General features: G+C 40.4%; 19 protein-coding genes, 5 long non-coding RNA genes and 1 pseudogene across 32 annotated transcripts; 13 read left to right on the top strand and 12 right to left on the bottom strand.

Moving 5' to 3' along the window:
- Nucleotides 1-49,311: 49,311 nt before the first annotated feature.
- On the top strand, nt 49,312-60,717 carry LOC145458833 (uncharacterized). The gene is made up of 4 exons (XM_080337328.1): nt 49,312-49,722; nt 49,894-49,955; nt 50,441-50,622; nt 58,787-60,717. The coding sequence occupies exons 1-4, from the start codon at nt 49,479-49,481 to the stop codon at nt 59,067-59,069; spliced, it is 771 nt and encodes a 256-aa protein (XP_080193454.1). The 5' UTR covers nt 49,312-49,478; the 3' UTR covers nt 59,070-60,717.
- On the top strand, nt 60,109-65,477 carry LOC145458651 (uncharacterized). The gene is made up of 4 exons (XM_080337087.1): nt 60,109-60,251; nt 60,919-61,088; nt 63,095-63,336; nt 63,810-65,477. Exons 1-4 carry the CDS (start codon nt 60,109-60,111, stop codon nt 64,005-64,007), a joined length of 753 nt encoding a protein of 250 aa, XP_080193213.1. The 3' UTR covers nt 64,008-65,477.
- A 7,720-nt stretch (nt 65,478-73,197) lies between these two features.
- LOC145459301 (uncharacterized) lies at nt 73,198-80,592 on the top strand. Its single transcript, XM_080337948.1, has 4 exons — nt 73,198-73,646; nt 75,329-75,570; nt 76,013-77,123; nt 80,093-80,592. The coding sequence occupies exons 1-3, from the start codon at nt 73,457-73,459 to the stop codon at nt 76,208-76,210; spliced, it is 630 nt and encodes a 209-aa protein (XP_080194074.1). The 5' UTR covers nt 73,198-73,456; the 3' UTR covers nt 76,211-77,123; nt 80,093-80,592.
- Nucleotides 80,593-84,506: 3,914 nt separating this feature from the next.
- On the bottom strand, nt 84,507-94,319 carry LOC145459300 (uncharacterized). The gene is made up of 8 exons (XM_080337947.1): nt 94,134-94,319; nt 93,393-93,645; nt 91,655-91,799; nt 91,423-91,591; nt 90,653-90,791; nt 89,464-89,688; nt 88,306-88,755; nt 84,507-85,588 (listed from the first exon to the last, which is right to left on the bottom strand). Exons 2-8 carry the CDS (start codon nt 93,532-93,534, stop codon nt 85,269-85,271), a joined length of 1,590 nt encoding a protein of 529 aa, XP_080194073.1. The 5' UTR covers nt 93,535-93,645; nt 94,134-94,319; the 3' UTR covers nt 84,507-85,268.
- Nucleotides 94,320-138,296: 43,977 nt separating this feature from the next.
- On the top strand, nt 138,297-187,287 carry LOC145459122 (E3 ubiquitin-protein ligase rnf213-alpha-like). Of its 5 annotated transcripts, none has more exons than XM_080337745.1 (60): nt 138,298-138,725; nt 138,967-139,098; nt 143,123-143,267; nt 143,408-143,516; nt 143,982-144,048; nt 144,571-144,669; nt 146,192-146,236; nt 146,580-146,660; nt 147,061-147,178; nt 147,249-147,403; nt 147,706-147,938; nt 148,605-148,861; nt 149,078-149,323; nt 149,905-150,109; nt 150,195-150,259; nt 151,214-151,379; nt 151,499-151,606; nt 151,929-152,027; nt 152,385-152,528; nt 153,314-153,503; nt 153,745-153,917; nt 154,043-154,175; nt 154,423-154,595; nt 154,786-154,936; nt 154,999-155,109; nt 155,203-155,366; nt 155,736-155,892; nt 156,414-156,667; nt 157,313-157,505; nt 157,961-158,156; nt 159,091-159,231; nt 159,290-159,416; nt 160,388-160,496; nt 160,582-160,623; nt 161,885-162,079; nt 162,887-163,065; nt 163,446-163,737; nt 164,421-164,590; nt 164,718-164,871; nt 165,392-165,576; nt 165,638-165,775; nt 167,668-167,887; nt 168,975-170,259; nt 170,872-171,367; nt 171,621-171,791; nt 172,447-176,523; nt 177,110-177,957; nt 178,645-178,795; nt 179,632-179,804; nt 180,502-180,641; nt 181,272-181,365; nt 182,767-182,884; nt 182,945-183,144; nt 183,780-183,951; nt 184,014-184,058; nt 184,118-184,192; nt 184,555-184,671; nt 185,181-185,376; nt 185,936-186,071; nt 186,688-187,287. In XM_080337745.1, exons 1-60 carry the CDS (start codon nt 138,575-138,577, stop codon nt 186,818-186,820), a joined length of 15,099 nt encoding a protein of 5,032 aa, XP_080193871.1. In that variant the 5' UTR covers nt 138,298-138,574; the 3' UTR covers nt 186,821-187,287. The 5 variants fall into 5 exon arrangements, with proteins under 5 accessions (XP_080193874.1, XP_080193871.1, XP_080193873.1 ...); XM_080337747.1 differs by having other exon boundaries at nt 149,078-149,329; nt 151,505-151,606; XM_080337744.1 differs by having other exon boundaries at nt 138,299-138,725; nt 146,583-146,660; nt 149,078-149,329.
- An 8,851-nt stretch (nt 187,288-196,138) lies between these two features.
- Nucleotides 196,139-198,662, top strand: LOC145459200 (uncharacterized). The gene is made up of 2 exons (XR_013921304.1): nt 196,139-196,542; nt 198,144-198,662. It is a non-coding gene; the product is annotated as an uncharacterized LOC145459200 (long non-coding RNA).
- A 1,251-nt stretch (nt 198,663-199,913) lies between these two features.
- On the bottom strand, nt 199,914-202,710 carry LOC145459199 (uncharacterized). Its single transcript, XM_080337831.1, has 3 exons — nt 202,527-202,710; nt 201,479-201,535; nt 199,914-200,511 (listed from the first exon to the last, which is right to left on the bottom strand). The coding sequence occupies exons 1-3, from the start codon at nt 202,585-202,587 to the stop codon at nt 200,249-200,251; spliced, it is 381 nt and encodes a 126-aa protein (XP_080193957.1). The 5' UTR covers nt 202,588-202,710; the 3' UTR covers nt 199,914-200,248.
- Nucleotides 202,711-209,856: 7,146 nt separating this feature from the next.
- LOC145458810 (uncharacterized) lies at nt 209,857-212,882 on the top strand. The gene is made up of 2 exons (XM_080337300.1): nt 209,857-212,070; nt 212,548-212,882. Exons 1-2 carry the CDS (start codon nt 211,932-211,934, stop codon nt 212,760-212,762), a joined length of 354 nt encoding a protein of 117 aa, XP_080193426.1. The 5' UTR covers nt 209,857-211,931; the 3' UTR covers nt 212,763-212,882.
- A 2,330-nt stretch (nt 212,883-215,212) lies between these two features.
- LOC145458800 (glutamyl aminopeptidase-like) lies at nt 215,213-330,045 on the bottom strand. The gene is made up of 24 exons (XM_080337292.1): nt 330,037-330,045; nt 239,200-239,351; nt 236,253-236,346; nt 235,815-235,937; nt 232,745-232,881; nt 232,270-232,435; nt 231,949-232,051; nt 230,673-230,814; nt 230,395-230,526; nt 229,907-230,033; nt 229,463-229,617; nt 228,695-228,808; nt 228,225-228,359; nt 228,006-228,137; nt 227,550-227,660; nt 227,251-227,410; nt 222,098-222,284; nt 221,873-222,020; nt 219,359-219,435; nt 218,644-218,745; nt 217,903-218,070; nt 216,792-216,932; nt 215,868-215,949; nt 215,213-215,509 (listed from the first exon to the last, which is right to left on the bottom strand). The coding sequence occupies exons 2-24, from the start codon at nt 239,296-239,298 to the stop codon at nt 215,357-215,359; spliced, it is 2,988 nt and encodes a 995-aa protein (XP_080193418.1). The 5' UTR covers nt 239,299-239,351; nt 330,037-330,045; the 3' UTR covers nt 215,213-215,356.
- Nucleotides 265,666-267,959, bottom strand: LOC145459116 (uncharacterized). Its single transcript, XR_013921281.1, has 2 exons — nt 266,917-267,959; nt 265,666-266,230 (listed from the first exon to the last, which is right to left on the bottom strand). It is a non-coding gene; the product is annotated as an uncharacterized LOC145459116 (long non-coding RNA).
- Nucleotides 278,484-281,692, top strand: LOC145458264 (MFS-type transporter SLC18B1-like). Its single transcript, XM_080336589.1, has one exon. It carries the CDS (start codon nt 280,167-280,169, stop codon nt 281,496-281,498), a length of 1,332 nt encoding a protein of 443 aa, XP_080192715.1. The 5' UTR covers nt 278,484-280,166; the 3' UTR covers nt 281,499-281,692.
- On the top strand, nt 320,355-449,234 carry LOC145458799 (glutamyl aminopeptidase-like). Of its 3 annotated transcripts, none has more exons than XM_080337290.1 (26): nt 320,355-320,364; nt 416,636-416,738; nt 423,197-423,296; nt 424,024-424,095; nt 424,232-424,354; nt 428,538-428,654; nt 429,665-429,789; nt 429,913-430,078; nt 430,424-430,526; nt 430,851-430,992; nt 431,894-432,025; nt 434,674-434,800; nt 435,232-435,386; nt 436,120-436,233; nt 436,927-437,061; nt 439,161-439,292; nt 439,858-439,962; nt 440,590-440,742; nt 441,925-442,115; nt 443,268-443,418; nt 443,759-443,835; nt 444,195-444,299; nt 444,954-445,121; nt 446,045-446,185; nt 447,068-447,149; nt 448,878-449,234. In XM_080337290.1, exons 2-26 carry the CDS (start codon nt 416,676-416,678, stop codon nt 449,028-449,030), a joined length of 3,132 nt encoding a protein of 1,043 aa, XP_080193416.1. In that variant the 5' UTR covers nt 320,355-320,364; nt 416,636-416,675; the 3' UTR covers nt 449,031-449,234. The 3 variants fall into 3 exon arrangements, with proteins under 3 accessions (XP_080193416.1, XP_080193415.1, XP_080193417.1); XM_080337289.1 differs by having other exon boundaries at nt 440,590-440,746; nt 441,929-442,115; XM_080337291.1 differs by lacking the exon at nt 428,538-428,654 and having other exon boundaries at nt 440,590-440,746; nt 441,929-442,115.
- LOC145458807 (uncharacterized) lies at nt 324,519-328,910 on the bottom strand. Its single transcript, XR_013921190.1, has 3 exons — nt 327,655-328,910; nt 327,051-327,187; nt 324,519-324,953 (listed from the first exon to the last, which is right to left on the bottom strand). It is a non-coding gene; the product is annotated as an uncharacterized LOC145458807 (long non-coding RNA).
- Nucleotides 335,637-370,315, bottom strand: LOC145458801 (glutamyl aminopeptidase-like). Of its 3 annotated transcripts, XM_080337293.1 has the most exons (24): nt 370,173-370,315; nt 369,826-369,919; nt 360,920-360,985; nt 354,024-354,089; nt 352,093-352,223; nt 351,269-351,443; nt 346,041-346,143; nt 345,590-345,731; nt 343,582-343,713; nt 343,236-343,362; nt 343,022-343,179; nt 342,195-342,308; nt 341,794-341,928; nt 340,685-340,816; nt 340,257-340,364; nt 339,932-340,091; nt 338,811-338,997; nt 338,501-338,648; nt 338,313-338,389; nt 338,156-338,257; nt 337,729-337,896; nt 337,413-337,553; nt 336,917-336,998; nt 335,637-336,032 (listed from the first exon to the last, which is right to left on the bottom strand). In XM_080337293.1, the coding sequence occupies exons 1-24, from the start codon at nt 370,197-370,199 to the stop codon at nt 335,877-335,879; spliced, it is 2,931 nt and encodes a 976-aa protein (XP_080193419.1). In that variant the 5' UTR covers nt 370,200-370,315; the 3' UTR covers nt 335,637-335,876. The 3 variants fall into 3 exon arrangements, with proteins under 3 accessions (XP_080193419.1, XP_080193421.1, XP_080193420.1); XM_080337295.1 differs by lacking the exon at nt 354,024-354,089 and having other exon boundaries at nt 370,173-370,311; XM_080337294.1 differs by lacking the exon at nt 360,920-360,985 and having other exon boundaries at nt 370,173-370,310.
- On the top strand, nt 373,709-375,928 carry LOC145459337 (glutamyl aminopeptidase-like). The gene is made up of 3 exons (XM_080337988.1): nt 373,709-373,781; nt 374,128-374,232; nt 374,441-375,928. Exons 1-3 carry the CDS (start codon nt 373,732-373,734, stop codon nt 374,598-374,600), a joined length of 315 nt encoding a protein of 104 aa, XP_080194114.1. The 5' UTR covers nt 373,709-373,731; the 3' UTR covers nt 374,601-375,928.
- Nucleotides 380,877-396,714, bottom strand: LOC145458730 (glutamyl aminopeptidase-like). Its single transcript, XM_080337188.1, is given in 18 exon segments — nt 380,877-381,205; nt 381,393-381,474; nt 381,579-381,719; nt 382,689-382,856; nt 383,204-383,264; nt 383,267-383,298; nt 383,362-383,438; nt 384,248-384,395; nt 384,445-384,631; nt 385,267-385,378; nt 385,658-385,789; nt 386,109-386,225; nt 386,903-387,016; nt 387,495-387,652; nt 387,723-387,849; nt 388,093-388,224; nt 388,541-388,682; nt 396,616-396,714. Coding segments are annotated over 17 exon segments (2,082 nt in total). The 5' UTR covers nt 388,679-388,682; nt 396,616-396,714; the 3' UTR covers nt 380,877-381,049.
- Nucleotides 394,934-396,391, bottom strand: LOC145458808 (uncharacterized). The gene is made up of 2 exons (XR_013921191.1): nt 395,768-396,391; nt 394,934-395,378 (listed from the first exon to the last, which is right to left on the bottom strand). It is a non-coding gene; the product is annotated as an uncharacterized LOC145458808 (long non-coding RNA).
- On the bottom strand, nt 397,203-400,207 carry LOC145458805 (glutamyl aminopeptidase-like). Its single transcript, XM_080337298.1, has 5 exons — nt 400,095-400,207; nt 399,744-399,798; nt 398,907-398,963; nt 398,334-398,464; nt 397,203-397,573 (listed from the first exon to the last, which is right to left on the bottom strand). The coding sequence occupies exons 1-5, from the start codon at nt 400,119-400,121 to the stop codon at nt 397,337-397,339; spliced, it is 507 nt and encodes a 168-aa protein (XP_080193424.1). The 5' UTR covers nt 400,122-400,207; the 3' UTR covers nt 397,203-397,336.
- A 14,827-nt stretch (nt 449,235-464,061) lies between the features above and the next one.
- Nucleotides 464,062-471,125, top strand: LOC145458806 (HIG1 domain family member 2A, mitochondrial-like). Its single transcript, XM_080337299.1, has 4 exons — nt 464,062-464,262; nt 466,613-466,687; nt 467,068-467,181; nt 470,686-471,125. Exon 4 carries the CDS (start codon nt 470,689-470,691, stop codon nt 471,043-471,045), a length of 357 nt encoding a protein of 118 aa, XP_080193425.1. The 5' UTR covers nt 464,062-464,262; nt 466,613-466,687; nt 467,068-467,181; nt 470,686-470,688; the 3' UTR covers nt 471,046-471,125.
- Nucleotides 466,029-466,327, bottom strand: LOC145458809 (uncharacterized). The gene is made up of 2 exons (XR_013921192.1): nt 466,212-466,327; nt 466,029-466,168 (listed from the first exon to the last, which is right to left on the bottom strand). It is a non-coding gene; the product is annotated as an uncharacterized LOC145458809 (long non-coding RNA).
- A 16,455-nt stretch (nt 471,126-487,580) lies between the features above and the next one.
- On the top strand, nt 487,581-494,518 carry LOC145458729 (endoglucanase E-4-like). The gene is made up of 6 exons (XM_080337187.1): nt 487,581-487,624; nt 489,712-489,922; nt 490,018-490,162; nt 491,291-491,471; nt 493,503-493,702; nt 494,481-494,518. Exons 1-6 carry the CDS (start codon nt 487,581-487,583, stop codon nt 494,516-494,518), a joined length of 819 nt encoding a protein of 272 aa, XP_080193313.1.
- A 6,249-nt stretch (nt 494,519-500,767) lies between these two features.
- Nucleotides 500,768-501,601, bottom strand: LOC145458728 (ubiquinone biosynthesis O-methyltransferase-like). Its single transcript, XM_080337185.1, has one exon. The coding sequence runs from the start codon at nt 501,599-501,601 to the stop codon at nt 500,768-500,770; it is 834 nt and encodes a 277-aa protein (XP_080193311.1).
- Nucleotides 501,602-508,461: 6,860 nt separating this feature from the next.
- Nucleotides 508,462-516,857, top strand: LOC145458804 (endoglucanase E-4-like). The gene is made up of 4 exons (XM_080337297.1): nt 508,462-508,891; nt 512,828-513,008; nt 514,618-514,817; nt 516,724-516,857. The coding sequence occupies exons 1-4, from the start codon at nt 508,753-508,755 to the stop codon at nt 516,759-516,761; spliced, it is 558 nt and encodes a 185-aa protein (XP_080193423.1). The 5' UTR covers nt 508,462-508,752; the 3' UTR covers nt 516,762-516,857.
- On the bottom strand, nt 516,854-521,134 carry LOC145458803 (ubiquinone biosynthesis O-methyltransferase-like). Its single transcript, XM_080337296.1, has one exon. The coding sequence runs from the start codon at nt 520,789-520,791 to the stop codon at nt 519,952-519,954; it is 840 nt and encodes a 279-aa protein (XP_080193422.1). The 5' UTR covers nt 520,792-521,134; the 3' UTR covers nt 516,854-519,951.
- A 12,621-nt stretch (nt 521,135-533,755) lies between these two features.
- Nucleotides 533,756-536,305, top strand: LOC145459152 (uncharacterized; annotated as a pseudogene).
- The last annotated feature ends 270 nt before the right edge of the window (nt 536,306-536,575 follow it).

The raw sequence follows: 536,575 nt of genomic DNA, 5'->3' as shown, positions 1-536,575 counted from the left end.
CGCCCTTCGTCCATATGAAATATTTCATCACAGTATATATGGCTCATCATAACGTTTGAAACTGATGTTGAGCATCTCCTTATCATATCGTAGTCTAACAGTCCATGGCGTGTCCTAATCTGTAAAAGGGGACTGTGAGTCTTTTTTAGTTTTAGAGCTGTTTTAGCATACCACCTTTGAAACTTTCTGGACTAACGACATGAAATACATTTTCCGCTTTCAGAAGTAGTACGTATATTTCATTTTCCATTCCCATCATCATATACTTTGAGTTCTAATTGATATCAGTTCTTTGGTCTGGATAACATACATGTTGAAGTATAAAAGCAAATATAGTAATGCCTTTAATTTCCAGAAATAAAGCTACACAATATGGCATTTTTACGATCCCCCATATTTTTTATTAACGTTTACTAATCTCGCAAAGTGTTTACACCGTATCCTATACAACTTCTCCGTATTGCTCTTCGACTAAACTACGGGCCTTATAATATATTGGAGTGCCCCATACCATGATATTTTCTAAAACGTGCTGCTTGAGTAAACACAGGATTAGTATCGCAATTCCATATCAATACCATCATTTTAATTCCATGATCCGTACGAATGCTTATGCTGTCGAAAATTGGATACCTCCAGGTATATGCATCAATATGAATCAAGCTCGGCACTTTTCACATAGCTCAATTTGCAGCTTTTGAAAATCCATGCGAACGACTTACGATCGTTTTCACAACTACTTACTTACTTGAGTAGATTTAAAGTCAGGAAATTCTACTTCTACTTCAAGTAGTTTTAGGTTGCTTATGGAAGAAGTACTTCTACTCGTACTTGAGTAGATTTTTCGTCGCTACTTCTACTTCTACTTGAGTAGCCTTCTTGACTACTTTGACCACCTCTGGTTGTGAGACACAGCTTATATGTGGATCGGACGGTGGCGACTTGTATACGGTACGTAGTGCAAACTTATTAATATAACAGGCTATCAAACAACGCACTTTTACCCCCGCAGTGGGTAATGATGCCAAAGATCTCTGTATCTGACCTTTCCAAGACGCTATGTGTGTCCAACGGGATCAGCGACGAGGAGCCCAGTTAGACCCGACACAGAAACTTGGATGAGCCAGGGCTCGAACCTCTATCTTTAATTCGAGACCACATCATATTTAGAGCGCAGTACTCCTTTAAGGTGAGAAATGGGCACGTGCAGTCAATAGAACATTGCTATAGATCAGGGGTCGCGAACTCAAAACGGGTCGCGGGCCACTTTTCAAATCTCGAGATATTATATGAAATATGATGAAATATTAGCTGCGCACGATACATGACAACACTTTTCAGCGACTAAAGAATAGACATTGGGGTGAGCTAGACACGGTACTTGCTGAAATACTATCTCCTCATAAAGCTTGATCTCATGGGGATGCCCCAAGTCGTTTTACAAGCGTCTCGGTCTTAGAAGTGTTTGGGGCATGGCACGTCAAGGTAATATGCTCAATATTGCTCAATTGCCCATTGGGCAATTCCCTGCACAGACAACCGATGCTCCCACCACTACCTCTTCAAATCTTCTGAAATTTGGTACACGCACAGATGAGCTAATTCCAAACAGGATGAACTTTATTTCATGAAAATTGGACTTCGGGGTCAAAAGTTACGTCACTTTGAAAATTGACAATTTTCTGCTCATTTCGGGTCTGCAATTTCAGGTTTTATCAATGCAATATTCAAGAAGGTGTAGCTAGATGATAGACGACAGTTGAGATACGGCACTTGGATTTATTTGAAGCTTGTCTGATCGTCTATATTTTCAAGTGAAATTTAATGCCCTGTAGGTTAGGGTCAAAGGTTAAATTGAGGGTGAATTTGCTCAATGGTCTAAAATCAGTGAGGCGTTACACGATTTAGACTGCGGATTGCTCAAAAACATATTAAAATATTTTGGAAAATAGGATCTTAAATGAAAGTTTGCTTCAAGAAGACTTCGTTCATAGCTGTTTGATTTTGGCTTTTAGACCGTAAAGTGATGAAATTGCAGTTTCAAGAGCACACTTCATTTTCACATGGAAATGCTGTAGTAGTAGGGTGTTTTCGGACATCTATTCCGGGGTGCGTGTGGACATCATGTCTGGGGTGTGTTCCGGCATCACGTCTTGGGTCTGTTAGGACTGTGTTGCCATTCGAACATCGTGTCTGGGGCGAGTTCGGACTGTTTTGTCCCTCGGACATCGTGTATGAGGGGGGTGTTCAGACACCATGCCGGGCGTGTGTTAGGACTGTGATGTCACTCTGACATAGTATCTGGGATATGTTTGTGTTGCGCCAGACATGACTCAGACCTGATATCTGCGCACTAATTTTATCCGGACATGCTCCGGAGCTGATACCTGCCCACTAAATACCCCCAGGCATGGTCCGAACCTGATATATGCGCGCTTAATGGACACATATATGCGACAGACGTGATACCCGCGTCCTAAACGACACGTTTTTGCTGATATCTGCGATAGCTGGGTATATCCACAGTAGTGGTAGCTGAGTATATTCACATTCACAGCAGAGATAGCTGAGTACATCCAAAGCTATCACTACTGTGGTTATACTCAGCTATCACTGCTGTAGATATACCCAGCTATCGCAGATATCAGCAAAAACCGCAAATATAGAGGTCATATATAGGCCAAATGTCGTTTAGGACATGGGTATCACGTCTGACGCATGTATGTGTCCATTAAGCCCGCAGATATTAGGTCCGGACTATGCCTGGGGGGTATTTGGTGCGCAGGTATCAGCTACGACACACGTCCAGATTAAAGTAGTGGGCAGATATCAGGTCTGAGGCATGTTTGGCGTATCACAGACATATCCCAGACACGATGTCCGAGTGGAAAACACAGTCCGGACACACCCCAGGCATGATGTCCGAACACCTTCCAGACATGATGTCCGAATGACAACACAGTCCGAGCTCACCACAGATATCATGGCTCGGGTGTGTTCTGACTGTTTTGCAACGCGGACATCCTATCGGTGGTGAGCTCGGATTGTGTTGTCATTCGGACATCGTGTCTGGAAGGTGTTCGGACATCATGCCTGGGCTGTGTCCAGACTGTATTTGCTACGCGGACATCGTGTCTGGAATATGTTTGTGATACGCCTACATGCCTCAGACCTGGTACCTGCCCACTATTTTAATCTGAACATGTGTCGTAGCTGATACCTGCGCACCAAATACCCCCAGGCATAGTCCGGACCTGATTTCTGCGCGCTTAGTGGACACATACATGCGTCAGACGTGATACCCACGTCCTAAACGACATTTGGTCTATATATGACCTCTATATTTGCGGTTTTTGCTGATATCTGCGATAGCTGGGTATATCTACAGCAGTGATAGCTGAGTATAACCACAGTAGTGATAGCTTTGGATGTACTCAGCTATCTCTACTGTGACTGTGGATATACTCAGCCACCACTACTGTGGATATACCCAGCTATCGCAGATATCAGCAAAAACGCGTCGTTTAGGACACGGGTATCACGTCTGACGCATATCTGTGTCCATTAAGCGCGCATATATCCGGTTCGGACCATGTCTGGGGGTATTTAGTGGGCAGGTATCAGCTCCGGAGCATGTCCGGATAAAATAAGTGCGCAGATATCAGGTCTGAGTCATGTCTGGCGCAACACAAACAGATCCCAGATACTATGTCAGCGAGTGACAACACAGTCCTAACACACGCCAGACATGGTGTCTGAACACCCCCCTCATACACGATGTCCGAGGGACAAAACAGTCCGAACTCGCCCCAGACACGATGTTCGAATGGCAACACAGTCCTAACAGACCCAAGACGTGATGTCGGAACACACCCCAGACATGATGTCCACACGCACCCCAGAATAGATGTCCGAAAACACCCTACTACTACAGCATTTCCATGTGAAAATGAAGTGTGCTCTTGAAACTGCAATTTCATCACTTTACGGTCTAAAAGCCAAAATCAAACAGCTATGAACGAAGTTTTCTTGAAGCAAACTTTCATTTAAGATCCTATTTTCCAAAATATTTTAATATGTTTTTGAGCAATCCGCAGTCTAAATCGTGTAACGCCTGACTGATTTTAGACCATTGACCAAATTCCCCCTCAATTTAACCTTCGACCCTAACCTAAAGGGCATTAAATTTCACTTGGAAATATAGACGATCAGACAAGATTCAAATAAATCCAAGTGCCGTATCTCAACTGTCGTCTAACATCTAGCTACACCTTCTTGAATATTGCATTGATAAAACCTGAAATTGCAGACCCGAAATGAGCAGAAAATTGTCAATTTTCAAAGTGACGTAACTTTTGACCCCAAAGTCCAATTTTCATGAAATAAAGTTCATCCTGTTTGGAATTAGCTCATCTGTGCGTGTACCAAATTTCAAGAGATTTGAAGAGGTAGTGGTGGGAACATCGGTTGTCTGTGCAGGGAATTGCCCCATTCATATCAGCTAATTCTTCCTCCATGGAATGCTATCACCATCGCCGAAGCCGTATTAGCTAGTGAGGAATAGTGACGTTGAGCGCAGGAGAATATAGCTTATTTTAAACTTCAACAGCAATATTTCTAAACCACAATCGATTTCATAATTTCAAAATGCTTTACTAAGCGTGCTTCGTAAATCTCAAATCATGTCGCGGACCGCAAAATATGGCCTCGCTGGCCGCGTGTTGGCGACCCCCGCTATACATGAATTATACTAGTGCACTGTACAACGTCTTAAGCTCTAATCACTTCGATTGCGCTCAGTTTTTTGTTACATAATAATGGAGGCTCAGTAAAGCCTGGCTGCACGCACAATCGTCATTGCATGACTGGTTGTTCTCACAGGCCAGCTCACGACTAGGGCTGGGCACAATGATTCGAGTACTCGAATCTGAATCGAGTATTAATTTTGATGATTCGAGTCGAGTAGTAAAAGACGATTTTTTCGAGTACTGAAATGATACGCTCCTCACAACTGAAAGCTAATTTACTAACGAGAGTTATAGTTTTGATACTATTTTCCACTGAGGAAGCCTTAAAACCTTGATTGGCGGTATCGCAGCATACGAGACATAGTACAAAGCTACGAACATTACTGGAAATAACACATTTCCGAAGTCATGATCATCCTACCACATTGTCAAGAAGTGCAATGAAATCGGGATGGTCGAAAAAATACCAAAGTATCGTTAATGTGATGGATAAGAGGCATTATATTCTTCGTGGTAGCATAAAAGGTACATACTTGACCTTTGACATAGCACATTCGGTTGTTACGTCATAATGAGGGATACTCGAATACTCGACTCGACTCGAAGCATTTTACGTGATTCAGAATCGAATCACCCAGGTACTCGATTTTGCCCAGCCCTACTCACGACAGTGATTCATCAACATATACCACAGTACAGTTGTACTGTACAATGTTTTCGTACATTTTTATGAAAGTTCCATTTGAGGTCAATGCGAGAAACTCACCCTTTGCACGTATACCCGCTGAACTCCGTATTTTCTGCATGTGCTAATAAAATGATTCCATAGTTCGTTTTGAAACTCGCTTGAATGATATAAACCACTTTTACGCATCACAGAACGCTCAACTTCATGTTATTGCAAACGCATTATCGCAGGCTTGCGCTGGAGAAACGATGATATGTGCGGTCGCAGCGCTATATGGTTGATATTGCGACTTTCCTCTGATCGAAAGATAAGAATCATTGATTAGACTGCCATAATCATAGGCTTACCATATTTCGGAAATGAAAAAAGAGGACACTTTTTCAGAAATTTCAGTCAAGCATAACTGGAGAAGAATTCTCAAAAACAGGTAAATTTCACCCGCTTCATGATCGGTTGACTAAAAAAAAAAAAAAAAAAAAAAAAAGGTCTTCACTTCCACTCAGAGCTCAAAAACACGTTTTTCACTCCACGTTACCAGGTGGATGACTAAAAAAAAAAAAAAAGGTCTTCTTTTCGCTCAGAGCTGAAATCACCACTTTTCCCTCCGAAATACCCGCCGGAGCTTCACTTCTGCGCTAATTTGCGGCATATCACTCGCAATTTCCTCTAAATCTGACCTAAATTTTCAAAAAAGAGGACAAAATCTCAAAAAAGAGGACAAAAGGGCGTCCTCCGAGGACACTTTCAAAAAAGTCAAAAAAGAGGACAAATCTTCTTAAAAGAGGACGTATGGTAAGCCTACATAATCATCTTCAAGGCAGCCAGTCGCGCTGTAGAAAGTGTGAAACAAATAATGAAGATCCTGTGAGTTTCAGCAGTGAGCCCGGGTTGCACTGTAATTTGCTATTATGCGACAATGCTGATATACGTAATCTAAACCCTGTTGTCTTGGTGATACAGCAACCATGCGTAAAGAATTCATTATAATACTGTCAACGATCGTTATATGTTGTTCGGCACTTGGGTCGAAGCAAAAAGATAGATGTAGACCTCTTCACATAATTTCCAACAACCGAACATCTCACGGTTTTGAGAACTCGCAGTCACCATCACCACTGCAGAGGAAGCGAAACTGGACTCCTGCCCAGAGAAATGGTTTTACATACAATTTGTATGTTCTGGTGATTAGTATTTTTTATATAATTGGTTGAGTTTACAGGCATGTCTGTACTGTAATAGTCGGAGACGTTACATAAAACTCACAGGGACAGGGGTAGGCATACCTGCTTAATGCGCGAGCCGCATATCAAAAATCTTAGCTTTAAAAGAGAAATATCCTAAAAATTTGAAAATACCATTTTGTTACGTCGCATTGACATGTATTGTATAGTTATCCGTAAAACTGCATATATACTCCGTAAATCGGTCTTCATTCGGTAACTCGTAGCAAAGTTTTGGTGTTTGGTTTCGTAAGGACGTTTCAAGTTACTGTTCTATTTGTATGTTCATACTTTCTTTTCTAGCAATTATCGCTCGGCGACATTTTCTTGGCCAAACTCTGCAGTTACTGCTATCCTTTACAATACAAATGCAAGAGCCGTACATAACATAACATCGTTGGGTTATATTTTTCATCTGAACAAGTCACACAAATGCGATAAGACACAATGGAATGTCATGAACCGATAGGAGGATGTCGAACGACAGGCATCGGTAGCGATCTTTCACTAATTTCACTGTTGAAGCCTTGAAACCTTGATTGGCCGTATCGCAGCATGCGAAACATGAAGTACAAAGCTACGAACGTTACTGGAAATAGCACATTTCCGAAGTCATGATCATCCCACAATATTGTCACCAAGTGCAATGAAATCGGTATGGTCGAAAAAAATAACAAAGTATCCTTAATATGATGGATAACAGTCATTATATTCTTTGTGGTCGCTTACAAGGTACATATTTGAACTTTGACAAATAATATTCTGCTATGACGTCATAATGAGTGATACTCGATTACTCGACTCGACTCGAAGCATTTTACGTGATTCAGAATCGAATCACTCAGGTACTCGATTTTGCCCAGCCCTAGTGGTGGGGCAAGGGTTCAAGCGACTTTTTATCAAGATGACGTCACAATGGCGTTTTCCAACGTAAACAAGTAACCTGGTGGTACGGACTACGGCAGGGGTGGGCAGCATACGGCCCGCGGGCCGGATCCGGCCCGCGAAGGGATTTTGTCCGGCTCGCGGACAGTTTTCCGTTTTACATGATAATGTGGCCCGCGGCCCTAGTCTGCCGAGATTTCCCACTACTTGCTTACAACGTCAAATTTTAGTGACTGCATAGTGCATGTTATTATATACGTATATGCGCAGCGTGCTAGAGTGGAGCTTACGCGTAAGTTCGTTGAAGCGAGAAGACTTGTATTATCGGCATTTGCGATGTACTCAACCCTAATGTCGTTTGTGGTAATCATGGTGTTTGTCGACTACAATGGTCAATTACACCAGGCTGATATTTCTTATTTTTCATTCTGTAACCGCCAACTTGTAGCACGGCACACTTCTAGGCTTTTGTAAGACGAAAGCACTGCTTATACCAGGGATCGCCAACTCAAAACGCGTCGCGGGCCACTTTTCAAATTTCGTAGAGGTCGCGGACCGAATGAATTCATTATCGAGATTTCTCAGGCCACACAGTTGAACAACGATGCTATCTTATCACCTACTCAACCCTAACCAATAGATGTGTTGGTAAATTACGGGTATCGGGGTTATCGAACTCCTTGAAATCTTAATTGAGGATTGCACCGTGTGTTGATTGATCAGATAGAAGCAGACATGGCGGCGCCTGTATGACAATGCTATTCTCAAAGCCACATCGTCTTCGTCATTATCGGCGAGAAATGGCTTTGAAGTGACATTACTGTCGTTAAAATGTATTCAATAAATGCGATTATTCCTTGTATATGTGGAATGTGGATAAATGGGCGAATATTGTATCGATTCAGCAATCCGGCCCGCCAAGTACTTAATTTTCCTATATCCGGCCCGCCGACTCGAGAAGTTGCCCGTCCCTGGACTACGGTAACACGAACTTCCCGTCAACAATTGCAGCGGCGTAGCACAATGACCATAACAACGGTCCGTGCGTGGTTGCGATTGTTTAGAACAATGCCGATTTTCATATTTTGAAGGCTATTTCGGGGTGGTTCCGTTGCCTTGATGAAAATTTAATGTATATTATCAGAATCAGCGCGACTGTAGCTTTCAAATAAGATCAACTTTATTTAATTTGAGCGCTCGGGTCGTCATCTATGGCATTAGCAATTACGCTCCCGTTTCATGCTATGAAGCGACAACAAATCTGCCGTTGTCGCATCACTCGACCGTGACTCTCGTGTTGCCCATCTATCCGTAGGTTAGTTATCTATAGTCACACGACACATACGGCTTACGGTCGATAGTGTCTATATGTCTGCTGCAAAATCGCCTTTGGAATATATATTACCGAATAAATACGTGGATGAAAGCCGAGAACTTGGTACACTGTTACATGAAATCATCGAGAAGTAGCCTCATGACCGTTTTCGGTATGGTACACTGACAAAATTAATACGAACAGACCAACACCGAATTTTTCGTAAAATTTACTGAGAAATAGGCTGATCAAGCGATCAGCTGTTAGCCGCCATCGAAAACGAAACAGCTATCGCGCTTGACAGGGGTTGTAATTGTGAGCAAATGGCCCGAAGGCCACAATTTCACGGTGCAATTGACATTGGAGAATATAAAATAAAACTAAATATTTGAATGCAAACCGAGGATGTTAGTAAACTGTTTCATGATATCATCATCTCATCGCCTATCTCAGTATGGAACACAGATACACCGGCTTTTGCGTGAAATCCGCAATGCGTTAGGTAGGCTAAGTGTCAGATCAGCGCACATCTCTACCATACTCGAACTTGATAACGAAATTGCTACCCTAATCATTTAGTGCCAACCTTGAGACTTGGCACAGCGTTCGATACTAAAATCAAGACATACCATGTAAAAGCTCATGACGGATCTAGCTAAGGAGCATCGTTAAAATCAATGGATACCAATACCGGCTTTTGAGTAAAATCTGTTTGCGATACATGACGGATCAGCACACATTCGACTTTGGAAACGGAATTACTACCCTAAACTTTGAGTAGAAACCCTGAAACTTAGGACAATGTTAAATACCACCATCACGACATGACATACCAAGTTTCAAGAATTATCATGGTGTGAAACACCATCAAAATCGACCTATACCAGCAAAGGTCGACTCAACGCATATTACGGTATCCGAGTTCAGATATAGATACGATTGTTGCATCACACCTTAGCGGCGACCAGGCATATTTGCCCCGGTTGCTCGGCCATTTTACGAATAGGAGAGACCAAATCACCGTTTCTTAATTGTGCACGGCTTTGAGAGAATAGATAGTGAAAGCTTGTTATGAGCGCTACCAGGGCAAGCCCCGGCTAGGCATTCACAAAGCGAAAACACAGAAGAGAATTCGATTTTCGCAGAGACTTCGCTATGTATGGGCATTTGCAAGCGAAAGCACAAGAAGAACGCGGGTTTCGCTGTGATCTCGGTATATATTGAGCGCTGTGCGAGTGTGCGTCTATAAATGGTTAAATTGTTATTGAACAGAATTTTAGGTGGGGCAATGCCCCAGTTGCCCTATAGGACGAGCCGCCACTGTCAATTTATAATCAGGTAAAACCTCTCTTGCAAAATGGCGAAACGTATAGTTGCAATCATTAGAGCCGCATGCGATTCGGCGCGAATTCTGTAATGCGGACGTTCGAGCGGGTCATTCGGGGGTAGGACTGGAAAAATGACTTTTTTTGGTCAACACCATAGCAGTATCGTTAAAAAGTGGGTAAGCTGCACTGAAGTCAACACCCCATCAGTATAGGTAAAAAGAGGGTAATTTCTGATTTTTATGATTCCAAAATATGGTCACCCTACTTTAACCTGAGCGTTTCATCTTGACAGAATTGTGTGCGGGTGAGCTCAGTCACTATTACGAGGGACGATGCTATATTCTGCGAGCACGATGAAAGTCCAATTACCTTGTTTATCGCAACGCAGCGGCTATTTGTCGATGTCGTGGAAACTCGTTGGCTGAGATCCATAGCCGCCACCAGCAGATCGAACTTCAGAATTTTCTCCACGGGAAAATAATGCGACGTCAAAATGTATTGAATGTTTGGATCGGAATGCGCGTTCTGTGTAAGGTAATACCTACTTTCCACTTGGGAGACTCGCGTCGTCCACCTCAGGCTCACAAGCGAATATTTCTCGTAATATTTAAAAATCGAAACCAGACTTAATGACTTATCATATCTCCTATTTGTGAATCGCTGTTGTGCATATAGGCCTACGGCAGGGAGGGGGCAACCTTTGTGCCTTTCACGGTCGCATTTCGACTACTGATGTAGCCTACGGCCGCATTCCAGGGCATAGTCGTAATGAACTAGCTGGACGCCAAATAACCATGTCAAAGTGGCTATGGACATTTCCGGTGAACTCCGGACTAAGCTATTTAATCATACAGGCTTACTATACGCACCAGAGTCGCGCGATGCGGTAAAAATTTTTCAGTCTCACTAATAAATTTCGTCATTAATATTGGTAGTTTTATATATAACTATCAAACTGTTATCCTTTCTTAGCCCATGTGATCAGATTCACCGGTAAAGTTGATGGAGAGGGTGTTTTCTAAAATTTAGGGCAAATTATAAATGATGATGAGTATTCGGGTGGGCCAATTGTTATTAGTCACTTTATTGCATGCCGTTATTTCTTGACCTCCTGTAGCATTATCACTGAGCTTCTAGCTGTAAGACTGACTATAGACAGGCACCTTTACAAGCCGAATTCGAAGTGTATTCCAACTCCTCCAGCAGATCACATGCATGTCTGCTATCAAAACAATACAGGAACCCATCGCCGCGTTCAATCAAGCATATCATAACACCACATCTCCCTTTTTAAGTGGGAGAGACATCACACTACTATCATTATATACAAGTGATAAGGCATCGGCAATACAACAGCAATAACAATATATACAAGGTGGCACTACCATTGTAAGGTTAGCAAGAGCAGGGCATTTAAACTTAACAGACAGAGTCACCAGAGAGGTAGACTACTCCCAAGGTGTATAACAGGTTAGAGCAGTGGTTCTCAACCTTTTTTCGATACGCCCCCCTTTATGATAGTGAAAAATTTCGCGCCCCCTCTATCGTCATATCACAAAATCCAACGGGGATGCTAGCAAACCCAGCAGATTGTTTGATGGCATGGAAGGTTATGACTGTTGATGAGAGAATTTAAAAATATGAAAGTCGGTCTACATATAGAGAAACACGCATGAATTGGTGGTAAATAGCGCAAAGCGCTAAAAAACTTTTCAGTTGACCGCTTCTTCGCGCCCCCTTCAGATGCTTTCACGCCCCCCCCAGGTTGAGAACCACTGGGTTAGAGGATTATTCTGCCCCAGATCTTGAAACCTGTGTGTGATCAATATTGCTCTATAATCGCTGAGGCGGCCTTTTAATTCTCGAAGATCGTCTCGCGGGATTCTCCAATGTAGGACGTAGGTTCAGTTAAACCGTTGGCTTCTTGATGGTGTCCTGGTTGCTTCGACGCTATAAGACAATATTCAACCGGTTTATTCTGATGCGGAAAAGATTGTTTTGGTTCCTCCGGAGGGTTGTACTTCCGTAAGTGTTTTCGATTTCGCCTCATTAGTCCATTGTTCGTTTCAACGATGATCGCTCTAGGATTTTCATGCATCTCCTTGATGATACCATCTTTGCGCAATCTGGAATGTACAAATGGTCTCCAATTCCGATTCTATCATTCTCAACCCCACGATGTCTTTCATTGTAACTCGCAGCCATTTTCTGTCTATACTCTGTCTTCCTTTTTTGAAGATCTTCGGCATCACCTTTGTCTTCAATCTGCGCTTCATGCTCAATTGAACTGGCGAAAAGCCGTTGTACAAAGAAGTGTTCCTATAGTTCAGTAGCGTCAGATAGAGATCATCGGTTTTCTTGAGCTGGGCCTTTATAGTTTGCACTCCTCTCTCGATGAAGCCATTGCCCTGACTATATTTCGGAGAAGAGATGAGGTGCTGAAAATTCCAGGCTCTGGAGAACTGGAAAAATTCAGAAGAAACGAAGACTGAAGCATTGTCAGTAAGTAAAACATCACAGATACCATGGTGATAGAACACATTCTTGAAGTTAGAAATTGTGTCCCGTGACGTGATCGTTTTCGTCACTGAGAACAGTTCTATGTCTATGAAGTAGTAATTCATGACCAAAAGGTAGTACTTGTCCTCCAGTTAAAAAAAATCAGCAGCAATCCGAGCCCACGGGCCTTTCGGAAATTCGGCCCCCATCATTGGTTCAGTGCGATCTCGTCGATGCTTTTCACAGCGGTTGCAGTTGAGCACCGCGTGTTCAATGTCTTTTGAATAACCCGGCCACGAGCAAGCTTGAGCTGCAAGTTGTCTGGTCTTGGTTATTCCCAGGTGTGCTCGGTGAAGGTGTTTCAGAACATCTTCGCGCAGCGGCGGTGGTATGACGAGTCTGTTGCTTTTTAGCGAGAGATTGTCACGTACTGTTAACACGTCTATGAGATTCCAGAAGATACGTAACGGTCCATTTACAGCTTCTTTGTTCTTCGTATGTCATAACGGTAGACAGTGTCTTTGTATTCTTTCGGAGCGTTCTTTATTTCTTCCAGGCGTCGGTCAGTAGCAGACCGCCCGCTTACCAGAGCACGCACGCATGCTTCTGTTTCCTTATGAAGATCATTGTCTTCGATGCCATCCGTTGTCGGCAGAGGGCATCTTGATAGCGCGTCTGCTGTGTGCATCGACGTTCCTGGCGTGTGAAAAATTTCAAAGTTATAGGACAGCAACCTGATTTTGAATCTTTGAATTCTGACAGGTAGTTCGACAAGCGATTTCGTTGAGAGCAGAGGCACTAGCGGTTTGTGGTCGGTTTCAACCTTCAAGACTTCAATACCCAGTAGGAGTTCTCTCCAGTGTTCAATTGCACAAGTGATTGCCAAAGCCTCCTTTTCTATCTGGGCGTACCGTTGTCCAGTCCTATCCCTCATTGATCTGCTGGCATATGCGACTGGGCGAAGGTTATTGTCATCCTGTCTTTGCATCAGCACGGCACCAAGGCCGTAACTGCTGGAGTCAGCCGAGAGCACAGTTTCCCTATCTGGGCAATACATGACTAATGTAACATCGGAAGACAGATCGCGTTTCACTCTTGCAAACGATTCCACTTGCGACGGGTCCCAGTACCATTCAACCTTCTTCGCCAACAAGTCTCTTAACGGCTTGGTGAGTTCCGCTAGGTTGGGGCTAAACTTCATGAGGTGGTTTATCAGTCCTAGGAACCTGCAAAGTTCTGTTTTATCAGTAGGAGCAGCATAATTCACAATAGCCCGCACCTTCTTGGGATCTTTGCTGATACTATCTTGGCCGATGACCTGACCGAGATATTCAAGTTCAGTTGCAGCAAAGATGCGTTTCTTCTCATTTAGAGTCATGCCAGAGCATTTAAGACGATCCAATAGTCTTCAGTGTCTCATCGTGCGTAGTTGGAGTACCAACTACCAGGATGTCATCCATATGGCAAATTGCGTTCGGAATTCCCAGCAGGATTTCGCTGATACGTTTTTGGAACGCTTCTGGTGCGCTGGAGATGCCAAATGGTAAGAGACGAAATTGGTATCTGCCAAACGGCGTGATAAACGTAGTCAACTTTCAACTTTCTGGGGCGAGCTCAATTTGATAAAATCCAGAGTTTGCATCCAGCTTAGTGAAGACCGTCCCTTTCGACTGTTGCCCCAAAGTACTTCCGACTGTAGGCATAAGGTACAGCTCTCTTTTTACCCCATTATTGAGCTTGGTTAGGTCCACACACAGTCGTACATTTTCGTCTGGTTTTGCTACGACTACGATTGGGCACACCAATCCGTAGGTCTCGTCACTTCTTCTATGATATCGAGCTCCACACGCTTTTCCATCTCCTCTTTGAGCTTCTGGCGCTATGGGATTGGCACACGACGTGGCAAATTCAAACAGAAGGGCTCTACGCCGTCTTTCATGTGAATAGTAAACGGTTCTCCCAGTTTGCCAATGCCCTTGAGTAGCTCTGGGTATGCTTTCTTGACGTCATCTTTGCTCCGCAAACGACTCTCAGCGGTAAGTTTGACTGCCCTGATGGATACTCGCTTTCGAATTGTATGACATCATAAAAATTATCTGTCGATTGTATACCATCCATCAAACATCAGTATCTTTTGTGTGGCATCTTGTTCACTACCTTACATCTTCAACCAAATAATGGGAAGGTGTCCATGTGCAGCATAGCCTACTTCATTTCCGTGCAAGCAGTACAATGTGGCAATGCCAAGAGATTCGTCATGAGCTTCCCAAGTAAAGGGAATTTTGATTCGCCGAATCCATTGTGCACAGATTTAAATTTTTTGTCAAAATTCTGTTGGAGGGCATTGACTGATAACCTGCAGCTCATTTTGCGAATTTGCCAAAGCAGCCCATTCTACTGACAAATCATCAAGTTCATCAAATAATATCACACATGGAAATTGCACAGCTAGAAGAATGATTGATTTTACTTTTCTTTGTGTTGATACGACTTTTAACTGATTCAATACACTCAAGTACGAAAGTATGCTGACCTCGGCAAATGAAAATCTTGCCCGAATCTGCAGAGTGAGTGAGTTCAACAAGAAACGACAGAGCATCAGAGCGAAATAGCTCTTCATTTTTTCCGAGACTTTCGGTCATGAGTACGGATACACAGCGCACCCTGTTACGTAATATTGCTTGTTACTGCACCACCACACGGAATTGTTAAAAACAAACACAGACACAGACACGGGCATCGGGTATTTACAACACAATACCGTACGCAATCAGCCATACAAGAACTTTCGCCTGGGCTACCTTCCAGAGATGAGCGGATTTGAAATTTCTATGTCCTAATCCAATCCAAATCTGAACCTTCAAATCCAAATCCTAATCCTAATCCATAACTTTTTCATATTCAAGTCCATGTCCAATCCTAATCCGATTCTAACTGGAAATTCAGAAAAAATACTATTTATGCAATGGAGGGATTCGAAAATTTTCTTTCACAACCAACGATTCACTTGATTCAAGATAACTTAGTAACCATAACTACATTAATAACTGATCCGAATATAGTTTGTCGCATTTCGCCACACGACATTTCAATCTCCCATAAAATAGGTAAATCCAATTCAAATCCTAATCCGTTCCGAAAAAAAATGTCTAATCCAAATCCAATCCAAATCCGACAAAATTTCACAAATCCTGTGTTTCAAAACCTAATCCTAATCCATTTCCATCTCTGCTACCTTCCAGAGGGTGACGAGAAATTTCAAATCAGTCACGCACCGATGATCATTGATGACGTTGTGTCGAGTGAGCCTTTACAAATATATTAGTATTTACATGACATTCACTAGTTATTTTAGAAATAAAACTAGAATCCATGCTCAGTGTACATACAAGACAACGATTGAATAGTATATTCATATTGAAATAAACCCGAATATTTTCGGCTGACACTCGTCAGGGGTAATCGTCAGCAATTAGTAGAGAAATGGAAAGAACATGGTATATCAACAATCGTATCACAAAATGTGACGTCACCAGCATGAAATACAAGACAACGAATATACTTATAATGAAGGCCGTAAATGAAAATAAAACCGGTTCGATAGACCAATACGAGTTTTCACTGTTTACAGCCGTATGCAGTGACACCAAACATAGTAACGATATCTGATGCATCCAAGAAACTTATTAAATGTGAACGAATATCACCGAAACGGAACTATTCGCGATTGAATGTCATCCAAGATTATCCTTTTTACGTATTTTAGACATACCCTTGCAACAATGAAATCGGGACCTGATCGGCACCATCCCGCATGGTCCTTTTATGGTTGGGTGTTTGCTGGGAAAGTATAGGCGATTTCGGAAATACATGGAGGAATTTGACTGGCGAAAAGGGTGGAAATATTATAAGTAGAGGTTTAAAATTTTGCAGGTTTCGAGGAAGCATCAATATGTTCTCACTAAAAAATTTTCACAACTGTCCTCTACCTAGAACTCCTTTGAAATCAATTCCACGCAATGCCTTATTCTGCAATATGTTCGAATCCCGTAAACTCGTAGACAATGCTATAATTGATAAGGCTTTATGCGGTAACTGAGTGGCCGTTGAAAGCCTCTGATACCGATACAAAACTGCCCAAACTATTTTCTGCGCATAAGCAACCGATAAAAAAACGAATAGCCTGCACGAAAAGCAAATGAAAAAGAGCAAAGAAAAGATTATCACTACATCTGAAAGGTCAATATCGTTCATTGCTACATCGGGCGTTAGGCCAAGGTGAATGTTACATTGAAGGACTGTTGTACTTGTTCGTTTTGACATCTTCTTTTCTGTTCACTAGGCTACATCGCAGTGTCTTATATCCAGAGGTGGTCAGTAACGAAGTACTTCTACTTTTTCGAAGTACTCAAGTAGTTTCCCCTCTACTTCTGGTACTTACTCAAGTAGATCTGATTTTCGCTACTTCTACTTCTACTTCAAAATATTTTTTGATCTACTTGCTTACTTTTCGCTATTTTCAGTTTGTCAAGTAGAAGTAGTTGAATCCTCCAATTAGGAAAATAGCCTGAGAAATTTCGAGGCTGTTTTCACGGAGTATTGACATTTAATTTTCATAAAAGTCGAGTTAAGCCTAGAATTTTGGTCGCGCTTCGCGCGCAGTGAATGCGGTGTGTCCAGTATGATTTCACGAAAGTATCGATGAATATAATTAGGTAGCGGGTTGGCGTTGTTGCTTTCACAACGCATTGCCACCCTTCGCCATATCAAATATTTCATCACAGTATATATGGCTCATCACAACGTTTGAAACTAGCAATCTAGCATTTACTTATCATATCGTAATCTAGCATGTCCATGGCGTGTCCTAATCTCGAAAAGTGGACTCTGACTTTTCTTTAGTTTTAGAGCTGTTTTAGCATACCAACCTTCGAAACTTTCCGGACTAAAGACATAAAATACATGTTCCTTTTCTAGATTGATATTTCACTTTCAATTCCCAGTACCATATATACCATATATCACTTTTTTGTCTGGATAACGTGCATGTTGAAGTATAAAAGCAAGTGTAGTAATTCCTTCAGTTTCCAGAAATAAAGCTACACAATATAGCATTTTTACGGTCCACCATATTTTTTATTAACGTTTACTAATCGCACAAAGTGTTTACACCGTTGCGAAGACAACATCTCCGTATTGCTCATCGACTAAACTACAGGCCTTATAATATGGGGGACTGCGCAATACCGTGATATTTTCTAAAACGTGCTGGTTGAGTAAACAGAGGATTAGTATCGCATTTCCATATAAATACTATTATTTTCATCCCATGATGTGGACGAATGCTTATGCCAGGACTTCTTAGCCCTTACTTGGCCGTGGCCCATTTCTCGGTTTGAAAATGAGCTGTGACCCACCTCTCATCTTGGAGTCATAATCCTGTTCAATGCGTGGTAATGGACTGCGCCGATATGCCCATTTCTCTAAAATATGCGCATTTTTCTCCTAATTTACTGCTGATATTCAAAGGTAGACCTTTCAGCCCAATCAATCGCGCGAAGCGCGACGAATATTTCCAAGTCGAATAAATATCCACCAACAAACGACCAACGAAATATTCTGGGACCCTTCGAGGTCCCGCAATCGGGGGTATGGGTGGAGCAGTTACGGCCTTGGTAGATCAGAAGATGAAACTCCTGTGTATATTATAATCGTCCGCTGCTCCATTCGCATCGCGAAAAACAATGATCAAATCCACGCTTTCACTGTGTGATTGGGTTACTCGTGAGGTGAACGTCGTCGCGGAAGGACGTATCGTCAATCAAGGGAAATTACACGATATCGGAGTACGTCGAAGAGGTTTGAGATCTACACGTACGACTCAGGTGTGCTTGTTCCATTGTATTATAGTGTAATAGTGAAGTGAGATACAGATAGTTGTAGCATAAGACAAGTCGTCGTTATGTCCCATAGGAGCGGGGCGCCTAAGCGTCCCGGCTCAGATTCTCCGCAGGGCCCTTCTTCCAAGGATAAACCACCCGCTGAAATGAATGAACATAGCTCAAGGGTTCTATCTGTTATTGTTAAAGGTGTCAACAAAGCAATGAGGACCCGCAGCCCTTTGGTAGTGAATAAAAACTTGATTAGAGTTCTGGGGGACAGTATTCCGAAATCAAAGTACTCCCATCTGGAGATCTATGTGTTAGTTGTGCTAAGTATAGCCAAGTTGCCAAGCTTCTGGCCTGTGATGACCTAGGGGATAAGGGTAAAAAGATTGAGGTGAAAACAGAACTTTATAAGACTAAGCCAATCGAGGTTCGCGGCGTGATTTCGGACGTACCATTGGATCTAACTAACGATGATATCCAGACAGAGCTTGCTAATTATCATGTCATCTACGTAAAGCGATTCAGTTACCGCGCTAATGGGGATACCGTTCCCAGTCGCTCAGTCCTGCTATGTTTTTCTGCTGCACACTTACCCACGGTGGTCACAATTGGATTTCTTAATTTCCGTGTTCGCATTTATAACCCCCCGCCGGTTCGCTGCTTCAATTGCAATAGGTATGGGCACCGCGCCAAACATTGCCGCAGTTCTCAAAGATGTACTCGATGTGGTCGAAATCACAAAACAGATCAATGTGTAAATTTAGTGGCGTGTGTGAATTGTGGAGGTCCTCACTCGGCGGGTTATGCGGGATGCGATAGATATAGAAAAGAAGCTCGTATCCAATACATTATGGCAAACTCGAATGTTGATTACTGGACTGCTAGACAAATGTCGCAACAACAGGACCAGACCTTGCATGCAAACAACTTGCAAACCGCTACCACACACACAAACACTCCGTATGAGAATATATATCAGAACCCCCTCTCCTACCCGCCGTTACCGCAACACCCTTCCTTTCACCAAACCAACAATAACCCGATCAGTGAACGGCCTGGAACAGACCCCAATATCATCTCGGCGTCCAACAAACAGATCACTATTACAACGGAAACATTTTTCACGTTCATAGCTGAAGTGATGAAAAATACTCTACTGGCTTTCTCTGAACAAAAGGAAATAAACATTGAAGAAATAGTCCGAAAGTCGGCTGGAGATAAACTTGGTTTTACGGTTTTTGGTGCTGAATCAAACTCTAGGAATAGTCAGACATCCAACCCCAATGATAAACCTGCAACGGAAGCGGAAAATGCAGCCAGTAGACGTCGATTAAGAATGACCTCATCAAAAAATCGCACCGGACCGAGCCAAAGTAACACCATCGATACAAATGCATCAACCGCAGAATATAGAAATCCATTGATGAATGCTCCTGAGGCGAGCAATAACCGCGATCGTACGGAAGCATTGACCTCGCAAAGTCCGCAACACTCCAACGATGCTATGGACCTGACTTATGGTACACCTTCAAACCCCTAATTATATGTCAATGGAACTGTCGTGGAGTATACAGGAAAATAAATGAACTGAAGCAATACATAGAGAGCCTAGAAAAACTACCTGACATCATAGCATTACAAGAAACGCATCTGATTAGTAAATACAACCCACGATTTTCCCAATACACGTTAATAAGAAAAGACAGAGACATTCCCGGTGGAGGGGTGTGTATGTTTATTAAGAACAGCATTCCGTTTTGCGAAGTATCATTGCCTGCACTCCAGCCGATAGAAGCACAGGCAATAAAAATAGCCGATACAATCGTCATGAATGTATATATTCCGCCTAACAGAAGATTATCCCGTTCCCAGTGCATCCGATGTTTCCAAATATCTGATAACAAATCCATAGTGGTTGGGGATCTCAACGCACATCACCCAATGTGGGGAAGTCGAAATATGAATACAACAGGCAGGCATATTTATCATGTCATTCACAACCTGGACCTCGTGGTTACTAACACGACCCAGCCAACCAGACTCGATATCTCTCATGCAAACACTGGAAGAATGACGCTATTAGATCTGGTGCTGGTCTCCAATGACATTGCCCATCGTGCGACAACGAAGGTTACGGACAGACTTTTGGGAAGTGACCATTTCGTCGTTATCACAGAAATTGACGTATCGCACCAGACCATACAGACACATTTTCCGTCGTGGTCTCTCCGTCGTGCCGATTGGGCAGGGTTTCAAGCGACATGCCAACGGAAATTCAACGAAATTGATGCAGCCGATACGTCAGCCGTTGAAAAGATATCAAAGGCATTCATTGAAGCGGCCTCTACAACGATACCAGTCACCAAGCCCTCGTCGAAAACGATGGTCCCTTGGTGGAATGAGGAATGCGCAAAAGCTGTTCGACTTAAACGAGCAGCCTTCAAGAAAATGAGAAGAACTTTCAACATGGATGACATCATACTTTTCAAGCAAAGAAGATCAGCCGCAAGAAAATGTATTTTGTCTGCGAAACGATCACATTGGAGGTTTTTCTGCAATTCATTAGATAACAACACTAAGCTTGCGAATGTCTGGAGATGCATTAAGGCAATGTCTGGAGATACAACATGGAATCAGATTCGTGTTATTAAAACTGATGACCACATCGAACTGACAGATCAGACAGACAAGGCCAACGAACTAGGCAGAACATTTTCTGCAACAAGCAGTAATAGTAATCTGACCGAAGAAGAGAAGGCGTGCAAAATGAATCTTGGATCACAATTAGACGGCATACCATATCACCGGCCTCTTGAAGAAATGGGCATTAACCGACCGTTCACGTTGAATGAACTCACTACTATTCTAAAAAAAGACGGAATACATCACCTGGCTGTGACAGAATATGCTACAAGATGATATCGACACTTCCAGATGACTGTCTAGGCACACTACTCGAAGCCTTGAACAAATTGTGGATGAGGGGTCACTGTCCAGAAGCATGGAAGCATGCCATCGTCATCCCAATACTCAAACCGGGGAAACCACCAGAAAAATCCCAGTCATACAGACCTGTATCCCTAACGAGCAATCTGTGCAGGATAATGGAGCGCATGATCGCCAACCGATTACAATGGTGGCTAGAAACAAATAACATTATACATGTGTCTCAAAGCGGTTTTCGCAGAGGTAGATCGACCAGACATAGTATATTGTCGTTGCACGATGACGTGTACAAATCGATTTGGAACAGGAGAACGGTTGCCGCAGTTTTTCTAGATCTCGAGAAGACGATCGCGTCTGGCGAGAATCGCTTATAATCAAATTACGTAAGATCGGGTTGTCGGGAAATATCTTCCAGTGGATATGCTCTTTCCTATCAGACCGCACCTTCCAAGTGCGTATTGGATCAATCCTTTCAAATACATTTGTCCTGGCAGTGTACTGAGTCCTTTACTTTTTTCGATACTGATAAATGACCTTCCCGAGAATATTGCGTCCAACATTAATCTATATGCGGATGACGCTTGCGTATGGGAGTCTGGACTACAGATTCCTAGTATTTTGAACACGCTACAATCCTCGTTAACTGAAATATCTGTTTGGTGCCAAAAATGGGGCCTTAGAGTGAATGTTAACAAATCCGCGGCTATCATTTTTACCAGACGGCGTAAGGTGCCGGAAGTGTGTCTAACAATCGATAACGCGACTCTACCAGTACACAAGGAACACAAATATCTAGGTATTACTTTTGACTCTCGACTCAGCTACAAAACACATTCGCGTTTGGTAACAGAACGTTGCGCAAAACGACTAAACGTCTTGCGAGTATTGTGCGGGACGACGTGGGGTGCCTCAACGTCATGCCTGTTTACACTGTATAAGGCTTTAATACGTCCACTCATAGAGTATGGTTTCGAAGCATATTTGATGTCAACAAAGTCCGTGGCACAGGGTATCCAGAAGATACAAAATGCAGCTCTTAGGATATGCAGTAGGGTTTGATCAAATTGTTGCCCGCCAATCACAGAAGGCCACGTCGCCTTAATTGCCACGCCTACATTGCCACATCATCCACCCATTGCCGCACCTATAGGACGCCCCTTGCCACATCATCCACCCATTGCCGCACCTATAGCACACCTATTGCCACATCATCCAGCCATTGCTGCACCTATAGCACACCTATTGCCACCATCATCATGAATATGCGTACTGAGCTGTTTTTGAGAATATGAATTCTCGTGTAATACACTAAACTTTGAACTAATTTCATAACGTCATCACAGAGGAATCAGCCAACTATCTTGATCTAGGTTGTAGGTTCGAACCCTGTAGTCACCGCATTTCATACGACCCTTTTCATGTCTCCTAACTTTTACTCGGTCTCATTGAAATAGCATTGTATAGTGTACGATTTTATTTCGAAAAAAGAGCATATCAATGATATCGTTGATCGTTATTGCGCCGATTCGCGTGCTGAAATCCTCCAGATCGCTTGGTGTTTTCAGCTGGATTCAGAGGTTGATAATGCTCGATCCCATCGCGAGTATACGTAACGACCATGGATCACTAAACTATAGGCAGTTATATTACTCTATTGGTCAGAGATAACTCATCCGTCCATATTTTTAAACTTGATTTTATGTATACAAGTTACGGTCTCTGCAGCCTCCACATTTTACGACTTATTTTCATTAGACGCGGGCAAGCGATTCTCAAGTTCGGAGCTACGGAAACAAATCACTAGCATGTGCGCGTTCCGGATAGTCTTGTATAATTTTCTAAAGTCGTAACAGCTTAGTAGCATATACGCGAATCCCAAGCGAAAATAATCGAACGAACTATAGCCGCAGGCGTGCGATTCGCAGGACTTTAATTATAGAAACACTTCCGATGCCTGTACGCGAACCCCAGCGTTACAACGATTAGGTCTAATTAGCGCGTTCTGAAGCCGTAAATTTAGTCAACATCATTGGGATAGCCATGATGTAAAGATGGTGATAGAGTGTGACAATAGCACTCGCCACGGTTAGACAAACATAACCTTAAACTACACCTATACTTCACAAAATATAAAGTTATAAAAGTAAGCAAATTTCTATGAAAACCCGTTAAATAGAAGTAAAATTAACCTTAAAACATAACTACTTACTGAAAAATCGTTACGTAGAAGTGGAGTTAGTCTACGAACATAACCACTTACTTACTTTGAAATCTTTACTTGTACTTGTATTCGAGCAGAATTGCAACCGATGCATTATTGACTTTAATACTATGTACTTTAAATTATCCCCTAAATCTGTTTTCGGTAGCGTGTTCATATACATAGTCTGCTTTAATAACAGAATTACCATGCTAATATGTGACTCCTCACCTTGAAGCTTGGTACGTAGTTGTAGGACATTGTGATTATGCAGCATACCAAATTTCCTCGCGCATTTCATAATGAAGCAACTTTAAAACTAACGCCGCTCTACATCGACTTTTTATATACCTATACATAGTCAATTTTAATAACAGATTTACCGTGTTAAACATTGAATTCCCACCTTTAAAGCTGGTACGTGGTTATAGGACATACCAAATCCAAATCCACCATACCACACCCCATCACACATTTCATGATGGAACAACTTTAAAACGAACGCGGCTCTACATCGACTTTTTGCGTACAACTGTTTTGCGGGAGCGTATAGAACGTACCTATACATAGTCAACTTTAATAACGGAATTACCATGCTTAACATTGAATCCCAACTCTACTCTTGATACGTAGTTGTAGGACATTATGGCAATGCACCATGCTAAATTTCATCACACATCTAATGATGGAACACCTTTGAAACTATCGCAGTCGAATATCGACTTTTACGCATATCTGTTTTTCGTGTACATAGCATATACCGATACATAGTCAATTTTAGTAACAGAATTAGCATGTTAAACATTAAATTCTCACCTTGAACGTTGGTACGCAGTTGTAGGACATAATAACAATGCACCATAAACAACATGAATTCAGTCTTCACACCACAGAAACACAGCCGCTTGGTTAACATCACAAAACCGCAATTGAACTCAAGATTGCCATACACGGAATCGCTGTTAACGATGTCTGACTGCGGCGTTTCGACGAGTAACGAATTCTCGTATTTAGTATTGATTGTGACACATAGTCAAAACAGCGACAGTTTTCACAACCCGGTACATACATTGAACCAAGTGATGTAAGGTGAAACACTACGTTCGCAGCAAAAAAAAGTTTGCAGGGCATGACCACCACCAACATATAGAGTAGTGAGTGAGTAATTAAACTACATACCCCGATTTTACTATATTCCGAGATCCGGATCACGATTCAAGTCTACCTGAGAATCCGAACTACCCTGTGAAGTTGATATATCAAGTTGTGAACCGTGAAAGGGTTGTAATCTCGGTGAAATAGTGTGCGACACATTTTTCCACAAGTCGAATGCATGTAGGCTCATACTAAGACCATTAGGAATTTGCACAATGACAGGTTATTGAAACCGATGCCAAAACTCAGTATAATAGATTGATATTGACCGCGTGTATGTTTGACATATATGCAGCATCTTGGATCGGCGCTGGAGCACTGAATGGCACTGCAGAAGTCATCTACTCTCCTAAGCTTGGACTGATCTGGGCTATTGCGCCACTGTGTTACGGGTTTAGTGTTCAAGTACTTTATCTTTACACGACGTTTTTTGTAAAATGAATACTAATTTTATTGAAAAAATAAAAAATAAAAAAGAGCGAAAAATTACATTATATCCCGGAACGCAACAAGAAAAATCGTATGAATTTGTAAACTACTTGTTCATGACATAATAATAATTCTACTTGTACACTTTTTCACATTTTATAACACTTTAATTAATACTTAACAGTTTCAGTTTTAAATAAAATACGGAATATAAACTAATCGAAAAATTCGGTAACCAATTTCGCGTAGGCTATGCATGCATACAAATGAGGAAAGTTACATCAACGCGTGTTAAAGTAGCTGTATCGAGTTATCGAATGATTTTCTCCTTACATCAAAACAACTAGAATGTATAACTAAATTAAAAAACGTATCTAAATGAGCTCCAGGGCATTGTGATTATGCTGCATACCAAATTTCATCACACATTTCATGATGGAACAACTTTAAAACTAACGCAGTTCTATAGCAACTTTTGCCTAAATCTGTTTTCGGTAGCGTGTACATATACATAGTCAGATTTAATAACAGAATTATCATGCTAATATGTGACTCCTCACCTTGAAACTTGGTACGTAGTTGTAGGACATTGTGATTATGCAGCATACCAAATTTCCTCACGCATTTCATAATGGAACAACTTTAAAACTAACGCGGTTCTACATCGACTTTTTGCGTACATCTGTTTTGCGTGGGGGGCGTATAGCACGTACCTATACATAGTCAACTTTAACAACGGAATTACCATGCTTAACATTGAATCCCAACTCGAAACTTGATACGTAGTTGTAGGACATTATGGTAATGCACCATGCTAAATTTCATCACACATCTAATGATGGAGCACCTTTAAAACTAACGCAGTCGAATACCGACTTTTACGCATATCTGTTTTGCGCGAACATAGCATATACCTATACATAGTCAATTTTAATAGCAGAATTACCGTGTTAAACATTGAATTCCCACCTTGAAAGTTGGTACGCGGTTATAGGAGATTATAACAATGCACCATACCAAATCCCATCACACATTTCATGATGGAACAACTTTAAAACTAACGCGGCTCTACATCGACTTTTTGCGTACATCTGTTTTGTGGGAGCGTATAGCACGTAGCCTACCCATACATAGCCAACTTTAATAACGGAATTACCATGCTTAACATTGAATCCCAATTCGAAACTCGATACGTAGTTATAGAACATTATGGCAATTCACCATGCTAAATTTCATCACACATCTAATGATGGAGCACCTTTGAAACTATCGCAGTCGAATACCAACTTTTACGCATATCTGTTTTTCGTGAACATAGCATATACCCATACATAGTCAATTTTAATAACAGAATTAGCATGCTAAAAATTAAATTCTCACCTTGAACGTTGATACGCGGTTGTAGGACATAATAACAATGCACCATACCAAATTTCGTCAGACATTTCATGATGTAACACCTTTAAAACCAACGCAGTTCTATACAGACTTTTGGCTAAATCTGTTTTTCCGTAGCGTAGCACGTACCTATACATAGTCAACTTTAATAACGGATTTAGCATGTTAATAATCGACTTGGTTTTAAATAAAATACGGAATATAAACTAATCGAAAAATTCGGTAACCAATTTCGCGTAGGCAATGCATGCATACAAATGAGGAAAGTTACATCAACGCGTGTTAAAGTAGCTGTATCGAGTTATCGAATGATTTTCTCCTTACATCAAAACAACTAGAATGTATAACTAAATTAAAAAAACGTATCTAAATGAGCTCCAGGGCATTGTGATTATGCTGCATACCAAATTTCATCACACATTTCATGATGGTACAACTTTAAAACTAACGCAGTTCTATAGCAACTTTTGCCTAAATCTGTTTTCGGTAGCGTGTACATATACATAGTCAGATTTAATAACAGAATTATCATGCTAATATGTGACTCCTCACCTTGAAACTTGGTACGTAGTTGTAGGACATTGTGATTATGCAGCATACCAAATTTCTTCACGCATTTCATAATGGAACAACTTTAAAACTAACGCGGTTCTACATCGACTTTTTGCGTACATCTGTTTTGCGTGGGGGCGTATAGCACGTACCTATACATAGTCAACTTTAACAACGGAATTACCATGCTTAACATTGAATCCCAACTCGAAACTTGATACGTAGTTGTAGGACATTATGGCAATGCACCATGCTAAATTTCATCACACATCTAATGATGGAACACCTTTAAAACTAACGCAGTCGAATACCGACTTTTACGTATATCTGTTTTGCGTGAACATGGCATATACCTATACATAGTCAATTTTAATAGCAGAATTACCGTGTTAAACATTGAATTCCCACCTTGAAAGTTGGTACGCGGTTATAGGAGATTATAACAATGCACCCTACCAAATCCCATCACACATTTCATGATGGAACAACTTTAAAACTAACGCGGCTCTACATCGACTTTTTGCGTACATCTGTTTTGTGGGAGCGTATAGCACGTAGCCTACCCATGCATAACCAACTTTAATAACGGAATTACCATGCTTAACATTGAATCCCAACTCGAAACTTGATACGTAGTTATAGGACATTATGGCAATTCACCATGCTAAATTTCATCACACATCTAATGATGGAACACCTTTGAAACTATCGCAGTCGAATACCAACTTTTACGCATATCTGTTTTTCGTGAACATAGCATATACCCATACATAGTCAATTTTAATAACAGAATTAGCATGCTAAACATTAAATTCTCACCTTGAACGTTGATACGCGGCTGTAGGACATAATAACAATGCACCATACCAAATTTCGTCAGACATTTCATGATGTAACACCTTTAAAACCAACGCAGTTCTATTCAGACTTTTGGCTGAATCTGTTTTTCCGTAGCGTAGCACGTACCTATACATAGTCAAGTTTAATAACGGATTTAGCATGTTAATAATCGACTCCCCATCTTGAAACTCGGTACGCAGTTGTAAGACATTATGACAATGCACCATGTCAAATTTTGTTACGCATTTCATGATTGAACAACTTTAAAACTAACGCAGTTCCATACCGACTTTTGCGAGTGCGTAGCACGTACCTATATGCATACTCAACTTTCATAACGGAATTACCGAGCTAAACATTGAATGCGCAACTTGAAGATTGGTTCACAGGTGTAGGGCAGTATGACAATGGAACACATCAAATTTCATCACACATTTCATGATGGAACACCTTTAAAACTAACGCAGTTCTATACCAACTTCGCGTGAATCTGTTTGCGGGAGCGTAGCACGTACCTATGCGTGATCAACTTTAGTGATGGAATTACATATGTAATTAAGTTTCAACACTTTTACAATGATTCGTCTTGCTTCCTATAACACCCCACTCGAGAAAATGCGTCGTAGGATATAGATGAAACTAGCACCACTCATCAAGACCGCTGAAAACAGTACATTTCAACATTTAGTAGCAGTAAATTTCTAGTAAAGTACAAGACGTGATGATTTCCGAGTGAGTTAAAAAGTAAGTATTGCAGGTATAGTTTACCTGAAAACCGAATACTCTGAAATAGAAGTAGATGCAGTGTAAATAGTTAATCACTTAATTAAGTTTAGTGCAAGCAGATAAAACCTATACTTGAGTAGTAAAAAATGCACGAGTACTTCGCTATCGCCTCCCTCCACGTAATAAGTGTCTACGGTTTAAGACTGCTTTTACCGATACTCGTCGGTTTCAGTTTTAGATAGAATTCGGAAACCAAATAATTTCATAAACATAAGCTAATTTAATGAATTTACTCGAATGTACTATGCCGCGCTGATAAGATTAATTATAATATACTTATCATGTTACAGCGATTTTTCTAGCGTAGAAATCTTTAAAATGTAGTAAGCAGGCCAAATGAAGATATTCGTTGAGCTGAATAAACAAAAAAAAAATACTCTAGACTACTTTATCGGTACTTTACAGTTACAGTTTTAGATAAAATTTGTCCCTTTCATCTATAATTACAACTCCTCGCTATCTAAACATGTTTAGAATATATTATTTGTGATGATACGAACCCGTGAAGTACTCAAGTTGCTTTTCGTAGGATATAGATGAAACTGACAACACTCACCAAGACCAGTGATCCACTGAAAAAAGTACATTGTAGCAGTAAAGTCCTACTAAAGTACAAGAAGTAATGATTTCCCAGTTAGTTAAAAAGTAAGTATTGAGGTATAGTTTGCTCGAAAAAGCGAAAAACTCTGAAATAGAAGTAGATGCAGTGTAAATAGGTAATCACTTCATTAAGTATAGCGCAAGCAGGCCAAACCTATACTTAAGTACTGCAAATGTACAAGTACTTCGCTATGTTCTCCCTCCACGTAAAAAGTGACTAGGTTTTAGAGTACTTTATCGGTAATCGACAGTTTCAGTGTTAGATAAAATTTGGTAAGACTTTAAATTTTAAAGTAGTTTGAGCTTACGTTTGTATCACCTTGACAAGTAACATTATCAGACATGAAAATGATACTATCACCGAATATAGAAGTTAACACGCGTCAATGTGCTTCGGAATTCACGAGAAATTGCTTACTAAGAGAAGTATATTGTTGTATACACAATAATGGAGAGAATATTTAAAATGTAGTAAGCAGGCCGATGGGTATTCGTTTAGTTGTATAGACATAAAAAACATTCCCGCGCGCGTCTTAGTATTAGGTGGTAGGGTTAGGAAGTGTTTTGTTTAAGAGCGCGCGGGAATGTTTTTTATGTCTATACAACTAAACGAATACCCATCGGCCTGCTTACTACATTTTAAATATTCTCTCCATTATTGTGTATACAACAATATACTTCTCTTAGTAAGCAATTTCTCGTGAATTCCGAAGCACATTGACGCGTGTTAACTTCTATATTCGGTGATAGTATCATTTTCATGTCTGATAATGTTACTTGTCAAGGTGATACAAACGTAAGCTCAAACTACTTTAAAATTTAAAGTCTTACCAAATTTTATCTAACACTGAAACTGTCGATTACCGATAAAGTACTCTAAAACCTAGTCACTTTTTACGTGGAGGGAGAACATAGCGAAGTACTTGTACATTTGCAGTACTTAAGTATAGGTTTGGCCTGCTTGCGCTATACTTAATGAAGTGATTACCTATTTACACTGCATCTACTTCTATTTCAGAGTTTTTCGCTTTTTCGAGCAAACTATACCTCAATACTTACTTTTTAACTAACTGGGAAATCATTACTTCTTGTACTTTAGTAGGACTTTACTGCTACAATGTACTTTTTTCAGTGGATCACTGGTCTTGGTGAGTGTTGTCAGTTTCATCTATATCCTACGAAAAGCAACTTGAGTACTTCACGGGTTCGTATCATCACAAATAATATATTCTAAACATGTTTAGATAGCGAGGAGTTGTAATTATAGATGAAAGGGACAATTTTATCTAAAACTGTAACTGTAAAGTACCGATAAAGTAGTCTAGAGTATTTTTTTTTGTTTATTCAGCTCAACGAATATCTTCATTTGGCCTGCTTACTGACATTTTAAAGATTTCTACGCTAGAAAAATCGCTGTAACATGATAAGTATATTATAATTAATCTTATCAGCGCGGCATAGTACATTCGAGTAAATTCATTAAATTAGCTTATGTTTATGAAATTATTTGGTTTCCGAATTCTATCTAAAACTGAAACCGACGAGTATCGGTAAAAGCAGTCTTAAACCGTAGACACTTATTACGTGGAGGGAGGCGATAGCGAAGTACTCGTGCATCTTTTACTACTCAAGTATAGGTTTTATCTGCTTGCACTAAACTTAATTAAGTGATTAACTATTTACACTGCATCTACTTCTATTTCAGAGTATTCGGTTTTCAGGTAAACTATACCTGCAATACTTACTTTTTAACTCACTCGGAAATCATCACGTCTTGTACTTTACTAGAAATTTACTGCTACTAAATGTTGAAATGTACTGTTTCAGCGGTCTTGATGAGTGGTGCTAGTTTCATCTATATCCTACGACGCATTTTCTCGAGTGGGGTGTTATAGGAAGCAAGACGAATCATTGTAAAAGTGTTGAAACTTAATTACATATGTAATTCCATCACTAAAGTTGATCACGCATAGGTACGTGCTACGCTCCCGCAAACAGATTCACGCGAAGTTGGTATAGAACTGCGTTAGTTTTAAAGGTGTTCCATCATGAAATGTGTGATAAAATTTGATGTGTTCCATTGTCATACTGCCCTACACCTGTGAACCAATCTTCAAGTTGCGCATTCAATGTTTAGCTCGGTAATTCCGTTATGAAAGTTGAGTATGCATATAGGTACGTGCTACGCACTCGCAAAAGTCGGTATGGAACTGCGTTAGTTTTAAAGTTGTTCAATCATGAAATGCGTAACAAAATTTGACATGGTGCATTGTCATAATGTCTTACAACTGCGTACCGAGTTTCAAGATGGGGAGTCGATTATTAACATGCTAAATCCGTTATTAAACTTGACTATGTATAGGTACGTGCTACGCTACGGAAAAACAGATTCAGCCAAAAGTCTGAATAGAACTGCGTTGGTTTTAAAGGTGTTACATCATGAAATGTCTGACGAAATTTGGTATGGTGCATTGTTATTATGTCCTACAGCCGCGTATCAACGTTCAAGGTGAGAATTTAATGTTTAGCATGCTAATTCTGTTATTAAAATTGACTATGTATGGGTATATGCTATGTTCACGAAAAACAGATATGCGTAAAAGTTGGTATTCGACTGCGATAGTTTCAAAGGTGTTCCATCATTAGATGTGTGATGAAATTTAGCATGGTGAATTGCCATAATGTCCTATAACTACGTATCAAGTTTCGAGTTGGGATTCAATGTTAAGCATGGTAATTCCGTTATTAAAGTTGGTTATGCATGGGTAGGCTACGTGCTATACGCTCCCACAAAACAGATGTACGCAAAAAGTCGATGTAGAGCCGCGTTAGTTATAAAGTTGTTCCATCATGAAATGTGTGATGGGATTTGGTAGGGTGCATTGTTATAATCTCCTATAACCGCGTACCAACTTTCAAGGTGGGAATTCAATGTTTAACACGGTAATTCTGCTATTAAAATTGACTATGTATAGGTATATGCCATGTTCACGCAAAACAGATATACGTAAAAGTCGGTATTCGACTGCGTTAGTTTTAAAGGTGTTCCATCATTAGATGTGTGATGAAATTTAGCATGGTGCATTGCCATAATGTCCTACAACTACGTATCAAGTTTCGAGTTGGGATTCAATGTTAAGCATGGTAATTCCGTTGTTAAAGTTGACTATGTATAGGTACGTGCTATACGCCCCCACGCAAAACAGATGTACGCAAAATGTCGATGTAGAACCGCGTTAGTTTTAAAGTTGTTCCATTATGAAATGCGTGAAGAAATTTGGTATGCTGCATAATCACAATGTCCTACAACTACGTACCAAGTTTCAAGGTGAGGAGTCACATATTAGCATGATAATTCTGTTATTAAATCTGACTATGTATATGTACACGCTACCGAAAACAGATTTAGGCAAAAGTTGCTATAGAACTGCGTTAGTTTTAAAGTTGTACCATCATGAAATGTGTGATGAAATTTGGTATGCAGCATAATCACAATGCCCTGGAGCTCATTTAGATACGTTTTTTTAATTTAGTTATACATTCTAGTTGTTTTGATGTAAGGAGAAAATCATTCGATAACTCGATACAGCTACTTTAACACGCGTTGATGTAACTTTCCTCATTTGTATGCATGCATTGCCTACGCGAAATTGGTTACCGAATTTTTCGATTAGTTTATATTCCGTATTTTATTTAAAACCAAGTCGATTATTAACATGCTAAATCCGTTATTAAAGTTGACTATGTATAGGTACGTGCTACGCTACGGAAAAACAGATTTAGCCAAAAGTCTGTATAGAACTGCGTTGGTTTTAAAGGTGTTACATCATGAAATGTCTGACGAAATTTGGTATGGTGCATTGTTATTATGTCCTACAACCGCGTATCAACGTTCAAGGTGAGAATTTAATTTTTAGCATGCTAATTCTGTTATTAAAATTGACTATGTATGGGTATATGCTATGTTCACGAAAAACAGATATGCGTAAAAGTTGGTATTCGACTGCGATAGTTTCAAAGGTGCTCCATCATTAGATGTGTGATGAAATTTAGCATGGTGAATTGCCATAATGTTCTATAACTACGTATCGAGTTTCGAATTGGGATTCAATGTTAAGCATGGTAATTCCGTTATTAAAGTTGGCTATGTATGGGTAGGCTACGTGCTATACGCTCCCACAAAACAGATGTACGCAAAAAGTCGATGTAGAGCCGCGTTAGTTTTAAAGTTGTTCCATCATGAAATGTGTGATGGGATTTGGTATGGTGCATTGTTATAATCTCCTATAACCGCGTACCAACTTTCAAGGTGGGAATTCAATGTTTAACACGGTAATTCTGCTATTAAAATTGACTATGTATAGGTATATGCTATGTTCGCGCAAAACAGATATGCGTAAAAGTCGGTATTCGACTGCGTTAGTTTTAAAGGTGCTCCATCATTAGATGTGTGATGAAATTTAGCATGGTGCATTACCATAATGTCCTACAACTACGTATCAAGTTTCGAGTTGGGATTCAATGTTAAGCATGGTAATTCCGTTGTTAAAGTTGACTATGTATAGGTACGTGCTATACGCCCCCCACGCAAAACAGATGTACGCAAAAAGTCGATGTAGAACCGCGTTAGTTTTAAAGTTGTTCCATTATGAAATGCGTGAGGAAATTTGGTATGCTGCATAATCACAATGTCCTACAACTACGTACCAAGTTTCAAGGTGAGGAGTCACATATTAGCATGATAATTCTGTTATTAAATCTGACTATGTATATGTACACGCTACCGAAAACAGATTTAGGCAAAAGTTGCTATAGAACTGCGTTAGTTTTAAAGTTGTTCCATCATGAAATGTGTGATGAAATTTGGTATGCAGCATAATCACAATGCCCTGGAGCTCATTTAGATACGTTTTTTAATTTAGTTATACATTCTAGTTGTTTTGATGTAAGGAGAAAATCATTCGATAACTCGATACAGCTACTTTAACACGCGTTGATGTAACTTTCCTCATTTGTATGCATGCATAGCCTACGCGAAATTGGTTACCGAATTTTTCGATTAGTTTATATTCCGTATTTTATTTAAAACTGAAACTGTTAAGTATTAATTAAAGTGTTATAAAATGTGAAAAAGTGTACAAGTAGAATTATTATTATGTCATGAACAAGTAGTTTACAAATTCATACGATTTTTCTTGTTGCGTTCCGGGATATAATGTAATTTTTCGCTCTTTTTTATTTTTTATTTTTTCAATAAAATTAGTATTCATTTTACAAAAAACGTCGTGTAAAGATAAAGTACTTGAACACTAAACCCGTAACACAGTGGCGCAATAGCCCAGATCAGTCCAAGCTTAGGAGAGTAGATGACTTCTGCAGTGCCATTCAGTGCTCCAGCGCCGATCCAAGATGCTGCATATATGTCAAACATACACGCGGTCAATATCAATCTATTATACTGAGTTTTGGCATCGGTTTCAATAACCTGTCATTGTGCAAATTCCTAATGGTCTTAGTATGAGCCTACATGCATTCGACTTGTGGAAAAATGTGTCGCACACTATTTCACCGAGATTACAACCCTTTCACGGTTCACAACTTGATATATCAACTTCACAGGGTAGTTCGGATTCTCAGGTAGACTTGAATCGTGATCCGGATCTCGGAATATAGTAAAATCGGGGTATGTAGTTTAATTACTCACTCACTACTCTATATGTTGGTGGTGGTCATGCCCTGCAAACTTTTTTTTGCTGCGAACGTAGTGTTTCACCTTACATCACTTGGTTCAATGTATGTACCGGGTTGTGAAAACTGTCGCTGTTTTGACTATGTGTCACAATCAATACTAAATACGAGAATTCGTTACTCGTCGAAACGCCGCAGTCAGACATCGTTAACAGCGATTCCGTGTATGGCAATCTTGAGTTCAATTGCGGTTTTGTGATGTTAACCAAGCGGCTGTGTTTCTGTGGTGTGAAGACTGAATTCATGTTGTTTATGGTGCATTGTTATTATGTCCTACAACTGCGTACCAACGTTCAAGGTGAGAATTTAATGTTTAACATGCTAATTCTGTTACTAAAATTGACTATGTATCGGTATATGCTATGTACACGAAAAACAGATATGCGTAAAAGTCGATATTCGACTGCGATAGTTTCAAAGGTGTTCCATCATTAGATGTGTGATGAAATTTAGCATGGTGCATTGCCATAATGTCCTACAACTACGTATCAAGAGTAGAGTTGGGATTCAATGTTAAGCATGGTAATTCCGTTATTAAAGTTGACTATGTATAGGTACGTTCTATACGCTCCCGCAAAACAGTTGTACGCAAAAAGTCGATGTAGAGCCGCGTTCGTTTTAAAGTTGTTCCATCATGAAATGTGTGATGGGGTGTGGTATGGTGGATTTGGATTTGGTATGTCCTATAACCACGTACCAGCTTTAAAGGTGGGAATTCAATGTTTAACACGGTAAATCTGTTATTAAAATTGACTATGTATAGGTATATAAAAAGTCGATGTAGAGCGGCGTTAGTTTTAAAGTTGCTTCATTATGAAATGCGCGAGGAAATTTGGTATGCTGCATAATCACAATGTCCTACAACTACGTACCAAGCTTCAAGGTGAGGAGTCACATATTAGCATGGTAATTCTGTTATTAAAGCAGACTATGTATATGAACACGCTACCGAAAACAGATTTAGGCCAAAGTTGCTATAGAACTGCGTTAGTTTTAAAGTTGTTCCAGCATGAAATTAAAGCATGAGTAACTTAACAACATTTCGACCCATAGGTGTGGATAATTTAAAGTACATAGTATTAAAGTCAATAATGCATCGGTTGCAATTCTGCTCGAATACAAGTACAAGTAAAGATTTCAAAGTAAGTAAGTGGTTATGTTCGTAGACTAACTCCACTTCTACGTAACGATTTTTCAGTAAGTAGTTATGTTTTAAGGTTAATTTTACTTCTATTTAACGGGTTTTCATAGAAATTTGCTTACTTTTATAACTTTATATTTTGTGAAGTATAGAGTAGTTTAAGGTTATGTTTGTCTAACCGTGGCGAGTGCTATTGTCACACTCTATCACCATCTTTACATCATGGCTATCCCAATGATGTTGACTAAATTTACGGCTTCAGAACGCGCTAATTAGACCTAATCGTTGTAACGCTGGGGTTCGCGTACAGGCATCGGAAGTGTTTCTATAATTAAAGTCCTGCGAATCGCACGCCTGCGGCTATAGTTCGTTCGATTATTTTCGCTTGGGATTCGCGTATATGCTACTAAGCTGTTACGACTTTAGAAAATTATACAAGACTATCCGGAACGCGCACATGCTAGTGATTTGTTTCCGTAGCTCCGAACTTGAGAATCGCTTGCCCGCGTCTAATGAAAATAAGTCGTAAAATGTGGAGGCTGCAGAGACCGTAACTTGTATACATAAAATCAAGTTTAAAAATATGGACGGATGAGTTATCTCTGACCAATAGAGTAATATAACTGCCTATAGTTTAGTGATCCATGGTCGTTACGTATACTCGCGATGGGATCGAGCATTATCAACCTCTGAATCCAGCTGAAAACACCAAGCGATCTGGAGGATTTCAGCACGCGAATCGGCGCAATAACGATCAACGATATCATTGATATGCTCTTTTTTCGAAATAAAATCGTACACTATACAATGCTATTTCAATGAGACCGAGTAAAAGTTAGGAGACATGAAAAGGGTCGTATGAAATGCGGTGACTACAGGGTTCGAACCTACAACCTAGATCAAGATAGTTGGCTGATTCCTCTGTGATGACGTTATGAAATTAGTTCAAAGTTTAGTGTATTACACGAGAATTCATATTCTCAAAAACAGCTCAGTACGCATATTCATGATGATGGTGGCAATAGGTGTGCTATAGGTGCAGCAATGGCTGGATGATGTGGCAATAGGTGTGCTATAGGTGCGGCAATGGGTGGATGATGTGGCAAGGGGCGTCCTATAGGTGCGGCAATGGGTGGATGATGTGGCAATGTAGGCGTGGCAATTAAGGCGACGTGGCCTTCTGTGATTGGCGGGCAACAATTTGATCAAACCCTACTACTGCTATGGCTTCGACACCCGTATACGCGCTTCAGCATTCGTGTGACGAAGCACCAATACATTTAAGACATTACCAGGCATGCATGAATTTCCGCGCATCAATACAGTCGCAAAATAACAACCCTTGTGAAGCCCTGGTCGAAGACGCCTGGCAAGAAATCTTCCCAGATTCTGAGAATTTTGTTACCTTTAACATGCTTACAGGAAACGGGCTCGTAGATCTCCACATTGAGAAAATAAGACCATCGACTATGGCCCCTTGGGAAAATCATGGATGTACTATAGACCAGTGTTGGGATGACTCGAGTCATGACTTGACTCGAGTCAGACTCGAGTCACCTTTTTCGTGTGACTTGACTTGACTCGAGTCACTTTGCTAAAATGACTTGACTTGACTTGACTCGGCGTATCAGAAATGTGGATTGACTCGTGACTCGGAGCAAAATTCACGAGTCAATTTCAAGTCATCAAGTAATCGGTGTCGATAAAAATCACTGTATCTTGCATATGTTCGGATTGTTCGCGAAACGCTGGTGTAGCCTGTGTGAGCGACGAATCATTCAATGATCGTGCGTTTTACTGAGCCTCCGTTGTTCTCTCACAAATAAATTGACCGCAAATGAAGAGATCGAAGCTTACAGTTTACATTGTCATAAACTAGTATGGTAAAGTAATTTAATAGCCAAATATCTATTTCTGTTCCCTGTTCTTGCCTAAACCAAACCTCTTGTATTATTGAAATTGAATTCGAATGTATAGTTTATATAGTCCTCAACCAATGGCGCAGGCTCGAATTGTATCATATCAATTTGTAAATGGGTAATGTATTGCATGTCATCTATTCGTTTTCTCTATTCTCTATTTTGGCTGGTAACTATAAACTGAGGCTATGCAATTAGGCGTTCTTTCGAGTATATTTAATTTGATATTCGTTCAAATGTTCAAAATCAATGACCAATCAGTCTGTATTTCAGAAAGCTAGCAAAATGCAATGACATTAGAATGCTTCGTACTTCGAAAAGGCAATTTGACTTAAACTGTGACTTGACTCGTGACTTGACTTGACTTGACTCGACTTGACTCGAGTCACCTCCAAAAAACGAGTGACTTGACTTGACTCGAGTCACCTTCGAAAATCGATTGACTTGACTTGACTCGAGTCAAAATGTGCAATGACTCGAGATGACTCGTGACTCGAAGGTAGTGACTTGATCCCAACACTGCTATAGACATAGGTCTTTCACGGGAGATCAAGAAATCAGACCACCCGGAAATCATCAAACAAACTAGTGAAGAATATATATACGCAAACTACAGGGATAGATTACACGTCTATACGGACGGTTCAAAGACTGTAAATGGCTGTGGTACCGGTTTTTATATTAAATCATTCGAGTTTTCGCATAAATCCTCCCTTAATGTCAGAATATCGATCCTAACAGCAGAATTAGTCGCTATAAACGAGAGTCTTAATTGGATAATTGATGTCGTGCGCCGAGGATCTATACAGACCTGCGGTATTGCAGTTTTATCAGATAGTTTGAGCGCCTTAACTATGCTCAAAACTCGTAAAACCAGTAATGCACGCGCTATAGTCGAGGATATTTTAATTTCGTGCAGATATCTTGATCGTGCTGGGATAAATATTACATTTATTTGGATTCCAGGTCACTGCGGGATTGGATTCAACGGTATAGCCGATAAACTCGCCAAGGAGGCGTCTACGCTTCCAACACAACGATCATCCAGTGAGATCCCACTCTGCCTACAAGAGGCCAAAATAATTATCAAAGAAATGACTCGCGAAAGATGGAAAAACGAATTTGAAACGAATGATTCAGACAATATCTACAAGCGAATTCACGCCGCACATGATATCTCGCAGCCACTGGGACTATCAAGAAGGGAAACAGCAATATTGTTACGGCTTCAGACTGGACATTGTAAACTCAACGGGCACTTACATAGAATTGGATGTCACGACGATGGCCTTTGTGCAACATGTGGCGTTATGGAGACGGTTGAGCATTTCTTGTTACAATGTTCTCGATATAGCTCACAGCGTAACTATTTTAAGGACATTGCACTACGAAACAATGTGCCCATAGACATTGTGTCACTTCTTGGCAACCCTTACACAATTTTGCCTGTGATCGATTATGTTTTCCTGACCGAGAGGCAACTATAATGCAGCAGTAGAATCTAGTACACATGCCTACAACACTTTGGTCTGGTGCACAAGGCCGTAGCTGCTAAGCACCATAACCACAATATACATACATACTGTGTGATTGGGATTTTAGTTTAACTATTGTGGGGAATAATATAGTCATTCTGGGTGAACTTCCAACAATTCATTGGTGAATGGGGTACTACAATGAAGTCGAGAAAGATTTTTTTAATATGCATGCAATAACACATCTTGTAACAAACCAACTGAAGTTGCAATGTCAGAATATTCAATTCGTGTGACTCTTACATTATGTATAATGATATCACGGTGGACATTTTAAACCGACTCCAAATATTAATGAGCTCCGCTAAATCCTCAATCCATTCCGATTCGTTGCGGTGGTGCGGTATACCTCTACCAGAAGATGCTGATAATTTGCAATTATGGCTATTTTTATCTTACAATAATGCGACTTGCCTTAGTAGCCTTAGTAGTAAATCTATATATCAATTACACCCCATTCCGAGTTTATTGCACACCCTTTCAACGGCATACGACATATGCCCCAGCCGCTGCCGCATTACTTGGTTACTTCAGCATTACCTTCCAGTTATTATATACTCGAAATTATTTTAGTTGCTGTTAGCCGTAGGTTGCCATAGTCAGTGGAAAAAGCCGCCGTTTCTCCCTCCCGTTTTGGACTTGTACATGCAGACCCCGTACGTGCCGGTGTCCGGAAAATACCGAGAAAACCATTACCGAGAATCCCATTACCGAGAATGGACACCACCGAGAATGGACATTACCGAGAATGGACACCACAGAGAATGGACATTACCGAGAATGGACACCACCGAGAATGGACATTACCGAGAATGCAATATATGCAATGCAGGCATGTTATGCATATGCGCAGGTCGTGTGAGTGCATCACGGCGTTGCCACATTCGGTATCGATGCTCAGGTATAAATTTCTCGACAATGTCAGTCCCAGTAAGCTATATTCTTGACATTGGCCATTCTCGGTAATGTCCATTCTCGGTGGTGTCCATTCTCGGTAATGACCATTCTCGGTAATGTCCGTTCTCGGTAATGTCCATTCTCGGTAATGGCATTCTCGGTAATGTCCATTCTCGGTAATGGTTTTCTCGGTATTGGTATAGAACCGTACGTGCCGCTACGTCTCATCAGAGTCGGGTGAAAAGCTTTACGCAGCCTACGTATAATTCGATGAATAAATTTTTAGCGATTAACATAATAAATATAACTAAACTTACATTAATTCTTAAATTTTCTAAATAGCTTTGTGGCCCACCTCAAATGCTCCTATGGCCCACCTGTTGAGAACCCCTGGTTTATGCTATCGAAAATTGGATACCTGTTGGTATGCATCAATATGAATCATGCTCGTCACCTTTCGCATAGCTCAATTTGCACCTTTTTACAATCCATGTGAACGAATTAGGATCGTTTTCACAACTACTTACTTACTTAAGTACTTTTAAAGTCAGTCAATTCTACTTCTACTTCAAGTAGTTTTAGGTTGCTCATAGAAGAAGTACTTCTACTCGTACTTGAGTAGATTTTTTCTTCGCTACTTCTACTTCTACTTGAGTAGCTTTCTTGACTACTTTGACCACCTCTACTTATATCCCGTTGTACATTTCGCGACGTAAGCAGATAAAAATAATAGAACCGCCACTGCAATTATGGTCAACAGCTGCGCTATCCCGGATGTAGTTATGTGAATATTCCGCGCAGCGATCAATCGTGTAAGAGGTCCTTGTTCACGGTACTAAGACCAGAGGTGTTAAGGAATGAAGCGGCGCAGAAGCAGCACGCAGCAATGGCCAGCCTTCTTCTTTCTATCGGGGACCCCTCAAAAGGCGATCGTATCAAGACGTTGCTCCATAAGGAGACGTAAATAAGAAGCTGTCTCAACTTCAACAGATTTAACATAGTAATATGTAATAGAGTCGCGATCTGCGAGAATCGTTTTGAGGAGAGTGATGTCATTCAGCTTAAAAGCAGGAAGCAACTCAAAGTGGGGGCTCTGCCTAAGTTTATTTGCCTGAAAGATGTTGCACAATCATAAAGGTATGTGTGGTATCTCTCACTCGGATCAAAAAACCAATAATGCACCAAACGATTCCGAATGATATATTTATTCATATAGAAAATGTCCATTAATCGGTCGATGTCAATTTCCTCAGTTGGTGACGGGAGCTTATGCACTTTCCAATGCTTCTTGAGTTCCCTTACGGTGGAAATATGGCTTCACATACATCACAACTGATTTTACTCCAGTCATCCAATCCTTCGAAGGATTGGGAAATTTCCTCCTCAGTGATTGAACCCCAATCCTCCCACAATGATTCTTCGGCCATAACTTTCACGTAACAGTGTATCGGTTGTAAAGGAATCAAAACTTCTGTGCAAACATAATGCTCAGAACGTTATTTCCGTTGTGCTAATGAAATAACAATTACAATACTGGAACAGATTCTGCTGAATGACGCGCTTGAGATTACAGGACCATGATCTGGCATACCCACTTCGCCTACAATGACATGCCGTTTCATTTTCATCGCCTGTCCTTTCATTATTATCTACTACACCACTTATAATAGCGATTATACAATAAATCATCGCTGATATTCACCGACCGTGCGCACTGCGCAGCGATTGTACTGGTATTCATTCATCGCTTCGTACGGCAAACAAACGCAAGACCGTCACGCAAGTATCCAAGATATTCACTAATCAGGCCACACATACGGCCATATTAAGACATCCTATTGATCCCAGATTCCTCTATAAGTAGGCTATTCAACCTCCAATATGCCGACCCATTCCAATCGACAAATATGCATTAAACCATAGTGTCCTATAATTAAACCAACCAAGAACTCAACTTTTCACCGTCTGAATTCCATATGGAATTGATAGTCGCGCTCGTAACAATGGGTAGCGAACTACGCAAAGCGAAGCGTGACCAATCTAAAGGGAGTTAAAAATTATTGCGCGCATTGTAAATAGTGTAGTTCAACTTATGTAGATATTTCGGTATGCATATGACCTAATACTGGTATAATATCAAATAATATTAGTATTACCGGCAATAAATACAATAAATATCCATTTTTACCAGATAGTTGCTGCAAAATCACGCCAACAAAATATGTCGCGGATGAATATCAATTGGGCATTTAAATCAGTCGTCACTCCATCTTACAATCTTCATAGTGTCGCAAAGCCAGTGTGCAGCCGCCTCACGATCGCAGTAGTTGCGTTCTGCTGCACACTGGGACACCGAGTCGTAACGTAATAGGCCTATCTGTTCTTTACCAACTTAATTTCGTAACAGTATAGGTTCTTGGTTATTACATGATTTATGAGTATAGTAAGGGAAACTTATGAAAATCTGTGAACTATATTGTTACCAATAAATTTCTTCATCAATATGTTTGTTAAGGTGTGTAGTAACATGTGTTAAAATGTTGAAGTTCAACTCTTGTGGGAAACCCCCCAAAAAAGCTGTTAAAATTGACGATTTAAAAAAAAATAAAAATGCAAATTTTCATCGCCAATAACTAACTTAGGACGGGTTTAATAATGGTTTTTCATGATTCTCACTTGATTGTTAACACTTCTATTTCACTACACTCTCTGCTTTGTGAAAAAAACCACACCCACTTTTATATTGGTTCGCGAAATAGCCTTTATTTCACGTAGCTATGTTTACTGAAGAGTTATTTGGCATGCACAATATCAGACTCAAAATCATCATGACTGCAATTTTTGCATGTAAGGCCTTTTCATACTCCACAGGCCAAAATGCACGTGACCTCATTCTTCTTGCAGCTGCATATCCGGTTGTCGCAATCTTTTTGACAATTATTTATAGCCTGTGAACTGCAATAGCTCATCAGGAGCCATGGGTTCCAGTGTTCAAACTGGTCCATATCCATGCACGCCTATTGTTCATCCGTAATCGCTGGGGTTCGGAGACATGTTCTGTAAAAGAATCCAATCCCGGGTCTGTAGGTACGCGCGGAGTGAACGTTGTACAGTTGCACCCCCTGTTAGATGTACAATGTCTCTGGTTCCATCACTCCTGCCGCTGTCTTCCTTGAGAACATGTTGTATCTTTTGGTGAACTGCTGCAACCATCAAGGAAAACAATGACATTCTGAAAGCAACGGCTCAGATACTGCACGTAGTTCAGGAAATTGTTGGCAATTCCCTGTCATGTTAGACGTTGTTCCCACGTTACCATGTGCAGAAGTCATCGACCATCAATTACGAGGGTACAGCATTGGTGGTTAGTCAAGTCCAGTGGGTTGCAATTGAAAATTCTCCAATGTTAGCGTTGTTCATCTTATGTTTTTTTTTCTGAAGGGAGGCGCAAAGCCACCTGAGAGAAATGCTTTTTCTTGAATTAGGAATGAGTTTAATTTGTGCTGAAACTTCCAAGTTTCAACAATGGCAATAATCCTAATTAGGCCAATATTTCGATTTGAAATTCCGCCGTACCATTCGCACACTGATATGCTAGATTATAAGTGATACCGAACCGTCTTGCAATCTAGCAATAACCTATTATACCTAACAGCCCATGACGTGTCCAAATCTGGAAAAGTGCACTTGGAGTTTTTTTTAACGTTAGACCTTTCATAGCAGATCACCGTTGAAACTTTCTGTACAAAAGACATGAAATATATTTTCTTCTTTTTAGAAGTAGTATTTTTATATATTTTTTCAATTACGGGTATGATACGTTGAGTTCTAATCATAGTTTCAGTTCTTTTGTCTAGAAAACATACATGTTGAAGTATAAAAGCAAGTGCAGTAACGCCTTATATTTTCTGAATATAAAGCTATATACGCAATATGGCATTTTTACGATGTGCCATATATTTAATTAACGTATCACTTTGGAGCGCAAAGTGTTAAAGCCGTTACGACACAACGTCTCCGTATTGCTCTTCGACTGAACTAGGGGCCTTATAATATGGGGGAGGACGCCATGCCAAATATGATATTCTCTAAAACAGGGTGTTCGAGCAAACAAAGAATTAGTATCGCATTCCCTATCAATACTATCATTTACATCCCACGATATGGACGACTGCTTATTCTGTCAAAATTGACACCACCTGTGATGTATCAATAGGAATCAAGCTCTCTACACCTTCCGCATAGCTCAATTTGCAGCTTTTGACAGTCTATGCGAGCGAATAACGATCGTTTACAAAACTACTTACTTACTTGAGTAGATTTAAAGTCAGTCAATTCTACTTCTACTTCAAGTAGTTTCAGGTTGCTTAGGAAAGAAGTACTTCTACTCTTACTTGAGTAGATTTTTTCGTCGCTACTTCTACCTCTACTTGAGTAGCTTTCTTGACTACTTTGACCACCTCTGGCTACATGCTATCATTGCACAAGGTTATGTTTAATAAAGTATTCAACTGGAATTCCATATTTGATAAATGTCTCAATAGCCATAATACCTCCCGTGCCACCAAACAATACATTCGGATTGCAAACAATCTGCTTGCTCTTTTTAATATTTTTCGATATAGCGATAAGGGGGGAGCGAAATATTTCACTGTCATCAAGGGGTGTGTCGAAACAAGTTTGAGAACCACTGGTGAATGATGATGGCCTGCATGTGTGAAACATCTTGATAACAATTCAGGACAGATTCCCATTGTCGTCTACGAGTCACCCGGTTCCGATAAAGACCTTGGGCATGTCTACCATGTTGTGGTACTCCACCCAAAGTGCAGGAGTTCACCCTCTTTTTGCGAACCGATTGAACGTTTCTTCAAACCTTCTCTCGCACTCTTGGTCCGGCTCCCATTTCCCCATCAGCCACCTTTTCCATGAAGGACTTCATGTCACCACGCTCATCCTCAGTTGAGGCAAATTTCATGGTATGTTGATAGATAGCTGCATCGATGATGAGGTGATCGCGGATTGTCTTGTCAGAACATCCACCATCCATGATGTGGCTGGCTGTTGTGCTTCCGGCATATATCAACTGGATCACATCTAGTAGCCCAGAATCTTCCATGCTGTTACCAATTGATCCAAGATAAGATTTCAATATAGGTGAAAACCACCCAACCTTGGAATGACTGGTAAATTGGTCTGCTTCAGAGTTGTAATGACTCGAGTTATGACTCGAGTCATTTTTTCAAATGAGTAAAATAACTCGACTCGAGTCAATTTTTGTATTGACTCGACTTGTACTGGAGTCATTGTGCATGACTCGAACCAAGTCATATGACTCAAGACTAGGACGGCCAAGACAGACATTTCATCATAACGTAGAAGAATAGTAAAGTTGGCATTATTGGCATTTCTTCTGTCAGCCCTGATACTTGGAAATAGGGCCACAAACTGCTAGAACTGAGAAAAATTATTATATTATGATAAAGAGCTTCTTGGAGGTACAGAACTTCAATATACAATTGAATAGTATGTTCATGTTGAAATAAACCCGAAGATTTTCGACTGACACTCGTCAGGGGTAATTCTCAACTAGTTGATGACGAATACCCCTGACGAGTGTCAGCCGAAAATATTCGGGTTTATTTCAATATGAATATACTATTTAATTGTATATCTTATGAATGCGAGCCATTCTATGTCACTCGAGCAGAGTTGAAAAAGGTGTGTTGAACCGAATTGAATTGAAAACCGAATAGTGAACATAATGACTTGGACTCGGCCCTCTACTAGCTTAGTAGAACTCGGACTTGACTCGATGGTGAATTGAAAATCACTCGACTTGACGCGAGTCAAAATTATAAAAAGTGAGATTGAGTTGTGACTTGAACCTTGTGACTTAGTTACAAGCCTGGTCAATGCTTTTTATTTTATATATATAGCCGGAAGATCGACGGTCACTATAGCGACCCCAACGTGCTATGTGCAGTGTGTAGCTGTGCACTCTTTAAGATTGGTGAAGATGGTTTTAAGGTCACTAGGATGTCCTTCAATAACTGGAAGGAACTCGATCTGTGTGTGCATTTTGCATCATTAGCATTGATTCTCTTCATCCAGCCATTCCAGTTGGAATGTTGGCTTTATAATAATTAACCCACACCTCTGCTCATAGTGTGTTACCTCGATAGATGTGAGGCTGATCCAAGCCGATCCGTAAGCCAAGGATCAGAAATTATGGTGAAACAGCAATGAACCATGCAGTAGCCATCGACAATGAACTCACACAATGCCGTGCTGCGTTCATAGTCGCTTTTTTACTTCGGTACAATTGCGTGCATCTTACAGAATGGAATGATACACAAAATACCATTTTAGCCCATGCTGCATGGCTTAGAACTGTATTTGAGGAATTACTGTACTGATTTTGATCCTATGTACGTGTGTTTTATTCAGTAATACAGTATACAGAATTTGTTGAATCGTTCGGTATCGAATTACTGAACGGTGTACTTCTGACGGTATAACGATGCCATTAGTGCCATATATTTTCCACAAAACAGTTTGTAGTGAAATTTAAATTTTAAAAATCAATTGAGAATCATGAAAAACCATTATTAAACCCATCTTTAGTTACTTATAGGCGATAAAGAATATTTTTTTATTTTTTCTTACATTTTTTTATTTTTTCAAATTTGTCAAATTTAACAGCTTTTTTTCTGGGTTTCCCACAAGAGTTGAACTTCAACATTTTAACACATGTTATAAGAGACCTTGACAGACATATGGGTGAAGAAATTGTTTGGTAACAATATAGTTCACAGATTTGTGAGATATTCCATAAAATGCCCTTACTAGTAAGACATAACTTGCCGCCCGTCGAGATTCATTAGATACGTCGAGTTACTCGGAAAATACATTTCGATGCGTCTGTCTTGGCATACATCTAGATTAGTGGTTATTATCCTTTACTAAACCGCGGAACAGTTACGCTATTCTGCAAGCATTCGCGGAATCCAGAATTTTTGCTGAGTTACAACAACAAAAATCTACCACACTTAACTTATACACACGTCTATCTGGACATCTATTACATTAGGCTACTATACAGTATACATCACTGTTGCACCTTAGGACGTTGCATGAACAGGGTGGTAAGATCAGAGGTGGTCAAAGTAGTCACCGTCGCTACTCAAGTAGAAGTAGAAGTAACGCCGGAATTTCTACTCAAGTAGAAGTAGGAGTGGTGGTTCACAAGTAAGTAAGTAAGTAGGTATTCTACGCTTATGTTTGCCTACAAAACTGAAAACTGTCAAGTAGAAGTAGAAGTAGTCTAAAATCATAATTACTTAAAAAGTAGTTTGAGTAGGCAAAATCTACTTAAAGTACTTCAAAAAGTAGAAGTACTTCGTTACTGATCACCTCTGGGTAAGATACAGATGCTATTGAAATGTATATATTTCACACAAAACATAATGAATGGTTATCGAAAATCGGTGTGACTTCTACTGTTCTCATTCAAATACAAGCTTAGAAATGCTAGGCTTCACGTCGGACAGTGCCATCGTGTTGTTCAGTCCAAACGCTACAGCGTGATACCAATTCCTAAATAACAAATAAGCTTACAACTATTAGAGATAGAATTGGCATTTCATTCAGAACATCGGAGTTTCGATTTCGAACCAACCTCTCAAGCGTAGCCTATGCCACTGCACACGACGTGTCACCACAACAGTCATCACAATTCGACAACTGATCCGGCCTAATTGCTTACAACCGATGGTGACCAAGGCGACCGTACTATTACTAGGGCAAGTTTTTGTTGCAGTCAAATCCGTGGAAAGTTGCGCTTATTTTTCACAAAAGTTGCAGTAAAACTGGCATTTATGGAGAAGCTCCTTGAAATTATTAGGGTAATAGATATACTCGAATCGTATCCAAGGCACTGTAGCAAAATTTAATATCGGCGACTTCAACAAAATCAATAGCCTGAAAAAATTGGCCCAGTGGAAATATAATTTTCCGCGGTCTAGCCTGAATGTAGGCTACATCTAATCAGAAAGGACCTCAAATTCAAACGACAGTGAAGTAATCAGGCGATCTATTTACATATAGTGCAAAAATACTTCCAGTAGAAAGTTAGTTGCATGAAAACTCGTAAAAAATTGCAAAGAATTTCGTGAAAAATGGAAAAAAAGTTGCAAAATGTTTGAGTATTTAGGAAGCTGCCGAAGGCTGTAAAAAAGTTGCAAAAGTTGCAAAAACTTGCCCCAATTATCACAAATCATATGTATGAGTTGAGAGTGTGTCTTGACTCGACGGAAGCCCAAGACTGGCTCATGGCACCTTAAGTGTTCCGTGAATCAATGGTTGTTAAGTATACTGATCTACATAAAATGTATTGTTTTCACATAATTAGCATTCATGCTTTTCATCATTCTGCTATCTGTTTTCATCCGTTCCGAGTTATCGCTTATGCAGTGCAGTCATCTCGGCTTGCAATAGAACCCACAGTTCGAAGTTTCGTGTAGTATCGAAAGTTATGCCTGCGGCGCGCCTTTATAGCCCACTTCGATGTTTTTTGATTCGACTTATCTTTTAAAATGTATGCTTATTTTGTATATTTTAAAGCGTAAAATTACCGGTTTATGAACTTAATTGTCATACGTTGTTTTCGTAGCCTACTAATTACTCGCAAATACCACTCGACTTTGAGAGTCCACGAGTTCGTATAAAAATAGATCAATCTAAAAAGCTGAACCAGAGCATGTCAAATTTTATTCGTTTCTGCAAGAAGATCATTATGCACAAACTAGTGGCCCTGCTGATAATCTCAATTGACTGCAACCTAATTTTATCGAAGGAATTCAAATGTAAACCGCGTCCGGGATGTTGTCTATGGAGTTGTAACCCGACTCCGGACCTTTCAGCTGATATTATCGACCGAAATGAGTTTCCTATTTTATGCGAGGATGGGATCGAATGGTCTTCGAATGGATCAATCAACGTAGGTGAGGCAATTGAGAACAGTAGGAACGGTATTACGGTATACTGCAAGTATTGTATACAAGACTCGACGGAAAGCTGGAAGCACATGTTACTAGACCCAAGAAATAGCCCGTTCACTGTGCGTGCCAGGTACGACGAGAGTAATTTGATTGCGTTTTCTATGGTTATTTCAGGGGCGAATCATACTGAACTGAACAATACTGAAGACGCAGAAAAAGTGTTCACAAGAGATATGGTGAATCGTCTTCATATCTTTATATATACAGATACATACATTTATAAATGTAAAGCGAAACATGACATTGTGATGGTCATCCTGTAATACAACCGTAGTACAAAATCAAGATATCATGCATATGACAGATCAATCCAGATTTTGAAATTCTTAAAATCAGTTGCGATTATGTTCGATAATTAAAGATTCATGCCTAATAATTATTTTCGTTTTGTTTCTGAGATTTAACGGTCCTAATATAGCACATTTTTTCAACAGCAAAAAAATTAGACTTCACGCCTTAGCAAAAGGATTTTAGGCATACACCTTCAATGTTACCGAACTTTCTACCGCAACATTTTGAAAATGTTGAACATCTCGACAACCCCAAAGCAACCCCAACAATCTCAACGCACGAGGAGATGAATTTCATGTTTTCGTGGAATTTTCACTATACAATGGTGCTGAGACAGTCCAATTCACAGTTTACCGATTGCTATATTTAGATCAACGAAATCATAAGACAATCAGTGGAGAAGGTGTATACACTTCATGGATGGGTCAAATCGGGGGACTACATTTTCCGAAAGTTCTCCGACCCAGTAATCTTCCGTGACGCCAGAAAGAAATGCCAGGGGTTCAGAGGCAGACTGGCTGCAGAAGTCGTTAGACACCCATATGCTGTGAGGTAATCGTTAGCCTATGTCATATATATTCCCATTATTGTCGGTATTCATGATAACCCGCCGAATAACGCTGAAACGTAGCGTGCTCGCTGATCAGGGTGCTCACATCCAGGGCCGAAACAGCACTTCGTCAGCCCCCCCAAACGTTAGTCCTGGCTCCACGTAGGGTGATGAACCTAACTTATGGGGGCGAAGCTCACCAGACTCCCGTTAGGATATATGTTCCCGCCGCTACTTGTAAGCGAGATTAGTTATGCTTGTTAGTGGTCCAATGTCAATCCGTCCAGGCGCGAAAATTTCTATAATTCATGATTGAATCGATCAATAATATCGGGAATTGCATGTATATTTTTACAAACTTTTTATCCTCTCTCTGCCCACGTAATCAGAACTACCGATAGCGCTGAGTGAGGCGTTTCCTTGGAAAATGTAGGGCCCGTAAATAATAATTAAACATATTCGAGTGGCCCGTTGGTACAATGACTTGATGTTGTCGGTACATGATGTTATTTCGTGACCTCCTGTTTGCTATGTCAAAAGATATTAAAATCGCTCAAACGTACTAAACTAAAAGACGCACACGATTTCAAATTGGTATTTCTTGCCTGGTTTTTTTCTCTGTGGGATGGCATCTGTCTTGTAGATTTCCCGGACAGGAACATTCGGCACCAGCCTTTAATAGGCTCCTACGGACAATTGAACATATATTGTATAATCGATGTTTTCGGTCAGCATAAGGGCAGTCCTTTTCGGCTAAGGTTTTCCCGCTGCCGATCGTTATGGCACACTTCTCAGAGTCGCATGTTACATGGCCTAATACTTCATATGTCTTGATGCCTCGTGGCACGGTAATGGCCGACGCCGAAATGCGAATTTCTATAAATCATGCGTATTTATTCTTGGGGAAAGGCTACCCAATAATTAAGTGATCTGTCAATATTAAATCGCGCCTAACACGAAAAAAATTGAATGAAGACGCATGAATTTTCCAAAAAAGAATCTATAATTAATGCTACTTCACAATATAATTTTGGGCCCCCTTCGAGCTCCCCCCCCGGAATTGGGCTGTTTGATGTGCGGCAGTTACGATCCTGTAACATCCATGTTCTTGTTCGGAAGTTACTTGTGATACGTTTTGTGCACGCTTAAATGAATTTCCAAGGTAATTTGTAACGGATGGTAATTGCTAGGGTCATTTAAAGTCATTAAAGTTTTTTTTCTGTGCATCAGTAAGTCGTGAAATCAATCTGAGTCCAAAAACAGCGTCCCAATGAGGTATATTAAGAAATTTATAGAGTCATATAAAGTCATATTTTCCTGGTTAGGTCATAAATCAGCTTTGTAAGTTATATAGTCATACTTTTGAGTTATAAATTCATATCGTTATATAATTTAAATAAAAAATATCAATTTCAGCGGTGAAGCAATTAAGCACTAAGAAAATAAAAGACAGTTACTCGTTGGGGTAGCTGGTTGAATGCTGCGAAATATGATGCCGTGAGACATCCGCAAGTTAAAGAAATACTCAATGTACAGGAAGGTGAAAGAGTTTTTGTAAATAGCGTCAAAAATTCAATCAACGATCCGAAAGTTGACTTGTCATTTAACAGAAATGTGTCTCCACTATAACAATATTTCAAACATAATTCACAAAATGGAAAGTTGTACATACACCATCAAAGAGGCCCATGCTGATTTAAATGCTCTCGATCTCGGAAAAGATCCGCTTGAGCTCAGAAAGTACATTAAGAAGCGATTTGACAAAAACGATGTGAAGCAAATTATTTAGCTACAAAGACAAAACATTTCACCTGCGCTTTATGCAAAACTGCAGAAGTGTCAACACACATCAGCGTCTGTGGAGCGCTCATTTTCCTTACTAAAGTCATTTTACGTCCAAATCGTAACTTCATAGACTCTAACATTCCACACTACAAGAAACTGTATACTACAAGAGTGGTTTAAAATAAAAAGGCAGTGGCGGCTCGTCCTATAGGGCAACTGGGGCATTGCCCCACCTAAAATTCTGTTCAATAACAATTTAACCATTTATAGATGCACAGCAATCAATATATACCGAGATCACAGCGAAACCCGCGTTCTTCTTGTGCTTTCGCTTGCAAACGCCCATACATAGCGAAGTCTCTGCGAAAATCGAATTCTCTTCTGTGTTTTCGCTTTGTGAATGCCTAGCCGGGGCTTGCCCCGGTAGCGCTCATAACAAGCTTTCACTATCTATTCTCTCAAAGCCGCGCACAATAAAGAAACGGTGATTTACTCTCTCCTATTCGTAAAATGGCCGAGCAACCGGGGCAAATATGCCTACTCGCCCCTAAGGTGTGATGTAACAATCGTATCTATATCTGAACTCGGTTACCGTAATATGCGTTGAGTCGACCTTTGCTGGTATAGGTCGATTTTGACGGTGTTTCGCACCATGATAATTCTTGAAACTTGGTATGATATGTTGTGAAGGTAGTATTTAACACTGCTCCAAGTTTCAGGCTTGCTACTTAAAGATAATGGTAGTAATTCCGTTTCCGAAGTTCAGTGTGTGCTGATCTATCATGTACATAGTACAGCAAACGGATTTTACTCAAAAGCCGGTATTGGTCTCCATTGATTTTGACGATGTTCTATACCGAGATCGGTCATGACATTTGGCACGGTAAGTGTTAGTATCGACCGATGTAACAAGTTTTAAGTTTGTCACTGAACTATGTGGGTGGTAATTTCGTTTCCAAAGTCGAGTAAGAGCTGACTCTTCATTTATCGCCAACAAATTTACGCAAAAGCCGTTATTGGTCTCTATTGATTTTAACGATGTTCCATACCTAGATCTGTCATGAGCTTTCACACGGTATGTCTTGATTTTAGTATCGAACGCGGTGCCAAGTCTTAAAGTTGACACTCAATGATTGAGGCAGTTATTTCGTTTTCGAGGTCGAGTATGGTAGAGATGCGCGCTGACCTGATACTTAGCCTACCTACGTCATTGCGGATCTCACGCAAAAGCCGGTGTCGGTCTGTGCTAATCTATAGTCTGCGTTCCATAACGAGATCGGTGATGATATTTCCAATGGTATATCTCGATGATCGCATGAAACAGCTAACCAAGATTCTCGGTTTGCATTCAAGTATTCGCATAATTTTATGTTCGCCAATGTCCATTTCATTGTGAAATTGTGGCCTTCAAACCATTTGCTTACAATCCCCTGTCAATTGCGATAGCTATTTCATTTTCGATGTCGGCTAACAGCTGATCATTCGATCAGCCTATTCCTCGATCTATTTTACTCAAAGTTCGGTGTTCGTCTGTTTGCATCAATGATATATATACAATGATTGGAAACTACCGTGAGCTCTGCGTTTCAGCGTGTTCCTGGTCACGCTTCATCGCATACACAGTTGTGCTGTAAACAAAGGCTTCCTCAGTAATACTTCTTTGAGGAACTAGCGATGATATATAATTTGTTGGGTATATTTATCAGTGGCAATTAGCGTTGACGTGTTGAATAGCTTTAAAAGCGCATTTCTTTCTCGCGTCTGGCATTTTTCTTCTGATTATGCTAGCGGACCGCTGCCATATAAACGTTGATTCACGTACTTCGTACAGTCGTACACCTAGTTCACAAGATAAATTTCGCGCGTCATGCGCGTATCGTAAATCCAATTCACACATTGACGACTCGCAATTACACGCAATCCCCGTGATGTAGCCTTGTGACGACCAACGAGGCTTATGTTCACACAGTCGCGCACGTTCAACCTTTGTTGCAAGTGACACAACCTTCATTCCAACTTGAGGTCTCGCTTTTCCATCATATTCCTACATCAATAACATCATATATAATTAAATATCAAGCAGACGTAGTTTTTAAAGGAGTAATTCTAGTTATTTTGAGTACTCGAGTAGGTTTGCCTACTTCCGCGGGTGATTGTGTTTTCATACTACTCACCAAACAAAAACATCACAACTTGTTTTTTTCCGGGGATATCTAGATCTCCTGAGTTTTGAAGGTTTTTGAAAATAGCACGCACATATTCAATGGCCATTTTGCGGCAGTCACTAAGCTTAACCCTGCAATTTCAAAAGTGACTATTTTCAACTGACTCCGAGCGAACAACCAAATCTACTTTTAGAACTTTTTAAAAGTACTATACACATTTATATTTTCGCTACTTCTATTTGAACCTGAGTAAATCATTGCAGCAATACTTCAACTACTTCAGTAGCAACGCTGCATACATCACCCACCTCTGAAAAAAGTCACCTATCCATGATCATTCCACAAAATCTCGATGCCTTACAATACAGAATTGAATTTTCAGGATTCCATCATGTTATGTAAAGAAATGAGGAAGATACATACACTTCATAGATAGAACATTTACGAATACATAATTTAATCCTCAAATCCCTAATTCATGTGTATATGACCGAAATAATGATGCAGGCATTTGAAAAAATTAACATTAATATGCAACTGTACAGAACTAGACCAATGCAAAAATAACCAGGTGGACAAGAAAAACAGTTTATGCGTGATTTGTTAAGCAATAACAGTGCTAGATATCAAATTTTGTCATCTTCAACTTGGGAAAAGTATTTGGATGATGTCCTTAATAATGCAGCAGTACACTCGCTTTCGTTGGCTAAAGAATGGCCAAATACGACCCGAACGATGCCGTATCTACTCTTGATGAAATCTGCCTTGTTTAGCTGTTTGTCCATCTTTGCTTGCTCTTGCCCGAATCATTGGTAGGATGGGGAACATTCTTTTTCCGTAATTTTATATGATATCAAGGTGTCACCAAATTCATTAATATCTGTAGTGCAGAATAAGGATTCGGCTATTTGACCGTACCGGTCCATGGTTATTAAATGCATAAATGGTTATCGAGACTCAAGAATTTTTTGGTTTTCTAAGTTACTGTTCCTTCAGCACAAGAATCTATCCATTTTCGCATTTTAGGCAAGAAATCATTTTCCAGCCAGTCCAAGTGTGAATCGTCTGGACTGCAATATGGCTTCAAGTCAGCGTTGTAGCTGAACTTGGTTGATGTATTCATAATGTCGAACCACTTGTAAATACCTGCAAACCATGCAGAAGCTTCTTTACCGTCACCTCTCCTGCTCGCATAATACGCGCAACACTATCAGACAGAAGCTGAGCTGCAAAAATCTCCCGCATCTTTGCCAAGCTTTGCATACGAAAATGTGCATCCGTCAATTTGACGCATCTCAATTCCGTCAGTTCAAACAGCCGTAAAATGCTGTCATCGAATAAATTTACCATCCCTGTTGAGAAGTTTCGTACCACCAGTGCGGCTGGCGTATAGGTTGTTGCGTACGCTCTTGGAACATCTTGGGATTTGCACTGAGTCCATCAGCAACAAACGCAGCTACCCGAAATCCACAATCCACCAAGATGCCGACACGTTTCCAGAATATAGGCCTACTCGAAAGTCGAAATGAAGCCACCGACTTTGTTGCGCAGTATGCCAAGGGTTTGGAAACAGACGTTACCAGGCCACTGGCATAAACTTGAAGAGCGTGTGTAGCTGGTTCATCATCATCTACATTCTACAGGTCTCAACTCCCCAAGATCAACGAATCCTACCATTCCGTCTTTCGTTGTACTGAATACAATATTCTCTTTCACTGAAAATGCAAAAAATCAGAAGTAGTTAGACACATGAAACATCACCGTGAACAGCATTGCTGAAATATTCGCGATGAAGTTTTCGACACAGCTATAAAGTCATGAGAACACAATCTAGCCAATTTACAGGCAAATTTAAGGCTGGAATTGCTCCAATTTGCAAATTGATCGATTTGTGTCCTATACGCAAGAGCAAATGCATTAGACATTAAAACGAAACTCGTTTCATCAACTTACGAGTTAACTACCATGGGAATCAAAATATATAGTCAAGGTAGCCCACCACTCTGTAGTGCTTATGCAATGATGAAGAGTAGGCTACAGTATAGAATCATTTCCTCACCTTTCAACAAATCAGATGACGCGAATGAAGTTCGCAAATCTTTAAATCGTCTTTTTTTGTACAATTGATCCAGCCACGATCTTGACGCATGCTCCTTTATAAATTTCTCAAGGTTTTCCGCCGATTCATATTTGGCGCCAGTGCAAAAACGTTTTGCTGGAACTTTAAACAAATGCGCATTGGCAGAGGTTTTAGCACACCCTGGTATGCAACACTATCTCACATCTGACGCAACCAACTATTCATCAATCAACTATTAGTGAGAAAAAAGAGTTATAAATATTATAGTAGCCTTCAATAAAATTGCTTTCTGTTAAATGGGTCTCATCGAATCTTCAGGTTGGGCACCCATCAGCAATAAGATTACTCACAAAAGCATCTTGAGCAGTTTCGCTTTCAAGATATCAGATGGCGTAATTGATGCTTACAAATGTTCGAATCTCAATCTGTCCTAATTTTCCAAGCTTTTTTACGCTCATCCACAGGTGCAAAAACCTAAGCAGCTAGTCAGTACCTGAATATTGCGCATTGGCGGAAGTTTGATTAGACCTTAGTATGCAGTACTGTCTCACTATGCTCGCAAAACCTGTTAACAATCAACCAACAAACGAAAAAACAGTGGAATAACTGCCAGCAAAGGTGATAGCAGTACTCCACCACGGTCAACATTACTCAATGAAGTGTATGCAGTCAACCTTATCCGCGCACACGCTGATTTCGGCGGGAGTAAACCTTACAGCGTTAGGGGGCGTGGCAGTTTCCAATCATTGTATATATATCATTGGTTTGCATTGATTTTGACAGTGTACCATACCGGAATGGGTTATGAGATTGCGTATGCTACTTCTCGATGATTTCTTGTAACAGTATACTAAGTTACGGCTTTTATTCATGTATTTATATATTAATATATTTTCCAACGGCGATTTCGCAGCAGACTTATAGACAGTAAGCCGTATGTGTTGTGTCACAGTCTCCAGTTTCAAGGCCAAAATGTCCTACGTTGTTCCGAGACCGAAGTTCCGAGGCTGCTGTCCTTAGTTCTTCAAAGACCATTCAAATTGATGTTCTGGATTCAATATGACAGGCCCAATCTATGAGATAACAATTGCGTATGTGTCCGAACTCGTTGACCTTTCCAGTTAGGCTTACGCAATCTCTCGAGTTCTAGTCATTGGAATTAGTCAGGTCAAGTCAAGTGCGAACATGAATCGTATTGAATCTTTATTCCGTACGTAGTTTACGCAGTTGCCTTTAGAGCGAAAATGAGAGGTCTAGAAGTTGTCCAGTCTATTGATCCAATCGTACGCCGGGTGCCTCCGCTTTGGTTGCCTATTATCACCTGGTCGTAACCAGAGATGGCCACAGTCCGGTTCAGGAGCAGGAGTTCAATGTTTTTTTACCTGGCCGGACTGGATCCGGATTTCGAATTTGGGGTGACGGTCGGATTTTAGGGTCTATCGATTTGCGTAATCTATAACTCTACCATGAAATCAAAACGCATGCTACTAAGGATGACCTGATACTTGATTCGTGGCATAGGGACGATTCTTAGTTCGCGTACATTTTGTAAAATAATCCTTTGATTAAAAATAAATGAATACAACATTTGTTACCACACTTCAAGTCACGGCTCACCGGCAAACCTCTCGCGGCACCTACGTTAAAATCACTGTTGTCGGGAAATTCATGTGACCATCATAAAGTTACTTTTTTACGTTGGAAAACGCCATTGTGACGTCATGTTGATAAAAGTCGCTCGCAGCCCTTGCCCCACCACCCGATATTGTCACGAGCCGCCACTGTAAAAAGGGATGTGTATTACTGTTATGTTTCGTATGTTTTACTCTTTAATTCCGTGAGTGACTATGTTCGCATGTAAAATTACACGATTTTCACATAAAGTCACATAAAGTCATATTTTCCGAAAAATAAAGTCATATTATTGATTTTTAAGATCATATTAAAATGGCCCAAGTAATTACAGACCGTGGCTATCCAGTTCTTTATAGTTGATAAGCGCCACGAAACTTTTGCACTATTGCCTACTACTATCCAAAATAATGGGCGACATGAGCTATTTTGATTCCATCGCGACGATATTAGGGGCAAATGTTAATCTGTCAAATTTCTATAGTTTACATTCTAATATTCTAGGTATATCATCGAAAATAAATTTGTTCTTCTCGATGACAAACGGAGCTCGATGTGGATAGGAACAGGAGATGCTCCAAAGGAGGGAGAATGGGTGTGGACCGACTTGGGTACTATGAACGAGAATACAATGGAATGGCGGATCGGCGAGCCCAATAGCTTACTTGGCGAGGAAGACTGTGGGGTTGTTGTCGGTGCGAGAAATGAGAAACTATTGCTGAATGATGCATCGTGTTATGCGAAATATCCATTTTTATGCGAGATCAACCTTGATAACATTATCTGATGTATTCTGTTGTAGGAATCAGGCAACCATTCTGCTATAACTTCGTCATGCATTGTAAGACTTTTCTCACATCACACCTGGCATTTTAAACGTGTGTAGGCCTATATCACGTTATAGTTTGAGACATATGCGTTGCATACCTACCTAAGACACTGACCTGACTCCTATAAAAAAAGAAGTAAATATTTCTTATAATCTTTACTTTTACGTGAGAATCATGTTTTAACGGTTTTGCTCTTTTAGCATTTGTTGTTGACGCACATAGGCCTGGTTTCTCTTGGTGCAACAGTATTCTATACAAATGGATTAGATGTGTAATGTGAAGGGTTGTTATATTTGTAATTGGGCTACAATTTGGGGTTAGCCGAATTAATTCGAGGCTATTGTGAGACACAGCTTACATGTGGATCGGACGGTGGCGACTTGTATACGGTACGTAGTAATTGTAATTGTAATTGTAATTGTAATTCGATATTTTTAGCAAGGAATAATTGTAACTGTAATGTAATTGAAACATGCAAGGAAGTAATTGCAATTGTAATAGAGCTGAAATAATGTAATTGATCCAACTCTGATACCATCGCCGAAGCCGTATCAGTTAGTGAGGAATAGTGATGTTGGGCACAGGACAGTAGCTTATTTTGAACAACAAAAGCAATATTTTTAAAACTATACAATAAATTTCAGGATTTCAAAATGCTTTACTGAGCGTGCTTCGTAAATCTCAAATTATGTCACGCGCCGCGAAATAGGTGAGTCACGAAAATATACCACAGTACTGTTGTACAGTACAATGTACTTGTACACGTATGTACATTTGTATAAAAATTCCATTTGGGGTTAATGCGAGAAACTCACCCTTCACACGAAGCCTATACCCGCTGAGCTCAGTATTTGCTGCATGTGCTAATAAAATGAATCCATAGTTTGTTTTGAAACTCGCTTGACTGATTCAGAACCAATTTTACGCATCACAGAACGCTCAACTTCATGTTGTTGCAAACGCATTCTCGCAGGCTTGCGCTGTAGAAACGATGATATGCGCACTGTGCAGTCGCCGCGATATATGGTTGATATTGCGACTTTCCACTGCTCGAAAGATAAGAATGATAAGACGGTCATAATCATCTTCTACGCCGCCAGTGGCGTTGTAGAAAGTATGAAACAAATATTTAAGATCTTGTGAGTTTCAGCAGTATAGACACAGGCTCGGTTTATTAGCAACTTTTATCAGTTCAATACACCACAAAAATTGCGATACAATGAAAAGATAGGGAGGTATTGATACGACTTGGAGTAGTCTTTGAAATCAAACACCCACCTTGATGTAGGCGATGTAAAGAGGAGGCATGCACACTGAATGAAAAGTAAAAAAAAGATCGGATAGAAAAGCAAGCAACAAAATAGGGTGGGATGTCAAGGAAGGCGAGATCGATAGGTCGGGCCGGTAATCTTGCGCGCGGATTTAGCATAGAAATTGCTTGTATTTCGACTTGAATGTGGACATGCTCGTCGACTGTCGGATGGCCGGCGGGATGCTGCTCCACACGACGGGTCCGGCCTATTTGATAGAGCGATGATCTATCAATGTAATCAATCAAAAATAATCGACAAGTTATATTTTCATTTTAACGAGACATACTCAATGTACAATAAACCGGGGCCGCCCGATTAGTGGGTGCTTATCGTCACCACTACGCTATCCCCCCCCCCTTTTCGGTCGATCATATGACAATGGTGGACATGATGCACATCACAATACCGCAATGTATTCAATGTATTCATCGAATAAGTTACAGCAGTATGTTGTATGAGTTCGAGTCAATAAATATGAAATTACTGTTAAAAGCCATTTGTCAACGATCGTTATATGTTTTTCGGCATTTGGGTCTAAGCAAAAAGATAGATGTAGACCTCTTCACATAATTTCTGACAACCGAACATCTCACGGTTTCGCGGACTCGCAGTCAGCATCATCACTACAGCATAACGGAAACTGGACTCCTGCACACAGAAATGGTATGACATACAATTTGTATATTCTGATGATTAGTATTTTTATAATCAGTTGAGTTTACAGGCATGTCTGCACGGTAATAGTCGGGGACATAATATAAAACTAATAAGGACAGGGGTAGGCATACCTGCTTCAAGCGCGACCCGCATATCAAAATTCTTAACTTTAAAAGAGAGACATCCCAAAATTTGAAAATACCATTTTGGTGCGTCACAATGACATGTATATAGGTTATCCGTAAGACTGCAAATTTACTCAGTAAATCGGTCTTCGTTGGGTAACTCGTGGCAAAGTATTGGTGTTTGGTTTCGCAATGACGTTTCGAGTTACTGTTCTATTTTCCGTTCATACTTTCTTTTCTAGCAATTATCGCTCGACGACATTTTGTTGGCCAAACTGTGCAGTTATTGCTATCATTTACACTACAAATGCACGAGCCGTATTCACCATTGCTAGCCTGGAAATGATTGTGACCTGCGCAGGCGTGATAAATTATCAAGTTTATTGTTGAACACAATGATTTATCAATAATTAATGACCAGGCACCATTGTTGCGGGTGAAACGTTCGTGAACTCGATTCGAAAGTTCAATTGCAAAGTTCTAACGTTGTTGTAGTTGCTGCTGTTTATGGTGTTCATGGTGTTTGTTGACTACAATGGTCATTTTCACCAGACCGATTGTCCTTATTTTTGATTCCGTAACCGCCAACTTGTAGCACGGCCCACATCTAGGCTTTTTTAAAAGACCCCGCTTACGCGGATGAGATGGCGAGGAGGAGCCCAGATAAACCTCCAACACTTAGGTAGGAATTCTGGAGTCGACCTTTAAGGTTGGAGTGCCACCTCCCCCTAATTTGTACATGTCTTGCGTAAACCATAAGAAAAGAAAAAACTAATACGCATATTCTTAATTCGCGATGGAATGTATCAATTTATACTCAGGTGAAACCTCTCTTGCGAAATGGCGAAACGTAGTTGCAATCATTAGAGCCGCAATCAAAGGCTAAAAGAGTCGCACGCGACTCGACGCGAATTCTGTAATGCGGACGTTCAATCAATCAATCAATCAATCAATCAGGTTTATTAATATTTTCATCGTTTCAAAACATCACAAGACTGCGATACAATGAAAAGATAGGAGGGTGTCGAAACAACTTGGAGTAGCCATTAAGATCAGACACCCACCTTAGCCTAGGCGAAGTAAATAAGAGGCATGCACACTGAATGAAAAGTAATGCAGAGAATATAAGACGCAAGCGACGAAATGAGGTGACGTGTGGCGGAGGGCGAGGTCGATGTTAGGTCGTGGTCCGGTAATCCTGAAGACTGGCTAGTATTGATTTAGAAGAAATTGCTTGTATTTCGACTTGAATGCGGACATGCTCGACGACTGTCGGATAGCCGGCGAGATGCTGTTCCACAATTGGGGTCCGGCATACTTGATAGAGCAATGCGTTTTCTTGTATTCAGTCCTGATCATATGGTAGTTGTTCTTCGATGACGCGCGTGTGCTGTACTTGTGCGCTTTTGTCTCCGAGGTGAAGTAGTCATTGAAATTTGAGGGACATTGACCGCAATGGAACTGATACATAAACTTGGCAATTTCTAGCTTTCTCATATCTTCTAAGTTTAGAACACCAAATCTTTTGAGAAGCAATTTATCAGTTGCACATCCGGGCCCCCGTGGGGCTTTGGCAATAATACGGATGATCCGATGTTGAAGTTTTTGCAGTGGGTCAATTGTATTCTTGCAGGCAGCACCCCAACAAAGAATTCCGTATTGTAACTTTGATAGGAATAGAGTGTTGAAGAGTCGAGCGGGTCATTCGGGGGTAGGACTGGAAAATGACTTTTTTTTTGGTCAACACCATAGCAGTATCGTTAAAAAGTGGGTAAGCTGCACTGCAGTCAACACGACATCAGCATAGGTAAAAAGTGGGTAATTTCTGCCTTTTATGATTCCAAAATATGGTCACCCTACTTTAACCTGAGCGTTTCATCTTGACAGAATTGTGTGCGGGTGAGCTCAGTCACTATTACGAGGGACGATGCTATATTCTGCGAGCACGACGAAAGTCCAATTACCTCGTTTATCGCGAGGCAGCTGCTATTTGTCGACGTCGTGGAAACTCGTTGGCTGAGATCTATAGCCGCCAGCAGCAGATCGAACTTCACAATTTTATCCGCGGTAAAATAATGAGACGCCAAAAAGTATTGAATGTTTGGATCGGAATGCGCGTTCTGTGTAAGGTAATACTAATATTTCCACTTGGGAGACTCGCGTCCTCCATCTCATATAGGCTCACAAGCGAATATTTCTCGTAATCTTTAAAAATTGAAACCATACTTAATGACTTATCATATCTCCTATTTGTGAATCGCTGTTGTGCATACAGGCCTACGGGAACTTACCCTTTATATGCTAGTATAATTGGCTATAGTTTAGAGTCACCATACGCCCGTTCAGAATAATTTGTAATCAAGGTTTATCTATACAGACAAGGCTTACTTTTCGCTAGAGTATATATGATTAAGCTCGGAATGATTGTCAGCGAAGTAAATATTTCTCGATAATAGGAAGTGTTGTTATGATCCTTGTATGTAGATGTAAGAGATCTTCAACATTCTCAGTCCATTATAACTATATATGCTTAAATCAGTCCAACCGCTTCATGTGTGAAAAATCCGACACTGTGTGAATATGAACTGCTTCACGATTACAGAGACGAACGATCCTGCTTCAATCTGGGAAGGAGATATCCACAAGCATTCCGTTTTGGTATAACTATTCTCACCCTGGATCGGATAGACATATGCGGTTGGTTCTTCAAGTTTCCAAAATCAAGAACGGAATAGAAGGGATGTTCAGTGCCCGGAAAGTTATAAAGATGCATAGCGTGCTATGCCAGAAAAATGTGTAATCCCTTAATCAATCAGATACTTGTGTTGCGTATAAACTGTCTATTTGCAACCATATCCAGTGTATAATAGGGTTACCAAACGTCCTCTTTTTTGACATTTTTGAAAGTGTCCTCCGCAGACACCCAAATGCCCTCTTTTTTGAGAATCTGTTCTCTATTTTGAAAAGTTTGGTTAAATGTATGTTAAATTTCAACTGAGATATAGGAAAGTAGTACTCCAGTATCCTTCCGGTGGGTATTTCGGGAGTTGAGCCAGAAAGTTGACCTATTTCTTTAGTCAACCTACTACAAACAGTCACAATAAATAAAGAATTTTTCAATTTTTCCAGAGTTGACTCCGGTATTGTAAGTCTGGAAATTTTTAAAAAGTGTCCGTTTTTCAGATTCCCAAAATATGGTAACCCTGGTGTATAATCATCCAATTTAATCTAATTTTCTATTTTGTAACATTAGTAGTTTGGCTGTATGTAGGGTTGCATTTATAACAAATGGTTGTGTAAAGCACTTTCTTTAAAACATGTTTTAAAAAGTGTTTTTTTTTAAGTTGTATAAATATGCCATAATTGTGTAAATCCTTTCCTAAAATCATGTTGTATGAGCATACGGACGATCACCACCCGAAATTACCGACGTATACCATATATGGGATGGTCGGAATCCTAAAAAGAGTCGGCTCAACAGCTATAGTACGTAGATATTTCGTCAACGGAGCTATATTTACGCTTTATTTTTAATTGGCAATGTCAATCCACTATGACGCCACAATTAAATGTTCGTGACGTCATGGCTTCAAAAAAAAAAACAATAAAAAACGTATTTTAAACAAGTGCCTTGTCTTAAAACTGTTTGCTTTAAATTCAATTTTGTTTCAAATGCAGCGTCATCGAGATAGTGTAACTAAACGATCTTTAAGTCGAGATTTGCATTTGTGGCAAGCTCTTTGCCCCCGTAAAGTTCTTGGTCACTTATATCTTTACTATACCAACTGCGCTTCAGTCTAGATTTATGGAACACGACCTGATGTATCGAACTCGCCTTTTCCGCGTACATCTACAACCCACACATGTCACCGCATTTTCATCGCTTGTCCATTTTATGTTATCTTGCATTCAATCTGCATCTGCATTCTTCTTATTTTCGCGTTTTCGGAATCCAGGCCAATGTGTTTGACTGAGAGACCAGTCCAAGTCATTTCGACACCTTCCTATCTTCTCATTTCATTGCAATCTTGTGGTGTTTGAAAATGATATAATTTTATAAAAAAACAAACCAGAGGTTTTGCGCATATCAACCATACAAATATGAATGTACAATTGTACATTGTACAACCGAGTGTCAGTCATCCTCTTCCATTCAATGGCAACGATATTACACGTTATTTTGAGATCCCGAAAAGTAGACACATTTACAAGTTCCAAAAGTTATAGTAGCGGACTAGAAATTGGTAATTTGTAAAATGTTTACGGAAATATCACTGTGTAGATATATAAAAAAGGTAATTTTACCAACTCAACTCGAGACGGACATGCTCTAACGAATAATCGCAGTCCAGATTTCGCGCGATTTATGGCGTTTTTGGCTGTTGTTGGGCGTCGTCGGAGGACAAATCCTCGTAAAGGAGGACGTATGGTAAGGAAACCCTAGCGTTACAGCAATGTCGGATGTAAATCCCGACTGGCATGTTACTGCACTTCGTGTGTCGGTTACCTATGAGATATGCTACTGATTTGAAATAGGGCCTAAGGGCCTACTAGTCGTCCTCCTTCAGGAGGATTTGTCCTCCTTTTTCAGGAAATTGAAAATGCTACTGTTTAGGGATACCATACGTCCTCCTTTTTTGGGAAATCGAAAATGTCCTCCGATGACGCCCAAATGGCCTCCTTTGCGGCAAATCGTCCTCATTTATAGTTTTGACAGACAGCTGATTGTACGTATAGGCACAACTAAAATATTACGATATAACGATATTACGATATTATAAATTTTTTGATTTGTATAAAGTGTCCTTTTTTCCAGATCTCAAAATATGGTAACCCTGTTACTTTTATATAGCCCACATACTTCGGGCACGTTTCAGCATCCACCTATCTGTTCATTACATGGCATTTTACAATTATACGTAGTCTTGAGCATGACAGACTCACAATTTTTTTTAAAGCGTCCTTTATATTTACGGAGCCTATTAGGAGGTGGGGAATGGTCGCACACACGGCTGACCTTATGTACACACACACATATCCACGAAATTATGAAAACTGGAGATCGAGAAAAACTTCTGGACATTGCAAAATCGGAAAGACGAATAAGAAACGAAAATTCCAATTGTGTTCATTCCAGCTCGACATACCTTCGAATATAGTTCAAATGACAGAAGCCATACTCCCCCAGCCACGAAAACGGAGCTTTCACTTCAATAGAACTCAATAGGTCACCAAGTTTGAGCGTTTAGAGAACGCATGGATAATGAGCAAGAAAACTTCCTACAGAGAGGAAATATTTACGCTATGCAATATATGTATAAATAAGAGAATATAATGGAGGCAGGTCCGGGATACAAAAGACTGGCAATAAAGGGAATACATGGATTCACTAATCGAAATAATATGGATAGTGTTAGCAACGCCAATGGCTGTATACCATCCGATGATAGTACCTTCAAAGATCCATGACATGGAATTGGAATACGTTTTGAAAAACGAAGATAAATAATTTAGAAACAGAGTTAGGGTTCTGGTTTAAATCAGGCTGATTTAAATCAGTGTGATTTAAATCAGGTTTTTTTCGTTGATTTTTGATTTTAATTTTAACATTTTGATTTTATTGATCATTTTGGTTTTTTCAAATTTCGGACGAGATGCGTGAATGAGGTTTATTATCGGACAATCATATGGCCTTTTTTATAAACCGGAGATAGCATCTCGTCACCGACACCGGCATAGTTCAGCTATTTGACAGACAGACGGGAAAAAAGCAAAGAGCGATAGTCAATCAATATATTAGCGTTTTGCTGTGGATACTAGTTAGTTGACTGCGACATGTTACTGCTATTTCGGAGGCACTCGTGGGGTACCGCAAACGAAGCGCAATCCGCAGTCTCTATCGAATTCGAAAGATTCTCTCATCTCTGATCCAGTTTGCTGACATAAACCACTCCATCGATCAAGATGAAGATGCAATTGTTATGGATGGTCCCGATTTGACTCAACATGTTTCCTATCTCCACTACAACAGATCAGTAATGATTCGGGCGACCCATCATTATCGCATAGGTTGGACGTTTTCATCTATCTGGATGCTGATTCACAGCCCCACATTATCAAAGTTTAAGCGTTATCCTTCATCACCTTGATTGACAGGGTCGTCATTCATCCCTTTGTCTTTCGTTCGTGTTGTTGTTATTATGAGTAAAAAAAACAAAAAGATCAAAAAAATCATGATTTGAATTATTTAATTGATTAAAATCGATTTTAATCAAGGGCAAAATGATTTAAACCAGAACCCTAAACAGAGTAGGCTACATAAATCCATGCTTTCGCGCCAGTTTAGTCGGATATGAGAGGCAGTTGTAAGGTGGCAGAACACAGCAAGGCAGCTATAAGCTAGCCTAATATCGATTCTTACAACGAATATTTTAGTACTATTTTAGTAATGTAGTATGTTCGATCGAGTATGTCCATTTTCGGACAGGTTTTGTCGATATCAATGCTTGCTAACTGTGTTGCACCAATAGTTTGGTTATAGCGTGATTTGGCATGTAACGATATCGACATTATTCCTTCATTCTCCAACCGTGATGCACGCGTGCTCAGCCGTTTGGAATATGCAAGATTAGATTCGATCAGCACTTTTGTCCTTTATTTTTTGTAGTCTGTCCTACCATATCGCAGCGTATTCCTCACTCAAAATCTTCAGGTGCAGGATGAGCTTCATCATTATGAATAATCACTCTCGAGATAGGAGTGGACTTTGCGCGTATCTACAATTCTTCTGCTACGCTTCTCCGCAGTTAATATTCGTTATATATTTTCTGTTTTGTGTGTTCAACTGTTGATGTTTTTATGGTTTCGTTCTTCTTACACTGTTGTTGATGAACAGTTCATTTTGTGCGCCAGTATTCCATAGTGCGACAAGATATGTAATGTGGTGTTGTTGTTTTTGTAAACAGGAGAAAATATGGGATTCGCCGTAGGCTAACAGATTAGCGCAAGGGTACGTCAGGTTAGTAAAGGCCGAGAAACATTGTTGTAGGCTGCTGTGAGACAGCTTATGCGGATCGGATCTGATGTCGGCGACTTGCATTACAGTTGTATAGCAGGGGTGGCCAACCTTTTCAGCCAACGGGCCACATGAGATTTACGAATTACGGTCAAAAATAACGTTGGTTGCATATATCTGCGAGTTGCCTCTGTGTACTGCTGGGCTCATTTGGCCAGAACATGATTAATCGGCGCTTGGACATATCAATATCGATTATTTCAGTGAACATGCGTCACTCGTTTTGTGCAAACGTTACATCGCCGACGTAAAGTCGCATGTTGGACGAGGAAGTCTCTCATAATTCCGAATATAGTTAGACCTTTTTCAGTAAATTGGGCGTATATTAATTTTTTTGATTTCAGGAGGGGACACCAATACTAAAAGCAAGAAATCGAAAGACAATAAATCGGGCGAAGTGCTAAAAAAATATTGAGTCAAATAAATCAGCTCGAAATATTCTACTTTATGGTCATATCCGAAGATCTATGCGAATAATGTGGATGGCCCCTTGCTACGTCAGTGCGTCGGAACTGATATTTTAGTCATCAACATCCAAAAGTTCGTGGTGTGGTCAGGCCAATCAAATTTTAGGTTGGTCTTGCAAGTACACAATAAATTACCTGAGTAATTTACTTTTTGATATTGTAACTACTTTCGAGAATTACCTCGCGGGCCACGGTTTGGCCGCCTCTGTTGTATAGTATAGCCTACGGTACGGAGCTCAGACTCAACAATATAACATGCTCTCAAGCAACGCACCATTATCCCTACATGTGGTGATACCAAGTTCCATTATCTCTGTATCTGACCGTTTACAACGCTATGCGTCTCCAACGGGATCAGCGATGAGGAGTAGAGCTAGACCCTCGATTAGGATGAGCTGTCGCTCGAACCTGCTACCTGCTATCACTTTTATGCTTAAGTTGACTTGAGACCACATCGTATTTAGAGCGCTGTGCCCCTTTGATTTCAAGGTGATCACTGAGCGTGAACAGGGAATAGAACAGAGATTCATTGCTACAGAACAGTACTTTTCAACCTGTGTGACGGTTCGCACCTGTGCGAATGAAAAAAATCGCAGTGCGAATGACGAAGGTGGTGCGAATAGTGCGAATGAAAATCCGGATCAAGTGCGAATGACGAAGGTGTTGCGAATGGTGCGAATTAAAATCCGGATCAATTGCGAATGAAAATCGTGAATAATTGTTAATTTTCCTGACGTAGAATAATTCATATAAACCTAGTAGGAAATTTAAGGTCAGTGTAACTTTTGAAGTTGTGACGCAATTGTAAAAACTTGATACGAAGCACCACTAATCATAGCTCTCACACGCCGTAGTGAATTAGTATATTCGCACTATAATTATTACGTAACCAAAAGCCTAGGTTGAAAGCTGGTGTAGTGGCAGACATACATAATATCAGCCCGTCTGAGCCTGCGACGGGCTGGAAAAATGACGCAAAATTAACTTTCTGCTTTCTTTCGCTAAACAATCATCATATTTTCGTAATAACTGTTCGATTAGCGCGAGGCACGAGGACAGTTATAAATACTAGAGATGGTGTGAGCGTGAGGTTCATGTTCGCGTTCTGTGTGTGAACGTCATAAATTTAGAGGTTCACGTTCACAAACGAACCTTGGTAGGTTCCGCACTATGAACATAACTCAATTTTCACTTCATATTATAATATCTTTGATGGAAATTTATTGCATTTTCACTGCTGATCACCATATTCATGGCGCTGGCAGCATAAAATATCAACACTAAACGAGCATGCACCTTTACTTGCTTTTTTACAAAAGTTTTCTCGAATATTTAGAAACTATCTGCTGCGAGCTTGACCCGCAATCACACAATATCTACAGCGAAATACACTACATCTAGGTCGTCAGCGAATGATGCTTATTCAGCCAATCAATAAAATTGATATCGTTGTCTGAAGCTGAATCACTTGTTGGTGGGGCAATATCGGTAGCAAGTATGGAATCCCGTTCTACACTCTGCTCAATATCAACGTCAACGCCGAATGCATTTTCCGGTCTGGCCCATAGACTATTAAGGCGTAAGCTTATATTCCCTTGCAAGTCCTCGTCGAAATTTTTGTCAAAGCTACGGGAGATATTGATTATTATATCATTTGATTGCTCCAGTTGGTAGATTTGGCGGAGATTAAAACGTCAATATGTACTTGAGCATTGTGGCATTATATGGAGCGAGTCGTCGCTAGGTATCGTGCACATTATTATAGGCACCGCACTGAAATGTAGGGTTGGAATTAGCAATATGACGTCACGCTAGAAATCGCCAAGGTTATGTGTCAGTTCCACTGCTGTCGTTGCCCCGAATATTTCAATGACTTCTTTACCTCGGAATCAAAAGCGCACAAGTACAACGCACGCGCGTCCACGTCGTCCAAATATCATATGATCGACCGAAAAGATCATCGCTCTATCAAATATGCCGAACCTGATGTGTGGAACAGTATCCCGCCGGCCATCCGACAGTCGACGAGCATGTCCACATCAAGTCGAAATACAAGCAATTACTACTAAATAAATACAATCCATCCTCAAGATTACCGGACCACGACTGACCTATCGATCTCGCTTCCCATGACATGCCGCCCTATTTCTTGTCGCTTTCTTTTTCTATACTATCTTCTTTACTTTCATTCAGTGTGCATGCCTCCTCTTTACATCGTCTAGGCCAGGGGTCGCCAACTCAAAACGGGTCGCGGGCCACTTTTCAAAATTTGCTGAGGCCGCGGGCCGCATGACTTCTATATCGATATAAAAACAGGCAACGCTGGTTAACGGCCACGTTTTGATAACTCTACGTCAGTACAACGCCAACATGGGCTACGGGCAAATCGTGATTAGTCAATTTATGAATGACCACAAGCATACGTATTATAGTCGCGCGAAGCGCGAAAAATTTATCATATTCTTGAGTGAATTTCATCATTAATATTAGTAAATTTTCGCATTTTACATCAAATATTTATCCTTCATCGATAGAGTTGATGCATTAGGGGTGTCTAAGAAAATTTAGCAAAGTTATTAATGCTGTTGCTGCATCTTTGGGTGGCCAAATTTTTTATAGTCCCTTTCAAAATTTCAAGAATAATGCAAGCCTCTCATTTATTAGGGAGTCAATTCGGAAATTCAATTTTAATATTGACGGCTGCCAACACATCCTATTCAAAATAAGCGTCCACGGCCGCATAATTTCCCTTCTACTGCCTCGGATTCACTATCGATGTACTAAAGAATCGATACTGTGATTAGATAGACACTTTACTTGCTGGAAAACTATCTCCTCGTAAAGCTTGGTGTTTTGGGGAGCCCGAAGTCGTTTTCTAAGCGTCTCGGTCTGGGCAGTGTTGGCCATTGCACGTCAAGGCATGGCAATATGCTCATTCATATCAGGAAATTCTTCCTCCATGGAATGCTATTGCAATCACCGAAGCCGTAGCAGCTAGTAGGCAATTAGAAGATGGGGAATAGGAGAATAGCTCACATTGAATGACAACAACAATATGTCTAAACTGAAATCATCAGCATTTCAAAATGCCTTACTAAGCGTTCTTCCGAACTTACAAATCAGGTCGCGGGCCGCAAAATATGATCTCGCGGGCCGCATGCGGCCCGCGGGCCGCGTGTTGGTGACCCCTGGTCTAGGCCAAGGTGGGTGTCTGATTCCATAGACTACTCCTAGTCGGTTCGACATCTTCCTGTCTTTTCATTGAATCGCATCTTTTGTGGTGTATTGAACTGATAAAATTGCTAATAAACCAATGATGATGAATGATGATGACGGTTCACACCGTCCCTAGTAAATACCATAATTACAGACTCACATTTGCAAGTTACTGTAACGCAAATTTTACCCCTTCAAGGGTTATTAAAGTATCGACCGCAAAGTGTATATAATTTTGGGTCGACACGGTGCCAGAGCTATCTGTTAATATGTATGTAATATTTGTTGAATTTATTGCAAAAAGCCAGCGATAGTTTTTACATATCCGAGGTCACTGTGTCGGGTACTGTAGCGAATAAGCGAGACACGCAGAAAATATAGCTTTATCATGAGAATTCATGATAGCATTTGTCCGACTGTTTTTTCTGGAAAACATGGTCGAAGACCGTTGGGATAAACTGATGTTGGGGTGTGCAACAAGCGATTTTCAGGCCTATGAGACACATTCATTTCGAGACCAAATCTTCTGCGTCGGGCACGTGAAGACGTAAAGTTTTCGCCAACAAACTGCTCATAAAACTACGGTGTCAAAATTTTAAGCGTCTACAAAACCTTGACCACAAAATGACCGATGCCGGATGGCCAAACCTGTCAATATGTCGAATTCCGACAATGCTTTACCTCCCTTGAAACGTGCCGCAACTGATGTGTGGTATAAATTGCCCTCGCGACAATTTTCGGTTAGTTTGTGCGAATGAAATTTATTTTACAAAGAAAGTGCGAATGGAGCTCAAAAAGGTTAAAAAGCACTGCTATAGAATATATAGATTACTATACCAGTTTACAATGTGGTAAGCTCTGATCATTTCGTTTGCGCTCAGTTCATTTGATAAATATTACTGGAGGCTCAGTATAGCCCGGCTGCACACTGCGCAGCGCACAATCATTGCATGACTGGCTGCTCTCAAATCTTACGCAAGCCAGGTCACAACAGCTATTCGCCAACATATACCACATTACAGTTGTACTGTGCAATGTACTCGTACATTTTTGTTTGGGGTTAACGCGAGAAACTCACCCTTCACACGTATACCCGCTGAACTCTGCATTTTCTGCAAGTGCTAATGAAATGATTTCATAGTTAGTTTTGAAACTCGCTTGACTGATTTAGAACCAAATTTACGCATCACAGAACGCTCACCTTCATGTTATTGCAAACGCATTCTCGCAGGCGTGCGCTGGAGAAACGATGATGTATGCGGTCGCAGCGATATGTGGTTGATATTGCGACTTTCCACTGATCGAAAGATTAGAATCTTTAGACGGTCACAAACATCTTCTACGCAGCCAGTGGCGTTGTATAAAGTGTGAAACAAATAATCAAGATCTTGTGAGTTTCAGCAGTAGGCCCAGGTTGCGCTGTATTTTGCTATTATACGACGATGCTGATACGTAAACTATATACACTGTTGTCTTGATGATACAGCAACCATGCGTAAAGAATTCATTATAATACTGTCAACGATCGTTATATGTTGTTCGGCATTTGGGTCGAAGCAAAAAGATAGATGTAGACCTCTTCACATAATTTCTGACAACCGAACATCTCACGGATTTGAGGACTCGCAGTTATCATCTTCACTGCAGGGTAACGGAAACTGGACTCCTGCACACAGAAATGGTATGACATACAATTTGTATTTTCTGATGATTAGTATTTTTATAAAATTGATTGAGTTTACAGGCATGTCTGCACGGTAAAGTCGGGGACATAACATAAAACTCATAAGGACAGGGGTATAGTCATACCTGCTTCATGCGCGAGCCGCACATCAAAAATCTTAGCATTAAAAGGGACACATTCCAAGAATTTGAAAATACCAAATCCGTTACGTCGGAATGACATATATAGGTTATCCGTAAAACTGCAAATTTACTCCGTAAATCGGTCTTCGTTGGGTACCTCGTGGCAAGGTATTCGTGTTTGGTTTAGTAATGACGTTTCAAGTTATTGTTTTATTTTCCTGTTCATACTTTCTTTTCTTGCAATTATTTCTCGACGAAAACTGTGCAGTTACGGCTATCCTTTACAATACAAATGCACGAGCCCTATTCACCATTGCTAGCCCGGAAATGATTGTGACCTGCGCCGGCGTCATTAATTATCAGGTTTATCGTTGAACGCAATGATTTATCACTGATTGATGACTAGGTACCATTGTTGCGGGTGAAACGTTTGTGTGCAGTCGATACGAGAGTTCAATTGCAAACCTTGTAGTGCCACCTCCCACCTAAATTGTAGGCCTGTAAGTCTTGCGTAAACCATCAGCAAAGAAATAACACGAAAACAATTAATACGCATATGCTTAATTCGCGATAGAATACATCAATTTATAATCAGCTCAATCCTCCCTAGCAAAATGGCGAAACGCAGTTCCAATCATTGGAGTCGCAATCAAAGGCTGAAAGAGTCGCAGTTTGTCCAGTGCCCACCCCTGCCATAGGATTTGTCGCAATTACATATACAGAGTTTGATGCTATATATTGCATTTACACACCTGAAATATTCGTGGTTCCTATTTCGTGCGACATATCTTTAAGGTCAGTCATGGTGACTATCGCTATTACGTCCTCTTTTCCCTATTTATTTCGGTATAGTTCCCAGCGCGGGTCTCCAGAGTACCGACATCTTAGCTGTCCATTATGTTGTCTCGGGTGGCACATCGAGTCAACTCGTAATTGACCAAATTAAGTAAGAAAGTTCAATGGATATGTAAGCGTAAGGCAAATCTCGTCGGTGTGGAAATAATACAGCATATACAATTGTTTCTATGTTATGAGAAAAATAAGACCACCACCTGATTGTCATTTTATTTATATTATCATTTGAATAAACGGCTATTCTAAATTAAGGTAGCCTACATGGTGGAACGGTTTATCTACTTAGAGCGTTCAATCTATAGAGTTACCATATCTCCTCCTTTAGGAGGGTTTGTTCTCCTTTTTCAGGAAACCAAAAATGTCCTCCGAGGACTTCCTTTTTGGAAATCCGTCCATCTTTATAGCTTTTAACAGTCAGGGTAATAGACAGGCTAAACTAAAAAACGCCATAAATGACCCAAAATCTGCAATGCGGACGTTCGACCGGGTCCTTAAATAAGAGGTAGGACTGGAAACATGACTTTTTTTAGTCAACACCATAGTAGTATCGTTAAAAAGTGAGTTATCCGGGAGTCGAGTCGGAAAAAATGACCTTTTCTTTTAGTCAACACGAAATCAGTATAGGTAAAAAGTGGGTATAGTTCCTGACTTTTATGATTCCCAAATATGGTCACCCTTCTTTAACCTGAGAAATTCACCTAGAATTGTGTGCGGGTGAGTTCAGCCACTATTACGAGGGACGCTGCTATATTCTGCGAGCACGAAAAAAGCACAGCTACCTAGTTTATCGCAAGGCAGCTGCCATTTGTCAACGTCGTGGAAACTCGTTGGCTGAGATCCATAGCCACCAGCAGCAGATCGAACTGCAGAATTTTCTCCGCGAAAAAATAATGCGCGGTCAAAGTGTATTGAATGTTTGGATCGGAATGCGCGTTCTGTGTAAGGTAATAATATTCGTTTCGCTTGGGAGACTCGAGTCGTCCACCTCATAGGTCCACAACGGAATATTTCCGTATTATTTAAAAATTGTAACCAGACTGTGGTAATTCTCCTATTTGTGAATCGCTTTTGTGCATATATAGGCCTACGGGAACTTACCATCTCATATGCTAGTATACTTGACTGTAGTTTAGGGTCGCCATACACCTGTTGAACATAATTCGTAATCAATGTTATCTACAAGGCCAATTTTCCCTGGAGTATATATGTTAAAGCTCGCGATTGTCTGCGAATTAAATATAGTGTGAAGTGTCGTCGTGATCCTTGTAAGTTGTAAGAGGTCTTCAACATTCTCAGTCCATGATGGCTATCTGCTTAAATAACTCCAACCGCTTCATGTGTAAAAAGTCTGACACTGTGTGAATCTGAAGTACTTTACGATTGCAGAGACGAACGATATTGCTTCGATCTGGGAAGGAAATATCCACAAGCATTCCGTTTTGGTATAGCGATTATCACCCGGGATCGGATCGACATAAGCGTTTGGCTCTTCAAGTTTCCAAAATCACGGGTGGAAGAGAAGGGATGTTCAGTGCACGGAAAGTTACAAAGCTGGATAGCGTGCTATGCCAGAAAAATGCGTAAATTCCTCAATCAATCAGATACGTGTGTTGCGTATAAGCTGTCTACATACAATCATATCCAGTGTATAATCATAAACCAAATAGGATGTTCTATTTTGTAACAGTAGCAGTTTGGCTTTACGAATTGTGTTAGGGTCACCGAGGTAGTGTCAGTAAACGATCCTTCAGTCGAAATTTTGCGTTTGTGACAAGCTCTTTGCCGCTGTCAAGTTCTTGCACCGCGCTCCACGGTATTGTGTATCGACTTCGCCTTTTACGTGTACGACTGTACGTCTACAACCGACACATGTCACCGCTATTTTCATCGATTGCCCATTTTATGTTATAGTGTACTCAATCTGCATCTGCATGCTTATTATTTTCACATTCTCGTAGTCTAAACCAAAGTGTTTGACTGAAAGACCAGTCCAAGTCATTTCGACACCGCCGTATCTTCTCCTTTTATCGCAATCTTTGGAAATAATGTGATTCTTCAACTAAACGAACCAGAGGTTTTGGTACATATTAACAAAACAGATATGAATGTACAACCGAGTGTCAGTCATCCTTTTCCATTCAATGGCAACGATATTACGCGTTATTTTGAGGTCCGAGAAAGAATACACATTTACAACTTACAAAGGTATGATAGCAGACTAGAAAGCTGGTAATTTGTAAAATGTTTAAATTTTTACGGAATACTGTTGTGTTACTATCAAAAAAGGTCATTTTTCCAACTCGAGTCATGACAGGAAAATCGCAGTCCAGATTTCGCGTCATGTATCGCGCTTTTTTGTTGTCCCCGTACAGTGTACAATCGCCTGCCTGACAGAGGTAGAAAGGGAGACGTATTGCCAAAAAGGAGCACATTTGAGCGCATGCTTGGAGGACAAATCCCCCTAAAAGAGGACGTATGGTAACCCTATAGGCAGGCCGTGTTATTTTTGGCATTTCAGGAGCCAGGTGCCAAAACTGCCAAAAATAAAAATTTGAAAATGCCAAAAATAAGCAATTTTGGGCATATGCCAAAAGTAACATGGCCTGCCAAATAGTGTATTTCGTTCATGGTGTTGTGTTAACAGGACCGCGTTACAAGCGAGAAAAGCGTTTGTGAAAAACAGGTTTCTTAATCTGGGTCCAGCCCACCCATTAGGGGTGAAAACATGGTGTCCTAAATGGTGTGGGCACAGCGAGATTGAACGGCTGACTGTATTTGGTTTACGTCATACTTTCCATTTGTCCAAAGGCAATTTTACGACCATTTTTGACCGGCTTGTCGAGCTCTAAATTTGATAAAACGGGTATCAATGAGAAGCTACCGCAATACTGATTATTAAAATATAAATTATATTCTGCTCATGGAACTGGGACCCCCAAAATCAACCACGATTTTTGCATTGTGATTGAGTTGAACATTGTGACGCAACAAACTGTCTGGCTATTTCTGAGCTGCATTGTCTCGTTTTGCCAGACAGTCTTGTTGAGTCAATGTTCTTAAACAAGCTAACCTTCCCAGGACTCTTCCATGCGAGTTGGTAATATTAAAGCCGCCTGAAGTGACAAAAGTCCTCCGAAAATACATCGGTAGACTGAAGGAGAAATGATAGTCGGGCTACTAAATAGAATGTGTTGAGAGACAACACAGGAAACTCCTGGAAAAGGATCGGGAAGAAAATTCTTTCCGTGATGAGATCGATCGCACTGGCGAAGTGATCTCTTTTCATGATGCATGGAAGCCGGTTCGGCCCTCCAAAGATTTCGAAGCTCTGAAAACCGGCCTTTTGTGGATGACTGGCAACATTCTTACCCTCAACAGCTACTGTTGAAGCCGATATTTCCCAGATTCGCTGGGCGAGAAATGAATTTAGGAGAAACTTAGCTGACCTGAGTTTGGAAGCACTGTTACAGTGCAAAAGATTCAAGTCTATTCAACAGCTGTAACAATCAGCTGTTGAGCGTGTTTGTTAGGCTTTTCTTTCTTTTTTTTGCTTATTGGCACCGATTCCGATGGATATTGCACATTTTGTGGTTTCGTTTGATATTATTAACCTATATGAAATCGTTAGCTTTTTTCTTCTCATTGTTTGTTGGCACTGATTATACGTGGATGCTGCACATTTTGTGGTGTCTTTTGACAAACTAGCCCAAATAAAGCGTTTTTGTGACTAATTCGAGGCCGAAACTATCTATTTAGAGGACGATGCCAAAACTGCCAAAAATAAAAATCGAAAAATGCCAAAAATAAGTTATTTTTGGCAGTTTTGGCATATGCCAAAAATAACACGGTCTGCCTATAGGCCAGGGGCGGACAACATACGGCCCGCGAAGGGATTTTGTCAGGCCCGCGGACAGTTTTTCGTTTTACATGATAATGTGGCCCGCCGGCCCCAGTCTTCCGAGATTCCCGACTATTTGCTCACTTACATCAAATTTTAGTGACTGTATGTTAGGCCTACTATATACACATGTATGCGCAGCGAGCGAGAGTGGATCTTACGCGTATGTTCGTCGAAGCGAGAAAACTTGCATTATCGGCATTTTCGAAGTACTGAACCCTAGTGTGATTTGTGGTAATCATGGTGTTTGTCGACGACAATGGTCATTTACACCAGGCCGATACTTCGTGTTTTAGATTGCGTAACCGTCGACTTGTAGCACGGCGCAAACTTCTGGGCTTTGGTAAGACACCGCTTTTGCCAGGTGTCGCCAAATGAAAACGGGTCGCGAGCCAATTTCAAATTTCGAGGCCGCGGCCCGCATGAATTCAATATCGAGATAGACAGGCCACACAGTTTAACAACCACGCTATATCGTCACCTACTAAACCCTAATGCATTGATATCTTGGTAAATTTGGGGTACCGGGCTTATCGAACGCCTTGAAATCTTAATGAAGGATTGCACGATGTGTTGATTGATCAGAGAGCAGCAGACATGGTGGTACCTGTATGACAGGGGTGGCCAACCTGCGGCCGTAGAAGCAAATTTGTGTGGTCGTGGACACGTAATGCAATTATTAGTAGGTGTTGGCGGCCGTCGACGTGGAATTTGGATTTAAGAATTGACTCCCGATTTCTTGAAAGATTTCAATTATTCTTGAAATTTTCGTCGCGCAGTGCGCGATTCAATGCGACTTCATTTTTCGATTTTAATATAGTTGCGCACTTTGCAATCAGAGCCCCACAGCACAGTTGCAAACAGATGCGTCTCATATAGAAATACCAACTCGGAATCGTGTGCCTCACTCTACCGACAATCTTGACGGGAGGTCAAGACATGCAAAGAACAGCATGCAACAAAGTGACTAATAATAATTGGCCTGCCCGAAGATGCTTGATCATTCATAAACTGCCCTGAATTTTCGAAAACAGCCCTCCATCAACTCTACCGGTGAATCTGATTATATGGGACGAGAAATAATATGTAGAACTACTAATTTGGTGACGAAACTCATGAATGAATCTGAAAATTATTTCGCGCTTGGCGTGACTGTGAACAGCCTACATTATTTAATAGATTAGTACGGAGTTCAGCGGAAATGGACATAGACACTTTAACATGAGTAGGCCTATTTGACGTCCTGCTAGTTCATTACGACTATTCCCTGGATTGCGGCCGTAGGCTACATGAGTGGTCGAAATGCGGCCGTGACTGGCAAAAAGATTGGCCACCCCTGCTGTATGACAATGCTGTTCTCAAATCCATATTGGCTTCGTCATTATTGGCGATAAATCGCTTTGCAGTTGCATTGCTGTCGTTAAAATACATTCATTAAATACGATTTATTCCTTGTATACGTGGGTAAATGGGCGAATAATGTATCGATTCAGCAATCCGGCCGGCCAAGTACTTAATTTTCCTGTATCCGGCCCGCAGACTGGAGAAGTTGCCCGCCCCTGCTGTAGCGTTAACTCAATGTTGGATGTGAATCTCGACTGGCGTGGTGATGCACTTCGTGTGTCGGTTAGGCCTGCATATGATATATGCTACTGTTTAGGGATACCATATGTCCTCCTTTTTCGGGAAATCGAAAATGTCCTCCGATGACGCCCAAATGGCCTCTTTTTCGGCAAATCGTCCTCCTTTATAGTTTTGACAGACAGGTGACTGTACAGGCATTACTAGAAAATTACCCGTTTATTCGTCCGATATTATAATTTTTTTTGATTTGTAAAACGTGTCCTCTTTTGTGGATCTCAAAATATGGTAACCCTACTACTGTTATATAGGTGACATACTTCGCGCACTCTTCAGCATCCACCTATCTGTTCGTTACATCGCATTGCATCTTGTGAATCGCATTGTACATTTATACGTCTTGAGCATGGTAGACTCACCGTTTATTATTTTTTACCCGTTCTTATATTTACAGAGCGTAATATTATTATATACACACATATCTGTATATATAGTGTTTTATGAAAAGTCGAGATTGAGAAAAACGTCTAGATATTCCGAAACCAGAAAGACGAATAATAAACGGACACTTCAAGTGTGTTCATTCAAGATCGGCATACTTTCTAATATATGTAAAATCACAGAAGCCATACTCCGCCAGTCACTAAAACTGAGAATTCACTTCAATAGAACTCATTACAGGTCACCAAAGTTGAGCGCTGAGAGAACGCATGCATAATGAGCAAGAAAATCTTCCTACAAAGAAGAAATATTTAGGCTATACAATATATGTATACACAAGAGAATATAATGGAGGTAGGTGCAGGATACAGAAGACAGGCAACGTTAAAGAGAGAATACTAGTTGAAATCATAAATGGATGGATAGTGTTAGCAACACCTATGGCTGTATGCCATACGACAGGGGCGGGCAACTTCTCCAGTCTGCGGGCCGGATATAGGAAAATTAAGTACTTGGCGGGCCGGATTGCTGAATCGATACATTATTCGCCCATTTACCCACGTATACAAGGAATAAATCGTATTTAATGAATGTATTTTAACGACAGCAATGCAACTGCAAAGCCATTTATCGCCAATAATGACGAAGCCAATATGGATTTCAGAACAGCATTGTCATACAGCAGGGGTGGCCAATCTTTTTGCCAGTCACGGCGGCATTTCGACCACTCATGTAGCCTACGGCCGCAATCCAGGGAATAGCCGTAATGAACTAGCAGGACGTCAAATAGGCCTACTCATGTTAAAGTGTCTATGTCAGGGCCGGTCAACCCGTGGCCCGCGAGAAGGTTTTGAGTGGCCCGCGAGATAATTTCCGAAATTTCTAATGTTTTAAAAAATGGGTTGCACAGATTATGAACTTGTGAGGCCAACCGAAAATTTGTTTAGTCTGGCCGCAACACTTGAGATGTTATGACTAAAATATCAGTTCCGACGCATTGGCAGATCCATGAGTCAGTCACATATTGGTAGATCTTCGTATACTACAATAAACAGAATGCTGGTTGGCGATAGAATTATCAAAAGTAAAAATTTTCTACACGCTTCGCGCAACATGTTGTCACTCGATTTCTTGATTTTAATATTGTTGCTCCTTTGTGAAAATGAAAGAACTCCTAATGTATCAGATTGAATCTAAATATAATCGCGATTACGAGACAGAGTGTCGTTTAACATATGCGGCTTTGCGCTTGCACTCGCAGAAAGACTGTCGACTGTGAAACCTATAGGCACAAAATGATTGACGCATGTTGGTCGAAACTTTCGATATCGAGATGTCCAGACGCCGATAGCCCAGTCCTTGCAAACTGAGCCCAGCGATATACAGCAGGCCCGCAATCAATGTTCCCTCCAATTTTTGCCGAGTCTGCGCACACTCCCCAATACACTGCGCAGACCCTTGGACAACAGTGCGTAACGACGGAAAAAAGATCATCACTTCGGATTTTTTGTGCGCAACTTCGATTTTCTGTGCGCAGAGACTGTGCCAGCACTGCACATTTGCGCACGTGCGCAGCTTAGAGGGAACATTGCCCAAAATATAGTCAGGTGAAAATATTAATGACCTGTGAACTAGGAAAAATATTCGCGCCTCGCGCGGCTAGTGGCCCGCGCAACAGTTCGACAATCGAATGTGGCCCTTTGGCTGAAAAGGTTGGCCAGCCCCGGTCTATGTCCATTTCCGCTGAGCTCCGTACTAATCTAATAAATAATGTAGGCTGTTCACAGTCACGCCAAGCGCGAAATAATTTTCAGATTCATTCATGAGTTTCGTCACTAAATTTAGTAGTTCTACATATTATTTTTCGTCCCATATGATCAGATTCACCGGTAGAGTTGATGGAGGGCTGTTTTCGAAAATTCAGGGCAGTTTATGAATGATGAAGCATCTTCGGGCAGGCCAATTATTATTAGTCACTTTGTTGCATGCTGTTCTTGGCATGTCTTGACCTCTCGTCAAGATTGTCGGTATAGTGAGGCACACGATTCCGAGTTGGTATTTCTATATGGGACGCATCTGTTTGCAACTGTGCTGTGGGGCTCTGATTGCAAAGTGCGCAACTATATTAAAATCGAAAAATGAAGTCGCATTGAATCGCGCACTGCGCGACGAAAATTTCAAGAATAATTGAAATCTTTCAAGAAATCGGGAGTCAATTCTTAAATCCAAATTCAACGTCGACGGCCGCCAACACCTACTAATTGCATCACGTGTCCACGGCCACACAAATTTGCTTCTACGGCCGCAGGTTGGCCACCCCTGTCATACAGGTACCACCATGTCTGCTGCTCTCTGATCAATCAACACACCGTGCAATCCTTCATTAAGATTTCAAGGCGTTCGATAAGCCCGGTACCCCAAATTATCAAGATATCAATGCATTAGGGTTTAGTAGGTGACGATATAGCGTGGTTGTTAAACTGTGTGGCCTGTCTATCTCGATATTGAATTCATGCGGGCCGCGGCCTCAAAATTTGAAATTGGCTCGCGACCCGTTTTCATTTGGCGACACCTGGCAAAAGCGGTGTCTTACAAAAGCCTATAGAAGTTTGCGCCGTGCTACAAGTCGACGGTTACGCAATCTAAAATACGAAGTATCGGCCTGGTGTAAATGACCATTGTCGTCGACAAACACCATGATTACCACAAATCACACTAGGGTTCAGTACTTCGAAAATGCCGATAATGCAAGTTTTCTCGCTTCGACGAACATACGCGTAAGATCTACCCTCGCTCGCTGCGCATACATGTGTATATAGTAACATACAGTCACTAAAATTTGATGTAAGTGAGCAAGTAGTCGGGAATCTCGGACGACTGGGGCCGGCGGGCCACATTATCATGTAAAACGAAAAACTGTCCGCGGGCCGTATGTTGCCCGCCCCTGCCATACGATGATAGTACCTTTAAAGATCCATGGCATGATATTGGAATACGGAATTACGGAATATGTAAAACGACGATAAATAGTTCGGAACAGAGCACACAAATCCATGCTTTCGTGGCATGCAGTTTCGTCGGATAAGAGAGACAATTGTAAAATGGCAGAACGCAGTATGGCAACTATAAGCTAGTACTCGATTCTTACAACGAATATTTCAGTACTGTTTTAGTAATTTAGTATATGCTCGGTCGTATGTCAATTTTCGGTCCGGTTTGTCATTATCAATGCTTGCTATCTGCGTTGCGTTGCACCAATAGTTCGGTTATAGTTAGTCTGATTTGACATGTAACGATATTGATATTACCTATGTCATCTTCCGTATCTAGTCCTTCGATATCACGCATTTTGCGTTACAAATGATGCTGGAATTCGGATTGAAAATTTACCCATTCTCCAGCCGTGATGGAAGATCGAGTAGATATGCTTTTCAATCTTGAAGGAATGTCAGAATACGCGCGCTCAGCCGTTCGAAATAAACAAAATTATAGCTTCGATCAACTCTTTTTTTGTCTTTATATTTTTCTTTCGTCTATCCGACCATATTAGAGGTCGACCGATATTGATTTTTGCAAGCCGATACCGATATTATAGGCCAATATCAATATAGAAGGAGCAGAGAACCAATTCGCCAAAAATATTACACATTAGGGCCTATATTATATTATCGACAACCACGTTTTCAGCATTTCAGAGACAGAGGTCGTATACAGTCAACAGGGATTTTGCGTCGCCTTTCGTCTAGCATTGCATTAACATAATATCGTCCATTTGGAGTAATTGCCAGAGTATTTTTTAACGATACGTTATAGACCAGTTAGTTAATCCCACTCGCAATATAAGCTACGGAACCCCACTGTGTCTGGACTTTAACGGTCAGTTAGAAAGCGGTCGTTACTCACAGCAAATATTCCAGTCCAGTTCTACCAAAGTACTGATCCTACGCGACAACTAATAAGAAACGAACATTTCAAGTGTGTTCAATGTTCATCCAAGATCGATGTACCTTCGAATATAGGTAAAATGACAGAAGCCATACTCCGCCAGTCACTAAAACTGAGCTTTAACTTCCATAGAACTCACCAAGGGTCATGACAGTTGAGCGCTGAGAGAACGCGTAATGAGCGAGAATATCTTCCGAAAGACAGGAAATATGTAGGCTACACAATATATGTATAAACAAGAGAATATATTGAAGGCAGGTGTAGGATATAGAGAGGATGCATGGTTCGACTAATTGAGATAATATGGCTAGTGTTAGCAACACCTATTCACGGCTTGGTGTCGGAATACGTTATGAAACACGAAGATAAACAAGTTCGGAATAGAGTACATAAATCCATGCTTTCGAGGCAGTTTCGTCGGAAAACAGAGGCAGTTGTAAAGTGGCAGAACACAGTATGGCAACTATAAGCTATAGTATAATATCGATTCTTACAACGACTATTTTAGTACTGCTTTAGTGATAGTATGTTCGGTCAGGTATGTCTATTTTCGGTCAGGTTTTGTCATTATCAATGCTTGCTAACTGCGTTGCACCAATAGTTTGGTTACTGTTAGTTTGATTTGACATGTAGGCCTAACGATATCAATATAGTCCATGTCATTATTCGTATCTAGTCGTTCGATATCACGCATTTTGCATTACCAATGATGCTGGAGTCCGGGTTGAGGATTCCTCCACTCTCCAGCCGTGATGGAAGATCCAGTAGATATGCTATTCAATCTTGAAGGAATGTCCGAACGCGCGCGCTCAGTCGTTTGGAATAAGCAAGATTAGCTTCGATCAGCACTTTTTGTCCTTTATTTTTCTGTCGTCTATCCGACCATATCGCAGCGTATTCCTCACTCAAATTTTTCAGGTCCGGGTGTGTTTCTTCGTTATGAATAGTCTCTCTCGAGATCGGAGCGGACTTTGCGCGTGCCAACATTCTTCTGCTACGTTCCTCCGCTAGACATTCCGATTTTTCTTTCAGTTTGCGAACCAATACGTCATTTTCGACGTTGGTCATTACCGATTGTATAAGACCCATGCGTTTACCTGTGCAAGAGAAAGGTTGTGTCACTTTTGCAAGGACATAGTGTTTCTAAGTTACACATTAACGCTTACTATAACTCTAAACTAAACCATGGTCACGCAGGCTGCATGTAGCTCACCTGGACGCCTACGGGATGAAAACAGTTAATGGAAATCTATACTGAGTGACGCAGCAGTATCGTAGAACCTTTGCCTTTCGGTATTGCTATGTTTGCTATGCCTCCAAGCTGGAGAATCGGTCCTCTTCGAAAATTTGCCAATTTTGTGTTCGTGACCCCAGGTCTAAACTAAACGAAACATGGCGAACATACCTACTCTGAGGTTACTTCGGTCATCGGCAGGCCTGTTTATTTTTGGATTTCTCCAAAAATAACAAAAATAGCTTAGTTTTGGATGTTTTCAAATTTTATTTTTGGAGGATCTCCAAAAATAAGAAATGAAGGTGTTTTTAGCCCTAATACTACATAGAAAACTTCACCGAAAGTATGTTATTATCATGTATTCATGTTCTTCAACACATCGACATCATCAGTGATCTTGATCTAACTGTCTAATACTCGTCACAGAGTCTTTGGCCTGGAGAATGCCATCCAAATAAAAATCAGTTGGTGACGCCCGGTAGAGACCTTTCTCCCAGTTGATTTTCGAGAAATCGGCTTCGACCTTCGCAGTTGTGGGAAACATTGAGCCATGTGGGTCCAAAGAACTGTCGCTCGTCAATACTGCGCTTGAAAGTGACGTCCATTTTGTATCAGACGGACATGGATTGGAATTGGTCTTCGATATTCTGTATCTGCTCGGGTGTCCACTTGTTCGACAGCTCACCCCGGTGTTTGTCGATCAATTCACTGAGCTGCAAATGAAGTAGCTTACATATATGTATCACTCTTGTTTATATTATTAGAATCTAAAAGAGCAAGAAGTGTTGGTTCTGTCCTGCCAACGAGGTTGCACCACTTGATGTGGTAGACAGGGCAGAACCCTTTCATTGTCGGCAACTTCAATTTTCTTTATGCCGTCGATGAGCCCTGCTATAAGGATCCTGGCTGCCTCGAACGTGGACTGCTTCTCTTCTTCGTCGATATTCTCGAGAAGGTCGAGGACTGCACAGTGCACACTCTGATCCTCCACAAAATTGCGTGACTCAGTGAACTTGATAGTCCAGCACCCTCTGACCAGAGGACCTTCCTTGCCGCAGGTGTCATTGTCCCAGTCCTCAGCGGGCACCGAGCTCGAAGGCGTTCGACCAGGCGATGGAGCTCATCCTGATGCTCCACGATCAGATGACCAAGTCCCTGAATCTTTGTGACGGTAGTGCTCAGCTTTGTGGCCATGCGCTCGAGGATGATAAGTTGGATCCACCAATGCAGCGGAGGTGCACAGGCCGGACTTTTATCGTTTATAACCCCGAGGAGTTTGGTACGGTGTCTAGTCAACCAAGTGGTCATCTTCTTAATTGACAACCAACATGTGTCTACAAACTTGGGGCACATACTTTTCTTTTCCTGGATCAAGTCCTGTTGCCGTTGGAGGTAGCCATTCAGTCCCATCATCGTGTGGACGAAGTTATTGTTGTAGAGGTGGCGGTATTCGGGCTACGTCACAAGGTCCCGCCCGCACCACACTCGCACGATTTCATACCATGCCGCCTCTTTAACCCTTGTCGTGTCGCCTCTGATCCTTCCAGTAAGTGGAAGTACTTTTAGCGTTTCGGAGACCCCCTCCCGCACACACATGCTGTTTTTGTGTGTGTTTGTGAGTTTCCTGGTTGTTTTAACAGTATTTACACTGCTCTGACTCATGCATTTCACTAAAAAACTTGAAAAAACATCATCCAAAAAAAGCTTATATTTGGATGTTTTCAAATCTTATTTTTGGAGAATCTCCAAAAATAAAACCAAATATCCAAAAATAAACAGGCCTGGTCATCGGTCACCGTCAGTCAATCACATATCATTCTCAGTCTTGAAAACCGCCACAGTTTTGCCAGCCAAGAGGATAAATCATATGGAGAGTCTGTTTGTTTGTGGTATTCAGGGTGTTTGTCGACTGCTATGGTCATTTACACCAGGCCGATATTTTTCATTTTTATCCCGTAACTGCCGACTTGTAGCACGGCTCACTTCTCGGCTTTTTGTAAGACACCGCTTAAGCGGACGAAATGGCGAGGAAGAGTCAAGATAAACCTCCAACACTTATGTAGGAATTCTGGTGTCGACCTCGGTCGGACTACAACCCGCAACCCATTGGTGTTGCAGCTGTGGATTATACGAATACGCTATCTTGATTAGGGAGAGTTGGTTGGTGTACATAAAAATCTGCATCGTACAGACTGTTACCGTCAGGATATCTACAGAAGTGGTCGAAGTAGTCGGCGTTTGTGCTCAATTAAAAGTAGAAGTAACGCCGTAAATTTGTACCCAAATACAAGTAGAAGTTGCAATTTCTAAGACATGTCAAAACTATTTCAAGGCAGTATTAAATGGAGGTATGATAGGTACTGACGGAAGTAGTTTCAAAATATAGATTTGGGCGAGGGGAGTCTTACTTGAAGCTGGTAAGTAGACGTGAATCTAGTCTAAACATATAACCATTTGAATGAGTAGTGCAAGTATAGGCAAAACTCGGAAAGGGTAGAAACACTTCGATACTGACCACCTCTGGATACACTAATTCGATATAGTGCTGGCATATAATCACGATTGCCGTGTATAATTTACCTGATTTTCTCTTCATTTTGTTCGATTTCGCATTCAGCAGCGTAGATTTATTTTTGATGCTCCTATGGATCGCCGCCACGTTAGATTGTCGCCGATGCAGTTGCGCCATCGATGGACCTACGCTCGACCGTCGTCTTCCTTCAGGCAGATCCCCGAATGAGATCGCGGACGATTTGCGTCTCATTTGCAATTTCCTTAACTCTGCCAGTTTGTCGCTTTGATTATTGTTAGACTCGTCGTGAGTAAAGCTAACAGTTGATTGATGAATTTCCGCATCGCCCGGCTTATTAACGAGGTGTTCATCCTGCGTCGACAAAAGCGGTTGTGCCGTAGTAGGTCTTCGTAACATAGTTCTTAGCAAAGTTCCTTTTTCGGCGCCGTCGGAATCGAATTTCTGATCTCTGGCTGAGATCGGCGGGTTTACGTTCTCTGAGACGTTTGGACGAGGTGCTGATGGGAAATACAGTAGGCGCGTGATTGAACGGAAATTCGATTGGCAGAAGTGGTTGGCATGATAACATTGCGAACTGGTGAGGTGGCTCGTTGCGAGTCATTTATAGCCACTTACTTATTCAAGTAATCATTCTATCTCTTTTGCACTCACACGTTAATTATATAATTCCAGGCAACTGTTATCATATATTTTAACGTATCTCAGAGAACGCTGTCATGACTTATATAAGAGCTACCCCGTTACTATTTTCCATGTTAACCTATCACACTTGATAGGTGCATTATTATTATTGTGGTACTGTAAAAAAATTAATGAAATCCTTGTCAATTGCGTAATTCATTCATTAATTGATACATAATGACCATGGATTCTGCCATTGACAAAGATGTAGTTTACATTTAATTCTATTTGTGCGAGAAATTTCGCGTTGTCAGGAGAGGCCATTCAATTTCTTATTTAGTAACTTGAAGCCAACCCAGTTAGGCCTATAATGTCAAGAAAATCTGAAAACAGTAGCCTACATTGATCTTAAGCCATCCTGTTCGCTTCGACTATATTCGTACGCTTCCATGCTGGTGACTTCATATTTGGCGATAAGATTGCTACTAGTTGCTGACCATAAACACCGAGAGTCATTCGAAAATATCCGGGTTTATTTCAACATGAATATGCTATTCAAGAATATCTATTATTTAAATATTTACCCGGAGCTGTACTTGGTCTGATATGGACGATGTCGCGCGAGCTGTCGTCCTCTTTGGCATTACCCAAAGATTCTTCAGAAGTAATTTCGTCTTCCTCTTGCAGAACTTCCAAGCTATCCTCCCCTTCCAGCTTTCGAATTGCGTCTATCAAACTCAGTTCAACTGTTTCAGGAGGAGGGGTGTTGGGGGCGCTGCTTACCGTCAGCGCGTCTTCAGACCCGCGACCTGTAAGAAGCGTTATATTATAAAGGTCGATGGCGCCTGTCTAGTGCAGACTTCGAACGACTAGATAACTCTATATTTGTCTGATTAAACTAATTAGCGCAAAATGCCGGTAATCTAATGCTAATAGAATTTGTGAAATGTTTCTATGTTCTAATTTTATTTAATCTAATTTCTGGTTTTCCTGAAAATGCTACAAGAGAATTATAGCGCGAAACGAGCCAAGCCTGCTGTGCAGACATTTGCCATTCTCAGGCTTATGAGAAGGAGCTCAGTTTTGATATCGTTATCAGATTGACATAAATTTGATTCAATATGGAAGTTTTGGCGAATTCAGTAATTACATTGTAGTGTAATTTGAAAAAAACTGTAGCTATAATTCTAATAATAATTCCAATCGACATTACAAGAACTGTGTAGAATGTGAATATAGGATTACCATATTTTGGAATCCGGGAAAAAGGACACTTTTTAAAAATCATAAAATTTAATTAGTTTACCGAAATTGAAAACAGCTGATTTTAAAATATTTACTGGAAATCTGGTTGTTTTGACTAAAACAACGGTTATCACTTTGGTTCGACTCCCGCATTAGCGATTTTTACGGTACTTCTGTGGCGTTGACTTATAAATAAAGTAAATAAAGGTCATTACTTTGATTCGACTCAAGATTGACCCGCTCCACCGTCCGCATTACCTATTTCGCGTAATTTATGCCGATTTTCAGTTAACCCTGTCCATTAGCCTGGCTGTAAAAGGTGTAAAGGAGGACGAATTGCTAAAAAGGAGGACATTGAGGCGTCCTCAGAGGACATTTTCCGTATCCTAAAAAAGGAAGACAAATCCTCCTAAAGAAGGACGTATGCTATAACCCTAGTAGATATAATTCTAATTTAAATCTAATTTGGACAAGCTTCAAATCCTAGTTCTCCAACTCGGGTCTATTGAATTCATTCAACTATTATACTTTGTAATCGGGCAGCAGTTGGTATGTCAGCCGGTATTCCGTGCCATCTTTTCACATCTTTCACGTGCAGGGCAGAGGCGGGCATCGAGAATCCACCACCAGTCTGTGCTTGGGCGGAGAAGCTTACCTCTGGTGTCACCTGAATGAGAATATAGAACCTCATTGTAGATATATATATTTGATTTGATATGGGCCTATACTTCAAGGTAGAGTTCACCACATATAATCCTCTGCTGCGGCCAAAACTTCAATCACAAACTCAAGCCATTTATAGTAAACTGACCCGAGTTACTCAACCAGCAATGCTACAAATACTCAGTGCATATCGGCAGGCGGTAAATCTATATATAGCAGACACAGCGGTGTCGCCAGAGAGGACGAAAGACCATTTGTCTCGACTTTGTCATTGTGAAGTCATATATTGTCACCGGGTTGCATTTAGTCGGGCGTGTGTAGGCTATGCGTAGAGTTGAGCTTAGTAGAAGTACGTACTTGAAGCAAAGTAGAAGTGGGAGAAAGTAGTAAAAAACTGAGTGCTCAGAAAAAATAGCAATACTTCGTTATTGACCTCCGAAATTGCTTTCAACGACATCTCCGCCAAATCCAGACATTGAGATTGTTGAACGGAACCGATATATGTTTTTAGTTCAAATTTTGAGATGTTAAATTAAAACTCAAAATTATACATATCGAATGCCGTTTTTGCTTTGCAACGCATAGAATAACTATCGCATCATGATACCAATGCCCTAACTCAACACCTTCCTTACCAATCGATCTGGAGGCACCAATCCTTTTCTTTTGTAGTAGGATTGCGGCGGGTCGTTGTCTCTATAACCCGACGACAGTGTCTTGGCTTTACTCATAAAATTTTTGGATCGCTCTTGTTTGCTTGCTGACGTCACTCTTCGTCTCTGCGGTGGCGATGAGCTGACTTCACTAAGCGATGGTAGGAAAACGTGACTATAAGTCATTGGCTATATCATTGAATAACGAACTTACCCCCTGCGTTCCTCGCTTGATCTTCGTATTTTTTCTTCTTCTTTCTCTTTCTTTTCATCTTCGATTTTGCATTGGCGACTGTAGAGGTTTTCTAATTTCTTAACGCATTTCGCCTCTGCCGTAAGGTGCTGATGCTTGAGAATTTCTGAACAGTAGACGAAAATGATGCGCCCCGTATAGAAATACCAACTCGGAATCGTGTACTCCTCACTATACCGACAATCCTGATGGGAGTTCAAAAATAACAGTATGCAACGAAGTGACTATAATAACAATTGCCCCCTCCCGAAATTGCATCATCATTAATAACTAAATTTTCGAAAACAACCTCTCCATCAACTCTACCGGCGAATCTAATCACTTTCACGGGCCGAGAAAAGATAAATGTTTGATAGTAATATGTAAAACTACTAATATTAATCACGAAATTCATAAGTAAATCTGAAAATACAGATCCAGACCATGACTAGTGACCACTCATGATTTCGGTGCGCATAGCAAATGATTAAATCAATTAGTCCAGAGTTCACCAGAAATGAACATTGAACATTGACACTCTAATATAGGTATTTGGCGTCCAGCTAGTTTATTACGACTATGCTCTCGAATGCGGCCGTAGGCCACATGAGTAGTCGAAATGCGACCGTGAATGGCAAAAAGGTTGGTGACCCCTGGTATAAATGATTTGAAAACAGGTCGAACAGTGGAAAGTTGGAATATCAATAATATAGGCAACAATGATAAACAAAATGAGGATTAATAATATTAAATGTACAGAGCTGTCAGTTCATAACTAAAAAAAAAACAAGTTGAAAACGTAATATCGAATCGAATAAACGGCAGCTGCAATGCAAAGCAAGTAATACTTAACTTCAATAAGCCTCGCTTATTGGCTATAGTAATCAACAGACTGACCTTGGATACGTACAAACTACCCAAAGGAGATCGCGCCGAGCGCGAAGAAATATTTCTGTTGCAACAAATTAGACAAATATCACACACATATTAAAAGATCAGCACTCTGGTGCGGTCGCCACTCAAATTTATACTTTTCGAGAGACGGAAATTTATACCTTTCGCAACCCATGCTTCAAGAATCCATGGTATATGAGAAGGTTTATTTTTGTAATATCGCGTATAATCATATATGCCTATCGCGCATATATATGATATACGCCAGGTCTACTCGACTGGCGGACCGCGGTGCTGAATCTGTCTCAGTTATTTGGTTGTTTTACAAAACCAAATCCATTCTCGATGATTTTCAAAATCAAAGTGGAGTTTTTAATGATTTTACTGCTCTTCTCAAATTAGCTGTTCAAATTATCACTTGTATGGGTCTACTTACAGCTGTGCCAGCGTTTTCAAACATTAACTATAAAAAGAATAGATTTCGCATAAGTATGGTGAAAACTTCAAAACTGCCACTTTAGAACCATGATTTAATGAACTATAGCAAGAAATGTGAAATGACAATTGTCCCTCAAGCTGTGACTAAAGGAATAATAAATATATTCCGCATGTGACAAATACCGATCTACCAGAATTAATGTGTGCACTGTGCAAGTGCACTGTATACTAGTTATACCGTATTAAATTTGTATGACTGTCAATTATTACATGATGTGAGTTAAAACGGACCTACGCAAATTTTTAACTTCCAAACAGCAGCAGTTGGGAAGGACGCGGTCTCAAAAGTCTTTTGCGCCTCTGCATAAATATACTGATGGTGACTTACGTTTGTTTCGATCGTAGTAGCTGGACAACTTCGCCAGTCTCATGTAATCCAGCTTGTTCTTATGGAGCCTGATCCTGTCATTTTGCCTTTCCTGCCTTTTCCGTTGTTCGATCAGCTTCGCGAGTCTGCTATTGTCAGGCATGATGGTGATCCTTTGCAGTTTTGTTCAGGTTGCGGAGTTGGACCTTTATTATGCGTGTATTACGAATACTTCTATTTTGCTTGAAACCACTCCGTCAGCCTTCGCAATATCCTGTAATATCGAGCAAAGTTAGTCAAACACTTGGCTATACCAAGACTACTGTTAGATTGAAAAATAAAACTGATACCAGTTATATGGAATTACCATACAAAGGTAGGTCTACAACGGCCCTGGCCTAGAATCGTACGATCGCCAGTCAAATTTCTCGGATTTAACTACATGCCTGAATCCTGAAACGCATTAGTATTGATGCGGTCAAGTTCTGAAACGCTTCGGATTTTGTGACATTATCAAGGTCGTTTTGCATTCACTATACAGTTCTCCTGTAGCATTTTTAGGAAAACCGTATTAGGCTACAATTAGATGATAGAAACATTTCGCAAATTAGATTATGATTAGATTACCGGCATTTCGCTCTATATGCGCTATCGGGCTATCTAGTTGTCCAAGTCTGCTTCAGTATCCGCATTCCAAACTAAGAACGCGTGTCATGCTATGGATTTGTCATCATCTTAACGATAGGAAATAACGAAACCGACCTTGTCAACGCTTCCTGTTCTGAATTTACCTCTTCGAAATCTCTATGCTCTTTCGACGGCTTATAAGGTCCTGGGTATGTTCTGCTTTGAACTGAGCTCATAACAGAATAGCTAAAATTACCTGAAAATAATCTAGAAACATTTATAAAGATCAAGTTATTTGCTCAGTAGATACACTTCAATGCAGGTTTCCGAATAATGGTGATTTACCTGCATAGAATTGCCAAATCGGCTGAATAGAAACCATGTCAATACCCCGTGCTCCTGCTTTTACTGAATGAGAATTTCACTTCATGTCGTCTCCGTGTACTGCTTTGATCTGCGTATATCTAGCTATAATAACCGAATGGCGATACGCCCGCTTGTATTCCTACCATAACTTAAATCCTGGTGGGGGTGCCTTTGCTACAGAATAGCCGCGGTATGAGTTTTGATTTTATCATATTCGGTGTCGAATTACCGGCATCGTATCACATTAACCTCAAGTAATTGTCACATTCGCGATGTACGGTCGTCGGACATAACATAACTTGTTGATATGCAATGTTCCGAGAGATATAATAGTAAGACCCAAGGAATAATAATTATTGGAGATAGCTATGTATTTAAAGCTGACAATCCACCTTTGCCTGATTCACACCACTGGCCATAGTGGATAGATCTACCTACACTACACGCATATACAACGATACGTACGCCAACACCATAATTCAAATCGAAATATTTATAAAGGAAATTACCACAGAGATATGCTAAATATTGTACCCATATAGCCCAGAACAACATTGGACTACATAGATAACATAATTGTAAAAACTAGTATACCTGACGTACTGCTTGTCTTGACTCGACGCCAACATTTCAGAAGTGGCCTGCGTTAGGATCCCGCAGCCTAGACGTAGGCGATCGCCGAAATACTTAGACAGATGATGAGTATTCAATATTCATAAATCGATACGAATACTATGAAGACGAAAGAAACAGATTAAGGCATTGCGAATCTTGCGACATATGTTACAGCAGTTACTAAACACAACAGCTAACAGTAAAATAAACTCGTGTATAAATACGTTACAACCATGGTAGTGGTAACGAAAACTACGTTAGGCGAATACTAATTGCTTCAAGCCATGCCCCTGACACTAACATTACCACCGATGGCTTAAAATCACTTTTCATTGAAACATATATAGAACGGTATTCAAATGACGGGCGCATGATATAACAAAATCCCGTAACTACCAACTGACTAAATTATTCGCCGGTCTAAATGTGTCAGTCTTTTTCTCTTGAAATCCTGCTCAATGACTACATGTGCTGTCCACTCGTGCACTGATGAGGAACTCCGATCGTCTCCTGAATTTTTACAAGCCTATTGGTGTATTAATTATAAACCGTCAACATAACGCGCTTACAAACACTACTGTTACTGTTAACTTATGCCTATTGAGGTATTGTATGTAGAAATTCTGGGTATGATCAACAATATAAAGAGCAGGTCAGCGTGTTACGTAAACGTGTGGTGACAAAGCGGTGTCTCTTCATTCTTGTAAATTGACACAATATCCAACTAAATTAGGATTCGTTCGGCTTATTGTTATGGTTGCTTTTCAATCGAACCGTTGGCCCTGTATACAGTCTGTTCAATCAGTTTTTGTTGCACATAATTAGCTTGATATCACCGCCAATTTTAACCCCATTTATTGTCCGAAGGTTACAGTGCTGAGCGACACACAATCAGCAACTATTAAAACTGCAAAGTAATCCGTCAGGCTATCACCTTGGCGCGATCTCTTGATGCGATATGTATGTTGTCACATTATGACAATTGATAACACTTATTAACCTTCTAGTCATGGGGGCGTATTGCAGCGGACATTGGTAGCATCGCATTTCGAATTATCAGCATTGAATTATATCTTGTTCAAAGTTTTGTATTAAACTTTGTTGATGGTGTTACCATAGATTTTTAAAAGTATGGAAAATTTGACACGTTGTTCGCGTCGGACTTCACATTCCTTCACTGTATCTCCATACCAGGGGTCGTTAACTCGAAACGGGTCGCGGGCTGCTTTTCAAAATTTGTAGAGGCCTCGGGCCGCATGACTTCAATACCGAAATAAAAGTAGGCAACGCAGTTTAACAGCCACGTTTTGATAACTCCAAGTCAGTGTGTGCTCTCTAACATCGGTGATGGGTATAGTTACCACAAAAGATATAATATTTTATTGAAGAATTACAAATACAACAAAAAATCATGATCATAACTTTCATTCTGTTTTGAACGATACCTGACACCACTCTTCAGCAACTAATGCAGAGGTGGCCAACCTTTTTGCTATACACAGCTGCAATTCGATTACTTATGTAGCCTACGGCCGCATTCCAGCGCCTATAGTTGCAATCAACTAACTGGATGCCAAACATCCACCTTAAACTGTCCAGTGTCCATTTCCATTGACTGCGAACTCCGGACTAAACTATATTCATATCGGCTGACTATGCGCATCGAAATATTGAGTAGTCTCGCCATGTATAAACACAGGGACCCGTATTGCAGTCGCACGAAGCGCGAAAATGTTTTCATATTTGCGGATGAATTTATTCAATAATATTAGCATAGTTTCACATAGTACCATTCAATATATATCATTTCACAGCCCGTGTGACAGATTGACCGGCAGAGTTTATGCAGGGGTGTCTTCGAAAACTTATGGAAGTTATTAATGCTGTGCTACATCGTTGGCTGGGTCAATTGTTATTAGTCCCCTTTGTCCTTAGTCCCCGCTGTTATTATTCCCTTTAAAAGATTTTGGGGTCAATTCGTAAATCCAATTTGCATATTGACGGCCGGCATCCTAATCGAATTAAGGGTCGACGGCCGCATCATTTTCTTCCTGCTGCTGCAGATTCGCCATCCCAGGACTAAGGAATCTATATTGGGGGTCAGTTAGACGCGGTACGCGGGACGCGGGAAAACTATCTCCTCGTAAAAATTGATCTTTTGGGGAGCCTGAAGTCGTTTTCTAAGCGTCTCGGTCTTGACAGTGGTGGGTCATTGCACGTCCAGGCAATATGTCCATTAGGGCTGTTCAAAAATAGCTTTTTTTCCTGAATCTTGCTGGTTACGTGATTAAATCGTTAGGTTGCCTTAAAAAACGACGCACACCAAATTTTAATTCATTCCAACTAATAATCGCGGATTTCGTACAGTTTGAAAATTTTGAATTTACCCAAAAATGCAAAAAAAAAGTTTTGTCAAATTTTTCTGTCAACCCCTTAAAATTGTTGCGCTGTCTTCAAAGACGATGCAAAACAAATTTGACTCAATTCCAACCCGTAGAAGCGGAGTTATTTGAGTTTTTCGATGATAATTCTTGGATTTTCCGCCGATCAAGACATATGAAGTTATAGGCTATTATGTAACATAGGACTCCGACAAGTGCGCCAGAACGATTAGCAGGGAGAAAACCTTGGCCGAATATATATTTGATTGTCCATGGTCGTCGAAATGGCTGGCGCCGAATGTTCCTGTCCTGGCGATCCGAGTCCCACAACATATGAACCTTGCCCTTGCATGAAAGCGACGTTATGACTTGTACCATATTTTTAGTCAATATAATTTCTACAGCTATCAAGCCGATATTTTCCCAAGTTTCGATTTGAAAATAAAATGGTCCAAGACCCATTTCTAAATTTAAAAAAATTGACTACTTACAAATTATGTCAGCACCTTCGTCCGGACCTACTCAAGTCGTATTTGAGAAGATATAATTACTAAGAAAATTTCACTATCCTCGATCAGAAAAGAAATCTGTATATACGTGACCCCCAGAGAAAACAGACACGACAAACACGGGATCATGGTCTCCAGGTGGAATATAAATTAAAATAAAGCTATGGAATTAGCTATTCTTAACCTCTCAATGGCGACGCCAACGTGGGTCGCAAAGTGACATTTATCAAGTAGGCTATCATCAGTCATTTTGTGTTATTCGGAAATATGCTTCTTGCATTTTCAAATGTAAACACTTCGATTAACTTCAAATAGCATGTGTTCCGTATTTATTTTTTGAGACTCGATATACTAGAATATCTGCCCAGCGTTCATTTTCTACTTCTACTTGAAGTATCGTGGCATGTCTTGGATATTATTACTTCTACTTGGAGTCACTTACAGCGTTACTTCTACTTCTGTTGGAGCATTTGTGACTGCTTTGACGATCGCCGGACATATGCCTCAAGTGTTCTACAGCAGCACTGAAGTGCGGTCAGGTGGGGCAGTGCCTCCCTCTGTCGCCAGGATGAGTGAAAATAAATTGTGAAACTATCACTGAATATAACACCAATAATGATACATTATTTGGACGTTTTTGACTATACTTTATACATTTTTACACCTAAAATCATGGAATTGGCATACTTATTGTTCAAAAATATAGCAACTACAAGAATAACGAATCTAGTCGTACTGAAAATTCACAAAACAGTTGCAATAATATGGATTAATGAGATGCGAATTAAGTGTCAAATTAGAAACATGCCAGACGGCCATATGATATCATCAAAATAGCCACCTATTGGTCGCTTGCCACAGGTTCCCGACAGCTGATCTTACCGACACTCGAGCCTGACTGTCACCCTCCTTGGCCCATGAAATACAAATCGTGCCAACATAGCGACTTATCCCGCTAGTGCAAAGCGTGGCCAAATACGAGGGAATTTATTTCCTCATTCGTAATATGTATTCCGCATGTCTCACTATCCGTTTATCGTAACAATCTTGATTTGGATTGTTGCAGCATAAACGGGTGCATCGTGTAACTATACAAGAAGATATAATAAACTTTAGCTTGTTATCCTGTTGAACAGTGTATTGTGTTGGCCCGAGGTGTCGGCTGTTGAAAAAGTGTCCACTCTCCATTTACCCATTTTAAATTGGAGACCCCTGCTCTAGTCCTATAGAGTTGCTAGGATCGACATTTCCTCTGATGTTGACTCTACACGTTTTATTGATTATTCGGAGCGAAATCTTAACGAATTGAACAACGTCTGGATACTGGATAATGCGTTCAAAGCCACTGCTACATCAAATCTCTAGTCCACAACCGCATGCCCAGTCCACTTGGACATTTTCGGTACACGGTGCCAGAGGCAGCATATGTAATCTCATATAAACACCATGGCAGTCCAATAGCGAAATAGCTCACCATTTTGTATTAACCGCTATACATATTTTGGTTTTCATCACTGTGCAACAACGGCTCACTGTGAAAGGGATATTTGCTTGCTCCTTGACCGACGCGCCTGTCCAAAGTATCGATACCCGCCATCAACAGCGCAACGTTTCTCTGCGACGCGATGGCTATTCGAACCACAGGCGCATTGCTCAATGCCGCGTCGTCGATATTTTGCGCAGTCGCTTGCTCGTGCGCTGCGGCTTCGTAATACCAAACGACATTGTTGCGTCACAGGTCTTTTTTTTTATCCAGCAGAAAAAAACTTATATTATCGTAATCAGTACAGCGGCAGCTTTCGATTGAAGCAATATGACGTCACGTGGCGTCATATATTCACGTTCGTTCGCGAACACATAGAAACTTTTAAGAAGGTTCGCGTGCAGACGAACTAGAACAGCGGTTCTCAACCTTTTTGAACAAGCGCCCCCCTTGGCGATGGCCCAAAAAATTGCGCCACCTGACCCCCCTGCACTTATCGTCATGTCAAAAAGAGCACATCATCTAGTACAGAGGTAGGCAATCTTTTTGCTAATCATGGCAGCATTTCGATTACTTATGTAGCCTAAGGCCGCATTCCACGGCATAGCCGTAATGAACTAACTCACTGGACGCAAAATACCTGTGGCAATCTGTCCATATCCATTCCCGTTGAACTCCGGACTATTCTATTATTCACAACGGCCTATTGTACTCACTGAAATCGCGAGTGGCAATGTTATGAATAGGTGCTGGGATTGCATATTGTCGCGCCGGGCGTGAAAAATTTTTCAGATTCACGAATGAAATTTATCTTTAATGTTAGTAGTTTCACATATCACTATCAAATATTTATCCATTCTCAGCCCATGTGAGCAGATTGACCGGCAGGGTTCGTGGAGGGAGTGCTTTCGAAAATTTAGTAATAAATGATGATGCATCTTCGAGTTGCCAATTGCTATTAGTCACTTTGTTGCATGCTGTTATTTCTTGACCCCCCCCATCAGGATTGTCGATTGTATTGGTAGTGGAAATAGTGGAAATATATTGAAATCGCCCAAATATGCCATAAACAAATTTTGTTCGTGAGGAGCACACGATTCCGATTTCAGCTCAGATTGAGAAGGGCGATACTATATTAAAATCGAAAAATGAAATTATGTTGAATTGCGCGGAGCTCGAAGAAAATTCCATTCATTCATTCATTAAAATCTTTTAAAAAATTGGGAGTGAATTCGTAATTTCAATTTGCATGTCGACGGCCGCCAAAATAATACTTATTAAATTAGGTGTCGATGGCCGCACAAATAATTCCCTTCTACGGCCGCAGTTTGCTCACCATCACCGATCTAATAGTATTAGGCTTACCATACGTCCTCTTTTAAGAGGATTTGTCCTCTTTTTTGAAAGTGTCCTCGGAGGACGCCCTTTTGTCCTCTTTTTTGAGATTTTGTCCTCTTTTTTGAAAATTTAGGCAGATTTAGAGCAAATTGCGAGTGATATGCCGCATATTAGCACAGAAGTGAAGCTCCGGCGGGTATTTAGGAGTGAAAAACGGCGATTTTAGCTCTGAGCGAAAAGATGACCTTTTTTTTTAGTCATCCACCTGGCATTGTGGAGTAAAAAACGTTATTTTGAGCTCTGAGCGGAAAAGATGACCTTTTTTTTAGTCAACCGATCACAAAGTGGGAAAAATTAACCGGTTTTTCAGAATTTCACTCCGGTTTTGCAAGTTGCAAATTTCTGAAAAAGTGTCCTCTTTTTTGATTTCCAAAATATGGTAAGCCTAAATAGTATACATCTGATATGTCTTACGCCAAGTTTAAATCCGCATTCCAGTTGTTGAGTCTTTAAAATTTCTGACGAATTTCCCCAAACTTGTTTGAATATAGCAAAAAAAAAACATTGAACAGGACTTCAATTTATTTCATGGTAGGTTCCACTGAGACTAATCCTAATGCTGGTAGTGACTACAGGGAGCACGGCGTCGTTTTGTAATGCCATGCTAAATTTGATCAGTTTTGGAATTTAATTAATTTGTGTTGATTTAGGGTAGCCTAATTAAGGGCGAAACCGGGCAACCTATATTGCATCTAAGTCTGTCTTAGATACTGCCAAAGCTATGGAGTAATGAATGACTTACACGTGGTAATTGCTCTAAATCTTCGAATAATATCGAATATTTGCTCTAAGGAACTTGAAATCAGCCTATACTCCGTTGAGCGCGACTGCTGGAGTTTGAATTTGGCGAGATTTCCTGAATACGAAATAAGTTTCATCGTCAACAATCGTCTTCTCAGAAATGGTTTTGAAACACATGTTTAGTCAGAATTCCTACAGACTTTGTCAATTTCTCGCCCCCCCTCCTTAGAGCCTCCCGCGCCCCCAAGGGGAGCGCGCCCCCAGGTTGAGAGCCACTGAGCTAGAACCTTTCAGGGGTTCGTACCATCCCTACTTGAAACCCCGTTTTCAAAGTTATCAAATTTATGTCACATATTGCCTGCTGATATAATTGCTCATTTCTCAGTTCAATATATAGTTTCTTATATAATTGGGCAAATACGACATCTTCAAGTTATATAGGCCCTATTTGCCCAATTTTCCCAATATATTATAGGTGTCTGAATCGGACATACCTAATCCGTTGAGTTCAATACGATGTTTTCATGATTGCAAAAACTAAGTCACCGCGCCGGTAACCAATATTACTCGCAAATTTGCCGAACCGAAATCGGACAACTTAACTTCTGAATTGTACGATCATGTTGAAGCTATACATATCTCTGCATTGACCAGAGGGAAAGGTATACACGACGACGCATGTATAACAGTGAAGCTTTCAATCCACAGTATCTTCGTGATCACAAGCGGGAAATAACCCCCCTAGAAGTGTCAATCCAAATTACGAGTCGAATTACAAACATTGCCGTCCACACTCCCGATTGTTAAAACGTTTCCGCGCCTTGCTCGACTAGACACCAAGTAAGTCGACCTCGCAAGTAGTATAGAAAACGTTCCCCCAATGGGGGATGGGTGAATCCCCAGAAATTCGGTTAATCTCGATATGGGAGGTCAAATCCCAGCGTTTTGGGGTGGGAGGACGAAATGTAGTTTCGATCCTTGCTACATAGATTTCAATGATTCGCCATAATTCTTTATTTCGTGTTAAAACGACGGGGAACATTTTTATTTCCAAAATCACGGAATTTTCATATTTATTGTTCGAAAATAGAGCGCCAATGGAGAGGTAAGACTCAGATGAGGCACGTACGGGCAAAGTCTGACATATGAAAGCGCAACTCATAGAAAATAGCTTAGAATTTATAATCACTGATATCAATCAAATGTAATTGTCGTGTAGATTCTGAAAATCTAAGTATCGATTGACTCTTAAAATATTCGGCGCATAGCGTAACAATATTGCGTTACACACCTACATTTTACGGCGCTGCTAGAAGCTAATAACCAATCAAGAAAATGCATAGGTAAAGCGATGTTTTTATTTGAATTTGTAATTGTGAATGTCACTTCCAAGGCATTTTATGTCTCGGTTTAGATCTGGAAGACATTGTGTATTTGAAAACTGCATTGTACTACAAGTGTCGCCATGTCTGCTATTCTCTTTCGTCAATCCAATATTTCTAGACGCGCGACGATGGGCAGATCGGATTCGCGAGTGGTGTTAGTCGCCGGAGCGATAGCAACTTCAACTTGGGGATTTTGAACAGAGGGCGGTACGAGCCCCTAACCCTGGATACCCCACTCTCTTGACGTCTCAAAGACATGTATGTGCTTTCATGAGAATAATTATTCTTGCCGTCATGAAAATTTACTAACCAGTTGCTGCGATATTGATAAAGAAAATACAAAACATTTCTCAAAGAGCCGTATCTTATACCCAAAAGAGCCATATATGGCTCGCGAGACATAGGTTCTCGACCACTGATTTATATTACCCGTATATTATCTAGATACGCTTGATAATAAAGTGTTCAAGTGAAAAGCAAAGGCACGAGGTAACATTTTTGAAACAATTGACTGGTCCGGTCCGCGACGCAACTTGAGTTTGACTTAAGTATATTTGTGTGAAAATGGTATAAATGGTATAAATGCAGCTGTCAACATAGATACCCGGTATATTTGTTACATTCCGAAAACATTCAATATTTTGCTAATACGATATATTTATTTCGATCCGAATGTCGTCACAAACAATCTATTACGGGTTGTGGCAGTCGATATTATTGAAAGGAGAAAAAATCTCGTAACTTCTTCATCCTCTGTTTCTTTGCAGAAAACTGTGAAGCGTCATAAAAAGATTTTGTGATTCTGTTTCAATAATGACTATGTCTTTCCAATATCCTCTCAAATTTACAAGTGACTAATTCAAAAAACGTTTTAGGATATTCAATTGTTATGATACTAATTTCTCGGTCACGTAAGACGGGACGCCACTACTATATATAGCCTGCATGGTGCAGACAGACCGAAACTAATTTAATAAAACTCCATCGCGCAGTGACATACGAAACGTAATATTGAAACTATTAATATAAGATTGTCATTGGCTATATAGCATTTGATGTGTGGTATCCGGTAATGAAATGTTGATGGGCAAGAAAAGCATGATTTCTCGAGATTGGTGAGTCAAGGGATAGAAGGACCGTGAGAGAAATTTGTCAAACCATTCAACTATTCAATTTGAGCCAGATCGTCATCTCCTATGGTACAAAGCTATGGTACAGGGCTACCCCTCAATTGAAGGACCCCTGTTCCAATGCGGACCTTTTCGGTGTTGAATTTTGGTGTTGAAGTATTGAATCCGGCCCGCGACGTCAGTTGAGTTTGGCACCCAATGTCTAGCGTCTGTGTATGGATATCACGGCGCTACTGTGGCATTTGAAATGGCATTACAATTAGAGTTATCGTCGTTGTTGAAACTTGTAACTAATTCTTAGTTCATAAACTTCATTTCTCTCAGGCCCCCTTCAGATGCTTTAACGCCCCCAATTTGAGAAATACTGTCCTATATCCACTAAGCTTGGTCGTGGATGACCGCAGCACGATTCTTCGGAGAAAGTATGGGTTAGCGGTAGCACTGCTTCACTGCATTGAATACTTTATTGTCTTAAACCATCACTAAAACCAATTTATTGAGATTCATTTAAAATTGCTCGTTGGCGATCGCGTGACATTATTCGTCATCGGTTGACGTGGGCGGGTGGAGCCGCATAGGCTATATAAAGAATGAACGAGAATCGGAACAACAATTCTACAGTAACTATTCAAGTACCGGAGAACGTTATCATGAACTAAGCGTGTCATATGGTTGCGGTTGCTCTCTTCGCAGTAGATCTGTTACGTCAGTGGTTCTCAACCGTGGTGCAGCGATTCAGTAGTGTGCCATCTACGTTTCGCCAGGGTGCCACAAATTACTTATCAATTTTGAAACAATGCGCAAAATAATTCTAGTCCATAGCAAACGATTACAGGCTAGATGTGAAGTTTTGTAAAATCAAAATTGGAATCATGCGCGCAATCAGTATCCCCGCTAATTCGATTTACTTGTCGCGTGCCATGAAGGCTTAATTTAGTTTTGAGCGATAAGCTGAATAATTGCAGAGAAGGGCGCCTTAATAACAATGCCGTTTACAAATCATCATTGTCTACCTAATCATGAGTGGGAAATGAACTCCCTTCGTTCATGTTTACAAATTCGAATTACAAATATAAACTTCCTCATTTCGATTGTTAGGTATAGCCCGCTGCCACTGTCGCGGAAATTTAGGATTGTAGAGAAAATTTCAACTCAATCAGAAGTAGAAGTAGCGACTTGAAAAGTCAAAACTACTTCAAGTGGAATAGATATAAAAGATTTCACAAGTACTAAGCAATTTCGGACAGATGATTTGGTCAAAGGGTCGCATACCTCTGAAAGGTAATCTGAGGTGGCAACTTCAGAATTACTTCAGAAATTACTGAGTACATCTCCATGATTAACATAATTGACTAATGATTAGGGAGATCTGTAAAAAAAAATTGAAAAAAGTGTTTACTGATTCTAATTTTTCTGCAACCTGCATTTCGTTTGTATCGTACATGTTGGTGTTTGACCGCAGCCGTACGAATTTATTGCAGTGTAATTTCAATACATGAAAGCGCAAACGGCATAGAATTTCAAAATTTCAAGATCGGCGTCTTGTGTTCGTCCTTCCGTCGTCCGTTTTTCTTTCGCCATCATTATTCCCTCATCAATTCGTCGTCGGTCATCGTTCGTGTGCGTCAGTTTTTACCCTCCTCCATTTCTCTTCCGCTATCTTGCTTCTCCAGATAGGCGGTCTCGTATTTTCCATTTCATTTCTTTCATTCTGCTTTTCAGGGTTTCTTCTTCTTCGATCGTATCAATTCTGCAGTACAATTCAGGATCCGTTTTGTCTTGTATTGCTTACATTTCGTCCGTCGTGAAGGTAGCCTACTCATTCTGAACATCGAGTCTTTGTTCGGATTCTAGTATCTGATTTTTGTATATTGATGTCAATATGAGTTCCAGCTCGTCATTGTTATTCTTATTGTATAGGGCAGGGGTTCTCAACTTCCCCCGTATAACGGGCCACATTTTAACAGCAAAAGACGCTGCGGGCCGCAGAACATTATCACCATGTATTTGTGGGCTGCTATTAAATTAAGGCTACTGTAGCCCATTTAAAGCATTAATTAACAGCGTTCGTAAGTTTGCAGGTGCTGTTACAGAGGCCATTATCACTTTAGGCTCTCAGTGATATGAGAAGAAGCCAGGCGTTCGGGGTCATTTCTGAGCAAACCAATAAACCTTTTCTCCTTTCCTTCCATGGCTGGAGCCCTGCACCAATAGTTACAGAAGTCCGCTTTGTCAAGTCTGTGTTTTTCACTTGTCCCCTCCCCACGTTTCCCCGTCAACATTTCCTCTCCAAATATGTCCAGTCTGATAAAACGCTCCTGGATAATTAGCTATGCAATGTGTGTGAGGTCGGTGAATTCGTCCAATGCTAGGCTAAAGTAGTCGACGTAGCAACGTGTTTCAGAACATGCGATATAAGATCGACTGACACTGCTGGTACTCTTCTGGTGACGGTTGAATCAGACAACTGTAGCTTCGGAATTTGTCAGGTGATGTTGGCGTTGCTGCTAAGTTCCAGACACAGCGAATATTCACACAGTAGCCTACGTTAAAGTTTTATTGAACTCACACTTTCTCTAGCAGATTCTTGGGGGTTTAGCGATATTCCAAGCAATTTTGAACAATGCGTCTGTAACGTTGTCGGCAATTTTAACAATACCTCGACACCTAGCTAGCAACGTTTTCTCTAAGATCCCGCGATATGTATAACTCCAGAAGAAACTACCGTGGTATCATTTCTATGCTTCTGCGCGTCGTTACAACAACTGTTCTTCGACAAATATGACATAGGTCAAAAAATCTGTTCAAGTAGAAAATGAACTATTCTCAAAGCGAAACCGCTTCTGCACGTAGTGCAAGTATGTAAAACCTTCTTGAATGCACCGCTGAAAGGGTTAAGAAGTAGGTCAGAGGCCACTTGTGTGCGTGCGTGTGGGCTCCGTCAAATCTTCCGGTAGCTTGCAGGTTGCCCGAAGCAGAAAAGGGAAGCAGAAAAGGTTGGGAACCACTGTGCTAGGGTGCCACTAGCTATTTTCAGGGTTGTAATCAAGTCACAAGGCGCCGAGTCACAAGTCGATCTCACTTTTATATAGTTTGGCTCGAGTCAAGTCGAGGCATTTTCAATTCAGTCATGGTAATGGTATAATGGTATAATTCAGTCATGGTATAATGGTATAATGACTCGAGTCCGAGTCATTGTGTTGACTGCTCAGTTTCCACTTAAAGTTCCGTTAAACCCACTTTTTATAACTCTGTTTGGTGATATCGAATGGTTTGCATTTATAATATACTATTTTTCCTCGCTTTTAGCAGTTTCTGGCCGCATTTTCAAGTACCAGTATCAATAGACGAAATCCCAATAGTGTGGTTACTTTACTATTCTTCGGAATTACATTGAAATGTCGGCCTTGGCCGTATGAGTCTCGAGTCATATGACTTGGTTCGAGTCATGCGCAATGACTCGAGTCCAAGTCGAGTCTATATACACCGATTGAAATGAGGACCTTCCAATATGAAACCATTGCGTTGTGGAATCTACGATAGCAAATTATTATTATTATTATCATTATTGACATATTACAGTGGTGCTTCTCGCCTTTTCCAGGCTATGTGCACCACGACACTGATTTTTGTAATGTTCATTTTTCTTGGTCTTTGGTAATGTTGGGGACGACTTCTTCAATCTTTCGCTCATTCAGTTGTCAGTCTCTCTCGCGCCCATGCGTCCCCTTCGTGGTCTTTGCTGCCGACTTGTAGCACGGCTCACTTTCGGTCTGGGCTTTTGCAATGCACTGCAACCGCAGTCAGGTCAGCGATGAGGAGCCCAGAGAAACCTCCGACACATAGCAGTTGGTCCGAACTGCGATTCGAACCACTGCCATTGGTGTCGTGACGCTGGCGCTTAACCAACTGCGCCACTCGCTTCCCCTTACGATAGCAAATATATCATATATTTTCTTGAATTTGCATTACAGCATAGTGAAAAGTCGAATTCGTAAACTTTGTACACCATGGGTAGCACCGATCTAATTACTTACTTGCATTACATATCCAATTGGGAATCGGAGAGCGATGAAAACATAGATCGCTTGATTTCCGAGCTGAATTTGTTTTTAAAAATGGATGGTTTCGAATTCCGCCCCGCGATCAACGAAGAATTCAAAACACTGACCGATTTAGCAGTCGAAGTAAGGGATACAACGATTGCTTCCGATGCAATGCAAATTGCAGCGGATGCGGCTGCGGTAGCCTCGTTTTGGAGTTTTGGTGTCGGTATGGCAGCGTTTGTGGTTTTGGAAGGAGAAGCGATGCTAGAGAAGGCCATGATTTCAAAGAAATCCGCCAAGCTAAATGACAAACTCAAGACAGCGGACATTGACATCGCCACAAGAATAAATAGCGACGTTAAAACCTTCATCGAAAAGTATAAAGCAAATAACGACCTGATTAACGCCCAAGCACCGAAAGGAATGGATACCCGAATATGCCGTTCGTACCTGATGCAGTTCATGGCCCAGGTACAGAGAAAGAAAGGCACAATTACTGCGTCGATTTTCAAGCAATATGCCGCGTCCGCCAGAAAAGTCTTCGACGGCAAAGAGATTGAAGCTGTTTATGACGCGATCGATGACCTAAACTTGAGTGAGCGCAGTGAAGCTGACGTGCAGAAATTTATGAATACATTGGTGGGATTGAAACTACCGGAAATAGCTAAAATTGGGGTCACGCTGGTTCAAGGAATGGCAATGTCAGTCATGGGAAAGAAAATGGAGATAGCAAACAACACAATCGAGGAATGCGCCAAGTCCGCGGGGATTCCACTCGAAGAAGTCGATTCCAGTGCGTTTGGAATGATGGACGCGTTAGGCAAGTTTGCGACGGTCGTTGCAGTTGCGATGTCAGTCGTCGATATCGTTCTGGAAATCATGGATATCGTCGACGTGGTCGAACAATCCAAGAAGATGTGTGACGAGCTGAACGGAAGAATCAAGGAAAATTATGTGTCGTACTACAGTGGTATTCAAGAAGCGTGCAAAGAATACAAAAAAGCTGTAGCTGGGAATCGTAATAGTATGCAATTGAAGATGCGTCGTGCATGTAGAGTAAAAGCCACAACGTAGTTGGTGAGATGCGAATGTCAAGACAATACTGATACATACAAAGTATTTTTGTCAGTTATTTACGAAGTTCGAGTATCTATTGATGAAATTGTAGTGAATTCCTGCTGTATAGTGAACATTAACACGCTCGATTCTTGCAGCAATATTTGTCACGATTCATTTATACATATCGTATTGTTTGACAAATGTTACCATTCTTCTGACCAGCTATTGCATCGATCTCCCTAACCCTTCGTGATAGTTCTTGAATCTGAAATATGTTCTCCTTCGAGACTTTGGACATCAATATTTCTCAACATTTTTGCAACGCTTGCTTTTATACTTCAACATGTATGTTCTCCAGATAAAAGAACTGAAACTATAATTATAACTCAACGTATAATACTCGTAATTGAAAGAAAAATACAAATACTACTTCTAAAAATAGGAAAATATATTTCATGTCTTTTGTCCAGAAAGTTTCAATGGTGGTCTGCTAAAACAGGGAAACGATAAAAAAGATGTCAAAAGCCATTTTCCAGATTAGGACACGTCATGGGCTGCTAGGTATAATAGGTAATTGCTAGATTGCGAATCGGTAGTTTCAAACGTTATGGAGGTCATATTTACTGTGATGGAATATATAAGCGACAATGCTGTGTGAACGGAACCACGCAACCCGGTATCTAAATCATATTCAGTGATACTTTTGTTAAAACATATTTGTCACTCCGTAACTACTGTGCGCGAAGCGCAACGAAAATTCTGGGTATTTCATGACTTCTATGCAAATTAAATGTTGGTACTACGTGAAAACAGCCCCGAAATTCCTTCGGCTATCTTTCTTATTGGGGAATTAAACTAATTCTACTTGAAAAACTAAAAATAGCAAAAATTAAGTAAGTAGTTCACAAAATATAGTAGAAGTAGAAGTAGCGAAAAAGGATCTACTTGAGTAAGTACCAGAACTAGAGGAAAACTACTTGAGTACTTCGAAAAAGTATAAGTACTTCGTTACTGACCACCTCTGAATTTCGAAGAATAGTAGAAGTAACCACACTATTGGGAATCCGTCTATTGTTATTACTACTTGAAAATGCGACCAGAAACTGCCAGAAGTCAGGAAAATTAGTATATTATAAATGCAAACCATTCGATATCACCAACCAGAGTGATAAAAATTGGGTTTACAAGAATTTAACTGGACACTGAACAGTCAACACAATGACTTAGACTCGAGGACTCGGAACCGACCCTCTGCTCTCTGACTTGGACTCGGTGGTAAATTGAAAAAGATTCGACTTGACTCGAGTCAAAACTATAAAAGTGAGATTGACTTGTGAATCGGAACCTGATTGTGACTTGGTTACAACCCTGCATTATATACATATGCAAACATACGTGATTAACGATGGATTCAAAACTGTTTCATTGTGGCACAGCTCGATTTATTCACTATGCATGAATATGTATGAATCATTCAAACATGACGTATAATCCAATCCTGTATAACTAAAATGTAGATAATCGAAGTGTAATTCTTGTGTATGAGTCAGCATCTAATACAGAGACGTAACCTACCAATTTTCTCATTATACACTATACCGATTACAAGCACTCACACTACTAATAAACATTGGTCAGAAACGAAAAATTAGGAGGTAGTAAAATAACATATTTCTACTCTACATGCACTTACTCAAGTATTCAAGGACTAGGACTTGCAGTCTTTATTAATCATTTTTTAGACCCAAGCAGCTGAGCTACACTACAAAGATATTTAATTTTGTCCAGTGGGAAGCAGGGAAGTGGTTTTACAAAACCAGACGATGTATTTACTCTGTCACACTAACATGGTATAATTCCAAAAAATGGCATCAATTTGTGACTGCATCGCGATTTTCTTCCTCTATGCAACTGAATTGCAAGTTGCAAATAATGTCCAATTTTATCAATATCGTTACTAATAACAGTGATTGATGGTACATAAAAATCCTATTTTAGTTATTAATATTTAAAGATACATTTGAAAGCTATCGTCGGAGTCATGGCCATTTTTACAAATTCCGACCCCGATTCCGGCAGTATTTTTTCCACGACTACGACTCCATAGCCCTGGTACAGAACACTCAAAAACGAACGTCGCTTGCATATCGCGCGCCCACCCGAGGTTCGCTTTGTTTGTTTGTTTGTGGTAGGCCTATTCATGGTGTTTGGCACCAACAATGGTCGTTTGCACCAGGCCGATATTCCCTATTTTTGATTCCGTAACTGCCGACTTGTAGCACGGACCACTTGTAGGCTTTTGTCAGACACCGCTTAAGTGGATGAGATGACGAGGCGGAGCCTAGAAATATAAACCTCCAGCACTTAATTAGGAATTCTGGAGTCGACCTCTGTTGGAGGTTCGCTTTAGACCAGTGGTCACTAAACGTTTCAAGAAAACTCACGAAATAGTCCCTTGGCAATATTTCAAAATGTCTCACGGTCCCTTAACAAATCAACACAAAACAACACGTATGAATATTCTATTGTGTCAATGTAACCCAGAGGTGGGCAATTATTTTACTCCGCGGGCCAAATGAGAAGCAGGAATATGTTGGCGGCCAAGTCAGAAATTTTAGAATATCCAGGGTATTGATTTTATTTCTAAATTGGGAGCAGTGAATTACACGAATTGATGCTCAGTGGATGTGTTGATATTGGGGGATGACAAACTGACGGTTAATTACCCCAAAAATATTTATTTGCCGTCATATTTTGAAACAATGTTAAACATGATACATTTTAAAGTCTCTTTAAACCCCTATCCGCGTTTTTCTATCAATACATTAAAATGTATTTGGAATGGCGGAAACAACCCGTCGTCATCCCCCCAAACGTTGGTCTTGGGCCCCCCATAGAGTTCTAGACCAAGCTCTTGGGGTGGGGGCTTCGCCCCCAGATCGGCCTCCATCGAGATGAACGATGCACGAGATGTCTTGTACACACTAATTGGCGATGTTTATGCCTTAATCGCGCGAAGTGCAGAATTTTTTCATGATTCAACCGATCAATAATATTGGTAATTGCATACATATTGCAATATTTTTTAACCTCTCCCAGGCCACTTAGTGGCTTACTCAGTTTTACCGCTAGAGCTGAGTGAGGTACTGTCTTGGAAATATTAGGGAGGGCCCGTTGGTATAATTACTCCGTTACATGTTGTTATTTCGTGACCTCCCATCTGCTATGTGAAAAGATATTGAAATCGCCAACGCGTACCAATCTAAAAAGACGCACCCGATTCCCGATTGGTTTTTCTTCGCTGGCAAATATTGCCTAATTGTACTTCGTGGTTTTCGGTCAACATAAGGTCAGTCCTTTTCGGCCAAGATTTTCTCGCTGTCGAGCTTTTTTCCCCTTTACGTAGTTAATTTGATCAGCATTTATCTTGGTGCGTCGTGGTACGGTAATGGCTATCGCCGAAATGCCCAATTCTAAAAAACATTCATCGCTAAATCGCGCAGAGCGCGAGAAAAATTCGAATGAAGTTACATAAATTTTCAAAAAATACCCTATGTTCATTCACGAAATAATTTTGGGTGCCGCATATTAGCACAGAAGTGAAGCTCCGGCGGGTATTTAGGAGTGAAAAACGGCGATTTTAGCTCTGAGCGAAAAGATGACCTTTTTTTTAGTCATCCACCTGGCATTGTGGAGTAAAAAACGTTATTTTGAGCTCTGAGCGGAAAAGATGACCTTTTTTTTAGTCAACCGATCACAAAGTGGGAAAAATTAACCGGTTTTTCAGAATTTCACTCCGGTTTTGCAAGTTGCAAATTTCTGAAAAAGTGTCCTCTTTTTTGATTTCCAAAATATGGTAAGCCTAAATAGTATACATCTGATATGTCTTACGCCAAGTTTAAATCCGCATTCCAGTTGTTGAGTCTTTAAAATTTCTGACGAATTTCCCCAAACTTGTTTGAATATAGCAAAAAAAAAACATTGAACAGGACTTCAATTTATTTCATGGTAGGTTCCACTGAGACTAATCCTAATGCTGGTAGTGACTACAGGGAGCACGGCGTCGTTTTGTAATGCCATGCTAAATTTGATCAGTTTTGGAATTTAATTAATTTGTGTTGATTTAGGGTAGCCTAATTAAGGGCGAAACCGGGCAACCTATATTGCATCTAAGTCTGTCTTAGATACTGCCAAAGCTATGGAGTAATGAATGACTTACACGTGGTAATTGCTCTAAATCTTCGAATAATATCGAATATTTGCTCTAAGGAACTTGAAATCAGCCTATACTCCGTTGAGCGCGACTGCTGGAGTTTGAATTTGGCGAGATTTCCTGAATACGAAATAAGTTTCATCGTCAACAATCGTCTTCTCAGAAATGGTTTTGAAACACATGCTTAGTCAGAATTCCTACAGACTTTGTCAATTTCTCGCCCCCCCTCCTTAGAGCCTCCCGCGCCCCCAAGGGGAGCGCGCCCCCAGGTTGAGAGCCACTGAGCTAGAACCTTTCAGGGGTTCGTACCATCCCTACTTGAAACCCCGTTTTCAAAGTTATCAAATTTATGTCACATATTGCCTGCTGATATAATTGCTCATTTCTCAGTTCAATATATAGTTTCTTATATAATTGGGCAAATACGACATCTTCAAGTTATATAGGCCCTATTTGCCCAATTTTCCCAATATATTATAGGTGTCTGAATCGGACATACCTAATCCGTTGAGTTCAATACGATGTTTTCATGATTGCAAAAACTAAGTCACCGCGCCGGTAACCAATATTACTCGCAAATTTGCCGAACCGAAATCGGACAACTTAACTTCTGAATTGTACGATCATGTTGAAGCTATACATATCTCTGCATTGACCAGAGGGAAAGGTATACACGACGACGCATGTATAACAGTGAAGCTTTCAATCCACAGTATCTTCGTGATCACAAGCGGGAAATAACCCCCCTAGAAGTGTCAATCCAAATTACGAGTCGAATTACAAACATTGCCGTCCACACTCCCGATTGTTAAAACGTTTCCGCGCCTTGCTCGACTAGACACCAAGTAAGTCGACCTCGCAAGTAGTATAGAAAACGTTCCCCCAATGGGGGATGGGTGAATCCCCAGAAATTCGGTTAATCTCGATATGGGAGGTCAAATCCCAGCGTTTTGGGGTGGGAGGACGAAATGTAGTTTCGGTCCTTGCTACATAGATTTCAATGATTCGCCATAATTCTTTATTTCGTGTTAAAACGACGGGGAACATTTTTATTTCCAAAATCACGGAATTTTCATATTTATTGTTCGAAAATAGAGCGCCAATGGAGAGGTAAGACTCAGATGAGGCACGTACGGGCAAAGTCTGACATATGACAGCGCAACTCATAGAAAATAGCTTAGAATTTATAATCACTGATATCAATCAAATGTAATTGTCGTGTAGATTCTGAAAATCTAAGTATCGATTGACTCTTAAAATATTCGGCGCATAGCGTAACAATATTGCGTTACACACCTACATTTTACGGCGCTGCTAGAAGCTAATAACCAATCAAGAAAATGCATAGGTAAAGCGATGTTTTTATTTGAATTTGTAATTGTGAATGTCACTTCCAAGGCATTTTATGTCTCGGTTTAGATCTGGAAGACATTGTGTTTGAAAACTGCATTGTACTACAAGTGTCGCCATGTCTGCTATTCTCTTTCGTCAATCCAATATTTCTAGACGCGCGACGATGGGCAGATCGGATTCGCGAGTGGTGTTAGTCGCCGGAGCGATAGCAACTTCAACTTGGGGATTTTGAACAGAGGGCGGTACGAGCCCCTAACCCTGGATACCCCACTCTCTTGACGTCTCAAAGACATGTATGTGCTTTCATGAGAATAATTATTCTTGCCGTCATGAAAATTTACTAACCAGTTGCTGCGATATTGATAAAGAAAATACAAAACATTTCTCAAAGAGCCGTATCTTATACCCAAAAGAGCCATATATGGCTCGCGAGACATAGGTTCTCGACCACTGATTTATATTACCCGTATATTATCTAGATACGCTTGATAATAAAGTGTTCAAGTGAAAAGCAAAGGCACGAGGTAACATTTTTGAAACAATTGACTGGTCCGGTCCGCGACGCAACTTGAGTTTGACTTAAGTATATTTGTGTGAAAATGGTATAAATGGTATAAATGCAGCTGTCAACATAGATACCCGGTATATTTGTTACATTCCGAAAACATTCAATATTTTGCTAATACGATATATTTATTTCGATCCGAATGTCGTCACAAACAATCTATTACGGGTTGTGGCAGTCGATATTATTGAAAGGAGAAAAAATCTCGTAACTTCTTCATCCTCTGTTTCTTTGCAGAAAACTGTGAAGCGTCATAAAAAGACTTTGTGATTCTGTTTCAATAATGACTATGTCTTTCCAATATCCACTCAAATTTACAAGTGACTAATTCAAAAAACGTTTTAGGATATTCAATTGTTATGATACTAATTTCTCGGTCACGTAAGACGGGACGCCACTACTATATATAGCCTGCATGGTGCAGACAGACCGAAACTAATTTAATAAAACTCCATCGCGCAGTGACATACGAAACGTAATATTGAAACTATTAATATAAGATTGTCATTGGCTATATAGCATTTGATGTGTGGTATCCGGTAATGAAATGTTGATGGGCAAGAAAAGCATGATTTCTCGAGATTGGTGAGTCAAGGGATAGAAGGACCGTGAGAGAAATTTGTCAAACCATTCAACTATTCAATTTGAGCCAGATCGTCATCTCCTATGGTACAAAGCTATGGTACAGGGCTACCCCTCAATTGAAGGACCCCTGTTCCAATGCGGACCTTTTCGGTGTTGAATTTTGGTGTTGAAGTATTGAATCCGGCCCGCGACGTCAGTTGAGTTTGGCACCCAATGTCTAGCGTCTGTGTATGGATATCACGGCGCTACTGTGGCATTTGAAATGGCATTACAATTAGAGTTATCGTCGTTGTTGAAACTTGTAACTAATTCTTAGTTCATAAACTTCATTTCTCTCAGGCCCCCTTCAGATGCTTTAACGCCCCCAATTTGAGAAATACTGTCCTATATCCACTAAGCTTGGTCGTGGATGACCGCAGCACGATTCTTCGGAGAAAGTATGGGTTAGCGGTAGCACTGCTTCACTGCATTGAATACTTTATTGTCTTAAACCATCACTAAAACCAATTTATTGAGATTCATTTAAAATTGCTCGTTGGCGATCGCGTGACATTATTCGTCATCGGTTGACGTGGGCGGGTGGAGCCGCATAGGCTATATAAAGAATGAACGAGAATCGGAACAACAATTCTACAGTAACTATTCAAGTACCGGAGAACGTTATCATGAACTAAGCGTGTCATATGGTTGCGGTTGCTCTCTTCGCAGTAGATCTGTTACGTCAGTGGTTCTCAACCGTGGTGCAGCGATTCAGTAGTGTGCCATCTACGTTTCGCCAGGGTGCCACAAATTACTTATCAATTTTGAAACAATGCGCAAAATAATTCTAGTCCATAGCAAACGATTACAGGCTAGATGTGAAGTTTTGTAAAATCAAAATTGGAATCATGCGCGCAATCAGTATCCCCGCTAATTCGATTTACTTGTCGCGTGCCATGAAGGCTTAATTTAGTTTTGAGCGATAAGCTGAATAATTGCAGAGAAGGGCGCCTTAATAACAATGCCGTTTACAAATCATCATTGTCTACCTAATCATGAGTGGGAAATGAACTCCCTTCGTTCATGTTTACAAATTCGAATTACAAATATAAACTTCCTCATTTCGATTGTTAGGTATAGCCCGCTGCCACTGTCGCGGAAATTTAGGATTGTAGAGAAAATTTCAACTCAATCAGAAGTAGAAGTAGCGGCTTGAAAAGTCAAAACTACTTCAAGTGGAATAGATATAAAAGATTTCACAAGTACTAAGCAATTTCGGACAGATGATTTGGTCAAAGGGTCGCATACCTCTGAAAGGTAATCTGAGGTGGCAACTTCAGAATTACTTCAGAAATTACTGAGTACATCTCCATGATTAACATAATTGACTAATGATTAGGGAGATCTGTAAAAAAAAATTGAAAAAAGTGTTTACTGATTCTAATTTTTCTGCAACCTGCATTTCGTTTGTATCGTACATGTTGGTGTTTGACCGCAGCCGTACGAATTTATTGCAGTGTAATTTCAATACATGAAAGCGCAAACGGCATAGAATTTCAAAATTTCAAGATCGGCGTCTTGTGTTCGTCCTTCCGTCGTCCGTTTTTCTTTCGCCATCATTATTCCCTCATCAATTCGTCGTCGGTCATCGTTCGTGTGCGTCAGTTTTTACCCTCCTCCATTTCTCTTCCGCTATCTTGCTTCTCCAGATAGGCGGTCTCGTATTTTCCATTTCATTTCTTTCATTCTGCTTTTCAGGGTTTCTTCTTCTTCGATCGTATCAATTCTGCAGTACAATTCAGGATCCGTTTTGTCTTGTATTGCTTACATTTCGTCCGTCGTGAAGGTAGCCTACTCATTCTGAACATCGAGTCTTTGTTCGGATTCTAGTATCTGATTTTTGTATATTGATGTCAATATGAGTTCCAGCTCGTCATTGTTATTCTTATTGTATAGGGCAGGGGTTCTCAACTTCCCCCGTATAACGGGCCACATTTTAACAGCAAAAGACGCTGCGGGCCGCAGAACATTATCACCATGTATTTGTGGGCTGCTATTAAATTAAGGCTACTGTAGCCCATTTAAAGCATTAATTAACAGCGTTCGTAAGTTTGCAGGTGCTGTTACAGAGGCCATTATCACTTTAGGCTCTCAGTGATATGAGAAGAAGCCAGGCGTTCGGGGTCATTTCTGAGCAAACCAATAAACCTTTTCTCCTTTCCTTCCATGGCTGGAGCCCTGCACCAATAGTTACAGAAGTCCGCTTTGTCAAGTCTGTGTTTTTCACTTGTCCCCTCCCCACGTTAGTAGTTATGTAGATCGGTCGTGACGGGCTATGGGCTCTTATGGGCGGGGTGGTGACCTGCCTGAAAACCCGGGGTGATGACCCCACCCTTTTAGACCCCCCTTGTGGTGGTGACCTGCCATTGTTTCTTATGGGTGCGGTGATGACACCACCCTTTCAGGTATAGGCTGCGGCGATGATATACCTTGAAAACTCGTGTTGGTGACCCCACCCTTTCGGTATAGGCTGCGGCGATGACCTGCCATGGAATGTTTGGTAGTGAACTAACGTTGTGGGTATAGGCTGCGGCGATGACCTGCCATGGCTTGTTTGGTAGTCGGTGTTGAATATGTATCAAGTAAATAGTCATGTGAATGAACCTTTGTTAATGTGTATATCGTAAATTATTATATATGATGTAGTTTAGTCGTGACAAATGACCGATCGTGTTCTAAGTCTTTCCTCGCTATTGATCGCTAGCTGAATAAGACTTCAGATCGGGTTATTCGCACCTTGTATACCGCTGTTTCGCACCTACAGAATAGTCTGCTGTTCACAGTCGTGACTTCACCGCGATAGCGCAATATTCGCAGGTAATATTTCCGCAATAAGTTTGTCACAGAGCCGTCGCACAATATCCGCGTTCACAAACTAACACTCCAAAAAGGTGTGAAATATTGGTAAAATCCCGCGATCGCTCACAAGATAATACCTAAGACATAACCATCGCTTGCGACTCGCTGTTACATACATCCCGATCGTTGACAATGTAATATTTTGGTAATTGGTTTGCCACAGAGCCGGCGTAGACGGTGCTTCAAATATCAACAATAGCCGCGTTCACAAACCAACACTTCAAAAACGGGTGAAATAGGTTACAAATCCCACGATAGCTCACAAGATAACACCAAAGACATCACCATTTCTCGCGTCTTGTCATTACATACATCCCAATCGCTACAGTGTAATGTGTCGATGGTTGTTACTATCAAGTAATAAGTCATGAATAACAGTACCAGCGCAGACCGTGATTCGAAAACCAACAATTTGACACTTGCCCGCGATCGCTATATGTTTCATGCCTCTCGAATAGTGGCTGACTTTAGTTGCGTGATAAGATCCATGAAAATATTCAATCAATGTGTTAGTTTGTCAACTTGAAATGTAACTCACTACACAGATCAAGTTGAATCGTATTTGAATGTATTGACTCGACCCAACTCAAATCCTTTGACAAATCCTATTAACGCAATCTGTTGAATCGAACGTAACCTGAATATTACTGACACCAACATTCACCCACATCGGATCATTCCACGCCGCTGTTTTAACAGTTATAGAATCAATACCAACTATCTCTAACCCGATAATATTCAATCATTTTGGTAATTTACCAACTTTAAATCCAGTCGCGGATATACTAAAGGTAAATCCAAATAATCCAAAATGAAATATTTGGACTTTGACATAGTCTGAATTGAAATAGATTGACAAACATGACTACCAACTTTCCCGCAGTCCCATTTCGATATTATATGCACATTGATTTGAAACAAGTAATGAAACATTGCAACTCTATTCGCGATCCCGCTTTCCGTTTGTCAAAGAGATATTTTAGCATCTTACCATACTCAAAAGAATTCTTCACAACATTAACAATTGTTAAAAATCTAGTTTTCACTTACTTGATTATATCACTACAACTCACAAATTTTAATTCATCCTGGCTGTATTCGTATGATCGGTCTTTTTTATTCGATTGTAAAGGTCGTTACTATTCTGAAGACAAAGTATTTACTAATCGGTACATATACGATTTGACTTGGACATATTATATTTTGAGTATACGAGATTTGAATGTCCAAACAATAACTGAGAATTAATTTATCACAATTAAATCCGTATATTACAGCGTAAAAGATATTGGGGTGTCAGCAACTCTGTACGGTCGTAGTTACAACCACATTAACTAATCTACCCAGGCAACTCGTCATGATCATTCCTGAAATCAACACAAACACGACCACTGACTTGAGTTAACCACGAAACAGCATCAAGTTTTAAATCCGCGTGCAGCTGACGGATTATTCGAATGCATCGATGGAGAATATTATTGAACTCGTCGGTGTTGTTACTTCAACAAATTACACCGACTGCGAAAGTTAATATCGAATGGTAAGACTTGATCACATATTTGTTGATCACAGACATGACAAAAAAAAACATTACCGAGATTTTATAAACTAGTCATATTACTCTACACATCTATCAATATCAAAATGCGAGTCATCCAATTTTTCTACTAAAGTAACATTGCACTTTCACATCCTTGCGTGCAGGGTGAGGGTGAGACAAGGGGGAATCCTAAAAAACACGCCCTATCGCTCAACCGGTAGTGATCGCTGATGAGGTGACGTCTCACCCTCACCCTGCACGCAAGGATGTGAAAGTGCAATGTTACTTTAGTAGAAAAATTGGATGACTCGCATTTTGATATTGATAGATGTGTAGAGTAATATGACTAGTTTATAAAATCTCGGTAATGTTTTTTTTTGTCATGTCTGTGATCAACAAATATGTGATCAAGTCTTACCATTCGATATTAACTTTCGCAGTCGGTGTAATTTGTTGAAGTAACAACACCGACGAGTTCAATAATATTCTCCATCGATGCATTCGAATAATCCGTCAGCTGCACGCGGATTTAAAACTTGATGCTGTTTCGTGGTTAACTCAAGTCAGTGGTCGTGTTTGTGTTGATTTCAGGAATGATCATGACGAGTTGCCTGGGTAGATTAGTTAATGTGGTTGTAACTACGACCGTACAGAGTTGCTGACACCCCAATATCTTTTACGCTGTAATATACGGATTTAATTGTGATAAATTAATTCTCAGTTATTGTTTGGACATTCAAATCTCGTATACTCAAAATATAATATGTCCAAGTCAAATCGTATATGTACCGATTAGTAAATACTTTGTCTTCAGAATAGTAACGACCTTTACAATCGAATAAAAAAGACCGATCATACGAATACAGCCAGGATGAATTAAAATTTGTGAGTTGTAGTGATATAATCAAGTAAGTGAAAACTAGATTTTTAACAATTGTTAATGTTGTGAAGAATTCTTTTGAGTATGGTAAGATGCTAAAATATCTCTTTGACAAACGGAAAGCGGGATCGCGAATAGAGTTGCAATGTTTCATTACTTGTTTCAAATCAATGTGCATATAATATCGAAATGGGACTGCGGGAAAGTTGGTAGTCATGTTTGTCAATCTATTTCAATTCAGACTATGTCAAAGTCCAAATATTTCATTTTGGATTATTTGGATTTACCTTTAGTATATCCGCGAATGGATTTAAAGTTGGTAAATTACCAAAATGATTGAATATTATCGGGTTAGAGATAGTTGGTATTGATTCTATAACTGTTAAAACAGCGGCGTGGAATGATCCGATGTGGGTGAATGTTGGTGTCAGTAATATTCAGGTTACGTTCACATCCTTGCGTGCAGGGTGAGGGTGAGACAAGGGGGAATCCTAAAAAACACGCCCTATCGCTCAACCGGTAGTGATCGCTGATGAGGTGACGTCTCACCCTCACCCTGCACGCAAGGATGTGAAGAGATATCTTTCACGTGTTTCAATCGTGAATTGTTCGGGGTCATTGAGAAAGCATTCACATCCTTGCGTGCAGGGTGAGGGTGAGACGTCACCTCATCAGCGATCACTACCGGTTGAGCGATAGGGCGTGTTTTTTAGGATTCCCCCTTGTCTCACCCTCACCCTGCACGCAAGGATGTGAAGAGATATCTTTCACGTGTTTCAATCGTGAATTGTTCGGGGTCATTGAGAAAGCATTCACATCCTTGCGTGCAGGGTGAGGGTGAGACAAGGGGGAATCCTAAAAAACACGCCCTATCGCTCAACCGGTAGTGATCGCTGATGAGGTGACGTCTCACCCTCACCCTGCACGCAAGGATGTGAAGAGATATCTTTCACGTGTTTCAATCGTGAATTGTTCGGGGTCATTGAGAAAGCATTCACATCCTTGCGTGCAGGGTGAGGGTGAGACGTCACCTCATCAGCGATCACTACCGGTTGAGCGATAGGGCGTGTTTTTTAGGATTCCCCCTTGTCTCACCCTCACCCTGCACGCAAGGATGTGAAGAGATATCTTTCACGTGTTTCAATCGTGAATTGTTCGGGGTCATTGAGAAAGCATTCACATCCTTGCGTGCAGGGTGAGGGTGAGACGTCACCTCATCAGCGATCACTACCGGTTGAGCGATAGGGCGTGTTTTTTAGGATTCCCCCTTGTCTCACCCTCACCCTGCACGCAAGGATGTGAAAAAGGTTTGTTAAACAGAGAAAAAATATATTTCCAAGTGAAAAAAGGTTTGTTAGCCAAGGAAAAAATATATTTACAAGTGAAAATGGTTTCTTACTCTGGGTAAACGTCAGATCTCCAAAGGAAAATAATATGTTTAGTCAGGTAAACGATGGACTGGCAAGTGAAAGTGGTAATTTTACATAGGTAAACGTCGTGGGTTCAGTGTCGTTGGTCTTGTTAAACGTTATTGCTTGACGTTGGTATACTATTACGAGTGTGCAAAGGCTATGCACGTCTTGTGCGGAGTATCGCGACAGTGAACATATTTTTGGTGTCACGAAACAAGATCGTTGCTTACATGTTAATGCATTTCGATTACCGAGTAGCTGTACAACAGAGAGGAGTCTACAGTTAGTTCGTGCTGTATGTCCCGATGGAAACCACAAGACCGCATGTAAATCTATTAGCACAACTCGATGATGTTGATATAGTGTTACTTGAATTAATTATTACCTATTTACACAACATAAAAATAAAAATTCATGTCGTAGTAAGTTTCTTGAACTCGTACTTGATGAAAACGATTGGCGACAAGTAGCCTATGCTTTTGTGTTTGAGTGAAAAAGAATTATTTAGAGTAGTGACAGTTTGTGACCAACGAATGCAAATCGATCATGATATTACAATATACGCTTTCGTCAACATAACGACTTGGTGTAGAAATACTTTCACGTTTTTTGAATAACAGGATTCTCGAGACTTGTTACTTGTACGATGTACCGTTGGTGTGCAAACTATAACGACCATTTTGTATGATAGTATGTTTTACTAGTGAGGATAACCATATGATGACTCACCACTTTTCGTTAGCAAAGTAGATTGATTTGTGTGTAAGATGTAAGCACCGTAACTAGAAAACATATGCACTCTGTTGTTGGAGTAGCTGATTCATTGCTATGACATGGACATATCCTGAAGCCTTGGTTTGTTGTCTTACGAAAGATGACGCGACCTCGGTGTCGTAAATTGTGTTAACTAAACTCGCCCACAATTGTGCTGGACTTACACATGGTATTCGTATACTGTACACATACAAACTTTTGTGTAAACAACTTTGGTGTTTCTGTTAATACTAGTTCTGTGTTGAATTACTTGATTATTATGATACATGAACAACCATTCAGACAATAAAGTTCTTGAGGTATCGAAACAGTTTGAAAGCACCACCAATCATTGTACAGGTTTGTAGCATGAGTGAATATTTTTGTGTAACATGAATATATTTCATATGGCTTTGGTAAGAAATGAGTTATGCAGTATAACCATACACAACCTACAAAAGTAAAACTTGTTGCGTTTGATTGTATACTTTGTATCGATGTCTTTGCGATGTTGAAAGACGGTTGTGTTTACATTTGCATTAAGCGGAGTAACTCAAGTAATAAATTTTACTCGTTTGAAAATACCGAACAATGGATAACAGTATGAATATGAGCGGTAGTTATTTTTCGTGATATACAACCAATCTTCCAAGCATAACTTGTCAAAAATTTATCATGTCATAGTCGGTTGTTACGAATTCGACACAAATGTACTTCGATTATTACGATGATGGAAATTACGTTCAAGGGAGTATTTCGAAGTAGTATATTCAGCAATTACCAAATAACAAAAAATATCAAACTGTGCATACAACTCGGTTAGGTAAACGATACAGTTACAAGTCGGATGTAAGCTCGATTTACAGATTACAGTCTGCTGATGTAAAGCTCGACCACTCCACTGTGTTTATTGCAAAGTATTTGACACAAACAAAATATTGAACGAAGGTCCACCACTTGGTTTCATTACAAGGTGAGTGAAAATTGTTTTCTGTTGGTCAGGTATGATTTGCATTTAGAAAAACGATCTACACCGATTAAGCGACGCTGTTTCATATCTGATGAGTGAGTGAAATTTCCTTATGGTTTGATTTAGCGAGTTAATTATCGGTGATTCAATCAGATACAAGTAAGATCTTTAGTGACAGAGTATTGTGATGACATTTACTTTAGCGAATGACAACGGGAAAATTCTCGATTACATTGTCGGTGTATGTGTTACACAAATAATTCTAGTACACCTAACCATAGGGTACATTTGGCAAACATCGTACAAAGTGTTTCTTTGTGTTGGTAACGACTTTCAGCGGTTTGGTTTCATGTCGGGAATTATTATTTGAGGGTTCAAAAATCAATTTCAATCAATGCTACAAATGAACAACAATGCAAAACACGTTTAGTGAATTACAGTGTAGCAAGTACTTCCTTAATATTACGATTGTTGTGCACTAGACATTTCTAGTTGAATTGAATGCATCTAACAAACATATTCAATTTACTTTTGTAATGATCAAAGTGTTGGAGTGCAACCTCGTGATATTTTACATTAGCACGTTCTATAGAAAGTGTGAACGGAGTTGAGTATTAATCGTGTACTTGGGATAGTGCTTTGATATCAAAGATATATTTTCACACTGTGTAATGTTTCGATTCTCTGATGTGAATACCACCAGTAACGACATTGATGTTAAATCCTCACTCTTGGTCATTGTAAGCGAATCCTAAACATCGCAACAGTCGGTATGGAAATCGAACGCATGCATACTTTTAGATAGGCGACACTAACAAGTTTATTACATCCGTGAAATACTCTGAAACGTCGATTCGTGATTGGTGTTAGCTATATTCATCTTCTATATCTGCGGACACAAAGAATTCTAAACTTTGGTTACAGCTCATTCGTAACGAATTGTTGCGCGCAATCTAGAAAAGCACAAGTCGAAGACGAATGATTTGATTTCAATAAACTAAAAAAAAAATTCCTTTTGTTTTGATGTTGGATTTAATACAATTTGTATGACTATAACGAATCCGAATCCGAAAGTACAATGTTACTTTAGTAGAAAAATTGGATGACTCGCATTTTGATATTGATAGATGTGTAGAGTAATATGACTAGTTTATAAAATCTCGGTAATGTTTTTTTTGTCATGTCTGTGATCAACAAATATGTGATCAAGTCTTATCATTCGATATTAACTTTCGCAGTCGGTGTAATTTGTTGAAGTAACAATACCGACGAGTTCAATAATATTCTCCATCGATGCAATCAAATAATCCGTCAGCTACAAGTGGGTTTAAAACTTGATGCTGTTTTGTGGTAACTGAAGACAGGGGCATGTTTGTGTTGATTTCAGGAATGATCATGACGAGTTGGTCGGGTAAATTAGTTAATGTGGTAGTAACTACGACCGTGAAGAGTTGCTGACATTCCAATATCTTTTACGCTGTTGTATACGGATTCACTTGTGATAATTATTTCTCAGTTATTGTTTAGACATTCAAATATCGTATATTCAAAATGTAATAGGTTTATGTCAAGTCGTATATGGACCGATTAGTAAATACTTTGTTTTACAGAATAGTAACGACCTTTACAGTTGAATAAAAAATTATCGGTCATATGAATACAACCAGGATGAATTAAAAGTTTGTGAGTTGTAGTGACATAATCAAGTAAGTGAAAACTAGATATTTAACACTTGTTAATGTTGTGAATAATTCTTTTGAGTATGGTAAGATGTTAAAATGCCGCTTTGGCAATTGAAAAGCCGGATCGCGAATAGAGTTGTAATGTTTCATTACTTGTTTCGAATCAATGTGTGTATAATCTCTAAATATGACTGGGTTGAAAGTTGTTAGTCATGTTTGTCAATCTATTTCAATTCAGACTATGTCAAAGTCCAAATATATCATTTTGGATTATCTGGATTTACCTTTAGTACATCCGCGAATGGATTTAAAGTTGGTAAATTACCAAAATGATTGAATATTATCGGGTTAGAGATAGTTGGTATTGATTCTATAACTGTTAAAACAGCGGCGCGGAATGTGTGAATGATCCGATGTGGGTGAATGTTGGTGTCAGTAATATTCAGGTTACGCTCGATTCAACAGATTGCGTTAATAGGATTTGTCAAAGGATTTGAGTTGGGTCGAGTCAATACATTCAAATACGATTCAACTTGATCTGTGTAGTGAGTTACATTTCAAGTTGACAAACTAACACATTGATTGAATATTTTCATGGATCTTATCACGCAACTAAAGTCAGCCACTATTCGAGAGGCATGAAACATATAGCGATCGCGGGCAAGTGTCAAATTGTTGGTTTTCGAATCACGGTCTGCGCTGGTACTGTTATTCATGACTTATTACTTGATAGTAACAACCATCGACACATTACACTGTAGCGATTGGGATGTATGTAATGACAAGACGCGAGAAATGGTGATATCTTTGGTGTTATCTTGTGAGCGATCGTGGGATTTGTAACCTATTTCACACGTTTTTGAAGTGTTGGTTTGTGAACGCGGCTATTGTTGATATTTGAAGCACCGTCTACGCCGGCTCTGTGGCAAACCAATTACCAAAATATTACATTGTCAACGATCGGCATGTATGTAACAGCGAGTCGCAAGCGATGGTTATGTCTTAGGTATTATCTTGTGAGCGATCGCGGGATTTTACCAATATTTCACACCTTTTTGGAGTGTTAGTTTGTGAACGCGGATATTGTGCGACGGCTCTGTGACAAACTTATTGCGGAAATATTACCTGCGAATATTGCGCTATCGCGGTGAAGTCACGACTGTGAACAGCAGACTATTCTGTAGGTGCGAAACAGCGGTATACAAGGTGCGAATAACCCGATCTGAAGTCTTATTCAGCTAGCGATCAATAGCGAGGAAAGACTTAGAACACGATCGGTCATTTGTCACGACTAAACTACATCATATATAATAATTTACGATATACACATTAACAAAGGTTCATTCACATGACTATTTACTTGATACATATTCAACACCGACTACCAAACAAACCATGGCAGGTCATCGCCGCAGCCTATACCCACAACGTTAGTTCACTACCAAACATTCCGTGGCAGGTCATCGCCGCAGCCTATACCGAAAGGGTGGGGTCACCAACACGAGTTTTCAAGGTATATCATCACCGCAGCCTATACCCGAAAGGGTGGTATCATCACCGCGCCCATAAGAAACAATGGCAGGTCACCACCACATGGGGGGTCTAAAAGGGTGGGGTCATCACCCCGGGTTTTCAGGCAGGTCACCACCCCGCCCATAAGAGCCCATAGCCCGTCACGACCGATCTACATAACTACTCACGTTTCCCCGTCAACATTTCCTCTCCAAATATGTCCAGTCTGATAAAACGCTCCTGGATAATTAGCTATGCAATGTGTGTGAGGTCGGTGAATTCGTCCAATGCTAGGCTAAAGTAGTCGACGTAGCAACGTGTTTCAGAACATGCGATATAAGATCGACTGACACTGCTGGTACTCTTCTGGTGACGGTTGAATCAGACAACTGTAGCTTCGGAATTTGTCAGGTGATGTTGGCGTTGCTGCTAAGTTCCAGACACAGCGAATATTCACACAGTAGCCTACGTTAAAGTTTTATTGAACTCACACTTTCTCTAGCAGATTCTTGGGGGTTTAGCGATATTCCAAGCAATTTTGAACAATGCGTCTGTAACGTTGTCGGCAATTTTAACAATACCTCGACACCTAGCTAGCAACGTTTTCTCTAAGATCCCGCGATAGGTATAACTCCAGAAGAAACTACCGTGGTATCATTTCTATGCTTCTACGCGTCGTTACAACAACTGTTCTTCGACAAATATGACATAGGTCAAAAAATCTGTTCAAGTAGAAAATGAACTATTCTCAAAGCGAAACCGCTTCTGCACGTAGTGCAAGTATGTAAAACCTTCTTGAATGCACCGCTGAAAGGGTTAAGAAGTAGGTCAGAGGCCACTTGTGTGCGTGCGTGTGGGCTCCGTCAAATCTTCCGGTAGCTTGCAGGTTGCCCGAAGCAGAAAAGGGAAGCAGAAAAGGTTGGGAACCACTGTGCTAGGGTGCCACTAGCTATTTTCAGGGTTGTAATCAAGTCACAAGGCGCCGAGTCACAAGTCGATCTCACTTTTATATAGTTTGGCTCGAGTCAAGTCGAGGCATTTTCAATTCAGTCATGGTAATGGTATAATGGTATAATTCAGTCATGGTATAATGGTATAATGACTCGAGTCCGAGTCATTGTGTTGACTGCTCAGTTTCCACTTAAAGTTCCGTTAAACCCACTTTTTATAACTCTGTTTGGTGATATCGAATGGTTTGCATTTATAATATACTATTTTTCCTCGCTTTTAGCAGTTTCTGGCCGCATTTTCAAGTACCAGTATCAATAGACGAAATCCCAATAGTGTGGTTACTTTACTATTCTTCGGAATTACATTGAAATGTCGGCCTTGGCCGTATGAGTCTCGAGTCATATGACTTGGTTCGAGTCATGCGCAATGACTCGAGTCCAAGTCGAGTCTATATACACCGATTGAAATGAGGACCTTCCAATATGAAACCATTGCGTTGTGGAATCTACGATAGCAAATTGTTATTATTATTATTATTATTGACATATTACAGTGGTGCTTCTCGCCTTTTCCAGGCTATGTGCACCACGACACTGATTTTTGTAATGTTCATTTTTCTTGGTCTTTGGTAATGTTGGGGACGACTTCTTCAATCTTTCGCTCATTCAGTTGTCAGTCTCTCTCGCGCCCATGCGTCCCCTTCGTGGTCTTTGCTGCCGACTTGTAGCACGGCTCACTTTCGGTCTGGGCTTTTGCAATGCACTGCAACCGCAGTCAGGTCAGCGATGAGGAGCCCAGAGAAACCTCCGACACATAGCAGTTGGTCCGAACTGCGATTCGAACCACTGCCATTGGTGTCGTGACGCTGGCGCTTAACCAACTGCGCCACTCGCTTCCCCTTACGATAGCAAATATATCATATATTTTCTTGAATTTGCATTACAGCATAGTGAAAAGTCGAATTCGTAAACTTTGTACACCATGGGTAGCACCGATCTAATTACTTACTTGCATTACATATCCAATTGGGAATCGGAGAGCGATGAAAACATAGATCGCTTGATTTCCGAGCTGAATTTGTTTTTAAAAATGGATGGTTTCGAATTCCGCCCCGCGATCAACGAAGAATTCAAAACACTGACCGATTTAGCAGTCGAAGTAAGGGATACAACGATTGCTTCCGATGCAATGCAAATTGCAGCGGATGCGGCTGCGGTAGCCTCGTTTTGGAGTTTTGGTGTCGGTATGGCAGCGTTTGTGGTTTTGGAAGGAGAAGCGATGCTAGAGAAGGCCATGATTTCAAAGAAATCCGCCAAGCTAAATGACAAACTCAAGACAGCGGACATTGACATCGCCACAAGAATAAATAGCGACGTTAAAACCTTCATCGAAAAGTATAAAGCAAATAACGACCTGATTAACGCCCAAGCACCGAAAGGAATGGATACCCGAATATGCCGTTCGTACCTGATGCAGTTCATGGCCCAGGTACAGAGAAAGAAAGGCACAATTACTGCGTCGATTTTCAAGCAATATGCCGCGTCCGCCAGAAAAGTCTTCGACGGCAAAGAGATTGAAGCTGTTTATGACGCGATCGATGACCTAAACTTGAGTGAGCGCAGTGAAGCTGACGTGCAGAAATTTATGAATACATTGGTGGGATTGAAACTACCGGAAATAGCTAAAATTGGGGTCACGCTGGTTCAAGGAATGGCAATGTCAGTCATGGGAAAGAAAATGGAGATAGCAAACAACACAATCGAGGAATGCGCCAAGTCCGCGGGGATTCCACTCGAAGAAGTCGATTCCAGTGCGTTTGGAATGATGGACGCGTTAGGCAAGTTTGCGACGGTCGTTGCAGTTGCGATGTCAGTCGTCGATATCGTTCTGGAAATCATGGATATCGTCGACGTGGTCGAACAATCCAAGAAGATGTGTGACGAACTGAACGGAAGAATCAAGGAAAATTACGTGTCGTACTACAGTGGTATTCAAGAAGCGTGCAAAGAATACAAAAAAGCTGTAGCTGGGAATCGTAATAGTATGCAATTGAAGATGCGTCGTGCATGTAGAGTAAAAGCCACAACGTAGTTGGTGAGATGCGAATGTCAAGACAATACTGATACATACAAAGTATTTTTGTCAGTTATTTACGAAGTTCGAGTTTCTATTGATGAAATTGTAGTGAATTCCTGCTGTATAGTGAACATTAACACGCTCGATTCTTGCAGCAATATTTGTCACGATTCATTTATACATATCGTATTGTTTGACAAATGTTACCATTCTTCTGACCAGCTATTGCATCGATCTCCCTAACCCTTCGTGGTAGTTCTTGAATCTGAAATATGTTCTCCTTCGAGACTTTGGACATCAATATTTCTCAACATTTTTGCAACGCTTGCTTTTATACTTCAACATGTATGTTCTCCAGATAAAAGAACTGAAACTATAATTATAACTCAACGTATAATACTCGTAATTGAAAGAAAAATACAAATACTACTTCTAAAAATAGGAAAATATATTTCATGTCTTTTGTCCAGAAAGTTTCAATGGTGGTCTGCTAAAACAGGGAAACGATAAAAAAGATGTCAAAAGCCATTTTCCAGATTAGGACACGTCATGGGCTGCTAGGTATAATAGGTAATTGCTAGATTGCGAATCGGTAGTTTCAAACGTTATGGAGGTCATATTTACTGTGATGGAATATATAAGCGACAATGCTGTGTGAACGGAACCACGCAACCCGGTATCTAAATCATATTCAGTGATACTTTTGTTAAAACATATTTGTCACTCCGTAACTACTGTGCGCGAAGCGCAACGAAAATTCTGGGTATTTCATGACTTCTATGCAAATTAAATGTTGGTACTACGTGAAAACAGCCCCGAAATTCCTTCGGCTATCTTTCTTATTGGGGAATTAAACTAATTCTACTTGAAAAACTAAAAATAGCAAAAATTAAGTAAGTAGTTCACAAAATATAGTAGAAGTAGAAGTAGCGAAAAAGGATCTACTTGAGTAAGTACCAGAACTAGAGGAAAACTACTTGAGTACTTCGAAAAAGTATAAGTACTTCGTTACTGACCACCTCTGAATTTCGAAGAATAGTAGAAGTAACCACACTATTGGGAATCCGTCTATTGTTATTACTACTTGAAAATGCGACCAGAAACTGCCAGAAGTCAGGAAAATTAGTATATTATAAATGCAAACCATTCGATATCACCAACCAGAGTGATAAAAATTGGGTTTACAAGAATTTAACTGGACACTGAACAGTCAACACAATGACTTAGACTCGAGGACTCGGAACCGACCCTCTGCTCTCTGACTTGGACTCGGACTTGACTCGGTGGTAAATTGAAAAAGATTCGACTTGACTCGAGTCAAAACTATAAAAGTGAGATTGACTTGTGAATCGGAACCTGATTGTGACTTGGTTACAACCCTGCATTATATACATATGCAAACATACGTGATTAACGATGGATTCAAAACTGTTTCATTGTGGCACAGCTCGATTTATTCACTATGCATGAATATGTATGAATCATTCAAACATGACGTATAATCCAATCCTGTATAACTAAAATGTAGATAATCGAAGTGTAATTCTTGTGTATGAGTCAGCATCTAATACAGAGACGTAACCTACCAATTTTCTCATTATACACTATACCGATTACAAGCACTCACACTACTAATAAACATTGGTCAGAAACGAAAAATTAGGAGGTAGTAAAATAACATATTTCTACTCTACATGCACTTACTCAAGTATTCAAGGACTAGGACTTGCAGTCTTTATTAATCATTTTTTAGACCCAAGCAGCTGAGCTACACTACAAAGATATTTAATTTTGTCCAGTGGGAAGCAGGGAAGTGGTTTTACAAAACCAGACGATGTATTTACTCTGTCACACTAACATGGTATAATTCCAAAAAATGGCATCAATTTGTGACTGCATCGCGATTTTCTTCCTCTATGCAACTGAATTGCAAGTTGCAAATAATGTCCAATTTTATCAATATCGTTACTAATAACAGTGATTGATGGTACATAAAAATCCTATTTTAGTTATTAATATTTAAAGATACATTTGAAAGCTATCGTCGGAGTCATGGCCATTTTTACAAATTCCGACCCCGATTCCGGCAGTATTTTTTCCACGACTACGACTACGACTCCATAGCCCTGGTACAGAACACTCAAAAACGAACGTCGCTTGCATATCGCGCGCCCACCCGAGGTTCGCTTTGTTTGTTTGTTTGTGGTAGGCCTATTCATGGTGTTTGGCACCAACAATGGTCGTTTGCACCAGGCCGATATTCCCTATTTTTGATTCCGTAACTGCCGACTTGTAGCACGGACCACTTGTAGGCTTTTGTCAGACACCGCTTAAGTGGATGAGATGACGAGGCGGAGCCTAGAAATATAAACCTCCAGCACTTAATTAGGAATTCTGGAGTCGACCTCTGTTGGAGGTTCGCTTTAGACCAGTGGTCACTAAACGTTTCAAGAAAACTCACGAAATAGTCCCTTGGCAATATTTCAAAATGTCTCACGGTCCCTTAACAAATCAACACAAAACAACACGTATGAATATTCTATTGTGTCAATGTAACCCAGAGGTGGGCAATTATTTTACTCCGCGGGCCAAATGAGAAGCAGGAATATGTTGGCGGCCAAGTCAGAAATTTTAGAATATCCAGGGTATTGATTTTATTTCTAAATTGGGAGCAGTGAATTACACGAATTGATGCTCAGTGGATGTGTTGATATTGGGGGATGACAAACTGACGGTTAATTACCCCAAAAATATTTATTTGCCGTCATATTTTGAAACAATGTTAAACATGATACATTTTAAAGTCTCTTTAAACCCCTATCCGCGTTTTTCTATCAATACATTAAAATGTATTTGGAATGGCGGAAACAACCCGTCGTCATCCCCCCAAACGTTGGTCTTGGGCCCCCCATAGAGTTCTAGACCAAGCTCTTGGGGTGGGGGCTTCGCCCCCAGATCGGCCTCCATCGAGATGAACGATGCACGAGATGTCTTGTACACACTAATTGGCGATGTTTATGCCTTAATCGCGCGAAGTGCAGAATTTTTTCATGATTCAACCGATCAATAATATTGGTAATTGCATACATATTGCAATATTTTTTAACCTCTCCCAGGCCACTTAGTGGCTTACTCAGTTTTACCGCTAGAGCTGAGTGAGGTACTGTCTTGGAAATATTAGGGAGGGCCCGTTGGTATAATTACTCCGTTACATGTTGTTATTTCGTGACCTCCCATCTGCTATGTGAAAAGATATTGAAATCGCCAACGCGTACCAATCTAAAAAGACGCACCCGATTCCCGATTGGTTTTTCTTCGCTGGCAAATATTGCCTAATTGTACTTCGTGGTTTTCGGTCAACATAAGGTCAGTCCTTTTCGGCCAAGATTTTCTCGCTGTCGAGCTTTTTTCCCCTTTACGTAGTTAATTTGATGAGCATTTATCTTGGTGCGTCGTGGTACGGTAATGGCTATCGCCGAAATGCCCAATTCTAAAAAACATTCATCGCTAAATCGCGCAGAGCGCGAGAAAAATTCGAATGAAGTTACATAAATTTTCAAAAAATACCCTATGTTCATTCACGAAATAATTTTGGGTGCCCGTCGAGCTCACCACCCAATTGGGGGTTTGGGGTTCGGGAGTTACGGTCCTGAGGATAATATATAGCTTATTGTCTTGGTAGCTGGTTTCTGCACTGTGCAGCTTGCCGAAATGGCCTCGTCGTTTAGGCAAGGTTGCAGTTATTAACCATCTTTGAATTTCCACGTTCGGCTTTCTTTTTTGACATCCTTTATGGGTGGTGATATATTCATAGAAATGATGAGCACTGATTCACTTGTTTTACGAATAATGGATTTGGAAACACATCACGTAACAATTTGAAACACATGACCTTGTAATGCGTAATGTGACAATGGCAACAAAGAAGGTGGTGACTTCTTGTGACTTAATTCTAACGGCATAATTTGCTAAATTGACTTTACTTTGAATCTGGATTAGGCATGTGAGGTACGTATAGGCTGCGTAATCGCGGTATGTTAATGAACAGGCTTGATAGTAAACGAATTTCCGGTTCAGTTTACCCTTACTATGGTTTTAGTCCACGCAGCAACATTAAAAGTAGGTTTTCTATTTTAAATTTCAAGCAACCTTTGGCGGGCCGCACAGAATCGCTCCGTGGGCCGCACTTTGCACAGGCCTGATGTAACCGGTGTAAATGATTTTTTGCGACCCGCTCGGTTACGCCAAGTTGCATTTTTAATATCGCAACTCTGATATCTTGAATCACATTCAACCCTGAAAACGCTGGTCTTCATTGGGTGATCAACCTAACCCTTGGCCGGGCGATGAAGCGTTCAAACCCCACTCTCCTCACGTTCAATATCATCACTAATACCCTTCATATACATGCAGCCGTTTCACAAGTGGTGTTACGCGATGACCGAACGAACCGAAAGAGCAACCAACCAGTGTTATGAAAAACGGGTGTGCAGTTTTTACGTAATCGCGCGAAGCGCGAAATGTTTTAAATGTAAGTGTCATTTTGTGAGTCGTGACGATGCACTTGTCATATCGCAGATAGTCATTAAAAGTATGCGACGCCTCACGCAGATGTGCCTATCTTTTTGAAAGTTTTTAGTCGAGTGTAGGCCTACTTCTCAAGCCTTCATCTCGGCATGATTTAGAAGTCGCAACTCTACTTGTATATTTTGAGAAATTTACGGAGTTGCCTCTACTTCTACTGAGGTATGGTACGAGCCCCGACTATACTTTGCCCCCTCTGCACATTACTAGGAGGGAGTTTCACGGTTTGACAAAAGGGCACTACTTTAGGAATAGGCGAAACGATGGTTTCAGCTGTTACGGTAAATCATTAACTACCTACAACGTAATGCATCGATAAACACACGGAATTTTCGATGGGGTTGACCTAATGACGAAATTTTGTTCAGATTCTGTCGTCAGACGATTACTGTGTTACCTGCAGTAGTCAACAAAGGCATAGGTCTAGATTTCAGTTGACCCGAGTGAAGGGAAGTTACTGCGGAACGTATATGACGGCCCAACGGTATTGATGGCATAATAAATGTGTTATGCATATAGCGATATAGGAGTAGCCAGGTGAAAAAAATAGGGCGATGAGAAGGGGATTTCGAGTCGAAGAATTTATTGCAAGACAGTGACTTCAACGCAACTGATGCTCAAGTTTGTCAATTCTAAGTTCCATCATTTCGTATGTCTTAAAACACCAAATCTTTTGAGTAGCAATATTTTTTGTGGCACACCCACGCCCTGATGGGAACCCCAATGCCGCGAATCTGATGTTGTAGTTTTTGCAGATGATAAAGATGAGTATTCTTACTGGCATTAGGCCTACCCCAGCAGAGAATGTCATATTGAGACTTTGACTGGAATAAAGATTTGTAAACTATCATCGGAACCCAAAGAGGCCGGAAGTATGCCTGATCGATAAATCGATAATCGTCGAGTTATATTTTCATCTTAACAATACAATAAGCGCCTACTAATTGGGCGGCCCCGGTTCGATTTCCTTCGGAGGTTTATCTGGGCTCCTCTTCCCCCGCCGTCATCGTTCATACGACGACAAAAAAGCCCAGAAAAATACCCGACGAAAGAAAGCACTCACAAGGAATGTAAAGAACTAGAAATGGCAGCGGCTTAAAAAAAATCGACATAGAAAAGAACTGTGACATCGGGCACTCTAGGCCGAGGTGGGTGTCAGTCTAGAACACCACAACTGCGCGTCGTTCGACATCCTCCTAACTGTTCATTACATCGCAGTGCCGTACCGCAGTGTACATTGTGTGTGTGTTGTTCAGATGAAAATATAACTCAGCGATTATTATTATTATTAGTTGCCCGGTGTCTTTTTCGATGTTAATCTTTCTTCGTCGCTATTTCTTGCCATTTTCCTTTCCTAATTCGGTCTTTTTATTGAGCCTTTTTGCCCCCGTAAGAACAGCGACACAAGGGACGTGAAGCCCATAATAGCCTCCGACGGCGGGACTTAAACCCAGGCCGCCTGCGGAGATGACGTCGACGCTCACCACGTCCACTACGCTATCTCCCACTTCAGTTCAGTACAGTTCAGTTCATTTCATCAAATCGATACACCACAAGTAGACTTTGAAATCAGACACCCAGCTTGGCCTCGGCGATGTAAGGAGAAGCATGCACTCTGCATGAAAAGTAATAAGAGAATAACATAAAAGAACAAGCGACAAAATGAGGTGACATTGTGACGGAAGGCGAGGTCGTTTGTTTTGTTAATTTGATCAGATGCCGAAATCATATCGTCTGCTAAAGGTATTGCCAGAAAATAAATGCAGTCATGCTACAGGAATAAAGAAAACGTAATAATTGCAAACCACGGGGCGGAAATAGTTGCGGAAATTCCGCAGACACAGACACACAATGCTTCTTCGCAGCCGTTCTCATTCGTGGACGCCATTGACAGCCGAATTGAACGCGTCTGCGGCTGCGCAGGAAAGGGGAAGTCCCGTAGACGGGAAACCTGTCGACATCGAGACAATCACGAGGCTTTGTCTCGCCGAATTGCAGAATTAGAACGAGCGTGCGTGCTGTGCATCATTGCCGCTTCTGGTGTACAGCATAGTAATTCTCGGATTGATGTTGTTCAGTGTCGCGTGCCAGTCCCACTGCGTTCAACTTTGCATTATCACCTTTAGACAAGTTTTCCTCTTCAGCTAAAGCGCAAGTGCACGGCTTTAGATTGCTCTTCCTGGGCTGATGCCATTTTCGGTATTTGAGAGTACAATGTTAGTGTTGTGCTATTTGCATCACAGTCTTGAATTGTTTTGGACGGAATTACTTAATCTGATGAAAATATCACTAAACGATTATATCTATAAAAATAACTAGCTTCTAAATTATATTCTACGTTGTATAAGATAACATATGATTATGGTAGAGAGTTTTTTTGTCATTGGATGATCTCGATTACTGGTCAGATTAAGGTCAAGTTAAGACAATTCTACTTTCACAGTTTTGACTTTTGAGTCCATTCGAGTCATTTTCAACTCACCACTGACTCAAGTCCAAGTCGGGAAGCAAACGGCCGAGTCATAGTCTTGAGAGTCGAGACCGAGTTCGAATCATAATGTTCACTGTTCATTATCGAGTTCATGGCAGGTTCAACTCACTTTTTGAAACTCTTGGGTGATAACAGTCATACACAGTCAGTCATACCATACTCAATATTCTCACTTTGACATATTTAGTCAAATATGAATGCGGTACACAATTGAATAGTATATTCATATTGAAATGAACCTGAATATTTTCGTCTGACACTCGTCAGGGGTAATCGTCAGCAACTAGTAGAGAATTCAAAAGAACATCGTATATCAACAATCGTATCACAAAATATGACGTCACCAGCATGAAATGTCGAATAATAGAGCGTTCAATGTACTTTTTTAGATCATACACAAACTCTTTTTGTTGGCACAGCCTTGACTGGTGTATCTTGATAAAAGTCGACTCCAAGGCACACAAATGAAAGTGTGAACAACCCATTCCGAGTATGCGAAATCTGTCGTCTCGATTATTTTTCTCACAGACAAAAATAAAAAGTAGTACATTGATTGCTCTTGTATTCGACATTCCATGCTGGTGACGTCATATTTTGTGATACGATTATTGATATACGATGTTCTTTTGAACTCTGTACTAGTTGCTGACAATTACCCCTGACGAGTGTCAGCCGAAAATATTCAGGTTTATTTCAGTATGAATATACTATTCAATTGTAGAATGTCTTGAATGAAATGACTTCGAGTCATGCCAAATGACTCGAGTACAAGTCGAGTCCATACACAAAGGGAGTTGAGTTGAGTTGAGTCGTTTTTAGAAAATGACTCAAGTTAACGAAAAATTGCGACTCTAGTCCGACTCGATTCGAGTCATTACAACCCTGATTCACTTCATATATACCCGTCTCATTATTTTTTCAGTTTCTTTGGAATATTTGGAACCGTATGGTGAATCAATACATATCTTCAGCACTTCAGTGCCTCGCGATAGTGCATCATGCCTGTGAAGGAGAATACCAGCATTGGCACAAATGTTACTAATGCCAGGCGAATTGAATGCTTTGCACTTGTTCTGTGTAAACTTGTGAAGAATAAAGACATACCACAGGTCACCGAACATCTCGAACAAAGGAAATTAGTGTCTCAAGGTGTGCCTAACTAGGAACATTGTTGTCACGCTGATTTTTGTGTGCATTATTTGACTATTGTTTTGAAATTGCGATGTTATGTCCCATGTGATCTTAACTAGTTGATGTGACATCTTATTTTCATCAATGCCTTCCCAGATTGTCTCGCGGATGCTGCATAAATTTTCATACCACACAGCAGCATGCAATGTATATACTTTTGCAACCGTGTACTCAAATTAAGGAAATATGCTCATTTTAGGACAACGAAAGAGGTTTTGTGAGCATGTGAAAAAAGGCAAAGAAGAAGTCTATGTTCGATACATATATAATGCTTTCAAGAACAAGGAGAAACTCTTTCTTCAAACCATCAAAAATACTCTGGACTGTAAAGGTAGGTAGAATATAAAGCGGATATTTTACAATTACGTTAGTGTACTCGAAGATAAGGCCATTTTGCTGAAAGTCTGGTTGCTGTTGATGCCATAAATAGCACAGACGGTCAAGGGACCTTCGGACAACTAGTGTGATTACTCACAAAGGAGAAAGTTCGTTTATATTAACAGTAATAAATATTTGGGGTCAAGTGTAGAATACGGCCAGTGATCCCCATGACCATCACCGAACATTGTTTCACATTGCACCAACAAATGCTTCCCATGAACACGTCAAAATAATTTTTTTTCCCGGTGGCGTGACGGATATTAGGGTTGTCGGAGGGGGGTATTAATTAGGGGGCATCCCTAAAAGACGGAGAAGCGGAGGCAGCGGAGGCAGCGGAGAACGGACCCTAAAACGCGGAAACAGCGGAGACAGCGGAGAGAGCCAAAAATGCCGATTCCTAAAAGACGGAGTTAGCGGAGGAAGCGGAGAGCGGAGCTTTCGGTCATTAACCTTTATAGACACGCGCGACATAGCGGACGGATACTGAAAGCGGAGTTCGGGACCCAGCGAAATGGACATAGCGGACGGTTATATAATATAGAAAGCGCAGATCAGGGCGTATCGGAAGATGTTTCGAAGCAGTGGAGAATAACGGAGAAGTCAGCCATGCAAGTTAAAGGCCAATTTGGCGACTGATTGCCCATCGATGAGATGACATAGCGGGCGGTTATATAATACAAGGAAAGCGGAGTTCGGGGCGTATCAGAAGATGTTTCGAAACAGTGGAGAATAACGGAGAAGTCAGCCATGCTATTTCAAGGCCAATTTGGCGACTGATTGCCCGTCGATGAGATGACATAGCGGACGGATACTGAAAGCGGAGTTCGGGGCCCCGCGAAATAGTCATAGCGGACGGTTATATAATATAGAAAGCGGAGATCAGGGCGTATCGGAAGATGTTTCGAAGCAGTGGAGAATAACGGAGAAGTCAGCAATGCGAGTTCAAGGCCAATTTGGCGACTGATTGCCCGTCGATGAGATGACATAGCGGACGGATACTGAAAGCGGAGTTCGGGGCCCCGCGAAATAAACATAGCGGACGGTTATATAATATAGAAAGCGGAGATCAGGGCGTATCGGAAGATGTTTCGAAGCAGTGGAGAATAACGGAGAAGTCAGCCATGCGAATTTCAGGCCAATTTGGTGATTGCTTGCCCATCGATGAGATGACATAGCGGACGCGTTTCGTATGACAATTTAACTGATGATAGTTGTGGAATATTATACTGAACTACTTTCTACTTTACAAAAACCGAATTGTAAATGTAATTAGTTCATCCAGAATACTGTTCAGGTAGATGTTGAAGTCATTGCGAAACATTACCACTTCAGTAAGTACCGGAAATAGCCCAAATCTACTTGATTACCTCGAATAAGTAGAGATATTCAACATATATAATATCTGAACAACGTGATGTGATATAGCAAAAATAACGTCAGATTCGTATTCAGCGCCCCCAAATTAGGTATAATAGACCCGAAGAAGTCCTGGCGCAAAAATCCTGTAGATCAGCGTTATTGGTGCTGACTTCTCCGTTATTCTCCACTGCTTCGAAACATCTTCCGATACGCCCCGAACTCCGCTTTCAGTATCCGTCCGTTATGTCATCTCATCGACGCGCAATCAGTCGCCAAATTGGCCTTGAACTCGCATTGCTGACTTCTCCGTTATTTCCCACTGCTTCAAAACATTTTCCGATACGCCCCGATATCCGCTTTCCTTGTATTATATAACCGCCCGCTATGTCATCTCATCGACGGGCAATCAGTCGCCAAATTGGCCTTGAACTCGCATGGCTGACTTCTCCGTTATTCTCCACTGCTTCGAAACATCTTCTGATACGCCCCGAACTCCGCTTTCCTTGTATTATATAACCGCCCGCTATGTCATCTCATCGACGAGCAATCAGTCGCCAAATTGGCCTTGAACTCGCATGGCTGACTTCTCCGTTATTCTCCACTGCTTCGAAACATCTTCTGATACGCCCCGAACTCCGCTTTCCTTGTATTATATAACCGCCCGCTATGTCATCTCATCGATGGGCAAGCAATCACCAAATTGGCCTGAAATTCGCATGGCTGACTTCTCCGTTATTCTCCACTGCTTCGAAACATCTTTCGATACGCCCCGAACTCCGCTTTCCTTGTATTATATAACCGCCCGCTATGTCATCTCATCGATGGGCAATCAGTCGCCCAATTGGCCTTTAACTTGCATGGCTGACTTCTCCGTTATTCTCCACTGCTTCGAAACATCTTCCGATACGCCCTGATCTGCGCTTTCTATATTATATAACCGTCCGCTATGTCCATTTCGCTGGGTCCCGAACTCCGCTTTCATTATCCGTCCGCTATGTCGCGCGTGTCTATAAAGGTTAATGACCGAAAGCTCCGCTCTCCGCTTCCTCCGCTAACTCCGTCTTTTAGGAATCGGCATTTTTGGCTCTCTCCGCTGTCTCCGCTGTTTCCGCGTTTTAGGGTCCGTTCTCCGCTGCCTCCGCTGTCTCCGCTGCCTCCGCTTCTCCGTCTTTTAGGGATGCCCTTAATTAGGGTTGGGGGAGCAGGGATGCTGGGAATATTAGGGTTGCCGGAGGTGGGATATTAGGGTTGCCGGAGGTGGGATATTAGGGTTGCCGGAGGTGAGATATTAGGGTTGGGGCCAGAGTGGAATCGGTGGCAACGGCACGCGCAACGTCACGCGAGCATTTATATCTGATCACGCCGATTAATTAATTATGCTGACGTCACAAAGCGATACCAGAGTCCAGAATAAGGCGCTTGCGCTTTACAATGAACTCAAGCAAGCGTGGCATTTGTGTAACAGTGAATATACGGCGTATACCAGGTCTATTTTAGCACATTGTGTCGTTTAATAAGTAATTCAGTATTGAATCAGAGTGAAAAATATTTCCGTCACGCGGATGAAATTTTCCAATCACGCGAGAAATCCGTCTGTCACGCACAACATGTTGTCGAAAACAACCACTGATTCCAGTCTTGGGTTGGGGAATGGGATATTAGGGTTGCCGGAGGGGGGATGTTAGGGTTAGGGGTATATTAGGGTTGCCGGAGGTGGGATATTAGGGTTGGTGGAGGTGGGATATTAGGGTTTCCGGAGGTGGGATATTAGGGTTTCTGGAGGTGGGATATTAGGGTTGGTGGAGGTGGGATATTAGGGTTGCCGGAGGTGGGATATTAGGGTTGGTGGAGGTGGGATACAACCCTAATATCCCCTCCCCAACCCTAATATCGCTCCCTCCCTCAACCCTAATATACCCCTAACCCTAATATCCCCCAACCCTTATACCCCTCCCTCCACCAACCCTAATATACCCCCTCCGGCAACCCTAATATACCCCTAACCCTAACATCCCCCCTCCGGCAACCCTAATATCCCCTTCCCCAACCCTAATGTCCCCCATCCGTCCCTCCACAGGCGAAATAAAAAACAATTTATTTTGACGTGTTCATGTGAAGCACGAGGAGTTTTGACATGTTCATGTGAAACATTGATCGGTGATGGTCATGGGGATCACTGGCCGTATTCTACACTTGACCCAATATTTGTGTTGGCCTCCGTTCCCCGGAAACCAAAATCAACCTGCATTTATCGGAATGTTCCTTGACCTTGGAGGTCAGATAGGTCTTTATGACCCCAGGCATAGGCCTATTTAGCATAAAATTTGTGTGGTAAATTACAGGTGTGTTGAAATGCATATATACTCATCGGGTATCAGTCACATATTTGGTTATTAATTATCTTGAAGTACAATGTGATGTTCATTGACTGTCAAAATATTGTACTTTTCGATATGAGAGATTTCACTGCTCGAACAAATCTGAACTGAATGTGATTAATGTTTCACTGCGGTAACTTTGTGAAGTCCGACTTTAATTTTCTTTTAGTCCATGACTCTATCTGACCTTTCGACTTCATTTTTTAATACACTACTGAAATGGCTATCCACTTTCAGAGTTTCCAGTTTCCGATGAGGGCAAGAGCTTACTGTCTTACATTCTGAGAGGTACAAATGCAACTTTCGTGGAAGTCCTAGAGAAATGGAATCAGCTGTGTGAATATGAAACCGTCCTCAAGCCATTGCTTCCAGACGAATCAAGGTTTGGATTTTTAGTTTTGAACTGTGCTAAAACTGAGAGCAGGACACACATTTTCGAATCAATGGTAGTTCTTAAAATATGGATTTATAATTTCTAAAATGGGATTTGCTGTTGATTCATTGATGTCTATTTCGTGACAGTGATGAAGATTGGATCCAGGTACTGCTTTTTGCTGCTTTTCGAGAGGTATTAAGTGGCGATGGAGACAAAAAGATACTGGATGCTATTCAAAAGATATTTTCGGAACAGGTAAACAAATAACACTGGTAAACACAATTTTTGTTGACTTTGATCGGACAATTGATTTCGACTTACTTTCGGCCGCTGAATGCCAAAATATAAATTATCGAGCTCATAGAAGTTTCAAAGTTACACTGGATAAGTTGAATGGGGCATTGAACCTAAAGCTGATAGTAAATGTATTGTTTATTTCTCTTGCCATATCCTGTAGTATGCATCATATATGTCTGAAATATTCTCGGATGATTGCATCTTTTTACCAGCACCTTCTGTCATAATAATTCAATTGACCACTTGGCTATAGACCTTATTATATGATAAAATTGTGGATTTCTATATGGTATGGAAAAGTAATATGGCCGAATTCGTGAAAATTTGCAGATTTTGAGCATATGTCGTAGAGCGTGTTTAGTTTTCCCAATATGCATGAGATGAAAAAAGCTGGACTGATAATAATAGCTTCACATATTCTAGAAGAAAGCTGACTCCTTGCAAAACAAGATGTCAGCTCCAGAAAGTGACTCTGTGTCAGATAATTCTGGTAAGTATACTCCCAGTTCCACGAAAAAGGACAGGAAAATGATGATAGCGGTTTAAAGCTTTTAAATTCGTCTGCAATAGTGCACTTATATAACTCTGTTTGCCCTGATCTGATATAATTATATTTTCGAACAGATGGGCCGTGACTGTTTTCTCCCAAACTGCTTCATTTGTGATCTGTTTTACTGGAAAAAGACATTGACTAACTCATATTTGAAATTGCATCAAAGCATTATCATTGGATTTGTTGGATGTATTTTTCCAGTAGCAAAATCATTCTTCGAAGGTTATAGGTTATTGTGTTCATTACACTATCTTCTTTGTATCTCATATATATCGGATATTGACAACTGGACAAGTTGTGATTGCATCAAGTTATTGCTTTATTTGTTATTTTGATATGCATTGGAAAACTCTCTATGGAATTGTGTTACGAGCTTATTTGTATACTTTGTAAATTAGACGAATTATGCTATTTTTATGGATTTACTCTGACCTGTGTTTAACAAAATACAATTTACAGAGGTGGGAACAGTAAAATCAATTGGCGACGCCTCTGCCGCAAGTAACACAAACACCAATGAAAAAGAGCAGCATCTTGATGCACAAGAGTCTTCGAACGGTAAGCTGACTATGAGACTATGCGGCCATGATATTGATTTAGATCAGGGGTGTACAACTTTTTTGCTACTCACGGCCCCATTTCCATTACATACTGCGTACTGCCGCATTCCAACGCTCACTCATAACGGACCACCTGAACGCCAAATATGAATGTTAAATAGACTACTGGATGACTTAGCATTGCGGAGAGCCTATGTGGTTTCTGTGCCAACACTGTTTTCTGGTGAAATACCTTCCAAATGACGGGTTCTAAATTGTATAAGCAGAACGCCAAATCCCATTTACAAGGCTGCGCCTTTCTCGGACAGAAAAGACTCCCGTGACAACTTTTGGCTTCATCTTAACGTTTAAGATAATGCCTACTTCAAATAATTCTCAACAACTTTGTCTTTTACTAAAACTTGCACATTTGGAATAATCCGAACGGCCAACGTAACTACCAAGTATACCCAAGTCAACATTATTGGACCACAAGCAACTGGAAAAACGGTCTAAGAAATATAAAACTAACAAGGTCTAACTAACAATATCCCAGTGACAGGTACATGCAGGACTAAAACAAAACTTCGTCAGCTTGCCCACATAGGGTCCACATAGGGTGATCAACAACACTTCTGGGGGTGCAGCAACTCCCTTTTCCACGACACTTCCTTTCATGCATACCATTACAAAACACTAATTTGTAGCAAGTACAGCATATCATGTATATCAGCCATAATCAGGAGTAATAATGTTATGAAAAGTTTTTAAGAATCGTTGTTCAGTCGCACATAACATATTTTCATAGTCAAGGATGAATTTTGTCAACAATATTGCTAGTTGCCCATATTGCTATAAAACATTCATCCTTTTTCTGCCTATGTGATCAGATTGCAAGGACACTACTATATTAAAACCGGAAAGTAAAGTAACTTGGAATCGCGCAAAGCACGAAAAATGTTTTGTAGTAGTATTCAAATCTTGGAGCCAATTCCTAAATTTAAATTGCATGTTGGCAGCCGCACAATTATGCCTCTGCGGCAGCAGGTTAGCCAACCCTGATATATTCCATTTCAAAATTCTTAGTTAATCTAGTGGGCCTTGGAAAATTCAATAGTCTGTCTTGATCTTGATAATTTCAAGTGTTAAATTGAGGTGGCATTAAGCAGTTCATTGTAAATGGCAGGCTACAGTATTCTTTGGTTTCCAAGCGCCATGACAGAAGGTAAACTATTTCGATACAGGATGTATGCATATCAAATTAGTTGGCAGATTACTTCCTCTTGTCAAAAAATTAACACTGGTACTGCAGAAAATTTCAATGAAAAATCGTAAGTAGGGATTGTGGTTGTAAATTACAATCGTGACTCAATGCTGTGAATATTGTATGGTCTGTTTTGTGGCAAGCCTTGTGTAAAACAACTTCCATTTCCTGTGATTTGGATATCTTGCTGTTTTGTCTGTACATTACGTAAGGTTGATATTAGGCACTAGGCAGACTACATTCTAATGTACTACTCATTTCTTTTTCTGTATATCAGGTCATGGTGACGCAAAGAAACAAACTGATAGTCACGCAATAACAGGTTTGACATCCCTCATTGTCTTGCATTTCGCGATTGAGTGCTTTTTTCCATTGGATAATGACATCACTAGGCATATTTTTATTTTCATGTTGTATGTAATTATTTTGGGTGACATATGGTTGCTCTCTTTTTTCTATTGATAGTGTGTTCTGTTTCGTGACTACCTTTAGCCAGACCTGGCACAATGTAGTCATCCATGGTATTTGCTGAAACTGGAATGTTGTTTCCTATGCAGTTGTATCTTTTGCATAGTGGATAGACTTTGGGGGTACAGAACTTTAAAATCAAAACTTGCATACCATAGTCAATAATTCAAATTTTAATGAGTGATCATTTTTTTAAGTAGTGCCAAAGAACGATGATGAATCCACCATTTACATTCTACCAGCTGAAGATCTCCACGCAAATGCAGATGAAAATGCATGTAAGCAATATGAAATGGGTACATTTGAATATCCGTCAGATAACATGTAGTAGCTATTATTGATAATTGTTTGGGAAAATTGAAATCTGGATAAATCTGTAATAACATTGCTGTTTCTATTTTCAGTCGGGTTGTATTAGTAATATATGGCCTAAAACAACGGGGTGGGAGGGGGGTGGAGTGTAGGTGTAATGTTTTGACATTGGGATTGAACATATTGTTGTTGTTGTTGTTACGTCACTGTATAATAATAATAATTGTGTAACCCATACTGGTTTTGCACCAAATCTTGTTTGTACATAAACTATATACATTTCTTTATCATATCAGAATTCAGATTGCATTGTAGCGTTTCTAAAAATGTTTAAGTCTCGTTAGATTGTGTTCGCTTATTTTTCAGATCTGATAGAGTTCAGGGCTGTTGTGTCCAATTCTTGTCCCATCCCGGAAGGAAAAGGGCTCTCTATGGCATTTGAAGAAAATCAATGGAAAGCAATGGAAATGGCTTATGATAAACGGTACGTAAATCAGCAAGTCCTGACTACCGATGCCCTACTACCTGGTCTTTCCATGGATCTGCTGTTGTAGGAAGAAATTTTACTTCCTGAGAATTCTGTTTAACAAAAAGCATGGAGACCGTTTCCAGTTCAAATTCTGTTACAAAGCGGATGAAGAGACGACCATTTTCGAATGCCTACGCACCCGTGATCCATTGGCCAACAGAAGCGTAAACTTGGCAAAAAGTAAGAAGGATGTGTTGCATTCCTATGTTGATTAATTGTCATATCACACATTTCGGGGAAGCTACTAGAAAGGCTAAAGTAGTAAAGTAAACCTGCACCTTCATTGTTCCCTTGAAATGGGAATCTTCCATTAAGAAAGCACATAATGTGAGGTCTACGGGACACATCTACTAGGTGAATGAATTATTAAACCACTAAACCAGGGGTCTGTAATATATTTACATACCGTGATTATTTATACACATTTTGCTAGGTAGGATTTGTTTCATAGGAAGATTAGTTGTATCTTTACATTTTTCCAGTGAAAAAACAGCAGCTGGAGCTGTCTCTTCATGCTTGCCTTTTCAAAGAAGAGTGGAATAGTTGGATGGACAGGATCTGTGTTGCTATGAGAAAGTTTCTTCCAGGCCCGCGATTGGTGAAGGGTATGGATTCTCAACAAGAATATGGAGACTTTGGTAAGGATATTCTTGCCTTGATCCATACCATGGAGTGTGGCTGGAACATCAATTCTACTCCACTGGCTCCGCGGCAGGTGTGTTGCTTTATTTGTGAGCTGTATTTTTGTTCACAGAAACATTTAATGCTTAATGTTCATTATTATTCCGAAAATGACTTTAAATACAACTTTCATGGCACGAATGAACACTCAACTGTTAATATTTCTATATTTTACCATTGATAAATACCACGCCAGTCATAAAACCGGCTATCAGCATCGTTATTTGTATGTCTTTCATGTTGAATTTTGCAGATTTGATATCAGGGTTGCAACAAAGTCACAAGGCAATCTCACTTTTATAGTCTCAACTCAATTTCAATTTACTACCCACCGAGTCAAGTCCGAGTCCACCAAACAATTGCGACTCGAGGCATTACAACCCTGCCTGATACTGAATAAAGTCTCAAGCCCCATAATACTTGTATTAGAATTTACTGAATTGCAAGATGTGATATTCACCTAATCTCTGGTATTTTCACATTGTCACTCATATTTATAATTCTACCATGCATTTATCGGACAATGTGTGTCGGTGTACCCACAATTTTTTTCGAAATAATCATATAGTGACTTTTAAAGATAACCGATTTCTGTAGAAACTATTTTTCAAATTGCGATGTTGTGGATCTCATATTATCTTCGCATATCTCAACGCTACAATCTTCTTTCCTGTACAAATTGCAGTTGATTTATTTGCAGAGAGTGAAGGACGTGTTATTGACTTGGCTGAGAAAGGTTTCCAAAGCTCTTTTTGAAAGCCAAGAAAATGCCAAACGCCGAATAATGGTTTCCCTACTAGTCTGCATCGCTCTTCAAAAATACAAAGTGAATTTCCAGTGTGCGGAACTGCACAAGCTCCTGGTAGAAATGCTACGGATGGATGGACTCGCTAAAGGAGAGTGTGAGGAGCTTTACGCAAATTTCACTGGCGTGGTGACTCGATTAGAAGAGAGCGGGTAACGAATCATTTCATTTTTTTGCCTGTTGCTATTTGTATCTTTGATGGACCCTGTTATTAATCTATTTTTAGGTAATGATATTGTTATCTATTTCATTCACAATCTCCCACACCCAATAATAGTTTCTTACATATATAATTTAAGTTAACTGTAACTCACCATGATGTGTGATGTACACTGTACAGTTTTATTAAACCATATCCTACATTTCAGATGGAAACTACCTTTCACTCGTGATATGATGCATAGATTATATCATATGTTGGGCAGTTATCCAAATGACATATGGATCTACTCGCTACCTCTCTATTGGTTGCTTGTGCATGGCGCTGTGAAATCTGATGTGGTTGAAGAGGAATCGAGTGTAAACCTTACACTTGGAAGAGCTTCGTTGCCTTCACACCAACACATTAATTGGGATTATGTCAGGAGGCAATCTCTGGGCCAGGAAAAATTTCGGTCTAGGTTCATATCTTCGTAATCGTTATGATTGTAGCAGCCCAAAGGGTTGGTTACCGAAATGCAATTCCTGTAACAAATATCGATACTCAAATGCTTTATATCTAAGTCTTGCAATTTTGCTCTCATTATTTTAAGAAAATAATCTTTTTAAAGCATAAAGTCTAAAAGAAAAGACAGTACAGAGCTAAAACGAATCAATGAAGCTAATGAAGTCAATCGTCTTAACCTGGAATAGTAATACAATGCCAGAGCATTATAAAAGACGTTAATACTAAGTGATAGAATAAGGAAGTATTCGTCTACATTAGGCTACTTCAGAAAAGATCTCCACATCTTAAGCCTGGCTAATGGAATTGATCGTTTTAGAAACCTGCTATTCGGGCTCGTCCTATATTATTTAGATGAAGAATTGAAAACTTGTGTTACATGGGTCTTTCATGCTGCATAATAGGATAGTTTAACTGCTTCTACATAATATCTGAATAGTGTCAGTAATGACTTTGACCAGTGCTTGTTATACCGCACTATTGGCACAGTAATTATTTCTAATTTTCTGTATCCAATTTGTGATTTTTCAGGAAAAATATGTTGGATATGTCTATTACCATTTTGGAACTGGCAAAAGTTCATCCGTGGATCGTACAAACCTACCTCTGCATGTTGAAGTTCCGAGAGATCGCAAAGCTCATTGAGGAGAAAAATGATATTGCTCAATTTTTTCATTTGGATGTTGTGGTGTATGTATTTTTAACTGCAATAGAAATGGATCACTATGATGAAAAGGTTGGATAGTGCTGTTGTCATTACATATTAAATTATTCCATTGACTTGTTCTGAAAATTACTGATGGAATGTCATGGTATTTCAGGACCAAGTGGGCGAATCGTTGCAGGAATATGTTCATGGTCGCATTGAACTGAATATCCAATCAAGGTAAGTCCCGCTTATTATCTTTGTTTGACTCTTTCAAATGATTCCGATTGATCTCGAATGGTCTGTGACGTCTTTGAAGGCGGAGATGAAAATCACCAAAGTTTGATCACATGTTAAAGGCATCTAGCCTGTGTGCATTTTTTATCAACAGTTACAGTCTTTAACCGCGTCCTTGCTGAGTGGTTGTAATGACTTTGCATCAACACTCATACTCCGAAAATTCAATTTAACTTCAATCGTGACTTGACTCGTCCTTGCTGAGTGGTTGTGTTTTTTCCTACTAAGCATCAATTTTATTGTAGTATACATTTACATACCCGGTATCTTCTTGTGATCGTTTTAATCATAGTCATTATGGTGACTGAAACACTGCTGACGAACTATTCCCAAATCAAACTCTAGATCACAACCAAAACACCAAAATCCTATCGACTTGTTTATAGAGCTTCCTGGTGGTACACAACTTCAATATACAATTGAATAGTAAATTCATATTGAAATGAACCTGAATATTTTTGGCTGATACTCGTCGGAGGCAATCGTCAGCAACTAGTAGAGAATTGGAAAGAACATTGTATATCAACAATGCTTCTGTATGAAGCTAGTTTTTGTAGAATTGGTAGCAGCCAAGGCAAAAAGATTGTCCAAACTCAAAATGGTTTTAAATAGTTTTACTATTATTATTTCCCATCAAACACAGACCTAGGTGTGTCATTATAGAAAAATAAGCTGGGAGCTGCGATTGATTTAGCAATCAATTGGAAATTTTGTGCAATTTAGTCACATTAATTATTAATTTGATTTGAACGCATGTGCATATTCAAAAATCTATGTCCCAATGGCATTTTGGTGATTCTTGATAACGTTATCAGATCTGCACCGGTCTGTGGAGGCGAGAGAGTTGTCGACCACTGGTCTTAACCAAGTTTCACCTTTCATGTATACCTCTCATAGGCCGCCATTCTCAGAAGCAGATATCAAGTGCTGTTTAGCGATTCTTCAACATATTGCAAATTCTGTCAAGCCAAAGCAAGGTAGACATTGCACACGGGCTCGGCTGGACTGGATTTTCAATGGAATTTTATCAGAAACTCTTCCGTGGTTGAATTCTTTGCAAAAAGTAAGTTTCAATGGTTTTGGTCGTACTTATGTAAATGCTTTTATGTAGGCTACTGTTGATTTTGAATGCTGTCACAACGCGATATGATAGTCCAGTAATTTAAATGTAATTCATTCAAGCAACAGAATCCAGAGACACGAAAGCAAATCAGGAAATACTTTGACGAGATTCTGAATGCAATAAAAACTGGAATTCATCGACGTAATCTCACTACAAAGGAAGTGGAGGTTAGGCATCTTTGCATGTGTATTTCTATATTATAAAAAAGCTAGTTAAATCCCTACATTTCGCATTTGTTATCCATGGTTTGTTATTGATTTATTTTATGATTCATTGATCGTCTTTGAATAGAACATGATATTTTGTTTTTTGTTAACCGTTCAGTAACGATAATAATTAGAGTTAGACATACTCTGATGCAAAAATTCAGAAGATTTCTCATGTTTGCTTGTTGATTGAATATTCGTGTCCGTTAGTAGTGTTTTAGTATTATTAGTATTTTAGTTGGATTTATCAATATATTTATTCTAATCTCATTGTATTGCAAAGTTCTGGGGAAAACTTCTTCACTTAAAATGGAATATGGAAGATTTGGACGCAGCATGGAAGGAAGGAGTTATCCATGAAACACAAAATGCAATAAATAATGTAAGATTATCTCAACGGTATGTATTCTGCAGTCTAATTGTAAGTCACATGTACTCACAAATGAAATTGTGGCCAAATAGCTTTTCAGTCAAAACATAAATGCACCCAAGTTTGATTTAATTTTGAATTAAAAAATGAGTACGGTAGTTTTCTGGGACCTAAGCTGTCACGCTATTCCTATGTATGTCAAGTTTACAGGTAACCTACTCGCCACGTCTTACATAACTTCTTCACAAACCTTGTGGTTGCAGATCTCTTTAATAAATGTATTTAGACTAACAGTATTTCTATTACTGTTCAAAGAATTTCACTTTTTACCAAGCACAGTGAATAAACGTTTTGTACATTTAAATTCAGTTCGTCGCTCTGAAGAGAAAAAAGGAAGATTTTCTGGAATATTTTGCTGTTGAACTTGACAGCGTATCAATGCATCCGGATGTGGAGCGCTGCTTCAGCGAAAAAGCATATGCCGTCACAGTATCGCTGATGCAGGAAGCCAATGTGAGTATAGTTGAAGCTGTACAATACTTTTGACCACAATGCATCAAAATGATAGGCACTGAAGTTTATCGAGTGTGGACATGAAGATTCTTGCTTTTTTCTAATTGTTGAAAATTTGTGTAGTCTCAGTCTTAGGAAAAGCTCATATACTTGGTCGCTTGGGTGTTAGCCGCAATCTTCTCAGTGTCGAAGCACCAGTGTGATAATTAAGTACCCACAACCATATCATTCTTATCATCACAGCTATTCCAACAGTAATACTAAAAAGTGAAAGTCAGCGCTTGCCGTGACATTGGCATTAGAAATTCACGTTCTGCTAATTTCCTGATGGTTTGAAATTCAATACTGGTCTGCTTATTGCTAGTTTTTTGGTGACTATCGAATATAATTGGAATATGGAAAGTTGTCACCAAATAATTTTGGAATATGTGTCATTGAAAATGCGGTGTTGCTTCAATATGATATGTTTCTCCTTGTTGGTAACCGGAATATGAACGAATAAACTGTATATTTGGCTGTAACTGGTAGTTTCAACATTCTCCTATCTGTCCATTACATCGCATTGTACATTGATGTGACTGGAGCGGATGGAAATATATAATCTCACAATTATTACGATTACTATTACATGGCTGGTATTGTAATAAAACAGATCGGTTCTGACTATCTCACACATCTGAGCTGCAAAGTGCAGTTGGTCGCCTGTCCTTGAAGTAATAGGCCTACAGCTCTACACTGATCGACGAATTGAAACCTCTTCGTAATTGGATTTTTTAATGCTCTAGGATGGTGGATGGTTCCGCAAAATTGGGAGTTTGTTCAAGCGCTCGACGCACTCCAGAGTCATTCCTATATTTGAAAAGCTCTTCATAAGAGAATATGAAAGAACGGAAGCTAGAGCAACATTGGTACAAACTCGCTCCTTACTGCTTCTGTGCACGTGGATGTTTTCTGTACAATTCATCCAGCTTTTTGGTGAGTTTATAAGATCAAGCTTCATACCCACACCCATAAATTACATGCTGTTTATTCAAAAAATGCATTCACGTAAAGCAGTTCTAAGGCTGTAGAATGTGAAGATAATTTCTGACCCGGTTACTTATTCCACAACTATATCAATTCTGAAAGTGCAGCTCTTGCATTGCTCTGAAAGCTGAGCAATCGGATTATGACCTTGTTATCATTCACACCTATCTTATCTCAGATGTAATTTCAGGTGAATTCCAAGCCGGTTTTTCGAAAGACTCCAGCATAGTGTTGGAGCGGGTCATTAAATCTTTCAGGGCTATAATTCAGTCATTGAGAAATGGACATGTAACAGTTGAGCATCTGCGTATTATCTCACAAAACAAGGACAATTTTTTGATGCTGTGTGGGATTTTGGACAAGGTATTTTTATTGTTGCTTTTCATTTAGTGAGACGTCAGGCACTTTACTTTATTCATGATCCTTTGTATTTGCATACCTTTTTTGCTTCATTTTATCAATGTAGTTGCGTACTCTGTTTTTCGTAGAGTTCTTCTGTTGACACGTCGTCAAAATCGATTGATCAAGAGATTGATGTTTACGAATTCTACCTGGAAGACTTTGAGAAAACAAGGTTCCTTGTTAAGGAGTTCATCCTGGTGTGCAACTATGCTGATTATGGTAAGAATTGGTTTTTGATATGGTAGAATAGTATTTATCTAGTGCTAATCGTGATTTGAATTTTACCTTTGTCAGCTAGAAGTGATCCCATTATTGTTCACTGTCTTCAAATGAATGCATGCAAAGGGATTAGTAACCCTGCTTTAATATCTTTTCTACACACCGGCTTGTATTATTAATACACCCCACATGCCTTATTTACTTCATCAATCTGCAGTAACAAATATATGACATTCAATCTCATTAGGTGATCGTCAACGCCCTCATCATGCTCTGCAAAGAAAAGTGGAAATCGATATCACCCAAATGCCAATCCGCAATCTTGTCACTGTTGACAAAGAATGCACAGGAAGCAGTGCAACTTTCTTCGGAGTAACGCAAGATGATCTGAAAGAATTTGAACAAATCGTGTTTCTAAAGGTGAGATTGTACATTTATGCTGTATCGCTATTTTGCAGTGCTATATCTGGTCGATATTTTATCCATTATTTGTATAATTTAATATGGTTTCTTGTAGTATTTTTAACTGACAAGCATACAGCTACCCATGTAGAGTCTGCCGACAAATCTTTTAGACCATACCACTGGTGCCAATGCCGATCTATTTCAGGATAGCAAAAAAGTATTTAGAAAATGGTTCTGTGAAGCCCTCGATGCATCACTTTTGGAAAATGATGGATCGATTGACCTTGACCAAATAATGATGCTTTTGAACACCGAGAAGAGCAAGATTCTGCAAATGATCAATGAACTCGAGTTAGGTAAGGTGTCTGTCACTGATTAGAATGAAATCGATCTGACGCTCGAAATCGGTACGTTTTAGGAGAGATTTCTGTATCTGATGTCATGAAAAAGTTCGAAGTTTTGAATGGGGTGAAGCAAGACATTGAATACGAAGTGGAATTATTGTACAAGTTCTTCGAAAGTTACGGAGGTACCAATCTGTTTCTGTTGTGTTAATTTACATATAGCTTTATCTCGTTGCTGAGAAATTGCAGTATATTTCTCATATAATTGATATTTTTAGGAGAAGACTTTCAGAACGGACGCATCAGAAACAAAGATCTGAGGAAGGCACAAATTCACAACATATTTGAATTGGAACGAGTACAAAATGCTATGACAGTTTTGTTAGATCTCCGTCAACTTCTCAATTTGCAATGGAGCTTCTCCAAGTTGACAAAGTACAAGGTGATTGGTACACTGGCGGTATCAATAGTTGAACTTTTAAAGATAAGTGACTAGAATATTTGTCTTCCAATCTGTAGGCTCGAGTTCAACTCTTATTTGCGACTGTCATTTAACCTAAACCTGAACCCTAGCTACCAGCAAGCGCAATCCACTCCAGTGCTGATCTTAAGGTTGGGAAATTGGGTAGAGTTACGGCAAGAAGGGCTGGATAAACTAAGGGGATTATGATAATTATCGATAGCCGTGGCATCCCCAACACAATGTAGATGCTGGGCGCATATAGTGAAAGTGAATTGCTTATTTTCTTGTGACGCTTCAAAATAATAAAATAATGTATAATAAATTCAAATAATGTATTATAAATTTCAGGATATTCTCTTGAAGCAGTCGACAGTTGCACTGGATAATGTGCCGGCTGATTTGAAAATGTCCTCGGTAATCTCCATGTCTACGATACAAATTGCAGTGTTAAGGAAATTCATGTCTTGCGAAAGCATCATAGCTTGGCTCCAGGAAAAAATGACAGGTAGACCGTTAGCTTTCATGGACTGTAAACATCTGCCATAGCTGAGTGGTTTACTATATTCCGCTTTGTCGACCACTTTACGGGAAAAGTCTATTGTTGCTGGATGGGTTGTCATTATTTCCATAGTATAACTCCGCTTGTGTGTGTTAAACGAACTAAGTACTGTTTATTATGCCATAACCTAAGGATGGGAATGGCGAGCCTGTGTCCGAATTAATCGGAGAATTGTTCGAATTAATCTGAGTTTTTTATGTGCGATATTTACTTTTGTTCCATTCCGGAGCATTTTTGCCAGATAAAGCGGTTGTCCGGGTTATTCGATGTCCGAATTGAGCGGACTCGACTATAATTTTGAACATCCATCCCGCATGAGGTCTTCAGTACGTGTGTCCAGAATAGTTAGGGGTAGCAGTTTGACTGTGGACATATGATGAATTGAATATGACATTTTTGTAGTAAAATATGCGGTACATAATTGCAATCTACTAGGCATTGGAACGCTGTTATATTTCCAAACTCAGGCATGAACGAAGTGAAGGTTATGTGCGATCTGGCCATGATATCGGCCGGCGAAGACGCGCTGGAAGTCGGACGCGTGCAATGCCTGCTAAATGCCGCAATGGGCTTTGCATCTCTCGTGTTTTGGAATGACGCAAGGAACGAGGAAGACCAAGCTGTCTTGCAAAAGAGAGAGGCGGGGCTAAGTGAACTTTTGCATCGTTGTGGAAAAGTGTGGAAAAATGTGGAGGACGATCCTTCTATTTTGGAAGACTGGGTAGGTGATTCATGACAAGAGTGAGAGCCTATATTTTGATATCAGCTTGCATAGTTCTGAATAGTGCTCGAATATCGAATTGCGATCCCATGGCTGTATAGAATGTCCAGCACCAGGCACCAATGCAACTTAAGTATAAATTCCTTCGGGCTGGTGACTATAGGCGTAGAAGCCTGTCTAATCTTGTCGGTAAGGTAACGCCCGGTAGAAAGCAAACACATCAAAATGATAAAATATAATAACACAAATGGATGCACGTTGGCAGACTTCGACAACTGGAAACTAAACTAGATACTAAATTAAAGCGAAATGTCAGTAATTTAATTCCGATCGAATTGGTGAAATGTTTCTATGTTCTAATTCTAATTCTAATCTAATTTGGAAATTTTCTTGTTGTCCAAGTCTGCACGTAGTCAGATGGCCTACTCGAGTATTCTGAAAAGTAATTCATTTATTTGGTTGGACTAAATTTCAATAGTTTTATTCCTAATATGATGTAATAAATTCTTATACATGGTGACTATTCAGCAACACATCACTTTGGAGGCATCATCAGAGAACTCCATACACATAAAAAAAAACTCGAATGATGAAACTACTATGCTCCGTTTCCCTGGTAAAATTCATCCTTCGTTTGTTCTACAGGAGGAAGCGGAACACCAACTTCATTGGTTCAAGGACGTGGAAAAGTTTTACGGATCAGTGGAAAAGTCATCGCTCACAAAGGCGCAAGAAATTAACAATCGTGGCGTGTATGTCATTTCAAAGAAGACAGGACATTGCAAGTTGACCGTGGATAATTCGATATCGCTGAGTCTTCACAGGGATCAAGAACAAGGTTAGAATCATATTTTCTTGAGCATGATACTACCATTTCCTGTCAATACGGAATTTTGCTCATCGAACGCCATTGATGGATTTCACAATGCAAGAGGCGTCTTGGCAGTTAACGCGGAATGACTGATTGCGATATTTATGGGTGTAATTTATAAAATAGTATTCTGTTAGCACCGTACAGGGTCTGCACTGCATGATCGAGTTGTTGTGTCATGAGTCATGCCAGTGATACAAACTATTAAAATATATTTTCCACTTGACTCAATCTATAACGTTGGAATTAAATAGTATTGAGTACAGAACTGTAACATTAGATCAAGTTGCAAGTAGTTAAAACGTGATCACTGAAGGTAATAGTGGAAATAGACAAAATCTGCTGGCGTACCGTATATCAAAAGGTCAAAACACTTCGTCACTGACCCTCTCTGGATTCAATATCATGATGCTTTTATGCAGTGCAAAAAATGACTTTTGAAGAGCTGAGAGAGTTGCAATCAAAACTGATGCTGATAGCTGGTGACGCTGACAAAGGACAGCGCGACGTTAACATATTCATTGAGGTTCTCTCTTCTGTCGAAAAGCTGGCCGAAATATATGTTAAACTCGAGTCGTCTGGCTGTATGCTGTTCAACGGATGGAAAGCCGTAATTGCGTGAGTCGGCTATTTGCAAATCGTAGACTGTTTTAAAACTTCTAGTGCAGTGGTTCCCAACCTTTTTGTCTTTGCGTACCGGACCCCCTTTGTACCGTCATGAACCCCGGCGGTGGACCCCCGTATTTGTTCAAATTTAGCTCCAGTACCGTGCAACAGTCATCTGTCTTGTGTACATGTTGACTGTAGTCTCGATAAATAGTGACAAAGTGAATTTTCTTGAAAATAACTGTCTAATTGGTATGAATGATTCCCGAAAACTTATTTCTGCAACCACAAGTATAGGTGGCGGTGGTGGCGAACGTAATAATGAAGCATGCTCAAATGTCCTCGTTTTTCGCATTTCGAGTTAGTTGCTTATAATTTTAACAGGACTTTTTAGTCGAGAAGTTGTATTCATTTCCCAAAATTTACTGTATCCTTAAAACATCCTGAATTGCTGGTTTCAAAAAGGTTTTCCATCAAATTGCCCCACCAGCCTTAACTTCTTGATTGTTAGGCAAACACTGTAACATCTGGGCTTTTGTACATGCAAGGATCTGTCCCAATTGTCTGGCGCTAGTTCGTTTTGGTAACGTATGCTACAACTACCAAGGAAATGTAAAGAATCATCAAACTCCTGTATAATAATTATGCTTTTATTTTACTTACCGACAAAAGATGTATTCTGTTTGGGTGGTGAAAATATAGTAGGCCTACACCTAACTGCAACACAAGCCAATCTGACTTCATACCACATCTCAAGATAACCTTAAACCTAACTTGCTATTGCAAGTTTGTTATATATACTGTTTTGACTCTTGATATATTGACTGGTTTGCTATTTTTAACGGCTCTCTATTATAACACTTGTTATTTTGTCCAGATAGTAAGATATCATAGTGATAAAGGCAGCCCTTGATGCTGTGCCTTTTTGAGTCCATTTGGTTTTCAGATGTAACGGGAACAGCGAGTCTGACACTAACAAGCTCAGCATCCAGGTCGTGTTTTCCGAAGATGTACCACCGTTGATTGGACAAGGATCCCATATCGACCTGGACCGCATCACGGAGATACTCCAACAATCCTTGAATACGTACATAAAATATTTGACTTGGCATGGAATTTTCAATGAACGTTTCGCATTTTATCAGATGGGACGATCATGTCGCTGGCAAGAGAACGGAGCATTATTATTTGAATGAGTTTAACATCAACCAAATCATGTATTTGTGCCACGAAATGACATTGTTCGAGACCACTCTCGCGTTGCCGGATCAGGTCGGTGGAATGCTGCTGCCATTTTTTAATTCCGATTCTTTCCTTCACTGATTGCTGTGTGGCTAAGAAATTAGCAGCATCGAAGTAGGCACGATATCGCGTCAATTTGCTATTATTATTATGAAGCCTCTGCTTATCATTGTATTTTCAGTGCTGTTGTGTCGTATATAGTAATTCCTGCATCTAGCAGTTCTAGATAAGAGCTTCTTGCAGGTACAGAACTTCAATATACATTTGAATAATATATTCATACCGGGTATTGAAATAAACCCGAACAGGAGTTCATGTACCGTCTAAAAATAGTACATTTCTGTCTTGATTATTTATCATATTTGGTGATACGACTCACTTCAATTGAATTTATTTCTACAATTTTCATCATTTCAATACACCACAAGACTGTGATACAATGGAAAATAGGAAGGTGTCGAAACGACTTGGAGTAGTCTTCAAAATCAGACAGGTCTGGGTGATGTAACAAGGGGGCATGCACTCTGAGTGAAAGATATAAGAGGACAGGTAACAAAAAAGGCGACATGTGTTGGAAGGCGAAATCGACATGTCAGGTCGCGGTCCGGTATACTAGAGGATTAACTAGTATTGATTCAGTAGAAATCGTTTATATTTCAACTTGAATGTGGAGATGCTCGATGACTGTCGGATAGCCGGCGAGATACTGTTCCACAAATCAGGTCCGGCATATTTGATAGAGCGATGATCTTGTCTGCCGTATGGTAGTTGGACGACGTGGGCGGCGCGCGTGTGTCGTACTTATGCACTTTTGATACCGAGGTAAAGAAGTTGATATACAATGTTATTTCTACTTCCCTACGAGTTGCTGTCGATAGCAATATTCACGTTTATTTCAATATGAACATATCATTCAGTTCTCAATAATGAAATAACTGTTATATCCACGTAAGACCGACTCTACCATTCTCCAACATGACGGCCGGTTTTTTTTTCTGTAGGTTCGGACGCTGTTAAGCTTTGCACGTGAGGACTTCACAAAAATCGAGCTGCTACATTCACTTATTACTGCTAGAAAAAAGTTTGAATCGGAACTGAATGCCGGATCAGGTTTGGCTGTGTTGATATCACAATTTATTTCCTGACAACATCCTCGGTACACGTCTCCTTTTAACATCAAAATTATCTTTTCTAGTTGAGTCTGAATCCAGCGAAGAAGACAGCGCTGATGAGGAAGGTCAGAGCTCATAAATATTGGAGGCAGAGTTTCGATTTTGAACCCCCACCCCCCTGCATATGTCACTCTACATGACGTACGGCCCCCACGGTCGTAGTTCTACTACTGATTGGGCCTAATTGCATGCAACCAATGATGACCAAAAAGAGCGTGTCACCACAAAGCATATATATGAATTGAGTAGGGTTACCATGTCAGAGGATTTTTCTGTTTCAAGAAATCTAAAATGTCATCCGTGGACGCCCCAACGCTTTCAGAGTCGGGCGATCGTACAGAGACAACTAAAAATGCTGTGATAGACATGAAATATGAATTTCAACGGCAAGGTAGACTAAAAAAAGGTCTACTGTAAGCTGTAACCGATTACACTGGTCAACAAAATGAATTTTCTTTTGGCAGAACATCTGAGAGCCGTTTCTGCGGTTTTCGAGGTCGCTGATTACGAATATCACCTTGGTTTTTTTAGATTGACTCTTGTTCAGGAGATATTTATACCGCTGAAAATCCAACTGATTCTTTCAAATTCACAATAGGTGGTTTACGTAAAACTGATTGAATTAATGCCACGTTATTTGAGTCCTATGTAAATACTTATATACATAACTGGAGTATATTTATGTACATGATATCCGTGAAAGTAAAGTGTATAACTATGATAAATCTAATACCCCTAAATATACTGCTGTTTCTGTGTTTTGGTTTAAAAGAGTCTCTTGTGTGTAAAAATAACAAGTAGATTGAATTTCCAAACTTTGTAGTGCGACTGAGCCGATTTTCTATCTAGCCATTACTGCAAAAATGGGAGATTTTGGTCAAAATAGCCCCATGGGTTATCTCCTAAACAAGAGCCAAGTTGAAAAAAAATAATGTCATATTCGGAATCAGTGCCCTTCAGAACCCCCAAACCACTCATACTTCGTCTGCCGAAAAATATGTGTTGACCAGTGTTATTAATAATGTCTTTCGAGTACCGAGTCAGAAAAAGTACGTTACATCTTTTGTGAACTTGTAAATTGTCCTGATTTACGGATCTCAGCATATGGTAACCCTGGAGTTGAGTGTGTGATGTGACCTCCATGGAACCCATGAGACTGTATCAGGGAACCCTCGGTGTTACTGGGAACACCGGGTTAGAACTACTGTATTAATGGCATATTCCAATTTACCCTATTAGCAATATTCCACACCACCAGCATTGTATATCTTTCTTTGTGTCAATCCTCACGAGAAAAATGGATCTTAATCAGTTATCCCATTTCAGATGAGAGTAAGACTCCTCAAAGGCTATGGAAAGTGGTGAAGCTCCTGCTTGCGGACGATGTGCAGGAACGCGAGGCCAAAGCTGCAGTGCAGTGCGTGGGATGTGACATCACCGAATGCCAATTGTGGGTTCTGGAAAATCAACACAATTCTGAATTAATAACGGAACTGTGTGAAGAATTTGATGAGAGTTACGGTAAATATTTTAATAAAGTACCGAATGTGTGCTTTAATTTATTGTTGAATATTGGAACCCGGTGTGATGTTGATGATTCCAAAACTCTCTCTGGACAGTCATCTTTCCAATGGCAGGAACACAATATTGTATATATATATGACGTATTTAAGTCCCGTGTATCAGGACCGATAATTGAAAATAGGCCCAGAAACTTTTTTCCTGTTCGTCTAAACATGTTTAGAGTGAGATGAATGAGTATATTATTAATCTGAGGCCTTTGATATTACCTAAGAGTTTCACAGAAGTGACTTGATCCTCAATTGAACTTGATACTGAGCAGTAAACTGCATGACTTGGACTCGGGTCTTGACACTATGACTCGAACTTGACCCGTTGATCCCTCACTTGTACTCAAAATTGTCTCGGTGGTGAATTGGAAATTACTCGACTCGAAGGAACTTGTGACTCGGAACCGTTTGACTCGGTTACAATCTTGTGGCACCCTAGAATTTTGAGTATCGCCAGTGCAAGATTTGTGAACCTGATCATTAGCATACGCGTCAAATCACTGTTCAGCCCTACATTCTGACGGTTTTAACTTATAATGCATTAATACCAGGGTCTCGCTAGGGGTGATGAAATTTTTGAATGAGCAATCCATTTGGCTCTCCATCATGACAGAACCAATGATCTAGTGGATATAACCGTGACAGTATCAATCAATCTATCTAACAGCTGTACATTTGTAAAAATAATTCATCCCCAAGCCCATTGACCACTCGCAGAACGACGTTCACACGGCATACTGAATGAGCTTCGTTTCAGGTCATTTGCTGGCGAATCGTAAGGCGGAAGTCGTGAAATCAGCGTTTCAGCGCTCGTGTAAGAACACTCTGCATGAAGTCGTATCCAGGTTACAAAGTGAACTATCCTCCGGACAAAATGATAGAACTTTTCAAGATTCTATCAAAACGATCTGCTCTGGATATCTCGATGAGACATTAGTAAGACACGCTTGCTGTTTCAATTACCAACCTGTCTGGTCAATATGAATGTAATAGACAATCGTAGACAATCGAATGTAAAGTTTTCTCAAAGTGCTATTACTTTTGTGTGAATGGTAAGACCTCAGAATGCAGTAGCATATCGAGTAGAAGTCATTGCTCTCATGCAGTTGTTTCTCTTTTCGAATTTAAGTATTGTCAATGTTTGAAAGTTCATCCCAAGCACCGGTGAAATTTGCATACATAACTGATGTTCATGTTAACTGTTCAGCTGTTCATTTTCAACAAGTTTTAGATATGGTTATCCGCTTGAATTCGGCTTTTTGGGTGACATTTCACATTAGAATTCTTTACCGGTATCAATGTGAACTATAATTCAGCTGATGGATCTTCAAGATCATCTGAGTATCGGTCTACTGGGAGAAACCGTCTTCAATCTGAGCAAGCCAAGCCCAATTCGACGCAAGAAAATTCCCATGGTACACCAGGGCAGACCGAGTCTCTTGGTTTGCGGCGAGGACGAAATCCTGCCTGCCGTGATATCGATGTACATGACGGATTCCGAGCAACGTTTGCCGAGTCGATCGGAAGTTTTGGTTTGTAGCGAGGAAACGACGAAATGCGACGTCGAGAGATTTGTCAGAAGAGCAATGCTTCCGTGTGAAACTAAAGGTATTTGATGCAAATGGTGCGATGCTGAGTCGCCAATGCAATGTAAACTGATAGTTGAGCTTAAGCGGTCTCTTCGCCTCCGTTATCCAAAATTTCACGCCGGTGACATCATATTTTGTGACATGATTGTTGATGCACAGTGTCTTTTCCAATTCTCCACTAGTTGCTGCTGAGAATATTCTGGTATATTTTAATATGAATATAATATTCAAATGCGTACTAAATTAATAGTGGATGTATTTGAAAGTTTTGGTATATTCAGGATTAGGCAGGATCTATATCCGGTCATTTGGATTGAGAATTGTCTAAGATTGGAGTTTTTTTATGAGACCTGATAAAGACAGTTTTGGGCGTTTGTAATTTTTGAACCGGCATATCGCGATTTTTGGGTGAATTATATCTTTACATAAAATTTTTATGCACTACTTCACGTTTCTTCAACACCTGGAACATTCCATATTCTTGAATCTTGATATATCAATCGAATTTACGAAGCAATCCTTCCGCATGCTCACTCAATGTTCATACTGTTTTTTACAATACTTTCTGGGCTGGTTATAATTTATTATTTGTTGATCAGGTAATTTTGACCCATTCCAAGTCTTTGTGGTATCGTGGTGGTGAATTGATGGGAACATTCATCGACTTTAGCAAGCGGTAAACTTGAGGACATATCATTTCAGGTGCATTAATACACACTCTTGCGTCAGCTGACAAACTCAATTATGCGAATTCCGTGGCTCTCGTGGAAACATATACCAAACTCCTGAAATGCCAAAACCTCGACCCTGACTTTCAGATGGTAATCTTGCTCACGAAACAGCAACACTTTCTGGCCACATACTTCAACAAGGTAGGCAATTGCAGGGGGATACTCTAAATATTCTATCAACTTTATGTTGCAATTTGGGTGAGGAGTGAATGAAAATGGAATTTGATGAAATTGAATCACAATGTGAACAATTGCAAATATTTCCAAGGACCTGGTTGATGGGAAATGGACCAAAAGCCGAGAAGACATTTGTCAATACCTGGCCAAACAATTGAAAGTAATGAACATTCGTGAAAGTGCAGCTTGTGTGGTTACAGGCTGTCCTGCTGTGAAAGTTGTGTCGTCAAAAAGGTCTGGCGTGGGTAAGTATATCTGATTTACCATTCGGGGACAGAGCTTTATCTTTTTTCTGTTGATGGTGTGTAAATGGTTAGATTGAGTCAAATTTATGATTGACTCAGATGCGACTATCGTCAAGGTTCCTGCACAATTTATCTATGAGTTAGAAATATTGAAATATGTAGCCTATGCAATGATTTGTCGAAAGCAGCAGAAATAGCGAATAGGGTAACAGTGTTTGACTTCAGAACCCTCTATGCCCAGCCCATTCATCCCACTATTTTCATTGGCATCCGAGTGTCAAAATTGCGATCCATTCCAAATAGTGAATATTAATAATACTGAGCCGTGCGTATTAATGTGTGTCGAAACAGCATGTGTCATGATAGTGTGACATTCCAAGCAATTAGGGTTAGGATTAGGTTATGTTAATGTTGGGATGCATGCTCTTTCAAAGTGAGCCCTTTTCACTATCTAATATTCCAGGTCTCTGAATTTTGCAACGTACTGAGACATCGGCTGGTACATGCAAAATTTTTACAGGAAAATCGCTATACGTCCAAAGAAAGCGAGAAGATCTCATGAAACGCAACGTTCGTCACCGTCACGTGACTATTCGACTTCTGGAAAATAAACTTCATCTCGACAGCGTCATTGAAAAGATGTCTCCCACCGACAAAGTTATCAACAACGACACAATACTCGTCCACTTGGATATCACTCCTGCGGTGGGATTGACGCTGGTGGCTCGAGTCGCTTTCCTGCAGTTTTTATGCCATTTATTTTCAGGTTCAATGCGGGATCGAATCTTTCCTCTTTAATCTATTTGTACTTGGAAGCATCGAAGGGTCTGATGGTAAAGTGTGGCGTCGTCACGATAATCATCTGTACCTTGTTGAGATTACTAACTTGCAGCGAAGTGGCAAGGTGAAATGTTTGATTCTAGACATGGTCTGCATGGATTGCCTCAAACTAACATCAGGCACTTGATGGCTGATTTATGAGAGGAAATTAAAATCTTTGTGAATCGTATGTTTTATCTATATCAGCTAAATTGAATTTGCATCGATTTTGTATGGAATTTTACTAACTCTGATCTAATCCAACCTCATTTTATCAGCCGTGGCTAGTTAGTGGTTATGTGTGGCTGACTCATGTATGGCACTACCGTAATTTTCCATGTATAATGCGCAATATTTTACCGATTTTTCGACCTAAAATAGGGGGGTGCGTATTATACATGGGTACAGCAAGCCTTGAAAAAATCTCCCTCGATCGCAAACTTGAAATCACACCTTTCTTCGTGTTTGTTTCCAATCGCGCATCACCTCTAGCCGTCGTGACCGCGTAATTCGTATTATAGAGTGTAACGCGTAATTCGTATTATAGAGTGTAACGCGCTGCCAAATAGAGAAGCGAGTTTCCAATTAACGAAAAGCGAGTTGCCAATTAACGATAGTGTCTGCACAGCACGCGGTCTCCTGCCGAGTTAGTTTGCCGTTTGTACGCGAGCGAAATTAGGTCGCTGATCGCTACAAGCGTTCGCGTCAACGACAGGCCTTAACAATCGCGTCAACGACAGGTCTTAACAATCGCATATACAAGAGGTCATGTGCCTGCGTAATCAGTCGCATCTCCAACAGGACTGGTGCGCCCGACATAACCGTTGACCTGAGCAATCGCATCTGTAATTTTAATAGGCTAGGCCTCGTGAGCAAGATGTCGTATGTCGCTAGCCTGAACTATCGCGTCACCGACGTCGCAGGCTTTGGCAACTATCTACTCTTGTTTAGAGACAATGCCGTTAACTGTATTATGATTAGCGATGGTTATGTCACGATTGTTCGACAGTGACATCGCAAAACAGAACAACATCGAATACTAAACCGCAACTATTCATGTACTCATGTACTGCGAATGCAGGGTGCGTACTATACATGGGTACAGGCTTTTTCCCAGAATATACACGTCATTTTAAGGGTGCGTATTATACATGGGGGCGCACTATATTCGGAAAATTACGGTACTACATAAAGTGGGTGACTGCTTTTAGCAGGCTAGGTCAAGCATCAAGATGCTAAACAAGCGGTCGGCATCTCATGGATCTCTCGTGAAAACCAAATTTTTATTTCCTGCCATTCACTCCCCCAATTTTTCTGATTTAACCAATCTTGAGGCTGAATTGTTTTATTCTGTTGGTGTATCACTTAATACTGCTACTGGCTTCCGATTTTCGAGAGTAGCCTGCTGTAAATGAAAAAAATTGAATAGTAGGCTTATATTCATATTGAAATGAACCCGAATATTTTCGGCTGACACTCATCAGCAATTAGTAGAGAATGGAAGAGCGTTCAATCAAAGTATCATTTTTAGATGGTACACAAACTCCTTTTGTTGACTCAGCTATACAATACTATTCAGTTGTATGTTGAAGTTCTGTAGCTCTAAGAAGCTCTTCAAATGACAAAAAATAACAGAAGCACTGCAATTACATCATAATAAAGTTGGAACTGGATTTTCCCTCCCTTATGGAATGGAATATTGGAATACAGTAAAGATACAGAGATGCAGGATTCAGAATATTCTGAGGCGTGTTTCTTACTAAAAACTGTAAAAACGATGGAACCATTGTATTTTGTCTGAAGCCTTCCTGGAATGTGTTTTCTGATACCCTAAAAGCTCTTGCTCTATCAGTGCTTTCAGTGTTATCATCACTTTAGGAATTGAACAGGGTTTGAGGCCCATGATTGATCGGATTATTCCATATTAATAGAAGACTGAAATCAAATTGTAAACATATAAAATCTTGTGTTTGCCAGAACCGTTTCTCTGATCGGCACATTTTGAATCTCCTCCCGCGGACCAAATGTATTGCGCCACGGGAAATATTGGACCTGGCTCGGCAAAACAATCACAATCGGCATCCGGGAATGGATGAAAACGAATTCCAGTCGGAAACTTTCCAGAGACCCTACCAATACTTGTTCAGATACCAAAACAACATGGATTTCGATGATTTTGAGTATTCAAAGCCAGATGGTAATAATCTTTGTTGTTTTATTAGTTAGTTATAGTTAGTAATATATTCATAGTATAAATATATTGAAACCTGAACTTCAGGGGCAATCGGCAACGAATGTAGAATTTTAAAAACTTGCATCTAGCTGCATTGTATCCATCGAATAATGACGTAATAGCTAGATGCAAGTGTCACTGGCTTTTCAATCCATGTCTCTACTTGAGTACAAGTAGAAGTAGCGATTTCTACGACAAAAATACTTAGAGAAGTAGAAAATTAAGGTCAGAAATGTAGCCTATCCAAGTATTTTCATAACGTAGACTTTCAATACAACATCCATTGTAGTAAAATATTTATTCAACTCGAAGACTTTTCGGGTGCCTCTTTTCAAGAGTTAACGGCACACTGAAGGGATTTAAACAGAATGAAAAGCGAAACCAGAAAGGCGAAGTATGACGCAACAATCAGAAATTACATACCATGAAGTCCGCAATGTAACAATGGCAACAATAACAAACTTGAAGTGTACGGTAATAGTAACATAGCATTTTGAAACCAAACAATAACAAACACGAATTAGAACGCACTAATGGGAAATTTGTAAGTTATACAGATTCTAGGGCTTTCAAATGAAACAAGGATCTGCCTCGCACAATGACAGTAAACATTTGGTCATTATAGTACCACGAACCAACTGTTTAATGTAGACTTGTCGGAGAGGTCACCTACTGTTAGCAGTAAATGGGATACAGCTATCATGGTAATTGCAGGATGCATCTTCTCGGCTAACGCAAAATCACTAATGACAATACAAATGGCTGCGTTTCTAGAAAATATATTGAGTTTATTCAGTTACCTTGATACATGGTCTTTTTCGACCGGTTGTTATGACAATTTCATATATATACGGGATGCAAATGTATTCTGAAACTACTTTCTGACATGTAGAGAGTGAGTATTTTTGCCTTAAAATACATATGTAGAAGTGCAACATCTCAAAACAAAATCACTTGAGCAAGTTATGCAGGTATGAGTACTTCATTGCTACTGATGACCTCTGGATAGAAGTAAACGGACACATTAACCTTGTAGCATTTTTCGATACAGGCAATAAAATCCAATGCATCGAAGTCCTGCTCGGACACTGCTCCATCGTCAACCCTTCCTGGGCACAGCTGCGGCATTTCTGCAGCTTTCTAAATCACCAGCTGAAAAACTGCGAGAAGTCCGTCTACTGCAACAACCCGCACGTGCGGGAGATCCTGCCGAAATTGAAGCTGTTCACTGTGCGTTTCATGATCAAGATGGCGCAAGATTTCGCGACACCATCGCTGACGATTTCCGACACCAGCGCGAAAGACGTAGCCGTCGACGCAGAGTTTCAAGCGCACCAGCTTCGTCGTAAATGGGAAGAGGGATTTCATCCGTACGTGTTTTTTAACGAGGACGGGCACTCGCTGACTTTCGTCAACGTGAAACTCGATCGGCAAGGTAATTTACTTGATAAAAACAACCGAGTCATCGAACGGATCACTTCTCCTGAACTGACCACTGCGCTGCTTCAAAACAACTTCGACTTGAGCAACAATTTTGACGATTACCCGAGATCGGAGAAATTGCGGCTAATGTGTCAAGTGCTGGGAATCGACGAAGCATTCGATCCAGACCCGACTTACGAGCTTACGACTGATAATGTTCTGAAAATTCTTGCGATCTACACTCGGTTCAAATGCGGGATTCCGGTGATTATCATGGGCGAGACTGGGTGTGGAAAAACAAGGCTTGTTGAATTCATGAGCAAACTTAAATCTGGCCGAAATCGGGAAGCGTTACCAAACATGACTACCTTGAAAATTCATGGAGGGATCACTGTACGAGACATTCACGACGCAGTAGAAACAGCTATCGCGTTGGAAAATCGCTGCAACAGAGATTATGCTGTTTTATTCTGTGACGAAGCCAATACGACCGAAGCGATATACGCTATCAAGGAAGTAATGTGCGATCAAAGCATAGACGGCAAATCTTTCGCGGATTCAAAGTTGAAGGTCGTTGCTGCTTGCAATCCATACAAAAAGCTGTCAAAGGAAGCCCTTCAAAAACTGGAGGATTCCGGACTCGGGTATCGCGTTCGCGCCGACAAAACCGCCCATCTTTTCGGCGATATCCCAGTGCGTAGTCTTGTGTACCGGGTGGTCGCACTTCCTCCGAGTATGCAGCCGTTTGTGTGGGATTTCGGACAGCTCAACGACGAGGCGGAATTGATCTACATTCAGCAGATGACGAAGAAGCTGTGTGCTCAGTTGAGGTTGCGATTGGAAGACAACCAGCTTCTATACACGGTTTTTTCCAAGTGCCAGCATTACATGAAGAATCAAACGAACGAATGCAGGTGAAAATGCGTTTACGTTGTATTTCCAAAAGACGTGTCTGTACACTGTTCGAGGCTTCTTTGATCTGTCTTGAATTATCCATCTAAGACAGTGCGATAGATGCTAATGTTTCTTTTTAACTACTTTGTGTCTCCGAGGTAGAAGATCAGACACAGGTTATTTGAGATCATGCGCAAGTAGAACTAGACCTAGAACTGCTCACTTTTCAAAACTCGGAACTAGAACTTGAACTAACAACCTTCAAAAATCCGCAACTAACTAACTAACTAACTAAGATGCAGATGCAAATGAGCAAGAAATGTTGGAGATAGAATTGGCGTTTGAAAAGCACGGGGTTTTGAGTTTGTAATAGGAGGGGTATCGATTCCAAAACCCTCCCCTCTTGTGACACCACCATTAGTAGTGATGACTCTGACCTAGAAATCACAGCAATAACGTCACACAACAGAGCACGGGTATCACAAATTCCACCAAATTATGACATGATGAGCAACTAGAACTAGGTCTAGAACCAGAACTGCTCCAAATCCAGTAGTTAGTCGACTGTCAATCAACTAGATGAGTAGTTTGTACACGTCTGCACAACACATCAAAACAATTCCCTGTCCCAGGTACGTCAGTCTGCGCGACGTTGAAAGATGCATCATTACGTTTGAGTGGTTTTGGAAAAAACGCGCTATCATTTACCCGTTGATGCTAGAGGAATTATCTGAAAAATATCACGTCGAAACGGCCATCGGTGATGTGGCACGCGCTGTCATCCTGACGGTGGGTGTCTGCTATCACGCATCGCTGGACGAAAGAGCACCGTTCCGAAGCTACGTATCTCGGTACATTACTGAGAAAGAGGTGGATGCGAATCGCGTCGATATCGAAATCACGTGTTGCCAATTGGCCTTTTTGCGTAACGTGCGTGTCGGTCGGAATATCGCTCGTAATCACGCTCTGCGGGAGAACGTGTTCATGATGGCAATCTGCACGGACATGAAGATTCCGTTGTTTCTTGTGGGCAAGCCGGGAAGTTCGAAATCGCTTGCGAAAACCATAGTCACCAATAACATGCAAGGACAGACTTCTCATGCGAAGTTATATCAGACTTTGAAGCAGGTAAATCATCTAATGTGTCATCGTGTACTTTTAGCGGTAAATAACCCTTCCGAGATCTACTGCTGAGACTGAAGTGTACAACGCCCAATAGCAATTCAAAAATGCATCATGGTCATGCTATGTAGCAGAAAATACTACATTTGAATTCTTGGAAAACGTGGTAGGACTACTTTGTGGCTTCTCCTTTGTCCCCGTTGTTTTATTGTGAATCCACTATTTCAAATCCTCGATTCATCGATACTTGCACTTTCAGATTCACATCCTGTCATATCAATGCAGTGCCTTGACCGATGCGGCCGGCATCCAGAAGGTATTCAACCAATGTGCTCAGCTTCAAAAGAAACAAAATCTAGACGCCTACACCGCGGTGGTAGTGCTGGACGAAATTGGCTTGGCGGAAGATTCTCCAAACATGCCTTTGAAGGTATTGATGAAGGAAGTCGATGACTTTATTTCCTGTACAAAGAATAGTATCTTGCACTGCATTGTATGTGTCTCGACTAGAGCCTGACCGATTGCTGTCACCGTAGAAATATTGGTATCAGCTAACTTCAGTTCATCCTATCCCATCCCATGATATCATTCTCCTATAACTGTTTTCAGTATTGTTTGATTGATTTATGAGGACCATAGCCGTTCATTCTACTTGCGTTTCCTGAACTACCTCAAACACCTATTGGACTACAAGTGCTAGTTTCATGCTCAGCAAGAGTTGATTGCGAATGAACAAAGTCTATATAGGATACAATTTTCAGATAACTGCCAATCCTCACAAGTTATGCTTGGAAATTGAAAAAAGTTTGGCAAAAACAGCGGCTTCATCGTAAAAGTCAGGTTATATTTACGATATGAGTAGGCTCAAAATTCTTATATCAGTCAAGCGTTAGTTCTGACGCTACATGATATCATGGTCATGAAGAGAGATATGCCGCTGAAAGCTAGGGAATGTAACATCGTTGCAAAGACTGTTTATCCACTTGAGAAACTCCTATCTTTGCGACAGTCACCTTGAACAATCACGCTACTTTCGTCACATTGTTTTTTATTGAATAATCGCACTTACGTACTCTCTTTCGTAGATTCTTCATCCACTTTTGGAACGACGCAGCGCCGATCTATCGACCGTGAACCAGGCTGACTCGGACCGGGTCGGCTTCATCGGCATTTCAAACTGGGCCCTCGATCCGGCGAAAATGAACCGGGGCATCTTCCTGACGCGCAACAAGCCCGAAGAATCGGACTTGAGAGGAACCGGGAAAGAGATATTTCAGGATAACAAGTCTCTGTGGAACAACAACGAGCGGCTTTTCGGAGAGCTCACAAAGACTTACGTCGACGTGTACAAGGATCAAACTGTTGAGTATTTCGGTTTGAGAGATTATTACAGTTTAATGAAAATGATATGCACACGGTGCCAAGCAGACGAAGTATCCTTCAACGAAGTTCTGTATGCTGTATCGAGAAATTTTGGCGGCAGCAAGGAACAGGTGATACAAACCTTCCTACAACGGGTGCGAAAATGTTTCCATTCTGAAAATGTAAGTGTCACGAATGAGACGGTCCCGATTCAAACAGTGATCCGCGACAATTTAAGTGAATCAAAAAGTCGATTCCTGCTACTGCTAGCAAACCAATTTTCCGTTGTCAGCCTGTTGGAGAGTTGCGTGAAAGAATACTCCAACGGATTGCAGGTGGTGTTTGGATCCGGTTTTCCCGGCGATCACAGCTACACGGAAATCTGTAGGAACATCAACAAAATCAAGGCGTGCATGGAGACGGGGAAAACCGTCGTGCTTTTGAACATGGCCAACATTCACGAGTCGCTGTACGACGCTCTGAATCAGCATTTTGTGACGATGGGAAAGCAGAACTTTGTCGACTTGGGTCTTGGCGGTCATCGGGTGAAATGCCGCATTTCCAACGATTTTCGGTTGATAATTATTGAGAAAAAGGAGGTCGTGTTTCGGGAATATCCGATTCCTTTGATCAATCGGCTTGAAAAGCATCATTTTTCCTCCGAAAGCCTGCTCTGTGAACGTGAAAAGGCTTGCTCGTTCGAACTACAAGAATGGGCAAGAAACTTCGGTCCGCGTCAAAGCCCTTTCACCCGCCAGCATGTATTTATCGGGTATCACGACGACACGCCAGGTTCTGTTGTATTTACGTCGCAATGCGACAAGTCTGAGTCGTTCAAAGAAATACTGCTGCAAAGCTGTACGATGGACGCCATTTTCCGTCTCCGTGGCTCGCCTCTCAGTGAGGCCGAAATCGATTGGATTTGGGATGTTTACTTTGAGAAGCAGAAACACGAAAGTCTCGCCGACGTGCTGAGAGATACGTTATCGCAAAACGACAGATTGTCCGTGCTGGAGATTACTTCGTTTTCCGGCGCTCTGTGGGAGAAAGACAAGGAGGTGTTGGAGCTAGTTTTAGAGCTGCCAAAAAGAAGCATGACTTTGGTTCCTCTCGAACAATTCCACACCCAGCAGGAATACGTGAACCGTTTGGACCGATTTTTTGAAAAGTGTAACAAAAACACGGAGACCCCGTTGATACTGCTGGTGCAGTGCGCACAAGCACAACTGCACGGGTCATTGATCTCATGCGCGAGATACTGCTTGATGAACAGGATACGCGATTTTCGAGAGCGCTCTCGGAACAACGGTAATAACGTGACCGTGTGTGTTTTGCTGTCGACTGAACGACGAGGCTTAGTGAAGGAGAACGTCAACACGTTGGTTCTACAGCACACTCGTGAGTCCTCGATCATTCACGTGGACGAACTGCGACATTCAGACGAACGCATATCTCCAGCCGGTCGATTTTTGCAGAAATCTCTGCGCGACGTGTTTGAAAGCGCGCTGTTAAACTTGGATAACAAGTCCGGATCAGAATCTTTGATTCAAATCGAGAGTTTGCTGGTGGAAAGCATTCCTGAATGTGTGGCGATAATTCGCGATCCATTCTGCGAACAGCGTAATCTTCAAAGACTCGAAATCCTGATAAATCTGTGCCGTGAGGAAACTGACCTTGGCAGGCATTTTCGTAAAATCATCATGACCAAGGTAACTGAAGCTTTTGTCGCCGCTGGCGACCGTTTCGGCGAGGGAATGTCTTGGATTGTGAGGCGAGCGGAAAACGCAGAAGTCTTACAAGATGCCGGTACATTCAGGAAAGCTTTGTGGCTCGGATTAAAGAGTAACGTATCAAGAATTCTCGCTTACATTGTATCTATCATCGATCGTAACAATAATCTTGATATTATATCGCAACCGAGTGTCACTCCTTGGAAAATGGAACTGTGGATTGGAATGTTTGCAGGATTGCAAGTACCATGGGTTGATGGGATGGGAAAATCACAATACATTGTGAAAAGAGGTCGGAATTCCCTGATTGGGTGCAGTTTGCCGTTCAGTTTTGTCGTAATCGACTTTCTGGAGTCGCAGTGGGAAATATTGACGAATCTGAGATCGGACATTACGCAAGACAGTATCGCAGAATCATTTCGCGAGTTCAACATGCGTCATATCGTTACGCAGTCTTTGGTGTTGGAAAAAGTCACTGTGATGAAAGGATTCGTGTCCGATCTCGTCAGCGACTTGTACAAATGCGGTACGGATTCTCTCGACGAACTACAGCTTGTTTCGGAAGTGGTTTTCGAATTCTCGTTGGTAACATTCCGCGAACGCCGTCAGAGCAACGATTTCAAAGAAGGGGACGAAATCCCGGTGATGTACGTCACCTTCAAAGGTTTCTCTCAAAAACTGGAGATTTTGGCCGAGGTACTGCGTCGGTGCCCGCAAGTGCTACAAAACAGTCGGCAATGGATGAAAAAACAATCGGAGAATAATATCTTCCAAATTCACATTCTCGCGTTTAAAGACGTCGTTGCCTTGCTTAAACAAAAAGCGAATAATATTATTGATCCAAGCGTATGTGTGGAATGGATTGATTTAGCAAGAGAAGCAAGAGTGCTTTACGACATGGTAACGCACGATGAGGAAAGTTGTGTTTTTCTCAAAGACATCGATAAAGACTGGATCCCGCTGTGTCTCTTGGATACGTTGCTCATGCAATTGTTGCCTCCAGCTCACGTCGATGACGAGATGTTCAAAAACTTCGTCAAAACCATCTCTCACCAAGCTCAACTATTTTGGAAAGGCTCCGAGAAATGCGACCCGCGCAGCATGCGATTTTTACGCATTGTGGTGAACGTTCTGAAAAGGTGCTCCCTCGATATCGAGCTACATTTGCTGACAGGATGGAGGAAATCCGTCTGCAAAATATGTGAAAAAATTGTGAAAGTTCCGACGTTTTTGCCGTGCCAACATTTCGGGTGTGAAAACTGCATTCGGCAGTCACTTATGGCTCGTGACAACGATACCGGGAAATGTCAGATTTGCAATGCGGAAGTGGGACAGGATTTTGTAGCAATGCCGAAGCAGCTGAACGAATACGAGCAAAGCATTTTGTTTCAAATGAAGCGAAATTGCAACGGTTTCTTTCTGGAATTTCTGAGGAGATTTTGTCTTGATCCCCAAAACACGGTAATGTCACAAATGGAATTGCAATTGAAGCAAATCATAAAAGACCTGATCGTACAAGACAGTGCAGACCGCCCTGAACTGGACCCGGTTGGTTTTGATATGAATATCAATTTCAGGAGCTGCATTTTGAAATTATTGCTGGATTACAACAAAGAATTTGTAACTTTCCAGATAAATCACTATCTGCAAAACGTCAAGGGAGCGGCGTTTGATTCGTTGGTCGCTGTTGCAATCAATTCATTCGCACAGAACACTTTGAGGAAGATCGAAACATTGAGCGACGAGCAAGCCATCGGATTCTACCACAAGCAATTACGAATTTCTCAAAGATATTTGGAAAACAACGATGAGGGTGTAACTTTAAAAATCATTCAGGAAGTGTCGATGGTACGGTGCGCATTGCGTCGTTTTGCAGAGTTGATCAAAAACCTCGCAGACAAAACAGTCCAAGCCTCCGAGATTCAACCGGATATCTCTCCATTTATTAAAGACTGTTTGAACTACTTGGAAAATGCCCCTGAGGTAGTCCAAGAATACCTGCTGAAATACGGAGCGAAAAATATTGGATTGCAATGGATCAAACAGCTTCTGCAACATGATGATTATAAGGTATGCGTTGACGTGATTGATAACAGTAAACCGATCGTTTTAATGACACGCGTCGGGATTAAACACGGTGGGCTCATTTTTGTGTAAATAAAACAGATTGTTGCCACTTGGCGCAGAAGTTGCATACCGTGAAAACTTTGATTTCAGAAGTATTAGTGAGTGTGACAGATATTGAAATCATCTGTCAAAATTAGAATGTCACATAATTCAACTAGAACTTTGATTAGTTGCCATAATTTAAAAATACATCAGTATTGGTTTCATTTATTCACCATTAAGCCACAGCTGACTAGGAAACTAGTACGTTAAATCCAACAGCGATAATTGTAGTTTAGGAGACGCAATTTTCAGCATTTTCATATAAGATGTGAACTGCCATGGTGCATATAAATCAATCCACCAATACTGAAACCGATTGATATCAACTAATGTTTGGCGATACAGATATTTCTACAAAGACAGCTATTAGTTGGACTTCAATATTGTGCCCGCGGTTTATTTAATTGGAAATGTCGTTTATTCTAAATAATTCTTGACGCGTAGATATATAGTATGCAAGTTACTCAATTTTACGTTCCTTTCTCAGATTCTTGTTCCTCAAAACCTTGCGCAAGCCATCAGGGATCGTTCTGCCGATTTCTGGGTCCTCCTTGGTGCCCAGTACACAGAAATGAAATCATACCTTCTCCAGAATGATCCTGAAGACGTAGAAGCAGCGATTGCTGGTTATCTTGATCATCACGGTAATCGATTACCTCACGTTCTGGCGGTCATTTCATGGATGAACGAGAAAGAAAGCGAAGTCCGCTCTGCTGCGTCTGGTGTGCTTCGACACAAATGTTGGGATTTCGCAGACTTTTTCCGATTTTGCACTATCGAAGAGCAGAGATTGAGAAGAGCAATTTTTGCAAATTGTCGCTTAAATCATCGAGCCAAAATGTTGTACCAAACTTGCATGATAATTGTCTCTTGCTTGACTGATGCTAGAAATGTTCCAATTCGAGGCTTTAATGAAATTCTGCACAACCCTGCCGCAATGCAAGACAGATATCTTCCGACAATGCCAGAGCATCATTATTTCTCCTTCCCCGTTGAATTGAGAACGTCAAATTACGGAGGCTTGATAAAGAACGCGATGTACACTTGTCCGAAAGGTCATGTGTATACAATCGATGATTGCACCCAAGCCGTAATGGAAGCAAATTGTCCAGACTGTGGGGAAACCATCGGGGGAAGGCAACATCGTTCGGCCACGGGTAATGAGAAGATCTCCATGAACGAAAACACTCAGGCTGGTTATAGAATGTCAAATGCGAATGGAGGTTATTCTACTGGGCCAGAGCGGATGACAGTCCAGGGAAATGCGGCAACGCAATTCATATTGCATACAACGATGCTGGTTTCTTCGGTGGTTGGCACTGGGGATTTGACAGGGTAAGATGAAGCAGTGTTCTTCGATCTTTTTGGCTTTAGTGAACCCCTAAAGTTGTAACAATCTCAGCACCATGAACGTATGAATTTAAATATGTATATATTTGACAGAGATGTTGGAGAGCTCACAATGCTACTTATAGCAATTAAAAGGGGTTGCTGACACTTTTGGCTCAAAGCGTTGCCTACCTTACCATGAGTGGCTTCAATTTTAAATATAATATGAAAATACCCACCCTGGGAGAGCATCATCATGTCACTGACAATACGGAAATAGTCATTGTGCTAAATACACATATGAGAGCTGTTATTCGTGGCTTCCAATGTCTGTTGAATACTGCCGGAAATCCTAATTTTTGGTGACAGGATCATCTACTTGCTAACCGCTGACTATATCGATTCACGGATTGACCGTAGATCCAGGATACTCGGACAAACATCAGTTTAAGAACCCCTGGTTTAGTGTGGCAATTTAGCAATGTGCACTTGTATATCTTTTCGTACTGGTGCACGCCATGCTTATTTTGATGCACCGCTATAGCATCGAAAAGTGATATTTTATGTTGTAATTTAGTTATTGATGCTTTTTTGCTTTGCCCATCTTGACCCCTGCTGATGAGTTCTGGCCTAAAATGATACCCTGACTTGCAGATTTTGCATTAACCATGATCATTCGAATATTCTCTGCAGATATCTTGGATTCACGGACATCGCAGAACTCCATGCGTTTCTAGTGAGACAACTAGATCAAAACATTCAGGAACTTGCGCGAGGCCTTGCAAGAAACGTTGATGAAGCTGCCCTTCTTTTGATTCGCGTCATGTTGCGAATGCCTGACCTGGTATGAGAATTTACAATAGTTTGGCAGGGTGTCATTCCAAATCACTCTAATATCAATCGCTGTTTTACAGTACTTATAAACTGTTGGTTGTTGCTATTTGATCATCGGTTTACATACTGTACGCTGTTCTCTGGTTTTCCTATGAAGACAGAGACATGTAGTAATTAGTATCACATTTCTGCACGGCACACAAAATAATCATTTGGCGACTAAAGGCACAGAACCCTGTCCAAATTGGGATGAAATCAATCACCTTTATAAATCGAATGCAGTCTTTCAATAGAAATGTAGGTACAGGAACGAAGGGCTGGTTACGTACTAGTTGTAGAAATTGTAGGCACAGACGAATAGCAGGTACGGATGGTAGGTTGGCCCATACACTAAGATTTACAGCTATGCTTATCTCCTCCCATCAGCCGTATTGCAACGTATTACATGAACAAAAATGAGCTAAATAAGCAATCACCTATGCAGTGAAAAAGACACAGCTGTTCACGCTATGATTGGCAATTGGACACCATAACAATCAAACAAACAGAACAAATGAAACCAATGATGCGTAAGCGCTAACGCCATAAGCACCGTAACAGCTATTGTACTATACAGGTTATCAAAAACAGAATTTTACAGAAAATACAAATCGAGATTCAGTCCTATGTCCAAATTCAAGTCCAAATCTTGCAATGACTGAAATCTATTCCAAAGGTGCACGAAAACAGAAAATTATCAAAAAGTTCCTCCCAAAGTCCAAATTCCGCTTCAAAATATATGTAAATCGATATCTGATGCAAACCCCCCAAAACCATGAAGTCCAAGTCATCGCCTGTATCTGCTAGGTGCGTGGGCGACCCATGGAAAATTGGTCGACGATGGAAAACCGAAAAACTTGGGAATCGAGATTTCTCTGCGAATATCTCCGTCCCGTTTTTTCAAACATCGAGGAGGAACTGGCGATAGCACACGAGGCCGAAAGAGACGCGGATCGCGTAAAAAATGCTCCTGTGACGAGGTATATTTATATATTAATCTCATTCAAAATCCCATATTATGGCATTAACCGGCTGGCACCGGCAGGTTTTTCGGTAAAATTTGCTTCACTTTTCAAAACTGTAAAACACGGCCATAATGGGATGTGAAACCATCAAGTAATATATCGTTGGATTCAGAATTTCAACACCTAACCAACTACGCCACGAAGCTAGACAAGAGCAGGGCAACGGATCGTGTATATAATCAAGAAGATGAGATAACCTTGTTGTAAAAATGTACCTTCCTGTACCTTCTTAGGTTACTTTCTTAAAGAGTCCACAACGTATGCTTAGTGCGAATAATTACGTGCTATTCACTGCGACAGAGATGGCTTCTTTCGAACAAGCCATGAGTGACCGTTTCTCTCAACTAATTCGATTGATACTATCAATACATGGTAGGTAGAGCGTTTCACCAAGAATACGCAGTCTGAGAGGGGTCAGACTTAGATTATGAGGTTGTGTTTTACGGTTTCGAAAAGTGCAGCAATATTTTTCGAAAAAACCCGCTGGTGCCAGCCGGATAGGAAGCGAGTTCTCATTCAAAATGCATCGTTATTAAGCTCCTTGCGCATGTGAGATCTGTCGATCGTCGTATATCTTCACTAGGGCTGAGATAATCAAGTACCCGAGTGATAATTTTCTACCTGAGCCTTAATCTTCACACGTGCAATGCAGATTGATGCGAGATATGAGACCTGCTGATGATTCGGAAACGGCACCTTCATGGGAAAGTCCTATGCTGTGGACGATCGTCGAGGGTAGAAGCGTTCGTCGCCTGGCTCAAGCACTCCAAGACTCTGCCAGCAAAGAATCCGGTACAAATTTTACTTCCAATTTTCATGAAAAATTGTATAACGCCGAAAATGTGATGTGTGGTGGTCCACCTTATCATTATCCTATTTGCATCGTTACCACATTGGGTGAATTGTCATTTTTATTTCCTTTCATTTCTTTTTTTGGGGGAGAATGTTTTGCCGAAAGTAGCAATTTGCTATATGTATTTCAGGGTTGTTCAAAAATTACTCTTTTACTTCAAAATTTAGCGGCTAGTTGATGAAATTGTTAGGCTGGCTAAAAAAACGCTGATCACCAAATTTGGCTTAATTGCAACCTGTAGAAGCGAAGCCATCAGATTTTTTTTTCAAATTTCACTTGCAGCACCGTGAAATTGTTAAGTTGCCTAAAAAAACGATGTAGAACAAATTTGGCTGGATTTCAACCTATAGAAGTGAAGTTATTGGGATGCAATTACAGTGGGAATTTCTGTTAATTATGGATTTTTGCAATTTTCTAACTAGTAATTTCTATAGTACAGGTAGGAATTGATTCATAGAATTGACCGTGAATCGGTTTTTAGCCAACATTACAATTTTATGTGTTATGTAATTTTTTGTATCACGATTAATTTATCGAGCATCCGTTAATCGTAGAGTTTAATTTCCAAGGCGAAGTTCTCCGTGAGATCCTGAAATCTTCAAATCTGGAATGCTTGAAGCACTTGCCGGCAATACTTGAGATCCAACAGAACTTGGTTGAAAGGTACGTCGGTAGAGATTGGAGTGTTTAGAATCAAAATCTTTTTTAATCGGTCCTGCTTAGGAAAACAAGTGCTGAGATCTCCAAGTCAAAGGAAATCTGTAGTCAAAAGCATATTGTGCACTTGTAAATGGTTAGAGGCTTTGTTCTAACTACTCTCACTCATCCAGGCTTGGTAATTCTAGTTGTCCAAGTAGATTAATTAAATTGAAATTTCTGCAATCTTATTCTAATCCTATTTCTTAAATATTTCTTTGCTCTAATTCTAATTGCAATCTGATTTGTGAAATGGTTCAATGCTCTATTTGTAATCCTGGTCTAATATCTGGATTTCCTGTAAATACTACGGGAGAAAAGTATAGTGTGAAAAGAACCAACCTTGCTGTACAGACATTTTCCGTTCTCATGCTTATAACAAGGAACTCTGATTTGGTATGAACTGAACTTGATTCAGTTTCCAAGTTTTTGGGAATTCAGTAATTATAATTCAGTTATAATTTGGAAAAACCTGTGTAGCTATAATTCTAATGCTAATCCAGTTTGGAAAAGCTGAAAATTTACTAGTTACTCGAGTCTCCGACAAGATAGCATAATGGTGAAGCGTAGGGCCTCTTGATCGGTAGGCTGTGGGTTCAATCCCCGACTGGGTCAGACCAAAGACCTGATTCGTAACACTGGTATTCACGACTTCCACGCTTAGCGCTCAGCATTACCGGGATAGCATGGATGGGTGATGCAAGACTTAGAAAACCTTACAAAGCTATATCTGCACCTTCCTTGTCCAGCGACATATGCACATCATGCTCTAATTGGTGCACAGATATGTACAGATCGTGTGTATGTATATCATAAGTTGTTGTATCTGCTGCAAAAACATCTCCACTCTTCTCAGTGCTTCACTAGCAATATTCAAGATAGCGTAATGGACAAGATAGCGTAATGGTGAAGCGTCCGGCTTCTCGATCGGTAGGGCGTGGGTTCGATCCCCGGCCGGGTCAGACCAAAGACCTGATTAGTAACACTGGTATCCATGGCTTCCCTGCTTGGCGCTCGTGCATTACTGGGATAGCATGGAGGGGTGGTGCATGACTTAGAAAGCCATAAAGGCTATATCTGCACTTCCTTGTCCAGCGGTATATGCACATCATGCACTCCATGGTATGCATATACAGAACGTGTGTATGTGTATCATGAGTCGGCGTATATGGCGCAAAAACATCAAAGAAAAAAATAAACGACGTCCTTTCCTTTATTCTAGTATTAGCGTTCAATGTTAGTATGTTACTGCATAAAAAGTGAAGTGGAATACTGAAAATAAAGTTCATTATTCCTAGACAGAAGGCACGTCCATATCGATATCCAAAACAAATTATGTCGTATCATTATGAAAAGCTCATATTGCAGATACCAGTACAAGCTGGATCTTGACGACGCTGACAAAATGACTTTGCGCAATCATATCGAACGAGAGAACGTTTCTGATGAGGCACTCATAAAATATTACGTCAAGGCCTGGAATGAAGTAAAGCCAGTAGTCGCACACATTTGCGACAGCATTTTTCAAAATGCAATATATTTTCAGCTCTTTCCAAAACTGAAACCGATCACTCCGAATTTCTTGCTGAAATTCCTGGCACCGATCACGTTGGACAGCCCTCTGTGCATGGCGCTGCCAAGTATCAGAGGAAGAGGGCAGTGCGCGAAACAGCTCACCAAATTCTTGGTGGACACCCACAATCGTTTCCTTTCTGAATGTGTCAAAGTGATGAAGCCTCTGCAAAAGTAGGATTTTTCATCAAATTTTTAGGTCATACCTAAATTGACCCGGTTTATCGCATGATGTTTTTTACGTTTATTTCAAGTCGAGCCGGCTTGGGAATGTATGATTTGAATTCGGTAGATCCTTGGATTCAAATAGTTGGAAAGGGATTTCATATACTTATTGCTAGACACGGTCGGAGATTGTCACTATGGGATTGAAATAATCCCAATTACATGCTCTCTGCTGATTTATGAGTCGATGACTGATTGTAATTTGTTTTTCTTTTTCTTTTCTACAGTAACATGTTACAGAACTAACACTAAGAATGGTCGAAATTAAGCTTGTGACCTTCAATCTTCAGTGAACTGACTCGTTTTAAATCCTACGTTTTGTCTCTATGCGGATGCTAGCTGTGTTCGTATTACCTTTGTGACGTGTTTGTTGTCATTTTTTCACTCTTGATCATTCTTCACATTTTTATGTTTTGAAATATTATCAACGTTGATATTGCAAAAATCTCATCGATGTTCATTTGTCAAGGCTCAAAGAATTTGACGTGTCAGGCCAACCTCGTTTTGTTGTGACGGTTTTATTATACATGCCATTGCAGTTATATCTCCTTGATAATAACCACCAAATTACCCCTTTTCTGCAGTCTGCAAGAGCTCGACGCCCATCAGCTAACCGAAAGTGACTTTATACGTCTCAACAAAGATAAAGACTTGGCCGAGTTAGTCGAACTGCACACAAGCTATTCGATCACTACTGACGCGGAACATGGCAGGCGTCACAGAATTACCTACAATTTTGATGCTCTCGAGAAACAGGTACGTTATCCATGAAATTTCATGAGCAATGATATTACATTCAAATGTTATATTTTCCGCAGGTCAGGGAGAGATATGTGTTTTGCAAAAAGATGATCAAGAAAAATGTGGGTATATTTTTGAAGTTTTGTCATTGAATTTGTTAATGATGAGCGATCACGTTTAGAGTTTGCCGTGCATGGAATATCTCCAAGACGTCGGTATCGGAGTTGACTGGAATAAATTGGAATCGGCGGAGCAAGTAGGTCTATGTGATTTTAGCTTGTGTATCAAAATACACCAGCCAAGGCTGTGTCAACAAAAGGAGTTCATGTACCATCTAATTATAGTACATTGAATGCTCTCTTATTCGAAATTTCATGCTGGTGACGTCATATTTTGTGATAAAACTGTTGATATACAATGTTCTTCCCCACTCTCTACTAGTTGCTGACGATTACCCCTGACGAGTGTCACCTGAAAATATTCGGGTTCATTTCAATATGAATATACTATTCAGTTGTTGTGTACGTTTTTATAAGATATACGTCTACTATACGCTATCCATGTCTAAAATTGCTTGGTTTTTGTGGTGCCCTGAGCTATTTTGTTATTTTATGACAGGAACCGCTCACGGTAAAACTCTGTCAAGATATCGATACCACCGTTGCCGGATCGCATTCCTCTGATCTTTGTGAAAGAGTTCGGACCCTGACTGTTGCCATAAAATATCTCACGAGGGTAAATATACTTCCTCTGCCTTGTATTTAGGTTTGTAATATCATATATGGTCATACAGAATATTGCAAAATTGACTATTAATTTTAAAAGAGTAATCACTCTGCAGACTCATGCTCAAATCACATCTGTAAACCTCTCCTCCAAACCTAGCTAATGACGAGAAGAATACATTCCAATGCTCTAGCGCAGGAAAATGAGTCTGCTTTGGCAGGCAGGGCATCTGGGGTTTATAATTTGAGCCAAACTATCGTACAGATCACTGATATATAAGCTGTGGTAACCCATACGTGAGTAGCACCGATTGACAATGAAGAATTCATTTATTGATGATATAATTCACAAAATACACATTACACGAATCATATTCAAGACAGTGCCAATTTAGGGTCACTAACTACTACCAACTTACCAGGGTTTACTACCTGTGTCAGGTGCTGATTACCTGTAATTACAGACTCTTCTATCTACCTTACTGGGTACCTTATCGCATACCTCGCTCTCTCCCCCAGGTCAAACTAAATCCTGAGAAATCTCTGCACGAATTTTTGGAGAAAGACTTGAAGCTGCCTCAGTCGCGATCCGCCATCATTCCGAGGGATGTCCAAGTGTCCCACGTTCTCTCACTTTATAAGAGATTGACATGGCACAAAGCTCTTATATTTGTCAAGCAAGGCCACGATCCGTACAAAGAAGCATTGTCATCTGGTAAGTTGTAAATTCGGGCTTGTGTTCACGGGAAATACGTAATAGGGCTACTGAAGAAGGTCAAGCAATTGTATGCATTCGAAGATTTATTCAAACTGGAACTTGCTCTCAAAGGTACTTTAGCAGACAGTCGGCTCTTGACTTGTCATGATGCTTCTTCTGTTTGCTAGTATATGATATCTAGATCTTGATAATGTTGATATCAAAATGTGACGTTTTTCATTTAAAAATCATTGCCAGTAAATTAAAGTATATAACCATATAAACTTAGCTTAGGTTGGTAAGAAACTAGTTGGTAGCGTAAAAGATAGACTTGTAGTTCAGGAAACACACATTTTCAGCATTTTCACAGAGAATTTCACTCCTGCAGTCCTCGTAAATCAATCCAACAGTACCCCTCACATTTTGGACAATTGTTATAGCGATGACATCATTGGACGATAGACATTTAGGGAAATTGGCTGACACTGATGTTTTTACAGAGGCAGATATTAGTCGGGCGATAGTAAATCTCTCGATCTCTCTGTGCCAAGTCGCTCAACGAACGTTTCCAATTCAGTGTCTCAAGAAGACATCACGGGAAGTCTTCTAGGGAAAACCAGACAGTCTCTCGAAACCGTCGACATTCCCAAACTGCAACAAACCATCAACGAAATGGTGATTACAGGAACTGGTATGAATGTCGCCGATTGGAGGTAAATTCTTTGTTCATATGAGTGCGTGCTGAGGTCTTTGACCTCTTCGACATGAGTCCCTGTGACATGACATTGCAGCGAAACTATTGAGCAAAATTATTGTTGCTTGGCAAGGATCAAGCAACACTTGCGACCAGTATTGATTTATCAGGTTAGCAGGAAATATCATGCAATCCTTTCAGTTAACACGCTCGAATGATTTATATTGACAAATTTATAGCCTCAGTATCAGAAAAAGGCATTACATCAAGTGGATAATTCATGCATGGCTGAAATTAGATTGGTAACACCAGAGATTAGAAGGATTTGTGGTATGAGTGGGCCTGCTGTGGAGTTGAAACTCCATAAAACAATTGAATGCATCAATCCGAAAAATGCATAAGCCTTACTTGAAGCTACTTTCCTATGATATTAAACATTAAAGGCCTGTAATATTTATCTAACTAATGGCGCCGTTGAACTTTGTCATCATGAATAATTGCCCTTCAAACCTATTAGCTTTATAACAACCATTTTATTCCTTAGAGGTCTAGCCAGGTTAAACAGCCCGACTTGAATCCAAGTCGTTGAATTCATCAGTTATGGCTGGTTTAGACAATACTTCGTTGCTTTTTAGTTTGGTCGAAGCTGTATTTCCTGCGCTGGATGAGGATGACTCCTGGTATGAGAAGTTGCCTAAAGAATTGTGCAACAAGCATCTCCGTCACTTGTTCAAAGAGACCGTCCTGTTCGAGTGCAACACCGAATAATCTAATCAAATTGGCTACCATTGCGAATACCGTTGTCCACCTAATCATTTTTCTCTTCCGTGCCATGTGAATTCACCTGTATATATTCCTCCATCCTAGACTGCAATATTTTGTTAACTGTGCCTGGTTTACGGAGATTCCAATTTCAATTACCTATTCAATTCATAGCTGTGTGACCACTTCTACTAACCAATGTTATGAGTTTTTGTATCATGTTCCATCCTTTGTTTTGACCGTTCTCCTTACATCGCTGTTCAATGTTCATATTATCAAGTCATACCTAATGGCATATTCTGCAAATAAGCAATATTTGATTTACTCGTGATGAAGCTACCTACTGATTGTGATCCGAGTGGAAATACATGGGAAATTCGCTTTATTCTCGGATCGCTGATACTGAGAATGTGATGATGTACAATTGAAGACCCTTTTCGCCGATGTCATGAATAAATGCAATCGATAGCAAATCATTGTCTGATTCCAATATTGTGATCTCGGATGCTAGAAGCCAGCACTTCAGACTCTTGTTCAAATACCCCTCGACCAATATCTAGTTGGTTAGCCGATCTTGAGTGAAAGGCGTCTATTTAGTCCATATTCCTGAAGATGTCAGGAGTCGGTGTCAGTTGCTACAGCATCCAATATCGCAGCAGCATCTAAATTGAGATCTTGCAGGGATGTGAAAACTGTAACAGGAATTTCAGGGGAGTGGGAAACAGTGTTGGGATCAAGTCACTACCTTCGAGTCACGAGTCATTGCACATTTTGACTCGAGTCAAGTCAAGTCAACCGATTTTCGAAGGTGACTCGAGTCAAGTCAAGTCACTCGTTTTTTGGAGGTGACTGGAGTCAAGTCAAATTGGTTTTTCGAAGTATGAGTGATGATTCAAAGTCATTACATTTTGCTAGATTTGTGAAAGACAGATGTATTGGTCATATATCTTGCATTAATAACGAGTATAACGTCTAATATACATGCCAAAGGGCGTTGTATCGCTCGCACGCAGACGTAGAGCAGCTAATAAAATACTTGAAGCAAACTAGATGATCGAATACGAAGCGTCGAGAAGTTGAAACATTATTGATTTGGTATAATACACTACCCATCTACACATCCGTGAGAATATAAACGCATAAACTACGTTCGTTCCATTCAATTCATACAAGGAGGTCGGCTAAGGTGGGCACTGCGCGATGTAAGCCGTCTAAGAAACAGAGATACGTTTGCTATTAGATTATACTTCTGATTTCACATAAACGTAAGCTGTCATCAGTTCGTTTTCGGTCAATTTATTTGTGATGTAGCAAGGGGGGCCACTGAAAGGTACAATCAGTGAATGACTGGTTTCTCTCACAAGTGACACATGCGTATCGCGAATAATCCTAACATACAAAAGATACAGAGATTTAATCGACACCGTTTGCTTGATGACTTGAAATTGACTCGTAATCATTTTTCTCTTCCGTGCCCTGTGAATTCACCTGTATATATTCCTCCTTCCTAGACTGCATTATTTTGTTAACTGTGTGCCTTGTTTACGGAGATTCCAATTTCAATTACCTATTCAATTCATAGCTGTGTGACCACTTCTACTAACCAATGTTATAAGTTTTTGTATAATTTTCCATACTTTGTTTTGACCGTTATCCTTACATCGCTGTTCAAATCATCAAGTCATACCTAATGGCATATTCTGGAAATAAGCAATATTTGATTTACTCGTGATGAAGCTACCTACTGATTGTGATCCGATTGGAAATACATGAGAAATTCGCTTTATTCTCGGATCGCTGATACTGAGAATGTGATGATGTACAATTGAAGACCCTTTTCGCCGATGTCATAAATAAATGCAATCGATAACAAATCATTGTCTGATTCCAAAATTGTGATCTCGGATGCTAGAAGCCAGCACTTCAGACTCTTGTTTAAATACCCCTCGACCAATATCTAGTTGATTAGCCGATCATGAGTGAAAGGCGTCTATTTAGTCCATATTCCTGAAGATGTCGGTGTCAGTTGCTACAGCATCCAATATCGCACCAGGATCTAAATTGAGATCTTGCAGGGATGTGAAAACTGTAACATGAATTTCAGGGGAGTGGGAAATTGGCTGGATAACAGAGTCAATATTGGGATAGTGCTATGACTTCCTGTTTTGGCTCCAACCTGACATGTCATTCATGATAAGATATCAATCATCATGGTGATTCATTAGCTCGCGAGCGCCAAACTACGGGGATTTCAAATCGCATCGATTATACCAGTTGGCCTTAGTAACCTGCGGAACACTAATCTGTGAGCCTTCATGAAACCCCAAATTTCGTAAAACAAAAATCTACCAAAATACGCAATCAAATAGATTACTTGTGCCCAAAGTGAACTGTGCATCAATAGAGCGTTAAAATTGTAAACATAATGAATATTGTTAAAAATCAGTGTCACTTCTGCTGCTACCATTTAGATACCAGTTGACAAATGCGAGACTTCGACGTGGAAAGTGTCACCGCATTGTTCGGACGAAACGCAACAGCGTGATACCAATTGCCTTTTATTGATAATGAGCTTATAAACAAAGGAGATCGATTTGACATTCCAGAAGGTCGGGATTTAGATGTCGACCCTCAACCTCCCTCCACACAACTGCACAGTGCACAGTGCACACGGCCTACCGCCATGACAGTCACAATTCAACTACTGACCGGGCCCTGATGGCCTGCAACAAATGATTGCCAAGACTGGCGTATCATCACAAATCATATGGACAAGTTGAGTGTATGTCTTTACCTCCGCGGAGCCCCTGACACTGTTTCATGGAACCCCTAGTCCTAATTTCCTGGACATGTCCGAAATTTCCCGGACATGTCCGAAATTTCACTGTTCAAACTTGCGTCCGGGAGGAATTTCTAAAATATGCCAAAATGTCCGGAATTTTGAAGGCTTGACGTAGGATCATAATTTTGTCGTAAATCATCATAACAACATTATTTTCGGGAATATCTATGTTACATGATATTTTTCTTCGCACTACGCGCGATTTACTATAACATTCATGGTTTTTAGTATGGGGACTTCCACCCTCGCATAAACTACAATAAAATTAAAATAATAATAACCTTCATTTACTAATTGTAATCGCAATTATAGGAGAACGGTATATTCCTAGAGATAGTTAAGGCCGTTTAAATGCATAATTCAAAGATAGTGGTTCCAAGCGGGGGGAGGGTCGTTTTCCGTTATTCTGGCATTCGCGAAGATGTTGAACGTAATCATCTTCCAAAATAGCCCGTGAGTAAGTCTGGGCAAACGCGCTGACTTCCTTTAGTAATAAGCTCGTCAAATTTTGATCTGGGCTTCGGAACATTTTCAAATTGGAGATGGAGTCGCGACCATAAAATGTTGGAAACCACTAGATGTGGGGTGTTTACAAAGCTCCATGGTTGCGCAACGGCATGAGGTGTGACATGAACATGACTTAACGATGTACAATCACGCTCCATGTATTTTCGAAGTCATTATACTCCACCAGCTCTGCTGGACCCAAAATCATTGTTTATTCGGGCGGGAAGGAGCTGAAAAAATGTGGTTTCGGTCCAGGTTACACAACACACAGCCACATACTCCTAAACCGGATCGTGACCACCTCTGGTCTATAAGCAAAGCGTTTCCATTGTGACGTCATATTGAGAGACGATGTGCTCATAACTCATTCATTTTTAAATCCACTAGTGAGCGCTAAAGAGTGTCCGGAATTTGGGTTACATAAATATGGTAACCCTACCCTAGTGTTCCGTGAAACACCCGTTAAGAACCACTGGATTAGACTTTACATTGAGTCCATAAGCGCGAATTTTCTGTCTAATGCTTGACAGGCCAGCATTATTCTAGATCTCCTAATGTCATGTCAAAGCTCTCTTGGCGAAATGTCAAAGTTTCGGGATGACACGAGTCATGACTTGACTCGAGTCAGACTCGAGTCAACTTTTTCGCATGACTTGACTTGACTCGAGTCATTTTGTAAAAATGACTTGACTCGGCACTTCGGAAATGTGGATTGACCCGTGACTAGGAGCAAAATTGACGAGTCAATTTCAAGTCATCTATAGTAAACGGTGTCGATTAAATCTCTGTATCATGTTGATGTTCGGTTTATTCGCGATACGCCGGTGTCACTTGTAAGAGCAACCAGTCATTCACTGATTCTACCTTTCACTGATCCTTCTCTGTTACATAACAAATAAATTGACCGAAAACGAAATGATCACAGCTTGCGTTTATGTACTAGCTCAGTGGTTCTCAACCTTTTTGACCTCGCGGCACCCTTTGGAAATGAAAAATAGTTTGCGGCACGCCATCACAGTGGCTCTGAACTTTTTTGGCTTAAGGCACCTGCAAACTACCAGAATACTTATTAGCACCCAGCAGTAACGCTGACTAATGTGACCACCTCTGCAGTCAATCCAAAATATTTCTGTACTGCCGTACTTCTTCATTTTAATATTTCTAAAAGTATATTTCTGTATGTAAAGCCTCTCTAATATAGCTTACTAAGCCATGATAGAAAGTCGTCGTTTTCCTCTGGCCAGAATATCGTTCCTTCGTGATTACAACAAACAGGGCGTATCCAGACGAAAGTAAAAGGGGTCATTTTGATATACGACTTCACAGAAACTTTGGGCTGCCCTTAGATACTATTTCATGAGATTTGTTTGACAATATATCTGCCCACTGCCGCATTGGGTTGAAGAGGTCAAGCACGATCGCCGCTAACGAATACTCGGGCGCAGGCTATACAGTACGCACATATAATGCATTTCCACGCAGATCGCGTAGTACGCGCGAGGATAGTCTAGGGTTGCCATACGTCCGGAATTTCCCGGACATGTCCGGAATTTCACTGAAAAATCTGCGTCCGGGAGGAATTTCTAAAATATGCCTAGATGTCCGGAATTTTGAAGGCTTGAAGTAGGCTAAAAAGTTTTTCGTAAATCAACAGAAACAATATTATTTTCAAGCAGATTTATGCTATTCGAAATTTTTCTTCGCGCTGCGCGCAAGTTAATACAACGTACATTGATATTAGTATGGGCGCCAGGCCAATGTTCCCTCTAAGCTACGCACGTGCACAAACGCGCAGCGCTGACACGGTCTCTGCGCACAGAAAATCGAAGTTGCGCATAAAAAATCCGATTCGATGACCTTTTTTCTAGTCGTTACGCACTATTGTCCAAGGGTCTGCGCAGTGAGTTGGTGAGTGTGCGCAGACACGTAAAAAATTGGAGGGAATATTGCCCCAGGCACCACCCTCGCCAAAAATGCAATCAAAATAAATATAAATAACCATCATTCACTGAAATAAGTCCAATTATATAAGCTAACGGTATATTCCTGGAGTTGGTTAAGGCCGATTGGACGCTTCAGTCACAGACAGTGGTTCCAAATCTTGGGATCGTTTGCCTTTATCTGGGAGTCGTGATGATGTTGGACGTAATAAGCTTCCTAGGCCGTGAGTAAGTTTGGGCAAACTGAATTTTTTTTAGTAATTAGCTCATTCAAGTTTTGAACTGGGCCACGACACATTTTCAAGATGGAAATGAGGTCGCGACCACAAAAGGTTGGAAATCACCGGATGTGTAACCAGTAACCTGCTTGTGCATTTTATGGTAGCCTTATATATGGAAGAATCAATATTATTGACAGAATTCATTCATAAAGTTTAACAGCCAAAATGCATATCGCAAGTGCCCAGAAAGTTACATCGATACCCTATGGTGGGCCCAAGATCAGTGCTTTTGGGGCGGAAGGGGGCAGAGAAAATGTTGTTTCGGATCTGATTAAAAGACACAATCAGATAGCCGAACCGACCAATCAGTATAGCAGGGCTGTCAAACACAATCCCGACAGGCCAGACACGGCCCGCCAGACGATTTCATCCGGCCCGTGGATAAATCTATTGCGGACCCCAGCAAGTAGCAATCACCATAGCTCACATTACAGAGGGCCCAATTCATGACCTATGCTCCTCTCCATTTCTGTATACTGTCGATTGGCAATGCTCTGCTAGTGTGACGTCATATCAATGTGTTATACCTCATTTTAAATCCGCTAGTTGGCGCTAGGAAGTGTCCGGAATTTGCTTCACAAAAATATGGTAACCCTAGGATAGTCATACCCCAAAAGTTTTATCTACTGACTGCCACCCGCACTTCAATTGTGCTACCAACAGACCAAGATTTTAACCTCAGCGGCGAAGAGGTCTGTTAACTGATATAATTTGATCAACCTGACTTCACAATTCACATATTCGTCGACATCGACGGTAACACAACGTGGTGATACAAGCCTACATTTGAACGGAAGTGCCGGCGCGATACTCAACAATCGTAATGTGGATTGTCATGTTTGTAATTTGAAATTGTAAACGCGAACTTTCAAAGAAGCTCAGTTCTCGCTGGTGATTAGGGAGACAATGATTGGAAAACTGCATTGTCATACGCAGGCGCCGCCATGTCTGCTCTTCTCTGCGGTTAATCAACATATCGTGAAAAACTGAATTCAGCCCTCCAGGCACGCGATCTGTCCGGTAAAGCGAATTCGAGGGGGATATTGATTGCGGGCATAACATCAATTTTAATTAGTTAAATGTACAAACTTCACATCAACCTCAATTTAGATTATTTTTCGTTTGCCATAGACTAGAGTTATTTGCGCATAATTTTAAAATTCCGAAGAAATTGCTAGCGGGACACTTGCGAGACGTAAATGACACTGCCGTTGAGAGCCACTGTACTCGCTGTAGAATAATCCAATGGCAACGTATATCTGTTTGTTAGACGGCTCAATGCTTACATCGCGAAGTGCCCACCTTAGCCAACCCTCTTGTATGATTTGAGACGAACGAATATAATTTATCCGTTTATAATCTCACGGATGTGTAGATGGGTAGTGTATTGTACCATATCAATTTGTTTCGACTTCTCGGCTCTTCGTATTCGATCCTCTATTTTGGCTCACGCATTTTATCAGCAGCTCTAAGTGTTCGTGAGCGATACAACGCCTTTTTGCACGTACATTTAACTTATTACTCGTCATTTGATTCAAGAACTATGGCCAATCAATCTGTCTTTTACATATCTAGCAAAATGTAATGACTTTTAATCATCACTCATACTTCGAAAATTTAATTTGACTTGAATTGTGACTTGACTCGTGACTTGACTTTACTTGACTCGACTTGACTCGGGTCACCTCCAAAAAACGAGTGACTTGACTTGACTTGACTCGAGTCACCTTCGAAAATCGATTGACTTGACTTGACTCGAGTCAAAATGTGCAATGACTCGAGATGACTCGTGACTCGAAGGTAGTAACTTGATCCCAACACTGAATGTCACACATTGTCCGTGTCCATCGTGTACTCGTCGCAGCATGGCAAAACAAGTTTGGGACATTATGACACTCACCGTCTAGCTGTACCACTCATTTTATAACATATACTTAAAACACACCTGAGTTAACATTTCTGAAAATGTTAGCAAGGGCACTGTCTGATCTTAAAAAGCATGTTAACTTTGAGTTCACTAATCGTAGGTGATGAGATCTGTCAATTGACTCTTATTTCCGTAGCTCAAACGGAGGATTATTTAAAATGTTATCTGTCCGTCTCCATGCATCAAAATATCCTCTAACTGATAATTTTCCCGATAAAACTATAACTATTTACGTTATTAGTGCACTAACGCTTAATGTTAGTGCTGGATGGGAGATGATATAAACAAATCTAAGTCCTTATTCACCTCCCAAGCGAGAGATAGCCTAACCTATGTTACACCAGTAACATCGATTTTTTAATCGTTTACGGAGGAAGAGGCAATATCTTAAAACTAGAGCCGATTCAGCAAAAGTAATGGCATTTTAGGGCTCAGCGCCCAAGATCCTACCCCTAATTCGATTTATCATATCACGCCGTTTTAATTTTGTTTTATTTAGTTCAGTCGATTAGCTGATCGTCATTATTTTCATGTAAGGGAGCGCGGTTCGGTGGGGATTCAATAATTCATTGTTGTTATCCCAATAAATTCAACAAATATTACATGCATATCAACAGATAGCTCTGGCACCATGCCGACCCAAAATTATATCCTTTGCGGTCCATACGGTAATAAATCTTTATGGGTTAAAATTTTGCGTTGCATTAACTTGCAAATGAGAGTCTGTAATTGTGGTATTTATTACCATCCTCGTGGCTTGCACTAATCGAACAGTTATTAAGATTACGAAAATATGATTGTTTAGCGAAAGAAAGCAGAAAGTCAATTTGACATCATTTTTTCAGCCTGTCGCAGACTCAGACGGGCTGATATACTGTATGTCTGTCACTACACCAGCTTCCAGACCAGGTTTTTGGTTGCGTAATAATCATAGTGCGAAAATATTAATTCACTACGGCTTGTGAGAGCTACGATTAGTGGTGCGTCGTAAGTTTACCAAGTTTTTACAATTGCGTCTCAACTACAACGGTTACACCGCCCTTGAATTTCCTATTAGGTTCATTCGAATTATTCCATATCAGAAAAATTAACAATTATATTCACGATTTTCATTCGCACTCATCCGGATTTTTCATTCGCACCATTCGCACCACCTTCGTCATTCGCAAACCGTCACACAGGTTGAAAAGCACTGCTGTATAGTATTAGTTTCCGATGTATCATCATCTTTGCTTCATTCTTTGTATACACTATTCATATCTACATGTCATCGTTCCAAGCGAATTTTCAAGGCTCGACTCATCTTCAAACAGCAGGTTTACCATATTTGGCGATCCGGTAAAGAGAACATATGTTACAAATTACAAAAATTAGGACTGAAAGAAGGTATTATTCCAACTCGACTACCTAAAGACCCACTCTAACGTAAATTCGATTATATCATGCACCGTTTATATTAGTCAACCTTCCCGCCGCAATCCAGATTATGCGTCAATTCGTGGCGTTTTTAGTTGTCCCCATACAATCGCCTGGTTGTCAAATATGTAACACGGAGGACGAATTGCCAAAAAAGAGGACATTCGGGCGCCCTCGAAGGACATTTTCGATTTCAGGAAAAATGACGACAAATCCTCGTAAAGGGGGAACGGTAACCCTATCAAACAGCGGACCTAACAGTTAGATTCGCATCGACTTATAGTTCTACTGATCAGGGTGGGTAGGCGATTTCGCAGAAACAGCGAAAGCACTGATTGCTAATTGTGGTAATTAGTCAGAGTACCCTTCAATTCGCAATAGTATACAGTAGGATTCTGCAGGGTTGCTTGGTTCGTGCTCGAGGAGATGTTAGCATTCCAGTCGCAGCAATGTAAAGGTTTTTCTGGGCGAATTTTCATAGCTCACCAATATATCTCAAAGGGGTAACATAATTGTTGTTCAGAGAATTATGACAAATGTCTGGAGGAGTTTTTTTTGCCCGGAGCAATACATAGTATACCAAACCGATATTGTATACTTGAGGATGACGGGTTTATAGCGGGATATGTTATCCTGCCATGACGAAAATTGTGAAAAAACTTGTTACGCTGTAGTAATTTGTTGGGTGATACTTATTAACTAAAGCTTTCTGACTGGATATTGATGAATAACAATAGCTCCAAGTAGGCGTTTCAGCTAATACTGCGAAGCGATGCCGCCTTTGCCAAGAGACGAAGCTTTGCAGATAAGACTAAGTATGTAAAGCCAAAAGGCTTTCCGCGCTATATATGTACTTGTACAGTAACATGTTTCAGAGACGAATGTTGTTACTCGTTTTCAAGTTATCGCTCTTTGTAGGTGTTTGACTTCATGTATGTATGACTTTCTCTCAGCACGCTCTCTTTATATTTCCCCCTTGCTCGAAGATTCTAACATCAAATCAATGCCCGATGATACCCGAATCTGGCCGTGCTCCGGGTATCGGGCGATCAGTGGGCAGTAGGGCTGTTCAAAAATAACTTTTTTTCGCGGATTCCAGCCATTCACTGATTAAATTGTCAGGTTACCCTAAAAAACGCTGCACACCAAATTTGGTTCGAGTCTAACAAGTATAGGACTCCGCAGATCCAATCAAAATTTTTAATTTATTATGGAAAATTGAAAAAAAAAAAATTCCAAATTTTTCTGCCAACCCCTGACATTGTTGAGCTGTCTTCAAAGACGGTGCAAAACAAATTTGAGTCAATTCCGACCAGTAGAAGCGGAGTTATGTGAGTTTTTCGTTGATAAATCGCGGATTATCCACCGATCAAGGATAATCCGAGGAATATCATCGAAAAACTCACATAACTCCGCTTCTACTGGTCGGAATTGACTCAAATTTGTTTTGCAACGTCTTTGAAGACAGCTCAACAATTTCATGGGGTTGGCAGAAAAATTTGGAATTTTTTTTTCAATTTTCCATAATAAATTGAAAATTTTAATTGGATCTGCGGAGTCCTATACTTGCTAGAATCGAACCAAATTTTGTGTGCAGCGTTTTTCAGGGTAACCTGACAATTTAATCAGTGAATGGCTGGAATCCGGGAAAACAAGTTATTTTTGAACAGCCCTTGGGCAGTGTACCAATTACGAACTCACCGTTAGCCTACACTAAATTGGAACCTGATATCGGTCCGTCGCATGATATTTAGAGAGTCGGGCTTGCCCGGGGTTAGATTGTTATGTTCAGGGCTTTGCTAAGGCGCTATAGCTATATTATGGTTGGGTGTAGCCTATAGGATTAAAGCATATATCACATTCTCCGTTGTATACCCGGTCAACTTATGATCAAAGTAACGGTTTTATTTGGACTCAAAGCATTTGAAGGAAGCAAGCAATTACAATTCTCGGGCATACACAATAGCGCACGGATCAATGTTGAGCTCCAATCAAAATCAGCGTCACGAAAATGTGGCTTTCGAATTGTCGTGAGCACGGAACGTAGTTTGTGACGTTCATGGGTACAAAAACATTTTACTGTAGAGGAGATAACGTGTATTTGATCGTCTAATAACAATATGAATACGAGGTGTTTGGCATATTTGACAAATTGAACAGGGATCTGTAATATTTAGAAATTGTTTGCGACCTACCGGAAATATCTTTGCGACTAACTGGTTGGCAAGCGCTGCATTAACAACGTCCCTTTGTTCGATCAGCTATTTTTTCTGAATTGTAAACAAGAATTTTCCGGAGAAGGATATGAAACGGGAACTAAAGTTTTTTCATTTTTCGGCCGTGTTCGTTTCCAACACCGAGGTGTTTTCACAAGTCCCCAGTTTTTTCGTAACGTATCATTTTCGTCTGTTTTCAGAAGGCCGCCAGAATGTTCATGAAGGCAACCTAAGACGTTGGATCATTGGTTCAGTTGCTGCAGTGGCTGTCGTCTCCTCCGTTCTCCCCATTGTAATCATCGGAAACACGTACCGCCCTATTGGTGTTTATGTGTTTTCGGGTATTGCTGTACTATTGGGAAGCATTTTTGTCTTGTCGGTTTATGTCCTTGTGAAAGTATCGCAGCTTGCCTGGAGCCGGAAGTGCACGAGCCGACAGTGGCGGTAAACTCAATCTTCAACAAAGATATGCTATATACATGTGTGATCAATATTTATGCTTTCCGTCTGTAGTAAAAACGTGAACCTTCATCCCCATTCGAGGACTACTCGCAGCATTCAATTTGCTTGGTTTCCAGCTCGAATTTTCTGGGCCTAGACGGCAGTGCTAGGGCCATCTCGCGCATTTGGCGTTTGAAGGAATGGGCGAAATTTTAGATAATTATCAATTCGTCATTTTTTCTGTTCGAGAAATTGCTGAAATAAACGCTGGAAACTCGCTTCGCCTTTGACAAGTACCGTAAGTTTGACGCGCGACGTAACGGATAGGGCATATGATAAGATAATCTTCCAGCATAGCTAGGGTTCCCATACGTATAGAATTTCCCGGATATATCCGGAAATTCACTGTTCAATCTGCGTCCGGGGGAAATGCTAAAATATGCCTAAATGTCCGGAATTTTGAAGGGAGTTGATTTTTTTCGCAATTACCACAATATATGTTTCTGTGCGGCAGTCTGAATCCTGCACTGCCGATTATAGGCGCAGAAGTCTGTCTATGGGTTTATCTACGGATGGTAATCGTTGTAATTCATACACATATTCCATGATTTAATAACGCAATAACACGCTCAATTCGGATTCGAATGAAGATAGCTGACAAATAATGTAGCAACGGCAACATACAACTTGATGAAGATAGTAGAAGGCACGTAGTGCAGCTACAGCAACATACGAAATGATGAAGATAACAGGCACGTAGTACATCAACAGCAACATACAACTTGATGAAGGTAGCTGACACTTAGTACAGCAACAACAGAATTAAGATTAACAGTACAGCAACAACAGAATTAAGATTAACGTAAGGAAGGAACAAAAGTAAGATTTACAATTAATTTTGCGTCAACCAACAACTGGTGGTTCGCAGACGCTTTATATAGCGGTAAGAACTGCCTATCTGAAACGGCTTGATTACAAATGATTATTAAAATCAAGATTAACGAATGAAATGCGTCAGCGCAAACAATGTATCCATTGTATCCCACCTTCTCATCAATAAATCTGATTCTGCATGGTGATAATATTTGCAATATGAATTTTCAAACTGTTATCGTTTTTTCCCTCGTTTCTTATCGATTCCTGTATCATCTCGGGCGCAGTGTCATCTACTCCAATCCAAACCACTAGACGGCGCATTTCTCGAGTTCAAAACAACCAATGACGTTCGCTACACTGTATTTCTTGCTCACGCTCAGACCACGGTACCGAGAACGTTGAAAAGCAACCTCCGAATCAGTTCGTCACCATAGCATGACGAAATATCGATTTGTACTAGATCTGTTTATACTATACACCTATCTCAACTGAACATTTGGTACGAGTAACCCAGCGGTACACCATCTCCATATATTCAATGCTGACAAATCGGCCGCAGGACAATCAAAACCATGTTTATACTATATGCGCTCAAACCTGCATGGACATTGAACAAGCTGAACTGGATAAGTCAAGATTATCAAATCTACACATTTATTAAGCAAACGTGCGTGGTTGATTTTTATTTCCATTCGGAATAATCAATCGCTGCGATAGTAGTAAATCGTCATCATCAGTAAATCGCAATGAATTGCAGCAACATATTTATTATATCGGATTAATTTTCGCGCGGTATGGAATTAGGCATTTTGTCATACTAGGTAAGAGTTCCTCTACATTTCCAGAGTTACTATGGGCTTTTACACTCAATTCAAGTCGTATATCGAGTTGATTCCGTTGAGCGTTGATACAGCACGATAATATTGCAGATATGCTCAAAAGATAACATCAAGAATTAGGGAATCACAATAACAAGTTATACGGATTATCACGTGTTCAAGCGAGGAAGACTGGGCCACAAAGCAAACCGAAGTTCGTTCCTTTTATCGATAAATGCCATTGAGAGAGAGACGAGATAAGCACCGTAAGCAGCCAACAGCAGACCAGCGACGTTACCCAGCGAAAACCAAACCGTAATTTCGTTATATGCCATCGAGATGATAAAGCAACTCGAAAATGACATCCCAGTCAAAACGAATCCTGTTCCGATCCATAATGCTGCAATCCCGAAAGTGGCGTCGCTTACTCGACCTGTAGATACATAGTAGGCTCTGTGGAACAAATCGTGAACAAGTTGGGAGCTTTGTACGAGATCTTACCAATACAATTCACCCCAATAAACTTATATTCTTCTTTCACGCCATAATAAAAGAATACAACAAAGTAGGATACTTTTCGCAACTTTCAATATTTATAAAATAAAAACGACGACGGTGGTTCGACAACTTGCAACATGCAACTGCGTATCGACTGTAACAAGTATAGAAATAGCGAGACATACTAGAACAGTAGTCTATTTAATACCACGGTGGTCCAAACCCTGTTTTGCGGCTGGTGAACTTTTCTCGTTGTTTTGAAGATAGGCAGTTAAGCACTCATTGTGATCACAAATTTGGAACTTTACCAACCCGCTAACTGTTATAGGCCTACCACTGCTGAGCCGTTCTAATCACACTTCGATTTGTGTGCCTTGTAGTCTACTTTTATCAAAATACACCAGCCAATGCTGTGTCAACAAGAGGAGTTCCTGTATCGTCTAAAAACAGTACATTGGTCGCTTCTTATTCAAAATTCCACACTAGTGACGTCCTGTTTTGTGATATGATTGTTGATATGTTCTTTCCGATTTTCCACTAGTTGCTGACGATTACCCCTGACGAACAGTGTCAGCCGAAAACATGCGGGTCATTTCAATATGACTGTCGTATTCAATTGTATTACTGTATGCGGGACCGAAAGAAAGTCTGAGCAGGTTTCATTTGTAAACAAACCCAGATCAAGCCAACATCTCAAATTGGTCGTATATTGTCCCGGATAATCAGCATAAATGACCAAATGCGTCTTCTTCGACGTTTTGTAGCCTGTAACATACAATCGTACCGAGTCTTAAATCAGCAAAGGCAGCGAATTACGTCGCTTGATTACGCGAACCCTGAGGTTATATTTCTTTACCACAGTCTTGGACCACCCTGACCTATTTCATACAGTGAGTAATTACCAGGGATTATAGAAACGTTACGTCTTCGTTCAGTACGGCGTCTCACCTCGGCTTCATCTGAAGTAAAGACGGTCATTTAGTATACGCGTAGAAAACCACATTTAGAAAATGTATCCTTATTAGCTATCGAGACCGCGGTCAATTATGCTGATCAAATAACCTCCCCGCAAATCTGGAAGATTTCGATAAGAAACTTAATTGGGATGCAGTCCAAGCAAATATGTCCGTAATATGATCCCGCTCATAAATTTTCTCACATTATGTTTGTAGTACAAACGCGTTGACAAAATGAAACCGATTTGATACGGGTTGTCGTGGTGCAAATCTCGAATCAAACTACCAATATTCCATGCGACTATATTCTTGAACAATGGTATGCTGGACAAACTGACAAATCACACATGTACCGTTTCTTCGAATGTGTGAAGATCGAGCAGACATTCTGCATGCAGACATTCTGCACGCAGAAATTATTGAGAAATTCAGAATTCCAGGTACTAATTGGGACAAAGGCGTAGCTTGTGAACATTGGAAAAGCGCACTAAAATCCACGAACATGATGAATGTTCGGGGTGTATTTTGTACCCTGCGCGGTATATCCTAGGATTGAAAATACGTGTATTTTACCAGATTTCTGCCATAGCGTGGGGTGAGCGTTACTTTCAGGCACCAAACTGTGCTTTCACACCCATGCGAATGGATGAAAAGGAGTCAACTACACCAATCATTATGGAGATATACCTCAGGGGTTTAGTGGGTTGTATTGACGTCTACCACCTTTTTGGAATTTCTTCTGGTGGTATACAGTAACGCTGCCCACTATGCCACTGGGATATCTCCACAGAGATTGGTGCATTTGACTCATTTTCAATTATAGGATGTCGTAAACGTACTAATTGGTGCCTGGAAGCGTCGTTTACCTAATTTACAGCCTACGCAAAGGGTGATAAGGGATAAATACGAGATATTCGTTTAAAACGTAGCTCCTGCATGCCCTGAACAAATACTAGCCGTTGTTTACACGCATTTAAAATTTCCCGATCGTAACCTAGGTCGTGTATGTTCCTTCTGCTCGACTGGTCAGTAGAATTGTTTCCGTCATCCGCCATCCGTCCGAGCTCTGTGAACTCCAAACAATGCCTGACTGAGCTATTAATCAAGACCGAACCTTTCCAAACTGCCGCGCTTCCATCACCGAGAGCTACTTTCAAAGCAGCTTCACCGATGGCAGCGCTTTTCCAATTGCATCCGATTATTACTGAAATGCTTTTGGTTATTATTTATCTGTCTAATCTGGACATCAGGTTTCGGCTTACATTTTCGTACCCGATATCTGTCTGTCCGGGGTTATTACATGGTCCTCGTGAATATATATATTGTTCGATATTCCTGAAGTAGCTTAAAGGTGCACTGCGCTCTAAAAATGATGTGGTCTCAAATTGAACAACATCGAAAAAAATTTTTGCCCGCCGCCAGTCACGCAGAGAAAGGACTTCATGTAGCTGTCACTTGTCAACCGATATTATCAAGGAATTGTGACTTACTCACCACTACGGCCTAGTTACTTTAAGTAGGCGTACGGTACCGGTGCTCAACGGACGATGTTCAGTCTGGAACATATGTGTCTCAAACCTGTCTTGGCTCTCTTGACTGATACTGAGATGCCAAAATAGTTAAATATTGATGCAAAGCCATTCATACAGCTGTAATTTTAAAGCTGTGACATAAATCCTCCTGACAATGGCCCGCCCGTCTACAACAGTAGGCTTATAAAGTAGGCTACAAGCTGTAAAATGTCAGACGATAACTTCACCGAAAGTGCAAAATTTATGATACAAACGAAATGCAGGTTGCAAAAAAATTTTGACTTTGTAAATAAATTTGACATTTTTTGACCTAACGTTACAATTTTGACCTAATTTTGACTTTTTTGACGTGTCAAAAAATATCTCCATAGTCATTACGGAGCAGCTATTTGCTTGTTTGAGCACACAAGACACACAACCACGTCAGTAGAGGCGAGACAATCGCCTATAACTGCAACATAAAACGTATTGTGAAGCGATACCGGTAAACCTCAAAATTTAGCGAAAGCGATATTTTACGTCATACTGGTAGTGCTGGATGCTCATTGGTTATCCATAGTTAAAAATGAGTTTTTGTGAACAACACGCAATATAATTTCCGATACATACACTCCAGAGTCCAGAGCAGTTAATTGGAAACGGTAATCGCGCATGTGTCTCCGTAAATATGTAGAATATCCTGTATATAATGCTTAACAAATGCTTCTATTCCCCAACAGAAACCATCGAATTCCCCACCAGTGGGGAATTGCCCGTCGGTTGGGAACCGCTGGTCTAAGTCAGGGGTGGGCAATTATTTTCCTCCGCGGGCCAAATGAGAAGTAGAAAGTACGCTGGCGGACCGAGTGAAAATTTTTAGCTATATTCTCCAGCGTATTTTAATTTTATTTCTAAATTACATTTTACTAAATGCTGCTCAGTGAATGCGTTGATATTATGTAATGAGAGATTGACGGTTAACTAAAAACTATACATTTGCCGTCATAATTGGATACAATGTTAAACATGATATATATTTAAGTCTCTTTAAACCCCTATCCACGTTCTCCTATTAAGACTCTAAAACAGTGATTCTCACGCTTTTTTAAACACGCCTTCCGTTACGATAGTGAAAAATGTCGCGCCCCCCCTTATCATGATATTAAATTAAACAATATTGAAAAGTGTAACCAGAATGCTAGCAATCCCAACAGATATTTTGATGGCATTAAAGGTTCTGGCTGTTGATGAGAGAATTCTGAAATATAAAAGTCAGAGAATACACAAAGCATAAACGATATGCTGGGGGTCACCACCCTTCTGATGCTTTCCGAGCAGTGTGCAGCTTAAAAGCCTTTATGTTGCGCGAAGCGAAGCTTGCAGTTTTTCTGAACTGCGCCCTCCCTTGACCACGTCTTTCATGTTGTTGTCATAAGACCAACTTTATTTAATATCCTTAATCTCGGCTACATGCTCGGCAAAAACTAAAAGGACGAGTGTACCCCTGAATCCAGTATACAGATATTTAGTGCTCTAGTCTAAACCTAAACCTTGTTCGACTTTTCGGCATGGCCGTTAATAATTTATGGGGCATAGATATGATGAGTCATATAGTAGTCGCGAGCACTGATCGACTAGTTTTACGAATTGGGGATTTGGTGACGTATCACGTAGCAATTTGAAACACATGCCGTAAAATGCGTAATGTGACATTGTCACTGCGACAATGGCAACAAAGAAGGTTTGAACTAAACTATATGGAAAGAGTGATTTCTTGTGACTTCAATTGCTACTCATACTTTGCCACATTGCCTTCTTTTTGAATCTGGATTACGAATGCGAGGGGCGTAGGCAGTGTAATCGTGGCATATTAATGAACAGGCTTCAAAGTAAACGAATCTCCTGTTCATTTGATACAGCCTATGGTTTTAGTCATTCAGAAGCAAGTTTTATATTTTGAATTCCAAGCAACCTGTCGCGGGCCACACATTAGATTCGCGGGCCGCACTTTGCCCAGGTCTGATCCAACGGCATTGCAGGACATCGAAAATAAAACTGTTGGCAACAACGTGATCGCTGATATTATTACTATTTGCAGACGACGTCGGATACAACGAACGAACGGGCAATGCATGTTGCAATTTCCCCCGGCGCCGCGATCATGTCTATTCCTTTGTCGCGCAAGGTAGCCAAAGTTCGAGTCTCCAAACACTCTGGCGAGAATTGGATTGTGAAGTTCAGTGAGCAGCATACGGAGGATTCGTATTTTCTCGCAATGCAACAAGTTTTTTCCTTTATCGTCACGAATACAATCGTCAAGCCTCGTTCGTCTATAGACTTGGCACTGCCGACTTGCCCACTACCTACACCGAATTGGCAGCCACGAAGACGGACTATGTCGTACTTGCCAGCAACAAGAATATGTTGAGCATTTCCTGATCCATTATCCTGGATATGCAGGCGAACGGGATTACCTGGAATGTGCAGCTACGCAACAAGGCGTGCCTTTCTCTATTAAAACACCCTGACTCATCGGGCCCGATCATCCCGCCAATCAAATTTGTTTTGCTGATTGGAAGTGACATTTAATTGGATAATGCAAATAGCATCGACCTGGTACACGATGTGACAGCCCACCCATGACGGGTGTAGTATGTGCAATGAATCATTTCTCAATGATTGTTAGTGGCTATTGTGATGGTACTGTTATTTTTAGGGCCGCCAAGTGTCTAGCACCGACTACGTGATATGGATACTTGGTGGACTGATAACAATGCGTATCTTTCTTCTTGTCGGAACTGGCTGCAGTGAGGACGCAAAAATAAAGCTATCTATATTATTGTGCATCTCTTTACATCGACTATATTAGGAGCTCTTTAACACACAAGGCCATTTCTGCTGAGCACCATAATACAAATGGTATGTCACCAATAAAAATTTGTGACGTCATTATAGCACTATATTGGAAGTCACTTTACATTTTTTACAATACCTGGGATTCGTCGTGTGCGCCGTAGGCCTATATGTAAAAACGTGTACTAATTATACTGTTTTACTTATTTCAGGATGCGAAACTTGAGTTACATGGATCTTTTGCAACTTATATCAAGTTACATCTTCTTGATAGTATTGCAGTGAGAGCCATATGTTATCTTTCAAAGCTTAAGACAATTAACAATTAGATCTCCAACAGATGCAAACAATGTTCAGTAAAAGTGTGAATCAACTATTCCACTCTTTTTACGTGCTTCTTTTGGTGTTGTATGGTATTACTGGTGGCCTTGTAGTCTTGTTGATTGGTATGTTCTGTCGATGAGCTGCTTGGAGATACAGAACTTCAATATACTTTCTATCGATGTTCATGAATGACTAAATTTTGATCATTTTTGCTCCCAAAATAACACAATTGGCGTGAAAAGAGAGGTAAGGCACAAGTGATCGAGGCTCAGAAGCAATGTTCCCTCTAATTTTTCACGAGTCTGCGCAAACACGCCAACTCACTGCGCAAGCCCTTGGACAACAGTGCCCAACCAGGCCCCCCATAGGGTGATAAAACTAACTTCTGGGGGGCTTCGCCCCCCCAGACCTCCCTACAGCTCTACGCTTTTTTATGGTACTTATCAACTACATTGGGGGGCCGTTTAGTGGTTGTGTCGCCTAAACGCTCCAAGCGCGAAAAATTTATATAACTCATGATTGAATCGGTCAATATGATCGGGAATTGCATATATATTGATATCAATTTTTATCCTCTCTCTGCTCACATAATTAGATTTACCGGTGGAGCTCATCAAGTGAGGTGTGTTGGAATAGATTGACCATATAAATAATAATAAAATATCTTCGGGCGTACCCGTTGGTATAATGACTTCGTTAAAGGATGCTATTTCGTGACCTCCTATCTGCCATGTCAAAGGATATTGAAATCGCCCAAACGTACTAAACTAAAAGACGTACACGATTTCAAATTGGTATTTCTTTACTGGCAAATAATGTACCCTCGATATGGCATTTGTCTTGTTGTGAGACTCTAATAGCCAGGACAGGAACATTCGGCACCAGCCATTTAGGCGCCCATGTACAATTAAACATATATGTATACAGGGCATGGTATGGTATGGTATGGAACAAGAATTTTCCATACTCCATACTTGCCTTCCTCTCTCCATACCATACTTGCAATTTTCCTTACCATACCAACATTGTTCCATACCATACTTGATACATATTCCATACTTTCAAATACTTCAATTTCATAAGTATAGTACCTTTTCTAGCACCTGTATTACCGGTATTGATATTTCGGATGTCATTATTGCTTAAACTAGCCATGATGCGAATCTAATTCCTGGTAATAGTTTTACCGAGTCTGTTGTGGTGAGGTTCCGTGTAGCCTACGTCTCCTATACAGTTTCCGCGAGCAAAATGAGATGGTCAGCAGATTGTTATCTAGGACCGCCCATAAAAGGGACGGGCAACATACCGCCTGCGGCCCGCGACGAGATTTTGTCCGGCCCGCGGACAGTTTCCCGTCTCACATGATAATGTGGCCCGCGACCCCAGTCTGCCGAGATTCCCCACTACCGGCCTCAACGTCAAATTTCAGTGACTGTATGTTATTATATACATGTGCGCACTGCACACCGTGCAAGAGTGGAGCTTACGCGTAAGTTCGTCGAATCGAGAAGACTTGCACTATCTGCATTTACGATGTACTCAACCCTAATGAATTGATATCTTGGTAAATTTTGGGTACCGGGCTTACCAAACACTTTGAAATCTTAATTAAGGATTGCACCGTGAGTTAGTTGATCACAGAGAAGCAGACAGGGCGTCGCCTAATACGGTTCTCAAATCCACATTGTATTCGTCATTATCGGCGAGAAATGCCTCTGAAGTGACATTGCTGTCGTTAAAATACATTCATTAAATACGATTTATTCCTTGTATATAAGGGCGAATAATATTTCGATTCAGCAGTCCAGCCCGCCGAGTACTTAATTTTCTTATATCCGACCCGCCGACTGGAGAAGTTGCCCGCCCCTGCTCCATAAGAATATCATCGCATTTCCGGTACATTGGCATGAGGCACATGCAAGTTTGAAGTAAATATTCGCAAAAATATTTATAATATAGGCGCACCCATAAAATATTCCAGCTCCAGCCGATCAATGCTGCAGCCGATCAATACTGCAGCAATCTGCGTGATTATTAGTAGAGTATTTGGTTGGGGTTAGCGTGGCGAGATTTTCAAACTAGATCTACTTCACTCCCTGATCTATAATCTTAATGCGAGAGCGTTTGAAATATGACCAATAAGATATCTCAGTATGTAAATAGTGTAAATGTGCGGAAATATTTCAGAGGAAATGTAATTATCAATCACATTGAGCAATTAGTTCGTTTGCATCATGAGTGCTTGTAAGCTGTCGTCACTCAAGGAATGAGGTAGTTAGAGTGGCCTCCATTACCAATTATTGCGTCACATGATGGACTATGTTCAGAGACGTGATGTCTAGACACAGTAGAATATCGGATCAACATCACTGTTGTCATTATTATATCACAAAATCATGTCATTCCAAGTGCTCTTATAAAACCGTTGCGTGTATTTATTCCTGCACAGCGTTCAATAGTTCACATTCACACATAACAAAATCGATCTTATTCCGTGAACAGCGAACAACGTACGCTTCATGAAGCTTGCACAGATCACGATAAAATGTATAAAATACCAAAGTATGGAAGTATGGAAATGTCGTTCCATACCATAGATCAACTCAAAACGGGTCGCGGGCCACTTTTCAAATTTCGTAGAGGCCGCGGGCCGCATGAATTCGATATCGATGTAAAATAGGAAACCACGTTCTAAAACTCTACGTCAGTACAACGGTGAGCTACCTAACATATGCAATGGCCATATTTGACCACAAAAGAAATAATATTTCATTAAAGGAATGCAAAGGAATCGATATTAGGACTAGCGAGATTCGTTACTAGCTGAAAGACCATCGTCACGTAAAGCGTGATCTTGTGGGGAAGCCCTAGGCCAGTGGTCCTCAAACTTTTTAGACACACACCCCTTTATGATACTGAAAAATCGTCATATCACAAAATGCAACCAGAATGCTAGCAATCCCAACGTCTAGTTTGATGGCATGGAAGGTCATGGTTGTTGATAACATAATTCTATGAGATGAATTCCGGACTATACACATAGCAATAACTATGAAGTAGAGGTAAATCGCGCAGAGCGCGAAAAATTTTTCATTTGAGCGCATTTCCGCCTCCCCTTCAGATGCTTTCGCACCCCCACAAGGGGCGCGCGCTCCCCAGTTTGGGAACCACTGCCCTAAGCCGTTTTCTATGCGTCTCGGTCTTGGTAGTGTTTGGGCCGTTGCAAGTCAAGACAATATGCCCATTCACATCAGCTGATTCTCCCTCGATGGAATGCTGTTGCCATCACCACAGCGGTTTTAGCTATAATGACGAATAGTGATGTTGGGCACAAGAGAATGGCTTATTTTGAAACAACAACAACATGTTGAATCTGTAGTTAATTCCAGCTTTTCAAATTGGTTTTCTTAGCTTTCCTCCCTAAATCTCAAATCAGGTCGCGGCTCGCGGGCCGCAGAATATGACTTGGCGGGCCGCATGCGGCCCGCGGACCGCGTGTTGGTGACCCCTGCCATAGATTAAAATCTTCCATTCCATACCCTACTTGCATTGTTCCATATTCCATACCAAAATATCGATCCATACCATACCATACCATGCCCTGTATGTATGTATATATATCGAAGTTTCCGGTCAGCACAAGGGCAGTCCTTTTCGGCCAAGGTTTTCTCGCTGCTGATCGTTCTGGCACACTTCTCGGAGTCGCATATATTACGAAGCCTATAACTTCATCTGTCTCGGCGCGTCGTGGTGCGGTAATGGCCGACGCCCAAGTGCCAATTTGTATAAATCATGCGTATTTTTTGTTGGGAAAGGGTACCCAATATCCAAGATATTTGACAATACTAAATAGCGTGTAGCGCGAAAAAATTATTTGAAAAATTCCCAAAAAATACACCATGACTTATGTTAATTCACGAAATAATTTTGGGCCCCCTTCGAGCTCGGACCCTCCAATTCAGGGGTTTGGGGTGCGGCAGTTACGGTCCTGAGTAAATCTTACGCAATGTTCATGCCACGCGGAGAAGACTAATCGTTAGTTTCTCGCAGATTAACTTCGAGCTAGCCCATTGTTATTTATAACTTTGTTAAACCATGTTATTTCGCCATTCCTAGAAAATAATGCGCATTGAAATGATATCAGTATCGCTCACGCGTACAAGGCCATGCTAAAAAAATCTCTTTCGTGAGGCGCACGTGATTGCAAATTTTCATTTCTTCGCGGAGCGCAATAGTTAACTTTGCAGGCCGCACTTGTACCTCGGTTTCAGACTTCAGTAATAACACCATTACCCCCTGGCAATGTTCCCTCCAATTTTTCACAAGTCTGCCCGCCTGCGTTGGACAACAGTGCGCAACGACTAAAAAAAAAACATCACTTCGGATTTTTTGTGCGCAGCTTAGATTTTCTGTGCGCAGAGACCGTTTCAGCACTGCGCATTTGCGCACATGCGCAGCTTAGAGGGAACATTGCTCAGAAGGACCAAGCATGGCCTGTGATAACGCTATTTATCGTAAACACCTTCGAATTTATAATAACCAATATTATTAGAATGCATAATTGTCGCACTGATTTCGAAAATCTAAATATTGATCGACCTCTCAATTCTCCGAGTAGTCGGCGGTAACATGACGTTACGCTACATGCCGGTACTGCAATATTGATAAATTAAATACAACATGAAAAAGTTGTCAAAGAGCCATATATGGCTCGCGAGCCATAGGTCCCCGACCCCTTGCCTATACCGTGTGTCTACACGTCAAGTGTGCGATTCCACTTTCACGATTGTAGCATTATGGATCGGAACAAGATTTGTTGTCACTGGGATCTCATTTTCGAGTTGCTTTCTCGTTGCGATGGTATATAACGAAATTACGCTTTGGTTTTCGCTGAGTAAAGTTGATAGTCTGCCTGTTCGCCAATGATGGTGCTTATTTTGTTTGACAATGTCGTTTATCGATAAGCGGAACGAACTTCGGTTTACTTTCCGGCCCAGTCTTGTCCTCGCTTGAACACCTGATGTGGATTGGTGTGATGTTTAGGTTCGGTGAAACTGGCTTTCGTCATTCAATAATCTAGAGATGCTATATCGTTTGAGCAATCTGTAATATTATCATGTTGTATCAACAGTATCAACTCCATATACTACTCAGTATTTACATTGAGTATAAAATCTATAGTCACTCGAGAAATGTAGGCTTATTGAAATTGAAATCTTACTGATTATGAGACAATGCCGAAGTCCATACACCCTGCATAAAAGTGACCCGATAACATAGATTTGATGTTGCAATTCACTGGCCCTTTTCTGATGAATGTGCAAAGCATCGATCGGTTAAAACATAAATGAAATCGATCATGCATTTCTGTTTAATGCATATTTAAATTGGATAATCGGGACTTATCCAGTTCGTCTTGGACAAGCGGGTTTGAACGCATGGTATAAACACGGTTATAATTGTCGTGCGACTGATTTGTCAGCACTGAAGAGTGCATATGCAGCTGGCATAGCCTATCTCTGGGTTACTCAGACCGAATGGTTAGTTGAGGTAAGATAGGTGTATAAACACAAACAGGCATAGTGCAAATCGATATTCGGTGTGCTAACGTAACATGATTCGGTTGCGTTTCAGTGTTCTCTCGATATCATGATCTGAGCGTGAGCAATAACTACTGTGCGTTGTTGTGAAGTTCATTGGTTGCTGGGAACATGAGAAATGTGGTGTCATCAGAAAACTGGACTGTCACTGATAGCGTTCCCGCAGCAATTCGAAATCAAGTGTTTCAGATCGCACACAATGATTCCGCGCCGGAGATGATACAAGAGTCGTCAAGAAAGGAGACAAAACGTGAGAGCAGTTTTGTAATTCAAAATCTGCAATGCTGTATTGGCACCATGACGTGAATCTGATTTCATGCTGAGTACGTTTAATTGGTGCAACAACACCGTATGCTTGATGTTTTACCGCGGCGATGCAGTCAGCGACACCATCGCCTTTACTGAATATCGGTTCCTTCAGCTGAGAGAATGAGATAGATACAGTGGAGAGTGTACCGATAGAATTTCCACGACACAGACTGGTACAACAGCTATCAACAACTATAACCAACTATACAACAACTATCCGACTTCCTCAACTTATTTACATACGTTCATCGGAATGAAAACTTAGAATTCTTACTTAAGAGTTCTACTTATGAAAATGGGCTACCATAGTCCACAGTTACTTTCACAACCAATTATTATTCATTAAATTCCGTATAGTTCTCTATTGTTTCATGAATGTGAAACTCTGTCAGAAGCTGTATCATTTTACTTTATACAGGGGAAAAGGGATTCTCGATGTGTAAATTGGTAACCACAATGGCCGCTCCCGCAGTGTATTTCGGCGCAGCAACAGTCAACGTCATTATCGGGATGCACTTTCCATTAATAGCCTCGTTATTTGTTATGGGGTGCATCAATTTCATGGTCTCCTTATACACGACTCTCGCAATGAGGCTGGTTGGCGAGCTTTGTAATTGCTCCACGAAGAAGTAATCAGATGCTCGTAATTCACAATGTAATTTCGAGGATATCATTTCCACCGACCATCAGCTACGGCAGCATCCAGGAGGAGTCAAAATGAAAGTTCGAAAATTGACATCATGATCCTTGAAGGAATTATATGTGTCCACATTCAAGTCGAAATACAAGCAATTACTACTAAATAAATACAGTCCATCCTCAAGATTACCGGACCACGACTGACCTATCGATCTCGCTTCCCATGACATGCCGCCCTATTTCTTGTCGCTTTCTTTTTCTATACTGTATTCTTTACTTTCATTCAGTGTGCATGCCTCCTTTTTACTACGCCTAGGCCAAGGTGGGTGTCCGATTCCATTGACAAATCCAAGTCGCTTCGACATCTTCCTGTCTATTCATTGTATCGCATTTTTTGTGGTGTATTGAACTGATAAAATTGCTAATAAACCAATGATGATGATGATGATGATTCTACAGCTAAAGCTATATGGACGCTTTATGCGTGGTATTATCATTACAAGACTATTGCTGAATGGTTTCCTTATTTCGCGTGTATGATTCGTGTGGTGCGTTTATCACTATTGATTGGCTGGATTTTTCTGCTTACTCTGCATTGATTTGCTAAAAATGACTGACGTGTGCAGAAAAATGCGCCATGGAAGAGTGGGAGATTTGGTCATCGAGAACTCTGGAAAACGCGCATGCTGCCTATGTCTATACTGTAGGCTTACCATATTTCGGAAATGAAAAAAGAGGACACATTTTCAGAAATTTCAGACATGAAAAACTGGAGAAGAATTCTCAAAAACCGGTAGATTTTTCCCACTTCATGATCGGTTGACTAAAAAATAAATAAAAAAAAAAAAAAGGTCATCACTTCCGCTCAGAGCTCAAAATCACGTTTTTCACTCCACATTGCCAGGTGTATGACTAAAAAAAAAGGTCTTCTTTTCGCTCAGAGCTGATATCACCACTTTTCCCTCCGAAATACCCGCCGGAGCTTCACTTCTGCGCTAATTTGCGGCATATCACTCGCAATTTCCTCTAAATCTGACCTAAATTTTCAAAAAAGAGGACAAAATCTCAAAAAAGAGGACAAAAGGGCGTCCTCCGAGGACACTTTCAAAAAAGTCAAAAAAGAGGACAAATCCTCTTAAAAGAGGACGTATGGTAAGCCTACTATACTGGATGTTTCAAACGTGAAGTGGTCCGTATACCGTTAATGCAATGATTAGAAATGTTTGGAATTTTAGAAGGAATATCGGTAGATCGTCTAATCGGTGGTTGAAATAAGCCTATTGCTATTTTAGACATTCAATAAGCATGCAACTGGCAATTTTGCAATGAAACGAATAAACGGGATTAACCTGGTGTCACTTGTCACATAATATGGTGTCGTAGTAAACAGAGATGAATTCACAGTATACAAGTCAATCAAAGTCGAAGTAAAGGCTGCTCCTTCACCCCATCTACCTCTTCATTTATTGATATCGGAGTGAACTATTATCATTTAAGATATAATTAGGTTTGCGGCCTGGGCGAAGAACGAGAGTGAAAGTACTAAGTGTTCAACAGTAGGTTTACCATATTTTGACATCCGGAACGGATGACACTTCTCATAGGCTGCAAAAGTTACTGTAGCGGACACGAAAACGAGTGATTTTTATATTTATAAAGCTACATTCATTGGGTTGACTAAGAAAAGAGTCATTTTTCGAACTCGACTTCCGAAATACCCGGTTTTCGTATACCAAGCCAACATTTCTCGGTATTCGTGGTATTTGAGGGTATTTTAAGCTCTAAAAAAGGTCGAATTGTCAAAAAGAAGGACATTTGGGCGAAGGGAGGACATTTCTTGAAAAAGGAGTGAGGAAATGAGAAAACTATTGTCAAAGTAGTGTTATTAAAATTAACGAGTGTGTGTGTGTGTGGGGGGGGGGGGGGGTAGAGTTAGGTTGGGTGATAATTACTGTTAGGTTTGGTTTAGGGGTTGGACTAGTTTGCGTTAGCATTAGTACACATTAGGTTACGGTTAGGTTTGGTAATTTTGAATGCTTCGATATTTTCGAATATAGCTGTTTTGAAGGCGAGCTAAATAAGCCTACGCTGCTGCGTCTCATGAGATCTAGCGACAAAGAAGCGCACAAAATATCAAAAGCTTGACTACGATATATAGATAGATAGAAAAGATTGATGAATATCTCAGTCATTGTATCGGGAGGGTAGGACGACGTAACGCTACAGCACTAACGCTTTAAACCATTTCAGTATACTTGGCTGATCCTGCTGTCTATAACGCGGAGTTAAATCGTAAAATACTTGGGAATGCGTCAGCTGGTCTTGCCCTATGCTCTGTATCAACAACATGAAGGTATATAATAGCCGTGATGCCTGGAAATCGATACATGAGATTCACAGTTCACAAGTACTGACAGATGCCAGCCATACAACAACTGAACGGATTTGGTGCTCGAATTTTGTCCGATTTCTCTTTAATTGACAATATAGCATCATCGAATAAAGCATGTGGAACTTTTATAAATATTGTGATCCGAAGCTAGGAAATTATTGTGAAGCTCCGAAACAATGTGAGGATAGTTCAAATTCTACAAGTTGGCCACTTCAGCGGCCAGCCAGTCTCCAATCGGTTGCGCGTTTTCACTCATCCAGGCAATATTCAAATCAATTTGTAATAAGGCAGAAACTCTTCCTGATTCACCAGCGCCTGCATCGGGGTTGGCTTCGAAAAACGACTCGACCTAAAAGGCGAAAATATATTTATCATGCTAACATTGACTTCATGGCTGCCAGTGCATGGTTAGCCGATAAATATTTAGTTTAGGTCGTGATCAACTATGTATAGGTCCCTGTCCCATCAAGGCTGTCATTTTTGACTTCAAACATGACAGAATTTAGAGATTATTAAGATTAGGGGAGTTATTGCCAGTAATCGTCTAGTACCGAATGCGGTAAATGGACCCAGGACAAAGCATATAATTGGTTTCTATACGATCACACATTTGCAATATGCTTTCTATACGATCACACATTTGTAATATGGTTTCTATACGATCACAAATTTGTAATATGGTTTCTATACGATGAAAATTTACTTACTTCCCACTTCAGAAGCTCCGTGTTATAGTCATCAACAATTGTCGGCACGAGCGTTCCCAAGTTTCGGTTGTCGAGTCCGAATCTACGGTAAACAAGAACAGCCAAGTTGAAAATAAACATGAACGACTGCACCCTGCACCCAATCGGCGCCAAAAGAAGATGTAGTTTGCAGTCTAAGATTATTGTAATGATATCTCAAAGTATCTCAAAGGATATGAAATGATAAAAGTCTGTCTACTGATTATGATTTAAAAATGATATTCCAGAGGCGGTCAGTAATGAAGTACTTCTAATTTTACGGAGAATATGCTCAAGTAGGTTTTGACCACTTGCATTACTCAAGTAGTGATTTCTTTCTACTACTCTCCCACTTCTACTTGAGCAGGTTTTAGGCAAAGCTCCTTACTTTTGCACTTCGGGTTATGAAAGTGGTGAGTAGTTTAGGGATAAGTCTGCATCACAATTATCGGTGAAATTGTAATAGGAACCGTGAGAAATAGCCTCTATATTTCTAATACTGAATAAATCTTCGAAGATTCTACATGTGCGTAATGTAATTCGAGTTATTTTGCGTTTGTAAAGAAGACACACCTTGCCATCCCCAAAGTGGTCACCTCTGATTAATAATTGTTTTGTTTATGACTGTTTGCATCCCTCGCGAAGTTGCGCTTCACAATTTTCCAGTTATCATCTTAATATAGGTAATGTAGGCTATATAATATAAGATCAGGTAGCCTATCACTTGAAAGCGAAATACAAAATCGGATGCTAACCGAGTGAGATACATATTTCAACTTGTATTAAGCAACTTGTTTTCGCTTGAACCGGCGTATAGATCCCAGACGATCACTGTCTGATTGTAGTCTTCTATCTTTTAGTACACTTTTCAGAGAAGATAGTGAAAGAGTAGGTCCTATAACACACCTGGATACCAGATAGTCCCAATTCACTCTAATCCATGACCAAGCCATCTTGTTGCCGTTGGTGGTGTATGATATATAAATGAGGCAGGTGAAGAAATCTTGCTCTTTGATGACAGTCGGGTCTTTCGTTAGTTCAAGAAGACTGAAATGATAAGACAAGTACATAAAGCAGTGGTTTTCAACCGCCGGTTCGAGGACCGGTGCTGATCCGTAGCAAGTTTCCATGCGGTCCGCCAAATAAATTAGCCATTTATGTCGCAATTACAAAATACAAGAAGTCAAACGGTTATCCATTATCTATACTAATTAAAGAAATGAAACATCCAACGCATTTCGAAATTTTAAACGTGTATATTCTGCGTGGTGTCATGATATGGAGTTCAGTTCTTGGTCTGCTTTTAACTTAGCGCACCTTAAAATGCTACCAGTGTTTTACACTACTGTGTAAAAGTGGCAGCTTAAGGGACACGCTTGAACAGAGTTCGTTCAATTTCGACAGTACATGTCAGCGAAATTCATCAGTAAAATGAAGGCTAGTAAACAGAAAAATTACAATTAGGGTTAATGTTAATTATGTAGGTTCGCCGGTCAAAAGGTCAAGGTCAAAGAGGTTGAAAACCACTGATATACGTATCATTATGTGACAAGTGACAACCGCTGTATCATTTTATAGCTAAAAAGACCGGAGATTTTGCACTCATGATGCTGGAAGTTTGTAACATAGAACATTGCGCATATTCCATATGTTGGTGAAGCTTGTTCCAAATGACAAAATCAAATGCCACAATTTTGCTCCTAACGTTTGATCACTCCTTTATGGTATGGTTTATTTAGTATATTTACATTAGTTTTCATGCCTATCTCACAAATAGTATGAAACAGGGAATTATCATGAGTTACCCTATTAATTGTAATTGTCGCGGGCTCTTCCATTTCGATCCGCTTAAGACACACAATTTACAATACGATACACAAGATGTAATGCGATCTAACGAACGGATCGGAGGATTGATAATACTGCATACATGTGTGCCTCTATGTCTTTCTAAGGTTTCATGATCTCTATTTTACATGGAAGAGGATACATTTTAAATATGCTGGATTATGCTTACGTGTCTATCAAAGCGACATCCTCCGTGGACGCGAGACCGTAGAGCAAGTTGCTTCTTTCGCCTGCCACGTTTGACGCCTTGTATTTCTCCAGCATAAAGTTCCAATCTTCTTCGGTGCCTTCTTTAATTCCGTATCTATAGACTAATGACCTCAGATCGGGATGAATGCTGAAAAGTGAGAAAATAAGGAAAATAAGGACATATTGCGAACACTAACCATGTAAAATTGTAAATCTATTATTATCTGATCGCTGAATGCGACAAGAGGTAGTGGAATTTGTAAATACCACAGGGCGAGCAAACTGATTGTTTGACAATATGAACTATATAACGGAACCTTGAGTCATGGTGCGAAATTACTTCGTTGTTGATTCACCAATTATCCCCTCATACAACCTATCAACCATGCAAATGTCGACACTCTGGTAATCACTCTAACTTAGTTTACTTGGGGGGCAATGTTAAAGAATTCCACCAGTAATGTTGCGATTTGAGAGTGATTGAAGAGATTTGAAGCGATTATAAAGTAAAAGACTACAATATGTTACGTATTCCTCAGTTGACACAGGCAGTGATCAGTGCTATCAGTAACGATACCTCCAGTGCATGCCATTCATTACGTATAGTTGATACTGCGCAGGAAAAGGCCAGCATTTGAAAAATTGTTTTAAATGAGAGATCCATTTTGTAAAGTAGCGAAAGCAACAGCAAGAAATAATTAAACAATATAAGCATGCTTACTATCCATCGGCCTTCCATGCAGCGAATAAAGATGACGCGTTGTTCAAAGCATCACTATCTCCATAGCTTGCAGCTAAGCTCAGTACGTTTCGTCGGTTTAGTCTGTAATCGAAATTATTTATGTAGAAAAAATGAAAAATAACTTGAACGCGAAGAAAAAGAAAATATGTTGGAATAAGTTAATACAATATCCACCGTCCAAAATTCAATAAATTTGATTGAGATATTCATTGGATAAAAATATTTTGCGTGGTTACAAATGTTGGTCGATTCTGCAATATTGCTGAACACCGTGTCCTCATAAACTGGATTCAGTTCTTTCAATAGAACTCTCAAGTTCAAAGCCGTAATAATCTCACCCTTACTATATTTGTAGGCCGTAAGATCACAATTTCATTGGCAGAATATATGAGCGAATTTTCCCTCCCTGTATTCTTTCTATATTGTTTCACAATTCTTTTACAGTATTTTAAATCGATTAAATGTCTGATCAAAATGATTCTAACAAAATCATTGCAGTTATTCCTTGGACAATAAATACAGAATTTTCCGTTGATTTTCATTTTGTAATTCTTTGAAAGAAATTGTTAAAAACTCCGAAGAAAAGAATTTAGCTGTTTTGAAACGGAATGTGTTTATACAGTTGTCATTCATGCTGGAGGTGTCTGGTTTTAAACGCCGGCCGGCCAATGTAGATGAGTACGCGCCCGCTTACTTCTCCTCGTGGGTTCCCATGGTTGCATTCCATCCGAGTTGATCAGCTATTGGCTTTACCTTGGTGACGTAAAATGCCTAAACGAAATGAAGGGTGATATCAGTCCCGTAACAAAAAAAAATTATGGAACGCCAATCACCCTCAAAGGCTCAATAAGAGGTGTAATGTTCCTGTAAGCATATATACCCTACACTCTCGGTGAAGGTTTGTATTCACACCCAATAGATGGGATGCGAAATCAGAACGTATCTGATAATTCAGAGCCCCGTTTACAGGGACTTGATCGAGTATTTCATCGGAGTTAGCTGTTAGTTAGTTATCAACTGAAAACAAAACCGTTCCTTATTTGTGTGTTTCCTTCTAATAATTGCACTAAGGTCACAATATTATGGAATCGGGACAGAGGGACACTTTCACCAAATCATAAAAGTTAGTTGACCGAATTGACCCGCACGAACGTCCGTATTACCTATTTCACGTCCTTTATCGAGACTGCCAGTGGACCATGTCCATTATAACTGCTGTAAAACCCGTAAACGAGGGACGGACTGCCAAAAAGGAGGACATATAGGCGTCATCGGAGGACATTTACAATTGCCTGAAAAATTAGGACAAATCCTCCTGAAGGGAGGCGTATGGAAACCAGAGGTGGTCAAAGTAGTCACCGTCGCTACTCAAGTAAAAGTAGAAGTAACGCCGGAATTTCTACTCAAGTAGAAGTAGGAGTGGTGGTTCACAAGTAAGTAAGTAAGTAGGTATTTTACGCTTATATTTGCCTACAAAACTGAAAACTGTCAAGTAGAAGTAGAAGTAGTATAAAATCATAACTACTTAAAACTAGTGTGATTAGGCAAAATCTACTTCAAGTACTTCAAAAAGTAGAAGTACTTCGTTACTGACCACCTCTGATGGAAACCCTAATGGTTTGAGCCAATAGAGACGGTTCTGATTCATTCGTGGAGCACTGTAAAGCATGTTATAAACAGAGGTGGTAAAAGTAGACAAGAATGCTACTCAAGTAGAAGTAGAAGCAGCTACGAAAAAATCTACTCAAGTACGGGTAGAAGTAATTCTTACATGAGCAACCTGAAACTACTTGAAGTACAAGTAGAATTGCGCGACTTTAAATCTACTCAAGTAAGTAAGTAGTTATGAAAACGGTAGTAATCCGTTCGCATGGACTTTCAAAAGCTGCAAATGGAGCTATTCGGAAGGTGTAGAGAGCTTGATTTATATTGATGCATCCCAGGAGGTATAAATTTTTGACAGAATAAGCAGTCGTCCACATCATAGGTAAATGATAGTATTGATATGGAAATACGATACTAATCCTTTGTTTACTCGAACACCCCGTTTTAGAGAATATCATGTCATGGTGCCCTCCCCCATATTACAAGGCCCCTAGTTCAGTCGAAGAGAAATACGGAGACGTTGTGGCGGATACGACTTTAACACTTTGCGCGATTAGTATACGTTGATTAAAATATGGGAGATCGTAAAAATGCCATATAGTGTATAGATTTATTTTCGGAAAATATAAGGCATTACCACACTTTCTTTTTACTTCAACATGTAAGTTCTCCAGACAAAAAACTGAACCTATAATCAGAACTCAACGTATAATACTAGTAATTGAAAGAAAAATACAAATACCACTTCTAAAAAGCGGAAAATATATTTCATGCTTTTTGTCCAAAAATTTTCAACGGTGGTCTGCTGAAACAGGTCCAACGTTAAAGAAAAAAGTAAAAGTCCACTTTTTCAGGTTAGGACACGTCATGGGCTGCTAGGTATACTAGGTAATTGCTCTAGATTGCGAAACGATAGTTTCAAACGATATGGGGCCATACTTACTGTGATGAAATATTTGATATAGGCGACAATGCGGTGTGAACGGAACCACGCAAACTGGTATCTAAATTATATTCAGCGATACTTTCGTTAAAACATATTTTTCACTCCCAATCTACTGTGCGCGAAGCGCAACGAAATGTCTGGGTATTACATGACTTATAATGAAAATTAAATGTTGGTACTACGTGAAAACAGCCCCGAAAATCCTTATGCTATCTTTCTTATTGGGGGATTAAACTACTTCTACTTGACAAACTGAAAATAGTGAAAAGTATGTAAGTAGTTCACAATCTATTACGAAGTAGAAATAGAGGTAGCTAAAAAAAGATCTACTTGAGTAAGTACCAGAAGTAGAGGAAAACTACTTGAGTACTTCGAAAAAGTAGAAGTACTTCGTTACTGACCACCTCTGGTTATAAATGCATATGCGCCTAGGCGCATACCGTCCTATACGTCCCCAGTAGGGAGTCCCTAGGTATACCTACGTAATTCATTTGTGCTTATTCTAATTTGTCAATAATGACGTGGATTCAAATGTTGTAGTTGATTTATACCGCGGTATAATTCCAAGGTTAGTTCTGTTTTCCTGAACCAGCTTTTGGGTATGAATACACACTCTTTTCGTTACTATAGTATATGACCTAAGAGTATTCGATATACCTTGAAGTCAGCATAATATTCCGTGTTGGAAAGCATTGCATTGATGTAGGAACTACCAGAGGAGAACGCGTCCCACACGAAGTAACTATCTTCTTCGTTCAAATATTTCGTTACGTTAAGAGCTTGCGTGTATGATATTCTTTTAGCTCTGCCACGGAAAATAGACTTATTGACATTCATTATCAGGTTGTGTGTGATGTTTGTGAGATTAGCATATGCACTCACGGAGCCAAGTTGAACGCGTCGTCAAGGAGATGGCACCTATCCATTTCGTCGATCACCGATAAGTCGGTTTCCAATTGTGATACGACCGCATCCCAGATTTCCGTATCATAGTTCACCCGGTGGAAAATCTGCTCTCCTTTATTTACCTTAAACCATCCGGTGTATCCAGTCACGTCAAGTTCCACATCTGTCACAGGATATGCAAGGGTCAATTATACATGATAAATGCAGGGCCGTTACTGCCGCACCACAAACACACAAGCGAAGGGTCCAAAGTTTGAAGTGGGACCCATTATCAATGGGGGCATAAAATAACTTAGCGAATAAACACAGAATTTAGTGCGTTGTGGCAAGACTGAAGGAGGAATACACATCATCCACAGAACGTATAGTAAATTACATCTAGGGGCATGGTAATAGTAATTCTGCTATAATAATGGTAATGTAAAATACATCATTCTGTTCTCATCATGGTACACCATTGGATCGCGGAATCTCGACTTCATATATCAGTTAGTATAAGGCAAGCTTGAGAAAAATCGGTGAATCGATTCTGAGACGATTGTTGGAGTATACCACCTATTTTCGCGTCACACCAGTAATGTCAACTACGAAAATTCATGTATTTATCTTTATCGCGGTCAGAAGGAAAATTACGCCGGTTACGCGCCAAGTCCATCTATCTGCAGCACTTTGTGACGATTCTCGGTCATTGACATGTCTACACTACAGTTCCTAACCGTGGCCATATCGCCACTCTCTCGTCTGCTGGAATAACCATCGTCGACGCTTGGAAATTTTCGTGATTGACAATGCTATAATACACAGAGATTAATCATTTTTCGTATAGTAAGCCTCGGGTCGGGCCTTGTAATGATGTGTAACTGGTAACTTTGTTGACAAGATTGACAAAGGGCCCTGGTCTACTGTATGCATGTATGTATGTTAGGGTTGTTCAGAATTGACCGACTTTCAAAAAGTCTCGGTTTTCAGTCCGTTTCCCATGCCTTATACCTTAAAAACAAATTCTGGCTACTTTTTTTTGTAATTCATCCCCTGCATTCGTGTGCATTTTGCCGTTTTTTCATGTACCAAAAAAATTCTTCTGAATTTGGGGATTCCCCCGTTGTGAGTTACTCGACAGCAATCGCATGTGTTCTCATTGACATGAAGCGGATGTTCTAGCGTTGATGACGCGCTAGGCACGGCAGTGAAATGGGGATCATTGATTACTCAGGTGTTTTGCTGCTTTGTTGTTGAAGAACTGTGTTTACGATTGAGGTGCAGGACTTACCAGGTAGCTTTTTAACTCATGCTGTTAGCGAGTCTAGCGCAGGATTAGTGATTATAGTATTGTAGCAGTATTGAATTATTCGATCTAATGGACCTGATACTCTTTCTTGTCTACTGAGATAGAAAACAAAGCTTGTAAATGTCTTTTCCAGTGACTGTGGAAAACAGCCAATCGGTTGCTCTGAATTTTATGTTATTTCCTAAGATAGCAATATACTGGTCGGAGTATTTCCAATTTAGGAATCATTATCTTCCAGAATCAATAACTGGATCTAATCCGACTATTCTTGCTCAAGTTGTGCAGTATGTGTTTGACCTTAGAGAACTGAAATGTTTCCAATTATATTCTTTGTTGCTTGACTGAGTTGATGTATATTTATTTTTCTAGGATTAGCTCTAGTGCGAAATGTCTAAAAAAAAGAAAATTGCCATCTAGTGATATAGTATCAAAGAAAACTAGAAGATCACGGTCGCAGACACAGCATTTCCTAGCTGGGCCCTCTGAGGAAACATTACGAGATCGAAGCTGCTTACTCTTAGGAAAGTTATGCAGTATGTGTTACACCTAAAAGAGCATTCATATGCGAAAAATGAACCAGTAAAGTTACACATCCAGGACGTAGGAGATGAAATACGGTAATAGGTTTTTGGTTCCTGGCTGCCACAAAGACCATCACACAAGTCAATGCCATTGAAAGATTAGAGACAGTGTGAAAACAAACCAAATGGCTGTCACTAAAGGCCAGCAATATGTATCAAGAAAACAAAGTGACTTTGAAGCCAAGTTGAGTAAGCTATGGGCATAGAGGAGCTCCTGACGCGATGACGACAATTGAAGCAAGTACACTTCTCTCTGGCGATAAGAAACATGAATACAAAACATTTTATCAGGATCAAAGGGGTCCGTGATTAGCAACGATTGGTGGCAAAGATACAGTGTTGAAAGTGAAAACCATGCAACAAAAGAGACGGACCATGAGTGCGAGAGAGTGCACCAGCTTCAAGTAGCGAAGGTGAATTTACAGAGAGCTCATCTATATCTTCGCAGGTAGATGACACTTCCCACAGCAGTGATTTTGAAGTGGCGCAGTCGACATCGGGTCATTGCTTTAAATTTGTGACTCTAAAAGCGCCTGTAAACCTGTTCAACGACAAAGACATATGCCAGGTTTCCGATCGCTTGGAAGTCAGCGATAATGCTGCTACCATGATAACTGCAGCACTGATTAAAGCTTGCGATGGTGACCCTAATGACTTTCATCTTTCAAGATCTGGCACCTATCGACGACGCATTGCAAATCGTTTTAAAATTTCTGAGTCTATTGTTGAAAAAATAGCAAACGATCCACCAAAGCACATCACATTGCACTGGAATGGAAATCTCACTGGGAGTCGTTTAGGAGAGCAATTTGAGGCCTTGGCAGTGCTGGCATCGTCTACGTGTTGTAACGCATTTGAGAAGGGCAAACTTCTTGGCATTCGAACTCTGGAGAGTGCTACAGGAAAAGCACAGGCTGATCCGTCATTTGAACTGCTGGAACTATATAATTTAACAAAGAATGTCAGAGCTTTTGTGTTTGACACAACATCCTCAAACAATGGAAAACATTGTTCTGTTACTTGAAGAATTGATAAACAGGAAAGTTTGCTACAGTCTTGTCGCCATCATATTCATGAACTAGTCATCCGGGAGATTTGGAAGTGAAGTGTGTATTTGGATCGGCGACCACAGGCCCTGAAAACACAGATTTTAATACCTTCCAAGAAGTGGAAAGATATTGATCAATTAAGAAGCTCTAAAACACTTCAGTTTGATGAAGGCAGCGGGTTGGCGATGAAAGCTGATGAAGCAAAGCAAGAATAGTTCCACTGATTAAGCCATATAATGGAAAGCAGAAAGAAGTATTGATAAGAGATGACTACAGAGACTGTGCAACAGGCGCCTTGGTGATTTTAGATGACCAATATGTTGATAATCGTTTTCGCAAGCCTGGTGCTACTATAGCACTGGATGGACGAGTCAAGTGCTGCACTGTCAAAAAATGTTCATGTGGAGTGAGCAAATGGGCTATTCTGAAGAGTTCATTTGAAAGTTGGTAGGAATAAATATTGCCCAGTTTTCTGTCCCAGCTTAAAACTAATATTGCATGTGACGCACAGAGTAATGATCTCAAATTTCTTCATGACATGACAGACTTTACATCATGCGATTTCACAGTTGCTGATGTGGCATATAAAAAGATGTGAAAACATCATTGGCATCTCACCGAGGAAACGGTGGTATCTACAATGTTCTCAGCTAAACCAAAGGTTCCTGACAAAGTGAAGGAAGCGATGGCTGCTAAATTGCTGCAAATGCCAATTCTTGAACAATTTCGCAGAGGTATACCTCTGAGTCTAATCTCTGACTCTGTCTCTGAGTCAATGAGTATGATTGCTTTAATTGGACCGGAATCATGGTTTCTATTCGATGCTATACATGCCGAACATAATTAGTTGAGTCTTCCAGTTTCGGAATGGCATACTGATCCGCATTTTGTGACTGCTCAGGAATTTGTGAGTAGTGTTGAAGTAGTTAAAGACGCAGCAAAGCGTTTGGTAAAATTGAATACCGACTTTGATGCTTTAAAAACAGATGACAAAGAACAGCGGACGAGCCTCTTACAAGCCGTGGAAGATCACGGGAACAGATATGCCGATTTCTCTAAAGCAACCATTTCATCCACCTGATTTAAGTAGTATTTGTCAAGTTGATCTATTTCTTTTCCTTATTGTTTCGTTTCCTTTGAACAATGTGATGTTTAAAATGTGGCTGTGAGTGAATGATACATTCACAGTTGTATTGTTGCACATGGTGATCCCGGAAATTGATGGACAATCTCAGGTAGGGTTGAGGAGTGTAGGATATGTGATCCAACAACATGACTATCAGTCTTAGGCAGTTTTGAGGAGTTCTAAGGGAGTGTAGGACATGAAAATGGTGTCCTGAACCGGCAATACTTTCTATAATAAGGTTATGTAGCACTCCAAACCGCAATAGCTGCATAAACCCAGCTTATATATGACGTTTACTAGCCTAGTCCGAATGGCGACACTGAAATTTTAGGGGAATCCCCTATTTTTAGCCGATAATTTTCCAGCTCAAAATGCACACGGATGCAAGGGATGAATTACGAAAAAAAGTAGCTAGAATATGTTTTTATGGTATAAGGCATGGGAATCGGACTGAAAACCACGACTTTTTGAAAGTCGGTCAATTCTGAACAACCCTAATGTATGTCTGTATAGGGATAGGGGGTGCTTCTCGGCAAACTGAGGCCTTTTGCACCATGCCTGTTCATTAGGGTTACCATACGTCCCCTTTTAAGTGGATTTGTCCTCTTTTGAAAGTGTCCTTGGAGGACGCCCAAATGTCCTCGTTTTTGATATTTTGTCCTCTTTTTTGAGAATTTTGGTTAGATATAGGGACAAATTCGACTGAGAAACAATATGTCAGCACCGTAGTAACGCTCTGGCGGCTATTTCGGTAGCTCGGCTGGGAAGTTGACCTCTTTTGTGTCAACCACCAGATAATGTGAAAGAAAAACTGTTTGACTTTTTTTTTGTCAACCGACCACGTAATGGGAAACAATTTACCATTTTTCAGGATTTTCTTCCGGTTTTGCAAGTTTTAAAATTTTGAAAAAGTGTCCTCTAACCCTACTGTTTATTCATACAATTATAAGTCCCTAGTGGGCATTATAACAAATTCTATCAGTGATTGTACCGTATAAGGACTTCCCTTGGTCTACTAAACCCGTTGCATAACCGATAAACCGTACACGAATTTTCAGCAAGCTTTTGTAATAGAAGCAACGTACTTTCATCACCGATGTTGAGCCAAAGTTCTTTCGTGCTGTTCGTATCTGCATCGGTGAAATAGTTCAAATAAATATTCCATTCGTAGCCATACACTGAATAATCGAGTTCTGTCACGTTGACAGTGGAATCCGTGAATCCAGGACTTTGCGAAGCTACCCACTGTAAACGCAAGAGTGTTTGTAACTATATACACAATAAGGGTAATGCTTATAAATATGGATCATGAAACGAATCTCAACTCGATGCCCGCTTATTCCAGGCTTATGATAACGTCATGCAATATAAACTCGCGTCGTACCGTATTTCCAGCGTCCGATGTAGACACAGTCACAACGGGATATCCCATTTGTTGCACCCATGGGTCTGCGATTTCCACCACATTGTAGGACTCACTCCTGTCATCCACGACCTATGATAGAGGACAAAATCAGTGCGGCTATGAGTGAATTCCTTGGTTTCTTATGGGGAGATCTGAGTACAAGATATAGGAGGCAGGGCGGTATGTTCGATCGTAGACATCTTGGTAGGCTATATGCGAACTTAAAGGTGAACTGATTCTACAACGATGCATTTGTATATTCACTATATTGTATAAGGAATAATTTAAAGTTCAAGTATAGTGACGTCTGTTTCTCCAGACTACATATCACGACTTGAAGATGCCCCTAAGCACGCATTGCTTCTATGACCTCGCAACCAAACATGTACATGCAAATTGTTCTGAACCCCAAAATATATATAAAACATATCGCACCTCCTGAATATCAGCCCACAAATCCTGTTCTGTAGCAACACTGAAGCGACGTTTAGTCAGGTAGTTTTGAAGTCCAGCAATGAAAAGGTTGGTACCGAGAATTTCCTCAATCATATTCAGAACCGACGACCCCTAAAAGTGAACTTTGTTAGATAACACACAATATTAGCGCTTAGACCCTAAATATTTTAATGTATCAGGTGCTCATGTTATAATTACCTTTTGATAAGATATCGTGTCGAAGATGGTGGTGATCTGAGCAGGTGTGTTCACGTCAACTACGATAGGATGCGACCCAGTCGATTGGTCGGCCCTCATGGCGGACTGGATGTCATCGATCTGGTGATGCTCATCCTTAAAATACAGGAACTTGTTTGTATAGCGGAAGACATCCGACTTTTAGCTATAGTATGATGCATATCGTAGAACATTGAAACAGCACGGTCTGATGGACTAATCTACGACTGTTCCTTCTTTGGCTACCATTTCTACACTCAGCTCGCGTCATGATTTAGTGATCATCCTTACAGAATAAGAAATAGTCATGTTCCCGAGTTCAGACACGGTATGTAAATACTGCTTGAATTATAACATCAAAATATCTATTTTGGTTTATAACGCTGAACTTAGTCGAGGCTGTCTAATATATGCCGGTTGTAATGAATAGATATAACAAAAATCCCACTTACTACAAGCCATTCTGGATTAGCCCACTTCAGTCCTCTGTATTCAAAGTATGATGCAAATCCTTCATTCAACCAAATGTTGTCCCACCATTTCATCGTGACAATGTTGCCAAACCACTGAAAAGAAATCAAATTATGCAACCATATCCATTTTTATACTTTTCACAACTAAATGTAACAAATCTAAAATACATGTTTCCTAATCGAATGCCATAAACTCCTTGAGTCAATAATAAATCCTAGTCATCATATGAGAGACTAGATACCGCCCAATACGTTTGGCGCAGGGTTTGTTTGGTTGTTTTTGTGGCAAACATGGTGTTTTTCGATTACTATGGTCATTTACACCAGGCCGATATTCTTCATTTTTATTCCGTATCTGCCGACTTCTAGGCTTTTCGTAAGACACCACTTACGCGGATGAGGTGGCAAGGAGGAGCCTAGATAAACCTCCAACACTTAGGTATTGGAATTTTGAAGTCGACGACGGTCGGACTCGAACACTCAACCCATTGAAGTTGCAGCCGCGGATTATACCACTGCGGTATCTCGCCAGCTTTTTGTCGCCGGGTGTAAACGCCACAGACCTTAATTTAAATGCGACAGTGCGCTGAACCCACGTTGTCATTCTAAAGTTCATAAATTGATCAGCATAAATGCTCCCCTATGCAAACCGCACCGACAAGTCAGTCCAGTGACAGTCTGAATTTATATCAGATTCAAATAAATTTTGCATAGTTCAAGAATCATTATGTTTTTCTTAACACCAACCTGGTGAACTAATTCGTGAGCGATCACTGCTGGTACTCTCTGTCTGTAGAATGTATTCGATTCCGCAGAATCCCACATGAGATTTGATTCCCGATATATCACGAGACCCCAGTTTTCCATTGCTCCCGCTAGAAACTCAGGAACAGCAACTTGATCTAAAAATTTATCAAAAGATTTCCATGTAAGCTATTTCGCCGTATAAGTTCAAAAGTGTTCAAAATTCAGTTGAGCATAATATATCATGATAACGAAACTACACGCCTCGTCTTATACCACACGAAATTGTTCCTGCACCATGGGGAAGAAAACCTGATATAATATAGTCATAACTCTAATAAAGTAGATGCTTGGAATTATAACATACCCTAACGATATCAAGTCAAATGTCCGCTTTAAACCACCCACGAACGATTCTTACTCATCTACCGAATATTTCTTACCCACCGTATTTTGGCAAGGAGTAATTCGTGGCAAAGAGCTCTTCGTACTTATCGAACATGGCCACAGTTGAACTCAAAGCCACATCCGCTTGACCACCGTCGATCTGGTACTTCGCTCCATATATTCGAAGCTGAAATAATTTACAGGTCCGCTTGGCAACAAAGCTTCTGCTCAATATCCAGCATAACATGCCCAAATGTATACGGCATATGTACAGATTGCCGATTGATTCTTTGACCACGTTTGATGGGTCCGAGGTCAAGTGATATATATTAGGCCAGGGACGGAAGTTATTTCAAAACCTAAATAGTCGTGATTCGTAGTTGCGAAAAGTTTTTTTTTTTTGGGGGGGGGGGGGGGGATTCCGAACATATAATTAGAGTCACACTTTCAAATTAGAATAATTCCTGTATCGGAATATAGGAGGATTTGTAATAATAGCCTATGTTTACATGCGAGAGTTAAGAGTAAAGTCACAGAATTTCGCCTACCGGAATATTTCTGCTGCTGAATGCTTCTAAGTAATACAATTCTCCCACAACAAAGCATGACAAATAAGTCGACATGGGAACGGACCTTTGGAAGCTGGTTCTGTTTATTCCATTGCCCATATCCATAGTTTGCTGTGAAAGAGGGTGCACATTAAAAAGAAGTTGTAACATACCCCTGTTGCATGGACACTGAATCGCTGTACACGGCTTGTCAGCTTGTCTTGTCGGCTATATCGTTTACGACACGTGACTACTGGTAATCGGCAAGATTCACTTACCTCTACAGGCATGTTTGACAACGCAGTATGAATATTTTCATGAATTATGGAAATTGTGTATTCAACTTTCATAGCAGGCTCATCGAAACAAGGATATCCTCTTCTTGCGTCGGTTGGTTCGAAATCGGATGCGACTATTCCCCTGTAGAGCAATAGATATTGTTAATGTGCTCAACGATTCATAATTACTATCTCTAATTTCTAATCAAGTACGCGACAGTGTTCAGTAATGCAGTATTGATATACCTATTCGAGTGATTATGATTTTATACTGCTCTTATATACTTTCACTTTTCATCATAACTACTTTAGTATGTGCAGTGTGCACTTTGGAATTAGTTTGGTAGAAAGTAGATCTTCGATAAATCTGCATTCCTTTTGTGAGTGAAAACGTAACGAAAACGTAACATTCATTCTCGAGAATATCCACCTATCAAAAACGTACTCGACCTCCGCCATGTCTATTCTACTCAAGTTGGTCCCAACCGGTGTGCCGCGGCACTAGTGTGGCTTCGCCTCAGGCTATACGATTTTTGCCGCTACTACCATCTATATTGGATGTCCGTTTAGTGACCGAGCTTATTTCGCGAAAAAATCTATAATTCATGAATGAATTGGTCGATATGATCGGGAATTGCGTATATATTGCTGTCAATTTTTATCCTCTCTCTGCTCATGCAATCAGATTTACCGGTAGACCCGAGTGAGGTGTGTTGGAAAAGGTAGGACCCCTAAATAATAATCAAGCATACGTGACTTCGTTGATATTGAAATCGCATAAACTTACTAAACTAGAAGACGCACACGATTTCAAATTGGGATTTCTTCACTGGCAAATAATTGTTCCCTGTCGAATGGCATTTGACTTGTGAGGTTCAGATTGCTTTGGCAACAAAATTCGGCGTCGGCCATTTAGCGCCTATGGACAATTAAGCATATATGTATGTTAGGGGTCTTCAAAAATGACTTTTTTTTTAAATCGTACTGGCTAAAATAAAATAAGATAAAATTATTTGGTTTCCTATAATTTAAGCCTACACACCAAATTTGGTTCAATTCCAACCAGTAGCCGCATTGCTACAGGAGAAGAAAGTTTATATTTATTATATATAAATAAATAACAAAAAATTTGAAAATTATCTTTTCACCCCATGAAAGTGTTAGGATGTAGTTACGGTCCTGGAAGAGAGATGTACATTGGTACATTATACGGTAATGGTCAATGGTCATGGGTCATGGTATATAGCCTAAATACGTCGATCCCAAGAGTACTAACTTGAAAGTGCCGGTATTGGGGTCCAGGTAGGATGATTTGTAGATGCCAACGATGGTCACAGTCATCTGGTTGTAGAATTCCAACGTCAGTAGATATTTTACATCTGAAAATGGGATGAGCTTACATGACGTGATAAAAGCCTATGCTGTCACTTAATTAGGGTTAGAAGGTAATGAAGGTTGATACACAAACAATTTTAACCACACTTTTGCGACGTCACAGATCGTTGAGCAAGTTTCTTAAGTAAGTTAATTAGTCAAAGGTCAAATTTATTTCATGGCCTGTTCATACGCGCCTACTTGTCGATTGCTGATTGCTCACCAGTAGTCAGTTCCGTTTCTGCTTCAATCACGTAAAATTGGAATTCCGGCCATCTGAAGGTTCTAACAATATTTACTTCCTCCATTGTGTCTTCTAACTGAAGTTTCACTGACTCATCCGGAATTATCAGTGTTTCGTGAGCATGGATAATAACATATTTTGTCGCCTGAAATAAAAATTATCTAGTGACTGGCTTGTATGTGTGCGACATCGTGATATCACTGAACGTCCATGTTCGCTACGATGCTGGATTCAATCAGGTAACCCACTTCTAGGTTTACACGCATGAGTTTCTTGACTTTAGGGAGCTGCTTTTTACAGTTAATGTCAACTCATAACCAGTTTTCCGTCGCGATGTTTGATTATGTAGTGTCGTCACACTCTTTGGTTAAGAACACTACGATAAATGTGTTTTCACCTGTCCACATAAATGTTAGCGAACTATACGGTACCTGAATATCTGATGCGAACTTACCTGAGATGTTTCAAACGTAAGCACGTTTGTTCCCGTGTAGTCATCGGTCGTGAGATTGGGCCTGAGCTCTATCTCGTAATGTGAAGGTACAACGTACGCTGGCAACCTATAATCCGTCCATGGACCATCATCAGGAACTGGAAACATGTGCAGTGTAAACTACAGCCTCGGGCAAAGATACTCGAAGTTAATTTTTACGATTTTTCTCCTCTGTGGAGTATAACTTTCTAGGGTAGGGGTGGCCAGCCATGTCGTCATCACCGAAGAGACGCATTGTTTACTGATACCGCAAAACGCCGCATGATATACAATGGGAACACAAACACATATCAAATAAAAATTTTGCAGCATCGGCAGTTTTTTGGGAGCAAAAATACCACTTGTATTTGAACAATTTTTCAGGCCAAACTGGTGACTTTTTGCTATTTGGATTCTGACATTATGAAGTAGTTTTTGGATAAGTTAGCATCACTTTAAAACAAGAGAAATTGTCACGATTATCGGTGGAAATGGCCTTGCAGTTGCAAGATAGCAGACTATATTTTCGAATATTGCGCCCTTTTATTAAAAATCACTACTTCAACTTGTGAATGAGTAGACTATTTGGCCTTAATTCTACTTCTACTAGAGTGGGTACGTTGGCTACTTTGGTAACATTAGCATGTAGCATACTCTACTCTTATGTCGGTGCATAAGATAGCTCTTAAACTCAGGTTCCAGTTAACCATTGCATGTCGGCGTACGATGGGATGTACGTAGGCTATACTGTAAGTGATGATAAACTCTGTGTAAATAGCGAATTATCGGGAAAATGATTGCATAACAAGAGCGGGTAAACAGCCTTCAATATACTTGAGCATAAGTATAGAAGGAATGGCGTACTTTTCTACTAAATCTGCAGTAGATATAGATCGATTTTTCGTAAATCCTAAACGTCTTCAAGTGTAGAAAAAACTGAATGTTTAAAACTAAGTCAAGTAAGTTGGATAAAAGAATCAACTGAGGCGTCGCTGACTTTTATAAGGCAATCGACAATCTTGTGAAGCAGCTAGTTTGTATTTCTGGTGGTATAGGTCTAACGCAGGGATCTCAAACACGCGGCCCGCGAAAACGTTTTGTGCGGCCTGCGTCGAAAGCAAGTATACAGCAACAATTTTGTTCACATATTTAAAATATGATTTTCATTGTGGTGCCAGGCGTACATTGCTATATACTAAATCAAATTTTCAAGGTTGGTGTTAAATGTCATTCGGCAAGGTCCCGTGGAATATGATCTTCTTGCCTCCTTAAAAAGACACTCCTATTGTCGATGCTGCGGCCGGCGACGTCATCAGAAACTAGGAAATTAGTCCGCGAGCAGATTTGAGTTTGAGACCGCTGGCTGACGCGATGGAAATAGCCTGTATGAGCCGCATTTGCAGAAACATCCATTTCAACCGTTTCATCTAATGTTCGATACTTAAATATCGCTTAGTTTGCAAATATCAAGAGAATGGCACAAAGATTATTGACCGTGCGGCATATAGTACCACAGTATCAGGACTTCCCTCTCATGTTTTTTACCGGCGAGAGCTATGTGTCAGTCAATACGGTGCGACCTACTTCTCCAAATACAATTACGGATGACCATAAAAGTTTATTTCGTGTCGAATCCTAATGTCGTAACATTAAGCAAACAGTTGCATACAGCCTGTTTGACGTGTCGTATATGCACTTACAATGGGGTTTAGTCCATCACCATCATACATTGTAAATGTAGGTAAACGCGATAATTTGTGTGTCAGCGCATTGACTGATCAGAATGTTCATTAACCAACAAGTAGGACTGGGCAAAATCGAGTACCTGAGTTAGTCGATTCAGAATCACGTATTAGCCTACGCTTCGAGTCGAGTTGAGTATTCGAGTATTACTCATTATGACGTTACAACAGAATGTGACTTGTCAAAGTTCAAATATGTAACTTTTATACCACCACAAAGAACATAATGCCTGTTATCCATCACATTAACGATACTTTGGTATTTTTTCGACCATACCAATTTCATTGCATTCATTGACAATATTGTGGGATGATCATGACTTCGGAAATATGATTTATCTCCAGCAACGTTGGTAGCTTTGTACTATGTCTCGTATGCTGCGACACGGTCAATCAAGGTTTCAAGGCTTCCTCAGTGGAAAATAGTATCGAAATCATAATTCTCGTTAACAAATAAACTTCCAGTTGCAAGGAGATTATAATTTCAGTACTTGAAAAAAAAATCGTTTTTTACTACTCGACTCGAATCATCAAAATGAATACTCGATTCAGATTCGAGTACTCGAATCATTGTGCCCAGCGCTACCTAAAAGCTATAAACAAACCTTGAATAAAGTAGTAAATTCTTGTTCCTTAACTGACATTTCAAATCGCATCCTATGTCATAGTAAACAAAAGGCCTTTAAATGATTACTGTTATTGACGCACTCATACAGATGCTGTTTTTTATCGATTGTTTTCAAGACATAGGACAGCGAAGAAGAGTTCATTACGATTATGAGGTCGGCATACGTTTATGTTTTCTCTGTTCTTCCAACACGCTCTTAATTATTTGCTACATACACATTGCAAACATTTATTTTAAGAGATTTTTGAATGCACATCGTGCACACCCGCGTTTGCGATGAGGAGCCCCTACAAAATATCCGACCAGTAGAGAATTAACGGAGTCGACACTTGACCTACATTTTCCTGTCATGGCTCGTGACTATACTGCATACATATACTATACAAGGTGCTTGCTACCCCAGCACTATACAATACCTCATCAGCCAGGATGTAATTTGTAATCGGTACAAATGTATTCTAGCAATGCCGTGCCATTATGGACACACGAGGCACAAACCATAGCTACCGCATTGCCAGGGGCAGTATAACGCAGGCGCCAGTTCCCGTGCGGCTTCACCGTTTTAGTTGTAATTTCTGCACTTCCCGTGTGAGATTTAGCATGATTGTGCCTACATTATTGACTAATTGAAATGACTGTGATAGGGAACAGTAAAAAAAACGTGAAGATTCCAAACTTTTACTTGCTGAGGTCGTGGATTCTTCTGTTATCGTCCCTACCGATGTTGTGTTTAACGGTGTCGTTGTGGTTGACGGTTTCGTTGTGGTTGACGGTTTCGTAGTAGTCTTTCCTTCCGTCACGGTCACTGCCATACATAAATAGGGATTACCCGAAAGACAGCTACGTCTGCTGCTCTTTATGCAGCGCACCGCCCAAAGTTTGGTCGCAGATTCCGAATGACCCATGAATTTAGGGGCTGACTTCTGTGACGCAGCGTTTACAAATTAAGAAATTATTTCATGATTGTGATGCCGAAGTAGGGGCTCTTTTGATATCGACTTCCAATTTGAAATATATATACACTCACGGTCGCGCTACTCCATGTTAGGCCTACACCTACATACACATGATCAATGCAAAATCACGAGATCGTGACATTCAAGTAAGCAAATTGACATACCGTAAATAGTTTCTGTGTTCTGCAGACCAACTCCAAGGCCCACACCAAGCCCGATCGCAAGTCCCGCACTGACCGTCAAAGTGATATAGATTATCTGAGAATAAAGACGAATGAATTCAAGGAAATTATTGCTGTAATATTAACTAACGAAGAATTTTCTCCATCCTTAAATATATCCACAATCTACACCAGTGATTCCCAAGCGCGGCCCCAAAAATATATTAAGAAGTCGATTCATGACAAAAAATGAAATTTATATTTATAAAATACTCTTGCTTGGCTTGGCCTCTATAGTTTTTAATTATAAAATTGCAGGAAAGTTGTGAGTATAGACAGCAAACGTTACGTCACTGCTGTTTCAATGTCCCCTAACTTTCCAGTTGAACGAGCAGTAGCTATAGATATAAATATATATTGATAACTTTCAAAACCGGAGGAAAATCCTGAAATAAGGGTAAATTTTTCCCATTTCGTGGTCGCTTGACTAAAAAAGAAAAAGAGGCTCAACTTCCCATTAACAGGTGGTTGACTGAAAAAAAGGTCAACTTTCCGGCCCAGCTCCCGAAATAGCCGCCGTAGCGTTCCTACAGTGCTGACTTAATGTATATAAGTCGAATTTGGCCCTATATGTAACCAAAATCCTCAAAAAAGAAGACAAAATCTGAAAAAAGAAGACATTTGGGCGTTCTCCGAGGACACTTTTAAAAAAATCAAAAAAGAGGACAAATCTTTTTAAAAGAGGACGTATGGTAACCCTATGATAACTAAACGTGCAACACGTGACCCACGGTTGAATACGCCGAGATGCATACTGCTCAGCGGGCTAAAAGCAGCATAATTGGCAGTCCTATAGTCAGGGCCGTAACTGCCGCACCCCAAACCCACAATTGAGGGGGGCCGAGCTCGAAGGGGGCCAAAAATTATTTCGTGATTTAGCATAAATTATAGAGTATATTTTGAAAATTTATGCAACTTTTTCAAAAAATTTTCGCGCTCTGCGCGATTTCAATTCGCCATATATCTTGATTATTGGGTACTCTTCCCCCCCAAAAAATACGCAAGATTTATAGAAATGGGCATATAAGCGTCGGCCATTAACGCACCACAACGCACCAAGACATATAAAGTTTTAGGCAATGTAACATGTGACTCCAAGAAGTGTGTCAGAACGATCGGCAGCGAGAAAGCCTTGGCCGTAAAGGACTGCATTTATGCTGACCAAAAACTTCGAAATACCAAAAACTTCGTTATATATACAAAATACATATAGGTTTAATTGTCCATATAGGTGCCTAAATGACTGGCGCCGAATGTTCTTGTCTTGGCAATCTGAACCTCACAAGACAAATACCATCCCGCAGGAAAGAAAATTACATGCCAGTGAAGAAATACCAATCTGAAATCGTGTGATCTTTCAGTTTAGTAGGTTTGGGCAATTTTACATTTTTTGATATAGCAGACAGGAGCTCACGAAATAACATCATGTAAAGAAGTCATACCTAGGGGTCCGCCCGCCCGAAGATGTTTAATATTTTACGCGGTTTGCAGTTTCAAAGACACCTCTCACTCAGCTCTACCGGTAAATCTGATTACGTGGGCAAAGAGGACAACCATGCAATTCCCGATCCTATTCACCGATTTTATCATGAATTATCGAAATATTCGCGCGTCGCGCTGTCTCACTAAACAGTACAAGTTTAATTTCGTGGCAAAAGCGAACAACGTGATGCGGGGTCAGTTTATCACCCTATGGTTGCCCGGGGTCCTGACGAAGTGCTGTTACGTTTCTGCCAACGGGTATACCCCCGGAGATGTTTAATTACTATTGAGGTGGCCTATGCCTTTTCAAACATACCTCACTCAGCTCTACCGGTAAATCAGATTACGTGAACAGAGACAGGATGAAAATTGATAGCAATACATGTAATTCCCAATCATATTGACCGATTCAGTCGTGAAACTGAGTAAATTTCTTGCGCTTCGCGCGTTTAGGCGAGAAAATCTGATTCATCCAACGGAAACCCAATGCAGCAGATAAGTAGCAATAAACAGTGTACAGTTTTGAAATTTCGCCAGGGCAATAAAACTACTCCGAAATAGCCATGATGACTGTTTGGGTCCGTTTCATAGCCGTAGTACTCGTGCGGCCCCGACCGTACTCTGAAATTCTAAATTTGGCCCTCACACCGAAAAAGTTTGGGAACCAATGTTCTAAGGGATGAGTAGACACTGGTAATCACGCGAAGCGAGAAGAAATATATTCATTGTAATAAATTCAAAAAATATCACATACAATACATATTAAAAGATAGCTCTGGTGCCGTCGCGACCCAAAATTATACAGTTCGCTACCCATAGTTTAAGAACCCCATACCCTACATTAACCATATGTCATGACGCAGATACGGCCAGAAACTATACTTTTCCACCCGATAAAATGTGTGCGCTAGGGTTTTTATTTCACTATCTATTATTTTACAGCGCCAGTATATTACGGGTGTGCATCACATGTATGTACGTACAGGTACACATTGTACAGTACATGTACATCTTGTGGACTGCAGTCCCTATTATATATTATACCCACTTCGTCAAAGAATAAACTAAACTCAAATAGCACGATAGACACAGTTGATTGAATGTGGAACATGAGAAATAATGCCGAGTGCAAAAGTTGAGAAGTAGTTCCTTATGCTATTTAGCTTTTAACTCTACGCCATTCCGTTTCCAAACACACAAAAGCGGACATGAGCCTGCACATAGTTTTTTTCAGATGCTTCAGTTTCTGAATATCGCTGGTAAAAATCCGAAATGTCGCTCTTGGTGTTTTCCAAAATAAAAGGCTGATGGTAATCAAGTATTATTGTGTGCTGGATCTTTTTTAACTATCTATCTAACAATCGACAATGTATGAGTGTGGGAATCATGGATCAAAATTCGAACTTACCGCTCTCGTGGAGAGTCCTGCAGCTTTTCCAACTCCGTATGGCTCAGCAACAGAGCTCATGGAATTCATTTGTAACGCTTCCTCCGATTTCCCAGCCATGGTCAATATAGTTCCTCGGCGCAAAAGATTGGTTGGTTTTAAAAATAAGTTCTGTATATAATTTAGGCATAAGAATTTAGTGTTGCCAGTTCTATGCTTATCAGTCCTGCTGACGATTACCCCTGACGAGTGTCAGCCGAAAATATTCGGCTCCATTTCAATATAAATATATATTTCAATTATTAGCCCCACATACACACTCACATATAGGCTACACGACATTTCTTCGGGATTTAGGATTCATACCTATACATTGAAAAAGCTACAACGTGAAGTCTCTAAGAGTGGATCTAATTGCGCAAATTGGTATATTCTTCCAAGATGTAGGCTATAGCAGCGGTTCTCAACCTTTCTCATTTTGCGGACCGGTAGAATTTCAAAAAATATTTGACGGACCAGTAGACATTCAAAAATTGAAACCAACCCAAAATGTAAAGTATGAAATGGTTTCTGCACGTATGGTAGGCTACTACAGAGTGACATTTTGAGGGTTTTGTTCATGATAGTATTCATATGACTTTACGATAATTAGTCTGTTGAGTCGAGGTAAAAAAAATGCCTGGATAAACGTGCTAGCGCCGAAAGTCGATTACAGTCTTTCGCGTTGAAGACCGTCGATTAACCGACTACGCCAACTCGAATAATATTTTCTCTTCGACAATATCTAGAGAAGAAGCGTTTTGAAGTCGGACGAAGCCAGTGTTGGGATGACTCGAGTCATGACTTGACTCGAGTCGCCATGTTAATATGACTTGACTTGACTCGGCGTCTCAAAAATGTGGATTTTCCCGTGACCCAATGCAAATTTTTCGGGTCAATTTCAAGTTATCAAATCATCCGTGTCGGTCAACCTGCTGTACCAGTACGTCTGCTTACATGCTCTCGACAAGGTGTTATGATATGTGAGCCTGAGCAATCAGTCTTTCAACGATTGCGCAACCTGGTTTTATTCAGCCTCCGTCGGCAAGTCACAAATAACTTGACCGCAAACGTAGTTATTAGAGTTTGCGTTATCGTAGACCAGTAGTATTCTATCTGTCGTAACGCTTTATGCACATTACTAATCTTAACGAGATTATTGCATAATTTAAATCGGACTGATACATTTGTGTATACATTTACATTACTCGTCCACAATTGGTAAAGGCTTCAATTGTAGCGTATGGGGAAATATAGGTGGATTGTTTGTTGGATCGTGTCGATTTGTTTCAACTTCTGAGATTAATTCTGTCATCTATTTGGCGGACAGTTACCGACATGGCCCGGTATTTCTACGTATATGTGAGCCATACAAGGCCCCGTTTAATGTATAATTACCTCGATATTCGTTACTGGATCCATAATTCATAGTAAATCAATTTGTACTTTAATCATCTTGCAAAATGCAATGGCTTGAATCACACCTCGAACTTCGAAAATTCGACATGACTTTGTGACTTGACTCGTGAGTTGGCTCGACTTGACTCGAGTTACCTCCAAATCGAGTGAGTTGACTTGACTCAAGTCAGAATGTGCAATGACTCGAATTGACTTATGACTCGAAGGTAGTGACTTGATCCCAACACTGGACCAAGCACCTTGTCGTGCTACCTTGCTCATGTCCCAATTCCACCAGACGTAGGCTATTTATGAATGCAATACGCCGTACGAAAACACTTGGCAAAAGCGATATGGGTTTATCCACGAATGAATTAATCGAAAACGACTGATCATGCAAACTGCGAGGTTTCGCGAGTCAGCTCGTACTTGTCGCTCGCATGTTGTCACAACAGACAGCTTGAACTTCAAGTTAAATCGAGTGTGTTCCCAGGCCTCACAATGTTATAAATATGGTGATGTTGATGTTTAATTTATTTCATCAATTGACAAGCCTTCAACATTTTGCATCTTGCAATTACGGTATAGAATTTCAAAATACCTGGCGAACCGGCAGAAAAGTCTTCGCGGACCGGCACCGGTCCACGGACTGCCGGTCGAGAACCACTAAGCTATAGTGTAAGTTTCATCTAGTGACGGATTGAACAGTAATAGCCATTCTATCTGGTGCATGACAGGGTTGTAATGACTCGAGTCAGACTCGAGTCACGATTTTTTGATGACTCGACTTGACTCGAGTCATTTTCTCAAAACACGGAAATGACTCGACTCGAGTCGAGTCAATTTGTATATTGACTCGACTTGGACTCGAGTCATTGCACATGACTCGAACCAAGTCATATGACTCGGAATTCTGCCGGCCAAGACCGACATTTCATTGTAATTTCGAAGAACAGTAAAGTAACCACTCCATTGGATTACGTATATTGGTACAGGTACTTGAAAATGCGACCAGAAACTGTTTAAAGTGAGGAAAATTAGTATATTATAAATACGAACCATTCGATATCACCAAACAGAGTTATAAGAGAGGCTTTAACAAGACTTTAACTGGAAACTGAGATGTCAACACAATGACTTGGACTCGGACTCGAGTCATAATACCATGACTCGGACTCGAACCTCTGCTCGATGACTTGGACTCGGACTTGACTCGGTGGTGAACTGAAAATGACTCGACTTGACTCGAGTCAAAACCGTAAAAGTGAGAATGACTTGTGACTCGGAGCTTTGTGACCTGGTTACAACCCTGGTACATGGTGACGAGCCGCTGGTCTTGCCACTGCTACAACTCCAATGGATTACAGGTTCAGGTCAGGCCAAGTTCGACCCCAGAATTCCTTCCCAATGTGGTTTATCTATGCTCCTTAGCCGTCAGTGCCATTAGATCTACAAGGGCGATGTCTTACAAAAGTCTATAACGAATGTGGGCCGTGCTCCCCGCAGTCCAGGAGCCATAAATGTGAAATATAAAATGGCCATGGATGCCGAACTCTGTGAATACCAAGAAACAACAACACAATAAAATAACTAATCCAAAGTAATGCTATCCTGAATCTGCACAAATTTTTCAAAGCAGCCATTCTGGCATGTCCTACAGAGGTGGAATGCTGCATCCTCATTACTGCGCAAATGCTTTATCGCCACATAATGTACTCTTAGGGGCTGGTCTGTTTGACTATCATATATGACGTTGCATTATGCCAGAAGTATTATTTGCTTTTCCTATAAATGGTGCAGCTAATGCTAACAAATAATTTCGGTCATGTAAGATAACTGAGAGATTTGTGAAGCCAAGGATTGTCTACGAACTCAAAGGCATTTTCCCGCCATGGGCGCGCCCAAAAAACCGCCGTGTATACACCAAATTTGCTAAGCGTGGACCAGGGGTCGCCAACTCACAACTGGTCTTGGGCCACGTTTCAAATTTCATAGAGGCCGCAGGCCGCAAGAATGCAATGTCGAGACAAAAGGCCACACTTTTAGTACCCACGTTTTTAAATATTTTCGTCAGTACAACGCTGTGCTCTCTAACATGGGCGACGGGCATATATAGTTCACATAAAAGAAATACAAATTCAACAAAAAATATCGTGATCATCAATTTCATTTTGTTTGAAATATGATATGCAAACGATACCTGACAACGCTAATCGTCGACTAGGGAGCCGATATTGGGCTAGCCGGATACCGTACTATAGCTGAAAGACTATCTTGTTGGGAAGCAACAAGCCGTTTTCTAAGCGCCTCGGTCGGGGTATTGAATCAGACGTAATCTATGCAGCTTTATTAAACACTAGGGATGGTGTGAACCTCTGAAAGGTTCAGGTTCGTGTGAACGCGAACCTTTTTCAAAGGTTCTGTGTGAACGCGAACGTGAACCTCATGACGTCACGTGACGTCATATTGCTAATTCCAACCCCATCTTTCATTGTAGTGATAGCCTATATTAATGTACACGATACCTAGCGACGACTCGGGCCACATAATGCCACAATGCTGAAGTACATATTGGCGTTTTAATCGTCGCTAAATGTATCAACTGAGGCAATCAAATGATATAATACTCCCATAAAATCAATATCATCCGTCGCTTTGCCAACAATTTCGACGAGGACTTGCCAGGGAATATAAGCTTACGCCTCAACGGCCTTGGCCAGACGGACAATGTATTCGGCGTCTGAGTATTGCTACATTGATCTTGAGCAGAGTGTAAAACAGGTTTCTATACTTGCTACCGATATTAGGCTACCCCACAAGTTATACAGTAGGGCTGTTCAAAAATAACTTTTTCTTCTGGATTCCAGCCATTCAGGCATTAAATTGTCAGGTTACCCTGAAAAACGATGCGCACCAAATTTGGTTCAATTCTATCAAGTATAAGGCTTCGCAGATCCAATTAAATTTTTTTTATTTATAATGAAAAATTAAAAATCAGTGAATGGCCTGAATCCGGGAAAAAAAGTTATTTTTGAACAGCCCTATTATACAGCTGTAGTCATGCAATACCTTAATCGCACGGATTTGGTTTTAATGATACAGTAAACATATGAAGTCAAGATTGACCCCGTACGCCTGCTAGATTTGTTAAATCAAAAAACGATATCAATCTCATTGATTGGTTGAATAAGCATCATTCGCTGACTACATGTAGGCTAGTGTATGTCGCTCGTAATGTTGTGTGATTGCGGGTCAAGCCCACAGCAGAAAGTCACTAAATTAAATATTCACAAACGGAAAGCTGGATATTTCGAGCAAGCTTTTGTAACAAAGCAAGTAAAATCTTTGAGATTGTCAAGGTGCATGCTCGTTTTGTGTTGATTTTTTATGCTGCCAGCGCCATGCATAGAGTGGCCCGCAGTTGAAATGCAATAAATTCGAACCAAAGATGTCATAACGAAGTGAAAATTGCAATATATGGAAAAGGTTCACAGTGCAGAACCTACCAAGGTTCTGTTGTGAACGCGAACCTCTAAATTTCCGAGGTTCACACACAGAACGCGAACGTGAACCTCTCGTTCACACCATCCCTATTAAACACTTGTTTTCTCATTATCTGTTATTCCAATTATATTTTTGTGATTGGATGGTAGAATTCAGCAGACCATATGGTAACCGCAGATGCGAGCTCTGTTTTGATTAGATTATTTTTCCTAGTAAATATATATACAGTAGCCTATTTGTATTTTTGTTTTGAAAATTATCAACTCCTCAACGAATAATTTCGACAAGTGTAATATCGATTCTTAAAAATATTTACAATCTGTTGAATTTTGGAAGTGACATTCCTGCAAAAAGCGTCTAGCGTTTACAATCGAATCTGGTTGGTTCAAACTGAGAAAATTTCGGAAATCATGTTAAATATTCGGGAGAAAGGTATGAATATTGCCTCATCGTCCGTACTTATGCCAAGTTCAAGAATTTTGCAACTTTTAATTATCATCGAATTCGTGAAACCTGATATGTTCTGAAAATACCTAGGCACATAGTAGCATGTCATAATGAATATAGGGTTCTTTTATGAGTTATTAGTGACCTCCAATTTCAGTGAACCTAACAATGTTTGAACCAGACAAGATAAAAGAGACTGTAAACATCGCAAGGGTTGTTATCGCTTCCTGTAGCAAATATGATGTTAAGGAGATACTAGTCCGACCATAAAGCTAAGAGTATGTTTAATATACTGACAGTGTACACAACATATTCTTGGTATTTCCAAGTCACTAACGCTCATTATATTACGCGAGATGAGTTATCGCAATGGCAGTGAACACGGTTATCTATTTATTTTGTGGTTAATATTATGCACTTACAACACGAACCAAATATCATTTCCTTTGAAATACGAAGAGGCCTATTTCAATAAGGCTCAAATTACTCCAATCACTCAAGTTTACGAGTTCCTTCCATTATTCACCTTCCGTTGCTATAGCTATACATGAGCTTCTGGTAAAACTGCTACTTTTAACGACCCAGTATTTGCTGATGTTTACGACTAGCAGCAGTTAATGTAAGATAACATTGGCGCTGGGAAAATTTATGCTTTAACATCTTGCGACAAATGTACGCGCGCCGCGACCTATTAGCGAGAAGTAACGCAGCGGAACGCGAAAGTGATACAAGAAAGATGATTACGAACGCGTGCTGCCAATCAGTAATTATCCTGTACCTCTAACACAATGGCTTTTTACTTAGTATTGAGTAGCTCGCATCGCAACAAATGGTTGCTGATTAAAACATCGATTTCGACTGGATTGCTGCATTTCCCGATTTACGCCCGAAAAGCATAATTGGATTAATATTATGGGCACTGGAATAAATTACAACTAGCAGGCACACACAATAAAACACTGTTCAACTTTACGCTCCGAGAATATTCATCGCAAAAATGGTCCTCAAACATTTTAAACGCGGCTTGCGGCCCTCATCGATGCAAATAATGCACTTTAGTTTATCGAAGATAAACGTATATTTGGTCGTCAAATCGCGATAGGAGATGATGTTTCTCAGAGCGCGCGATGAAATCTACGTTTCCAGCGGTGAGGTCGAATTTGTACATCTAATAAGGATCGTTAGTTTGCTGAAATCAGCAACAGTACGCTGTGCGAAATACATAGCAGTGATCAATTTTATCGGACTGTTCATTCGGTCGGCAAGGTTGCCCTGATAACGAAATTGCTGACATGCCGCTAACCCGCAATAATTACAGTTACAGGGTGCGCTAGTCATGCCTAAATACCCAGATTCCGCAATGGCAACGAACACACTTTTTAGACACGGGCATAAGTTTTAATCAAAACGATATATAAACACAAACACAAACAATATTATACTCCGATACTGTTTGGCGAAAGTGGTTCTGCAGACGGTAGCAGGCCTGCATGCGGACGCGCTAAATCAAACCACCGACGGTGGTGCACATGAGATATCGGTGACCAATTTCGCATAAAAATGATGATCGCTAATTTGCAGTACGCAGCATCGATAATGCGAATTAGTGAATTGGGATTTCAAAAGGACGGGATTTCTAGTTATAAATGAGAAACTCCCTGGATACGCACCTAGGGTTTTAATACCGACAACGCGCTGGTTAATATCAGCCCGGAGTTTACGGCCTACGTAGGCCCCGATCAGCCAGTCGAATTTGATCGTCAAATGGTGCGCGTTCATTTATCCACGTTCATTTATCCACCTTATCAATAGAAATGCAAATCCCAAAGGTTTGAAATTCGAACCGCGATATGGTTGCGCTCGATAGAGTCCATCCAGCAATGAAGTTTATTGGAACATAAAAGGTTCCCGTTCAAACTTATCGAATGGATTCATAATTTGCGCCAACGAGAATCTCGTGTTGCATCAATATGTAACAACGTAATTCAACGCCGTGCACTGCACAATGCGCAGTACCATTAACCAATCAAGCAGTGACAAGTGACGCCGAGGGAACACGATTGTATAAAGCAGACAAGAACTAGTAGCCTATAGGGATGGTGTGAACGCGAGGTTCACGTTCGCGTTCTGTGTGTGAACCTCGGAAATTTAGAGGTTCGCGTTCACAACAGAACCTTGGTAGGTTCTGCACTGTGAACCTTTTTGGTAAATTGTAATTTGGACTTCACTATAAGATCTTTGGTTAAAATATATTGCATTTCAACTGCGGGTCACTCTATGCATGGCGCTGGCAGCATAAAAAAATCAACACTAAACGAGCATGCACCTTGAAGACATTAAAAGTTTTACTTGCTTTTTTGTTGCAAAATTTCTCGAAATATCCAGCTTTCCGTTTGTGAATATTTAGTGACTCTCTGCTGTGAGCTTGACCCGCAATCACACAACATCACGAGCGATATACGTAGTCATCGAATGATGCTTATGCAACCAATCACTGACATTGATATCGTTTTCTGATGTCAACAACTGAGCGGGCGTACGGAGTCAATCTTGACTTCATATCCTTACTGTATCATTAAAACCAAATCCGTGCGATTAAGGTGCTGGCTACTGCTATATAACTTGTTGTTTATGGTATCGGTAGCGAGTATAGCAACCCGTTTTACACTCTGCTCAATATCAATGTAGCAATACTCAGACTCCGAACACATTGTCCGGTCTGTCAAAGACCGTTAAGGCGTAAGCGTATATTCCCTGATAAGTCCTCGTCGAAATTGTTGGCAAAGCGACGGAATGTATTGATTTTATGAGATTATTATATGCCTTCATAACCGCGGCTGATACATTTAGCGACGTTTAAAACGCCAATATGTACTTCAGCAATGTGACATTATGTGGCCTGAGTCTTCGCTAGGTATCGTGTATATTAATATAGGCTATCACTTCATTGAAAGATAGGGTTGGAATTAGCAATATGACGTCACGAGGTTCACGTTCGTGTTCACACAGAACCTTTCAAAAAGGTTCGCGTTCACACGAACCCGAACCTTTCAGAGGTTCACACCATCCCTAGTAGCCTACACTACAGATGAGAGAAAACGAGAAAGCGTGCATCTAATCAGCAATTCCTCAACTTGCGAGTCTGACATCTCGACAATTGTTTGCCCATTATAACGACGTTTGAGCTGCATTGCTGCATTTCCCGATAACAGTTGGCAAAGCCTTGTTAGAGTAGCCCAGGGGTGGGCACTAGGGTGGTTCAAAAATAACCTTTTTTCCTGAATCTTGCAGGTTACTTGATTAAATCGTTAGGTTGCCTTAAAAAACGACGCACACCAAATTTGAATTCATTCCAACCAATATTCGCGGATTTCGTAGAGTTTGAAAATTTTGAATTTGCCTAAAAATGCAAAAAAAAAATTTTTTCAAATTTTCCTTCCAACCTTATGAAATTGTTGCGCTGTCTTCAAAAACGATGGAAAACAAATTTGACTCAATTCCAAGCTGCAGAAGCGGAGTTATTCAAGTTTTTTGATGATAATTCTGAGATGATCCACCAATCAAGGATAATCCCAGAATTATCAAAGAAAAACTGAAATAACTCCACTTCTACGGCTTCGAATTGAGTCAAATTTGTTTTGCATCGTTTTCGAAGACAGCGCAACAATTTCATGGGGTTGGCAGAAAAATTTGAAAAAATTTTTTTTTTGCATTTTTAGGCAAATTCAAAATTTTCAAACTCTACAAAATCTGCGAATATTGGTTGGAATGAATTCAAATTTGGTGTGCGTCGTTTTTTAAGGCAACCTAACGATTTAATCAAGTAACCTGCAAGATTCAGGAAAAAAGGTTATTTTTGAACCACCCTAGTGGGCACACTTTTGGGCTCGCGGGCCCCATTCATCATCTAAATCAGAGGTCTCAAACTCAAATGTGCTCGCGGGCCAATTTCCTAGTTTTGATGACGCCGCGTGCCGCAGCATCAATGATAGGGATATTTCATAGCCTTATTTATCGGGACCTTGCAGACAGGTATTCCAAAAACATCGCGGAAATGTAATTTACTATTGTACTATTAACGCTTGACACGGAAAAAAATCACATTTTCAAATATTTGAATAATTTTTTGTGCCGGGCAGAATTTTTTTAATTAACGAGTTACAGACATCATGTGAGATGATGCATCATGACATCCCTGATGCGGTGCTTCGTACCCCGATATAGGGACTACCGACTAGGGATGGTGTGAACCTCTGAAAGGTTCAGGTTCGTGTGAACGCGAACCTTTTTGAAAGGTTCTGTGTGAACACGAACGTGAACCTCATGACGTCACGTGACGTCATATTGCTAATCCCAAGCCTATCTTTCAATGAAGTGATAGCGTATTTTAATGTATGCGATACCTAGCGAAGACCCGGGCCACATAATGTCACAATGCTGAAGTGCATATTGGCGTTTTAAACGTCGCTTAATGTATCAACTGAGGCAATCAAATGATATAATACTTCCATAAAATCAATATTATCCGTCGCTTTGCCAACAATTTCGATGAGGACTTGCCATGAAATATATGCTTACGCCTTAACAGTCTGGGCCAGACCGGACAATGTATTCAGCTTCTGAGTATTGCTACATTGATTTTGAGCAGAGTGTAAAACAGGGTTTCTAGACTTGCTACCGATATTATCCCATTAATAAGTTATACAGCGGTAGCCAACACCCCAATCGCACGGGTTTTTTTTATGATACAATAAACATAAACATCATTCGCTGACTACATGTACACTGTAAAAAATAAAAACCTCGATTTACCGCGAAATGTTTGGAAGCACGGTAGCCAGACATTTCGTGGTAATCTAACATTACCGTTAGTCAATGTAAATTTAACTTACACTCGTCCGGTAATCTCACTTTACACGCCAGACTGTAATGTTACAGTCACCTCCGGTATATCTAATCTACATGTTCTCCTGTACATTTGCGATCGCGACTGTCATTTTACCGCCTACCTACCTACATGCTGTCTCTGTAAATCAGGATTACATACCAGCTTGTAAATTCACGCACATCCATACCTATCGCAAAGCAACCCGATGCAAAAATATCGCAACATTTTCTTCACATCCCCAAAACGACATTGGAACAAACTGTATATTCATTCATGATATCACGATGAAGTGGTTATCGATGGAAAAATATTGCTGCTGGAGGTCTAATTCTTCTTTAGGAGACATGCAGTAACACAGGTGGTCTCAAGAAAACGTGAATTAATTCCACCACCGGCCAAACTTCCAATTGTTTCTTTTTCTCGTTCTCATTCCTTCTGTGTAAGTAGTATCTTGCAATTCCACTAAAAAGAATTCATGCGTAAGTCGCTATATAAAGCAAAGTTCCTAACCTGGACAGTGGACATGACATTATAAAGACTAACCCAAATGGGCTAACAAAAATATAACATGTTTTGAAGTACCGGTACTGGCACATTGTGTGATGACGGCTCCGCCTTTTACATGGCATAGCAGAGATTCATGACTTAATCTCTGTATTGAAGCAAAAGGTGCTATGGCCCGAAAATGACATTACCAAGCCAACAGTTTCAACTCCTCCGCAGCGGAGTATGTGGTCACTATATAAGTCGACAAATATCCCAAAATAGAACAGAGAATGCGGCGAATGAAATATATCAATCATGAAATCTAAGTCATCGAGTGCTGGTGTGCAGAGTCAAATATTCACGGTAACAAATACTATGTAGTACTGTATTACCTTTTAAGATGCGTATTCCATTCAGCATTCCTAGGAATCTTCAACGACCGTGTCCACTTTCTTCAAGCACAACAAGCTTCGCTCCACCCTTTTCTCAAATCTCACTAATGGCCACTGGCCAGACGACACTCGAACGCGATTTCGAAATAAATGGTATTCATTCGCTGACACATGACACCATAATATTTACTGGCCACGTTATAATGTTTGATCTGGGTCGTTTTTTCCATACAGAAACATTTAGCATTGCATATAGTCCCTTTTTTCATCAAATTTCGTATAAATTGATATATATTCCATGTGTTGTTCACTACTTACTGTACTTACCTAACCAGACGCTCCTTGTGATGTCACAGTTGTGCGTTGGTTGTTTACTACGAATCTCAGAAAAAGCAGTCACCTTATGTAACCTTGGTCGCATTGGTCGCCTTGTCCGCCATTAACAAATGGCCAGCTGAGCATGCGGTGCTGATATTTCTAGTTTCCCCGAGCAATATTATACATCCTGAACTAATTTTCTAACTTATCAGCCTTATCCGTGACAACGAATGTAACCAGCGAGACTGGCCGTACACCCGTTGCCTTATAATATAATATGGCTACGGTATACCACATTAGCTACGATTGTCAGTTATTTCTTGTACCCTACTAAGCTTAAATTGATACTAGGGCCAACAATTTCGGTATGACAGACCCCAGTCTCGCAAACGAGCTTCAGTCAGGTGAAATCACCTCTAGAATGATATATCAGTAACATTCAGTTCTACGTATACATTGGCTGCAGCGATTTTGATGCTAATCAATTTTGCCAATAGCCCGGTAAACTGCAGTAACGAGTAACTGTCAGTAATTTTGCGAAGAAATTCTGGTAACTTACTTTACAGCTATATTAAGGTAATATTACATATCAAAATGTAAAATGACAAGCTACGTACAGTAATTGGCTGCGACCGGTAATTCGTGGTAAAATTTACAGAGATTTCCCAGTAAATCTACCAGATTTTTTACAGTGTAGTGTATTTCGCTCGTGACGTTGTGTGATTGCGAGTCGAGCTCTTAGCAGAGAGTCGCTAAATATTCACAAACGGAAATCAGGATATTTGGAGCAAACTTTTGTAACAAAGCAAGTAAAATTTTTGAGATTGTCAAGGTGCATATTCGTTTTGTGTTGATTTTTTCTGCTGCCAGCGGCATGCACAGAGTGGCCCGCAGTTGAAATGCAATAAATTTGTACTGAAGATGTCATAATGAAGTGAAAATTGAAAATATATATGAAAAAGGTTCACAGTGCAGAACCTATCAAGGTTCTGTTGTGAACGCGAACCTCTGAATTTCCGAGGTTCACACACAGAACGCGAACGTGAACCTCACGTTCACACCATCCCTACTACCGACCCTGGTTAAGAACCCCTGGAATAGAAATGTCCAATCGGCAAAGAATTCGTTGGTATTACCGCTGTAGAGCGTACTACCACCTTACTCGCCACCGATAATAACATGGATGAAGAGATAAAACAACATACAGCATGTAACCAACTATATACGCCACGGTGGTAACAGAATACCCATGGTTGCCATATCCTCACCTGACTAAATATCTATATACCCTATACGCAACGCAAGCTACGACCTTTTGATATATTACTATTCCCCATGAAAGTTGCATAGATTAATGCGTCCGTAGGATTACCAAGTCATCATTCGCGAATCATCAACGGGTCATGTTTTATCATCACGAACAAGAAATGTGCCGTAATAGCTGATCTTCTACCGCATGGTAGCTGTTAAAAGTGATGTGATAGTGATGTTTGTTGGGATTTCAGTGATCTTTATAGTAGTTTTTGCGTAAACTTTTAATTCTTATATCTAAAAAAATATATGGCACTTAAATATATTTTTGATTACTTGAAATTCCCAAACTCCGCCACGGGCCGCACAAAATGCTCTCGCGGGCCGCGGGTTTGAGACCTCTGATCTAAATCCATTCGCGGACCGCACTATGTTAAATTGAGATTATCAGCCCAAAGACAATATTGTAATTTAATCATATTGCAGTGCTTTCTAAACTTGATTAAACACGCCCCCAGAAACATTTGCGAGATTTCGTAAGCTGCTGGTCGTGGTCAACCTTAATATAATAGGGTTACCATACGTCCTCCTTTATGAGGATATGTCCTCATTTTTTACTTTTTTGATAGTGTCTTCGGCGGACGGCCAAATGTCCTCTCATTTGAGAATTTGTCCTCTGTTTTGAAGACATTGGTTAAATATAAGTTAAAGTCAGTACTCACTACTCAGGTAACATTCTGGCGGGTATTTCGGGAGTTGAGCCGGAAAGTTGATCTTTATTTATTTTTTTAGTCAACCAATCACAAAGTCGGGAAAAATTTACCATTTTGCCGAATTTTACTCCAGTATAGTAAGTCTGAAATTTTTAAAAAGTGTACTCTTTTCAGATTTCCCAAATATGGTAACCCTACAATATAACCAATTTTCAATATACTAATCAGAACATAACTTATGATCATCCCGGTGAAATATGATTAGAAAAAGTTTAATCGAGTCCCTTCAGAAATTGGATTTTTACTGCGCATTTTTTCAATATTTTGAATACGATTCTTGAGCCTTTCGCGAGCCGCACAAAACGGTGTAGCGGGCCGTAGTTTGCCCACCCTTGGAGTAGCCTAATGAATATGCGCAGTTGCGCACTTTGCGCAGGGATCAGTTTCAATTCGCAAGCATGCACAAACACACTGTCCTATTTCGCGCTCCAACTAACGAGACTATCGCGAAACTAACTCAATAATTATTTTGTAAACGAAAATGCGCGGAAATACAATTTAATTAAGAGAAGAAGAACGTTAATTCGCTTGTCTGGTCGAGAGAGGAGATGGTGTGTCTTGGCCCCAGCCCACGCCTGCTATAAGTCGGCAGTTACGGAAAATAAGAAGAATATCGGTCTGGTGTAAATGACCATAGTAGTCGACAGACATCACGAATACCCCAAAAACAAATAAACGAATTAAAGCCCACGCATGTCGAAATCGACGTCGTAAACGCTCCAGATCCAATTACGAGCCCAACTCCTCAGCTCTTGTCTAGAGTGAAAACAAGATTTCGTGACCGTTAAATATATATATCAACACAACATAAAAATCTACAGTATACTGCTAATCGCTCACTCTGATATAGATGTCGAACTGTCGGATGCATTTACACATCTCGTTGCAAAATGCTCAAGATGCTATAGCTTGGCAGCTCGGCCACACAACGCACGAAAGAAACGATTCCAGCGTTCTATTCTGGTTGTTCACTTTAAATGTGCATATATATCCGCGGAAAATCTTTAAAATCCGTTAACCCCGATGCTGACTAATGTTTGCGGTCCTCAGTTGTCAACACGCCAGTTGACACGGTATGGTGCATCAGCTGTCACCATTAGCAAACAGTGCATGTTAATTGTGATAACATAGTGTGGTAGGTCTTTACTTACGTAAGTTGCCTACATGTCCACGTGATAATCAGTACACGGCAGGAGCTGGAATCATGCAACTGGTAAATACTGCACCCACAGTTTGTTTGGCTTCTACTGATCAGGGTAACGTATATCGCCCTGAGTCCATACGCTCTGAAATTACGTCACGAAGTTTCTCCCTACCTGATGCTTATTATCATGATGAAATAATTGCTGACTCGAAAATTACTATATGGCTACCATAGTACATGGTACCAGAGTATTAATGCTATATCGTTCGATTTAACAATAGCATTTTATGCGTTGTTGTCGTTATTTATTCCGAAAGTGCATCCAGATTTGCTGTTAGCAATTTGCTTATAACCTATACAGCATTGGTTCTCAAACTTTTTAGACCGCGACCCAAATGTGAGTTTTATTTCATCTCGCGACACAAGCCTCACGCACCGACATGAATGCATTTTTATGTCAGTACACGCTACGTGTTTACTGGTATGCATGAAATAGAGGAGCCGCAGACTTCCAGTTGTACGCAATGCAGTTCTATGAAACAGATATGACGCATTTGATTGCAAATCAGGGTGCATTTTTTCCTCTGTGGGCCACATTTGTACTGCGGGGTTCAGATTGGAAGGACGGGACTATTGAAGGTTTTGGCCCACCAGAAACGATTATTTTGGGTCAAGGTTATATCGAATTTATCCGTCGTTTTTTCGCACCCCATTTTGGACGCAGCCGCATGTAAGCTAACACCTCATGTCTTCATGTGTCCCGGGTGAGCGGAAAGGGCCGACTCCAAATATAGTTGCACACCCTATAGTTTAAGCAGCGCAACGGCCTCCGGTGGCGTTAAGCGCAACTGCTCTTTCACAATTGCAAGTAAAGTTAATTCTTCATTTCTGGGAATAATATGTTTAAAATAATATCGCGTGCGGCAGTTACGTGCGCTAGGGTTGTTCGGAATTGACCGACTTTCAAACGTCATGGTTTTCGGTCCGTTTCCCATGCCTTATGCCTTAGAACATATTCTAGCTACTTTTTTCTGTAACTGATCTCTTGCATTTGTGTTCACGTTGGACTGGACGAATATCGGCTGAAAATGGGATTCCGCTAAAATTTGGGTGCAGCAATATTACTTAGCCTACTAAAATGCCTTATATGTCAGCGTTTAAGCAGCTGTTGTCGTTTGCCGTGATCTACCTCACTGTAGATATGTTTCTGAGTTCGGGACACCATTTTGATATTGCACACTGCCTTGGAAATCCTCTAAAACTTACACGATATATATACGATATATTTATTCACGATTCTCCAGGTAATGAAATATAACTGAATGCACCATCCAATTGCACAGCGACATTGTTAACATCTTATTATTCAAAGAAACGTAAGGACATAACGGGGAAATGGATAACGAAACAACATAACGAAGAAATGGATCAATTTCACAAAAATCCAACAACAATCGGGTGGATGAATGGGTTGATTTCTCGAAATTTGAAATCCTTGTCGGAGGTCTTCCACGGCTTCCAAGAGAATGGCTTGTGATTTCTGACGTCAGATATGGGGAGATGGGGACCGAAAATACTTTGAAAATTCTCTATGATAATTCCATAATTACACTCCGTGATCTTGTCTACGATTGCATGCTGGCAAAATCTTTCCTCACATACAAAAAAATTCGACGTGCGCGACATATGGGGTCTCTCACAGATGATTTTTGTTTTGGGGGGTCTAAACTAAATTTAGATCGACATATACATTTTTCTTTGTAACCTTCAACACGAACAAACCAGCAATCATTTTTATTGTGAAGTGTAGGGCTTGTATCAGGCTATATAATGGCACCTATTATTTTTTCAGTACTTTCCTTGAGTGGACTTTTTTTCGATTCATGTATAAAATTCGTAGGGTGGGGACCGATGATACAATAGCCAAATCAAGCAAAATAATCAAGCATACTAATCATGAAGAAAATGAAACATGCCTACGTACAGAAAATCTTTATGTAATAATTGCATATGATGTTTTATCGCTATAACGAGGTATTTGGATGTCACACTGTCGATTTTCGGGCAATATGTATGTACCCACAAATTTATAAGTTCGAGCCTAAATCGAAACGTGATTTTATGACAACATTTGAGTTCATATTTATTCTATTTTTTGACAGTTGCGACCAAACATTCTTCTTTGGCTTGATGCAGCTTAGATTATAATACTGAGCAAAAAAAGTAGTCACATTTGAGTTTTTAGGGTATATGTGTCATAGGTCCCCGGGTCGTGTGTCATTGGACCCACCGGGTGGGGACCGATGACACGTTCGAGCAACAAATTTTGAAAGTCGATAAATATTTTTTGAAAAGACGGATATTCATGTATATGTGCGCGATAGGTAGAGCTTGTATCAAAGTGCTGAGCCTGCAAAAGATCTGCTGTTTTCGGCTGAACATTTCGGAGCCAGCGATCATTTTCCAATTTTTGATCCATCGGTACCACATCTCCCCTATATATCGTTGTCAGTATTTAATTTCATCATATGCGCTGCTTTATCGTTAGGTTCTTGACCACTCTTTACGAATTCCCATGCACTCATGATTATGAAACGCTGACGACTATGCCATTCTGATACTAGAAGACTCGAACTGATGGTGTTCAACACCTTAGCATCAATATGAACCAGGATTCTGTCCCAATCAAATACACCAATAAAAACATGACATATGTCTCTGTCATTGAATAGCTTTACAGGAGCTTTCTGAGTCACAAATGTAAATGAATAATCAGATCAGATCGAAATCCATGCTATGGGGGTGTCAGCTGATTGTGAATATGATATAGATGTGCTCTAGCTGCAAGTTCACCTTCGGTACTTCATGCTGCATGCTGCAGGTCGTCTCTTATAGTTATGTTCAGTCTTATTCTTGTCTGATTATAACTTTCAACACTTTATCTTTGCCTCCAGTCGTTCCTAATCTGGGACCTTCCTAATCAGGGTAGGAGGTAATGTCTTGAAGTTCTTAAATCGTCTCAAATGAGCATCGTTGCATCAATTTCCAAAATAGCTTCAGGGGATCCTTTCCAATATTTCATAGCTTACGCAGTACAGCTACAATGTCACTTTGTGATGTTGTCACATGTATTTGGTCTGGGACAGTGGAAGCAAGCAGTCTTTTTGCAGATGATAAAGAAATTTGAAGGCATAGCATTTACCAAGATCAGGGATCTCAGATTAGGAACGATTGGTGCCAAAGATGAAGAATTGTTAGTTAAACTCGGGCACTAAGAAAAAGACAGCAGTAAAACTGCTGCCTGCTATTTGAGCAGTAAATTTACTGGTATTTTTTTAACAGTGTATCTCTTGCAAGCCGTGCAAGATCTCCGGCCAAGAGTTCAAAATTTCGAAAAATTAACCCATCAATCTGATAGGTATAGGATTTTTGTCAAATTAATCCATTTCTTTGTTATGTTGTTTCGCTTTGTTCTCCATTTCCACATTATGCTCTTACGTTTCATTGAATATGAAGATATTTACAATGTCGCTGGGCGATTGGATGGTGCATTTACAGTTGTATTCTTTTGCATGGTGAATCGTGCAAGATGATGCTCACTTTTAGGTAAGTTTGAGGATTTCCATGGCAGTGTGCAATATGAAAATGGTGCTCTGAACTTGGAAAAATATCTACAGTGCGGTTTTGTATCACCCCAAACCACAGCAGCTGCATAAAACCTGATATATTTGGCATTTTAGTAGGCTAAGTAAAATCGCGGCACCCAAATTTTAGGGGCATCGCTCATTTTCAGCCGATTTTCTTCCAGCTCAACATGCATACAGATGCAAGGAATGAGTTACAAAAAAAGTGCCTAGGATATTTTTTAAGGCACAAGGCAAGGGAAACTGACTGAAAACCATGACGTTTTGAAATTCGGTCAATTCTGAACAACCGTAACTGGCGCGCGCTGTCCCTTACTGTACCCTGCCCGGGTATTGCCCGGGTAATTTGGATCTTTCCATTGAAACCAATGTCAGACAAATCTTATCATAGCATCAAACCAATTGATGAAATACAACTGTAAGCCCATTTTCATGATTACTCCATTGCAGTAACGACTTTTCTGCGTGGCTCGCTTATCCGCTATATTACACAACACAGTGACCTATATGTACGTTGTACAAACCAAGCACAGGATATATCGCGAAGCGCGAATAAATTCTGTTTCGAAGGAAGTTTAGCAATCGCTTTCGGCGGTCACGACCCCAATTTATACATTTCGCGACCCATGTTCTGGTCGCGACCCCTACTTTGAGAACCCTTGATATACAGTCAACTCCGCTGAATTCGGACACTTTGGTTATGCTCACTTTTGACTGATTCATGCAGATAAACTGACTTTCCCGAATTTAGCGGAAAATCACTTGGCTGTTTCATCGTCATTCGTAAAGGCAGATGCATTACAAATGCTGTAACGTTACCTACTAAATGAATTGCAGCTAGGCCACAACGCAGAATTTTGCACTAATCGCTTAAACGCACAGAAGTTATACCATCAGTTTAATTGTATTACACAGTATTTTGATACCATGCGATTTCGATACCAACAAATACCGTAGACCAGTGGTTACCAACGACCACTGCACCAGATGGGTCGCCCGCTTGCCTGTTCTAAACATAGCTCAAATATAGCATCACGTACAAGTGAGCTTTTATGCAGAGTGAATGTATTGATTATAAAATTAAACATGGAACGGCAACGACCGATTTTGCAGCTTCGTTCCGCTTCGCCGAGGCTGGAGTGGAGAATTGTTTTGCGTAAGCGACTGTAGGATTTCTGGCAATCCGAAAGCTATCTTCCCGAGCGCAGAAATTATTGAATCTGGTCTTGATCGAAAGCTACTGTTGCACCGATTCCGAGAATATAACTTAAAATAATGATCAAGCACTGATCCACCTAGAATCCGTCCTCCAAGTCTGAAATATTGGCATCGTTCGAACAATCGGAGAGTCGCAACGGGTCATTGTTATGGCATTCGTGTTGCGGTTACCCGATTGTTCTGAACAATGCCGATATTTCAGACTTGGAGTACAGATTCTAGGTGGATCAGTGCCTGATCAATATTTTAGTTTATATTTTCGGAATCGGTGCAACAGTAGCTTTCGATCAAGACTAGATTCAGTAATTTCTTCGCTCGGGAAGATAGCTTCTGGGTAGCCAGAAATTATACAGTCGCTTACGCAAAACTATTCTCCATTCCAGCCTCAGCGAAGCGGAACGAAGCTGCAAAATCTGTCGTTGCCATTCCAAGTTTAATTTCTATAATATTGATAGATTTAGCTGTTCTTGTTTAAATCACACTTACCAATGTATATAAACACTTCAATTGTTTATTTGTGTTTAATAGACATGAACTCTGACTTAGTACAGTTCAGAGGTCCGTATTGTGGGCACGAGTAAAAAGCAGCGGCCTTACAAACATTCTCACATTAGCGGACTCAGCGAATATGAGAAGAGTTGCCGTAAAAATGTCCGAAAAAAAGAAAGAAAACATCATTTTCGCGACGAATGGGGGGTAGAGTTTTCTATCACTGTGACGGGATCCTGCATGTCTGTTCATTTGCGTATCATTTATGGGGAAACTAATAACGCTGACGAGGGGCGAAATCCGCAGAACACAATGCTTCAGTGGGCCTGTACGGCGGACGCTCTTGTATGAGGTCACTGTCGATTACGGCTGCATGGATCGTCACTCTTTCACCATCATTACTCATTTCGTGTTGAAGTAAGTACTGTTTCTTTATAATAATTTCACGATAGGGGTCGCAAACTTGTGTTTCAATTCAGCGGATAATTGTCCGAATTAACGGTAGTCTTTCAAGTGCAGTTTTTACTTTTAATCCTTTTCCGAGCATTTCAAGCGAATAAAGTGGTATTCCGGGTTATCCGGTCGGAGTTGACTTGTTAACCGAACCGAAAATTGGATGGAGCGATCTGTAGCAATGAAGTGCTACGGAAACATTGTTACGTAGCTGAACGATGACATATTTTCATATTAAAATCACCACAAGGCCGGTAGGGTATTCGTCCATTGCTATATAGTAAACGAGCTCGATGATCCGTTCTGTGATTGCTAGTTAGCCTACACTAGGATTACCCTACGTCCGGTTTTTTTCCGGACATCTCAGGAATTTCATTAAAAAACCTGTGTCCAAAATGAAATTCTAAAATATGCCCAATTGTCCGGAATTTCAAAGGCTTGAAGTAGGCTCAAATCTTTTTCGTGAATCATGATGAGCAATACTATTTTTAAGCGCACGTATGCAAGTATACTTGAAGGGTTTATTCGCGCTTAGCGTAGTGTAATGTTTCTTGATAATAACATGGGGACCACCAACCTGGCAAAAATGCAACCAAAAAGAAATCAAAATAATCATCATTTACTGAAACAAATCAAATTGTAATCGTAATAATTATCAGACACCGGTTGAGGCCGTGTGGATGGTTTAGTCAAAGACAGTGGTTCTAAATCCGGGGCTCGTTTGCCTTTGTTCCGGTGATCGCGAAGATGTTGAACGTAATCAGCTTCCAAAATAGGCCGCGAGTAAGTCTGGGCCCGCTAACCCCATCTTATCACTTTTTGAGCTGGGTCACGGAACATTTTTAAATTAGAAATAAGGTCGCGTCTCGCGGCCGTAGAAGGTTGGATTATGCCAGCGAAGGGATTTTAAGCATCCCGCAGAGGTTGTATTAAGATTTAAAGTAATCTAGGCTAAAATCTAGGCTATATACCCATCCAAGAAACAAAATGACAAAGCCCGGAACAAACGAAGATGTCATCTTGCTGAGACTGAAAAAGATGGAGAGTAAACTGGATAATACGCTCGCTGAAGTCAAAGTGTTAAAGGAAGAAAACAAGGAACTGCGCAACATCATCTCAGAACTGCAGACTACAGCTGAAGATATCAAAAAATCTGGTTCTGCCGTAGAAGAGCTGCGAGAAGAGATAGAATCTTGCAAGACTGGTATGGAATTCATGAATGCAGAATTTGAGGACACCAAAAAAATCTAGAACTCGCCTCACAAGAATCCATGCTCAACGAACACGACAAATTTGAGTCAACTATGAGATTCCTGAACAAAAAAATATCTGACCTAGAACGCACCAACGACAACCTGGAGCAGCAATCTCGAAACAACAACCTGGAATTTCATGGTGTTCCCCACTCCGAAAAAGAAAATCTGCCTGAAACTATCATGAAAATAGCTAACGCCTTGAAAGCTGAGATTACTGCGCCACAGATTGTGCAGTGTTATAGAGTGCGCTTCAGAAATAAGGACAAAACAGGACCTGTTATAGCCAAATTCTCTTCAGAGCAACCAAAAAAAGAATTCCTCAAAGTGAAAAAGGCCGAAAGGGATATCAAGGACTTTGGTGTAGAAGGAATGAAACAACTCTTCCTAAACGAAAATTTAACAAATTACAGAAGAGATGTTTTCTTTGAAGCGCGAGCTGCGAAACAAAAAAAAAGCTTCAAATACCTCTGGACTGCAAATGGAAATATCTACATGAAAAAGAATGATGGTGCACCCAGAATCCACATTGAGTCAAAGGATGACCTCGATAAACTCAAATAGAAACTGCTATACTGCTCTCTCACTGCAAACGCAACCCACACTAAAAAATGGCTCAAAACTTTTTCAACGTGAGCAACTGCAGATCTATCAATTCAACGAATAGTAGTGATATCCCATCATCTCAAGGAATTTTACTTGCACACTTAAACACAAGATCCCTCCAAGCTCATCTAGATGAAATTCCCCCCCCCTGTTTGAAATGTTCAATTGCTCACCAACCATCATCGGAATTTCTGAGACCAAGTTGAAAGAACATCCAACGACTAATGTTAACCTGACAGGTTTCAACTTTTTACACTCGCCATCTAAAACGAACGCTGGAGGTGTTGGACTATACATCAACGAAGGTCTGAGATATGACATGATGCCCGACGTAAAATTTGAAACCGAAGGCGTAGAATATACATTTGTCAGAGCATAGGCGCTGAACTCTAATTTTCCCTAGGTATGCGAGATCGATGACGTCACAAAGGGATGACGTCATAGTGCGCCAGAATTGGCAAATTAGCCGACTCGCAAGCGTTCAATATCACCTGGCACTTGTATATGGTGACAAAATTACGATATGATTAAGCAGGCCGAGTAGCCAGCCAGCCGCTTGCTGTATTGATTGAATCCATTTCAAATTTACCAAGGTAGCATCAGTTTATTATGGTTAAGAACAGGCACCAATGCCGATAATACATCGATCGGATCAGCATCCTTGTGTAATATACTCGACACATCACGCTACCATAAGATTACCAACGCGTGCGACTGTGTAGTCAATTAGCGAGCTCGCAATCTCCGCAACATATTCGCCTACACACGCGCCGACAATCGGGAGATTTCAATCACTCCGCCTCGAGAACAAACGAATACGCATCTTCGTCGACGACTAATAAGGTTGCAGGAATTATTTTCCCAAATAGAAAGTCTGTTCTGGACTCTATTCATTAGTGACTTTGATTTCATAGGAGTTAGAAGTTTCAATATCAAGAGCCTGCAAGACATTTTCTGATCGTTCTGTTTTAGTATTAGCGTTAGTCAAAATCAATTACGCCACTGTCTGTTCACGGTCAGTATGTATTTCAATCAATTCCGTCCATGTTCATTGTTCAATGTCGGAGCCAGTCTGACATCACAATGACGGAAGAAGCGATAGTTCCGGCCGGCGCATAAGATATCATGTTCCTTCACAGCAGGAGATGACAATCGCAACATTTCGCGCATATAGAAATTGACATCTTTAGTATCGAGTTCTCGGTCTTGTTGCCTCGCGTTGCGTCTTCTGACCACTCGCGTTTGATCAAATATTCAGGCGCATAGCCGAGTTGTTATGGAGTGTGTTCTATAATGGAATCCGCATCGATTTCAGGTGGTTCAAACCTTTCTCAAAACTCAAGCCTTGACTCGCATCTTCTGATGGTTATTGGTTATATTTAAGTATTAGCGGAAATAAAGTACGAAAGTACGCACAAGCACACATTTTGCGGACATTCGATGTCAGTAAGTTTCGTGATATCAATCTTTAATCACAACCGATAGATAGGAGCCAAAGCATGCTAGGCCGGAGACGCGATAGTTAGGCCGGCAATGATATACTTCGAACCACGCAGACGCAATAGTGTAGGCCAACGATGTTATCGTGCGCAGGCCAGTGATCGTATAGTGCGCACCGGGCCTATTGCAGATGCGATTCATACAGCCAGCGGAACTAGACCTGAAGGAGACGCGATAAATCAGGCCTGCGACGATTGCGCGCGGTAATCAATGACCTAATTTCGCAATCATCTCAGCGTCGAGGTCGCGTTGCATTACATTGTGCACAAACGATTCTCGCAAATTGGAAACGCGCTTCCGGCTAATTGGCCGTGGCCGCGCGCAACACTGATAAAATACGGACAACTAAATTGTAACTGAAGGACGGAGTTTTGTTAAGCGCCTGAACGTATTGCTGCCGGTTTACTTACGTGTTCAGCAGCACTACGAAACGCTTATTTCTAAATCGATCAATTCACCAGCCAGTCAGTAACAGACCAAACCGAATTCTGGGTATGCCGCATACCCAAAAAAATTCCTAGGTATGCGCGGCATACCTAGCATACCTGAGTTCAGCGCCTATGTGTCAGAGTCAGCACCGTAACTGCCGCACCCCAAACCCCCCAATTGGGGGGGGCGAGCTCGATGGGGGCCCAAAATTATTTCGTGAATTAGCAAAATCATAGAGTATTTTTTGAAAATTTATGCAATTTTTCAAAATTTTTTCGCGCTGCGCGCGAATTCAAGTAGCCGTTTATCATTCCTGTTGGGTATTGGGCAATTACCACGCCACGACCCACCAAGACATACAATCAAGTTTTAGGCCATATAACATGCGACTCCAAGAAGTGTGCCAGAACGATTGGCAGCGAGAAAAGCTTGGCCGAAAAGGTCTATGCCCTTATGCAGATCAAAGACTTCGCTATATATACAAAATACGTATAGGTTAAATTGTCCACAGGCGCCTAAATGACTGGCGCCGAATGTTTCTGTCTTTGCAATCTGAACCTCACAAGACAAATACCATCCCGCTGGGAAAAATTTTATGCCAGTGCAGAAATACCAATTTTAAATCGTGTGCTTCTCTTAGTTTAGAAGCCTACGTTTGGGCGGTTCTATATTTTTTGATATAGCAGACTTGAAGTCACGAAATAACATCATGTAACGAAGTCATATCAACGGTTCCGCCCGCCCGAAGATGTTTAATCATTATTTACGGGCCCTCCCGTTTTCAAGACACTTCACTCAGCTCTACCGGTAAATCTAATTACGTGAGTAGAGAGGACAATAAATTGAAAGCATATTATATATGCAGTCGCCGATCTGATTTACCGATTTTATCATAAATTATCGAAAATTTTCGCGCTTTGCGCTGGTTCTCAATACCGTACGGGTAATTTCGTGACAAACGCGAACAACGTGATGGGGGGGTCGTTTTATCACCCTATGGGAGCCCAACACCCACGTTTTGGGGGCCTGACGAGGTGCTGTTTCGTTCCTGCCAACGGGTATACGCCCGAAGATGTTCAATTATTATTGAGTGGTCCTACCTTTTCAAACACACCTCACTCAGCTCTACCGGCAAATCTGATTACGTGAGTAGAGAGGACAATATATTGATAGCATATTATATATGCAGTCGCCGATCTGATTGACCGATTTTATCATAAATTATCGAAAATTTTCGCGCTTCGCGCTGGCTCACTATACGGTGCGGGTAATTTCGTGACAAACGCGAACAACGTGATGGAGGGGGTCGTTTTATCACCCTATGGGAGCCCAAGACCCACGTTTTTGGGGGCCTGACGAGGTGCTGTTTTGTTCCTGCCAACGGGTACACGCCCGAAGATGTTTAATTATTATTGAGTGGTCCTACCTTTTTAAACACACCTCACTCTGCTCTACCGGCAAATCTGATTACGTGAGCAGAGAGAAGATAAAAATTGATAACAATGTATGCAATTCCCGATCATACTGACCGATGAAATCATGAATTCTAGAAATTTTGCGCGCTTCGCGCGCTTAGGCGCCAAAAGCTGACTCACTAATGAAACCCCCAATGAATATGATGAATAGTGGTAAACAGTGTATCGCCGGAGGGGGGTCTGGGGGGCGAAGCCCCCCAGACGTTCGATCTATAACACTATGGGGGGCCCAAGACCAAAGTTTTGGGGGGGGGGCCTGACGAAGTGCTGTTACGGCCCTGGTCAGAGTACATGTACAAAAAGCTCTCACACTGGCAGTCATCTTCAAACACCCAGGAACAAAGCAAGAGACTTTTCTTGACGAATTCTCAAATATTCTGGAAACGCTAACGGCAGCTAACGAACAAATATTTATTATCGGAGACATAAATATTGATTTGCTGAAGACCACCAACTTTAACACAAGGTACCGTGAAATGCTTGATTCTTATGGAATAGCTCAGATAATTACTGAACCCACAAGAATAACTGATCAATCCAAAACTCTACTAGATCACTTCTACTGCAACACTCATCAATATCACCTGTCCCCTTTTGTGCTCCAACACAGTATGACTGATCACTATCCCATCATCTGCCACATGAAATTGGCCCTGCCACATTGTGCTAAAGAATTTGAATCTCGAACGCCCTTAAACCCACGCGGTATAGAGGAGTATATTGAAATTGTCAGCAATACCTTCAACAACTACAAAATTCCTCCACTCACAACTATACAACTGCCATTTTGAAAAATTTATTGAGGAACTGCGGGCAGCCCTCGACACATCTTTCCCAATTAGGAAAGTCAACCGCAATGCAAGGCGCTTGAAATCGAAACCCTGGATTGGTCATGACATACTAGTTGCGATGAAAACAAGGGATTGGATGCATAAGCACTACTATCTGCAAGGCACCATCGAAGGCAAAAAAGTGTACAAAAAATATGCAAACCAAGTGACGCATATGAAAGAAAATGCCAAAAAAGCATACTTCCAAAAAAGATTCGAAGAGTGCTCCAAAGATCCCAAGAACACATGGAAAACCATTGGAGAAATTATCAACCTAACTAAAGGTAATGCTCCCAAGAGTACTGATGACATCGAGCTACTCGAGAATGGCAGCATCATCAAAGACCAGCTTGCAGTAGCAGAAAAGTTCAATCAGTATTTTTGCAACATTGGTCCGGATCTTGCAGCTTCAATACCAAACTCCTCCGATGACTTTCTCTCGTACTTGAGTCCTGGCCCTCAGAAATCCATTTTTCTTGAGCCGACAAGTGAAGGAGAAGTTGCGATCGTATTATCTGAAATGAAAAGTAACAAAGCAGTAGAACCCGATCTCATCCCAACTCACTTTCTGAAGCTAGTCTTTAATATTATTGGTGATGTTATATGCATTTTCTTCAATGAGTCGATACGTCTAGGCATTTTCCCAGATGCACTGAAAACTGCCAGAGTAATGCCAGTGTTTAAGAAAGGCTGTAAAAAGCTAATTTCTAACTACCGACCAATATCTGTTTTGCCAAATCTTGCCACGGTTTTTGAGAAACTGATTGACTGCCGACTTAAGAACTTTTTTGAATTGAATGCAGTACTGTCTCCGACCCAGCATGGATTCAGATCCAACCACAACACCAACCATGCAATACTATCAATTGTAACGGACTATTACAAAACCATCAAGCAAAAAGAAAGTGGCTGCAGCATTTTCATCGATCTCCGCAAAGATTTCGACACAGTTAACCACAGAATCTTAAGATACAAGCTAGAACACTATGGAATCAGGGGTATTGCAGCAACTCTACTTGAAAGCTACCTGGCAAACCGCAAACAATTTGTTAAACTGGGGACATTAAGAACGAATACCAGAGATATAACTTGTGGAGTGCCACAAGGCTCAGTCCTTGGACCGACTTTTTTCCTCATTTATATAAACGACATTGTTAATGCATCTTTATTCCGCACAACGCTATTTGCTGATGATACTCACCTCTTCATAACCTCCAATACTGTCGATGATTTGCATGCATCTGTGAATAGGGAACTCCCAAAAGTGTCGAGATGGCTGCAAGCAAACAAATTAAGTTTGAATGCAGATAAGACCGAGATGCTCGTTTTAAATAATGCCAGTCATAATTTCACTGTGAACATCAATCATAAACAAATCTCAATATGTGACTCAGCAAAATATCTCGGCGTCACCATTGATTCCAAATTGTCTTGGAAGCAGCATATTGAATGCACAATATCAAAACTAGCTCGGTGTGTGGGAATAATGACCCGTCTCCAATCTTTGGTTTCCAGATCAGTACTACGAACCATCTACTTCTCTCTTTTCCACTCGCATCTGCAATATGGAATCGTAGTATGGGGAAATGCATGTACAACATTTTTGTGCAGAATTCGAACCCTGCAAAACCGTGCGATACGGCTGATCTCATCTGTACCTTTACGTACCAATTTATCGCCTTACTACCGTAAGCATCGAATTTTGCGAGTTGATGAACTGTATCGCTTCGAAGTATCAAAAGTTGTTCACAAATATTTTTCCAATAGTCTCCCTCCTGTGTTTGATGACTTTTTCATACCTGCTAAACATGTCCATTCCCATTACACGAGATCTTCGTCTAAAGGAAACGTCTACTTACCCCAACCCAATAGCAGCCTAACTAAGAGATCTATCGACTACTCGGGACCTATCATCTGGAATGCATTACCATCACATATCCGTGAATTGCCTTATAATAGATTCAAAAAAAGCCCTACTTGATCACCTCTTGTCGTTACACTAACACTGTTGCCCTACCTCGCCCAGACATTGCTTCATTGATCATTTGCTACCATTGTTTAATTTTTTTTCTATTTTCCTTTCGTAACTAAATATTTTTTTACAGCCAGACTGTTCTGAGTCAAGTGTACCTGTTTGATGCTGGTGTGATCAGACTAGATGACCTTCACGGTCTTATCGATCATTCCTATCTAATACCGAATATTGTGCTCGCATATTTTCTGTACCACCATCACTGCCGTTTGTTATGTATTTTGGTTCGATGAAAATAAATACTCTCTCTCTCTACGGCAGGGGTGGGCAAACTACGGCCCGCGGGCCGCATGCAGCCCGCGACCACGTTTTGTGCGGTCCGCGAAGGCATCGAGAAACGTGATAGAAATATTGGTAAAAATGTGAATTAATAAATCAAATTACTAGAGCGACTTGATTGAACTATTTTTAAATACATTTTATAAATGAAATCCAAAAGTTAAAATCTTAATGTTGCATTGTCTCATTTTATTGATAGTAAAATAGCGCCAACCTAGGTCCTACCCATTTTGAAACGTTTCGGTTGCTAAATATCCAATACAATCGAAACGGATAGGCTAGTGGGTTAGGGTCACAATCACAATTGACTAGCGTGCGAGTGTTTGGTAGATTCGTCCTCTATATGCGTAGTTAGTTGCAAATCATTCATAACTTCTGTCTGAACTCATCCATAACGAGTAGTGCGAAGCAATACAAAAAGCGGAAAGTTGAAGATATGAATGCTGCTGCAATCAATAAAGAATCAAATCAACTTATAGGTGGGCCTATACTTCCGTTCCGGCGTCTACGGTAACGCAATACGTATTATTGACATAATATGACATTATTATAAGGAAGTCGTTCGTTCGAGGCCAACGGCGCCAGGACACATGAATACGCAATATTTTGGCCAGCATATCGATAGCTGAAGTTTGGTGCCAAAAATTGCCGGCGATAAACCCAAAATCACTGTCCCTGGTTGGCTAATACCAGTATAAGTGCGACCCGTGCATGGTCAAATAATACACTCTGATTTGAAATCCTCGCGTGCTGAGTCAAACATGTTCCATACAGCTGCATTTGCGTACGACTGCCGTCTGCGCGTTATCTATATCGTATACATGCCCGCAAAATGTAGCATAGTCATATTTAAAATGCACACGATTTGATGTGTGAGGCTTATGCCGCAAGATGCCACTAAAACTCGGATTTGAGTCGCAGTCAAAATGGTTTAAGAACCACTGCTTTATATAATAGAATAAAAGCTTGCGTTGTGGCTTATTATTACGATTTTACTAGAGTGCGGCCCGCGAATCAATTCAAATGCTGAATGCGGCCCGCGAGCGGAAAAGTTGTCCCACCCCTGGTCTACGGTCTCACATGATAATGCTAACCGCGGCCGGACTATGGTGGTCATGAACGTACTTGCTGTGTTTAGGTCTAGGGACTTACATTCAACATTTTCCACAACGAAAATTTATAGATAAAGCTACATCCCAATCTAACTGATTCTCACGAACAGTCTTTACCAAGGGCTTCTCTACGTCCGACATACAACCAGAGTTCATAGAACTTGTCGACAACTTTGACCGACCACGGATCTGATTATGAATGATTATGATCTGATATTGAGGATATTACGTTAATAAATTAATTAAATACTATTTTGACCTCTATTCTTTCAACTTAAAATTAACATTATATACGAATTTATAGGTGTATAAAATAGTATAGGTATAAGTAAAACTTGAATATGTAAAAATACCCGATTACTGTATCGATTTAGGAATCCGGGCCGTCAAGTACTTCATTTTCATATATCCGGCCCGCCGACCGGAGAAGTTGTCCTCCCCTGGCCTATAGTAAGCCCCCGAGAAGTGACATCGATTACCCTATGGTGGGCCCAAGATCAGGCTGGGCGGAAGGGGACTGAAAAAATGTTGTTACAATTACAGCACCCAACTAGATAACCGCACCGACCTGAGAGTATAGCAGGGCTTTCAAACACATAACTGACGATTTCATCAGGTCCGTGAATAAATTTGTTGCAGACCCTAGCAATCGCCGGAATCTGAATTAGAGATCGCTCAATTCAGGACCTATGTTCCACCTATGACCTATGAATTTGAGCCACAAAATATGCTATCCCTGCCTCGACTGTTCGGTAAATTATCAAATTTTCGCGGTGTATTTTAGCTTCCCTGTCGCGATTGTGGGAATATACGTGATCCTAGTGCCCGAAAATATCATTACGATTAGCTTTATTGTTAGATAGACGTTTGTTTACTGACAGTTGCCACGACCTGTGCTCCATATGTAATCGTCAGACAGTATTGGACGTAGAATTGTATAACTCGTTCATAATAGTCCCTACATTCCACCCATGTTAATACGTTTTCAATTACCCTTGTGGAATGTACCTTATACGACTGAAGTATAACTATAGTTATTGTCAGTGTAAGTGTATTTGTTTTGCCGTGCATAACTATTAGCTATTAGAAAAACGGCCATAAACATTTATGTTCATTATTGATCGCGTTTGGTTACAAAGACAAACGTAGCTGAACACCTCTCCTTTCCAAGCATAATAATTAGAATTGGAAATCAGTTGTATCAAAATCAGTCGGTATCAGTTGTCCAAGTTCACTCATTCGCAATGTAACGCTGTGAATATCGCGTGAAAGAATTAAAAGGGTTGCTCGTAGACTGAAGGCACAATGACATTATTACAATTTATATATTTTTTTAGAATCGATGCCACCTCAAGATCACGTCGTCTGAACAGTGCGCTGCAAACCGGACATTGGCTGATTACTGCATGAACATATTAAATTGTGCTTTCCATTACGTCTGAGTTGCGCTATTAGCATTACGGTACAGTAAAATCTCGCAATAGTCGATTACGATGACGGATACGTCCAAAAGTAATTACTAGGGCAAGTTTTTGCTGCAGTCAATATATACGGCGTAACAGCGGCTTTTTCAATCATAGTACCATATCTATGCCGACTGCGTATGAATAATTCGTGGCACACGACTACACGCCAAGTAAAGCCAAGAGCACTAGTGATCTGATATTGAGCCGCGAAGTTTACAAATCTTACGTTTCTATTCCAAAAAAAAACATCACGAAACGCAGTATTCCCTGCTCACAAATGCTCAGTTTAAGTCACAATAGAAGTATTTGATTGAATGTGTAAATTGATCCACTTTGATCACTAATACTTTGGATTCATTTTCGGAATGTAATCTATAACGATTACTGGAAAATGTTGGAATTAAACGCCGAATTATTCGCGATTCGAAATGCTATTTATCGGCATTTTTGATGTTTAATGCAAATAATTCTTGATTTCTACTGCTTATTGCGTCATACATTTCATCTCAGAATCCTCCACACGCAATCAATAAGATAGAGACTTTTCGCCCCATATGCTAAAGTCTGCTAATGACACAGTGGACTGAGAGTGACGGAAGCCATCAACGAGTTGTAGCGTATAGGGTGATTAAATTCAACGGCTAGATGAAGTCACATCAAGCGTGCAGTGCTGTAAACAGTTTAGTACGCCAGGTAGTCAAAAACAGGATTTGCGAAAATCTCTTCCCGAGAGGCTAGATTTAACACAAGTTACTGTCAGAGAGTAGTTTCTACTTCATTGTACTGCCCGGTTGAATACCTGCTGGTATGGGCCAGATTCTCGTATTGCCGTCCAAAATTTTAAATGGCAAATCGAACGTACCGAACAGCAATTGTAGTAGGGTGACCGTCTGTCCCCATTTAGGAGCATTTGTCTTCCTTTTTCAGGAAATCGAAAATGTCCTCGGAGGTCGCCTATAAATATGCTCCTTTTTGGGAATTCGTCCTTCTTTATAGCTTTGACAGCCAGGCCACTGTACAGTGGACATGCACAATTAAAAAACGTCATAAATGACGCGAAATCTGTAATGTGGATGTTCGAGCGGGTCTTCCGGGAGTAGAACTGGAACACTCACGTTTTGTTAGTCAACACCACAGCAGCATAGCGAGCAGGGTTGTGGAGTCAAAGTCGGAATCAGATTCGGAGTTTTGCCAATTTTCGTTTAATGGAGTCGGAGTCGGAGTCGTGAAAACTATAGTGGCTGGAGTCGGAGTCGTGCAAAAAATACTGACTGGAGTCGGAGTCGGAGTTTGTGAAAATGACACTGACTCCGACTCCGACTCCATCTTCTTCATTACGAAAACAAATGCGTTCAAAGTTATCTTTAAATTAATAATAATTACGGAAATAGGATCAATCATGGTTATTAGTAACGACATAGATCAGGGGCGGCCAACCCGTGGCGCGCGAGAAGGTTTGGTGTGACCCGCGAGGTAATTCTTGAAATTAGTTAAAACATCAGGCAAAATTGCAAAGCTAACCAAAATTTGATTAGCCTGACCGTGAGATTTGATGATGACTAAAACATCAGTTCCGACGCATTAGCGTAACCAGGGTCCAGCCATCATATTTATCGCAGATCTTCGTATATGAACATAAAGTAGAATATTTCGTATCAGATATATTTGACTTGAAATTTTTCTTAGCACTTTGCACAATATATTTTCACTCGATTTCTTGCATTCAGTATTGGAGCCCGTCCTGAAAATTATAAATACGCGTAATTTACAGAATTGAGTCCAACTATGTTCACAATTAGGAGATGACGTGTCGTCCAATATGCGACTGCGCTTTTGCACTCGCAGCGAGATCGTCGGCGATGAAACATTTGCACAAAATGATAGAGGCATGTTCACCGAAACCTTCGATGTTGCTATGCCTAAACGCCGAATAATCCTGTCCTTGTCAACTGAGCTCAGTGGTATACAGAGGCGACCTCCAATATATGCAAGTAAAATATTTATTGATCGAATTCATTCATTACCTTTGAAAAAATTTCGCGCTTCGCGAGACCAGGACACGAAAGCACTGCGCACTGATCAGTTGCACACGGAGTTTTCATGACATAATTGTTATCAATTCTAAAGTGTAGTAATATAAGTATTGTTTTCAACGTTACCTAATTCGGTTCGCTCCTATCGGGCGACTAAAAAATGGTCATCAACATTTAAGTGGCCCGCGCATTGGTTCGTAAATCTCATGTGGACCTTTGGCCGACAAGGTTGGCCACCCCTGATATAGATAAAATTGACATTATTTGCAAATTACAATTCAGTTGCAGAGAGGAAAAAATCGCAATATGCATCTTCGCGATGCAGTCACAAATTGATGCAATTTTTGGAATTATACTATGATCATGGGACAGAATAAATACATCGTCTGGTTTTGTAAATTGTAAAATTGATGTAAATATAACGTGTGCTGCTTCCCACTTGACATTTAAAAAAATATTTGTAGTGAAACTTAGCTGCTTGGGTCGAACAAATGATTAAGAAAGACTGCATGTCCAAGTCCATGAATACTTGGGTAAGTGATTGTAGACTAGACATATGCTATTTCACTACTTACTAAATTTCGTTTCCGAGGAATGTTTATTAGTAGTGAGAGTGTGCGTGCTTGTAATCAGTACAGTGCAGTGGTTTTCAATCTTTTTGTCTTCGTGGACCCCTTCTGGATCGTTACGGACCTCCGTGGGTCCCCAAAGTCTTAGTTCAAATTTAGCTCTATTATCGAGCAACCGTCATCTGTCCTGTGCAAATATCAACGGTAGGCCAGTGATAAACAGCAACGAAATAACGATTCTTTATGTTAACATCATAGCCTATAACTCTGTATGTGGAAATTGGGAACAATGTTATTATTTCAAAGCAAATTATGTAGCTAAATTTCTTGAAATACGCGGTCGGGTCTTGAAAACCCACGCTAGGTCGCATATATTGAACGACACTTTGTCTCGTAATCACAAACATAGTTAGACTCAATCTGATACATTAGGCGTTCTTTCATTTTCACGAAGGGGTAACAATATTAAAAGCAAGAAATCGTGTGGAAAATTTGTACTTTTGATAAATCTATCGCAAATTATTCTGCTTTATTGTAGTGTACGAAGATCTACTAAAATGTGACTAGCTCATGGATCTGCCAATGCGCCGGAACTGATATTTTAGTTATCACATCTCAAGTGTTGCGGCCAGACTAATCAAAATTTTGGTTGGCCTTGCAAGTTCACAATCTGTGCAATCAATTTTTGATAATATTACTAATTTCGGAAATTACTTCGAGGGCCACTCAAAGTCTTCTCGCGGACCACATGTGACCCGCGGGCCACGGATTCGCCGGCCCTGACATATAACGTCCAGCAAGGTCATTTCTATCTAGCAGCGGATCTGGAAGTTATTCTGGAATAGCGGTTATGCCTATTATCACAGAAGAATATGGATTTTTGCAAACAATTATTTTCCAAAACATCTCTGCACAATAGGGGTATTCAAAAATGACCTTTTTCTCAAATCGTACTGGCTACTTGATAAAATTGTTACGTTACCTAATTTAGGCCTACACACCAAATGTGGCTCAATTCCAGCCAATATAGCCGCATTGCTACAGGAGAAGAAAGCTTCAATTTATGATATAAACATAAATAACAAAAAATTGGAAAATTTTCTGTTCATCTCATCGTCTATAGAAACAATGTTCACCAAATTTGGTTCAATTCCAACCAGTGGAAGCGGAGTTATTGCCGTCGAAAAATTTGGATTTGAATAAAATAGTAATATAATAAATAATTAAATAATTGGTCACCGTAAATACTATTTTATTCGTAATCCAAATTCTCATTCCTTACTCAGTCATATTATGCTCATGCACTAGTAGTAGGCTAGTTACCTTTTGCAATGTTTCCAGACAGTAGTCGGCAACCTGTGGAACGCCTTAACTTTTCCTTGAATCACCGTGACTAAACATATTTAATTTGTCACCATTTCAATCAGACTTGTACAAACTAAGCATTTAGTTAGTTTATGGTCAACTAACTAGCGTCTTTTTTAAGTAATTCTACTTCTAATTTTACATTTGAAAAAAATATTAGTTTCCGAACAACTAGGAAACATGTGTCGTGGTTTCGGGCGAATTGAGATGCCGGTGTTCTGTTTAATGATGTTTGTGCAGCCATTGTTCGCTCAGAGCCATCACTGCCAACAGTGGCGTAGCCAGCGGATGAATTTTTGGAGTCGGAATCTCTCCCATTTCAAACTCGAAACCCCGTTCTTTTGAAATGTCGTTCAATGCCTGATATTTCCGATAAAATAAAAATTAATGTGTAGACTAGGAGAACGAAATCCAATTCTGTACTGTTCTAAACCCTTGGGAATCCCTGCGTCACAGATGGGCAACTATTTTCTAAGAATGACAGGAAGGAAATACGTTGGCTAGCTAAGTCAAAAGTTTGCACTATTCGGCGGTGTATGTATTTCTAATAATTTATATATTGAAAGCATTGAAGTGCGTAGTTAACACAAGCTTCTGGGTGGATGTGTTACTATTAGACAATTAAGAATTTAGAGTCAAAGTACAAGTATAATAATTATCTCACGTAATTATTCAAAACAATGGTAAACAAGAAATATTGTTAACTGTTTTTAATCACACCAATCCATAGACACGTTCTTCTAAAAGACACAAAAATGAATGGGATGTTACAGCTTTGTCGCTATGCCGAGCGGTGAGTAACTTATTGGTAAAATCGTCCTGTTGTTTTGATAATTTCGCTGGCAGGTTTTCCGAATTCGTTTTCCCGCAACTTCAGCCGAATGAATGCGTGCTTATGTCATAATCCCGACTTGAATCAACCCATGATGTAGCGACTTTATTATGAATAAAGAATACGCCCGTGTTCGGCTACCCCTGACCCGCGTGTCAAAAGTGACATGCAAGATGCAAGCAACTAACCTGTTATTGAAAATATTTAGCACTATATGCGAATGGATCGCTTGATTATTTCATTGTCGTTCAAATTTGAAGTCGATTCTGATTTGACGTGGATTCAGGCTAGACCACCAAAAAGTATATTTTCACTGGGTCAATTTTTTCAGGCTATTGATTTTGTTGGAATCGCCAACACTGAGTTTTGCTACAGTGTCTTGTATACGGATCGATTTTAGAATCTCATGCTCTAATAATTGCAAGTAACTTGTCCTTAAATGTAACTCTTTAGTGCATCTTCGAGAAAAAATGAATGCAGCTTTTTACAGCAACTTTGGTGAAGGATAATTGCAACTTTCCACGGATTTGACAGCAACAAAAACTTGCCCTACTCAGTACTCATAACTGCCAATATGGTTGCACTCATTTGTTTATATTATGCATATTTTTCTAAATATATGTACGCACCCTTATCAAAATGAAGAAATCCGGTGACACTAAATCGCGCCAGACGCGAGGAAAATCTTCAAGATCGTTAAAATCCGCCTAAAATAGGGGTGACCAACCAGCCGCCGTAGCAGGAAATTTGCGCGGCAGTCGATACCTGCGGCCCATATAGAAATATCAACTTGAAATCGTGTGCTCCTCACGAATGAAATTTGCTTCTGGTATGTTTGGGTGATTTCAACATCTTTCCACTATGCCAACAATCCTGATGGGAGGTCAAGAAATAACAGCATGCAACTAATGATATCACTAATAACAATTGGCCCATCCGAACATGCATCATCAGCGTATTTTATAACTTGCTCTGCATTTTCGGAAACACTCCCTCCACCAACTCTGCCGGTGAATCTGATCACATGGGCTGAGAAAGGATAAATATTTTATAGTAATATGTGAAACTACTAATAGTAATGACGAAATTCATTCTTGAATCTAAAAAAATGTGCGCGATTCGCGCGATTATAACAAACCCCGTAGTAACTATCCACAACATGAGCACTCGCGATTACGGTGCGTACTAGGGCGGGCTATGGACCGGAGCCAGATTGGAGATCCGACCGCATTAACTCATTTTTTTCCGGAGCCGGTTTGGAGCCGGGTCAGTACTTTATCTAATAAGTCCGGAGCCGGATCAGAGCCGGATCATTACTTTTTACTAAGAATATGACAGCCTTACCAACTTCTACCCTCGAATCAATAGTTAAAGTGAAACGTTCATGGAAATAAACCACATGTTAAGTCCGAGTCGGCGTAATTACTTCAGATAAGGATTGGGTTTGATCTTTAAGTTTTTAATGTCCTGTTTGCAATGTTTCAATATTACTATCTGGTGAGTAGATAATTATTATCGGAGTTTATCAGACCGGGCCACGGTTATTTCTAGGATCCGGCCTGGGAGTGGGACCAGAGTCGGACCAGAGCTTTAAAAAACAAGATCGGAGTAGGACCAGAAAATTTGTCGATTCGGTCCGCCCTAGTGCGTACAGTAAGCCGATATCAAAAGTAGATTAGTCTGGAGTTCACCGGAAATGGAGACGGACACGTGGACAGTTTTGCATGGGTATTTGGTGTCAAGTTAGTTCATTACGGCAATACCCTGGAATGCAGCCTGAGGCAATACATAAGCAATCGAAATGCGGCCGTGTATAGCAAAAAGGTTGACCACCCATGGCCTAAAAGATTGTATTTTATGCTCATTTTGCGATTTCATTTTGGGTAATCTCCTATGTTGTCGCCGGCCCTCAATTGAGGGGTTTGTGGGTGCGGCAGTCCTGCGGTTTTACTCTGAATACTAATATAAGCACATTGATTTTCAGTACTTGGTTTTGTGAAACCAATGTCCGATTTAAATGATGCAGCGTCGGGTTGGAAACCATCAATTGCATTGCGCAGAATAATAAAATATCATTTACACTATCAATGAAAAATTTCAATGACATCAATATGACTGAATCAATGACTTTTTGTGTAATGAAAAATATTAAATAGAACTGCGCAAAACGTACAGCAAACTAACATTATAAATGCATTTATTTCGATATGCGAGGGTTGGGTCGCGAGATGGTTATAAAATTGTAAACCTAAAAAGTTTATGGCCACTGAGTGCGTTATATCCTACTACGCAGGCTTTGACACCCTTCGGACTAACATTCAAGAAAATGGCAAAGTCGATTCGAAAAAAGTTGACTATTGGTTAGAAATAACCATTGAGACCGCATTAGCAAATGATGTAGCATACCGATTTGCCCGTTTGCAAGCATATGCGTAGCAGAGGTCGGGAACCAAATCGAAGTTCCCCACGTGTGATTCGTCGTGTGCACCATATGACTGTTTAAGTTTATACGCGGATATGATGTTATAATGCCCGCACAACTCAACCGGATATTCGACATTTGAGCACGCCACTTAATGAAAAACGGCAGTTGAGCATTGAACATTTGGACTATTTAGCTTAGCTATAGTCATACAGACATACAGGCGTCGCCATGTCTGCTTTTATCTCTGTTTAGTCAATACATTGTACAATCCAAGATTTCAAGGCGTACAATAGCGGGTACAGGCCATTATGATATTGGATAGGATATTGATAGCAACTTTGTTTTTGCCATTATGTAATCTTCGTATCGAACTTGACGGATTAGATTTGTCCCATGTATTCCACTTAATAATTTGAAGGTAGCGCATTTGGGCTATTATCAAAAAATCTGTTATATTGAACTGATAGTAATGAGCAATTATCAATTATTTAACGCCTTCGCAGGATACGTTACTGTTTTGAACTCATAAAGACTTGTATCGTCTACCCTACCACAAGAATAATGATGCTTGAGTCAATATTGATAAATGAGATGGGAATAATGTGCAAAATTATAAAGTTAGCAGCAAAAGATCCATATACGGCTCGCGAGCCATAAGCTCTCGACCACTGCAGCAATTGGTATGTCATATCGGTTCAAGAGTGGCATCCCAAAACAGAGTAACATCTCAACTCCACAAACAGACGTCAACGCGCATAACTGATTTCAGTTAATACTAAAACATAACGATCAGGGGATATATGTCAAGGCTTGAGTTATCAAAGTTGAGAATGGTCCGAATCACCAGAAATCGGTATCATTACGGAACAGATTCCACAATAGACTTGGAGTTTTCGTTTTGCGAAACTCATCGCCTAGGTTTCGTTATACGCGCGCGTATATAAATGTTAACAAGAGATCAGGGACACTAATACCCTTGAGTGTCAATCCACTTAACGTACCCAATTTGTCAAATTCTGTTATTCCGCGACTTATTCCGATTTTCACGACATTGCTGCGCGAAGCTGGATTCAGCGAATAGATACACTAAAAATAGCGTCGTCGGAATCGATTGGAAGTAAAGCATGACATGAGCTCATGCAAAGTCGCACCCCGTCTTTGTATCTAGTAGACAGTATGCATTGGAGACAAACTTGTACAAACTGCTGGATTTTCCAAATTACGTAACTAGAACTATAACTAGAACTAATCACTTTTTAAAATTCGCAACTAGAACTATATCTAGAACTACTCAAATTATCATTAGTAGTTGGTAATAGACCGACAACTAACTAAGTGGGTTTAGTTTGAACAATTCTGCCACTAAACCGTTATGTCGTCGCGTTCCACGTTAGATGGTGGTCGATAATCTGGTTACGTTGACTATTGAGATTGACTAATCACGGTAATTCACCCACACTTGCAACACACTCTGTTGCCTGTCCATTTTGCGCGCCAGTTATACTTGGTTATTTATTGCATGTGCACTGTGCAGTTAGATGTCTAATATGTGTTGTATTTTAGTTTTTGTAAAACTTATGGGTTCCCGAAGACTTGCGGATTAATAGTCTAAGGGTTCCCAGGCCATTAATGGATAAGATCCTTACTGTCGCGAGGCACCTCATTCATTTTTTTTTTCAATATTAGACCTAGAATCAGCATTTCAAAAGAAAGGGGTATCAAGTTATAAGTTGGTTTCGTCTCCACAAACCCACCAGCTGGATACTCTAGTGTAAGCATTGATCACTCTGAGGTAGCGATGGCTGCTACAATCTCGTACAACGGAGCACCGGTATTACGATTCCAGCCAAACGACGACATGTGTTTTCTAGATGTTCTGCAACTTATAAATTTTTAAATGTGCAACTAGAACTAGAACTACTCACTTTTGAAATCCGAAACTAGAACAACTCAAAACACCGTTAATTAGTTGACCGTTAACTAACAATCAGATTGAATACGCTGCCATCGAATTGACAGTGCAAATAAAACATCGAGAGAAATTCATTATTTCGTGAAATCCAGCTCATGTATTAATTGATACATATTACCAACAATTATTTTGATATACTTCTGTATATCAACATATGTGTGTCACCTGTTCAAACGCATCTCTTGTTATTTAGGTACATCATAACTTGAGACATTTCAAAATGTGGTCACATACAAATCTTGGTTACTTTTCTTTTAAATTGGGGTCGCAATTTCCTGACAGAATTTATATATATATTATAAACCGCTGATAGCATAAACTTTCGCTAGAGAATCTGTGGATACAAACTCTTTTTCATATCAAAAGATGGCCGAAAGTGTTATACCCACGGATAAGACTCCGTTGATACCGAATCACGGTGAAACAACTGGAGATGTGGAGGAACGGAGTTCTCCATCCTTGTGGAAGGATGCCAGCACAAGACAGAGACTGATACTCTTGTTCATACTATATGGGCAATTCTCGGTTTTCCTTTGCGCATCTACGCCCTCATCATTTCTGACGCTAGAAATACTTAAAAGAGGCGGACTGGCAATCGAAGCTTCGATTCTACTACAAATTCCTCTTCTTACGGTGGCGTTCAGCAGCATTGCCTTTGGAAAATATCAAATTTATATGAATAGCAAATACCTGCTTCTTTGCGGGTTGATTTGCTTCAGCGTCGGCCAAGCCGCTTTTGGATTGTTGCAATTTGCACAGAACGTAAACTTGTTTGTAGGCATTGGAGTCGTCATTCGGTTTTTACAAGGAGTCGGTCAAGGAGCATACGTCGTAGCAGCGCTCACTATTCTATGTCAAGAATTCACAAGCCACATAACACAGGTGTTCGGTTTGGCGGAGTCGCTACTTGCAATAGGATACGTCAGCGGCCCGATACTTGGTAGCCTGCTATACAGTATACGAAATGATGTACTGCTACCCTTTGTAATATCAAGTGGATTCATTTTACCACTCATCCCAGTCGGATACTTTTTACTGAACGACTACAGGATTGGAAGTGAGGGCGGTGGATCACGGGTTATCGAGACCATACGCAAGCCTGCAGCTATTTTTATTCTTGGCACTGTCGTTGTTGTGAATGGAGGATTCGGAATGGCTAATGTGCTGGGAAATCTGTACATGACCTCACGGGGATTTACAATCTTACAAGTCGGATTAGGATTGTTGGCGATTGCGTTGACGTACAGTTTCACTGCTGTAATGACTGGGTTGGTTTTATCGAGAGTTGGTTGCACCGTAAGGAGAGTGGTGTACTGCCTTGGTATTCTTGGTGTCTTGTTGTACCAACTCATATTTGATCCTTTGCAAACTATGCCCCTTGTCTACGTCGGATATATACTGTGCGGGTTCTTTAGCGCGCTTTCATTGATTAGTGGCTTCAGTGAACTGGTACACCATACCACCTCCGGTGGCAAGATCGGACAGCAGTCAGATTTTGCATCGCAAAGCGCGATGTCTGGCGCTTGGAATTTGGCAATTGGGGTTGGACAGTTTGTTTACCCGCTTGCTGGGTCACAACTGTATGGTACATTGTCATATCGATTGATCGGAGTTTACTCTGCTCTGGTAGGTTTTGTCCTGTTCACGCTGATCGCCTTTATTGTGTATATTTTTCAGTACTATAGAAATAGGAAATAAGGCATTGTGACTCTTCAAGTCAATCGACACTCGCTCATGTCTCTGAAATGAAACAGACGAAGGCGGATCTAGAAAAACGCATTCACGTACTGTACAAGTGTTCATTTTACAATGAAAGGGCCAAATAGCGTTCGAAATGGTAATCGATATTGTATCACAATATATTCAAAGACCAAAATAAAACTGCGTTGTTACATATTTGTGATTTTTCTCCCCGGAAGTTTTCATTCTAGTTACCCAAGCTATACGTTAACATTGCAAATAAGCATATGACTGACCGAAGATCAAAATATTAGTGAAGAGTTGCGAAATAAGGAATGATACCCGGTTCAATACAGGAGGGTCACATTACACATACCATGAAAATTAAATACTGACTTAACGACAAATGTCCCTGGTAGTTGAACACACGCATATCTACAATTCATATAATAGTGATGACGTTAGTCGCAGTTACGAGCAGAGCTTTGGAGCCGGCTCCCCGGAGCTTCGTATTTTCAACGGAGCTGGAGCCGGAGCTCCACATGTAATGGAAATGGAGCCGGAACTGGAGCCGGTTGTCTGAAAAGTAGCTTGGCTAACTACTATTAGCCGAATTGACAACATTTTACGGAAATCGTTCACAAAATTAATAATTATTGACTCCTTGGCGCTATCTTTTCCAACTAACCGTGTCCATGTCCATACATAGGCGCCAAACAAGGGTATGTGAGATATGTCGCACATACTCCATAATTACTGGACATTTGAACCATTTTGCATACCCAAATTCGTTATCAGCATAACACTGGTGGCCAATTTTGCGGTTCGAAAAATAATAATCACTATTCATTTCACGAAACAAGGATGAGACATTATTTGAGCTGAACGAATCAAGTAATTAGTAGGGCAAGTTTTTGCAACATTTTCAACCTTTTTTACAGCTTCCGGCAGCTTCCTAAATACTCAGAAGTTATGTACTGTTGTGTTTTAAGCTGTTTGGAGGAATGTTATATTGCAAGTTTTTGCAACTTTACTTCATTTTTTCATGCAACTTCTTGCAGCTTTTTCGATTTGTCATGCAACTTTTTACTATTCTTTTCGATTTTTCATGCAGCTTTTTTCGATTTTTTATGCAACAAACTTTTTACTGGAAATATTTGCCACTATATAAATACATTGCTTGATTGTTACTCTGTCGTTTGAATTGGAGGTCCTTTATGATTTGATGTATACATTCAGGCTAGACCTCCAAAAATTATATTTTCACTGGGTCGATTTTTTCAGGCTATTGATTTTGTTAAAGTCGCCAACGTTGAATTTTGCTACTGTGGCTTGGATACGGAGCGATTCGAGTTTCTCATATCCTAATAATTTCAAGGAATTTGTCCATAAATGCAACTTTTTCGTGTAACTTTTGTAAAAACCAAGTGCAACTTTCCGCGGATTTGACTGCAACAAAAACTTGCCCTACGAATTAGTAATCAGATAAAGCGACGTTAGAGGACAAGCATCTCGATTTGAAGGCACGCACGTCGAGAAACACCATCTTTACTCTGAATTGGACGAGCAACTGTACGATGTTTCCTGATGATTTTTTTTAATTGGAGCGCGATATTGGACAGTGTGTTATTGTGTATGGCTACAAATTGGAATTCATTCCTGCGCAATGCGCATGTTCGGTTACTCCTGTAAGGATTTGCGAGCGTAAATAGCAAATGCATCACAGCAGCCAAAACATCACACACACGCTATAGTCCCCAAACAATTGCCGCGATGCGGGCTGGTCGATGCGACGTCAGAACCCCATGGTGTTGTATGTAAGATAGGAATTAGCGAATGGTTGCGCGCTTTCCGGTTTATAATGTAATCATTAGGGCGATTTTTTGACCTAAAACGGAAGATTTTGGCTTGAAAAATCAAAATTTTGACATTTTTTTACCTTTAAAAAACTAATTTTGACCAAAATTTGACCTAACGTATATGCAAATTAGGTGTTTTCCTACATAATGTAGGGATTGTACTACTTATCATTGTTTTTGGTTAGAACTGTCTGTCCTGACGAAGTAGTTTGGCATGAAAAAACATTATTTGAACGAAATCTGGCCCTCTGAAGAATTCCAGTAGTTACATGACGTATTATGGTAGAAATAATTAAAATTTGTTATAGCACAACGAAAGATACTTTCCTACATTCTCGGGTAGAAAGTGTCTGTCCTTACTCAGTAGCTTGCCAGGAATGAAGAAAGAACGCTCAACAGTAGAAGTTGTTGGTTGACAAAACTGAAGCTGTGCATGCGTACACTGCTGGTGACTTACCGTGTTGCTTCATTCTGACAATGGTGTGTACATGGCAATTTTTCATAATCCGCTTCTTGATATAAGAACCATGCAATGCCACGCAGTCTTGCTTCAGTTAGGATATTGCGGTACGTTGAGCATACCACCATGCGTACCTATTTGTTTCGTTTGGATGTTTATGATTCACAATGAGCAGACAATTATCCGTCTACAACGGTATAGGCCTATAAAGTAGGCTACTAGTTGTAAAATGTCAAACGATAAGTTCACCGACAGTGTAAAATCTACGATACAAACGAAATGCAGGTTGCAAAAATTTTTTGACTATGTAAACAATTTGGACATTTGTTTCCCCAACGCTACAATTTTGACCTAATTTTGACTTTTTTTGACATGTCAAAAAAAATCGCCGTGGTAATCATATGTTTTGTGCATTCATTCTTGTCTGCTTGACACAGTCGTATGTTATTTTATTACATATTCGCAGTAAAACTGGTAAATACTCACATAAACCGGGAAGCAACCTGCCCCCAAAGGAAAATGGCGCGATTGATGTAATTTTTTTTTTTAATTTCAGTGGTACAGTCAAATTGTTTTTGATATACAATACATGAAGAGGTCAGATTACAGAATTGCGGTAGATGAAGAATTGGTGAGGTTGCAGATGTAAAGATGATTGAAAACGAGGAATCCAAATTACAGAAATTATGCTGTGATTTTCGAGTACAAGTGTAATTTAGTCCAGTGGTGCATTCAAGGTCTTCCAAAGAATATCCACAGTGGATCATGGTAAAAGAAACGTTTCCAGAAATTTTTGGATATGTCACATGAGTTTTTTGCATACGACCCCTGTAGCGTCAATGACGATCGGTACAGTGTTTATTTTGCATCACCACATTTCCTCACATTCCATTTTGACGTCTGCGTAATTTAATTGTTGTTCTGATTCCTTTTGTAGTATGTTTTGATCAGCTCGGACGGCCAGTTCAATGATTAAGCATTCTCTTTTTTAGTTTGATTATCATATCCGGGCGGGTGCTCCTGATTTCGAGGTCGGTTATGACTAGGTCGATTTTTTTTGACTTGTCAAAAAAAGTCAAAATTAGGTCAAAATTGTAGTGTTAGGTCAAAAAAAGTCAAAATTGTTTGCAAAGTTAAAACTTTTTTCCAACATGCATTTCGTTTGTATCGTAGATTTTGCACTGTCGGTGAACTTATCAAATGATGAGATTCACGGAAAAGTTTGAAATGGGATCCTTTATCTTCTTCGACGTATAGCTGATTCCAAATTTGCTACCAATATTTGAGAATAACTCGTTTCGCTTCAAGCCTGGTCAACCAAAGGAACTTCATTCGTTGCTTATAGCAATGTCAGTGTCAGAGGCTGGGAAGTCAAGCAATTGCTATGCGACTCTACTCAGGACTTTTGCAAGATACGAAATCGCGTCTGCCCAGCTCTGGTCCAGAGTGATAACAAGATTTCGTGAATGATAAATATATATATCAATATGAAATCCTCCAGTGTACTGCTAATCGCTCACTCTGATATAGCTGTCGAACTGTCGGATGCATTTACGCATCTCATTGCCAAATGCTAAAGATGGTATTGCTCGGTATCCGCGGAAGGTCTTTAAAATCCGTTAACTCCGATATTTGCGGTCATCAGTTTTCAACACACCATTGACAAACACTGCATGGTGTGGTAAGCCTGTACTTACGTATATACCTACATGGGGAAGCGAGTGGCGCAGTTGGTTAAACGCTGCTGTCACGACACCAATGGTTGCTGGTTCGAGTCTCGGCTCTGCCATGTTTCTATGTGTCGGAGGTTTATCTGGGCTCTTCATCGCCGATCCCGCTGTAATTACAGCGCTTTGATAAGTCCAGAGGATGAGAGAGAGCCGAACTCTGAAAAGAAGACAGCAACAGACCATAAGAAGGACGCAAGAAAAAGCGAAAAAATACCTTATAAAATTTACTGTGCTGGCGCAAATGACTTGAGTGTTTACAAGCGCCAATTCTGTCAATAAAACTAAGCGAACCCACATGTCCACGGGATATTCAGTACACCGCAGGTGCTGGAATCATGCAACTGGGAAATACTGCACCCACAGTTTATTTGGCTTCTATACTGATCAGGGTCACAAATATTGTCGTGAGTGCTTATGGTCTGAAATTACGTCACGAAGTTTCTCCCTACCTATTATCATGATGAAATAATTGTTGACTCGAAAATTACAACGGTACATGGTATCAGATTATTCGAATGCTCTACCGTTTCGATTTGACACCAGCATTTATACGTTGTTGTCGTTATTTATTTCGAAAGTGCGGCTGGGCCACACTGTAGACATTAGCACAAATCGCATAATATGCGCATAAGTTATACCTTCAGGTCAATTGTATTGCACAGTATTTTGATACCATGCGATTTCGATACCAACAAATGCCGCTGGCCGCTGGCCTGTTCCAAAAATAATTCAAATATATTGGCATCACTTACCAGTAGTGAGCTTATATATAGATATAGTTATTGATATATTTAGCTTTTCTTGTTTAAATCGCACTTTCATGAGTAGGTAAACACTGCAAGTGTTTTTTGTGTTTAATATAAATATACGCGAAATCTGATTTAGTACAGTTCAGAGATCAGTATAGTGGGCATGAGCAAAAAGCAGCGCCCTTACAGACATTCTCACGTTAGCGGACTCAGCGATTATGAGAAGAATTGCCGTAAAATGTCAGAAAAAAGAGAGAAAACATCATTTTCGCGACGAATGGGAGGTAGAGTTTTTTTTATCACTTTGACGGGATCCTGCATGTGTTTCATTTCCTTATCATTTATGGAGAAACTAACAACGCTGGCGGAAGGTTAAATCCACAGAACACAATGCTTCAGTAGGCCTGTACGGTGTATGGTGTTGTATGAGTTCATTGTAGATTGCTACGGCATTGACCCGTCACTCTTTTATCATCATTACTCAGTACTGTTTTTGTACCGTAATTTCACCATAGGAATCGCAAACATGTGTCCGAAAGCAGCTGATAATTGCCGACTTAGCGGGAGTCTTTTAAGTGCAGTTTTTACTTTAAATCCGTTCCAGAGCATTTTGACCGACTAAAGCAGTTTTTCGTGTTATCTCGCCGGAGTTGACTTGTTAGCTGAGCCAAAAATTGGAGGGAGTGATTTTTAGCGATGAAGTGTCACAGAACATTGTGATGTGGCAGAACGATAACATACTCTCATATCAAAATCACCACAAGGCCAGTAGGGTATTCGTCAATTGCTATGTAGTAAACGAGCTCGATGATCCGTTCTGATTGCTAGGTAGCCTACACCAGGGTTGCCATACTTCCGGATTTTTTACGGGTATGTTCGACATTTTACTGCAAAAACCGTGTCTGAAGGGAAATTCTAAAATATGCCTAAATGTCCGGAAGTTCGAAGGCTTGAAGTAGGCTCAAATCTTTTTCGTTAACCAAGATAAACGATATTATTTTCAAGCAGATGCATGCAAGTTGCTTGATATTTTTATTCGCGCTTAGTGAGATTTAGTTCAAGTTATCTTGATTTTAATATGGGGACCAACGCTCTGGCAAAAATGCAATCAAAAATAAATCGAAATAAGCATCATTTACTGAAATAAGTCTAATTGTAATCGCAATTAGAAGAAACGGTACATTCATAGAGTTGGTTGATGCCGTTTGGATGCTTTAGTCAAAGACAGTCGGCTACTTCTAAATCCGGGGCTCGTCTGTCTTCATTCTGGGGATCGCGAAGATGTTGAACATAATTAGCTTCGAAAATAGGCCGTGAGTAAGGCTGGGCAAGCTAACCTTTTTAGTAATCAGCCTATCAATTTTTGAGATGGGTCACGGAACATTTGCAAATTAGAAATGAGGTCGCGACCATTGAAGGTTAGATGCCTCCGGATGGGCAACCTGCTGCTGCATTTTATACTTATGCATGCGACGCAATGGAAAACGACTGTTAAGCATGTTATTTAACCCACATGCTCATGTGTCGCGTGCCCTATTGTCGCATGCCGGAGTGTCGTTCCCTATAATGTCGCATGCCCATATATCCACGGACTAATTTAACAATCAGCTGCATAGCCTATAGTAAGCCCCCAAGATCTTGCATAGATTGCCCTATGGCGGGCCCATGATCGGGATGGGCGGAAGGTGCCTGCAAAAATGCTGTTTCCGACCTGGTTACAAGTTACAACATACAACCAGATAACCGCACAGACTTAACAGTATAGCAGGGCTGTCAAACACACGAGCCGGAGACGATTTCATCCGGTCCGTGAATAAATTTGTTGCAGACCCCAACAATCGTCGGAATGTGAATTAGAGATCGCCCAAATCAGGACCTATGTTCCACTCCTCTCGTGAATATATTCGATGGGCAAAGGTTTGCTAGTATGACGTTATATGGGCAGGGAATGTATTCATACCTAATTGTAAAACCCGCTAGAATGCGCTAAAGAGTGTCCGGAATTTGTGCCACAAAATATTGTAACCCTACCTACACTGTTCAGTAAATTATCAAGTTCTCACGGTGGATTTTAGATTTCCTGTCACTGCTGTGGGAATGTACACTATCCTATTAGTGCCCGAAGATATCATTACGATTAACATGGTATAGATAGACGTTTGTTTGCTGACAGTTGCCACTACCTGTGCTCCGTATGTCGCCACCAGAGAGTATTGGACATAGAATGGTATAACTCGTTTATAATAATCGCAACGTTCCGCCCATGTTATTACGTTATCAAATAAGCATTGCGGAATGTAACTTAAGGCAACTGAAGTAGTTCCTGTCAGCGTAAGTGTATTGGCTTGGTTGTGCATACCTATTACCTATTGGAAAAACGGCCATAAACACTTATGTTCATTATTGATCACTATTGGTTACAAAGACAAACGTAGCTAAAGGCCTCCCCTTTCCAGGTATAATAGTTGGAATTGGAAATCAGTCGGTATCAGTTGTCCAAGTTCACTCATGCGCAATGTAACGCTGTGAATATCGGGTGAAAGTATGGAAAGGGTTGTTCATGTCGAAAGATTGTAGACTAGAAGGGAGAGAGACATTATTACAATTTATATCTTTTTAGAATGGATGCCAACTCAAGACCACGTCGACTCAACAGTGCGGTAGAAACCACACTTGGGGTGATTACTGCATGAACGCAATCAAATACGCTCACCATTACGTCGGAGTTGCGCTATTAGCATTACGGTTACAGCAGAATCTCGCATTAGTCGATTACGATGACGGATACGTCAAAAAGTAATCACCATTATTCACGACTATCTCTAAGCAGTGTGGCGATTATAATCTTTTCTTTTGAGCTAGCGATATCTTTTGATGGCAATATATACGGTGTAACAGCGGCCTTTTCTATCATACTACTATATCTATGCCGACTGCGTATGAATAATTCGTGGTATACGACTCCATACCAAGCAAAGCTAAGAACACTAGTGATCTAATAGTGAGTATAGCGAAGTTTACAAATCTTACGTTTACAATGTAAAAAGAACTTCACGAAACGCACTGTTGCTTGTTCACAAATGCTTAGTTTACGTCATAATAGAAGTATTTGAATGAATGTATAAATTGGTCGACTTTGATTACGAATACTTTGGATTTATTTTTGGAATATAATCTCTGATGATTACTGGAAAATGCTGCAATTATACGCCGAATTATTTGCGATTTGAAATGCTATTTATCGGGATTTTTGATGTTTAATGAAAATAATTCTAGATGTTTTATGCCTATTCCGTCATAACTTTCATTTCAGAATCCTGCACACGCCATCAATAAGATAGAGAGTTTTCGCCCCACATGCTAAAGTCTGCTAATGACACCGTGGACTGAGAGTGACGGAAGCCATCAACGTGTTGTAGCGTATAGGCTAATTAAATTCAACGGCTAGATGAAGTCACATCAAGCTTACAGTGCTGTAAACAGTTTAGTACGCCAGGTAGTAAAAATAGGATCTGCGAAAATCTCCTCACGAGAGGCTGGATATAACTTGAATTACTGTCAGAGAGTAGTTTCTACTTCATTGTAAAGCTCGATTGAATACCTGGTATTGGCCAGATTCTCGTTTTTCCGTTCACAACCTCCATTTTAAATGGCAAATGGCATGAACCGAACACAAACGGTAGTAGGGCTACTGTCTGTCTGTTACTGCAACAGCAACGGGTTGAGAGTTCGAGTCCGATCGAGGTCGACTACAGAATTCCTACCTAAGTGTTGGAGGTTTATCTATGCTAGGGTATAGATAACTAACCTACGGATAGATACGCAACACCCGTCGTCACGCTTGCTAGCCCGGAGGAAATTACTGCTCAGCAATCTGAACGCAACATAATTGCTAATCCCATAGCTGACGACCCGCGTGCTTAAATTCAATAACGTTGATCTTGTTTGAAAGCTACTGTCTCACTGATTCCGAAAATATACATTAAAATCTAACCAGGGCAACGGAACCCCCTTGATATACACCTAAAATCTGAAAATCGGCATTGTTCTGAACAATCGCAGCGACGCAGCACAATGACCATAACGATGGCCCTTGCAGGGGTCGAGAACCTTTTTCATCAAAAGAGCCATTGACCCTATATTTTCAATTGTAAGTCTGAAAGAGCCATACAATGATTCAAATTGACTGTTACGTCACAGTTGAAGATTCGTGAAGTCGTGGTGACACAAAATCGAAGTTCATTGCATCTCGTTCGTTGTGTGCACAGTATGTCTGTTTATAAGCGGGTATGGTGTTATAACGCCGGCACAATTCAACCGGATGTCCGACGTTTGAGTTTGCAACTTAATGAAATACGGTAGTTGGGCATTGGACAATCTAGCTTGGCTAGTTATAGAGCCTTCGCCATTCTGCTTTTCTCTCTGTTTCATCTACGCATTGTACAATCCAAGATTTCAAGGCGTGCAATAGTGGGTACACGAAGTTATGATAGCGGATACGATATTGATGGGCAACTTTGTTTTTGCCATTATGTAAACTTTGTATCGAACTTGACGGATTAGATTTGCCCCATGTATTCCACCAAATAACTTGAAGGTAACGTATTTGCGCTATTATCAGAAAATCTATTATATTGAACCGATATTGAGCAACTATCAATTATCCTATACGCCCTTCCCATGCGTTACTGTTTTGAACTCAAAAAGACTTGTATCGTCTACACCAGTGGTTCCCAACCTTTTTCGGTGTCGGGGCCAAATTTAGATTTTCAGAGTACGGTTGGGGCCGCACGAATACCAGGCAATGAAACGGACCCAAAATAGTCATCAAAATATGAAAATTGGCATTGTTCCGATCAATCGCTCGAAGCCATCGGCCATTGTTATGATCATTGTGTTGCTGTGCTCCCATTGTTCAAAACAATCGACCTTTGGTGGCTATTTCGGAGCAGTTTTATTGCCCTGGCATCTCCGCAAACAGACTTCAACGCGCATTATTGATTTCAGCTAATACTAAACATAACGATCGGGATATATTTGTCAAGGCTTTGCGTTATCAAATTTGAGAAAGGCCCGAATTACTGGAATTGGATGTCATTACAGAACAGATTCCACAACAGACTTGGATATTTTGATTTTCGAAAGTCATTGCCGAGGTTGCGTTAAACGCGCGCGTATTTAATTGTTCACAAGAGATCAGGTACTGGGTCATTGACGGCACTACCGGACTGGGTGGTAACTTATCAACGCGAAAAGCTAGTGTAATCGTCGTTTACGCAGGTACTATGTACTTAAAGGGGCACTGCGCTCTAAAAATGATGTGGTCTCAAATTGAAGGTAAAAACGAACAAAAATTTTTGGCCGCGGCCATTTCCTTCAGAACGCCATCGTAATGGAGCTGCAATTTATTGAAATTTCTACAAGACCAGCTGCCGCGGCTGCTTAACCCGTTACATGGCACGATATCTTCACCGTCGCACTTGCTCGACGCGATTAGGCAATCACGTAGAGAACGAATTTTAGATAGTTGCCAGCCGATGTTATGAAGAAAATGTGTCCAAGTTTCGTTCTCTGCGTGACTGCCTTATCGCGTCGAGCAAGTGCGACGATGAAGACATCGTGCCAAGTAACGGGTTAATCAGCCGCGGTGGCTGGTCTTGTAGAAATTTCAATAAATTGCAGCTCCATTACGGTGGCGTTCTGAAGGAAATGGCTGCGGCCAAAAATTTTTGTTCGTTTTTACCTTCAATTTGAGACCACATCATTTTTAGGGCGCAGTGCCCCTTTAACCCTAGTAAATTGATGCTATATTGGTAAATTTGAAAAAAATCCTACCCCCCCTTTCATTTCAAATCCCGTCGCTTTTTGGCTGGCTACGCGCCTGGGTCATGGCGCCCGCCTCGACAGTATAATAATTTTTGGATTTTCGGAAACAGTGTTGGAATTGTATTCGATTAATATATATACACTGTTATTATAAGTTCTGAGCTTGGGTCTTCATTCAGTAGCAACACAGCAACCTTCTACTAACATATGAGTGAGCCTACCCGGTTCTGCTGATCACGTGTTGCCTATACCTTATTAGTATTGATTGATTCACGGTTTCCTTTCGTTCGATTTCGTTTCGATAAAACCAATTTTGTTATTGCAATGGAATCGTTGGATACATTATTCCGGCTTGAGAAAATCATGGTGTATAAACATGTCTGGATTCTGGACATGGACATGGACTGGACAATGGACATATACAAGCAATATACGGAGAATAGTCACATGCCGATGTCGTATGAGCTTTGGTTATGATCACAGGAGAGGAATTGCCCGCCTCTACCTCGCTTATCCCGTTGGGTGTCAATCCACTCAACGAACCCGAATTTTTCAAATTCTGTTATTCAGCGACTTATCCCAATGTTCACGACATTGCTGTGCAAAGTTGGATTCAGCGAATTGATACATTAAAAAAAAAACATCGGAATCGATTGCAAGTATGAGCGCGACATGCGACTTAGCTCGTGCAAAGTCGCACCGCGTCTTTTGTGTCTGGAGACAGACTGGTACAAACTACTGGATTTTCAAAGCGCGCGACTAGAACTCAAACTAGAACTACTTAATTTTCAGAATCTGCAACCAGAACTCGAACTAGAACTACTCACTTTTTAAAATTCGTAACTAAAACTACAACTGTAATTACTATAAAAAGCCAGTAATAATTAGTTGGTCATCAACCAAGTGGGTAGATTTTACAAGTATGTCACTAAACCGTTATGTCGTCACGTTCCACGTTAGATGGTGGTCGATAATCTGATTACGTTGACTGTTGACTAATCACGGTCATTCACCCACACTTGCAACACACTCTGTTGTCTGTTCATTTTGCACAGCAGTTATACTTGGTTATTTATAGGGATGGTGTGAACCTCTGGAAGGTTCAGGTTCGTGTGAACGCGAACCTTTTTGAAAGGTTCTATGTGTGTGAACGCGAAGATGAACCTCATGACGTCACGTGACGTCATATTGCTAATTCCAACCCTACATTTCAGTAAAGTGACAGCCTATAATAATGTGCACGATATCAATGTGCGACGATTCGGGCCACATAATGCCATAACGCTAAAGTAGATACTGAAGTTTTATACGTCGCCAAATGTATCAACTAATAATCCCATAAAATCAATATCTTCCGTCGCTTTGCCAACAATTTCGTCGAGGATTTGCAAGGGAATATAAGCTAACTCCTTTACGGTCCAGACCAGACTGGACAATGAATTCGGCGTCTGAGTATTGCTACGTTGATATTGAGCAGAGTGTAAAACGGGTTTCTATACATGCTACCGATACTACCCCAATAACAAGTTATACAGCAGTAGCACGGATCGCACGGATTTGGCTTTTATGATACAAAAAACACATGATGTCAAGATTGACCTCGTACTCTTGCTAGCTTTTTTACATCAGACAACGATATCCATTTCATTGATTGGTTGAATAAGCATCATTTGCCGAGTGCATGTAGTGTATTTCGCTCTTGATGTTATGTGATTGCGGGCCAAGATCACAGCAGAGAGTTACTAAACTTCACAAACGGATAGCTGGATATTTCTAGCAAATTTTTGTAGCAAAGCAAGTAAAATTTTGAGATTGTTTTGGTGCATACTCGTTTGCTGTTGATCTTTCTATGCTGTCAGCGCCGTGCATAGAGTGGCCCTCAGTTGAAATGCAATAAATTACATAAAAATATGCTATAATGAAGTGAAAATTGTGATATATTATAAAGGTTCACAGTGCAGAACCTACCAAGATTCGTTTGTGAACGTGAACCTCTAAATTTCTGAAGTTCACACACAGAACGCGAACGTGAACCCCACGTTCACACCATCCCTAGTTATTTCTTGCATGCGCAGTTAGATGTGTTGAATGTGATCGATTTTTGTTTTTGTAAAACTTGGGAGAATCCTCGAAGACTTGCGGATTAATAGTGTAAGGGCTCCCAGGTCATTAAAGGTTAAGATCCTTACTAGAGCCCGACCGATTATCGGCTCGCCGATAATATCGAGTCGATATCGCGCTTGCAGAGAAATATCGGTATCGGCCATTGAAGGTAAAAAAATATCGGCCATTTTCGTGACGTCACAACATGGTGGCAGGGAGTCAGAGAAGTCGATAGAAGACGTGAGGGCGGTAAATTATAAAAATAAATGGCCAAGCTGCATATAGCGCATACTGCATACAGGCAGTATGCGTGCCTTGCCTATCTGAAAAATATTAGATAACTAACCACCGTTATGCCCCACTGACTTCGTGGGAATCCCCCTGAAGTAATCGATCACCAAAGACAGAGAGCAGGTGGATTGATAGTTGTCTGCTGAAGATTTCAATCAGTAAGAGAAATGAGAACTTCAATCATGCTGGACTGACCCTCGTGATGATAGAGAAAAGCGTCGCGTCGAAACATTTCTGGGAAGATAGGGCTATTGGTTCGGTACCAACAGAGCTAATTATACCAGTAATATATGAAGTCGTCTGACTGAGGCCCGCGGGGCCACCATGATACGAAATATGCGAGCATAGAGGGCAAGAAAATCAAGCAAACGTGGAGTAAAGCCAATAATTGATACGAAAATTGTGGATTCCACGATGACATTGGCCAATTCTGACAAACGAGCGTAAAATATTGATCAATTAATTGTTGAAATGCTGGTCATGGTCAAGGCCCGAGGGGGATGGGTGGAGCAGTTGCAGACGTGGACAATTTCAGTTGCTTTGCACATTCTCTTCAGTTATTTGTTAATGATGTGCTGAAGGCTCCAGGTACACTGCCAGAAGAATATCAATATTAATATTTGGTGAAACCATTGAAGGAAAGATCCCCTCCAAGGGAGCGGTGGAACCAAAATGAAGAAAAATTTCCAATTCTTGCTGTGCCACTAACTATGGTACCAAGTGAAAGACTGCTCACTGTGTTTAGTACTATATACATAATTTATGGAAGACCATAAAAGTTGACTCCTTGGAGAAAGGGCCGAGAAATTGTGCTTCGTGAACTGTAATCTGCAAATGCTGGATTGGTGCTTTTGATATATTTTGATAGCTCCTAGATCATGTATTTCATAATCAAGCATATCAATGGCTGTAAAGTTGTTGAAATAAATGCTCTGAGGTGTTAAATATGGGCCTTGAGCTAGATTCCATATATTTTGAATATCGGCTGAATATATCGGGGTTATCGGTGGAGGTACTGGATATCGGTCTTACCGGTATCGGCTCAGAAATCCAATATCGGTCGGGCTCTAATCCTTACTGTAGCGAGGCATCTCATTCATTTTTTGTTTATTTGAAATATTAGACGTAGAATCAGCACTTCAAAAGGAAGGGGTATCAAGTTATAAGTTGGTTTCGTCTCCACAAACCCACCAGCTGGATACTCATTTTTCAAAATCCGCGACTAGAACTAGAACTAAAACTACTCCCTTTTCGAAATCCGCAACTAGAACTACTCCACAAAACCGTTAGTTTGTTCAAGTGAGATTGAAGACGCTGCCATCGAATTAACGGTGCAAATAAAACACTGAAAGAAATTGACTATTTCGTGAAATACAGCTCATGTGTTAAGAAGTATCAACAATGTGTCAACTGTTCAAGCGTAGTTCTCGTTATTTAACTACGGCTCATATAAATGCTGGTTATTTTTTTAAAATTGGGGTCACAATTTCCTGACTGAAATTATATATATATATATTATAAACCGCTGATAGCCTAAACTTTTACTACAGAATCAGCGGATATCAACTGGTTTTCAGGTCAAAAGATGGCTGAAAGTGTTATACCCACGGATAAGACTCCGTTGATACCGAATGACGGTGAAACAACTGGAGATGTGGAAGAACGGCGTTCTCCATCCCTGTGGAAGGATGCCAGCACAAGACAGAGACTGATACTCTTGTCCATACTATATGGGCAATTCTCGGTTTTCCTTTCCGCATCTACGCCCTCATCATTTCTGACGCTAGAAATACTTAAGAGAGGCGGACAGGCATTCGAAGCTTCGATTCTCCTACAAATTCCTCTTCTAACGGTGGCGTTCAGCAGCATTGCCTTTGGAAAATATCAAATTTACATGAATAGCAAATACCTGCTTCTTTGCGGGTTGATTTGCATCAGCGTCGGCCAAGCCGCTTTTGGATTGCTGCAATTTGCACAGAACGTTAACTTGTTTGTAGGCGTTGGAGTCGTCATTCGGTTTTTACAAGGAGTCGGTCAAGGAGCATACGTTGTAGCAGCGCTCACTATTCTATGTCAAGAATTCACAAGCCACATAACACAGGTGTTCAGTTTGGCGGAGTCGCTAGTTGCAATAGGATACGTCAGCGGTCCGATGCTTGGTAGCCTGCTATATAGTATACGAAATGATGTACTGCTACGGGTGCTACCCTTTGTAATATCAAGTGGATTCATCTTACCACTCATCCCAGTCGGATACTTTTTACTGAACGACTACAGGATTGGAAGTGAAGGCGGTGGATCAAAGGTTTTCGAGACCATACGCAAGCCTGCAGCTGTTTTTATTCTTGGCACTGTCGTTGTTGTGAATGGAGGATTCGGAATGGCTACTGTGCTGGGAAATCTGTACATGACCTCACGGGGATTTACAATCTTACAAGTAGGATTAGGATTGTTGGCGATTGCGTTGACGTACAGTTTCACTGCTGTAATGACTGGGTTGGTTTTATCGAGAGTTGGTTGTACCGTAAGGAGAGTGGTGTACCGCCTTGGTATTCTTGGTGTCTTATTGTACCAACTCATATTTGATCCTTTGCAAACTATGCCCCTTGTCTACGTCGGATATATACTGTGCGGGTTCTTTAGCGCGCTTTCATTGATTAGTGGCTTCAGTGAACTGGTGCACCATACCACGTCCGGTGGCAAGATCGGACAGCAGTCAGATTTTGTATCGCAAAGCGCGTTGTCTGGCGCTTGGAATTTGGCAATTGGGGTTGGACAGTTTGTTTACCCGCTTGCTGGGTCACAACTGTATGGTCAGGCCGTGTTATTTTTGGCATATGCCAAAACTGCCAAAAATAACTTATTTCTGGCATTTTTCGATTTTTATTTTTGGCAGTTTTGGCATCGTCCTCTAAGTAGATAGTTTCAGCCTCGAATTAGTCACAAAAACGCTTTATTTGGGCTAGTTTGTCAAAAGACACCACAAAATGTGCAGCATCCACTTATAATCAGTGCCAACAAACAATAGGAAGAAGAAAAAAACTAACGATTTCATAGGTTAATAATATCAAACGAAACCACAAAATGTGCAGTATTCATCGGAATCGGTGCCAATAAGCGAAAAAAAGAAAGAAAAGCCTAACAAACACGCTCGACAGCTTATTGTTACAGCTGTTGAATAGACATAAATCGTTTGCACTGTAACAGTGCTTCCAAACTCAGGTTAGCTAAGTTTCTCCTAAATTCATTTCTCGCCCAGAGAATCTGGGAAATATCGGCTTCAACAGTAGCGCCGTTGAGGGAAAGAATGTTGCCAGTCGTCCACAAAAGGTTTTCAGAGCTTCAAAATCTTTGGAGGGCCGAACCGGCTTCCATGCATCATGAAAAGAGATCACTTCGCCAGTGCCATCGATCTCGTCGCGGAAAAAATTGTCTTCCCGATCCTTTTCCATGAGTTTCCTGTGTTGTCTCTCAACACATTCTATTTAGTAGCCCGAATATCATTTCTCCTTCAGTCTACTGATATATTCACTTCAGGTGGCTTTAATATTACAAACTCGCATGGAAGAGTCCTGGGAAGGTTAGCGGTTAGCTTGTTTAAGAACATTGACGAAACAAGACTGTCTGGCAAAACGAGACTATTCAGCTCAGAAATAGCCAGACAGTTTGTTGCATCACAATGTTCAACTCGATAACAATGCAAAAATCGTGGTTGATTTTGGGGGTTCCAGTTCCATGAGCAAAATATAATTTATATTTTAATAATCAGTACTGCGGCAGCTTCTCATTGATACCCGTTTTATCAAATTTAGCGCTAGACAAGCCTGTCAAAAATGGTCGTAAAATTGCCTTTGGACAAATGGAAAGTATGACGTAAACCAAATGCAGTCAGCCGTTCAATCTCGCTATGCCCACACCATTTATGACACCATGCTTTCACCCCTAATGGGTGGGCTGGACCCAGATTAAGAAACCTGCCTTTCACAGACGCTCTTCTCGCTTGTAACGCGGTCCTGTTAACACAACACCATGAACGAAATAGACTATTTGGCAGGCCGTTTTATTTTTGGCATATGCCGAAAATTGCTTAATTTTGGCATTTTCAAATTTTTATTTTAGGCAGTTTTGGCATCTGGCTCCTGAAATGCCAAAAATAACACGGCCTGTGTATGGTGCATTGTCATATCGATTGATCGGAGTTTACTCTGCTCTGGTAGGTTTTGTCCTGTTCACTCTGGTCGCCTTTATTGTGTATATTTGTCAGTACTATATAAATAGGGAATAAGGCATTGTGACTCTTCAAGTCAATCGACTCTCGCTCATGTCTCTGGAATGAAACAGGCAAAGGCGGATCTAGAAAAATGCATTCACACATACTATACAATTGTTCACTTTACAATGAAAGGGCCAAATAGCTTGCGAAATGGTCATCGAAATTGTATCACAATATATTCAAAGACCAATATAAAACTGCGCTGATACATATTTGTGATTTTTCTCCTCAGAAGTGTTCATGCTAGTTACCCAGGCTATGTTAACATTGTAGATAAGCATATGACTGACGGCAGATCAAAATTTTAGTGAAGAGTTGCGAAATAAGGAATGATACCCGGTTCAATACAGGAAGGTCACATAATATGAAAATTAAATACTGACTTAACGACAAATGTCCCTGGTAGTTGAGCACACGCATATCTTCAATTCACATAATAGTGATGACGTGAGTCGCAGTTACGAGCAGAGCTTTGGAGCCGGAGCCCCGGAGCCTTGTATTTTCAGCGGAGCTGGAGCCGGAGCTCTACATGCAATGGAAATTGAGCCGGAACTGAAGCCTGTTGTCTGAAAAGTAGCTCGGCGTACTACTATTAGCCGAATTGACATCATTTTACGGAAATCGCTCACAAAATTAAGAATTATTGACTCGTTGGCGCTATCTTTTCTAACTAACCATGTCCATGTCCATTCCATACATTATAGGCGCCAAACAAGAGTATGTGGGATATGTCGCTCATACTCCGTAATTACAGGGCATTTGAGCATTTTGCATATCCAAAATTTCGTCATCAGCATAACATTGGTTGCCAATTGTACGGTTCGAAAAATAATAATCACTATGCATTTCACGAAACGAGGCTGAGACATTATTTGAGCTGAGCGAATCAACTAATTAGTAGGGCAAGTTTTTGCAACATTTTCAACTTTTTTACAACTTCCGGCAGCTTCCTAAATACTCAGAAGTTATGTATAGTGTGGTGTAGGGATGGCGTGAAACCCTGCAAGGTTCAGGTTCGTGTGAACGCGAACCTTTTTGAAAGGTTATGTGTGAACGCGAACGTGAACCTCATGACGTCACGTGACGTCATATTGCTAAGTCCAACCCTATCTTTCAATGAAGTGATAGCCTATATTATATTAATGTACACGATACCTAGCGACCGCTCGGGCCACTATAATGCCACAATGCTGAAGCACATATTACAACTGAGGCAATCAAAGGATATAGTACTCCCATAAAATCAATATCTTCACTCGCTTATTTGCCAACAATAACAATATCGACGAGGACTTACCAGGGAATGTAAGCCTACGCCTTAACGGTCTAGGTCAGACCGAACAAGGTATTCGGCGTCTGAGGATTGCTACATTGATATTGAGCAGAGTGTAAAACGGGTTTCTATACTTGCTACCGATATTACTGACAAGTCACACAACAGTAGCCAACACCTCAATCGCACGGATTTGGTTTAAATGATGCAGTAAAGATATGGATCCGAGATTGACCCCGTACGCCTGCCTGATTTTTTACATCAGAGAACGATACCAATCTCATTGATTGGTTGAATAAGCATCATTCGCTGACTACATATTTCGCTCGTGATGTTGTGTGATTGCGGGTCCATCTCACAGCAGAGAGTCACTAAATATTCACAGTCGGAAAGCTGGATATTTCGAGCAAACTTTTGTAACAAAGCAAGTGAAACTTTTGAGATTGTCAAGGTGCATGCATGTTGATTTTTTTTATACTATACCAGCGCCATGCATAGAGTGGCCAGCAGTTGAAATGCAATAAATTTGAACCATATATGTTATAATGAAGTGAAAATTGTAATATATGAAAAAGGTTCACAGTGCAGAACCTACCAAGGTTCTGTTGTGAAAGCGAACCTCTAAATTTCCGAGGCTCACACACAGAACGCGAACGTGAACCTTACGTGCACACCATCCCTATAGTGTGGTGTTTTAAGCTGTTTGGAGAAATGTTATATTGCAAGTTTTTGCTACTTTACCTCATTTTTTCATGCAACTTTTTGCAACTTCTTCGATTTGTCATGCAACTTTTTGTTACTCTTTTCGATTTTTCATGCAACTTTTTGAAAGTTTTTATCGATTTTTTATGTAACTAACTTTTTAGTGGAAATATTTGCCATAATATAAATATATTGCTTGATTGCTTCTCTGTAGTTAGAATTGGAGGTCCTTTCTGATTTGACGTATACATTCAGGCTCGACCGCCGAAAATTATATTTCCACTGGGTCAATTTTTTTCAGGCTATTGATTTTGTTGAAGTCGCCAACGTTGAGTTTTGCTACTGTGCCTTGGATACGGAGCGACTCGAGTTTCTCATATCTTAATAATTTCAAGGAACTTGTCCACAAATGCAACTTTTTAGTGCAACTTTTGTGAAAAATAAGTGCAGCTTTTCACGGATTTGACTGCAACCAAAACTTGCCCTACTAATTAGTAATCAGATAAAGCGAAGTTAGAGGATAAGCATCTCGATTTGAAGGCACGCGCGCCGAGAAACACCATCTTTACTCTGACTTAGACGAGCAAGTGTATTGTTTCGCGATAGTTTTTTTTTATCGGAGCGCGAAATTGAACAGTGTGTTATTGTGTATGGCTACGAATTGGAATTCATTCCTGCGCATGTTCGGTTACTCCTGTAAAGATTTGCAAGCGTAAATAGCAAATGCATCACAGCAGCCAAAAACACACGCGTTATAGTCCCCAAACAATTGCCGCGATGCGGGCTATTCGATGCGATGTCAGAACCCCACGGTGTTGTATGTGAGATATGAATTAGTGAATGGTTGCGCGCATTCCGGTTTGTATTGTAATCATTGAGGCGATTTTTTTTACCTAAAAAACGGAAGATTTTGACTGCTAAAATCAAAATTTTGACATATATTTTCACCATAAAAACCTAATTTTGACCAAATTTTGACCTAACGTATGCAAATTAGGTGTTTTACCACATAGTGTAAGAATTGTCCTACTTATCTTCGTTTCTGGTTTGAACTGTCTGTCCTTACGAAGTAGTTTGGCCTGAAAAAACTTTTTGACTAAAAAACTGACAAATTTTTACACGAAAAAACATTATTTTAACGAAATCTGGCCCTGTGAAGAATTCCAGTGGTTACTAGTTCCATGACGTATTGTGGTAGAAATAATTAAAATTTGTTGTAGCACTACGAAAGATACTTTCCTACATTCTCGGGTAGAAAGTGTCTGTCCTTACTCAGTAGCTTGCCAGGAATGGAGAAAGAACGTTCAACAGTAGAAGTTGTTGGCTGACAAAATTGTAGCTGTGCATGCGTACACTGCTGGTGACACACCGTGTTGCTTCATTCAGACAATGGTGTCTACATGACAATTTTTCATAATCCGCTTCGCGATATAAGAACCATGCAATGACGCAGTCTTGCTTCAGTTAGGATATTGCGGTACGTTGAGCATACCACCATGTCAACCTATTTGTTTCATTTGGATGTTTATGATTCACAATGAGCAGACAATGGTTCGTCTACAACGGTAGGCCTATAAAGTAGGCTACTAGTTGATAAATGTCAAACGATAAGTTCACCGACAGTGCAAAATCTACGATACAAACGAAATGCAGGTTGCAAAAAATTTTTGACTTTGTAAACAATTTTGTCATTTTTTGACCTAACCCTACAATTTTGACCTAATTTTGACTTGTTTAGACTTGCCCAAAAAATCGCCCTCGTAATCATCTGTTTTGTTCATTCATTCTTGTCTGCTTGACACAATCGTATAAAATTATATTATATATTCGCATTAAAACTAGTAAATACTCACATAATCCGGGAGCAACCTGCCCCCAAAGGAAAATGGCGAGATTGATGTATTTTATTTTTAATTTCAGTAGTACAGTCAAATTGTTATTCATATGCAATACATGAAGAGGTCGGGTTACAGAATTGCGGTAGCTGAAGAATTGGCAAGGTTGCAGATGTAAAGATGATTGAAAACGAAGAATCCAAATTACAGAAATTATGCTGTGATTTTCGAGTACAAGTGTAATTTAGTCCATTGGTGGTGATCATGGTAAATCAAATGTTTCCCGGAATTTTTGTATATGTCCTATGAGTTTTTTGCTTGCGACCCCTGCAGCGTCAATGGCGATCGGTAAAATGAGTCTTCTGGATCACCACATTTTCTCACATTCCATTTTGAGCTCTGCGTAATTTGATTGTTTTTCTGATTCCTTTTGTAGTATGTTTTGATCAGCTCGGACGGCCAGTTCAATGAATAAGCATTTTCTTTTTTATTTTGATTATCATATCCGGTCGGTTGCTCCTGATTTCGCGTTCAGTTATGACTAGGGCGATTTTTTTTGACATGTCAAAAAAAGTCCAAATTAGGTCCAAATTGTAGCATTCGGTCAAAATAGTCAAAATTGTTTATAAAGTTAAAACTTTTTTCCAACCTGCATTTCGTTTGTATCGTAGATTTTGCACTGTCGGTGAACTTATCAATTGAAAAGATTCACGGAAAAGTTTTAAATGGGATCCTTTATCTTCTTCGACGTATAGCCAGGGTTGCCATACCGTCCTTATTTCTAAGATTTGTCCTTATTTTGAAGGGCCACGTCTTAGAAAACTCAACTGTCCTTATTTCTAAGAAATGTCCTTATTTTTGACTTGCGTCTTTATTTTGTCTTATTTTCAACCACTACAGAACTTCGACCGTTTTCCTCTGGTATCTGTGTTGCATAATATTCATAAATTATGCTTTTGCGTCGAAATTTCATGACGTCATAAAGGAAAGGAACTCTCGTGACGTACACACCGTAAGATTTGACTTCTAAGTGGTGATAGCTCGGGCCGTGAGTGGTTTCGTCTGTACCAAGCTACCACGGCGGACGTCATTTTATCAGTAAACAGCAGTACCAGGTTCCTGCTGTTTGGTCTACAGCAGAATAAGCTCAAGCTGTGGGGAAGGCAGCATTTATTGCGTAGTGAAAAAAGGCGCAGTGCAGTCGACACAGTGGTTAAAAAGTAGTAAAGCTATTAGTCGTTGATAAATTGTTCTAAATTATATTGCACTTGCGCACATAGTTTTAGCTACTAATAAGGCTAAATCTGATTAGTTGAAATGAGCCGGCGTAAAAACGTTTTTCGTGACGATTATGAGAGATAATTTAAAGGTATCTAACGAAGTTTTGAGGGCGAGTGTTTCGCACATTGCAATATCTGCAATTGTGATAATAACCTGGAGGCCATAGGAAAGACCGCCATTTAAACTCACATTGATACCCCAAACACAAAAAGTGTGTCATAATGATTAATTAGAGCCAGTCGATGAATAATTTGTCTACAAGTCAATGAGCACCAACGACCACAGACGACAAGGCTGCTGCTGCAGACGGTATCTGGGCATTCCATACTGTCAAACGCCAGCAATCATTCTTCACGAATGATTGTACATCACAATTGTTCAAAGCAATATTCCCTGATTTCAACATCACAAATAAGTTTTATTCGGCCAGGACCAAGACTACAAGCATTGTTACTGGAGTTCTTGCGTCATACGCTCAAAAATGATTATTTTGTCTAAACATGGTGTACGGTCTTTTTCCATCTTGATTGACGCCTCTAATCGCAACGTGGTGAAGAAGTTTGGTTTATCACCCTTTGAGGGTGGGGGGGGGGGGCAAGTCCAACGTTTATTTTTTGGGTGGAGGGCTGACGAAGTGCTGTTTCGGCCCTGAGTAAAGGTAAACCTAGACCTGAACTGTCGTGAGCACTTTCTAATAACAAGGAGTTGCTGCAGCAGATTGTTTCTGGCGAAAAGTATGGAATGTGATATACCACGGCTCTTATAAATACAAAGTATGTTCAAAAACGCTTTTTCATGCTAATCTAATTTTTCGACTGTCCTTATTTTTGGGTATTTGTCGATGGCAACCCTGCGTATAGCTGATTCCACACTTGCTTTCAATATTTGAGAATAACTCGTTTCGCTTCAGGTCTTGTCAAGACTCTATTGGTAGGAGTCCGTCCCCAAGATGACGTTGCTGCGGACTTTGTCACTTGGCCTGCCGCGTCGTTCCCTTAATATCGACGTGTGCTTGCATCCAAACGAAGATGATGGTTATTTTCCGGAATTCAAGCTGAAATAGATTAGTTGACATTTCATTTGATAACTTCCTACGAACACGCGTTTTTGTATGATTTGTTGTTGTTTGTTATATTCATGGTGTTTGTCGACTGTTATTTTCATTTACACCAGGCCGATATTCCTTATTTTTGATTCCGTATCCGCCGACTTGTAGCACGACCAACTTCTAGGCTTTTTGTAAGACACCGCTTACGCGGACGAGATTGCGAGGAGGAACCTAGATAAACCTCCAACACTTCGGTAGGAATTCTGGAGTCGACCTCGGTCGGACTCGAACCCACAAACCACTGGTGTTGAATAGCCGTGGATTATACCACTACGCTATCTCACCACCTTTTTAGTATGATGTTGCAACGCACTGCAACTAAATATTTCATGAAATTTGAGCCATTTTCTAAAGTCCGCTTCAGTGCCTCAGAGATGACAGTTATTTCAGCTGTGAAACTTGACGAATAAAAGGAATATCGTTTGGCTATCGACGCGACGTTTGGAATACACTGCGTATCCCGCTCCAAACTCATTTTTCGAGCCATCCGTGTAAAGGTTTTTTGCAACCAATGTATTTTTCTGTTATATATGACATGGAATCCTGACATAACTGTATAGCAATGAGTTATTTGACCTCTTGGAATGCATGCAGTAGATGGAAATATACGCGGGGAACAGAAATTTCTCCCACGGTTGCAGAGTTGCTTGCTGATATTTATCCCGTGTGAAATGGTGGAACAATTCGAATTTTTATAGAAGGTTGAAGGTTCAAAATTTTGGATTTGTCAAATTGTATATCTCGTGCTAGTTATCATAGTGGTTTTCAACCGGGGATCCGCGAATCATTTCCAGAGGATCCGCGAAACCTCTAAATTTGCAAAATGGTTGATAACCTTATTTGTATTTTTTTTTATCAGGGAAACCATGCACGTGCACGAGGCAGTTTCGCTTCATTGCTGGTAAAATTCCAGGACTCACATCAACATTTGTAAACCTAACGTCAACATCCCTTCCAAAGGAGTTTACTTCTTGCTTGTGACTAGGAAGTCAATAAGGATTTGAAAATTGCATTGTCACACAGGCGCGACCCTGTCTGCTCTTCTCTGCGAATAATCAACGTATTGTGCAAGACTAAATTCAGCCTTAAAAGCACTTGATGTGTCGGGTAAAGCGAATTAGCGGGGGATATTGATTGCCTGCATGACAGCAATTTTGATTTGTCAAATCTACATCTACAAACTCCACATCGAGCCCCATTATCGTTTGTTATAGACGCGGTACACTTGCGAGGCGTAAAGGGCACACTAGTGTGCCGCGGCACACCGGTTGAGAACCACTGCACTAGAGTATCCCAACGGTCTTCAACGGTATTCTCCAGAGGAACCAGTCGGACAAATCTTATCATGAACCCCGATGCTGACTAATGTTTGCGCTCGTCAGTTGTCAACACGCCTGTTTGACATCGCATGATACACCAGCAGTCACCATTAGCAAACATTGCATGTTAATTGTGATAACGTGGCGTGGTAGGCCTGCTTACGTAAGTTGCATATACATACATGTCCTCGTGATACAGTACAGTACACTGCAGCAGCTTGAATCATGCAACTTGTAAATACTGTGCCCGCGGTTTGTTTGGCTTCTACTGACCAGGGTAACCAGTATTGTCCTGAGGGCTTATGATCTGAAATTACGTCACGAAGGCTCTCCCTGCCTGTTATCATGATGAAATAATTGTTGACTCGAAAATTACTACGGAACACTATGGTTACCATATTTTGGAAATCTGAAAAGAGGACACTTTTTCAAAATATTCAAACTTTGGTTCTGCTCACTTTTGGCCGAATCATGCGGAGAAAACGATTTTCCAAAATTTAGCGGAAAATCACTTGTCTGTTTCATTGTCATGCATAGAGGCAGACAACGAATTACAAATTCTATACTGTTGCATATTAAATGAATTGCTGGGCCATCCTGAAGAAATTGGTACTAATCGCATAAAACGCACAAAAGTTATGCCTTCAGGTTAATTGTATTGCACCGTATTTCGATACCAACAAATACCGTAGACCAGAGGTCACAAACGCGGTGCCCGCGACCAGATGAGTCGCCCGCTGGCCTGTTCTAAAATTAGTTAAAATATAGCATCACTTACCACTACCAGTGAGCTTTTATATGTATAGAATAGAGATTTATGTGTTTAGCTATTCTTCTTTAAATCACACTTATATGTAACTTACAAATGACAGTAGGCCTACATATACAGATGAACACTTCAAGTGCCTTTTGTATTTAATATACATGAACTCTGACATAGTACAGTTCAGAAGTCAGTATTGTGCGCATAAAGAAAAAGTAGCGTTTGTTGCGCTCTTACAAACATGTTTACGTTAGCGGACTCAGCGAATATGAGAAGGGTTGCCGCAAAAATGCCAGAATAAAGAAAGAAAACATCATTTTCACGATAGATGGGAGGTAGAGTTTTTACCACTGTAAGGGAATCCTATATGTGTTTCATTTGCGTATCATTTATGGAAAAACTAACGACGCTGTCGCTGACGGAAGGCTAAATTTACAGAACACAATGTTTCAGTGGGTCTGTACCGTGTACGCTTTTGCATGGGGTTATTGTCGATTGCTACTGAATGAATGGATCGTCATTCTTTCATTACCCATGCCGTGTTGGAGGAAGTACTATTTCTTTTATCGTAACTTCACAATAGGAATCGCGAACCGATTTTCGAACGTACGGGATAGTTTTAAGTGCACTTTTATTCCGTCCCCGAGCATTGCGGCCGAATAAAGCGGTTGTTCGGGTTATCCGGTGTCCACACAAAGCGGAGTTGACTTGTTGAAAATATTGAAAGGGTAGTTCATGTTGAAAGATCGTAGACTTGAAGGATCATAATATCTACTAAATGAATAGGCTATCAGTCCGCCCTCAAGATTACCGGACCACGACCTGACCTATCGATCTCGCCTTCCGTGACATCTCCCACCCGATTTTTGTCGCTTGCTTTTCTATAATATTAATTTTTACTTTTCATTCAGTGTGCAGCGCATGACTCCTCTTTACATCGCCTAGGCCAGGGGGGGGGGGCCAACCTGCGGCCCTAGAACGAACTTTTTGCCGCCTTTGATGCGTAATTCAATGGTTTGTGTTAGCGGCTGACGAAATGCAAATTGAATTTACTAATTGAATCCCGCATTTTTGAGAATATTTATTAATCTTGTAATTTTCTTCGAGCTTCGTGCGATTCAACTCCGCTTCATTTTCCATTTTAGCATAGTAGCGACCTTTGCAATCTGAGCAGGGTTGTAACCAAGTCACATTGTTCCGAGTCACGAGTCAATCTTACTTTTGTGGTAGTCATTTTCAATTCATCACCGACTCGAGTCCGAGTCCAAGTCACCGTTTAAAGGCTCAAGTCCGAGTCATAGTGTTATGACTCGAGTCGAGTCCAAGTCACAGTATTGAAGTCATGTTCAACTCGTGTTTTCAATCCTGAATTTGCTTATAGCTTATAGAGAATCAACGAATTCATTCTACATGCTATCTGATATAGAACCAATAACGAATTCACGTCTAAATACCAGCTGATGAATGATATATATATATATAATCATTGATCATTGATTGTATATGAGCTGATAGTGAATCAAACAGATGCATCATGTTTATGTAGACGTACAGTTTTTCTTTCACATTATCAGGTGGTTTACTAAAAAAAGGTCAGCTTTCCTGCTCAGCTCCCGAAATAGCCGCCGGAGCGTTACTAATGTGAAAGGAAATTTTGGATTAACTACAAATAGAGATTTTCGAATTTTACAGGCCACCTCATGATATTGTTATATTGTGTGAAAATATGATTCATAGCAAATTTGGCTCAATTCCAACTAGAAAAAGCAAATTTATTAGAGTGGAATATTTTGGATATGAAAAAATAGTCGGCTTACTACTAGCATGTAATTATATTATATGAAATAATTTCTCACCAAAAACACTCCCTTTATTTTCAAATATAAAATTTTCTCCTCTCATATCATTGATTTTACTTTTTAAAATTAAGCCAGATTCAGTGTTCTTTTTCTGCAACATAACAATTTTACCAAGTAGCCACCCAGTAAAATAAATAAGTTATTTTTGAACAACCCTATTGTACAAACATCACACAACGTGCACAATGCACATATACCTAACAAAACGTCAAATGGATGGAGTGTATTGTGTGTTTTCACTGACAGCAGATCAAATCAATGATGAGTTACAATTAGAAAATACTAAAGTGGAAAGGAGTTCCTCATATATGTTATAGCGGCAGAGCCTTAGAATAAATCCACATCTACTGAAACACGTTCCACTGGTGCACTAGATACAGGAATTGACAAGCATTTTTGAACCACATTGAAGAGCATCGGATACTCATTATTTCTGGTCGCCCAATGATGCAAAGAATCAACGCCTTCAAAGCTACACGTGAGCTTATCAGTCTCTTCCAAGAACTTGACCATCAGAGTCATTTCATTGGCCCTACTTGAACTTTGCTTCGATTGATTGTATAATTGAAAAGTATTGAGTACTTTGATTGCGGTGGATCTATTACCTCTTCATCACAGGATGATTTTGTACAATGCATTGCTACTATAGGTACCACTGTCTGCTGTTTTACGGCGACATATCTGATATCAGTGCAACGAAAGCAGCGGCGACAAATAGCGATGTCGGCAGAATTCGTCAGATGCGTTGATCTAGTCTAGCCATTACGATTCGCAAAATTTTTCTTTTTCAAGTCATATAAAATAAGCCGAGTCAATGACTTGGGTCGAGTCATGCGTAATGACTCGAGTACAAGTCGAGTCAATCCAAATATTGACTCGAGTCGAGTCGAGTCATTTTGCCATTTCTAGAAAATGACTCGAGTCAAGTCGAGTCACAAAAAAATCGTGACTCGAGTCGAGTCATGACTCGAGTCATTACAACCCTGAATCTGAGCTCCACAATGCACATGTGAACAGCAGTGTGAAATAGTGCGCCCCATATAGAAATTTCAACGTGGAATCGTGTGTTCCTCACGAAAGAAATTTGTTTCTGGTACGTTTGGGCGATTCCAATATCTTACCACTATACCGACAATGCTTATGGGAGGTCAAGAAATAACAGCATCCAACAAAGTGACTAACAACAATTGACCAACCCGAAGATCCATCATCTTTTAAGTTGCCTTGAATCATGACTAGTCCGGACACGATTCATAACGTGACCACTCGCGATTTTGGTGCGTAAAGTAAGCCGATATGAATAAATAGATTAGTCCGGAGTTCACCGGAAATTGACATGGACAGATTAATATGGGTATTCGGCATCCAGTTAGTTCATCGCGACTATGCCCTGGAATACGGCCGTAGACTACATGAGTAATCGAAATGCTGCCGTGAATAGCAAAAAGGTTGGACACCCCTGGCCTAGGCCAAGGTGAGTGTCTGATTCCAAAGACAAGTTCAACTTGTTTCGACACCTTCCCAACTTTTCACCGTATCGCAATTTTGTGTTGTATAGAACTGATATACTTGCTAATACACCGAGATAAGTGACATTAATATAATTTTCATATTTTTTAGAATCGATGCTATCTCACAACTATATATGTCGCCTCAACACTCAACAGTGCGCTGAAAACCAGACATGGGGTGATTACTAGGGATGGTGTGAACGTGAGGTTCACGTTCGCGTTCTGTGTGGGAGCCTCAGAAATTTAGAGGTTCACGCTCACAAACGAACCTTGGCAGGTTCTGCACTGTAAACCTTTTTCGTACATTACAATTTTCACTTCATTATAACATCTTCGGTTGAAATTTATTGCATTTCAACTGCGGACCACTCGATGAATGGCGCTGGCAGCATAAAAAAATCACCAGTAAAAAAGCATGCACCTTACTTGCTTTGTTACAAAAGTTTGATCCAAATATTCAGCTTTCCTTTTATGAATATTTAGTGACTCTCTGCTGTGAGCGTGACCCGCAATCACACAACATCAATAGCGAAATACACCACATGTAGGTAGTCAGCGAATGATGCTTATTCAACCAATCAATAAAATTGATATCGTTGTCTTATGAAAAAAATCTAGCAGGCGTGCGGGGTCAATCTTAATTTCATATGTTTATTGTATCATAAAAACCAAATCCGTGCGATCGGGGTGTTGGTTACTGCTGTATAACTATTGGGGTAATATCGGTAGCAAGTATAGACACCGGTTTACACTCTGCTCAATATCAACGTAGCAATACTCAGACGCCGAATACATTGTCGGGTCTGGCCAAGACCGTTAAGGCATAAGCTTATATTCCCTTGCAAGTCCTCGTCGAAATTGTTGGCAAAGAGACGGAAGATAATGATTTTATGGGATTATTATATCATTTGATTGCCCCAGTTGATACATTTGGCGACGTTTAAAACGCCAATATGTACTTCAGCATTATGGCAATATGTGCCCCGAGTCATCGCTCGGTATCGTGTACATCAGGGGTCACCAACACGCGGCCCGCGAGGTCATATTTTGCGGCCCGCGACCTGATTTGATGAAATTTCGGAATAACGCTTACTAAAGCATTTTGAAATGCTGAAATTGATTTCAGTTTGAACATGTTGGTGTTCAAAGCAAGCCAGTCTACTATGCCCACTATCACTATTCCTCGATCACTATCTGATACGGCTTCGGCATGGTAATATCATTCCATGGAGGAAGCATTTTCTGATATTATTGGGCCCACCATTGCCGAGACTGAGGCGCTTGAAAAACGATTTCGGGCTCTGCAAAAGACCATGCTTTACGAGGAGATAGTTTTCCAGCTACTAGGCTACCGTGTCTAGCTAACCCGAATATCGATAATTTAATCCAGGGGTGGCCAATCTGCGGCAGTAGCAAGACAAGTATGCGGTCGTCGACACTTAATTCAATTAGGATGTGTTGGCGGCCGTCCACATGCAAATTGAACTTGCGAATTGACTCCCTAATTAATGAGAGGTTTGAGTTATTCTTGAAATTTTCTTTGCGCTCAGCGTGGTTCAATGCGTGTTAATTTTCGATTTTAATATACTAGTGTCCTTTGTAATCTGAGTCCCACAGTACAGATGCAAAGAGCAGAGGAAAATGATGCATGCGCCCCATAAAGAAATACAATTTTTAATCGTGTTCTCCTCATCATGAATGAATTTTTTTTCTGGTAGGCCTGCATTTGGGCGAATCAAATGTATCTCCGCTATACCGACAAATATTTTGGGAGGTCAAGAAATAACTGCATGCAACAAAGGGGAGTAATAAGAATTGGCACACCCAAAGATGCAGCACATAGCATTAATAACTTCCCTAAGTTTTCGAATACACCCCCTGCATCAACTCTACTGGTGAATCTGATCACATGGGCGGAGAGACGATAAATATTTGATAGTAATATGTTGAACTATGCTAATATTTATGGACAAAATCCACTAATGAAAATGAAAATATTTTCGCGCTTGGGGCGACTACAGAACTAATATCTGTGGCTCTTTATAACATGACTACTAGGGTTGTTCAGAATTGACCGACTTTCAAAAAGTCTAGGTTTTCAGTCCGTTTCCCATGCCTTATACCTTAAAAACAAATTCTGGCTACTTTTTTTTGTAATTCATCCCCTGCATCCGTGTGCATTTTGCCGTTTTTTCATGCACCAAAAAAATTCTTCGGAATTCGGGGATTCCCCCGTTGTGAGTGACTCGACAGCAATCGCATGTGTTCTCATTGACGTGAAGCCGATGTTCTAGCGTTGATGACGCGCTAGTCACGGCAGTGAAATGGGGATCATTGATTACTCAGGTGTTTTGCTGCTTTGTTGTTGAAGAACTGTGTTTACGATTGAGGTGCAGGACTTACCAGGTGGCTTTTTGGCTCATGCTGTTAGCGAGTCTAGCGCAGGATTAGTGATTATAGTATTGTAGCAGTATTGAATTATTCGATCTAATGGACCTGATACTCTTTCTTGTCTACTGAGATAGAAAACAAAGCTTGTAAATGTCTTTTCCAGTGACTGTGGAAAACAGCCAATCCGTTGCTCTGAATTTTATGTTATTTCCTAAGATAGCAATATACTGGTCGGAGTATTTCCAATTTAGGAATCATTATCTTCCAGAATCAATAACTGGATCTAATCCGACTATTCTTGCTCAAGTTGTGCAGTACGTGTTTGACCTTAGAGAACTGAAATGTTTCCAACTATTCTTTGTTGCTTGACTGAGTTGATGTATATTTATTTTTCTAGGATTAGCTCTAGTGCGAAATGTCTGAAAAAGAGAAAATTGCCATCTAGTGATATAGTATCAAAGAAAACTAGAAGATCACGGTCGCAGACACAGCATTTCCTAGCTGGGCCATCTGAGGAAACATTACGAGATCGAAGCTGCTTACTCTTAGGAAAGTTATGCAGTATGTGTTACACCTAAGAGAGCATGCATATGCGAAAAATGAACCAGTAAAGTTACACATCCAGGACGTAGGAGATGAAGTACGGTAATGGGTTTTTGGTTCCTGGCTGCCACAAAGACCATCACACAAGTCAATGCCATTGAAAGATTAGCGACAGTGTGAAAAGTGGCGCAGTCGACATCGGGTCATTGCTTTAAATTTATGACTCTAAAAGGGCCTGTAAACCTGTTCAACAACAAAGACATATGCCAGGTTTCCGATCGCTCGAAAGTCAGCGATAATGCTGCTACCATGATAACTGCAGCACTGATTAAAGCTTGCGATGGTGACCCTAATGACTTTCATCTTTCAAGATCTGGAACCTATCGACGACGCATTGCAAATCGTTTTAAAATTTCTGAGTCTATTGTTGAAAAAATAGCAAACGATCCACCAAAGCACATCACATTGCACTGGAATGGAAAGCTCAATAGGAGTCGTTTAGGAGAGCAATTTGAGGCCTTGGCAGTGCTGGCATCGTCTACGTGTAGTAACGCATTTGAGAAGGGCAAACGTCTTGGCATTCGAACTCTGGGGAGTGCTACAGGAAAAGCACTGGCTGATCCGTCATTTCAACTGCTGGAACTATATAATTTAACAAAAAATGTCAGAGCTCTTGTGTTTGACACAACATCCTCAAACAATGGAAAAAATTGTTCTGTTACTTGAAGAATTGATAAACAGGAAAGTTTTCTACAGTCTTGTCGCCATCATATTCATGAACTAGTCATCCGGGATATTTGGAAGTGAAGTGTGCATTTGGATCGGCGACCACAGGCCCTGAAAACACAGATTTTAATACCTTCCAAGAAGTGGAAAGATATTGATCAATTAGGAAGCTCTAAAACACTTCAGTTTGATGAAGGCAGCGGGTTGGCGATGAAAGCTGATGAAGCAAAGCAAGAATAATTCCACTGATTAAGCCATATAATGGAAAGCAGAAAGAAGTATTGATAAGAGATGACTACAGAGACTGTGCAACAGGCGCCTTGGTGATTTTATATGACCAATATGTTGATAATCGTTTTCGCAAGCCTGGTGCTACTATAGCACTGGATGGACGAGTCAAGTGCTGTACTGACAAAAAATGTTCATGTGGAGTGAGCACATGGGCTATTCTGAAGAGTTCATTAGAAAGTTGGTACGAATAAATATTGTCCAGTTTTCTGTCCCAGCTTAAAACTAATATTGCATGTGACGCACAGAGTAATGATCTCAAATTCCTTCATGACATGACAGACTTTACATCATGCGATTTCACAGTTGCTGATGTGGCATATAAAATGATGTGAAAACATCATTGGCATCTCACCGAGGAAACGGTGGTATCTACAATGTTCTCGGCTAAACCAAAGATTCCTGACAAAGTGAAGGAAGTGATGGCTGCTAAATTGCTGCAAATGCCAATTCTTGAACAATTTCGCAGAGGTATACCTCTGAGTCTAATCTCTGACTCTGTCTCTGAGTCAATGAGTATGGTTGCTTTAATTGGACCGGAATCATGGTTTCTATTCGATGCTATACATGCCGAACATGATTAGTTGAGTCTTCCAGTTTCGGAATGGCATACAGATCCGCATTTTGGGACTGCTCAAGAATTTGTGAGTAGTGTTGAAGTAGTTAAAGACGCTGCAAAGCGTTTGGTAAAATTGAATATCGACTTTGATGCTTTAAAAACAGATGACAAAGAACAGCGGACGAGCCTCTTACAAGCCGTGGAAGATCACGCGAACAGATATGCCGATTTCTCTAAAGCAACCATTTCATCCACCTGATTTAAGTAGTATTTGCCAAGTTGATCTATTTCTTTTCCTTATTGTTTCGTTTCCTTTGAACAATGTGATGTTTAAAATGTGGCTGTGAGTGAATGATACATTCACAGTTGTATTCTTGCACATGGTGATCCCGGAGATTGATGGACAATCTCAGGTAGGGTTGAGGAGTGTAGGATATGTGATCCAACAAAATGACTATCAGTCTTATGCAGTTTTGAGGAGTTTTAAGGGAGTGTAGGACATGAAAATGGTGTCCTGAACCGGCAATACTTTCTATAATAAGGTTATGTAGCACTCCAAACCGCAATAACTGCATAAACCCAGCTTATATATGACGTTTACTAGCCTAGTCCGAATGGCGTCACTCAAATTTTAGGGGAATCCCCTAATTTTAGCCGATAATTTTCCAGCTCAAAATGCACACGGATGCAAGGGATGAATTACGAAAAAAAGTAGCTAGAATATGTTTTTATGGTATAAGGCATGGGAATCGGACTGAAAACCACGACTTTTTGAAAGTCGGTCAATTCTGAACAACCCTAATGACTACTCACGATTTCGGTGCGCATGGTAAACCGATATGAGTAAATAGATTAGTTCGGAGTATACCGGCAATGGACATGGACAGTTTAACGTGGGTATTTGGCCCCAGTTAGTTCATCATGCGGCCGTAAGCTATATGGGTAATCGAAATGCGGCCGAGAATAGCAAAAACGTTGGTCGCCCCTGTTATAGTTGCTACAGAATGTTGTCAGGTATAGGCCTATCACGCGCAGCTCATAGTTCAAAATGGAATGAAATTGATGATCATGATATTTTTTGTTGTATTTGTGTTTGTACAATAAAATATTATTTCTTTTGATGTGACTATGCCCGTCGCCCATGTTAGAGAGCACAGAATTGCACTAACGTGGAGTTATGATACGTAGTTGTTAAACTGCGTTGCCTATTTTAATCTCGATATTGAAGTCTTGCGGCCCGCGGCCTCCAGGAATTTTGAAAAGTGGCCCACGACCCAATTTGGGTAGGCGACCCCTGGTGTACATGTACATTAATATAGGCTATCGTTTCACTGAAACAAAAGATTGGAATTAGCAATATGACGTCACGTGACGTTATGAGGTTCACGTTCGCATTCACGCAGAACCTTTCAAAAAGGTTCGCGTTCACACGAACCTGAACCTTTCAGAGGTTCACACCATACCTAGTGATTACTGTGTGAACGTAATTGGTTGCACTTACCTTACAGCAAAATCCCACCATAGTCAAAAGTACATCAAAAAGTAATTACGATTATTCACGGCTACATCTAACTCAGGGGTCACCAACGCGGTGCCCGGTGATTTCTTATGCTTATTGCGTTATAATTCATTCCAAAATCCTCTACACACAATCAATAAGAAGATCCAGGTCGAGGACCAGATGAATATATAACATCGGAAATTCGAGAGTTTTTGCTCCGCATTAAAATTTGTTAAAAGACGTCGTGGACTAAGAGTAACGGAAACCATCAATAACAACGAGGTTGTAGCGTAAGTTAATTAAACCCGGTGGTTAGATGAAGTCACATCTTGCTGCCAGTGCCGCTAACAGGTTAGTACGCTGGGTAGTCAAAAAGAGGATTAGCGAAGATTGAGTAACCTCCTGCTGAGAGGCTCGATTTTACGCAAATTCCTGCCAAAGAGTAGATTTAGTACAGCACGGCAGAATACGTGGTATTGGCCTGATTCTGACGATTTTTCCGCCCACAATCTACATTGGCAAGTCGCATACACCGAGCTTTAACTGTGACTGTTGATGTCGGAACTGTATTCAAAGTAGGGGATATGTGACGAAGTCTTCAAGGAACGAGAACGTTATTTCTCGTCCGGTGTATATAGTTTTACGAATGCGCTCGGAAAAGACAGCAGGTGTGAAATGAGCCCGGGTCTATTGCCGATCGATTTTTCAGTGCATTCTGCTTCACGTACGGCACAATTTAGTCGAGATGATGCTCCATGTGACGGCGGCGATGTAACATGTAACTATAGTTCAGCGTATTTATAGGCATCATATGAAATGGGGAAACATGAGTATATGGCGTGGAAAGAGTATGGATTGTGTGGAAATGTATAGGATATGGAAAATTCTCGTTCCATACCTAAATGTACATATGCAGTAACAGTAGTTATAGGCTACCTCTTGCAATGCTTTAGGACAGTAGTCGGCAACCTGTGGGTCGCGTCCCCTAGTAGGGTCGCCTTAACTTAACCTGGCATCGTCATGACTAAACATATTAAATTTAATACCGTTCCTTTTCAATATCGAAAACAGGCTGAAATTTTTTTCTAGTTCGCATTCTTCTTTTGGAATAAAACCCTTCCTATGCGACTTACAGGTGCGTGATGCCCTCCCTAACAAAATAACAATGTTCGGATTTTCGGAAACAGTGCTAAAATAGTATTCGATTAAAATATATATACCCGTTATTAAAAGTTCTCAACTTGGTTCGTCCCCCAGTAGCAACAAAGCAACTTTCGAAACAGATATGTGTGAGTCTACTCGGTTCTGTAGATGGCGTGTGCCTTTTTAGTCTGTCTTGATTCACGGTTTCGTTCCATCAATTTTGTTATTACACTGTAATGGTTGGAGACATTTGCCAGGCTTAAGAAAATCAGGGAGTATAAAAGTATGTGGATTCTGGAGATATACAGGCAATATACAGAGAATAGACGATGTTATTGTATTGTATTGATTAAGTACGACAGTGGTGCTTATAGTCTTAAGAGGCTTTGTGCTCCACGACAATGACACAATGGCAATTTAAACAGCTCAATGCATTTTTTTCATTGCGAGTTTTCTTGCACCCCCTCTTCCACTAATCAGTCATTCATCATTCATCGGATCTTCACTGCGGTTTGCAGGCTCAATGTACTTTCTGGGCTTTTTAAGTCACTACAAATGCAGTGAGGTCATGAGTTTTATTTTCGATCACAAGGGAGTCTCTACCTCACTTTTATCCTTTGGTGTCTATCCATTTACTGTACCCGAAAATGTCAAATTTTTGTATTCAACGACTTCTGGCGATTTTCATGCATGGCTGTGTGAAGTTCGATTCAGCGCATTGATATATTAAAAATGTCGGAATCTATTGGAAAGAGCACGACATAGGTTAAGCTTTTGCAAAGTCGCGCTGAGTCATTGAAATCTGGTGGACAGTATGCAGTGCAGAGGCTGCCATCGAATCAACACATTAACAGTACAAATTAAACATTGATAAAAACTGACAATTTTATGTTCGTATGTTCATTAGTTCGTTGATACACATCAACAGCAATTATTTTGGAATACTTCTGTGTATCAACTCAACGTATGTATCAACTGTCTAAACGTGGCTCTTATTACTTAGCTTTAACATTACGTCGAACATTTCAAAATCTGGTCCCATGAAACGCTGGTTACTTTCGCAATTTCCTTGCAGAATTTATAAATATAAAGATAACTGTTGATAGTATAAAATTTCCCTCCAGCATCAGTGGATATCAACTGGCGTTCAGGTCAAAAGATGGCCGAAAGTCATATACCCACGGATAAGACTCCATTGATACCGAATCATGGTGAAACATCTGGAGATGTGAAGAATCAGAGTTCTCCATCCCTGTGGAAGGATGCCAGCACACGACAGAGACTGATACTCTTGTTCATACTTTATGGGCAAATCTCGGTTTTCCTTTGCGCAGCTACGCCCGGTTCATTTCTAACGCTAGAACTGCTGAAGAGAGGTGGACAGGCAATCGAAGCTTCGATTCTATTACAAATTCCTCTTCTAATGGTGGCAGTCAGCAGCATTACCTTCGGCAAATATCAAATTTACATGAATAGCAAATACTTGCTTCTTTGCGGGTTGATTTGCATCAGCTTCGGCCAAGCCGCCTTCGGATTGTTGGAATTTACACAGAACGTGAAAGTGTTTGTAGGCATTGGAGTCGTAATCCGTTTTTTACAAGGAGTCGGTCAAGGAGCATACGTTGTAGCAGCGCTCACGATTCTATGCCAAGAATTCACAAGCCATATAACACAGGTCTTCGGTTTGGCGGAGTCGCTACTTGCAGTAGGATACGTCAGCGGTCCGATAATTGGTAGCGTGCTATATAGTATACAAAATGATATATTGCTACCCTTTGTGATATCGGGTGGATTCATCCTACCACTCATCCCAGTCGGATACTTTTTACTGAACGACTACAGGATTGGAAGTGAAGGCGGTGGCTCTCGGGTTTTCGAAACGATACGCAAGCCGGCAGCTGTTTTTGTTCTTGGCACTGTAGTTGTTGTGAATGGAGGATTCGGAATGGTTACTGTGTTGGGAAATGTGTACATGACCTCACGGGGATTTACAATCTTACAAGTTGGATTAGGATTGTTGGCGATTGCGTTGACGTATAGCTCCACTGCTGTAATGACTGGGTTGGTTTTATCAAGAGTTAGTTGTACCGTAAGGAGAGTGATGTTTTGTCTTGGTATTATTGGTGTCTTATTCTATGAACTCATATTTGATCCTGCGCAAACTATGCCCCTTGTATACGTCGGATATATACTGTGCGGGTTCTTTAGCGCGTTAACAGTGATTAGTGGCTTTAGTGAACTGGTACACCATACCACGTCCGACGGCAAGATCGGACAGCAGTCAGATTTCGCATTGCAAAGCGCGTTGTCTGGTGTCTGGAACTTGGCAATTGGCGTTGGAGGGTTTATTTACCCACTTGTTGGGTCACAACTGTATGGTACCTTGTCATATCGATTGATCGGAGTTTACTTAGCTCTGGTAGGTTTTGTACTGTTCACGATGGTCGCATTTATTGTCTTTATTTGTCATCATTATAGAAAGGAAGAATAAGGCATTGTGACTCATCCATGTCAATCACCACTCGCCAATGTCTCTGAAATGAAACAGGCAAAGGCGGATCTAGAAAAATGCACTCATGTACATTAGGGTTGTTCAAAAATGACTTTTTTTCAAAATTTCACTCGCTAAGTAATAAAATTGTCAGGTTGCCTAAAAAAACGCTACACACCTAATTTGGCTCAATTCGGACCAGTAAAGGCCGTGCAATCTTAAATTGAAATTTCGACCATTTTTGAATTTATAGTATTTACGGTGAAAAATTTCGACGCTTCGATATTTGGTTGTATTAAGGTATGTATTGAGGCAAGCATCGCCTCTCTGGACGCTGGGCAATGCGAAGCCTTAGTGGTACAACCATTACTGTCCAATCACTTTTACTATACCCAGGACGAGTATGGCCGCCAGGCCTTCATAGTCCGACCGGGATCTGAGGCCGCATCGACGGGCCAGTATCCCGGGGCACAAGTATGGTGGCGATAAGGGTAAGTGGCCGCGACTTTTCGAAGTCTACTTGTGCCAGCCGCATGCACCTTCTGATCAGCAGGAAAAAAGAAGGAAAAATGCGACAAAACCGAGACGGGAAATCTGTGTCCCATGACACAGAGGACCCAATATACGGGGGGAGGTTTACTGCGGTTCCTCCGGACCCCTTCAAAAACAAAAAATTGATGTGTAGCGTTTTATTAGGCAACCTGACAATTTTATCACTAAGCGAGTGAAATCTGGATAAAAAAAAAGTTATTTTTGAACAACCGTAATGTACATATACATTGTACAATTGTACACTGTGGTACAATTAAATCAATATTAAACTGCCTCGATACTAATTTCTGATTTTTTGCTCCGAAGGTTTTCATTATAGTTACCCGTGTTAACATTGTATATAAGCTTATGACAGACGGAAGGCTCACAATTCGAGCAAAGAGTTGCGGAATACGGATTGGTGCCCGCTTCAATACAGGCGGGTCACATAATATGAATATGAAACGAAACGACAAAACGCCCCTGGTAGTTGAACACATCACGTTTATCTAATTCACATAATAATACGGATGTTGCGACTTGCGAGTCGCAGTTACGAGCAAGGCTGTGTAGCCGGAGCAAGGAGCCGAAGCCGTGAATTTTCAACGGAGCTAGAGCATAAAATTGCATAAAATTGAAATGGAGCCGGTGCTGGAGCCGGTTGTTTGAAAAGTAGTTCCGGCTCCGATGTATTTCATAAGATGCTATACTACTGCTATTGGCCGAATTGACATAATATTACGTAAATCGTTCACAAAATTATGACTTGTAGCCTCGTCGGCGCTATCTTTTTAACTAACCATGTTTATAGATATGCGCCTTTCATGGGTATGCTGGATATGCCGCACTCACTCCGTAATTACTGGGCATTTGGCATACCCGAATTTCGTCATCAGCACAACATTGCTAGCCAATTATGCGGTTAAAAATTATCGCTATGCATTTTACGAAACGGGACTGAGGCTTATCTGAGCTGAGCAAACTAACTAACTAATTAGGAATCAGACACAGCGACGCCCGAGCATGTCGATTAGAAGGCGCGTGCGCCGAGAAACGCGCGAAATTGATACCCATCATTTTGGAGATTTTCCAAATTTTTGACAACCCTAGTGTACAGGTTAGTTATTTCCATGTTGACTTCTCTGGCGTACTTGTCGTGTCGGTAGCTTAAAGGTTTTGTTTTGCGCTGTTTGTCTTCCTGTGCAATTAGTTTTCAGTAAATGTTATCACTGTTGTTGATGTACTGTGACAAGTCGATGATTTCTGTTTTGAAAGTTTGTTCAATTTCTTGTAGTCCTCGACCACCTTTTTTCTGGGGATGTACAGTCTTTGTGTATCAGATTTTGGGTGATGCATGTGGTGCATTATCATCAGTTTTCTCGTCTTTGTGTCCAATTTTTTGATTTCATCTTTGCGCCAGTTCACCACACCAAAGCTATATCTCAAAACAGGCACTGCAAGACATGGCATTTATGGCATTGATTTTGTTTTTGGAATTGAGTTCAGTTTTGAGGATTGACTTGAGCGTGCTAATGAATTCTTTTTTTAGACTTTATTTCATTGCAGCATGTTTAATGTTGTCGCTTTCACAGATCCCTAAATATTTATAGTGTTTTCAGCATTCAATTCTGTTATGGTTTCACCCATTTTGAAGTTCATGTCTCCAGTGTCGGTGGCTCTTCTACGTCGTATGGTAGGTTTCGAACATTTTTCCAGCCAAATTTCATTTTTATATCTCCCGAAAACTCATGAACAATTTTCATTTGGTTATTAAGGTGCGCATCGGATTTCGCATACAGTTTCAGATCATCCATGAACAAAAGGTGATGAATCTTTTGACCTTCATAGTTTGCTGCTTTTTTCATCACGTATCCTGTTTCATTTTTTCTCAGCAACGCACTGAGTGGAGCTAAGCTGAGGCAGAATAGAAGTGGCGAGAATGAGTCGCCTTGAAAGATACCATTGCGTATCTGAATTGTACTGGTTTCTGTTTCACCTTGGTCATGTTTGATCAACAATTTTGAATGCCAATTTTTCATTGAGTCTTCAATAAATCTGATGATAATCGGATTCATTTTGTACGTACGCATTGTTTCCAGTATCCATGTGTGAGGGACCGAATCGAAAGCTTTTTTGTAATACATCCATGCCATATTGAGGTTAATGTGTCTCCTCTTGCAGTTTTCAAGGATGGTTTTGTCAAGGAGCATGTGGTCTTTACGGCCAAGGGCGCCTTCCTTGCACCCTTTCTGATAGGTGTTTGTAGTTTCGTTTTGCCAGGATTGTGGTCAGTGTTTTGTACATGGTTGTCAGGCATGTTATTGGTGTGTAGTTCTTGGGGTCCCCAGTGTTTTCAATAAGATAGGTGATCCCCTGTGTGAACCAGGCTGGGATCTCGTGCGAGTTGGTTGAGGATAACATCTCATTGTAGGTTGCCGCTAGGTATTTATGTGTTGCAGTTAGTTTTTTTAGCCAAAAGTTTTTGATCTGGTCAGGACCAGCTGTTTTCCAGTTCAGTAAGCGTTTTTAGGGCCTCCTTGATTTCTTGTTTTGTGATTTCTGACCATTGTTGCTCTGGTTTCTGTAGGTGGTCAGTTTGGAGGTCTTGTATCCAATTTTCATTTGAGTTGTGCAATTTTTTGATTTCCCATATTTTCTTCCAAAATGATTCCACATCTGCAGTGGCTGGTATTTTTCTGCTGGTAATTTTGTGGTCTGACTTTTGTTTCATCATTCGGAAAAATTGGTCAGGCTTGCGAGCCTATAACAAGTTTTGGCGATATTGTGTTTCTCATTTTTTATATCGTTTCAATCGTTGTGCTCTGGCGATATTCTCATTTTTAATTCTTCTTGCCACATTGTCACTTTTTCTGTTGACTGCAGTTTGGTTTGGTGCTCCATTTCTATTATTTTTACTTTATTTTTGACTTTGCGGGAAACCTTTCCTTTTTTAGTTCTGAGAGTATCGCAACATCACACCTTAGTTTTGCGATTTTGTTTTCAATTCTACGTTGCCAAGCTGGCGTATGGCTTCCCCTTTTTTGTTGACAGGTCTTGAGATTTTGCAGTGCCTTTCTGAGATAACAGCTGCAGTGCTGTAAATGAGGTTGTTGATTGTTGTTAAGGGACATCATGGTCTTTCTCCTTGTTTTTCATTTAGAATGGTAGGTAGTATGGTTTCTGACAAAATTTTGTTCGCTACTGCAATATCAGTTTTCAGTTGCTTTGTAATTTGTAGGTCAGGTAAATTCACTCTGTCATTTATATCCAATGTGGAGTTCATTTGGTTGATGATTTGATTCTTGATCTCCAATTATAATTCCGTGTCCATGTCATCATCGTTAGGTGTTGTTGGTTCATTCGAGCGTCCGATGGTATTTTGTAATTCTACTTCTGCGATGTTCAGGTCGTCAATTGATTGTTGCGGGTTCAGGTCATCTTGGCCGAATTGAAGTTCCAGTGCCTCAGAATTTTCTATGTTTTGTTACAAATTTCTCCCTCGATTTCTTCGAGTTCTTGTTCAGATAATTTTTTATTTTTTATTACGCAACGTCTCATTGTTGCCAGGGTATTGGCAGTCATGGTTGGCGAGTTATTTCCCAGCAAACACCCGATGTCCAGTTGACTTCCTGCGGAAAAGACGCAGGACGCCCAGTGTTACTTCCCTGGAGTGGATTTGTCGACTACTAGAAGCGTCCTAAACACTTCCTGAGTTGGTCTACTATGGACGTGAAGCGACTCCATATGGACTCATTGGATCTGCTGTGAACGTGACGTGACTCTCTATGGATGCGTCAGACCTACTGTGGACGCGACGTGACTCCCTATGGATATGTCATTTACCACCGGTTCTATTCCTCAGGATTACCATATCAGGACTCCCCTCCTAACCTGGTGCAATTACATGGAATTCAACATCATACAAACTAACGAACTGTTTATATTGGGTTACTGTAAAACGACAATTGCAAAATACAAGTACAACATTAACTAATGAACTATTACTGGTAAACAAAGTTCAGGCTTACGTGAAAAATCGATCAGGAAATCACTACGAATAAATGTGTCAGTGGGATTTTGCATATAACAGCAAGTTCTAAGTCAATTTTATATTACCATTACAAACATTTCAATTGAAGTGCATCATGAAATTAGAAATAAACGTGTCACATGACTTTGAAAAAGTACAACTGCTAATACAACTAAAACAGGGAAAAGCATGGAGCAATCATAAGTAAAATTTACATTGCATATTATAAAACGATGCATCATTTGCACCGCATCATGTTAAGAGCGCGAGCGCGTATTCGCAATAAACTTGGTTGCAACAACAGTTTTCTTCTTGGTCTTTGTTTTGCCTGAAACATATACAACAATGTCAGCAAATCATTTGTAGAGCCACTCTGCTGACATAGCACATGAAATTTGCGTCAGAGCTGCTTCAATTTCTATTCCCTCATGCATTAATTGTGATCCGCTACTTCTACTTGTGCTTAGTGATAATTTATGACGATACTACAATGTCTACTCGAGTACGGGAGCTTCTGACGTTGTGATACAGAGTATGAAACCCGTCAATCAAATTATATTGTGGAAACACCTCAAGTACATACTTCAGTACTTTCCAGAACTTCTACTTTACCTAAAATAGTTTTGATAAGCCATGTATATCGCTGCTTGAGTGCTTGAACCACGAGTAGAAATACATTGCGTTACTCTTACTTGTACTAGACTACTGACGGTACAAATATTTCTAATTGAGTGCTGAACATGATTGCTTTCCTTATCTCTGTTTAAAAACATACAACTACGACATTCCTCAAGTCTCCATATTTTGACCATGTCGACACTTGGAAGTAGTTTGATGTCTTGTAAATCGCTATTTATACTATTTAGTACGGTACTAACGATGAATACTTTGACCACCTTTATTTGGAACTTATCACCTACTACAACTAGGGCTTGCCACGAATCTGAATAGAGCAACGATAAGTCGAAACAGATGATCTTTAAGGGTACATAAATTGTATTCAACAAGAATTAGAATTCCGATTCTATGTACCACTGCGAGGCCTAAAAACATAGATTCGTCATATCGCAGAACACGGCACATGTGGGACGTAGCTACGCACGATCGTGTGAATGACAAATGTATTGTCTCAAAGTACAATAAAATAGGAATTATCTTAAATCTAAAAAACATTCTTCGATATGATGTAGAGCCGGTATTCACTTTCTTCGAATTCGCATACGAGATAGATATTTCAACTTTTCCTTGTTCATAATGTTGTCACATCATATAGAGCAGAGGCTTCAAATTCAAATGTGGTCGCAGGTCAATTTCCGGATTTTTGACGACGCAGCAAGATAGGGATATTCAATGTATAATTTCCATGTAGGCCTTATTTGACGGGAGCTTGCAGACAGGCATTCCACAAACATCTCGAGAATATAATTTACTATTGTATTATTCACGTTTGTCACGAAAAAAATCACAGTTTTGAATATTTCAATAAAATTATTTTTGTGCTGGGCATAATTTGTTAAAATAATGAGTTATAGAGATGATGCAATAGGATGCATCATGAGTTGACATCATCAAACTCTGGGTTATACTATTTCAGTTGGTGGACCTTTGACGTGTCTCAGTTGTATTTTAAAATCTACTGAAATTTGATCTGGTATCAGAGCATTTGAGCGGTGTAGCCTAATCCGGGTTTTGATATAGTCGTGATAAGTAGGCTGTTGCTACTGTCATTACCAAAGTCAAATTAATTCAGAATTAGATGTTGGCTTCGATTAATATTGGAACATATCAACAACTTTAGCCATAGTAATAGCATTGTTTCTTAGCCTTAGCGATCGCACACTTCATGCTACTCATAAGATTTCTAGCAGCCCAAAATTTATTTTCAACACAATTTCTGATGGTACCTATATTAAAATCAGATAGTCAATTCACATAAAATTGCGCATAGCACGAGAACCACAGCATATAGGTCTAATTCCACGATGCATATCGTACCACAAAAGGGTCTACGGGCCCAGTTCAAGAACCCCTGGGATAGAATAGAGCACAAATTCTTCTTTTAGAACTTTTTACTTCATTTTGAAGTGAATTTTACAAGCCTGGTAAATGGCTAATTGTACAGTTGAAATTCAAGGCGTTGCAACTAATTAAACTCCGGTGCAAACAATATGTACTTTGACCACCAACTATGATTAAACGCTAAGAATGCCTACGCAACACCTCGACCAAATCTACTTTTTCAAACTTATTATTTGTATACTTTCCAGAAGTGCATTATCTACTTCCATTTCGAGTAGATCTAACGCAACTTTAAAGTTGTTACCTCTAGGTGTGTATAAATCCATAACATTACATCTACTTCAGTTCAAAAGATGATTACTTTCACAGCCTCTGGTTTCCATGAAGTGTATTCAATGTTTTATACCTTTTGACTTTTTCCTGAGGATGACGCAGCACCGATTTTACAGCAACGCTTGTTCCATGTGGCAGTAGTTCTTCCGAACGTTTTTGGTTCCAGTCATCAAGACATACTTTGTACAGTGTTCTTGACGTTGTTGAACACTATCCATTGAAGACATTGCCGATCTAAATAATCAAAGATATTATAATGTTTGTAGTGAAGCCATTTGTCAAGAAGCCAAGCCAGGAATCTAGAATATCCTGTAAAAAAAAAGACAATGAAGTTCAAGCTGGACCATTCGCACATTCTACTCACTACAATGACCAATCAGTGGGGCTGAGCACATTGGTATGGTTACTCAAATCTCGAACGAGTATCAATTCTTATGATTCGAGCCAAGTATGTGACTATTTTCAAGACAGCCTACTGAAATTACACACTCTGTACCACTATAACAATGCAGTTTATAATAAAATTATAGTTCCACCCAGCACGTTTTAGCAGCCCGATTGCGAACCACCGTCAATTGTAGATTCCCGCATCATCGATGGCACTTTTTTCAGGGTAATAAATTGCTAATTAATGAAATATCATAAATCATCATATATAGTTCGTAACTTCAACTTACATAATTTAACATCTTGATCCATGAACAATGCACCACTGCGGCGCCTTCCTCTGAAGTTTAGAACTACATAACATTGCCTGTTCAATATCTAGTCTCCTGGTAGAAATGAAGTAACTTTGTATACACAAACACAGATATGTCCCATCCATATATAGTAAGAATCCATTGATAATAAGGTTGTGTTTTCTTATCGACGGCAAGATGACCATGATCAATCAGCCTTCCTTAGGGCCCATCCATAGCCTACTTTTTTGATACTGCTGCAATGTAGGCAATGTTTCCGTGTATATATACTAATATCGAAAGTTATAATCAAGCAATAAAAGTATGCACGGAGGCCGTGCCAACATTGCGGTAACATTGCCAACAACCCGTCTGCACCAGGCCATGAACATGTTAAGTTTATAGAGTTTATAATTGGTTTAGTGTTTGAGTATCCTTTGATTAGAGCGAGGTTAAAGATGGGCTAACAAACTATTATAATGTTGTTCCTAAAATACCCTAAATATAAACCAATATTGCCAAAAATTCTTACATGTTCACTGAAAGCCTCAATTATTTTATTAACACTATTATAGATGGTTATATACTGTTGTGGACACAAAAATACGAAAATGGATGTTAATGTGATGCTACAATCTTCATGCATACACAAATTCAGCAATCTCACATTCCATAAAGGAACATTCCAAATTTCTGTAAGCCTATACATAACATTTCAAAATTCAGTATATACCGATATGTTATAAAATACCGGTACATTACTTTATGCGGCATCTGGTTTGCTGATTGGGTCCTGCAGTCCTAGGAAATCCTTGTAAAACTTTTCACACGATGCACATGAAATGGCAAGTTATTGCTTGTGAGACATTATGGAACAGAGCACAATAAATCAGACTTCTATGATCAATACATTATCATATAGTATCAAATGTAGCCTACTACAAGAATTATCGGCTTGCATGAGTTACCGATTAGCAGCGGGTCGATCAATTCCGTCTGTAGGTGATATTACAGCCGTGTCACTATAATCATATAATCGAATTCATTATATCGCATCAGCAGTTCATGATGATCGAGACTATTGCTGTTTATTAAATATAGCACTCAAATACCAAGCTCCCTGCCCTTCCGGTACTCATGATAGAGACATCTCACAGTCCACGCTGTTAACGTTTCCAATTATGAACTAAACCATTACTGTGATAATTCGTCCCTCCGCCATTGCTACATACGGTGATCAAAGTGAATTACACGCGCGGCGCATGCGCGATGCTCGCCAAATAGAAGAAGGCAGGCTTCTCGTTTTATGATTGGATGAATCTGAAGCAACAGGCGTGTTCGACTCCATTATCGAAATAGCCGAGAGGATTGCTGACTGCGTTGTTCCGTGATTGGAATAGTCATCACAATCCCATCATGACGATTATCAAGTTCTGATATCGGAATATTTCACATGCATTACGAGTATTTGCCCCTGATGTGGGCATTTTCGACCCAGTAATGTCACAATAAAATAAGCCGCTGTGTCTCTGTATCGCACATTATATCGAGCCTCTTTAGCACTGTGCGACCGCAATGATCGACAGCCGGGCTTGTGAAGTTCCACGCGATGAGAAAGTCACACCATATCAACATTCACGGCTTCACTCCACTAGATTTCACTTGTATCATGACTGTATTCAAAACAACTTATTCAGCATTGACTGCAGAATAATGCACATTTGAGTTCATAGAAACGATTTCCCAGTAAGGACATCCAAATCAACTCCTGTGTTGGTGGCATCCAGGCCTCACACTATTATGACATCCACTGGAATGGTCATTGGTGACTGGCATAGGAGCACTCTTAAAGTTACTTCCTCTGGGGGTCTCTTGGAGTTACATAATTGGACGTCAATTTGTGACCTACTGAGCAAGTCCTCAGTCACTAAAAGTGGGACGTGGGACGACTGGGCACAATTGTGGACGTACCCGTAAGTCCGTGGGAGATCGGGTGTTTGCTGGGTTGTTCTCTCTTTCCATTTTTGAAAAGTTCCTTCGGTTACTCCTGCCGAGTTTTCATGTTGGGCCAAGAAGTAACATCTCATTATTTCTTTATACTCTTCTTTACTCCATCTGTGTCTCTTCTTTTTTTTTTCTTTTGCAGCGGAGCTGTTTTGTGAGCCACAGTTCTGCGTTGCACAGGCGCCCTGTTAAGAAGTATCTCCTTCTTGGTGTTCCTGTGTGGTCGGAGTTGATGAGTCTTCTGGGGTCATCTGCTTGTTCCTATGGCGGGTACGTCCATGTGCAATATATCCAGATCGTTTGGCAGGCATCCACAGCAGTGGTGCGTCAGTTCAGAAGTTAGGTTAAGTTAAAGTAATTAATTGATTAATTACCTAATACAACCAAATATATATTATTATTATGAATATTACGGAAACAAGTGGCGCTTTCAACCGATGAGCAAGAGGGCGAAAGGGACCATGCCTCCAATTATTTTGTCATTTTTTTAATAAGCAATAAATATACCAATCTTGAGTAAATTCATTTAACCTGAAATATTTCTTTGCACGTTTCAAGCGATGTAGAGTCACTATAAACTACCAAAAATGATGCATTGAATACGCGTGATTTAAAGACTTGATCCAAACTGTATTAGCAATTAGGAAATGACGGTACATTCTTATCATCGCTTGAGGCCGTAGAGATGCATCAATCTGGAGTTTTTCAGTAGGCTAGTGCGGGACCATTGAGCACATGCATTTCCGCGTTCGGACACATCACGGCATATTACCGTTGCGCGCAATCTGCGACTCAGCAAAGTGTGCTCCCAGAAAGATAGACCGTGATAACACCGAGAATCCACAATGACCGACACATGTTTACCGAAACCGTCGATATTGATATGACTGCGCGGCTCCGAAATGACGGCAGCGGATAGTCCTGCCCTTGAAATCTGAGTCTCGCGGTACTAATGCGACCCGAATATCAAAACACATTATCCTGTCAAAAATATGAATTTGGAATAATCTTCCGACTAGCCTAATGACAATCTTTACCGGAGGTCACGAAATAACAACGTGCTTCAACAGAGTACTGTGGGCCCACCCGAAACTTTATTAAATAGTCGTAACTGATAAGTGGTATGGGTGTCCTAACTCTCTGAGGACAGCATTTCCATTAGCTCCAACAGGAAATCTGATACCGTTATGCTATATATCGAAGTACCAGTATTATTGACTAAATTCATACACATACTTTTAAAAAAATTGCGCGCCAGTAAATTTATGCATCCTGATTTTCACAGCAGTTATAGCGAATGGTGCATGGCAAGCCGGCAAACATAAATGGATAAGTTTTGCATTCGCTGTTACCTAACACTGCCACATCTACGTATCGCGATTTACCGGACTTAGTTCGCTGCGGAAAGGGTGTGTGTGCGTGTTTGTGTGTATGTGCGTGTGTTTGTGTAACTGTGAATTGTATGTATCAATGGGGGTATATGGGGAGTCCTTGAAGCGAAGCCCTTCAGAATTTGTGTTGAATGGCATCAAGGCCATTGTTTCTTGGAGGTCGACAAAGTGTTGTTACAGCCCTGCTTGAAACAAATAATCTGTTGGCAAGTGCCCGTCTTATTCTTCAGTCAACAGGTGTTTGCGCGGGAAAAATGACCTTTTTTATTCATCGGGCCTATTTCTCCTACAGGGGGGACTTCTGACTCAAATTTCGGCCAAAGGGGTCCACGAGATGAAAAAGGTAGGGAGCCACTGATATAGGGTGTTCGGCAGAAAGCGAATTTCCAATGATAAGGTTGTGACATGCGCTCATATTTCTATTGGTGTAGTTACACCTGAAATCGCATCATATTAAAATTAAATCGACTTTATGGTTTGATATTGAAACGGAATATCGGTGCTTTAATGTGCGCATCTACATCTGGATCATTTCCAACGCTCTATATGCTGAGAGGCGGACAGGCAGTCGAAGTTTCGATCTTACTACAGCTTCCTCTTCTCATGGTGGCAGTCAGCAGCATTACATTCGGAAAATATCAAATTTACATGAATAGCGACATTTTGCAGCGAGTAAACAAAAATATCCGTCTCGCACAGGGAAATCCATCAGTGCCGGGCCGCCATTGCACTAGTTACACCGTGCAGAAATAGTATTTATTGTGCGACGAATAATAGCCATGCTGGTATAGTAGCTTGTAGTCTGCGAACAACATTCTAGTTTCGATCACAAACAGAACAGCAGCAATGAAAAAGAGATATTTATCACAGACTTGTTCACTCTCATAACCTAAACTACAACTAGACAAAAAGAGTAGGGCCGATGATTGCTTCAGATCTAACCGAAGAAAATATATTAGAGGATGAAGCGGAAATGTAGGCTACTTCTCATCAGTGAGTGATATCATGGACTGTGATATTTTGAGTTATTGGAAATGAGGAAATCGTTTTCCTCATCTCAAGGCTGCTGCGGCTCGAGAACTCGTATAAGCATATGACTGCAACATCAGCTCCACCGGAAAGAGTTTTCAGTCATGCAGAAGAACTGCGGAGTGCATGGGTCGCCAACTCAAAACGGGTCGCGGGTCACTTTTTAAAATTCGCAGTGACCGCGGGCCGCAAGAATGCAATATCGAGACACAATAGGCCTGGCAGTTTAGCAACCACGTTTTTAAAACTTTACGTTAGTACAGCTCCGTGCTCACTAGTATGGGCGGTGGGCATGGTTACCACAAGAGAACTACTATTGTAATACAGTATCACAAATACAACAAGAAATATCATGATCATAAACTTCATTTTATTTTGAACTATGAGCTGCGCAAGATACCTGACAATGCTTTTCGGCGACTAATGAATCGATACTGGATCCAGCCAGACATGTTACTAGCTGAAAGACTATCTCATCCCAAAGATTGATCATGTGAGGACGCCTTAGACCGCTGTCTAAGCGTCTCGGTTTTAGAAGTGCTTATTCAATATTCATATTAGCTGACTCTCCATCGATGGAATGCTGTCGCCATCGCCGAAGCCTTTGCAGCTAGTGAGGAATAGTGTTGTTGGGCACAGGCGAATCGCTTTATATAAAACAGCAACATCAATTTGAAACTGAAATCAATTTCAGTATTTCAAAATGCTTTATATTTCGCGTTCTTCCAAACTCACAAATCAGATCGCCGGCCGCAAAGAATGACCTCGCGGGCTGCGTGTTGATGGCCCCTGGTATAGTGCAAAACGAGTAAAGCTTGGAATACGGGCTTTAACCATTCTCATGGTTGCGATAATGCACTGTGATTTCGTATGAGCTGAAATTTTTGCTGTATTCATTTCTCATTCACAATTTCATTCAATTTCCAAGTTTTTGCGAATTTAGTAATTATGATTCTAATCTAATTTGGAAAAAGCTCTGTAGCTCTAATTCTAATTCTAATCTAATTCGAAAAAGCTGAAGATTTTCTAGTTGTCCAAGTCTGCATCAAACCACGTCCGGCGGCAAGATAGGAAAGCACGCACAGCAGTCAGATTTTGCATTGCATAGCGCGTTGTCTGGCGTTTGTAATTTGGCAATTGGCATTGTTTTTTTTTTATCCGCTTGTTGGGTCACAACTGTGCGGGACATTGTGATATCGATCGATCGGAGTTTACTTCGCTCTGGGAAGTTTTGTCCTGTTCACGCTGATCGCTTGGATAGTCTATATTTGTCAGCAATATAGAGGAGATAAAACATTGTCAGGGTCTATGAAATGAAACAGACATAAGCAGATCTAGAAAAATGTGATCATGATCATGTATAATGCAAAGACCAATTTGCTTGCGAAATAGTCATCGAAATGTCGTCACGGATTATTATTGAACGGCACATGTTTGCAGTTATCCTCAGCACCTGGCAACGGCATCGTTTAGGTCAGAAGTTCGCAAAGTAGGCCTATGGGTCGCGAATGGACACATTTTGGTCGCTACCGCACCTGAGTTACCGTTTCTTTAATCCTAATGTATGGGATATTTGCTTAATTCACTGATAATATTGTCACTGCTCTAAATATATTGAAAACAAAACGAACAGAAAATCTCATTTCGTGAGACGAACACGACTCAAAATTCTCATTTCATCACGGGGCTCAAATCATTCATACCGTACCAACGATCTATATCAGAGGTTTCAAACACGCGGCCCGCGAGACCATTTTGTGCGGCCCGCGACGGCCTTTTTGATTTCGAAGTATTCGACAATATTTAACTATCAATCTTTTTTAAGTTAGATAACTTAATATTAGCTCTAACTACTTCAGATAATACTCATCAAACTTCACCATTACATCACTTTCAAAAGTTACGACGCAGTGGAAGATTACCGATCACGTGACATTCCTTGTTTATGATGGTTAAACATGACCCGTTGATGATTCGTACTGAAAATTGTGATTTGGACTTTTTTCGACCGTTTGCAGAATTACTCGAACTCGGAATCAATGGGTGATAAAATAAAAATGACTCGAGTTGAGTCGCGTCAGAAGATACAATCAGAGAAGGACTTTTGTGATGCGGAACGCCGTGACTTGGTACAACCACGGACGCAACACACTATCAAACTGGTATGGAAAATAGTAAAATATAAAAAGGTCGTACCTTGCGTTTCATTGCTCATTTAGATATCTAAGCAATTCGGTATGGCAACCATTGGCATTATGATGCCCTCTTGATGTACAGTTGGTTACATCCAGTGTCATCTTGGGTAGCCTATCTTTATCCATGTTATTATCGCCAATTAAATGTGGCGAGTATTAAGTAGTCGTAGCCTACGCTTCACAGCTGTAACACAAACGGATTCTTCGGCGATTGGGCATTTCTATTGCCATGGCACAGTAATCATAATATTCAAGTTGTCATTGATCTGTTCAAATATCCGTAGGTAAATCTAACGCTGATCAATAGCCTAGTTATCAGGAGTATACCCGACACCCGGATTAGGTTGTACTGCTCCAAATGCGCTGATATCAGATCAATCTTTGTAAAATTCTAAAATTCTACCTATAATCGCGGCGCGTCAAATGTCCGCTAGCTGCAAAATTATAACGCGACAGCTTTTACGGTGTCATGATGCATTTGCACTCTCACATGGTCTCTACAACTAATTATTTTGACAACAATAAAATATCTAAAACTGTTTTTTTTTCGTGCCAGGCGTGAATTCACAATACGAAATCACATTTTTACGATGCGTGTGGAATGTCACTCTGCAAGGTACCGTCAAATAAGGCCTACTTGGAAATACATTTAATTCCCCTGTTATTGGTGCTGCGGCCCGCGGCGCAATCAAAAGTAGGAAATTGGCCTGCGAGCACATTTGAGTTTGAGACCTCTGATCTATATCTAGCTGTCGAACCGACCATTTCGAGGTTTCCAACCATCCATCGTATACGTCGGCTATATCGGGTGGTAATCGTCGTCCGTAGGCTCATGCAACATGTTTTTGGAAAGTGTTTACACAATTATATAAATTAAAAAAACACATATTTAAAGGACTTCGTTCAAAACACTGTTTAAAACATGTTTTAAACAAAGTGTTTTAAACAACCATTTATATTAAAAGTTATAATCGGTGGTGTGTGTGAAATCATAAGGCGTACCGTGACAAATGATCTGTGTCAGGGTTTGCCGACCACTGAAGTACATGCTTCAAACCAGAGTTTACTTTTCCCACACCATCATGGTGACCTCGATGAATGTGTACTGTACGTCTTCTTGCTCGTACTCACAAGGATTGTTCGAGTTCGTGTACGCACCCACACCTATCGTGAACTCTCATCATCCCTATACATCTTTTTATGTCGCAATTTTATTTTACTTAGTCACATCAATTCTAGTGTATTTTGAGTAGAATGTAAGGCCGCGGTGTTGGAATGACCCAGCTATAGGCTACCTAATATTAGAAGTTCCCCAACAACTGTTACGCAGGCCTTGATCTTATTTCGTTACGTTCAAGAACAAGCTGTGAGAATTTTATTTTACTAATCCATTCTACATCGTACACGGATACATCGCAACACTCTAAATAAAATGACTCCATCAGCCTGCTTACCAACTGGGACAGAATTAACACATTTCAAGAACGCAAGTAAGAGGCCGTGCTAAAACTCGGGAATCATAATAAAACATATCGGCCTTGTGTAAATGGCCACGGCCATAGTAGTTGAACACCATGAATGTCATAACAACAACTTCATTTCATGGTAACTCATTCACTCTATCTTGCAGCCATTCCCCGATAGACTGTTCATTTTGCGCGAGCCATGCGATGTTCAAGTCGATCTGAAGCAGAGCGTTTACACGGGCCGCTTCTCCCGCGCCGGCTTCCGGGTTCGCATTGAAGAAATTTACGACCTGTAATGAGTATAATATACTTGTGTGCTGGCCTCTCATTAACATTAGAGGACAGTGAGCACGCCACCCTATGTGTCAAAACACTTCGGCCATGCTTTCAAAAGATACAAGGCTTAACGATCATTAGGGCAAGTTTCTGCAACTTTTGCGACTTTTTTTACAGCTTCCTACAGCTTCCTAGATACTCAGAATCTATGTACTATGATGTTTTAAGCTGTTTGGAGGGATTTTATAGTGCAATTTTTCTCCATTTTTCATACCAATTTTTACTGCAACTTTTATCAAATATTGCGTCAAAATGTAAAGGATTGATTTAAAAACTTGCTATAAACTATTTCTAATATGGTTTTTTTTATCTTTGATTTGCATAACAAAGAGTTCTATGACGGGTTAGCTACATCTCAGTGTGTTATCTATGACACAATGGCTTGCAAGCAAAAAGTTTAAAAATACCCCGCCAATCGAACAATATGTAAATAGATCGCTTTATTGATGCTGGCGTTTAAATTTGAGGTAGTTTCCCATTTCACGAACGCCCAGGCGGGACCGCCGAAAATTACATTTTCGCTGGGTCACCTTATTCAGGCTATAGATTTTGGTAAAGTCACCAAGAGTGAGTTTCTCTGCAACGCCTTGGGTCAGGTTTGCAGACCTAGGATATTTGGGGTGAGGTATTTGACTTGTTTTAGGAGGAGGGGTTCTAGCCATACCGTTTGGTTTTTTAAGGGAAATTATTACCGCATTGCATAATTTTCCCGCTGTGTGCCGGTAAAAATGTACTTTTTGGATGCAACTTTCTGGCGATTTTAGTGAAACAAAAACTTGCCCTAATGATCATTAATCCAAACGTAGCTTTATGACGATTCAAACGTGTCAATGCTCACCTCCCATTTCTTCAACTCCGTGTTATAGTTGGATACAATTGTCGGTACCAGTCGGCCAAGTCCCCTGCTCTCTAATGTAAACCTGCAAATAGGATGCAGATATAAGTTAATGATGTGAAAAGCACCTCGATCACGATTTTACTACTACCATACTAATAATAATGATTTTGAATGACTCGCTGTTCTTACGGCTTAGAAAATGGCCAGGCGAAGGACGAATGGAAGGAATCGAATGAGAAGAGCGAGGAAACCTCAAAAAGTGCGACAATGGAATGATCACGATGGAACTCTGTCACATCTGGCATTAGGCAGATGTGGATGATTGGTTGAAATACCGCACTTGGACGTTTCGACATCCTCGTATATCTTTTCATTATACATCGCATTGTGCATTGTGTGTATGGAGCAGATGAAAGTACTTGGAACCGCTGATTACGATTATAATTATGATTACTAATTCAAGCATAGAAAGGGTCGGAAATGTATAAAATATCACCTTTCCACCATATAGTCCCAATTCGTGCGGACCCAAGACCACGCCATTTTGTTACCATTGGCACTGTACGATATATAACTGATACAGTTGAAAAAGTCTTGGTCTTTTATTATTGTTTCGTTCTTGCTGTAATCCAAGAGTCTGAAATTTATGAAGTAGCACTACAGCGATGGCTGCGAAGTGTGAAAGCGATCTATTTAATATTTATTCTTAAGCAGGGGACCGTATATGCAACAGCAACAAAAGTGTCTGACCTTAGATTAGTTAAATTTAAAAAAGCTGACGTGAACTTGTTGAACTAATCCTGACAACGTACCTATCAATCAGAGCGATGTCTTCCGAAGCAGCGAGTCCCCGAAGTAGATTATCTTTCTCGGAGGCCAAGTCCTCCTCCATATATCTAGCAAGCATGTATTCCCAATCTGATTCGTCCCCATTGAAGATGCCGTATTGGTATACAAGAGATCGGATGTCAGGGCTTAGGCTGATAAAAAATATGGCATAGTTGGTTCAGTCAGGTAAAATATCAAACAAGAGTTGACTGAACTCTATGAGGCTGCGTGCTTATTCATGAATTATGAATTATTATCGTTACCATTTGATATATTTGGAATAAAATGTCATGTACGGTGTTTACAGATCTCAGAATTTCAAAAATATGACCCGTAATACCAATGCCATAGTACGTCATGCCGCCAGCACTAAATACTTATCTATATTTCAAATAACGACGTTGTTCCTACATCCCTCCATTTCGCCATTCATCAAATAAGTCACTTGCGGCATCTAAAGCGTCTTGATCACCATTTCCCAGAGCCAACCCCAACACAATCGGCCTGTTTCGCCTGGAAAGAAAAACTGTTCCGCTAAAACAGTTCTAATATAATATCATATTCCAACCTATCTTCGTGAGTTCCTTGACTTGCATCCCAACCAAGTCTATCAGCTATCGGCTTTACTTTGGTCAGGTAGTATTGCTGTGATTACGAAACAGACATTATTTTTGTGAGGGATGCACGACAGCGTCCACTGAACGATGTCGTTGCTATAACCGGAAATGCATCTAGCAAGCACTGGCAATCACTCACCAAAAAGTTACTGTATTGGTCTGTGCTCGCCAGCATGTTTCTAATATAGGAGCTGCCGCTGGAATACGCTGCCCACACGAAGTAGCTGTCCTCTTGGTCAAGATATTTTGTCATGTCGAGGGCGGTCGTATACGGAATTTGGTTTATCCTGCAAACAACATACTCGGCTGATAATTCTGCGGAGTAACTATAGATGGTAGCTGGGGATTTCCGTGATTTTATTGAAAACATTGACTTGAAATTCAAGCATACGTGAATACCTTCTAATAATTGCGCATATGTAGGCGAAAGATCAAATTCGTTTTCTTACGGAGCCAGATTGAAGGCGTCGTCCAATAAGTGACATCTATCGTACTCGTGGATAGCCGATTTATTCGCGATCAATTGGCTCGAAAATGCAGCCCAGCCTGCTTCGTCGTAGTTGACCCGAAAGTAGCCCCTCTCCTTGTAATTGAATTTGATCCAATCACCAGATTCAAGTAAACTGAAGACTAAGCCTGTTGAATAATACACCTTAGTAACCGTACAAAGGCAATATGAATCATCAAATGTAGTAAGTCTTTGTCATTTGAAATTCAACCAGTAGATGTTACCGGCGTTTAGTGGAATTTAGTTGCATCACTTCAATGCGACCCGACCACTATTGACTTTGCAGAATGAATGCTCAAGTGCAGCAAGTGTGCACATCCAGCTCTCATGGTATGCGTATGCACAGATCGATTGAATGTATATCATGAGTCAGTGTGGACGCCGAACAAACATCAAGAACAAAAATACATAACGTCCTATTCCTATATTCCTGCAGCAGTTTTGGCTCTACTCCTTATTATCGTTTGCCAGATAAAAATCTGGCTTCTATACTTACCAATACGTAATTATACAGCCATTGAGGAGTATCTTCGAAGAGGTTCAGAACTTCAATAATATATTCACTTTGAAATAAACCTGAATATTTTCGGTTGACATTCAAAGGGGAGAGGGGAGGATGGGGCTGCTAATCATTAGCATAGTAGATAATTTGAAAGAACTTTATATATCAATAGTCGTATCACCAACTATGCTATACCAGGCATATAAAATTGAATAATCGAGACGAACAGGTGACTTAGACTCAATGTACTATTTTTACGTTGTAGGCTACACGAACTCAGACTCGGTTTGCGGATGTCGATAAACGTCGACTGCAAGGCACCTAAATAAAAAAAAATGAACGGCATCTTCCGATGAAGCGACGTCCTTGGTCTTGATAATTTTTCGCACAAATAGAACGGTATTCGCCAAGGCCAGAGACCATGGCTGTCCGTCATCTCTATGACGAGTAGTGAGTTGAAAATATTCGGGCATATTTCAATATGAATATATTATTCAATATTATATCGATACGGTTTCCATGCGAGTTTAATGCATTGGATATTGTATGTGTAATCTCACTCTCCTCCTCCCGACGAAACATCTGTTCCGTCAGCTGTGAAGTATTTATCTGTGAGTACGAATCCACCTTGAATGTCCACCTGTATTCGTACGGCGATTCCGGCAAGCTATCGATGGACGTATCCGTATCGGCAAGCATAATCTGCTGCGTTGCCGTACCCTGGTAGTAAATGATATAACAAGTTGATAGGTTATTTATATGCATTCGTCTTTCAAATCCAAAATATATTTTCAGGATATCTCATGGTGCTGTCGACTCTGAAAATAGCTACACCAGGAAATCGATGTAATTCGATTTCGCAGTTACTGGTCAGTGGTAACCAACCTGTCCAGATGTGTCATTGCCGATGGTTACTATTGGAAAACCCCGCTGCTGCACCCATGGATCCATGATATCCGTAATGTTGTACGTACCACCATTATCGTCGATGTACTAAATTTACAGAAATGAAAAACATCATGTTAACCTTGTCGCATGCATAATATGTTTTAAGAGACTCTTGAAGGCAGAGAACTTTAGTATGCAATGGAATATTCATTCATGTCGAAAGAAACCCGAATATTTTCGGCTGGTACTTTTGCAAGACTCATTTGCCATTAGATAACATATAGTGTATTTTTTCCGTAGATTGAAACACAAATTCAAAATTCATATATCATTTAAAATTTCGTTATGAATGTTGCCTTTAATCTACGTAGGGCATGCGTCAAGCATAAGCTATCGGGTATGGGTACGATGCGATTATGGCTCACTTTTTGAACGCTCATCCAGAGATCCTGCTCATTGGTACTGCTAAACTGGTGATCCTTCAAGTATTGCCTCAGTCCACCGATGAAAAAATCGTCTCCAATTATATCGTTCATCATTTTCAGGACCGAAGACCCCTTACATAAGAATGAAAATTACCAAGATGTTTTGTTTTGAATCAAGGTTGTAACCAAGTCAAAAAGGCTCCGAGTCGCAAGAAAATCTAACTTTTATAGTTTTGACTCAAGTCAAGTCATCATCATTGGTTTATTATCAATTTTATCAGTTCAATACACCACAAAAAATGCGATACAATGAAAAGAAAGGAAGATATCGAAGCGACTAGGAGTTGTCTATGGAATCGGACACCCACCTTGGCCTAGGCGATGTAAAGAGGAGGCATGCACACTGAATTAAAGTAAAGAAGATAGTATAGAAAAAGAAGTCGAGTCATTTTCAATTCACCACCGAGTCAATTCCGAATCCAAGCCATCGAGAAGAGGGTCGAGTCCGAGTCATGCTATCACGACTCGAGTCCGAGTCCAAGCCATGGTATTGACTGCTCAGTTTCTAGTTTAAGTCTTGTTAAATCCACTTTTTATAACTCTGTTTCGTGATATCGAATGGTTCGCATATCTAATACTCTAATTTTCCTCACTTTGAGCAGTCTCTGGTCGCATTTTCAAGTACCTGTACCAATAGACGAAATCCCAGTGTCGTGGTTACTTTACTATTATTCGAAATTACAATGAAATGTAGGTATTGGCCGTCTGAGTCTCGAGTCATATAACTTGGCTCGAGTCATGCGAAATGACTCGAGTCCATGTCGAGTCAATACACAGACTGACTCGAGTAGAATCATTTCCATATTTTGAGAAAATGACTCGAGTCAAGCTGAGTCATCAGAAAATCGTGACTCGAGTAGGACTCGAGTCCAGTCATGACTCGAGTCATCACAACCTTGATTTTGATAAACAAATGGCGTCTGGATCATAAATTTACGACGCCTTGACTCTGGATTGCCTAGCAAAAGACACATATACACAGAGAGAAAGAGAAACCAGGAAGAATGGAGAAAGGAAGGAAGAAATACAGCAAGAGGTTGTAGATTTACCTTCTGATATGATATACTATCGAATACTTCTGAAATCTGTGCCGGTGTGCTCACGTTAACTTTCAGTGGATGAGAACCAGACAACGCATCGGCGCGCATTGCTCTTTGCACGTCATCAACCACGTGGTGTCCTTCCTACGGTAAAAACATTGATGTAAACATGCACTATGTACTGATACAATCGAATATTTGATAACACGAGTCTCGTTCGCCAGCATGCTCACCCAAGACTGCTCTAAGTCTGACTGCTAAGTGCTATTCAGTGTAAAAATACAATTGCAATAACAATATATAGGAGAATGAATTAAGTTGCTAGCCTATTTAGGTACACGTGAATGCTACAAAGCTGGGACAGCGAGCACTGTTGCCATCGCGAATATTAAAAATAAAATGATACACACCGCGAGCCAGTCGGGCTCTGCCCATTCTAAGCCCTTGTACTCCAGATAAGATGCGAAGCCTTCGTTCAACCACAGATTTTCCCACCATGATAATGTAACGATGTTTCCGAACCACTGCAAGCCAATAGAGTTTATTCATTTAGTTGTTAGATAGATAGGACATGTGACGCATTGTTTTATCAACTATAAATTTATATGCGTCGAACAATAATGCGCGTGACGTATATTCGTATTATAATCATATCCACAGTGTATACCCGAATCATATTCTGTCGCTTATAATGTATATGATTGCATCAATCATTCTTTAGCAAGTGCTATCAAACCGCGGTCCCAGAACTTTTATATTCCCAGGGTCTGATAATGCGTTGAATTTGTGTCAGGCAAAAGTCGGTATACTTGACGGACGGGGTTTTGTCTTTATTTTTAGTGGTAAAACAGTGTTTCCCAATGGTGGGCGACATTGAGAGACAGGAAAAAACGAAGGGTGCGATTGTGTGGCGAAAATGCTACAACGTTTATTCTATTTTATCAATAGAACAATCGACTCAATGCTTGACTCGTTCTATCCCGGGAAAGGTGAGAACGAACTTTGCGAACCATTGTGGTAAAGCAACGATATTCTTAGCTGTTTTGGGGTTGCTTAAATAATTTACTCAGAAGGTCAGACTATTGTTGGTATCCTCCCCATCGCTCATCTCTGTAGCTATGTCAACATAGTGACACATCTCTCTCCCTTCTCGCCTCTTGTTTTACGTGTGTCATGTGTTATTGAAGGCTGGGAACCGCCGCTCTAATACGCTTCATGTAATAACACCGGTACTTACCTGATGTACCATCTCGTGAGCGACTACTGCAACGACGCGTTGTTTGTTCGCCGTCGAAGACTCGTTCTTATTCCAAAGTAAATAGGATTCGCGGAAGGTCACAATGCCCCAGTTTTCCATGGCGGCGAAATTAGCGAGATTCGGAATTGCGATTTGATCTGAACGTATTTGTATACATAACTTCGAGAGGCCAATGGACTAGATATATTATTACCATATTTCGTGAGAGAATATTCCATATCTAACAGCTCCTCGTATTTGTCGAGCAATTTTCTCGTTACTTCCAGAGCATAGTCGGCTTCCCCTTCTGCTATTTGGGTCGGTGTTGCGTATATGCGCAGCTACGACGGAGAAGAAGATTTATACGTAAACTCACTAATACCTATAGCTTTGAATAAAATTATTATGTGTACAATACCGAGAACCTTGGCAGCGATTAGCCTTGCCGAATTAATTTTATCTCATGAAATATTAAAGCATTTTCATGTAATGTTATGTTTCGTTGCTTGTGTAGGCCTATACGCCTACATGAATGTATTTTGTGAACACTTTTTACCCACCGATACGTTTCGATTGCTGTAATCTTGCACGAAATCGAATTCACAAACGATGAAGCATCCAATGTAGGTTGACATCGGTACTGACTCCGCGAACGTGGTCTTTCTGACACCGTTCCCGACATCACTGACATCCTACGAAGGAATTGAGGTATTTTTCGTTCGCGGTTAAAATCGGATGCGAAATCGCAATGAATGTCACAATTCGAAGAATACTACTCTATGTAGGCTAGGGGTGGGCAACATACGGCCCGCGGGCCGGATCCGGCCCGCGAAGGGATTTTGTCCGGCCCGCGGACAGTTTTTTGTCTTACATGATAATGTGGCCCGCGGCCCTAGTATTCAGAGATTCCCTACTACTTGCGGAAACGTAAAACTTTAGTGACTGTATGTTATTATACACATGTATTGTATGCGCACTGCGCAGTGAGCGAGGGTGGTGCTTACTCGTAAGTTAGTCGAAGCGAGAAGACTTGCATTATCGGCATTTACGATGTTCACAACCCGAATGTCATTTGTGGTAATCATGGTGCTTGTCGACTACAATGGTCATTTACACTAGGCCGATATTTCAAATTTTTGATTCCATAATCGTCGACTTGTAGCACGGCACACTTCTAGGCTTTTGTAAGACATCACTTATGCCAGGGGTCGCCAACTCGAAACGGGTCGCGGGCCACCTTGAAACTTCGTAGAGGCCGCGGGCCGCATGAATTCAATATCGAGATAAAATAGGCCACACAGTTGAACAACCACGCTATATCTCATCACCTACTACACCAGGGTGGCCAACCTGCGGCCGTAGAAGGGAAATTTGTGCGACCGTGGATAAGTAATTCAATTAGTACCGTATGTGTTGGCGGCCGTCGACATGCAATTTGAATTTACAAATTGAGTCCCGGTTTTTTGAGAGATCCTAATTAATCTTCAAAATTTCTTCGCGCTGCGCGCGATTCAATGTGGCTTCGTTTATCGATTTTAATATAGTGGCGCCCTTTGCAATCATAGCCCCACAGTACAGACGTGAACAGCAGAGGAAAATGATGCGCCTCATATAGAAGTACCAACTCGGAGTCTTGTACTCCTCACTTTACGGACAATCTTGATGGTAGGTCAAGAAATAACAAGATGCAACCAAGTGACTAATTATAATTGGCCCACCCGAAGATGCATCATCATTTATATCTTGTCCTAAATTTTCGAAAAATCAAATCTACAGTTGAATCTGATGGCATGGGATGAGAAATAATAGGAAAAATACTATTATTTATGACGAAATTCATAGGTGAATCAGAAAATATTTTCGCGCTTCGCGCGATTATGTACGGTCCATAACATGACCACATTGACCAGTCACCAGTGACCACTCGCGAAGTCGGTGCGTATAGTAAGCCTATGTGATTACATAGATAAGTCCGGAGTTCACCGGAAAAGGACATGGACACTTTAGCATGTGTATTTGGCGTCCAGATAGCTCATTATGACTATGCCTGGAATGCGGCCGTAGGCTACATGAGTAGTCGAAATGCGGCCGTGAATGGCAAAAAGGTTGGCAACCCCTGTACTAAACTCTAATGAAGAGATATCTTGGTGAATTTGTGGTAACGGACTTATCGAACGCCTTCAAATCTTAATTAGGGATTGAATCGTGTTGATCGACCAGAGAGAAGAAAACATGGTGGTGCCGGTATGACAATGCTGTTCTCAAATCCACATTGTGTTCGTCACTATTAAAATACATTCATTAAATACGATTTATTCCTTGTGTATGTGGATAAATGGACGAATAATGTTTCGATTCAGCAATCCGGCCCGCCAAGTATTTAATTTTCCTATATCCGGCCCGCCGACTGGAGAAGTTGCCCGCCCCTGATGTAGGCTATGTCTATCATATAGCTTTTGCATTCAGAGCACACTGGCAATCTATGACAGACGATAACCTTTTGGTATCCATGTCGTTGGGATATTTTCTGCACCAGGTCAGTAGAGTAACTATAATCATGTGTAGTACCTCAACTGGCATGTTTGAGAGAGCGATGTATTTCTCGTCGTGTACGATAGACGTCGTGTAACGAACTTTCATTGCGGGCTCATCAAAACAGGGATATCCTCTTCTTGCATTAGTGGGTTGCATGTCGGATACAACCATCGACCTACAGAAGAAGATGTTATAAACTTAGGTATTACTGCTTATGCTAATGAACTATGATTTGATATGAGCTGAACGGGACTTGAACAGTATTTCTTTTTACGAATTCTATTTTTCTAATTCAAATTTGAAAAAGCTGAGAATTTTCAAGCTGTTCAACCCTGGTTCTAATAACCATACTATGGAATCACTTCGATTGAGTAGTAAATTCACGCATAACGCAGCCTTCATGAGATTTATACAGACAGTGGTCGGAGGTTCCGAGATCAAGTGTGAAATTGAAGAGCGCTAAATGTTCAAAATAAAGTCTTACTTTTCTGAGCCATCGCCGGGATCGGTGTACGTAGATTTGAAAATTCCAACGAATGCATCAGTTAGGCTGTTGCTAAAATCTAACCCGAGAACGAATTCCTCTTCTGTTGAATAGAAGTACATTTGCATACCAACCTAATTTGACTTTTCACCAGGGGTGTCAAATACAACTCGGGTCGCGGGCCGGTTTCAAAGGTTTTGATCGCGCGCGGGCCGGATTGATCAAATGATCCGAAGTGTTACCTCCGAACCTCATGTTTTCCACTGGAATGCTTTATTATCAACCGCCATGCATAATAGTATTATATGCTATATCACGGATCATATGGGTTCTATTCTAGCAACACCGTTATTCGCAGTCAATGAAATTGACAATTGCGACAAATTGGCCGATTGAATACACTTATAAACTACTAAAACAGGGGCTCTAACGACGGTATAACATGGAATAATTCAATGACCTCCTTACTTTAATCGCTATGCGTCGTTTGGCCCTGCGTATTCGTGATGAGGAACATAAGATATTGTAAACGAAGGCGCTGGAGTTTTGTTCATCGTTTTCATATCACCAATTCACCATTCGATTTCTCTGGAGACCGAGGCTGGGGCCTTTTCGGTAAAAGTAATATAAGCGGCAGCGCGACCAGAGATATTTGAATTCTATTCTTCGTGTAGCTATTATATTTTACATGCAACGGTTTCGGATTGTCGTTTGCGCCTCTGTGAATAACTATGTTATTCTGTCCATATTCCCCAGACCACTCGGAACAAAATGTGATAATTTTCGCCTTCCCACAATGTAGTGTCAATGTCACCACTTTGCTCCTGATGGTTACCTGAGTAAGAACTCAATACTGTCGACAGATGGTTATGATGTGGCCGATGAACACGTTCCACATTTGCTACTATTAGAAATGTACTCTATAATACAATAATTTGTCAATTTACTCAGAATGACCCCGCGGGCCGGATAAAATGGTCTGGCGGGCCGTATGTCTGACACCCCTGCTTTACACGTTCGTTTCTCGCTTCATAATTATGGTAAATCGGTCCGTTCTTCAATCATCTTGCAAAATAGAATGGCTTGAATAGTGCCTAGGTCGCTAGGACTTCGAAAATTCGACATGATTTTGTGACTTGACTCATTCCTTGACTTGACTTGAATTGAATTGACTCGAGTCACCTCCGAAAGTCGAGTGACTTGACTTGACTCGAGTAAAAATGTGCGATGACTCGAATTGACTTGTGACTCGAAGGTAGTGACTTGATCCCAACACCGATATGCCAGAGATGTGCATGGATTAGGATTAGGATTTGAACTAATCGGATTTGTGAAATTTTGTCGGGTTAAGATAAAAGTAGGATTAGAGATTTTTTTTCTGAACGGATTAGGATTTGGATTGGATTTACCGATTTTGTGGGAGATTGATATGTCGTGTTGCGAATGGCGACAAGCTTTATTCAGATCAGTTATTAATGTAATCATTGTACACTACACTATCGTACACTGGGTGCCAATGAACATGAGAGGTGCGGCTCTATGTTAAGTTATCTTAAATCGAGAGAATAGTTGGTTTTGAAAGAAAAATTTCCAATTCCTCGGTTGCACAAATTAGCATTTTTCTGAATCGCAAGTTAGAGTCGGATTCGGATTGGACACTGATTTGAATACACAAAAGTTCTGGATTTGGATTTGGATTGGATTAGGACATAGAAATTCCAAATCCGCTAATCTCTGCGATATGCGCAGATTGTGTGTATGTGTCAGTACTTTTTTTCTCCGGCTAGAATCTTTATTGATAAGCATGACTTTTATAACTAAACAACTACCAACTAACCACACGCAAGTTACTGCCAAGCCATTACGAAAATAAACGAGCCATATTTATAAATTCACGGAACCACTGTACCGTGTAGAGCGGAGCATGAACCGGAGCCGGATTGGATATCCGGCTGGACTTTATCATTTTTAGCCGGAGCCAGATCGGAACCGGATCACTACTTTTCCTGATGCGGCCGGAGCCGGACCAGAGAATTGAAAAACAGGATCGGAGTAGGACCAGAGAATTTGCCGATCCGCTCCGCACTAGCATGTGTATCATGCATGAGTCGGTGTATATCCCGCAATAACATCAAGGACAAAAATATACAATGTCGTGCGAATATTACGACCAAATTATTCTATCTTCAAGAAAGCGTCACCTCATTATACCAAAGCGCGCTGGGGCTTCTAATAAGATATATATAAGTAACATTATTATAAGCAATAATGTTGGAACACGCAGCAAATACATATCTTAAAGCGGGCTGGGTCTTCTACGAAGCTATAGAAGTATAGCATTGAGACCGACAAAAGTGTCAGAAGAAGACACAGCGTATGCTTCAATTACAATATGATTAATCTACAGTGGTTCTTAACCTTTCTTTTTCCAGCGCTCCTTTACAAAAATTGCCGTGATCTAGCGCCCCCCCCCCTCACTCCATATTTTAAGGACTGTAATAAAACAATGTGTAAGAGTCAGGACCTTTACAGCACTTTGTCAGACCCCCCTACAAAAAAGCATTGGTCTTGGGCAATGTTCCCTCTAATTTTTCCTAAGTCTGCGCGCACTCACCAACTCACTGCGCGGTCTCTTGAACAACAGTGCGCAACGATTAAAAAAAGGTGATCACTTCGGATTTTTTGTGCGCAGCGTAAATGTTATGTGCGTAGAGACCGTGGCAGCATTGCGCACGTGCGCAGCTTAGAGGGAACATTGGTCTTGAGGCCCCCATATCATGGTAAACCAAACTTCTGAGGGGCCCCGTCGCGAGATTTCGATGGTCATCAAAGTCTATGATACCTGAATACGTTAGGCGCAAAAATTTTCCATAATACATAAATGAATCAGCCAAGAATAATGGTAATAGCATATGTATATATATTTATCGCTATCAATTTTTTATCCTCTCAGCTCATGTAATCAGATTTACTGGTACAGCTGAGTGGAGTGTTGTCTTGAAAAATGTAGGGCACGTTCCGTAATCAATATAGAAATAAACATATTCTTGTGGGGCCGTTAGTACAATTACTTCGTTGCATGTTGTTATTTTATGACCTCCTGTCCGATATATAGTCAAAAGATATTGCAATCGCATGAACGTACTATACTAAACGAAGCACACGATTCAAAATGGCTATTTCTTCACTGCCAAATAATTTTACTCTGATGGATGTTATATGTCCTATGGGCTACAAATTGCCACGACAGGATAATTCGGCACGAACCATTTCAGCACCTATTGATAATTGGACATATTTATATCGAAGTTTATGATCAACATATGGGCAATCCTTATCTGCGGCTGTGGCACATAGGACCTTAACCGGTGATAAGTGCCACTGAAAACTTTTAATAATAATGATAGTGATCTGCAAAGATTTGTTTGTTTTGATGTATTCATGGTGTGCGTCGACTACTATGGCCATTTACACCAGGCCAATTGTCCTCATTTTTATTTCGTAGCTGCCGACTTGTAGCAAGGCCCACTTCTATAGGCTTTTATATAACACCGCTTACACGGATGAGATGGCGACTGGAGCCTAGATAAACCTCCGATATTTAGGTAGGAATTTCTCGCTGAGCGTTTTGGCATCCCTCTCGGAGTCCCATATTGGCTCAAACTTCAATGTCTTCGTGCATCGAGGCGTGGTAATGACCGACACGAAATTGCGTATTTCTATTTTCTATATATAATGAGCATTTTTTCGTGGGGGAAGATAACCAAAATTCAATAATTTGGAAACGCAAAATTGAATAAAGTTGGCTAAATTGTCAAAAAGTGATGTATAATTGATGATAATTCATAGAAATAATTTTGTGATCGTTCTAGTTTGCTCCCCCCCCCCAATGGAGGGGTTTGGGTACAGTACCTACGGTCCTGGTAAGAGGTCAAAGTCCGGTCGGTCTTTTCGGTTTGAGACTTTACTAATGGAAATATTTCGCGCTTCCGTTGCGCCCGAGGACCACTCGACTAATAAACGATGAAATAATTGTATGTGGTATATATGGGGTCAAATCAATGTTGTTATAACAATCAGCATCGGGTTCGAACCATTGGCAATACGGGAAATTAATTGTATGGGGTTTTGTTTTAGTGCTTTTTGTGACTAGTTAATCAACTGAGAATGTGATGGAGATATCTGCTCACATTGAATTTATTACTGCACCCAATTATTAATTTTAACATGAAGGTATTCCAAAACAAAGCAACAATACATTATATAACGTCCATGTGAGGCTGTGGACCACAACACTAATTAGTATCATCCTGATATGACGAAGGAATATTCTGACGATTCTATTTAGTATCTCTAAAATAAAAAGTTAATCATATTGTCCACAGAGCTCCAAAGCATATTTAATGTACAAGGGGATTGCACTCTTAAAAGTGCTATACAGTGCCTCTTTCTTCGATTTCCACACACTGTGCGCTGCAGGATACAATACCTAGTTCGCAACATTTTGTTGAAAATAACCTTAGCAAGCGGCACGACAATGTTTTAATCGGGAATCGGCGATCCAAAAGAACGCGCAATTCATTTTACATGAATTATAATAAGCCACTGCATTTATGAAAGCATATGTAGCGAACATAGTCGAGGAGAACGACCAAAATTTTGAGATTTGACATGCTTTGTCGAATGTGAATTTGCACCGAAAACTCATTAATGATACTACTACACCATCTACTGCGAATCCATTTTCTGCAGCGCCCCCCATACCGCCACCTGAGCCCAGCGTCCCCCATATCGCCCCTGAGCGTTTCCGCCCCATTCAAAATCCAAATCGCCCCTTTTGGGGCGCTGGAGGCAAGGTTAAGACCCACTGATCTGCTACATCTTCGCCGTTTTTATCTATATGACATCGCCATGGGTCTGAAATCGCGCAATGAGATGATACAATAATAATGACAATATTGGTTTAAGAACATCGGGATTTTTCTAACCAACAATTTAAACGATTTTGAATCGTGCAGGAGCCGGGATGCGGGGTCTATGTCAACGTCATCAATGTAGTGGAGAATAATATTCAACAATTACCGATTTGCATACATGTGATGTGATATATATGATGATGACGATGATGATGATGATTTGTGTGGCATCCATATATGTATCACGTAAGAATATTAGATAGCAATGTGTTGCGCTAACGATCAACGCACAAATACGTCGAAGACATTCACCTGCAAGCACTGGATTTCGGGCTTCCACGACGAAAAATTCATAGTTCGGATACCGAAACGTTCTCACCACATCCCATCCAACCAGATTGGAGTCACTGTCCTTCCAATGAAGAGTGACTGTCTCTTCGTTAATATTCAAGCTCTCGTGCGCGTGGACCAAAATATATAGTGAATTCTGTCAACAAATTGCGACAAGTAGCAAATTTTGAAACTCGTCAATGAAAGTGACTTTTATTTGATATATTTGAATTATTTCATGGTTATTGGTTAATTTACGGCCGATTTGCATAACCTAAAATATGATCTGGATATAAGGCACAAATATTTCCAATGCGAAAAAGCAGACTATAGTACTTGTATACATTATGGTATGCTTGTTCATTATGTGCAATCCATCTTATTTATTTATTTGGAGAGCCGTCGGCATCCGAATCCTATTCAATGTATGTAAATTAGCCTTCGTTGCAGAGCGCGTTTCCTTCGAGGAAATGAGGTAGTCGCTGGCCACCAGGACAAGCTAGTCTCTCCTTATCGGCTAATGTAGAATCTAGATTTGCTACGGTACCATCTAATGGCAATTTGATACTATATATCTATTGGTACACTCTGGTCTGAAATCATGGTGCCTCCATATCTGCATTCTGCAATGATCACTGAAAGGCAGGCTGTATCCAGTAGATAGGCAATGCAACAGTACCTTGACTTAAGTCAATTACTCCTCAGGCTACCGAGGTGTTCTCGATTATACTCGAGTTAAACAACATGGTATTGCTGCCTTGCTTGTCACAGTACCAGGCACGAGAAGTCCAATCCATGAGTCTTACTTGAAGCACGGTAAATGTAATCTCATTTCTCCCGCTGTAAACGTTAGCTACCATGTCTGGCTCCAAGCTCAGCCTGTAGTGCGAGGGCACGATGTAATCAGGAAGCCTATAGTTCAGCCAGGGTGCATCATCTGGAAATTAAAAGCCGCTCGAAATTTCAGTTTTTGATTGGGTCAGTCAGAAAAACTCGGTTCGGGCATTTTTACGGAGGAATCACTTCAATCGAATGAGCATGCACGAAGTGAATGAATGGATGAATTAATCAATAATATTTGGCATACATGGGTCACCAACCTTTTCGAAACCAAGAGCTACTTCATGGGTACTTATTAATGCGAAGGGCTAACAGTTTTATATACACTTACATAAATTGCCCAAGAAGTCAATTTGTTTATTTTACAGTAAACTCCATGTAATTAATAATAATTATTATTTATGTTTGTGTAAACACTGATCATCTCCATGATTTTTCACAATAAATATATACAAAAACACATAAACATCAATATTCTACTTTATTCATATATTTTCAATTAGTGCAAATCTTTTAAATTAGACATTTTCAAATGATCACTTCTAAGACGGTCTTGTGAAATCATATCATCCCATTTTAACTAGCCAGCCACCAACTTATTTAACAAGTCATGTATTTCTTTGCACCATGGTTGTACTAAGTCTAACAATACCTGAAGTAAAATAAATAAGTAGATGCCTTCTTTTTTGTCATGAAGAAATGCATATAGCTTTTTTGGAAGTTTTTAACCGGACGAGGGAACGCCTTTTCTACGCGCAGCGCGCTACTCGGTGGGTAGTTAGCATGGTAGCTTTTAAACTACAAAAGGATTATAATTGCTTGTATTATCATTTGTAAGTTATATGTAAGTGTGATTTACACAAGATCAGCAAAATAAATCCGTATATATATATATATTAACTTACTGGTAAATACTGCTGTTTGAGATATTGTTAGAATAGGCCAGAGAGAAAAAGAGATTTTTTTTCTTTTTCGTCAAACCTTAAGTATGGGCAATGTTCACAGACGTACACACGCGTCCAATATTGACATATTTCTTTTTATTTGCATAAATATATATATTTCAATTTTAAAAAGCGGAAAATATATTTCATAAAGCTTCAAAGGTGATCTGTTAAAACAGGTGTAACGTTCAAAAAAGCCTGATTTTCCTGATTAGCAAGACACGTCATGAGCTGCTACATTACGATATGATATGTAATTGCTAGATTGCGTAACGGTAGTTTCAAACGTTATGGTGGGCCACATTTACTGTGGTGAAACATTTGATATGGCCGACAATGCGGTGTGAACGGAACCAAGCAATCCGGTACCTAAATTATATTCACTGATACTTTCATAACTACTGTGAGAAAAGAGCAACGGAAATTTATGGGCTTTACTTTACTTTTATGAATATTAAATGTTGGTACTCCGCGAAAACTGCCCCGAAATTTCTCAGGCTATCTTTCGTATTGGGGGAATAAACTACTTCTACTTGACAAACTGAAAATAGAGAAAAGTAAGTAAGTAGATCAGAAAATATTACAAAGTAGAAGTAGAAGTAGATAAAAACAGATCTACTTGAGTAAGTACCAGAAGTGGAGGAAAACTATTTGAGTACTTCCAAAAATTAGAAGTACTTCGTTACTGACCACCTCTGCCTGGAACACATCCCTAATTAGAATGACGTGGTATTGTGGCCACGCAGCTGAATTAATCCATTTGAAACGGTGGTTCTACATCTACATCCTTTTCATGCGATATATGATATAGAAAAAGTGCAAGCTTCATTTTAATTTGGATCAGTTTAGTCAAGCGGGATGTAGATTTGCTAGCAACGAACTACAGTTTACTTTTTACTATCTCACCAAGTCATATGATAAAAATGTGAGGTTATTCCGTATCATGAATTTACCTGGTGTTTCAGTAGTTGTTTCAGCAGTCGTTTCTGGAGTTTTCGTCGTGTTCTGCGCCTTTGTCACTAACAAGACATATGTTACATGCGTAAGGATATTGAGCGAAATATACGGAAATCACATAACCACCACTTATGATTACGACACCGTGACTTTATTACCTTAAGGAATTTGATAACAACGTAGTCACGATACAGTGATTCTATTATCCCTAGTCTATATCGTAACTATATTATTGTTTATAACAGTGCTTTCCAACCGATGGGCGCGAAGATATTTCCGGGGGGTCGCGAATAATTTTCAAAACGGTACAGTATTTAATTTAATTTTCCAAATATATGCAAAACACCTCATCTTCTCACGACCCGGCGGACAAATATCCGTTTTCGCCCTATAACTTATTTTTGCGTCCGTGAGTGCCGTAAACCGCGTTCCCGTGTTCACAATAATTCACGAGCAAGCTTTTCGTGAGAGTCATTTTGATTGGAGCGCGAAGTTGGAGATTGTGGTTTTGTGTATGCCTTAAAATTGAAATTCATTCTTTTCTCCAATTACTTTTCGAACGTTGATTAGAAAATTGGAAATAATATAATCGGCAAATAATCGCCGCGACGCGACGGAAGCTATACCCAAAACCCCTTGGTGTCCCCCGTAAAAGGCCAACTACTGCTTCAATACCCGCCTTCATATTTGCAATAATCTCTCGCGTGTACTCTGGTCTTCTTCATAATACCTTCAATTTGTCGCATTGTCGCCCAATTTCAGCTGTGGGTGTCTATTAGTTGAACTTATTACTCATACAGCTAATTGTAATTCGAATTACGTTATCATTCGTTCTATCATATCTCATGGTAGGTCGCACAATGAAACTTGCATTGAAAGTGGGTCCCGAACTCTGAAAAAGGCTGGTAAGCAGTGGTTAATAGAGATACCCATAGGCGCCGAATTACGGGGTGGTGGCCACACCATACAAAATGCCTAAACACCTGCCGTCTGTCAATTAGCGAGTCCGTTGTTGTTGTTGGTATTGAGTTTGTGGTGCTCGGCAGCTATGGCCTTGTGCACCAGGTCTATTAGTTATGTATTCATTATTCCATTATATCTCTCTTCCAGACAATAAAACAAATTCTATTACCGAGGAAATCGTGGCGGGATGGGTCAGTATGCTATCCATCAAGAAAGGCACGCCGTGTTCCCGGGCTATGCCTTCCAGGTATTCCCGTTCGCGTGAATATTTTGGGCAATGAATGAGGAAATGTTCAACCGTTTCTTGTCGTTGACAAGTACGACAAAGCCCATCTTCGTGGCTTCCAATTCGAAGTAGGTGATTGGCAAGTCGGCAATGCCCTGTTTGAAGACGTACGAGGATTGACGATTGGATTCGTGACGATAGTGGGAAAACTGGGATTTCGTTGTGCTGTGAGAAAATCCGCTTGAATTGGGAATCGTCCGTATGCTTCCTGAACTTTTCAAACCATTTCTCACGACAGTGTTTGGAGACTCGAACTTTGGCTTCCTTCAGCGACAAAGGGGTGGCTAGGATCTCGACGTCGGGGGAACTTGCAGCATGCTTGGCCAGTTTGTCTGCCCGTTCGTTGTATCCGACGTCTTGATGTCCTGGTATCCAGACTAGGTGTGACGAGATGTTTCTTTGTGATAAATCTCTGCAGATAGTGATGATATTAGCGACCATATTGTTGCCGAGACTTTTGTTTTCGATGGCCTGCAATGCACTCAGACTATCGGTGAAGACTGCTATTTTGCATGGAGGATAGCAAGTTTGGTACGCCCAAGTGAGACTTTTGTAGATCGCGATTAGCTCTGCAGAAAAAACGGACAGTAGACAATCAAGGCCCATACTAAATGAGAAATTGTAGTCGTGAACATGAAACCCAGCACCACAGCGGCGATTATTTTTTGAGCCATCAGTGAATATTTTGATAAACCCCTGGTAGTTGTCCGATATGTGACGATTGCACACCTGCGAAACAGCCGCAGGATGACCTATTGAAGGTACAACCGCGGTTAGGGCGAGGTCAATATCAAAGGGGTGTGTTTCACACCATGGGGGGATGGGAAGTTGTTTCGATCGCTGAATTGACGGTTCTGTCGGGAGTATCCCACTTGTCAGCATGTTGAAGGTATTGACACGATTCGAGTCGGGAAAAATTTCATGCCAGCTATGGCTGATGATTTGCTGACAAGGATGAGCATCATTGGACAAAATAGTGCATCTCAATTTCAGGCACGACTGGAGATGTCTGAGCTCTACAGGTGGTTCTCCGCAGAAGTGCTGTAGAGCATACGTTGGAGTACTACGCATCGCACCACAGCAAATTCGTAACGCAGCATTCTGAACTCCTTGAATAGCGTTGAGATTATATCTGGGTGAAAAAAGGTATGATTCGTACCCATATTCGATTATAGATCGTATGAGAGATCTATAAAGGGCCAGGAGGCAATCTTTCGATGCTCCCCACGAGGTACCTGCCAGGGCGCGGAGTAGATTCAGTCTCTTAGAGCATTTTCCCACCACCATCTTCGTATGTGACCTGTAATTTAGTTTAGAATCGAATATAATGCCGAGATACCTGTATTCCTTCTGTACAGGTATGGCTGAGCCGTTGAATACAAGATTGATACTTGGGATTTTTCTGCGTCGCGTGAATAATACAGCTGCCGATTTCTTGGAATTCATTTTGAACCCCCATTGTTCACACCACGAGGAGATCTGGTCCAGCGAAGATTGAATTTTCTGAAGGGTTTCAGCAATGACTAAGCCTGGTTCCCAGATACACACGTCGTCAGCGTACAAGTTCATACTAGCTGTGATGTTTTGCGGGAGATCATTTATCATGAGCGAAAACAAAACCGGACTCAACACACTTCCCTGAGGTATACCGTTTTCGAGTTCGAATGTGTCCGACAGCGTTGTACCGATTCTCACTTGAAAGTTGCGGTCAGTGAGGAAAGACCGAATCCAATTGACGATGTTACCCTCGAGCCCGATGTTTCGGAGCTTATAAATTAAGGCGTCGCGCCAGACTAAATCGTAGGCCTTTTCAAAGTCTATAAATATTGCCACAACAGATCTTTTACTCCAAAGCGATTTATATATATCATCGTGCAGAAGCGCAATGCAGTCTGTTGTTGATCTGCCAGGTCGGAAACCACTTTGGTTTGGATGTAGGATATTGTTGTTATTTAGCCACCAGTTCAACCTATTCAGAATCATCCTTTCCATGATTTTACACAAATTGCTGGTGAGTGAAATTGGTCGGTAAGAGGATGCGATGTCACGGGGTTTTCCGTTCTTTAGGATTGGGACAACAATTGAATGCTTCCATTGCTCTGGGCAACAACCACTGGTCCAGGAGTCGTTGAATGCGTCCAGTAGCATCGCCTTGCAGTTTGTGTTTAGGTTTGACACCATTGCCAGGCAAATCTTATCGACCCCAGGTGCAGTATTTCTTCTGGGTTTCAGTACTGCCCGTAGTTCATTCATGCTGAATGGAGCATTGATACCGTGATTTGGTGAGCTCGATGTTGCATTCGCTCTAGATAATTCAGAATCGAGAGTTGCTCTCTTTAGCAAGTGATTGGTGTCGAGATTGGTATTACTGCTGACCTTCGCAAAGCATGTTGCCAGCTCGTTGGCTATTTCGAAGTCGTCTGTTAGCGGTCCGCGGGGCGATGTCACAGATTGGATCTCACTCCAAGTTTTGGAACCAGACATTGACCGAATAACTCTCCACACATTTGATAATTTTGAGGTGTTCGAAAGTCCACTACAGAATGTTTGCCAATGCGACCGCTTTGCAAATAATACAGTCTTTCGTGCAAAGGCGCGACTGCGTCTGAACTGGATAATGTCCCGTTCACAGAAAGAGCGTTTCATTTTCAGGAATGCAGCTCGTTTGAGACGGATTGCCCTGGAGCACTCTTCAGTCCACCATGGCACGCTGTTCTTCGTAAACGGTTTCGTCATTGGAATTATCTCCTCTGCTGTTTTTATAATGGCTTCTGTGGCTGAGTAGATGGTAATTAGTCCATTCGTCTGGGGAGAATTTTCGAAATGAATCTGAGATAACTGTTTGAATTTATTCCAGTTTGCTCTTCGCAAAGCCCATGAAGTGTGGTGTCTTTGCGGGGCAGTTAATATGACATCAAGGACGCTTATAACAACGAAGTGGTCACTACCAAGGAGTCTTTCTGTCACTGATGTTGTTATTTTGTGTGCCAGGTCCTTAGAAGTTATTGTCAGGTCAAGCAGAGATGTTGAACCTGGGTTAGGACGAGACATATTTAGGCGCGTCGGGGATGTCGTGTTAGCGACAACAAGCTCGGATTCCTCAATCAAGTAATGGAGATGCCTACCGCATTCATTTATGGATGTGCTCCCCCAAAGGGGGTGGTGTGCATTGAAGTCCCCCAAGAAGATACTCCGCGAGCCACATCGCTCGGCAGAAAAGCAGCGCTGCATGAGAGAGCGAGTGATTTTCTTGTTGGGGGGGATATATAAATTGCATATCGTAATGTCGTCGATGATTATTGCTTGAGCCTCAATTGGGTGAATATTTTCGATGTTAATTTCTAAATATCGTCGCCCGTTCTTCACGAAAATACAAACACCACCACCATGGATGTTGCGATCTTTCCTCAGCAAAGAGTAATTGGGAATTCTCGGGGAATACTTAGGAATCAGATGAGTCTCTTGCAAGGCTATTATATCAGGTTTCGTTGGTAAATTTTCAATATAGTGTTTAAAGTCATCTATTTTTCTATATATCCCTCTGCAGTTCCATTGAATCAGAGTGAAAAGGGTTTGGGTTGGGAGTTGCTTTGTGGCTTTTGTCTTTGGCCCTGCAGGAGTGGATCCTGGCGAGGTTGACAATGTTGTCGGCGAGAATCAGCAGGTCGTTCATCGCCTGCTGAGCTCAATGTACTCGGGTATTGGTTGGAACTAATCTCGTCTTCCTGGAAGGAATTGGCGGTGTCCATTTCGTTGCTTGGGTGATTCGGCGAGAGATCCAGGACCTCATCGCGGTGCTCATTGACGGAAGGAGTGTTTATATTTATTCCGAGTGTGCTTTCAGCAGATTTGGCTATGATCGAATGAATTTGCGGCTTTCCGCCATCAGAGATGGAAGCAAGAGTATTCGTGATGACATCGGCTATGAAGGTGAAGAAATTGTTCAAAGGTATTGTGATATTTCCATCCGGTGTGAGGGATGGCGCGGACGGAGTGGTGGCACATGTACCTGGAAATGGTGACGGATATGTAGGTGCTACGTCTCTAGCGTTGGTGTAGTTTCGTGAAGGTGGAGTCAGCGTAGGAAAATCAGTTTCTGAAGTCAAGTTAGGTGCTTGGGTTTGATTTTGTAAGGTTTGTCTGGCTTCCCAATAGTTTACTTTGCTGTGCGCCATAATCGAGTTTATTCTGGCCTCTTGCTTGTATCTAGTGCAGCCCGCGTACCCGGCAGAGTGCGGTGAACCGCAATTCACGCAATATGGTTCGTTTGTGCATTGATCATATTTATGCCTCATTCCGCATCTTGTACAACGTTGCGCGCTTCGGCATTGCTTAGCTTTATGTCCGTAGCGGCTGCAATTGAAGCACCGCATAGGTGGCGGATTATATATACGTGTCCGGAACCTTAGGAAGCCAATAGTCACAACCGAAGGCAGTATGGTAGAACCAAAAACTAGTAATACCGAGCGACTCGGACAGACTTTGCCATCAGTACGGTAGGTGAAACGTTTCGCAATAAGAACGTGCTGGTTTTCTAACGCGCTTTTCACTTCCTCATCAGTCATATCAAGTGGAACATCAGTTATTACGCCACGAACCTCAGGACTCCTCATTTGATATAGCTCACACCGCACCTCAATCTTCCTACCTGCGTCTCCTAGATCTACGCACGCGAGTAGATTTGCTAGCTGTACCGAATTACGACATTTAACGAATAGATCTCCCGACGGCAAGACCTTTATTTCCTCATAGGACCCTCCGAGAACACGGTGCAGCGCTTTGTTAATCGCGATAGGGCTGTACTGTCGCAATGGCTTCGTTAAACCTTTAATGACCGCGGTGAGGTTACTCCCGACAGCCATATCATTACCGGCGATACCTTTAGAAGCGGGTCCAATTAATTAGCAAGACACGTCATGAGCTGCTACATTACGATATGATATGTAATTGCTAGATTGCGTAACGGTAGTTTCAAACGTTATGGTGGGCCACATTTACTGTGGTGAAACATTTGATATGGCCGACAATGCGGTGTGAACGGAACCAAGCAATCCGGTACCTAAATTATATTCACTGATACTTTCATAACTACTGTGAGAAAAGAGCAACGGAAATTTATGGGCTTTACTTTACTTTTATGAATATTAAATGTTGGTACTCCGCGAAAACTGCCCCGAAATTTCTCAGGCTATCTTTCGTATTGGGGGAATAAACTACTTCTACTTGACAAACTGAAAATAGAGAAAAGTAAGTAAGTAGATCAGAAAATATTACAAAGTAGAAGTAGAAGTAGATAAAAACAGATCTACTTGAGTAAGTACCAGAAGTGGAGGAAAACTATTTGAGTACTTCCAAAAATTAGAAGTACTTCGTTACTGACCACCTCTGCCTAGAACACATCCCTAATTAGAATGACGTGGTATTGTGGCCACGCAGCTGAATTAATCCATTTGAAACGGTGGTTCTACATCTACATCCTTTTCATGCGATATATGATATAGAAAAAGTGCAAGCTTCATTTTAATTTGGATCAGTTTAGTCAAGCGGGATGTAGATTTGCTAGCAACGAACTACAGTTTACTTTTTACTATCTCACCAAGTCATATGATAAAAATGTGAGGTTATTCCGTATCATGAATTTACCTGGTGTTTCAGTAGTTGTTTCAGCAGTCGTTTCTGGAGTTTTCGTCGTGTTCTGCGCCTTTGTCACTAACAAGACATATGTTACATGCGTAAGGATATTGAGCGAAATATACGGAAATCACATAACCACCACTTATGATTACGACACCGTGACTTTATTACCTTAAGGAATTTGATAACAACGTAGTCACGATACAGTGATTCTATTATCCCTAGTCTATATCGTAACTATATTATTGTTTATAACAGTGCTTTCCAACCGATGGGCGCGAAGATATTTCCGGGGGGTCGCGAATAATTTTCAAAACGGTACAGTATTTAATTTAATTTTCCAAATATATGCAAAACACCTCATCTTCTCACGACCCGGCGGACAAATATCCGTTTTCGCCCTATAACTTATTTTTGCGTCCGTGAGTGCCGTAAACCGCGTTCCCGTGTTCACAATAATTCACGAGCAAGCTTTTCGTGAGAGTCATTTTGATTGGAGCGCGAAGTTGGAGATTGTGGTTTTGTGTATGCCTTAAAATTGAAATTCATTCTTTTCTCCAATTACTTTTCGAACGTTGATTAGAAAATTGGAAATAATATAATCGGCAAATAATCGCCGCGACGCGACGGAAGCTATACCCAAAACCCCTTGGTGTCCCCCGTAAAAGGCCAACTACTGCTTCAATACCCGCCTTCATATTTGCAATAATCTCTCGCGTGTACTCTGGTCTTCTTCATAATACCTTCAATTTGTCGCATTGTCGCCCAATTTCAGCTGTGGGTGTCTATTAGTTGAACTTATTACTCATACAGCTAATTGTAATTCGAATTACGTTATCATTCGTTCTATCATATCTCATGGTAGGTCGCACAATGAAACTTGCATTGAAAGTGGGTCCCGAACTCTGAAAAAGGCTGGTAAGCAGTGGTTAATAGAGATACCCATAGGCGCCGAATTACGGGGTGGTGGCCACACCATACAAAATGCCTAAACACCTGCCGTCTGTCAATTAGCGAGTCCGTGATATCGCGTACACATCAACTATTTACCATTTACCGATACGCGCGCGCGAATAATTGAATACGCAGCTTCATTGGCGACGACGAACTAGTGCTTAAAACACCGCAACTTTTTTTACAGCTTCCGACAGATTCGTAGATACTCAGAATATATGTATTTTGGTGTTTTAAGCTGTTTGGAGGGATTTAATAGTGCAACTTTTTGCAACTTTTCTCTATTTTTCATAGCCAATTTTTACTGCAACTTTTATCAAATATTGCGTAAAAACGTAAAGGAGTGATTTAAAAACATACTATAAACTATTTCTAGTATGGTTCCACTCTCTTCGATTTGCATAACAAAGAGCTATATAATGGGTTAGCAGCATCTCACTGTTATCTATGACACAATGGACAGAAGTTCAACTCCCCCCCCCAAGCACGACGGGGCCTGAATAATACGTAAATAGATCGCTTTATTAATTCTGTCGTTTAAATTTGAAATAGTTTCCCATTTCACGAACGCCCAGGTGAGACCGCCAAAAGTTACATTTTCACTGAGTCGCCTTCTTAAGGCTATTGATTTTGTCAGTCGCCAATAGAGAGTTTTTCTGTATTGCCTTGGGTCAAGTTTGCGGACCTAGGGGTTTGGGCTGTGTTATTCTATTTGTTTCAGGGGATGGGGTTATCGCTATGCTGTTTGGAATTTCGGGTAAAATTATTCCCGCATTGCGTAATTTTCTTGCTGTGTACCGGGAAAAATTGTAATTTTGGGCGGTTTCGTCAGGCCGTTAAATGGCGAAGTAACAAATTTGACAGCTCTGCAGGAACTAGGTTATAAAACGGAGCCTTTCGAGTATCTCATACCCTAATAATTCAACAAAATTATAAATGCAAATTTTTACTGCAGCTTCTGTTAAAATTAAATACAACTTTGTCGTGATTTTAGTGCAACAAAAACTTGCCCTAGTAATCATACAATCGAAGCGACGTCGATTTCGACATGCGTGCGCTGAGAAACACCATCTCCTCTCTCGACCAGACGAGCAAATTCACGTTCTACTGATTAAATTGTATTTGCGCGCATATTCGTTTACAAAATAATTCTTCAGTTAGTTTCGTGATAGTCTCTTAGTTGGAGCGCGAAATAGGACAGTGTGTTTGACTGTTTGTATATGCCTGCGAATTGAAAGTCATTCCTGCACAAAGTGCGCACTGGGCATTTCAATTACAGCAATGCAGCTCAAACGTCGTTATAATGAGCAAACGATTGTCGCGATGTCAGACCCCATTGTGCTCTACGCAAGTCGCGGAATTACTGATTAGATGCGCGCTTTCTCGTTTGCTATCATCTGTAGGCTACTAATTCTTGTCTTCTTTATACACTCGAATTCCCACGATGTCATTTGTCAGTGTTTGATTTGTTATTAATACAATGCAAGGCGTTAAATTACTTTCTCAAGCATTAATGCAACACGAGATTCTCGGTGGTGCAAATTCTGAATTTATTCGATTAGTTTGAGCGGGAACCTTCTATGTTCCAATAAACGTCATTGCTGGAGTGACTCTATCGGTCGCAGCCAAGTCGCGGATCGAATTTCAATCCATCGGGATTTGTATTTCTGATGATAAGGTCGCGGCATGCGCCATATCGCTCTTGCTTTAATAACACCTGGATAATTAAAATCGCACCATTTCACGCTCAAATTCGACTGGCCGATCTGTCACTACGTAGGCCGTAGGCCCCAAGCTGACATTAACCAGCGCGTTGTCGGTATTAAACCCGTATGTGTGTAGCCAGGGAGTTTCTCATTTAAAACTGGAATTCTCGTCCTTTTGAGATGCCAATTAACTAATTCGTATTATCGATGCTGCGTTCTGCAAATTCGCGAGAATCATTTGCAGTCTACAGCAGGACAGTTCATGTGATAACTTCGCTGGCCTAAACTATAGCGTCTACTACAGGCCTGGCATGATTTGCCTGCTATCTCCACTTGCGCGATTGTTATGTCATACTGGCTTAAGACTGACAGCGTGAAATTGAATAGCTTTGAATATGCGCAATTGGCCACGAACAGACTCGAACGGACGTAATTGATTAGCGCCAATACTAACACATCAGAATATATGTGATGCGGCCGAGTTATCAACGACAGGCTTGAATCGCCAGAAATCGGTGCCATTAAGCCTGGAATAGACGATCCGTACGGAGCGCATGCGTTTAGTGGGATTGGTGAGATAGTGAGATTACGTCATCGCAAGGGTAGTAAACAACATGCGCTCAGCCGTGACTTTCACGTATCGATGATCATCACCTGCACAGTTGGGATTGTTGGGAATATTCACAAATGTTTATTGAGCCTGACAATATTGTCGCTTTGGTGTTTGAGCTTGGGGGTTCATTCGTTTAGAGAAGTATGCCCCGTTTCAAAAAAATGGGTGAAATCTCAAGCCTTAGTCATAAAAATGTTGATATTTTAGGTGTTCTGGCTGCTTTTATGTCTTCCTCCGTTGGATTCTGAATATTGATGTGTACAATGCCGAGTATGCAAAGACTCCGCATACTTAACATATCTCCAAGTCCATATCACAGAACAATATCAAGCCAACTTGTGTTCCGGGCTACCTTGTTATAGTAGTCTGAATTGGTGTGCTTGTACGTACAGTTCTATACACAGCGGCAATTAGATTCTCGTCTTCTATATAATTCATTTTGTTTTACAACTGAAAATAGCATAAAATCGCATGGTTAATCACTGCAACTTCAGAAAGTGCGATGTCCGATCACTGCAGACCTGCCAACGCAGCTGAGCGGATGGAAAATACGCGTGAAAGCGATAGCGAACGCGTGCGCGTTCTCACACTTTTGCTCTTTCTGATCCTCATTTTTTCCTCGTCCCTCTTCTCTCTCGCACGCATCCGTTTAAGAAGAGAAATAAGGAGAGAAAGAGACGGACGCGTTTACGGATCGTCTATTCCAGGCTTTACGCGCAATTATAGGCGTAAATTCGTCAACACGATGAAGCTAGTCCTATCCATGTATTATGGGCAATGCACATTTACGCATGTACTTAACCGTAATAAATTGATGCTAACTTGGTAAATTTGAAATAATTTCAACCCCCTCACTTTTTCATCTGGCCACCCCATGTAAAAATAAAAGTCTCCGCCTATGTAGATACCAATGCTCAGTACCGCAGATGCGTAAAATAATATATGCCAAACAGAGTTGGATCAATTACAAGAATTCAGTTCAATTACAATTACAATTGCTCCCTTGCATGTTTCAATTACATTACAATTACAATTACTCAATGCTAAAAATACCAAATTACAATTACAATTACTGTTAAACATGTAATTATTACATTACAATTAGAATTAGAATTACAATTTTGGTTTAACCTGTAATTGATTCGGTAGAGAGGTGTTCTTTGATAGCCATACGGCAATTCCCTGCACAGACAACCGATGTTCCCACCACTACCTCTTCAAATCTCCTGAAATTTGGTACACGCACGTATGAGGTAATTCCAAACAGGATGAACTTTATTTTATGAAAATTAGACTTTTGGGTCAAATTAAAATCACTTCGAAAATTGAAAATTTTCTGCTCATTTCGGGTCTGCCATTTCAGGTTTTATCAATGCAATATTCAAGAAGGTGTAGCTAGATGTTAGACGTCAGTTGAGATACGGCACTTGAATTTATCTGAAGCTTGTCTGATCGTCTATATTTCCAAGTGAAATTTATTACCCTGTAGGTTAGGGTCAAAGGTTAAATCGAGGGGGAATTTGGTCAATGGTCTAAAATCAGTCAGGCGTTACGCGATTTAGACTGCAGATTGCTCAAAAAATATTTTGGAAAATTGGGTCTTAAATGAAAGTTTGCTTCAAGGAGACTTCGTTCATAGCTGTTTGATTTTGGTTTTTAAACTGTAAAGTGATGAAATTGCAGTTTCGAGTGCACACTTCATTTGCACGTGGAAATTCAGTAGTAGTAGGGTGTGTTCGGACATCGAGTCAGGGGTGTTTGTGGACATCATGTCTAGGGTGTGTTTCGACATCATGTCTTGGGTGTGTTCGGACTGTGTTGCCATTCGAACATCGTGTCTGGGGTGAGTTCGGACTGTTTTGCCCCTCGGACATCGTGTATGGGGTGCGTTCGGACAGTTTTGCAACTCGGGCATCGGGCCGAGGGTGTGTTCGGAATGTGTTGCCATTCGGACATCGTGTCTAGGGCGTGTTCGGACATCATGTTAGGGGTGTGTTAGGACTGTGTTGCCACTCGGACATCATGTCTGAGGGGGGGGGGTGTTCAGACAATCATGCCTGGGGTGTGTTATGACTGTGTTGTCACTCTGACATAATATCTGGGATATGTTTGTGTTGCGCCAGACATCACTCAGACCTGATATCGGCACACTATTTTTATCTGGACATGCTCCGGAGCTGATACCTGCGCACTAAATACCCCCAGGCCTGGTCCGAACCGGATATATGCGCGCTTAATGGAAACAGACATGCGTCAGACATGATACCCGCGTCCTAAACGACGCGTTTTTGCTGATATCTGCGATAGCTGGGTATATCCACATGTAGTGATAGCTGTGTATATCCACATTCACAGTAGTGATAGCTGAGTACATCCACAGCTATAAAGATAGTGCGCAGATATCAGGTCTGAGATGTGTTTGGACTATTTTGCAAATCGGACATCGTGTCTTGGGTGTGTTCAGATATTATGTCTTGGGTATGTTCGGACTGTTTCGCAACGTGGACATCGTATCTGGGGTGAGTTCGGACTGCGTTGTCACTCGGACATCGTGTCTGGAAGGTGTTCGGACATCATGCCCGGGATGTGTCCGGACTGCGTTGCTACTCGGACATCGTGTCTGGGATATGTTTGTGATGCGCCAAACACGCTTCAGACCTGATATCTGCCCACTATTTTAATCTGGACAGGCGTCGTAGCCGATACCTGTGCACCAAATACCCCCAGGCATAGTCCGGACCTGATATCTGCGGGCTTAATGGACACATACATGCGTCAGACGTGATACCCGCGTCTTTAACTACATTTGACCTATATATGACCTCTATATTTGCGGTTTTTGCTGATATCTGCGATAGCTGAGTATATCTACTGCAGTGATAGCTGAGTATATCCACATCCACAGTTGTGATATCTGTGATAGCTGAGTTTATCCTCAATAGTGATGTCGGTGTCCATTAAGTGCGCATATATCCGGTTCGGACAATGCCTGAGGTATTTAGTGCGCAGGCATCAGCTCCGGAGCATGTCCAGATAAAAATAGTGTGCAGATATCAGGTCTGAGTGATGTCTGGCGCAACACAAACATATCGCACATACTATGTCAGAGTGACAACACAGTCCTAACACACCCCAGGCATGATTGTCTGAACACCCCCCTCAGACACGATATTCGAGTGGCAACACAGTCCTAACACACCCCTAACATGATGTCCGAGCACGCCCTAGACACGATGTCCGAATGGCAACACATTCCGAACACACCCTCGGCCCGATGTCCGAGGGGCAAAACAGTCCGAACTCACCCCATACACGATGTTCTAATGGCAACACAGTCCGAACACACCCAAGACATGATATCGGAAAACACCCCAGACATGATGTCCACACACACCCCAGACTCGATGTCCGAACACGCCCTACTACTACTGAATTTCCATGTGCAAACGAAGTGTGCTCTTGAAACTGCAATTTCATCACTTTACAGTTTAAAAACCAAAATCAAACAGCTATGAACGAAGTCTCCTTGAAGTAAACTTTCATATAAGATCCTATTTTCCAAAATATTTTAATATGTTTTTGAGCAATCCGCAGTCTAAATCGCGTAACGCTCGACTGATTTCAGACCATTGACCAAATTCCCCCTCAATTTAACCTTCGACCCTAACGTACAGGGCATTAAATTTGACTTGGAAATATAGACGATCAGGCAAGCTTCAGATAAATCCAAGTGCCGTATTTCAACTATTGTCTAGCATCTAGCTACACCTTCTTGAATACTGCATTGATAAAACATGAAAGTGCAGACCCGATATGAGCAGAAAATTGTCAATTTTCAAAGTGACGTAACTTTTGACCCCAAAGTCCAATTGTTATAAATTAAAGTTCATCCTGTTTGGAATTACCTCATACGTGCGTGTACCAAATTTCAGGAGATTTGAAGAGGTAGTGGTGGGAGCATCGGTTGTCTGTACAGGGAATTGCCCCGTAGCAACGTAATTAGCAACAATCTCAAGCTATTCATGTTTCATTCATGATACGTAGAATACCCTTTAATTTAAAAAAAACTCGAACGTTTTCGAACATTCCTAATCATGAGTACTAAACACTAGAAACACAGGAAGATGTTTCAAGCGACTGTTAACAACCAAAAGTTTGACCGATTAACAGCGAATAGGCTACAGGACAGTCAATGAAATATAGTCAAACGATTAGGCTACTCAGAGCTGAGTGAGGATAATGAAATGTAATTGGTAAGGCGTCAGCGATAAGTATGATACCGATAAGATGTGTAAAATTAAAATAAATGCAAAAGGAAAGAACCTCCTGATAACTACGAATTACAACATTTTGGTTCGCATTTACATTTTCACTTGCTCGGAAATTGTTAGATTGCATTTGATGAACATTTAGGGTGCGAAAATTTCTGGCCCCAGTAAATTTGGCCAAGATTGGAGGTAAGATTGGGATAACATCTCAACACGTGCGTGATCAAGTCTGATGAAGCCTTGGTTGGAAACTTGAATTTCTTTTTGCAATTGTTGCAGCAAGCCTCCGTACTGGCCAGAGATATAACAATAAAACTCTGACCGTGGTGTAGGAAATGGTTCAGCACAGGTTTCAGAAGAGATTATTCGTTGTCCATTCATTTTTGAAATATTAAGATTTAGTTTAGCCCACTGATTCTCTAACTTTTTTAAACACGCCCTCTTTATGGCAGTGCAATATTTCGTGCCCCACTTATCGTCATATCACACAATGAAACCAGAATGTTAGCAATTCTTACAGATAGTTCGATGGTATAGATGGCTATGACTATTGATGAGAGAATTCTCCAATATGAAATTCGGACTATGCACATAGCAATAGCTATAGAATAGAGGTGAATCGCGCCAAGCTACCGGAGCTTCGCGCCCCCTTCAGATGATTTCACGCCACTCAAGGGGGGCACGCCCGCAGTTTGAGAACCACTGGTTTAGCCTATAATGTAATTCACAAAGTTTTCTGTTGCTACTGAAGTATGGGAAACAGTTTAGCATGGCTGAATTATCTACTTATAACGCGGCACGCATAGAGCACCGATGTAAATAGGCTTATTGTTACAGGTGGCGACTGTGTACCAAGGCCTTAAGTCCTTGCGGCCCCTCGTCGTCATCCTGGACCGTACCGGATTTTCCCTGGTGTGACGAATAAATGATTGATTGATGGATTATTTTATGTTGTGATTGTCAGGTTTCCATAACAATGTAATTGGAATTCTGATTGAGCAAAATTTTCATCAAATTACAATTACAATTACATTACATGAAAAAATGTAATCAATTACATTCAGCTCAATTACAAATTACAATTGATCCAACTCATATATATCATATACAATTATACATATACATATGAATTTTCCTGGACTACAATATATAATGTCCACCGTCGATTGAACCTTTACAATGAGCACGTGGTACGTGATTCTGTTGTAGGCTGCATGGCATAGCATTATACAGAATTGCACCAATAGAAGTGTTCAATTCTCAGAAACTCAATAAAAATACTACTTTTGCTCAAGCGCGAAGTTGTTAGGTGAACAATTCCATATTATTAACAACAAAAATGGCAACAACAGCTCTCAAAATGCGTTTGATTACCGTAAACAATCACTTCGTTTTGCAATCCAACTCCGAGACCTACTCCAAGTCCAATAGCTAGACACAGACTGGCACCGACTGCTATAGCGATGATCTGAAACAAATATGCATTATGATTCAGTATATAGGAAGGAAAGATTACATGAAAATGGCAATTGTTAAGGTCACCGAAAAATGTCATTTTGTTACCAAACGGAGACTCCTGTATAGCCTATCCACGTCGCATTTCTGAGAGTCAACGACACCTATAAAGTAGTTTATTGCTGGGTCCAGCTATAATTCAATGTTTCCCATCACTCTCAGAACCTAACTGTAGTCGTTTTGCAAAACTGTGAAACTCCGCTTACCGTCCTTGTAGACATGTGCTTTTCCATCCCTCAAATTGGCAAATTTATACTGCAGCTGTCACCTGAAAAGTTTTAATCTAAAAAGAACGCATATAACACCAATCCCATAGATTTCTGCTGTATTTAAGATCCGATGACGAACTGTATGATTAGGGTATATTTGCCGAAGATACATACATATTCGCGTTTGATAATATGCACTAAGCTACTATAACAATGAACTAATATTGATAGACACTATGCCAGGTCAATCTATTCGTAGAAACGAATCCCTCAAAGCGTTACCGTCGGCGCCAATACGAAATTGGTCCGAATTACCCGGCCTTCCATGTATTCATAATATAAATGCTTTATTGCTTATCGAGTCTCGTACTTTGACGTTTGATAGTTTGGAAATGTCAGAGCTATCTAATCAAACTTCTCTTGTCAAATACTGGCTCGTCTTTCTCCCGCGTCAAAATATGCATGAGTAGACTTACGACATCAGTCATTACCGTGGAACAATTTCGCTGAGCTCTAACCTAAACGTACGCTCAATGTACCACTGGTGGTACCGCAATACCAATCCCTACATAGTTATTATGATCATCACGGAATTTCGAATTCATCGAATATGATAAGCAAGGCGGTACCACCATGTGTTTCCGCAACAGAATTTACGGCATTGCAGTTAATATTTAGCTTATAACCACTGATGCAATAAGGTGAATGACCTACCGCAATATACTTCTATTCTGAATGCCACCTATCTCACACACGCTTTTTTTTCGCTTCTGATTTCATTTGTACACATCCCCTCATAATCATCGCTTCGAATGGTCGAATTTGTCAACATACGTTAACCGGTACGCAAGGCGTAAATATAAAACGATAAGAACTTTGACGAATTAAATGAATATATAAAATGTTTTACAATTCTGTTAATTCCACTTCGAAAGCTTTTGAAGCAGAAGTACGTTTTCTGTATTGTCAAATACAAAGAAATTTTTCAATGTACTTAGATCATTTTCATCATTTTATGTGCTAAGTCATTATTACATCGGATGACATAGCCTCTGTAGTAGAATTCAGTTGCAAAATCGCACCTATCTTTGCAGTACTGAAACTGGAGTGATTACTTGAACATCACGATTCATAAACTCAATATGACAGATAAATAAAAACATTGTATAAAACAGCCTACTTTCACAATAACTAACAAAGTTCATCGCGATTAGCTAATTCCACGAATGAATTCTGCGTCTCTGTTAATTTTATGTTTGTTATGAAGTACAATACACCCTAAAGCCGATTCACTACAAGCCAAAACCTCGATATAGCCCTTATTCAAATCATCAATAGATGTGAGACTGCGTTTCCGCCCGCGTATTAGCAACATACAAACTATATATCGCACTTTTAGGTTGAAGATATGATGTTACTCTGCCGGAGCTATAATTCCGTATGCAGCAGCCCCACACACGAGGCGCGATGCCTTCTTGGGTCTCTTGAGGGCGACTCCCAGAGGTATATATACATGACACATGCTATTTATTAGTTTCAGTTAGTAATGCTACAAGGTCTGTGATCACCACAACAAAACTTTTCAACAAGCAAACTACAAATTCAGTACACGTACGTTATTGCATACATACGAATATATGTCCTGTCCAGTGTCCAGCTTAAACATGGATCTATCAATCGCTCGGTATCTGGATATCATTTACCCTATCATCACTATTACAAAGGAATGAGTAAAAACCAGGGCTGTGAAGTCGGGGTCGGAGATTGGCTAATTCTGCCGCAACAGAGTCGGAGTTATAAAAAATTGTAAGCCCTCCTTGGAGTCGGGTCAGAGTCTGTAAAAATACTACTGACTCCGACTCCAACTCCAACTACATGTATACTTTAATATGAAGTCAAGTACTTTAAAATGCCTCGGAAAATTTCCAATAGTTAGTAAAATAGGATTTGTTTGTAGGCTACCAGAGCTTTGCAGACGGAGCCGGAGCCGGAGCAGGGAGCCGGAGCCAGACTTGGACAACTAGATAATTCTAGTTTTCTAATTTCACTAAATTAGAGCAAAATGCCAGTAATCTAATTCTAATCTAATTTGGAAAAGCTGAAAATTTTCTAGTTGTCCAAGTATATGCTTGGATAACTAGATAATTCTAGTTGTCTGATTTCATTAAATTAGAGCGCAATACCAGTAATCTAATTCTAATCTAATTTGGAAAAGCTGAAAATTTTCTAGTTGTCCAAGTCTGGCCGGAGCCGTGCATTTTCAGTGGAGCCGGAGCTGGAGCCGGAGCTCTACATAAAATTCGAGAGAATCCGGAGCTGGATCCGGTTCGATGAACAGTAGCTCCGGCTCCGATGTATTTCATAAGATGCTATGCTTTTACTGATGGCTGAATTCACATAATTCTACGAGAATTGTTGACTCGTTGGCACCACCTTTTCTAACTAACCAATAACCATGTTTATACATGGTGCCAAACCTGGATAGGCTGGATTTGTCGCGCTAACTCCGTAATTACTGTATTATATGTATACCCTCGAATTCGTAATCAGCACAACACCGATGGCCAATTGTGTGGTTCGAAAAATAATGAAAACCATGCATGTCAGAAAACGGGATTGATGTTTATGTGAGATGAACAATATACCTAATTAGTGATGAGACGAATATATAAGCGACGCCATAGGAAATAACCATGACGTAGCTGCACAGTGCCCATTAGTGGTCTTCAAAATGACTTCTTTCCTCAAATCGTACTGGCTACTTGATAAAATTGTTTTGTTACCTAATTTAAGCCTACACACCAAGTTTGGTTCAACTCCAACCAGTAGCCGCATTGCTACAGGAGAAAAAAGTTTCTATTTATTATATAAAAATAAATAACAAAAAATTTGAAAATTTTCTGTTCACCCCATGAAAGCGTTTGGTTGTTTATAGAAACGACGTTCACCAAATTTGGTTCAATTCCAACCAGTTGAAGCGGAGTTATTTCAGTTTTTCGTTGATAATCCTCGGATCAACAATGATGATACTCGGCTTAACAATTTCATGGGGTTGGCAGAAAATTTGAATTTTTTTTTTAATTTTCTGTAATAAATTAATAATTTTAATGGGATCTGCGGATTCCTATACTTGTTAGAATTGAACCAAAATTGGTGTGCAGCGTTTTTTAGGGTAACCTGACAATTTAATCAGTGAATGGCTGGAATCCAGGAAACAACCCCAATGTATAGGGGTAACAGATTTATCATGGTTACAGACTTTCACGGATAACATGTACATAGATATACTCCAGTCATATATACATAAGTATTTACCTGGATACTCAAATAATGTGGCAATAATTCAATCAGTTTTACGTCAACCACCTATTGTAAATTTGAAATAATTCGTTGGAATATAATATTATCAATTTATTTTTATTCAAGACAAGGACAAAATGAATGTTTTGAACTTGAATCAATTCTAGTATTCGATATAGTGCTAGAAGAAAAGGCCACGTCCCATAGTTAGTTTTTGATCGTAATACAGACATACTTTCTGAGTAAATCGAAACCGATGGTGGACAAACTTGGTTGGAACGCAACGCAAGGATCGCATGAGGAGAAGTGAGGGTTGTTGTTTGCCGTTGGTATCCTGATATTTTATGTACTGTAATCGTGTAATCTTGCCTATTTATGCAATTGTAAATAGAAACGAATCTTTTTTGGGGCCTCGCAGGCATTGTGCAGATTCAAGAACTGTTCTGGTCCAGCGCCGGTTTATTAGCCCTTTTATGAATTTGAGATACTTCCATGAATTTAATACAGTGAAAATAAAGGTGAAGTCAATAAATCGATCGCCCACCTACTCACAGTTAAAAAATGGACGGACGTGTTAATGCAAGGCATACACGCTGCATGATACTATCAGAAAGACTGGTAAGAATGGCATGTTACGAGACAATATTTTTAGACGTCTGAGGCGGATAGTTTTAAGTCACGCGATCAGCTATGGCGTCGAAAACGCGTTATCCAATGTTACCGAACTGTTTCGACAATGGAGAAACGATACGGCTTTGTGGGCATTGTTTTCAAGCTTCTTAGATTCTGAATACATACGAAGCAAGGGAGCCGACATTTTTAGTTTGACATCAGCGATGTGGTCGCACGCATAGCCATAAAAGAGTGGTCGGTACTACGTTCTCGATGAGACATTGGAATTGCATTGCTCTGCTTTATATGCTTTGCATGTTGATAGATTTTACAACCCCTTATATTTTTTTCAGTATTCACCCTGACATTCGGAGCTTGGTGTACCGATACGGTAATGCGGAGGAAAGTGAGGATGATTTGGAATCTGTACTACAGAAATTCAAAAACAAGACTACGGCTTGGGATCTGGGCTATCTGTTTCAAGTTTTAATGGAGAATTGGACAACTAGATGATTCTAGTTGTCTTATTTCACTAAAGTAGAGCTTAATGCCAGTATTCTAATTCTAATCTAATTTGCGAAATGTTTCTATGCTCTAATTCTAGTTCTAATCTAATTTACTGTTTGCCTGAAACAATGTCTCTCTGTCCGCAACATTTTGCAGCGAGGTAACAAGAATATCTCTCTCGCGCAGGGAAATCCAGTGCCAATGCCGTCATCACATTACTTACACCGTACACCAGGGGCGGGTAACATACGACGCGCGGAAAGCAGTTTCCCGTTTTACATGATAATTTGACCCACCGCCCCAGTCTGCCGTGATCCCCCACTACTTGCTTCAACATCAAATTTTAGTGCCTGTATGTTATTATATACGTGTGTGCGCACTGCGCAGCGTGCCAGAGTTCAGCTTACGCATAGGTCCGCCGAAGCGAGAAGACTTACATTATCGGCTCTTACCATGTATTCAATCCTAGTGAATTGATATCATGGTAAGTTTGGGGTACCGGGCTTATCCAATGCCTTGAAATCTTAATTACGGATTGCACCATGTGTATGGCGAGATAGCGTAGTGGTATAATCCGCACCTACAACTCAAATGTGTTGTGTTGTGAGTTCGAGTCCGACCGAGGTCGAGTCCAGAATTCCTACCTAAGTGTTGGAGGTTTATCTAGGCTAGGGTTACCATATTTTGGAAATCTGAAAAGTGGACACTTTTTCAGAATTTTCAGACTTGCAAATCCGGAGGGAAATCCTGAAAAATATTGTAAATTTTCCCACTTTCCTACTCAGCTCCCGAAATACCCGTCGGAGCGTTACTTTGATGCTGATTTACGGTATCTCAGTCCAATTACGTCCTAAATTGGACCAAAATTCTCAAAACAGAGGAGCAAATCTCAAAAAAGAGGACATTTGGGCGTCCCCCGAGGACACTTTCAAAAAAGTTTTAAAAAAGAGGACAAATCCTCTTAAAATAGGACGTATGGTAACCCTAATCCAGGCTGCTCCTCGCCATCTCATCCGCGTAAGCGATGTCTTACAAAATGCCAAGAAGTGGGCCGTGCTACAAGTCGGTAGATATGGAATAAAAAATAAGGAATATCGGGCTGGTAGTAGTCGACAAAAGCCATGAATAACACAAACAGCACCATCAGAGAGAAGCAGACATTGCGGCGCCTGTATGACAATGCTGTTCTCAAATCCACATTGTTTTCGTCATTATCGGCGACAAATTACTTTGAAGTGACCTCGCTGTCTCTAAAATACATTCATACATATATACGATTTATTTCTTGTATATGTGTATAAATGGGCGAATAATCTATCAATTCAGCAATCCGGCCCGCCAAGTACCTGAATTGTATATAGGAGGCCATAATTCAAAACGCGTCGCGGGCCACTTTCAAACTTCCTAGAGCCCGCGGGCTGCAATAATGCGATATGGAGACGAAATAGGCCGCGCTGTTGAGCAACACACGTTTTTAAGACTTTACTTTACTTTACTTTACTACAACGCCGTGCTCACTTACATGGGCGATGGGCAAAGTTACCACAAAAGAAGTACAAATGCAACCAAAATAGCATGATCATCAACTTCATTTTATTTTGAACTATGAGCTGCGCAAATAACTGACAATGCTTTTCAGCGATTAATGGGTCGATATTAGGGCTAGCCAGACATGTTACTAGCTGAAAGACTAGCTCATCCTAAATATTAGTCTTGTGGGGAAGCCCTAGGCTGCTTTCTAACCGTATCGGTCTTGGCAGTGTCTTGGCGATTGCACGTCAAGGCAATATGCTCATGCTTATATCGGCTGACTCTCCGTCGATGGAATGCTGTTGCCATCGCCGAAGCCGTTTCAGCCAGTGAGGAAGAGTGTTGTTGGGCACAGGCGAATAGCTTATTTTTAAAACAACAAAAATGTTTGAAACTGAAATCAATTTCAGCATGTCAAAATGCTTTACTTCGCTTTCTCCCAAATTCACAAATCAGATCGCCGGTCGCATGTGATCCGCGTGTTGGTGACCCCTGGTATAGTGCAAAACAAACCAAGCCTTGTGTACGGACGTTACCCATTCTTATGCTCAGGGGAATGCACTGCGATTTGATACGAACTGAACGTGATTTTTGCTGTATTCATTTCTCATTCACAATTTCATTCAATTTCCAAGCTTTTGCGAATTCAATAATTCCAATTCGAATTCTAATCTAATTAGCAGAAAACTGCGTAGCTCAAATTCTAATTCTAATCTATAGACGATTACCACCCGATATAGCCGACGTATACGATATGGAATGGTTGGAAACCTCAAAATAGTCGGTTTAACTGATATAGTTAGTAGATATTTCGTCAAAGGAGCTATATTTACCCATATTTTCAATTGTCAATACCAATCCACTATGACGTCACAGCTGAATATTCGTGACGTCATGGCTTAAAAAACATCTTTTACACAAGGGTCTTGTTTTAAACATGTTTGTTTTTAATTGATTTTTGTTTTAAATGCATCCCTACTCTATTTGTAGTGTCATTATTCTTCAAATTGCGCTAGTCGCTACGATGCACTTCGAAATTCCGGACGTAGCGACCTCTGATGCACTCTTAAAAGTAGATTACCCTTCGACCGAATCAGCTTTTTAAATCTATATACACTAGTACATTTCAGAGCTTCATGTTCATTTCCACTTCAATTAGTTTTGACTAGTCTTGAAAATCTCTACTTGCATTCGACTTTGAGTTTAAATTTATGACATTACTTCAACTGGTAATTGAGTTTCAATACTGACTACTTTGACAGCCTGTAATTACTATACATATATTGTACGAGCAATTACGTTGCCATAACCTGCTTGTTATATGCGAGCAGTCATGTATTGTTATTGTTGAATAAAATAAGATTAGGAGGAAAAGACAATGCTCAACACATGGCGAATTTGAAAGAAATATTCCGACGATTGGAAGATTAAGGCTTTAAGATCAACACGGTGAAGTTTAAATTGATGGCTCCAGAGATTAGGTTGGCTACAGAATTAGCAAAGATGGAGTGAGCCCGACCGAGGAGAGTTTGGAAGCGGTATTTGATTAGGGTTACCATATTTTTGTGGCCTAAATTCCAGACACTCTTTAGCGCCCCCTAGCTGGTTTTACAATCAGGTATGAACACATTGTCAGTTAATATGACGTCACACTAGAAAAGCTTCGTCTATCGACGGGAGTAGATCAGTGGAACATAGGTCCTGAATTGGGCCATTTTTCATGTGAGCTCCAGTGATATTGCTTGGGTCTGGAACAGATTTCTTCACGGGCCGGATGAAGTCGTCTTGTGGGCCCTATCCGATCTGCCGGTCGTGTGTTTAAAACAGCCCTGCTATACCGTTAGGTCAGTGCGGTTATCTGGTTGTGTGTTGCAACCAGGTCCGAAACAACATTTTTCAACCCCTTACGCCAAAAAAACACAGATCTTGGGCTCAACATGGGGTAATCGATGTAACTTCTTGGGCACTTACTATATGCATCTGGTTGTTAATTTTTATGAATCAATTCTGTCAATCGTATTGATTCTTCCATATAATAGGCTACTATAAAATGCACCATCAGGTTGCAAATCTGCGTATTTCCAACCTTTTATGGTCGTGACCTCATTTCCAACCTGAAAATGTTCCGTAGCTCAGCTTAAAACTTGATAAGATGATTACTAGAAAAAATTCAGCTGGCCCAAACTTACTCACGGTCTATTTTGGAAGCTGATTACATGTACGTCCAACATCTTCGCGATCCACAGATGAAGGCAAACGACCCCAAGATTTGAAACCGCTGTCTGTGATTGAAGCATCCAATCGTCCTTAACCAACTCTAGGAAAAGACCGTTAGCTAGGGTGACCATACGTCCACTTTTTTGAGATTTTGTCCTCTTTTTTGAGAATTTTTGACAAATATACGGCCAAAATCGACTGAGATGCCGTAAAACAGCACTGAAGTTACATTCAGGCGTATATTTCGGGAGCTGAGCCGGAGATGACCTTTTTTTTATAGTCAACCGACCACGAAGTGTGAAAAATGTACCATTATTTCAGAATTTTCCACCGGTTTTGCATGTCTGAAAATTATGAAAAAGTGTCTTCTTTTCAGATTTCCAAAATATGGTAACCCTGCCGTTAGTTTATAATTGCGATTACAAATAGGCTTATTTCAGTAAATGATGGTTATTTATATTTATTTTTGATTGCATTGTTTGCGAGGGCGGTATGTCTGGTACATTAACTCGCGAATAAAAATTTCGAATAGCGTAAATCTGCATGAAAACAATACTGTTTATGTTGATTTGCGAAAATCTTTTGAACCTACTTCAAGCCTTCAAAATTCCGGACATTCGGGCATATTTCATAATTTCCTCCCGGACGCGGTTTTTTCAGTGAAATTCCGGACATGTCCGGGAAATCCCGGACGTATGGCAACCCTACTGCATGGTTTTACACACGTGTGTGCGCAGCGTGCGAGAGAAGAGCTTACGCGTAAGTCGTAGCGAGAAAGCTTGCATTATCGGCATTTACCATGTACTCAAATGCACCCTAATGAATTGATATATTGGTAAATTTGGGGTAGCAGGCTTATCGAACGCCTGGAAATCTTAATTATGGATTGCTCCGTGTGTTAATTGATCAGAGAGAAGCAGACATGGCGGCGGCTGTATGACAATGCTGTTCTCAAATCCACATTAAAATACATCCATTAAATACGATTTATTCCTTGTATATGCGGAGAATAATGTATCGATTCAGCAATCCGGCTCGTCAAGTACTTAATTTTCCTACATCCGGCCCGACGGCTGGAGAAGTTGCCCGCTCCTGCTGTAATTGCTGGATATCATTTACTACCCGGTTTGATCAATCAACAGTACATCGTAAATCCAGATTTCAGTACTCGACTATTTTGCCTTGACGCTAAGATTTTCGTTCTCATTACATAGATTCCTTGGACGGTAGACCGCGGCCTTCCGAAGGGTTCACGGGCCTCAGGTTAGGAATTTAGCGTTACACACTTGTTTTGTCGCTTCATGCAGACTCATTTCAATACTTGTTGACATTTCTATCTTAAACGTTCATAAAAATCTATATTTTGGTATATGCCAAAAAATACGAAAAATAGCTTATTTTTGGCATTTTACAATTTTTATTTTTGGCAGTTTTGGCATTTGGTTCCCGAAATGCCAAAATTAACACGGTCTGGTTATGTACCATGCGATAAGTCACTTGATGTGGTATTGTCCCATAACAGACAGGAGAGAGAGGGAGCCAGAGCTCCGCATTGGGCATGGCAAACTGTTGACAAGAACTTGCATCGGACTCGAATATAATCCAAAATCGTCTCTGCGGAATGATATTCTAATTTATAGTGAGTTGACAGAATGCTAATGGTAAGAAAAAATATTGACTTAGACTCATCTTGACCTGATCGTTGGTGGCGTGTTAGCGTGAGGGTATGTTTCACGGCTGCACCACCCAAGGGTACAGCGAGTTGGAATCTGAGATAGGTCGACTCTAAAAGCCTTACTGTAATCACGGCAAAATGTAAAATCTTAAGAATATAACGTGACAAGATCGCAGTAAATATTTTGCAAGCATTTATGTCTTTTCATATTTAATTTCACTTATCTTCACTAGACTAGAGGAATGGGTGCACAATTACATTCAGTTGTTGCCGAACATTCGCAAATGCTAAATAGCTGGCATGTGATACCGGTGTGAAATGAGCCCGGGTAAGAAGTTGTCTCGAAGTTTCTTCCCGCATTCGCAATACACATGCAACAAATGGGATTCTATCACTCTATTGCGCCAATTCAAAAATCGTGACATTAAGTAGCTTCAAACTTGGGTTTATTTTTCCCCTGGCAAATTTCCATCCTGGCTACGCCGATCGATGTGTAATTGTGTATCAACACAATTTAGTTTGGACTGTATACCACTGTACTAAACACTTTCCTATTTAATTGAGGTGTCCACGTCCAGTCCTAATGAAGCGACCACAGCCCTATAATGTATGGTCGGATATATGCGTTAAGGATATAAATGTAATAATATCTTTCGTTGACATGGTCTTCTTTGTGTTCACAGAGGACTGTTTATAAGAGTTCGAGTTCATATACAAAAACGTACATTTCCGAATTTCCTAACATCTCCAGATACCTTTCTTCGTGGATATGATATTTGCCTAAGTCAATTCAATTTATATAGTATGTATTTCAAGCAGAATATGCCTATTTCAGGAAATTTCACATCAACTGGTACGCATGACGTGATTTTGTTTCGTTACTTTCGAGATCAAGTCACAAGCAGTTTATTATTTAATTCATTCTACATCGTGTAGGCTACACCAATGCCTCGTAACACGCTAAATTATATTCGTCTGCGATGACTCCATGTTTATCTGCTGACCAGATATATGGGGCTGATCCTAGCACATTTCAAGATAACTCGTTCATTCTATCTTGGAGCCATTCCCCTATAGAGTGTTCATTTTCCGCGAGCCACGCGATGTTCAAGTCGATCTGAAGCAGAGCGTTAACGCGACCGGCTTCCCCCGCGCCGCCTTCTGGGTTGGTATTGAAGAAATTCATGACCTGCAAGGAGTATTGTGAACATGTCTTCTGGCAAGTAATTTTGATTTTCGTTCCCAGATCAAAAAACATTATCTTTAGTTGACAGTGACCAATTCACCCTTTGTAATAAAAACGTATTGGTTACATTCATGAAAGAATAAACCTATTGCGCAGCATTGATAAATTACATAAACCTAATCATACTCACCTCCCATCTTTTTAACTCGGTTTTATAGTTGGATACAATTGTCGGTATCAGTAGACCAAGTTTCCTGCTCTCCAATGTAAACCTGTAAATAGAATGGCGATATTAGTTTCGTCGATACATAAAATTACGGAAGACTCGCCCAAGCACTGACTGATTGAAACGGTTGGAATAAAATAAAATATCAACCTTTCCACCATATAATTCCAATTCGTGCGCACCCAAGACCATGCCATATTGTTACCGTTGGTGGTGTAGGATACATAGCCGATGCAGTCGAAAAATTCTTGATGGCTGATAATCGTTATGTTCTTGCTGTAATCCAAGAGTCTACAGAAATTCGTGAAATAGCAATGTGATGACTGGAAAGTTTGGAAACAGTCCATTGAATCTGACTTCTCAGGGCGAATACAAATACATTGACATCCAAAATGTTCGGCCTCAAATTTGAGCTTAAACAAGCTGAAAGGAACTTGTTCAGATAAACCAGGGGTTGAGCGACATATGAACATGCGACACTATTACGGTTGCATTTAGAACAAACGGTGTTTTAAAACACTTTGTTTGAAACATGTTTTAAACAGTGTTTTAAACAAATGCCTTTAAAAAAAATATCGTGTTTTTTTTAAGTTGTAAAATAATGCCATAATTGTGTAAATACTTTCCAAATAACATGTTGTATATGAGCATGACAATGAGCAATGACAATTACCACCTGATATAGCAGACGTATATCGCTATGGGATGGTTGGAACCCTCAAAATAGTCGATTCAATAGCAATACTACATATATTCCGTCAAAGGAGCTATATTTACCCTTTATTTTCAATTGTCGATGGCAATCCACTATGACGTCAGAACTGAATATTCGTAACGTCATGGCTTTAAAAAAAACATAAAAAAAAACATAAAAAAAACATGTTTTATACAAGGGTCTTGTTTTAAACATGTTTGTTTTAAATTGATTTTTATTTTAAACGCAACCCTAGAGGCAATGAAAAATGACAACAAATGAGAACAAGGCCAGGAATAAGCTACTAATAGAGTCAGATCTAAGGTGTGTTCTGGCAATAACAGCATCACGCTTAGACATCACGATGGAATGGTAACATAATTTATATTGCAGTGTCAGTTTATTAATATTTTCATCATTCCAAAACACCACAAAACTGCGATACAATGAAAATAAAATGCTATACACATAGTCGCCACCTTCGTACGTAGGCCGGGAGTATGTATGTCTGGGCAAAAGTGGAATTTGGGTCGCGACCACAAAACGGTTGCGACTTGGCACCCTACCTCGCAATCAGCACGATGTCTTCCGACGAAGCGAGTCCGCGAAGTAGGTTATTTTTTTCGGACGCCAAGTCTTCCTCAGTGAATCTGGCTAGCATGTATTCCCAATCCGATTCGTCCCCGTTTAATATCCCGTATTGGTAAACGAGTGATCGAATGTCGGGACTTATGCTGACAAGGAATATGGTACGGTTGAATTAGACAGGTATAATTCGAACAAAGAATTGACAGAAAGGCATGCATGAGGATGAGCAGTTGAGCACGCATTCAGCCAGGCTGTGAATCATGAGTGAAATCGTTACCACTCAATATAATTGATTTATATAGGCTATGCCATGAACGATGTGTAGATGTATGTGTCTGATACATATGTAATATGTACTATGTGCTGTAATAAGTATGTTGTTGTGACGCAAAAAAAGCTTTCTTGCGAGAAGCGTCATTATGTTTTCTATTTTAACGAAGGTCATGCCGCCAACACTGAATACTTTTATTTTCTCGAAATAACGTTGCTGTACCTTCCTCCATTTTTCCACCCCGCAAATAAGTCACTTGCGTAATCTAAAGCGTCTTGATCACCAGAGCCAACCCCAACACGATTGGCCTGTTGCGCCTAGAAAGAAAACCTGTTTCGCGATACGGCTAAAACAATCCTAATATAATATCATATGCCAACCTCTCTTCGTGAGTTCCTTGACTTGCGTCCCAACCGAGATTGTCAGCTATTGGTTTTACTTTGGTGAGGTAGTACTTCTGTAATAATGAAATATACCTGGAAGTAAATATCTGGAAACATGTGGTCTACAACAATCATAAGTCTAAATGTCTCATTTTTTCACCGCAACCAGGGATATCTAGAAGTACGGGATCGGGCACTATTCGTGGTACGTCATACTTATCGACCATTAACATGGCAATCCAAACGCAAACTAATCTCCAATTCCACTTCAAAATAAAATAATAAGCGTTAATGCACTAGTTGCCATTAATATATTCGCTAATTGCACGAATAAATAACTAATTATACCGGTAGCTTACCTTACACCTACTTCGCTTGTGGTATCACATTTTACAACTGTGACGTCACCATGAAACTGCGATGTTTTGCTCTTTCTAATTTGTTATGATTTTTTTTCATTATTTGCATGGTTGAAAGACCTGGCTGGTTTCTAAAGTCCTATGCGGCTACATCATTTCGGAGGCTTTGGACTGCTATTGGTCACCCTGAATTACAGTGACGGATCCGTCCATTCCCCGCCAGTAATGGAACGTTATATGCTTTTATTTAGCGTTCGCCTATTCATATTACCATGGAATTCATTGGAATCCCATGACTTTGAAATGCACTGACAAGTCAGAGCAAGAGAAGGAACCATTTTATTTCATTCTGAACAATATAATCAATGTCAGAGTGGCTATACCGTCATAATCCTAGCTGAAATTATTTCCTTATCGCATGGCATTATTTTGGTGTGCAATGCCCCACAGTCCCACAGCGTACATCGATTGATGACAGTCCTAGTAACTGGAAATGCATGTAACAAGCACAAACAGTCACTCACCAAAAAGTTACCATATTGGTCTGTGCTTGCCAACATGTTTTTAATATAGGAGCTGCCGCTGGAATACGCTGCCCACACGAAGTAACTGTCCTCTTGGTCAAGATATTTTGTCATGTCGAGGGCGGCAGTATACGGAACTTGCTTTATTCTGCAAACAGCTTGTAATATGTTGGCGAGAGGTTGAATTCGTTTCTTACGCTGTCAGATTGAATGCGTCGTCCAATAAGTGGCATCTGTCGTATTCGTGGATAGCCGATTTATCCGCAATTAATTGACTCGAAAAGGCGGCCCAGACCGCTTCGTCGTAATTGACCCGAAAGTAGCCCCTCTCCTTGTAATTTACTTTGATCCAGTCACCGGATTCAAGTAAACTGAAGTCTAAACCTGACGAAAAATACGGCTTGGTAATCGTACAAGGGCAATCTGAGTGGATTACATGTCTTGGGCCTTTATTATTCTATATTTTACTCGAAGGTATGCTACTGAGGTATAGATAGTGGAATTCCACTACAACGACACGTTAGATTCACAATCCTACATCTAGATGCTGCTGGCGTATAGATTGTGGAATATGGTGTGATATGTGCGTAAAGTTAGTGAAGAATTCCTTCTCATGGGAGGAGTTGTTGGTTCTCCTCCTCATCGCTATATGCGCGATCAATCTTGCTCAAACATACTCGGCAATAGGCCTACTTTATAAACGCATTGAATAACATTGTGTATATTAATCTCACTCTCCTTATTGCGATCAAAAATTTGTCCCGTCAGCTCTGAAGTATTTTTCTGACAGTACGAATCCAGCTTGAATGTCCACCTGTATTAGTAGGGCGATTTTGGCAAGCTTTCGACGCGTTGCGTTGCGTTGCGTTGCGTAGCCTCACCCTGGTATTAATGGATTTACGCAAGTCGTACGTTCGTGCGTCAAATTCAAAATATGTTTTCACGAAATCTCTGGGCACTGCCGACCCCAAAAATATAGCTGCATCAAGGAATCAATATGTTTAGCCTAGCATGGTCACCAACCTTCCCAGAAGTGTTATTTTTGATGTTAACGACAGGAAAACCTTGCTGTTGCACCCAAGGATCCATCATATCCGTAATGTTGTAAGTTCCTCCATTATCGTCGATGTACTAAATTTACAAATATGAGACACTTCTCGGAAACCTCGTAATATGCGCAATATATTTTACAAGTTCCATAGGCAGAAGGTAATATTCACATTCCCTTCTTTTTAGCATCAATTTAAAATAAGATCCATTGCCATAAGGTAAAATAATAATCATATAGTAGCCTACATTCTTTCCGGAAAATAAAAGACTATTTTATGAAATTTATTATATAAAATTGCGTTATGGGCGCGTAATGTAAAAAAAACTATCGGGTATCGATGTGATGCGACTAATGCTTACTTTTTGAATACTTATATAGAGATCCTGCTCATTGGTGTTACTGAACTGATGGTCCTTCAAGTATTGCCTCAAACCACCGAGGAAGAAATCGTCGCCGATTATATCGTTCATCATTTTCAGTACGGAAGATCCCTTATATAAAGATGAAAATTATCACTCTATATTATTTTCATACGTAGCGTCTGGATCCGTTTATAACGGCCTAAACACAGATTCAACAAGAAAATGCGATCTTCTAATTCGTCAATGTGTGCATAAATGTAGTGTCCTTATATTTAAATATGTAGGAATGTACAATTAAATCAAATTCTTTATTCACCTATACACGAAAATTGACTGCGGTAAATTGAAATCTCGTGTGCAACGCTATACGAATCATGCAACGGTATATCATGGCAATAGACGTAAACCAAGAGAAAGCAAGGAAAAAGAAGAAAGGGTGTATAATTACCTTCTGATATGATATATTATCGAATACTTCCGAAATCTGTGCTGGTGTGCTTACGTTAACTTTCAGTGGATGAGAACCAGACGCTAGTCGCACATCATCAATCACGTGGTGTCCTTCCTATATTAAAAGTATTTTGCAGACAGGCCATCGCCATACGCATTGACAAAAACGCATAATTTGATAACACGGGGCTGTACGTTCGCCGTGCACGCAAGTCTACTTCAAACCGAACTGCTATTCAGTGCAGAAACACAGTTGTACCTTAGTTAAAATTACGTTGCCAGCCTATTTGGCGTCTTAACATAACATAACATAACATGGTTGGTTTATATTTTTGATCTGAACAAGTCACACACAATGTACAATGCGATAAGACACAATGCGATGTCCTGAACAGATATGTCATGAACAGATAGGAGGATGTAGAACGACACGCATCAGTAGCGATCCTTTACTCTGACATCCACCTCGGCCTAGAGTGCCCGATGTCACAGCTCTTTTTCGATGTTGATCTCTTTGAAGCCGCGGCCCTTTCTGCTAGTTCTTTTCCATTCATTGTGAGTGCTTTCTTTCGTCGGGTCTTTCTCTGGGCTTTTTTGTCGCCGTAAGAACGGCAACGGCAGGGGAAGAGGAGCCCAGATAAACCTCCGACGCTAATCGAACGCGGTTCGCCTTGATGCTGGGCGCTTATCGTAACCACTACACTATCTCCCCTGTCTTATCAATGGTGTATATTACTTGGGGTAGCTCACACTGTTGTCATCGCTAATTTCTTCAAATAAATTCCTACATACCGCGAGCCAATCGGGCTCAGCCAATTCCATCCCCTTATACTCCAAATAAGATGCGAAGCCTTCGTTCATCCACAAATTTTTCCACCATGACAGCGTAACGAGGTTTCCGAACCACTGCAAGGCAATCGAGTATTATTTCATTAACAGATATATATGATGCAGTCTTTTTTTCAACTGTTGTATAAGTCGAACATATCATATCGGTGGGTCCATACTGCATACCCGTGTAAAATCGTGTCGCTTGTATTAAAGGCCGACCATTTTCTACCAACTGGTTTGCGACCAGTTTCCTAGAAGTCTACTATATTGCCACGAGGAGATTTTGCGTCGAATTCGTTTCAGGCTAAAGTAGGTCTACTGGGTGTCGGTTTTTTGTCTACATTAAGAGTTGACGGCTATTGTCAGGCTATTGCGGGCATCGTTAGCATCCTTTACCCATTTAGCTAAGTCAACAGAGCGACACGCCCTCACGGATCTCACCCCATGTTGTGGGAGTGCCAGTGCTGACAAAGATTGTCAACCGCTGCTTCAAGGTTATCTAAGTATGGCTACATCGGCTCAAAGAAATATGGCAATATCACACGGGTATTACCTGATGTACCATCTCGTGAGCGACTACTGCAACGACGCGTTGTTTGTTCGCCGTTGAAGACTCGTTCTTATTCCAAAGTAAAGCGGATTCGCGGAACGTCACTATGCCCCAGTTTTCCATCGCGCCGAAAGTGGCATAATTCGGAATAATGATTTGATCTCGAAGAAAATATTGCAGTTGTATGCTAAACATCGTGAGGTCAATGAAATATCAAGTTCGACTACTTACCGTATTTCGCGAGAGTATATTGCATATCAAAAAGTTCCTCATATTTGTCGAGCAATATTTTCGTTATTTCCAGGGCGTAGTCGGCTTCCCCTTTAGCTATTTGGGTCGGTGTTGCGTATATGCGCAGCTAAGAGGAAATGCCTGATTTTTATATTTCTATGCGTAAACTCACTCATCACCTTAGCTTTGCATGGAATTATTATCGGTACAGTATACTGACGACAGCTCTGAGCGTGATCGGTCGCCAACTACTGGAAGAATTACGCTATATCTCGTGCATTATCAGATTATTTCCATGTAAGCAATATTTTTTTTACTTTGTGTACGCCTATAGGCTATTGAATTCATTAATCGATATATTTTCACCCACCGGTACGTTTCGATCGCTGAAATCCTCAACAAAATCGAATTCACAAACGATGAAGCAAGCTAGATAGGGTGACATCGTCACTGACTCCTCGAACGTGGTATTTTCAAATCCATCCCGGACATCACTGATCATCTACAAAGTGATTAACGTCGTTTTCGTTCGCCATTATGATCAAAATCTCATGTTTCAATGAATGATAAGGAATTAGGAATACCAATATATAGTTAATGCCTATGATATCGATTTTAAATTTGGAGATCATTTGCAATTAATCACTATAATAAGGTGTGAGGATTCATAGTGACGGAATCTTTTATGGTAATTGTAGATTTGTTTTGTTCACCTTATATAAATCTTAAAAGCTTGTTGACTATGACTTTGGCATTAACCTTTTCTGTAATGGGGAAACAGCGCATCAGGTCTAAGAAAAGTAATGAATTCTGTGCACCTTGACCGGCATATTTGAGATAGCGATGTATTTCTCGTCGTGCACAATATACGTCGTGTAACGAATTTTCATCGCCGGCTCATCAAAACAGGGATATCCTCTTCTTGTATTTGTTGGTACCATGTCTGATACAACCATCGACCTACAAAATAAGATCTTATAATCTTCTGGCTTTGCTATTTCTGATGATTAGGGCAAGTTTTTGCAACTTTTGCAACGTTTTTGCACCTTCCGGGAGCTTCCAAAATACTCGGAATGCATGTAGTATGGTCTTTTAAGCTGTTTGAAGAAGTTTAATATTGCAATTTTTGCAAATTTTTCATGCAGTTTTTTTCAGCAACTTTAATCAAGTATTCCGCAAAATGTAAAGGCGTGATTTGAAGACATACTATAAAACTATTTCTAGTATGGTTCTCTCTTTGATTTGCTCGACAAAGAGCAGCTATATGATTAGGGTTGCATTCAAAACAAAAATCAATTTAAAACAAACATGTTTAAAACAAGGCCCTAATTTAAAACATGTTTTTATTGTGTGTTTTTTAAGTCATGACGTCACGAATATTCAATTGTGACGTCATAGGGGATTGTCATTGACCATTGAAAATAGGGTAAATATAGCTCCTTTGACGAAATATCTGTACTATTAATGTAGTACCATCTATTTTGAGGAGTCCAACCATCCCATATCGATATTCGTCGGCTAGATCGGGTTGTAATTGTCCGTAGGCTCATACAACATGTTTTTTGGAAAGTATTTACACAATTATGGCATAATTTTACAACTTAAAAAAACACAATTATTTTGTTTTTAAAGGCCTTTGTTTAAAACACTGTTTAAAGCAGGGGTCACCAACTCAAAATGGGTCGCGGGCCACTTTTCAAATTTCGTAGCGGCCGCGGGCCGCAAGTATTCAATATCGATATAAACTACGCAACAACGTTTTGAAACTCAACGTCAGTACAACACCGTGCTACCTAACATAGACAATGGGCATAGTGACCACAAAAGAAGTAATATTTTATTAAAGGAATTCAAATACAACAAAAATCATTATCATCAAGTTCATTTTATTTTGAGCTCTGAGCTGTGCACGATACCTGGAAACGCTTTTCAGCGACCAAGGAATCGATATTGGGGCAAGCAGAATACGTTACTATAGCTGAAAGACCATCTCCACGTTAAGCTTGACCTTGCGGGGAAGCCCTAAGCCAGTGGTTCTTAAACTTTTTTATACACGCCCCCTTTATGATACTGAGAAATCTCGCTCCCCCCTTACCGTCATATCACAAAATGCAACCAGAATGCTAGCGATCTCAACGGATAGTTTGATGGCATGGAAGGTTATGATTGTTAATTGATGAGAGAATTCTATTATATGAATTCCGGACTATACACAAAAAAAATTTCAGTTGACCACAGCTCCGCGCCCCATTCAGATGCTTTCACGCCCCACAAGAGGGGCGCGCCCCCAGTTTGAGAACCACTGCCCTATGCCGTTTTCCAAACGTTTCGGTCTTGGCAGTGTCTGGGTCATTGCACGTCAAGGCAATAGGCCCAGCTCATTCATATCAGTTAGTTATTCTCCCTCGATGGAATGCTGTTGACATCGCCGAAGCCAAAGCTAGTGGCGAATAATGATGTTGGGCACCGGAGGATAGCCGTATTTTGAAACAACAATAACTATGTGTTGAAACTGTAGTCAATTTCAGCATTTCAAAATGGTTTTCTTAGCTTTCTTCCGAAATTTCAAATCAAGTCGCGGGCCGCAAAATATGACCTCGCGGGTCGCATGTTGGTGACCCCTGGTTTAAAACATGTTTTAAATAAAGTGTTTCAAAACACCGTTTGTTATGCAACCCTATATGTGATGGATTAGCTGCATCTTAATGCTATCCATATCTTACAAGCTAAAAGTTTAAAAACCTCCGCCAAGCACGACAGTCGACAGTGCCTGAACTATATATGTCAATTTATCGCTTGATTGATTCACTGTCATTTAAATTTGAGTTCATTTCCCGTTTAAACGACGCCCAAGCGAGACCACTGATAATTACATTTTTCATGGGTCACCTTGTCAGGCTATTGATTTTGTTACAGTCGCCAACACAGAGTTTTGCTGCAATGCGTTTGGTTAAGTTTGCAGACCTAGGGGGTTTTGGGTTTGGTACCTGACGTGTTTTATGGTTATTCGCTTTGCTGTTTGGCTTTTTGCGGAAGATTATTTCCGCATTACGTTATTTTCTTGCTGCGTACCGGCAAAACATGTAATTTTCGGCGGTCACGCCACGCCGTCCGTGAAACGGGAAATTACCAAATTTGACAGCTCTGCGGGAGCGGACGGCGAATTGCTGTCATGTAGTTTTCAAGCCTAAAGTACATAAAATGTATTCATGATGGATTAAGTAGCGAAAAAAGAAACGAAACAAGCAGATATCCTGCAATTCTAAGTGCTACTTTCCCACGATTTAAGTGCCACAAAGACTTAGCCTACACTACTGATGAAATCTTTGAAGGTGTGGCATATTGAGTTTTGAGAATTTTCCATAATTTGTTTCGACTAGATGCTGTGCTGTTTGCTCAGTGGTTGTCGTAGGAGATGACATTAGGGCAGAGATTCCCTACCCTATTATTACGATCTCGTGCCACTTGGAGGTTCTGTATTGACGTGAGTACCACTTCTTGCAGAAAAACTTAATTCGATCAAATCATATTTTATGCATAACAAGAGATTAGCCGACTAATATGACACTAAAGCACCACATATTGAGGTTTGTTTATTGTTCACCAATACCGAAAGTATTTTCCGGACGCACTTACATTCAATTTCAATTTTTGATGTGATGTTCATCAGGAAGTCCGGAAGTCTGTGTGTCCTCTCTCGAGTATTGCAATCTACCAAGTTGATGTTTTTTTTTCGTAAAAAGACTATAGATAAACAAAATATCGGAAGAATCCAAGTTTTTGTGACGAAAAACGGAAGCCACTCGCTTACCATCTAAAAAAATACACATAGCCTACCACTGCTTGCTGGAGTGGTGAGTGAGTGTGTCGGGTGTTGAAGATGAAGGATTGGTACTAAGCAATAGTGAAGTAGGGAGCTTGGGGGGGGTGGTCTTGCATTTGCAGTTACAAATATGGATCTGCCAATCGTAACCGTTCACAGAAAGTTTGTTTAGGGCATGGATAGATCACTGACGAAACTTTGGTTGACATTCTATATTGAGTGATGTTGCCTGGTCTTATGAATTCTCTTACTCGCTTGTGTATGACAAGGATGCTGGTGAGTGAGCAGTATTTGGATATGTGCGTTGCTCGGTTGTGTGCACACATGTGTTGTATGTTTCATTTATATAGTTGGTAGTCTTGTTTCGTGTTATGTGAATATATGTATATTATACACATAGGCTACCCGTCTAAATGTGCCGGTGGTAGTAATGACTGAAGGACAAGATCTGGAACCGAGGTATACACCGGCGTTTCTATTTGTGAGGCGTGTCAGGGACACTGTACATATGTTTGAGAGCAATTAATGCATTTTATTGGTCGACTTGTCAGCTGACCAATTTTTGTACTCGAAATTCCCATTTTACGGAATCACTGATAATGCAGCAGAATTAGACTCAGCATGGTAATGTGAGTGCCATACTATGTTGGATTAAACTAGTGCTTTTTAACCCTTTTTCTCCAGCGCCCCCTTTCAAAATTTGCATGGGTCTGGCGCCCACCTATTTCAAGGACTGTAGTAAAAAACAATAGGTAGGCGGTCGAAGTCCGATTTCGGGTTGGGAATTCACTATTAGAAATATTTCATGCTTGAAATGCGCCCGAGGACCACTCGACTAATTACCGATATAATAATTACATGAGCTATTTTCGGGATCAGATCAATGTTGCTATAACAACCATCGGGTAAGGCCTACTGACTCATACCATTTGGTTCGAGCTCGGTGTACGTATCCCGAATTCACCTCTGCGATTGGCAATACGGGGAAGTTAATTGTATGAGGTTTTGTTTCATTGCTTTGTGTGACTACTAAATCAACTGAGAATGTGGTAGAGATCTTTACTCACAATAAATTTAGTAGGCTACTGCACTAAGCTCTTGAGTTCAATATGAATGTGGGTCACAACACTAAGCAGTATCACCCTTTATGACACGATGAAGAAATATTCTGACGATTTAATTTTGTAGATTTCAAATACAAGTATGTTCAGGTAATGATTTTGGCCAACAAGATTCAAACCATCTTTAATGCACAAATAGCATCACTCTCAAAAGTGGTATACAGTGCCTTTTCGATTGCTGGATACAATACCTATTGCGAAACATTTTGTGGAACACAACCCGGGCTAGCGTTACGGGAGTGTTTTAACGGGGAATTGGAAATCCAAAAGTACGCCCAGTTCATTTTACGCGAATTAAAATAAACCACTGTATTCATAGAAACATCGTCGGTGTATATTTCGCGCGGTTCGCGACGAAAAACGTTGTGATTTGAATGTTAGTTTGCAATAAGAACTTAAGAATATACAGAACCATTGTTCTACTGTATACTCATATGTCCTTACTACGCCATCTTCTGCGAGGCCACTTTTCTTCAGCACCCCCCATACCGTCCCCTGAGCCCGACGCCTCCCATACAGCCCCTTGAGCCCTTACGCCCCCTTCAAAATCCAAATCGCCTCCTGGGGGGCGCTGGAGACAGGTTAAGAACCACTAGATTAAACAATAATAGACACTTACGTGACCTTTGACACGAACCAATCAAGTTGCAGCAGAATGTAAACAAAGAACAAGGCCGGGCAAGCTTACTATGAGCTCTTATGGAAAAAGGTTGAAAAATAAAGGTTTTGAGCAAATTTACGGGGAATTGGGGATGACTGGCCTTAATAAATAGTAATAGCGTAGAGCTAGTATGTAGTTGCAGCTTTTAGTCTAGGATGAACATAAATGGTGGTAAGTACGCATCAACGTGCTGTGTCCAAATGCATGGTTTTTTGACAACTTTTCGGATTAAGCGATGATTGTTGTATACTATACTATAGGATTGTTGTAATGCATATTTTGTCGATTTCATAGGCTGCCGGTCTCGAGCGAAATTTTCAAGCATATCTCATGTTCAGAAATATATGCTATAAAATACAGCTGCTGCCACACAACACCATTTTGGTGTATTGATTATGAAACTTGAAAGCTATGGAGATTCTATCGAATTTCTGGATTTGAGTGGAACAGCATCTTCTTCTAACACCGCGGAGAAAGCTACGAAATATTTCATGGAGCGCTACGTACACGACTTAGGGATAAAGATTGAGAAGACAATCCACTCTTTGTGGAAGCAATATTCTAGTGAACAGCCAATGTTATCACAACTTGCGGAAAAGTGAGATATCATACTCAATGGAAATACACGTTCTCAGAAAAACCATTATTGATTCGGCTTGTAGGCTACTTGTAAGACAGGGTAAGTAAGGAAAAAGACATTTTTTCAGAGACTCCTGCAATAGATATTGTAACCATGATTTATTTTCACATTAGGTTCTGATATATGATCTCATGCATATATGCATTGATTAAGACAATCCAGCACCTGAAGCTACAAGGACTACATTGTGATTTGCATCAGCATCAGTGAGCTCGATCGTGATTGACAATCAATCTCTCGACCGTACGCGCAACCGATCAACTCCTGCCTCAAGGTAGATTTTTGTATATCTGGTGTCTTCAGTTTTATAACATTCCACCAAACACAAATAGTCCTAGAACATTTTCACCTGGAGAATTGTTCATTCAACAAATTGGGTCTCTAAATGAGCTTCAATGCACACCACTGGAGTATAGTATGAATAGACATGCACTGTTGGTACACATTGACCATGTCACCACGCAATTACGATCCGTAGCATGCTATTAGGCATTACAATATTCACAATGGAACTGAATTTGCACAATTGCCGAATATGTTGCGTCGGTCATTTTTAATTTTCAATCTTGAATTAGAGTAAGCAATTAGTCCATATTTGGTTAGTTGATACACAATGCTGCATAGTATGACACCAGACAAAATTTTATATTCCTTGATTCTTCCGATCAGCTGTTCAATATGAATACGTTTTCTCGCCATCTTTCTTGTTGTGGAACAGTCTGGCTCAGGCATTTGACGGTGTGCCAAATCATGTGCCGGAATATTTAAATCTAGATTCAATTTCTTGATTTCAGACTCAATGGTGAATCTCTTTTCTGCCATGATAGCATTTCCTGGTTCACCATAGCTGAACTCAATCATTGTCTTACATTTCTTGTCGAATCCACATATTTCACTAATATTTCGATCTGAAATGGTCCCTGTGAACAGTTCCTGCACAAAAGTAAGTGCACCACAATCCATCAATCCTTTCGAAGTTGTATGTGATTTATTGACAGTCAATAATCATTCTAGTTTTGAGAAATCATGAATGAATGCAAATGGTGTCTTTTTAAGAACCACATATCTACATGGCCAAATCAAAATCTAATGAAGCAGTTATATACGGTTGACCCAATGGTTTAATACCATGCTTACAGCAATACTATAAATTTGACGTCAGTAGGATAAGTCGGGCAATTCAGAAAGAATTTAATGTAGTCTAGCATAAAATTTCAGCTTCTCCGCATCTTTTGACATTATGATGCTCCTCTGAGAACTGAACTTAACTAGCAATAATTGTCCGTCAATTTGTAATTTTCCTGGACGGGTTTCCTGTTTTGTGCTTCTACTTCTTCCAGAAATTTGATTTTCTTGCGTTTTATCCATCGACTTCCTCTTTCTGCAGCTTCATATAAGATATCCATCAAGCCTGCACAAAATATATAATATGTTTATTTTACAGAGCAACACTGCTGTGCAGTGTGCAGGCACCTATCAAGGCGTACTCGTCCGACTCATGCAACATATCACCGCTACCAATTTCAACTATTCATCTCATTATTGAATATATTGCTCTCAACAATTTGAATCCATTACACACCATCAAGCTACAAAACTGGAGTGGAATAAAACGAGACACACACCAAGTCGATTGTGGCATCAAGTGTGACTGCATTTCAGATTGGACTCATTTTGAAACACAGAATTGTTTCATCTAAATTATGTCACGATTCCGTATTTTTGGTAGGCCTACAATAATAGATGTGTCATTTTATTAATAAAATGAGAATTCAGATGACTACAAGGAAGTCCACATGCCTTTATCCAGATTTTACATTCTTCCATGCATGTTATTGGCTCTGGGAAAGGTACAAGCGCACACCAGGAACGGACTGGGTAGCCATCTCCAAGTTACACACGCTATTAGCGCAGTGGTTATCCGGCATTTGTCTTGATTGATTCAATACATGAGCTAGAACAAAAAAATGACGATTTCAGCTGGGAACGGATCATGTTGCCTAACATATATCATATTAATATGATCATTGAATATGCAGACAAGTGTCCAGTGTAACAGTAATTTGCTGGATAATGATGCAGACTGTAGACTGTACTATATACGATTTCATAAATAGAACGCTTATAACGCCAAGCCCACATAATGAATACCCCACATATCCTGACTCAAGATTAATCTAATACATGCTTTCGGTACGACAATCCTATTGTGTACGATTAAGGACTAAGGATAATACAGCAATAGTTGCTTTATCCGAAAAGTTGTCAGAAATCCATTCATTTGGACATACCATGCTGATGAGTGCTTGCCACCATTCATGTTTATTGTAGATTAGAACACTGCAAATACATACTAGCTCTACATTATTACCATTCACCAAAGCCAGCTATTCCTAATTTAATGTAATTTTGCGAAAAACCTTCACTTTTCTACCCTTTTCCATAAGCGCTCATAGTAAGCTTGCCCGGCCTTGTTCTTTGTTTACATCTTGCTGCAACCTGATTGGTTCGTGTCAAAGGTCACGTAAGTGTCTATTCCATGCGTGTAACACGCCCGTCAACGAGACTTATACACCGGTGGTGCGCGACGGCCTCCAAATCAAGTGTGGAAAATAGGAAGCCGCGCGATGTTCAGAATAATATCTTACTTTTCCGAGCCATCAGGGTAAGTGTACGTGGTTTTGAAAATTCCAACGAATGCATCAGTTAGGCTGTTGGTAAAATCTAACGTGAGAACGAATTCCTCTCCTGTTAAAGAAGTAATTCCACAACAACGTGTAATTTAAAGGGACAGTATATCCGAGTCGTGCTATGATTCAGTGCTATTTACGGTATATGAATTTGAAATGTGATATACTTTCGTACAGGAGTGGCGACAGATTTTAATCTTGGACAATGCATTTTGATTACTAGTTTGCAATGAATCCAAACAAAATACTGCAATATTGTAGCCATAGATATTCGAAGTCGGATAACAACATATTCTAACAACTATCGGCTGATATTATTCAGTTTGAATCATGCGTATATCAGTCCTATAGGTCTTTTACTATGTCTGCAGTATCACGTGCAAATAGGTGCATTTATCAGATCTCTGCCATACCGCGGGGTGTAAATCAGGTAAACGGCATTTCAATGTACCAAACACGCTTTCACATCCATTACAATGGTCGTTGATGAGTCAAATATACCAATCATTACGGAGATATATCCCAGAGATGTAGTGAGTGCCACCTTTTCCTGAGATTTCATGGGGGGGGGGGTATTAGTACACGGATAGGATGGGCGGTCTATGTAAACGTGAGGAAGGTAAGGAAGTAAAATACTCAACATCTCCCGATCTGTACACTATAGCCTTGATTGTGGACATCACGCAAGTAGATAAAAATGTGATGCATTAATCAACAACGCACACATATATGGAAGACATTCCCCTGTTGGCATTGGAACCTGGACTTCCACAACGAAAAATTCATATTCCGGATACCGAAACGTTCTCAAAACTCCCCATCGAACGAGATTGGACCCATAGTTCCACTCGAGCGTAATGGTATACTCGTTGATATCCAAACTCTCGTGTGCGTGGATCAAGACATATCGTGAAGACTATCAACAAATTACAGGAAGTTGTTAGTGTTAAGTGACCTTTATTTGACATATTCGTAATAACTTCTATGTTGGTACGCATAATCCATGAAATTGGTATTATAGATATATAGGATAGGGTTACCATAGTCCTCTTTTAAGAGGATTTGTCCTCTTCTTCGGCTTTTTAAAAGTGTCATCGGAGGACGCCCAAATGTCCTATATTTTTAGAGTTTGTCCTCTTTTTTGATAATTTTGGTTAAATCTATGGCAAAATAGACTTAGATACAGTAAATCAGCACTGAACGCTCCGGCGGGTATTTTTGGAGCTGGGTCGGAAAGTTGACATTTTTTAGTCAACCACGTGATAATGTGAAAGAAAACTGTATTTTGGGTACTGAGCGAAGAAGTTGATCTATTGTTGTCCTCTTTTCAGATGTCCAAAATATGGTAACCCTAACATAGGATAGATCTGACTATTAGAGAACGTCCATACAGTGGAGAAGTGAGTGATCGCTGACCCAAGCCAGTCTTTCCCTTCGCGGCCGGTGTACAATTAAGGGGTCCTACGGTGCTTATGGTGACCACATTGACACGCTCTGGTCTAATTTATGAGGTCTGCACATCGGCAATGAACGGAAACACTGCAGACTGTGATTGGCAATGTTACGGTGTCTACAGGCTACTGCGGTGTTCCTGATTATACTCGAATGAAACATCGCGATATTTTTGCCCCACTGTCACTCTACGAGATAATAGAAATCCAATCCAACAGTTTTACTTGAAGCACTCTGAATGTAATCTCGTTTCGACCGCTGTAAACGTTGGCTACCACGTCTGGCTCCAAGTTCAGTTTGTAGCGCGAAGGCACAATGAAGTCAAGAAGCCTATAGTTCAGCCAGGGTGCATCAACTAGAAACATGAAAATCCCTCTCGAAACAACAGTTTGCGATTGTCCAGTCGAATAGACTCGGGTCGTGATCTTTATCTCGCTTACGGAGCCACAGCTTCAATCGAATGAACATGAACGCTGTGCATGAACGAATTAATCGAGCAATATTATATTGCCGATAATATATTCCTAATTGGGTGCATGTGGCATTGTAGCCCCACAGTTGGAATAATCCATTTGATACAGCGGTTCTCCAGCCTTTACACACGATTTACGATATATAATATTTACATATACTTCATTTAATTTGGATCAATGGTAAAGTGGGATGTAGATTCGCTGTAGCAACGAATTATACACTTGAAATTCTACTGTGTTCCCAAGTCATATAATTTTATTTTAATATGGATAGTCGCCTACGATATGCATACTGCATAGTTATTCCGTATTACAATTAATTACCTGGTGTTACAGTAGTAGTCGTTTCCGGTGCTTTTGTAGACCTCCGCGCCTCTGTGACTGAGATGAAACAAGTTTCATAAGTTTCACTGATGATTACGACACGCTGACTTCAATAACTTCGAGCATTTAATAACGACGTATTCATGATACCGCGATTTTATGATCTCAATGCGGTAAATATACAGCCAATATAGAACACATTTCTCAGGACTGCGGACGTGTAAATACACATACCTAATGCCAAAGTATATCCATATAAACGTATATATTTGTATATATATCCTATTGACTATAATTTATGATGACCACCGTCGATCCAACATTTACACTATAAGCGTAGAGTTACCATATGTCCTCCTTTATGGAAGGATTTGTCCTCCTTTTTCAGGAAATAGAAAATGTCCTCCGAGGATGCCTAAATGGCCTCCTTCTTTGGAAATCCGTCCTTCTTTATAGCTTTGGCAGTCAGGGTAATGGACAGGCTGAACTAAAAAAACGTCATTTATGACGCCAAACCTATAACAGGGAAGTTCGGACGGGTAATTCGGGAGTTGGACAGAAAAAATGGGCATTTTTTATGAATTGTAAAAAGTCTCCTCCTTTCCGGATTGAAAAATATGGTGATCCCAGAAGCACATATGTACCATGTACCATATGCTACAATATGTTATTGTACAGGACACCAAAAGAAATGTTAAATTCAGTGAAAGTCAATACAAATACAACTTTGGCCACGGCTTGAAAGACCAACATGTCAGGCTCAAAATTCCAGAAGCAACAGCAGCCCTCAAAACGCGTCTGATTACCGTACTTCTTTTTCCAATCCAACTCCGAGACCTACTCCAAGTCCAATAGCTAGACACAGACTGACACCGACTGCTATAACGATGACCTGAAACAAAGTTACATAGGAATTCAGTATTTTGAAAGGAAAGATGATCCACTAATAAACAATCTTTAAAGTCACCGATGAAGGTCACTTTGTCATCAAACGGAGCCTCCGATGGCCCTATACAGCATACGCGTTTCGAGATTCAAAGTATTTCAAAGTATATATTTTGATTTCTCCTATCGCACAAATTAGAAAGTAACTTATTGCAGGGCCTAACTATAATAATACATTACCCGCCACACTCATCCACATAACATAACTTTAGTCATTCAGCAAAATCGTTAAACTCTCCTTACCGTTCTCGTAGAAATTTCCTTTCCCATCTCCCAAATTGGCAAATTTATACAGCAATTATCCTTTGAAAAGTTTTAGTCTAAACTAAAGACAACGCATATCAAAGATTTCAGCTAATCACGAATATAGGAATATAGAGCAATCCGTAATTTTAAGTTGAAGACTGCCAATAGTCATGTCTGTTATGCACAGAGATATCGATCACAATTAGTCGAGGAGTCAAATCGTTTTTTCGAGTAATGAAGTCGCACGGTATTGGCAAGGGCAGAGATCATAAAGTTAGCTGATCCGGGAAACTGCTAATTGATGTGAATAAAAAATGCTAATCGGGACGCATTTTAGGCGGAGATCATAAAGTTATCTTTTTCGGTAGAATGCTAATCGCCACACAAAATTGGAAAAGGTTACGCGCGATGATGACGCGCGGTGTCCCGAGTTTTCAATCAAGTTGTATAATCAGGTGCATCATAATGCGAAAATGCGTTATAGGCTGTCCGTTGACAGTTTGTTGAATGAAACGGCATAGCCTGCTGATAAAGATACTACGAATATAAAAGGTAGAATTATCATCAGCCTGAAATGAAAGTCGTCTGTTATCAGTACGGTTCAGCGAAGCAACGGATTATAGATTATTAACGGATTATTAAGATATGGCTATTTGAGAAATTTTTAATTTTGGAATTAGTTTATGAATATTGCAGCTACTTGTTTGTAAATTTCATGACGTCGAGAATAATTATTCTCGTGGCAGCATAAACATGTCTTTGAGAGGTCAGAACAGTGTGGTATCCTATAGGGGCTCGTATACCGTCCGTTTACAAAATCCCCGAATTTAAGTTGCTGTCGCACCGGCGACTAACACCAATCGCGAATTTCATCCATTGCGCTTCTAGAAATCTTGGATTGCACGATACCTTGATTGAAGAAAGAGAATAGCAGACATGGCGACACTTGTAGTACAATGCAGTTTTGAAATACACAATGTCTCCCTGATCTACACCGAGGAATAAAATGCCTGGGTAGTTACATTTACAATTACAAATTCAAATTAAAGTTGCTGTCGTGCGGGCGAGTGACACCACTAGCGCTTTCGATCTACCCATTCAGAAGAATACTTTAGAAGTCGATCAATACTTAGTTTTTCAGAATCAGCGCGACAATTACATCAGATTAATATCACTGAGTATAAATTCAAACCTATTTACGATGCGATGCGCTGTCTCGGGTGAGGCGTGGCCCGTATGTGTCCCATCTGAGTCTTACCTCCCCATTCGCGCTTTATTTTCTAACAATAAACATGAAAATTCCGTGATTTGGATAATGAAAATGTTCAAAATCTATGTTCAAAATCATCCATAAACTACGATACCAATAACCATTGAAGGGTTCACAATTTTCCTTTACTCGTCCCTGACATCTGAGGCACTGACTCACTTGCCTTCCCGAACCCCACGTCACTGACGTATCACACCATGCAGTGGGTATGTACTGCTGTAGTGACCATGTTCGGCTCCACCTACCCATGTGGGCAGAGAAATACGGCGCACACTACGAATCCGATATATTAATGCTCCCAACACATCACAAATGTGTGTTCAATATTCAATTGTGACGTAACAGTTGATCGACATGTGTGGCTCTTTGAGAGTTACAATTGAAAATATTGGGCCAATATGGCTCTTCGGTCGAAAAAGGTTCCCGACCACTGCTATATAGTGTGCCATTCACGTCTCGCAAGGGTGCCGCGAGAGATTTCTTCACATTTTGAAATTATACGCTAAATAATTTCAGATCTAGTCTATAGCAAACAATCCCTAATCTAATCGGGCTCGATGTGAAGTTTGGACATCGGACAAATCAAAATTGCTGTCATGCAGGCAATCAACACCCCCCTCTAATTCGCTTTCCCCTACATATCACGTTCTTTGACGGCTGGATTAAGTTTTGCATAATACTATGATTCATCCAGAGAAGAGCAGACATATCGGTGCCTGTGTGATAATGTAATTATCAAATCCTCATTGTCCTCCTAATCACAAGCGAGAAATAAACTCATTTGGAAGTGATATTCACGTTTACGAATCCGAATTACGAACTAGCCATCAACATTGTGATTGTTAGATAGCGTGACTGCCTTGTACTGCCGTTGAAATATAGGCTCGTATCGCAACGTTGGTACAGGTGACGAATTTGAGAATTGAGAAGCACATTTTCCGGCCGCAGAGGTTATTATCCCTGTTTGTTGGAAGCTTGAACTATATAATTGAATTGCGGACGGCTGTCAGTAGAGCTATCCTGACGCGTGCAACACGATCTGGGTGGAAATGCGTTTTGCATCCATCACGGTTATTGGTTAATGACATCGACAATGCGGAAGTGTGCAAGTGCAGAGTTTGTCAAACAAATCTTATGAAATATAATATCTCATCGCAGTATGAAATTTCTGTGACGTCGTAAATCGTTACTAAATCAAGATGAGCGCCTTTACTTTCGTCTGAATACGTTCTGCTTGTTGTAATCACACGTTCTGCTTGTTGTAATCACGAAGGAACAATATTCTGGCCCGAGGAATGCGACGACCTTTTTCAGGGCTTAGTACAGGCTAAATGAGGGATCTTTACTAACAAGAGTTTACTTTTAGAAATATTAAAATGGAGAAGCATATTTTAAAAGAAAGGAATTAAGTCAATCGGTGATTATTATTGCAGTAAAGAAAAGAGATTCGGAAGTGGAAGTACATTAGGAATGAAAACCAGAGAGCACGTATATATTGCGGCAGTGATCTAAATATGGGCATCACTTGGTGTGATGATGAATCGCCACTTGTACCAAATTGCTTCAAATTGTCACGCAAAATTGTCAAATGAAACTATGGTGCCAAGTAAATTGAGAAAGCACTTTTTAAAAAGCAAAGACACTTATCTGACAAACCGCCGAGTCATTTCAAAACCACTGTATGCTAGTGTGCCTCGAACTGCTTGTGATTTTGAAAGGGTGCCGCGAATCCAAAAGGTTGAGGTGTTCATGGTGTTTGTCGACTACTGCGGCCATTTACACCAAGCCAATTTCTTCATTTGTATTCCGTATCTGCCGACTTGTAGCACGGCCCACTTCTAAGCTTTTTATAAGACATGGTTTACACGGATGATATGGCCTCCACTGTGTTAGGTGAAAGAAACTCCTCAAAGCATTACCGTTGCCGACAACGAGTAATTGGTCCTAATTACCCGCTCATTCAGTGGCAAGATAGCGTAGTGGTCTACTAATCCACAGCTGCAACACCAATAGGTTACGGATTAGACCGAGGTCGACTCCAGAATTCTTACCTAAGTGTTGGAAGTATATCTAGGCTCGTCCTCACCATCTCATCCGTGCGAGCGATGTCTTATAAAAGCCTAGAAGTGGGCCGTGCTACAAGTCGGCAGCTACGGAATAAAAATGAAGAAAATTGGCCTGTTTTAAATGACCATAGTCGACGAACACCATGAATACCGCAAACAACAATACCCGCTTATTCGCGTTTTCTTATCATAAGTGCTTATCTCGAGTCTGGTACATATGACTTTGATGTTTGATACTTAGGAAATATCAAAGCAAGCATATAAAACTTGTTATTTCTATTGTCAAATACTGGCTGCAATTTTCTCACGCGTCAAATTCTGCATAGATAGACTCATGACAACGGTCCAACTATATCTCGCGCATGGCTAACGTTGGCCGTGTCTCGCTGAATTCGAATCTAGACGCACGCGCGACCTACAACATTTGGACGTTGGTGACCCCGTTGCCCAGACCTGTCTCCACATAGTTACCTTAATTATCGCCGAATTCTAACGTCGTCGAGTGTGACACGTTACGCGGTACCATTACATGTTTTTGTAACAGTCTTTACGGCATTGCAGTTAATATTTAGCTTAACCCTTAATGCTGGACGGTGTATCGTAAAATTAATATTGTAAATATAACCTATCTGACACTCACACTTATAATTGCTAATGGAGTGTCTGGCCAGCTTCGCGTTTGATTTCATTTACTATATTCCAGTCTCATCGAAGATATAGCTCAGAATTATAGCACTATATACTCAACTCTGACAACGTGTTTCAGCCCTCATACTCGCAATCTACAGACTACAAAACGCAATTTTATGTTGGTAATAGGATTTTACTGTGCCAGACGTAATCTGCAATAAGCTATATTTGCGTGTAACAATCATACAAACGAAGCGGCGTCTGGGGCTCTTGAGGGTGATTCCCAACGCGACATACTACGCACGTCATATATTTGTTTCTGATCATTACAACAACAAAATTCGACAAACAAATCACAATTCAGCCTAAAAGACGCATGCAGTGCATACGAACAGGCCAAGATCAATGGCTGAGCTATCTGCTCTATCGAAGTATCGCCAGTCCGAGTACACTCAATTTGGACACATGTTGTAGAATTCCAGTCTTAAGAAGAGCATTTTTCGCCGTCCGCGTGATTTACCCCCAGTTCATAATTATCGCTCTATTTATAGTCTGAATTTCATATTTGAAAAAACTATCTACATTTAGAACCTTTCATGTCATCTATGGTTACTATAAGTCCTCCTTTAGGAGAATTTGGTTAAATATAGGGCAAAATTCGGCTGAGATACACTACATAGTAAATCAGCACTGAAGTAACGCTCTGGCGGCTATTTCCGGAACGGAGCCGAAAAGTTTACTTTTTTTAGTCAACCGACCACGAAGTGGAAACAATTTGCCATTTTTTCAAGATTTTCGTGCGGTATTCTAAGTTTGAAAATTTTGAAAAAGTGTCCTCCTTTCCCGATTCAAAAATATGGTAACCCTAATGTCATCAAACTATGCGTTGGCATTGCGAATATTCTGGTTGCTATTTCTAATAATTTTAAATATGACGATAAAGGGGCCACGAAATATTTCACTATCGTCAAGGGGGCCTGTCTAAAAGTGTTTGAGAACCACTATCGTACAATATATGATACAAAGTCATATTGCGCTCGCATGATGATATAAATAAGATGCTAACTCTTTCATGCCTTTCAGAATAATGGCATATAGCGTACGTTGTCAAAACAAACTGAAAAACCGTCGACGCTAGTAATTTCTAAAGCACAACACGAGAGTTGTAACCGATAGGACTATAAAAGTGGGCCGTGCTACAAGTCGACAGATACGAAATCATAATGAAGAATGTCAGTCTGATGTAAATGACTATTGTAGTCGACAAACACCATGAACACCGCAAAATCAACCAACGTACCGAGTGCGGTCCGTCAATAAATATCTGACAGAATAGAGTACGATCTTGCTCTTTGGCCTACCCTTTTCTATTCTTTTTCTCGTGCCGTAGGTGGCTGATTGACGAACTGCGCCCACTCCCCCTCGCTGGAATGGGAATAAATGCGAGTCCTCTTCTAAGTTTTACGACCGTTCCGACTACTGGTCAGCATCTAACTTTAGACATGCTGCTGTCTTTATTCGCATCCATTGATATTCTGCAGGCATGGATTATCAGATCGATAGCTTAAATGGGATTTTACCCTATTTCATTTCGTCGCGTCGTGTGGTGTCGGTTCACGTTACTATTCCGACTCCAAACATTTTCAATCTACCGATTCCTACCCTGAAAACTACACACCGACTCCGACTCCAACTTTAACTCCGACTCTATCTCCACAAAATGAAAAGTTTAGTAAAATTTCAATTATTATTATTACGATGTAAATTTAAATCGACGATCGAAGTTATTTTAATTACCAAAAAAACTTATACAACAGCCCACCTGACATCGCAACTATCAGACGAGAAGCCCCTGGCGACAGCTTAATTGTTGATTTTTAAGGTACTATATGAGATTGCAATCCTTTTTGGACTCTTAGAATATATTCTGGTAAATGGGAGGAATTGAAATTCCGAGTGGTATTATCTATTTGCTATAATAATCCTCTCGTACCGATTTTGCGGGTTTGAATTGTGCCTTACATGCTGTAATACAGTGGTTCTTAACCGGGGGTCCTCCAAACATTTTCAGGGGGTTCGCAAAACCTCCCAATTTGCAAAATGTTGATATAACCTGATTTGTACTTTTTTCAAATTAGAGAAATCACGAGGCAGTTTTGCTTCATAACTGATAAAATTTGAGGACTCACATAAATAGAATGGCCGTCGAGATGAAATTTTGGTGCCATATATGTTAAGATCATAAGCAAAGGTGTCGACAGAAGCATTGCGCGTTAGTATTACATTTTTCGCCACCTATCTTTGTGGAAAGGAATTTTCGGCACCTGTACAATGTACATATAAAATCGACGGCGCGGATTTTCAGGACACGACCGCGTATTTCAAGAAATGCAGCTACGGAATTCGCTTTGAAATGATACAAGTCTTCCCAATTTCTACATAAATAGTATAATGTTATATTCAGGAAAAATCAGTTTGTTGCGGTTTATCACCTGTCTGCGACATCTGTCGAAGGCAGATGACGGTAGAACGATAATTGAGAGAAATTTGAACCTAAGCGCAGGGTCCGTGGGGGTCCTTAACGGTCCAAAGAAGGTCCGCGAAGACAAAAAGGTCGAGAACCATTGATTTAATGCTTCACAAATACATCAGCTCGATCTATATTTCTTTCCTTTACGGCAAAGGTGGGCAATTATTTTTCCCCGCGGGCCAGATGAAAGCAGAAAATGTATTGGCGGGCCCAGTCAAAACTGGTAACTATATTTTGCTGCGTAATAATTGTATTTCTAAATAGAAAGCAGTGAATTACATTGTTAATACATGATCTTCAGCATTGTTATTAGGTCGGCCATGCGTCCTCATTCACGAGGAATTGTCCTCTTTTTTTCAATAAATTGAAAGTGTACTCGGAGACGCCTAAATGTCATCTTTTTTTAAGAATTTGTCCTCATTTTGTGGAAAAATCATTTTAAAATACTCAACATAGTACTATTAGTTGAAAAAATTTCAAGATCACCAGTTTTCTTTTCCGGTATACTACATATTTCAGAAGTTTTGAACAGTGTCCTCTTTTTCGGGTTTCAAAATATAGTAACCCTATATATTAGGCACTGCATGGCCTACTAAAAACATATTTTTAGTATTTACATATTTTTAGTAGGCCATGGGCACTGAGAAAGTGACGGTTACTTGACAACAATAATATTTATTCGCCGTCGTAGTTCAAAACAATGGTGGACATAAAACAGTTTAAACTTTTTTTAACCCAGAGACACGTTTTTATTATGACATGAAAGTGTATTCAGGAGGACTTCTAGATATCCCTGGCATTTAGGATACTACAAGCACAAATCTTCTCTTGGTCGTTGCCTCCCGGGCATTTTATAGCTTGGTTAAATAGCCTTTGTTGTTTATGGAAACTTGCAGTGCTTCCGAAATTCGCCCTCCCTTAGCCGAGTGTCTGCCTTGATGTTTTTTGCCATGATGCCGACTCACGTTATACTCCACAGCGACATATTCGTCACAAACTAAAAGAACGGATCCACAAGGGTGAAGTGAGAAAAAGAAATATTTGAATTTCAAAAAATGCCTTTGATAGTTGGTCCCAAATCTCAAATGAATAACTTCTATCATGATTTCATGTTTTTATGCCCTCTAGTGGCCGAGCAATTTCATCAAACAACCGAAAATAGCTAATTTTGGAAAGTATGAGAACGTCACCATTAAGGCTTCAGTCATCCTTGCCACTGCCAGGCAGTGGAAAGACACGTGAAACTGGTCACGGGAGCATCTGCTCGTGTGGCTGGATTTGAACGTCGAGATGACCTCATCAGACAAAAAATTAAGTCGCGAAAGCAGTTGAAATCGTTCAATACCAAACATGATTTCTAGGTCTGTACAGACTAATACTGTTTATTACTGAAAGCAGCTTGTGCTTTCAATGTTTAATTATTGGTTTGTGTTTTCAATATGGAGTTGTGTGAATACAAACTCTACAACATGCTGGTAAGAAGTCTATTGGTTCAAGTCTATTGATGGTTGACTCGATATCGAGAGGTCGCCTCAACATGCAGTTCTAAAATTGAATATTTGCAAACTGAGCTGTATTCATACTAAAAAAGGGGACTTCATATGTTTGAGTAAGTGTTTAAAAGTAGTTGTAACTGATCGATGTGGTTCGCAGTCGCGGGATCGATCATTACAGTGCGTCAGTGCTCAATTTTACATACAAAAATCAATAATTTGCTTGTAACTTTTTTTCTGTACATTTTCAAGACAAAGTTCAATGGAAGGCAGATAGAAACATGTTGCTTCCGTGGATTTTAAGACCAAAACTGGCTTTCTAGCATAAGCGGTAATCAAGATATGGCAAAATTAGCTATTTCCGGCCAAAATTGCTCGGCCACTAGAGGGCACGAAAACCTGAAACCATCATAGAAGTTATTCATTTGAAATTTGGGACCAAATATCAAAGTAATTTTTTAAAATTCAAATTTTTCTTTTTTCCACTCCACCCTATGGTCCACCCCTGACTCCAGTTGACAAATATTTAGTGCTCTGCATCTTCTTGGAATTTCGGCCGTCGTCCCTCACCTCCTTTTGACATGCCCGTCCGTTCATCGTTTCATCACCAGCACTGATTGGCTCGTTTTATGAATTAGGGATTTGAAAACGCATCACGTAGCAATTTGAAGCACGGAGTGTGCAAATGTGACATTGGCAACAAAGAAGGTTTGAACGAAACTATATGGAAACAGTGACTTTTTGTAACTTTAATTGTTACGTTACACTTTGCTACATTGGCTTTATTTTTAATCTCCATTACTCGTATGACGTACTTAGGCAACGTCATCGCGGCAAATTATTAAACAGGATTAATAGTGAACGAATTTTCGGCTCAATTTATGCGAATTTTCATCCACGGATTAACATTCAGAAGTAAGTTTTATGTTCTTTATTCCAGGTGCCTTTACGCTGGACACTTAAAATCGCGTCGCGGCCCGCACTTTCCCCAGGTCTGCTTTACGGTTACTATGCAGGTTGGTCGCCAAAACCTATAGCGTTGCTAAGTCGTATGTATACCACTTAACCGCGTGTTGATGTAAGATATGAAAAAGGTGTTACTTAAACACATAATATACTCATGGTACGCCAGTAAAAGGTTTGGAAACACTGAATTATCGAAAAATATGTCGACCTATAGACATACATACAATTGCTTGTAATTAATATCACTTGTTCCTGTTCTGCTCACATTCGTGCAGAGGAGATTGAAAATATTTGAATCGCGGTGGTAAAATGTAAACGCCATTTCGATATCCAACTGTGCTGTTGTAGCAAATTTCGATTGTATACATTTTTCTGTCAGCATCAAGTACACCAATAGGAAGGAATCGATTGGATTGTAACAGCATCGGCAACAATGAGTAGTTTACAATGAGTAATTTATATCCCCTAATCGAATTCATATCTGGAATATCATAGCTGATCGTCGACCATTGCGGGCAGTTACAGAATCGGCAAGTGCATGATCATGGGATATTCTACCACTGGCCAGCAGATTTACGAAACTTGATAAATAATGCAGCATTGGTAGTGATATGATATATTACATGCTGATTGACAGGTCAGGTCCTACACTCCTACTGAATATGTCTGCAGTAAACATACTTGGAAATGGAGTGAGTGGCCTGACAACTTATGGAATTATGTTAAATTGCAGTAAATTTCATCAAAATACAATATACTTCCAAAGATCTACGGCATGTAATTTCTAATAGTTTGAAGACTCGCGAATTTCATAACGACATGTCATCAATCATCATAAAGAGAAGTGATGACAATAATATAGTAGCGTAACCCATTTAAGTGACGCCTGGTAATCAAAAGTGAAGCTGTCAATCATATGGCGTCATACATGGTACCGCATGTCACGTTCTATATGACATTAAATGACATCTAGGCAGGCAAAGTGTAAAAACATTATCAGTTTTTTTATGTAATCAGGGAAACTTTGACATTGTCTTTATAATAATTAATTTATTTCGGTGTATGCGGCTATCAATTTTCAATCTATCTTCATTGCGGTACGTATTCAACTTAAAAAATATGTTTGGGACTGAGTTGCTCCATCAAATATCAGTTTGTCTTGCACTGATATGTTACACTTATGTTTGGTTAAATTTCGAAATTGAACGTTGATTTTAATCAATGCTCTACTGCACTATTTCCTGGATTTACGACCGAACGAAAGAGTCTTTTCGCGAACCATATACGTTATGTTGCTATTTGCGGTATTCATGGTGTTTGTCGACGACTATGGTCATTGACACGATAGGCTAATTTTCTTAATTTTTATTCCGTAGCTGCCGACTTGTAGCACGGCCCACTTCTAGCCTTTTATAAGACACCGCTTACACGGATAAGATGGCGGGAAGGAGCCTAGATAAACCTCCAACACTTAAATAGGAATTCTGGAGTCGCTCTCAGTCGGACTCCGCGCAAATCATTGGTGTTGCAGCTTTTGTTTATACCCCTGCGCTATCTCGTTCTGTGTGTGTTTTGATGCTTTTATCAAGAAGTGTGAGGGGAATGATATATCTTTATCTTTATCAGTTCTGTCCGTTGTCGTAGCTAGGTCTCTGATATAGTAATAGCTCGCTAACGAAAGCATAGTCACAGCGTTCGGATCAGGAGTTTTCAAATTGTAGTTACCAAAAAGGCGAACCACTACAGCGTGTGATGTTACTTGCGGAAAGCGTCATATAGGATACACGGGCATGGCGCGAAAACCGTTTCGATTGAAGAAGCATTACCGTCACACGACAATGCAGTAGTGGACTGTCTCGAACATATTCCGATCATTGTATTCTAGTGTTCATGGGCACGGTCAGTTTAAAAGTGTAGGATGTCACGCCGCGCATCGGCGCTATTTCAAAGCGGGGCTTGTTATGGGTTTCTGCAGGGCGATAGGTAGCTGCTTGATTGCTGATTGCTGCCATGATTCTTAGGGAATTTCGGGTAAATCAGCCGGGAAACAGAGCAGGCATCGAAAATTATATGAGGGAGGTCCAAGACAACGAGTTACTATTTAATTGGACCACGAAACGTATTTTTGCCATATCACTCAGTAGTCAAGTAGGCTCAATGTGATTTTATAGCGGAAAGGTGTTCCAACTTGTTTCTGAATTGCTCAATTGACTTAAATTGCATAGTTGCATAGAATACTAGCTGAGTAGTAGAATTGAATTGGATGTATAATTTATAATTTTGTCCTTTTGAAAACGCCACAAGATTGCAATGCAATGAAAAGATAGGAAGACGTGTCAAAACGACTTGGAGTAGTCTTTGAAATCAGACGCCCACCTGGGCCTCGCCTAGACGATGCAAAGAAGAGTCATGCACTTTCACATGCACACTGGATGAAAATTAATGGGAAAAACATAAAAATGACAAGTGATAGAGTGAGTTAATATGTGTTGCATCAGAGGTCGCTGTATCAGATCATGGTGCGGTAATCTTGAACGCTGGCTAGTACGCCATACCACGTTTGATCTAATGCAAATCGTTTTGAATATTAGCACAGTCGTGAATCACGAATGCATACGTTGAAGTTCGTCAATTGCAAATCGAAAATAAGACGTCTGGATTCCGACAATGTCAATTCAGGAAAGTTACTTACGATGGAGTGTGTACATTACACGTGCAGTGTACTGTGTATAGTATTGTAGTATAGAGTCATTATTTCGTAAAGTTTTCAGGCAAGCTCGCGGCAATTCTCTTGTCGCTCTTTTAGAAGACATTCCCACCACGGAAAGGAAATTCATTGAATTGAATTCCGTGGATGATCAGCATCGACCAATCATTAAGTATTATACATGCCGCACTTATTGGTCTGGTTCATTTTGATGCTAATGGTGTTGGATGTGTTATTCTTGTTTTCTGCTAGCGGGATATCCTGCTGTCAATGAGTATTGAGATGATAATTGAAGTCATGGTGTTCAATGTTCTATTGTATTTCCGAAACTGAACGCGTGGTCCTGTATAGCCGAACCGTTATCAAATTGGATTCCTCGATATAACATCTTTCGAAAGCATACAACATGTTCCGATTTTGTTCTCGATATTACCCTGAAAGCAGCTTCTGCGCGCTTTAGCACTTTTCTATGAGATTATCGCTATCGTCCCAATTCTTTTAGGTGGACCGAATGCATCTGAAATGTAGTGTTCACGTGAAATATGCCGAGTAAACCCTATTATGTAGATAGATTATAATGTTATTAGATAAACCCTTTCGCGTAAGGCGATATTGCGCCTGGAATCGCTTATAGGGTGATTATTATAACTTGTAGGGGTGAAATCGGTCTATCTGTTGAACGCGACGATGATCAGGCATTACAATCATCAACTGTTTTTTTTCTGAACCGAGCATCTTCCACTTATTGTTCCAGTCTGTTACGTTCGTCCTCTTACCACCTTTACAAATGCAATGTTTCCTTGCGCTGCCAGCCGTGAACATTGGAAAATTTCTGTATTTTCCAAATAGGGCTACGCGGGATAGCGTTTACGGTTTAAAGTCTCTCCAACCTTATCCTTTGTTTATATAAATATTTGGAGTACGGATTTACCTACATGGAACACATTTTGAGCATGTTACATAGGTGCTAGTTCATATACGAAACCATTCATTGCGCATGAATATAGGAAATTACGAAATACCAATAATACTAATAATCAAATTTCGCCTGTAGATTTACATGGAGTATATTGCTGCGATTTTACTGGTTTAAATATGTAATATATTTAAGGTTTTGGGTGAATCATGACTGTAACCTAACCACTGGAATAGAACAACAAGTAGCAATAGCATATGTTTCTTGTGGGATAGATCCCTCGAGATATTGTCGTAGTTCTGAAGGAATGTTGGTTAATTAGGATATAAGCCCGAGGTTAGGTCTAGAGATCTGTCATCTATTCTAATCATAGTTCGTACTAATGCATTAACAATGAGCTACCGCTTCCATCGCTGTCGCGGTACGATTACAAATCATATTGGACTCATTATGATACGAACCTCACTAATGAGAAAAACGTGCCGTTGGCATGTGTACGATCGTAGGGCCATCTGAATTAATCCATGATAGTAAAATTGTCGACGCGTTATGTAGATAAAAGACCACATCTGTTTTGATTTTGAAATATCTCTGAGCAACGTACCTTGCATACGACGGGTTATCCTTCGCGTTTTCGCATCTATGATAAATCTTTGGACCTATTTTTTCAGCAGAGCACCACGTGTGTGCTTTCATCCCTTATCGCAATTGAGTGTCGATGCCGCAGTACGATTGACGGTACAACCGCGCAATTTCTTATCGTTAAAAATCTCAATTTTTTATACAATGTGTTCAAAATACTAGAATCTGTCATTTACTTAGCATTGTATCGCGAGTCGCGTGAAATCTGGTTTACAAGAGCCGACCTGTAGACAGCATATTTAATTGTCTGGTCTAGCTACCTTGAAAGTCTTGCCCGGCTATTGCGTCTGCTACCATTATTCTGTGCATTCGCTGAGTTCGTCATTTCAAGTGGCATTCATGTATATGTATTTTATACGTTTTCGAACTATTTCGTGGAGACAGGAAATAATCGAACAGAGTGATAGTCCGAACAAAGAATTTCTCGACACTAGGGAACCGTGGTATCGTTCAAACGATACTTTTCACACTATATATCTTTAACAAACTCAACTGAACAGTGTCTATTTCTTTCAAAAATATAATTAACGAAGAACGTGAAACAGCCATAGAGGAGCTACTCGGGGTTTACGATAACTTATAGCGTTATCTGGTACAAAACATTTGCAATATCGAGGAGGAAGACGCTCGCCAAACAGACATCGGCGTTTGTTTTCGATTTTCGATTTCGTTTCGGTTTATTAGCAATTTTTATCAGTTTAATACACTACAAAAATTACGATAGAATGAAAAGATAGGGAGGTGTCGAAACGACTTGGAGTTGTCTTTGGAATCGGACACCCATCTTGGCCTAGGCGATGTAAAGAGGAGGCATGCACATTGCACATGCACACTGAATGAAAGTAAAAGCTACAAAAGTTGGTTGGCATGTCACGGAAGGCGAGATCGGTAGGTCAGGTCATGGTCCGGGAATCTCGAGGACAGACTAGTATTTATTTAGTGGAAAATGCTTGTATTGCGACCAGACGACTACCGTTTTGAAGCCATAATACTCATTACTCAGCTACCGTTGTGCATTTCCGTTATTGTATGCCCCGTGTTACTCCTGATTCATATTAGTAATAATATTATTGCATGGTATTAGAATTCAATTGACTGCCTGGATCATGGTATTGTTGACAGTCTATATACCAGTGATTCTCAACCGCAGCTCTCAGAGCCACATGCGGCTTCAAGGAAGCTTTTTTTGCGGCTCTGATTGACCACCTAATAAATATACCACAAAAATATAATAGACGACAGACAGTTTTTGTTTGTTTCTATGAATAGTCATATTCAATTTCTGTATATGAATTCTAAAATGAGGGATATTACTTATACTTATGACTAAAGCCGTCCAAGGCCGCTTCTGAAAACCGTAATAGAGAATTCTTGCAGACTATAGTGGTTGAGTTCCCGTCAGACAAGGATATATCTTGTGTTTTGCTGGTCATAGACCTTGATATATCGTCTCTGTGAATGGTAAATTTAGACACAATTTTACTAGCATAAAAATAACGGCGTGTAATCCCCCGCACACTTGTGCATCAAGTGGTTGAATGTATGAAGAGCTATCACATAACGACATAATAATATGTTATAGTAATGATATGCATTTTCAGTTTAATTCAATGTATAGAAGTCGTCATTCTGTGTCTATCAATGCTAAAATCACCTATATCGAATCTCTAGAAGTCTATGTAGATGTTTTTGAATTAGCTGGATTGTGAGATCCAGTGGTAGGTTAGCTACCATTAAATTTTCGTAATAAGTAGCCTACTCGACTTTTTCATGCGGCTCCATATACGTACTCTGAACTTTGAAATGCGGCTTCGACACATGAAAAGGTTGGAACCACCGATCTATACCAGACCAGGGCAAAGTGCGGCCCGCGAAGCTATTCTGCGCGGCCCGCGAACGGCTGCTTGGAATTCAAAACATAAAACTTGCTTTTAGAATGACTAAAACCATAGGCTGTATCAACTCAACAGGAAATTCGTTTACTTTGAAGACTGTTAATTAATATGCCACTATTACGCTGCCTACTTACCTAGCATGCGTAATCTAGATTCAAAATAGAGGCTATACGGCAAAGTATGAGTAGCAATTAAAGTTACAAGAAATCACTCTTTCGATATAGTTTAGTTAAACCGTCTTTGTTGCCATTGTCACATTACGCATTACACGGTTTCAAATTGCCACGTGATACGTTTTCAAATCCCTAATTATAGTAAAACATGTCAATCAGTGCCGAAAACTGAAATTCAAAGGTTAAGACTTTAAAGCACTAAATATTTGGATATTGGATTCGGGGGTAAACTCGTCCTTGTAGCTTTTGTCGAGTATGTCGCTGAGATTAGGGATTTTAATTAATGTCGGTTATATGACAAAAACACGAAGCACTCAACTCGGTCAAGGGAGGGAGAAATTCAGAATAACAGCAGGCTTCGCTCAACATTAAGGCTATTTAAGCTGCAGAGTGCACACGGCTCGGAAGGCAGCAACCAGGAAAATAAGCTTTGTACTATTGCATATACATTTCAGTGAAGTGGTTCTCGAACTGGGGGGCGTGAAAGCATCAGAAGGGGGGCGCGAAGCCGAAGTTTAATGAAACTTTTTCTCGCTCCGAGCGATTTACCCCCAGCCTACAGTTATTGCTCTGTGTATTGTCCAACTTTGATATTTCTGGATTCACTCATCAACAGCCATAAACTTACATGCTAGCATAATGGTTGCAATCTTTAATATTTTGTGACATCACGATAAGGGGGCGCGATATTTTTCACTATCATTAAGGGAGGCGTGCCTAAAAATGTTAAAAGAGAGTTAAAAATGTGTCATGTTTAATAGTGTTTCGAATCATGACGGCAAATACATATTTTTTAATTAAACGTCGCTTCCTTATTACCTGACATGAACACATTCACTGAGCAACATTTACTAACAATGTAATTTAGAAATGAAATTTTTCACTAGGCCCGCCAACGTGTTTTCTATTTCTCCTTTGGGCCGCGAAGGAAAATAATTGCCCACCCCTGGTGTATACAGTACTTTTTACCATTTGTCGCTCACTATTTGCTATGCTGTTGCGTCTCGATGTATTGTTTTCCAAATCAGGCATGTGTGTGCTACTGCCCAGTGCATGCAGGTATCAAATATTGTTGCCCAATGGTTCATGTACTGTATTTAGTGGACTGTACTCCAGTCCCAGTGGCAATACTTTATGAGGTTATCGACAAAGTTTTCAGTCATGATTTGGCGTGATAATATTTGATGTGACATTTTCTCACAACCATAAAGTTATTTAATTTCTTGAAACTTGTATATACTGCATCATAGGGATATATATTTAACATTGGCAAAGGTGTTGTTAGCAGCCATGAAGGAGGAGTTAGATATGGATGATCATGTTTTCAAATCGCGAAAAAGTTCATCGAAATCGGTAAGTCGTCATTCGATCAGTGTTGGTATAGAGCAGTGGTTCTTAACCTTGCCTCCAGCGCCCCCCAAGGGGCGCTGGTGTATTTGAAGGGTGCAGAAACGCTCAGGGGGCGATATGGGGGGGGGGGGCGCTGGAGAAAAATGGCTTCGCGGTAGATGATGTGGTGGTCGGACATATCCTTAATGAGTATTCAGAGCAAACTAACAGCGACAACTTCGTTATATATAGCCCACAAAAGACATATAAGTTTAATTGTCCTGTCCATGGACGCCTAAATGACTGGCACCGAATGTTCCTGTCTTGGCGATCTGAACCTCAGAAGACCAATTAAACCTGTTGGGGAAAAATTATATGCCAGTGAAGAAATACCAATTTGAAATCGTGTGCAGCTTTTAGATTAGTACGATTGGGCGACAGCGATATATAGAAATAAATATCCTTGTCGATTGATATCACTGTTGGGCGGTTCTATATTTTTTGATATAGCAGACAGGAGGTCACGAAATAACATCATGCAACGAAGTCATACCAAAGGGCCCGCCCGCCCGAATATGTTTAATTAACAGTTATGGGCCCTACAGTTTCCAAGACACCTCAGAATGTTCCCTCTACGTTTTGACGAGTCTGCACACACTCAACAACTCACTGTGTAGACCCTTGGACAACAGTGCGTAACGACTAAAAAAGCTCATAACTTCGGATTTGTTGTGCGCAACGTAGATTTTCTGTGCGCAGAGACCGTGTCAGCACTGCGTACGTACGCAGCCTAGAGGGAACATTGCACCTCACTCAGCTCTACCGGTAAATCTGGTAACGTGAGAAGAGAGGACAAGACATTGATAGCAATATATATGCAATTCCCGATCTTATTGACCGATTTTATCATGGATTATCGAAAATTTTCGCGCTTCACACTGGCTCGCTAAACAGTAGAGCCGATTCCGTGGCAAAAGCGAACAACGTGATGGGGGCGGTCGGTTTATCACCATATGGGAGCCCAAGACCAAAGTATTTTCGGGGGGCCTGACGAAGTGCTGTTTCGTTCCTGCCAACGGGTATACGCCCGAAGAATTATATTTATTATTGAGGGGTCCTGCCTTTTCAATCACACATCACTCTGCTCTACCTGTAAATCTGTTTCCGTGAGCAGAGAGAGGATAAAAATTGATATCAATATTAATGCATTCCCGATCATATTGACCAAATCAATCAGTAATTATTGAAATTTTTCGCGCTTATCGCGCGTCTAGGCGAGAATAGCTGGCTCAGTAAATGGACACCCAATGCAGATGACTATAGTATCAAAAAATAGCGGATAGCCGAAGGGGGTCTGGGGGCGAAGCCCCCCGGAAGTTTGGTTTATCACCCGATGGTGGCCCAAGACCACCGTTTGTTGGGGGGCTGACGAAGTGCTGTTACGGCCCTGGTAACGGGGTACTTGTACCTACGGGCACACCCGAATATGTTTAATTACTAATTATGTGCCCTTCATTTTCCAATACAACAGCTCACACAGCGCTACTGGCAAATCTGATTACGTTGGCTGAGAGGATAAAAAGTTTATAGCGACTTCTATAATCACTACCTATTCGTTCATGGATTATAGAAACCTTTGGTACCTAGGGCGACCAGGCCACACAAACTTTGCTGGCCATCGAAATGACGCTGCGGGCTACGGGCCCTCAGAAGGTTGGTTTATCACGCTATGGTACGCAAGGCAATTGTTTTAGGGGTGTTGACGAAGTGCTGTTACGGCCCTCCCTCTTACTCATTGTCTTCATTACATTCCTTACAATAGGAGGTTGGGGGGCGCTGGAGCACGACAATTTTTGAAAGGGGGCGCTGGAGGAAAAAAGGTTAAGAACCACTGGTATAGAGCTTGCTTCTTCATTTTTATTATGACACGTCATAAAGCGAATGCATCAAACACGTCAATTTCACAGGCCTCATTTCGAGAGGAAATAAATAAAATGAAATATAGAAATAGGGTGTATTTATTTTTGTCCATAATTTTTTTGCGGCATCTACACCGTCCCACGCAGCCTACGAACTCATGATATATACATACCCACGACCTGGAGGCCTGCATAACTGCATATGCATATCACGCGTGTATGATGTGTATGTTAGAGCTGGACATGGACGGGAGCAGGATTTTCTCATTTTGGGCCGGATCGGAACCGGATCGGTACTTTTTACTAAGAATAGGACAGCCTTACCTTCTCCCACCCACGAATCAATAGTTAAGTGAAACGTTCATGGAAATAAACCTCATGCTAAGTCCTAGTTTCCATAATTACTTCAGATATGGATTGGGCTTAGTCTTTGAGTTTTTAATTTCGTGTTTGCATTGTTTCAGTCAATAATCATCAAGGTGGTCAAAGTAGCTACTCAAGTAGAAGTAGAAGTAGCGACGAAAAAATCTACTCAAGTACGAGTAGAAGTACTTCTTCCATGAGCAACCTAAAACTACTTAAAGTATAAGTAGAATTTACTGACTTTAAAAGTACTCAAGTAAGTAAGTAGTTGTGAAAACGATTGTAATTCGTTCACATGATTAGTAAAAAGGTGCAAATTGAGCTATGGGAAAGGTGACGAGCTTGATTCATATTGATGCGTACCAGCAGGTCTCCAATTTTCAATAAGCATTCGTTCACATCATGGGATGAAAATAATAGTATTGATATGGAAATGCGATACTAATCCTTTGTTTACTCAAAAAGCACGTTTTAGAAGATATCATGGTACTGCGCACTCCCCCATAAGGCCTGTAGTTTAGTCGAAGAGCAATACGGAGATGTTGTGTTGGATATGGTGTCAACACTTTGTGCGATTAGTAAACGTTAAAATGCTATATTGTGTAGCTTTATTTCTGGAAATTGAAGACATTACTACACTTGTTTTTATACTTCAACATGTACGTTATCCAGACAAAAGAACTGATATAAATTAGAAATTAAAATATATGTTACTGGGAATTGAAAGTGAAATATAAATCTAAAAATGGAACAGGTATTTAATGTCTTTAGTCCAGAAAGTTTCGAAGGTTGGTATGCTAAAACAGCTCTAAAACTAAAAAAAAGTCAGTGTCCACTTTTCCAGATTAGGACACGCCATGGACAGCTTGATTACAATATGATAAGTAATGCTAGATTGCGAAACATTAGTTTCAAACGTTATGATAAGCCATATATACAGTGATGAAATACTTAATATGGCGAAGGGCGACAATGCGGTGTGAACGGAACCACGCCAACCCGCTACCTAAATTATATTCACCGATACTTTCGTGAAATCATACTAGTTACTCCTAATTCACTGCGCGCGAAGCGCGACGAAAATTCTGGGCTCAATTCCACTTTTATATAAATTAAATGTCGATACTCCGTGAAAACAGCCCCAAAATTTCTCAGGCTATCTTCTTGATTGGAGGATTACACTACTTCTACTTGACAAACTTAAAATAGCGAAAAGTAAGAAAGTAGATCACAAAATATTATGAAGTAGAAGTAGAAGTAGTGAAATTCAGATCTACTTGAGTAAGTACCAGAAGTAGAGGAAAACTACTTGAGTACTTCGAAAAAGTAGAAGTACTTCGTTACTGATCACCTCTGATAATCATTACCGTCCTGTGAGTGGATAATTATTATATCGGAGTTTTTTGGACCGGATCACGGTCATTTCTATAATCCGGACTAGGAGTCGGATCGGATCAGATCGAAACAATACAAACAGGAATTTAAAATCACAAAGATCATACCCAACCCTCATCGGAAGTAATTATGCCAACTTGGACTTAGCATGTGTTTTATTTCCATGAATGTGTTTCACTTTAACTATTGATACGACGGTAGAAGAGGGTGAGGCTGTCATATTCTTAGTAAAATGTATTGATTCGGCTCCGAACCGGCTCCGGCCAAAATGAGAAAATCCGACCGGATATTTAATCCGGTTCCGTTCCATCCTCCGCCCCGCTGTATATACCGCTGGAAAAGGAAGAATCAAATATTCATATACTTTCGATTATTCGCAAAGTAATTTATTGCATAATACGTAGTAGCCTACATTGTGCAGGCCTTCTGCTTGTATTGAGAATGAAGAAAATTGGTAGCTATTAATATATTATATATCATTGGCTGTCATCAAATATTTTTTAATTCTGGCATCCAGCGGATGTTTGTTAAGTACTGGCCTGGAACGCCTAATACGATCAGTTTGAATTCAAAGTCAAATTATTTCGGTCATAATCCACACCGCCTGTTGTTCTCTCTGACCTAGCAGCTAGATTGTACTTGACTATTTCCAACATATGCCATTGTTATTGTTGTTGTTTGTAGTATCTATGGTGTTTGTCGATTACTGTGTTCAGTTCAATGGTCATTTACACCAGGCCGATATTTCTTATTTTTGATTCCGAATCTGCCGACTTGTAGCACTTCCAACTTCTAGGCTTTTTGTAAGATACCGATTGAGCGGATGAGATGGCGAGGGGGCCTAGATAAACCTGCAACACTTAAATAAAAATCCTGGAGTCGGACTCGAATGCCGCCAGCATATGCCGTGACTTGGTTTGTTGCACGCTTGTATGACCTTTGGCGCCGACCAATCACAAGTCTCACATGGAAGCAAAATGTAAACTAAGCAATAGTTAGTTACTTCTGTTGGCGGCTCATCCGTGTTTGGAATGGTTGCATTTTAATCAAGAATAGATCCCTTTCACGTCATAGTATATGCATTATGCAACCTTATATGATAGGCCTACCTAGCTCAGGGTTACCATATTTTGGAATCGGGAAACGAGGACACTTTTTCAAAATTTTCAGACTTACAATACTGGAGTAAAATCTGGAAATGGTAAATTTCCATGAAATTGTGAGTAAAAAAGGTCAACTGTTAGGCTCAACTGCAGAACTACCGTTCTTCTTTCACATTTTTCGCTGGTTGACTAAAATAATGGTCGACTGTTACGTTCGAACCATGTAATGCCCACGCAGTCTTGCTTCTGTTAGAATATTTTGGTACGTTGGGCATAGCACCATGTCAACCTATTTGTTTCATTTGAATGTTCATGATTCACAATGAGCAGACAATGGGCCGTCTACAACCGTAAGCCTATAAAGTAGGCTACAAGCTATAAAACGTCAATCGATAAGTTAATTGAAAGTGGAAAATCTACGATGCAAACAAAATGCAGGTTGCAAATTGTTTGTTGACTTTTTGACATTTTTTGACCTAACGCTACAATTTTGACCTATTTTGACATTTTTGACATGTCAAAAACAAATCGCCCTAAACGTCACTAAACGAGAATCCACCTTGACAATCCCAAAAATGATAACTGCTTTGTTACAAAAGTTTGCTCGAAATATCCAGCTTTCTGTTTGTGAATATTAAGTAACTTTCTTCTGTGAGCTTGACCCACAATCACACAACTACAAGAGCGAAATACGCTGCATGTAGGTATAGTCAGCCAATGATGCTTATTCCACCAATTAATGATAACCAATCAATGAAATTGATATCGATTTCTGTTGTAAAAAGTCTAGCAAGCGTACCGGGTCCATCTCGATTCTATATGTTTATTGTATAATAAAAACCAAATCCTTGCGATTGGGGTGTTGACTACTGCTGTATAACTGGTTAATGGGGTGAAACCCGTTTTACACTCTGCTCAATATCAAAGTAGCAGCTCTCAGACGCTGAATGCATTGTCCAGTCTAGCCTAGCCGGTAAGGCGTAAGCTTGTATTCCCATGCAAGTCCTCGTCGAATTGTTGGCATAGTGGCGGAAGATATTGATTTTATGGGATTATGATATCATTTGATTGCTCCATTTGGAGACGTTTAAAAATTCAGTATGTACTTCAGCAGCGTGGCATTATGTGACCCGAGTCGTCGCTAGGTATCGTGTACATCACTTCACTGAAATGCAGTGTTGGAATCAGCAATATGACTTCACATGACGTCATGAGGTTCACGTTCGCGTTCACACGAACCTGAACCTTTCTGAGGTTCACGCACCATACCTCTACAGAACTTTAATATACAATTGAATAGCATATTCATATTGAAATGAACCCGAATATTTGCGGCTGACACTCGTCAGGGGTAATCGTCAGCAGCTAGTAGAGAATTAGAAACAACATCGTATATCAACAATCGAATCTCGAAATATGGCGTCACCAGCATGAGATGAGATCTCAAAAAGGTTCGTGTACCATCTTAAAATAGTGCATTCAGCGCTCTCTTATTTGAGATATCATCTCATGCTATATGATTGTTGATATACAATGTTCTTTCCCATTCTCTACTAGTTGCTGACGATTACCCCTGACGAGTGTCAGCCGAAGATATTCGGGTTCATTTCAATATGAATATACTAGTCAATTATGTTAATTGTGATTAGTGAATACGATAATGGCTTTGGCACCCGCCACAAAAGCATTTTCTGTTTTACAGAGGACAATCCTAATCGCAGCAGTGATTGTTGGTGTAACAGTAGGAATAGGTCTAGCAATTGGCCTTGCTGTTGGACTAAACCGGATAGAATATGTCTATGGTAAGTTTTTACGACACTCTGTAATACATCAGTTCAAGTACTGGTACGTTTATTAAGACTACTAAATTTGTTCGGTAGACTTGAATGGACATATATATATGGCTACCGGTAGCTCAAATTCCTTAGTATGATAACTAGTTTGTAACTAAAGTAATTCAACTTTTTCGGAGTACTGCCTGCTACATGCCCACTTGCACTACTTACTCGAGGGGTTGTGATTTAGACTAAAGCCACTTACTTACTAATACACTTACTTTTTACGCTCGGGATTTTGATAAATGGAAATGAGTTCTGTAATGAGTTTTCGTCACACGTATAGTGGCGAAATTGTCATAAGAACCACATCGAATAGCTCTGTCGGCTATTATGACAACTGAATAGTGAATATATTTTCGAAGATTGTACATATTTGCAGTGCCATTAGTCAATAAGCGTTAGTCGAGAATATAAAACTGACAATTTCAAAAGTAGCCCCCTACGATTAACTGCTAAAATTATACCATCCCTCAAACGAATGGACTTTTTGAAACTATTTTTTGAGTAGTTTTTCAACCCTATATCTTCTACTCCCACTCTAGGTCGTTTTGACATGTCTTGGGAATCGTTGCTTCTAATTCTACTAGAGTATAAATTTTCTGCATTGTACTTGAGTAGCAACGCTGACTACTTTAACCACCTCTTAGTTACTGGTACCGTGTCTCAAATGTGATATATTTTCCACATTCAGTCACCGAGTCAATCACGACACCTACATCAGAGGTTGCTGCTGACGATACAAATGTAACCGCAACGCCAGAAGGTAACGTAGAAATGGCGACTGCCAATGCCTACTATCGATATGTAACCGTAGCCCGAATGGTGATATAGGCATAATGTGTTTCCCAGTGTATTATAGTTACTATGTAAAAATATTTCCTCCAACTCCGCCGTGCTAGGTAGTTGCGCTGGAAGATGCTTCGAGACTGTTCCAAATGAAAACGCAGAATGTTACTGCGATGATGAATGCTCAAGATTCGACAACTGCTGTCCAGATTTTGTGCCAATGTGTGCAAATGAAAGTATGTATGGGTTTCTTATTCGTTGACATATAATTAACTTGTTTTTACATATACGGTAAACTCCTAGAAATGACAAGGTTGAAGCTCTTAACTACCATACCATGCGCGTGACACTAGCGTTAAGTAATCCTCTGAGCAGGCCATAGTATTTAATGATCAACTTAGTTGACTCTTTCCATACTTTACTTGAAATATTCTATACCATATGTCACGGTGGTTTACCGCCTGTATCTATGATATAGTCACACATGACTGCATCGCAGCGTAAGGGCAAGTGTCCTAGCCAGTGGTGCCACTCCTAGTGTTTTAACACTAGATCTAGTGTTTTTTCGATCGTCCTAGTGTTCTAGTGTTTTTTGTCCCACAATTTTGCCAATCTAGTGTTTTTTCTGCAATCGTACGAAGAAGGAATATTCTAACATACTAACTAAATTACACGCTAAATTTATCGCTAATAAGACAATTTGGTGTCTCTGGCTGTGTTTGTTTTCAACAATTCTATGTGGTGGTGCAGTAAGAAGCAATTATTACGTAACAGGGTGCGCTGTGAATCCATATTTATGAGCGAATGTATCGGAAGAATGAGCGATTTCGGTAAAATGCTCTGTCGTTTCTTGTTGAACTCACTCTGCAGATTTGTTGAGCTTGATGATTTGTCGGAAGAATGGGCTGCTTAGGTAGGGTTACCATACGTCCTCTTTTAAGAGGATTTGTCCTCTTCGACTTTTTTGAAAGTGTCCCCGGAGGACGCGCTGTTGTCCTCTTTTTTGAGATTTTATTCTCATTTTTGAAAATTTAGGCCACATTTAGAGCAAAATGCGAGCACAGAAGTGACGCTCCGGCGGGTATTTCGGAGTGAAAAGCGGTGATTTGAGCTCTGAGCGAAAAGTTGACCTTTTTTTTTAGTCAACCGATCACAAAGTGGGAAAAATTCACCGATTTTTGAGAATTCTTCTCCGGTTTTGCAAGTCTCAAATTTCTGAAAAAGTGTCCTCTTTTTACATTTCCAAAATATGGTAAGCCTATGCTTACGCAAATTCGCAAAATGAGCTGCAGGTTATCAGTCAAATGTGCACAATGGATTCGGTGAATCAAAATTCCCTTTACTGGGGAAGCGCATGACGAATCTCTTGGCATTGTCGCATTCCGGTGCATGCATGGAAATGAAGTATATGCTGCACATGGACACCTCCCCATTGTTTGGTTGAAGATGTACGGTAGTGAGAAAGATATGCCACACAAAATATACGTTGTTTGATCGATGGTGTACAATCGAAAGATAAAAAGTTTAATGATGCCGTACGAAAGCGACAATATTTGATTTTTTCTTACTCTGTTGAATTCGTTTCATGTGGTTTCATCTGTGGAACACTTCTTATCTATGGATTTGTACCTTGGTCATCATGGTTACTTGGCAAGGGCAAATTTTTCCTGCAATTTAGTAATCTAGTGTTTTTTTCGCCAATCTAGTGTTTTTTTACGACACAATCTTGTGTTTTTCCGGAAACCTAGAGTGGCAACACTGGTCCTAGCACATGCTCAGTCTTTCCGTGGTCGTCGTAGTGTAAACAGGGTTGCGCAGTGTGCAACGCTGTTAGTTTCAGCTAGTAAAAACGTAATTTCTCATTTAGAGTATTTGCCAGCGTATTTTTAACGATGTGATATAGACCGGGTTGTTTGATCGTCATTCTACAATACACACAAAGGGAAACTAATTGTGCCTGGACTTATAAGTCAGTTCATTATACTCAGTCAGTCATTAGTAACTCATTACTCGCAACGATTGCTCCAGTCCAACTCGCCTTCGAGTTGTATCACTTTCAGTGAAGGACTGATTGCATTGTCCCCGTGACAAAAGCTGACATATACGCTGGCAAATACTCTAAATTAGAAATTACGTTAATACTAGGTTAAACTAGCAGCGTTGCACAGCGTTGCGCAGCCCTGTTCACATTAAGACGACTACGGAAAGACTGAGCATGTGCTAGGACTCTTGCCCTCGTGCTGCAAGGCAGTCATGTGTGACAATATTGTAGATACAGGTGGTAAACCACCGTGACACCATATTTGATACATTTTTCATACTTTCTAAAGCTTTAGTAGCGATAAATTCCATGCCTCTTCCGACACATGGAATTCCTTAGGTGTTAGTATTTCGGAAGAAATATGACTTGGACCAACCAGATGCATAGCTGCGTTCAGGTTCTAGTGTCGAAGAGTTTTATGCGGGAAGATATAGCCTCCCAACTCTCAAACGTGCATCAGAGCCGTCAGGGCTCCCGCAAACGGACGAAAAAATGGATTGATTTTGATGTTTGGCAGCTCTTGTATATTCTTATAGGGAAAAAGGGATAAACAAGGAAGAAGGTTTTTCTAATGGAATTGTAAAACTACACCCTCTCTGGAAGCAGATGCTGTAGTGAATACATTTTCCTAGGTCAAATCTCTCTAAGTTGGTTCCGTTCCAAATAACTGATGAAATGACAAATATGAGTATCAACATGTTCCATGCGAACATTGTAAGCATTTCAGTAAGTCAATTGTCAACATAATTTGAGCATAAGCGATTATTGCGGCCTGCAGCAGTGTTGGGATGACTCGAGTCATGACTCGACACGAATCAACTATTTCGTATGATTTGACTTGACTCGAGTCACTTTGCAAAACTGACTTGACTCGGCACTTCAGAAATGTGGATTGACTCGTGACTCGGAGCAGAATTTACGAGTCAATTTCAAGTCATCAGGTAAACGTTGTCTATTAAATCACTGTATCTTGTGTATGTTCGGGTTGTTTGCGATGAGCCAGTGTTGCCTGTGAGAACAACCATTCATTCACTGACTGTACGTTTCACTGATCGTCCATTGCTGCATCACAAATAAACTGACCGCAAACGAATGATCGCATCTTACGTTGATGTAGTAGTAGTATAACAGTGGCTCTTAACCGGGGGCCCGCGAAGCAATTTCTGGGGGTCCGCAAAACCTCCAAATTTGCAAAATGTGTGATAACCTACTTCCTATGTTTGAGTAGAGAAATCGCAAAGCAATTTCGCTTCATAACTGCTAAAACTTAAGGACTCACGTAGACAGAATGGTTGTCCGAGATGAAATATTCTACTGTGCAAACTCATTTTGATCGTCAAATTGTCAATTGCCTACTGATACAAACATGTTGCTGTTTAGAGATGTTTTGTTGTGGTTTCGGAATAAATTCGGTTGCAAAAAAATCCATTTTCTCCTATGATATACACAACCGCTATTCCAGAATTACTGCAAGATGAGCTCCTACATAGAAATGACTAGGCTGGACGTTATATTGCTGCCATGTATGTTGCGATCAGACCCAATGGTGTCGTTGGAAGCGTTACGCGTTGATATTACATTCGTCAACACCTATCTTTGTGGAAAGTAGTGGATTTTCGGTACTCGTTCATGTCAAATCGACGGTGCGGATTTTCGAGACACGGCAGTGCATTTCAAGAAATGCAGCCACAGAATTCGCTTTGAAATAATAAACATCTTCCCGATTTCTACATAAATAGTATGATGTTAATTTCAAGAAAGGTCATTTGCTGCTGTATATCACAGATAATATTTAGACAAGACAGATGACGGTCGCTCCTCAATAGATTTCAATTTAAACTAAAACTTGAGGGTCCACGGAGACAAAAAGGTTGAGAAACATGGTAGTAGGCTATAATACTATAATAGCAACGTATCTTTGTTTCTTAGACGGTTCAGTGCTAATATTGCGCATGTAATGACTTTAAATCATCAGTCATACTTCGAAAATTCAATTTGACTTGAATTGTAACTTGACTTGACTCGGTTCACCTCCAAAAAACGTGTGACTTGACTTGACTCGAGTCACCTTCGAAAATCGATTGACTTGACTCGAGTCAAAATGTTCAATGACTCGAGATGACTCGTGACTCGAAGGTAGTCACTTGATCCTAACATTGGCCTACAGTTATGGTTTGCAACTCTGTTCTAGCTAAACCACATTAGTCATTAGTCATATATTGACATGCTGTGTCAGTAGACGAAAAACCGAGAGATCGAGTATGGTCAAAAATATAAAATCTTCTATGTACAGTGCTTTGTATTGTAACTCCAAACCTGCCTTCATTTGATCTATTCTTTTATAAATCACCTGTTTTATTTAATTTTACATTTTATAGCGCAATGTGAGAATCGATGTGACGAGCATTACGATCCGTCACATAATTGTCATTGTGATATGAAATGCGTCGATCGTGGCAACTGCTGTGATGACTACACGGAAATTTGCCCGGCAGGTGAGAAACAAGTAATTTTCAAAAATTTACTAATTTTATATTGAGAGTATATTGTCTCTTAAATGTTGCAGATAAAAGCATCGTGGAAAAATCTGAACTGAGACTATTATATAGTTAGATGCTATTGAGCGTGATTTCATGGTTAGGCATTTCATGCAATGATGTTTTTATCAGTTGACATAACTGGAAAACATAACCGGATTGGGATATGGTGTAAATATTGTAGGAAGTAAAAATGGCACGATGAAATCAGCCGACCCACAAGGGCCTACTACTAGGTCTACTACACTAATTTAATTATCAAAAAGATATAGTCGTATGAGTATGGAGCAGCCAGTGCCTCACCTGTCGTCAGGACGAGTAAAAAAAATTGTGAAAACCTTCAATGATTATTGATATTTCCCGTCCATGTTCTTTAACTAAATTTGAACATTTACTCATTCAGAATCACCTATTTCCATATTTTTTGTTTAAAGAATACAGCGCGAAAGGAGAGGTGAGGTGCTTGTGAGGCACAGACGAGTCTTGCCCCAACTGCGAGATAACGCAATTCATCATAAACAGCTCAGAATTTATAATAACTGATGTCAATCAAAGTCTATTAACAATGTCTGAGCACCTGAACCCCTAAAATTCGCCAATGAATGTGAAATTCTACATTATTGCGTACAACGACAGCACAGAGAAAAAACAGATGAATCTGCCTCACTCACTATTCGCCAACAATTGGATAATCGCAGCACAGTGAAACGCCTATAGATTTTAGAAACATGCAGTGTTGTATGAATTGTGGTGTTGTGACGGGTATTCGCAATGCGGAGCAAATTCATTTCCTTACTGATGTAGCTGTAATGTATTTTCCGTCCATACCTACAATTGTGGTTTATAATAGTTACTGACATAGCCTGCGTTGTTGTTGCTGTTTGTGGCATTTATTGTGTGTTTCGTTTTTCTTGAACTCAGGCTATGCCTATTTTGGTGAACTAAATCCAAATCATGTTACTTGACAGAGAATTGGTTCACCTACCGTCTGCCCGGTAATCTGGTGCCATCGCACTATCGCTTGACAGTTCACCCGAATCTGACATTAGAAAACTATACGGGCTCAATCGAGATGACATTCAGTGTGGTAGAGGTATGACAAATACTTTTCTGCAGGTTTAACTGTTAAACCAATGCAAACTGAGATGCTTGTTTAGTAATGAAATTCACGAATGGTTCGTTGTCTGTTGCTGTGATATCTCATAATTTTTTTCAGCCTACGAAGTATGTCATCATACACGCCCACGAAACTCTAGTAATTGATGGAACAACCGTGAAACTTGAGCACATAAGGACCCAATCACAAGGGACCATTGTCCGTAAATTCAGATATCCGGAATATCAATTTTACATCATCGAAATGGAGGGTGATTTGCAGCAAGGTAAATGACTGGCAACATTGGACATTCTGTTTTGGTCTCTGTCTGGAAATAGTCTTTTACATTCTCTCAATATACTGTGTATAAATACCTTGTACCATATTGAAATGGTAAAAGATTAACCAATCAATGCTTAAATTTTGATTTGCACTTAGACAATGATAAATGAAGGTTGAGCTGCTTGCATTGAGCAAATTTTGAAAGTGAATTGTGTTTATTTGGGCTTGATTGATTTTCTCTGTGCTCAAAATCTTGTACATTAGGATATGAAATCCAATCTACAATTACGATTTAGGAAAAATTCTGGCTTCTTTTTATTGAATACTTCCAATCATTTTATGTATTCAGGAGAGGATTATCTCTTGTCGATGGATTTCAGCAACTCGCTAGTTGGGAGCATTGTCGGTATTTACATGTCTTACTACAACGACCCATTGACCGGAGAGAAAAAGTATGCTCTGCAATATAGGACAGTCGATTTTTGACCTTTTGAGTAGAAACTGTCATAGCCTATGATTAGTTACTTGAGTGAACTCATTTGGATGACGATATTGCCTATTGGGACCAATTGGCCAATTCGGCCTACATCAGTATTTTAAAGCTCTTTCGATTATGCTGTGTGTAATTCCAAGTAGCCTATTTTACAGAATTCCGAATGGTTTGGAGTCAGTTGACATACAGCTCTGATGTCAATATTGTGGGTTACATTTGTAACTTTATTCCGTTACATTTATACGATAATATGATGCGTGAAGCATTTTTTGAAAATCTATAGAGGCATAGTATCAACTGATATGGAGCCAACAGATTCACGAAGGGGGTATCCGTGTTTTGACGAACCTGCTATGAAGGTCCAGTATACCGTTGCGATCATTCATGAAGCGGGACACACAGCATTAGGCAATATGCCTATCAATGTAAGTATAGCCTACAATACCAACGGACACGGTCACCAACGTAATAGGCCGCTTCTTTTCGAAATATTCAAGTAGGATTTGCCTACTAGCACAAATACACTGAAGTGGTTATGTTTTGGACTACTTTCACTTCCACTTGAACAGTTTTTATTTTTATGGAAAAAGACTTACTTTTTGCAATTTGGATTTTATAAAAAAAAAATAGAAAGTAGTTTTGAAAGTTTTCATCAGTTTTATGAGCGAAATGATCATACCGTGTGAAATAGCATCTTCATCATGGTAACTAAATATATATTTGAATATTATACCTATCAGTGTCATTATTCGTTTTGCGTCAATCACGAAGATATATATTGAACTTTCTAACTAAAATAGCAACCTTCGATTAACTGCTCAGCTATAGGCAGGCGACCTATTCGCCAAATCTACTTACTTACTTGACGACTTCGAGTTCAAGTTCAAGTTTATTCATCAAATTTCATCACTTAAAAACATCACAAGACTGCAATACAATGAATGATAGGAAGATGCCGAAACGACTAGGAGTAGTCTTAACATCAGATATCCACCTGGGCCTGAGCGATGTAAAAGAGGAGGCATGCACGCACACTGAATGAAAGTAAAAGAAGATAATATAAAGTCTTACCCGCAAAATCGATGCAAATCAACCCAAATTCTACTTACCACGCGACAACATCTAAAATATAGTACATAGCTTGTAGTCAAAACCTGTTGAAGTAGAAGACGAGAAAATAAATGTCTAAAAACATTACTAACTGAGTCAGTGGTGCAAGAGGTCAATATCAACCGCCGGAAAAAGTACAAGTGTTTCGTTAATGAGCACCTCTGAAGCGTTGCTTTTCCTGCACAAGTATTTCGACGAAAATCACTGATATCGCAGAAAACCGAAACGGTTGAAGATAATTTGATAAAGACCGAATTTCAAGTATCCGTTCCAATGTCAACATATCTCGCCTGTTTCGCCGTCGGCGAGCTGTATTACGTTGAAGACTTTAGCCGGAGAGGCATCCCGGTACGTATGGTTCTTTTCTAGCTGATTAATTGTTTTACCTAGCATGCTGTTGTCTGTTCTAAAAGGTGTTAATTCTGTAGATTTACAGTCCAATACTGTATGTTTCTGCGTTTCATAATTTGTATGTATGCATTCGATATAAAACGCAGAGGCAACATTGACTTTGATATACTGTAATAATGAATTATGTTCATCTGTTTATTTCCGTGGTTCTTAACCCTTTGACCTCCAGCGCCCCCTTTCAAACATTATCGTGCTCCAGCGCCCCCCTCCTACTCATATTGTAAGGACTGTAATAAAGACAATGGGCGAGAGGGAGGGCCGTAACAGCACTTCGTCAGCCCCTCAAAAAACGATTGTCTTGGGCACCCATAGCGTGATAAACCAATCTCATGAGGGCTTGGCCCCCAAGAACCTTGTCGCGTGATTTCGATGGTCAGCAAAGTTTATGTGGCCTGGTCGCCCTAGGCACCAAAATTTACTATAATGCATGAATGAAATAGGTTGTAATTGCATATATATGTCGCTATAAACTTTTGATCCTTTCAACCCACGTAATCAGATTCACCAGCAGCGCTGAGTGATCTGTTGTATTGGAAAATCAATAATTGAACATATTCGGGCGTGCCCGTTGGTACAATTAAATCGTTAAATGTTATTTTATTATCTAGTGTTCGCTATATAGTCAAACGTTATTGAAACGCATAAACGTATAAAACTAAAGTAAATAGGCTACTCGATTCAAAATTGGCATTTCGTCAGTGACAAATAATTTTGTCTAGTGGATGTTATTTGTCATGTGGGGAGCTGATTGCGACGACATGATAGTTCGATACGAACGATTTAAGTACCTATGGACAATTGAACTTATATGCGTCGAAGTTTACGCTCAACATAAGGGCAATCCTCTTCGGTTGCGGTTTTCTCGCTGACGATCTTTTGACACACTTGTGGGAGTCCCATATTCACCGTAACTTCATATGTCTTCGTCCATCGTGGCGTGATGATGGCCGACGCCGACATGCCTATTTCTATTTTCTATAATTATGCGTATTCTTCCGTGGGGGATCTGTAGAAACATGATGTTTAATTTATGTTCATTCAGCGAAATAATTTAGGGCACCCTTCGAGCTAACCGATTGGGGGTTTGGGTTGTAGCAGTTTCGGTGTTGGTAAGAGGTCAAAGTTCAGTCGGTCTGTTTGGGACTTTGGTATTGGAAATATTTCGCGCTTTAATCGTGCTCCTCCGCTACGCACTCGGCATCCACCACCCGGAGCACATACCCACCAATGCTCTGCGCATACTCACAAAAACGGCCCCATGACGTTTGCTGGCTGCTGAACGACGCTTCTGCATAATCGGTCATCTAGTGCGGCATCAAGACGATCAACCAGCCGCCGCCATCATCAACCACATTCCGACGGAGCCATGGCGCAGATGTGACTCGAATAGCTAGCGCAACGCGAGCTATCGCTCGAAGACGACCACGACCGCCCACTCTGGAGGCGCTTAACAAGGGCCCAAAACTGATTACCTTGATGTTCTTTTGTTTCCTGTTTTCTTTTGTCCTTTTATCTAATTGAAAGTCGATATATATGTAATCACGCACGAGAACCAGTCGACTATAATAAACAATATAATATTTGTGTGTGGTATATTCAGGGTCAAATCGAGGTTGTTATAGCAACAATCGGGCACGGTCTCATACCCTGTGGTTCGAACCCTCCCGAATTCACATCGGCGATTGGCAATACGGGGAGATTAATGGTATTCGATTTTGTCTTAGTGCTTTGTGTAACTATAAGTAAGTCGGGTGCATATATCTGATCACATTGAATTGAGTACTGTACCCAGCTATTAATTTTAACATGAATGTATTCCAACCAAAGCAACTCACATTATATAACGTTCTTGTGAAGTTGTTAACCACAACACAATATAGTATCATCCTTTATGATCCGATGAAGAAATATTCTGACGATTTAATTTGCGATCTAAAATTACGCGCATTTCTTTTTATATGAATTATAATAACCCACTACATTTATGAAAATATATGTAGCAAACATCGTCACGTAGCGCGACCAAATATTTCGGGATTTGACATGTTTTGTTGGAAGTTAATTTGTTCTGAACACTCATTAAGGATATGTTCTACTACCACATCATCTTCGGCGAAGCCATTGTTCTTCAGCGCCCCCTTATTGCCCCCCTGAGCCCAGCGCCCCATCCCCCCATATCGCCCCCTGAGCGTTTCCGCCCCCTTGAAAATCGCCAGCGCCCCTTGGGGGCGTTGGAGGCATGATTGTGAACCACTGGTCTATTTCATATTTTTTATGTTTTGAACAGAGACAAGTAAATTATTTTATTCTTTCATGCTGCAAGTCACGCATATGTTATGGTAGTACATTCCAAAATAGGTTCTGAGTAGTCAATAGCTCTTTTAGTTGGGTTACTGTTAGATGGGGGTAAGTGAATATTTCCCTTTGAGGTCGATCTTGTAATATGTGAGTGAAAATTAGGAAAAATGTTTCAAAAATATGTGCTAATGTTTTTAAATATTTCGAACCAATAAAGTTCATCGACTTTCAAAATTAAATTCCACGTTCACGGGTCAACTAAATCATTTTGATAATTATACACACAGCTGCGAATTTACGGAGCCAAGCACCAGATTGACGGGGGGCAAGGAGACTACGCTCTCAACGTGACCAAGGCTATGTTTGATGAATACGAACGACTGTTTAATATGACTTATTCGCTCCCCAAGTACGGTGGGTGCTTTTGTACTCACTAAAGTTTTACGAGTGTGCGTGTTTGTGGGTCGAATCAAGTTTCCGCGATTGTTTGATCAGTTCAATTATGTTTTAGCTTCAATAAATTGATATTTTTCAGAGTAAATCATAGAACCCCCTTGGTTTTAATCAGCCCTATGGAGATGAAATGTTTGAAAATCCAAATCAGGATCCTAATTTGGGATTCAAACCCAAAATTCGTATTATGTCATGTCCAGCTCCAAATCTGATAATGACTGAATTTTTCTCCATTCAAAATTGTTCGAAATCTCATGTACAAGTCTCAAAAATACTGTAAATCCAAATCCATGCTGTTCCCTACACTCTACGTCTATGCTATATGAACGTAATGAACACCGAACTACGACGAAGTCCAACATAATTCCATGATTTTTTATCGTCCACGTTAGATCAAATTGCACTGCCTGAATTTCTTGCCGGTGCCATGGAAAATTGGGGGCTGGTGACGTATCGAGAGCGCTACCTGATGTGGGATCGGAATAAGTCTTCTATAACGGACAAGCAGTCCGTGACGGCTGTTATTGCGCATGAGATGGTGCATCAGGTGTGGTATGCGTCTTCTCTGTCTCCAGAGTCTTCAATTAAAGCATTAACGACTTACCAACTTGACAATTCAAAGCGTTGTGAGTCCACGCGCTTTTTACATACATAACTTCGGATTAAAGTGTTGTAGGACTACTCCGTCTATACCGTGGAATGTCTGAGGCAGGTTCTGATTTCGGGCACCCTAGGTGTATATTCACCCCCTTATATCAGGGTGGTATACCGGTGGAAATACACACTCTTTTCGCTGCGGCTGGGGTGTAGAGAGTCAGAGAAATATAGGCTAATGTACGACTGCTAGACTGGGATGTAGATCTATTTTACAAAGCTTCCAGCTTTCCAGGTGCAGCCTTTCCAGTTTATTTCATGCCCAAGTATCGCAATGGATGTAAATCTGTTCAAATATCTTTGTTATGTTATATTATATTATATATATAATATATAATTTTCGTAGTTCCGGAAATACCCTTAAGCTACATGGCATTTATTTTGATATCGGCCGAGTTTATCGGGTTATCGATGAAGGTGCTAGTTATCGGTTTTATCGGTATATCGGTCGGGTTCTAATCATGGCAACTAACTTCCCTATTCATGATGACATTTCGAACCTTCCTATGTGTTGGCACAATCATTGGATGTTAAACACAGCTCCGAATGAAAGTAAAATATGGGCCACGTTATAAACTAATCTTGAACCATATCTTTCATTGCGGATAATCACCGACTTTATTCAGTGGTTTGGAAACATAGTGACGATGAAATGGTGGGACAATATCTGGTTGAATGAAGGATTCGCCTCGTACTTTGAGTATGACGGCTTGTCGTGGGCGGAACCATCTTGGAATGCGGTATGTTGGTATACGTTGTTTGTATGATATCAGTCGTGTTTAGTTGAAATCTTGCATGCCATTTTCATGTTCCACCTAAGATATAATGATATTAAACGTTATGCAGTACTGTGTATTCGTGAAACAATTATAATTCAACATCAGGGTTACCATATATTAAAATCGGGGATAGAGGACACTTTTTTACAAATCACACATTTTACATTATTTATAATACCGGGCGAGACAACGGGTGATTTCAAAATCTTTACAGCAAATACTGTGTTGTGTTGTCTAAGAAAAAACGTCATTTTTGCAACTCCACTCCAGAAAGATCCGATCGAATGTCCAGATTGCAGATATCGCGTCATTTATGACATTTGTAGATGTGCCTGTACAGTATCCTGGCTTAAAACTGAACAGTGAACACAATGGCTTGGACTCGGGCCACGACACTAGGACTCGGAATCGGCTCTCTACTCAATGAATTGGAATCGAACTTGAAACGGTGGTGAATAGAAAATGGCTCGATTTGACTCGAGTTAAAACTATAAGCGTGAGATTGGCGTGTCACTCGTGCTCGGAACCTTGTGACTTGGTTAGATCCTTGCTCTGCATTCATGGTTTGCATCTATAGTTTTCAGTTTGAGTGTGTGCATCGATGACTGTAATTTTGACATTATTTCGTCAATGCCTAATATCGCTCACCTACAGGACGGATTCCATGCCTTGTTTGATGTCCAAGTGGCCATGCGTAGTGACCAATCTATCTCTTCACATCCGATAGTAGTGGATGTTAGCACGCCTTCACAGATCGCGGAAGTCTTCGATACGATCACATATCAAAAGGTGAGTAGCTGTATTTACACATACTGTGTTGTACGGTCGCTGTGATACCAGAGGTGGTCAGTACGAAGTACTTCTACTTTTTCGATGTACTCAAGTAGTTTTCCTCAACTTCCGGTACTTACTCAAGTAGATCTGATTTTGCTACTTCTACTTCTACTTCGTAATATTTTGTGATCTACTTACTTACTTTTCGCTATTTTCAGTTTGTCAAGTACAAGTAGTTCAATCTTCCAATCAGGAAGATGGCCTGAGGAATTTCGGGGCTGTTTTCACGGAGTATCAACATTTCATTTTCATAAAAGTTTAGTAAAGCCCAGAATTTTCGTCGCGCTTCGCGCGCAGTGCTGGATACGGACTGTCCAGCATGATTTCACGAAAGTATCGGTGAATATAATTTGGGTAGAGGGTTGGCGTGGTTCCGTTGACACCACATTGCCGCCCTTCGCCCATATCAAATAATTCATCACAGCATATAACGTTTGCAACTGATGTTTCGCCATCTAGCATTTACTTGTCATATCGAAATCTACCATGACCATGGCATGTCTAAATCTGGAAAAGTGGACTCTGGCTTTTTTTAAGTTTTATAGCTGTTTTAGCATACTACCTTTGAAACTTTCTGGACTAAAATCATGAAATACATGTTCTGCTTTTTGAAGTAGTATTTATAATTCACTTTCAATTCCCAGAATCATATACCTTGAGTTATAATTATTATCAGTTCTTTTGTCTGGATAACATACATGTTGAAGTATAAAAGCAAGTGTAGTAATGCCTTCAATTTCTGGAAATAATGCCACACAATATGGCATTTTTACGGTCCACCATATTTTTTATTATCGTTTACAAATCGCGCAAAGTGTTTACACCGTATCCTACGCAACTTCTCCGTATTGCTCTTCGACTAAACTACGAGCCTTATAATATGGGGAATGGTGCCATACCATGCTATTTTCTAAAACGTGTGTTCGAGAAAACAGAGGATTGGTATTGCATTTCCATATCAATATTATCATTTTCATCCCATGATGTGGACGAATATACTTATGCCAGCGAAAATTGGATACCTGCTGGTATGCATCAATATGAATCAAGCTCGTCACCTATCGCATTGCTCAATTTGCACCTTTTTACAGTCCATGTGAACGAATTAGGATCGTTTTCTTAACTACTTACTTGATTACTTTTAAAGTCAGTCAATTCTACTTCTACTTCAAGTAGTTTTAGATTGCTTATGGAAGAAGTACTTCTACTCGTACTTGAGTAGATTTTTTCGTCGTTACTTCGACTTCTACTTGAGCAGATTTCTCGACTACTTTGACCACCTCTGTGTGAGACAGCAAATTCTACAGCACATTTGAATAACATATTCATATTGAAGTATTGAAAAGAACATAATTACGATAGTTGCTGACGATTACCCCTGAAAGAGTGTCTCAACCGAAAATATACAGATATGTATTCCAATATGTTATTCAATTGTTTACTGAAGTTCTTGACCTCCAAGAATAGGCCCATCATATTTTCAGCATCCACAAAGAGGACATTTTATGTCGGCAAGTAAAACGAATGTAGAGTTGTCGTTTGAGTTCGATGATGTTTTAAAATACCATGGTATTTGCAGGCAAAGATTAAAAGAACAAAGCAAATAAAATTTACAAAAACAGACGCAACAAGAACAAATCAAACTTAGTTTATAGATTCAGCCTCTGAACACTTCGCGGTTCCCTCAATTTTTTCAATAAGGAATGATCATTTATAACGAGATCGTGAATTGTTTAAACGACTTATCATTGAAATGATATACAACCGTCAAAATTATCGAAACTTATCCGCCTATAATAGGCTGGCTGCCGTATTTTTTTGGAAATATGTACCACTCGTCTTGTTCAAAGTATACGCAACTAACCCGAAATGTGAAAAAGCGGACATCTGGGCGTCCCCGAAGACAATTCACTTGTCTTGAGAAAAGAGGACAAACCCTCCTAACAGGGAACATATATGGTAGGCCTATCCAAGAGTCACTTCTCTGGTAGGCCTATACACGTATGGTTTTGTGAGGTTCTATACCGTTTATTTTTTTTTCACCTTTCGAACAGGGCTCAACAGTTCTTGGATACATGAATAGCGTTTTAGGCGATGACTTGTTCTTGGGCGGATTGCGAAATTACTTGAAGAAGAGACACTTCAACAACACTGATGAGCAGGACTTGTGGGGTGATATCCAAGAGGTGAATGCTATCAGGCCTTTTGACTGATGTTGTGTTTCTATCTGATGCACAGTGCTTACTAAAACATAAACGTGCATATAAAACAAACATGTTTAAAACAAGGCCCTAATTTAAAACCTGTTTTTGTTGTTGTTTTTTTGTTTGTTTTTCAAGTCATGACGTCACGAATATTAAACTGTGACGTCATCGCGGATCGGCATTGACAATTGAAAATATTGGGTAAATATAGCTAATTTGAGGAAATATCTGTACTATTTATGTTGAACCGACTATTTTGAGGGTTCCAACCATCCCATATCGATATACGTCGGCTATATCGGGTGGTAATTGTCCGTAGGCTCATACAACATGTTTTTTTGGAAAGTATTCACACAATTATGGCATAATTTTACAACTTAAAAAACTTGTTTTTTACGGCCTTTGTTTAAAACACTGTTAAAAATATGTCTTAAACAAAGTGTTTTAAAACACTATTTGTTTTAAATGCAACTAAAACATGAGTTGATTTTGTACGTCGCTACTGTTATTTGATTTCGTTGAAACGATTTCTCATTCATTTCGTCAGTACGTTTCGGGTCAGGGAAGCGATTTCAATATCGTCGAGATAATGGACGCCTGGGTTCAGCAACAAGGTTTTCCGGTGATTCAAGTTAATGTGAGCGATTCGCAGGTAATGTGGGAACCTTGTATTCGTGTGTCGATATCTAAGCATTTTCAACCTTTCAGAAATTCCTTACCAAAGTCAACTGATCTAAAATAGTGAGAGCCAAGGGAAGCGAACATATACTTATAAAGTCTGAGAATTTTTCAACCACCATTAATACCACCAATAGACTTTCAGCATGCCATTTCTTCGCCTTTATTTGCGTTCGTAATTTACGAATCATTTGTAAATACGCCTTCTCGGATTGACCACTCTCACCAATATATGAAGCATTTGCAAGGCACCAGTTGGTTTTTACGGCGATGCATTATAATTAATTGGAAATCTTCGCTCTTACGCTCATTATGTAGTCTGTTGCTGTGACCGAGACGTTTATGACTTTATGCTTTTTGCTGTGTCTCTGATTTGGAACTTGGTCATTAATAAACTAGTCAGAAAAGCGTTTGAATTACAATGATTATTCTATTATCACCAGAAAATAACCCAATTGACAGGTTTCTGCGCCTAGAAACAATCATCAGAAGGAATCAAAGACTGCCGCGCATAAACGGCTTGCGTCTAAATTAAACACAGCTGCATTTCCCTCCATATAGGTAAATATTGTCAAATCTTATCTGTTTCCTATACATACAGGTGACTGTATCCCAGGAACAAATGCTCATCGATCCTGCGGCCAATAAATCATCGTTGCCACCCTCCGATTACAATTACAAGTGGAATATTCAATTGCAGTATTTCACATCGTCAAATTTATCTACCAAGGCTATCTGGCTGAATGCATCATATCCCGGTAAAACCATATTAGTATCAGCAGTTGTTTTCATCCATTTTGAACGCTTCAACCAATGGACATTTTCGTACGAGAATAATGAAATTCTTTACGTGACACTGGTCGTCACCATGTTGGATAAGCTCTAATACAGCTCCAGCTCCAGCTCCAATACAGCTTTTCGCAACCAATAGAAATGATTATTTGTAATTGCAAGCAGAGGTGGTCAAAGTAATCAGTGTTCCTGCACACGTAGACGTACAGTTAATACGTACTGAATTGCAAGTAGGCTATATCCGTAGCAATGTCCAAACTAGCTACTTCAATGGTCAGCATATATAGAAGGTCCAAAATCACGTAAGTAAATAGTTTCAGAAACTTGATTTGGCCAATATGTCGGATACTTGTAGCACTTGTTATTCGGAGGTGGTGGCTACTTTACAAATTGTATTTCTGCGACTAACCCAAAATAACTAACTAGTACATATTGCAAGTAGCTGCAATTTTCGAAAATATATTCAGTTACAGTATAATACAGTTGATATTTCATGCGGTTCTTATAACAATCTCACTCATAAAAGTACTTCAAACTCATTACAAAACTACTTCGTACTTTTTGAAATTCAAAGAGTAAAAAGTAAAAAGTTGCCTTAAAAACTGTTCAGATAAAGTTGTTGTTGGTGTTGTTGTTTGGGGTATCGATGGTGTTTGTCGACTACAACATGGACATTTACACCAGGCAGATTTTCTCATTTTTATTCCGTTGATGCCGACTTGTGTAGTGCGGCGCACTTCTACAGGCTTTTATAAGATACTTACACGGATGAGATGGCGAAGAGGGGCCTAGATATACCTTCCGCACTTAGGTAGAAATTTTGGATTCGACCTCGGTCGGACTCGCACCCGCAACCCATTGGTATTTCAGCTGTGAATTAGACCACTACGCTATCTCGCCACGTTCACACAAAGTGACAGTAGTCTTCGCCACAACCACCAAATCTTTACTATTAGGCAAAATCTACTTTAGTGTTTTGTTGAAAACTAGGAGTACTGACCGCCCATGATTGCAAGTTTTCCGCAACTGCGTAAGTTCTGTTTGCATCCTGATATCTTTTCGACCTGTAACTGAGAAACGACAATTACCCTTGATGATGATCAGTAAGATAATGATCGGTAATAAGATTTGTAAATCGATCTTTGCAGATGTAACGTTCAGTATCGATACGGAAGACAAGTGGGTGAAGCTCAACGCCGGCCAAAAAGCGATGTACCGAGTCAATTACGATGCCGCGACGTGGACCAATATCTCAGCGCAGCTGATTGACGACCACACGGCGTTTAAGGAGATTGACCGGGCACAGCTCATGGACGATGTTTGGAATCTTGCTGCGTAACTAGAGTTCCTTATCAGTGATAGTTATCGATTGTTGTTGATGAGCAATTTAATTGATTTCCTTTATAGTCAAATGGTTATTAACCTTCACTAACCTAGCTAACCCATATACTAATTACAAGTCTTCGACGAACCCTAAATTTTCACAATGCAGACCAACACATCAAATACATTATTATAGATATACTGGTACATGAAAAAGAGTGTAGGCTCAATTATTTCCATCAATATTGACTGCAAATCATTGTGACTTCTGCTGTATGAGTCATGTGTGGTCCTTGACCGTCGGCAAACCCCTGAAACGGGCTCAGCGAATCCCTGGTGTTCGAGTGAAGCCATGTTAATGACCACAGCCTTAGTCATTCACAATGACTAGAGCACATCAATGATTGCCGTTACTGTACTCAGTGTACTGTAACGATATGCTTCAATACACTAATAGCGCGGGGGTGTTCATCTGAAGAGGAAAATTATGCGGCCCGCGACGAAGTGGTATTAAGTGGATTCTCAATTTATCTTATTCCGATACATTTGATCCAAGTTTGAGTGAGCTAAGAGAAAAGCCACAAATAACACTATAAACTCACTAAAATATAGCTTTGCACACAAATATGTTTTACTGACTTCATTCAATAAATTCAAAAATCTCCCTTCAACCAATCGAAGTTGTTATTTGTAGGCCGTTATCAATTGTTATTGGCAGGGGGGCCTTGCGTCTGCTATAGAGAGCCTCTGTGTCACCCACAGTTTCACCCTGCATTTACATCGGGCTAGGGTTGTATATAAAACAAACAAATAAACACTTTGTTTAAAACATTTTTTAAAACAGTAATTTAAATGCCTTTTTTTAAACAAAATTGTTTTTGTTTTCATTCGTGACGCCATCGCTAAAAACATACATGTTTTAAACAAGGACCATGTTATAAAGATGTTTAAGCATGTTTGTTGGTCTTTACATTCTCCATTGCTGCTCTTATACTAGATCCCATCCCATGCTAGGGTGAAAATTTGCGTTTGATTGAAAGTCTATTACAAGTCATTTTGACTTCTTCTCTTTTGATTCTATCATATTCTTATGGTGTTTTGATCTGATGAAATCATTAATTAATTGAACTGAACTACTTGATGATGATATATATTGTCTTGCAGAGCCGAACACATCTCCTATCTTCAAGCACTCGACATCACTCAATATCTGGATAGGGAAGAAAGCTATTTTGTTTGGAGTGCTTTTGCCTCTGGCTCGTCGAAGATTGAAAACATGATTAATGGCGTCGAGAATGTCGAAACCAATTACAAGGTTGTTATTGCTGTTGTTCAATGGTACAAAATTTACGCTGGTACACGCGAAACTGTAAATTTAGAGGATAGGCCAAAAAGCTACCACACGTAGAGGAAAAAGGAGTTATTTTCATGAGTTCATCAACTTATTTTCATCTGACGCCTTGTACCTTCTGATTTCCATGCGATACGAGGCTTTGCTGCTCATTTTATGTTTGTAACATCCTCGACATGATAAACGACACGGACGCAGTAACTGTTTGGTTCTTGAAGCAATTATAATTATCGATATAGTGCTAGAATCAAGCCCGCGTCCCATAGTTAGAAAGTGTTTAAACATAATTTTGGTCGCATTACAGGCATACTTTCTGAGTAAATCGAAACCGATGGTGGACAAACTTGGGTGGGACGCAACGCAAGGATCGCTTGAAGAAAAGTGAGGGTTATTGCTTGCCGTTGTTATACTGATATTTATCGTATTATGATCGATCGTGTAGCCTAATCTTATCCATCTGTGCACTCCTAAATAGCAATGAATCGTTGTAGATGCCTGTCTAGCAGGCATTGTACAGATTCTCAGGCCGTTTAGTTTTAGTGCCGGTTTATTAGCCCTTTTATCAATTCAAGATACTTCTATAAATGTGATACAGTAAAAATAAAGGTGAGGTCAGTCAATCGAACGCCTACGTACGCATAGTTGCAGAATGGTCGAACGTTTTACTGCAAGGCATGCAAACTGCATGAGACTATCAGAAACGTTTGTATGAATTGCATGTTACGAGATAATATTTTTAGGCGTCTGAGACGGATAGTTTTAAGTCATGCACTCAGCTTCGGCGATGAAGACGCGTTATCCAATGTTACTGAACTGTTTCGACAATGGAGAAACGATATGGCTTTGTGAGTATTGTTTTCATGATTTTTAGATTCTCATACATACGAATGCATTTTCTGGTCTAACATCAGCGATGTGGCCACCCGAATAGCCAAGGCATAACCATGAAAACATTCCTTGAATTTCTAATTACTTACTTTGACACTTTGGATTTTTTTAAGTAGAAAGTAGTTTTGTGATAAGTTGGCATCAGTCTTATGAGTGAAATTGTATCAAGAACAGCATGAAATAGCCATCACAGTAATTGATGAATATATTTTATAAGACTGTACATATTTCTAATGTCATTGGTCAATTTGCGCTAGTTGTAAAGATAAATCTTAAAGTTTCCAATAACTGCTAAGAGTATGCGATCCCCAGCCATATCTACTGTCTGAAAACTGCATGAATTTCAAACATTTCATTTTCTACTTTCACTTGTCTTAGTCTTGACATGTCTTGGAAATTGCTACCTCGACTTGTAATTGTATGGAGATTGATCGTACTACTATTTTTCCTGGAGTACGAACGATGACTTCTCTGGCCAATAACTACGTCCGCTTGAATTTGAGTGGCCGGTCCCACGTTATCGATGAGACATAGGAATTACATTGCTCTGGTTTATATTTTCTCATATGGGAAGATTTTACAATCCCGCATATTTTATTTTGTTTTTTCAGTATTCATCCTGACATTCGGAGCATGGTGTACAGGTACGGTATTAAGGAGGGAAGTGTGGATGATTGGGAATATGTACTACGGCAATATTTAAACGAGACTGTCGCTGGTGAAAAGGGCGATCTGCTTCGAGCTCTCGCGGCGACTACCAATGTTGAATTGATAGACAGGTAGGTAGCTGCCCGAAGCTTGTTGATTGACGCTTTCAATCATACACTGGCCACGACTTAAGGCGTGCGGTGTATGATTTCGTATACCGTAATTGTTAAGGACGCACTTACGTCATGCAAAATGCTGTTCTCTAGAGGAGGCACATATTACAACTAAAAACGGTGGAATACAATCTGGATTTTACACCGTTAAACCACCAACATATTGCAAGATAACTTACTATCAGAGGAGGTCACTGGTCAGCAATAAATTAGGCTACTTATTTTTTGAAGTATTGCCGTAGGTTCTGCGCTACTTTCTGAACTGGTCACTGGTTATGTTTTTCGATTACACATTCTTCCATTTTTACTTGACAGTTTTCAAGGAAAAACTGCTTATTTTTGACAATTTTACACCTCTGGTAAAGTACAAGTTTTGCGCCATGTTTGCTCCGTCGCGCTTATGTGTGGAATCGTGATAAAAACTTGGCGATGTAGCGTTTGTATCACTGTATCTGAGTTCTATTCGTAGTGTCATTATTGCGTTAGTCACTAAGCTTGCAATTTCTGAAGTAGAAATCTCTCATCCGCCGCTCAAACTATGCTACCCTTGACCAAATCTAATTTTCGAAACTACATACTCGGGTACTTGTCATATCATCCTTTTCTATACTTCCACTTGATATCGTTTTGACAAGTCTTATAAATCTCCACTTGTACTCGAGTAGACATTTATGACGTTCTACTGCGAATTGAGTACCAACTGTGACTACTTGGACCACCACTTCTTACTGCATGTAGGCCTTGTACATTGTACAAGCAATCTCGTTTCCCGGATTGACCAGCTTCTTATCTGCGAGCAGTTACGTATCACGCTTGATTTTGATCAAAGCCTTTCGTCGCAAAGACTAAGATTACTTAAAATGAGGATTTCCGTTCCGCAGACTTCTTGAATATACAAAGGATCCCGCCGTCATCAAAGAACAAGACTTCTTCACGTGCATCATTTACATTTCCTATTCCGATGTCGGCAATCAAATGGCGTGGTCCTGGGTTCGACTCAATTGGGAATACTTGGTCAAAAGGTAGTCATCATCATCATCATCATTGGTTTATTAGCAATTTTATCAGTTCAATACACCTGTAGAAAGAATATCTCACCTTGAACTCTGTGAACGTGTAATTTTCATTACATCCCATAATACTCGTGGTGACTAATGTCAAGGGTATAATATGAACTTCTTAAAATCGGTGACATTATTAATACGCGGCATTCAATGGGAGCATGGCTGATCGTGTGAGTATTGTGTAGACTCAACCCGGAAAAAGTGGTTTGTAGGTTGCAAGTAGAATTGGACCACGAGCAAATGTTCAGCTTTACCAAAATATATTAGAATTAGAATTATAGCTACGCAGTTTTATACATGTTAGAATTACTGAAATCGCAAAAACTTGGAAATTGAATTAATTTCTGGATTAGAAAGAAATAGAATAACAAAATCAATCTCAGTTCATATCAAATCAGAGCTGATCCTCGTAACATAATCTTGTCTTTGTCAAATTCTGTCCCGCAAGCTCGGATCGTTTCGCAGCATACACTTCTCCTGCAGCATTTTCAGTAGAATCAGGACTTAGATTAAAATTGAAAATAGAGCATATTAGATTACCAGCGCATAAAAGAGAGAGAGACTGATTCGTGGAAGAGAGAGTGCTAGAGATAGAAGTCCTCAAAAATGCATTGAACTGTTGCAAAATTTCATTGTCGTGGAGCACAATGCCTCACAAGGCACTGTTGTGTGTTAAAATAAGATTGCGGGCATTTCGCTCCGATTAGACAATTTGAATTATCTAGTTGTCCAAGTCCTTTGAGAAATAGATCTTGGTTGCGAAGGAAGTGATTTGCTACTTCAGGAATCGCGGAGTTTTAGTGTTGGTGATGTTGATGAATTGATTGATTTGCTTTGAAGATTTCGCTTGGAGAATATGTATCTTGGGCGCCTGATACCGAACATCGTCTACGGTTACAACACTCAAGTCCAGAAATGGGAGGTATGATATTGCGATGCTGTATCACTGTTGCCGACACGTTGTCTCACGTCCCGTGTGGACTAGTGACTTTAGAAGTGCTGTGACAAAGCCTTATAATAGATTCAAAAAAGCCCTACTTGATCACCTCTTGTCGTTACACTAACACTGTTGCCCTACCTCGCCCAGACATTGCTTCATTGATCATTTGCTACCATTTTTTAATTTTTTTTTCTATTTTCCTTTCCTAACTAAACACTTTTTTACAGCCAGACTGTTCTGAGTCAAGTGTACCTGTTTGATGCTGGTGTGATTAGACTAGATGACCTTCACGGTCTTATCGATCATTCCTATCTAATACCGAATACTGTGTACGCATATTTTATGTACCACCATCACTGCCGTTTGTTATGTATTTTGGTTCGATGAAAAATAAAGACTCTCTCTCTCTCTCTCTCTTCTACTTTTCAGAAATCCCCAAGTAGGTTTTGCTTAATCGTGCTACTCACTAACGTGATTATCTAAACTATTTCCACTTCTACTTCAACAGTTTTGTAGGAAAAACTACTTTGTATTTTCAAAAGCAGAAATAATAGCTTTAGGATATGTTTGCATCCCTTTTATGTGTGAGAGATTCATAACAATAGGGTTCCATATGTCCTCCTTTTTCAGGAAATAGAAAATGTCCTCCGAGAGCGCCTAAAAGTCCTCCATTTTGGCAATTCAGCCTCCTTTACAGCGTTTACAGCAAGGTTAATGAACAGAGACAATTTAAAATCGGCATAAATGACGCGAAATAGGTAATGCGGACGTTCGAGCGGGTCATTCGGGCGTTGAATCAGAGTGACGACCTTTTTATAGTCAAAAAAAAGTAACGTAAAAATGCGGATAATTCGGGAGTCGAGTCAAAGTGATAACCTTTTTTTAGTCAAGAGCATAGAAGTGTCGTGAAAATTGGGGATAGAAGTATCGTAAAAATTGGGTAATGCGAGAGTCGAGTCGAAGTGATGGCCTTTTTTTAGTCAACATAACAAAATTTCCAGTAAATATTTCCAAATCGGCTGTTTTCAATTTCGGTAAGCTAACTTTTATGATTTTTGAAAGTGTCCTCCTTTCCGGATTCCAAAATATGGTAGTTGGTAGCCCTACATAACAAGCACTTTAAATAGCCACCACAGTAACTGATGACTATATTTTCGAAGATTGTATCAATTTTTCAGTGTAACCATTCATTTTGCACTAGTTCTAGTGTTGGAGGTTTATCTAGACTCCTCCTCTCCATATCATCCGTGTGAGCGGTGTCTTATACAAGCCTGGAAGTGGGCCGTGCTACAAGTCGGCAGATACGGAATAAAATCAAGAAAATTGGCCTGGTGTTAAATGACCATGGTAGTCGACAAACACCATGAATACCTCAAAACAAACACTCGGGCTGGGACTCGTAAGGCGGCGTTGATCGGTATAGCTAGAATTTTTTACCATTTCCTACAGATTCTCAAGCTACGGCTACGCTTGGACTCTTGGATCGCTGTATAGTGCAATGATGTTCCCAGATCAATCCACGAAATAATAATATCATATTTTGTGATACGATTCTTGATATACAATGTTTTAGTGAAGGGATTCACTAGTTGTACACCCAGTCGTACCGTCTCTTCCTGGTTTTCCTGGTCAGACGAATTTAATAAGTGATCTATCTATCCCGGCTACAATCGTATAATAAAAATTTGTAAGAGATCATGTGAATTTTAGGTCGAAGAATTTATTGCGAAATATCCGGATGGTGGCGCCGGCACCGCCGGCAGAAAGAACGCATTGCTGCGAATTGACTTGAACATCGCGCGGTTGGCGGAAAACATCGACTCCATCTCGCAGTGGCTATCGGATAGAGTCGAAGAGTTGTAGTCCTCGATATAGGACTACAAAGTGTGCCATCTGTGTTCTTTATTTTTATTTGTGCCTTGTCGATACGCGTAGAGCTTTGAAGTGCTCGATTCTGATTAGTCTTTTATAGTCGACCGGTATAGTATTTTAGTTCGTAGTTTTCAAACGTTAGTCGTATTGTTACTTTCTAGGTCTTGGCAGAACGATAAATATATCAGGCGAACTTTCAATAAGAATCCAATGTATTAGTCTTCAACAGCAGAATTACTATAACGCAAGCGACTATAGTGACTACTATACTGTCACTATCCAGAGTGCAGATAAACAAGGGTCAGTAGATCACAGAACACAGGATATAATGAGGACCAAATATTGATTGACATTAATTTATAGTTCTATACAAATATGAGTCAAACGATGCCAACTTATACACGAACATGACGCTGAAAGGGCATCGCAGCTGGTCATGGTGAGGGGCGATTTTTTCGTGGCTGGACAAAGAACAGTTTTTTAATGTGGTTGTGGATAATAATAAATTATCGATTTTGCGAGAGTTGATTAGTCATACCCGTACGGAGATGAGTAAAGAATCTCGTTGCTGAAAGCGAAGCGATTGTTATTCTTGCTCTTCAGCTACACATCGGTATTCCAGATTACGTTATTGCGTTACAATGCCGAACTCCGCTACTCCGTAGGTTTCATGGCCAGTACCAGGATAAAATTTATATTTTAGTTATCAGTATCGTGGTAGCTTTCGATCAATACGAATATTATCAAATTTGCGCTCGGCAAGCCAGTCTGAATAGTGCTGTAAATTGCCTTTGTTCGAATAGAGAGAATGATGACGTGACCCAATCTCAGGGAGTCGTGCGATTTGGTTGTGTCTGCACTACTGTAGGACACTATGGTTCGACCGAGAAGGATCCGATTCTTTCATGTATCATATCAGATGCGTTACTCACGATCTACCAAAATAAAGTCCGTGCTGGTGCGCAACCTCTGTGAATTGTTTCTATCGAGTGACCTTGTACTTGAATATATGCACGGTATTGACCATGACTAATCTTGATTATTTCCTCACATTGATACCTTATCGGACATATATAGAACTAGGGTTGCGATACGTGCGGAATTTCACTGTTAAAACTGCGTCCGGAAGGAAATTCTAAATGCCTAAATGTCCTGAATTTTGATGTTTTGAAATAGGATCAATTTCGTTTCGGAAATCAACGTAAAGATATTATTTTGGGCAGATTTATTGCACTTGAAATTGTTCTTGATGCTGCGCGCGACTTGGTGTCACATTCGTTGATTGTAATATGGACACCACGGTCCCCGAAAATATGCAATTATAAATAAATAAAAATAACCAGCATTTGCTGAAATAAGTCTAATTGTATTTGAAATTATAAGAGAAAGATATATTCCAATAGAGTCGGTCAAGGCCATTTAGATGCTTTAGTCAAAGATAGTGGTTCTAAACCTGAGGGTCGTTTGCCTTTGTTCTGGGGTTCGCGAAAATGTTGAACGTAATCGGCTTTCAAAATAGGTCGCAAGTCTGGGCAAAGGTGCTGGGCCACAGAACATTTTATGATTGGAAATGAAGTCGCGACCATAAATGGTTGAAAACCACCGCATGTGCAACCTGCTGGTGCGGACCGGCATTTTGGCTCATAAATAGTCTTATCCGTGTGACATTAATATGACTTTACGATGTACAATTACGTTCCCTGTATTTCCAAAGTCACCATAACCTCCATCAGCTCTGCCGCTAATGATCATGTGGGCGGAGAGCGGGTCAAATATAAACTAGATGCATATAACAACCGTAAACTAGATATCCCTGGTGCCTTTATACCTCAGACTCGTTGAACGTAGACGCGGCGCTTTCGTTTGGTATCTTGTCTTTTGCTGGCGATACCGCACAGGGAAATATTCTGTATTTCCAGTCCCGCATTGAAATCATAACGCAAAGCGTATTGACGCTGACAAGCACAAGGCGAGGAATATTTTCGTTCAATGTGACGCCCACTGCCACAGCGACGACATCGGTGATCAGGCAAATTGCAGTAAGTATGCATATTCTTTTGATTAGAGTTACATATCTTTCGTCGGTAACAGTATGCAGCTTGTGGTGTTTCAGTAGCGGATGGATAAAGAGGCATAAAAGTGAAATTTGGGATGTAAGCATTAACGAAATTAAGCTCACCAAATGCAGAATCAATTCACACCGTTTACTGCAAGAGTGTATGAGTGTGACATAGCCAAGGACAATCGATATTACGCAGCCCGTTATTATAATTGCGAGTATGATGTATTTGCTGGTGAATCGCGTACACTTATTCGTCAAATGGGTTAGTGCTGCATTCTTGTAAAACGTTCGCTGTCGCAGCCATATGACCGAATACACCAGAAGCAACGTAGCGGCGAAAAACATAATCAGTGCGCCACTCAAAACACGTTTCGTTGAAGGCATTAACATTTTGTTAACACGAAGATAGATAGATACAGAATCCACAATGACGGTGAGAAGGCCCATTGTTGCGGTCAATGTAATAAGTATGTCCACTTTTCTTTTTGTAGATGTGCTTCTCACGCACAGCAAACGTTTTCGAAAGCAATATATCCATTGCACGAGGAATAAATATAATGGAATCACACCAAGACCGATTTCCAGATAAAATATAGCGCTACCGAGCTGCATCATTCTTCTAGTACAAATCGTAGACTTAAAAACTGTAAAGTTGGCAATGCGGTGTAAATGGTCAAGTGCTCAATTACTCCGATTTCCAAATATAACGAAACAATATAACATAACAAATATGACTGAACTTTCACTGAATCTACAATTTTCCATATAGCTCTGCGGTAAAGATGGTGCGAACCTCTGACAGGTTCTGGTCGTGTGAACGTGAATCTTTTTGAAAGGTTCTGTGTGAACGCGGACGTTAACCTATATTGCTAATTCCAACCCTACATTTCCGTAAAGTACATGATCTAGCAACGACTGAGGCCATATTATGTCACAATGTTGTAGTACATGCTGACTTTTTAGACATCACCTAATCGTCCTAATGTATCAACTCTGCACGGGACAATCAAATGCTATATTAATTCCACAAAGTCAATAAAGAACAAACTGTCGAGAAAGCATTTTTTGAAATTAGCAAGGTCGCTCAGTGTTGAATTTCATTTCATGCGGCCAGCACCATGCGGGGAATGGTCGGAAGTTGAAATGCAGAGAATTGCAGCCGAAGTCGTTATACTGACGTGAAAGTTGTAATACATCAAAAAGGTTCACAGTGCAAAACCTACCAAGGTTCGTTTGTGAATGCGAACCTCCAAATTTCAGAGGTTCACAGAACGCGAATAACGTGAACCTCACGTTCACAACATCCCTACTCTGCGGCGCACCTCAAAATAACCTTGCGGGCCATTGCCCACTGGTTGAGAATCCCTTCTCTAGAGTCCAATATTATCATTTGAATATCGGTTGAGATGATTAGAATCAGAAGATGTCCGTGCTTAATTATTTCGAGGCGATTCAAGATATGTTTTCACCCCACACGGCCAAATGAAACAGGGTAATCGTTACGGCAGATCAGGGATTTCTCAGAAATTCTAGAAATCCCTGCGGCAGATTCAATTACTGATAATCAGAATTACAACCAACCATTTCCAAACCACTGCTTTGCTCATATTGACACATACACTACCTGCACTGTCCGGTGTATTCATCATTCTCACTATCGAATGGTTAGATTAAAAGTTGACAAACTGCCACGATATGCAGCTCTGGGTACAACTAAGTCTTTATAATCTCAAATCTTTTTATACATGACAGCAGAGTCGATTGTGCTCGCGCACATCCCTCCTGTAACCTGTTTACGTAAGCCTATACTTGGGAGAAACTCTGCGTGCGTAATGCACGTGAGGGAACAATGCTTTTTCATTATCTTCGGCAACAAATTTATCATCGAAGTTGCGATTTCCTGAGTAATGATGAGTCAAAAGTATATGAATTGATGCTGATAGGGAAGGATTATTTTTCAAATCGTGTCGACGCGTATCAAGCCGTAAGAGATTCTTAGCAAGAATTTCAGTCATTGTATATTCATATTATATGTGTAAATATATATATCTAATATTTTCAACGCTGTTTGATCAAGGTGCTCTGTTTTCTTCCTCATATATCCAGAGTCCGTACGTCATAGCGCAACTGGGGCATCGCTCGATATGCAGCAGTGGTATTAGGGTCGCATTTAAAACAAACGGTGTTTTAAAACACTTTGTTTAAAACATATTTTAAACTGCGTTCTAAACAAATGCTTTTCTTTAAATTATATTTTTCAAACGTCGTCTAATTTTGCCATGATTGTGTAAATACCTCGAAAAAACCATGTAGTATGAGCCTACGGACTATTTGCACCCAAAATAGTACTCGTATACGATGTGAGGTGGCTGGAACCACAGAAGTCGTCGTCGGTTCAACAGTTTTTGCACGTGGATATATATCATTGGTACGGAATGGGTGTTCTGATGCTGATGACCGCCGACCGTAAGAATGCTGCATAACGATGTAGTCCTGGAAGACATTTTTGGTCAGTTTATAACAGTAATCGGAAGCTCTTTTCGTCTAAGGAGCCATATCTACCCTATATTGTCCATCGTCATTGTAAATCCAATGTGACGTCACAATTGAATTTTCGTGGCGTCATGGCTAAAAAAAACCAATAACAAACATGTTTTAAACCGGGGCCTTGTTTTAAACATGTTTGTTTTAAATTGATTGTTGTTTAAAATGCAACCCTAATTGGTATGGGTGAAGGAGAGCGGATGCGGGGGCTTAAATCGAATCACGTAACGTAGATATGGACAAATCTAGTAATATTCAGGCTAAACTGTTGAAATATCGGTCATTTCTCTGGAGATATTACTATATTTTTCTGGCATCACGGACTCGTCATGAATGAAGTTAGAAAATCTTTGGATATTAGTTATATAATATTGAATAATTGTTATATAACGTCACTCTGTCTATTTGGAACAATTAGCCTATCTTTCGGGGATATTGGTTCGAATTGGGCTTCTCCACTAAACTATGGTTTCGCTGATTTTGCAATTGTGCCTATACACATCGGTGTTGGTGTTGATCAAGTCGCTACATTCGGATCACTGCAAATTTTTTACTCGATCTCGAGTCAAACAAGTTAGTGTTTCAAAAGGTATGAAGTGAATTCACCCGCAAAACTGACCAAATCACATCGATTCAAAGGCAAGCCATCTTCAACTTTCCGATTTCAAGTCACCAAATACATTCAGTTGTGTCATTTGTGCCGATGTCTATATACCGTCTAGTCCAGACCAAGCCTAGCTATATAAACTCAAAGCTTATTGCTATCCCATCTTCAAACTATGCTGAAACGATGAGGTACCAGGGAATACTGCCAACAAGGTGTGCTCCGAGCAAAATAATACTGAAGTAGAATTCAACGAGTGAAATGCTGCATCAATGTTTCAAAGCATAGTGTCCTATATAGTGTCGACACAGGCAAATCTCACGCCTCAATGAAATTGTATCACGTCACAATTGCCATTTGGCTACAGGCAATTTGACGGTCATTTTTGACCGGCTTGCCGAGCATTAAATTTGGTAAAACGGGTATCAATCGAAAGATGACTCTGCACTGATTACGAAAATATAAATTTTATTCCGCTCGTAGCCCTGGAACTCCCACAATCAGCCTCGAATTTTTCATTGGTATGGAGATTGGCATTAGGACACAACAATGCTATCTGGCGAAGCGAGAGAGTAGCTCAAGAGAAAAAGAGCCAGACAGCATTGTTGCGTCCCAATGCCAATCTCCAATCTCCAATCTTCTTTAATAAGCAACCTAGAAATACTTGAAGTAGAAGTATAATTGACAGACTTTAAATCTGCTCAAGTAAGTAAGTAATTAGTTAGTTGTGAAAACGATCATAATTCGTTCGCATGGACTGTGAAAAGCTGCAAATATGGGGCTATGCGGAAGGTGTAATGAGCTTGATTCATATTTATGCATCCCAGGAGGTGTTGATTTTTGACAAAATATGAAGTTGTCCACATCATGGGATACAAATGATAGCATTGATATGGAAATACTATACTAATTCTTTGTTTACTCGAACAACCCGTTTTAGAGAATATCATGTCATGGCGGACTACGGTATATTTTTTGAAAGGTTTCAATTGCTAAAAGTCACAGAAATTCAAAACGGAAATGACATAACTCGGGCCACGAGTGTTTTTCTTTACAAACTGGTTACTGAGGACGACCCACTTATATATTATCTCTATATTTCTTCGATCACTATATGGCGGTGGCTCTCAAACTGGGGGCGTGGAAGCATCTGAAAGGGGGCGCGAACTGAAAATTTTCTCGTGCTCCGAGCGATTTGCCTCCAATTCATGGTGATTGCTCTGTCTATTGTCCAAATTTCCTGTTTGATAATTATTCTCTCGTCTACAGCCATAACCTTCAATGCCATCAAACTATCCGTTGGGTATTGCTAGCATTCTGATTTCTCTTTTGGATATTTTGTGATATCACGATGAAGGGGGTGCGAAAATTTTCACTATCATAAGGCAGCGTGTCAAATAAAATTTGAGGACCACTCCCATATGATTAAATAACAATGTTACCTTTTGGCTAATAATCAATGTTCCCTCTAAGCTGAGTACGTGCGCAATTGCGCAGTGCTGACACGATCTGTGCGCACAGAAAATCTGAGCTGCGCAGAAAAAATTCGAAGTAATGACCTTTTTTTAGTCGTTGCGCACTGTTGTCCAGGGGACCGTGCAGTGAGTTGGTGAGTGCGCGCAACATTGTGAAAAATTACATGGAATATTGCTAATAATCTTAATATAGTGCGGCCCGCGAATGGATTTAGATGTTGAATGCGACCCGCGAGCCCTAAAGTTTGCCCACCCCTGTCATATAGTATATCGCTTTATTTTCGGAAAATATAAGGCATTTACACTTGCTTTATACTTCGACATGTATGTTTTCCAGGCAATAGAATTAACGATATAATTATAACTCAACGTATAATACTCGTAATTGAAAGAAAAATACTACTTCTAAATGGCGGAAAATATATATCATATCTTTTGTCCACAAAGTCCACTTTTCCAAATTAGGACACGTCATGAGCTGCTAGGTATAATAGGTTACTGCTGGATTGCGAAACGATAGTTTCAAACGTTATGAGGGCCATACTTACTGTGATGAAGCAATTGGTATAGGCGACAATGCGGTGTAAACAGAACCACGCCAATCGGTATCTAAATTATATTCAGCGATACTTTCGTTTAAACATATATCTCACTCCATATCTACTGTGCGCGAAGCGCAACGAAAATTCAGGGTATTACATTTTTTGTTAATTAAATGTTGTTACCGTATACGTGAAAACAGCCCCGAAATTCCTTAAGCTATCTTTCTCATTAGAGAATTAAATGACTTCTACTTTACAAACTGAAAATAGCGAAAGTAAGTATGTAGTTCACAAAATATTACGAAGTAGAAGTATAAGTAGCGAGAAAAAGATCTACTTGAGTAAGTACCAGAAGTAGTGGAAAACTACCTGAGTACTTCGAAAAAGTAGAAGTACTTCGTTACTGACCACTAGGGATGGTGTGAACCCCTGAAAGGTTCAGGTTCGTGTGAACGCGAACCTTTTTGAAACGTTCTGTGTGAACGCGAACGTGAACCTCATGACGTCACGTGACGTCATATTGCTAATTCGAACCCTACATTGCAGTGAAGTAATAGCTGATATCAATGTACAGTACACGATACATACTATAGCGACGACTCGGGACGAATAATGCCACAATGCTGAAGTACATATTGACGTTTTAAACGTCGCCGGGACAATCAAATGATATAATAATCCCATAACATCAATATCTTCTGTCCCTTTGCCAACAATTTCGACGAGGACTTGCAAGGGAATAAAAGCTTATGCCTAAACGGTCTAGGCCAGACCGGAAAATGTATTCACCGTCGGAGTATTGCTACGTTGATATTGAGCAGCTTGTAAAACGGGTTTCTATACTTGCTACCGATGTTACCCCAATACCAAGTTATACAGCAGTAGCCAACACCCCAATCGCACGGATTGGCTTTTATGATACAATAAACATATGAAGTCAAGATTAACCCCATTTCATTGATTGGTTGAATAAGCATCATTCGCTGACTACATGTAGTGTATTTCGCTCTTGGTGTTGCGTGATTGTGGGTCAAGCTCGCAGCAGAGTGTCACTAAATATTCACCAACGGAAAGCTGGATATTTCGAACAAGCATTTATAAGTAAATGTTTGAGATTGTCAAGGCGCGTACTCGATTAGTATTGATTTTTTTTTATGCTGCCACCGCCTTGCATAGAGTGGCTCGCAGTTGAAATGCAATAGATTTCAACCAAAGATGTTATAATGAAGTGAAAATTGTAATATATGAAAAAGGTTCACAGTGCAGAACCTACCAAGGTTCGTTTGTGCACGTGAACCTCTTAATTTCTGAGGTTCACACACAGAACGCGAACGTGAACCTCACGTTCACACCATCCCTACTGACCACCTCTGGAAACTATATATAAAGCCAACTTTCCTACAATGGTGTGGACACAAACAAATGTCACGAGTCACTGCGATTGGTTTACGTCACACATTCCATTTGGCTAAAGGCAATTTGACGGTAATTTTTGACCGGCTTGCCGAGCGCAAAATTTGGTAAAATAGGTGTCAATCGAAAGCTACCAGGGTGCTGATTACGATGATATAAATTTTATTGTGCTCATGGTCTTGGAACCTCTCAAAATCAGCCTCGAATGTTGCATCGTAAGGGAGTTTGTAGCTATGACGCAACAATGCCGTCCGGAATATTATGGCGCAGCTCAGGAACAAGTGCGCACGAGAGTGAGAGTGTGAACGCTCAACGGCTTGCGCAACAATGACCAATACGCTTGCGGTTTGCGCTGCTCCTCACTTGCTTCCAGACGGCATTACTGCGTCACAATACCAAACTCAACTACAATCAAAATTCGAGGCTAATTTTTGGGGGTTTCTCCAGCACCGCGAGCATAATAAAATTTATATTATCGTAATCAGTACCCCGGTAGCTTTCGATTGATACCAATTTTATCTAGTTTTGCGCTCGTCAAGTCGGTCAAAAATTACCGTCAAATTGCCTTTAGTCTAGGGTTGCCATACGTCCGGAATTTCCCGGACATGTCGGGAATTTCACTGTCAAAACTAGCGTCCGGGAGGAATTTCTAAAATATGCCAAATGTCCGGAATTTTGACGTAGGCTCATAATTTTTTTCGTAAATCAGCATAAAAACAATATTGTTTGGGAATATTTATGATGATGTAGGCCTATGATATTTTTTCTTCGCGCTGCGCGCGATTTACTATCACATTTATTGATTTTAATATGGAGACTACCACCCTCGCAAAACCTGCTATAAAATATAAAGAAAAACGACATTCATTTACTGGAATAAGCCAAATTGTAATCGCAATTATAGGAGAACGGTATATTTCTAGAGATCGTTAAGGCCGTTAAAATGCTTTATTCAAAGATAGTGAATCCAAACGGGGGGCGGGGGGGGGGCGTCGTTTGCCTTTATTCTGGGGTTTGCGAATATGTTGAACGTAATCAGCTTCCAAAATAGCCCGTGAATAAGTCTGGGCAAAGGTGCTGACTTCTTTTAGTGATCAGCTCGTAAAATTTTTATCTGGACCACGGAACATTTTCTAATGGGAGATGGAGTCGCGACCATAAAAGGTTTGAAACCACTGGATGTGGGGTGTTTATAAAGCTCCGTTGTGCGCACCGGCATAAGGCTGATTAACAAGCTTATCGGTAGGACATGAACATAACTTAACGATGTGCAATTACGCTTCCAGTATTTTCGAACTCATCATCCTCCACCAGCACTATCGCTAACTCTGATCATGTGGGCGGAGAGTAGCATATATATAGCAATATATGGAACGACCAATATTATTGACAGAATTCATTCAAATAATTTAACGACCAGATGCATATATGAACCAGATTCATATAGCAAGCACACCCCCCCCCCCCCCCCCCTTCAGAAGTTGCATCGATTACCGTATAGTGTGGGCTCAAAATCATTGTTTATTTGGGCAGGAAGGGACTGAAAACATGTGCTTTCGGTCGCGGTTACACAACACACAGCCACATAATCCTGAACCGGACCGTGACTACCTCTGGTCTATGAGAAAAACTTTGCTGGTGTGACGTCATAACTCATTTTGAAATACACTAGTGGGCGCTAAAGAGTGTCCGGAATTTGGGTTGCTGAAATATGGTAACCCTACTTTAGTCAAATGGAAAGTGTGACAGTAGACTTGCTGCACAAGTTCCTATCTATTGCTGCAGTATATAATGGCACGGCGACACATGAAGTCTTGTAGGGTGTTTATTGGGAATTGGTTATTATTTCGGGTTAATGCGTGGCGATTTGTATATGTTTACGTTCCTTTTATCGGATACCTAGCTTTACTGAATTACAAAATAGCGGGGGAGATAGCGTAGGGTTAACATATTTTTGTAACTCAAATTCCGGACACTTTTGAGCGCCCTATAGCGGATTTCAAAATGAGGTATAAGCACATTGTCGATCAATATGACGTCACACTAGCAAATCTTTGTCTATCAACTAAAGCAAACTGGAGAGCGCGCCCCTAGGGGGCGGGAAAGCATCGGAAGGGGGCGCGAAGCTGCGGTCAACTGAAATTTACGTCCAATTAATAGTTATTATACCCTGTGTATAGTTCGAATTTTATTATGGAAAATTCTCTCATCAACAGTTATAACCTTCCATGCCTCAAACTATCCGTTGGGATTGCTAGCATTCTGCTTGCATTCTGTGATATGACGATAAGGGTGGCGCAATTTTTTTACTTTCATAAAGGGTGTGTGTCTAAAACAGTTTGAGAAGCGCTGGAGTAGAGGTAGTCACGATCCGGTTCAGGATTACATGGTTGTGTGTTGTAAGTTGTAACCAGGGTTGAAGCCACGTTTTTCCAGCCCCCTACCGTCAAAATAAACACTGATCTTGGGTCCGCCGTAGAGTAATCGATTCTGGGGGTTTTTACTATATGCATCTGGTCGTTAAGTGATTGGAATGAATTATGTCAATGGTTCTTCCATATATTACTATAATTTGATCCTCTCTCAGCTCACATGATCAGACTTATACGTAGAGCTGGTGGATGATTATGACTTCGAAAATGTAAGGAGCGTAATTGTACATCGTTAAGTCATGTTTATGTCACACCGATAAGATAATTTATCAGCCTAATACCTGTGCGCACTTCACCACTGAGCTATATAACCACCGCACACCCGGTGGTTTCCAACCTTTTATGACCGTGACTCTATTTCCAATTTGAAAACGTTCTGTAGCCCAGCTCAATTTTTATAGGCTGATTACTAGGGCGTTTTTTTTTATATGTCAAAATTTGTCAAAATTTTGTCAAAATTGTAGCGTGAGGTCAAAATTTGTCAAAATTTTTCATTGAGTCAAAATTTGTTTGACGTCTGCATTTTGTCTGTATTGTAGATCTTGCACTGTCGGTGAACTTATCATTTGATATTTTACAGCTTGTAGCCTATTTTATAAGCCTACTGTTGTAAACGGCTAATTGTCTGCTCATTGTGAATCATAAACGGTCAAATAAAACAAATAGGTAGACATGGTGTTATGGTAAACGTACCGCAATATCCTAACTGAAGAAATATTTCTTGCCTTCTTGGGCATTGTATCATTCTTATATTAGGAAGTGCATGATGAAAAATTGTGATGTTGACATCATTGTCAGAATTAAGCAACAAGGTGTGTCACCAGCAGTTCACTCACAACTTGAGTGTTGTCAGCCAACAACTGCTCCTGTTGAACATCCTTGGCAAGCTTCTTAGTAAGGACATGCAATTTCTACCAAAGAATGTAGGAAAGTATCTCTCGTTGCACTACAATTTTTTTTTTAATTATTTCTACCATAATACATATTGTAACCACTGGAATTCTTCATAGGGCCAAATTTCGGTAAAATATTGTTTTTTTCATGAAAAAAGTTGCCTGTTTCTGAGCCCAAAACGTTTTTTCAGGTCAAACTACTTCGTTAAGACAACCACATCCAACCAGAAATGAAGATAAGTGGTACAATTTTAACATTATGTGGGAAAACACCTAATTTGCATAGACGTTCGGTCAAAATTTGGTCAAAATTCAGTTTGCTTAGGTCAAAAAAAGTCAAAATTGTGATTTTTAGGTCAAAATATTCCTTTTTTTAGGTAAAAAGAAACGACGCTCTACTGATTACTAATTAATGGTTGGCACATTTGCCCAGACTTACCCACGGCCTATTTTGGAAGCCGATTACTTTCAACATCTTCGAGAACCGCAGAAAAAAGGCAAACTACCCCAAGGTTTAGAACCACTATCTTTGAAGAGAGCATCAAAACGGCCTAAACCAGTGGTTCTCAACCGGTGTGCCGCGGCACACTAGTGTGCCAATTGGACTGCTCAGGTGCGCCGCCAGCAAATGTGGTAAACTATGTCGAAGTATATCAAAAATCCAAATTTTGAGTGTGTCATTGTTGGTTTTTCTATTGAATTTACCCGGTCAAGACACGCAATGCACAATCCGATGCAGTGAACAGATATAAGGATGTCGAGGCGACCGTAGCTACGGTATCTCAATCTAGTATCTCAATCTGACATCCCCATTAGGTCATGGATTGGGTCTTTCTCTGGGCTTTTTATTGTAAAGGCGCTCTGAGCACAGCAACGTATAAGGGCGGAGAATACAATAAATCTACGACGTTTCGTAACTTGCTACTGAACTGCCCTGAATCAAACTGGGATCTTCACCGCTAATGGCTGTGATACGCTAGTTTGCCCACACATAGTAGCATTTAGGACGGTGATAGCTAAACTCGGGCAATTGGGCCGTGATATTGAGGTGTGGCCGAAGTGCTCACCTTTTCCTTCTCACCGATCAGAACCGGAGGCAGAACAGGGACATGACGGAGGTTGATGACCTTTCTCTGTGTCTATTTGTAGTTGTATTCTTGCCATGTCTTCGTCATCGATGATCATTTTACACCATACCGATATTACTTATTTTGATTTCTGAGATGCCAACTCATAGCACGGCCCACTTTTTGAAATACAGTGCTTTTGCAGATCGGCGGACGAGTAGGGGTGGGATCCTACATAGACCTCCAACACCTAGGAAGGCATTCTCACCATCGAGAAATGAACTCATTCGGAAGTGATGTTCGCGTTTACAAATTTGAATTGCCAACATAGCCATTCTCATTGCGATCGTTCATAGCGTGCGAGTACTGCAGGTAAAATGTAGGCTCAGGGCGCAAGATTATGTTGCAGGCGACAAATTCGAGAATTTGAGAAGTAAAGTTGATCAAATTATATCAGTTACAGATTTCCCCGCCGCTGAGGTTTATTATCCCGGTTTGTTGGAACTACAATTGAACTGCGGGTGACTGGTAGTAACACTATCAAGGTATACTATCCTCACAGGTGCTATTACACGATCTGCGTGGGAAAGCGTTTGGCATCCATGTATAATACACCTCTTCGCCTCTGTATTTGTTAGTGGCGATTGAGATTGTACTCTTCGATGCGACGGTTAATTACATCGCTAATGCGGTAGTGGGCAGACTTTATTGTCAAGGCAATCTTATAAAATTAAGCTCAGCCTGAAGTTAAACGAGATCTCAGCAGGCCAGTTATGTGGTAACACAGGTAATAGCTGATAATTCAAAACCTCACACGAAAGCCGATAAAGTTCTTCTTCCGGCCTGCAATAAAATTCTAAAGAAATGTTTGGGAAGAAATGAAAACGATTCCCACGTCAAATGATACCATTCGTAGACGCATTTGTGAGATATTCACAGAGATAAAAAGAAAACTCAAGCAGAGCAAAGCCTACTTCAGTGTTCCGAAAAGGTAGAAATACTTCGTCAGTGACCACCTCTGTAAGACTATATGGTTGCTGCTACACGCATTCTGGTAGTTTGCCTGTGCCGTAAGCCAAAAGAGTGCAGAACCACTGTGCTATAGAGTGCCGCGGAGTATTTTTCATTTTCAAAGTGTGCCTCGAGGTCAAAAAGGTTGAGAACTGGCCTAAACAGACTCTATGAATACACCGTTATCTTGCAATTGCGATTACAATTAGACATATTTCTGTAAATGAATGTTATTTTTATTTACTTCTGATCGCAGTTTTTGCGACGGTGGTAGTCCCTACTACCAACTTATGTGATCCTAAATCGCGCGTAGCACGAAGAAAAATTTCATTTAGCATAAATTTGCCCCAAAATAATATTGTTTATATAGATTTAGGAAAAAATATGAGCTTATTTATTTCAAAATTCCGGACATTTAGGCATATTTTAGAAATTCCTCCCAGACGCAGTTTTAACAGTGAAATTCCGGACATGTCCGTGAAATTCCGGAAATTCCGGACGTATGTTTATTGTTCATATAGCTCATTGATGGCAACCCTAAGATAGCGTAGTGATGTTACCCTGGCGGCCCGGGTTCGATTCCGCGTCGGAGGTTATTCCGCACTCCTCTTCTTACGGCGTCAAAAATGCCTAGAAAAAAGACGCGATGAAAGAACACACTCACGAAAAATGGAAAGAGCATGAAAGAGCCGCGGAATAGAGAGTAGAGATTAGCATCAAAAAAGGAACTGTGACATCGGGCACTAGGTCGAGGTGAATGCCAGTAAGAGACCGCAACTGCAACTGCAACCGCATCCTCCTATCTGTTCATTACATCGCAATGTGTCTTACCGCATTTTACCTTGTGTGTGTCTTGTTATTGACTTGTTCAGATGAAGAGATGGTCTGATGATTATTATTGAATATTATTACTGAATATATTCCGTTATAAAGCGCTAATTACCGAATACATTCCTGACTCTGTTCTGGCAGAATCACGCGTGTTGACTGATGAAGCAATAGGTTGCGTCATATTTGCAATTACGTAAGGTTTTACTTACGTCACACAAGTGCGTACGTGACCCTCGTACTGTTGCGAAACTTGCATAGCAGTGACATCAGACGAGGAGTAAATGATAAATGACATCCAGAAAGACGTTGGTACCAGACTCCAGTATCAACAACAAGCAGGGCGAGCAAGGTAAGCTGGTTACACTTAAGTTATGAGTCGATTTTGACTGTATGACTTGTCGATTACGTTCATGTGTTTCTGATTCATTCAATATATACCTATACTATACATGGCGCATATAACCTTGATTGTAAATTTATTGCAATCCGTGATATTTGATTCATGTCAGAGTATCAGACATACCCGTAAACCGGGGTAACTTTGGATTTACGGGTAACTTTGGACGCTAAGCAGTAAAAGATTTAAATGGTTACTGATGAAAAAGGGTTGCCGCTGGATGTCCAATTCTTTTTCATGAGGCAACAGTACCACAAGTAGTCTCTATAAAAGGTGGATTCATTTCATTACCAGATAAACTTGACTCAACATTGAGTCATTGATAAATTAATGGAGGGAGTCAATTTCGTCAAAATTGATGGCCAATAAACTTCTTACAACCAAACATAGATAGCATGTGATTCATAGATTCAAAACTTGGCAGCAGATACCTCTAAGTAGTCTTAATCCATGGCCAAAATGTCAGTGGGCTCACCCTTAGATCAATACAAGAAAATGTGATGTCCAAAGTTACCCCGTCAAATTTTATCAGAACGGGGTACTTTGGACAGTGAAAAATGAGATATTTAGAGCTCTGGAAAGTGGCTGCTTCATCTGTGTCAAAGTGTATCGTCAACTATACTCCTTATGACCGGCCTGATGGCTTCTTGAAAGGGAATGAGAAGGTTAATAAATTAAGAGTTTGCCAAAATATGAAAAATGAGTAGGCAATGAGCTGAGAGATTATAATCGGGTGTAAGCTACTTCAAATACTTATCACATACTCCTAAAGATGCGCCTGCTGAATATGGGATATCGTAAATTACGACAAATATATCCATCAGAGGACATAGGAAAGGGAAAATGTATCTTTTCAAGAACAGTAATATATTTGAAATCGGCAATAAATCACGCTAACATGCTTAATGTTTGCTGACACTGCCAGTGGGATACCCCTTATCACCATTGTTATTTAATAGTCACAATTGGTGAAGGCATGAGGGAAAATTGAGATAAGGGATGAATAAGGGGGCATTAGCCTTCATAAACTACCTATTTTTTTTAGGAGGGGGGGATTAGGTAAAAATCATGCAATAGGCCAGACATATACTATTTTGTTTCAGTTTTAGTCACTGCTCTCATCAACTCTTACCAAATAAGCCTCATTTACGAGGTTTCATAAACAATAGAGTGTAAAGGCATACAAAAAACTACATTGTCTAAAGTTACCCCACATGCAGCCGGGTAACTTTGGACACGGATAATTTACAAAAATAAGGTACTTATTTATGACCATGAAGATTTTGGATTAGTTAATTCTAATCTTTGCTCCATGACCTAAAAAAAAACACAAAACTTGCCTCTCCTACACCCTAGCATTTCCAAGATACAAAGCGGAATTGTTGAGAATTGTCCAAAGTTACCCCGGTTTACGGGGTAAATAATTCACTGTGAACCTTACAACCTGTCTGTGCTTATTATTTTGATGCTTATTACTGTAATGTCAGAGATTTTAATACTCCTATTTTGGTTTACCGTTTTCATTTTCAAGATCAGTATTTTTTCATTTGGTTCTATATTTTCTTATGTGCTTCATATTATTATTATTGCTGCTGATAATAATATTACACCATGATCTGTTCCATTTCGGAGGGTGGCGGCTTGAAGGAAATTATTTCGTGCCACCCTGCCTGATCTGTTAGTTCTTTGCACCACTGCTGCTATATTTTTTAATATCATTTTGTTAGGGATAGGGACTCAAGATTATTCATTATGAATTGAATAATGGTATATTACAAGTTTTGACAGTCTTCCGGGTAGCCTCCTATTGCAGTAAGGATTTTCATTGCCATATGATGGCTTATAGGACAAAAATAAACTACGTCCTTTCCTTCCTTCCTTATAGTATATAACTAATCTACTCACTTCAATATATTACTGGAGTGCCTTGGAAAAAATATCCTCTGCAGGCTTTTGAATAATGTACAAGGTTTGTGTATCAACTCAAACAATTGCTATGTGCAATCAATCACTTTTTTCTCACTGTTCATATAGCAAATATCTATTGCTGCATTTAATTGTGAAGTTGTGTAAAAATATAATGAAGGAGATCAAAGCCAACAGAATTGTTTACTCCTGCTATTTCCCAATTCCTGTAATCAAAGAGTTCATCTCTATGCTATTTTACTGCTACTAGCTGTCATTTCTTGTTATATCATGTCTACTCCTGCGTTGTTGAGACGCCTGTATAATGTTTGTGCCTAGACACTTTGTTAGCCTCCGCATTCATTTGACCTAATGCTATTCTCTGTGTTCCATCAAGAACTTGAAATCAACATAAAGCAGACCGTTGACATTGGTCTTGAGATCGAAGACGTCAAAAGAGAAACTGTAAAAGGTATTGATACTGCTTTTGTCATGTGTTGTCAAATCATTTCAAAGTGTGTTTGATTGTTACTAATGAAATTATTGGTCGTGAAGAGGTTAAACGATTGTGATACGTTTCATCATGTGTTGACATGTTTGTCTTCTTTTGTTTATTAACATATGAAAATTATTCGGCTAAAAAGTGATTGAATGACTCTGATGGAGCTCATAAGCCCCTTTGCAGGCAGTTGCTAAGTATGCCTACCAATGGTGATTGTATGAAGATGCTCATGAACTTTGCTTTGTAGCATCGCATATATCGTTTGCTCTACTCTCAAACCATGATTTACCTGTGTTAGTGTTTTTTGTGCCCTGCATCGTTCAAATTACAATTTATATCTATAATTTTAGAACTTCACCAGAAAAGACTCGAAGACTTGAAAAAGCTCCTTGTGGAAATAGAAAAAGACGGTTGGAAATATCAACAAGTATCTGAGTTATAAGCGATTCAAAAAGAATAAAGTGGTAAATTTTCTTATTGAAACTGAATTATACAATATTAGTCACTAGGTCATGTCCCACCGTCTGTGGAGTAGTCTCGTCGTAATTTCCGTTATCTCTTTCGTTGAGTACATTCTCCATGATCAAATGTGGAATAGCAATATAGGGATTTAGCAACTTGTCCAAAAACCAATAGCTTAAAATGAATATAAACCAAACCATACTGTACCCTGAGCTGATACTTCATTTAAGGAAAGGTTATCTAGCAGGTGTCACGTCGCATATGTAACAGGTGATTGAAGTCGTAGCATATTTTACTGAAGTGTGATGTCATTATGTTGAATGCGAAATATTTGTATAGTTCCCAGATGAGAAAATACGTACCAACATTTTTGATACCATGTCGTACACAGCAGAGGTGGTGTAACCAGGGTTGTAACCAAGTCACAAAGCTCCGAGTCACAAGTCATTCTCACTTTTAAGGTTTTGACTCGAGTCAAGTCGAGTCATTTTCAATTCACAACCGAGTCCAAGTCATCGAGTACAGGTTCGAGTCCGAGTCATGGTATTATGACTCGAGTCCGACTCCAAGTCATTGTGTTGACTGCTCAGTTTCCAGTTAAAGTCTTGTTAAACTCACTTTTTATGACTCTGCTTGATGATATCGAATGGTTCGCATTTATGATATACTAATTTTCCTCACTTTTAACAGTTTCTGGTCGCATTATCAAGTACCAGTACCAATAGACGTAGTCCCAATAGGGTGGTTACTTTACTGTTCTTCGAAATTACAATGAAATGTCGGTCTTGGCCGTCTGAGTCTCGAGTCATATGACTTGGTTCGAGTCATGCGCGTCGAGTCATTTCCGTATTTTGAGAAAATGACTCGAGTCAAGTCGAGTCGTCAAAAAATCGTGACTCGAGTCATTACAACCCTGTGTGTAACTGTAAGGAGTCAGCGTTGCTACTGAAGCAGAAGTAGTAGTAACGCAGTAAATTTCTTAGGTAGAAGTAGAGTTTCCAAAACCTGTCAAAATACCATGATTGAAAGTAGAAAATGAAAGATATGAAAAGTACTCAAGTAAATAGTTTTGACAAGTAGGTTTGGCATACTTTCGCAGTTATCGGTGGTGGCTACTTACAGGGTTGTAATGACTCGAGTCACGATTTTTTGGTGACTTTACTTGACTCGAGTCAATTTTTCAAATGAGGTAAATGACTCGACTAGATTCATTTTTTGTTTTGCTTTTGTATTTTGTGCTATTGTGCATGACATGCATGTGCATTAGGGTTGTTCAGATTTGAAAAATTATCAGGAAACTTCGATGCTTGTGACCCTAATGATGGTTTAGTAAATAAAAACACTTTTATGAGCAATTTTGGTCATCTTCCTCGTGATCTTCTATCCCCGAAAAGCCCCCAAAGATGCACGGGGCAATTCTCCTTACTGCTTGATCAGTAGTGTTGACCATGTCACCAGTTTATAGCTTTTGTGACGTTATCATTCGAAAACGGCCATGTAGAGACGAGATATTGCAATAAAATAGATATGTTTTCAAAATGTTATTGAAATGCAGTCCTGTAAAGGCCACATGCATCTCCGTTTTGCTCAGCAAAACCTGTCTGTCATGCTCATGGGAATCATGTATTGGTTGCACCATTGACATCGGCTTTGGTTTGGATCGTACATTGAAGAAACGCCGTTGGGTTGCAATTCGTGACCAAATACTGATATTCCCAGCTAGTTTTCAGCCATAAGGTATTATTCAAAGGTATGTAGTGTCAGTAATACTTTTCTCAACTTGAAATCATCTGTAAAATACCGAGTTATCTTATTTTATGGTAGACTGCAATTTAGTTGAAGAAGAATGCCTGAAACAATGCATCAACACAATGTTCAGCGCTTTCCTTATAGGTATTCTTGTCATATTCCATACGTTGGCAACATCTTCAACAGTTAGAAGGACATAGTCCTGCGTTGTGCGGTAGTTTCGGGGCAATTTTGTTTCAGATATGGCGGATGTAGTAGAACCTCATCTAGAGTCGGTAGCTTGGAGTGACTAATACACTCAGATAAATATCCGACCGAATAGTGACCAGAATATCAGACCAAATAGTGGGCAGACCTGAATCTTCATGGTTGGTTCATGGTTGGTCCGCAAAACCCATATCCACTTTGTTTCAGACATTCTTCTGCAACTAAATTGCAGTCTACCATAAAATAAGATAACTCGGTATTATGCAGATGATTTGAAATTGAGAAAAGTATTACTGGCATTGCATACCTTTGAATAATACCTTATGGCTGAAAACTAGCAGGTAATATCAGTATTTGTTCACGAATTGCAACCCAACGGCGTTTCTTCAATGTACGATCCAAATCAAGCCGATGTCAATGGTGCAACCAATACATGATTCCCATGAGCATGATAGACAGGTTGTGCAGAGTGAAATCGATGTGCATGTGGCGTTTATAGGACTGCATTCAAGTACTATTTTGAAAACATGGCTATTTTATTGCAATATATTATCTCTTCACGGCTGTTTTCAACTGATAACGTCACAAAAGCTATATACCGGTGACGTGCTCAACATTACATATCCAGTAGTAAGGAGAATTGCCCCGTGGATCTTTGGGGGATTTTCGGGGATAGAAGATCACGATGAAGATGACCAAAATTGCTCATAAAAGTGTTTTTATGTACTAAACCATCATTTTGGTCACAAGCATCCAAGTTTCCTGACAATTTTTCAAATCTGAACAACCCTAATGTGCATGAGACTAGGACGGCCAGGACAGACATTTCACTGTAACTTCGAAGAATAGTAAAGTTACCACATTATTGGTAATTCGTCTATCACTCCTGATAGTTGGATAATAGGGCTGAGGAAAATGAAAATTCCAATACTTATGCGAGCCATTCTATATCACTCGAGCAGAGTTGGAAAAAGTGGGTTGAACCGGATTGCACTGAAAACTGAACAGTGAACATAATGACTTGGACTCTGACTCGAGTCAAAACACTGTCTCGGACTTGACCCTCTACTAGCTGACTTGGACTTGACTCAGTGGTGAATTGAAAACGACTCGAGTTGACTCAAGTCAAAACCATGACTCGGAACCTTGCGACTTCGTTACAACCCTGGCTACTTACCGAAATCGCAAGATGCATCTTCGCAAGTAGCGCAAAATAACTAATGACGCTTCAAATAGGTGCATTTTTTGATAATATAATATAATAATATTATGATAAATATATTCATGTACCGTGATACAGGTGCTTTTCACTCGAATTCACACATAAAAGCAATGCAAACTAGTCCCCAAACTACTTATTACGTTCTCAAAGCCAAAGTCTAAAATTAAGTGATTTTGCCAAAAAAGACTGTGAAGTTCAGGTATTCTGTGAACATAACTACTTTGATAATGCAGGTAGGCAGAACCTAATTGAGCACTTCGAAAAACCATAAGTAGATCTTTGCTGACGAGTGAACATCTTTGGTTTTAAACCTACTGAACTCTCTCAGATCATGGCAAGCGAAAATCGGCCGATGACTCAAGAGGAAATCATGCAGCAAATTCCCGACGAAGTGAAGCAACGAAAATTCACCTCGGTACCCATCGAGGGATTCACGTCACAGTGGCAGCAACAGGACGAATCTGTCGCGATGATGGTGTGGGACAAAGTCAAGAAAAACCCATTTATACCATTAGGACTTGGCGGGACCGTGTATTTCCTCTTTAAAGGCATCGCGAATATGGGTAACAAGAAAGTATCGAACCAGATGATGCGAGGTCGCGTCTTAGCGCAGGGTTTTACGTTGACCGCGCTTGTTGTGGGCTTCGCGATCGAATCTATTAGAAAGGAGAGCGAGAAAAAAGACTGATCTTCAGACGTCTTGGTTTCATTCTTCTGTGTGCGGTTGTTAATTTTTCCAATTTATTTCTAATAGACCTGTGAGAGCGTCCATTTTGTAGCGTTTGTGTCTTGGGTGACAGTGGATAGGAATACGACAGTGCTCTTCAACAGGTGTTATGGTGCGGCCAGGGGTGCAGAAGGGTACATGAGAAATGATACTCGGCAGTAGCAGATTATATGTAATGATCGGTGACAATAGAAGCACCTGGGCAGTTGCTTTTTTGGACCTCTTTTATTCAGTCTGCCCAACTCTGCCAAGAAGTAAATCTGGCAATTTTACACTCAGATGGCAGTGATCCTTAGTGCATGAAACGTAGCTACAACTTCGAAGGGTGCCCAACTCCTCTAAAACGATGGATCTGGAATGGGACATAATGCTACTACGTTTGTATTTTAGCAGTAGTGGAATTTAGTGAAGTTCTTGAAAGATGTATCATTTAGTATTATGGTAAGGCGGGGCCTACGATACTCAGGCGCGGGGTCAGGGCTCCCGTGCCTATATACTCTCTTCGACAGTGTAGTCGATATAAGTAAGTGCTGAGGAAATATTCGTAACGGCTTTACTTGCACTGAAATCTCCATTTTTCGTGGCCATATCGTGTTATCGCACCAGCTCGAGGCGTTTTTGTCCTGAGAAGATATGATTGCATCGAATAGATGTAGGATACTTTGGGCCTTTGATACCTTTCTGAATCGATTTCCTTGAATGACAGTACGGAATTCCTTGCGATGAATTGACATCTTTTGGTTTCCCACAACAATGCCAGCGAAATGGTACAATTAACGTAAATTAGGGTTAGGCCTACCATACGTCCTCTTTTACGACGAATTGTCGGTGTCCTCTTTTTTCAGAAAATAAATATCCTCAGAGGATGCCTAAAGTCCTCTCTTTTTGGGAATTTGTCCTCTTTTTTCAGAAAAAGTATTAAAATACCGTGTAAAAGTCGACGTTGTTAAGCAGAATTGTAGAAAAGTGGGTAATGCGAGAGTCGATCAAAATGACGACCTTATTTTTTAGTCCACACAACAAAAGTATCGTAAAAAAGTGGGTTTCTCGGGAGCCGAGACAAAGTGATGACCTTTTTTGGTCAACACATAAGTTTTGGTTATTTTCGAATTCACCAGTTTTCTTACCCGGTAATGGGGCTTTCAGAATTTTTGAAAAGTGTCCTCTTTTTCGAATCTCAAAATATGGTAATCCTAGATAAATACCACAAAGAAACGCCTTAACATTTCCTGCAGCGTGGGTAGATCATGTGCAGTAGGCCTGGGCACAACGTGTGCTTCGGACAAATATTTCGTACTCTGCAAGTCGACTTATAACTCTTATGCGGCTTTAACTTGTCAATTTTTGCGTAATATTATCCTGTCTGCAAGAACGAGAGTCGTGAATCAAGATCATATAGCTTTCACGGGAATCAATTGGAATTACTGGTATAGCAGGCACTTCGATATTGTAAGAGTACAATACGCCCAGTTACAGTTACATATACAGAAAACTATAATTAATAGGGTAGGAAAATTGAAAATCACGCCGGACTACAGATTTTTAAAGATATCCTGGAAAATATCGCGTAAGGTTTAAAATTGGCAATTAGCTGTAGGCTACAATGTATTTACTTCAATTGAACGAATCTAGCCAACAAATTTTAAATGTCTTTTTACCCTATTACTAGGCGTTCTGCCGTCGGATCGTTCAGTCGCCGAAGTTGTTGAGTGACTCGCCAACCATCATTAAAATCACCGCCACGATATACACATGACGTTTTAATTGCGTTAAATTGATAGATTAATTCCTTTCAATCATAATTGCACTTGAACCAGACGACTTAGCCATCTCCCAGCTGCAAAGCATCATTTAGCAATCTGCCTGCAGTAAGGCAAGGAAGTAAAAGTCCCCCTGTACGAATATATCGGAAAGTATCGAATTCCCTCTCGAAGGAAATGTGTTTACGAACATCTGTGACGGTGGTTTCAATTGTACTGTCGATAGTGTCTTCGTGTGCAGGTAGGAGAGTGTGGTAGGACAAATGTAGGACATGTTATTTTTCGCCTTGTCGCAAGGTTCTCATAATCCCAATTCATTTTGAAACTTAGCAGACCATGTAATCACAGCCTAGGTAGAATAATTTCTAATTTGGAAAAGTCTCATGCCAATATACATTTTGTCGGTCTTTGTTACTTCTTCAGCGTATTATATGACTCTCTGCGATATTTGCAGACCACAATGGGTGATTGCGATTGATCGATATCACCCTGCGATATCTAGAACTAGATTTCACCAAGTCGTTCCGGCTCATTCCTTTCCATTCATCATCGCAATTCTTGTGCATTTAAAATCAAGTGGATTTCTAATAAGAATGTTTCCGATTCTCCAAGATGATTCGTAGGACAGATTTATTAATTTTTGTAGTAAGGACTGAACTCATTGAGAGTGAGAGAATAGTTTGCGAAGTGATTCAAATCGAACAGGGCATTTCCAAAATATTTATCATTGCTATTTTAAAATGACTTGGCTCTAGTCTGTATCGTTCCAATTCATTTACAATTGTTTCACCAAGTGAACTAGTATAAATCTCATTTGATGATTTGCATGGTTGAATGAGATAATAGTAGGCTTCGTAGCAGATTTCTGCTTGATTGTATTATAGATAGGCACCGTAGACAATCCAAATCGTTTAATGACTGGTGATAAATGTCTACATGTGAAATTTGCGTTCACTGGAACTTAGATTTACAAATTACTATTCTAAGGTCTCATAACGGATATTTAGCCTACCATCCCCCCGTTTGGTTTGGTGTACGACCAGGACCGTTACTACCGCACCCCCCCTCCAATTGGGGGTGGCCCTAGCTCAAAGGCAGCCCAAAATTATTTCGTGAATTAACATAAATAATAGAATTTTTTTTAAATAATGCAACTTTTGCAATAAATTTTCACGCTATGCGCGATTTAATGTTGCCGTGGCCATTACCGCGTCACGACCCTCCAAGAAATATGAAATTTTAGGCCATGTAACATGCGACTGCGAGAAGTGTGCCAGAACGATCTGCAACGAGAAAACCTTGACCGAAAACTTCGATCTTTAATTGTCCAAAGGCGCCTAAATGGCTGGCGCCGAATGCCCTATCGCGGAGAAAAATTATTTACCAATACCAATATGAAGTCGTATGCGTCTTTTAGTTTATTACGTTTGGGCCATTTCAATATCTTTTGACATAGCAGACAGGAGGTCACGAAATAACATACGATATCGTAGGCCCCGACGCACTATTTAAAAATATAGCGAATGTAAAAATAGCAAACCGAGTTCGGGTTCGCTGTTATTTCTAGTATCAACGGGCTGACAAATTGCATGCACGTCTTCACCAGCACCTTGTCATAAGATCACCTGATCAGAACTTGCCGCCAATACATGCCATCGTACACGCTCTACTTTTACCTTCAATTTTAAACCCTCTTCGAGCAATGATATCGTATGTATCGTATAGTCTACATATGAAATATGCTACTTCCCATCAACAACGATCAACATTAACGTAGCGCAATTTGAGAGAAACAGAAAAACTATGTGAGCAAATTGTACTTCGCTGTATTTTTATTTTCACTTTTCAGCTGCTACATGCTTCGCATGTGCTAATGCTGGTTCCGAGAAGGAGTGTAACGCCAGGAATACTACCTGTCCCACAACTGAAGCGGTGATGGAATGAGCTATTGTTGCCGAAAATCCATACATGACTTGGTATTTTCGCAGGAAAGTTGCATATCAACAATGCGCAGGGAAAAGGGCAAATGGATTCACGACAAGTCATGTGAACAACTTGACGTATGTGAGAGCCTGGAGGCCCAGAACAAATTTCTATGTCAAGGAACTAGAGAAGACGCTTTGTGTTTTCAGTGTTGCAACGAAGATCGTTGCAACGAATTCGTGGAATGGCCTAAGCTTGACAATGGTAAATAATCTAAATACTATTCGCGTCTTGGATTACTTTTCTATTTGAGAAACGAGTTTTGCAATCGAGTCGTATAGGTCAAATGTTCTTTATGGCTGTGTAAGAGTATTGACTATTGAGTTGCCTATGTATACTATTTCCTATACCATGGTTGATTTGTATTATTCGATTAATATTAAATTAATTATTCCTGAATACAGACATCGAAAGCATAAGAAGACACCAAAATGTATTTTCATGGACAGAAAGCCCTAGTTTTCTTATCAGAAGATATGCATCAAAACTCAGCGTGCCTCAGCGCAAAGCCATAGTAAGGAAGAAACGACGAAGTAAGATCTTATGAAGTATGATTGATTAATAACAACAAGGCTTCTCTTCAATCATTCGTGTATAATGGTGATGTCGGGGATAAATTTATTATCATATACCGTATGTTAAACTGACAAAAAATGCGTTCGACGCGCATATGCGACTTACAGCAAATTTATGATTTCACGATGCATCATCAATGCTCCCAGCAATGGCATGTGGTTATATACATTTAAGTTCAAATTCATTGCAATTATCTCATATATGTCGTAGCGGCAGTGGTGGGACTCAAATTTTGTGTCAGTCACAAAAGTCAAATTTTTCAGCAGGATCTGTTACAAAAAGTGATTGACTGCTACGAGAGGGATCGTTCATTATGTATGTAATATTTGCTGAATTTCATGCAAGAGAAAAATTTCTTCGCGTTTGGTGCCATCTCATGTCGATTGGTTTTTCATATCCAGCCGAGGTCTTTGTGTCGGGTACAATAGTGACACGAACAAAAGTGGTTATAACGATATGGCTGGATCATGAAAATATGCCTATTACACAAATTGCTTCGTGTAACTTGTCTGACATTGGATTCGCTGGGAAGCTCTAACTATGGTATGCTAATCAGGCAGGGTGGAGGGAGGGAAAGAGCGAGCTGTAACTGCTGCATCCCTAGTTTTTGGATATACGCATAATTTACAGAAATGCAACTAACTGAATTCGCAATTGTGAAAGAACGGTATATTCCTAGTGTCGCTTAACGCCGTCGGGGACAGTTAGGGATGTTTTATTCTAGGGGTGGACAACGCACGGGTGCGTGAATATTAGATTCGGGAATTTCGGGGCCGAACCTTTACGTGGCGGGACACATGAAGACTAGGGCTCTTCAAAAATGCGGAGTATTTACGGTGGGCACCAGTATAATAAATAATTAAAGAATCGATCACCGTAAATACTATTTTATTCATAATCCAAATTTTTCGACGGCAATAACTCCGCTTCCACTGGTTGGAATTGAACCATATTTGGTGAGCATCGTTTCTATAGACAACCCAACACATTCATGGGGTGAACAGAAAATTTTCAAATATTTTGTTATTTATTTTTTCATAATAAATAAAAACTTTCTTCTCCGGTAGCAATGCGGCTACTGGTTTGAATTGAACCAAATTTGGTGTGTAGGCTTAAATTAGGTAACCTAACAATTTTATCAAGTAGCCAGTACGATTTGAGAGAAAACGTCATTTTTGAAGAGCCCTAATGAAGACATAAGTTTTGGTCAACATGCGCCTGCGCGAAGTCCAGCTCCAAAACGATCGGCCGCGATAAACCCTTGTAGGCCGAGACATTCGATATTGATATGTCCGGTCGTCGAAGTATTCAGAGGAGAATAGTCCCGTGTTTACAATCTGAGCCCCACAGTACAAATGTGATACGGAGACGTAAATAATGCACCCCAATTTGAAGTCTCGTGTGTCTAATAAAAGGTGTTCTGCTTTTAGTTTGGTCCGGTATGTGTGAACGATTCGAATATTTATGAGTTGCGACACTTTACCGGATTTCACGAAACAACAACATGTTTCATCATAGTAATATAATATAATAATATATCGTCGGGTCTAAAGATAGCCTCACGTAGGCCTATAGTCTTCTTAGACCTGTTGCATGAATATTGCATCAAGATGTAGAATTATGTGCCATAAGTTTAAGAAGACACGTAGCATACTAACAATAGAAATGATTTAATTTAGGTATGCGAGGCCTGGGTCGCGAGATGCCTGTAAAACTCAGATTTGGGTCGCGATTCAAAATGTTTAAGAACCACTGTCATATAATTTTGTGAGACGTTCTATAGAACCGGTGAGAACCGACCACAACATACAGGTATATGTCTCATTAAGTGAGGCAATGCCAACATTATAAAGGGTACCTGTAGAGTTTTGGTATTTGCCATGAGATTACATACATTTCAACATATTCTGAGTCATATCTTAATTACCCAGGGCTCGGATGATTTCGACCCGAATTAATTCGTATATATATGATTGTTTAATTCGGTTAATATCATTTTTTCATCAGAACTGCGTAGAAAAAGCAACAGATTCTCAAAAAGCTCCATAAAACCGGCAGTTGCCGATGCCAAAAAGAAGCGACTGAAATCACTCTTGACAAAGCGACTATACGTCGAGGAAAGTGACGTTATGACTGAGGAAGTTGTCCTGTTCTCATCCTCGATAAGCAATATGTCGAGCGGTGCGTTTACTCTCATGTTTGTGTTTACCGAGATCAATTGATGTTTATTTTTGAAATCAAAGCTTCTATGGTGATGATGAGCGCAGCGCCAACGTCCTGCGGAATTCCCAATCTTTCGGGAATATCATTTGTCAAACTTGGAACGTGGCCGACCGGGGCAAGTTTCGTGGTTGCAGTAACCAACACACAAACAGCAACTCAAGGATGGACGGTATTGGTTGTATTTCCTCAGTAAGTCAACTGTTTAGGCGAGCTATAAGAAATATTAGTTTGTGACTTAATCTTTTTCACACAAACCTACAATAGCTTGCTGGCTTGTCGGGCGTCTGGCTAGTTTACTTCCTCTGTATATTTAGACACTTAAGAGCTAGCTCCGGAAACTAGACGTCGAATTGTAATATGTTTTTTTTAATTTCTGAGAATGCCATTGAGGTCGTGGGTTCGACCCCAGGCCGGTTGCGTGTAGAACTATAGTTTTCATTCTGCTACTCGATATACCCAAGCCTAGAAAGTGCGCAATTAGTATTAGCCGGTGACGAATATTTTTATTTTCAGATCTCTACCGTCTCAATGTACGTTTGCGACGTGGGTGGCTAAAATATATCAAGAAGACCCGTCCAGAAAGGCATTCTTATTGGAAAATCAGGCCTATAACATCGATATTTCGAGCTTTGCTGAATTCAATATCACATTCAACCTGCAGAACTGTCCTGTGGGCATTACGTCTTCACTCAGTGCAGGTGTAGTAATGTCTATGTATACGATGAACAGGGCATGCGATTCTCTCATGAAATTTGTCGTCCTATCATGCAATGACTTCTTTCGTAATTGTTTTTTTTTTGTCAGGCGTGGCAGCATTCTACGATGTTTCATTGTCTGGTGGTCAGTGTATACGACAAAGCACTACTTTCAGCAGCACAAGTTCGTCATCAACGGCAACTACTACTGTGGCGGCGGTAACTACTACTATTGCGTCAACAATTCAATCAACTGCGTCAACAATACCATCAACTGCGTCAGCATTAATATCGACTGCTTCAACAACCATTGCGACGACGGCTACGTCATCCATTGCGACTACAGCGACATCAGCTGTCGCTACCACTGCATCGACTTCTACTGACACATCCACAACTGTTCCAATTACAACTACTGCCACGTCATCGGGATGTACACAGCGTGAGTACAAACCTCCCGTTCTGGCCAGCGTATAAGTGTGACCAGACCCGACGTAAAATTCCCAAGTGTATGTGCATAATAAACTGCATATCTTTATTCCAACAAAATTCTTTAAATATCACAAACTCATTATTTCATCATTTCAGAAGCTGCCTCTGCCTTTATGCTTCTCGGCCCGGCGTTTCCTGGTTACCAATCCGATGTACGAAGTCACGCTCGCGTCAACATGACAGGATTGCAAAATATTCAACATGACTCATGGGCAATTAAACTTGTCTTTGATGTGCCAGTACTTGCTGTGATGGTAAGAAATTCATCTCCATTGCAGATATAATATTCAATCTGGCCTTACAATGATGCTGATTTGATGTTACCATATTTAAGAATGCGAAATCACGGTCAAATTTTTATTCATTTCTACTCTGTGAACTCATGTCCCTGTTTCTATACTATTGTATAAATATCGTTTTGATGCTAGTTGGAATCGGTCTCTGCCGCTGCTTCAATATAATCTGCAATAGGCTAACTGTGGCCGAAACGAACTAAATGTGAGATCGAACCACACCTACCATATCTGATTCGCTCGGTTCGGTTTGACAGCTTTTAAATCGCTTTCCGGGTTGCTTCTCAGGCATGGCAGGTCCAAGTAGTACCGGGATCAAGTAATGGCACTGTATTTGTCATGAGGCCACAGTCCTGGTACAATGTGCTGCAAGACATACGTACGTTTGATGTGTTGATCAGCTACAATGTCCCAACCGTACCGATTGGTGAGTTTCTGGAAATTGTAAGATATTAAATATAGGCTCGTGTGCTTATATGTGAGGTATGCCCAGGGGCTACAATTCGTAACCTACGCATGTTCTGTTCAGTATATAGTTCCTACACTTCGAATTTGATTCACCCTATTACTGACGTTCTCTACTGATGAGAGTCAGTCGAAAAGCTATTAGCAAATAAACTAACAATATGAAGTTATTGTTTCGCGTTAAAGTTGATGTAAATCTCATTATTTATCAGCTGCCGTGTCTTATTGCGATAATGCAACCAGCGTGAATATTTCTCAATCTCCCATTTCCGTCTCCCCTGTGTCAACAACAGCTATGACCTCTACGGCGACCGTGACGACTTCACAGGTTCGGATTTTAAACTATACAAAATAGTCTGTGTCTGTGCGCACTGACAATGGACGGTTTGTTGATTTGTAAAATCGATATTTGTAGGTATGCGCAGTGCGCACTGAGGTCCAGTCAGAGGGAGTATGTAGATAAGCTATCGCGGTCTAGGCGCAAGTCGTTTGCTTTAGTAACAACAGGGCTCAATGCTGTTAGACTTGGTCCGACGGCGGTGGTCGAAGTTTTTCCCTGTTCCCTTCAAACCCTTTTCCAATAACCAGATACGTACATGTAGCCTACTTATTTTCTGGCCTTCTACAGCAGGGGTCGCCAACTCAAAATGGGTCGCGGGCCACTTTTCCAAATTCCTAGAGGCCGCGGGCCGCATGACTTCGATATCGAGATGAACATAGCCAACGCAGCTTAACAACCACGTGTGATAACTCTACGTAAGTACAAAGCTGTCCTCTTTTACATGGGCGATGGGCATAGCCACCACAAAATGAATAATATTTTATTAAACAAATACTAATACAACAAAAAATATCATACTCATCAATTTCAATATATTTTCAACTCTGAGCTGCACACGATACCTGATAACACTCTGTAGCAACTAAACCGGGGCGACCAACCTTTTTGCTATTCACGGCTGCATTTTGATTACTCATGTAGCCCGCAGCCGCATTGCGGTACATGGTGGTAATAAACAAACTGGGGCCAAATATCCACGTTCAACTCACCATGTCCATTGCTGGTACACTCCGGACAAATCTATTTACTCATAACGGCTTACTACGGGTACCGAGATCGTGAAAATAGTGATGTTGCGAAGAGCGACAGGGATTCGTACTGTAGTCGCGCCAGGCGCGAAAATTTTTTCACGTTCATGAGGGAATTTCGTCATTAGATATTAGTATGGTTTCACATATTACTATCAAATATTCATCGTTTCTCGGCCCATGTGATCAGATTCACCCGTAGAGTTTATGCAGGGGTGTTTTCAAAAACTTAGAGAATTTAATGCTGTGGTGCATCTCTGGGTGGGTCAATTCGCATTAGTCCCCTATGTTGCATGCAGTTATTTCTTGACCTCCCATTAGAATTGTCGTTAGTGGGAATATATTGGATTCGCCCAAACGCAGTACAACCAAAAAAAAAATTAATTCGGGATGAGGACAACACGATTAAAAATTGGTATTTCTTTATGGGGCGCATCATTTTTCTCTGCTGTTGGCATCTGTACTGTGGGACTCAGATTACAAAGGACACTGCTGTATTAAAATCTAAAATCAACTTGCATTGAAGCGCGCCTAGCGCGAAGAAAATTTCAAGAATAATTGAAACCTCTCATTAATTAGGGAGTCAATTCGAAAATTCAATTTGCATAATATTGACAGCCGCCAACACATCCTGATTGAATTGAGTGTCAACGGCCGCATAATTTTTCTTCTACTGCCGCAGATTGGCCGCCCCAGGATTAAAGAATCGATATTGGGGTTAGTTATAGACACGGTAGCCTATTTGCTGGAAAACTATCTCCTCGTAAAGCATGGTCTCTTGGTGAGCCCAAAGTCGTTTATTAAGTCTCCCGGTCTTGGCAGTGGTAGGCCATTGCTCGTCAAAGCTATATGCCCATTCATATCAGCAAATTATTCCTCAATGGAATGATATTACCATGCCGAACCGAAGGAATAGTGATATTAGGCACAGAAGAATGGCTTACTTTGAACAACAACAACAACAACAATATGATTCAACTGAAATCAATTTCGGCATGGTTTACTGCGCGTTATTCTTTCAAAGTTTCTCCAAATCAAGCCGCGGGCCGCAAAATATGACCTCGCGGGCCGCATGCGGCCCGCGGGCCGCGTGTTGGTGACCCCTGTTCTACAGCAATGTGCATTTTTGTTTTTGTAGGCACGAGATTGTATGACAAGGTGGCGATTATACCTACAACTCTTTCAACTCATTATGAAGCTAAATTTCATATTGTTTATCCAGACAACAACTGTGCTTCCTCCCGCACAAGACTGCAGTGGACTTCGCAGTTTGCTTCCACCTGTAAGCCGGGAGACTTTTGTCAACTTTGTGCCCTCGTCGAGCTCAGGTACAGCTGGAAATAGCATACAGTTATCTCGAAACTTTGCGTTCGTGTTAACTATGTTGGTGGATAAGGTGTGTATTATTTAAGTTGCGGCCATAGCAGTCATGTCGTACGTGACAAAGACCAGACTGACTTAAATACAGAGGCGATCAAAGTAGTCAGCATTGCTAGTCAAGTAGAAGTAGAAGTATTACCGAATATATATACTCAATTCCAAGTAGAAGCAGCGATGTCCAAAATATGCCAAAAATACTTCAAGTAGATGTAGAAAGCGAGAGGTCGTATAATTATTCTAGTAAGTCAGGGATATCTAGATCAATATGTGCCATCGCAGCTAGCATAAAATGACTTGTGAAAATATGAATAGGGGTAATTTTCGAAAAAATACGCAGTTCCCAGGACAAGATATTTCGTAGGATTGTCATGGTTATTTCACTCGTAAAGGTGATGCAAACCTTTCCGAAATCTACTTCCTACTTCACAAAATCGAAAGTTTACAAAAGTAAGTAGTTTCGCTTTAAAAATCAATTAAGTAGAAGTGAAAGTAGTCTAAAAGCGTATCTACTTGACTCAGTAGTGCAAGTAGGCATACCCACCGTGAATTCCCCGAACAAGAAGAATTATATCGCTACTGACCATAGGGTTACCGTATTTTGGAATCGGAAAAGGACGCTTTTACCAAATCATAAAATTTGGTTTACCGAAATTGAAAACAGGGGATTTCGATATATTTCCAGGAATCTTGTGTTGACTCAAAAAATAAAAAAGGTCGTCACTTTGACTCGACTTACGAAATACCTACTCTTTAACGTTACTTTCTGGTGTTGACTAAAAAAAAATAGCCCAGCTGTCCAAGCTGCAAAGAAGAACGAATTTCCAATTAGAGGACGTTTAAGCGTCATCGGAGAACATATGCTAACCCAAACTGGCCACCTCAGCTGAAATGGTACGTTGTAGCCTATTTATTGCTATACAGGCAATAGGGAGCCAATCTTTGTTTTTAAATATGTTATTATTAATTGAATTTATAGTATCGATGATAAAAATCAATGGCTGGTACTTCACCGTTATTCGTGTAATGTACAGACAATTTGCAATTTGACTACAACGAAGTTCTTCACAAGTCTCTGCTATTCTACGAAGCGCAACGAGCCGGAAAACTGCCGATTAACAACCGAGTGTACTGGCGGGGGGACTCCAATCTCCACGATGGGTGTGACGTGGGAGTTGACCTGTCCGGTGGTTGGTATGATGGTAAGTGATTTACATGTCCGAGTATGTACGAGTATACCAGAGTGATTCATTTCTGAATCGAGTATTAGGATTCAAGTCGGGTCGAGTATTCTAGTATCAATCTTGATGACGTAATAACAGTTTGAACGTTGTGGACAAGTCAAATATGTACCCATTATGTTACCAGAAAGAGTATGACACCCTGGTAATGGTATGGTTAGGAGACGGCTTTGGAGTATGGTATGGGTGAAGGCTAGGGTTGGTTTTAGGATTACAAAATCCCATGCTCGGGTGTAGTGTGCTGAAGTTTTGTATGTGCAACTGTCGGGAAACCTTGAACAACATCGAATAGGCTGGAATAACCCTTATCATAGAATGCCTTGAGGACTAATTTTTGTACAGGAGCTGAAAATGTGAAATATGGATTTCCGCTGGCTTCCACTGTCACCCTACTCGCATGGGGTATGATCGAGTTTGAGGAGGGGTATCGCGACGCTCAGGAATGGAGTAATGCGCTCGATAATTTGAAATGGGGAGCCGACTACATCGTCAAGACTCACCCCTCTCCGAACATATTGTGGGGCCAGGTGAGGAAATCTATTTCAGTTGAATAGTATATTCATAATGAAATTAACCCGAGTATTTTCGGCTGACATTTGTCAGAGGTAATCGCCAGAAACTATAGTAAAGAATTGGAAAGAACATTGCATATCCACAATCATATCATCAACTATGACGTCACCGGTATCAATTTTCGAATAATCGGGGCGAAGAGATCGCTTAAACCCGAGGTGCTGCTTTAGATCTTGTACCAGTAGTTCTCAACCTTTTTGCCGTCGCGGACCCCTTTTAGACCTTCACGGACCCCTGCGGACCCCCTCAAGTTTTAGGTTAAATTTAACTCAATTATCGTGCAACCATCATCTGTCTTGTGCAAATATTAACTGTATGCTAGTGATAAACAGCAAGAACAGGACCTTTTTTTCTGAATTCTAAATCACATCATACAATTTGTAGAAATATTATTTGAAAGCGAATTCTGCAGCTGTATTTCTTGAAATATGTGGTGCCTTGTAATAGTGCCTTGTAAATGCAAACCTTCGATTTGATATGAATGAATTCCCATAAATATAGGTAGAGGAGAATGTAATAACAACGCGTAACGCTTCCGACGACATCTTTGAGTATGGTCGCCACATATATCGCAGGCCTACAACATATACGGCACCAAAGTTGAGAAACAAACGTATCACGTCCAGCCCAGTCATTTCTGTCCAGGAGCTCATTTTGAAGTTATTCTGGAATAGCGGTTATATGTGTGCTATATCATAGGAGAAGAGGGATTCTGTGGAGAGGTTTTGAATCTGTTTATTTGGACAGATTGCAAAACAAACTTCAGGAATTTCTAATTCAATCGACTGTTCATTAATTTGCTGAGACCGACAACTTAAAATCCAGAATTCAGCCTCATTCACCCTACTGCTCGCCAGCTATTAGATATTTTCCACAAACCCCAACACAACATCTTTAGCATAAAGATGTTTTTATCAGGAAGCTATTGAAAATTTGGCAATTAGAAGGAGTTTGCGCGGTGGGAAATTTCATCTCAGACGGCCATTCTGTTGATGTGAGTCCTGACGTTTTTTGAACTTTTGAAGCGAAACTGCCTCATGATTTTTCTAATTTAGAAAACTACAAACTAGGTTATCAATTATTTTGCAATTCTAGCGGTTTCGCGGACCCCCTGAAAATGCTTCGCGGACCCTCGGTTGAGAACCACTGTCTTATACGAACTCTTTCTGTTTCATAAAATGTGCTTTTAAATATTCAGTGAACCTCAGTTCCCGAACCCGAATAGTTGTATAACTCTCTTAAACGAGACAAAAGATGTAGCATCGTCGGAAGAGGCCGTGCTTTCTTGCATTTTCGTACCTTGGAGTTGACTTTAATCGAAATCCACCAACCTAGTTTCTGCTAACAGAAGGAGTTCATGTGAAATAGTACTGAGCCGAATTCGCTTCGATTATTCGAATTTACATGCCTGTGACGCCATACACGGTGACATACTAATTGTTCTTGCTAAACAAAGTTGCTTGAATGCTTGCTGGGATTGTTGATGTACAACAGGGATGACCAACTTGTGGCCGTAGAAGGAAATTTGTGCGTCCGTGGACACGTAATTCAATTAGTATGTATTGGCGGCCGTCGAAATACAATTTGAATGTACGAATTGACTCCCGATTTCTTGATGGATTTTAATTAATCTTGAAATTTTATTCGCTCTGTGCGCAATTCAATGCGACTTCATTTTTCGATTTTAATACAGTAAAGCCTTTGCAATTAGAGTCCCACATTACAGATTCGAACAACAGAGGAAAATGATGCGCCCCGTATAGAAATACCAATTCGGAATCGTGTACTACTCACTATACCGACAATCCTGATGGGAGGTCAAAAAATAACAGCATGGAAAAAAGTGACTTATAACAATGGGTCCACCCGAAGATGCATCATCATTTATAACTTGCTCTAAATTTTCGAAAACACCTCTCCATCAACTCTACCGGTGAATCTGGTCACATCCATGTTCTGATAAAGGATAAATGTTTGATAGTAATATGTAAAACTACTAATATTCATCACGAAATTCATGGGTAAATCTGAAAAATTTTCGCGGTTGGCGCGACAATGTCCGGTCACATAAAATGACCTGTGACCACTCGTGATTTCGGTGCGTATAGCAAGCCTATATGATTAAATAGACTAGTCCGGAGTGCACTAGAAATGGTCATAGACACTCTAAACATAGGCATTTGGTGTCTAGCTAGTTCATTACGAATATGCCCTGGAATGCGGCCGTAGGCTACATGAGTAGTCGAAATTAGGGCTGGACACAATGATTCGAGTACTTGAATCTGAATCGAGTAATAAATTTAATGATTCTAGTCGAATAGTAAAAGAGTCGAGTACTGAAAATATACGCTCCTCGCCCCTGAAAGTTCATTTATCAACGAGAATAATAGTTTCGATACTATTTTCCACGATTGGCCGTATCGCAGCATATGAAACATATATAACAAAGCTATGAACGTTTCTGGAAATAACACATGTCCGAAGTCATGATCATCCCAAAACATTTAATGTGATAGATAGCAGGCATTATATTCTTTGCAATGTCGTAAAATGTACATATCTGAACTTTTGCCGTATTACATTATGTTATGACGTCATAATGAGTGATATTCGAATACTCGACACGACTCGAAACATAATACGTGATTCAGAATCGAATCGCTCAGGTACTCGATTTTGCCCAGCCCTAGTCGAAATGAGGCCGTGAATGGCAAAAAGGTAGACTAGCCCTGAAAAATTCTTTGAATTGTCTAGCTGCGGGCGATTAACCCTGACGAGTGTCACCCGGAAATATTCAGGTTTGTTTTGAAATGCATATATTATTCAGCTGTATATTGAAGTTTTGTATTCTACCTTCTATAGTCCCTTCTCTTTATCCAACTAATAACTGATGTTGATTTGATTGAGATTTAACCGACACAGGTTGGCGATCCGTTGGAAGACCAAAAGTTTTGGACTCGACCTGAGGAATTGACGACACCCCGTACGGCCTATCAAATCAACGAGAATTCACCTGGTAGCGATTTGGCGGCGGAATCGTCTGCCGCTCTTGCCGCTGCCTCGATTGTGTTCAGCAACGATGTGCAGTATTCGAGCTTGCTCTTGAACCACGCGGTACAGCTTTATGAATTTGCAAACACGTACAGGTACGCATTGCAACTACGGAACCCATACATGGTGTATGGTTATTAGGGTTGTCCATAATTTGGAAAATTTCACAAATGAAGCTCGTCCACAAAAACGTTTAAAACATGACTGGCTTATTGTGAAGGTGACCGTTATAGTCTGCATGCCTTGTATTCATCGAGGGAAAGCACAAAAACACGCAAAGAAATATTGCAATGGCGCTGATAAGTGTCGCACGAATTTCTAGTTTCAGAATGGATGTGCCATCATTGAATACAAATATAAAGCTTAACAACGACTCTACTTTGCCTGATCGTATTAGACTCATGTCGTGGTATATAATTAAAGTCTTCAAAGGGCTGAATCGGTCTTTTATGCGTGGCACTTGTCAGATTCTTACAGCATCATGAATATAGCCGTAAGTGCTGTCAAAGTCCTCAAAAATAGATGTAAAGGTAAGCACAGACTATGCTGGTAGGGCCAGCAAAACTGCAGTTTGCTTGTATAGCTTAGCATGTCGCAAATGAATCATAGATCCATTACTGGCTGCATGACAACTAATGCTTGAATCAAATCAGACATGGATCTAAAAAAGATCTAAAAATGCATTCAAGCGATGCGGTAGTTACTCTTCTTCAGAGTTCCATGTAAGCTACCTGGTGGGTCCACATATCATCTTATGAGCATACAGGATTGTGTCCAGCATCCATCTCAGATGGTGTGCTGCACTATAGTTTGGCGATGACTAATACTTTACCTGTACCCAGAAAAGCAGGAGGAGTCGGCGTAATCGCAAGCATATCAGACTAGATATTTCTCGGATTTTTACTACAAGTTCACAATCATTCATTGTTTCACCTCTGCCATGTCTGCAATAGGCTATTGTTGCTCTAAACCAGGGGCGGGCAAACTTTTGGGCTCGCGGACCGCATTCAACATCTAAATCCATTCGCGGACCGCACTATATATTAAATTGAGATTATTAGCCAAAAGGCAATATTGTACTTTAATCATATAGCAGTGCTTCTTAAACTTGATTAGACTCGCCCCCTTTATGATAGAGAAAAATTCCGCGCATCCTTTATCGTGACATCACCAAATATCCAAGAGAGAAATCAGAATGCTATCAATCCCCACGGATAGTTTGATGTCATTGAAGGTTATGGCTGTAGACGAGATAATTACAAAATATAGACAATATACATAGCAATAACCCTGAACTGGAGGTAAATCGCCTTTTAGCGCGAAAATTTTTTCAGTTTACTGCGGCGTCGCGCCTCCTTTCAGATGCTTCCACGCCCGCCAGTTTGAGAACCACTGTCATCTAGTGACCGAAGAAATATGGAAATATTATATAAGTGGATCGTCCTCATCAGTAACCAGTTTGTAAAGAAAAACACTCGTGGATCGAGCATTCAACATCGAAATTTATTCGCCTGCTGCACTATATAAATTGAGATTATAAACCAAAACGCAATATTGATATTTTATTATATAGTGAGGATGTGGAAATTGTATACATTTTCATTTAAAACAAACAACCTTGGATTTGAGCATATGGTACACGCGTCAGAAACGAAAAAAATACATAACGGAAAGTAATGAAGCGCCTATCGGAGAGTCGCAACGGGTCATTGTTATGGCCATTGTGCTGCGGTTACCCGAATGTTCTGAACAATGCCGATATTTCAGACTTGGAGGACAGATTCTAGGTGGATCAGTGCCTGATCAATATTTTAATTTATATTTTCGGAATCGGTGCAACAGTAGCTTTCGATCAAGACCAGATTCAGTAATTTCTGCGCTCGGGAAGATAGCTTTTGGATTGCCAGAAATCCTACAGTCGCTTACGCAAAACAATTCTCTACTCCAGCCTCAGCGAAGCGGAACGAAGCTGCAAAATCGGTCGTTGCCGTTCCATGTTTAATTTCTATAGTCCGACAGTGGTGTTGGGGTTATGCTCTCGTCACCATCAGCAACAAGTCGCTGTCATTGACACCCAATTCCGAGAAGGCAAAAAAGTGAACAGCGATTTCAAAAGCCAGTGTGTTAGCAGTGTATATAAGTATTCATCTGGTCAAATCATCGTAATTTTGCCAATTCCATTGTTTGCGAATGTAGGTATTGATATAATCGAACTCTATGGTCCGTTATATACCGTAATTATAATTATGTATATAGGCTTCATACTTTAGTATTCTGGTGAAAACCAAGGGCATGAGATTCTGAGGTAACATTTTGGAATCATTTGACTGGTCCGGCCCGCTGCTGCTCTGCAGGTTTGAATCCGGCCCGCGACGCAAGTTGAGTTTGAAACCCCTGGCATAGGCAAACGTTATTTGCACTTTATTAAATATTAAGTAGTATAAATTTCATCCCTTTTATGTCTGAAATCATCATAAGAGCCCCGTGATATAGGGCTACCATATGTTCTCCTTTGGGATGATTTGTCCTCCATTTTCGGGAAATCGAAAATGTCCTCCGGTGACGCCTAAATGTCCTCTTTTTTATATTCGTCCTCCTCTATCACTTTGACAGCCAGGGTCATGGAAAATGAACAGGAAAATGTCCTACTTTGACCATCATAGCATATAGGTTAACATTGCATGTAAATATAAACAATAAACATTAAGCAAAAACCATATGGCACTCCAAAGCGCTCTCGATAAATCGAGTCATTGCCGAAGATTTACTACGTATTTATACTCTTGATTTTACTTGTTTGATTTACCAGAGGCACTTACGATACCTCTATTCCATCTGCTAATCGGGTCTACCCGTCTTTGAGTGGATTTCATGATGAGCTCGTGTGGGCTGCTCTCTGGATTTTCAAGGCAACGGGGAATGTGACGTATCTAGAAGACGCGAAGCAAAAGAGAGTGGAGTTCATTCTTTTCAAAAGGCCGTTCGACTTCTCGTGGGATAACAAACTTGCTGGAATACAGGTGATTTATCTTTCACCGTGGCTCTAAAATAGATGCATTCGTGTATATTAGATGTGTAACGCTAACTATATATTATTTCGGCACGACCATTGCAGGTTCTTATGGCAAACATTACCGGCAACGACACCTACCGCGGGGACGTTGAAAATTTCTTGAATCACTGCATCACAGGCTCTAGTGTTCCGCGCACTCCAGCTGGATTGGCTTACTTCTCAAATTTCGGTACAAACGGCTACGCTGGTATGTATAATGCTCTCAGTGTCAGCCAAATGACTTGACAAAGTCCCAAAATTAACGAGCGACTGCACGGTTTCGCTTCAAAGTCTGTGGAAGCGATTTAATTAAAATATCAAAGGCCATAAATTTTGCTATTCGCAAATACCTTAATTAGTGTGCCTTGGAGTCGACCTACACCAGCCAAGGCTGTATCAAAAAAAGGAGTTTGTGTATCATCTAAAATAGTGCATTGAACGCTCTCTTCTTCGGAATTTCATGCTGGTGACGTCAAATTTAGTGATGCAATTGTTGATATACAATGTCCTTTCCAATTCTCTACTAGCTGCTGGCGATTACCCGTGACGAATGTCAGCCGAAAATATTTGGGTTCATTTCGAAGTACTCAAATAGATTTTCACTACTTGTTCTACTTCTTCGTGTGGTTTCGAGCTTAGACTATACTTCTACTTCACAGTTTGTACTTTTTTGGCATACAATACTTACTTTTTACCTGCTTGGAAATTGCTTCTTCTACTTTTACTTGAGTACCAACGTTGGCTACTTCGACCCCCTTTGAATACTTGGGATACTAAGAAGTTAGTCTGTGTTACCTAGTCGCATACATTATGAAGGCTAGTGATGGAAGAAATTATATAGGTAGATCCAGGCTTGTGCAACTAAATAATTCTGGTTGTCTAAATTTGATGGATTAGACTAGAGTGAGGTTCCGGTAATCCAATTCTAATCTAATCTGTAAAGCGTTTCTATGCTCTAATTTTCATTCTAATCTTATTACTGGTTTTCCTAAAAATGCATCATGAGAATCATATAGTGGGAAACGAGTTAAGCTTGCAGCGCAGACATTTCCTATTCTCGGGCTTATCAAAATGAACCCTGATTTGATATGAACTGAACTTTTTTCAATGCCTTAGTTTTCGCGAATTCAGTAATTCTAATCTAATTAGGAAAAAATGTGTAGCTACAATCCTAATCTAATTCGGAAAAAGTGTGTAGCTATAATTTTGATTCTAATTTAATATGAAAAAGCTGAAAGTTTTCTAGTAGGCTAGTCTAAGTCCGGGTAGATCTACATACGGGGTCTGACGGAGCGCTGTTATACGTCCCTGATAACCAGTCCGTTTTAAATTTCAGCAAACGCAGCATTCATTGCATTAGTCGCATCGAAACTCAATCCGCTGCTCTCAAATCACCAGAGATACCAAGATTTCGCTGTAGCTCAAATCCACGCCATGCTGGGTAGCGGCGACGGCGGCCGAAGTTACGTGGTTGGATTTGGAAATGACCCGCCAACGCAGCCGTATCATGCTGCCAGGTATGATACTAATTAATGGCAGAGGTGGTAAGCAACGAAGTACTCCTACTTTTACAAGAGTACTAAAAATACTACCAGTTTTCATTTCTTAGGTATAAATAGGCTTAGAATACTTGATTTTTTACCCATGTGGAAATTCACGACATCCTATACTGTTTTTCTTACCTGCGCTCTTAGCGAAAAGAGAGTGTACTATTTCCACCCGTGTACCACCCCTGATATACTGGTGTGAATATACACCCATGACAGACGAAACCAGAACCTACCTCAGACTTATACCGCCGTATAAATCTAGTACAACATTTAATCCAAACTATGCAGGCACGTAGAAACATAGGATTGTTGACTGCGATATAATTCTGTTTTCATGTAGGCTATACCACCCTTTTCGTCTATTCGGGTGTGAACACCTGTGATTGATAGATCAGAGATGCCATTGCAATATTGGATTCTAGATTGACTTCTGCATAGTAAGGAAGGAATTCTGCAAACGATCTCTTTTGATAGCCGGTCCTGTCATCTGGAATAATGTGCCCATTACAATTCGTGAACGAAGCTTCAACGGTTTTAAAAAATCACTGATAGACTATCTGCTGGACCCTTCTAATCAACCTATTGGTCTGTAATTGATGCACTGTTGTTGTTGCTGTTCTAACATGGCTTTCTTATGCGTATGATGTTCGTTTAAACCGATCTCTTTTATTTTTGTGTTTTTGAAATTTATCATTGTGTTCGTCTGTCTCGTGAGTTATAATTTGTATGCTCTCTGGGGAAGGGATTGACTAGATGACCTCTCGGTCGTATCGTCCCTTCCCTGTCCATACCGATTATTTGAATGTTTCAAATTTTCCTGGTGAGACGAATTTAATAAATGATCTATCTATCTATCTATAGCCTATAAGTATATATGAAGAGCTTCTTGGTGGAACAGAACTCTAATATACAATTGAATAGTATATTCATATTGAAATGAACCTGAATATTTTCGGCTGACACTCATCAGAGGTCATCGTCAGCAACTAGTAGAAAATGGAAAAAACACTGTGTATCAACGATCGTATCACAAAATATGGCGCAAACAGCATGAAATTACGTAAATATATTAAAACCCGAAGCTTTTTCAGCTTACACTCTTCAGGGGCAATCGTCGGTGAATAAGAAATTTCAAAAAATTGCATCCAACTACATTCCATGCATCCGATTATTGCCCCTCAAGAGTGTCAGCTCAAAAAGCTTCGGGTTTTAATATATTTACGTAATGAATATATTAATAAAACATATTTTCAAGTTCTGTACCCCAACAAGTGTCTTTAAGTATCTTAAACTATAACAGAAATTGATCCTTATGCGTGTCTACCCCTATCGAACGATTAATTGCGTTTATTACAAGACCATGTCGACGTTGCCCCTAAGAGAGGGAATTAACCAGTAATCCGCAATCAAAACAAGCATTACACTCGTCATATCTCATCATATCCCACACTCATGATTATCGATCTCGCTGGGAACAAGACACGTGTTTCAAAAGCATTTCGTTGAGCAACACCGGGAGAGCCGCAGAAAATTATTGATTACAGTGGAAATCACATTCGTTATTTCGATTTTTGTTTAAAAGGCAACCCGCGATCATTCATTTCGACTTAATCCCTTGCAAAAAATTTGAACAACCAGGGTATTCTAATTGGGTACTTAGGTCTTAGACTTATTAGAGCAAAACGTCGGTAATCTAATTCTAATCTAATTGGTGAAATGTTTCTGTGCTCTAATTTTAATTCTAATCTGACTTCCGGTTTTCCTGATAATGCTGAAAATTCCCATGCTTATGATGATGAACTCTGACTTGATATGAACTGAACTTGGTTCAATTTCCATGTTCTCGGTCTATTTTTGAAAAAACTGCAGCTATAATTCTAATCCTAGTGTAATTTGGGAAAAATTATGTAGCTATAATTCTAATTCTAATCCAATTTGGAAAAGATGAAAATTTTCAAGTTGTCCAAGTCTGTCTTGCAACGGTGCATTTCATTACAGCTCTTGCCCGCAATGGACATCCCCGCCACCAATTTGCGATCAGTCAGCTTTTAACTTAGCTGGTCCCAACCCACATAAGCTGTACGGAGCACTAGTGGGCGGTCCCGATCAAAACGGCAAATACAATATCGGTCGAAAGGAATTTGCGAATAATGAAGTTTCGATCTATTACAATGCGGGGTTTCAGTCTGCCGTCGCAGGTATGTATGGGTAATTTATGCTATTTTGACTTTAATACAATACTATTTGAGTCGTGACCCTAAGTGTATTAAGTCATGCTCGGCCACAAGTTCTTGATTGCTATCGCAAACACTGTTCAACGTTATCTGTAACATCTGGGTGTTTATGCGTGCAAGGATCTGTCGCATGTTTTGGCGCAATTTCGAACCTAACATTAGTTAGATCAGTTCCGAGTATTTTGACGGCTGTGTATAATTTCAATGATATTTTGAGTGAGCAATTAGACCATCTGGTTAAAAACGACCATTCGGTATAGGCAAAAATTAAGGAAACCGCAAAGTATTCATGATCTGAGCATGAAAAATTAATTTGATTTGTTGCTTTTGTGTATGCTTTTGTAACTTTGCCTGAAACTATACTATATACCAAGTACTGCAAACATCATCAACCTCGAAAGTAACAATTCCGCTTTCGTTTTACCTGTCGGCAGAAATATGCCCTCTCTTTAGGTGCTGCAAATATGGTAATGGTAGGCGTAATTTTATGTTCTTTTGGCTTCGATACAATGCTATATAAGTTATGTCGCTAAGTTTATAACAAGTCATGCTAGGCTTGATTATAACCGTCAAGCTCTCCATACGGTGTGTAATATTTGTACTGGTATTAGTTAATTGCATTTTGAATAATGTGTAACATTGTTGCCTACATCTTCACAATATTGCCGACCATCTCTCCGCTATTGCGTGCTTTCGACTAAACAGTTACGTGCTTAGTACAACTCATGAGTTTTCATTTCAGGGTTGAAGTATTTTGTGAAGCGCTCAAGAAATCCATGATCAGAGTGCCTTCGTGATTTTACCGTCGATTTTCGAGTGCTAAATATCTTGAAAAATAAATGAGTAAATAAAAAAGTGCAAAATGTTTAGCGATGATGCTGAGCGTTGAAAAATGAATGAGAACAAGCTAACGATGCAGGTGTTCCATGCTATTTTTCGCAAGCATTGCATATGTATTGTACGATGATGCATACAGACAGTATACAGGTTCGAGTGGGACCGAGGTATAAACTGCGTATTCCTTTCCTACCGTATAAAACAAGTTCACTGTCTATCAACTAGCCTATAGCTGCCTATTCTTGTTACATTCATAAAACACTACACGTTTCTTAGTATCATCACCATACTTTACATACCTGGGCCATATCGGAAATATAAGACTCATTTACTGTGTAGCGTGAGATACGTGATTCGCTTTTATTGACAGTACTTTAGGAATACTTCGATGGTTCACAAAACTATGCTTCACAATTTCGCGGTATTTTATTGATTACTGTTACCATTATGCACGACGATGTCAACGCGGAAGAAATTTTCTATTACAAATTGCCAGAGCCCGACCGATGTCGATACAACCGATAACCAGCAGCTTCGCCGATTACCCCTATACATTCAGCCGATATTCGAATATCATGGCGTCTAGCTTTAGGCGCATTTCTAAAACTTCAAAGTATTTATTAGAATGGCTTCACAGCTGCTGCTACGCTGGGGCACGATATAAACTAGAAATACTGCATCTGGAAATTTGAAAGTTGCAAGAAATACATCAATATTTCCAATCTGCCGCAGTTGCAGATTATAGTTCCATAACTCCCATGCTGTGACTCCATTAAAATTGCCGATATTGTTTTACAAATAACGGCTATTTCACCTCGTACTCTTGATCATGTTGATAATGTCGTCTTATCTAGGGTTACCATATTTTGGAATCGGGAAAGGAGGATGGTTTTACCAAATCAGAAAAGTTACTTGAACAAGACTGAAAACAGCCGATTTTGCTATTTTTGCAGTAAAATTTGGTGAGTCGACTAAAAAAAAGGTCATGACTTTCGTTCGACTCCCGATTTACACACTTTTTACTTGAATTTAGTGGTGTTGATTAAAAAAATAAAGGTCGTCACTTTCGACCGAACCACGAATTTCCCACTCGAATGTCCGTATTTGCTTTTTAACGTCGTTTATGACCTATTTCACTCGAATCTCTCCATTATCTTAGCTGTAAAAGCTGTAAAGGGGGACGAATTGCCAAAAATGAGGACATTTAGGCGTCCTCGGAGGACATTTTCAAAATCCTAAAAAAGGAGGACAAATCCTCTTAAAGGAGGACGCATGGTTACAAGGGATGGTGTGATCGTGGGGTTCGCGTTCTGTGTGTGAACTAGGGATGGTGTGAACTTCTGAAAGGTTCGGGTTCGTGTGAACGCGAACCTTTTTGAAAGGTTCTGTGTGAACACGAACGTGAACCTCGTGACGTCATATTGCTAATTCCAACCCTATCTTTCAATGAAGTGATAGCCTGTACAGTGTACACGATACCTAGCGAAGACTCGGGCCACATAATGTCACATTGCTGAAGTACATATTGGCGTTTTAAACGTCGCTAAATGTATCAAACGCGGTTATCAAAGGATATAATATTCTCATAAAATCAATACATTCCGTCGCTTTGCCAACAATTTCGACGAGGACTTACCAGGGAATATAAGACCTTAACGGTCTTAGCCAGACCGGACAATGTGTTAAAAGTCTGAGTATTGCTACATTTATATTGAGCAGAGTGTAAAACGGGTTTCTATACTCGCTACCGATACCATAAACAACAAGTTATATAACAGTAGCCAGCACCTTAATCGCACGGATTTGGTTTTAATGATACAGTAACTATATGAAGTCAAGATTGATCCCGTACGCCCGCTCGATTTTTTACATCAGAAAACGATATCAATGTCCTTGATTGGTTGAATAAGCATCATTCGCTGACTACGTATATCGCTCGTGATGTTGTGTGATTGCGGGTCTAGCGCACAGCAGAGAGTCACTAAATATTCTCAAACGGAAAGCTGGATATTTCGAGAAATTTGTTGTAACAAAAAAGCAAGTAAAACTTTTGAGGTTGTCAAGGTGCATGCTCGTCTAGCGTTGATTTTTTATGCTGCCAGCGCCATGCATAGTGTGACCCGCAGTTGAAATGCAATAAATTTGAACCAAAGATCTTATAATGAAGTGCAAATTACAATGTATTACAAAGGTTCACAGTGCAGAACCTACCAAGGTTCTGTTGTGAACGCGAACCTCTGAATTTCCGAGGTTCACACACAGAACGCGAACGTGAACCTCACGTTCACACCATCCCTAGTGTGAACCTCAGAAATTTAGAGTTTCACGTTCACAAACGAACCTTGGTAGGTTCTGCACTGTGAACCTTTTTGATTTATTACAATTTTTCACGTCATTATAACATCTTTGGTTTAAAGTCTTTGCATTTCAACTTCAAGGCGCTGGCAGCATAAGAAAATCAGCAAATCAGCCCTGGACGAGTAGGGATGGTGTGAACGTGAGGTTCACGTTCGCGTTTTGTGCGTGAACCTTGGAAATTTAGAGGTTCGCGTTCACAACAGAACCTTGGTAGGTTCTGCAATGTGAACCTTTTTCATATATCACAATTTTCACTTCATTATAACATCTTTGGTTCATATTAATTGCATTTCAACTGCGGGCCACTCTATGCATGGCCCTCGCAGCAACAAAAATCAACACTATAAACGAGCATGCACCTTGACAATCTCAAAAAGTTTTAGGCTACTTGCTTTGTAACAAATGTTTGCTCGAAATATTCAGCTTTCCGTTTGTGAATATTTAGTGTCTCTCTGCTGTGAGTTTGACCTGCAAGAACACAACATCACGAGCGAAATACATAGTCAGCGAATGATGCTTGTTCAACCAATCAATGAGATTGATATCGTTTTCAGATGCAAAAAAGCTAGCAGGAGTACGGGGCAATCTGGACCTCATATCTTTACTAAATCACGAAAACCAAATCCTTGTGACTGAGGTGTTGGCTACTGCTGTAAAACTTGTTAATGGGGTAATATCGGTAGCAAGTAGAGAAACCAGTTTTACACTCTGCTCAATATCAATATAGCGATACTCAGACGCCGAATACATTGTCCGGTCTAGCCTAGACCGTTAAGGCGTAAGCTTATATTCGCTGGTAAGTCCTCGTCGAAATTGTTGGCAAAGCGACGGAAGATATTGATTTTATAGGAGTATTATATCCTTTGATTGCTTCAGTTGATACATTTAGTGACGTTGAAAACGCCAGCATGTACTTCTGCATTGTGACATGATGTGGCCCGAGTCGTCGCTATAGGTATCGTGTACAGTGTACACTGTACATTAATATAGGCTATCGCTTCATAGACAGATAAGGTACGAATTAGCAATATGACGTCACGTGACGTCATGAGGTTCACGTTCGTGTTCACACAGAACCTTTCAAAAAGGTTCGCGTTCACACGAACCTGAACCTTTCAGAGGTTCACACCATCCCTATGAACGAGCATACACCTTGCCGAAAATTCTACTTGCTTTGGTTTGCTCGAAATAGTCAGTTTTCCGTTTGTGAATATTAGTGACTATCTGCTTTGAGCTTGACCCGCAATCACCCAATATCAAGAACGAGACGCACTACATGTATGTAGTCAGCTAATGATGCTTATTCAATCAATCATTGAAATTGTTATAAAGATTACGTCGATGTCTAACGTAAATAATCCAGAAGGCCTATTGGATCAATCTTGATTTTATATGTTTATTGTGTCATGAAAACCAAATCTGTGCGATTGGAGTGCTGGCTAGGCTACTGTATAACTTGTTTATGCAGTAATCTCAGTAGCAAGTATAGAAACCCGTTTTACAATCTGCTCGCTATAAATGTAGCAATAGCCAGACGCCGAATGCATTGTCCGGTCTGGCTTCGACCGTTAAGGCGTCAGCTTATATTCTCTCGTCAAAACTGTAGGCAAAGCGACGAAAAATTTTGATTTTGTGAAATTAATATAGCATTTGATTGCTTCAGTTGATACATTTGGTGACGCTTAAAAAGTCAGCATGTACTTCAGCATTGTGGCATAATGTGGCCTGAGTCGTCATCGCTAAGTATCTTGTATACCGTAATTTTCCATGTATAATGCGCAAAATTTTCACGATTTTTTGCCCTAAAATAGGGGGGTGCGTATTATACATGGGTACAACAGGCCTTGAAAAAATCTCCCTCGATAAAAAACTTGAAATCACACCTATCTCCATGTTTGCTTCCAATCGCGGATCACTTTCAGCCATCGCGCGTAGTAATTAGTATTATAGAGTGTAACGTGCTGCCAATTAGTGGGAAGCGTGTTGCCAATTAACGAGAGTCGTGTGCTCAAGCACGCGATCTCCTGCTGAGCAGGGTTGACAGATTGGCTCTTTGGGGGCCAAATTCCACAAATTTGGCCCTTTTTAGAGGCAGTTGGCCCCCAAAAAATTAATTTAACCCCTTGGCCCTTTATTTTCAATATTTGGCCCTTTTTGGAAGCGGTTGAGACATATCACGATCACGAAACTAGCTATTGAAATAATTATATCTCGCAAGTTGAGCTGACAATGTTTATGCCAATGTCCAAGATTCGAGTGGGAACATTGTAGAAGATGAAGATTTGGATTTGTTCATGTAGAATGTAGATTGTAGACTGTGTTGGAATTGTAATTACAGATTTGTGAACAGGTGGACGGAAAAGCGTCGAACATGGCTGGAAGCTAAGTAGCAGAAAAAGTCTGAAGAACAGTGCCCTTATAGAAATTTCAAAGAAAAAACTTTAACATAGCCGAGGAGTTTTTTCGTGAAAACCCCAAAATTTAATATATAAGTTTGATAAAAGTTTCAAATGTAAAGAAACTATTCTCTCAATTTTTAATTATAATTCATAAAACTTGATCATTCTCATATTATAGCACAAAACTTTTCATTTTATAGTCAGTTGGAAAAGGCTTGAAATAATAGCAGTTATTGTAGTTAGATCCATTGTAGTTATAGGTAGCGGATTTGTCCTACAACAGTATCAACAATACAAAACTGAAATTCCAGATGATTGACTAAAGGTCTATGGGTAATGTTGCAACGTTCTCAACGTTATTGAACAATTTGGCCCTTTTCCGGCGCTGTTTGGCGAAAAAGATGTCTGACAACCCTGCTGCTGAGTTGGTTTGCCGTTTGTACGCTAGCGAAATTAGGTCACTAGACACTCGCGCGCGGCAATTCTCGCCAATTCATCGCGTCAACGACAGGCCCGAACAATCGCATATGCAATTTATACATATACAAGAGGCCATGTGCGCAAGATATAATCGCTTGCGTAATCAGTCGCATTTCCAACAGACCTGTTGCGCATGACATAACCGTTAGCCTAGGCGCAATCGCATCTGTAATAGGCATCGTGCGCAAGATGTCGGTTCGTTGGCCTAAACTAACTCGCCGCCGGCATCGCAGGCTTTGGCTGCTATCTACTATCGTTTAGAGACAATACCGTTAATTGTATAATGATTTGCAATCGCATCTGTAAAAGGTCTCCTCGTGCTCAAGATGTCGTGTCGCTAGACTGAACTATCGCGCCACCCGCCTCGCAGGCTTTGGCTGCTATCTACTATCGTTTAAAGACAATACCGCTAATTGTATAATGATTAGCGATCGTTGTGTAATGATTGTTCAAGAGTGACATCGTAAAACAGAATGACATCGTATACGAAATCGGAACTATTCATGTACTGAAATGCAGGGTGCGTACTATACATGGGTACAGGCTTTTTCCCAGCATTTACATGCTATTTTAGGGGTGCTTAATATACATGGGGGCATACTATACTTGAAAAATTACGGTATCTCTTCACTGAATGTAGGGTTGGAATTAGCATTATGACGTCATCAGACGGCACCCGGCTCACGTTCGCGTTCACACAGAACCTTTCAAAAAGGTTCACGTTCAGACGAACCTGAACCTTTCAGGGGTTTGCACCATCCCTAATGGTAACCCTAAAAGAGTTTTATAGTCATCATATTAATATTTGTTAATATGATTATAATCAGCGGTTTTTGTTATTTTCATCCGCGGAAGCAATACACAATGTAAAATGCGACACACAACGCACAAAGCGATGTAACAATCGGGGAATAGTCTGTCTTCAGTTATTTAATAATGCAGAGAGCATGAGAATTTATTTCAATAGCACAATCGTAACTGCTCTATAGCGTACACGGACTTCTATATCTTCTTCCTTTGTATTTTCCATCGAGCACAATCTCTTCACAGATTCCACGAATTCTATCACCGGATTTTCTTCCGTGTTGCCAAGTCTTCGACAAAACGGAACTGACAAGCAATATCGACGAAAGTCGGCAAGACTCGAAGTATTCTCTATCTCCGTTTCGACTCGCTGTTTGCCGGGCCACTTCATGTCGTTGTACAGTGCTTCATAACAGTCTAACACATGTCGCTGAGGATGTTTTAACCTTTTAGCTAACTCCGATAGCTTGTCGTTCATCTGGTTTACTAGTGGTGCGGTATCTGTAATAGTATCGCTTCCTCGGACAAGTACTCTTGACAGAAGCTCAACGTAAAATAATGCGATACCTCCGGGTTTGAGTACTCGCGCGCATTCAATGAGAAACTCGTCGCATTTGATGAAATGCAACGCCAATACGGCAGTAACCACATCGATGGTGCCATCCGCAACAGGTAATGATTCAGCGACTCCAGCTTTGAAGGTAATTCGATGAGGACCAGCGACGTTACGTGCCAGGGATATTTGACTTCCACTTATATCCACGCCGATGCTTTCTTCGAAGAACGTTGCTAGTATTCTCGTTACATTCCCTGCACCGCATCCAATATCCAGAAGGCTGCCGTACAATGCGTCATCGACATTCTTGAATCTCTTCAGTAAATCCTTGATGACTTGACTCTGCTGATCTGCTATCCCGGATAGTCTTGATGTGCTATATACCTTGGCTGTATCAACCGCATCGAAATCAGATACGAATTCGGACATGCTAGCGCGTATAGATCTGAATGCAGATTTTCGTGGTGATGATATCGTCGTATTGGTTACTTGATGCTATACGGCCGTAAACCTAACCTTACGCTGATTGGTCGAGAGACAATGGCCATGGATACGGCGCAGCAACGGAGGACGCTGCATTTACCTAAGCCTAGTTGGCACTACGATGTATTACTATAGCCGTATAGACCGTATAAAAACGACAAGATTACAGTTAAATGTTTATTTCTTCATCAATAACAGAATTAGGAATGGAAATAAAATATCTAGTAACATATACTGATATATAATGCCGAAATACTGCTGTGTTTATAAATGCAGTGCCACCAATGGCAATGAACTGGGTAAGAACAGATCTTTCCATTCATTTCCTTCCAACGCAAAGGACAGGAAGGCTTGGGAATGCAGAGTAAGAAGGCAGGACTTCAAGCCTACTTCCACAAGCTTCATTTGCTCCTCATCGCCGACCTCACTGCAGTTGCAGTGACTTTAAATGCCCAGAAATCACAGTGAGCCGAGCTGCAAGTCGGCAGCAAAAGACCCGATGAATCGCGAGCGAGTGCATAGGAGAGTGGAAAGAATATCAAAGACAAGAAAAGAATGCATTGATCAGTTCAAATACTGTCATGTCGTGGAGCACAAAGCCTTGAACAGGCCAAAAGCACCAATGTTGTGTACAATGAAAATTTGTTCCTACTACTTTTGCAAGGAAGATTTTGCTGCTAGTGCATTATAGATACTCCAATACAGTTTAGAAAATCACGTCTCAAGAGAGGGGGGATTCCCAGTCACAATCTCCGTGGTGAAGCAGAAAATACGCGCATTGCAAAAAGGTGGACCCTGAACTCCATGCCGGTCAACATATTGATGTTCTGAAGCATACAATTGCCTGTTTAATGTGATAGCTGTATATAGTCATCGGTCCATTTTAATTCGGATCTGGTACACCCCTATACACCCCATGTGAGTGGTACACCCTTTTAAAATTTTGGTACACCCTAGGGTGTACGAAAACCCCGGTTGAAGAGCACTGCAATAGGCCGTTGTGAAAAGTAGAATAGTCCGGAGTTCACCAGGAATGGATATGGACAGTTTAACATAGGTATTTTGCGTCCAGTTAGTTCATTGCGGCTATGCCCTGGAATGCGGCCTTAGGCTACATTAGTGATCGAAATACGGCCGTGATTAGCAAAAAGGTTGCCTACCTCCGTATTAGATGATTTGCTCTTTTTGACATGACGATAAGTGCAGGGGGGTGCAATTTTTTTGACCATCGCCAAGAGGGGCGCATGTCCAAAAAGGTCGAGAACCGCTGCTCTAAACCTATTGCAACCTACTTTTAAAACTAAAACATTCAATGACCAATTGTCACATTATATTGTTAAATCACCAACCTACGATGCGCTTACAGGATCATTGCCGCTAGCAAACTTCTGGACCGAGTAGAAGCACACAATCAGCAAGTCGCGGCGGTCGTGATCACTCAAGTATAACTGATTAACCAATCAAGAGCCGTGATTTCGTGATTACTAGTCTTCTCGCCGTTCTATGGTCGCTGGCACGCCCACTCTACAGCAGCTACTTTCAAACGCATTTAGACAAATCTTAACGATTTTCCTGTGAGCTTATTGCAGGCTCATTGACGTTTTTTTTTCATCAATAATCTATAGAATGAGAGATGGATACGCATGATTTTTGAGATTCTCCAAATTATGGACGACGCTAATGGTTATGCATGCAGAATTAGACAACTAGAAAATTTTCGACTGTTTCAAATTAGATTAAAATTAGAATTATAGCAACACAGAATTGTCCAAATTTGACTAGAATTAGAATTATAACTACACAGCATTTTCCAAATTAGACTAGAATTAGAATTATATCTAGGCCTACACAGCATTTGCCAAAATATAGACTAGAATTATAATTATAGCTACACAGCATTCTCCCAAATTGACTAGAATTATAATTACTGAATTTGCGGAAACTTGGAAATTCAATCAAGTTCAGTTCATACCAAATCAGAATTCATTCTTATGAGCATTGGCATGGAAAATTTCTGTACAGAAAGATTGGCTCGTTTACCACTATACAGTTCCCCCGTAACATTTTCGGAAAAACCAGTGTAGCAGCCCAAGTGCTGCTGTTAACCTTGTTATTATGGTATCTGTGGTCATGAACTGTGCACGTGGTTTCTTGTGATCATGATACTCCCTCTTTCTGGTCTGGCCGTCCTGCTGGTCGGTCGTGTGACCGCCGGCTTGGTCGTATTATGTTGTGGTGTCGATACGTTGCAGTTTGCATGTGAAGCTCCGTAATAAAGCATTGCCAATCCGAAGTCCGGGCCGTTACAGTGGCGAGCACGCCAGGACTTGAATTGGAATGCTGCGGACGTTATGGAGGTGCAGTTGATAGGAAGAGAAATTGGCGACCGTTTGAAGTATACCGGTAGTGTGCGGGGACAAGTTTCGAACGTACGTGATGAAGTTGGTGACACTGATGCAGATGATATGGGCTATGACGGTGGACGTGATGCTTGCAGTGAGCAGTGAAAGATACAGGACTCTTGGGACGGATATCAGCAGTGTTTTGTATGTGTGACATTCGTTGAAGGAAGACATTAAAAGGGCGCTCCCGGGTGAGGACGATCTCGGTCGATCAGAATCATAGCGTTGGACTCTTGACGTTTGGGATGGCTTTGTCCTTCGTCGACGCTTCATGTGTTGAGTGTGTTGCGGTTATCCCAGTAAGGATGGGATTGACTGAATTGTGTTTATGGTAGGGTATCCCTGTAAGGATGGGATTTATGGGCCGTGTATTGGATTTTAGTTGTCCCTGTGGATGGGATTGGCGGCGGCCTAGTGTGTGTATTGAAATAGCTGTTGGTAGAGGAAGAAGTCCTAGATTGGGTTATGTAACTTTTCGCTGATTGCTGTTTAGTATCTGGTTATTTCTGGCAGAATCCAGGTTCCATGAGTTGTGGTATCATTGACATCTCGTGCTTTCATCCGCGCGCTTTGTTCTTGTTTATGATTAATATGCTGTATATTCATTATAATTTTACATGTTTTGAGAGCGCTTTTGGTAGCGTCTCACTGATTTAGGGGAAGGTGATGTAGCAGCCCAAGTGCTGCTGTTAACCTTGTTATTATGGTATCTGTGGTCATGAACTGTGCACGTGGTTTCTTGTGATCATGATACTCCCTCTTTCTGGTCTGGCCGTCCTGCTGGTCGGTCGTGTGACCGCCGGCTTGGTCGTATTATGTTGTGGTGTCGATACGTTGCAGTTTGCATGTGAAGCTCCGTAATAAAGCATTGCCAATCCGAAGTCCGGGCCGTTACACCAGAAATTAGATTAGAATTAGAATTAGAGCATAGAAACATTTTGCAAATTGGATTTGAAGTAGATTACCGGCATACATCTAATTAGTGTAACTAGACAACTAGAATTATGTAGTTGTCGAATTCTGGGACAAGGTATTGATTTCTACGTATACGGTAAAATGTTCGCATGGACAATTAGACACTGGCCAGTAACGGCAAATTCACGGTAGTCGTTTTACGGTTATCGCGTGTAGGCCTTTATGGCGGGTCATAAGTTTCATATAGGCCTAACTTCGTCGTTGCGCTCTATTTCTGATCTTACAACTAGTCGACTTTGTTCGAGGTATGCTATACTATAGCCTACCGATAAAATAATATCTACACGCCGTAAGTGAACAGGGGCATTGCAAAATACATACAGGCTAGCTATTGTTAGGACATATATATACAGACAGGGGTGGTTAGTAAGGAAGTGCTTCTACTTTTTCGAATAACTCAAGTATTGGTTTTGCCAGTTTTTAGATTTAGCCTACTTCCTCTTCTGCTTGAACAGTGCATAGGCCAGGGCTGTCAAACATACGGCCCTCCAGACGGTTTCATCCGGCCCGCGATGCAATTCTGAAAATGGCTGTGATATATCCAGCACATTTCTACCAAATGTTAAGTTTTATAGTACGAAATACTTTCATTAAATAATCCCCAAAAACAAAAAATGTCGAGTATGTTCAATGTTCATAAGTCGCATTATAACCATCCGACAGTGGTGTTGGGGTTATGCTCTCGTCACCATCAGCAACAAGTCGCTGTCATTGACACCCAATTCCGAGAAGGCAAAAAAGTGAACAGCGATTTCAAAAGACGCTGTGTTAGCAGTGTATATAACTATTCATCTGGTCAAATCATCATAATTTTGCCAATTCCATTGTTTGCGAATGAAGATATTGATATAATCGAACTATATGGTCCGTGATATACCGAAATTTTAATTATGTACATAGGCGTCATACTTGAGTATTTAGGTGAAAAACAAGGGCATGAGATTTTGAGGTAACATTTTGGAATCATTTGACTGGTCCGGCTCGCTGGTGCTCTGATGGTTTGAATCCGGCCCCAGACACACGTTCAGTTTGACACCCCTGGCATAGGCATACGTACTTTGCACTTTATCAAATATCAAGTAGGGGCGGTACAAATTTCATCCCTTTTATGTCTGAAATTATCATAAGAGCCCCGTAATATAAGGCTACAATATGTTCTCCTTTAGGAGGACTTGTCCTCCATTTTCGGGAAATCGAAAATATCCTCCGGGGACGCCTGAATGTCCTCCTTTTTTAAATTTCGTCCTCCTCTATCGCTTTGACAGCCAGGGTAATGGAAATTGAACCGGAAAATGTCCTACTTTGACCATCATAGCATATGGGTTAACATTGCATGTAAATATAAACATTAAGCCAAAACCATATGGTACTCCAAAGGGCTCTCGATAAATCGAGTCATTGCCGAAGATTTACTATGTATTTATAGTCTTGATTTTACTTGTTTGATTTACCAGAGGCACTTACGATACCTCTATTCCAGTGCTTTTCAACCTTTTTGAGCTCCATTCGCACTTTTTTTGTAAAACAAATTTCATTCGCACAATTAATCCAAAATTGTTATACAAAAAGAAGTTGAAGATACTCAACAATATTTTGTTCAGATGTGCAATAAATTGGCTACTATGTAGCTTAAGCTATCAAGTGTCTCCTTAAAAATACAACTTTTTTCGCTCGTTTTGCTTTCAACTATTTCACTAAAACCCTTCTTGGCCAAACAATGTTGTAGGTAATTTGTACAAAAACGTCTACTGTCGCTTGGATGGTCAGGTTTGTTCTGCACTCCTTTCCATAATACAGCGTATTTTTCGCGAGTAAAAAAATGCTTGCTGACAGAAATCGTTTTTTAGAGCTGACACAAAGGTCTCGGAGGCTCCAGTTTGCCGAAAGGATGAAAAACCTACATGTTTGTGTTGAGGCTTTTGCCTGATGTCTTGGAACATAAGGTGCAAAACGATCAAGGAGAGTATAGTCACATCAAAGCTCGCTACCTTACGATACGTTGCTCCAGCTTCTGTCTCACGAGTTAATGAGAAGAGCAACTAAACTCACGATAATGTGTGTTATACTTTTTAGCTCAATCTAACTTGAGAATTCATAAAAGTTTAATAATGGTAAAGCAGCTTTTAGACTACCACCAAAATCTGAGTTTTTATGGCATCTCGCGACCCGAGCCTCACCCATGAAAAGGAATTCATTTTTAATATTAAAGTTGTATGCTACGATTTCAGGGGCATGTATTACATACAGAGCGCGCGCACCACAATTCTACCCAACACAGCTCTACAAAACATGTCTGACGCACGCGATTTCAAATTGGGGCGACGTAAATTCGTCTGCGTATCTCAGTCGTACAACTGTCTACTCAGATTGCAAGAACGGGACTATTCCGTGCCGACAACGAAGCATATCCACTCCATCTCGTAAAGGTTTTTCCATCCAGCATCGGTCATTTTAGACCGAGGTTTTGTCGCCGCTTATGTTTTTGGCATCGCATTTTATCAGCGGTTTGTTCGGCAAAACTTTACGTCATCATGTGCCGCGACGCAGAAGGGGTTGGTGTCGAAATGAATGAGTCTCACAGGCCTGAACTCGCTCGTTGCACACTCCTACACCAGTTCATCCCAACGGTCTTCCACCATGTTTTCCAAAAATAACAGTCGGACAAATCTTATAAATTCTCATGATAAAGCCATATTTTCCACGTGTCTTGCTTATTGGCTAAAGTACCAAACACAGTGACCTTGGATATGTAAAACCTATCGTAGGATTTTTGCGATAAATTCAAAAAATATTACATGCATGTAATAGATAGCTCTGGCACCGTCTCGACCCAAATTATACCGTTTGCGGTCCATACTACCCTTGAAGGGGTAAATATTTGTGTTACAGTAACTTGCGAATGTGAGTCTGTAATGATGGAATTTACTACTATTCTCGCGCTTATCGAACAGTTATGACGACAATACGATGATTGTTTGTCGAAAGAAAGCGGAAAGCCAATTTGACGCCATTTTTTCAGCCTGTCGCAGGCTCAGACGGTATGATTATAAAAAAATAACCTAGGTTAGTTATCTAGTCTGATATGATGTATGTCCTATTTACACCAGCTTCAAAACCATGCCTTTGGTTACGTAATGATTATAGTGCGAGAATATTGATTTACTGCGGCTTGTGAGAGCTACGATTAGTGGTGCGTCGTATTAAGTTTTTAAAATTGCGTCGCAACTATACAAAATTTACACTGACCTTAAATGTCATATTTATTAGGTTTATATAAATTATTCCATGTCAGAAAAATTAACAATTAATCACGATTTTCATTCGCACTTGACCTGGATTTTCATTCGCACCACCTTCGTCATTCGCACTGCAATTTTTTTTATTCGCACAAGTGCGAACCGTCGCACAGGTTGAAAAGCACTGCTCTATTCCATCTGCTAATCGGGTCTACCCGTCTTTGAGTGGATTTCATGATGAGCTCGTGTGGGCTGCTCTCTGGATTTTCAAGGCAACGGGGAATGTGACGTATCTTGAAGACGCAAAGCAAAAGAGAGTGGAGTTCATTCTTTTTAAAAGGCCGTTCGACTTCTCGTGGGATAACAAACTTGGTGGAATACAGGTGATTTATCTTTCACCGTGGCTCTAAATTATATACATTCGTGTATAATAAATGTGTAACGCTAACTATATACTATTTCGGCACGAACATTGCAGGTTCTTATGACAAACATTACCGGCAACGACACCTACCGCGGGGACGTTGAAAATTTCTTGAATCACTGCATCACAGGCTCTAGTATTCCGCGCACTCCAGCTGGATTGGCCTACTTCTCAAATTTCGGTACAAACGGCTACGCTGGTATGTATAATGCTCTCAGTATCAGCCAAATGAATTGTGCCAATCTATAGAAGCTTCTATATACTCGGCAAAGTCCCAAAATTCACAAGCGATTGCATGGTTTCGCTTCAAAGTATGTCGAATTGATTAATGAAAATAATCACTTGAGTTTAAATGATAGTCTTGGAGGTACATATTGAAATGAAACCGTATATTTTTGGCTTTCTTGCAGCAACGCATACAACAGCATATCGCTAGATTTATTAGTACACGCGAATCACACTCAGTGAAAACCTCACCCTTAACCCATCCCCTCAAACTTGATGCTAAACAAGAAAAGGCCGTAAATTTTGCTATTGGCGAACATCTGTTGGATAATCGAGACGACAGCTTTCGCGTCGTTGGAAGGGGCCGTCCACACTTTCATTTGTGTGCCTTGGTGTCGACTTTTATCAAAATACACCAGCCAAGGCTGTATCAACAAAATTTTCATGCTGGTGACGTCAAATTTTGTGATACAATTGTTGATATACAATGTCCTTTCCAATTCACTACTAGTTGCTGGCGATTACCCCTGACGAGTGTCAGTCGAAAATATTCGGGTCCATTTCGAAGTACTCAAGTAGATGTTTCCTACTTGTTCTACTTCTTCGTGTGATTTCGAGTTTTGACTATACTTCTACATCACAGTTTGTACTTTTAGGCATAGAATACTTACTTTTTTAACTGCTTTGAAATTGATACTTCTACTTAAATAGAAATTTATGTCATTACCAGTGGCGGCTCGTGACAATATCTGGTAGTGGGGCAAGGGCTGCAAGCGACTTTTTATCAAGATGACGTCACAATGGCGTTTTCCAACGTAAACAAGTAACTTAATGATGGTACGGTAACATGAATTTCCCGGCAACAGTGATTTTAACGTATGTGCCACGAGAGGTCCGCTGGTGAGCTGTGACTTGAAGTGTGGTAACTGCGTAAACGGCGTACGGAACAAAGATTCAACACGGTTCATGTTCGCATTAGACCTGACTAATTATCTGCAGAAATGGAAATGACTATAACTCGAGAGATAGCGTAAGCCTAATTGGAAAGGTCAACGAATTCGGACAGATACGCAATTGTTATCTCATAGATTGGGCCTGTCCTATTGAATCCAAAACATTATTGTAAAGGACTAAGAATAGCAGCCTCGGAAATTTGGTCTCGGTACAGCATAAGAGATTTTGGCCTTGAAACTGGAGACTGTAACACGACACATACGTTTTTATTACTGTCTTATAGGTCTGCTGCGAAATCGCCTTTGAAAAATATATTACCGAATAAATACGTGGATGAAAGCCTTAAACTTGGTACACTGTTACATGACATTATCGAGAAGTGGCCTCATGGCCCTTTTCGGTATGGTACACTGTCAAAATTAATGCGAACAGACCAACACCGAATTTTGCGTAAAATTTACTGAGGAATAGGCTAATCAAGTGACGAGGGGTTGTACGCAAATGGCTTGAAGGCCACAATTTCACGGTGAAATTGACATTGGAGAATATACGATCAAAGTAAATATTTGAATGCAAACTGAGAATGATATCATCATCTCACTTAACGTTACCGCAGATACACCGGCTTTTGCGTGAAATCCGCAATGTGTTGTAGGCTAAAGTGTCAGATCGGAGCACATCTTTACCATACTCGACCTTGATAACGAAATTACTGCCCTAATCATTGAGTGTCAACCTTGAGACTTGGCACAGCGTTCGATACTAAAATCAAGACATACCGTGCTAAAGCTTATGACGGATCTAGGTAAGGAGCATCGTTAAAATCAATAGAGACCAATACCGGCTTTGCGTATAATCTGTTAGCGATAAATGACGAGTCAGCTCTCACTCGAATTAGGAAACGAAATTACCACTAACACAGTTCAGTGACAAACTTAAAACTTGGTACAGCGTTCGATACTAACATTAATAAGACTTACCGTGCCAAATGTCATAACCGATCTCAGTATTGAACACCGTCAAAACCAATGGATACCAATACCGGCTTTTGAGTAAAATCTGTTTGCGATACATGACGGATCAGCACACACTCAACTTCGGAAACGGAATTACTACCCTAAACTTTAAGTAGAAACCCTGAAACTTGGGGCAGTGTTAAATACCACCATCACGACATGACAGAACAAGTTTCAAGAGTTTTCATGGTGTGAAACCCCATTAAAATCGACCTATACCAACAAAGGTCGACTAAACGCATATGACGGTAACAGAGTTCAGCTATAGATACGATTGTTACAGCACACCTTAAGGGCACAGAGCTATCGTGCCCCGGTTGCTCGGTAATTTTATGAATAGGAGAGGGTAAATCACCGTTTCTTTATTATGCGCGGTTTTGAGAGAATAGACAGTGAAAGCTTGTTATGAGCGCTACCGGGGCAAGCCCCGGCTAGGCATTCGCAAAGCGAAAACACAGAAGAGAATATGATTTTCGCATAGACTTCGCTATATATGGGCATTTACAAGCGAAAGGACAAGAAGTATACGATTTTCGCTGTGATTTCGGTTTATATAGATAGGTGTGCGTCTATAAATGGTAAAGAATTGTTATTGAACAGAATTTTAGGTGGGGCAATGCCCCAGTTGCCCTATAGGACGAGCCGCCACTGGTCATTACATCTACTTTTACTCAAGTACCAACGATGGCTACTTCGACCCCCCTTAAATACTTGTAATACTAAGAAGTTAGTTTGTATTACCTAATCGCATACATTATGAAGGCTAGTGATGGAAGAAATTATATAGGAAGATCCAGGCTTGTACAACTAAATTATTCTAGTTGTCTAAATCTGATAAATTAGATTAGAGTGAAGTGCCGGTAATCCAATTCTAATCTAATCTGTAAAGTGTTTCTATGCTCTAATTTTTATTATAATCCAATTACTGGTTTTCCTGAAAATGCAACAGGAGAATTATATAGTGGGAAACGAGTCGAGCTTGCAGCGCAGACATTTGCTGTTCTCGTGCTTATGTGAATGAACTTTGATTTGATATGAACTGGACTCCATTCAATGCCTTAGTTTTCGCGAATTCGGTAATTCTAAGTCTAATTTGATTTGGAAAAAAATGTAGCTGTAATTGTAATCCTAATCCTAATCTAATTCGGAAAAAGTGTGTAGCTATGATTTTGATTCTAATATAATGTGGAAAAGCTGAAGATTTCTAGTAGGCTAGTCTAAGACCGGGTAGATCTACATTGGGGGTCTTCAAAAATGACTTTTTATCTCAAATCGTAAGTGGCTAGTTGATAAAATTGTTAGGTTACCTAATTTAAGCCTACACACCAAATTTGGCTCAATTCCAACCAGTAGACGCATTGCTACAGGAGAAGAATGTTTCTATTTATTACATAAAAATTAATAACAAAAAACTTGAAAATTTTCTGTTCACCCCATGAAAGTGTTAGGTTGTCTATAGAAACGATGTTCACCAAATTTGGCTCAATTCCAACCGGTGGAAGCGGAGTTATGGCCGTCGAAAAATTTGGATTATGAATAAAATAGTATTTACGGTGACCAATTCTTCAATTATTTATTATAATAGTGCCCACCGTAAATAATATTTTATTCAAATCCAAATTTTTCGACGGCAATACCTGCGCTTCCACTGGTTGGAATTGAACCAAATTTGGTGAACATCGTTTTTATAGAAAACCTCACACTTTCATGGGGTGAACAGAAAATTTTCAAGTTTTTTGTTATTTATTATTACATAATAAATAGAAACTCTGTTCTCCTGTAGCAATGCGGTAACTGGTTGGAATTAGGTAACCTAATAATTTTATCAAGTAGCCAGTACGATTTGAGAAAAGAAGTAATTTTTGAAGACCCCTAATCTACATACGGGGTCTGACGGAGCGCTGTTACGTCCCTGATAACCAGTCCGTTTTCTATTTCAGCAAACGCAGCATATATTGCGTTAGTCGCATCGAAACTCAATCCGCTGCTATCAAATCACCAGAGGTACCAAGATTTCGCTGTAGCTCAAATCCACGCCATGCTGGGTAGCGGCGATGGCGGCCGAAGTTATGTGGTTGGATTTGGAAATGACCCGCCAACGCAGCCGTATCACGCTGCCAGGTATGATACTAATTAATGGCAGAGGTGGTAAGCCACGAAGTACTCCTACTTTTACAAGAGTTCTAAAAATACTACAGTTTTCATTTCTTAAGTATAAGTAGGCTTAGAATACTTAGTTTTTTACCTATGTGGAAATTCACGACATCCTATACTGTTTTTCTTACCTGCGCTCTTAGCGAAAAGAGAGTGTACTATTTCCACCCGTGTACCATCCCCTCATGTACTGGTGTGAATATACACCCATGACAGACGAAACCATAACCTGCCTCAGACTGATACCGCGGTATAAATATACTACAACATTTAATCCAAACTATGCAGGCACGTAGAAACATAGGATTTATGACTGCGATATAATTCTGTTTTCATGTAGGCTACCACCCTTTTCGTCTCTTTGGGTGTGAACACCTGTGATTGATGGATCAGAGATGCCATTGAAATTTTGGATTCAAGATAGACTTCTACATAGCCTATAAGTATATATGAAGAGCTTCTTGGGGTTACAGAACTCCAATATACAATTGAATAGTATATTCATATTGAAATGAACCCGAATATTTTCGGCTGACAATAGTCAGAGGTAATCGTCAGCAACTAGTGGAGAATGGAAAAAATATTGTGTATCAACAATCGTATCACAAAATATGATGTCAACAGCATAAAAGTACGTAAATATATTAAAACTCGAAGCTTTTTGAGCAGACATTCTTCAGGGGAAATCGTCGGTGAATGAGAAATTTCAAAAACTTGCGTCTAACTACATTCCATGCATCCAATTATTGCCCCTCAAGAGTGTCAGCTCAAAAAGCTTCGGGTTTTATTATATTTACGTAATGAATATATTATTAAAACATATATTTAAGTTCTGTACCCCAAAAAGTGTCTTCAAAAACTATAACAGAAATTGATCCTTATGCGTGTCCACCCCTATCGAACGATCAATTGCGTTTTATTACAAGACCATGTCGATGTTGCCCCTAAGAGAGGAATTTAACCAGAAATCCGCAATCAAAACAAGCATTACGCCCGTCATATCTCATCATATCCCAATTACACTCATGATTATCGATCTCGCTGGGAACAAGATACGTGTTTCAAAAGCATTTCGTTGAGCAACACCGGGAGAGCCGCAGAAAATTACCGATTACAGTGGAGATCACATTCGTTATTTCGATTTTTGTTAACAAGACAAACCCGCGATCATTCATTTCGACTTAATCCCTTGCAGCAAATTTGAACAACTATAGAGTATTCTAGTTGGGTACTTATAGGTCTTCGACTTATTAGAGCAAAACATCGGTGATCTAATTCTAATCTAATTGGTGAAATGTTTCTGTGCTCTACTTTTAATTCTAATTTGACTTCCGGTTTTCCTGATAATGCTGAAAATTCCCATGCTTATGATAATGAACTCTGACTTGATATGAACTGAACTTGGTTCAATTTTCATGTTCTCGATCTATTTTTGAAAAAACTGCAGCTATAATTCTCATCCTAGTGTAATTTGGGAAAAACTATGTAGCTATAATTCTAATTCTAATCCAATTTGGAAAAGATGAAAATTGTAAAGTTGTCCAAGTCTGTCTTGCAACGGTGCATTTCATTACAGCTCTTGCCCGCAATGGACATCCCCGCCACCAATTTGCGATCAGTCAGCTTTCAACTTAGCTGGTCCCAACCCACATAAGCTGTACGGAGCACTGGTGGGTGGTCCCGATCAAAACGGCAAATACAATATCGGCCGAAAGGAATTTGCGAATAATGAGGTTTCGATCTATTACAATGCGGGGTTTCAGTCTGCCGTCGCAGGTATGTATGGGTAATTTATGCTATTTTGACTTTATTACAATACTATTTGAGTCATGACCATAAGTGTATTAAGTCATATAAGCCACAAGTGTTTGATTGCTATCGCAAACACTGTTCAACGTTCTCTGTAACATCTGGGCCTTTATACGCGCGAGGATCTGTCGCATTTTGGCGCAAGTTCGAACCTAACATTAGACCAGAGGTCTCAAACTCAAATGTGCTCGCGGGCCAGTTTTCCAGTTTTGACGACGCCGCGGGCCGCAGCACTTATAGGGGTATTCTATGTCTTTTTAAGTATAGGCCTCATTTGGCGCGAATGAATTGTCCTATTGAAAGTGAGCCGATCCAGCAGACTTACAGTAAACACACATCGTCAAAATGCGATTTACTCTTGTATCAATTTAGGCCTGGCACGAAAAGAATCATCACATTTATAACTATTTGAATAGAATTGTTGTTGTACTTGATATATATTATTTATAAGATATAGACACCATATGGGCGGACAAATGTAAGATGCCATCATAAAAGCTATCGGGTTATAATTTTGCAGCTACTATGAATATTTTGAATTTAACAGATTGATCATAGAGACCGATCTGATATCAAAACATTTTTAGGTTGAGCATTGTAATTCCAATCCAGGATTCGGGTATACTTTCGATAAGGGGGCTATTAATATCTTGGCCAAATATCTTCAAATATAGGAGCAGAAAAAATATAAATATAATAGAAATATATTAATGAATGTGTCCTAGTGATTGAAATGTCGGAACGCCGAACGATCCATTGTTGTTACATCGTTGGAGCGTACCACTACGGTACGCTCCATAACATGGTAATAACATGGTGTAGCGACCAAAGATGTCACTAACAGATTGCCAATGGTTGCCATAACTACTTGCTTAGTTAGCGAAATACCAAGCTGCGACCTTCTGATCTATTACTATTCCCCTTATACGCGATTAGTTTGTTGCGTCCATGGTTCTAACAAATTCACGGCATTCAGAGTCACTCCGAGTCCACTCGAGTCATTTTCATTTTGCCATCGAGTTAGCCCGAATCTGAGTAATTCTAAGAAAGGTCGCGTCCAAGTCCAACTCACAATTTCAGTCACGAATCGTCTAAGGGCCAGGTTTTGTCATCATGAATGGGAAATGTGGCGAAATAGTGAGTCTTCCATTGCATGGTAGCGTTTGCAATTGATGTGATGGTGAAGTTTGCTGAATAGTTTCAGGCTTTCGGGGCAATTTAAGAGGGAATTTTCTTATTATAACCTGAAAAGATATATGTGACACTTATAAATTGTCAAATTATTAAAAATCTAAAATGTTGTCGCGGGCCGCACAAAATGCTCCGGCGGGCCGCGTGTTCGAGACCTCTGCATTAGACCATCTCGTTAAAAATGACCATTCCTCATTGGCAAAAGTTAAGGAAACCGCAAAGTATTCATGGTCTGAGTATGAAAAATAAATTTGATTTGTTGCTTTTGTGTATGTTTTTGTAACTTTGCCTGAAACTATACTATATACCGAGTACTACAAACATCATCAACCTCGAAAGTAACAATTCCGCTTTCGTTTTATCTGTCAGCAGAAATATGCTCTCTCTCTTTAGGTGCTGTAAATATGGTAATGGTAGGCGTACTTTTATGTTTTTTTGGCTTCGATACAATGCTATATAAGTTATGTCGCTAAGTATATAACAATTCATGCTAGGCTTGATTATAACCGTCATGCTCTCCATACGGTGTGTAATATTTGTACTGGTATTAGGTAATTGCATTTTGAATTATGTGTAGCATTGCAGCCTACATCTTCACAATATTCCCGACAGTCTCTCCGCTATTGCGTGCTGTTGACTAAACAGTTACGTGCTTAGTACAACTCTTGAGTTTTCATTTCAGGGTTGAAGTATTTTGTGAAGCGCTCAAGAAATCCATGATCAATGTGCCTTCGTGATTTTACCGTCGATTTTCGAGTGCTAAATATCGTGAAAAACAAATGTGTAAATAGAAAAATGCAAAATGTTCAACGATGATGCTGTGTGTTGAAAAATGAATGAGAACAAGCTAACGATGCAGGTGTTCCATGCTACTTTTCGCAAGCATTGCATATGCATTTTACGATGATGCATAGCATACATGATATACAGGTTCGGTTGCGACCGAGGTAAACTGCGTATTCCTTTCCTACCGTATAACGCAGGTTTACTGTCTTTCAGCCAGCCTATAGCTGCCTATTCTTGTTACATTCATAAACACTTCAGTTTCTTAGTATCATCACCATACTGTACATATACCTGCGCCATATCGGAACTATAACACTCATTTACTGCGTAGCGGGAGATACATGGTTCGCTTTTATTGACAGTACATTGAGGATACTTCGATGGTTCACAAAACTATGCGTCACAATTTCGCGGTATTTTATTGATTACCGTTACCATTACGCACGACGATGTCAACTCGGAAGAAATTTTCTATTACCAATTCCCAGAGCCCGACCGATATCGATACAACCCATATAACCAGAAGCTTCTCCGAAAACCCCTATATATTCAGCCGATATTCGAATATCATGGCGTCTAGCTTCAGGCGCATTTCCAAAACTTCAAAGTATTTATTTAAATAGCTTTACAGCTGTTGCTACGCTTGGGCACGATATAAACTAGAAATGCTACATCTGGAAATTTGAAAATTGCAAGAAATACATCAATATTTCCAATCTACCGCAGTTGCAGATTATAGTTTTATGACTCCTACTACCGTGCTGTGACTTCATTAACACTAGAACGATCAAGTGGCTTTTTTGACGCATTTTCATTTTTGAAGAGCTGGCATTCAGTCAAATCTTACGCTGTTCGGCTGAAACTTCTTGACTTCTATTTATTTTATGTAGGCCACCTTACCCATGATTTTCATCACTCATCTAGTACAAATAAAAAAGTTATACACAGAACTACCTAGAACTACCGAGTGGCTTTTTTGACACATTATCTTGAAAGTGGTTATGTATCTGATAAACGCAGAAAAGCTGTTTGTAACAACATAACTTTGTTAATATCGACTCGGTCTAACTGTGTTAGCAACAACATCCCTTGTAATAGAGGGCCCTGGATCTTCCTCGTTCCAAGTCACCAAAGCTCTGTAATATTATCTTTCAGAAGCTCAGCGTGTTACAGGACATGAAATTTGAAATGTACCATTAGACCAAGCCGACATCTGTATTGTCCATACTAATATACTAGGGTTGTACAAGGGAAAAGGGTCTTTGCTCCGGTCTACGAGATGGATCTTCGGGGGGAGAGTGAGCTGAATCTAGTGAATTGAATGCATATGAGGACTGAGGGCATGGGTGCATTATGTTTAGTCAGGCCCTCTCGAAGAACAGATTTATGGAAGACATGATCTTTCCATTGACATAAGGAGTAAAAAAAGGTGTGGATTCGATAAAGATAATATGGTTTTCGTTCATTACATGGTCGAAATGCCAGCAAATAATTGGGGTAAAATGTCAGATGGTGGACGCTGCTGCTACCAAGTATCTGTACAAGGGCGTCTCATATTTAGGCAAGGATAGGACAGGACACCTCTTCCATAATCTATACATTTGCCAAGCATAGTAATGTGAAGAGTCTGATGTAATCCATCTCGAAACAATGTTACGTGAATGTGGCTGTATACGCTTCGAGAAGCAAACGAAGTCCCAGTTGACACTATTGTCAAAAGTTGCTTGAAGCTACCCAGAACCAGAAGGAACACAGGCAGCTTCGTGTAGCCACACTTTTCAAAGCTATCATCTTGTTGATAAGCGTAACGGCGAGATGCCAGTGTAGAGATCGAAGTTGTACACATATATATTGAGTTCACTGCAATCTGAGGTAACTGTTTCCTTCAGAAACAACACAAACAAGAAACCAGTGACAGTTAAATGTTATAACGAAACAAAACCAGGGGGATATTATTGGTCAGGTTGCAAGGCAGTATTCTATGAGGGTACCAACAAGTCGACGATGGTCCGTGCATGTTTTCTTAGAATGTGAATGATCGTCTACTTGCCAAAATGCCGATACTCTAAAAATATGCAAATCGAGGATTAGTTGCAAAATTGAATTATGCAAATCTTATCTGATAAGCTCTATGATATGTCAGCAATAACCAACAATGATGATGTGGCTAAAGCGGATCTGGAACCTACTCTAAATTTTTAAAGAACGTGCTCAAATACCAAATGCGCACCAGAGCAACACTTATATGCTACACCAAAAAACGGCGATTTGTTTTGTAAGTGTTGACCTAAGGTGTATGTAAAATATTGCAAGTAGCTGCGAGCGCAATAAACAATGGTTTCTGATGCCGTTTGTTGAGATTTGTGCTGATTTTTAGCTCCGGTAAATGCATTTAATCGAAGAAGATTCAACATGCGTCAAAAAAGCCACATGGTAGTTCTAGGTAGTTCGAAGTTCCGGTAGTTCTAGTGTTAAAATTGCCGATATTGTTTTACGGATAACGGCTATTTCAGCTCGTGGTCTTGATCATGATGATAATGTCGTCTTATCTAGGGTCACCATATTTTGGAATCGGGAAAGGAGGATACTTTTATCAAATCAGATAAGTTAGTTGAACAAGACTGAAAACAGCCGATTTCGCTATTTTTGCAGTAAAATTTGGTGAGTCGACTAAAAAAAGGTCATCTCTTTCGTTTGACTTCCGATTTAAACACTTTTTACTAGAATTTAGTGGTGTTGATTAAGAAAAAAGGTCGTCACTTTCGATCGAGCCACGAATTTCCCGCTCGAACGTCCGTCTTTGCTATTTGTGGTCATTTATGACCATTTTCACTCGAATCTCTCCATTATCTTAGCTGTAAAAGAGGACGAATTGCCAGAGGACATTTAGGCGTCCTCGGAGGACATTTTTCAAAAAACCTGAAGAAGGAGGACGTATGGTAACCCTAAGAGTATTATCATAGTAATCATAATAATAATTATTGATATGATTATAATCAGCGGTTTTTGTTATTTTCATCCGCTGAAGCAACACACAATGTAAAATGCGATACACAACACACAATGCGATGTAACGATCGAGAATCTGTCTTGAGTTATTTAATAACGCAGAGAGCGTGAGAATTCATTTCAATAGCACAATCGTAACTGCTCTATAGCACACACGGACTTCTATATCTTCTTCCTTTGTATCTTCCATCGAACACAATCTCTTCACAGATTCCACAAATTCGATCACCGGATTTTCTTCCGTATTACCCAGACTTCGACAAAACGGGACTGACAGGCAATATCGACGAAAATCGGCAAGACTCGAAGTATTTTCGATCTCCGTTTCGATTAGCTGTTTGCCGGGCCAGTTCATGTCGTTATACAGTGCTTCATAACAGTCTAACACATGTCGCTGGGGATGTTTTAAGCTTTTAGCTCGCTCCGATAGCTTGCCGTTCATCTGGTTTACTAGTGGTGCGGTATCTGTAAGAGTATCGCTTCCACTTCCTCGGACAAGTACTCTTGACAGAAGCTCAGCGTAAAATAATGCGATGCCCCCAGGTTTGAGTACTCGCTCGCATTCAATGAGAAACTCGTCGCATTTGATGAAATGCAACGCGAATACCACAGTAACCACATCGATGGTGCCATCCGCAACAGGTAATGATTCAGCGACTCCAGCTTTGAAGGTAATTCGATGAGGACCAGCGGCGTTACGGGCCAGGGATATTTGACTTTTACTTATATCCACACCGATGCTTTCTTCGAATGACGTTGCTAGTATTCTCGTTACATTCCCTGCACCGCATCCAATATCTAGAAGACTGCCGTACAATGCGCCATCGGCATTTTTGAATCTCTTCAGTAAATCCTTGATGACTTGACTCTGCTGATCTGCTATCCCTGATAGTCTTGATGTGCTATATACCTTAGCCGTATCAACCGCATCGAAATCTAATACGAATTCGGACATGGTAGCGCGTATAGATCTGAATGCAGATTTTCGTGATGACGATATCGCCGTATCGGTTATTTGATGCTATATACGAGGAGTGAATAAGTAATAGGGCCTACGTATGGGAATTATTACTGGTTTTATTCAACTGAGTAATTTTATGGCCCAACTGAGCAATGTCTTGGTGATCTATTTGTAACATCATATATACAATACATACATGGTTGCCATCGACATGGATCTAAAATTGAGGGCAGAAACTTTTCAAAAAATACAGGTGTTCCATGCTATACAATGCCTTCAAAATCATTTATGGGGTTCGCAAGTCGCAATCATTGTACATATTGCACAATGTACACTGTACACTACCAGTACAGTGTATACTAGGGCGAAAACCTTTTTTCAATATTTCATGAAGTACCTCCAGATATTGTTTGGTAGCCTGAAAATGCTGCAGACCAAATTTGGCTCAATTCCAACCAGTAGAAGCGAAGTAGAAGAATTAAATATTTTAACCATTTTTGAACAATTTTTAAATCACTTGATATGAAGCGAGTAACAATTTGCAATTACTCGAAATGATTTAAGACTTGATCCAAATTGTGTCTAATATATCGTATATATATTACGTATAGGGTGTACATGTCCATCGACATGAGTCCATAAATAAGGACAACATAGGAAATCCATTTTCATAACCAGTAAGACTTTTTCTTCAGATTTCACTGGCTACTTGATAAAATTGTTAGGTTGGTGAAAACAACGCTGCACACCAACTTTGGCTCAATTCCATCCTCTAGAAGTGATTTTCTTGCTGTCGAAAGTTTTGAATTTATCATTAAAAAACAAAAAACAACAATTTTTAAAGTATTTCTGTCAACCCCGTCAAGTTGTTAGGTTGTCAGCAGAGATGATGCACACCAAATTTGGCTCAATTCCAACCACTAGACGCGAAGTTATTGAAGTATAAAAATTTGGATTTGAATAAAATAGTATTTACGGTGACTAACTCTTTAATTATTTATTATAAATTCATGGGATTGGAAATTTTTTTACTGCAGTAACTTCGCTATACTATATACTATATTGCTGGTCGTTTATGTATGCCGCTTTGCGTTTTCGGCACAGACAGGATTAGGCTATTCGGCACTTGGAAATATAAGTATTGAAGATTTCGGCGAATATGCGTCTGTCATTTCGTGCAAAGGTTTCATCGCCGAGACGAGCTTTCTGCGAGTACAGACGCGAAGTAGCATGCATAGGATGACACGGTATCTCATAATGCGAATATAGTAAGACTCCATTCTGTAAATCGGGCGTAGCTTTAATTTTCAGGAGGGGGACCAATACTAAAAGCAAGAAATCGAGAGACAATAAATCACGCAAAGTGTCAAGAAAAATGTCAAGTCAAATAAATCTTCCACCAAATATTCTATACTTTATGTTCATATACGAAGGTCTTTTAAAGATGTGGCTGGCCGCTGGCTACGCCAATGCGTCGGAACTGATATTTTAGTAATCATCATCCCAGATTTCGCGGTCAGGCTAATCAAATATTTGGTTGACCTTGCAAGTTCACAATAAACTACCTGAGATTTTTTTTTATTATTACAAATTTTAGGAATTACTTCGCGCCCACTCAAAACCTTCTCGTGGGCCACGGGTTGCAGAGATGAGCATGGATTAGGATTAGGTTTTGAAAAAACAGGATTTGTGAAATTTTGTCGGATTTGGATTGGATTTGGATTAGACATTTTTTTCAGAACGGATTAGGATTTGGATTGGATTTACCTATTTTCTGGGAGATTGAAATGTCGTGTGGCGAATGGCGACAAACTTAATTCAGATCAGTTATTAATGTCCTTATGGTTACTAAGTTATCTTGAATCAAGTGAATCGTTGGTTGTGAAAGAAAATTTTCGAATCCCTCCATTGCATAAATTAGTATTCTTTCTGAATTTCCAGTTGGAATCGGATTAGGATTGGACATGGACTTGAATATGAAAAAGTTATGGATTAGGATTTGGATTAGGATTTGAAGGTTCGGATTTGGATTGGATTAGGACATAGAAATTTCAAATCCGCTCATCTCTGACGGGTTGGTCGCCCTTGGGTTATTTCAACGTACCCGTTTACACCCGAACTGGACTATTCTACAAAAATCCTGCATTTGTGGTCACGTGTTCACGTTGCTGAAACTATGGAGTACCTGCTATACTAGATTGAATATGCATGGCGAATTTCCTGACTTCGTTCAACAGCATTATTCCAACGTTATGGCATTCTTCATCACTGTAACCGAAATCATCCATGCACTATTTTGGTTTGCCTCATATATTCAGTTTGGTGTCTTAAAGCCTTAACAGTATGATACTTATGCTATCCTTTCTATCCTCGATATTTTGTAGCCTCAACTGCGAACATTGAACACTCAAATCTCGCGACACGGTCTGACAAGATGACTTTTGGCCAGTGGATTCCTAAAAGCCCGTCCTTTGCGACGCTACTGAAATAGGGAATTCCCCGATCAGTCGCGTCAGTGTGTAGCTAACTAACCTACGTAGGTTAGTTATCTATATAGTCAGTAGTTGCGTGGTGCTGCACACTACTGGTACACCAAGTCGCAGAGAATCTGTACCTACTCAATCATTTCGTATCACTATATTACGTTCTTGGAAGTACACGTCAAGATACATATACATATATATTGGTCGTTTTTTATGATGTTCAAAATATAGGTCAGTTTAGAAGATCACCTTGGCACCTTCACGTTCCTCTCAAACTTGCCCTTATTTTGTCTTAATTTCTGTGCTCATCGTCATGCCCACTGCAGGCCACGATAGCCATGCGGACGACAATGAGAACATTAATAACTGCACTCCGACAAGTAGTTTATAAGCTGGAATAAAGGATCCACGATACCACCGAAAATAATATGGGGATAAAAAGATTAAGAACCCCTGCTCTAGACGATTTCTACGTGAAGGAGATTCAATCATAATAGATGGATAAGAACTTTACAGCAATGATCGTTTTCGGACGTTCGATATTCTTGGTCCCACATTTCCAGGCTGTGTTGACGGATCATTATCGGGACTTCGTACTTTAAAAGTATGAAAAAGTAGGGATTGCTATCGAGAAGTAACGATAATATTTCACAAACTAACGTGTGGGTGGGTTGTAAATTCGAGTTGTGGATGCAAACTGACGCGCTCGAGCAGTCTGACATGATCAGGAATTTTGCCGACGACCCTGAATTTCTCGAAATCCAGATGTTAGCCAGACGGATCGCTATCAAGTCTATAAAGAATATAGGTATTAGCTCCCGAGCGCAAGAGTGGATTTCTGATTGGCCAACCGACGATTCGGTCCTTCTCCGTTGTAGTTTGTAACCCGACAGTATATAACAGTGGTTCCCAAACTTTTTCGGTGTCAGGGCCAAATTTAGAATTTCAGAGCACGGTCGGGGCCGCACGAATACCAGGGCAATTAAACGGACCCAAAATGTCATCAAAATATGAAAATTGGCATTGTTCCGATCAATCACTTGACGCCATTGGCCAATGTTATGGTCATTGTGTTGCTGTGCTCCCATTTTTCAGAACAGTCGACCTTTGGAGGCTATTTCGGAGTAGTTTCATTGCCCTGGCGAGATTTCAATTTGCATTTTTGGAATCAGTGCGAAACTAGCTTCAGATAAAGACCGGACCTATCAAATTATGCGGACGCTTTGGTCGTGAGCTATAGGACTGCTAATTATGCCGCTTTCGGGGCGATTTAGTGAGTCAGGTTTTATCGCCTAGACGCGCGAAGCACGAAAATTTTCTGTAATTCATGATTGAATCGGTCAATATGATCGGGAATCGCATATATATTGTTATCAATTTTTATCCTCTCTCTGCTCACGTAATCAGTTTTACAGGTAGAGCCGAGGGAAGTGTGTTTGAAAAGGCAGGGCCCCTCAATAATAATTAAACATCTTCGGGCGTATAAACCCGTTGGCAGGAACGAAACAGCACTTGGTCAGCCCACCCCCACAAAAAAAAAGTAAAATTGAGTCTTGGGCTCCCATAGGGTGATAATCTTATCCCTATCGCCTTGTTCGCTTTTGCCACGAAACTAGTTGTAGGCCTACTGTTAATTGAGCCAGCGCGAGGCGCGAAAATCTTCGATAATTCATGATAAAGTCGGTCAATATGATCGGGAATTGCATATATATTGCTATCAAATTCTTGTCCTCGCTGCTCACGTACCGTAATTTTGCATGTAAAATGCGCAAATTTCACCGATTTTTCGCCCTAAAATAGGGGGGTGCGTATTATACATGGGTACAGCAAGCCTTGAATTAATCTCCCTCGATCAAAAACTTGAAATCACACCTTTCTTCACGTTTGTTTCCAATCACGCATCACCTGCCAAATATAGAAGCGCGCTGCCAATTAACAAAAAGCGTGTTGCTAATTAACGAGAGTCGTCTGCACTGCAGGCGATCTCTTGCTGAGTTAGTTTGCCGTTTGTACGCGAGCGAAATTAGGTCGCTGGTTGCTACAAGCGTGCGCGGCAATACTTGCTGATTCACTGCGTCAACGACAGGCCCTAACAGTCGCATACACATGTGCGCAAGATATAATCGCTTGCGTAATCAGTCGCATCTCCAACAGGACTGGTGCGCCCGACGTAACCGTTGGCCTGAGCAATCGCATCTGTAACTGTAATAGGCCTCGTGCGCAAGATGTCGTGTGTCGCTAGCCTGAACTATCGCGTCGCCGGCCTCGCAGGCTTTAGCTACTATCTATTCTCGTTTAGAGACAATGTCGTTAATTGTATTATGATTAGCGATGGTTACGTCATAATAGTTCGACAGTGACATCACAAAACAGAACAACATCGTATATGCTAAAACACAACTATTCATGTACTGCGAATGCGGGTGCGTAGTGCGTACTATACATGGATACAGGCTTTTCCCCAGAATTTACACGCCATTTTAAGGATGCGTACTATACATGGGGAAAATTACGGTAATCAGATTTACCGGTAGAACTGAGTGAGGTGTCTTGGAAACTGTAGGGCCCATTAGTATAATTCCGTAACATGTTATTTCGTGACGTCCTGTCTGCTATATCAAAAAATATAAAATCGCCCAAACGTAGGAAAAAATATAAAATCGACCAAACGTAGGCTTTTAAACTAAGAGACGCACACGATTTCAAATTGGTATTTCTTCACTAGAATATGATTTTTCCCTGCGGGATGGTATTTGTCTCGCGAGGGTAAGATTGCCAAGGCAGTATTTTGTATATCTAACGACGTTTTCGGTCAGCATAAGGGCAGTCCTATTCGGCCAAGGTTTTCTCGCTTGGTGCGTGGTGGCGCGGTAAAGGTTAACGCCGATATGCCCAATGCCCATTTCTATAAATCTTGCGCATTTTTTCTTGGGGATGATGAGTACCCAAAAATCAAGATATTTGGCTGCATGAAATCACGTCTACAGAAAATAAAAATTGAAAAAGATGCCAAATTTTCCAAAAAAGACTCTAATTTATGCTATTTCACGAAATAATTTTGAGCCCCGTTCGAGCTCGCCCCCCTCTTCATTGGGGGTTTGTCGAGCGGCAGTTATAGTCCTGTCTTTACCTATATCTATAGCTACTGCTCGTTCAACTGGACGTAACGTAACGATAGCAGTCTACTCACGAGTTTCCTGCAATCTTAATTAAAAACTCCCGACTCCAAGCCAAGCTAGTGTATTTTATAAATATAAATTTAAGTTTTTGTCATAACTCGATTTCTTAATATTGTTTGGGGGCCGCAAGAAGGCTAGCTGGGGGCCGCATGCGGCCCTCAGGGCCGCACTTGGGAATCACTGGTATATAAGTTAGAGTGTATCCGACGTAATGAGTGATGACCAGCCATGCTGACATAGCTCTGGTTGTATGATCCACAACTGTCGCGGGAGCTCGCCTCCTATATGAATAGGAGGTCAAGCAAAACCAAGGAGGAATAGATCGTAGGTGACTCTTTTCCAGTCTACAATCGTCGGTTAGCGATGATTTTGTGAACATGCTGACCGTTCCAAAGTTCAGTTTCTCTGTGCATCACATACCAGCTGTCTTGGTGAGCGATTGTTGGACAAATATGACCCCTAATCTTGGTGGAATTCCTCATTCACAGTACTGCAATACACTATACTCTATTCACTGTGTTGTGCTTTGTGCGTACATTGATGGTTTTCAACCTTTTTCTAGTCCCGGAATCCTCGTAGGAATATCTAAAGAGCCAACGCCCCCGGAATCATTTAAATTGGCATTAACCAATGATGAAGAACAATGCGGCTCGTTAGGACGCGAAAGGTTGCGATGACTAAGATCAGAGCTTTTATATTTCTTTCTTCCACGACGCCAATTTACGCGCTACCACAGTGCCCGATGTTAGCAAATTTGAGTGTGATCCCGGCGGTGATCCCTCAGCAAGCCGGACACCAATACCTCATCGCTCCCTTCCTGGTGTGGTAGCAACTTGTCTGTGCGTACGAGTATTGGTAGCAGAGTTGGATCAATTGTAATTTGTAATTGTAATTGAATGTAATTATTACATTTTTCAATGTAATTGTAATGTAATTGTAATTGAAGCATTTGTATTTTGTGTAATTGTAATTGTAATTGTAATTTGACAAAAATTTTGCTCAATTACAATTTCAATTACATTAAATTGCTATTGAGACCTGACAAGCACAACATAAAACAATTGACTTATAATGCATTCTCTTTAAATGTCGACAAGGAATTTGGTGGATCCATTCGCGGAAGCCCTTGACTGCGCCCTTGCGGGCGAAGTTTTTTTTATTTTTACCGCTATGCTGGCCTCGGTTGCCATTGTATACAATTTTTAGATTACTAACCAACGGATGGATTCGCAACACGTGACTCACGATTGAATACGCCGACAAGCGAACTGCTGAGCCGGCTAAAAGCAGCAGAATTGATATTCCCATAGCTTGCGATCCAAGCGTCGAAATTTGATATGTATGGTCCTATTCGAAAGCTAGTGTCGCACTGATTCCGCAATAAAAGTATATTTCCAGGCAATGGTACCATCCCAAAATAGTCGTGAAAGTCTGGGAATCGGCATTGTTCTGAACAATCGCTGGGCGTAATTGGTAATTGTTGTGGTCATGCTGCTGCAGCGCTCTCACTTTTCAGAACAGTCGGCCTTAAACGGCTATTTTGGAGCAGTTACATTGCCCTGACGAGATTTTATTTTGTATTTTCGGAATTAGTACATCAATAGCTTACGATAAAGACCAGATGCATCAAATTTGGACGCATGGATCGCCAGCTCTAGGACTACAAAGTTTGCTGCTTTTAGCCGGCTCTGCACTCTACAGTATGTTTGTCGGTGCATTCATCCGTGACTCACATCTTGCGCATCTATCAGTGGGTTGGCAGGCTACAATACGATTTCAGGTCACGATGCTGCATCGTTATTTCGTCTGGCTAACTAACCAGACCACTGGATATTATATAACGTCTTATCTGACAAAGCACGGTTTTGTTTTCACTCCTCATCCTAATTCCTACGTCCCTCGATAAAAATAATATTATTTCTTTAATTATATACTATAGACGCAAATCCAACACGTGCATATATTATAATACTTTTTCAACGACATACTGCACCCTATCCTTAATCCTAACCCATAGGAAATTAGGTAAATAACATTTTGCATTTCCAATTACGTGAGCCATAATTACCGAGCATTCAAAACACGCTTATATTACGCCACAATGACATCTCACATAGCATACTATGTACCAGAGATGAGCATGGATTAGGATTAGGTTTTGAAAAAACAGGATTTGTGAAATTTTGTCGGATTTGGATTGGATTTGGATTAGACATTTTTTTCAGAACGGATTAGGATTTGGATTGGATTTACCTATTTTCTGGGAGATTGAAATGTCGTGTGGCGAATGGCGACAAATTTATTCAGATCAGTAATTAATGTACTTATGGTTACTAAATTATCTTGAATCAAGTGAATCGTTGGTTGTGAAAAAAAAATTTCGAATCCCTCCATTGCATAAATTAGTATTTTTTCTGAATTTCCAGTTGGAATCGGATTAGGATTGGATATGGACTTGAATATGAAAAAGTTATGGATTAGGATTTGGATTTGGATTTGAAAGTTCGGATTTGGATTGGATTAGGACATAGAAATTTCAAATCCGCTCATCTCTGCTATGTACGCACATAAACGCATTTATTACTACACAATCTGAACTACACTTGAATTGTTGTTAAATACGACGCTACGGTTGTCAAGGAGCACAGTTGAATTTATGATTATTAAATTACATGTTCAACAGCAGCAATTGTAATTGTAATTGTAATGTAATTGAAGCATGCAAGGAGTAATTATAATTGTAATTGTAATTTGATATTTTTAGCATGGAGTAATTGTAATTGTAATGTAATTGAAGCATTCATGAAAGTAATTGTAATTGTAATTGTAATTGAACTGAAATAATGTAATTGATCCAACTCTGATTGGTAGTACCTATTACAGTAGACTTCGAAATGTACTAAGTATCTACTCAAGAGAACACGTAAAGCGCAAAGAAGTTTTTTTTTCATCTTTCTTTTGGCAAATATTTACAATAAACGATCGCGACTCATCCTGACCCATATTTTGGGAGCCACTACCTTTAGAACTCGTAGCTATACGGTTCATACAGGCATATACAATGCAATTACAAGTATTTCCAGTACGCTGCACGCACTCATTCAAGGCAGCTTTATTTTGAAGTACTAACAATTGTATTTCTAAAGTATTTTTCAAATGGCGAATAACTTTTCGGGTTAGGATATTGGAGCCCGATGCCAATCGGCTGTGACTCGGTATTGCGCATGCGCATCCTTACCTATGACACATAAACGCTCAAAAATATATAGCGACATCCATTTATTTGGCAGACAGACAGCGCTGTCATGAATAAATTATGAAGTTAGTGCTCGTTCTTGTGATTATATTTCACGATCTCCCCAGCTCTCCGCGAAAAGGGACGATCGATATTAATTAGTCTCGCAGGCAGGGATAGAAATACTTTCAACCGGGATAGAAGTCGTATTTCTTGAGGCAGCAACATTGCAACGAAAAGCGACACAAACGAGACAGTATCGAGTGTCAGCCGAAAATATTCGGGTTCATTTCAATATGAATATACTATTCAATTGTATATTGAAGTTCTGTACCTCCAAGAAGCTCTTCAAATAGTTAGAAGTGTGTTCACTTTGTTATTGTGAAGGAATGTAAGCTACACAAGACATGCAGCGGTTGGAAAGTCAGCAGCGAGATGAAATCGATCCTGAGATCTTGAACAAGCAACACGATTGCCGCATGCATCCTATATGTTTTTTAAATCTTTTTGTATAAAATCAATTCAGTCAATTCAATCTGCTCACTAGATTCGCGGGAAATCAGTGAGTAATATTGTGACACGAGGTAATAAAGAGGGATTTATTTGGAAATCTCTATGTTTTCTGCCTTTCAATATCGTACTAAAACTATATATGTCATGACTGAAGGTTGATAAATTTAAATTTATTCATCCGTTGCAACTGCAGCGATCTAAATCGCAGGTGAACCAACTCAAAACGAATTAACCATAAATTGTAGGCCAACTGAAAATAAGTAGGCTTTGGCTCTACATAATCTCTATATATATATACTATCATCATGTGGGCCGACCGCATAAGTGCGTAGTCTTGATACTCCCGGCATTTTAAGTCACCATTTACTCCCCATGAGGAAATTGAAATGGCGCTACTTCAATTGATATGTGATTGCCAAATTTTTATACTTGCGTGTTCCGGGATACCCGATAGTGTGAGGTTTCTGGGCGCTCACGAATAGCAACAACAACAACGATCATTGGGTAATAATTTTCATCTGAACAAGTTACACACAATGTACAATGCGATAAGACACAAATGCGATGTAATGAACAGATAGGAGGATGCCGAACGACACGCATCAGTAGCGATCGTTTACTCTGACATCCACATCGGCCTAGAGTGCCCGATATCACAGTTCTTTTCGATGTTGATCTTTTTTGAAGCCGCGGTCCTTTCTACTAGTTTTTTCCATTCCTTGTGAGTGCTTTCTTTCTTCGGGTCTTTTTTCTGGGCTTTATTGCGGGGGAAGAGGAGCCCAGATGAACCTCCGATGGGAATCAAACGCGGTCTACCGGCTTAGTAGGCACTTATCGTTACCACTACGCTATCCCCCCGCAATATAATGATCTGCAATTGCATTTAGATAAACAGTTTATTTGGTGCAGTGTCTTTGGGGATCCTATATATAGGGATCAATACGAAGTACGGCAATACAATAAAATGGTGTGATTGTTTTAGAGCGAATACGCGTTGAGCAAGACTTCTCTAGATTAGTATGAGGCCTATGATGATGAATCGCTGCCATAGGCGCTTAACTAGATCGTCTTCTAGTACCGAGCTGTTGAAAATTCGCAAGGCTACTCCCCCGACAAAGGAATTGACCCGTCAATCAGCAGTCGACACGTACAATCCTACGTCGAATCGCAACAGAAGCACGACAAAACCAGGTTTAAAGAAGCAGACTTCGTGTTTTGTGGGGGTGGATAGAGTGGCGCCGAGTAGAACGTACAGTCGCGCACAGACTTCATCGAACAGGACGCTATCAAGAGGAGAATCATTTCTCACCTCCCAGGACGACGTTACACTTTTTTCGCGCAACGAGATTATGTGGGGACCGGAACCAGGCGCTAAGAATCAAGAAGCAAAGCCGGGACACGCCGAATACGTCAGTATCTTACATCGGTTGAAGTCGTGGCTGATACAAGCGATATTGTTGACTGCGTTTGGTAACGATGATGTTAAAGCGCCGAGAGAGGTAACTCTATCAACCATTGATGAAGACAGATGTATTTACTTCACTACGTCCAGTAATAAACGCGAAGGCCCCGAATCAAGCCTTGTGCATAAGGTTATGATAGCACTGCAATATTCGAGATATGTTTTATGTCTGGTGGCGATATTGATACTTATGATTCATTTAGGCTTTCATAACTTATTTTGGTAGCGCAACGTATATATATATATATATATTCTATTTGCTGGTGGCCTATGAAGACAACATACCTTAATCTTGTTGTTATTGCTTTGTATTCAGCACATCAACGAAATTGGTTGTCGCACAAAGATTTTGAATCGTGTCGTCCACAAGCCGATGGCTTGGTACTTTCAAACGCTCTAGCGAAATTTTGACGACATTTCTTTGAACTTCTTGCGGGCTTATCAATGACTTTATCAATATAGTAATGTACGGGACCGGCAACCCCTGACACGCGAGATGATTTTTCATGGTACGCCTAATGATTTGACGCACACGACATATTATTACCATGGTTTTGCAAGAAGTTAAACAGACGTTGTTAAAACGTACAAAGCTCGTAAGGGACCCAAAATTATTTTGAAAATCAACGTAAAATGATGTATTTTGGGGCAGATTTTATTTATCGTGAGACTTTTTTCTGCGCTTTGCGATTTAATGGAGGCTGACATCTTGATTACAATGTGGTAACCCTCCCCCAAAAAATATATCTATAGAAAATACTTCTAAAAAATACGCATAATGTATACAAAAATGAGTCCAACCGCATTAGCAATTATGATAGAACGGCATAATATCGTTTGAAACCGATTGGATGCTTTAGTCTAGGAGTGTGCACTGTGCAGCCCGCGGGAGCGCGACTATTATGTGTGAACCGGCCTTTCCACTCTGTGCAGTGTACATTTTCACGACAAAGGAAACACGACCTATATATACATAAAGTTAAGGACAACATGCGACCATACGATTCCGTGCGGTGTGTTCGCTGCCAAAATGAGTGGCGGCGATAAAACCTTGAAATGAAATAACCGCCACCTGTGGCCAAAACGTTCGACATTAATATGTCTACTTTCCATGCGCCAAATGACCAGTGCCGAATAGTTCAGCGCCCGCCGCAGCTTGAGCCGCACGTATCATATGAATATGATACCCGCTGCGGAAAATAATGAGCCCCGTGTCGAAGTGCGAATTTGGAATCGTGTTCGTCTTCTACGTGTAAGCGAATCCAATATATCTGGAGCAACAATAACCTTTACCGAAACCTTTGGAGCTTTGCAGACAAATCTAGTGTCAGACCAACTTTAATATGTGACATCAAACTGACTTGTATGATACAGGGGTAGGCCAGTTTTTCATCTTCAGGCCATATCATCGTAACACAATTGATCGGCCTATCACTTATTGGTTATGGTACCGAATACAGTGGACTTGGAAACGACTCAACCAACCACGGAAGATCGATCATAGCGCGACAAAAAATAAATTATGAAAATGTTACGTGCCTATGCCGTTGCCAGGTGCAGATCAGCGGTTGGTGACATTTGTGACATTTTGGCACACTGCATACAAAAGGTTGCAGACCCTAATCTACTTTATGAGCCTTTACAGCGCAGCATTTTGTGCCCAATCCTACGGAATGTGGAATTTCCGACGTTGTATATTCTGGCAAGGAAATCAGAAACTTCCTAGAACGGTGACCTCAGGTTTTTGCGACAGTAGTACAATAAATAAACTGTATTGCTTGTATGTGTATTTCATATACTTTGGTAATCCATAAAAATCCCGAGATTAAAGATTATACTGTGGCGACACCATGCGGCACCACCACTGCGGTTATCGAAGCGTACAGTGCTTTCTCTTATTTTCATGTCGCTTTATATATAATCAGTCAATCAATCAATCAATCAGGTTTATTAATATTTTCATCGTTTCAAAACATCACAAGACTGCGATGCAATGAAAAGATAGGAAGGTGTCGAAACAACTTGGAGTAGCCATTAAGATCAGACACCCACCTTAGCCTAGGCGAAGTAAATAAGAGGCATGCACACTGAATGAAAAGTAATGCAGAGAATATAAGACGCAAGCGACAAAATGAGGTGGCATGGGGCGCAGGGCGAGGTCGATGTTAGGTCGTGGTTCGGTAATCCTGAAGACTGGCTAGTATTGATTTAGAAGAAATTGCTTGTATTTCGACTTGAATGCGGACATGCTCGACGACTGTCGGATAGCCGGCGAGATGCTGTTCCACAATTGGGGTCCGGCATACTTGATAGAGCAATGCGTTTTCTTGTATTCAGTCCTAATCATATGGTAGTTGTTCTTCGATGACGCGCGTGTGCTGTACTTGTGCGCTTTTGTCTCCGAGGTGAAGTAGTCGTTGAAATTTGAGGGACATTGACCGCAATGGAACTGATACATAAACTTGGCAATTTCTAGCTTTCTCATATCTTCTAAGTTTAGAACACCAAATCTTTTGAGAAGCGATTTATCAGTTGCACATCCAGGCCCCCGTGGGGCTTTGGCAATGATACGGATGATCCGATTTTGAAGTTTTTGCAGTGGGTCAATTGTATTCTTGCAGCCAGCACCCCAACAAATAATCCCATAATAAATTAATAATAAATAATAAAGCCATTGATTGTGTGCTTTTGTTCAGTTCGCTCAAGTGCTGCTTACAATAAACTTGTTACCCGCTTAACTGGTGACCCCGCGATCCAGAGAATTCTGGATAGTTCACGCAGCAAGATGGATCCTGAGAATCAGGCAGGTTTAGATACACCAGCGGAGAACGCAGTGGCTATCAAGCTTCCTTCATTTTGGGCCACTCAGCCGCGCACCTGGTTTTGCCAGGTCGAGGCTCAATTCCAGATTCGAGGAATCACAACAGACAGTACAAAGTTCTACTACGTGGTCTCCGCATTAGACCAGGAAACAGCAAGTCGACTCGTCGACATTTTAGAGCAGCCTCCACAGGAGAACAAATACGCAACAATAAAACAACGTCGTCTCGACACTTTCGACATTCCACGACAAGAGCGCGCAGCGCGACTAATCAGCATGCCGCGTTCGAGTAATCGAAAGCCTTCCTTATTCATGGACGAGATGCTGTCTTTACTAGGTGATCATCAACCGTGTTTACTTTTCGAACACCTCTTCTTGCAGCATAATGCACGAGGCTATTCGCATTGCACTCGTCGAGCAAAATATCACAAATCCTAGGGAGTTGGCCAAGCGAGCTGACTTGCTATGGCACGCACGTAGCACAGACGCAGAATATGCGATTAACATATCAAGAAAGCGTACAAAACAAGTTAATACAGGTTGCAGCAGTACTTCTGTTGACATGCGCTACAATCACAAGACTTTCGGCGACAAAGCACGCAAATGCTCTCCTCCTTGTTCCTATCAGGGAAACACCACGACCGGTTGCCCTTGATGGCTGGAGCAACCGGTCAACATTCTAGCCAAGGCAAAACCTACTTACTTACAATAGTCGACCGATACACGCGTTGGCCAGAAGCGATCCCAACTATCACGTGCGTCAAGGCGTTCATATTTCATTGGATTTCTAGGTTTGGTGTCCCTTACCATTTGTCTTCCGATCGTGGGCCCCAATTTACATCGGAATTGTGGTCAGCAATCAACCAACTATTAGGTATCGAACTTCACCGCACTACTTCTTTCCATCCACAAGCAAATGTCTTGGTGGAACGGTTTCACCGACATCTGAAAAGCGCGTTAATGGCCCGTTTGACCGATGCAAACTGGGTGGACCACCTTCCGTGGGTTTTGCTCGGGATCCGGGACTACACTCAACGTACCTGGCCAGTTTATTTCTCCGGAAGCCATACAAGAAGCAGAAAAGTTTATGCCGTCGCTGCGAGAAACGCTTCGCAAGTTACTGCCTACGTCAATGTCCAGGCACGGCAATACACGAGTATTAATTCCAAATTGTTTGACAGATTGCAGTTACGTGTTCGTGCGGCGAGATACACACCGACCTCCACTGACGAAACCGTACGACGGTCCCTTCAAAGGTCCTCGAAAGGACCACAAAGACATTCAAGCTTTAAGTTGGGGGAAGGAAAGAGACGATTTCTATCGACCGTTTGAAACCGGCGCACGTGGACCTCTCCATGCCAGTTCCGGTAGCTCAACCGAAGCCACGAGGAAGACCACGACGTCACCCTCGGCCTCCGCAACGTTACCAGGCCTGAACTGCCCGCTTCTGGAGGGGGGCTATGTGGCGACACCATGCGGCACCACCACCGCGGTTATCGAAGCGTACAGTGCTTTCTCTTATTTTCATGTCGCTTTATATATAAAGCCATTGATTGTGTGCTTTTGTTCAGTTCGCTCAAGTGCTGCTTACAATAAACTTGTTACCCGCTTAAATACTACCCTACCTATAGGTAGTTAGTTATCTCAGGAAAATCCCGATCCCGGGTTTTCAAATTTGGTCCCGAAATCCCAACCCTACATGTGCGATCCGATCCCTTTGATGATCGGCCAGTCTATACACAACTAAACGTATCTATAGTATATCGAAGAGCTTCATGGTTGTCTCACTGGACTATCGAATAGCGTATGGTTCTCAAACGCGCGGCGAAAGTCCTTTATTACACGGAGGACGCGAACTTAAATAGGAACGAGAAAGAAAATACACCAATTATTATAGGACTATACGTGTCGTATACCACACGCGAGTATCATTGCACCATTGGACAGCATATTATGTAAAGCATATAAAAATAACATCCTTGTTGCAATAAATTTTTCATGACAAAACATTATACAGAACGTCGAAAAAGAATACACTAGAACTAGAATACTAGTTCATGTCAAAATTCACTAAATCTAGTGTAA

The sequence above is a fragment of the Botryllus schlosseri genome, chromosome 16 (assembly GCF_051294905.1).
Source record: "Botryllus schlosseri isolate E-star chromosome 16, Bs_hap1, whole genome shotgun sequence".
Lineage (NCBI taxonomy): Eukaryota > Metazoa > Chordata > Ascidiacea > Stolidobranchia > Styelidae > Botryllus > Botryllus schlosseri.
The sequence above is the reverse complement of the archived record's forward strand: the minus strand, read 5'-3'. Positions and strand labels throughout refer to the sequence as shown.

What these genes read in the sequence shown, in the direction of transcription:
- LOC145458801 (XM_080337293.1), bottom strand. Translation starts at nt 370,199, where the DNA reads ATGGAAAAGCACATGTCTACAAGGACG. An exon ending in CTCACGAGATGGTACATCAG is followed by an intron (nt 342,309 to 343,021) that starts GTAAGTACCGGT and finishes ATTGGCTTGCAG; the next exon opens with TGGTTCGGAAACATCGTTAC. An exon ending in CAGAGCCCGACTGGCTCGCG is followed by an intron (nt 341,929 to 342,194) that starts GTGTGTATCATT and finishes TTTTTACCGTAG; the next exon opens with GAAGGACACCACGTGGTTGA.
- LOC145458799 (XM_080337290.1), top strand. Translation starts at nt 416,676, where the DNA reads ATGAAGGAGGAGTTAGATATGGATGATCATGTTTTCAAATCGCGAAAA. An exon ending in CGGAACCATCTTGGAATGCG is followed by an intron (nt 436,234 to 436,926) that starts GTATGTTGGTAT and finishes GCTCACCTACAG; the next exon opens with GACGGATTCCATGCCTTGTT. An exon ending in TTAATGTGAGCGATTCGCAG is followed by an intron (nt 439,963 to 440,589) that starts GTAATGTGGGAA and finishes CTATACATACAG; the next exon opens with GTGACTGTATCCCAGGAACA.
- LOC145458805 (XM_080337298.1), bottom strand. Translation starts at nt 400,121, where the DNA reads ATGGGAAAGGAAATTTCTACGAGAACG. An exon ending in AGGAAATTTCTACGAGAACG is followed by an intron (nt 399,799 to 400,094) that starts GTAAGGAGAGTT and finishes ACTTTGTTTCAG; the next exon opens with GTCATCGTTATAGCAGTCGG. An exon ending in TTACATTCAGAGTGCTTCAA is followed by an intron (nt 397,574 to 398,333) that starts GTAAAACTGTTG and finishes ATTTGTTGATAG; the next exon opens with TCTTCACGATATGTCTTGAT.
- LOC145459301 (XM_080337948.1), top strand. Translation starts at nt 73,457, where the DNA reads ATGCGTAAAGAATTCATTATAATACTGTCAACGATCGTTATATGTTGT. An exon ending in GACTCCTGCACACAGAAATG is followed by an intron (nt 73,647 to 75,328) that starts GTATGACATACA and finishes AAATTCACCTAG; the next exon opens with AATTGTGTGCGGGTGAGTTC. An exon ending in GAATGCGCGTTCTGTGTAAG is followed by an intron (nt 75,571 to 76,012) that starts GTAATAATATTC and finishes TTACGATTGCAG; the next exon opens with AGACGAACGATATTGCTTCG.
- LOC145459199 (XM_080337831.1), bottom strand. Translation starts at nt 202,587, where the DNA reads ATGGCGGATGACGGAAACAATTCTACTGACCAGTCGAGCAGAAGGAAC. An exon ending in AAGGAACATACACGACCTAG is followed by an intron (nt 201,536 to 202,526) that starts GTTACGATCGGG and finishes TCTTTACTTCAG; the next exon opens with ATGAAGCCGAGGTGAGACGC. An exon ending in TAACGTTTCTATAATCCCTG is followed by an intron (nt 200,512 to 201,478) that starts GTAATTACTCAC and finishes ATGTATCTACAG; the next exon opens with GTCGAGTAAGCGACGCCACT.
- LOC145458800 (XM_080337292.1), bottom strand. Translation starts at nt 239,298, where the DNA reads ATGGCTGGGAAATCGGAGGAAGCGTTACAAATGAATTCCATGAGCTCT. An exon ending in AGAAACGGAACTGACTACTG is followed by an intron (nt 232,052 to 232,269) that starts GTGAGCAATCAG and finishes TCCCATTTTCAG; the next exon opens with ATGTAAAATATCTACTGACG. An exon ending in CTAATCCAGAATGGCTTGTA is followed by an intron (nt 228,360 to 228,694) that starts GTAAGTGGGATT and finishes CTGTATTTTAAG; the next exon opens with GATGAGCATCACCAGATCGA.
- LOC145458651 (XM_080337087.1), top strand. Translation starts at nt 60,109, where the DNA reads ATGCGCACTGTGCAGTCGCCGCGATATATGGTTGATATTGCGACTTTC. An exon ending in AAACAAATATTTAAGATCTT is followed by an intron (nt 60,252 to 60,918) that starts GTGAGTTTCAGC and finishes TACTGTTAAAAG; the next exon opens with CCATTTGTCAACGATCGTTA. An exon ending in GACTCCTGCACACAGAAATG is followed by an intron (nt 61,089 to 63,094) that starts GTATGACATACA and finishes TCATCTTGACAG; the next exon opens with AATTGTGTGCGGGTGAGCTC.
- LOC145458803 (XM_080337296.1), bottom strand. Translation starts at nt 520,791, where the DNA reads ATGTCCGAATTCGTATTAGATTTCGATGCGGTTGATACGGCTAAGGTA.
- LOC145458804 (XM_080337297.1), top strand. Translation starts at nt 508,753, where the DNA reads ATGACAAACATTACCGGCAACGACACCTACCGCGGGGACGTTGAAAAT. An exon ending in CAGCCGTATCACGCTGCCAG is followed by an intron (nt 513,009 to 514,617) that starts GTATGATACTAA and finishes ATTTCATTACAG; the next exon opens with CTCTTGCCCGCAATGGACAT. An exon ending in GTTTCAGTCTGCCGTCGCAG is followed by an intron (nt 514,818 to 516,723) that starts GTATGTATGGGT and finishes TTTTCATTTCAG; the next exon opens with GGTTGAAGTATTTTGTGAAG.
- LOC145459122 (XM_080337743.1), top strand. Translation starts at nt 138,575, where the DNA reads ATGCCTGTGAAGGAGAATACCAGCATTGGCACAAATGTTACTAATGCC. An exon ending in CTTCTATTTTGGAAGACTGG is followed by an intron (nt 156,668 to 157,312) that starts GTAGGTGATTCA and finishes TTTGTTCTACAG; the next exon opens with GAGGAAGCGGAACACCAACT. An exon ending in AATTGGAATCGGCGGAGCAA is followed by an intron (nt 184,193 to 184,554) that starts GTAGGTCTATGT and finishes ATTTTATGACAG; the next exon opens with GAACCGCTCACGGTAAAACT.
- LOC145458806 (XM_080337299.1), top strand. Translation starts at nt 470,689, where the DNA reads ATGGCAAGCGAAAATCGGCCGATGACTCAAGAGGAAATCATGCAGCAA.
- LOC145458810 (XM_080337300.1), top strand. Translation starts at nt 211,932, where the DNA reads ATGAGAAATGTGGTGTCATCAGAAAACTGGACTGTCACTGATAGCGTT. An exon ending in GTCAAGAAAGGAGACAAAAC is followed by an intron (nt 212,071 to 212,547) that starts GTGAGAGCAGTT and finishes TACTTTATACAG; the next exon opens with GGGAAAAGGGATTCTCGATG.
- LOC145458264 (XM_080336589.1), top strand. Translation starts at nt 280,167, where the DNA reads ATGGCCGAAAGTGTTATACCCACGGATAAGACTCCGTTGATACCGAAT.
- LOC145458833 (XM_080337328.1), top strand. Translation starts at nt 49,479, where the DNA reads ATGTCAAATTTTATTCGTTTCTGCAAGAAGATCATTATGCACAAACTA. An exon ending in AAGTGTTCACAAGAGATATG is followed by an intron (nt 49,956 to 50,440) that starts GTGAATCGTCTT and finishes TGCTATATTTAG; the next exon opens with ATCAACGAAATCATAAGACA. An exon ending in AGACACCCATATGCTGTGAG is followed by an intron (nt 50,623 to 58,786) that starts GTAATCGTTAGC and finishes CTAATATTCTAG; the next exon opens with GTATATCATCGAAAATAAAT.
- LOC145458729 (XM_080337187.1), top strand. Translation starts at nt 487,581, where the DNA reads ATGCATTCAAGCGATGCGGTAGTTACTCTTCTTCAGAGTTCCAT. An exon ending in ACAAACTTGCTGGAATACAG is followed by an intron (nt 489,923 to 490,017) that starts GTGATTTATCTT and finishes CGACCATTGCAG; the next exon opens with GTTCTTATGGCAAACATTAC. An exon ending in CGGTACAAACGGCTACGCTG is followed by an intron (nt 490,163 to 491,290) that starts GTATGTATAATG and finishes TTTAAATTTCAG; the next exon opens with CAAACGCAGCATTCATTGCA.
- LOC145459300 (XM_080337947.1), bottom strand. Translation starts at nt 93,534, where the DNA reads ATGCCTGACAATAGCAGACTCGCGAAGCTGATCGAACAACGGAAAAGG. An exon ending in CTACTACGATCGAAACAAAC is followed by an intron (nt 91,800 to 93,392) that starts GTAAGTCACCAT and finishes TCTACTGTTCAG; the next exon opens with AAATTCTCAAGCATCAGCAC. An exon ending in CAGACCAAGTACAGCTCCGG is followed by an intron (nt 88,756 to 89,463) that starts GTAAATATTTAA and finishes ATTTCCCATCAG; the next exon opens with CACCTCGTCCAAACGTCTCA.
- LOC145458728 (XM_080337185.1), bottom strand. Translation starts at nt 501,601, where the DNA reads ATGTCCGAATTCGTATCTGATTTCGATGCGGTTGATACAGCCAAGGTA.
- LOC145459337 (XM_080337988.1), top strand. Translation starts at nt 373,732, where the DNA reads ATGGTGGACAAACTTGGTTGGAACGCAACGCAAGGATCGCATGAGGAG. An exon ending in CAAGGATCGCATGAGGAGAA is followed by an intron (nt 373,782 to 374,127) that starts GTGAGGGTTGTT and finishes CAATATTTTTAG; the next exon opens with ACGTCTGAGGCGGATAGTTT. An exon ending in TGGAGAAACGATACGGCTTT is followed by an intron (nt 374,233 to 374,440) that starts GTGGGCATTGTT and finishes TATTTTTTTCAG; the next exon opens with TATTCACCCTGACATTCGGA.